Consider the following 576,716-nt stretch of genomic DNA (forward strand, 5'->3'; position numbering starts at 1 on the left):
TGATCACGGGCAAGCGGCACTGAAAGAAATACAATCGTGACTTAGGGGCTATCCATAAATACCCACAAAATAATTCATTAAGCTCAGGTGAGTGCAAGCTTATCCATAGTGCATGTTGGGATATATAGTACAATACTGCTTTCATCACATTTACTTGTGTCGCTCAATTCAAAGTTCATATTAGCGTTACCATGATAAGTTCCATAGTCTCCACGCTGTACTGATAAGCCAAATACCGCATCCCAATGTTCTGCCAGGCTTCCCCAGTGAGAAGCCTCAGACCCGCCATTCCAGCAAGGCGGTGGTGTGCTTTCACGGCTGGACATGCCGTGCATATATGAAGTTTCACATTTGCCCAAAGCATAAAGCGCACTCCCATCAGGAAAATAACTTGCAGCAAACCAGATTCAGCGTGTTCCATGCTTTAATAAGTAGCCCAACGCGTTTCAGATATTGTGTATCCTTGATCACGGGCAAGCGGCACTGAAAGAAATACAAGCGTGACTTAGGGGCTATCCATAAATACCCACAAAATAATTCATTAAGCTCAGGTGAGTGCATGCTTATCCATAGTGCATGTTGGGATATATAGTACAATACTGCTCTCATCACATTTACTTGCGTCGCTCAATTCAAAGTTCATATTAGCGTTACCATGATAAGTTCCATAGTCTCCACGCTGTACTGATAAGCCAAATACCGCATCCCAATGTTCTGCCAGGCTTCCCCAGTGAGAAGCCTCAGACCCGCCATTCCAGCAAGGCGGTGGTGCGCTTTCACGGCTTTACACGCCGTGCATATATCAAGTTTCACATTTGCCCAAAGCATAAAGCGCACTCCCATCAGGAAGATAACTTGCAGCAAACCAGATTCAGCGTGTTCCATGCTTTAATAAGTAGCCAAACGCGTTTCAGATATTGTGTATCCTTGATCACGGGCAAGCTGCACTGAAAAAAATACAAGCGTGACTTAGGGGCTATCCATAAATACCCACAAAATAATTTATTAAGCTCAGGTGAGTGCATGCTTCTCCATAGTGCATGTTGGGATATATAGTACAATACTGCTTTCATCACATTTACTTGTGTCGCTCAATTCAAAGTTCATATTAGCGTTACCATGATAAGTTCCATAGTCTCCTCGCTGAACTGATAAGCCAAATACCGCATCCCAATGTTCTGCCAGGCTTCCCCAGTGAGAAGCCTCAGACCCGCGATTCCAGCAAGGCGGTGGTGCGCTTTCAAGACTGGACACGCCGTGCATATATCAAGTTTCACATTTGCCCAAAGCATAAAGCGCACTCCCATCACGAATATAACTTGCAGCAAACCAGATTCAGCGTGTTCCATGTTTTAATAAGTAGCCCAACGCGTTTCAGATATTGTGTATCCTTGATCACGGGCAAGCGGCACTGAAAGAAATACAAGCGTGACTTAGGGGCTATCCATAAATACCCACAAAATAATTCATTAAGCTCAGGTGAGTGCAAGCTTATCCATAGTGCATGTTGGGATATATAGTACAATACTGCTTTCATCACATTTACTTGTGTCACTCAATTCAAAGTTCATATTAGCGTTACCATGATAAGTTCCATAGTCTCCACGCTGTACTGATAAGCCAAATACCGCATCCCAATGTTCTGCCAGGCTTCCCCAGTGAGAAGCCTCAGACCCGCCATTCCAGCAAGGCGGTGGTGTGCTTTCATGGCTGGACATGCCGTGCATATATCAAGTTTCACATTTGCCCAAAGCATAAAGCGCACTTCCATCAGGAAAATAACTTGCAGCAAACCAGATTCAGTGTGTTCCATGCTTTAATAAGTAGCCCAACGCGTTTCAGATATTGTGTATCCTTGATCATGGGCAAGCGGCACTGAAAGAAATACAAGCGTGACTTAGGGGCTATCCATAAATACCCACAAAATAATTCATTAAGCTCATGTGAGTGCATGCTTATCCATAGTGCATGTTGGGATATATAGTACAATACTGCTCTAATCACATTTACTTGTGTCGCTCAATTCAAAGTTCATATTAGCGTTACCATGAAAAGTTCCATAGTCTCCACGCTGTACTGATAAGCCAAATACCGCATCCCAATGTTCTGCCAGGCTTCCCCAGTGAGAAGCCTCAGACCCGCCATTCCAGCAAGGCGGTGGTGCGCTTTCACGGCTGGACACGTGGTGCATATATCAAGTTTCACATTTGCCCAAAGCATAAAGCGCACTTCCATCAGGAAAATAACTTGCAGCAAACCAGATTCAGCGTGTTCCATGCTTTAATAAGTAGCCCAACGCGTTTCAGATATTGTGTATCCTTGATCACGGGCAAGCGGCACTGAAAGAAATACAAGCGTGACTTAGGGGCTATCCATAAATACCCACAAAATAATTCATTAAGCTCAGGTGAGTGCAAGCTTATCCATACTGCATGTTGGGATATATAGTACAATACTGCTTAAATCACATTTAGTTGTGTCGCTCAATTCAAAGTTCATATTAGCGTTACCATGATAAGTTCCATAGTCTCCACGCTGTACTGATAAGCCAAATACCGCATCCCAATGTTCTGCCAGGCTTCCCCAGTGAGAAGCCTCAGACCCGCCATTCCAGCAAGGCGGTGGTGCGCTTTCACGGCTGGACACGCCGTGCATATATCAAGTTTCACATTTGCCCAAAGCATAAAGCGCACTCCCATCAGGAAAATAACTTGCAGCAAACCAGATTCAGCGTGTTCCATGCTTTAATAAGTAGCCAAACGCGTTTCAGATATTGTGTATCCTTGATCACGGGCAAGCGGCACTGAAAGAAATACAAGCGTGACTTAGGGGCTATCCATAAATACCCACAAAATAATTCATTAAGCTCAGGTGAGTGCATGCTTATCCATAGTGCATGTTGGGATATATAGTACAATACTGCTTTCATCAAATTTACTTGTGTCCCTCAATTCAAAGTTCATATTAGCGTTACCATGATAAGTTCCATAGTCTCCACGCTGTACTGATAAGCCAAATACCGCATCCCAATGTTCTGCCAGGCTTCCCCAGTGAGAAGCCTCAGACCTGCCATTCCAGCAAGGCGGTGGTGCGCTTTCACGGCTGGACACGCCGTGCATATATCAAGTTTCACATTTGCCCAAAGCATAAAGCGCACTCCCATCAGGAAAATAACTTGCAGCAAACCAGATTCAGCGTGTTCCATGCTTTAATAAGTAGCCCAACGCGTTTCAGATATTGTGTATCCTTGATCACGGGCAAGCGGCACTGAAAGAAATAGAAGCGTGACTTAGAAGTTCTCCATAAATACCCACAAAATAATTCATTAAGCTCAGTTGAGTGCATGCTTATCCATAGTGCATGTTGGGATATATAGTACAATACTGCTTTCATCACATTTACTTGTGTCGCTCAATTCAAAGTTCATATTAGCTTTACCATGATAAGTTCCATAGTCTCCACGCTGTACTGATAAGCCAAATACCGAATCCCAATGTTCTGCCAGGCTTCCCCAGTGAGAAGCCTCAGACCCGCCATTCCAGCAAGGCGGTGGTGCGCTTTCACGGCTGGACACGCCGTGCATATATCAAGTTTCACATTTGCCCAAAGCATAAAGCGCACTCCCATCAGGAAAATAACTTGCAGCAAACCAGATTCAGCGTGTTCCATGCTTTAATAAGAAGCCCAACGCGTTTCAGATATTGTGTATCCTTGATCACGGGCAAGCGGCACTGAAAGAAATACAAGCGTGACTTAGGGGCTATCCATTAATACCCACAAAATAATTCATTAAGCTCAGGTGAGTGCAAGCTTATCCATAGTGCATGTTGGGATATATAGTACAATACTGCTTTCATCACATTTACTTGTGTCGCTCAATTCAAAGTTCATATTAGCGTTACCATGATAAGTTCCATAGTCTCCACGCTGTACTGATAAGCCAAATACCGCATCCCAATGTTCTGCCAGGCTTCCCCAGTGAGAAGCCTCAGACCCGCCATTCCAGCAAGGCGGTGGTGTGCTTTCACGGCTGGACATGCCGTGCATATATGAAGTTTCACATTTGCCCAAAGCATAAAGCGCACTCCCATCAGGAAAATAACTTGCAGCAAACCAGATTCAGCGTGTTCCATGCTTTAATAAGTAGCCCAACGCGTTTCAGATATTGTGTATCCTTGATCACGGGCAAGCGGCACTGAAAGAAATACAAGCGTGACTTAGGGGCTATCCATAAATACCCACAAAATAATTCATTAAGCTCAGGTGAGTGCATGCTTATCCATAGTGCATGTTGGGATATATAGTACAATACTGCTCTCATCACATTTACTTGCGTCGCTCAATTCAAAGTTCATATTAGCGTTACCATGATAAGTTCCATAGTCTCCACGCTGTACTGATAAGCCAAATACCGCATCCCAATGTTCTGCCAGGCTTCCCCAGTGAGAAGCCTCAGACCCGCCATTCCAGCAAGGCGGTGGTGCGCTTTCACGGCTGGACACGCCGTGCATATATCAAGTTTCACATTTGCCCAAAGCATAAAGCGCACTCCCATCAGGAAAATAACTTGCAGCAAACCAGATTCAGCGTGTTCCATGCTTTAATAAGTAGCCAAACGCGTTTCAGATATTGTGTATCCTTGATCACGGGCAAGCGGCACTGAAAGAAATACAAGCGTGACTTAGGGGCTATCCATAAATACCCACAAAATAATTCATTAAGCTCAGGTGAGTGTATGCTTATCCATAGTGCATGTTGGGATATATAGTACAATACTGCTTTCATCACATTTACTTGTGTCGCTCAATTCAAAGTTCATATTAGCGTTACCATGATAAGTTCCATAGTCTCCACGCTGTACTGATAAGCCAAATACCGCATCCCAATGTTCTGCCAGGCTTCCCCAGTGAGAAGCCTCAGACCCGCCATTCCAGCAAGGCGGTGGTGCGCTTTCACGGCTGGACACGCCGTGCATATATCAAGTTTCACATTTGCCCAAAGCATAAAGCGCACTCCCATCAGGAAAATAACTTGCAGCAAACCAGATTCAGCGTGTTCCATGCTTTAATAAGTAGCCCAACGCGTTTCAGATATTGTGTATCCTTGATCACGGGCAAGCGGCACTGAAAGAAATACAAGCGTGACTTAGGGGCTATCCATAAATACCCACAAAATAATTCATTAAGCTCAGTTGAGTGCATGCTTATCCATAGTGCATGTTGGGATATATAGTACAATACTGCTTTCATCACATTTACTTGTGTCGCTCAATTCAAAGTTCATATTAGCTTTACCATGATAAGTTCCATAGTCTCCACGCTGTACTTATAAGCCAAATACCGCATCCCAATGTTCTGCCAGGCTTCCCCAGTGAGAAGCCTCAGACCCGCCATTCCAGCAAGGCGGTGGTGCGCTTTCACGGCTGGACACGCCGTGCATATATCAAGTTTCACATTTGCCCAAAGCATAAAGCGCACTCCCATCAGGAAAATAACTTGCAGCAAACCAGATTCAGCGTGTTCCATGCTTTAATAAGTAGCCCAACGCGTTTCAGATATTGTGTATCCTTGATCACGGGCAAGCGGCACTGAAAGAAATACAAGTGTGACTTAGGGGCTATCCATAAATACCCACAAAATAATTCATTAAGCTGAGGTGAGTGCAAGCTTATCCATAGTGCATGTTGGGATATATAGTACAATACTGCTTTCATCACATTTACTTGTGTCGCTCAATTCAAAGTTCATATTAGCGTTACCATGATAAGTTCCATAGTCTCCACGCTGTACTGATAAGCCAAATACCGCATCCCAATGTTCTGCCAGGCTTCCCCAGTGAGAAGCCTCAGACCCGCCATTCCAGCAAGGCGGTGGTGTGCTTTCACGGCTGGACATGCCGTGCATATATGAAGTTTCACATTTGCCCAAAGCATAAAGCGCACTCCCATCAGGAAAATAACTTGCAGCAAACCAGATTCAGCGTGTTCCATGCTTTAATAAGTAGCCCAACGCGTTTCAGATATTGTGTATCCTTGATCACGGGCAAGCGGCACTGAAAGAAATACAAGCGTGACTTAGGGGTTATCCATAAATACCCACAAAATAATTCATTAAGCTCAGGTGAGTGCATGCTTATCCATAGTGCATGTTGGGATATATAGTACAATATGGCTCTCATCACATTTACTTGCGTCGCTCAATTCAAAGTTCATATTAGCGTTACCATGATAAGTTCCATAGTCTCCACGCTGTACTGATAAGCCAAATACCGCATCCCAATGTTCTGCCAGGCTTCCCCAGTGAGAAGCCTCAGACCCGCCATTCCAGCAAGGCGGTGGTGCGCTTTCACAGCTGGACACGCCGTGCATATATCAAGTTTCACATTTGCCCAAAGCATAAAGCGCACTCCCATCAGGAAAATAACTTGCAGCAAACCAGATTCAGCGTGTTCCATGCTTTAATAAGTAGCCCAACGCGTTTCAGATATTGTGTATCCTTGATCACGGGCAAGCGGCACTGAAAGAAATACAAGCGTGACTTAGGGGCTATCCATAAATACCCACAAAATAATTCATTAAGCTCAGTTGAGTGCATGCTTATCCATAGTGCATGTTGGGATATATAGTACAATACTGCTTTCATCACATTTACTTGTGTCGCTCAATTCAAAGTTCATATTAGCTTTACCATGATAAGTTCCATAGTCTCCACGCTGTACTGATAAGCCAAATACCGCATCCCAATGTTCTGCCAGGCTTCCCCAGTGAGAAGCCTCAGACCCGCCATTCCAGCAAGGCGGTGGTGCGCTTTCACGGCTGGACACGCCGTGCATATATCAAGTTTCACATTTGCCCAAAGCATAAAGCGCACTCCCATCAGGAAAATAACTTGCAGCAAACCAGATTCAGCGTGTTCCATGCTTTAATAAGTAGCCCAACGCGTTTCAGATATTGTGTATCCTTGATCACGGGCAAGCGGCACTGAAAGAAATACAAGCGTGACTTAGGGGCTATCCATAAATACCCACAAAATAATTCATTAAGCTCAGGTGAGTGCAAGCTTACCCATAGTGCATGTTGGGATATATAGTACAATACTGCTTTCATCACATTTACTTGTGTCGCTCAATTCAAAGTTCATATTAGTGTTACCATGATAAGTTCCATAGTCTCCACGCTGTACTGATAAGCCAAATACCGCATCCAAATGTTCTGCCAGGCTTCCCCAGTGAGAAGCCTCAGACCCGCCATTCCAGCAAGGCGGTGGTGTGCTTTCACGGCTGGACATGCCGTGCATATATCAAGTTTCACATTTGCCCAAAGCATAAAGCGCACTCCCATCAGGAATATAACTTGCAGCAAACCAGATTCAGCGTGTTCCATGCTTTAATAAGTAGCCCAACGCGTTTCAGATATTGTGTATCCTTGATCACGGGCAAGCGGCACTGAAAGAAATACAAGCGTGACTTAGGGGCTATCCATAAATACCCACAAAATAATTCATTAAGCTCAGGTGAGTGCATGCTTATCCATAGTGCATGTTGGGATATATAGTACAATACTACTCTCATCACATTTACTTGTGTCGCTCAATTCAAAGTGTTGTAGGGATTCTGCGTATGCACAGAACTATGCGCAGGAAACCAGAACCTTAGAGAATTGTGGTGTACCAGAAACTCCCCTCAGAACTAAGAACCCCTTATCCGACTAGCTTAGTGTCACATTCGTTATCCGAGATTTAGCTCCGCGGTCCCAATGTATAGACAACCCAGAACATGCGACTTAGTTATTCTCAGGAATGGTGGGAACCCGAAATACCCGTTTGCACATATATATTAGTCCATAACAGAATAACTAAGACACAGTAAAGTTTAAAGAATTTATTCATAAACCTCGAGTCCTGTTATACAGTACTTTGGCTAACATAAGCAGACAAATGGGTAAGATCATTACCATTAGCATTGTTACAATACCATAGAAAATGAAAGGAGCGATCATAGTATAATGACAGTGGAAAACAACCACCCTCCTTTCTCTAGCAACTAATAATATATTATTAGACTATTAGAAGGTCTCATAGGCTTGCATAGGGGACCCCATACCGTATAGATCAGCTCGGGTGTATCACATCACAGGATCAGCTCAGTGTTCTCTGCAACAGCTCTTCTATCGAATGCCTTAACAATATGCTGCGCTGTGATATTAAAGCCCATGACATTCTGGTATTTGCGGCTGCGTGTATGTTGTGACTAAACAGTGGTACGATCACCCTGAACATAATCAGCCGGCACCGTCTAGTGTCCTAGAACAGTTCTTTACTCGATGTACAGACCAAGGGCACTAGCAACTGTTAAGGATGTATAAATAACATTCACTTGAGACGAGTCTGCATTTCTCAAATGAATAACATGTAACAACAGTGTCGGGTGCAAAGGCAGCAAAAGCAACAAGATGTTTTTCCAACAGCTAACGTGATTGAGCTAACTTAGCACTGTAAATAGGGAGTGGCCTAAAACCACGTGACATCCCCCTTTGATCGAACCACTGTACAACCAGGGGCGAATAATTTTAGCAGAACGCAGAGTTCAAGATCAACGATGCAGACCAAAGAACTTGAAATGTGAGTTCAGAAAGTCAGAGGAAGAAAAAATCTCGAAGAAATAGAGAGAGACAGAAAAAAATGTAAAAACACAATCCATCGTCCATAGAGGCCAACGATCGTTTGTGAGAAGATAGAAAGGAAAAAAAAATCACTCCATTGAACTCGCCATCCGGCAGTCAATTTAAGAAAGTATAAGCAGCATATGTAGCTGCAGCTTCCAGTAGAAAATCATTGGAGTCATCCGCAAAATTGGCTGTCATCCAATTCAGCAACGAAAATGAACACACGTGTTCCACCGGGAAATGAGCATCAAGCACTCCACGTGGACAAGAAGCAGGCATCTCGATATAACTTCGTGCCAGGAAGTCAACTGCTGCTTTCTCGATATCCCATAATCCAAGGACTCCATGCGCCGCACCCAAGGCCATAAACCCGACTCCAGAACAGTCAAACTCATGAACCACTAAGGGATACATCAGTCGATCAAAATCCAGGTCAGGTGACACCAAGTTTGACAAACACACATCCAGAGCCCATTGGAACGGACACTCGAGGCAGTGAAAAACCGGCTGTACACAAGTGAAATACGGGAACCGGAAGGATAATCCATAAGCGATACTCAAGGTAGCCAGTGGTAAAGTCCCATAAGTTTCCCACATCTGGCTACGCAGATGGAACAGGCTGAATCTGTGGTCGAGAAGCGCAAGTTGTGCAGCCATAGCGTAGTGCGCAGACCAACAGTAGTATTCCAGCAATTAATGCGAGTATCAGAGGAAACCCTCCGAAAACACCAGAAAAAATAGAATGAAAAATAGCTGGTATTATACCAAAAATAGACTGGAAAGACGTCACAAGGCCAGAGCCTATAATTTTAAAAAAATGGACCAGACCAGTCGTAGAAGAAGCATTGAAGATAGTGTGTATTAGTGTGCCAAAATGGAGGGGGAGGTCAGTATTCAAAAGTGCTTGAACTTCCGTGCGAGCGTTCGCCACCTGAAGGAGAAATGTTTCACGTGACGAAGTCAACGCAACCTCCTTTTGAGACAAAAGAGCCCTTATTCTGCTCATCCTATTGAACTCTGCTTTCAAGGTCGGAATCGTCGGCCAGATGGATATATCCAGTCGGCCTTGCGGGGGTGGGAAAAGCACGTTATTACAGCAAATTACTCTCCGTGAAACTGAAACAATATAGGGAATTCCAGCTAACATCCCACAGCAAGCCTCACTATTTAAAAGCAAATAACTACCATTAGCAAGCAGCGTAAATGACGGTGTTATAACTGGCACAGGAATGCCCTTCAATACGCAAGCTAAATTAGGGGCATTCATATTACACGATCCATGCAATTGGATATGTCTACATACTACCGAATGATCAGGAGCAGACGTACACTCTTCACCTTTCAAATAAACTTCTTTGCCGTCTCTCTCACATCTATATGTAAATGGGAGAGACCATACCTCATGCAAGAATGCAGAACCAAGTTTTTCGTATCTGCCTAAGGCATAATGTTTCATGCATGAACTAAACCTATACATAGAAATTGGCAGAGTGACCATCCCATGTACAAGCCACACAGCATAATCCGACTCAGCAACAGAAAAAGGCAAAGGTTCTAACTTTTCTATATGCAGTAGTGAATATGTAGCATCTTTCATAGACATGAATTGCTGCTTTGATGTCAGATTAAATGGGCGGAATAAAGAAGAAATATTCATGTAATCCCACGGCACTTTCCCCGCCTTTAACGTCTGTAAAGTCCAAGCAAATTGCATTATTGAACGCAATTGATTTTGACCATGATACAATACAGACACATCGTCCTGGACAATATCTACAACAGATGAAACAATGTTATCCAATGTATATATTCTTGAAGATAAGGTATTAATACTATTATCTATTACTGCCAATACTTTTTCCATATTGGCTTGGTCAATAGCACGGAGTCTGGATGCAGCCTCAATCTGCGACAACTTCCAGACCTCGTTGTAAACAGCATACACCCATCTTTTGGATCTACCCAATGCGGGACCCTTAACAAAATCATTTAAATCAATTTTGTCATGCAAACGGGACAAGTGAATCTTAACCGAATCTAATGTGGAATGTTGCAACCATGTCTGGCACAATTTACCTACCGAGTAGGTAGTGACAGTGTGTGAGGACAGAAAACGTGGGTCTACTCTATCCTGTACATACCCGGGAATTAACCCCAAAAATCTACGTTGACAGGTATCTGAACTTTTCTGCCAAACCAACCAACCTTTAGGGTCTAATGCACTAATATTGAAGGTTGAATTGGAAATAAAAGACTGCAACATAGTAAGGGACAGATCTGTGTGATTCTCCCAGCCAGGGTAAGCTCTCAGATCCGGGATCGAGGGGGAATTTAATTTTTTAGAAATAGCCAATCCTAAACAGGTTGTCTGCAAAATTGTAGAATTTAAAAATAACATTTGGTTTGGGATGAGGCAGGCACGATGTAAAGCTTCTGTACCTTGTACTTGCCAAGATTTAGTTCCCCAAACCGATTTGAGATCAATAGCATGTTTCCAAACGTCATACCCACCAACTGCCAAATCGTCCATGAAGGACTTAGAAAACAACAATTTAGTGTGGGTCAAACGCACCTTTGAAATAGGTTCGTCTCTAAGTTTAAAATAAAAAGATGCATTATTGGATACACTGAAATCTGACAAATACGAACATTTTTCGATCAATGTTTTTGAACTACCAATCTTCGGGGCTGGGCAATGTTCCCACTGTGTAAAGTTGACTAAACTACGAAATGTGTTTGCCCTATGAAGAAAATGTGTGCCATAATGTTGATAACAAAACTGTTCTGCATAGTTTTCATTATTCAAATACAAATCCTCAGCATCAAATGCGGCATAGTATTTCAAATCAGAAAACAGCGTCTCTATAGTTTTAACATCCCAATCATCAGACCGAATGTCTTGTTTCACCACATCTCCCATAGAAACACGATATACAGATGGCACAATAATCACTTCCGTCGGCCCATGAATTTGAAATTTAACTGCATCCCATGCTATTCCATCACGGACAGGCCAGGCGGTGATATTTACAAAAGTCAGGTCCCTCTTCATGATGTGCGACGATGAATGTGGTGCCAAAGTTCCATTAATTAAACTAATTGTAGAACGTTCATCCAGGTAGTGTCCATTTATCAGCCTAAAAAACACCACCACAAAACCAATGGACATGAACAAAAAAATGCAAATGAGCACCAGCCAAATGTAAATCCAGGGGGGAACCAAAAATTGTCTCTTGAACCAGGCAAAAAATTTTGAAAATTTGGAAGGGGCAGTGGAAGTCAATGATTCAGTTCCAAAGGAAGAATTAGACTGGACAATGTCAGTTGATTGCAAAAGGGACAAAGGGACATCAGAAGGATAAGAATACTCAGCATCATCAGGCAAAACACCATCCGCAGGTGAAACAGCAGAATCAGAAAGTACTTGCATTTCAATGGCAACCGCAGGCACGATGTCAGATGGTAGAACCACTACAGAACTGCGCATCATTGAAGGGCAAGAAACTGAAGGTGTCAGACTATGGAGTATCGGCCACCCTGTGTAGCTTGACATTGTCAACTGAAATGTACCTGTTGTCTCTGTGACCAGGAAGTGGTGGCAAAACAATTGTGCGGGTACCCTCAACTCCAAGCACCGGCACTGGTGCACGATAAGAGGGGCCAAACTCCTTCTTCTTCTCCACCTTCTCACGGACCAGATCACCAACTCTGGGTAGCCAGCCGACTACCGGAATCTGAAGTCCAGCTTCGGTCGCAGAGGATACGTGTTCTTTTGCTAGAGTGTCTCTTGTTTCTTGAAGATTCTGTAAGACAGTACAGTGGTCATCTAAGTCAAAAGGCGCGGCTGCCGCCGACATGTCGAGACCCTCAAGGTCAGGAACAAACATTCGAACTCCGAAGAGCATCATGTACGGGGTCCTCCCACCCAGAGACCTTCTAGGGAGATTATTAAGTGCACGTTGGACGTCATACAAATGGGCTAGCCAGTTTTTGCCAGTACCTAACACCCTGGCTGTCAATGATTGCTTTAGGTCACGGTTCATTCGTTCCACAACACTATTGCCCTCAGGCCGGTATGGAGACGAAAATTTGACTTGGACCCCCAAACTTCTCATAGCTTCTTTGTAAGCCTTAGAGGCGAACGCAGGGCCCTGATCAGAGTGAAGGGTGCCACACGCAAAACTCCCTATAAAGACACGCAATGCTTTGATGACAGTCCTGGCATCAGCACTCCTGTGTGGCCATACCCAAAGAAAACGTGTGCACGAATCTACTGCAACCAAGATATACTTGTACGCAGTGTCCGAGGAAAAAGGACCGCAGTGATCTAAATAAACACACGCTAGTGGTTGATTAGATATATGCAGCTGCGTTTGTGGTGGACGCGCCACCGTAGATGGCTTTATCTGTTGGCAAATCCCACAATTGAGGACATAAGTCCGTGTATGTTTGTACAAACCGTACCACCAATAACGCTTTTGCAACAAAGACACAGTTGCGGACACTCCGGCGTGCGCTGACGCAACACCCTCGTGCGCAGCTTGTACCAATGCGGGCCAGCAGTCCGAATTGGGAATAACGCTATCCCCAACATCATTAATCCTCACTAACGGGACGTTATCAGGACTTAAGTGATAATGGTATCGAGAAGGGAAACCTCTAGGGAAGACCGTCCCAGTCTCTGATGCAGCAATAGCTGCCAAGATGTCATCATCGATCTTACTTTTGGATCTTGTAACTGCTGCTACTAAGTATGTTGCCACTGCTGTTTTAGCTGCCTCGTCAGCCAAACTGTTACCGACAGCATGGACGCCAACTCGTTGGTGACCAAGAGTGTGAATAACATTCACAAGGGGTCGACTGCATTTTAGTTCAGCCACCCTAGCCCAAAGCGTTTTATGCTTCACTGTGCTACCTTTTGAATCACGAAATCCATTCGCAATCCAAAACATCAGATTGTCGTTGTAAGATTGAACACAATAGTAAGAATCACTCACTATAAGAGTTGTGACTCTGTAATCAGCAAACTCCAGTGCAAGCACCAGAGCTCTAAGCTCCGCCAATTGTGCGGTACAATCACCCAAAGTCTGCGTATGCACCGCATCCTGTATGAATTCACCATTCACGAAAGTACCAACAACAATTGCGCAAGCCGCTGAATAAGCGTGCCTTGATCCAGTTGCGGGCTGCGCGGACCCATCAGTGTATATGACACAATTGAACTCCTCCAACGGGCGCAATGTAAGTGGAGCCGGATGAACTAATTCATACTCCAAACTCTCCTGAGTCTGAAGTCCTGCGTCAAATATGTATTCGACATCAGGCGAGGCTAAGGAGGTCGCCCATTGTATCCACCTTGGATGCAAAGCTTTAGAATTCGGCACACTTGCTTTAGTGTCTGCCTCTAGGGCAGGAAATGGTGTTACCACCATCATGCGCTTCCCCTGTGATAGCGCTCGTTCTTTCAGGATTGCCATCTGAACTGCTGTCAAAACTTTTTCGACAGTGGAGAAACGCATTTCAGCCGAAGTATATAAATGAGATTTGTAAGCAATGGGGACAGTGTCGCCTTCATTGTATGTTAAGTACGTGAACCCCTCCACACCCGGTACAATTCTTATGACCAGGTTTGTGTGGTTATCACGAGTTTGCAAATATTTCGCAGTAAGAAGGTCAGACTGCAAAGAGTGTAATGCAGCCGAATGTTCTGGCAGCCAGCAGGATTTGGTAAAAGTTGGTTGCACCAAGGCATATAATGTCTTGATACGCTGGGCATATTCAGGAATGTAGGTACGACCGAAATTCAGAAAGCCCAGCAATGATTGTAGTTGTTTCAGTGTCGTAGGGATACGAAGGCGTGCGAATTTCTCAAGGAACTGCGGAGCCAAGCCTCGGCCCTCATTGTTGAGTTCGTACCCCAAGAATAAAACTGTGTATTCGGCAATGTGGGACTTCTTAAAGTTAAACTTGTAACCAAAGTCCGCAAACATACAAATTATGTTGTCCACGCGAGCAAGGTGTGGAAGCAACTCGTCGTCTGTTAAGTAGATGTCATCAACGTACGAGTATGCCTCCGGGTCTACCATCTCTAAGAGAGAGACCACACGGGTAGCAAATACCCCAGGACTATTTTTATAGCCCATTGGGAGCCTTTTGAACACTTTTTGTTTACCACCCGAAGTAAAAGCGGTCCACTCATAACTATGAGGAGATATGTTATGGCAATAAAAACCATTGGACAAGTCGAGTGTGGTTTTGAACCTCTTTCTCACAAGACTATCTACGAGGGCTGAACTATGGGTATTTTGCACCGCACAATTCCGGCAGTGCGAGTTTAAGTGCCGTAATCCAAAACTAGGCGGTACGATCCGTCAGGCTTCGTTACAGTGAATAAAGGATTATTCATGGATGACACACACGTTTCAATTACTCCCTGATATTCCAATTGTTCAAGGATAGCCGCGACGTGAGACCTAGCCTCACGACGCATAGGGTACTGGGGCTGAGGCTGGGGGTCGGACCGCAATGGAAATTCGTGGAGGGTAGAACTTTTATCCCACCCTACCTGGTTACGATACAACGCAGGTGCAAGCACCCGCGCCCACTCCTCGGCCAACTTCTTAGACTCCTCCTTGGGCACTACGTGTCCAAAAGAAGGAAGAATAACTTCTTCCCCCCTTGGAGCGTTTAGAACGAAAGCCGGGGGCCAATCTTTCTCCGCCAATAGTATATCATAGGTGGTCGTTAGATTATCCCAAAATACCGCGTTAATTTTTCGTTGTATGTCACCCTCAATATTGAGGACTATGTCAAATAATCTCTCAGGGGGGGCTACGCGAGTATCAGCAGTTTCTACTGTTACATAGATTTTAAGTGCTGTCGCCTCCAGAAATGGACGCAGTGCTCCCCGCACTACTGTAACTTCCGCCGCGCTGTCTAGCAGCGTCAGCGCCCATTTCATGTTCAGAAGCTGTGTCCGTACCATCTGAGGCATACTTCGCTGAGATTGCAGCAACCTTCTTTTTCTGAAACGGAGGACGTGGACGTGCAGAATCCTCCTGCTTGCCTTTTCTGTCCTCCTGTCGGGGCTGGTCTCGACCTTGAGCACCCCGGCCTCTCCCACGGTCTCCTCCACCAAAGTGTGAAGCCGCTGTTTCCTGTGAAGAACGAGGAGAGCGCTGGTCAGGAACCTGAAACCTATCAGGTGACTTAATACGAGAACGATCACGCAAATCATAAGTGCGTTCAACATAAGCCTGAACTGGGGACGCAGGACGAGTCTCCTGTTTCTGTTGCTGTTTATCTTGTTTTTTAGCTCGCCAATTTTGTTTTGGAAAGTTGGGTTTATCGTCTTTTGTAGACGAACTCACTTTAGTGTGCTGTACTACATCAGGAATTTTGATGACGGGTTTCACGCCTAGGGCACTACGTCCAACCATCCTATAGGCTTTCGCAATAACTTTTGCAAACTCCCTCGGCTTATCGTCATCCGCAATAAGTGCCATCATGTTTCCCACTTGAAACTGCATGGCATCTCCTTTGAGATTTCCCATTATCATGGAACATACTATATCGAAGCTGTCGATAAGCCGCATTCCCAATTCAATAGCTGCTTCCGCCCCATGGTCCTCCTGGACTTTCTTGATAACGGAAGGTAGTACCGACATAGACGTAGTGCCGAAGCACTTCGAATAGGTCGCGGCAAAGACCTTGCCCCAATTGTCACAATCGACAATGTCTGGGACCAGTTCTTTCGGCAAAGTAATAGTGAGTATCCTGTGTTTATCCACAGGACTAGTGTTAGGAAACACGGCTTCAAGTTGATCGAATTTTTCTGCAAGCCAATAAGGATACTCATCCTTACTCTGGGGGCGCTTGCCAACAACCGCGTTTACCATTACAGGACTAATCACAACCGCATGATGGTGATCATCCCCGTGTCCCGCAACTGCAGGTGCCCCCACCTGTACAGTGCGCGACACATACTGCACTAACGCCCTATGGACCGTAATCAGGGTCGTGTGTAGTATACGTAAGCTATCCACCCCCACCGTCAGGTAGCGTGGATGAGGTGTATGTCCGGCCAGCACCGGCCAAGTAGCTCCTTCAATAGACAAAGGACCCAGTCTCGCCGGGGTGACCGTGTGGGGGAGGGCGCCATTAAACCAAATAGTGTGCTGCCAGGTTGAAATAGGAATTTCTAAAGCCATATATGGGGTATAATGTAGAGGCACCGGCGTGGCAGTGTATTTGTGGAACGTTTTATCGACATCTTCCACAGCCTCAAAGGTAACCCAAGAGTAAAACAACTCATAAGGGTAAGTGGCACTTGCACTTACGACAAACACCACTGCCATCCCGTCATCAGGCACCCCGTACGTCCTCAAATGAGCACGTAGAGACAGCCTACTATGAGCGGGAATTTCTACCGCCATTAGGACGAAAAAGAAGATACAACGAGGATCTTTAGTAGCACTTGGGCTTAGATTAGTGTAACCTTTTTTATTATCAAGCTTGAAAGAACCTATAGCCTAAAACCTAGGTAGGTTAAACCGTCACTCCCGTTATCCGGAAACCAGAGTGAGGGCGTTATGGACCAATAAAAAGCACTACTAAGGCATCTCAGATATTAAGACCAAACGTTAGGTGCGCCATGTTGTAGGGATTCTGCGTATGCACAGAACTATGCGCAGGAAACCAGAACCTTAGAGAATTGTGGTGTACCAGAAACTCCCCTCAGAACTAAGAACCCCTTATCCGACTAGCTTAGTGTCACATTCGTTATCCGAGATTTAGCTCGGCGGTCCCAATGTACAGACAACCCAGAACATGCGACTTAGTTATTCTCAGGAATGGTGGGAACCCGAAATACCCGTTTGCACATATATATTAGTCCATAACAGAATAACTAAGACACAGTAAAGTTTAAAGAATTTATTCATAAACCTCGAGTCCTGTTATACAGTACTTTGGCTAACATAAGCAGACAAATGGTTAAGATCATTACCATTAGCATTGTTACAATACCATAGAAAATGAAAGGAGCGATCATATTATAATGACAGTGGAAAACAACCACCCTCCTTTCTCTAGCAACTAATAATATATTATTAGACTATTAGAAGGTCTCATAGGCTTGCATAGGGGACCCCATACCGTATAGATCAGCTCGGGTGTATCACATCACAGGATCAGCTCAGTGTTCTCTGCAACAGCTCTTCTATCGAATGCCTTAACAATATGCTGCGCTGTGATATTAAAGCCCACGACATTCTGGTATTTGCGGCTGCGTGTATGTTGTGACTAAACAGTGGTACGATCACCCTGAACATAATCAGCCGGCACCGTCTAGTGTCCTAGAACAGTTCTTTACTCGATGTACAGACCAAGGGCACTAGCAACTGTTAAGGATGTATAAATAACATTCACTTGAGACGAGTCTGCATTTCTCAAATGAATAACATGTAACAACAGTGTCGGGTGCAAAGGCAGCAAAAGCAACAAGATGTTTTTCCAACAGCTAACGTGATTGAGCTAACTTAGCACTGTAAATAGGGAGTGGCCTAAAACCACGTGACAAAAGTTCATATTAGCGTTACCATGATAAGTTCCATAGTCTCCACGCTGTACTGATAAGCCAAATACTGCATCCCAATGTTCTGCCAGGCTTCCCCAGTGAGAAGCATCAGACCCGCCATTCCAGCAAGGCGGTGGTGCGCTTTCACGGCTGGACACGCCGTGCATATATGAAGTTTCACATTTGCCCAAAGCATAAAGCGCACTCCCATCAGGAAAATAACTTGCAGCAAACCAGATTCAGCGTGTTCCATGCTTTAATAAGTAGCCAAACGCGTTTCAGATATTGTGTATCCTTGATCACGGGCAAGCGGCACTGAAAGAAATACAAGCGTGACTTAGGGGCTATCCATAAATACCCACAAAATAATTCATTAAGCTCAGGTGAGTGCATGCTTATCCATAGTGCATGTTGGGATATATAGTACAATACTGCTTTCATCACATTTACTTGTGTCTCTCAATTCAAAGTTCATATTAGCGTTACCATGATAAGTTCCATAGTCTCCACGCTGTACTGATAAGCCAAATACCGCATCCCAATGTTCTGCCAGGAATCCCCAGTGAGAAGCCTCAGACCCGCCATTCCAGCAAGGCGGTGGTGCGCTTTCACGGCTGGACACGCCGTGCATATATCAAGTTTCACATTTGCCCAAAGCATAAAGCGCACTCCCATCAGGAAAATAACTTGCAGCAAACCAGATTCAGCGTGTTCCATGCTTTAATAAGTAGCCCAACGCGTTTCAGATATTGTGTATCCTTGATCACGGGCAAGCGGCACTGAAAGAAATACAAGCGTGACTTAGGGGCTATCCATAAATACCCACAAAATAATTCATTAAGCTCAGTTGAGTGCATGCTTATCCATAGTGCATGTTGGGATATATAGTACAATACTGCTTTCATCACATTTACTTGTGTCGCTCAATTCAAAGTTCATATTAGCTTTACCATGATAAGTTCCATAGTCTCCACGCTGTACTGATAAGCCAAATACCGCATCCCAATGTTCTGCCAGGCTTCCCCAGTGAGAAGCCTCAGACCCGCCATTCCAGCAAGGCGGTGGTGCGCTTTCACGGCTGGACACGCCGTGCATATATCAAGTTTCACATTTGCCCAAAGCATAAAGCGCACTCCCATCAGGAAAATAACTTGCAGCAAACCAGATTCAGCGTGTTCCATGCTTTAATAAGTAGCCCAACGCGTTTCAGATATTGTGTATCCTTGATCACGGGCAAGCGGCACTGAAAGAAATACAAGCGTGACTTAGGGGCTATCCATAAATACCCACAAAATAATTCATTAAGCTCAGGTGAGTGCAAGCTTATCCATAGTGCATGTTGGGATATATAGTACAATACTGCTTTCATCACATTTACTTGTGTCGCTCAATTCAAAGTTCATATTAGCGTTACCATGATAAGTTCCATAGTCTCCACGCTGTACTGATAAGCCAAATACCGCATCCCAATGTTCTGCCAGGCTTCCCCAGTGAGAAGCCTCAGACCCACCATTCCAGCAAGGCGGTGGTGCGCTTTCACGGCTGGACATGCCGTGCATATATCAAGTTTCACATTTGCCCAAAGCATAAAGCGCACTCCCATCAGGAAAATAACTTGCAGCAAACCAGATTCAGCGTGTTCCATGCTTTAATAAGTAGCCCAACGCGTTTCAGATATTGTGTATCCTTGATCACGGGCAAGCGGCACTCAAAGAAATACAAGCGTGACTTAGGGGCTATCCATAAATACCCAGAAAATAATTCATTAAGCTCAGGTGAGTGCAAGCTTATCCATAGTGCATGTTGGGATATATAGTACAATACTGCTTTCATCACATTTACTTGTGTCGCTCAATTCAAAGTTCTTATTAGCGTTACCATGATAAGTTCCATAGTCTCCACGCTGTACTGATAAGCCAAATACCGCATCCCAATGTTGTGCCAGGCTTCCCCAGTGAGAAGTCTCAGACCCGCCATTCCAGCAAGGCGGTGGTGTGCTTTCACTGCTGGACATGCCGTGCATATATCAAGTTTCACATTTGCCCAAAGCATAAAGCGCACTCCCATCAGGAAAAAACCTTGCAGCAAACCAGATTCAGCGTGTTCCATGCTTTAATAAGTAGCCCAACGCGTTTCAGATATTGTGTATCCTTGATCACGGGCAAGCGGCACTGAAAGAAATACAAGCGTGACTTAGGGGCTATCCATAAATACCCACAAAATAATTCATTAAGCTCAGGTGAGTGCATGCTTATCCATAGTGCATGTTGGAATATATAGTACAATACTGCTCTCATCACATTTACTTGTGTCGCTCAATTCAAAGTTCATATTAGCGTTACCATGATAATTTCCATAGTCTCCACGCTGTACTGATAAGCCAAATACCGCATCCCAATGTTCTGCCAGGCTTCCCCAGTGAGAAGCCTCAGACCCGCCATTCCAGCAATGCGGTGGTGCGCTTTCACGGCTGGACACGCCGTGCATATATCAAGTTTCACATTTGCCCAAAGCATAAAGCGCACTCCCATCAGGAAAATAACTTGCAGCAAACCAGATTCAGCGTGTTCCATGCTTTAATAAGTAGCCCAACGCGTTTCAGATATTGTGTATCCTTGATCACGGGCAAGCAGCACTGAAAGAAATACAAGCGTGACTTAGGGGCTATCCATAAATACCCACAAAATAATTCATTAAGCTCAGGTGAGTGCATGCTTATCCATAGTGCATGTTGGGATATATAGTACAATACTGCTTTCATCACATTAACTTGTGTCGCTCAATTCAAAGTTCATATTAGCGTTACCATGATAAGTTCCATAGTCTCCACGCTGTACTGATAAGCCAAAATACCATTTGGGTGCGGTATTTGGCTTATCACAACAAACAAACAAGCAATATATGTTGATGTCTTTTACTTGCTTTTAAATGTTGTTATTAACAACTTTAAGATATAAGCACAATCACAATACATAAAGTTAATGTATTAGAAGGAAAAAAAAACAAATAGAAAAAAACAAGCTTGGGAAAAAAAAGTGTGTATCCTATAAAAAGCATTCCTATTGGCAAATGCGCGTCATGTGATCAAGTCCCCAGGGAGGGACGAAACGCGTAATGGTTGCCGTTCCTGTTGTGTAACTACGAAAATAAACTGAGCGGTATTACGAAAGGATTTTGTGGTCCGTGCTCTTTGTATCCAGTATCCAGTATCCAGATGGAAGGAAATGTGGTGAAAGAGTATTAAAGCGATTTAATACGAGGCAGTTTGTGACTCCTCCTGCCTCTTACACGGACCCCTCTGCAATAACGGGCTCACCTGTCTCAAAAGGAGTCACCGCTCGGGCTCAAGCGTTCTACATTGAATCCGGGAGGAATCTGGACAAAAAAGCCCCCCAACGAAGCAGGGAAAACAGGCGCGGACAGCTGACATCTCGTGCAATATACAGGTAAGCGGGAGACGTGCTGGAAGGCGCGACTAACGCGTTACCAGTTTTGTGCGAGTGTCAAGTTAGCCCTAATTCTTGTAACTTCATGTTGGGTGCAGAGTAATCCAAGCTGACACCGCCATAATTCAAAGTTATTCTTACACACAGTGATAATGGCAACCGACGCGCTAAAAGAAAGGGAGGAGGCAGCAGCAGCAATGTTCAATGATGAAATGGCCCCACCAGGAAACTCAATTAACCAGAATGCACCAGCATTGACTAAGAATGCTAACCTAAGGGACAAATGCAAATCACTAGAAAAAATGATGAGAAATGAACAAAAACGCTGGTGGGAAGCTAAATCATTGCAACGGTATATTGATGTGGGGCGGGTCCCCAGAGGTCTAAGAATACTTATTGCCTCCAGCTATGAAACACCGGATCGTGAAATGATGCGGGAGTGGGCAGGAACGAACTTAGATTCTTCGCGCAAATTATTATTTATTTTGGTTAAATATGCTGAACGAGACTGTATCAAACTGGCGGAGGACATTGCCATCCTCAACAAAGAATTGGAATCAATGGAAGGGCAAGATGAAATTGAAAAACTCAAAACTGATATGAAAAAAAGACTCAAAAAGGAGGAAGACATAATTAGAGAGAGAAAAGCGTTCAAATTCCACCGGGACCGGTGTGACTATGAACAAGGCAAAATCTTTACATTCGCAAGAAAGTTTGAGGCATTGAAGGCCGATAAAACAGGTACCACAGCAAGCCAACGACAAGGGACTGAAGCAAACAAGGCGCAACCTGATTTAACTTCTGCATCAGAGTTGAGTTCAGCCGTAGAAAGTGGGTCTGAATCTGAATTGAATATGAAAGCCAAACAAGCAGCAACACGCAGACACTCACTAATGGAGGAGGTGGATTTTTTATGTCGAGAGAGCCTCCAATCGCTCAGACCAAGACAGCAACAAGCGAATCTAAAGCGAGGCGAAACAGCAAACGAAGAGAGAGAAGGAAAGCCAACCGACGAAAATACAAACAAAAGACCACCAAGACGTCAGCAGAAGAAATTCTGGAAAAAATAGGTGCTATAGACCCTTTAACAACCAACGACAAAACCGTGATTAATTTAACTGATGTAGTCCTCAATACAGCAGAGAAACAATTGCTTACCTTAGGTCTGTCTTTCTGTCCCGAAAGTTCATTCAACTACGCCAAATCACGTGTGGATATTTACAAAAGTGTCAGAAAACTCAAGCTTTTAAAATACCATGCACAATTTAAAAAGAAAGAGAAAATTGCTGGAACAGAGACCAAGAATGATAACCAGCTTACAGAAACTGTTCCTTTAGAACTCACCCAAAATGAATCCGGTAATTTGGTGGACACTCTTTATGACTTGATTCACGAAGGTGACAAATTGGATACTAATACCAGTGGTGAAATAATGAGAACCAACACCAAACTATGTCAGACCCCCTTCAAGCCACCATCGAAATTCTACCCGCTTATGATAAAGGACACAATAGACAGTTTTCAGGAACAGGTCATTAAAGACTTAAAACAACTGAATAAAGTTACACTCAGAGAAAGAAATAAAAATGTGAAAAATAAAAAAGAGCTCCAATATCATCAACTAATGACGAAGATAAAAAACAACAAGGAAGTAGTCATAAGGAACGCTGATAAAGGCGGCAACATCGTACTGTGGAAAAGAGAAGATTATTTGGCAGAAGCAATGCGCCAACTCAATGATAAAACATGCTATGGGAATAGCAACAAAATGATTTTTAATTCAATACAGACGGCGTTCAAAACGAAACTGATGGGATGGCGCGACACTGGTCAGTTAACCACAGATGAATATAAGTACTTATGGAATGCGAATCCCACTATCCCCATTTTGTACTTCATCCCTAAAGTGCACAAGAATGATAAAAAAAAAACAGGAAGACCAATAATATCGGCGAGGAATAGCATTTTTGAAAACACTTCAATTTATATTGACTTCTTCCTACAGGAACATGTCCAGAAACTAGCGTCCTACATCAAAGACACAGGAGATTTTTTGGCTAAAATTGTAAACTTTCCATGGCACAATGACTATTTACTGATCACCCTTGATTTGACCTCGCTGTACACCTCAATCAAGCACAAGGATGGGTTACGAGCACTACAATATTTTTTGTGTAAAAGAGGAACTCAATACTCTGACCATACTAAAATGCTACTGAATATGGTAGAAATGTGTTTGTTTAACAACATATTCATGTTCCAAAACACTATGTTCCAACAGTTACAGGGAGTAGCCATGGGAGCCAGCTTCTCCCCCAGCTATGCCTGCCTACACATGGGCTGGTGGGATGAGCTGGTTCTCAGGATCAAATATATGGAAACTCTGGAAACTCACGTAAAATGTTGGTGGAGATTCATAGACGACCTTTTTTTGGTATGGCAGGGCACTGAAGAGTCAGCACTAAAATTCATTAAATCTATCAATATTAATGATTTAAATCTCAGCTTTACCGCCAACATTAGTAGAACAAATGTGGTGTTTTTGGATGTTGAGCTTGTTGTCAATCTAGACAAATTAGACACTAGACTCCATAGAAAACCTACGGCAGGGAATGCCATCCTTCATGCCAAAAGTGCACACCCAAAACACTTAGTGCAAAGCATTCCATATGGGGAGTTACTGCGCATTAAACGCATCTGCAGTAACTATAAAGATTTGGAAACAGCACAATTGGAATGCTTAACCAGATTCAGAGAACGAGGCTACAGTAAAACATGTTTGACAAAAGCAATTTGAAAACAAGGGATAATCTGCTAAAGCAAAAAATAAAAGCGAGCAAATTAGATACATCAGACAGTAAATTTAGATTTATCCTGGAATACAATCAACATGAGTCATCAATACGCAAAATTATCAACAAGAACTGGTATCTGATGAAACAGGATCCAATCATAGGTGAAATAATTTCTAAAAACCCATCTATAACATATAGAAGAAACACCTCTATGAAAGATACTTTGGTGGACAATGATCCCTGTGGCGTTATATCCAAGGGGTCATGGCTAGCTCAAAGGACCGGATTTTACAAATGCAAAACATGCAAGGCTTGTCAGTTTGGAGTAACTACCACCGAATATTCAACCCCCTTCGGTGGACCAATCAGACAGATTACAAAGGCATTAAATTGTAAAACCGAATTTGTGATTTATGTGTTGGAATGTCCTTGTAGACTGAGATATATCGGCAGTACCATCTTGCAAGGACATAAGCGTATACTCCAACACATACGGGCCATTAAAAATCATGACCAGGCCTATCCTGTGGCTCGCCATTTTCATGAGAAACATGATGGAGATCCAAAGGATCTCAAGTATTTCCTATTGGACTCAGTCCCCAAAAACAAGCAAGGGGGCAATAGGGAAAGAGCCCTCCGTATCTTGGAAATGAACTACATCCTCAATCTAGATACCAAACAGCCAAACGGACTCAATAGCTCTGATGAATTACATGCCAGCCTGTAGTAACATCTATAGTCCACCAGCATTAATACCAAATGAGTCATAAAAAATGCTCTTCAGAAGTACATCTTGGAACAATCTAAGTGAAATGATAAACTAAAATGATAAAATGAGAAATTGCCACAGCCGCAAAAAACGGCCTCAGTAACAAATTCATTGGCAAATTAAACCATTATAAAGTTACCGTCAATATTATAATCAATCGACCTACTGAATTTTCCCTTCCTAAGTGTATTGTTTTTAACCACGTTTTTTAGATTAATTTTAGGCACACAGCACTTTTTTTACCAGCACTAAATTTTTACACATTCATGGGTGATATTTATTTAATAAACACAACCAATAATCTCTAAATGAAATTAACTAGTAAGCAAAGATATTAGACATCACGTTGAATCCAGTTTCAGACTAAGGTGGATAAATTGCCAATGTATTGGCTTAACAATATCCTATTAAAATACCAGCATTGGAAAACTAATATATGAAAATGATTAAAGCCAAACCATCTATCTAGATCAGCCTACACTCAGTATAAACACTAATATAGTGAATGAAAAGAGCATTTTAGGCAGATCGAATGATTAGGGATTTATCCTTCATATATAATTTTTGTGCATGCATTTATTTATTTATAATAAAAACATTTTTTATCATATAATGCAATGTATTTAAACATCATATAATATTGCTTTTAGTGATTTTATGGATGTATTTTAAGCAAAAAAATTGTGTTTCATTTGTATATTATTAAGTATTTACCTATTTATTTATTTATCTATTTATTCAATTGCAAATTTGCACACAATGACTTGCACTTTTTTGTTATCCACAAAACAAAGTCTGAATCGTAGATTTAAATGATTCAAATATTGATGACAACAAACAAGCAATATATGTTGATGTCTTTTACTTGCTTTTAAATGTTGTTATTAACAACTTTAAGATATAAGCACAATCACAATACATAAAGTTAATGTATTAGAAGGAAAAAAAACGAAATAGAAAAACACAAGCTTGGGAAAAAAAAGTGTGTATCCTATAAAAAGCATTCCTATTGGCAAATGCGCGTCATGTGATCAAGTCCCCAGGGAGGGACCTAACGCGTAATGGCTGCCGTTCCTGTTGTGTAACTACGAAAATAAACTGAGCGGTATTACGAAAGGATTTTGTGGTCCGTGCTCATTGTATCCAGTATCCAGTATCCAGATGGAAGGAAATGTGGTGAAAGAGTATTAAAGCGATATATATATATATATATATATATATATATATATATATATATATATATATATATATATATATATATATATATATATATATATATATATATTCACTGAAAAAACCATAGGTTTCACACACGTTATAGTTAGGAATTAGCATTAAAAAAACCTTGCAAATTCACTGAAAAAACCATAGGTTTCACACATGTTATAGTTAGCTGTACATTTCACTCATAAAAAACCAATGAAATTCCCGCGTTATAGTTAGTGCAGGCAACTATAACTCACGCGACCGCAATCCTCTGCTGATGCTAATACTGTATTTCGACACTTATTTGCCCATGTCTTCTTCCATTAAATTTTAGCTATACATATATTACAAATATATTTTTTTCATAAAGACACATATGTCATCAGCAGAAGATTGCGGTCGCGTGAGTTATAGTTGCCTGCACTAACTATAACGCGGGAATTTCATTGGTTTTTTACGAGTGAAATGTACAGCTAACTATAACATGTGTGAAACCTATGGTTTTTTCAGTGAATTTGCAAGGTTTTTTTAATGCTAATTCCTAACTATAACGTGTGTGAAACCTATGTTTTTTTCAGTGAATTTGTACGGTTTTTTAAATGCTAAGTTCATTTACGCCATTCGTGGCGTGCGCGCCCAGTTAACGCAGTTCAAAATAGAATGTTGCGGATTTCCTATGGAAACGTGGTCCTAACTATAACTACCTACTGGCGACCGCCAGTAGGTAATATATATATATATATCTATATTATCTACTGGCGGTCGCCCGTAGATAGTTATAGTTAGGACCGAGTTCCCATATGAAATCTGAAAATTCTATTTTGAATAACTTTGGCGCCGGTTGACTTATCTTCGTGAAATTCTCAAAACTAATGGGGCGCTCTGCTCAGCTCCTACCCTGAAAGTCTCGGGGTGATTCGTCAAGCGGGGGCTGAGAAAAAAGGGAGGTCCTAAAACGCGTTTTCCCCATGCATTTTCCCATAGGACCTTTAGTCGAAGGTACAGCCCGAACGGCTGAACAGAATTACTTGAAATTTGGCAAAGAGGTAGTCCCCAGGTCAGGCATGTGCCTTTTTCTTAAATGGTGTCAATCCGTTCAGTAGTTCCTGAGAAAATCAAAAGTAAAATCACATATATATCTGGGCGGAGCCTAACCACACATCTCATCGTGAGATCTGATTGGCTGTCAGCACTTCATCCAAGAAGTGTTGGCAGCCATATTGGGACCAATATACATGTATCACCTCATTAAAAAGCATTGCAGTTAATAGAAGGTTTTAAGACTTTAAATCATTTGTTGATGGTACCATACTCATTTTAGGAATTGTGGTGTGTTCTAAGGTGATTTTACCATGTGAAAAAGCCTTCTGCTGTGATATCATGAATCATGTTTGAGAGAAAACTATTTTCTCATGCTTTTCCCACAGAGGTTTGGAAGGTGATCTATAAGCTAACTGAGAGCATATTTTCTGTAAATTCACATTATCTTTCTCAGCCATGTGAGAATGAAGTCTGACATTCTCAGTAAAACATGTACATCCAACAAGGGCAGAGACTGTCAGTTGATTCCTTTGTGTTCTACTGCAGCTTCCCAGAGTGTTCTAAAGAACAACTAGAGCTCTAACAGTCTTACTTATGACAAACGTATGGCACACCTGAAGCCATCTTTGTTGGAATAAAGTGGTAATTCTTAAAACATTTAATTTAAAAAGGAACAAAATGAGAGGGTTAATTTTGCCATAGAAAGTATGATTAGTGCTGCAGAAAGAAAAATTAGGGCACATTTTGAGTGACTTCTCAAATCCTCTTCTATTTCATTAAAAAATTCTGACATGCAGACTGAAACATGCACTTTCAATACCAGCAGCAGACTTCCCTGGTGAGCAGTAGCTTTACTACAGTGATCTAATAAGCAACTAGAGTGCTAACATTCTGAATTTATGGCAACTTTGGGTCACATCTGAATGCCTTCTTGATGGAATCAAAGTAAAAAACTGAAAGTATTTCCTACTGAGGAGACTGTAGTACATGAGGAAATTAGGAAACATCAAAACAAATAAGTCTCCCAAAATGGCCACCAGAGACAAAAGAGCCCAAATGTAGCCCAAATATCACCCAGATGTAGCCCAAGTATAGCCCAATGACAGAATGTCCCAGAGTGTTCTAACGAACAACTAGAGCGCTAACAGTCTTACTTATGACAAAAGTATGGCACACCTGAAGCCATCTTGAATGGAATAAAGTGGTAACACTTAAAACATTTAATTTACAAAGGAACACAATGAGGGGATTCATTTTGCCATAGAAATTATGATTAGTGCTGCAGAAAGAAAAATTAGGGCACATTTTGACTTCTCAAATCCTCTTCTATGTCATAAAAAAATTCTGACATGCAGACTGAAACATGCACTTTCAATACCAGCAGCAGACTTCCCTGGTGAGCAGTAGCTTTACTACAGTGATCTAATGAGCAACTAGAGTGCTAACATTCAGAATTTATGGCAAATGTGTGACACATCTGAATGCCTTCTTGATGGAACCAAAATAAAAAACTGAAAGTATTCCCACTGAGGAGACTGCAGTAAATGAGGAAATTCGGAAACTTCATAACAAATAAATCTCCCAAGATGGCCACCAGAGACAAAAGAGCCCAAATGTAGCCCAAATATCACCCAGATGTAGCCCAAATATAGCCTAATGACAGAATATCCCAGAGTGTTCTTAAGAAAAACTAGAGCGCTTACTGTCCTACTTATGACAAAAGTATGGCACACCTGAAGCCATCTTGATTGGAATAAACTGGTAACACTTAAAACATTTAATTTAAAAAGGAACACAATGAGGGGGTTCATTTTGCCATAGAAATTATGATTAGTGCTGAAGAAAGAAAAATTAGGGCACATTTTGAGTGACTTCTCAAATCCTCGTCTATTTCATTAAAAAATTCTGATATGCAGACTGAAACATGCACTTTTAATACCAGCAGCAGACTTCCGTGGTGAGCAGTAGCTTTACTACAGTGATCTAATGAGCAACTAGAGTGCTAACATTCAGAATTTATGGCAAATGTGTGACATATCTGAATACCTTCTTGATGGAATCAAAGTAAAACACTGAAAGCATTTCCTACTGAGGAAGACTGCAGTAAATGAGGAAATTAGGAAACTTCACAACAAATAAATCTCCCAAGATGGCCACCAGACACAAAAGAGCCTAAATGCAGCACAAATATCACCCAGATGTAGCCCACATGTAGCCCAATGACAGAAGTGTGCAAAACACTTATTTTTTGTGTATTTGCAGTTTTATATAGTGCAGACTTGTCAGGTATTGGAATGCTTTACATGAGCATTGGTTACATCACACAAGATCAAATTCATTTTGGTTGTAGACATGGGGAGATTAAGTGATTTGACCACAATCACAGAATGTTGAGCTGAAGCAGAAACTCCAACCTGGTTCCCCAGTTGCAAAGTCTGCAGCTCTGGAAGTAACACCACAACCTCTCGCCAAGGTGCCACATTCAATAAAGTGGTCAACTGGATAAAAAAACATAAAGATTACAAATAATTTAAAAGTTCTTTGTCGCTATTTGAAAACTCAGAAAATATGTCCTCATTTTAGTTTTTTAGAGCACTAACCATAATTTTGATGCAAATAAGACCCTCTCATATATGTAATTTCTAAAGGAAATACTCTAGGTATTACAGTTTTGATTACATCAAGATGACGTCAGGCGTTCCACACTTTTGTAATAAATATAGAATGTTAGCAATCTAGTTGTTCATTGGGATACTGTTGAGAGGCAGAGGCCAGGGGCACGGACTCTGAAAATTGAAGGCAGGTAGGAGAGTGCAGAGGCAACAATTTGACCACACAGGGCAGGCAGGAAGGGCAGTGGCAGCACAACAGACTATGGAGGGCAGTGAAAAGGGGGGCTGGGGCAACAAACCAACAATACAGGACTGGCAAGAGAGGCTGTGGCAATATAATAGACCATTGTGGGCAGAAGGAAGAGGCAGTGGTAGTACAACCATACATGCCAACAGACCCGTTTCAGCCAGGAAACGTCCAATGTTTTTAAGCTCAAATGGGCTTTATTTGATCTGTCTCCTGTCTACAATCTCCTCTTTTTCAATGTAACTCAAAGGGGAAAATCAATACCCCAGTTTTTTTTCAAAATCTCCCTCTTACCAAGTTCAAAATGTTCGCAAGTATGGTACATTGAATCATGGTAGGCAGGAGGAATTGGGGTAGGGACATGGACTCGGATAACACAGGACAGGAGAGACATGGAGAGGTGCACCAAACTGGCCCTACAGGGCAGGCATCAGGGTTTTCAGCAGCACAATACACCACACAGCGCATGCGGGACAGGAGTGCAGCACAACAATCCATAGAAAGCAATAGGGAGGGGACAGGACCATGCACATGGACAACAGAGAACAGATGGGAAAGAGGCAATGGTAGCTAGCTGACCATAATGGACAGACAGGAGAGAAAGCTGCAGCATAACAGACCATAAAGGGCAGGAGGGACGATCAGGGGCATTACAATGGAACAGACAAGCCAGGAGGGAGGGAATAGGGGGTCTGCACATGGAAACAGAGGGCTGCGAGAAAGCAGATGTGCCTGGTTGGGGGCTGCCTGAGACACTCTTTATGAAAGAATCCTGTCTTGACCCAAGTGGTGTGGAGAAAAACAAGCCATTTGCAAAGATAGATAACTCTCTTTTTATACTTTCCACACACTCACCAAGCCTCCAAACAAATATTAAGACACAAAAGTAACTATGTGCCCTTGTGTACTCCACTCAGCCCCCTTTTTATACAGCTGATTAAAACATTGCAGAGTCATCTATCAACCAAGTAAAGATTGCAGGTTGATGCCCATTATGCTTGTCAAACCCTTCAATCTGGGGCATCACATCACCTCAAGTATTGTATAGAAACAACAAGGGCTAGCTGACTTAATCCCAAAACTATAAACAAAGAGGGTCTATCCGAGATATGACATATAGTTTTTGTTTTTCTGTCTCACGTTTAGGGTCCGCTAGGAAACCATGAAATCCCTGATGAAGACCTTCACAAGCAATTGTTGGACCCACAGAAGGTTCACACGCATCGACGTAACAAAGTGTGTTTGAGGACACAAACCCACAAAGGCTAATAGAAGCCAGAGGACTGTACTCGTGACAACTGAAGCCTCCTAAGCACCCAATCACATAGGGTCCTTTTTGTATTAATGACAACCCACAAGGCGAACATTTATGCATTCCATTTCTTTATGAAATTTGTGATGGACAATTGTCTTTGTTATAGTAATATATATATAGACAATTTAAATGTCATTTTTGTGTTAGATCCTTAGTCGTTCTCCTAAACATATTAATGTTGATGCACCATAAATATTTTAAAAAGAAGTCATCTATTATATATTATATGTCCACTAAAAGTAATGTTTTTTGTTTGTTCATAATGTTGATGTGTTTATTACGTCCAATTTGCAGAATAGTTGTTTTCAGTATATGTTTAATTGTATGTACAGGTTCGTGTTGATCTTGAAATAACTTTTTAAGTAATATGAAAAACGCAGGCTCAGACTTTTTCCGCATATCTTAGAAATCTTTGAACAACTAATGGTGTAGGGGGTTCTCTCTTCGTGTATAGATAATTTATGGATCCTGCCCCCTTCTTCCTTAACAGGATCACTCCCCAGTGTGTAAAATACTTTTAGAAAGTTGCATTTTCCTGCCCTAACCAGTTGGTGCCTGCAGTCTTTTCCTGGGCCACATGACTGGCTGTATTTGACAGATGGACTTTGTTTATTCCTCAAAGACAGCCACACAACAGAAGGATTAGGAGTGCATGGATGGTTCATTAACTGGCAGGATGTGGGGGGGGAGTAGAGCTGGGCACAGCCCCAATTGCAACTGAATTGGCTGTGTTATGCCTTCATTCAAAGGACTTCCCATCTCTGCATTGTTGATGCAGCCAGGTTGGAACCAGGAATGGGGAGGCAAGAATTTTAGGGATATCAAAGGGAAACTGTTAGATCTTTATTGTATTTCAAAATGGGCACCAGATATAAATATTGGATTCGTAAACACAACTCTTCAGTACGCTCCTGGACCTGTGGAATACACATAAGGACTGCTTTGATGCTTTGCTGCTGGAAGGACGGTCACTCTGCTGCCATGCTAGTCTGTTGCTCTGTTGACACTGCTCTTCTTGAAGAGAAGGAATGCTGTATCTGAACCATGACGAAATTCAATTAAATAACCTGGAACTGTATGAGCTACATAAACAAAGTCACAGAGAAACCGCCCTACTCAGTGCTTACTATAGTGACAGGAGAACTGTCTGCAATAGCTTCTTAACTAATCAACCAAACCCAGCGCCTGATAAGTGTGATTTGGTAGCAGCACCTGCCTAGCAGAAACTAGAAACTGGGTCACACAATAATATACTAGCGTGAACTAATTATAACTTACCTCTGAGTGTGAGGTGGTGCTGCACAAAGAAACTAGTGCTGCCACCTCTTCCTCTCCAAAGATTGCCCGGGGCTGCACACCTGGCCAGCAGCACCGCCCGCAGGTTAGTCGCCCCCCCCAGGGCAGTCGCCCCTCAGCCATGGCACTGGGTGGGGAAATAATAAGAAGTAAAAGGTAGGGAAAATAAAGAAGAAAGAAATAAGGAAAGAAGGGAAAATAAAGTAAAAAGACGCAAAAGCATGAAAATCTTTACCAAAAAACGTAAAAGACATAAAGACACACACTATTATAAAAATTTAAATTAGGAGTAGAAAAGTAATAAAGGAGGAGGATTACAAAGATTGAGGGCAGATAAAAATTAGACTCAGCAACATAACAGAGAACAGAAAAACAAGATGGCAGCACCCTTGCGGACCACGTGGTCCTGTTTGCGCGTTATGTAGAACGCAGTAACACAATTGAGAACTGTGTAGTACTGTTCACGGGCAATTTTGGGGTGCATGGAAGCACTTCATGTTCCCAACGCAATGTGAACGGGTGCACCGGCAGAGTCCGCGTGCAAGCAGAACTCCGAGTCACATGGCAGAATTATTTCCCACTTATTAGGACTCTGCGAACTCCGCCCACCCTAATGATTTGCTGTTGTATTTAACATGGATATATGTAAAGGGGTAATTATGAGAGAAACATATGCTCATACACTGGTGAAGGTTAGTCATTTTTAGGTTGCACCTGCACACTACTTGCACTGTGCTTGAGAAATCTATTGCTTTTAATATAAGCTTTAGAGGGACTTACATCCTGCACCCTCTCTTTCCTGGCTTCTCATTGGTTCCAGTGCATGTCACTTACCTTTCCTCCGTTTCTTTTGGCTTTAGCATATTTTCCTGCTTATTCCTTGTCTGCTTCTCTTATCAGTTTTCTGCTGCTGAAATACTGGTAATATCCACTTTGGTGGAACTATATTTTCATAAAGTTTTGCCTTGTCCTATTGCAGCATATTTATATAACAAATTTATCACCTGAAGAGATTAAGTGATTTGCTCAGAATCAAAGGATGTTGCGGTGCACCGCCGGGACTCAAACCGGGATCCCCAGCGCTCGAGTCAGCAGCTCTGGCCACTGTGCCACACCCTCTCCACTCCTGTGTCATCTGTCAGGGAGCTCTTTCCTTCTTGCGGATGATGATTGATGAAAACAGTTCTTTATTCATTCTTTGGCGAAACTAATGCATTACCAATGCTTGTTTTCCACTTTGTCAACTCTTGTGAAACCAAGCATTGACTTTAACTACGCATATGTTAGCAATTTTCTCACATTTGTTAAAATGAAGTAACTTTTCAAAACTGTTTAGCTCCCAAGGAATTTCTCACTGAACCTCTTATCTAACCTAATTTTTTGCCAGTTACGAACAAAAACATGTTCTGCAACGTAGTTCACATTCTTGATAACTGCAGGTATTCTCAGTGTCAGAGACAAATAGAGAGGCAAAAGACAAATGTGATACAAAAAAACCAGAATGTGTGATTAACCCTTTTCCCCCCAAGAGGCCTTTTGCATTTCAAACTGCAAAGGTCTGACCAGCTGGCTGCTTGGATTGGATACTTTCTTTAAGATAATGCAATTGCAATACTCACTGGGTAGAATGGGCTTTAAACAAAAAAAAGGTTGCTTTTTTACCATTGTGGTTATTAAGTCAGTTAGGACATCTCCAAATTGTTTGATCATTGTTAGACCTGACAGCCCTAGGGTGGTCTTGGCCCCAACATTTTGGCTGCCTCCTCCACTTTTCTGACCTCGTTTTTGCTGGCTTTAGGACGCTATGCACTCATGTGCTAACGTGCTCTCTCTCCTAAAACATGGTAACATTTGTTCATCAACAATTGGCATTTTTAATTTACTGGTAAGTCCCTAGTAAAGTGCTAACCCCAGTACCCAGGGCCTGTAATTTAAATGCTACTAGTGGGCCTGCAACACTGATTGTGCCACCCACTGAAGTAGCCCTTCAACCACATCTCAGGCCTGCCATTGCAGAGCCTGCATGGGCAGCTTTACACTGCCATGTCGACCTGGCAAAATAAAACTTTTGAAAGTATGACATAATGCACACCTAAATTTAATCTTGATCAAAGATAATGAATAATGCTCAAGCGGGATTTTGGCATGCAAACTCAGTTGACGCTCTGTCCCAGTAGATAAACAATTCACAAATTAATTGGTGCGCCATCGCAAACCAGATCCAAGACGCACAGCCGTGTGGACATAAATTGAAATGATCAAAAGAGCAAAATCACATATAATACAGGTGATCCATGATAATCCGTTTTATTCCATTCTTCAAACAATTCAAACTCTGAACAGAGGGAAAGTGATTCCCATTTTTTCAAAACCACAGAAGGGCCCATCCATGCTTATTTCAGTAGAAAGTCGGAATACACTTTTCATCTTAGTTAACCACTCAGATATTCGCCCATTGCATTTCAGGCCAAAGGCCCTTTGTCAAGGGTAATTGTAATATAAAAAAGACCCATCAGCAGCTATATATGATTACATAACCAGACACATAAATATACCGTTAGCAAAATATATAACATGCGATACATGGAGTTAATACTTGGAAACTATTCTTTACACATGCTGCAAATGATTTCACCCTTGAAGATGTGCTCAGTGAAAACGATTAATATTATGCAACAGAGAAGCAGAACAATATTAAAAATGTGTTTGCTGTTATTCCATGGGTAGAAAACACCAGATGTGACAAAGGACTCCAAATGTGATAACCCTCAACATGAAAATATATACGAGCAAACTACACGTGAAACTTACGATGTAACCAGATGCATAATCGGATTCTACTGAATATAAAACCTATATCATAACACCGTGATCGACAGCATGAACACCAGCAACAACATCTAAAAGACAACACAATTGTGCACAAAATAAGCTGATCTTTCAACACTTGTATAGTGAACACCACGAGTGAAAACAATCCTATTAACCCTCACCTGCAGTTTAAACAATTGATTTGGATGTCTTTCAGGCATCCCAACCCCTTAAAAAGTTCAGGAAACTCATGAAGAATGTTCTCCGCATGGAATTGATGGACCTGTTTGGCAAACACCATTAACCCTAAGTTTTCGGGTTTTTGACAGCCCAACAGCATTTTGGTAGTGTCCTTGTTCACATGAAACTTGGCCCTGACTTGGTTGCCTTCACTGACCACATCCTCCTCTATGACTCCTAGAAGAGAAATAGGGGCCATGCTCCTGCAGGTGTAGATCAAGACCTTTGTTGTCATCATCTTGGGCCTGGATCTCAGTTTCTGGAACTGCTCAGAGTCGATGACATTCACTGATGCTCCTTTGTCAATGAGAACTGAGATCTTCATGGCTTCTACTTCAATCTGGCACATCGGTGGCGGTCTCTATTTTTGGTTGGTCCGCCCCATAAAGGATATGGTGAAAATGTCATTGTCCTCAACATCTTCCAGTTGGTATGCACAGGTCACAGCAATCAGTTTGCCATCTTCCTCACCATAATGGATGGAGAACACTTGGGGCCATATTATCAAGAATGGTGATAACATTATCGCCGCTTTAGCAGCAGGAAACTACCGCTAAAGCGGCAATAAGGGGTTTGATAATAGGCCCTTGTGAATTCCAATAGAAGCCCAGTTTTGATGTCCTTCACACCAGAACCTGGGCTTCTATTGGAATTCACAAGGGCATATTATCAAGCCCCTTATCGCCACTTTAGCGGCAGTTTCCTGCCGCTAAAGCGGCGATAATGTTATCGCCATTCTTGATTATATGGCCCTTGGATGTTCAAGGGGTTTTTCGGCTGTGCCCCAGGTCCTTTCACAGAGGATACATTGCAACACATTTTCATGAAGTGATAGGGTCAACCAGACTTCAGGCAATGTTTCCCTTAAGTGAGGCACAATCTGGATGGTGAAGGAAGTGACCCGCTTGGGGTCAGCTGGGTCACTAGTAAACCACCTTTCAGCCTTCCATACCAAATGAAGATTCGGAGGAGCAGTGGAGAATATTCACCAATAACTGTATATTTGTATACACTCAGTGGAGAGCCCCATTTGCACAGTCTCTAGGAGTGGTACAAAGGGAGCTGAAGATCAGCAAGCATAGAGATACATTATGTACATTTCATGATTAATTGAGAACACACCCATAGTGAAATTTTCCAGGCAGATGCAGCTGGACAGTAGAATACAAAAAAAAATGTTTTTGCTCTCGAACCTCAGCACAGTCCAAGGCTGTTGCACCCAGTACTGCGATAAGGCTACCAGACAAGTGGGAAAGGGCCTCTATTTAGTGTAAAAGCTATGCTCTGGCATTAACAATTCTTCATTGCAGAAACGAAACTCAGCAGAGGGCATTTCTCAGAAATAGCAAAGGTTGGTTTCAATTGTCTTTCTAAATGGCATTTAAACATAAAATGGTGCAGCGAATGCTAAATTATACAGGGCACTGCGTAAGCATTAACGGGCCTAGTCTAACAATGGGTGTCGAGCCATGCCGCAGGTCCTGCCCACCTTATCAGTGGTCTGGAAGATGCCACTTGCAGTGGATCTTAATGAGCATCACTGTATTGCCTATATTGGCTCCTCCTTGAAGCTCAACCCATTCGTAGCCAGAGCAGCTGTTAAATTGCGAGCAAGGATGGACTCCATGGTGCCTGCCCTGCTGTCTGCAAGGTTGTGGGACCTAGCAAGGATCAGGATTTTGTCCAACAAGATGCCCGGTTGGCACAGAATCAACTTGCGGAGATTGAACAAATGGCAGCCCTGATTGAATTTTGCTTGGATTTTGCCCTGCATGTCAATCCCAGTGTATGCGATCACAATAGAAAGTATTCACAGACTTCCCTTCTACCCGATAAGCTTGTTGAAATTTAAGGGGCATATGTACAATAAACTGGTGGAGCGCAGTGTTATGCCAAAATTGGTAACCACACGGTCTGTCAGTGTCTAAACGCAGGGATGCGCCGTATTTACAAAAATTAGACACACCCCTGCATTTCTCCCAGCACTGGCACTAAAGACACTTACTAGCACCAGCACAGGCACCCTAGCGTCATTTTGCTAGGGTTCCTACACTGCAGGGGAGATGTTTATGTGCAGGAATATTAGAATAGATCCATGAATGCTTATGCAGTGCCCTATATAAGATAGCATTCTCTGCACCATTTTCTGTTCAGAGGCCATTTTGAATGGCGATTGAAACTAATTCTTTGCTGTTTCCGGGAAAAAGCCTCTGTTAAGTTTTGTTTCTGAAATGTTGAAGTTCTGCCTCAGTAATGAATAGACTGTTCATATTAGTGTATACCGTTCTTACTAGATAGAGGCCCTCTCCCACTTGTCTGGTGGCGGGCGCAGGGTGAAACAACCTTGGATTGTGTTAGGTTGTGTGAGATACGAGAACCAAAATCTTTTTTTGTATTTCACTGTCCAGCTGCATCTGCCTGGAAAATGCCACTGTGGGCATGTCTTTGCCCGGCTTTGAAATGTACATAATATATCTCTATGCTTGTTGATTTCAGTTCCTTCTGTACCACTCTTTGAGACTGCAGACGGGGCTCCACTCTGAGTATATATGAATAAAGTAATTATTGGTATATTCTCCACTGTTCTTCCGACTCTTCCTTTGGTATGGAAGCCTGAGAGGTGGTCCCAGGTGACCCAGGTGACCCCACTTCCCTCAGTTGGTGCCCGAACAGAGACTCCTTCAGGTGATTGATCCATCCCCTTGCCGCAGATGGGGGAGGACGAGGGCATTGTTGGGTAGGACTGATGGCTCAGAGGTCCCTGAACGCAGAGTTTCTGTTACTCGCAGCTGCTCCTTCTGTCCCGCCGGACGGTGCCTCACCCAGTGGTCATCCAGACTGGAGTCCTAAATGGCAAAACCCTTGATCTGACCGTTTGGTCTGAGGAGTCAGCAGTGGAGAACAGGTTAGTTTGTATTACTGATATCAGGTGAGTTTGTTTTGGTTCTATGTGGATATGGCACCATTGTGGTATGAGTTTGTTACGGTCTAAGGACTGTCTTGATAAAAGGTGTTTGCAAATACTTTGCCAGGTACAAATAACGATTTTGTTTTTTCCTTTGCAATCCTGGCCTAAGTAAATTTAGGAGATTGTGTTGTCGTAGTTGTTCTGCAGATGCTCAGTTGGAAGAAGCTCAGCCTGCACCTCCTGAAGGCAGCATTAATTTTGACATGTATGTGAAACATGGTCTTGGCCCTATTATGTTTAGTACATTATGGCACAAATATACAAGGTACAATGCCGATTTGCAGTGGCCTTTGATAGGCTCTTTTAATGAATAGAATATTGGCTTTTTACAGGAACTGTTGTTTAAGAGACGAAGTAGACAGCCGATGTTTGACTCTCTTCGAACTTGGCAGAAGGAGGCTAAGCAAAAGCGGTTGAAAATAGAGAAAGATGCATGGAAAGGGAGGATACAGACTCTTACCCAGGAAGCAGTGGCTTATGACAGAGAAAAACAGGAGACAGGAATAGAATGTGAGGATAGGAGATTTCGGTTGCATATCGACAAGTCCTCTGTGGCCCAAGGGGAAGATTATATTTTCATAGAGGAGTTGTTAGATACCTGACCCCCGCCTCCTTATGCCCCACAGAGGATATATCCTGTTGTTCCTTTGCAGCCACAGCAGTCTGTCTCGTCTGCTCCAGTTGCCCCTGTATCTATGGCTTCTATACCCACTGCTCCGGTTACTGTGCCCCCTGTTCTTTCTCTCCCCTCGCCATCCTTGACGACTGTGACCTCTATTACATACACTGCTCCTACTCTTGTGACCTCTGTTCTTTCTCCCCTGGTACACCCATGACTACAGTTTTACCTACTACTCCTATTACCCCTGCTCCTGCCGTTATTTATCCTCTGACGTTTTTGGATGCCGATACCCTTGTATGTGGTTTTGAAGACAGGGATTTGGCGAGATTTGGGGAACAAACAGGTCCGTTGATGCGATCTGGAGTAGGGGAGAAAGAGAAGAGGTCAATAGAGAGTCAGGCAATGCGGTGGGCTTGTAATGCAGTTTATAGTGTGAAAGATATTTGGCAAGTTATACGTGATTTTGAACCTTTTTTACAACAGCATGCTCTTCAACATATGTCTGCTACATTGATTGATCTTTGGCATACACACATTGGGTTGGAGGCTCCCCAAATATTATTTGATATTAGGGACCGTGTTTATGTTACTGATTTAGAGACGGGACGGGTGTTTGGTAATGTTTCTATGCTAGTTTCTTATAGAGTTCGGTTGTATGATAAGAGCCCTACTCACATAACCCAGTTTCCTATGCGTGAAGTCCACCCAATTTATCATCCAGAAATACCTGCATCGACAGATCAGCACGGTGTGACTACCAGACCGGCCGTGGCTGCCCGTTTCCAGGAGCAATGGGTTTATACTCCATGGAAACAAAGTGGATTTAGCCCTTGAGGCTACTCTGCCCGATCCTAGAAAAAAAACCTACAGTCTATTATAAGGAATTGACAGAAGTTACCTCTTCTACTGTGATGACTCTTGCTGATATTGAAATATTTTTCAATCTTCATGTTCTGGTTGATATTTGGTGGCAGGTGCCTACTCAAGACCACGTTGCTGAGTTGGGGGTACATGGGATGTTGTTAAGGGATGGGATCAAGAACGGAAGCCAGGAGATAAGCCACGTGCAGAGATACTCACTTTACCTAGACGCATTATTACATATATGTATAAACTTATTCCACTTAAGAATGTCAGTTGGGGCAGACTGATGGCTTGTCGACAAAAGAAGGATGAAAGTGTATCTGATTTCTTTACTAGGTTTATGGATACGTTTTTGGATTATAGTGGGCAGCAAATGTCCACGGAGGGAGGAGTTCGTTTTTTTGTTGATAGGTTTGTCACTAATCTTCTTCCTGAAATAATGACTCATTTGCAGGCGTCTGAAAGTACTTGGTCTAGGTCTTCTCCCTCTGTTATTTTGAATATGGCTCAATATTATGAGCATCGAGAGCAGGAGGAAAGGCATAAAACTGATAAAAAACAAAAGTGTTGTTGCAGCAGGCATTTTGGGGAAATAACAGGGGAGGTCCTTCTCGACAACTCCCACTTACTAGGCAGCCTACTATGACACCTTTGTGGCAGAATCAGTGTGCGCATTGTAAGGAGGAAGGACCTACGGGGCTGGGGGTACGGTGCGTACTACTGCGGGGGGGCTGGGGGTTCGGCGCGTACATCCACGGGGCTGGGGGGGGGACGGCGCGTACATACGGGGGCTGGGGGGGACGGAGCGTACATACGGGGGGCTGGGGGGGATGGCGCGTACATACGGGGGGCTGGGGGGGTTGTTCGGCACGTACTGGGCACCTGTTTGGACGTGGCCATGGTTGCTATAGGAGTTCACTCTGGACGGTCTTTTTACCATACGGTTGTACAATCGGACAGACGGTCGGAATCGTACTTGCGAACTCGGACTTCAGTTTTCAGATTCGGAAGTTAAAATGTCCGGGGACGTGTCGGACACCTTTTCCAACCCGAGGACGTGTCGGGGAATATACCCAATGCGATTCGTATGTACTTTTTCACATGCGAATCGTATTTGCCAGTTTGTACGGGACTTGTACGATTCGTACGGTAAAAAATCCAGATACGATTCGTACGGGGAATATTTTTCCAGGATCGGAATCGGCCCCCTAATTGTGGTGAAAATTTGAGGGGTTTGGACTTGTTGAAGAAGTTGCATGCTACTATTAATTATTCTCCTGATGGTGTCAATATTACTATGGGTCTGGATGTGAGTACTCAACAGTGTTTGTCTCAGAATACACCCCTTCCAGATGAGTTTGCTCAGGTACCACCTACACTATGGGCCACAGGTGATACAGACGTGGGTCTCTTGCATATACCACCAGTTTCTATATAAGTTAAAGATAATGCTATTCTACCCCGTATTCCTCAATATAAAATACCTCAGGCTGGGGAACGGGCCCTTGTTCAGATTATTCAGGATTTGATACGAAAGGGAGTAACTGAAGAAACATGGTGCGCGCGTATAGATATTTATATGCTTTTAAATGCTATTTTCTCAGGAAATACTGAACAGATTGACACCAGACCTGCAAAAGGCACTTCCCTGACCTGAGGACTACCTCTCTGCCAAAATTCAAGTAATTCTGTTCAGCCGTTCGGGCTGTACCTTCGACTAAAGGTCCTATGGAAAAATGCATGGGGAAAACGTGTTTTGGGACCCCCCTTTTTTCTCAACCCCCGCTTGACGAATCACCGCGAGACTTTCAGGGTAGGAGCTGAGCGGAGCGCCCCATTAGTTTTGAAAATTTCGTGAAGATTCGTCAACCGGCGCTAAAGTTATTCAAAATAGAATTTTGAGATTTCCTATGGAAACACGGTCCTAACTATGACTATCTACTGGCGACTGCCAGTGGATTATATATATATATATATATATATATATATATACAGCTATATATATATGTATATATATATATATTCACTGAAAAAACCATAGGTTTCACACATGTTATAGTTAGCGGAAATTTTACTGATAAAAAACCAATGAAATTCCCCCATTATAGTTAGTGCAGGCAACTATAACTCACGCGACCGCAATCCTCTGCTGATGCTAATACTGTATTTAGACACTTATTTGCCCATGTCTTCTTCCATACATTTTTAGCTATACATATATTACAAATATTTTTTTTTCATAAAGACACATATGTCATCAGCAGAAGATTGCGGTCGCGTGAGTTATAGTTGCCTGCACTAACTATAACGGGGGAATTTCATTGGTTTTTTATCAGTAAAATTTCGGCTAACTATAACATGTGTGAAACCTATGGTTTTTTCAGTGAATTTGCAAGGTTTTTTAAATGCTAATTCCTAACTATAACGTGTGTGAAACCTATGGTTTTTTCAGTGAATTTGTACGGTTTTTTAAATGCTAAGTTACTTTACGCCATTCGTGGCGTGCGCGCCCACTTAACGCAGTTCGTTCCGTGCGCGCACGGTGCGCTTCGCGCACCGTGCGCGCACAGTGAGCACGCGGTGCGCTTCGCGCACCGCGCGCCCACTTTACGCAGTTAGTGGCGTGCACGCACGGTGGCCACGCGGAGCGCTACGCGCACCGCGTGCCCACGTTACGCTAGATGGGCCATGTACTTACTTGTAGGTACCAAAAAACAAACAATAAACACAAGGGCTCTTTTTAGAGCCACCTTATATCTAAACACTTAAATGCATTTTTTTTAAAATTTGTTTTATTAAGTTTTTTTCCGGGTGCGCGCTGGGTGCGCGCACTCGGCGATATTTTTTAACAAAATATTAATCTTTTTTTTTGCCCTACAAGGTCCTACTTTGACCCCCTTACAATGCCTACTGGGTCTATTTCTACCCACTCTGCCCCCTTTTCAAGTTTTCCCCCTTTGTTTATCACCCCCTCTTTATGCGATAGACAAAATGGCGGCCGCCGCTTCCTGATTTCCACCGATTCGAATGTTTACTAAGATCTAACAACCAATCAGAATTGCGCTCGCGCACGGCAAGGTGCGCGCACCCAGCGCGCACGGAGCGCGCTTAGATATATATATATTGATTTAAAGGCTATTTTCTCATAATCTACTGAACAGATTTACACCAAACCTACAAAAGGCACTTCCTTGACCTGGGGACTACCTCTCTGCCAAATTTCAAGTAACTCTGTTCAGCCGTTCGGGCTGTAGCCCTGTCTAAAGGTCCTATGGAAAAATGCATGGGGAAAACGCATTTTGGGACCCCCCTTTTTTCTCAGCCCCCGCTTGACGAATCCCCCCGAGACTTTCAGGGTAGGAGCGGAGCGTAGCGCCCCACCTATTTTGAAAAATTCGCGAGGATTCGTCGACCGGCGCCAAAGTTATTCAAAATAGAATGTTGAGGTTTTCCTATGGAAAAGGGGTCCTAACTATAACTACCTACTGGCGACCGCCAGTATATATATATATATATATATATATATATATATATAAATATATATACATAGTACATAAATATACATCTAGGTTCAATTACCTTAAGAATAAACTCTAAGCCTCAAAGAAAAGAAGAGAGAAAAAATATTCTAGGCAGCTTAAAGCCATCACATAGTTTCCAGATTAGATAAAGAAAACTATACTTTTAACATTTCTTCCCTTGTCTTCTTTCTTTTACGAGAGTAGATAGCCCTTTCCACATGCTAGGTTGACAATAAACGGGCATACCATTGCTGGAACACTAGAGGAAAGGGATCCAACCAGACTGTAGTCAGACAAATCCGGTAGACAGCCATAGCAACAAACATAAAAGGCTGAACATTAACTCTTGGAATTTCATCATCCACCCCCAGTAAAATCCACTGAGGGTTTAGAACAATTTCAATCCCCAATTTTTCTACCAAATATGTATTAATTATGGCTTTCAGGATTCCTAGCATAGGGCTGTTGGCCAACATATGGACTAGATCCACTGCAAAAATGTACACCTAGGACATCTTGTCCCATTGATGCCCCCACTTGACAATCTTTCCCGGAGTTATATAGAGATTAAATTACGTTTTATAATGTTGGGCCTGTAAATTAGTTGAGATTAAAAAGCTATGGGCATCTTCCAAGGAATTTAATAGATCATCGGGTTGGGCATTAATCTTATCCTCCCAGCTCTTTGAATGTTTTAGCAGATCATCCTGCTTTGTATTATTTAGGGATTTGAAGAAAGCCCCTATCCTAGTATCGTAATAATATAAAATTGGGCACAGCCATTCCTCCCCGTTCCCTTCGGAGAGTCAAGAATCTTAACGCTTTCCTGGGGCTAGCATACGCCCATAGAAACTGATTAATTATCCGGTCAATTAACTTGAACCAATTATTACCTATTTCGAGCAGGCTAGCTCAAAAAGAGATATAGAACCTTAGGTAAAAAAATTATTTTAATCAGATTGGTTCGCCCAATAAGTGAAGTTATTCCATCTCAAGAAGGCAATTAGAGGTGTCAAGTTAGCTTCAACAATTTCTTCCCACCTCCGCTTTAATAACCACCCCTAGATATGTGGCTTTCTCAGTAAACTGCCCATCAATCAATAGCTCATCTATGTTAATGATTACCTGGGTTTTTTTCCTATTTAAAAGGTAGCCTGACAGCTGACCAAATCTCTTGGCTTCCTTTTCAATCTCCGCTATAGCACCACTAGGATCTGGGGTAACAATGGCAAGGTCATCAGCATACGCCAATATCTTCGTATCCCTCCTCCCCCGTGACTTGATCGGCTGAATTGCCTGGTTACATTGAATTTGTCTGATCAAGGGATCAATATAAATAACAAATAGGAGTGGGGACCAGGGGCATCCTTACCTAGTGCCTCACTCTATAGTTATTTCATCAGAAAGACCTCCCATTATAAAAATCCTAGCCCTTGGATTATAATAAAGAGCCTTTACTGATTTAATAAAGCCCTGTCCAATCCCCTTCCGAGCCATCACCTCCCAAAGATACGGCCAGGAGACCCGGTCAAACGCTTTATCAGCGTCTAACAAGATTAGACCCATAGGATCTTTAGTAACTCCAGCCACATCAAAGAGATTGATGACTCGTCAAATATGATCGGTCGTCCCCTTGCCAGGGATAAAACCATGTTGGACAGAAGCTGTAATATGGCTTATAACCGTGGCAAGAGGCAAAGCTATGATTTTTGCATAAATCTTAGAGTCACTGTTGATAAGCATAATTGGGTGATATGAGCCAATCTCTTTAGCTGGTTTATTCTTTTTTAGGAAGACTGTGATCCTCACTGTTGCCCAACTATCCGGGAGGTATTCCCTTTCTACACTTCCCTCATCAGTTCGGCTAAATGGCCTTCAAGTATCCCGGCAAATATTTTATAAAATTCTAAGGGAATAGAATCCATACCGGTCTCTTGCCCGGATTTTAAACTCTTGATAGCTACTTCTATCTCTTCTACTAAGATAGACTGATCCATTTGGCGCCTGTCAGATTCTTTGAGGATCGCCTCGCAAGAAGCCAAGAGATATTCCCCCAAGTTATTAGGTGCTTCACTGGCCTTAGAATATAATTGCTGGTAAAACTGCTGGAATGCCGCCCTAATCTCAGCCAGTTCAGATTTCTCTCCAAGTATCGGATTTCTTAATTTCCCTTATTTGTTCACCCACAGTGGTTACCCTTGCCCTAACAGCAAGATTTTGGCCAACTTTTTCATTGTATTCATTTGCTTTCTCATGCCAAACCAGAAACCTATCTGCAGCCTTTTTAGCCGAAATATATAAAATCCTAGCTCTAGCATTTGCCAGCTCAATAAGGGCCAGTCTCACCCCCAGAGAAGATTTTATTAATCAATTTTAGTTCAGCCTTAGTCAAATCGGAATACAATCCCTCCAGTAGCGTTTTTTTCCTGCTTTTGCCGCTCAACACTAAGGGGTAGGTAGCAAGCGTTTTACTATTCGCAAATGGGTCAATTTGCAGAATTGGCCCGTTTAGGAACGGTAAAATGCCTTTTGAGATGTATCATCTCAAAAGGCATTCGCAAAATAGGGCAATGCAGGAAGCAAAAAAAAATTGCGACCTAACTTTAGGGAAACGCTAATTACCACCAACTTCAAGTTGGTGGTAATTTGCAAATTCCTAGAAAAATGCATTTTTAAGGCATGTATGTGCGCCACATGTGTACACTTGCATATTTCAGGGGTGCAACAAGGTGTCCTTTTGGCACCCTTGCACCTTTGAAATTGCATGCGCAATTTGCAAGTACCTATTGGGTACTCACAAATTGCGCATTCAATTCCCATTCATTCCTATGGGCCTCTAGGATCATAGGAATGAATGGGAAGCCATTGCTTATTTGCGAGACGCAATTAAGGAATGCATAGGAATCACAATTTTATTTGTGAAGGCTACATACATTGCATTTTGCGAGTCCATAATAGCGAATTGGTAAAATTTGCGATTAAGGATTTGCAAAATACAATCAAGTTACATCATGCCCATAATTTCAACGTTTCTCCCCTAAAACAAGCTTTAAACGTGTCCCACACAACACTAATGTGAGCACTACCCTGATTGTTTAGAAAAAACTGGGGGATCCAGGTCTGGATATAACTCACATATTGTGGATCTAGCAAGAGTGCCCTTTCAAAAGTCCACGATCGTTTGGCTTTCGGGAGCTGGGTCATTTGGAGCTCCAGGACAAGAGGATCGTGGTCTGACATGACTCTAGGAAATTAAGATATATGAGTGTGTTTATTCAGGCATTTAGAAATAAAAAAGTGATCAAGTCTGGCATGTACCTTATGTGGCACCGAGAAATATGTATAACAAGGATCGGCCTTCATTATCTCCTTCCATACAGCTGCCAAGCCATGGCTGTTTTGTAAATCTGCAAGTGCACGGAATACTTTAGGTTTCCTTCCAGCATAATTCCCAGACCCATATCCGGTACGTAAATATTAAAGTCCCCACAGCATATATGAGGTAAAGGCCAAGCGGCCACCTCGCAATTCAGCCATCTTAATAATGCTGGATCAGATGGAACACAGTGTAAATGAGTCTGAGCCAAAGCCAGACTCTGTAATAGCCCAGCGACCAAAAGCGTCAGCTTGGGTTCTATCAGAATTGCAAATGCCCTTTTTAGAGAGAATTGCAACCCCCTTAGTGTGGGTTCCCTGCATAGTACTACATACCAGCTGGAGACCAAAGCCATTAAGTAAATTTCTGCACGATTTCTCAATATGGGTTTCTTGAAGACATACTATATCTGATTTTAGCATCTTTAAATCAAAAGCAATCTTTTGTATCTTCCGGCTATCATTAAGACCATATTTATTAACATAGGCAATGTGAAGTTTAGTTATTTAAGTTGAAGAGGAGAAAAAAAGCCAGCAATGGACTTGGGCCGAGATTTATCACTAGGCTAATGCAACAAATAAAGCATGGAAGAAAAAAAAGAAAAAAAATCTCTTGGTTTTCAACCAAACCTACCCTTGAGTTTAGCCTGCTTGTTGCCCTCCTCCCTCCCTCTGAACCCCCCACCCCTTCACCCTCTAAGCTCCCAGAACCCCAACCCTCCTCCCTCAACCCCTACAAGGAGCGACAGGTCAAACAAGACCCTAATGATGTCTCCTACTAAGGTACCCACCACCGTCCCACCTCAGCTCTGGCGCAAAAAGAAAAAAGACCAAAAAGAGAGTGCAAGAAGAAGGACCCCAAAAGTAGCGCAAAAAAGGCCCCCAGAAAAAGAAGGAGAATATTTATTTTCTATTTCTTTAAACAACACATTTTTATGACGGATTCAAGTCCGAACACGCAGTCCGGCGTAGTCTGACTCTAGCGTGACCAGCAAGAGATCACATTAAATGCATGTTTTGAGCCATATCTTTTTAGCCATTGTTTCCTTCTTTGGGGCCCTTTGGGCCATGACAGATCTCATCCAGAAATTCTTGGGCCTTTATTTCCGATGTGAAAAATCGGATTCTGCCATTAAAGATTACTTTTAATCTTGCTGGATTTACCAAAAAGACCTGACAACCTGCTTCTTGCAACAGAGAGAACATCTGGCGTAGACTCTACCTTCTCTCACCCGTAGCATGACAGAAGTCAGGTCTTACAATAATGAATGGCCATCAAAAGAGCGCCTGGCATCAGGTCTCGCTTTTTCAAAAATGGCCTGCCGCTGCAAGAAATTCCCAAGGAAAACTAAAATCACTCTAGGTTTCTCATTATGCCCACCCTGTCCAACTTTCCACAGAACCAGGGGAAATTTGTGTGCCTGCTGTACTTACACATCCAGATTCCAGTTGGAAAGCTCTGGGCAGGCACCTCTAAGCAGACTAATGATAAAGGCTCTAACTTATGTGCCTTCGGCGTTCTCTGGTATCCCCAAAAAGCGCAGTTTGTTCCGCCATTGGCGGATTTCTAAAACCTCCAGCTTCCACTAGACATCCTTAAGCTGTCCACTCTCGTTTGCAAAGCGCAGGCAGACTCCTCAATAATGACAGTCCGGGCTTCAATTGTCGATATCTTTTCAGCCATATCTGAGAAGCATTTATTAACTTTACAAATTGCTCCCTGGATTTCTTGGCAGCTTGATGAGCTTTACGAGTTTCTGCCCTAGCCTCTCCTTGCACTTATTTCAGAGTATTATAAACTAAGTTCATTGTGGGGATCTCCGGAGCCAGAATAGATTGTTCCACACTTTGCCTCCTCTTGTTGTAGACTTGTTGAGTTGCTGAATAGTCCCATGCAAGCTGGGATGTTGGTGCCAGAACTATGGGTCTATTACTGGTGGCAGGACTATTTTTAATTGTCCTCCTTTTAATAAGGCGTTTTTGTGTGCTAGCGGGTTTATCTCTATCAGAGGTAGTACTATCAGAACCATCGGAGTCCCGGTCTACTTCCTCAGAGAGATTATCCATTAAATTAGAGCCATCAGAGTTATCCTGTCCGGGTACGAGTGTCCCTAGGGCAGCTCCCTTCTTGACCCCCACCTTGGCTGCATTGTGCGTACTTATTTCACGATCTGCGGCATGTTGCCAGGACCCATCTTATTCCCCTTTGTCCATTTCAGGCAGGCCAGCACGTCAAGTATGCCTGCTGAAGATTGTGGGGATCACAGGCCGTTTAACATCTGCCTGCAAATGTGCGCCACTTGAAGCCCGTAAGTCTTTTGGCGACCTTGAATTTCCTGGAGCATTGCTCCGACTTTCATTTCGATTTGGTGTCAGCATCTCCTCTATCCTCCCCTTTCTCAAATCCAAGGTCTTGCAAGCCAGGGCAACTACAGGCTCTCTCCGCTCCTTCTCTTTCTCTTTTTCCTTGACAACTTGTTGGTTATTAACCTGTGGCAGCATCACAAGGCTTGAATCTCCACTCTGCGGCATGTGCTCGTCTCCACCTCCACCTCAGATCAGTCCTGCCAGAATTTGTAGCGCCGCTCGTTGTGCAACCCTGGAGCGAGCGAGGACCTCCAGCAATGCACAAAAACCACAAAAGGGGAGATGTCACATAACAAGCAATTCCCCTAGACGAGGTCCTTCTTAGTGGCCATCCAGAAACTCATTTCACAGGAGCTGAGCGAGACAGCTAGTGCGGCGTTCTAGGCAGCCACCTTCTTGCTCCCCCACATTCTTTAGTATTCCTATACACCCGGACAGTAGGTACTTGTTTGGATTTACACTGGCCGGCAGAAGCTTTAGTTTCTGTTGTCTTCCTCAAGGCTATATGGAGAGTCCTACTATTTATAGTCAAGCATTGAAGAGTCAGTTGGATTAACTATCGCTTTCCCCAGGTAATGTATTGGTGCAGTATGTTGATGACCTGTTAATTGCCTCTGATACGGGACAAGGTTGCAGGGAGAGTACAGTGAAATTGTTGTTGCATTTGGCAGATCATGGACATAAGGTTTCTATTTTAAAATGTCAGTATTGTCGACAGGAAGGTTACCTATTTTGGTCACCTACAGTCGAAAGAGGGTAATAGGTTGACTCCTGAGTGTATCAGTACCATTATTAAAATGCCCATTCCGTAAACTCAAAAAGATGTACGCGCTTTCATAGGTATTACTTCCTACTGTCCCAAGTGGATCCCAAATTATTCTTTACTAATCAAACCCTTGCTTGCATTAACAACGAATGCAGTGCATGAAACTTTGCCTTGGATGCTAGAATGTCAGCAGTCTTTTGAGCAAAACTGGGCTTTGTTTGGTTCTGGTGTTTGGCACACCTAGTTATAGGAAACAGTTTGTGCTTTACGTTTTTGAGATGGCTGGTTGCGCACCTTCTGTCTTAACACAGAAGTTTGGGGATAAATAGAGGCCTTGTGCTTATTTTTCTGCTGTGCTTGATCCTGTTACAGAACCCTCATGAGCTGTCTACGTGCGGTCGCGGCTGTGGCCACTTCGATCAGACAATCGACTGGACTCGTACTCGATACTGACCTCACAGTTACGTTACCCCATGCTGTAGATTCACTTTTGAATAAGACAAAGACAGAGCATTGTTTGATAAACATATTACTATCAAAAGATGTGCCACTCTAAACACAGCCACGTTACTACCCCTCCCTTCTGAGAATGATGCAGTTGACAAACATGACTGCATTTTCCAAATGGAAGAAGAGACGAAAGGACGGGTAGACCTGACTGATGTTCCCCCATCTGAACCCCAAAGAGAACTATATGTCAATGGCTCCTGTTTTAAATTACCAGATGGCACTACCACAACAGCCTATGCTACTACTACGTTGCGGACGGTGGTAAAGACATCACGAGTCTTCTATCAGTTGGCTCAAGCCGCTGAGCTAGCTGCCCTTATTGTGAATTGAGTGAAGGGCTGGTTTCAATATTTATACAGACAGCCAGTAAGCAATTCGGGGTCACGCATAACTTTTGGTGACTGTGGGCAAAGAGAGGATTCCTTACCTCCCATGGTACTAAAAACCAACAAGGACACCTTTTATTGCGGTGTTTGTCTGCTTTAACACTCCCTAAGAAGCTGGCGATTGTCAAGTGTAGCGCCCACAAAAAGGTAACAGATGATGTAGGTAGAGGAAATGCATTTGCAGATCAGACAGCCAAAGAGACTGCTTGAAGGAAGATGAAGAGAATGGTTGTTGCAGGTCCAGCTAGATGGGCTCCTGAGAACACTATGTTTGAAAATACGGTTGAGGGTGTGAAAGAGATACAGAGTGAGGCAACGGTGGAAGAATTAGCGATATGGCAGGAATGTACAGCGCAGTTAAATGATGAAGGATGTTGGATTGATAAGTCTGGAGAACAGAAATGTGTGTTACCCAATGCTTACGTGCTCCCTGTGGTCACTATGGCACATGGTCCAGCCCACATTAGTGCAAAAGGCATTTGTGAATTATTGGCTCCTGTTTGGTGCAACAGTAACATTTCTAAACCGGCTATGCAATTAGTAAAAAGCTGCATGATGCACATTCCAGGGGAGGGTACCTCCACACCATCTGGTAATTTTGCACCACCTACATTCCCCTTTGAAATCTTCCAGATGGACTTCATCGAATTAGAACGTTGCAACAATCGCAAGTATGTCTTAGTGGTCATATGTGTGTTCAGTAAATGGGTTTAGGCGTACCATACTAAAGACATAACAGCCATCACAACAGCGAATGTACTCTTTAAAGAATACTTTCCAAGTTTTGGTATGCCCCGAATTATCTGGAGTGACAACGAAAGTCATTTTAATGGGAAAGTGATTAAATTAGTATGTGAAGGCTTGCATATCAAGCAGAAATGTCATGCTGCCAATCACCCTCAGTCAGCGGAACTTGTTTAGAAGTACAATGGTACTTTCAAATTGAAACTGGCAAAAATTCAAGAGACAACAGGGTTGAAATGGCCAGATGCTTTACCATTAGCTCTTTTGTCAATTAGAACTACAGCACATTCTAGAAAAGGCTGGTCACCTTACGAGGTCTTGTTTGGACACATGCAAATGTCTGGGGAGTCCCACGTCCCCATAAATATTCTGATATTGAATATCCTCTGTTGCTTGATTATCTTGGACAATTGACCGAAAGTTTCCATTCTATTCACCAGCAGGTAGGTGACTCCCTACCTCCTATACCAGAGGGACCCGGCCACAACGTCCAGCCTGGGGAGTTTGTCCTAATGACATATTTTCAGAGGAAGAAAAGTTTGGAGCCCTGCTGTAAAGGTCCTGAGCAAGTTCTGTTGGTGACATGGGCGGCTGTACAGGTTGCTGGTCAGAGGATTTTGTTATAATTGCCATACGACCAATGAGGGTATAGGCTACACTGAATGTGATCATGTACCCAGGTTTGTCCCCTTCAGCGATGCTAAACCGTCCTGGACACACACAGATAAAGAGAATGTTTTGAACGAGACTGTTCCACAAGAAATACGAGCTATCCAGGAGCCTTTGTTCATTGATCATACAGTGCCTGGGGCTGCCAGGTACAATTTGTGCCCTCGGCTGAGGGCTACTGAGTCTAAGGAGAAAAAAGATTAGGGATGGAATGTACAAGATAGGTTGTACTGAGTAACAATACCAACGAATAATTGAAATGAGTGAAAAATATGTGTTTGCCTTGCCTTTGTTGTTTGAACGTTAGTCAGGAAAAGACAAAGTATACTTTGAAGGTATACCACCTTTGTCGACATTGCATAGATTAGGAGAAGAGCTTAGCTCCACCGCCGGTGCTCCAGAGTGCCAACTTATTGATGTAAAATAGGAGCCTGTGCCAGTGAGGCTCTAACGGACACTGGGACCTTTTATATTTTCTTGCATTTTCCTTCTTTTGAATTCACTATGCATCCTTTTGGCAGAAAGGTTGCTGAGGAGGAGCAGTCAATGGTTGCTACACAACGTAATATGAAGTGGTTGAGTAAAAGTAAAATAATATGCGTTATTCTTTTGATTCTGATGATAATAATACTGTGTGGGGTGTCATAGGTTTTGGAAGATGTTCAAAGAGTGCATTTACGCAGTAAGGCTAAGGTCATTTCCCCAAGATGAAATAAAAGAACTGCTCTGAGTAATGCATTATTTGAAACACATATGAGGTTTTTTGGCAAATGGACCGCTTGTTACCCCACCCAATCTGTCACCAGCCTGTGGACTGCATATCCATTGTCACTCGTTAATTATACATACACTCGGCCACCTCCGTTTACAGAAGTGAAAAGAGTATTTGGTTTTGGTTATCTGGGGCCATGTCTATACCAAAGAAAACCGCTGGGAGTGGGTTATCCGGGTTGTGATAACAATACAACCTGTGATAATTTTTACATGGAAAAACAGAACTGAACACTAGTAGGTTGGCACTACAAGGAGTTGACAGTCCCTCGAGAGGCCGGTTATTACCCTGCTTGTTGCCCCATTGTGAATAGTACAGATACTTCATTGTATATGAATTGTTCGGGGATAGTATTGTACAAATATAAGGTCCCCTTAGTGAATAAAGAGGATCCAAATACCTTCAGAATGAACTCTAGGTACGCTGCAGTGGATTACGAGGGGCCGATATATGCACATCCAGGGTTTTTCTTTTTGTCTAAAGGGACCTATTCCAATGTCTATAATGGCACGCATGATGTAGCTCTCGGAATGGTATTCGCCTTTGGGTATGCCCTGTAAACATGCCAAGCCTAACATAAGATGGGTTAAAAGGACACTAACAAAAGAATTCTGTGAGGGAGTGACCGAGATAGAGGTCAATAATTACAGTTACGGTATCACCTTTGGGTACATCCTTTCTTCTATTTTCACATTGGGTAGCACTTCCAAGGCCAGGGGTGAGAAGGCTAGATAATACTATGGATGCACTCTCCAAATTCTATCTAATACTACAGTGGCAGCTTTGCGCGACGTCGCCATTCAGTTGGAAAGTATGTGGATATATTCGGAACAGACTAAATATGCAGTGGATTTTATTTTAGCCAAGAGTGGTGGTTTATGCACGGTAGTTGGCGATCAGTGTGTGGTCAGGATCAAGAATATGGGAAAGAATATTACCAAACACATTTGAGATATTCTTGAAAATGTCAAAGGACTGGAGAGTGGGAATTGGAGTTGGTCTCTTTTCGGCAGCTGGGGCTGGATACTTGAAAAAGGGATTTATCTTATTGTGGTATTGATGCTCTGCTATGTCCTCGTTTAGTATCTCCCTTTTTATTGTTCCTATTGCACCACTGTTTTCGCACCCAAAAAGAAAATGTCAATTCATGACACAAATACCTCCATAATGCTTCAGAAAGATGTTGATGATTTGATGAATATTGATGAAGGAATATTTGAGAATTCATCCCTCCTTGCTGTTTCGCTTTCTGATGTTGATGGTATAGAGTGTTTATAACTGTCTCCCAATTTGATACTCTGTCATTGATTGTGATTCTGTTCTTTTTTGCTATAGTTGAAAAATGTTTTAGCTCATGCTAAAAGGAGGGTCTGTTAGAATAGACTTGTGAATGCTTATGCAGTGCCCTATATAAGTTAGCATTTGCGGCACCATTTTATGTTCAGACGCAATTTTGAATGACAATTGAAACTAATTCTTTGCCGTTTCCGAGAAAAAGCCTCTGTTAAGTTTTGTTTCTGAAATGTTGACGTTTTGCCTCAGTAATGAATAGTGCATACCTTTCTCACTTGATAGAGGCCCTCTCCCACTTGTCTGGTGGTGGGCGCAGGGTGAAACAACCTTGGATTGTTTTAGGTTGTTTGAGATACGAGAAACGAAACCTATTTTTTGTATTTCACTGTCCAGCTGCATCTACCTGGAAAATTCCACTGTGGGCATGTCTTTGCCCAGCTATGAAATGTACATAATATCTGTATGCTTGTTGATTTCAGTTCTCTCTGTACCAATCTTCGAGACTGTACAGATAGAGCTCCACTCTGAGTGTATCTGGATAAAGCAATTATTGGTATATACCCCACTGTTCTTCCAACTCTTCCTTTGCTATGGAAGGCTGAGAGGTGGTCCCAGGTGACCCGGGTGACGCCAAGCGGGTTACTTCCTTCAGGAAGGGACACCTTCCAGCACATAAACAATCTTAACAGGCAATTTGCTCTATTATTTATTATTTATTTATTTATTATTATTATTATTATTTATTATTATTATTTATTTTTTTATAAAGCGCATAGTCACCCGGAGGTATCCCAGCGCTAAAAACCCTAATTCAACAAATCTGAGGCCCGGGAGCTAAGAGCAAAAGAGAGGAAGGGTGGGAAATCAAAACAGGGGGGGGGCATGGAAGCTAGGGAAAGAGATGTGTTTTTAGCAGCTTCCTGAAGCGCAGATATTGTGGTTCAAGACGTAAGTCATGGGGGAGTGAATTCCAAAGACGGGCAGCTTGTACCGAGAAGCGTCTTCCTCCTGATCGGACTTTCCTGAATCTCGGGGTATTGATGAGGTTTTCTGCGTTAGAGCGGAGGGATCTAGTGGTAATGTAAGGGGTGACAAAATTGCTGAGGATAGGGGGGCCTTGGTTATGTAACGTTTTGTGGACCAGGCACAGGGCCTTAAATTTGACTCTCTCCCTTATGGGGAGCCAATGGAGGAGTTTGAGAGCGGGTTTAGCAGATGATCTGGCCGGGGTGTTTGTGATGATCCGGGCAGCAGTGTTCTGAATTCTCTGCAATTTATTAAGGGTCGCTTCGGGAGCGCCCAGATAAATCATGTTATTGTAGTCTAGTCTCGATATTATGAGACCTTGGATTAGCAGTTTTTGGGATTTAGGGGGAAGAAGGGGCAGGACTTTCCTCAAAGATTTTAGAAGACCGAAGCAGGTCCCTGCTACCTTCTTTGCTTGCGGAATAAATGAGAGATCGGAGTCGATCCATACTCCCAAGCTTTTCACCTCTGTTTTTGGGTCAGGGAGAGGACCTAGACAGGCTGGCCAACTATCCAGGGGGAGTGAGGTTCCTTTCGGGCCAAGTATAAGGACCTCCGTTTTTGTCCCGTTTAGTTTTAAGGCTGATCTATTCATCCAACGATGAACCTGCGTAAGGCAGTTGAAGAGATCAGCTTTCTGTTGTTTGGGATGGGACAAAGACACCACTAATTGTGTGTCGTCAGCATAGCTGACGACGCTCACTCCGAATGGGGTGATAACCTCCTCCAATGTGGACATATAGATATTAAATAATGTGGGGCTCAGGGAAGAGCACTGAGGCACACCACATTGGAGGGGCATTTCGGAGGAGCGGGCGTTCTTCTCCCAAATCTGATAGGACCGTTGGGCCAGGAAAGATGACAGCCAGGATAGGGCTGTACCTTCCACTCCAACTCTTGCCAATCTTTCGATAAGGAGTTGATGGTCGACGGTATCGAACGCCGCGCTAAGGTCGAGGAGGATCACTGCCACTGATCCTCCCCCATCCAATAGCGCTCTGGCCTCCTCTACCGCTGCCAGGAGGGCGATGTCCGTGCCCTGCCCTGGTCGGAAGCCCGTCTGGGAACTTTTTAGTTTGTTATTGGCCTCTAGAAACTGCGAGAGTTTCCTGTTGACTAATTTTTCCGCGATCTTGCTGACTCCTGGGAGTAGGGAAATGGGCCTGTAGTTCGCCAGGTTCTCAGGATCGAGAGAAGGTTTCTTCAGTAGGGCTTTTACCACAGCTTTCTTCCAGCTCGAGGGTACGACTCCTTGTTGGAGTGAGGTATTAATCAAATGAGTAAGGGAGGGGATGATAGTGGGGGCTACCTCCTTAAGGATCCGAAGAGGAGCAGGGTCCCTAGGGGAGCCGCTCTTCATGGAGTTGAACGTATTTCTCACTTCGTCTATTGTGACCTGGCCCCATGTGGACAGACAAGTGGACGATGTCGTGTATTGGGAAACAATTTCTTCCCCTGGGCTCGAGGGAGGAATTGAGTCCAGAATAAGTCGGATTTTGTCATGGAAGAAATTAGCCAATTTTTGGCATTTCTCCTGGTCTGCTTTAGGGTCAGAAGGAGGTCCCAGTCCTTGTTCTGGGGGTTTTGAGAGCTCTTTAGGGATGGCGTATGCTTCCTTACTGGAGCATCCCGCTTTTTCTATTCTCTCCTGATAAAACGCGCTTTTGGTTTTGCGAATAGCGATTTTGTAGCTTAGAAGAGAGGTAGAGTAGGTGTTTTTATTGGTTCCTGATTTTTCACGTCTCCAAGCGCGTTCGGTTTTTTTGCACTCTTGGCGCAGAGCTTTAAGCTCTGGAGTATACCATAGAGCGGGGGAAATTCTCTTGGGCTGTTTAAGGGTGGTGGTTTTCGGAAGCATCGTATCAAGGGACGAAGTGATCCAATCACAAAATTGTTTGTCAGCCGTGTTGGGGTCAAAGGAGAGCTCGGGAATGGAGTCTGCAAGAGAAGCAGCCCATTTCTCCGGTGACAATTTGCGCCATTGTCGGTCGGTAACCTGGGTTTTAGGGGTTAGGAGAGTAGGTTTGGGGATTTCCCAGGAAAAAGGGACCAGAAAATGGTCCGTCCATGGTAGGGTCACAGGTAGGTTGGTGGTCACCGCTGCTATATTGGTGAGGATAGGGTCCAATAGATGGCCCTTCTCATGGGTAGGCTCGTTATTCACTAGATGTATCTTTAAAGATGTTAAGTCGTGTCTAATATCCGAGGCTACTCGATCCATGGGGTCTAGGAAGTGGAAATTCAGGTCACCTAGTATAAGGAAGTTGGAGGTGGAGGAAGCTAATTGTGATACAGATTCGAATATGGAATTGATAAAATTGCCTGGGCTCCTGGGGGGCGATAGATCAATAGCCCTGCCAGGGAAAGGGATGAGGAGATTTGGATGGAGAATTGGCCGCTCTCGCAGTCCTCGATACCAGCGTTAGCCATCCTACAGGTGAATTGTTCCCTGTGAATTATAGCTACCCCGCCTCCTCTCCCTTTAGGTCTATTTAAAGCTTGGCAGAAGTATCCAGTGGGTAGGGCCGCGACGACGTCAGGGTCGGTGTTATCTGATAGCCATGTTTCCGTTAAGAACAGTAGGTCAAGATCCTGATTCTGAATCAAAAGGTTTACTTCGGTAGCATGTTTGGGGAGGGAACGGCAGTTAAGAAGTCCCAACTTCAAAGGGAGTGTGGTAGATATCAGGGGGGGAGTCGGATTGCATCGAGGACAGAACGAGAAAGCATTACCTGCGGTGAGCGTGTGGTGGCAGGTAAGGATGTTCTTAGGTCGAAGGGAGCGCAATGTATCTGCTGTATACGTCACTCGGTCCTGAGGGCCACCCGGCAGGGTAACGGGGCCTAGGGCCGGCCGGGGCCGGACGGGCCCAGACGGGCTTGCCTTTGGCGCGCCTTCGGCGCGCTGACGGCGCGCCCGCTGCGCCCGTCCGCTGCGCGTCCGGTGATTGCACATCCTTATAGGTAAAAAAAGGGCCGGGTGTGTGTGGCCTCAGGTGGGCGTGGCCTCGCTTCCTCGCCGTGAATGGCGGCGAAGAGTGGTTTCCTGGCTATCTTCGTTGCAGCGAAGGGGTCGCTGTTTGTGCGTGACTCTAGCCCGCTGCTGGGATGCTTGCCGGGTGAGTGCGCTTTAAAAATGCAGTTTTACGTGGTGACACAGAGTAAACAAAGTGACAATTTTTAAAATAATCGGCGGTCTCCCGGCTTCCGCCTCAGGAGATTGAAAGGGTTCTGGTAGCTTAGCGCTGACAGCAGCGTATTTATGCTGTGGGAGTGGGCGTGGCCTCAGGTGGGCGTGGCCTCGCTTCCTCGCCGTGAATGGCGGCGAAGAGTGGTTTCCTGGCTATCTTCGTTGCAGCGAAGGGGTCGCTGTTTGTGCGTGACTCTAGCCCGCTGCTGGGATGCTTGCCGGGTGAGTGCGCTTTAAAAATGCAGTTTTACATGGTGACACAGAGTAAACAAAGTGACAATTTTTAAAATAATCGGCGGTCTCCCGGCTTCCGCCTCAGGAGATTGAAAGGGTTCTGGTAGCTTAGCGCTGACAGCAGCGTATTTATGCTGTGAGAGTGGGCGTGGCCTCAGGTGGGCGTGGCCTCGCTTCCTCGCCGTGAATGGCGGCGAAGAGTGGTTTCCTGGCTATCTTCGTTGCAGCGAAGGGGTCGCTGTTTGTGCGTGACTCTAGCCCGCTGCTGGGATGCTTGCCGGGTGAGTGCGCTTTAAAAATGCAGTTTTACGTGGTGACACAGAGTAAACAAAGTGACAATTTTTAAAATAATCGGCGGTCTCCCGGCTTCCGCCTCAGGAGATTGAAAGGGTTCTGGTAGCTTAGCGCTGACAGCAGCGTATTTATGCTGTGGGAGTGGGCGTGGCCTCAGGTGGGTGTGGCCTCTCTTTCTCGCCGTGAATGGCGGCGAAGAGTGGTTTCCTGGCTATCTTCGTTGCAGCGAAGGGGTCGCTGTTTGTGCGTGACTCTAGCCCGCTGCTGGGATGCTTGCCGGGTGAGTGCGCTTTAAAAATGCAGTTTTACATGGTGACACAGAGTAAACAAAGTGACAATTTTTAAAATAATCGGCGGTCTCCCGGCTTCCGCCTCAGGAGATTGAAAGGGTTCTGGTAGCTTAGCGCTGACAGCAGCGTATTTATGCTGTGGGAGTGGGCGTGGCCTCAGGTGGGCGTGGCCTCGCTTCCTCGCCGTGAATGGCGGCGAAGAGTGGTTTCCTGGCTATCTTCGTTGCAGCGAAGGGGTCGCTGTTTGTGCGTGACTCTAGCCCGCTGCTGGGATGCTTGCCGGGTGAGTGCGCTTTAAAAATGCAGTTTTACATGGTGACACAGAGTAAACAAAGTGACAATTTTTAAAATAATCGGCGGTCTCCCGGCTTCCGCCTCAGGAGATTGAAAGGGTTCTGGTGCATGTGTACAATGCAGCACACGTGGAAAGAGCAATATGAGAAGAGAATGTAAACATTTCTACTCGTATCAGCTGTTTTAGATCAGAAATGTTATGGTCTTATTTTTGGCACTGCCCCATACCTTGTAAAAAAAATGGGGCAGCATCAAAAAGCACTGCAACACCCATTGCCCGCCCCTTTCGCGCTAAGTGTTGAGTGAATAGGGGCATTATTTACAAGGCGGCGTTAAACCTCTTTAACTGGCTTGATGCTGCCTTGTTAATAAGGCGATGGACTTAGCACCACCAGAACATCACAAAAAGTGACGTTCTGGTGACATTAACTGCTTGTAAATATGCCCCTAAATCTTTCATAGTCTGGGTTCATTTGCAGATTGAAGTATCTGTTCAATGCTGTCACCACTGCATCAAAGTCATACGGTTCTCCTGTGTTTGGAAGGTTCTTGAAGAGATCATACAGTTCATCCCCATGCATATGTAGCATCAGGGACCACTTTACGGCTCCATCCATTTTGCCCACCCAGCAGAGGAAATGTTGTAGTCTTCCTACCCACTGTCACCATCTCAGCGTGACGGTCTCAGGATTGTCCAACTGGCTGAAGGGTGGCAATGCAGCCACTGGGCCATGAACACTTTGGCACTATGAAGGTGGCACAGGTGCAGGTGGTGCAGCAGCTTGTGCTGGGTCAGACATCGCTTCCTGGTACCTTGTATGTCATGAAGCAGCTATGGTGTGTTACCAGGTGTGTCTCACACCTCTGCACAAGTGTCAACTTCCCACGCCCATGAATGCAGGTGTGCCACCTCCTTCCGAGGGTCTTGAGCCTCCCTAAGCTGGTAAACTTGATATTGATGACTCCTCCAGTGAGCCGAGGTCAGCTGTGGGGGGTGGGCATCCTCAAGCCAAGGGAGCAAGAGCAAGCTCTTCTCCGACACACTAGGTCGCTTGGCAGGCCCACGTTGCAGGCTTTTCCAGCATGTGCACACTAAGCGTGGTGCCTCGCAGGGCTGACTACACCACACTGACACACATAGCGCTTTGCCGGTGTGCAGGCCCACACCACCTGTTGCACCCATTCACGGCCCGTCAGGAACTTGGCTGGAATGCCCTTCTCTGGCGCCAAAACGGATGCCTCTGTCATGGCCGGCAGCTCGTCACTGCTGTCGCTCTCAGCACATGGTGAGTAGCGTTCCCCTCTCGTCCCCAATGCAAAGGTCCTAAAGTGATGACCTTTCAGGCCACAACCCACAAGCACTTATGATAAATTACCTCTCACTATTGGGTTATAGCGTTCTCTGCCCTGAGCGGGCCGGGTACCTTTATGTATGGTTAGAGTAGGCAGACCTGGAAGCAGGGTTCAATTCCCGGCTCGGCTGGGTCTTGAGTCCATAAATTGTCCATGGACTCGATAATTCTCGCTCCAGTGCATACTCGATTTATGGGTTCACACTCTGCGACTCTGGGCAATAGCTTGCTTAATCTCCACAATGGCCCCTCGCGGCGGGATGCCTGGCTTTCACCTTGTGGATGCCCTGCTGGGTTATCTCACAGGGGAATACCAGGACGGGTTCCCTAAGCAAGCGCTTAGAGACCGGTTGGTGATTTGCGCTATATAAATATCTGTACATTTACATTTACATTTTACATTTACATATGTATCTCATCTTCTGTGCCCGGCCGTCCGAGTTCGTGCATAGCCCAAATGCACGCACTGGCCGGGTGGCTCACTACAATACCAAGTGCACCATGTTGTCACCCCTTTAAAAAGCGAGCTAATAATTACTATCATTGGAAAGTGTAATGAAAACGTATGAAAGTGAGAGTTCAAATAAAAACCCCAAAATGGAAATGCTATAAAATTGTAAACTAAACAGGAACATAATAAACATGAATACAAAACTGTACCACTCTTATACTTAAGTGTTAACATTCACATAATCATTTACGTGAAAAAAACAAAAAACATAAGAAACAATAATTATATTTTTAAATGGCATTAAGATGGCTCCCGCTGGTGGGCTTTCGGCAGTTTGGTATTCCCAGATCGTATTTTAATGTTCCTGACTCTTGATTCGTGCAGACTAATGAAGGGACAGTCATAGAACATATTTGAAAGTATGACATAATGCACACCTAAAGTTGATCCTGCTAAACGATAATGAACAATGCTCAAGGCAGGATTTTAGCGTGCAAACTCAGCCTACCCTCTGTCCCAGTATATAAACAATTCACAAATGAATTGGTGCGCTGCGGCAAACCAGATCCAAAACGCAGAGCAATGTGGACATACATTGAAAGAATCAAAAGACCAAAATCCAATTTAATCCAGGTGATGCATGATAGTCCATTTCTTCAAACATTTCAAACTCTGAACAGAGTCAAAGTGATTCCCAATGTTTCAAAACCACAGAAGTGCCCAACTGGGGCACTTTTCAGTAGTAAGTTGGAATACACTTTTCATCTTAGTTAACGATGCATATATTCGCCCAATGCGTTTCCGACCAAAGGCCCTTTGTTAGGGGTAATTGTAGTATAAACAAAATATCAGCAGCCATACAAAATTACATAACCAAAGACATAAATATACCTATAGCAAAATATATATGTTAAACATCAAATGAATACTCAGAAACCATCCCCAACATATGCTGCAAAAGATTTCACCCTTGAATTTGTGCTCAGTTAAACCGATAAATAATATGCAACAGAGAAGGAGAACAATATTGAAACTGGGTTTGCTGTATTCCATGGTTAGAAACCACCAGAAGAGATAAAGGCCTCCATATGTGATAACCCTCAACATGAAAATATATACGAGCAAACTGCACATGAAACTTACTATGTAACCAGATGCATAATCTGATTCTACTGAATATGAAACCAATATCACAAAGCAGTGACCGACAGTGTGAACACCAGCAACAACATCCAAAAGACAATAAAATTGTGCACCAAATAGGCCGATCTTTTAATGCTTGCGCAGTGATCACCACAGGTGAAACCATAACCCATACGTGCAGTTTATACGCAAACAGGTGAGCACACCTTATAATTTGAAAAAAAAAATTGCCTGGCCTAAACCCTCCCTTTCTATACATACAGGTCACCCTTAAGGTAGGCCCTAAACACCCCAGAATACAGGGTGCAATATATTTAAAAAGCAGGACATGTACTTTTAAGTTTTACATGTCCTGGTAGCTAAAAACTCCAAAAGATGTTTTTCACTAGGCGTAACTTTCCCATTGGATAACATCGGGATTATCCTAATATATTTTTAAGTGTAATTTCCAATTGGGAAGAGATAAGACCCCCAAGTCTGGTGTCTGTGGAATCCTAATTTTAAAATCCTAATTTATAATGAGGTCAGATTTTAAATTATAGTTCAGTAAATGCCACTTAAGAAAGTTTGCATTTTCTTACTATAGCCATTTGGTGCTTGCTGCCTTTTTCTGACTAGTCTGGGGTGGGTGACAACTGGACTTTGTGCATTCCCCCTAGACAGCCACACACAATGGGAGCTTAGGTGTTACATGGTGGGTCATTCTAGGAGGACGGGAGGGAAGAGCTGGACCCAGCCTCACCTATACCTCAGTAGGTTGTGTCCCGTCCCCAAAGGGCTGCATACCCGGCTGTAGTGAGTCTGGAGCCAGAGCAGGAAGGGATGACCTCTGTGCTTTTTAAAGACCTGTCTTTGAAGTCTCCCCCACTTCAAAGGCCCAATTGGGCATAAGTACTGGATCTCTGTCACATCACATCAGTACATTTCTTGACCTGTGAAGACTCTGCCAGGAAGAAGAACTGTTGTGCTGTGAAGCACTGCCACTCAGCTGGACTGCTGCTTTGCTGGACTACTGCCATGCTGTGCTGACTTATTTTCCCCTGGCTGGTTGAGAAGGACTGGACCTGCATCTTTTGAACCCAGAGTGACTCCAAAGGCTAGTTGGCTGGCTTACTGATCTGAAATCTCAAGGACATAAGTTTGAAGCTGCCAGAAACGCTGTGTGCTGTGCTCCGCGAAGTCAGCGTGAACGTGAGCTGAGCTACAGCTGAGATCCAGGGGCTCCAGAGGCACTGAAGGATCTGGGGAGTCTGACAGAAAACAGGCCTTACCAGTAATCTACTGCTTTCCTGCTTTCTGGGTTCCAGTGGTTCGGAGCGGGATTGTGTTGAACGCATTGCAGCGACGGTAACAGCCTACGCAGCGGTGGAGGCAGAGGTGTCAGCTCCAAGGAACCTCCCGGGTTCAAGACACTGAATCACCTGGAGGTAGGAGCAGAGAACAGAGAGGAGCAGAGAAGGGTGGGCAAGCGAGAGCGCGGCCTTCATTAGTGGCAGTTGCAGAGTGTGGAGCCCACGGAGTCCGCTGAGACGGCCCAACTAGGTTGGGTGCGGCTTGCGGTGCTCATAGTATACCCTGTTCTCCGGCTGCCCCCCGCACCAGCCTCTGCTCTTTTTGTTAAACTGCTCCCTCTGTACGCAGCTCCTGGCTGCTCTCTGTTATCTCCCCCTGCCCTGCTCTCCCTGGGAGGTGCAAAAACAACAGTTGATGGACAGAATGCAGAACAATGTCATACATTCACCCCAGTACAGAGATCTGGGCCTAAATCCATCGTTTTTGTGCTCACCATGCCATTCCAGTTTGAACCCAGCCATATGCAAATCAGTCTTGACCTTGTGCCTCATGGGAACAGTCCAGCCCGAACTGCCAAGCCAGGTCCTCCCTGGACTGGAAACAAGCATCCTAGGACTGGTTTGGGGGTTTCACCCCTCTTCAACCAGGATAGCTTGATTCCAGTGGCACGGAGAGCACGGGACTCATGTCTGAGCATACCCGTCCCACTTGGGGTGACAAATGCAAAAACAGCAGTTGATGGACAGAATGCAGAACAATGTCATACATTCACCCCGGTACAGAGATCTGGGCCTAAATCCATCGTTTTTTTGCTCACCATGCCATTCTGATGGATTTAGGCCCAGATCTTTGAATGTATAACATTGTTCTGCATTCTCTCCATCAACTGTTGTTTTTAGGTCTCGCCTGACCCAGCGCATGAGCTGATCTGGCGAGACATTTAGTAGGTGGGTTTTGAAAGTTCTACCCACATTTTTGTGCTGGCTACAAGCTTGAGTGCATGATGGCGTGCACGCGCCCAATTGCTCCCCGCATTCCCCCTCCCTTCTCGCCCAGCCATCTGCCTTTCCTGCGCCAGCCTTCAGCACCATCTCCGCCCCTCCCCCCGCTGCTGCGTGTGCATCCCTAGCGTGCTTTAGCGCGTCATCGCAATCGCAATCACTTTCACTTTCAGAGTGATCGCAATGACTTTCGCTTTTACGGCCGATGCTTGTTAATGCTTGTATCTTCTGCTGAATGTCTCCTGCTTTCTTTCTTTGACTGCTTGTCTTTCTTTCTCTTCCATTGACTTTCTGTCTTTTTTACTTGGCCTCGCTCCTCTCTCTTTCTCTCTTTATGCTTCTATCTCACTCCACTGCCTGGCTTGCCTCTCTCTGTGACTGCCTCTCTCCCTCTCTTTGACTACCTGTCTCAGCTTCTCTCTCTCTTTGACAGTTTCTCTCTCGCTCCTCTACCCCTCCCGTGCGCCCTCTCTCCTCCGAGTCTGCTGCCGGTCTCTCTCTCTCTCTCTCTTTGACTGTCTGCCCCCCCGCGCGCTCTCTCCCCTCTACAAGCCCGCCTCTGCCTCGCGCTCTATGCCGCAGTCTCTCCCTTTATCTTTCATTTATGGCCGAGGCGCCGCTAGCCAGAACCAAATTGTATTCCTTTAGGTGCCTCTCATATCATGTTATGTATAAATTACCCGACTGCTCCGTGTCTGTCTTATTCTGGTTGACTTTTCCTCCCTTTGTGCATTCCAGCATGGATGAATAACACGCAAATGACTACACCTGCCATATTTCACCCTGACATTACAACTATTAGCGTCCTGCCATAAGTTTGTAATTCTGTTACAATGGCATAGGCGGTTGGATGTTTGTTAAAACACTCAACAAGACTGCCCATGATATCCGTATTTATTTTATTGGGCAATACCATTGCCTTATAATTACTAACCCTGGGCGAGACACTACGCTTCGCCCACGTAGTGTATGTAGCGCTGCCTGCTTCGCAGTTTTCGGAGTAGGCGAAGCAGGCTAGCACTACGCACACCCAGGGCGAAGCGTAGCTGCCTGCTGCCGCTACCCGCCTCCCGCCCACCCTCCTTTTAAATCAAACCCCCGCATTTACAATAAATACATAAGTAAAGAAACTTACCTGAAGCGCGGCGTCTCCGGGGCTCCCTCTTCCATTTTCAACTTCTTCTGACAAATGCGCATGCGCGGAAGCCCGCGCATGCGCATTTCTTGCGAGAAATGCGCATGCGCGGGTGTCCGCGCATGCGCATTTGGTAGAAGAAGTTGGAAATGGAAGAGGGAGCCCCGGAGACGCCGCGCTTCAGGTAAGTTTCTTTACTTTTGTATTTATTGTAAATGCGGGGGTTTGATTTAAAAGGAGGGCGGGCGGGAGGCGGGTGGCGCGTAGTGGGGCTACACGAAGCACGTAGTGTGCGTAGATTTGGGCACACTACGTGCTGCTTCACGTAGCCCCACTACGCCCACTACGCCCACCCTTAATAATTACTACTAAGCCTTCTGGGTCCTTTTGGGTTATGTTTCAACATATGAACACTGATGTGTACAGTTAAATATATTTTCAGCATTGGTTCCCTCTCCTCTAACGCGAGTGGAGGCAGTGCTATAACTTATGTTTCAGAGTTATTACCATCTAGGTACTTTAAGTATTTCTATTTTTCAGTGGGCTATCTTTTGCATTTTGCATGCTTGGGGAAACACTATGCGCAAGTGCAGTGGCATTTATTTGAAGCTGTCTCAAATAATAATGAACATTGTCTATTTTACTGTCGCTAAACCCAATGTACATTGTCTTCAAAAGGTCCATGCAAGATGGAAAACAATGTTCCACTGATGAATATTTACACTTTGTTTCGGCGCCTTTTTTAATTAACTATTTATTCCTCTAAATTGAGTGGTGTATTCAGAGATGATCGATCTTGAAGGAACCGCGGGCACCTATTTAGAGCATTTGAATGAGCAGAAATATGATAATCTCACCATGAGGGTAGAATAATTCCCATTCGTTTTAACTCTACCTACTGAAGACCCCAATAAAATGTTAGTCTACCAGTAGGTAGTTTTAACAGTTTTCCCCTCTGCATCTCACATTAGATTTATTCCCACACCAGAAGATTCAGGCCCCACAGTTACAGTTACATGGTGGCTGATATTTCCACCTCAGAAGCCCCCCTGTCTCTACGGGTTATAGCCCACATTAACAGAGCATTTCTACCAATGTGGGTAATGGCCCATGATGAAGCATACCACCCCTAGGTGGTTGGGAGCATTAGTTCATAAAAACCAAGATTTCTTTTCCCCTACATACCATCTCCTGAGACTATTATCACTGTTCCTTGAGCACCTAGCATTTACTTTGGGCCCCGCCAAAGCATAGCCGATAGGTCTCGCCTTTAGGACATCTTAAGTGTTTAGTTATCCAGCACAATATCCTTGATTAAACAACATCAAGTATTGCATGGCTAAACACTTATAAGGTCCCAAAAGCGAGACCTTCAACACATGACCATGTCCTTGTGTAATGTTACTGGTGCTCATGTCTGCCATATAAAAAACTGACAAACGAGTCACTGCAAAGTTGCATCAAAAGCAGCGCTGGGTGCTATATTGACAAGTTAAGTTTCTTCCCCCCTACCCCTAGGGTAACAAGCATTGGCATAGCCAAATGTCTCGCTTTGGGACCTTAAGTGTTTAGTCATGCAACAGTTGATGTTGTAGCACCAAGGATATTGTGCTGCATAACTAAATACTTATAAGGTCCCAAAAGCGAGACCTATTGGCTATGCCAATGCTTGTTTCATTTGTCACCCCGAGTGGGAAGGGAATGCCCAGATGTGGGTCCCGTGCTCTCCATGCCACTGGAATCAAGCTATCCTGGCTGAAGAGGGGTGAAACCCCGAAACCGGTCCTAGGATGCTTGTTTGCAGTCCAGGGAGGACCTGGCTTGGCAGGTCGGGCTGGACTGTTCCCATGAGGCACAGGGTCAAGACTGATTTGCATATGGCTGGGTTCAAACTGGAACGGCATGGTGAGCAAAAAAACTATGGATTTAGGACCAGATCTTTGAACTGGGGTGAATGTATGACATTGTTCTGCATTCTGTCCATCAACTGTTGTTTTTGCATTTGTCATCCCGAATGGGAAGGGTATGCCCAGACGTGGGTCCCGTGCTCTCCATGCCACTGGAATCAAGCTATCCTGGCTAAAGAGGGGTGAAACCCCGAAACCGGTCCTAGGATGCTTGTTTCCAGTCCAGGGAGGGCCTGGCTTGGCAGTTCGGGCTGGACTGTTCCCATGAGGCACAGGGTCAAGACTGATTTGCATATGGCTGGGTTCAAACTGGAACGGCATGGTGAGCAAAAAAACGATGGATTTAGGCCCAGATCTTTGGACTGGGGTGAATGTATGACATTGTTCTGCATTCTGTCCATCAACAGTTGTTTTTGCTTTTATCTCCCTGGGAGATGGCACCAGGTTTAGGCACCAGGGCAAAAAAGGCAAAAAATGGCCAAAAGATCTAAAAAGGGTTTAAAGGGATTAAAGGGTTTACTCTGGATGCTTATGGCACTGCATCTACCGAGCAACCAGTCTGCTTAGGCTCGGTGTTTACGGTCAACCTAAGAAGAATTAAATTCAAAATTCCTAACTTGGAGAACTTCCGGATCGAGGAAAAAATCATGTGGGAGGGAAATAAGATGGAGAACAAGGGTGTGCTTGTAAGCTGGGCTAAATTCACCGAACACCTTAGCACACTCCACTCAAAAGAAGAAGGGAGAGACGTAACCAGAGCGGTTATGGCCCAACAAAGGCCTTATTCCAGACCACTGAGCATGTAAGTCGACCATCTAAGAGGAGCGCAACTAACACAATTAAAGCACATAAAGCAAGGAATAAATAGAGCAATACGAAATCTCCACCAGGTAGGGCCAGACGTCAATCTTCAAGACGAGCTAAGATCCTAAAAACAAGTGAGAAAAACATATCTGGGCAGCACGCCGGGAAGCCACAGACACAGCATGGGCCAAAATTCTACACGACGCGAAAGCCAAAAAACAGCGCCAGGTTCTGGCATACAGTGAAGAGACTACAGAATCCAAGGACTCTTGGGATAAATTCTCATATCACTGAATAGGAATGGTTTAAGTATCTATGGGATCACTTTAAAAGTGGGCAAACAAACAATACACAGGAAGCTCTGGAGCACTGCAGAGCCAGCTTAGGTCAATTAAAGCAAAACAATGATGCTAGCCATTTATTCACGATAAAACAGATTATAAGAAGAATTTCCAAGCTCAGAGCCGAGGGCGCACCAGGCCCCAATGGTATACCACTGATTCTATATAAGAGAGACCCGGATTATTGGGCAGTTGAACTCCTGCCACTCTTTTCGCACATTATGGAGACAGAAAAAATACCAGACTCTTGGAAGAGGTCTATTATCTCTCCGATATACAAGAAAGGCAGCAAAAACAACCCAGAACACTATAGACTGGTTGCATTAATAGATAATGACGCCAAATATTATTCAGGATTGCTGTTGGAAGAACTTACAGAATGGGCATCCGAAACGGCATCAATTCCAATCAACCAATCAGGCTTCCAGAAAAGTATGGGCACATCAACAAACATACTGGCCCTATCACTTTTAATAGATGCTACTAAACATATAAAAAAAAATGCTATATGTCTGTTTCATAGATTATTCGGGTGCATTCAACAGCATCGATAAGAATAAACTCTGGTTAAAACTCTCCAAAATGAAAATGAATTCCATACTTTTGAATCAGCTGATCTTGCTTCATAGTGACACTTGAATACAAATTTAGCTAGGCACCGGAGAAAGCATATCACGGAGAATCCCGACAACCAAGGGGCTAAAGCAGGGGTGTGTGCTGGCACCAATTTTGTTCAACCTTTTTATGGCAGACCTCTCGCCAGAATTGGACAAATGCAATCATCACACCCCAAACTTCGGAGGTTTCCCTCTCTCGAACTTACTATATGCAGATGATTTGGTTCTGATTAGCCGAACCCCAATTGGTTTAAAACACCTGATAAACACCACGAGTAATTTTTCCAGCAAGAATGGACTAAGCATAAACTTGGGAAAAACTAAAGTGATGGTTATCAAGCAAAAAAATAAATCACACTACTTTCAATGGGAGTTGGAAGGAATGATATCGTGGGAGAATTTAAATACTTGGGTGTAATTTTAGACAATAAAGGCACATTTCTTCCGCAAAAAGCAACTATAAAAGGCAAAGGAACTCTGATAGCAGTCGCATTGAAAATTATTAAACAAAAAATAAGCGGTCCGAGCTTCACCCCCTTACTACATGTAATTCGAGCAAAACTCCTCCCAACAGTCACTTATGGAAGTGAGTGCCTTAGAGGGAGAGATGCCGACATCCTGGACAGGACGGTAACAAAGGCAATGAGAATAATTTTTAATCTCCCACGGTAGACATCACCAGCCCAAATCAGACTAGCGTTTGGACTACTGAAACAACAAATAGCACGTAAAAGGGCATATTTCAAATGCTGGCACAAAATAAAGAGAGCAGAGCCAAAGTTTTTATGGAATGAACTTAATCTGAAAAAAGAAAGTGCAGCTAAGTCTTATCTAAAAGACTCCATTGACAGCTTGGCCTTAAAAGCACACTGGGGCACGATTGGGGCCCATAAAACCTTCAAGGAGCTTGTTAACAAAACAGTAAAAATCATGTCCAATCTTGAGGATAAAGCTTCCCTCTCAGAAAGGGCACATGGATGGTTTGTCATCCAGAGCTATAACAGCTGCTCCCCACAACCCTATCTGGGCACCGGGATTACTAGGGCCAAAAAGGAAAAAAATCTGTACCTGAGGATGTGCATTCTACCAACACTGTCGCATTTACCCCCATGGAAACGGCCACAATCAATAACATCGTGCAGATTGTGTGCCGAGGTAAAGGAAGACATCCTACACCTTCTGTGTACATGTAAGGTTTAGACAGGGAAAGAAGATCCATGCTAAAGCCTGCCCTGAAAAGATTACAGATAAGATCGTGTAGACAGGCAGTGAAGGCCTGTTTTGAGGGAGAGGACATCCGGCTGGCCTGCTGTCTGGTTTGTTTCTTGGACATGGCCAGAATAAAACTAAGGACGACGGAGAAGGAACAAAAGCTAATGAACACCCTCTAGCTGCTTTTTCCCTGACAAGCAACACCCTATTTTCCCGGCTTTATAACATCACTTTAAAGGACAGCAATCTGCAACCTTTTGAGCATCTCTAAAGACCACAGACATCTCATTAATAATGTTTTGTTAAGGCATGGCTTCTCTTTCCTTTTTTTTTTTTTTAATTCAAATCAAGGATATTAAGATTTTGAGAGCGTCCAAATTGGAGAAAGTGTTTTCTGGTTTTAAATATTTTAAGCCAGTGGTCACAAGTGCTTAATCTACTTATCTATAATAACTTGATTTAAAAGAAATTATGTTCATGGGAAGAATAATGCTAACTGAGACTGTGCTCACAGGTATATAGAAGTGCTAATTGTGACTTCCCTTGAAAGGACTTGACAGACGATTATGTAAAGACGGCCTCAGCATCTTATGTGAATGAGATAATAATGAGATAATAATGCGTGTTTTAATCAGTTGCCAAGTGGTGCTACTCCAGTCCTGGACCCTTGAAAGTGACCCCTAAGGTGCTTACTTCAGCAAAAGCCACCTATCCTCTGTTGAACCCGCCCATTGCTCCTGTTGTGGGTAATGAAACATGCACAACGCTCCGGTTGCGTGACCAGAACTGCCACATTGTCTCTGCTGCGTGGATCAGCCCTGGCGCAACGCCTTTGGAACCACCACTGCACAAGGTCTCCCATCTCATTCGATAGCATCCTCGTCAATGACGATAAATCTCTGCATCACAGTTCTTCACTCATCCAAGCCAACACATCGACGTTGCTGTGCAGATTAGGACCGAAGCATCACCCCCAATACATGGATTGACACCAATGCATCACTTCGGCTGCACCCGGCATCATCAATGTCGACACAGCCAGGATGAAGGTATTTTTGTTCAGCAGGCCTCACTGGGTCCTTCTATCTGTCTTGCTCTTCATCTCGGTTGGCTTGAACGTTTGAGTTTGTCGCGGTCCGGAGTGACCAGATATTACAATTGATTTAAAAAAAAATAATTTCTCAGCTTTTCATTATAGGAGTTTTGCTGTTTTGGTCTTGTTTTATTTGTTAAATTAAGTTATATCTTTCTAACCTATTGTGGAATCATTTTGTGTGGTGTTATCACCGTTTTACTGTTTGAAGTGTTGCACAAATACTTTGCACATTGCCTCTAAGTTAGGCCTGACTGCTCTGTGCCATGCTACCAGAGGGTGAGCACAGGTTAATTGAGGGTTTGCCTGCTGCTAACCCTGACTAGGATTGTGGTTGCTGCATGATTAGGGCTCCTACTGCAGTCAAAATACAACCCAATTTCTAACACTCAGGAACACCCAGAAATAGCTTATGTTACTTCAATCTTCGTCATCTCACTCTGAAGATGTCTTGTAGCAGTCTGCGGTACTGGCGTCTATTACTACCCATTTTCAGGATATCCATTATGCGTCTGTGTTACTATACTACAATAGACGTCTACTCCTCCCTCTCACAACACTTAGTAACTCACTGTGGGTCCGGACTCTTGCATTACTTTACCTTGGGACTACAGGCTTGGGAGGCTCACTCTTTTTGAACACTCAGGGGTCTATTATGATGGGGGTCGGAAAAACCACCCTGACCGCCATGGTAGCGGAAATCAACTGTCCGCCGGTACCGTGGTAAAAACGGCAGTCCAATTAGGATCAACCTCCCAAAAATTCCGACTGTGGCGGAATGAGGCCTTTAAAGACCGCCAGTAGCGGGCAGAGCTGGTGAAAATCTGTCCGCGGCAGTCGGATTCGTGGCAGAAACACACTTAATCTCCGCCAGGCCAGCGGAGTGACCGCACGTGAAAATAGGATTCCTCCGATGTGAACACGGGACGTTCTGCTGTTTCCGACCACCATGGTCGCAAACAGTGATGAACACCGCTCCGTGACAAATATGGTGGGCGACAAAAAAAACACACAAGTGCACACAGCAAACTAGCTCTGCCCCCAAAAACTCCTAACACACCCCAATGACACACCCCCATGGCAACTTCAAAAATACAAATCCCAGGACAACCCACACAACACACCTGACAGCAATACCCCATTTTGACACACCCACATAGCTGAGTATAAAACCAGCCCCTTCCCTGACCAGAATCCTTTGCACTACACCACTGAAGGAACCAAACCCTGCAGGACATTGCATAGGCAAAACACCACACATTTCACCAGAACAACAACACACATACACATACCCACATCACCCCACCACCCTCACAACTGCACCTCAAAACGTTAGCACATCACACACCATGGCACCACAGAAAATGCCAAATTTCACAGAGAGTGAGTTGTCAGTCATGGTAGATGAGATAATCAGAGTAGAACCACAATTGTTTGGTACCCTGGTCCAACAGACACCATCAGCCACAAGAGCACAAATGTGGGAAAGGACTAGGGTCCACCCCGCGCACCAAGCAGGAAATCATGAAGCGGTGGCATTACCTGAAGAGGGTGTGAAACAGAAGAAGAACAAGAACCGTGAGCTGGCTCAGAGGACTGGCGGTGGCCCTCCCTTTCCACCAAGAACATTCAGGGCATGAGAGGAGAAGGTGCTTGCCATACTGCATCCAGAGAGTCCCACAAGAATAGCCAGGGGATTACAGGCTTGTAAGGACAAACAAATGTAAACCATTACACTGCTATGTTCTGTCTTGCACAACCACAAAGCTACACCTCCTAGGCCCAAGTCCATTCATATGCACCAAAATACCCAACACAGGTCTCACATATGTAACATCCACTCCATCTAAATCATCCCAAAGGTAGCCTGCAGCATTCCCAGGGTTCTATGTATACAGGCAGCCAGCACTACAACTCCCACCAGGCCCCCTTGTCACACAGCTCAGCAAGATGGAGCACTCCCCCCACCCAGAACCATGTGACAGCCACTGTATTACAACAACCAAACTTACAGGTAGGTAGCCATCATCACAGGGAGGGATGTATAGGGGGTGGGAGGCCTGCACTACAACTCCCACCAGAGCCCCCTGTCCCACCCATGAGCAGGATGTAGCACTCAAACAGACCCCCAGAAGCATGTGTCAGCCATTGTATCATTCACCCTCATCTAACAGGTAGGTAGCCATCTTCACAGGGAGGGGTGTTTGTGGGTGGGAGGCCTGCAATACAACTCCCAACAGGCAGCCCTGCCCCACCCCTGAGCAGGATGGAGCACTCCCCCAGCCAGAAGCATGTTTCAGCCATTGTATTACAACAACCAAACATACAGGTAGGTAGCCATCTTCCCAGGGAAGGGTGTCTGTGAGTGGGAGGCCTGCACTACAACTCACAACAGGCCCCCGGTCCCACCCCAGAGCAGGCTGGAGCACTCCCCCCACCCAGAAGCATGTGTCAGCCATTGCATCGTTCACCTTCATATAACAGGTAGGTAGCCATCTTAACAGGGAGGGCAGTTTAGGTTTAGCAAGGCAGCACTACAACTCTCACCAGGCCCCCTTGTGCCACCCCTGAGCAGGATGGAGCACTCAAACACACACACAGAAAAATGTCCCAGAAAGTCCACCACAATGTGACCACAGAACAGGTAAGTAGACAGTGCATGCACCCACCATTCCTCTCAAAAAGCATGGAGCCATATGACAACACAAGCCCTCACATCCCACCTAAATTGACACAGATACAATATCAATTGACAGTGTACAGACAGCTAAGCATATGTAACTGTCACAGAAACAGAAGTGTGGCTCACCAAATCCCATGTTGAAGCAAATCAGGGCACAAACATGTACAGCACTGAATGCTATATGTAACTTCCATGGGGGCTGAGCTTGAAGGAACATATGAAAACTAAACAAGCATGGTATGTCGAACAAATAAATCAAAGCACAGGCCATGACAAAGGTATGCATGAGATAACAATGGCTAGTTCATGCGCAGATGTAACGCCTGCCAGGCAGAGTATTCAGCAAAGGTGCTTCACATCAAGATGTATTGCCGCCAGTTGTCAGATGACAACTTTTCATCGTAATCACAAAATCTTCACGTGGGGCATGGTACATCATAGAAAAATAATGTATGTACCTCTACATCATTTCATGATGTACATTACTGTGCAGACAGACAATGTGCAAAATAGTTGACTGTTGCATAACCTGTAAATAAGATATATCAAACACCAAGCTTGAGGGGTGCATGTCAATGACCATTTCCCCTCTGTCCCACAGGTGACCAACAACTGACTGCAGAGGATGACAACATCAACCTGCGGAGCCAGTCTCCACCCCTGGAACATGGACTCTCTGATGAGGACTCCCTGGATTTCGAGAATGTGGAGCTTGAAGCCAGCCCATCTGGTATGCCAGGACGCAACAGGTCCCAGGACCCCACTGTCCCCCCACCACATCAGCAACAACAACAACAACTGCGCTGACCCCTGCTGGAATGACCTGTGCGACCTCCACCACCACCATCACCAGTGCTGCCTGCAACACTCTCCCTACCCCAGAGGATGGCCACCCCATCAACTGAGGAGGGCAGAGAGAGTAGGCGGGTGCTTACAGTGGTGAGGCAACAGGTCCATGACAGCAGGGCAGGTGGGAGGGCAAGGGGGTGTTGAAGCCAAAAGGACACTGGGACCAAAGCCCTGGACAACATCAGCAGAGTCCTTGGAGCCTATGAACAGGTCCAGGGACAAACGGGCCAGGCTCAGGAAGATGCCCATGAGCTCCGCCTGCTGCTAAGGTCCATAGACACCCGCATGGACCAAATTGTGGACCTCTTGGGCCAGCTAGCGGTGGTTCTGAGGGATAGGCCTGTGGCACAACCAACACCTCCACCGCCCACCGGTGGCCCGCAGGATGACAGTTCCACATCCTCCCCTGCAGCCACGGACAGGGGGGACTACTCAGACCCCACAGGCCCTGCAGCAGAGGGCCCCCCTGCCAAACGACCAAGGGGCCATCCGAAGAAATGCAAGGGAGGAACTCGTGGCAAAGCACCTGCCAAACGCCAGTCTAGGAGCCACCCTCTTCACCTTGCCATTGACTTTGTTGCCTGTCCTTCACCACACTTACTTGCTGATGGCATCCGTCTGTTGGGCTGGGTCACCACATCAATGTGGCAACTACTCGATTGTCTCATCTACCATCACTGACAACTCATTGCTTCACAATTCACCTTATTGCAAATATTCACTCCCCTGTCACATGTACCCATTGTAAATAAACACACCTTACACACCTATGTTGTTGTGTCTGCTCCGTGTTTATCACAGGATGTGCAATGTTCACAATGTACACGGCATGGTGAGCAAAAAAACTATGGATTTAGGACCAGATCTTTGAACTGGGGTGAATGTATGACATTGTTCTGCATTCTGTCCATCAACTGTTGTTTTTGCATTTGTCATCCCGAATGGGAAGGGTATGCCCAGACGTGGGTCCCGTGCTCTCCATGCCACTGGAATCAAGCTATCCTGGCTAAAGAGGGGTGAAACCCCGAAACCGGTCCTAGGATGCTTGTTTCCAGTCCAGGGAGGGCCTGGCTTGGCAGTTCGGGCTGGACTGTTCCCATGAGGCACAGGCTCAAGACTGATTTGCATATGGCTGGGTTCAAACTGGAACGGCATGGTGAGCAAAAAAACGATGGATTTAGGCCCAGATCTTTGGACTGGGGTGAATGTATGACATTGTTCTGCATTCTGTCCATCAACAGTTGTTTTTGCTTTTATCTCCCTGGGAGATGGCACCAGGTTTAGGCACCAGGGCAAAAAAGGCAAAAAATGGCCAAAAGATCTAAAAAGGGTTTAAAGGGATTAAAGGGTTTACTCTGGATGCTTATGGCACTGCATCTACCGAGCAACCAGTCTGCTTAGGCTCGGTGTTTACGGTCAACCTAAGAAGAATTAAATTCAAAATTCCTAACTTGGAGAACTTCCGGATCGAGGAAAAAATCATGTGGGAGGGAAATAAGATGGAGAACAAGGGTGTGCTTGTAAGCTGGGCTAAATTCACCGAACACCTTAGCACACTCCACTCAAAAGAAGAAGGGAGAGACGTAACCAGAGCGGTTATGGCCCAACAAAGGCCTTATTCCAGACCACTGAGCATGTAAGTCGACCATCTAAGAGGAGCGCAACTAACACAATTAAAGCACATAAAGCAAGGAATAAATAGAGCAATACGAAATCTCCACCAGGTAGGGCCAGACGTCAATCTTCAAGACGAGCTAAGATCCTAAAAACAAGTGAGAAAAACATATCTGGGCAGCACGCCGGGAAGCCACAGACACAGCATGGGCCAAAATTCTACACGACGCGAAAGCCAAAAAACAGCGCCAGGTTCTGGCATACAGTGAAGAGACTACAGAATCCAAGGACTCTTGGGATAAATTCTCATATCACTGAATAGGAATGGTTTAAGTATCTATGGGATCACTTTAAAAGTGGGCAAACAAACAATACACAGGAAGCTCTGGAGCACTGCAGAGCCAGCTTAGGTCAATTAAAGCAAAACAATGATGCTAGCCATTTATTCACGATAAAACAGATTATAAGAAGAATTTCCAAGCTCAGAGCCGAGGGCGCACCAGGCCCCAATGGTATACCACTGATTCTATATAAGAGAGACCCGGATTATTGGGCAGTTGAACTCCTGCCACTCTTTTCGCACATTATGGAGACAGAAAAAATACCAGACTCTTGGAAGAGGTCTATTATCTCTCCGATATACAAGAAAGGCAGCAAAAACAACCCAGAACACTATAGACTGGTTGCATTAATAGATAATGACGCCAAATATTATTCAGGATTGCTGTTGGAAGAACTTACAGAATGGGCATCCGAAACGGCATCAATTCCAATCAACCAATCAGGCTTCCAGAAAAGTATGGGCACATCAACAAACATACTGGCCCTATCACTTTTAATAGATGCTACTAAACATATAAAAAAAAATGCTATATGTCTGTTTCATAGATTATTCGGGTGCATTCAACAGCATCGATAAGAATAAACTCTGGTTAAAACTCTCCAAAATGAAAATGAATTCCATACTTTTGAATCAGCTGATCTTGCTTCATAGTGACACTTGAATACAAATTTAGCTAGGCACCGGAGAAAGCATATCACGGAGAATCCCGACAACCAAGGGGCTAAAGCAGGGGTGTGTGCTGGCACCAATTTTGTTCAACCTTTTTATGGCAGACCTCTCGCCAGAATTGGACAAATGCAATCATCACACCCCAAACTTCGGAGGTTTCCCTCTCTCGAACTTACTATATGCAGATGATTTGGTTCTGATTAGCCGAACCCCAATTGGTTTAAAACACCTGATAAACACCACGAGTAATTTTTCCAGCAAGAATGGACTAAGCATAAACTTGGGAAAAACTAAAGTGATGGTTATCAAGCAAAAAAATAAATCACACTACTTTCAATGGGAGTTGGAAGGAATGATATCGTGGGAGAATTTAAATACTTGGGTGTAATTTTAGACAATAAAGGCACATTTCTTCCGCAAAAAGCAACTATAAAAGGCAAAGGAACTCTGATAGCAGTCGCATTGAAAATTATTAAACAAAAAATAAGCGGTCCGAGCTTCACCCCCTTACTACATGTAATTCGAGCAAAACTCCTCCCAACAGTCACTTATGGAAGTGAGTGCCTTAGAGGGAGAGATGCCGACATCCTGGACAGGACGGTAACAAAGGCAATGAGAATAATTTTTAATCTCCCACGGTAGACATCACCAGCCCAAATCAGACTAGCGTTTGGACTACTGAAACAACAAATAGCACGTAAAAGGGCATATTTCAAATGCTGGCACAAAATAAAGAGAGCAGAGCCAAAGTTTTTATGGAATGAACTTAATCTGAAAAAAGAAAGTGCAGCTAAGTCTTATCTAAAAGACTCCATTGACAGCTTGGCCTTAAAAGCACACTGGGGCACGATTGGGGCCCATAAAACCTTCAAGGAGCTTGTTAACAAAACAGTAAAAATCATGTCCAATCTTGAGGATAAAGCTTCCCTCTCAGAAAGGGCACATGGATGGTTTGTCATCCAGAGCTATAACAGCTGCTCCCCACAACCCTATCTGGGCACCGGGATTACTAGGGCCAAAAAGGAAAAAAATCTGTACCTGAGGATGTGCATTCTACCAACACTGTCGCATTTACCCCCATGGAAACGGCCACAATCAATAACATCGTGCAGATTGTGTGCCGAGGTAAAGGAAGACATCCTACACCTTCTGTGTACATGTAAGGTTTAGACAGGGAAAGAAGATCCATGCTAAAGCCTGCCCTGAAAAGATTACAGATAAGATCGTGTAGACAGGCAGTGAAGGCCTGTTTTGAGGGAGAGGACATCCGGCTGGCCTGCTGTCTGGTTTGTTTCTTGGACATGGCCAGAATAAAACTAAGGACGACGGAGAAGGAACAAAAGCTAATGAACACCCTCTAGCTGCTTTTTCCCTGACAAGCAACACCCTATTTTCCCGGCTTTATAACATCACTTTAAAGGACAGCAATCTGCAACCTTTTGAGCATCTCTAAAGACCACAGACATCTCATTAATAATGTTTTATTAAGGCATGGCTTCTCTTTCCTTTTTTTTTTTTTTAATTCAAATCAAGGATATTAAGATTTTGAGAGCGTCCAAATTGGAGAAAGTGTTTTCTGGTTTTAAATATTTTAAGCCAGTGGTCACAAGTGCTTAATCTACTTATCTATAATAACTTGATTTAAAAGAAATTATGTTCATGGGAAGAATAATGCTAACTGAGACTGTGCTCACAGGTATATAGAAGTGCTAATTGTGACTTCCCTTGAAAGGACTTGACAGACGATTATGTAAAGACGGCCTCAGCATCTTATGTGAATGAGATAATAATGAGATAATAATGCGTGTTTTAATCAGTTGCCAAGTGGTGCTACTCCAGTCCTGGACCCTTGAAAGTGACCCCTAAGGTGCTTACTTCAGCAAAAGCCACCTATCCTCTGTTGAACCCGCCCATTGCTCCTGTTGTGGGTAATGAAACATGCACAACGCTCCGGTTGCGTGACCAGAACTGCCACATTGTCTCTGCTGCGTGGATCAGCCCTGGCGCAACGCCTTTGGAACCACCACTGCACAAGGTCTCCCATCTCATTCGATAGCATCCTCGTCAATGACGATAAATCTCTGCATCACAGTTCTTCACTCATCCAAGCCAACACATCGACGTTGCTGTGCAGATTAGGACCGAAGCATCACCCCCAATACATGGATTGACACCAATGCATCACTTCGGCTGCACCCGGCATCATCAATGTCGACACAGCCAGGATGAAGGTATTTTTGTTCAGCAGGCCTCACTGGGTCCTTCTATCTGTCTTGCTCTTCATCTCGGTTGGCTTGAACGTTTGAGTTTGTCGCGGTCCGGAGTGACCAGATATTACAATTGATTTAAAAAAAAATAATTTCTCAGCTTTTCATTATAGGAGTTTTGCTGTTTTGGTCTTGTTTTATTTGTTAAATTAAGTTATATCTTTCTAACCTATTGTGGAATCATTTTGTGTGGTGTTATCACCGTTTTACTGTTTGAAGTGTTGCACAAATACTTTGCACATTGCCTCTAAGTTAGGCCTGACTGCTCTGTGCCATGCTACCAGAGGGTGAGCACAGGTTAATTGAGGGTTTGCCTGCTGCTAACCCTGACTAGGATTGTGGTTGCTGCATGATTAGGGCTCCTACTGCAGTCAAAATACAACCCAATTTCTAACACTCAGGAACACCCAGAAATAGCTTATGTTACTTCAATCTTCGTCATCTCACTCTGAAGATGTCTTGTAGCAGTCTGCGGTACTGGCGTCTATTACTACCCATTTTCAGGATATCCATTATGCGTCTGTGTTACTATACTACAATAGACGTCTACTCCTCCCTCTCACAACACTTAGTAACTCACTGTGGGTCCGGACTCTTGCATTACTTTACCTTGGGACTACAGGCTTGGGAGGCTCACTCTTTTTGAACACTCAGGGGTCTATTATGATGGGGGTCGGAAAAACCACCCTGACCGCCATGGTAGCGGAAATCAACTGTCCGCCGGTACCGTGGTAAAAACGGCAGTCCAATTAGGATCAACCTCCCAAAAATTCCGACTGTGGCGGAATGAGGCCTTTAAAGACCGCCAGTAGCGGGCAGAGCTGGTGAAAATCTGTCCGCGGCAGTCGGATTCGTGGCAGAAACACACTTAATCTCCGCCAGGCCAGCGGAGTTACCGCACGTGAAAATAGGATTCCTCCGATGTGAACACGGGACGTTCTGCTGTTTCCGACCACCATGGTTGCAAACAGTGATGAACACCGCTCCGTGACAAATATGGTGGGCGACAAAAAAAACACACAAGTGCACACAGCAAACTAGCTCTGCCCCCAAAAACTCCTAACACACCCCAATGACACACCCCCATGGCAACTTCAAAAATACAAATCCCAGGACAACCCACACAACACACCTGACAGCAATACCCCATTTTGACACACCCACATAGCTGAGTATAAAACCAGCCCCTTCCCTGACCAGAATCCTTTGCACTACACCACTGAAGGAACCAAACCCTGCAGGACATTGCATAGGCAAAACACCACACATTTCACCAGAACAACAACACACATACACATACCCACATCACCCCACCACCCTCACAACTGCACCTCAAAACGTTAGCACATCACACACCATGGCACCACAGAAAATGCCAAATTTCACAGAGAGTGAGTTGTCAGTCATGGTAGATGAGATAATCAGAGTAGAACCACAATTGTTTGGTACCCTGGTCCAACAGACACCATCAGCCACAAGAGCACAAATGTGGGAAAGGACTAGGGTCCACCCCGCGCACCAAGCAGGAAATCATGAAGCGGTGGCATTACCTGAAGAGGGTTGTGAAACAGAAGAAGAACAAGAACCGTGAGCTGGCTCAGAGGACTGGCGGTGGCCCTCCCTTTCCACCAAGAACATTCAGGGCATGAGAGGAGAAGGTGCTTGCCATACTGCATCCAGAGAGTCCCACAAGAATAGCCAGGGGATTACAGGCTTGTAAGGACAAACAAATGTAAACCATTACACTGCTATGTTCTGTCTTGCACAACCACAAAGCTACACCTCCTAGGCCCAAGTCCATTCATATGCACCAAAATACCCAACACAGGTCTCACATATGTAACATCCACTCCATCTAAATCATCCCAAAGGTAGCCTGCAGCATTCCCAGGGTTCTATGTATACAGGCAGCCAGCACTACAACTCCCACCAGGCCCCCTTGTCACACAGCTCAGCAAGATGGAGCACTCCCCCCACCCAGAACCATGTGACAGCCACTGTATTACAACAACCAAACTTACAGGTAGGTAGCCATCATCACAGGGAGGGATGTATAGGGGGTGGGAGGCCTGCACTACAACTCCCACCAGAGCCCCCTGTCCCACCCATGAGCAGGATGTAGCACTCAAACAGACCCCCAGAAGCATGTGTCAGCCATTGTATCATTCACCCTCATCTAACAGGTAGGTAGCCATCTTCACAGGGAGGGGTGTTTGTGGGTGGGAGGCCTGCAATACAACTCCCAACAGGCAGCCCTGCCCCACCCCTGAGCAGGATGGAGCACTCCCCCAGCCAGAAGCATGTTTCAGCCATTGTATTACAACAACCAAACATACAGGTAGGTAGCCATCTTCCCAGGGAAGGGTGTCTGTGAGTGGGAGGCCTGCACTACAACTCACAACAGGCCCCCGGTCCCACCCCAGAGCAGGCTGGAGCACTCCCCCCACCCAGAAGCATGTGTCAGCCATTGCATCGTTCACCTTCATATAACAGGTAGGTAGCCATCTTAACAGGGAGGGCAGTTTAGGTTTAGCAAGGCAGCACTACAACTCTCACCAGGCCCCCTTGTGCCACCCCTGAGCAGGATGGAGCACTCAAACACACACACAGAAAAATGTCCCAGAAAGTCCACCACAATGTGACCACAGAACAGGTAAGTAGACAGTGCATGCACCCACCATTCCTCTCAAAAAGCATGGAGCCATATGACAACACAAGCCCTCACATCCCACCTAAATTGACACAGATACAATATCAATTGACAGTGTACAGACAGCTAAGCATATGTAACTGTCACAGAAACAGAAGTGTGGCTCACCAAATCCCATGTTGAAGCAAATCAGGGCACAAACATGTACAGCACTGAATGCTATATGTAACTTCCATGGGGGCTGAGCTTGAAGGAACATATGAAAACTAAACAAGCATGGTATGTCGAACAAATAAATCAAAGCACAGGCCATGACAAAGGTATGCATGAGATAACAATGGCTAGTTCATGCGCAGATGTAACGCCTGCCAGGCAGAGTATTCAGCAAAGGTGCTTCACATCAAGATGTATTGCCGCCAGTTGTCAGATGACAACTTTTCATCGTAATCACAAAATCTTCACGTGGGGCATGGTACATCATAGAAAAATAATGTATGTACCTCTACATCATTTCATGATGTACATTACTGTGCAGACAGACAATGTGCAAAATAGTTGACTGTTGCATAACCTGTAAATAAGATATATCAAACACCAAGCTTGAGGGGTGCATGTCAATGACCATTTCCCCTCTGTCCCACAGGTGACCAACAACTGACTGCAGAGGATGACAACATCAACCTGCGGAGCCAGTCTCCACCCCTGGAACATGGACTCTCTGATGAGGACTCCCTGGATTTCGAGAATGTGGAGCTTGAAGCCAGCCCATCTGGTATGCCAGGACGCAACAGGTCCCAGGACCCCACTGTCCCCCCACCACATCAGCAACAACAACAACAACTGCGCTGACCCCTGCTGGAATGACCTGTGCGACCTCCACCACCACCATCACCAGTGCTGCCTGCAACACTCTCCCTACCCCAGAGGATGGCCACCCCATCAACTGAGGAGGGCAGAGAGAGTAGGCGGGTGCTTACAGTGGTGAGGCAACAGGTCCATGACAGCAGGGCAGGTGGGAGGGCAAGGGGGTGTTGAAGCCAAAAGGACACTGGGACCGAAGCCCTGGACAACATCAGCAGAGTCCTTGGAGCCTATGAACAGGTCCAGGGACAAACGGGCCAGGCTCAGGAAGATGCCCATGAGCTCCGCCTGCTGCTAAGGTCCATAGACACCCGCATGGACCAAATTGTGGACCTCTTGGGCCAGCTAGCGGTGGTTCTGAGGGATAGGCCTGTGGCACAACCAACACCTCCACCGCCCACCGGTGGCCCGCAGGATGACAGTTCCACATCCTCCCCTGCAGCCACGGACAGGGGGGACTACTCAGACCCCACAGGCCCTGCAGCAGAGGGCCCCCCTGCCAAACGACCAAGGGGCCATCCGAAGAAATGCAAGGGAGGAACTCGTGGCAAAGCACCTGCCAAACGCCAGTCTAGGAGCCACCCTCTTCACCTTGCCATTGACTTTGTTGCCTGTCCTTCACCACACTTACTTGCTGATGGCATCCGTCTGTTGGGCTGGGTCACCACATCAATGTGGCAACTACTCGATTGTCTCATCTACCATCACTGACAACTCATTGCTTCACAATTCACCTTATTGCAAATATTCACTCCCCTGTCACATGTACCCATTGTAAATAAACACACCTTACACACCTATGTTGTTGTGTCTGCTCCGTGTTTATCACAGGATGTGCAATGTTCACAATGTACCAGGAGCACAGATAGTTTGTAGTCAAGGAGAGGCTGAAGGGACCTAGGAAAACACAACAGAACAATATTCACTAGTCAGACGGTGGCATCACAGCCATCACACAACACTTGTCATCAAGGTACTCCAATCTGCACACATTAGAATGAGCAACAGTACCGACATAGACATCCTGTATCTGTGCCAAACTACCCTGTACCAGAAACATTTGCAGCCAGCACTGAGTCAACAACAGGCTGCAGCCACAAAGCTCACATAGACCTTTTCACCAACAACGACATCAGCAGAGAATGTCCCCGTTGTATATTGTCATTCACCTTCAAGTGAAGTAGCGGTTGATGAGCTGTTGACGCAGGTCGACACCTTCCTCCTCTCCACTATCCTTGTAACTGGACATGGGTTGGTTTGCAGGCAGGGCCCTCGGCTGCTCATCAGCATCTAGGAGCAGGGGGATCTCCTTGTACAAGGCCAGGTTGTGGATCATGCAGCATGCAAATACAATCTGACACACCTTTTTGGACGAGTACATCAGTGCACCTCCGGTCTTGTCCAAGCAGTGGAAACGTGACTTCAGGAGACCGAAAGTACGCTCCACCACACGACGTGTCCTCACATGGGCATCATTGTAGCGGACTTCACTTGGGGTCCTGGGATTCCGCAGTGGGCTCAGCAACCAAGGACGGTTGGGATATGCAGAGTCACCTAGGTGTGAGATACACAGACCAACTTAGTAATATAACTGTGGCAGAGGACAGCATGTTACACACACAGCACGCTACTTGACTCTGCATACTCACCCACAATCCATGCACGCTCCGAAAGCAGATTAGCCATCAGCTGTGGCACAATGCTGTTACGCATGATGTACGAGTCATGGGCCGAGCCAGAGAACTTGGCACAGATGTGTGAGATGATCATATCGCCTGCCACACCACTTGCACATTGATAGAATGGAAATGTTTCCTGTTCCTGTATATGTACTCACGTGCCTGTGGTGGAACAAGTCCAATATGTGAGCAGTCAATGGCACCAACAACATTGGGGATGTGCCCAAGGGTATAAGAATCTCCCTTCACACTCGTCAATTCATGCCTCCTGGAGAAATTGATATATCTTTCCTTCTAGATCATCATAGTGGACAAGACATCACATAGCACCATGCTGAACATAGGTTGCGACATCCCACCTGCGCTGGACACCATGTAATGGAAAGATACAGTAGCAAAAAAATGCACGCCCGCCATTACCTTAGACGTTGGTGTGAAAGCCGTCAGATATGTTATGCGAGGCCGCAGGTAGGGCTCCAACTTAGCACATAGGTATTGTAGGGTAGGTCAATCCAGACGGAATTTCTGTATGACCTCCTCATCCTCCATGTCTGCCAGCACTGTGAAGGAATGATGCACATTTGGTCTCCTCATAGGTGAGATGAAAGGGGACACATGTCAATGCAATCCACCATGAGATGTGTTCGACATCTTACGTTTTGACTGACACAACACCAACAATGACTGTCATCACAATTAAGCTCACAGCCCAACTTATATGTAGGGACACCTTCAGCTACACCAGTCATACACATGTCCACTTTTCAAACAGCTAGCATCTCCAAAACAATATCAGACCATGTGAATGCCCATAGAGATTTTGCCACAAATTGCATGAGCAGCCCTGAGAGTAGTTCATACAGCATATGTGTGAAACTGCAACACTACTGCCTCCTACATAGCTGCTATACCTGCAACACCTTCTCGCGTAAATCGAACAGGGCACACATCAACAACACAATGAGCACAGTCTGTGCGTAAACAATAAGTATGTGTATGAGCATAGAAAAGTAGACATGGAAATATGCACAATGTGTAGTCATACATTCATCACTGTGAGTTGCTCAGCCCTATCACACATTGGCATGTGTACCCATTGGAGAGTCCATCATAACACTGTTCTGTGTACATGCCCAGCAATATCACAAGTGACATGTGAGGGAGTAAATGCCAATGTTTTCAATTATATACACCAACATGGCATGTGTAGTCAGCAGTGGGGTAAATGTTACATTGGCCTTGTGTGCACAATCTTCTGCCATGAATCATGTGTCTACTGTGCACTGTTGAGAACTGGCCATTGGAATTCACACAGTATGATGTGTCCATAGGTGCTGTCAAAGTGCTCCGCCACCCAAATCACGGTCACTAGCTCCAATGTATGGCAGCCATATCGCGGTAGCGACCGCCTGGCCCCTGCAGTGTGTCACTGCCAATTGCAAAGCCACACTTGCTGTAGTGATACATATGGTGCAATGGCGGTTGGCATGCTCCACCACCCAAATCACAGTCACTAGCTCCAATGTATGGCAGCCATATCGCGGGAGCGACCACCTGGCCCCTGCGGTGTGTCACTGCCAATGGCAAAGCCACACTCACGGTAGTGATACATATGGTGCAATGGTGGTTGGTATGCTCTGCCACCCAAATCACGGTCACTGGCTTCAATTTATGGCAGCCATATTGCAGTAGCGACCGCTTGGCCTCTGCGGTGTGTCACTGTCAATGGCAAAGCCAGACTCGCGGCAGTGATACATATGGTGCAATGGCGGTTGGCATGCTCCGCCACCCAAATCACGGTCGCTGGCTCCAATGTATGGCAGCCATAACGTGGTAGCGACCACCTGCCCCAGCGGTGTGCCACTGTCAATGGCAAAGCCACACCAGCGGTAGTGATACATATGGTGCAATGGCTGTTGGCATGCTCCGCCACCCAAATCACAGTCACTGGCTCCAATGTATGGCAGCCATATCGCGGTAGCAACTACCTGGCCCCTGCGGTGTGTCACTGCCAATCCCCAAGCCCTTACAGCCAATGGGAACTGCTATCGCGGTAGCCTAATGCAATTTGGAAAATTGCGGTAGGCGTGCTCCACCACCGCGGGCCGGTAATTGGATGCAACTGAAAGATGCATGACCGCGGTAGCGACCGCCTGGCCCCTGCGGTTTGTCACTGCCAATGCCCAAGCACTTACAGCCAAAGAGAACCGCTATTGCGGTAGCCTAATGCAATTTTGAAAATTGTGGCAGATGTGCTCCGCCACCATGGGACCAGGCATTGAATGCAATTGAAAGATGCACCACCGCGGTAGCAACCGCCTGGCCCCTGGCACTTACAGCCAATGGGAACTGCTATTGCGGTAGCCTAAGGCAATTTTGAAAATCACGGTAAGCGTGCTCCGCCACTGCGGAGTCGGTCATTGGATGCATTTGATAAAAGCAGACCTGGAACAGACCTGCAGCAGCTTAGAACCACTGAAACTACCCCAGGGGGCTATATATGTGTGGGAGAGAGCCCCACATTTCCACTGTTTCCAGACACTGCTGCCTGACAACACTCACCACCAACTGCTGCTGCTCCTGTCTCCAGACACTGCTGCCTGACACCCCTCACCACCAACTGCTGCTGCTCCTGTCTCCAGACACTGCTGCCTGACACCTCTCACCACCAACTGCTGCTGCTCCTGTCTCCAGACACTGCTGCCTGACACCCCTCACCACCAACTCCTGCTGCTCCTGTCTCCTGGACCCAGTGATGTCAAGGACTGGGAAGATCAGGACCCGTCCCTTCACCAACAAGGAGCTGGAGGTCCTGGTGGATGAGGTGCTCACACAGTATGGGAGGCTTTATGGTGTTTCAGATGTCATGGTAAGTGTTTCAGAGTGGAAGTGAGAATGCAGGGAGTGCACACATGAAGTTGATCTACTGCAGTATGTGCCTGAGAGTATGGGGTTGGGTCATGCACTGCCTACCATGCTGACTCCAGGGGGAAGGGGTGTGTAGCCTATTTCACATGTTTCCCTGGCTGCACATCAGAATGGGAGGGACATGTATTGTTTTGTCAGCCGTACGGTGACACAGCAAGTAGGTTAAGCAGGAGTCAGGACAGAAATTGACTGTGTGAATGGATGTGTGGGTCCATGATTTTCTTCACAGGCTCATCTGTGACATTACCAAGGGTTAATGTCCAGAGTGTACTGATGGAAGTGTGTCTGACTTAAAATTGCCATCATGTATAGGTCAGCACTATGCTCAGGACTGAAATGCCAGAATGTGTCACTCTTGGTGGTAATTCACCTATGACACAGCAGATTGCTGTACTCTTGTACAGAGGCCCTTCCATTTTCACCAACATGTGTACTGACTCACATGTGTAGGTACTGTTTATGCTCTCATATTGTCCCTTCATGTGACATTTATGATGCCCCACGTTGGACCTCAGTGTGAGCCCACCTGGCCTGCACAGTCACTGCCCAATCCGACAAGGACACATCACTGAATGTACAGAGTGAAACATATGGGTTCTCTGATAGACTATCCATCAAAGAGCTATCTCAGCCCTGTAGATTGCACACGACAGCCTTGTGAGAAGGGTGTGAGATTGTAAGATCATGTCCCTGAATGTGACCTCCATGACACAATGAGCTATTCACAGGGCAAGGACATTGAGGGCTGCACAGTGTTTGACACAGTCAATCTGCCCCAAAACATAATTTCCAATGTAATGTATATCTTCCTCACCCACAAACTGGATAGCAGATGTGGGCCCCCTACACATAGTTTTCTGTGCTGCCATCCTCCATTTGTATGACATGGGCAGGTACTGTGTCCACCCTCATACCTGCATGAATTTTTGTAGGATTCTCCCATGCTAATGTACTATGTGAGATGCTGTTTTGTCTCTGCTAGACATATCTGTGAAGTAGTGCTATGTTGGTATCATGCTCCTGTACTGAGAAATAGTGGGACATAACCTTGCGTCACTGATTTTACCCCCTCTTGTCTCCCATGCCTGCAGCTCAAAGTCAACCAGCGTAAGGCCATGTAGAGGGCCATTGCACGCAAGGTGAGGGCTCTGGGTGTCTCCAACCGACGGCGCACACACTGTCACAAGAGGTGGGATGACATCTGCCGGGTGAGCAAAAACATGGCAGAGATGACGCTGGGGCTGCTCCCTCGGACTGGAAGGTTGGCACGCAGGAGCATGACACCAATAAAGGCCCACATCTTAGCTGTGACACAGCCTGAGCTGGATGTACGTTTGAAGGGCCATCAGCACCAAGCTGGGGGTGAGTATTCTGGAAAGGGTGACTTTGGATGTGAGTGGCTGCATGTGTTACAAGTCTGGGCTATTGCTGAGCTCTGTGATGTTGCTAGTGTGCTGCAATGGCTTGTACGTGGCCTCTGTGTTGGGTGCAGCTGTCCCTACCCGTACTTTCTCATGTCATTGAAGTAATGGCCCTTGACATTGCATTCTGGGTTGTGGCCTTCTGGCATCATCTGGATTGGGGAAGTCAGGGACATCTCATGGAAAGAACGGCAGTGTGACTCATCTGAGTGTGCTTCCATCAATGTGTGGATTGCCTGACGTCAGAATTGGGAGGACTACACATCTGACACCAATGTGCAACTGTAGTTGTGCCCCAAAGTATGACATGGTGGATGGCATGAGCTCATGGCCATTGGGGACTGATATGTTGGAGTCTGTATCTATGTTGTCCCGTTCTGCTGCCTCAAGATGTGAATTGAGGTTGCACAATGTTACTGCACAGGGTGGTGTGCAAAATGGGAATATAATCATCATCTTGTTTAGTGCTTTGCTTGCATGTGATGTTTGTGTTAATGTCACTGAAATGACCCAACGTCTCTGTCTCTTGCAGCATCTACTGAGGGCACAGAAGGACAGGGGATGGACACCAGTGGTGAGGTATCAAGCACGACTGCTACACACGAACACACTGACACTGATGTGACGAGCTCCTCGGAGGGGGACAGGTGTCTGCTTGAGGATTCACAGCCAGAGACACCAACCTCAACGTCATCTGACGCAGTGGTGACACATCTATGTTGGCGGGCACAGGAAGCTGGAACTCTGCCTCCTCTTCCAACACACAGCGTCCACTGCCCACCCTCCCAGCTACTTCCACTAGTGCTGCATGTGCTCACATCAGTAAGAAGGGAAGAGTGTACTTCACCCCAGGCACTGCTGCCCCTGCCCCTGTCCCCCTGCTGCCCTCAGTGTTGAGGCTGTGGACCTTTAGTGGCAGCTGTGTGTGGGTCAGACAACTCTCCTCAATGCCTTCCTAGCTCACGACAAAAAGTTGGCATAGGAAGTTGCCTTCATGGAGGGCATTCATTCAGACACAGGTGGGCTACACCGGACTGTCCAGTCTTTGTCCTCCACTGTGACGGAAGCCATTCACCTGTCACAGTCTCAGAGTCCAGCTCCAGTCCCTTTGCCCACCCCCTGCCACTGGCTCCATCTGACAACAGTGACCACACACCACAGACCTCAGCCTCAAGATGCAGCACACGCAGCACACAACAGCAGCAGCCCAAGTGGACCAGAGCGCAGACACCATCCCCACAAAAAACCAAAGCCACCCCAGAGCACAAAGGCAAGAGCCCTTCAGGCGACACTCAGGGGTATGAAGCCAAGAAGCAGGCCTCAGGCTCACATGCCTCAGAGGCACCCCAGCCAAGGACTCTCCAGTCCCAAAAGCGTCTCACAAAGAAAATCCGTCAGTCTCCGTCCCTGCTGTGAAGCTGGTGCCTTCTAAGGGTCCACAGAAAAAGCACGCTAAGGCAGATTCACCCACAACCTCAACTCCCATCCAGACACCTGTGAAGCAGGGGAAAGAGGTCAGTGTACGGGGTTCACCTAGTCAACAGGTGATGGAGGAGAAAAGACAAGGTCAAGCCAAGTGTACCTCGGGATCCAGTAGGTCCCCGGAGGAAGGGCCACCGGCTGCACCTGGTGCAGCTTTGGTGGAGAGTGTGCCTGTTGTGGCTGCCCCACCTACCACTCCTCCCAAGACCAAACTACCATTTCGACTCCCCAAGAAGTGGAAAGGCACCCCTCCACATTCTCCCTCACACACTGTTACACAGCAGCATGACTCCACCTCCACATGCCACTACACCACCCGGTCCAAACAGCCCTCCAGCTGCCAAAGCCACTGATGCCTCTACCTCAGCTGGTCCTCTCTCTCCCAGGTCCAGTACTCCAACTGGCCCCGACACTCAGCCACCTCCCAGTCTGACTGACAGCCAAGTCTGAGGCAAAGTCCCCCTCTCACACCTGTCTCTCCCACAGCGGTGCCTGGACTGCCCATTGTTACTACCCCTGACTGTGTTGCTGACCATGGCAATGCTGTTCATTGCTGTGTTTGCCCCTTCCCTCTGCATCCTTTCATGTACCTACTCTGCACTTTGGACTGGCCACTGGCCTTGCTGTTCTTTGCTGTGTTTGCCCCTTCTCTGTGCAGGATCTCTTGTACCTACTCTGCACTTTGGACTGGCCACTGGCCTTGCTGTTCTTTGCTGTGTTTGCTCTTCCCTGAGCAGGATCTTGTGTACATACTCTGCACTTTGGTCTAGACACTGGTCCGGAGCTTGTCAACTTTGATGCCTATCTGTGTGATATGTAATAAACACAGTTACTCCTGTTGTCTGCTTTGTCTATGTACTTGTTAAATAAAGGGTTTTCTGTGTGGGTATGGTTTAATGTGACACATGCTCTGTATGCCACTTTTACATTGGCATTCTCTTTTTTCTCATTTACAAGGTTTAGCAGAGGTGACAGACACTTCAGTTTTTCTTGACTCTGAGGCTTGGGGGTGCTATGATGGTAGTTTGTATGACCTATTGTCATCCTAATCATTCTATGGTCATGTTAGCTACATTGTACACATGTCATGTTTGGATGCACTGCCAACAGAGTGGGATTCTATCCACAGGATTGCAGGCAGGCTGACCATGGACCATCATGTCTGTGTGATCTTTCTTGATGTGTGCACAACAGTGTTGGTGTATGGTCATCTTGTGATGGCCAGTCATCCTAGTCACATGGTTAAATTTAAATGTGTGCATTTGGGTGGTCATGAAGTGTGCAGTGTGGAGGGAGTGACTTTGTCAGTAGTGTCGATGTGTGTGTGCCCCTGCAATGGCAACTGCACACATGTGTCAACCAGGAGTTGTGTGCCTGTTAATTTGATTAGTCATCCCTGTGCTTGTGATTGTGTGCACATGTGGGAGTTGCAGGTTGTGCACTGTGCAGTGTGTGGCTGTGTCCTTGCACTTCTGGGGGACACCTACTTGTTGTTGCCAATTATGAGTTTGCAGAGTGTGTGACTGGTAAATCAGTGTTGTGTTTTGTTGATCAGCCATGTGTCTTGATGCTGTTTGTGCTCACTGTGCAGACCTGCTCATCCACACTGACATTGTGGGTGTGTTTTCTCATGCATTGCTGTCACTTGGATATTTTTGTATCCAGTATGGCGTGTGTGATGTGGAGTCATACCATCACCTATCTGTGTTTCTGATGCCTACTCATTGTGAGTGATCACTCCATCTATTTGTATATGGTGCAACCCTGCCATGTCCACTAACACATACACACCACTTCACTCTCATGTCAGCTGTCCCCTTGGGTGGCCAGTGTGTGTGCCTCCCCACCACTTTATTTGTTACACTATGCTTTGTGGTGCTGATCTGTGCACAGGACCAATGTGCCACTCATGACAGTTTCCCAATTGGTTATATATGATTTTCTTGTACTGTTTTGCAGTCATGGTTGCTCATATGCAGTTCAACTGTTTGTGCTGCACAGTCCTCTGGTCATGTTGTTTTCACCTGGGTGTCCCAGACTTGTGCATCTGTGGGTTTTTGTTGAGCTGTATGTGTGTTTGCTGAGCTACTTATTCCCTTCCTGAGTGTGATGTTGTCTGTGTGCTATAGTGATTTGTGTTTTAGGTGTTCATGGTGTGGCACTCAGATCTGTGTGGAACTGGTATGTTTGGTGTGCACACAATGCTTGTTGTGCATCCAGTGCTGTGAGTGTATGTTGCCGTGTAATTGACTGGTGTGCATCCCCTGATGCACAGCTGTGTTTGTAATGTGATGGATTGGCATATGCATCTGTTGTGTGTTTGATGTGGATGTGTGCAGTGTTTGGCCTGTTTTGTCTCTTACAGCTGACAGATGCTCCGTGTGTGATGTTTCATTTGCATGTCATTGTGTGTGATTTGTTTGTGGATTGTGATACATTCAGATGTGTGTTGCAAGTGTAGTGTGCATTACTTGTGTGTCTTGTGTGTCTGTCACATGCTCTTAGGGCTATTCTTGTTCCTCGGCTTGTTTGGAGTGCACCTTGGTGTTTTCTGCTCTTATATTTGACCGGTCACTTGTCAGGATTGTGCACGTGCAAGCATGTGGTACACTATTACACCATGTTGACTTGTGGGGTGGTGTGGTATGTCTGTCTGTGTTTTCTTATTGGCCCATTGCTCCCAGTTTGTATCCATGATTGTTTTGAGATGATGCACTTCTTGTCTGTGTTGGGGTATGGTGTCTGTACATTGTTCCTGTGTGATGATGTTGTGTACTGTTCTGTCCGGGGTTCCATTGCCTTTCTACTGTTTTACTGCACAGGTCTGGGCTTGTTGCACTTCTTTGTATGTTGTTAGTGAGTTTTGTGTTTGGCTGTTGTTTTTGTGCCAGCATTGGTTGAGGCATCCCTGAGTGTGTGTGCATAATGTTTGTGGATGCCCCCCAGGGAGTGTAATTGTTTGTCAGTGTATTCACATGACATTATTGGCACCATTCTGTGTGTTTGACACTGGTGTTGAGTGTTGCAGGTGTGAGGTGGATGAGGGAGGGGTATGTGTGGAGGATCCAACTTGTGTTTGACAGTCATGGAGTGTGACAATGGGCCCTGTGTGTTGTGCTGATGACATACACATGTCAAGTTGTTGGATACAGATGTGTGACTGATCACTGTTTGACTTCAGAGACTTCCTATCATCCCTGTGCCTATGCATGGGTTGCCTTGCTGTCTTCCTGAGTTGTTGCACAGAGGTGACTGTGGTTTAATTTCACTCACTGTGCCAGCCATGTGTGATTTGATAGGCTAAGGGAGTTGTTATATGTTCCTTCACTTGCATGTGATGTGCATGTGATGTACACATGCTTTGTGGCTAGCTCCTTGGCATTCCATTTGTGTCCACCTCAATTTAGCTTTGCCCATTTCTTGTCCTCCATTGCTGCTGAAATCGGGTCTGTGTATGTGGCTGTATGTCTGTGTGGGGTGTGTCTAGTGAGTGATTGTTCATATTCATTGTGAGTGTTCATTTGTGATTGGACTCACTTTTCTTGACATGAGTGTGGTGTGGGAGTGGTGTGAGGGTTGCCCCGGCCGTGAGCTTATGTGCTGTGTGCTCCTCTGCAGCCCCACCTGCTGTGATGGTCTCCCTGGTTGTTTGGTGTGTAGTGCAGGGTGTGGGTTCACCTGGCTGGTTATTGTGCATGAGAGAGCACAGGAGGAGTACGTAGCATGTCCCTTAATGGGTGTGGGGGCCTAGTGTGTGAAGGTGTGGCCCTATGATCTTTGTGGCCAGCCCATGCCTGGCGCTGGCCCTGCCTTCTACATTGTGCGCAGGTTTTCCCGCGTCATCATCGCTGCAGTGACATGACCGGGACATTGTATTATTGATGGGTGACCTAGATGCGGAGAGGTGATTTACTGACCGGTAGGACATGTGTGGGTACAATTTTGGATGTGATCCTGTCCCCACCAGGGTGTCTGGTGTGGACAGGAACCGTATATCAGCCCTGGAGTTGTGTGTTGTGGTTGTGTGCGAAGTTGTGTAATTGCGTACCTTCAGCGGCATCTGTGACTGTTCATAACTTGCTGATAATGTAGAGCACCGGGAAGACGTGTAGAGCTGGATCCATTGCGGTTGGACCGGGAATCTGGTTTCACTCTGCCGTCGTGCTTCCGCCATCTCTGGCTGACCGGTTTCTCCGCTGCGGTGTGACTGGCTGTTTGCGGCATCCTGATTTGTACGGTGTTCGGGACATCATTCCCCACGGCGGTGGGTCTCTATTGGCTCCCACCGCCACGGTGGCGGGCTCATTTTTATGGCAGCTCACGTCACACCACAGCGGGCGGGAAATAGGCTGTTGGCCCATACTAATGTGACGGGCATGAGGACCGCTGCTGGTGTGCGGAAAATTGCATTTTCCACCACCACCAGTATTGCGGTGGTGCCTCCGTCTGCCATCCTAATGTCATCATTACTGCACACTTGCGCTCCTGACTTCCGGGCCTCCTAGTAGCACATTGTTATGTTAACACCCAAACACATCTAATTTTAATGGGTCAAGTTGTGAGAAAGAGAGAAATCTTGGTATCATATAGACAGCCAATATCATTAAAAAAAGGTTTGATTCTCTTTTCTCAGTTATTATCATTTATTCAATATACAAAATAGGCATTAGAGAGGCAACCAGGTTAATCAATCAATAAGATCAGCATATATCTGGAATCATAATAAATACAAAGTTCCATGCGTCTTTAAGAAATTAGACAAATACAGACAAGTATGTGATGTGGCCATCAATCATAGTCATATTAAATTGTAAATATCTCTAAATATAGAAAGAACCACAAGCATCTAACCATTCTAAGCAGCAAGCTGAATGTCTCTAAAATTTCCTAAAATGCAAGTCTTTTTCAATGATTTGACCAAAGAAATCACATAATTTTCTCAGCATTACATTATGTAAATGTGCATCACTTAAATGTTACTTGCATACCACTAATCACATAATTATTTCAAAAAACACATCCTTGTATTGGTTAGCAATGCACATAATTTGGTTTAGAAGAAATATTCGAATAAAACATGAGAGAAGAACTTTGAACAGCATTTGCACATAAATATCTTTGACATGTTAATGGAGGCTCACCTGAGTGGCATGCAATATGGCAATATCAGAACATCCCTTCCAGTGAAAGCTAGTGAAACATTATTTTATTACATGTAAGTAGAAACCATGGTTAGTAGCTGAATTAAAATGATTTGAAACAGAATGAAAACATGCAGGGCTCATGCAAACGAATAATTAAGCACTCTTAAATGCTGCAGTTTAATGCGGCGTAGTCATGCTTATTGAAGCAAACCTTAATGAAGCACAATATTTTAATATGAAAATATACTCCCAATATCCCCTATAATAATTAGAATTATCTCTCTATTAAGCATTTACAACTTAGCTATCATCAGTGATTTCAAAACATCTTATTTCTTCTGCCATGCTTTCAAACTCACATGCATCTTCTTCTCCTGGTTCCTGCAATTAGAACACCTAACTCAAATTGATTCACGAAACCGAAATGCTAGAAGAACTTTATTTCCTGCTATTATTATTATTAGTATTAGTGAAACAACAACTTTGACTATCCCATTTATCCATGAATCAATCTTTCACCAAACTCCAGACCCTCCTAATGGTTGAACCTGACTCACAAAGTTAGTCTTATTGCCAAATGCTATACTAAAGTTGATAATTCAGTAATCTTTGCATCATTTAAAGCAGTGCCATTGGAAAGAATTAAATTACGAAGCACATCTACCAGTTGTTGACCTAACGTTTCTCTCTTCATTCTTCAATGATGCACATTAGTCAAACTATTAGCATGCTAGATCTTAATATAATTAGAACCACACAAACTATTTCCAAATATTGCTGGTCTGCCATACCCACAGTACTTTATTCCTATCATACACACACTTTCTCTCTTTTAATCCCTTCCTGTTATATTCTCCAATGAGGCTCTGCTCAACTTCAGTCTATCTGCACAGTTTCTTTATGCTAATACTTCCAGTGTCAATACTTGGTGTTGGATCTGACCCTTTTTGCTGGGTCTCCCCCAGATTCGTGCCTTCTGTTTGTTTGGGAGGATTAGTACTTTGTGCACCTTACCACTGTGAATCAGTGCTAAAGTGCTTCTGCTCTCTCCTTTAAACATGGTAAAACTGGACCACATCTAATTTATACATTTAATTTACTTATAAGTCCCTAGAAAATGGAACAACTTGTACCCAGGACTCCTAGTTCCTAGTTGGCATGCAGCAGTGATTGTGCCACCCACTAAAGCAGCCTTTTAAAACATGTCTCGGTCCTGTCACCGTAGAGCAGTTTTAAGCTGCCATTTTGACCTTGCAAAATAAACCTTTTGCCAAATGTAAACCTTCCTTTTTGATACTGATAAGTCACTCCTAATGTAGGCCCTAAACGCTCCTAAGGCAGTGAGCCTTGTACTTAAAAAGTTGGATATGTAGGTTTAAGTTTTACATGTCCTGGTAGTGAAAAGCTCCTAAAGTCATTTTTCAACACTGTATGTGCTATCTCTCCCATTGACTTACATGGGATTATCTTTTTACATTTAATAAGTGATACCGTTTGATTGGGAGCAGATAGAGATATGGTGTTTAGACTCATATACATTGTAATTTAAAATCCTCTTTAATGTTAAAATCGAATTTTAAGTCACAACTTTACAAATACCACTTTTAGAAAGTTCCCAAACATTAAAGGGGCAACCCTATAAGCCCAGGAACCTAGGTTCATATGTATACAACAAAACAATGGTTCCCTGCCAGGGAAACACGAAGCACTGATTGGCTGATGGTGATTCCTCCAGAGGAAATCTATTTTCCTGGCGTAATATTAAGGTCATAAGCGCTGTTCCATTTATCGTTGTCTCCTTCCTGAGGGCATCTTTCCCAGGCAACTTGGAATCTCTGTTCATATGACTTATATCTATTGAATGCATGACACACTATTCATTTTCTTATTTCATACACCTTATCTTGGGTTCATTCCCATCGTTATGGTTGCTACCATTGTCTTGTTTGTCCTGATGATGACCCTGACAAATTGATGATAACACTGTCGAAACATTGACAATTTTACTAGTGGACTATATTCATTGACTGTATTAATCACTCTGTACTCTCAGTAGGAGTCTTACCAAGATTAATTGCTTTAGTTCCTAGCTTCTAATGTAGATATCAAATGTATTAAATATTTATTATGTACAGTTCTCATGCACATTTATCTCACTGATGTCACTTCACACTTTTACTGTGTTGGTTCTGGAGCACCTGCATTACTATTGTTATCGTTGCTGCATTTAATTAAATGATTTGTCAACATTCATATGATTTGATTGTGACTTTTCCAGCCTAGGGAGTCTAGGCTTGTGACTCACCCCCATGCAGGAAACCATTGCATTGTTGTACTTTTAAAAAGCTGACATTTTCTTATCCTAACCATTTGTGCCTTCTGCCAGTTTTTTGGGTCACATGAAAGCTATGCTGTTGGAGTTTATATATTCCTTCCAGATAGTGCCGCAATAGGGGTTAGGTGTGGACATGATGTGACATCCTACCAGGATGGCTGACAGCAGAGCTCTGCCCTGCTCCCCTTGCTCTTCAAAGAGCTTGCCTCCAGCACACACAAAATGATCTGATACAAGAGCTGCCCTGTCTTTTGTCACCCCCCAACTTCTTGGAGACTGTACAGGAAGACCTTTCAAGAACTAGAGGTGGGGGTGTTATAAGGAAACCTCTCACATCAAAGGCAGGCAAAAGGTATCAGTATAGGAAACTCAAACTGTTATGTGATTCCTACAAAATTAGTGGGACTGTGTATTGGGTCAACAAAACCTCACAATATAGAGACTGAGTCTATTAATGTCATCAGTAAATGTTGTTTTTTGACTCGCTCACAGTACTACATGTACATTCCTAATCATCCAGCGTAATAGATGTTGTCAGTAACCTCAAATATGACCACTCTGATGGCCTGAACTGCCTATATGCCTACACTTTACAGGTTTGTCTATTTGTGCTGCTTACTGTGGGAAACTCAGAATTTCTCAAAAATCACGCTCTCGTAGACTTTGTTTGCAAAGAGACTCCAATTTATTTATGTTTACTGTTATTTTAGGACATTACATACTGGGAAGTCGTCCGGTTGTTTCTCTCAGTTGCTAAACGTCCCGAGCATGGGAAAAAGGAAATCAATGGAGGGGAGTAAAGGAGGGGGGGCAGGGGTAGTGTCTGCAGGGACAACAGGAGAAAAAAGGCTAGAAAGATTCAAAAACAAACACAGAAACAGATACATCCAGGAAGTAACTGCGTCCTGGATAGAATAGATTCACCCATTAGTGAGTGCAAGGGCATTTTAGAGGGTGATACATCTGTACAGGCCCTAACTACTGAACCATCTCAAGGCCCCGCACGCACAACAAACCACAGCCCAGGTCGACAGCTAACCATTCCTGCAATGTTCCATAAGCCGGCTGGAGGAGGAAGCCCAGCAACAAAAATGAGTGAGATTATTGATACGGGAGAGGGAAGACTGGCTCCCAATAACAAAGTAAGTGATAAGTTCCAGCTATTGGGAGTTGCAGTCGCTTGCACCAACAGGTTCTCCCCCCTGGCAGATCCTCTGGTTGGAGACGGGCCAGACACCTTGTTGTGTACTCCCCCTCCTCCACCCAGTAGTCCCTCTTCCGAGCCTGACTTACGGTTAAGTACCAGCATATCCATAGATTCCCAGGGAGCGCATTATCTTATTAACAAATTAAGATCGGAAATACCATCTATGCGAGCAATGATTGTGGAATTAACATCGATGGTTAAATTACTAGTACAAAAGGCACCTACCAACACAGAATCCATAAAGACCAATTTAGGTCAGCATGACCAGCCCAAGAAGGTGAATCATTATAAACATAAGTCTGGCTCTGAAACCAAGGGCTTAGCTAGTATGGTTTCCACCCAGTCTCGCTGCTATTCTATGCCAGGAACGGAAACGACCCCTATAGTAAGGCCAGGATGCCCAAACGTGACTAGTTCAAACTTAGATTTGGTACAAACAATCATTAGAAGTCCTTCTCTATTAGGAACAGGGTATTCCACACACAATTTTTAAGAGCGTAGATACACCGTGCCCAGCATCAATACGTCACAGGCCTCTACAATCTATATGGTAAATGTACCTCGGTATGTCAATAGCAATGGCATAGAAAGTGCAGATTCCCTTACTAATAAAGCAATACATTGGATCCGTCATGTGAAGGGGTGTCGCTTGGTTATTCACGAAGATATCATCTGTGCAAGAAGACTCACCTCACAAACTGATCCATTCGATAGTATTAAGCTAAAGCTCAAGGGACAAGATCTTGAAGAAAATATGCTAGCACTGGAATTTCGTACATCATCTTCCGATTACTCTCCCATCCAATTTAGACGTTTCCCACCCACACCCACTGACAGCTATGGATGCTCTTCCAGGCAACAATGCCCCCTTCAAGTAGGGTCCGCCACCTTGGAGGTTAACGATTGACTCCCGAACATGTCCTATAAAGAACTGGAAATCCAGGAGGTTCATTCAGTAAGTAAAGAACCCCTGCTCTGTATTCCTTCTAATCATATGACATCATGTATCACTAGCGATTTACCTTTATATAACACACTGGTAACATTAAATCCGTTGATTGAGCAGGGCATTCTTCGTGAAAGTCCACGGATTAGCTCTAGTGATAACAGCCCAAGCTATAACCTTTCTGCTGGACTTTCCGTGCTATCCTGGAATATAGCCGGGTTAAGTTCTAAGATTACTTCTCCCGTTGGCATATTTTCATGGATCAATATGATATTTGCCTCCTACAGGAAACCTGGATGGTGGATTCCTGCTTCCAAGTAGGCTACTTAAATTATAATACACCAGCCATTTGGGGGGGGGGGGGGGAGGACGAGCCTCGGGTGGTTTAATAATCTGGGTTCATCAAGAAATTGGTTTTGTTGTTCAGATACTTGAGTCCAATAGCAAGGACATCCTATCAATTAGGGTCAAGTGGGGTCAACGAGAGACCATTGACATTATTAACGTCTGCAAGAGGGACAAATGGTAAAATATCGGAAGTTATAGCGGCGCTGGATGTTTTGCTAGACCAGATGTAATAATTGTGGGTGATTTTTTTTTTTTTTTTTTTTTTTTTTATAAAAACCTTTATTTCGTCAAAAGTCTGGACACAGCTATTCAGCCGACAACCCGGAGGTTCGGCAGCTTCGGTAGAGAAGGACAGAGAAGCGTCCACATTGCATTAAAGGAGCAGTGAAAAGATTCCATTTTTAAATAAACGCAAACACACAACAAACCCCAGCAAGGCAAGAACACTGAATGCCCATGGTGATAGCCCCCCAGGGGAGGCCGGACCCCAATCATCTAACAGTCACAGTACTGTGATAAGAGGAAGAAGGGGGACAGCAGAGGCCCAAGAAGTCAATTAACCATCACATCTTATATACTGAGCTGGAAAGAATGTCAAGAAGAAAGCTGTTCCTCGGGGGGATCCAAATCAGGGGCAAGACATATTCCCCCCCTGTATTGATTCCACCGCCCCCAGATGGCGTGCCACTTCCGAGGGCGGCCTCTAGCGCAATATACTGTCTTTTCCCTGAGCATACTCCAGTCCATATTTTCTTTCCACGCGGTCAATGTGGGGGGCCCCGCGGAGCCCCACAATCGCGCGATATCTCTCTTAGCGACCATGTTACCCAGAGTTACCCATTGGGTCTGTGCCTCATCGTGATCAGTGGGCCCCCAGACATTCAGAAGACAACACCGCGTTTCCGGCTGCATAGCAATGCCCGTCACCTCCCCCATCACTGCATGGACTCTCCTCCAAAATTCCGTGATGACACCACATTCCCAAATGATATGCAGGAAAGTACCCACCATACCACATCCCCTCCTACATAGGCCTTCCTCAGAGAATCCCATATGAACCAGCCTTGGCCCCGTCACATACACTCGATGCAGTATTTTGAGCTGCACCAGCCTCAAACGCGACGGGATCGCAACCTCCTTGGGAGAGGAAACAGCAGACTGCCAATCCTCGTCATCCAACTCGAGTCCATCCCTAGTCCACTGGTCACGCAGCCCCAGAAGCATATCCGCCCGGACATTTATCAATTTCTTGTAGATGAGCGAGATCGTGCTCTCAGGCATTTGGCCATCAAGGATCCGGTCCTCCAAAGGAGAGGACTCAGGCACCTTCTCACCCTCCACGAGCAGTGACCGGAGGGCATGACGCACCTGAACATAGCGGAAAAACTCGGATGTCCCCAGCTCATACTCCTTCTGCAACTCTTCAAAGGACTTCACCCTCCCCTTAATCAGCACATCTCCGACCCTGGAGATGCCGATCAAGTCCCATTTATCAAAACCTTTTGTATGCCAAAGCCTACCCAATCTTTCAGATTCAAACAGCGGGGTAGCAAGGGTGAGCCCATCCTTCCAGCCCAGCGAGTCAGTTGCCATCTTCCACACACGCACCGCCACCCCAGTGGGCCCCGTGAGGGACGAGTCCAGGGACCGCGAGTACAACGCCCTGTGATAGTTACCACCACGCAGCAACCACCTGTCCATGGCATAACCAGGGCTGAGGACAGGGCCATAGAGACCATGATTAATCGCGCTCAGCTGGGTGGCCCAATAGTAGCGTCGGATGTCTGGAAGCGCAATACCCCCATCATACCATGGAAGCGTCAACTTAGCAATTGCTATTCGCGGCCGCCCATCCCACAACAACGTTCGTTGGAGGCTTTCGACCTCCCGAAAGTAGTTGGCCGGTACCCAATCTAGAGTATTCTGCAATGCGTAGAGGAACCGGGGGAGAGACATCATTTTGAACAAGGCAGCGCGCCCAACGAGGGAGAGCGGCAGCCTCCGCCAGCCCTCTACATCCCGCCGCAGGCGCGCTAGGGGGGGAGCAGGTTCCTCTCATACCGCAAAGCAGGGTCCGTGGAGATAAAGATCCCCAGATACACGAAGCCCTGCTGAGCGATCTGGATCGAACAAGTTCGCGGGATCGGTGGAGCCTCGCCACTCAGAACATATAAATACGATTTACTCCAGTTGATGACGAGACCCGAATTCCTACCGAAAGATGTAAGAACGTCACAGACCACTATAAGTGATTTCTTGGGCGAGGCAAGATACAACAGGATGTCATCAGCATATAGTGAAATGCGGTCCTCGTGGTCGGGCGACCATCTAAGTCCCCGTATATCCGGGTGCCAGCGTATCCACGCTGCCAGAGGCTCAAGGGCGAGGGCGAACAACAATGGCGACAGGGGGCAACCTTGCCGAGTACCCCTCCCAAGCTGAAACGAAGTCGATGCCCGGCCATTTACCACCACACTCGCAAGGGGTCCCTCATACAGCAACCTCACCCAGCTCACAAAACCATGGCCAAAGCCGAACTTGGCCAGCACAGCCCACAAATATGCCCATTCCACCGTATCAAAGGCCATCGTGGCATCGAGAGACGCCACAATAGCTGGTTCACGCAGCGTGCCCGCCCTGGCGATTACACCATGAAGGCGCCGAAGGTTTAACGCAGTGTTACGATGCGGAATAAAACCGGATTGATCTGGGTGGATCAAGTCTCCAAGTACCCTGATCAATCGGGCCGCCAGGATTTTAGCCAGGATCTTCGGTTCAGCGTTAAGGAGTGAGATAGGCCTATATGAGGCACACTTATCTCGGGGTTTACCATCTTTGTGTATAACAACTATTGTCGCCAGTCGCTGATCCAACGGGAGGGTCCCACTCCCCCGCGCCTCCACGAACATGGCGCGCAGGTGAGGGGCGACCCTATCCGGAAACAGCTTATACAGGTCAACCGGCAAGCCATTCGGGCCCGAGGCCTTACCCGAGTTCAGCGCGCGGATAGCTCCCGCCACCTCATCGACCGTTATGTCTCCATCAAGATCATCCCTATCTACGTCAGAGAGACAGGGCAAAGCGATATCACACAATAGGTCACGAGAGTCCTCGGGCGGCCTATCCGACACTGAGGCATAAACCATACGGAAATAGTCCGAGAAACACTGTACAATCCTCTCAGGTTCCACAATCACCTCTCCCCCCTCTCCCGTCAACTCCGGCACTACTCTATTAACCCGTTCTTTTTTGTCCAGCCAAGCTAGCAGTTTCCCGGCCTTGTCACCAACATCATACAGGCGGCCCTGCTGTTCCCTACTGAGGGTCTTAGCGGCATTCGTCACCAGGTCCTTATACTCGGCTTGCTTCAAGCTCAGCTCATGCAGTGAGGCCTCTGCAACCTCCTCCTCTAGCGCTCCCTCCAAAGCCATGATCTCCTCCTCAACCTGCATAACCTCGCCATCTCTCCGCCGCTTGGCCGCCACTACAAGGGAGAGGGCCTCCCCTCGCAGCACGGTCTTAAATGCTTCCCACAGCGACACAGCCGAGTCCACGGATCCCTGATTGTCCTTGAAAAAATTATCAACTGTCTTCACCAGTGCGCTGCGCATCTTGGGTTCTCGAAAGTGTAGGAGAGTAGGGTCTGCAATCCTATGATCACCCAGATTTTTTGCTTTTGCTTCATTGGTTTACGACTTTCTCCGGCTGTGGGCCTGCCAATCAGACCCACAGCCTAGCTGTTCTCTCTCGAAATTAACACACATGTACATTAGGTGCATCCACTAATTGGAACTGGGCCGCCTTGTCAGTCCCTGTCTCAGCATACCACAGGTATCCAGGGCATCGGTGTACCCAGGGCCTACCAGGGGCTGAAGCATGTATTATGCCACCCCTGGAATGGCCGCCCAAATCTGACACAACTGGCTGCACGACAGCTGGGGCCACGTGGTGTAATCACCCGTTGCTGTAGGTGTAGTATTCCTACACCTAAACCCTAAAATGGACACATGGATTCCTATCAGTCACTCCTATAGCAGGCCTTATCAATCCTGAAGGCAGAGTGCAGGGAATCATGTGGGACGGTGCTCTGGCGCGAGCTGAGCCCGTCGACGGCTTGCGGAACCAAGTCCTAATAGCCGTTCCATGGTGACGCGGGCCAACTACTTTTAATGCATTATAATCCTTGCGGTTATTTGCTAACTTTGGCATCACATCACCTACACATGTCGAGTAAGGTGTCATACGAATGGGAATACGAACCCCTCGCCAGTCCTGGCGACGGGGTTAGCATTCCCCCCTTTTAGAGGGACACGACATGGAAGTAACCTTGAACCCCGGTTAAAGTTGACTCAAGCCTCAGCATCACAAAATGGATGCTGCCACCAGACACAAGTCTGACCTCCTGCTGCTGGGGGACCTTCCAGCAAGGGGAGCTTGGACAAAGGGTTTCCTGTCGAGGGCGGTGTTAGCACCATCCCAGACAGGGTTTGTGTATCCCAGGTAGGCAGGGCTGAAAGGAAGGTGATTGCAAGTGGCACCCCGGTGCTCACTGTGCATAGCCCGGCTCAAACCAGTTTCGGGGGCACACCAGCCCCTGAGCTGGCGCGAAGCCGGACAAAGGATAGGGGTGTAACCACCCCCCTCCTGGCTCCACCCATAGGTAGAACGTAGTCACGGGCCAGCCCCTTTTCTTAGAATAAAGGTAGGAGCGAGTCCCCTTCCCAAATTGGATAATCAGATAATCGGATAACTCTGAATCACGAACCACTTTCCACGAAAGGAACTCTTGACTATTTCTGAAGACTCTCCCTTGTGGCTAAGGAGTAGCCACCCTGCACCAGCAGGTCCCACCTAAGCGCTTGCGGTTTGCTGTACGTCTCCTACGGATCAAGACTGCCCAGCTCGACGAGACCCGAGTTCCCTGCCATCTCTGACCTTTTACCTACCTCATCAGCCCAGCTGAGAGTCGTAGGTGTGACGAGACCTGCGGGACCGGCTATCTTCAGAACCTGCACGACGCTTATCTAGCACGCCCACCGAGGGACCCTCGAGTGAGTGCACCTAGGGTTTGAGAAGCCCTAAACCCTGAGCAGCTCCAGCATCGAAGTCTGTCTCCCCAGCATCCACGAGATCTGCGTGGGGGCCCTTCCGCTTCTTGCTGTTCCCAGCGTTGTCCGACCACTTGCCGACCGGCTTGTGGCCCTCTTCACGACGCTCCAAGATTATTTGCATCACCGGTCTGGTTGCTCCAGACTGGCTCTTGCTCCCCTTCAACAGAGGAGTACCACGGACCCTCCTGGTCCACTCCCGACGCCATCTTGACTAGGGGTGGGCGGAATTTGCGGAATTAACCTTCGCAAATTATCGCGAGAATGTTTAAAATTATCGCAAACAAGCAGAAATATCGCGAAGATGCGGAAGTTTTTTTCCGGCATGTTCGCGAGATTTTCTGCATGGTTGCGGGTCGCCAACTTACCCATGTGGTTGCTTGCGGGCGCGGCCATCTTGTTTTGAGTTGTTCTCGCGGTGCATGATCGCGAGAAGAAAGACGTGATCGCGCGACGCATGACGTCACTGCGGGCGCGAACTGTCGCGAGACAGCGCAAATGGCTAAAAACAATACAACATCTCATGGAGAACGCGACCGGATCAAGAAAACTTGTCGGCGAACGCAGGGATTCAGGTAAGGCGATCGCGCGCGCGCGAGAATGTATCATTTTACAGCGCGAGCAAGAAACAAATTATCGCCAAGCTGCGGAAACCGGAATTTTTGACATTTTCGCGCTCTCCGCGGAACGCAAAAATGTCAAATTATCGCAATTTCCGCGAACGGAACGAAATTTTTGCCCAGGCCTAATCTTGACTCCCCCGCTTGGGTTGCCACTGCCAAGATCCGCTGCCCCTTCCTGGGCCCAGCATCATCGACAGCAGACACCTTCGTGGGACAGCTCGCCCTCCATCCTGGTCGCCGCCGCGCCTCCTGGTCCGAGGAACAGCCGAGTCCGACGTCACCCACTCACCTGGTCGAGGTGACTTCAGCCGGTACCCCCCCTGGTACCCACACGATCGCTGGCTAGCGGTTGAGAACTGAGTCCCCTCTGCTTTCAGGTTTCCTTCATCACCGATCCAGGCTTGGATCGCTCTGAACATCGTCACTGGTCGCCTGCCAGCAACTTCTTCTTTCAGGCTCCTGAGACTACACGAGGACTCCCGACATCTTGCCGAACTTCACGCAGCCGCAGCCTCCGGGCTAGGTAACTCGAGCATCTCGGTGCTCCATCGCAGGTTCGCTCTACAAGTGTCCAGTTCCTTTTTCGTTTAGTCCCACTGATCGGAACACTCCGGAATCAGTACCTCCAGACTCTAACCATTCGCATTTCACTGTTAGTGTAGATGGTTTCTCGTGCCCCTCGGGCATTTGTGTAAATTGTGCAACTGAAGTATTTTCCTAAGAGTTTTGTAGTGTGCTTAGCTCCCTGACTCATAAAGAGCCAGGGTAGTCTTGTTATAAATAAATATCCTTTTATTTTCATAACAACTTGTGTGGTGTCCTTTCACTTGGTGTTCAAGGGGTATATGTGATGGTAAACAGCTGGCTTAACACGCCCTCTAGAGTTTAGCCTAAGACTGCTCGTATCCACGCTACTAGGATAGCTGGTCTATAAGGTTGACTTACAACCAATCATCAATAAGGGTCGTTTGGAATGATACACAGTGATCACTAGAATAGTGAGCACTACATATCAGGCCAACTTCTCACATTGGTGAGCAGCGGTTGGGATTTGAGCTTGCTGTTGTTTTACCACACACGTATCCTAAGAATATCGCAGTGAAAGATCACATAAGTACCCAGGTACATATAACTTAACTTACAATACTCCGAGTTCTACTGAACCGGCTGTTGTAGTGTAACAGGGCTTAGCACACCCTGACTACAACTCTTAGCAAGGGATCAGTAGGTAAACCCATAGTGTAGGTAGGTGCAACACTTACACCTCACTAGAAAAGCATGTCGGTCCACGGAGAGTCTGCAGGGACTCCCTTAGTGGTCAGTGACCCTCCACAGGTCGTGTCACGATATGCAACTCTTAGCTTCAAGGAGATGAGACAACTGTGTGCCTCCAGGAAGCTAAACCAGGGTTCTAACCCTACCATCGCAATACTGATAGGTCTCTTAGAGGCGTACGATGCTATGAGGTCCTCTAACCCAGGTCCCCCCAGTGCAGATGGGAACATGCCTCCCTTAGAGGGAACCCTCGGTGACCCAGACCTCGACCTTCACACAGAGGAGGAGGACGAGGACGAGTTATCGGGAGACGAGGCAGACAAAGGTCCAGTGGTAGTCGGCAGGCTTACAAGGACCAACTTAAGCAGGCATGAGAATGGAACTGGGGGAGCCCCGGGCCCACGCTCAAGCAGGCTTAACCTTGGGAACGGACGAGCTAGGTCTCTCTCCAGAGGCTCTGGCAGATCGGTTCATACACATGTCTCTCAGGCATCTTCTCAGAGAGGAATGACTTCCCCTCAGAGGAGGGAGCATGAAGCGAAGATGCGGGAGGTCAATCTGAGGATCGAGCGGGAAGAACTTGCCCTCGCCAAAGAAAGACTTGCCTTGGCCCGAGAGCAGAAATTAAGTGGGTTAGATCCCACTGGTGGCAGCATTCTCAATAGAGAGAAAGACAGGGGTATAGACACTAGACACCTGAGTAAAATAGTGCCCCCCTTTAAACAAGGGGACGACATCCACAAGTGGATAACTGCCTTGGAGAGGGCCTGCACTGTCCAGTGCGTCCCCCCAAGTCAGTGGGCAGCTATACTGTGGCTTTCCTTTGAAGGTAAAGGAAGGGACAAGCTCCTCACTACAAGAGCTGAGGATGCTAACAACTACCAAGTCCTGAAGAACACACTGATTGAAGGGTTCGGCTTAACCACGGAACAGTACCGGGTGCTGTTCCGGGACACCCAGAAAATTCAGTCTCAGGATTGGGCTGACTTTGTCGATTGTGCCACTAAGGCTTTGGAAGGCTGGTTGCTGGGTAGCAAGGTTACTGATTACACAGGATTGTACAATCTTATCATGCGAGAACAGATTTTAAACAACTGTCAGAACCAATTGTTGCATCAGCACCTTGTCGACTCGGATCTGACCTCTCCCCAAGAATTGGGAAAGAAGGCAGACAGATGGGTCAGAACAAGGGTCAAGCAGAACCAGAATCAGAACCAGGGTGGTCAGAAGAAAGCAGACCAAAAGGGTAACAAGAACGAACAAAATGACCAGAAGTCTTCGACAGGTCCCCAACAAACCAAAGAGGGTGGGGGTCAGGCTTCACAGAAGAAGAAGACTCAAGAAGGCCAGTCAAAAAGGTGGTGCCAATACTGTAAAAGTAAGACTCACTGGTTTAGTGAGTGCACCAAGAAAGGAGGGCAAACTCCTGCCACTGCAGCCCCTAAGGCACCTGCGCCCCCTAGTACAGTCAGCAGTGGTAGTGCGCCTCCCAAGGCATTAGTTGGGTTAACCTTGGGAACCGAGGGGAGTGACGACTTAGTCGGCACGCTCACTCAGGCCGTCCTTGTCTGTACAGGGGATATGGATATGTCCCCTGATGCCAGTCCCAATACTTTGGGCAAATACAGACAGACACCTTTGATAAATGGAAAAGTGGCTCAGGCCTACAGGGACACGTGTGCCAGTGTCACCATGGTGACGCCTAACTTCGTGGACCCTGGACAGATCATGCTAGGTACCAGTTACCTAGTGACCAATGCCAGCAACGTCACTACCAATCACAGTATGGCAGTTGTTGATTTCTCCCGGGGAGGGGTAAGTGGCCCGAAAAAGGTTGTGGTTAGTTCAGACCTCCCCGTAGAATGTCTGTTGGGCAATGATTTGGAAACGTCACAATGGTCAGAAGTGGAGCAGAGGACTCACATGGAGATGTTAGGCTTGCCAGCACATGTCCTTGCTGTGACCAGGTCACAGGCCAAAAGATGCCCCACTGAACAGGTGCTGGATCCTGGAAGAACGGACCAGACACCTTCCAAGAAAAGGAGCAGTAAGGGTAAGGCTTCGCCTTCCCCCTTGCCCCAGGTCGTGGATCAAGTCTCCGAGGAGGCTGACCTTAAAGAACTGAGGGAAACTGAGCCGCAAGAGCTTGAACCTGGTCAGGTTGAGTTTCTGGGCTCAGGGGGACCCTCCAGGGAAGACCTGGGGAAGGCACAGTTAGACTGCCCCTCACTTGAACCCCTCAGACAGCAGGCCGCTGCTGAGGCTGCAGGGAACGCCACAGGTACCCACAAAGTGTACTGGGACGATGGACTCCTGTACTCCGAGGCAAGAGACCCCAAACCTGGTGCGACCAGGAGGCTGGTCATCCCCTTGTCTCTGAGAGGTTTCCTTCTCACCTTGGCCCACGAGATTCCCCTTGCAGGTCACTTAGGCCAGAATAAGACTTGGGACAGAATTGTTCCACACTTTCACTGGCCCCACATGTCCGAAGATACGAAGGAGTTTTGCCGCTCCTGTGTCACTTGCCAAGCCAGTGGTAAGTCAGGTGGCACGACAAAGGCCCCCCTCATACCACTACCAGTGGTGGGGGTACCCTTTGAACGAGTGGGGATCGACATTGTCGGACCAATGGAACCCCAGACAGCATCAGGGCACAAGTTTATACTGGTGGTGGTGGACCACGCCACCAGGTATCCTGAAGCTATTCCCCTTAGGACCACTACAGCACCTGTGGTGGCACGGGCCCTACTTGGAGTGTTCTCCAGAGTGGGCTTCCCTAAGGAGGTCGTCTCAGACAGAGGTGCAAACTTCATGTCGGGATATCTGACTGCTATGTGGAAGGAATGTGGTGTCAACTACAAGTTCACCACACCCTATCACCCACAATGCAATGGGCTTGTTGAGAGATTCAACAGGACCCTAAAAGGGATGATTCACGGACTACCTGAAAAGCTTCGGCGGAGATGGGATGTCCTGATACCCTGCCTCTTGTTCGCCTACAGAGAGGTCCCGCAGAAGGGGGTTGGCTACAGCCCTTTTGAGCTTCTGTTCGGACATCCTGTAAGGGGACCCCTTTGTTTGGTAAAGGAAGGATGGGAGAGACCTCTCAGAAAGCCGGCATCAAACATTGTGGACTATGTGCTCGGTCTCCGCTCGCGGATGGCGGAGTACATGGAAAAGGCGTCTAAAAACCTGGAGGCGAGCCAAGAATTACAGAAAGCTTGGCACGACCAAAAGGCTGTCCTGACTGTGTACCAGCCTGGACAGAAGGTGTGGGTGCTGGAGCCAGTGGCCCCAGCAGCACTCAAAGACAAAGGGTCTGGGCCCCACACGATCATTGAGCAAAAGGGAGAGGTCACCTACTTGGTAGACCTGGGAACTCCCCGGAGCCCCCACAGGGTGCTCCATGTAAACAGGCTCAAGGCATATGTCGACAGGGAGGGCATGGGCTTGCTCATGGCCACAGATGAGGGACAGGAGGAGGAGAGTGACCCTCTCCCAGACCTGCTCTCTCAGAACCCTGACGATGGATCAGTAGATGGTGTTGTCTTTTGTGGCAGCCTCTCTGGACATCAACAAGAGGATTGTAAACAGGTTCTTCAATCCTTTTGACATATGTTCTCTCTGACACCCAGTCAGACCAAGTGGTGTACCCATGAGGTCGACACTGGGGACAGTCTGCCCGTAAAGAGTAAAATCTATCGGCAACCTGATCATGTCAGAGACTGCATCAAGACAGAGGTGCAGAAAATGTTGGAGCTGGGAGTCATTGATCCCTCGGACAGCCCCTGGGCTAGTCCCGTAGTGCTCGTGCCGAAACCTCACACCCAGGGCGGTAAGAAAAAGATGAGGTTTTGCGTGGACTACAGAGGTCTCAATGCGGTCACTAAGACTGACGCCCACCCGATACCAAGAGCAGACAAACTTATCGACCGGTTGGCCTCGGCCAACTACTTAAGTACGTTTGACCTGACAGCTGGGTATTGGCAAATCAGGTTAGCTGAGGAGGCCAAGCTCAAAACAGCATTTTCTACCCCGGGTGGGCATTATCAGTTCGTGGTAATGCCCTTTGGTTTGAAAAATGCACCTGCCACCTTCCAAAGGCTGGTGAATCGAGTTCTCACTGGGTTGGACGACTTCTGTGCGGCGTATCTGGACGATATCGCTGTCTTTAGCTCCACCTGGGAGGATCACCTGGTCCACCTGAGGAAAGTGTTAGAGGCCCTGCAGAAGGCAGGCCTCACTATCAAGGCCACCAAGTGCCAGATAGGGCAGACACAGGTTGTATACCTGGGCCACCTTGTAGGTGGAGGCCAGGTTCAACCATTGGAGAGCAAAATACAGGCCATCCAGGACTGGGCTCCTCCAACCACCCAGACTCAGGTTCGAGCTTTCTTGGGCCTGACTGGTTATTACCGGAAATTTGTCAGAAATTATGGATCCATTGTGACCCCGCTAAACGACCTGACAAGTAAAAAGATGCCAAAAAAAGTTCAGTGGACAGCAAGCTGTCAGAAGGCATTCGATGACCTAAAGCAGGCCATGTGCACAGCACCTATCCTAAAGAGTCCAGACTACTCCAAACCATTCATTGTCCAAACAGACGCTTCGGAGCTGGGTGTGGGAGCTGTTCTATCGCAACTGAATTTTGATGGTCATGACCAGCCCATAGCTTTTATTAGCAAGAGGCTGACCCCCAGAGAGAAGAATTGGTCAGCTATTGAGAGGGAGGCCTTTGCTGTGGTTTGGGCCCTGAAGAAGTTGAGGCCATACTTGTTTGGCACTCACTTCAAGATTCAGACCGACCATAAGCCCCTCTTGTGGCTAAATCAAATGAAGGGTGAAAACCCCAAACTACTTAGGTGGTCCATTTCCCTACAGGGGATGGACTTCACAGTGGAGCATAGACCTGGCACTGATCATGGCAATGCAGATGGGCTCTCCAGGTATTTCCACTTAGAGCAAGAAGACTCACCTGGTCAAGGTTAGCTTATTGTCCCAAAGTTTGGGGGGGGTCATGTAGGAGAGTAGGGTCTGCAATCCTATGATCACCCAGATTTTTTGCTTTTGCTTCATTGGTTTACGACTTTCTCCGGCTGTGGGCCTGCCAATCAGACCCACAGCCTAGCTGTTCTCTCTCGAAATTAACACACATGTACATTAGGTGCATCCACTAATTGGAACTGGGCCGCCTTGTCAGTCCCTGTCTCAGCATACCACAGGTATCCAGGGCATCGGTGTACCCAGGGCCTACCAGGGGCTGAAGCATGTATTATGCCACCCCTGGAATGGCCGCCCAAATCTGACACAACTGGCTGCACGACAGCTGGGGCCACGTGGTGTAATCACCCGTTGCTGTAGGTGTAGTATTCCTACACCTAAACCCTAAAATGGACACATGGATTCCTATCAGTCACTCCTATAGCAGGCCTTATCAATCCTGAAGGCAGAGTGCAGGGAATCATGTGGGACGGTGCTCTGGCGCGAGCTGAGCCCGTCGACGGCTTGCGGAACCAAGTCCTAATAGCCGTTCCATGGTGACGCGGGCCAACTACTTTTAATGCATTATAATCCTTGCGGTTATTTGCTAACTTTGGCATCACATCACCTACACATGTCGAGTAAGGTGTCATACGAATGGGAATACGAACCCCTCGCCAGTCCTGGCGACGGGGTTAGCATTCCCCCCTTTTAGAGGGACACGACATGGAAGTAACCTTGAACCCCGGTTAAAGTTGACTCAAGCCTCAGCATCACAAAATGGATGCTGCCACCAGACACAAGTCTGACCTCCTGCTGCTGGGGGACCTTCCAGCAAGGGGAGCTTGGACAAAGGGTTTCCTGTCGAGGGCGGTGTTAGCACCATCCCAGACAGGGTTTGTGTATCCCAGGTAGGCAGGGCTGAAAGGAAGGTGATTGCAAGTGGCACCCCGGTGCTCACTGTGCATAGCCCGGCTCAAACCAGTTTCGGGGGCACACCAGCCCCTGAGCTGGCGCGAAGCCGGACAAAGGATAGGGGTGTAACCACCCCCCTCCTGGCTCCACCCATAGGTAGAACCTAGTCACGGGCCAGCCCCTTTTCTTAGAATAAAGGTAGGAGCGAGTCCCCTTCCCAAATTGGATAATCAGATAATCGGATAACTCCGAATCACGAACCACTTTCCACGAAAGGAACTCTTGACTATTTCTGAAGACTCTCCCTTGTGGCTAAGGAGTAGCCACCCTGCACCAGCAGGCACCACCTAAGCGCTTGCGGTTTGCTGTACGTCTCCTACGGATCAAGACTGCCCAGCTCGACGAGACCCGAGTTCCCTGCCATCTCTGACCTTTTACCTACCTCATCAGCCCAGCTGAGAGTCGTAGGTGTGACGAGACCTGCGGGACCGGCTATCTTCAGAACCTGCACGACGCTTATCTAGCACGCCCACCGAGGGACCCTCGAGTGAGTGCACCTAGGGTTTGAGAAGCCCTAAACCCTGAGCAGCTCCAGCATCGAAGTCTGTCTCCCCAGCATCCACGAGATCTGCGTGGGGGCCCTTCCGCTTCTTGCTGTTCCCAGCGTTGTCCGACCACTTGCCGACCGGCTTGTGGCCCTCTTCACGACGCTCCAAGATTATTTGCATCACCGGTCTGGTTGCTCCAGACTGGCTCTTGCTCCCCTTCAACAGAGGAGTACCACGGACCCTCCTGGTCCACTCCCGACGCCATCTTGACTCCCCCGCTTGGGTTGCCACTGCCAAGATCCGCTGCCCCTTCCTGGGCCCAGCATCATCGACAGCAGACACCTTCGTGGGACAGCTCGCCCTCCATCCTGGTCGCCGCCGCGCCTCCTGGTCCGAGGAACAGCCGAGTCCGACGTCACCCACTCACCTGGTCGAGGTGACTTCAGCCGGTACCCCCCCTGGTACCCACACGATCGCTGGCTAGCGGTTGAGAACTGAGTCCCCTCTGCTTTCAGGTTTCCTTCATCACCGATCCAGGCTTGGATCGCTCTGAACATCGTCACTGGTCGCCTGCCAGCAACTTCTTCTTTCAGGCTCCTGAGACTACACGAGGACTCCCGACATCTTGCCGAACTTCACGCAGCCGCAGCCTCCGGGCTAGGTAACTCGAGCATCTCGGTGCTCCATCGCAGGTTCGCTCTACAAGTGTCCAGTTCCTTTTTCGTTTAGTCCCACTGATCGGAACACTCCGGAATCAGTACCTCCAGACTCTAACCATTCGCATTTCACTGTTAGTGTAGATGGTTTCTCGTGCCCCTCGGGCATTTGTGTAAATTGTGCAACTGAAGTATTTTCCTAAGAGTTTTGTAGTGTGCTTAGCTCCCTGACTCATAAAGAGCCAGGGTAGTCTTGTTATAAATAAATATCCTTTTATTTTCATAACAACTTGTGTGGTGTCCTTTCACTTGGTGTTCAAGGGGTATATGTGATGGTAAACAGCTGGCTTAACACGCCCTCTAGAGTTTAGCCTAAGACTGCTCGTATCCACGCTACTAGGATAGCTGGTCTATAAGGTTGACTTACAACCAATCATCAATAAGGGTCGTTTGGAATGATACACAGTGATCACTAGAATAGTGAGCACTACATATCAGGCCAACTTCTCACAGAAAGTACCAAGGTTTAATAGGAGCCACCCTTCCCCCTCCCTCACGGCCGACATCCAGCCTGACCCACACTGGCGAATGGTCCGATATACCACGCGCCATGTGCCTGGCCTCGGACACCAATGAGGCGTGCGCGGCCAGAGTGAGCAGGTAATCAATCCTAGAGAGGCTACCATGCGCCCCGGAGTGGAAGGTGTACTGGCTCTGTGTGGGGTGCCGGAGCCTCCAGCAGTCTATCAGGCCGAGTGTGTCTAGAAAGTCTGGAAGCCATTTCTGAGCTCCCCCTGTGTCTCTGGGCGGGTATCTATCCAGCAGCCCAGAGCCGACAGCATTGAAATCACCCCCCACCACAAGCATACCCCCGGGAGATCCAGCAGGGCCCTACTCAGATCTGTGAACGTGGAGGCCTGCAGGGCCGGCGGGACATAAACCGAAACTAAAACCAAAGTTCTTCCCTCCCACCGCCCCGCCACCGCCACAAACCTCCCCCTATCGTCAACAATGGTGGAGTCCACCTCAAATGGTAACGAGGCTCTGACTAGGATGCCCACACCCCTGGACCCAGAGGAGAATCCCGAATGAGCTATGAATTTATAACCCTTCCTATTAAGAGCATAGCACGTGTTACCTATAAGGTGCGTCTCCTGCAGTAGGGCGACATCCGGCAATGACCGTTTCAAGAATTGCAAAACAATCCCGCGCTTAATGCGATCCCCCAAACCATTAACATTCCAGCTAATAACACTTAAACCCCTACCCCCCATCCCCACACGTAAAGAGGCCCACCCCACCCCCGAAGAGCCACCATGGAACAGTCCTGAAAATAATCACTACGCCTTGCAGAAACGAACCCCCCAACAAGAAACCCAAAATCCCAACTATCCACCCCACCCTGCACCCCTGCTGCAGCTTACAAAGCCCCCCCAACTTGCAGTGTGCCTGTCGCCCTACCAAACCCAAAATCTACAAAAAGTACCCTAAGGAAGGAAAGAGCTCCCCTCGTCCTCCCACAACCCTCCGTATTTACTGCATTCTGTTCAAGTCATTAGCTAAAGTCAAATCGAGTCAGTCCGGTTCCGAAGACATCAACCTTGTTCATCCCGGCCACTGTCCCCGTCTGCGGCAGTGACCTCTCCCGTCCGTCGTTGGGGCAGAGCGTCCAGCCATTCATCGGCCATGACAGGCGACTCAAAAAAGAATGTTCGATCTTCGTACACCACACGTAGTCTGGCAGGGAAGAGCATGGCATATTTCAGTTCCCTCTCCCGAAGCCGCCTCTTCACCCCCAGGAAGCCCTGCCTCTGCCTCTGCACCTGCTGGGTGAAGTCAGGATAGAAATTCACCGACGCGTTCTGGAAGGGGACCGGGCCCGTAACCCTCGATGCTTGCAGGATAGCGTCCCGATCTCGAAAATGAAAGAGCCGGGCGACAATCGGCCTCGGTGGGGCTCCCACCTTGGGCCTCCCACCCGGCACTCTATTGGCCCTCTCAACTGCAAAAAACTTCCCAAGACCCTTAGGCTGCAGATGGTTAAGCACCAAGTCCTCCACGAGCAGGTCTACAGAAGTCTCGTCCGAGGACTCCGGGACCCCGATAACGCGCACGTTGTTGCGCCTGGCCCGGCTCTCAAATTCCTCCAGCCAACGGGCGGCGAGATCACTCTCGGTCCGCAACTTACGGACCTCGGTCTGTAGTTCCAAGACATCATCAGCGAGGCCCGTGGGCTTGAGGTCCAGGGTTTTAACTCGTTCATTTGTTTTGCCCAGATCCGCGCGGATCAGATTAACGTCCACCAAGATGGTATCCACTTTGTGCGCCAGGGCATCAAACTGTCTCCCAATCGAAGTCTGCAGCCCTTCGAGCGCGCCCATGACATCCTGCAGCGATAGCTCCGGGGCCAAGGGTGAAGCAGTCTTCTGTGTATCCGGCGACTGGCTCGGTCCACCCGGTGACCCCTTCTGCTGGTCATAGCGGTCCATATTATTGGCTTGAGTATAGGCTCCCCGCCTGGTGGCCTTAGGCTTCAGCCGATCCACCTCTGCTTTGCCCGACATGGTTGGTTCAAGCAGGTCGGTTCAAACAGGACGGCCCTCTCTCAGCGAAAGGAATCAGGAGTGCTCAGTCCTGCGATGGGCCGCCAGAGTAGCGTGCAGAGCGTCCAAATGATAATAAAGCAGCCGAGAGCACTCCCTGGGCAGGGCAAACAAAGGGCGAGAAAGTGAAAGTAAAAGGATGGGGACCTCCGTCCGGTAGTTCACACCTCGCCCGGCCGCTGTTGTTCAATTAGAGGTCGGGCATCCTGCCAACTCTAGCCCCTGGCATCCCTCGGAGATAGGCCTCAATCCTCCGCCATGCGTAACTCCGGTTCCCGGTGGGCGATCCGACCTCGGGTAGCATCAATCGCCTCCCTGACGAGTCATCTGCACGATGCCATGCATAAAGACAGGATTAGAGACAGGATAGTCGACGGAGGGCACGAGGGTCTCGGGAGCTCAAAGCTCACGCGGCCATCTTGGTCAAGCGCTAGGCTCCTCCCCAATTGCGGGTGATTTTAATGTTACCTTTGAGCCCCTTAAAAATGAGAAATATATTTTCACCGATGAGGAAGATGAGCAGTGGGGAATCCCTAAATTAAACCTACCTCCCATAAAAAAAATGGACGGATGTGGCGATCCAATTAAACTCTATCTGCTTGGAGAAAGGCCTAAGGGCGACAAATGGTAGATCCCCATCTGATAGACATGAGGCTTGTACATTTAATATTGGTCTAAGTACTAGCTGCATTGATTACCTATTGATTCATTTCCAGTTATGGAATGTGCTATGGGACATGGTGGAAAAGAGAGGCTGTAGAGCGACCACAACCCCCTGTGTTCAGTTTTTAATTTACTAACGAAGGAAGTAATTAATCCCTCATACAGAGAAATTGTTACCCAGGATGTAGCCCCTACAAATGATATGAGGCGATTAAAACGGGCAAACTTACTTGAGAACTCTGATGCCCTCGAAAAAAAATCTCTGTAGATACTAGTAGTGCTATATCCACATTAGAAGCTCTCTTGGCCAATTTCGCAACTCCTGAGTCTATAATAGAATTCCATGAAGACTTTTTTATCCAACTACGCATCTATTTTTATAAGTATTAAAAGACCAGGAGTAATCACCCTAGAAATATTTCTAAATGGTTTAATGCTGAATGCAAGGAGGGACATAGATCCCTGGGGAGTGCAACCAGAGAAGGGGATCCTGTCAAAGTGCGTGCTGCAAGGCAAACCTACAAGAAAGTACAGCAGAAGGCCAAAAAAACTTGGGATGAGAATAGATGGTTGGACCTTAAACGAGCCTGTGAAAGTAAAAATTCTAAAGAATTCTGGGACGTTGTAAAGTGGGGTAGAGGTGTTCGCCCGTCAGAACTAGTAAATCATGTAAGCCAGGATTAATGGGTTAGTTACTTCAAACCCCAATCTGCTCGTAGTCTAGAGGACAGCGAAACGGCCGAGCTTTCATACTCTTATTTTTGTGGCCCGGCTTTTAACGAGGCCAATGTTAGCCTTGCTTTGGGAGCTGTAATGTGAGGTAAAGCACAGGGTCCCGATGGAATCCGAGCTGACATATATCTTTTTGATCAAGCTAAGTGGAGCCAGTATAATATGATTTAAGCAAATGAAATTGCAAAGGGTGCACCGGTCCCGGCCTCACGGAAAGGGGCTGAGGTAATCTCTGTTTTCAAAAAAGGGGATAAATGTCAGCCTGGAAACTATAGACCAATTAGTTTAATAGATTCCTTCCAAAAGATCATGGGACGACTTGTACGAAATAAGGTGCAAGATTGGGTGGATGAGCAGGGTATACTATCACCACTCCAGGTGGGGTTTCGGGCACGTACAAGTACCATTGATCAGATATTTTGCTTTACAATGTTGCACTGGAAGACGGTGGTCATAGGCAAGGGCAGCTTATACGCTGCCTTTGTGAACCTTAAGTCAGTCTTTGACCTCATCTCCCGTAGCAAACTGTCTAGTATTGCAAGACCTGGGTATGCTTCACAAACTATTATCACTCATAGCTAGACTTCATGTGGGAAATTACGCAAAAATCAGGTGGGGCACACAAGGACAGACCACTAACCCTTTCCCTGTACAAAGAGGTGTGAGACAAGGTTGCGTAATGGCACTTATTCTCCCTGTCCATTAATGGGATCGCAAAATTTATGGAAGCTACCCTCACTGATGCTCCTGCTCTAGCAGGTGTGAGAATACCCATTTTAATGTTCACGGATGACACGTTGATAATCACTAAAACACAGAGCGGTCTGCAGTGAGCCCTGTTGCTCTTTGAAGAGTTTTGCCATCTGTGGGGCTTGGAAATCAACGTGTCAAAAACGAAGTTCATGACCTTTAACCCTCATAGATCATTCAGAGGAGAAATGGTATTGAATAACCGACCTCTAGAACAGGTAAAAGATTTCATATATCTAGGGGTCACAATGCAAGGAGACATGAAGTGGAATAAGCAATTGGAAATGGTCACATTGAAGCATCGCCAATTGGCCGGAACCTTGCAAACTGAGTTTAACACTTCTCTAACTAAACCAGTTAGCCCAGTTTTGCAAATATACAATACTAAAGTCGTTAATTCCATGTTATATGGGGCAGAGCTTAGGGGGTTTAAGAATCCCTCCAAATTACCAATAGCGGAAAATAGGCTCCTACGGAATATCACTAACCTCCCACAAAGTACACCAGTACGTCCGCTGCTCCATGATCTAGGCAGGAAGCCACTGGCTGGTATAGCCAGATTGTGACCCCTGCTATACTGGCAGAGAATTCGGTTCACATCGGAACTAAGAGCTTATGCTGTGGGCCTTAAGGATCTTATTAAAGTAGATCATCACAAAAAAATCACATGGTTGCAGGAAATTAGACTTATTCTATCCAATATTGGCATGTTTACTTTGTGGTAGAATCCAGAAAGTACCCGGTTTCCAGCTAAAGCTTTGCTAAAGGAAAGATACTGGAGTTGGGTGGCTGAAAACATTGTCAGAAATATTGATTCTTTATCACTAACAGGGTACTTTCTGAATGTGAAGCCACTACAAAAGCAGGAACCATACTGGTGTGGGAATTTAGCAGAGATCGCTGTTAGCATGAGTTGAATCAATCTTGTTTGTGGCAGCCATTTTAGATGACCATGTGCCTTGCCATGTACTTTCTCCCTCTTCACTGTTGACTGCTCTTGTATTTCACTTGAGTCAGGAACTATAATTAACTCCTTCAGTATTGAGCCAGAGCACTGCACATGCTCAGAAAGGCGCAGCTTCTAGAATGCACCTGTCTTAGTTTGTAAATGTCAGGCTATTTCAACTGATGTCAGCAACTCATTTCTCCTCCTACTTTGTTGACTGAGCATTTTCTGTATGGCCATGTAAGTGAACAGCTATTCTTATATGTACTTGTACCGCCTCCTTTTGAGCTCCTGTGTGGGTCTAAAAGTACTCCTTGTACTTACTACCTCATACACTGCCTGAGGGTTTTGTATGGATGTAGTTTGACCTCATGAGGTTTAATAAACTGTTTTCTTGATATTCCAGCTTCTGTGCCAATCTCTACTTATTGGTCTGAGGACTAGTGCACAAAGAAGGGCGAACCCCTAACACCGGTAGGCCTCGCTGAGGTCTACTTCTACACTGGGATATAATAACTAAGCCACATGACAGGAAGCTATATTTCCAATTCAGAGTTGGCACCTTGCCAGTAAGGTCATTTTCGGGTAAATGGGAAACGCAAGCTAATGCTTCCTGTCCAGTTTGCCATGCACATCTAGAGTCACTGGCCCATCTATTATTTGCTTGCCCAGCTTATACGGCCCCATGTCGCATGTGGCTGACTCCAATCTGTAGAACATTGGGAACTAGAAGCAATGATATGGTGCTCAGACTACTGCGCTCAGAAACAATGACATCTATTGTCATTGCCCTGGCAAAAGTTCTAGGCTGGGCATGGTCTATTAGATCTCAAGTAATTTCTGTTGGGTAGAGGGCAGATTATGTGTTCACCATATGTCTCTAGATCCCTGGTTGTCATTTCGACTTTCTTAGACCATTTTTGCTTATATTGTTCTGAAGAAATAATGTGGTAGGGTAAAGGCTTACCAATGAATTTCTCTGTATATTAGTACAATAAGTGGTTTAAGACAGCCTATATTTAACTAGTACCCTAAAGTTTTTAAATGTCTATTGTTTTCTTTTAATTGTTTTTATAGGATTATAAATCTTTTACTGGAAAATCATATTTTAATGTTCTATTAATTAACGGTCATGTGTCTTTTTAAGCTTTTGTACATATGCTTTCATGACTAATATTGTTGAATAAAGCTAATATGACTGACCACTCTGATTCCCAACGAATTCTTGGAACCAGACCTAATCCTTTTATTTGTCAGTTTTGCATGCCCAAGGTGTCACAAAGAAAAGATAAGAGAATGCATTTTCAAATATTTATTGAAAAGATCTAATCCTTGTAGATAAAATATAAGCTATGATTATCAAGAAGATGAAACCCATCATTGTTATAAGCACTATATATAGAATGGTGAAAAACAATATCTACCAGGACTGAATGTGTGCATGGCACTTCCATGCATTAGGGGAAACATGTCCAAACCACGATTAGATTAGAAAAAGATAAAAGTTAAAACGGAAAGGTAAATTGGAGGATAAATGTAAGCTCAGCAACAAGACAAACTCTTCAGTACCCTTCTGGACTTGCAGACATTACAAGGGGAAGGACTGCCTTGCACCCCAAAGAACTGCCCTGCTGCTTGAAGCCTGCCTTGTTCACCAGAGGACTGGCCTGCTGCTTGATTCCTGCCTAGTTTCCAGAGGACTTCCCTGCTACCAGAGGACTGGTCTGCTGTGTGAAGGATCTCTGAGATGGAAGATGACTGGACCTGCTCCTTTCATCCCAGCCTATCTGAGTTACTCCAAAGGTCAGTTGGCTGACCTCCTATTAGAGCTACAGGGGCACAACAAGCTCCAGAGGCCTCCCTGCAGCTGTCCAGCTGGAAAGCTACATTTGAACCTGCTTGGACCTACAACTGTACCTGACTGAGCTCTACTGTACTCTGATGGAGTGTGTCCCTGATCCCCAAGAGGTCCCGTACCCTTGACTGCCAACAGGGAGAACACCTTCTTGCCTAACTGAAGGTTACAACATATCTAGCAAAAAGCAACACAAAGCACTCCAAAAGAGTTGAAGCCAAGTGACGCAAGGACAACAAAGCCTCGCCACACAGCTGAAAGCTTTATCGGAACCAAACCCAAGTGACGGGAAGCCTCATAAAGTAATACCGTACATTTCTCACACCAAGGACATATGGTGCAACTCCAAATTTTGTCCTATACCTAGCCTGCAGTCCTTCACAGTCGGCCTGAACTTTGCTTTGGTCCCATGCAATAAATACCCACAATTGGCGCTTTGTGCCCTTTGGTGCTATTTTTATCGTAAACTTTAAAATCAAATAGCTCCAGTTCTACTGAATGGAATTTTGTCATTCCGGTATCATTTTATTTATTAGAATTTACTTAATTATTCTTAAATTGTTTGGAATGTTTATTATGTTTTGTTTTTACTGTATTAGTCTTTGTGTGCTGCATAAATACTTTATGCTTCTAAAGAAGCCTAACTTTTTTGAGCCAAGCTAGCAGAGGGTTAAGCAAAGATTAATTTAGTGACTTTCGTGGTTTAACCTAACAAGGATTGTGACTGTTGCCTGAGTGGGACTTCCACACTGCTAAACCAATAACCCAATTTCTTACACTGCGCAAGTGACGTATTGACAAATTAAAAAATCCATTGCCTTGGGACGTGGCTTTACTGCATATGTTGTGGCTTAGAGGAAATCCAGCATCCCTCATTCTCTGTCCATGGATGGAGGTGCTTTGTTTTAGTGTTTGCCCAACTAGTTGTTGCAAACGGGGTGGCATAATTAGATCTGCAATTGCCCTGTGTGGATCACTTTTGGGGAATTGACACTAGGCCTGGTTCTGTCCTTTTCCTTGCAGTTTTGTGGGAGTGGATTGCTCCATACTTCCCTGCCTCACTGGGGAGGGGTACTGGAGGCCCTCTTAGATGAAGCAGCCAAACCCCCTTACTGTATCTAACATCTGGGCCAAAGGGAATGGCCCTTGCGTCTACTTTTGAGACCCCTGAACCTTGAGCCTCCCACCATTTCACAACCTTGGGGCCTGGAACCTGACTTCTTGGTGGCTCCTCTGGATGAGCTTTCTGCTACACCTCACTTGCTTTCTTCTGACTCGAATGCTTCTAGCGAGGAAATGTTTTCTGAATATCCAGGTTCTGATATGATAACACCACCAATGTTTACAGGACAATCTGTTGATGATATGCTCCAACTTTATATATTCTTTATCATGTAGCTTGCCTCAAAGCCAGGGCCACTGGAATTATGCAGCAAATAAAGCCAAATCATGCGGCGTAATTTGTGGTGGTATTACTTCATTAACTTGTCACTATTAAACTTGTTAATACTATCTGGACGTTAGTTGTACCTCTTTAATACAAGTTTAACACCCAAATATAGCAATAAGCTACAGAAAGGTGACCAGTCAATGTGCTACTGCATGGCAACATGTGTTGTGGCCTTTTTAGTAACTTTTAAACTGTTTCAGCTAGAAATAAAAAAAAAATGTTTTGGGTAAAATCTCCTGATTCGGCAGAAGTTGATGGATTATGTGGCAAATGTGGCAAATCTATATTTATGAGAAAATCACCGCACAATCACATAGTTCCAGAGGGTGCAACATGTATCGTTTGGTGGTGTAGTTTGAGTTGCTAAGGGGCTGGGTCATGAGTCACAGTCAAAACCTGTGATTTCTTGACCATTACAACTGTACGGGGTTTGCAATATTTGGGAATGTTGTGTTTGATGCTAATATGACAGCGGAAAAGTGGAATACCTCTGAACAGCCTGCATTTATGTTTTCTATTGATGTTGGAGTGATTGCTAGGATCGTGAATACTTTGAAGAAAGACGCACATGGGTTTATGCCGCTTATGAGGTTGTGGGGATAATGGGGCATGTTAACTCCTATGATTGGTACATATATATTCATGCCATTAAGCTACTAATGGGAAAGTTCAACAATTGCATATAACTGTAAAGCATATATCCAATGTGTATGTCATTTTGATTTCAATGTGTGTGTGACACAAAGACCAGTGTTTAATACATACAGTGTGGAGTTTTTTTGTAGTATACTTATTGTGTTGCAAAAATGGTGCTGTGCCAATACTTTACTTTCCACTTTGACCCTGACGAAAAGCCTGAGTGCCCTGTGCCTAGCTACCAGAGTGTGAGCACAGGTTATCTGACAAGTGCATCATACTCATCCTATCTAGGATGGGGGAATCTGCCGGGCTTCGGTGCATCCCATCTAGCTAGAAAACTCTTGGTCTAACACACAGTTGCTACTGCTGCAGAAGTGGAGGTCTATGGTTGTGCCCTGCTTTCTTTATTGGTTTATTAAAATGCAAATGGCTAGGAAAAGAAAAAGCGTGTATTCAATTTAAGGAGAATCTCTAAAGTCTGGGTCTCATTTTGGCTAATTAAGGTGGAGGTAAGAGCCATAACAGTCTTTTGGCACTTTCTTTTATTTTGGCAGCAGTGGGGTGCAGATTTTATTCATTAAACAAGATTAAATATGAGCATATGTATAATGAATTTTGGAATGTTGACTAGCCATGTTGGTTTGTACACTGGACTTTTTCTTTAACTACTATGTTTGTACTCTTGTGTTATTAATTGAGTGTTCGAAGGAGATGATCTCTGTATTGCACTGCACTTACTCTTCCCTATTGTATCCTAGTCAATCATATCCAGGTTTTTCTATAGGCACCCATTCATATATGTAGTTTATTATACAGTTTGCTGCCATATATGAACTCACCAAAAAACACAATGCAAAATAAATTCATCTTTGACCCACTGGAGGGTGCCGATTGCCTTACTGCAGGAGGCACACCTAATAGCTACAGAGGACTCTTAGGGCACATTATAGTATTGGTGGGCGGACCGCCATCTGCTGTTGCAGCATTCAGGAGACCGCTTGAAAAGCAGTTGGCAGTCTGACCCCCAATTAGGATATGACCGTCCTGGTGGTGCAGTACAAGCCGTCATGTTAAGGAGCACTTAGTGCACATCCATGCTCTGTGTGATATGCACCATGTGGTGCATGGCACATAGTGGATGGATGTGAGTGGGGGCATCACATGTGCCCCCATGGCCACTTCGCAGTGGCCCACAAAGGACAGTCCCTTTCCTTCAGCCTTTTCATGGCGGTCAGACCGCCTTAAAAAGGCTGTCAGAAAGTCACATTGTAATCCCTACAGCAGTGCCAGCCTTGGCACCACAGCCATTCAAGGGATACGATTCTGACCTCTGCCCCAACTAAATCATAGATCCTGTAAGAGGCGGTGGTCTTCCCCAGATGATTTCAGGCCAGCTGCCTCTATCATAATGCAGCGGTCGGTTCGAAGGGCTGTCTGTGGGTGGGACCACCACCAACGGCCTGACGGAGGCAGGCCCACTGACATCGTCGTAATGAGCCTCTGAGTTACAGACATTTAGGGGCCACAGTTTCAGCACTGTATTCTTAACATATGCTGGAGGTTGTGCCGTCGATCAGAGCTGGTATTACTTTTCAGATAGAGCTGATGCAGGGTTGTGCCGATGGTCGCTTCACACTAGCGAAGGACCAGCTAGATGTGAAACCTGTCAATCCGAGTGTTCTTAATGCCACAACTGCCAACCAATTGGCTTTCTGGACTCATTTCAATTTATCATGCAGATTGGCCCAGTGACAATTGGATTATGGCAGGCAATTTTAATTGTGTCTTTGACACTTGTCTTGATAGGTCTACCCTTCCACTCCCACAATCTTAAATCCTGCTTAACCCCGGTCATCTCTGACAGTGACTGGATTGCTGGAACCTGGATGACACAAGGTGCCTCTGTCACCTGTACCATTGTGACCACTCTTTCTATTCTCCTTGCTTAAAATGCATTCTTGTTTTGATAGAATTATGTGCTCTCAGGATCTTCATACTTGCAATACTTCGCTTTTTTACTGCACCAGAACTTTGTGCCTTATATATGGTTTTAAATTGGGTGGATGCTTTCCACGATTCTCACCTGCAGATTACAGGTTTCTATATTGGAGGAAGCAGCGTTTCATCAAACATTCCACAACCACATAGACAGTCTCTTCCAGCAGAATGGTGGACTTCCTCCTCCCTTTGGAGGAGTGGGAAACATTTGATGTGGGTACAAGGGTCTTTGTAATAAGATAACAGTGGGAGTTAGGCAGACCGTCACCAGAGATATTTTGAGACTTGAATCTTCTATTCTTAAGTTAGAACATCTTCTCCTGACCGATCCTTTAAAATAGATGACTTTCACTATGCTCATTCTGCTTACTTGGATAGATTGGAAACTCTTCACTGTCACGATTACTACGCAAATTGAGCTAGGATTCACAGTGAAGGGGATAAATCTAGCCCACTGCTGGCCCAAATGGTTATATCAATGTATTACAGGTAGCACCCCCTTCAAAACTATTACAGGCTTCTGGTATTGTTGCTCTCACCCAATCTGACATTAAAAATACCTTCTACACTTTATAGTGCGCCATATTGTTCTCCACTGCCTGTTCTGGACTCCACTATAGATAATTGTATTGCCCCTGTCCGTCTACATTGTTTTCCAATGGAGGCTTGACAAATCTTTTTTTTTATATAATTCTTTTTATTAAACAGTCATCGACATGTATTATACAATACAGAGGAATTGAGTACATTTCAATCAGCAAATGCAATAATAGACAGGTTCTGCGTTAGAGTACTGTATGAACAGGTTATGGGGTGGAGGGGATCATCCGAATCAATGCTGTATGGCGGGTTACAAATATTTCCTCGGTGTGAGTTCCCGGGATCCCATATTTTGGACCACTTTTTAGGGCAGACCGGGCTGTATAAACAGTCTTTTCTCTATACATACACCAGCCTAGGTCTTCTTTCCAGGCCTCTACTGTAGGTGGGTGTGACGCTCCCCACAATCGTGCAATGTTCTTTTTTGCCAGCATGTATCCCAATGTGACCCACTGCGTTTGGTGATTATTTAGGTCAGTAGGTTCCCATATGTTCAAGAGGCATCTACGTGTTTCCGGGCGGAGGACGAGTGTGAGCACTTCGCTTAGAATGTCATTGATTTTGCGCCAATATGTCTGTATACATTCACATTCCCATATTATGAGTAGAAATGTGCCTTCTTGACCGCATTGTCGCCTACAATCCCCCCTTTCAGCCCTACCCATGCGCACCAGACAGGGCCCTGTAATATATACTCTGTGGAGAAATTTGAGTTGTGCTAGTATGAGCCTAGCCGAGATTACTACTACTCTCGGGGAGGACACTGCTTCCTGCCAATCTTCATCATCTAACTCAGCCCCATACCTCACCCATTTCTCGCGTAATTGGCCGAGGGGGTCTGCCCTTTTTTTGATCAATTTCTTATAGGTTATTGATATGGCTTTCTTGGCTAGGTGACCATCTAACAGTCGATCCTCCAGTGGGGAGGGTGCTGGGGGGAGGAGCCTTTCGGAAAGTGGGACTGTAGTGCTTGGCGGATCTTGGTGTATCTAAAGTGCTCTGAGTCAGCTAACTCGTATTGTTGTTGCAGAGAGTCAAATGTTTTCACTTTGCTCTTCTCCCACATATCCTTGATATTTGAGATCCCGATGAGGTCCCAGCTATCAAATCCCTTCGATCTCCACAAGCTACCTAGTTTTTCGGAGTTCCATAGGCGGGTTGCCAATGTGAGTGTTTGCTCCCATCCCATAGTTTTGTTAACGGTGTGCCATATTCGGACTGAGTGGTCAGTTGGTCCAGTTAAAGGGTAGCGTTTGAGTTTAGAATAGAGTGCCCTACTGTAATTCCCTCCCGGCAGTAGCCATCTGCCCATGGCACAGCCCGGATCATTAGGTCGACCATAGGTGCCATGGTTGATGGCAGCAAGGTGTGCTGCCCAGTAGTATTTTTTGATGTCTGGGAGGCTAATCTCCCCGTCGTACCAATTCAGAGTGACCTTGGTCAGTGCTATGCGAGGTTTACCGTCCCATAACAAGTCTCTCTGTAGGCTTTCAATCTCTTTAAAGTATGTCACTGGAACAGGATCCAGTGAGTTCTGTAATGCATACAGAAAGCGGGGCTGCAACATCATTTTGAAGAGGGCTGCTTTGCCCAACAGCGAGAGCGGAAGAGTTTTCCAATTTGCTATATCGCGTTTAAGCCTCTGCAGCAGTGGGAGAAGATTGTAATTAAAACGGAGTGCTGGATCTAAGGAGATAAAAATACCTAGGTATTTGAAGCCCACTGTGGTCATTTGAATTGGGCAGCCCTGTGGTGGAATGAGTGGGTCATACAGGAGGAATTAACTCCAGTTGATGGAGACTCCAGAGTACTTTCCAAAGATTGCTAAGATGTCCAAGACACAGGCATATGATTTTCTCTGGGAGGCCAGGAATAAAAGAATGTAATCGGCATAGAGAGAGATACGGTCCTCCCAATCAGGGGACCAGCGCAGACCTCGTATTGCTGGGTCCTGACGAATCCATGCCGCCAGTGGTTCCAGGGCAAGGGCGAATAGGAGAGGCGAGAGAGGGCATCCCTGACGGGTCCCCCGACTCAATGTGAATTTATCCGACTCTTTGTTATTGACCACGATCTGTTCAAGGGGCTCTGAATACAAGATTCAGACCCACTAAATGAATTCTGGACCAAACCCCATTTTTGCAAGTACTGCCAATAAATAGGGCCATTCAATGGTGTCAAACGCCATGGACGCGTCTAATGTTATGATTATGGCTTCTTCTCGGATCGTAACTGCTCACCCAAGAACCCCATGTACTCTACGTAGGTTCAGTGCCGTGTTGCGGTACAGCATGGAGCCCAACTGATCAGGGTGGACTAGATCGCCACTTACTTTGACTAGACGGTTTGCGAGAAGCTTGGCCAGAATGTTGGGCTCTGCATTTAGAAGGTAAAATTGGCCTATTCGAGGCGCAGTTGGTTTTGGGTTTACCCTCCTTATGTATAGTGACCAGCATGGCCACCCTCTGATCTATTGGCAGTGTCCCTAGCTCCTTGCTCTCTTAAAACATGGCTTTTGGGTACGGGGCTAATTTGTCCAGCTTAAGTTTGTACAGTTCAATGCGTATGCCATTGGGACCATGGCCCTTCCCAGAGCGCAGTGTTATAATGGCCTGTGCTATTTCGTCATTTGTCAATGCGCTGTCTAAAAAGCGACTGTCTTCCTCTGATACGGTGGGGAGTGCTATATCACGTGGTAGACCGTGTGAGTCATCTTCCGTGTATGGTATACTGGCTGTCTATATCATCTTGAAGTGGGTCGAAAATTGATTTGCAGTGTCCTGTGGGTTGGTTATAAGTTTGTTATCTGTATTTATTAGCTCTGGTACCAGTCGACTCGCCATTTCCTTTTTATCAAGCCAGGCGATAGTTTACCCGCTTTGTCTTCCAGGTCGTATATTCTGCCCAACTTTTCCCTCCCAAGACTTTTGGCCCTGTCAGTTGCTAGAGCTTTGTATTCGTCTTGTATAAGGTGCAGTGAGTGGAGTTTTTCGTGTGTAACCTCTGTTTCTAATTCTTCTTCTAGTCTGCTGATTTCTGCCTCGGCCATCTCTTTCTGCCTGTCCTTCTTCATCCCAGCAATCAGTGACAGTGCCTGCCCTCATATTACTGATTTAAATGCCTCCCTCAGGGTCTGGGAGGAGTCTACCGACACTTTGTTTTCTTGGAAGTAATTGTCACTAGCTGAGTGTAGTGCTTTACGGACTCCAGGATCTCGGAGATACCATGTATTGATGGGGGCAATCTTCCCCACCTTTGCCCGGCTGAGGATTATTTGCACCCATATCGTGGAGTGGTCGGAGATCCCTCTAGCTAAATGTCTGATGTCGTGAATGTGAGCAGCTTGTGAAGCGTGAACTAGGATATAGTCAATGCGGGAAAGGCTATGGTGGGCCCCGGAGTGGAAAGTGTGTTGGAATCTTTCTGGGTTGTATGTCCTCCACCCATCCACCAGCCCTAGCACCTCAAAGAAGGCAGGTAGCCATCTATTAGATGATCCAAGCTCAAGTGGTGGGTGTCGGTCTAATGTGCCAGAGGCAACTGAGTTGAAGTCCCCCCAATCACCAGGAGACCTTCTGGTAATGAAAGTAAGAGAGTACCCAGGTCTCTAAATGTGGTGCTCTGGAGGCCAGGTGGCACGTAGACCGACATAAGTGTTAGCGTGTGTCCTTCACATAAACCCATGACTCCTATGTATCTACCCCGTCATCTGCCCAGATGGAGCTCACAGCAAGGGGAAAGGAGTTTCTTACCATAATTCCTACTCCTCGTGAGCTGGTTGTGAATCCCACATGTGCCACCAATTTGTAACCCCACCTGTCTAACGCCTTACAGGAGTTTCCCACCAAGTGTGTTTCTTGTAGCATAATAATGTCAGGGGCCTGCCGTATGATATATTGCAGGATGACACTACGTTTGACTTTATCTCTAAGCCCGTTAACATTCCAGCTTAATATTTTAGCACTTTTGTTTCATTGTGTACTCATTAAGTCCAAAATAAGTCTTAGGTCCCTCTGTATAGATGTCAGCATAGTTTGTCGATGTAACATTCATAACGTTCAAAAATTGTGGACCACCAACCCCACACCCCCCCTCTGTCCCCCTCCCCGTGACTCCCTGCCCTCCTACGTCCCTCCCAAACTCCCCCCTCCCGGCCCCCCTGCCAGTGGATTTCAAACTACCCACTCCCCAATAAGGCAGAGTGCCTGTCGCCCTCCCGATTGTGTAAGAGGAACTTGGTTCGCAGCTGTGTCCCCCCCACCATTGTGTGAGGATGTATCCATGATATACTGGGTATCTGGGAGATATCCCCCCTGTCCCTCGATCCAGCCATACAGTGCCATAGAGGCAGTCCTTCCCCTTGTTAAAGCCTATTTCCCAGTTCTCCACTCTTAAGCAGCGGCAAACAACCCTATATGCATCTCTTATGTCACTGTACGTTCTCAAGATCCCCAAAGGGGGTCACATGCAGCTAATGTTGTGTTTCCATTCTTGTCTTCTCAGCTTCGTGAAGTGGATTCTGTCTCTCTACAGTTGGCTTTGTTCCCCTGTCGAGCATTGTTGTCAGATCTCCCTGATCTGGGTCCTCTATTGCGATCTTTATTCGGTTTCTCCACTCGGAGGCCTGACAATTCTTGGATAATCCAATATCTCAAAATGAGATTAAGTCTATCCTTGTGCTAAAGCTGTGGGATCTGACACCATGCCGACTGAAATGTACTTTTTATTTGTTCAACAAATGGTCCCCAGCTGCTCTCTATGTAGCCTCTTTTCAATCGGGCTTGTTCCTCCTATATTAAATTAAGCTATTATTTCTATGTTGCTAAAATCTCATAAAGATCCATCTGACATGGCTTCTTATTGCCTGCTGTTTATTCAAAATACTGATTATAGAATTTTAGCTAAGATTCTGGCCTGCTCTCTACTACCAGAGCTTCCTAATTTGATACAGAATGATCAATCAGGTTCGATTTTCAATTGCAATATTTCCCTTACTCTTCACTGATTATGGTATATCAACGAAAAATCATCGCTGTTATATCCGCCGGCTGCATGTATTTAGCTTGACCTGGAGAAAGCTTTTTAGTCTCTCCAGTGGGGGTATGTGCACAAGATTTTGAAATTGTTTAAGGTGGGCCCATATTGGAGGAAATTTTGTCCAAGTATTGTATAAAAACCTGTTGGCTTGTGTGAAAACCAGGAAGCGTATTTCAGGTTCTTAGGCTTTTGGTAGGAGTACCCAACAGGGCTGCCCCCTGTTCCCTTTGTTCTTTGTCATAGCCATACAACCTCTGGTGGCTCGCTGGCGTCTCCTTGGAGCACAATGGGGCATACTACTTCTCGGTTCGCAAGCATGCTGTTTCTCTCTGTGCTGATGATTTACTGGTAAGTAGAAGGTACCCAAGCTTTGAACCGATCCTTCATTTGAATTTTAAAGAAAATAATAATTCACAGCTATTCACTCAAAATACAAACAAGCAACTACCACAGTTAGTGGTATTTTGAAACCTTTTGAAAAGTGTTTATAAAGGTGTCTTTGGGTACTCTGGCCCGCTTTGGGGATCAACACCAGCAAGGAGCAAGTCAGTTAGTCAGTGGGCTTAGAAGGACAGTAACCTTGAAATCAAAACAGTTTCCAGTCATGTTCCAGGCTGTAGAGGCCAACTCCCATAGACTGCAATTGAGTGGTCCTGATGTAAGGGATACAGGTTGCTGAAGTTGCTGAGGATGGCAATCCGGTCAACAGGGGTCTTCCTGGAGCCACTATCTCAGTCCATGACATGGTGTGGCAACATTGGCCACAGAGGTAAATGTCCCTCGAAAGTCCAGGTGAAGTCCTGCCAAAAACAGTTGCCACTGGTATTTCTGTCCCCGGCCACAGTGAAACCAATGGTTCCCTTTAACTGTGGCTAGTGACCATCTTGGGTGACCAACTCTCAGAGGTAATGCAGATTCAGGTGCGACTTTTGAGTGGGAGTGTTTGCCTACCGGGCACTTCAGTGGTTAGCAGCGAACAAGCGGTTGCAGCTACCAACTCTGCCAAGGTGGCTTCTTCAGCTTTTGTGCGCCTGGTGTTGGAAAAGGAAGCCAGCCAACTGACTTAGAGTTCACGTCTTCTGTCTGCAGCCTGGAGATGACTTTTCTTCAGACAGGGCACTACAGGCACAGTCCTCTCTTTGCTAGCCCAGGAGCAGCAGGTTCCATTGATTCTTTGGTGCAGCCTCTCTTTGCCAGGTGCAGTAAATATCAGGGCAGTCCTTCTTCCATCCACTCTCCAGTACAGACATGAATTGATGTCTGGGCTCCAAGGGTTCTATTATTATGCCCACAATTTGCCCTCAGGGATGCAGTGACTACTATCCAATAGGTTACCAGGTCACATCCTGCTAGATGAATATGCTGACTTTCAAGATGGAAGAACCCCTCTCTCATTGTGTGGAGCTTGGTAGCCCTCCTTATAGGTGTGGCTACCTGAGAGCTACACACCCATGGGATAACTAGTTTGGCAATGGTTTACCTCTCTCTGTCTCCATCGTCAACCTGTCTAACAGAAATAAAGAGTAGCCCCTCTTGTGCATATCTATCATTTGCCATTCAAAGGCAGCTTCATCTTTGAATCTTGCCTTTTGGGCTCACACCTTTTGTGGCTTCCTATGAGGGAGAGGTAACATAGCTTCCTGTGGAAGGCCTCGATTTTCTTCCTTTCCTTTCCTCTGAGTCATACACACTTCTCCCAAGGAAGCAGAATTTCTGTCTTGTGGCCAGCAGCTGTGAATGGTCACATGAAAATTTGGGCAACAAAGTGGCCACTTCCTAAAGTTGACTTTTACTCAAAAGTTGAATTAAATTTGACTTGGGCATCAACTCAGGTTTAATGTAATGAGTTATTTGATACCTTGATGTACCAACTTTAGTAGTCCCATTCAGGAGCTAGCAAGGCTGAGTTTTCAGTGTGTAACCCTGTATTTGCCAATGGGATTTTACTAGCCTTTGCACAGTAACAATGACAATTTTGGGTTTTTACTGTCAGGACATATGAAAATCTATGTCCTACTTTTTGAAATACAGCACTTTGCCTTAGAACTCAATAGGGCTACCTTTAGGGTGACTGTTCTATATTAAAATGGGAGGTCCGGCAGGCTGGGAGACATGTTTTACTGTGTCAAACTCATGGTGGAACAATAAGTGCTGCTGCCCATGAGGGATACTTTAACTTACAGGGTGTGGGTACCAGACGTATAGGTAAGTTAACTTATGCCAATTGGGTATGTATCAATTAAACATACACTGCAGGCTTCAGTGAACTCTCAGAGCCAACAAAACAGCAGCATTAGTTAAAATCTTTGGAGATGATCATGCTTAAAGAGGCATTTCCTCACACTAATTTATTATATTATTTTGCAAATTTTTCTTTACTTATCTGTCACTCCTTCTTTGGAGATGTTGAGAAATCCCTTTCTGCAATGAACGGAGAGGCATCGGGTAACTTTGCCTACTCTGAAATTACCTGTTGCCACAGCTGGTCTTGCTCTCCCAGACTTTGATCCATAATATGTGGCTTCTTAGCTTAAATAGGTAGCTTGCTGGCAGGAGGGGCGTTCCCTGCCTGAAACGGGGATTAATTTTACTAATTTTAAAAAGGGTTTATTATGTTATCCTTTATTCCCTTCCAAGCTTCTCTGGTTGAATGGCTCTGTCATGTCTTAATAGAATCTGGGTGCGCAGCAGGGAGGCAACAGCTTATGCATCTGCTACCCCCTTGCTTGTTCTTCCCACTCGATCAGGGTGGATATACTCTGGACATCTCAGCTTGTGGACTGATTTTGGTTTGCAAGCTCTAGGTGATCTGTTGGTCAATGTTGAGTTACTGGATTTTCCTGTGTTTATGATGGATTATGGCCTTCCCACGGAATGGTTTCTCACTTATGAATGTATTTAGAAGGCGCTAAGCAATTTTTTCCCATCTTAACACATTCTACCAATCAACACGAGGCATACCGATTCTTTTAACCATGGGGCTGGTGGTAAATGAATTAAATAGTTCTATAGAGCTTTCTGCTGCGTTGGTACCATGCAATGGCATCTCTTTGAGCCTCTTGGGAATCAGACCTGGCTAGTCAATGCATTACACTGAATGGAGTATATTATTGGAATACCCCCACAAGATGTTTCAAGTTGTCAGATTTGAGTACATTTATTTTAGTATTTTGAATTAGGCCTACTTCACACCTGCTCATATTATTAAAATACACCTGGGGCAAATTCCAAATGTCCTCGCTGTCAGCTTTCAAATGCTGACTTGCTACATGTGCTTTGGTCCTGTCATTCTCTCCTCCCATATTGGGTTGGTGTTCTTGAGTTGCTGGCACCCACGACTGGCTGATTGCTGAGAAATTCTCCCAAAGTGTTTTTGCTGAGTTTGTTTCCTCATGCTAAGCTGGAGAAGGCTTCTACTAAGTTTATTGATCTGGCTCTACTTCAGCAAATCGCAATGATACGATTCACTGTAAGAGCTCAGGTCCATGAACTACTGAAACATGGAGCAAATTCTTCTCACTTGGTTTCATTTTGCATAGAGTGGAGCAATCCAGTCTGCAGAAAAAAATGTATAGCACAGGCGTGGGATGCTTTGGGGGAGGAATTTTAAACTTGTACCAATTATGATACTCACCCACCATGATGCCTTCCCTGACGTATTGTATATCTAAGTTATAGTAATTGACTAGTTATTACTTGTGTTTCACTGTACTATCATTATTAGGTGCTCCTAATTGGCACAAGGGAACAGCTACTTAACCCTTGCTTTTTTATCTACATGAGATGCTTTAGGTTGGTTTGATGGATCATTAGTGAAGATTATCAGCTGCTTCAAGGGCGGATGGTTAGGCTATGTTGTTTAGAGCTTGTTTCATTGTCTTTAGATTTGAACTCATAATGAAAAATTATACAGTTGGTGTTCCGTGATTATTTATCTGCTGATTACAAAATTATTTTGCTCATATGAGACATATACTGCCATATGACTTAATCTCGGCACTTTGTATAAAGCCTGCATCAGTGCTTAGTTTGTAAAACAGTAAGTGCCAGGGCCCTCATAAGGAGGGTGCACAGACATAATATCGAGTTTTTTATTTCGACATACAGAAATATCGAGTTTTAAATATCGAAGGGACAGAATATCGACATCAAGAATATCTGTGACTAGAATATCGACCTTGTTTTTGTTAATATCAAAGTCAGTAATATCGTTTGCAAAAATATAGTTGTTAATAATGTCAATGTTTATATTAGTGTTATGTATTTCAGTATGTATTTTATATGTATGTGTTCTATTTTTTTTGCTAAGTATTGTATTTTTTTTAAATATATGTATTACATTTTTAGAAGTTATTAATTATTTTTAAAGTAAGTTTTCATTTTAGTACCGTAGCGGGCTGTGGGTTTATAGGGGAATAGGGTGGGAAGTAATTTAATTATAGCAAATTTAATAATAATTTCTAGGAATTATTAATTACACTTACCCTACTGTTGCTCTCTCTGGTGTGGGAATAGTAATTTTTACCCCTACGCTATCCAGCACTTTCCCTACTGTTGCACTCAGTGGAGTGGGAATAGCAATTTTTACCCCTACTCAATCCAACACTTTCCCTACTGTTGCAATCTCTGGATTTGGAATAGTAATTTTATCCTTTCCGCTATACAATATTTTCTCTACTGTTTTAGTTAATGTAGTGTATAATTTATTTGAAAAAGATTAAAAATATTGTAATTTTTTTATTTGTTATATATATTTTTATTTATATTATTGGTGTATGTGTATATATATATATATGTATGTACTTATAATTTTTAGAATGTTTTTTAATCATTTTTAAGTTATTAAAATAATTATTTATAAATATAAGTAAGTATATTAATTATATTTTATACATATATATGTTTAATTTATTCTTACATTACATTTATTATTCATAATTTATAATTGTTAAAAAAATTAACAATTATAAATACTTTTTTTTAAGTTCTATGTATTATTTAATTTATTTTATATTATTTTTTATATATTAATAAAACAATATTTTGTACTTCGATATTTTTAACAACCATATTTTTTTAATCAATATTTTCGTACTTACCATGTTGTAGATAGGATGTCGATATTCTTGACATCGATATTTATGTCCCGATATTTTTGTACCTCGATATTGTGCTCGTCGATATTTTGAAAGTGATTCCATAAGGAGATCACTGCAGCTTGCACCACACACTGCTCCTGCAGTGTTGCCAACGATTGTACCAAGACAACTATCAACCATCACAGTCCTATATGTGTGACCATTCAGACTATTCCAGACCCCCAAAGATATAAGAATGGCTTAGGCATCAGGTAATAGTCATTGTCAATCTATATTGAATTAATAAGCAACTTTTTTGTTCATCTCTAAATTAGACAGACAACACCACCATGTGTCAGACTGTCACAAGTACTGGTGTTGACAATTAAATGGGAAATGGCCACAAGGAGGATATATATGCATAAACACCACAACAAGGGCAACCAAAAAGGAACTATAAGATTTATTTGGAAAGCCATGCAAACAAGTCATGTTCTCCTGCTCTCTAAATGTGTCTTTTCAAAAATGAATTTGATCTTAAAAAGCAAAACTAACACTGTACAAAGAGTAGTCCTAAAGTAATCCAAGAAATTAAAAGTAGTTTCAAGCTAATTCAGAAGTAATCAAAGCAGGTTTAAATGTTCAGAGTCATAAAAAATAAGAATCCTAAATTAAAAATTCAGTCTTTGAAAAATTCATGACACCAGTCACTTCTTCATCCGGAAACCTATTCAGCATGGTATTATTTCTCTGTCTTTTTCAATCCTTCTTTGTGGCTCTTGGGAACCTTGAAAACAAAAGTTCAAGATCTTACAAACCAATGTCTTTTTCATCCCCTTTAATCTTCGTCAGATACACCCACACAGGAGTTAGTGCACCCTTGCTCTTTAATCTCTATACTGCAGAGATGGGTGCAGTTTGGTAACAAGCAAGCCTAATCTCACCCTATATTGGAAGTACTAAGGGGGTGATTAGGCCTTCCCGGCGGTGTTGGGACCGGCCGCCAGACATGCGGCAGTCATGCATCACAAATTAGGATAAAACCGCCACCTTGGCGGTCGCCTTCCGCAGTTTACAGCAGCACCCGCCGCAATGTCAAATTGCCATGTTGTGCATTTCCATTCACAATGTGGCAGGCACCGTGCGGTGCCTGCCACCTTGTGCATTGATATGGAGGGGGGTACCATGGGTACTCCCTACCCCTCCGCACCCCTGGGGGCTCGCAACAGGCCCGCATAGCAAATCTCAGCAAGCCTGTCCATGGCGGCGATGCCGCCATGGAAAGGCCTTTACTTCCCAGCATCCTAATATGGCTGGCGGTGCCTGCTAGGCCCCGCCACCATGATAGTGGCCCAAGCCTGCCTGGCCAGCAATCGGAACGATTGCCGACTGGCGGAAAAGCGGCAAACGGGCTTTCTATCCGTCGCGTTACCCACCGCCATTGTAATCTGGCGGTGGGTAAATCTGTTTACAATGGCGATCCACCCGCCATCATAATCAGCCCCTAAGGTCTCACTACTTCAATTTGTTGACAATATCATCCTTCTTGACCACTCCAGAGTTGGCCTACAGAGGAACCTAAATGTCCTACATAAGTAGAATCAGGAAAACAAAATGGTGGCCAATAGTTCCATGACCAAAATATTAGATTTTGGTAATTCAATGAAAAGTTAAAATCTCACCTGGAGCCTGGACTCATTAAAAATCGAAACAGCTGCCAGCTACAACTACCTAGGTGTTTGGGTATCAACTAAAAGAGGAGTCAAAAGGCACTTTACAGACACTGAAACAAAGGCAAAAACAATTTGATTCCAAATGTGCAAATTTCACAATACCCTGGAAAGCCTTTCCACCATCCCAATAAGACAAGTAATGGTAGCAACCCTCCTATCAATGATCAGAAATGGCCATGAAGCCTGTCCAGGCCAACAAGTCAACATCATAGATGAGTATCAGCTCAAACCATATAAAATGCTATTTAGACTTCCTACATATTTCGGGTATCACTTAATAAGGCTGGAATTCAGCTTGGAGGGCCAAACATGGTAAAGTATGCTGCCAACAAAGCAACATTGCAAAAATCAAACAAAAATTTGTATCCAAGTTGAACGACAGGATCACCTCAGTAAATCCAAACTATTGTTAGCAGTGGGGCAATGAAACGCCAATGCTCAATCAGACTGCCTCTGACCTCAACCCTACTTCAGTTGCGCCATTCAGAAAGCATAAAAAGAATGGAAAAAGAACAGATGATGGACGGAATGCTGAATCAATCGAACATTCACCCTCATTCACATATCTGAATTAAATCCATCAATTTTTGCACGCCACACCTTTCCAGTTTAGACCCAGCCATATGCAGATCAGTCTTGACCCTGTTCCCCAAGGGGAACAGGCCAGCCCAAACTGCCAGGCGTGCCTGAAATAAATAATTTTTGCAAGACTAACAGGTTTAAAATCTAGAGAATGGAACCACAGGTGGTAGTCCCTCACTAAAGTGTCTATCTGCAGACTTTGTGCCTACAAGAATGAATCATTAAACCACTTATTCTCATGCTATCTTGCACTCTAGAATCCACAACGCACACTACTAAAACCACTTTCCTTTTCGTATGGAATAAGAACATGCAATGAAGCCACAAGCCTGGTGTTCACCTAAACAGAGCCAATGGAACTGGTGACGTTTGGCAAATGTATCAGCCTCACACAATGAGACATAAAAGAGATGCTTAGGGGGTTACACTGCCCGGGAACTGGTTGACCATAGAGGTGCCTTTGTTCAAGCATGAGCACCTCAAGCTCTGTTCAGCCAGTCTGTAGAATAACTCGTGGAGTCTGGCAGTAGAACTCACCTCGCCTGCGGCCTCTTCATCTACTTGGGAGCAAACCACACAGTGCCAGCTCAAATGAACTCTCTATAATAATTGCACAGTCCTGCGAGTGCTGGACCCCTTTAGTCTAATGCACTTTCATTTCTCGTTTGCTCCCATTCTTCTTTCTTTTTTCCTATGTAAAGCTGTTTCAAATGTCTCACTTCTCCAGGTCTTCTATCTTAATACTCCTCTAAAGAGCTTTGGCAATGTAAATTTAGTCTCAAACAAATTGTGTTATTATGGGTTTTATGTATAATGTGTATTATCAGTCTGATGCTCACCAAGTTACTAAATGACACCTACAGGAGCTATGTGCTTCTTGTTTAAAACTCTCTCTGTTGTTGATCTGCTTGTTGAAGCACCTAATACTCTCTTTTCTTCTGATGCTTCTCCACTGTTTACATCCCATTACTTAACAGCTCTATCTTTTGTTCCTTTGACTGATTTCTCAATACGTTTTTCTGAATCTTCTTGTACTGCTCAGCTCTTTTTCTCTCACAATTTTAGACAAAAAAGTTCGAATTAACCTTTTATTGTATCCTCAAATGTGTTTTACTTCATTTGTTGGATTTTATTTTTCATCTTGGGTTCATCTTTGTTGTTTTTACCCATACTTGCCCCTTGCCCTTGTTTGCTTTGCCCCTTATGAGCCACATATCTAACTTGACTTTGGCTTTGTGTTTCAACGGCTTGTGCTCCTGTCTCTTCATCAGCAGTGAACAATTGTTTCATTTGAGATGCATGGATCTAATATTGCAAAACCTCCCCACTTCACAGCCATATTTGTCACTAAAATCACCTGGAGGGGTTCAGGCCAATGAGACTCAAGGCAAATTTGTTGCATGCGCATCCTCACAACCACTAACTCTTCTTGTTGTAGATTGTGACACTGTTCTGTACCTGCCGGAGGTGTAGTAAGTTATATCAGGATAGAGCATACTGTATCAGCTAGGCATTTGCAATAATCCAAGTTCACTTTATCCGTAAAGTTGATAAAAACAGCTTATGGCATTCTTGGAAGTCTTACAGCTCTTCCCATGAAGACTTCATGAGGACTCAACCCAGTAGACGTTTGAGGGGTACATCTCATGCTTAGCAATACCAAGGGTAGTGCATTTAGATGTTTCAAAGAAGATGAGGCCCAAACATTTGATAATCTACTAAGCAAGACTACCTGAAGTAGTCGCAAATTAATCCTTCCCTCTGGGGTAAGGTCCAGGCATTAAGATGGTCGTGGCCAAATGGATCAATTATCTCTTTAGTATTTTCCCCTTGTAGATCCCTCAGCTCAACTTGTCCAGCATCTATGCAGACATGAAATCCCATAGCCGGAGTGTGCGCAAACCAGAATGCGAACACCCCAACTGTGGGTGGATACCACCATAGGAGGTCTACAGCTACCCCACATGTGTCTATATAACATATAGCCTTGAACTTATTTTAACTGACCTTCCATCTAGGCTGGCCTCAGCAATGTCTTGGTGGGTGACATTGGAACAACGCTGTATGGGACACATGAATACACCGCTTAGGGCCATATTCTCAAGGAGCTATTGCCGAGTTATCGGCACCTAAACGCAGCCAAATTTGCGATAAACTTACCACCCCATTCACAAGCTGGTGCTAACAGCCGATAACACCAGTTTCCCTGCGATACAGATGACCCCGGCAACTATCGCTAATGAGATGCAGAGTAGGCGTTCTTGATCAAAAACCCGCGACAACAACACTCCAGAACATTCACAACGACCAGCTACATCAGCAATAAGAACACAAAACATGCGATAAGGCATGTTATGTTAGCACCAGGAAACAAACACCTGCTCAGACCTGGTGCAAACTTGGACCACAGTCTGCACCACAAAAACGAGTCCAGCCCAGAGCCACACCTGAAGAACAACAGATGCCATGGATTCACTGAACATGCATGCCGGACACCCAAGAGGGCCACAACACCCACCGCCACCACCCACAGGAGCCCAACTCCCAAAAGGCCCCCTCACCGGACCACCACAGAGGCAGCGCAGACAAAGACAGTGGACCCCCAGAAAACGCACCAGCCTCACAGACCCAACACCTGACAATGTCATTGCCCACTACAGTCCCAAAAGGACTACTATCCTACGCATCCTTACCATCATTGCCCAAGAGGCTGACGGCACCAACACAGTGGACAACCAACATCCCACCCCACTCAAAGCTGCTGGCTCTGCTGCACCTGTTGGCCTCTGGCACCCCCCAACCAACACCCTCCAGAGTCGCAGGCGTCTTACAGCCAGCCACATCTAAGTCCCTGACGCCTGTCCTGGACAGCACCATCAGCCTGGTACCCAAGTCCCTATATGTCCAACACAATGCGCAGGATCCTCTGGAAACCAAGCATGGACCATATGCCATAGCTGGATGCACACACGTGTTGGGGGCAATCCACAGCACACATGTCATACCTGTGACCCCTGGTGACACAGCACACATTCACCGCAACTGAAAGCACACTTCTCACATCAATGTGCAGACAACATACGAACACCGTGGAATCTCCACCAATGTCGTCGCCAAATACCTAGCCAGTGTGCATGATTCCATCATTCACTGACAGTTCAACTTCAACCCGCGCTCCCAGGATGGCACAAAGGGAAATGCACAGCCCCTTGGCAAGGCCCAAATGAACACCCCACACACCTCAACTCCACAACCATGCAACTCACAACTCTCGCAATGCACACGTCACAAAATCACAGACAACATGCAAAACAACATGCCCACCCACCAGATATGACAGAACAACTTACTATGGTAACCTGGGCAAGCCATGAACATGAGCCGTCAACGGCATGGAACCTCAGGCCACACAATAGCAGAATGAGGGGAGAGGTGGGAACTAGGCATATGTGAAGGAGGCAGGAGAACCATGATTGGGAAAGAACACAATGCCAAGAGTGGCAGAGATGTGCTGGACAGACCCCAGTATGCAGAACACACTCAAATCCATGGCGACATACACTACTGGTGTATGGAGTGTAGTGGACAGTGGACGCAACCATGTCACCGCAGCCATTGGGGGAGTTCGCAGAAATGTTGCCTGTTACATCCCCCCGTAAGCGTGAACGGTGTGGGATGGCCCGGCGTAAGCCAGGCCAATGTAGGGGTGTGAATAACAAGCACTTAGCCCTGGGCGTGGTCCTCTTCCGGAATGGCCAACGTCTCTGCCAGGGCAGCGCATCTCACCCTGCCATGAGGCCGCGCCGTCCTCATGAGCGGATTTGCCTGTGCGCCTGCCGTACCCAGGCCCGCTGGACCCCGAACCCTGTCAGGCCTGCCCCTGCGCAGCCAGGCCACACTGATCACCTGCTGAAACTGGCGTGTGTCAAGGAGGGCCCACCACGTGCCGGCGCAAGCTCCAAGGCCAAGGCCTGCGACCTTTGCTGCCTCCTCAGACCATCACAGCCTCCACGACACAGGCCCGCTTTAGCCCTTTCTCGTTGACATACTCTACTGCTGCCTGCGGCCTACACTACAGTTAAGCAGGTCACACATTTGGAACTGAGTCTTGATTACACGATGGCATATTGCATATGTTCATTGCAGATTTTACATCAGTGTACTCCCTTCGACGTGGTGCCACCAACTCAGTGCATGGTATGCTCATGACATCTGTTGTCCCCTGCTGACTACTGCTTCCGGCCTACACTACGGACAAGTAGGTCACACATTTGGAACTGAGTCTTTATCATACATTGTCCGTGTGCGCACAACAACGAAGATTCTACTTCACTGTACTCCCTACGATCAGGTGGCAGCAACCATGTGCATAGCATCCCAACAACACGTGGCTGTGGGCCCTTGCTGACAGCTGCCTCCAGGCCATGCTGCGGGCGAGTAGGTCACACATTTGGGACTGAGTCTTGAACATACATTATCCGAGTACGCACATTAACGAAGAGTTTATTTCACTGTACTCCCTTTGATGTAGTGACACCAAGTATGTGCCTGGCCTCCCAACCACACGTGTCTGTGGGCCCAAGATGATTCACCATCGGCCTACACTGTGATCCAGCAGGCCTCACGCCAATCCACTCCAGTACGTACCAGGCAGGACACGTCATCGTCGCTGACTGAACACCAACTCTGCTCTGGTACTTTTGCCTCCGTCAACCACAAGTCACCCCCACATGTCATCACAACGTTGTGTGTTCCAGTTCCAGGAGGGGCTTGCTGAAACCCGTCTGGCCCTTGCTGACCGCTGCCTCCGACACTGCGGTCGAGTAGGTCACACACAATTTTGAATTCAGCCTTGATTTATTCATGGCTGACTTGATGTCATTGTACAGGCCTCATCGCAGACTGCATCCCCTTTCAGCCCCAGTGCCACTGAGTCTGTTCCCCGGGACCCATGGACACTTTCTGGTTGGACTTTGGTGGCGACTGAGTCCATGGACTTGGGGTTGTCGTTGCCATCATGTTGGTGATACTGACTTTGTGGCAAAAACAATGCCGTGGCATTCCACTCCTCAATTTGCTGCTTTCGGACAGCTTCCACCCTCTGCATAATGCCCTGGAGGACACCTTCCACTGTCCCCCGCAACCCTCCGCAATATACACCTCGGACATTGATGAGGACCCGCTCAGGTCGCATGGCCCATCTGACTGCACCGCAAGTCACCATCCCGTGGCTGGGTGCCTGTGCCGCCCGCAGTGCATCCGGGGCCACTAACTCTGTGCTGGTTAGGTCTGGGACACATTCTTCTGAGATATTGGATGGCCTCTGAGGCAATGGCTTTGGGGTCATCAACGCCATGTGTCTGTGGCCCTGCGCTGTCCGCAGCCTCTGGCCTCAACTATGGCCCACTGGGGCCCAAACATCAAGTCAAATCCTGACCGGCCCAGATGTCGCATCACCGCAGGAGGCACACGCCACCACCGCAAGGACCACCTCCAACTGCCATCTGCCAGAGTTGAAACGGTGGTCCTGATAGACATACGGAGTTCCTCACACCTGTCGTGGATGCCATCATCGGCCTGATACCCTGCTCAGCACTCCAGGTGCCACTGACGGAGTGCACCGCAAGCCATCGTCCGTTACTGATTGAGTTTTGTGCTGTGGAGAGGTTGCGCAGCAATGTCATCTCAAGCAGTGTGGGAGACCTGGGATGTTGATAAGGAAGATGATGCAGGTCTAACACACCCCACTACATCTGCATCAGGAATATCTCGAAGGGACACAATCAGAGACTTTTTCTTCACATGAGCGCGCTTATCTCTAGTGTCCCAACCGCAGTGCACGGACACTTCTGTTTGTATGTTGGGTGTCCTCTGGACTTTCTCCGGCTCCCTCCATGTTGCTCAGCAGTTGACTCTGTTATGCAGGTGTTTTCAGTTTCCGTTGCACTGATGTCCACTGTTCAATTGGTTGCCAGCAACAAGCATTCCGTGCGTGGTGGCTTACACTCATCCCACACACATCCAGCATAGATGTCACTGTACATGTGGCCCTGCCAATAAAGGGGCTGGGTGCACGTAGCCAGTTCAACATGATATATGTGTGTGTCTCTGTGGTCTTGTGGTATGCATGAGGGCCCTTGGCCCTACGACATTGCATTGTGCTGTGTACAGCGGACGCAGACATGTCACCGCAGGCAGAGGGTTAGAGCTTGGACAAGTAGCTTTGTCATCACCCACTCAATTCATAAGGGGAGTGGTCTGGGCCGTCATACGCAGAGCCAACGTGGGTGTGTGACTGCTATTTGCGTGACCCTTGGCGTGGTTCTGTACTGTGAATGTGCATCTGCATGTGTCCATGGTAGTGCGGGTCTCCTTTGTGGGGTGTAGGTGGTCCCTGAAGGGTAATAGACACCAACGTATGTGATCTAGTTTGACTTCCATGGGTTCGGACCCCACCCACACCTGTTGGGTCACCTCCTTTTGGCGTGCTAACATATGGCATTGGGGGGCCATGGGTGGGTGGGTGAAGTGTCGCGAGCCAGCTGTGCTTGCGGTTGCTTCCTGCTGTGTGGTCTGTTGCAGGCTCTGTGTTCTCCTCTGAGTAGCTTGACTGCCCGGGTCCTGGTGGTGGGTTGCGTAGGATGTCCATGGGCTGTTGTAGGCCGTCGGTGTCGAAGATGTGGTGGTCCTCTCCAGCATCACAGATGTGTTGTCTTCTGTGCTCTGCTGGAGATATTGTGTGCCCCTCTGCAATGTGAAGGGGAGATGCATGTTGACATTGTGTTGACATGTATGTTGGCGCATTGTTCTGGTTTACATGCAGACTGTTTGACAATGTACATTGTGACTGTTTGGGAGGTGCTGAGTACTGCTGTGGAACAGTGTACATTTAGACTACATGACGGATGTGAGGTCCTAAGTGTACTTTTCCATTGCACAGTTTCCTGCTCTGTCAGATGTAGTAGGCATGTTTCTGTACTTGTGCGGAGCCAGTTGTGTCCTCTGTTCTGCAGTGTTGGCTTTGTGCATTGTACCACGTTGCCGTCAATGTGGGTGTGCTGTTCTTGCTATGTGTGTGTGCTGCCGAGTGCCAAGGGGATCAGGGGCATAATCCCAGGTAATTGTGGGTGTGCAGTGTGCTACTCCTCCTTGGGCATGTGTGCTGTTGTGCCCTTCTCTCCCCGTCCCCCCAGTTCCGGGTTGTTACTCACCCTGTTGATGTTGTGTCCCGTCCTCTCGGGATGTGTCCGTACTCCCTACTCCTTGCACCATCTCCACACTGATGACTGTGGCCTAGCTTTCCTCCAGCTCCTCCTGTGGCGCAGGACTGCCACCTCCTGTCGCCATTGCAGCCTTCCTGTTTGCGGTGGGTTTGTGCCTGATTTAGGTTGTCACATCATGCCAGCGCCTCTTGGCCTTCTCGGCACTCCGACTGCATTCCAGGTGGTCTACTTGTGGGTCAGTTGATGGTAGTGTTCGGTCACCTCCATGACGCTGATCTGTTTTTGCTGCGGACTGCACCCCGTCTGCCTCTCCCTCTTCTCCCTGGCCTCCCCCGACCCCATTGTACCTTGCTGGTGGTCTGTGGGGCCTGTGGGGTTCGCATTGGCCTCTGCACTGGGTCAGGGTGCATCCGTGGTGCTGCACACTTTGGATTGTTTCTGGTTTGTTTTTCATGTTCTGTTTTTATAGTGCATTTTACTGCCAGGTGCGTGGGATTTGCAGGCCTGTGGCTTGTTTTCGCAGCTTTTTGTATCGCGCTTGGCCTCGTCGCATCTTTTTAGGTGTTTATGTTTCACATTTTTGTGGTGTGCCGTTGATTTTAACGTGGCCATTTGGTGCGTTATCTGGTGACTGTCGCCGTGTTGTGAATACTTGGTTAACACAGCGTAAATTTCCCGCAATAGATTGCGATGTTGTAGGTTGCGTTAAGTAACTTTTGTGATGGTTATCACACGTTCTTGAGAATATGCCCCATAGAGTTTCTGCCATCCACAGATCACAGAGTGACTGCAAACCCTATTCTCCAGTCCACATTCAGTGCCTGAAAAGAGGCTCATAAACGTTTGGGCATTTCACCACCCTTACATCACAAAGCCTCACTTTGACATAACACAGGCACAAAGTTTGACGAGAAGACATGCAACTGGGTATGCTGGGTGGACAGGAGGCATAATAAGACTGGAACATATGTAGAGGGGAAACAGTCGGAACACTGCGGCCTCAGCCAAATGTGTTCTGTCTACGCAAGGGCTACTATGATTGAATTAACCACGCATATGCCTAAACCACTCATATGCGCAATTAAGGCATATGCGGGTGAGGTAAGTGGAGCTGGGGTCGGATTTGTATGGGTTGAGGGTAGTTTTCAGGGTTGGGGTAGTTTTTTTTAGGGTTGGGGTCAGGTAGTTTTCAGGGCATGGGGAGTAGGGGTAGTTTACAGGGCTGGGGGTCTGGGTAGATTTCAGGTCTGGTTGGGGGGATTGGAGTAGTTTTCAGGGCTGGTGGGGGTGTCAGGATAGTATGAGGGCTGGTGGGGGCTTGGGTACTTTTTTTAATTAGGGGTTAGGAAATTAGTCCAAAGGGCAGTGGAAGAGGTTGGGGTAGTTTTAGGGACAGTGCAGTGGTGGAGGGGGTCGAGTTAGTTTATGTAAAGGGGCAGGGCTTTAGGCCTGAGGGCAAGGTAATGGGTAGTTGGGGTAGTTTTTAGGGCTCTGGCTGATCGGGGTATTTTTTTAAATTATGGGTTAGGGTTTTTGGCCAAAGGGCAGTGGAAGGGGTTGGTGTAGTTCTAGGGAATGTGCTGATGTGGGAAGGGGTCTGGTGGAAAGTTTTAGGCCTCGGGGTAGGGGGCAGGTAAGGGGTTTGTAGCTTAAGGCTGGGAGAGGGAGGGTCAGACTAGTGGGGACCTTACCCATGCATACCCCTTTACCATTCATGCCTTTACCATGAAATTGCATGGTAAAAGCATGAGTGGTAAAGGAATGTGTGGTTGTGCTGAATTCGTGGTTCGGTCTGCATGGTAGAGGCACATGTGGTTTAGCCATATTTCAATGGCCTGGGCCCATTCTGAGGTGTAGTCTCTGGCCTCTATTGGGTAATTCTTGGAGTCCTCCATTCTGGCCCCTCATTTAATGCTGCTAATCTGATGTGACAGATGCACCTAAACAAGATACATACCCTAGAGGATCTCCGCCCAGAGTGCAAACATAAAGATAGTACTCCTAAATGCCCTTTGTTAATTCCCAAAGTCGTAAACTTAGACCAAATGTCTAAGGTTACTTTTGTGAATCAGGCCCATCATGTAGATCAATGCTGCATGTAAACACAGCATTCCTAGTAAGAACTAGAGGAGGAAGATGTCCATTGTATAGTGGTGGGCATGGGTGCCGCTCGTAGGCGAGGACTCTGCACAATATTAATCTTCAATCTCTGCCATCTGCCCGGAGGTGACGCTGCGACATACCTGCAAGTGGGGGCCTCTGTGACGGGGTGCCATTGACGACGGGACTGCGAGGACCAGGGGGCTTAGCAGCTCTGCCGATTCCTGGCCGCCGCACCTGGGTCTTCTTCCCGCCATGCCTACCAGTCTACTTAACGCCTCGCGGCCCCCGCTTCGCGGGGGCCGCTCGTAGGCGAGGACTCTGCACAATATTAATCTTCAATCTCTGCCATCTGCCCGGAGGTGACGCTGTGACATACCTGCAAGTGGGGGCCTCTGTGACGGGGGGCCATTGACAACGGGACTGCGAGGACCAGGGGGCTTAGCAGCTCTGCCGATTCCTGGCCGCCACACCTGGGTCTTCTTCCCACCACGCCTACCAGTCTACTTAACGCCTCGCGGCCCCCGCTTCGCGGGAGCCGCTCGTAGGCGAGGACTCTGCACAATATTAATCTTCAATCTCTGCCATCTGCCCGGAGGTGACGCTGTGACATACCTGCAAGTGGGGGCCTCTGTGACGGGGTGCCATTGACGACGGGATTGCGAGGACCAGGGGGCTTAGCAGCTCTGCCGATTCCTGGCCGCCGCACCTGGGTCTTCTTCCCGCCACGCCTACCAGTCTACTTAACGCCTCGCGGCCCCCGCTTCGCGGGAGCCGCTTGTAGGCGAGGACTCTGCACAATATTAATCTTCAATCTCCGCCATCTGCCCGGAGGTGACGCTGTGACATACCTGCAAGTGGGGGCCTCTGTGACGGGGTGCCATTGACGACGGGACTGCGAGGACCAGGGGGCTTAGCAGCTCTGCCGATTCCTGGCCGCCGCACCTGGGTCTTCTTCCCGGCCACACCTCCACTATACGCCCATTTAAGGCACGCCTAGGCACGCGTAGCGGGACGCGTGCGGGACGTAGTCCGGGGCGAAGCCCGGGCAAAGGGCGGGCCCGTTTAAGCCCGTTCAAGCACGGACAAGACCGGACCGGGCAACCCCCCTGTCAACTGTTATTTGCCACATTTTCACCATTGTACTTGTGGAGGACTGTAAGTATTCCCCCTAATTCAGACTGTGCATCATATCATGGCTGTTTCTCAAACCAGAAGTAGGGCTGCAACCAAAAGTGCAAGCCTAACAGGAACTCTTGATAATTTCATCACTAGAGCAAATTCTGTAATTGACCAGGATAACATTAATGGAGCGAAGAGTTTCACAAGACTTAGCCTTTGGGTCATATTGCCAGCGCGCGCACACCGGATGCTACCAGGAGGGAAACTTTAGTTAATGTCCTCCCAACCGACGAAAATGTATATACCAGACAAGATCTGCCCCAGTCTCCCCCATCCGAACAAGTCCTAGATTCCACCATAGCGTCAACCATGCCAAGTTCCCCTGAGAGACTAAACCTCCCCCAGTTGCGAGGCAAACGTGAGGGGGCAATGCCAAAAAGGAAGAGGAATGTGGCTTCTGGGGCAGGGGGTAGAAAAGCTAAACTCGCTAAAGGTCATAATGGTAGTGAGACAATAACTAAACCAACAGCAACAGTACCATCTAAGGTGCCTCTAGTCCACGCCCCACCCACACAAATTGAAACCCCGATAGGAACATCTAGTAGTAGTGATACTGTATTGGAGACACATGCTACTGTGTGTGCCCTACTAAGTGCTATTATTAAGCCCCTGGAAATGAGACTGACCCGCATCGAGCAGCAGCTTCTGCGGATTGAACATGTGACACTGGATTTACAGAGCAATTTAAAGCCAGATATGCCAAATCCAGGTCTTCCTGTTTCTGACACTAGACAGGGGCAGTCTGATATAGCTACAGCTAATAATTCCTTGCCTGTCCCACTCACAGTACCAATTGCAAGGCAGCCTTTAACCGGAGCGCCATGCCCCATACCTCCGAGGGAGGATACTCCCCCAGATATTAGGTCGGGGGGTCAGATCAAGACCAAGGGGGACTCTTCAAAGGAACGTACTATTGACTTGCCACCTGAATGCAGCCCTTACTTGGTAATTTTGGCTGGAGTCCCTGAGCTACCAAGCTCAACTATAGAATCATTTTCGTCTCTCAAAAACAAAGTTACAGATTGGATCAATAAAAACCGACCACTTCCCCCCCATATCACTAGCAAAATATTAATGGTACGCAGAGTACCGTGGGTGGGTCATAGCCTTAAAACTATTAGGGGTGATTGCATACTAGTTAACTTTAACGATCCGCGAACTGTCGAACATATTTGCAACTGGAGACACTACAAACAGGGAGCGATGATACAACCACACTCATTGTCCTATTTTTACCCCCCAACCTGTTGGAATAATCTGGAGAGTGGTTGGACCCTGGTACAACACAGAGGAGGAGAAAGGCCTCCCAGGGTTCCCTATGATCAATTGATAACAACTGGCAAAATACCAACCCAAAACAGATTTAGCTGTTTGGATCTGGTCGACTGACTCGACCAGACAATGGGAGAAACTCAAACGCTTAACAACAGTAGGGGCAAGGCTATTTGTGAGGATGAGTGCTTGTTAAGCAAGGATAGCACCACAAGCATTATTTTAGAGTGCTGTACCCCCACTGTAGAAATTCCCCCTGAAATTGATGAGGTTTTATTTGATGGCAGTCGCCCAGAAGTCCTACCGGTCATAGAGCAGCAACTGTGTGAAGACAGCACCACAAGAAGGAGTGACTGCAGCCCCAGGGCAATTATGACTACCAAACCTTTGGTAATTGCGTCCTGGAACGTGGCGGGGCTACATAGTAAATTATCTTGTGATGACTGGGGTACTTTTATAGATGGGATGGATATATGTCTATTTCAAGAGACGTGGGCTAGGGAAGAGGAAAGGAGAGTTGGATTTGCGGGCTTCCATATACCAGCACGATGGGGGGGGAAGGGTCGACCGTCTGGAGGTCTTACTATATGGGTGGGAACCCACCTGGGCTGTATAGCTGAGTCTGTCTCCACCCATTCAGATGATATACAGTGTGTGATTTTGAAATGGCCTAACTGCTTTAAGCTCGCTATCGTGAATGTTTACTCGAGACCTGTTAGTATAGCCAGTGAGTCTACTGCAGTGGATGAGCTGACAAATTTTTTGTATTCTATCCCAACGGATACTCTTTTACTACTAGCGGGAGATTTTAATTGCCATTATGAACCCCTCCAGGGGATGGACTATGGTGCCCTTGCGACTGAGGATGACTATTGGTCTATTCCTCCAACCCAATCTCCATACTCCAGGTCATGGTCTCCTCTAGCGATCCAGATAACGGCCCTCACATTAAGTCATTCCATCAGGGCCTGTAATGGACGCACTTGCTCTTATGTACCCTCGAGGTGCACATATAACAAAAAGGGCCATGAATCACGTATAGATTATATTATGGTTCGGACAAAGTTGTGGTCGAAGGTTATCGACTTTGAGGTCATTGCAAGGGATGACAGCGATCATAAAGTACTGAGGCTGGAGTTGGTTTTTCCCGCCCCACGAGCGAAGGAACAAGGACTCCGGGATGATCTTGGAGATAGGGCAGTTTTAACTAATGATCGGCGTAGGGTCAAGTGGGATAAGGTTGTGGCATCTTGCGAGGATCTCGCAAACTTATATAATTCAATTCTTCCTTGTTTTATTGAAATAGATGCCTTAAATTCCCAACAACCTTCTCCTGATTTTAATACCAAATTGCAGGCTCTGCATATGAATATAGTTAGCACCCTACTTGCTGTTTTTAATCCACGGGTGACTAAGAGGAAGAAAAGGATCCCTCTCTCCTCTTGGTTTAATGATGCATGTCGTCTGGCAAAAAAAGAGTTGATCCGGGCACTAAAACTTTGCAGTGATAAGACCCTCATCTCTCTCAAGAGAACACATTATAAAGCAATGTTGAAGCAGGCTAAACAAGACTGGGACTATGCTAAATGGACCGATTTATCCTGTGCTCTAGAACAGAATGATGCTCGTAAATTCTGGGCTATAATCAATACAGGAAGCGGTGATCCAAAACCCGCAACCGAACCAAATATAGAGGAAAATGTTTGGGAAGATCATTTTAAGGCCCTGTACGCTGTTGAACCTAATACGGACATGAACCCGGTTCCTGTAGCACCGAATGATTCTTATGACACCATAGAATTCACGGTGGAGGAAGTTGTCAACGCCATCTCCAAAATTGCAACGGGAAAGGCACCGGGATTAGATAAATTGCCGGGAGATCTTTTTAAACATCAACCGGGGATTTGGGGACCATATTTGTGCATTATATTTAATGCAGTTTTAAGAGGAATGAAGGTTCCCTGTACCTGGTTGGGTGCAGAAATTGTTCCCATTTTTAAGAAGGGTTCCCCTCTGCTACCGGCTAATTATAGGCCCATCAGCCTCATAGATGCCCCGCAAAAAATCTTTGCGCGGCTCATCCTTGACCGACTGCAGGACTGGATGGAGGAGCATGCCGTACTGAGTCAATATAAAGCGGGGTTTAGGAGGAACACCTCTACCATGGACCAAATCTTTCGCCTGCTACTACTATTCTGGAAAACGGCAAAGATTGATGGTGGCAGCCTCTACATGGTATTCGTGGACCTCCGCTCCGCCTTTGACTTGGTGCCCCGGGGGAAACTTTGGACTGTGTTCCTCAGTTTGGGTGTCCCACTACCAATCCTGGAAATACTGATGGAGCTGCACGAGGGGAATTTCGCTCGGGTTAGATGTGGGAAGAACGGGGCACTGTCATCAAAGTTCCCCATTGACAGAGGGGTTAGGCAGGGGTGCATACTGGCACCTACCCTGTTCTGCCTCTATGTCAATGGTGTGATTTCCCATCTTGACAGTGCCCTTAACAATGATGCACCAATTCTGGCAGGTAGCAGGGTGCCGGCGATTATGTTCGCGGATGACACCCTGCTACTTTCTAAGTCACCAATGGGAATCCAGCGTGTGCTGGATAGTTTCGAGGATTTCTGTAGAAGTCGTGGCCTGGAAATTAATGTCAACAAAACAAAGTACATGGTCTTTAATCCCTCGCCCTCTACTCGGCCGAATCCCAAACTAGACTCAATGAGACTGGAAAGGGTAAAAACCTTTGAGTATTTGGGGGTAACCCTAAGTGAAAGTCTCTCATGGGCCCCACAACAGGCAAAAGCACAAATGAAATTAACCCAGTATGCAGGGGGTATTCTTAGGCTCTCTAATGTGTCTACATACAAACCTATAAAACCACCGTTAGAGATCTACAAGAGCCAGGCGAGGGCCGCAATTTTGTATGGTGGGGAGTTATGGGGGCATTTAACTGGGATTGAATTTCTTAAAATAGAAAACAAGTTTATTAGGCAGCTACTGACACTCCCGCAAAGCACCCCGCTGCATCCTCTAAGGATGGACCTGGGCCTGAGGTCTATTGAAGATGAATTAGCTCTGAAACCCCTCAGGTATTGGCACAGGTTGTGGACCACGCCTGAACTATCGCACTATAGGGCAGAGCTGAAGGAAATATTGACCAGCAGTGGTGTACTAAAAATCCCTTGGCTCAGGTTTTTAAAATCCCAGTTTACTAGACTTGGGTTGCTTGATATGTGGTATGACCCTGAAAGGAGCTGCCAGGCGATCCCGCGGAAGCTGCTTACCAAGATCTATGCGGCTGAGCAACTTATTAGTGTACAGTCTGCTCCCAATATTGGAGTTTTAACTAAATCATTTTTAAGTTTTAAGGATTTTTATCAATTTGAGAACTTTATGGATATTATTTATCCTATTGCATCAAGAAAATTATATCTCCAATCGAGATATGGTACTTTACCATTGAGAGTTTTTACTAGCAATTGGTCACACACTTCTACAAGGGCTTGTCCTGGATGTAGCTGTGATAAAGAGGATGAGCTCCATGTATTGTTTTTTTGTCCTGCATACACCAAAGCAAGGAAATACTGGCTAGTACCTATCTGTAAAAATATGGGTTTTCGACAGTGTAGCTGTGCTTTTAGAATTTTAAAGACAGATACTTCAAAAAACATAGTTTTTGCAGTTTCCCAATTTTTTATTAGCAATGTGGAATAAGAGAAGGGGTCTGATCATCATTTAATGAAATGCTATGACATGTTATTATACAATGTATGGTGGTGTTTTTGTATATGTTTATGTTTGTATTCTTTTTAAGGCAAATTGCCGAAATAAAGATGATCATGATGATTTAAACGTTGTATTTTAGCAATTCTTGACAGTACAGTAAACAAAGAACATGCTTTGAAACAAGGTTGTAGGCATAAGTACTGGGAGAACCGTTTTTTCAGTCAATCTGAAGTTTCAAGGCATGGCGAACACAGGATCGTTCCCAAACTCACGGCTATAAACGCAAAATAAACAAGTCAATAGCAAAATAATGTGACAGTCGATAATCTGGGTCCTCAAGAACTGCTGTGCACTTCAAGGGTGAGGTCATCTTTCTCAATTTAGATTTGAAAATAAATGTCATATCCAAAGCATAAAATAATACACTGAACTTCATTTAATTACCCTAATTAGTGTGCAAGTTTCTGTTCAGAAAGATATCAGCCATGGTGCAAACAGGTTTTGTCCTATTTTTACATAGGCATGATGTCTGATAGCCCGCATATGTCAGTAAATGTTAATTAAAATGCGTTATGAATTATAATCATACAGTTAATACTCATATTTATACTTGTTTGGATCCATCTATTGGTTCGAGATGACAATGCTTTTCAAAAAGATACACATTGTATTCACCCTTTTGGAGGAGTAAATAGTAACATGGCAGGAGCGAAAAGTTTATCATTAATAAGCTGCCTTAGTGCATTTCTTCCAAATTTGCAACGAGGACAACAAACTCGAAACTCTAAAATGTGCAATACTATTGGCATTAGCATTAGCCTGCATTCATAGTCATGGTACACTCTCTTTTTTATGGCTTCCTTTATAATGCGTTACAACAAACAAATGATGGACGGAATGCTGACAATGCAGACATTCTCCCCCAGTCAAGAGATCTGGGTTAAATCCATCGTTCTTTTGCCCACTACGCCACCCCAGTTCAGACATGGCCATATGCAAATCAGTCTTGACCCTGTGCCTCATGGGAACAGTCCAGCCCGAACTGCCAAGCCATGTCTTCCCTGGACCGAAATCAAGCATCCTAGGACCGGTTTCTGGCTATCAGCCGTCATCAGCCAGGATAGCTTGACTCCAGTGGCGTAGTGAGCACGGGTCCCACGTCTGGGACCCGTGCTCACTACGCCACTGGAGTCAAGCTATCCTGGCTGATGACGGTTGATAGCCAGAAACCGGTCCTAGGATGCTTGATTGCTGATGGCTGATGACGGCTGATAGCCAGAAACCGGTCCTAGGATGCTTGAATCCGGTCCAGGAAAGACATGGCTTGGCAGTTCGGGCTGGACTGTTCCCATGAGGCACAGGGTCAAGACTGATTTGCATATGGCCATGTTTAAACTGGGGTGGTGTAGTGGGCAAAAGAACGATGGATTTAACCCAGATCTCTTGACTGGGGGAGAATGTCTGCATTGTCAGCATTCCGTCCATCATTTGTTTGTTGTAACGCTTTTCGCCCTAAGTGGGATGGGTATTCCCAGACGTGGGACCCGTGCTCACTACGCCACTGGAGTCAAGCTATCCTGGCTGATGACGGCTGATAGCCAGAAACCGGTCCTAGGATGCTTGAATCCGGTCCAGGAAAGACATGGCTTGGCAGTTCGGGCTGGACTGTTCCCATGAGGCACAGGGTCAAGACTGATTTGCATATGGCCATGTTTAAACTGGGGTGGTGTAGTGGGCAAAAGAACGATGGATTTAACCCAGATCTCTTGACTGGGGGAGAATGTCTGCATTGTCAGCATTCCGTCCATCATTTGTTTGTTGTAACGCTTTTCGCCCTAAGTGGGATGGGTATTCCCAGACGTGGGACCCGTGCTCACTACGCCACTGGAGTCAAGCTATCCTGGCTGATGACGGCTGATAGCCAGAAACCGGTCCTAGGATGCTTGAATCCGGTCCAGGAAAGACATGGCTTGGCAGTTCGGGCTGGACTGTTCCCATGAGGCACAGGGTCAAGACTGATTTGCATATGGCCATGTTTAAACTGGGGTGGTGTAGTGGGCAAAAGAACGATGGATTTAACCCAGATCTCTTGACTGGGGGAGAATGTCTGCATTGTCAGCATTCCGTCCATCATTTGTTTGTTGTAATTCCTTTATAATGCAGCTGTACCGAAATGATTTACCAATTGAAACGTGTCTTATAACTATGGAAATCTGTTTACTGTGTGGAAAGGGAGCCAGACGGGCCATTTAATGCATCGAGCATTTTCCCGAGCGAGTGGAGCGATTTAAACAAGTATCGTGAAGGGCTGTGGCGCCATTGGCATCACTCTCTCCTGTTACCGGGGTCTATTGCAGCAACTTCAGTCCGGGAAACAGCATAGAAAAGAGATTGATAGAGTGGAAAGAGAGAGTAAAAGAGAGTCCTTCTCAAGCAGGAACTACAAGCTCTCACAGGTTGAACCACAAGCAAACAGCAAATTAACCTGTGCTTAACCCTTTGGTAGCTTGGCACAAAGCAGTCCAGCTTACCTTCAAAGCAACGTATGACGTATTTATGCAGCGCTTTAAACTGTGATTATTTGAAAACACAACACTAGAGAAATCCCACAATAAATTAGAAAACTAGATTAAAATGTAATAAACTATGTGAGACCAAATAGACGAAAATCCAATTGGTAACAATAGTGGCTAGGCTCACAAAGCACCAACAGTGGTTATCTCTTACGCCATTGTAGGACCAAGTCACAGGTTCAGGCTGACTGCGATGGAGCACAGCTGGACACAGGAACATGTTAGGCCCACTGATCAATGTTCCTTAAATACTGGTAGCGGAGCTTTGCGAGAACCCGCATCGAAGATGCATTATGTAATGGCGGTTCCGAGGGGCTGCGATGCAAATTCCTACCTCAAGATGCTTCGTGCACCAATAGTTCTGAAGAAGCTGCGGGGCTACGATGCTGAGTCCTGCTTCATTGCAGAGGATGCCGTTGGTGAGGGGCTTGCGATGAAAAGGACTTTGCTGAGGATGCATTGGGCAGAGATGTACTGAAGAGTTGGGTTTGAGAGTCCAATATGTGTGTCTATTGCCCACTTTGAAGTAGGAGAGGGTTCTAGAAGTTTCCACACCCAGAGGTGTTTGGAATTTCCTGCCTCTTTACCCTGGCCCCAGCTTGTCTGGGAGTAATATACAAAGACCACCTGCCTATTACACCTGGTCATGTGTCCCAGGAAACAGGCTGGATGCACCTAATGACTGGTGCAAGAAAATGCCAACTTTCTAAAGGTAACATTTTCAAAATTGTAACTTAAAATACAACATTACCATCAAAGAGGGTTTAAAATTCCATTTATATAGCACCAAACTCAACATTCCTACCTGCTCTCAATTGAAAGTTATCCCTCATTAAATGAAATACGTTAATTGGGTAACCCAATGATTTCCTACAGGAGAGGAAGGCCTTGTAGTAGTGATAAACAAATGAAAGAGATTTTCACTACCAGGGCATATAAAACTTAAAAGTTCATGTCCAACTTTTTAAATACACTGCGCCCTGACGTCTGGGCAGTATAGAGCCTAACATATGGTTGACCTATCTGTAATTGTAAAAAAGGTTTAGGCTTGGCAAAAGGTTTATTTTGTCAGGTCGACATGGTAGTTTAAAACTGCACCCACAGACTGCAATGGCAGGTCTGAGACATATTTACAGGGCTACTTAAGTGGGTGGCACAATCAGTGCTGCTGGCCCACTAGTTGCATGTAATTTACAGGCCCTGGCTATATGTAATACCACTTTACTAGGGACATACAAGTAAATTAAATGTGCCAATTGGATGTAAAACAATGTTTCCATGTTTAAAGAGCACACATACTTCAGCATTAGTTAGTAGTGGTAAGGTGCAGAGAGTCCTAAGGCCAACAAAAATTAGATCAGCAAAAATATAGGAGTAAGGCAAAAGTGTTTAAGTGAAGATCACCCCAAGGCTGACAGGTCTAACAGAGTGAGAGAGGGGTTGGAAGGAGCGATATGATGGAAAGATAATTGGTAAATATAGGAGAGAGAAAGAAAGAGGATTTGCAAGATACTTTATTGTTAGTGCTCTTGTCAAATACTGAAAATTCACATTCTCTATTAAACAACTGTGACAGTAAACCACTAGAATGACACTATGCATGCCACTGCACATGATAATTCTGTGGATCGCTCTAGTTGCCACCGCTCAGTGAAGCTGGAGCTGCTGACTGCCCACAGCACCACTGTAAACAATGCCTTCAACTGTTGTTTAGAGTCAAACTTTGAATCATAATGCATACAGTGAGCTTTAGTTTTGGCACATGACTGAAGCAGGAGGACAATCAGGACATTTGTATTTACATTTCAGGTAGAAAGAGACTTATGTTATGAATCATTAGCTTATATTGAAAACTCACTTTGATATGTTCTCATACCTCTCTGAGGTCTATGCACAAAAGCCATTTTCAAGTACCTAAAGTAGTACAACATTAGGACTTCTCAAATCTCCATCCACAGATATCCATCAAATGATTTATCACTAAGTATGAAAGGATATGGAGGAGTAGTTGAAAAATGGGAAGGACAGCGGGCAGGAAAGCTGATGAAAAGGCTACTCACAGCTGCCAGGAGCCGTTTTCCAGCCCCGGTCTTCGCACATCCAATCTGTCTAACTCGTAATACGGCGGACAGCTAACCACCGTTTGACCATCAACGCCGGGACAGCGGTCCATGGACCACCAAACTCGTAATAAGGCCCTAACTCTAGAATTACCCTTTACGTTTATGATAAAAAAAGGTGTGGAAGTATGTTGAAGTCCAGAAGTCAATGCATTTCACGGTGCCACTCAAGTAACACTCGATAACAAGTTCATGCACTTCCATCAAAATGGCATTATTCTAGGTTCAGAAGTTGAGCATGGAACCTGAGGAGGCTTTATAAACAGAAAAAAATCTGTGAGGTATTTGGGACCATGCTGTCACACTGATTACCAAATAATAAACAGAATTGTATTAATTATCTCTCCGACTGGCAAGAGATTTTATTTGCCCAGATAAATAGTCAGATTTTCTAAGGATGGCACTGTATTGTGATTGCATGATTTTGCATAGCATGAAGCATATTCTTATTGCATATGGTGGAATTTTAGTACATTTTCAATCAATATATTAATCTTGAACAAAATATTGATTTAAAAATATCGAGGGACAGAAATAGTGAAAATTAAATATTGTGACATCCAAATATTGTGCAGTTAAAATATCGGTGACAAGAGCATCATGTTTTGAGGTAATTAATATTGTTTTAAATAATATCAATGTTTTTAATATAGTTTTTACTAATATAGTTGTTAAAAGTATTAATTGTATTTATTAATAACGTTTATATAAATGTTATTACATTTTTTAAATATATCCTGGAATTTTAAGAGATTTAGAGATTTTTATTTCAATGTTCATAGTAATTTATAGTGTTGTAGCAGGTTGTTGTTTTTATAGGGGGATACGTTGGGAAGTTAATTAGGTAATAATATATAAGGAACTATTTTATAAAATGTAATTATATGACTGATATTTATTATGCAATAAGTGTAATACTGGTTAATTTATATTATATGGTACTTGTGGGCTGATAGGTTTGTAGGGGTATAAGGTAGGAAGTTAATTAGTATATAATGAACAATTAATTATAAATTGCTAATAATTATTTAATTGATTTCCAATTATATAATTAATGAAGTACTTATTTATTTGTCCTATACTTTAGTTGTGGGTTGCTAGGTTTGTTGGGATGTAAGGTGGAAAGTCAATTATGTAATAATTCATTAACAATTTATTATTAATTGGTAATAAAATAATGTATTGTTTTTTAATTATCCAAAATATGGAATGCTAATTTATTTTACCTATATTGTAGTTGTGGGATGTTAGGTTTGTAGGGGTATTGGGGAGGAAGTTAATTAAGAGGTAATTATTATACTATTAATTATTATTTGTAAATAAATATTTTATTTTATTTCAATTATGCAAATTATGGAATACTCATTTATGTTAATTTTATTTTAGTTGCGGAATGCTGTTTGTAGGTTTCTAAAGTGGAAATTAATTGAGTAATAATTAATTACAAATAATTATTAATTGTTCATTATTTAATTTCTTTTAAATATGTAAGGTACAGAATAGTTATATTTTAGGTGTGGGTCACTAGGTTGTATGGGAACAGGGTGGGAAGTTAATTAATTAAAATTTGAATAACAATTATTTATTAATTGATAATTCATATTTTTGTGAACAGTAATTATGTAAATTGAAGTGGAAATGGTAAATTTCACCCCTCCAAAATCCAGCACTTTTCCTAGTGTTGCACAGACTGGAGTGGGAATAGTAAGTTTTACCCCTCCCAAAGTCCTACACTGTTCCTAGTGCTGTGTCGTTTGAAGTGAAAATAGTACTTTTCACCCTTCCAAAACACACATTTTCCATAATTTTGCACTGTTTGGAGTTAGAATAGTGGATTTCACTCATCTGAAATCAAAGTCTTTCCTTCCTATTCAATAGACTGGAGTGAAAAGAGTAAATTCTATCCCTCCATAGTCCAACACTTTTCTTTACTGTTGCGCTCACTGGAGTTGGAATACTGAATTTTACCCTTCTGAAATCCAATGCTTTCCCTACAATTGCCCGTTTGGAGTGAGAATAGTAAATGTAACTAACTCCTCTGAAGTTCAACATTTTTCCTACTTTTGTGTTGTGGGAATAGTACATTTTTGCCCTCCGAAGCCCAACGCTTTCCCTACTGTTGCACTACTTGGAGTAGGAATAGTAAATGTTATCCCTCAAAAATCCATCACTTTCCCTACTGTTGCACTGTTTGGAAAGGGAATAGTAACTGTAACCCCTCCAAAGTTCAACACTTTCCCTGCTGCTGTTTAGAATGTGCCACTGGATTCAAGCTATCCAGGCTGATGAGGGGTGAAACCCAAAAACCGGTTCTAAGATGCTTTCTTCCGGTCCAGGAGGACCTGGCTAGGCAGTCGGGCTGGACTGTTCCCATGAGGCACAGGGTCAAGACTGATTTGTATATGGCCAGGTCTAAACTGGGGTAGCATAGTGAGCAAAAGAATGATGGATTTAACCCAGATCTCTTGACTTAGGGTGAATGTTTTGATTTGTTCTGCATTCCGTCCATCAATTGTGTGTCTTTTGCTTTCTCGCCCTAAGTGTGCCCGGTATGCCCTGACATGGGTCCCGGGCTCACTGTGCCACTGGATTCAAGCTATCCCGGCTGATGAGGGTCAAAACCCCGAAACCGGTCCCAGGTTGCTTGTTTCTGGTCTAGAAAGGACCTGGCTTGGCAGTTTGGGCTGGACTGTTGCCATGAGGCACAGGGTCAAGACTGATTTGCATATGGCCAGGTCTAAACTGGGGTGGCATGGTGAGCAGAAGAATGATCGATTTAACCAAGTTCTCTTGGCTGGGGGTGAAAGTTTTGATTTGTTCTGCATTCTGTCCATCAATTGAGTGTCTTTAGAATGGAGCAGAAACAGTGAGTTTCACCCACTCGGAAGTTCAATGCTTTCCCTATTGTTGCTTTTACTGGAGTGGGACTAGTGAATCTAAGTCCTCTGAAGTCCAACACTTTCAACACTATTAAGACAACTGGGGTAAGAATAGTAAATGTAACCGCTTCGAAGTCCAACACTTTCCTTAATGTTGCATAATCTCGAGTGGGAATAGTATATTTAATATTCTTAGACCATATTCTTAGTATTGGTTAAATAGATGTTTAGACTTAATAGTTTTATTTTTTAAATCTTTTATCTACTTTGGTTTAATTTCTAAATGTATTTTAATTTTATAGTACTTTTCGCAACGGCGTTTTTTGAATATTTTAATTATCAATATTTTGCTTCTGGTCTACATTAATTAAGATATCTTTTCCTATTCAATTGTTTATATGTTTAAAGTTGTCTTCATTTATACACTTATACAGTGCTAAATTTGAGCCAGTTATTCCTGGTGCTCGGCATCATCACTTAATTGTCAGCACTGGCTCTAGTGATAGTCCACTACATGGTGGCAATATCTGACCAGTTTTGAGTTGAGCATAACTGCAGTTTTTAATAAGTCAATCTCCATTAGAAAGAATAATTCCTGCCGCTCATGCAATTAGTAGAGCTTCAGTAGCCTGGAATAGTCTGAATTGTCACACTTGTAGGAGTGTGATGATTGGTAGTTGTGTTTGTACTGCTATTGGCAGGGGCGATAGGTGTTGCGGGCTGCTGTGGCCTCCCGAGAAGGAACCTGGCACTTACTTTTTACAAATTAAGCACTGCACATATATCTATTTTTGTACCATATTAGTACCAATGATATTGTTTTCTAAGATTTTTGTATTTACCATTATAATTGTAGGAGCACAATGTTGTAAATTATATTTTTAACAGAATATTTCTGTCAACAATAGATTTTTATCACAATATTGTGCCAGCGAACTGTCCTCATCACCACCACGATTGACTTCCAGATGATCATGGACAGAGGTGACACAGCTGCCCTATTCCTATTGGAACTTTCCTCAGCCTTCAACACCGTCTCCCACCCCATTCTTATCCAATGACTGCATGAAGCCAGCATCTAAGTCCATCACTTTGCTGGTTTTGCTCCTTCCTGAGAGACTGCACCGACCCATTCAACTCAGACACATCAGCCCTCACCTATGGAGTTCCCAAAATATCCTCAATCAGCCCCACTCTGTTCCATGTCTACATGTCCCTATGCTCTCTCATCATCTGCTCTCATTGAATCAGTATCACATTCAATGCTGATGATACGCAGCTCACGCCTGACTGCAGTCACCAGATGGATGAAAACCAACTGCCTCAAGCTCAACAAGCTCAAATCAGATAAGACAGAAGTAGTAATCTTCAGCAAAGACACCTTGCTCTAGAACTCCACTGGGTTGCCTGCTAACTTTGGACTCACTTCCCTCCCAGCAGTGCAAAGCACCTTTGAATAGTAATTAATAATCTACTGACCATGGCTGGCCAAGCCACACTCCTACTCCGCATATGCAGAACCATATTTAATTATTTATTTTACTTTTTTTTAGAGTTTTATATAGTGTGTACGTGACCCAAGGGTATCAGAGAGCTTAACGTTAAACAACAGTATTTCACCTGTATTAGTGGTTACTTAGATTCTAAAGTTGCATATGATGGTATGTGCATGTTCCATCATCCAAAAAACATGTTCCATCATCCAAAAAACAACTGGTACATGTGTGTATAAGTAAAACAGTTTTATATGTACCCAAAAAGCCCTGTGGAAAGTTTTTGTAGTTACAGGTTGGCAGCTTAGTTTTGAGGTAGGATAATTATTTCTTTGGTGTGTACACGGATGGGTCAGGTAAAGTACAAATAATATTGTGAACACAAGTTGGTCGCACACTGCTCGTCACACCAGCAAGTTGCCCCAAAGGGCTAAATGCAACACATACTTTTTTCTTTTTACACATCGTGGCATAGGCGTACCCGCCGTCGCCACTACATTCCCCACAGTCCTTTGGGGCAACTTGCTGGTGTGACGAGCAGTGTGCGACCAACTTGTGTTCAAATTACAAATAATATTGGATTCAGGGTAAGAGTCTATGTTTGATTTTTCATGGATTGTAGTGTGGCAGTGCTGGAGTCTGCATTGCGGGAGAAGGACCCAATTTCGATTTGTTCCTAGGTGTCTTTCAAGCAGTAATGCTTTCACATTCTTCTTGAAGTTGGTTATTGACTGGTTAGTGGAAAAATCTGATGGCATGGAGTTCCACATTCTGGGTGTATTATGGAGAACGGGCATGCATGGCACCTTTGCTTCTTGAATCGAAGAGGAGCTCGTAGTAGTGAGTCTGCGCTACATTGAGCGCACATGGAGAGCTTCATGTATGATACATGTTGTTTGAAAATGCATCTTGCTTCTATCAGGAGCCATCCAAGTTTCTTTAGTGTGGGTTTAGTGTTTTTTTTGCATCCTCTTTCAGGATGAGAGACTGGTCTTTTTTATTTCCTGTAGTTTGCACCTGGCATTTCTTGCAGTGGAGTTTGTGTGAGTGATCACGTTCAAGTTTTTGTTTAGTGTGATTCCCAGCTGGCATTTGTGCCTTCTCCTACCTTGCTGGAGCGGGGAATGATCTGTTCCTCCTCATCAGAGCCTTCTCATAACACAACATACCAAACCATAGCATATCATACCATTGCATATCATAACATAACATAGCATAGCATAAGATAACATAGCATACTATACGATAACATAGCATAGCATAGCATAACATAACATAACTTAATAATATAATATAGCATAATATAATATAGCATAATATAACGTAACATACCATAACATAACATTAGCAAAGTTAAATGGAGGGCAGTAGCAAATAAATGATAGTAACAGCCATACTCAGCGTTGATTGTTTATTAAAAGAATCAAATAACACTCTTAACCTCTTAGCTGTTTGAGATGGTGATGTAGTATCAACTAATTCTTCAGGTCAAAATGTAAAATTATTCTGCCCAAATCTAACCAAAAAGATTTCTGTCTCGATGGCATTTAGTTAGCTATTGCCTCATCTCCGCCAAGCAGGAATTGCAGCTGATGTAGAGAGATTTAGCAGTCATACATACTAAGAACTGTGTGTCAACAGTGAACATTTGATACCGGATACCTTTGGCTCAGATCAGGTATGTTAGGGGAGTCATAGAAATATGAAATGATTTCGGGAGGGGAGAATGGAACCCTGAAATACACCATGTAATAACATGCAATGTCGTTCTAAAATACCCCATCTGAACACTCTGGGAACGGTAAGATTGGAAAGATCTCAACTAATGGAGGGCACTATCTCTAACCCCAACCACTGACCTATCTCATCTGTACCTATTCAATGCCTGGTTATTTGAACATACAAAGTAGAGGTTGCTGTACATGCACTGATCTCTTGCATCAACTTATGTCAAAAGAATAGAAGCTTTTTGTAGGACTTTTAAAGACTTGTAATCAACTTAATAGAGATCCTGAAAATGATTAAAGCCTGCATCAAATCTGAAGCAAGATGGCCCCGCATACTGAACATGCACTTGAAGATTGGAGCTGATGTGAAGCATTTTTAAGGAGATTGGCAGGCTTTGATGGGTACCATAACGTGTCGCCTTAGAATGCGAGGTACAGCACATATATGTAGGAGATCAATCATAACACTTATTTTAAAAGGACTCTTTCTACAAAGAGATGTTCAAGTGCATTGGGTTAAAGCAGTCGATTTGAATACGTGTTAAAGCCATTTTATTTCTGCCCCGCTTTTGTTCTAGCAGCGAGCTTTAGTTGCAGTGTGAATAATGCTACATGATTGCTGCCGTGCTTCACCTTGAGTGCAAAATGAAACACGGAAATATTTCAAGTATATCTTGGGAATGCTGAGTCTTGCTCACCTGCTGTTTATTTTAGGGCAGACGTTATGTTTGAATGCAGTTCAGCAAGATCCTATACGCCCACCTCCAACGGACCTTATTTTGATTTAATTGGTCATTCTAGCGCACAAAATGTATAAAGGATAGTCGGATGAGCCAGTCACCCACGGTCACTGCCGGAATCAGGATAACGATAAACATTGAGATAGAAGCACTCTGTTATTGTTGTTCAAGGCTCTTCCGGATACAGTTCCGAAAGCCCAGCAGGTCCAAACACTCGTGTGGCTAACATGGGGCTGCTGTGTGTCTCTGAGGCATGGGGTCTCATCAGCACAGCACATGCCAAGAGATGTATGTGTGTGAAGAACTCTCACAAGCAACCCACACGCGTCGAGCTCATGCACTACCCGATTTAACTTTCATTCACTATTGTTTATAAGACTTAAATGCGCATCTGAGAATAGAATAACTTGCAATGCTTATCACAACTCGAAGTTTCTCACGGCATATTTTTTTTTGCTACTAGGTTACAACCTGTATTGAAATACTCCCTTGTTTAGGCCTCGCCCAATTGGTACAAGAACCTACGCACATCGCCGGCCACACCCTTGACCTTCTTTTTACCAACAGGTCTGAAATTACTGTAACATCTCCAGTTCCATTACTATGAACTGATCACTATCTTTTAAAATTCTCGATTCCAATCACTTTGATAAAAAAAAAACCTGCATTCAGTAGGCCCTGGCGCAAAGTCACACTGCACCTTTTTTTAGAGCATTTCTGCCTTGACCAAATTAGCCCTGATACGGGTGTAAATCAAACACTACATATCTTAGATGAGGCAATCTTAACCACACTGGATAGAATTACTCCTTCTACACAGGTGAAGACCAAGATTGGACTCGCCCCGTGTTTCACGGACCAATTAAGAACCACAAAGTCCACATGCCGCACAGCGGAGCGTAAATGGCGCAAGAGTAGAAACTCGGTCGACCGCGCAAATTACAAAAATATACACCATAGCAATATGACTAGGCCTGGGCGAAGCACTACGCTACGCTCGCGTAGTTTGCGAAGTTCGCGCTACTTCGCGCTACGCGAACTGCACGTAGCACAGTGCGAACACGCGTAGCGTAGTGTTGCGTAGTGCTGCGGTCATTTTTTGCTTGCTCGCGGTCCTCAACGTCAAGTTGGCGACCGCGAGCAAGCAAAATGACATCCTGGCGAGACTTTTTCCTTGTTCGCGATCGCGAGCATGGAAAATAAACCTCCCGGCGAGATTCCCAACGCGAGAAGGTCAGGTTTCTCATTGCGAGGGGTCGCGTATGCTCACGACCGCTCGCGATGAGAAACTACCAGTTCGCGTTGAGAAAGCTGCAGCTCGAGTAAAAATCTACTCGAGCAGCAGAAAACTACAGCTCGCACTGTGCAAGATGCCATTTTCAATGATTGCACAGTGCCGGTTGCTTGTCCGCACTGTGCAATCTTTGAAAACAACATCTTGCACAGTGCGAACATGTTACTTCGCAGTTCGCGAAGTGCTACGCGTAGCTCGCGTAGTGCGAACTTCACTTTGCGTAGCTTCGCGAAGTGCTACTTCGCGAACTACGCCCACCCTTAAATATGACTGAAATTAAAGCGGCAAAGAAATTGTTTCTAACTGATAGGATAAATAAGGCTGCAAATTCCACTAAGGAACTCTACCAAATCTGAAGGAATTTACAACCCCTAGAAACCAGCCGTCAATACCTGAGTCTCAATTCTGGGATGACTCCCTTTCTAACTTTTTTGAAGAAAAGATTTTAGCTATTCATTAATCTCGGTCATCACAAAGCAATAGTTTTCATCTAGTCGACGAGCCGAGTACCTTCTCTGCCCCTCCTTATTTTTTGGATGAATTTGCCAAATGCGACAATAAACAAGTTTCTAGTGCCATACAAAAGATAAAATCTGGCACTCCCATTAACCCTGTTTCTCCCAAAAAATTTCCAATTATTGCTCCTGCTCTCGTGAATAATATCACAGACCTATTCAGTAAATCACTTTCGGAGGCAGTTTTCCTTCGAGTTGGAAGGTTGCCGTGTGAAACCAATCTTGAAGAAACCTATGGCCGACCCTAAACTCTTCTCCAATTACCGTCCAATTTTTCTACTTCCCTATTTAGGGAAAATACTGGAATCCCTTATCAATCAACAGCTTGTTGCCCATCTGGAGAGCCACAATCTGCTGAACCCCTCACAGTCTGGTATCAGGGCAGCGCATAGTACAGAGACAGCACTGGTCGAGGTCACAGATAACATCAGACGGGCCCTGGATAAACATCAGTCAGTCATTCTCGTCCTCCTCGACCTGTCGGCTGCATTTGACACCATCTCCCACAGTATTTTAGAACAACAGCTCTGGGAGATTGGTGTCAGAGGCAATGCCCTGAAATGGTTCAAAAGCTATCTATCGGACCGTAAAATTATTGTTCAGATGGGAGACAACATTTCCTCCGCAAGATCTGTCATGATAGGAGTGCCACAAGGTTCCATTCTGAGTCCTACACTTTTTAATCTGTACATGACTCCACTGGCCCCAGTGATCAGAAATAACGGTTTTGATGTCATATCGTATGCTGATGACACTCAAATCCTGATTATACTGGGTCCTGATCCTATCGAAACTAAGGCACGCTTTAAAAACTGTATGTCCCACATTGATAGGTGGATGAAAAGTAACCATCTCCAATTGAATGGTACTAAATCAGAAATTATGCTCTTTGGGAAAGCGCCTGAACATTGGTCATCCGACTGGTGGCCATATGATCTTGGTACCTGCCCTACTCCCAAAGAGGTGGTCCGCAATCTTGGTTTTTACATGGACAATCAATTGTCTATGAAAACCCAAATAAACCATGTTATTAGCACATGCTTTGGAATAATGCGTACCATACGGAAAGTTTTCAAATGAATTCCCATCGACGCAAGAAAACCATTGATTCAGGGACTAATTATAAATCGAATGGATTACGGCAACGCGCTTTTGTTGTCCATAAACGAGAGCTTACTAAATGTGCTGCAGATCTTACAGAATACTGCAGCCAGAATGATCCTGATTCTTCCGTATAGAACACCTTCCGCTCCATGTCTGAAAGCCCTACACTGGTTGCCGGTGAGAAAGCAAATTCTCTTTAAAGTCCTCTGCCTTACGCATAAATATTTGTATGGGAAAGGCCCACAATACTGGTCTAAAAAGCTTCACTGGTATAAGCCTCAGAGGACGCTTAGGTTCAGCACTGTGTCACTGCTCACTCCTTTCAGAATATATACAGCGAGACACGGGGGCAGATCCTTCTCGTATCTTGCACCATCCTCCTGGAACAAAATGCCTATATACCTACGCTCCATCCCTGTCCACAGTTGTTTCCGGAAGAATTTGAAGTCATGGTTGTTTGACCAGTAATATCTTTTCCGTTCTGTTCAGAGCCGTCTGCAAGTGCCATGAGACTCTTCTGAGTGATATGTCTGCGCTATACAAATGCCTTTGACTTGACTTGACTTGACTTTAAAACCATGGCAACATATCCATAGGTAATGATAAAACAATCCACCCAAGAATCCAAGCATAATTTCTTGCTTTTCTGTGTGTCTGTCATGCAAACCTTATCTTTCTGCCTTTCTCTAATAATAATATTGACAGCGAAATAATTTGTGAGTTCTGGGGGGCATATTAACAAGGGCTTTATCTCCGCTTTTTCGGCTTCAAAAGCCAAAGAAGCGGAGGATAAAATATGGCCCTATCAACAACAAGGTGCAAACATGCAAAATCGCATGTTAGCACCTTTTTTTACTACGTTTCCCTTTGCATCTCTAATGAGATGCAAAGTGGGCGTTCCAGAGCAAAATAATAGGAGAAATGTAGTTAAGCAACATTTCTCCTATTATCAAGCTTCACGCTAACCCTGACAAAAAAAGCAGCGCAAACCACTGTTAACGCTGCTTTTTTACGTCTGCTAATTTTCAGACATAGCCATGTAGTCCAATGGAAGGTGGATTACATGGCTAAGTCCACCATGGGCTATCAACAAGGATATCCCTATCCTTGTAGTTTTATCGCTACATTACCAGCGATAACCTCCCAAAATGCCGCTATCGCTGGATTTTTTATCGCCTAGGCGGCTAGTGTTGTTAATAACGCGAAAACCAGGCGATATTATCCAGAGATAGCGGGCGTTAAAATACATAACGCTAAGCGCCCTTAGCGTTAATTTTCACTGTTCCTTGTTAATATGCCCCTAAATTCTTGAGATTCCCTGTAGGTAATATCCTAGTAGCAGATTAATTGTGGAGACCCAACATTTTGCAGAGGTTAAATAACTTAATTAATCGACTAAAAGTTCAATTCAAAGGCGAGACGACCTGATTCTGGATCATCTGCTTTTTATTGCACCTTCCTGTTGGTGCAATGTATGTTAGGTCAGCATTTTGGGGAAGTCAGCAGGTCCAATCGGTGCCCAGATGATGTGTGGCATGTGCACCCTGAAAGAGAGAGCTGAGCTTCAGGCAAATTCAGCTGTTTGTAGAAATAGGTGAAAAACAGGATAGATCTAGAAAATAGGATGGTGAGTTTGAATAAATCTAGACACAACTGAGCACAGAGAAAAACATCCATGTCTCAAGATATAATGAAATGGTGTTTACATATGGAAAAGTGCAGCTGATGAATAGGTATTGCCTCAAGGATGATGCAAGCACCAGTAGGATCTCAGTCTATAGATTTCTTCAGGTGTTCACTGGTACTGTTAATGTACCAACACAATTGCGTTTATAAACATTTCTACTTGCAGTGGGCACAGTGATCAGGTGGAAGAAGTATCATTGGACACCTAGCTGCAAGCAACTATGTGAAGTTTATTCCACAGTTCAAATAAGACCATAAAGGTCTTATTTCGGTTCAAGTGGTCGAACTGTTATCTAACCAGTGTGGGAGAGAAAGCAGCTCTGCACAATGTCAGGAAAGGGCAGCTACAGTTGATTTTTACACTGTATTAGCAGGACATTTATCACCGTGGCAGTGCCCTCCATGCCGGTAGGAGCTGTCTTAGTGGTGATTATCACTCTCTCTGCCACTCCTGACGTGTCCTCCATGACTTCCATGTCACTTCCTCTATGTCTCCAACTCCTCTTTACAGTCTCTCGGACATGACTTCTTGTTGCTGTTGCCATCACCCTTATGAAACCACCTCCTTTCTGCCATCCTACATGAGTCCAAACACTTACTGCCACTCGACCATATGGTATTCTACTTTAATATACTCTCCAGAATATCATGCCAACAAAATATTATAAAGAAAATATATTGAGAAACAAAATATCAACAAGGTAAGTAAATATAGATACATATTTACTTTACTTACCTACACCCACACACCCCCCCACACCCCCCCCCCCCCCACACACACACACACATATGTATATAGTGAAAGTACATTTCCACAAAGTACATTCAGTCGGGGTTGTGTGTGTGTGTGGGGGGGGGGGGGTTATGTTGAAATATTGACTACAGAAACATCATATATACACCTTGATGATATTTATAACTTTAATGTATGTAGATGTGGAGTTAAGAATAGCAGATATATACTTACCTTAAAGAGCTTACAGTCTTGATATTCTGGTCCTCAATATTTTGGCCATACTGTTTCTTTAGTCATTATTTCAACATACCACCACCCCCAACCCAGACTGAATGAACATTGTGGAAATGTACATCCACTTTAGGTGTACATTTGCAAGAGCTGCTCTAGAACTGTCCTTGAATACTGGGAACATATCATATGCTTGCGATTTAATTTATGGCTTAAAGCAAGCCTCTTCACCCATAATGTATCTAAAATAAATTGCACCTGCTTTGCTGAGTGAGAAAATATTGGTATCAGTCCTCCAACTTAATGAAAGCAAGTCTTGCATTTACTATAAAAAAAAAACTATGTTTGGCATATCTATGCCTAACATGTGCCCATATAGTTATTAATATTAACTTTATAGTGGTATTTAGAGTTGTACATTTCACCACCCTCTCAGCTCTAAGGCATTCGTGGATATGTACACCTACTACCAGGCGTAAAACTCCACCCACAGTTTATGAATTTGCATGTGAACATAGAGCTAGCTACACACACTAATGCTTGGATATTTAAATTTGTGAACTGTGACCATAATCATTGCATTGCATGAACGTGGCTTTTCCGATGGAATCATGATGGCAAAATACCTAATGTTATCACTATGATTTCATATCTAATTTGTAAATTTTGAGCACATTTTAATTGATACACTGCAACAGAATGAACAGCTGGCAATAATGTACACTAAAGGATGACTGCATTTGCATGCTTTATTCTCCCATGTAAGACATGTTATGTTATGTTATGTTACGCATTTTTATAAAGCGCGCAGCTGCCCCGGCAAAGGGGTGTCCCGGCTCTAACCACAAAAGTCCAGAGGGAAGGGAGGAGGGGCTCAAGCCACAGGAAAGAGGTAGGTCTTAATAGCTTTACGGAATGTGGTCAAACAGTCCATAGTACGGATTGACAAAGGCAGGGAGTTCCAGAGCTTAGGTACCAAGAGACGAAAAGATTTGCCTCCAGCTCTGGATCTCTTGACTCTGGGGACAGCAGCCAGCATCAAATCGAATGAGCGCAAGGTGCGCCTAGGGGTATAGGGATTGATAAGATCAGATAAGATCTTGAGACCAGAGAGTTTGAGGATTTTAAAAGCAAGGCAGAGGGATTTATATTCAATTCTTTTTGAAATAGGGAGCCAGTGGAGGCGACGAATGGCTCCTCTTCCGGAGCATGATCTAGACAGACCTAGAATAGCGCGAGCTGCAGAATGCGCTGGAGCCGATTCAGCTCAGCTTTATTGACCCCCAATAGCAGAGAGTTTGCATAGTCCAGTCTTGAAAGAATGGTTGCTTGGACAATGAGCTGGCGAGTTGTTGAATCAAAAAACCGGAGAGCAGGCCGTGAAGTACGCAGCAACCCAAAGCAGGTGCCAGCTATCTTTTTGGTGTGATCCTGAAAATTTAGGGTCGAATCAAACAGCACGCCAAGGTTCTTCACCACCGATTTAGGGGGGGGGGGAGGACCCAGAGATGGAGGCCACCAATGGGAGTTCCAGAGCTCCTTGTGTTTGCCTACTAAAAGGACCTCTGATTTACCAGCATTAAGCTGGAGACAATTCTCCGTCAACCAGCCCGCGATAGCTTCAAGGCCCCGTTGGAATTGGGCGGCGTCTTGAGCAAGGCCGTCAGAGAGAGCTACCGTGAGCTGGGTGTCATCGGCATATGAAACCATTGAGAGTCCATGGTGGCGAGCAACAGCGGCCAGGGGCTGAGCATAAAGATTGAACAGAGCTGGGCTGAGGGCCGAACCCTGAGGAACCCCCTGCGTGATGGATTTTGTGGCGGAAAAAAAAGGAGGGGCCGAGACTTGAAAGGATCGATCGGTCAAAAAGGAACGAAACCATTCCAGAGCAGCGTCTTTAATCCCAGCTTCTTCCAACCGGCGTAGGAGAATCTGATGCGACACCGTATCAAATGCGGCGCTCAAATCCAATAATATGAGCGCTGCTGTTTGGCCATTGTCAAGGAGAAAACGTAAATTTTCGCTGACAGCTAGAAGAGCGGTTTCGGTGCTATAGCCCGAGCGAAAACCGTTTTGAGATTCATCTAAGATCTTATTGTTGGTTATGTGCTCGGCAAGAACTTTATTGACATGTGCCTCCGTAACTTTAGCTGCCCATGGTAAAAGAGAGATTGGCTGAAAATTCTCTGGTTTGGAAGAGTCAAGGTGCGTTTTTTTTTTAACAGGGGGAGTACCTTGGCTTGTTTCCAGGCCACAGGGACCGAAGCCCTGCTGAAGGAGGAGTTGATAGTGGAAAGAAGGGGTTGAAGGAGGACCGGGAGACAGTCTCGGTATTGCGAGGGTCTCAAGGGGTCCAGAGGGGACCCTGATTTAACTTTAGAACTGAGGGTCAGGAACTCCTCTTGCGAGATGGGAGGAATACATTCCAGGGGAGGATAATGAGTAGAGATCGGGGGGTGTACTTGCTTAGTGGAATGATTAGGGAAGGACTTGTAGATGTTTTCAACCTTTTGAACAAAGTAGGAGGCCAATTCTTCACATTGTTTGTCAGAAGCAATATGAGGCGTGAGAGGCTCCTTCCTTTTCTTCAAGTCATCTAGGATTTTGAAAATACATTTAATAGGGTTGTTACTGGAGGCAATTTGATTCGTAAGGAAGGCCGTTCGGGCGTGATGTATGGCTTTGTGATAGCTTTTTAAAGTGGCCTGATATTGCTTCTTCCTTAATGGGCAATAGTCCTTGCGCCAGACTCGCTCACTATGTTTGCAAGTGCTGCGCATTGTGGCAAGGGAATCTGTGTACCAAGGACTAGGGCAGGCGCCGCGTCCCTTCGACCACTTTAATGGGATAAGGGAGTCAAGTGCAGCGTTAATCCAGTCACAAATTTCCTTGTAAGCTTGTTCCGGATCGAGATTGTCAATGTTAGGAAGGCTGGAGGACAGGCAGGCCAACAGGTCCTCCCGTTTAAGTTTATGCCAATAACGTTTAAACATAGCTTTAGGCGAGGTTCTGGTGGTGGTCTCTGCTATGGGAAGAAGAATAGTGATCAGGTAGTGGTCAGACCAGCAGACCGGGCTAGGGGGGATGACCTGAAGAGAGGGGATGTTGGAAAAGACCGGATCTAAAAGGTGACCAGCCAGATGCGTAGGTTCCAACACCAGCTGTTTAAGTTGGCAGGCTTCCAAATCAGCGAGCAAGGAGCTGACACATGAATCGAGGTGCTGGTCAAAATGGATGTTCAAGTCGCCTATAAGAGTAAAGTTAGCTGTTCTGGACGCAAGAGCATGAATAGCTTCCATCAAGGCTGACTTAAACTCAGAAGAAGGGCCGGGAGGGCGATATATCAAGAGGCCAGAGAAGGTATAATTGGCGTTGGGGGAGATAGAGAAGCGAGCACATTCGGAGCCAGCAATGACCTCACGAACGAAGGTGCAAAGAAGGGATGACTTATAGATGACCGCCAGACCGCCGCCTCTGGTATCTCTGCTGACGGTAAGGATGTTAAAACCTGGGGGAAGAGCAAGCCCCTGTTCGATCACCGTATCAGTCGTCAGCCATGTCTCTGTGATGAAAAAGACATCTGGGGATTCAGTTTCAACAAGATCGTAGATTTCGTTGTGGTGTTTCACTAATGAGCGCGTGTTGAGGTGGAGGATTTTGAAGGGGTATTTGGTAGGGGTAGGGAGGACGGGTGAGGGAGGGGGGTAGGAACTAAACCTGCAACTATTACAGCAAAAAGGTCCCTCGGCATTAATACATTGAACCATGCTGCACTGGGGAAGATTAGATCTGACAGCCAGCAGGAAGTCCCTGGTGTACCCCCGCGTACCTGACACTAAACCAGCAGCGAGGCTGACCGCTGGCGGCGTACTGGCGCGGACGGGCGCAGACGGGCGCAGACGGGCTTGCCTTAGGCGCGCCTTCGGTGCGCCATCGGCGCGCCCGCTGTGCTCGCCCGCTGCGCGCCCGAGTCAGCGTCTGCTTAAGTGCAGACATGTGGTGAAAAGACTAGAGCGGTCCGTGAATACCTCCAAGATGGCGTCCCCCCAGCCACCACACGTGAGGCCGGAGTGCCGAACTGGAGGCGCTCCAGGAGCTGAAGACCCCCTAAAGTGACAGGTAAGCACAGCAAGCGTAGCGCTACCAGCCTGTTATTACGCTGACAATTACAGTAGGTAAAAAAGCCCCCAACCATAAAATACGTAAAACAGTTCACAAAAGGGTAAAATGTGCAGTAGGAGTAAAAACGATTTAAAAAGCAGAATTCAATAAAAGTAACAGAAAATAGCGTGAGCTGTAGCTCCCGGCTCAAGCCTCAGGAGATTGTGGTTGCGCGCCCGAGTCAGCGTCTGCTTAAGTGCAGACATGTGGTGAAAAGACTAGAGCGGTCCGTGAATACCTCCAAGATGGCGTCCCCCCAGCCACCACACGTGAGGCCGGAGTGCCGAACTGGAGGCGCTCCAGGAGCTGAAGACCCCCTAAAGTGACAGGTAAGCACAGCAAGCGTAGCGCTACCAGCCTGTTATTACGCTGACAATTACAGTAGGTAAAAAAGCCCCCAACCATAAAATACGTAAAACAGTTCACAAAAGGGTAAAATGTGCAGTAGGAGTAAAAACGATTTAAAAAGCAGAATTCAATAAAAGTAACAGAAAATAGCGTGAGCTGTAGCTCCCGGCTCAAGCCTCAGGAGATTGTGGCTCAGGAGCCAGCATTAGGTTGGTTTTCCCCCAAACGTTTGGTCTACCTACCTCCATTTTTCAGCTAAAAGTCATTTTTGTTGGTCTTAGCAGTTTACTACTGCTGACCAGTGTCACATTGCTGTCCCCATTCTCCTAAACATGGTTACATTAATTTACACCTGATTAACATATTTAATTTACGTATAAGTCCCTTGTAGATTGGTATACCATACACTCAGGGCCTGTAGCACATATTGTGCCACCATTTTAAGTAGCCCCTTAAAACATGTCCCTAGCCTGCCATTGCAGCCTGAATTCAGTTTTAAACTGCCAATTCAACTTGCCAATATAACCCCCTTGCCAAGACTTAAATTCCCCTTTTATTGCATAAACATTACCCCTAAAGTAAACCCTAGGTAGCCCATAGGGTAGAATGCAAATTGTAATTAAAAGGTTGGACATGTACTATTAAGTTTTACATGACTTGGTAGTGAAAAACTCTTATTTATTTTTTACTACTGTGAGGCCTACCAGTCTATAGGATAACATTGGGTTGCTTTATTACATTTAATAAGATCTCATTTTGATTGATTGGGACTAGTTACATTTTTCATGTTTGGTATCTATGAAACCCCCTTTATTACTAAAGTTGGATTTTGAAAATGCCACTTTTAGAAAGTTTGCAGTATCCTGCCCTTAGCCTTTTGGTGTTTTCAGTAATAGACATTTAGACTTTGTGAATTCCTCCCTGGCAGTCACATAAAAGAGGGATTAGATGTGCCTGAATGGGCAATCTGCTGGCAGGAAGGGGTGGAGCTGGACACAGCCCCACTTGCAACTGAATAGACTGTGCTCTGCCTTCACAAAAAGTGCTTGTCACCTCCACATATTCTCTGCAGCCAGCTTGGAGCCAGCGCTAGGTAGTCAGAAAATTCCAAAAACTTCAAAGGGAAAACTCTAGAAACTTCTCCCAACTTCAAAGGGGGCACCAGGTATAAAATGGTCCCTCAGGTCCACTCTTCAGTTCACATCTGGACCTGCAGAAGTACTCTCAAAGGACTGCCTGTTGCTGTGACCTGCTGTGCAATCTTCAAGACTGCATTGCTGTACCTGGAATTACAGTTTTGCTGCCTGGAGCCTACCTTGAACCCCCAGAGGCCAGCCTTGCGGTTTGAGCCCTGCTTCTTCAACTGAACCCAGGACTACCAGGGTTACTCCAAGGGCTAGTCTGCTGTACTCCTGTTCAGATCCACTGGGACATAGCAGACTCCAACTATACTGATCCAGCACCTGGACTACGCTGGAGTGAGAGCCTGACCCCCAAGTAGTGCCCCTCAGGTCCTGGACCCTTGACGTGGCCTCAATTGAGCTCTCCTAAAGTTTTTGGGTTCTTCATAAATGGGAGCAGGCCCATTGGTGTCAAAACCGTGCTGCCTGTTCCAACCTCCAGCGCAAAGTTCAAGCAAACCAACTCTTCATGCTAAACCATCCACTGCTGGAGATGAGCTCCAACTTGAAGCTCCAGCCATGACCATCCACGACACCAACAGGATCTTCATGGTACAGCGTTGAAGGTGTGTGACCCCCGGCCTGCTCTTCGCCCTACTTCGATGGCCATCCGTGACACTCTGCTTGCACCTTATGGCCCCTTCCACTACAAACGGAACTCGCTGCATTGGTCTGTGAAGATGAGTCTTACAGCAGGACTAACCTGGTCCCTGATCAAGCCCATGCTCCATCGTGGGTGGCCTTTGTACTACGGGTTCCACTTTTCTCAGTAGGAACTGTTTGTTTGTTGTACAACATAAACATTGGAATGCTGCTTGACTGATTTCATTCACCACCTCATCAGATGTTGGCCTATAGACATGCTAGCTCACAGTGCCATCAGAACCTGGCAAGGTAACAAATGGTTTGGGCAATCTCAGAACCTGACTCCTCAAGGAATCGTGGTAACATATCTAGAACATTTTTGCTCAGTCACTAGTGCTCGCTGAGAGAGATACAAAAATATTACACAAAGGGCGCGTTTTCAATATTTATTGAACCATTGTGATTCTTGTATAAAATATATGCACTGAATAATCAGTAGACAGAAGCAGATAAAAGTGATTGGCAATGTAAGGATAGTGAAAAGAATGAACAATTCCACTATTGTTCTAAAACAGTGAATATATTCTGGCATATAAGTACTGCATATAGTGCATTCCTATAATGCTTCCCTACCATAGTTGCCTAGGGCGGGTGTTCTGCCAAGAATCCCCTACTGAATGATCTAAGTCCACATTACCTGAAGGCAAGGTATGTAGGTCCCTGTCTTGGTCACATGTTGGACATTCCTCCTCGCGGAGGGTAAACAGGAATCAGCCGAGCTGAGACTCTGACACAGTGATGACCTAACAATGACAGCAGAGTGCTCCTCTAATTTGAGCATGGAAATGCATGTGCATCTATAATAACATCATCCATGCTTCCATGTTGAGGCTTCAGCCAGGCTGATATTGTTTATTATCTTTGTGATAGCCACGTCACCTCATAGACGAATAACAAACAACAATATTTGCACAATGTGTGTGTAGGCCTTGTACTAAATGTTCAAAGTGTTGTGATAATGTACTTAAGAAGTGGAATTGAAAGCAATGTTGTTTCAGAGAAACAAATCCTGCACTGTCACACAAACAAATTTGTGTCAAAAGTCATTGTGTGTGTCGAAAAGAAGGCAATTTAAGAAACTTGTGCATGTAAAATGGCAGTGTTTCTTGCAGGGCCTAACTGAGCCACTTGACATCTGAACTAGTGACTTTTTCCTGGTTTCACGCCACAAGTGCGCCTTTGTGTTTCTGTGCACTGTTTTCCCTTAAATCTTTAAAGATTCATAACTCTTGGATATGATTGGATTTTTGTCATTTTGGTGTTAAGTTATAAAAATGTACTCTATTTTTGTAAATTGATGTGGGATTTTTCTTGTGTTGTGCTTTCACTTTATTACTGCTTGTATGCTGCATAAATACTTTACACATCGCCTCTAACTTAAGCCAGACTGTTTTTCGTAGCAAGCTACTCTAGGTTACGCAAAAGATAATTTAGTTACTTTTGTGGTTCATCCTGCCAGGGATTATGGCTGTTGCTTGAACAGGGGACACCCCCATTTAACCAACCACCTGATTTCTCACATCTTCCTTTTAATGTTTTGGAAAGCCACATATTTAAGAAATAAGCTGCCCTGTTATTCAGATCTTGTTTGATATTGTTTGAGCTTAACTTAATAACACAGTAAATAACATGCACGTCTTAATAATTTGTAGGAGAGATAGACTCATAGAGCAAAAGAAAGGGAGAGAAACCGATAGAAAGACAACAAGGCAGACATTCAAAGGACAAAGAATACCAACAAACACAAACACGATCTATAGTTGCAAGAATAAAAATACGTTTTTATCAGTCATTCCACCCAGGCAGAAGCTCGACTTGGAGTGTCTAGTAAACATGATGAATGTTTTGTTTTATGACCAACTGGATAGGTTTATCTTTTCACTGCGGTAACGGCTCCTGTTTTTGAAACTGTTTCAAAATTCGTTTTTCTTAGTGGACTCGCAGTATTTTACAATAATGAAGAAAGGTGTTTTAGGGGATCTCCACCGAGGTAGAACTAAATTCCGGAAGTAATCAGCCTTCCTTGACATCACAAAGTCTTCAGAAAGCATTTAAACACAGCTGGAGTCTGCAAGCATTTGGGATAGCATTCAAGTACTTAATTTATTGAGGTTATCTTCAATTCCCAATTCTTTTTGTTTCATATTCGCATCCAAAAAAAGAAAGGTGTTGATGGTTGCAAAGAAACTGTTGCTTTTGACACCTGCTGAGAGAAATGTATAAAGAACCCCTGCTACCTTTGTTAGTGTGTTCCTGATTTCTGTGCTGATGCGTCAGGTGGGTTTGATTTCTTTCTTCGGTAATGGATTTGAGAACAATATAATTGGCAGCTGTTTGATCACACACACACACAAACTCACGCACATTTAATAGAATCAAACCATAAAAATGAACTCTTCTCAGGCATGTTTTACACTGTTGTCTGGCTTATGCTATTGTGAAAACATCGGCTTTGCAATTTAAGAATATTGCAAAGTAGCTCTCATTTCAATGGATTAATGACATTTCAAATAAATAACAGTACATACTTGCAGTGAGTGCCATTTTAAGGACACATAATATATTCTGCTTAAGAACTTGTTAGAAAATTGTACATTAGTTGTGGTTTGGATGTTTATTTGGTTGAAATGTCATGCACTATGTATAATCAAACTAATTAAAATGTATGAGGTTTGTTAGTGCTCTCCATTTATATGAAATAAAAGACAGTATATCAGGAGGTCCATTCGGAAAGACACACCAGGGAAGAAGGACAGCGTTAAACAGTTTTCTACTTTTTTAATTTTATGAGAAATGTCGCATGAACGGGAAATGTCTCATATCAATGGGTGCTCTATGCACATTTACATTTAGGTAATTTATTTAATGGAAAACAAACTGACTTAATAAATGATTGAATATAGTTCTAAAATGCTAAATTACCTCCTACACTGGAGTGTAACACTGTCAAATTTGGAAAGGGACAAGAATATTGCTGATTTGATTATACTTACATTGCTACCAATTCATAAAACGGCCTGGGCTAGTGGGGTTTAGATCACACATCCCTTGTCCCCCTGATCACATTATAGGGTTGGCCCTTAGAGAGCCTTTAGCACCTCAGTGTCCTCAAATTTCTGCTGAGGGATAGGACAAAGAGTAAAAGCTACAGAAACCAAATAGGGTTCTTTATGCCCTATTTTCTTTCTCTTCTTGTTACAGTCTTCATTATCCCTGAGACTAGGGTTAGCAAGGACTATGCAGGTGAAGTTCATCAAAATATCGAGGAACAATTATAGTGTTACATAAATATGATGTGAAAAATATCATCCACTCAAAAATATAGTGGAACAGAATATTGAAGGGAAAAATATCATATCGTTTTAGGTATTAATATCCTTGTACATAATGTTGTTGTTTTTTTAAATATAGCTGCATGCATTTTTTTGTATTAATTCATCATATATTTGTTATTATATTAATAGTCTGTATTCATGGTATAATATTTATTTTTAGTGTATTTGCAGTTTTGAATATACAATGTACATTTTTTAATTTAATTAACAATTTGTAATTTAGTAGCGGACTGTTGGAATTAGGGTAGTAATTTGTTAAAAATATAAGTTATTGGGGCGTAGCTTGGACGTCGAGACAGGATGGCGGACATCCAGTGAGCTCCGTCCGGATGCAGAGCTTTTCTTCGATTAAAGCGCCTCTGGACAAAGGATTTCGGGGCTCCAGATGCAGATTTGAGCGCATGAAGTGGTGGTGAGTGTTTGTGCCGCTTCGTTTTACACTCACCATTGTTTGGAGCCCTGGAAATGCGCAGTGTTTTTCTCCCTTCATATTTACTCGCGAGCGGCCGCCATTTTGAATCGCAGCACTCGCACTCTGGTTTTTTTTTCCAGTCAACTGAATCCTTATAAAAAAAGGTCTATACGGAAAACAGAGCGACGCCTGAGGTTACAACCAGGAAAGCCTAGTAAATCTGACCAATTTGAAGAAAAAATATAAAACTCTAGTGAGGAAGCAGAAAAGGATCTTTAAAGAAAAATGTTGGGAAAGCCTGCTAGAGACAATAGAAACTAAAAATGTGAAAGGGTTTTGGAGGTTGATACAGGATGCCTCAGGTAGGACCCCAGGAAACATGTGCTGTGTTGTGGAGGAGGCTGCATGTGTAAATTATTTAGGCAAATTATATGAGGCGAGTAGAGCATCGGAAATAATTAAGGAAAAAACAAATTTGACAGGGTCCATAGAAGTTTTAAAAACAGCATTTACTGTAGAAAAAGTAAAAGAAACAATCAAGAAGTTAAACCTATCTCGTGCAGCAGGCCCGATAATCTTCTGGGCATTATAATCAAAACACAAATAGATTGGTGGGCAAGATTCCTATCCCATATGTTTAGTGCTATTTTAGATTCAGGTTATATCCCAAAATCTTGGAGAGGGGCAATTATTAGACCACTACACAAAAAGGGTGATAGGAAGGACCCAAGGAACTACAGATTAATCAACTAGTTGGATATTGCAGAGAAGGTATTCTCCAAAATAATCCTGGGAAGATTAAAGGAGTGGGTGGAGCGGCAGTCGATAGCGCCAGTGGAACAGGGAGGCTTCAAGGAAGGACATTCTACTATTGATCACTGCTTTGCCCTTTGGGCAGTGGTGCGAAAGTCCTTGGAGCAGCAAGGTAAGCTGTATTGCTGCTTCGTGGACTTTCGTGGACTTTCGCGCAGCTTTCGATTTGGTGGATAGGGAGTGCTTGTGGGAGACCCTGAGAAGCTATGAGGCGCCTGAGAATCTCCTATTGGTAATACAGGAGTTGAATCGGCAAAATTGGGCACAGGTTATTAAAGATGCATCAGGGGGCCTAACACATGAAATAGCGATAAACAATGGCCTCAGACAAGGCTGTGTTTTGGCCTCGCTTCTCTTTGCCATATTTTTGGCAGATCTACCTTCTATCCTGGGGTCTATCAGAGATGCTAGCCCAAAAGTGAATGGGAAGCATTTGTCCTGTTTGCTGTATGCCGATGACCTAGTAATCCTGGATCAAACTGAGATGGGTCTACAAAGGAAGCTAAACATCTTCAGTTCATATTGTACAGCAAAATGTCTTACAGTAAACATGGACAAAATGAAAATCCTGTGCTTTGGGAAGAGGAATATGAAGTTCAGTTTGTATGTGGGTCAAACCAAATTAGATATTGTAAATGAATATAAATACCTTGGAATTCAGTTTGTAAATTCCTTAAAGTGGGGCATGCATTTGGAGGCACAGAAAATAAAAGCACAATTAGCGGTATGTGGGCTGAAAAGATTCAATCGCAGCTATGGTGATATGTCCCATAGACCATTGCTAACGGCCTATAATGGAATGATCCCCCCGCAACTAAAATAGGGTGCAGAAATTCTTTACATAGATGGCAAAAGCTCCTGGGATCAGGATGAAGGGAAATGTTTAAAATCATTACCTTCCCTCCCCAGTTCTTCAATGATCCAGGCAATTAGATTGGAGCTAGGATTGACCGCTTAGAATGTCCAGGTGCAATTAAGCTTACTTAGATTCTGGAAACGCTTGGGATCAGGGGAGGTTACATAAGTGTCCCAATGGTGTATGAAGGACATCCAGAACAGTGAATTAAAATGGGCCAAAGCTACAAGAAAGAAACTCCAGACCCTTTGTGAACACTTGAATGTGAAAATAGATCCGCTGACCTTGCAAATTGATGTAATAGTGTACTTAAATTGCAGGGTAATGAATTGTCTAGAACAGTAGATAGGGAGTACCTGAGTAAGAAAGACTCTGTAAAGTTTATGAGAAATAGCTGGGAGAAAGAAATCAGTTACCCCTATCTAGACATATTACCGAACCAATGGCTGAGAATTTAAGTTTTAAGGATAAAAATTGGTATTAACCCAGCCTTGTCAAACAGTATAATAAAATCAGGCTTGATGCAACCTGATGGAAAATGCACATGTAAGATAGGTATGAAATGTAATAGTTTGCACATTTTATTGGATTGCCAAAAATGTTTAAACCACCCTAAACTGTTTTTACGTCCGATCTTTTTTAGAATATGATGTAAGGTTGCGTACTCAAGCATGGGAGCTTTTCACTGATATGGAAAATTTAGATACTGCAATTGCTATTGGAAAGTATATGCAGGTTGTAATTAGGTCCCCAGCTTGACTATAAGTTTAAGTGAAGTTATGAGTATTGTGATTTAATATGAAATGTTATTGTTTTAAAAATGTGCTTGTAAAAACTGTTAGGAATGAAGTTTTAAGATAAATAGATGTTTAGTCCATGGATGGGAATTTTGATTTTAAAAATGTTATAAGAAGATGAATTTTCTATTGTTTTAGAATTTTTTTTTAATATATGGGCCTCTGTGGTTTAAAGCCCTAAGGTCTAAATAAACTTTACTTTTGAACTGAATCCTTATCTGGAATGCTTTTCACTGCTGCCTAAAAACAATTACTATTTTTTATATTATCTCCTCATGTGAACATGTAATTATGGTGGTGCCTCCTCTTCACTACCTCAACCTTATTTATTACTTGATTCAATGAGGATTCTTCATATTGCAAAGTGCTTCAACCTCACTACTATGCGCTGACTGCGCATTCTTCTTCTCTTTAACCAGGTTGGTGAATTTCTATACACTTTTTGCCAGCATTTTTTCACTTTCTGTGGGGTCTCCACACTGAGGTCACTGTTATTACCCTCTTCTCCTTTGATGTATGGGCCGGATTCGCCCTTATCTCTCTACTACACATCGCTCACTTCAACAATTCAAAATGGCAAGTGATCTTCACACCACTTCTAAACCATCGTCTTCGGGGGCAAAGCCAAAAGACACAAGAATGACCCACCTTCTCCCATTCTCTCCTCACAAAATCCTGTTTTTGACTCTATTCTTATAAAGTATGCGGTCTTCAACCTTTTATGTCCGCTGCCAATGAAAAGCTACAACAAATTGAAGACCGCTGGATTGCAATGGAGGGAAAGGTGCTGGAGCTCAAGCAATGTGTTGGAGACCTTCATGATACCTCTACAAAAATTCCTTTGCTAGAACAAGAGATCCACAAACTTAAAATCCACACCAAAGACCTTGAAAATCGAAATCATAGTAACAACCTTCGCCTTAATGGTCTTCCGGAAAATATTGTGGGACCTGATATGTTATCCTTCCAGAAGAAGTTCCTCCCAGATCTCTTAGACCTTCAATCCTCATCACCTCTAAATATACAGCGTGCGCATCGTTTGAGTCATCTTCAACCTAACTCAAATAAGCCATGTGGTATCATAATGCTTTTCCTGGAATTTACTGAACTTATGCATGTTCTGAAGGATATTAAACTTAAAAGACAGCTCATTTGGTCAGGTCATAATTTCTTCATTTTGCAAGATGTCTCTAATGCAACGAATGCCCATCGTAAAGAATTTCTGGCTCTTTGCCCGCAGATGAGACATTTGAACATTCAATATGGCATTTGCAAAGTCACTCATGGAGGAAGATCACGTTCTTTTAACGACCCTGACAAACTGAAACTCTTCTTAAACAGTATTTCTTCTTGTACTATGGAAACTAATGCTTAACTTTGTCTCAGTTTCATTGGTTTATTGGTTGATGTTACTCTTATAATTATGAAGAAAAGGGGTAGTACGCGCACTTCCTAAAATTTCATAGAGTTTTCAAAGTTGTGCCGTGCTCACGGGGTATCACTCTCCGAGATGGAGTGAAAATAAGAACATTGAAAAGCACCCCCAATAATGTGGGGTGTGTCCCCCAGTCACTGGCTGATTGCCGCAGGTGCGGTTCTTAATTTGTTAGGCGAAGATAGTTCATCACGAGTTGAAATATTTTCAAGGTAAAGTTTTTATTGTTTTCTATTCATTCATAGAAAAACGGACAGCATGTTTACTCCTTGACTGACGAAAGTTCCGTTGTAAATCACAATGAACATGATCATTCCCATAATTGTTCCCAATGCATTTCGGCAGAGTTTGCCTTCATCAGGGGAGATCTACAAGCAATTATATACATAGTGAATATACAATATACGGCATTCATACAAAACGAGGATGTAATGCAATGTATATGACTGGAAGAATAAACAGAGAAAGGTAAAGCGTGGGCTGTTAGAAAAGCGTCGAGTGACGATAGAAATATGACATAAAGAGATGGTGACGGTGAAGCTGAGTGATTTATGTAATGGTTGTGAAAAAATATAAACGAGTGCCCGTGAGTAAACGGTAAAAGGTAACGAAAATGGGGTGTAACTAGCGCGTTTGTGGTGTTAACAAATAACAAAGAGAGTAAAGTGCCTTAGGTTGTGAATTCAAAATTGTCGCGTCGTTGTAGGTTGTGCCGGTACTGATAATGAGGTGTCGTGCGTTTAATGCGAAGCTGTTAGAGTTAACGTGTGGAAACGATATTGCTAAACGTGCGAGAAATTAGATTACGTTATCCGCCAGTGGTTAAATGCGTATTCTCCTGCCTAGTGTGCCGGTAGAGTAACCGTGTATAACAATGTTGCTAAACATGCAAGGAAGTTACATTGTGCGCCGATGTTTAAATGCGTATTCTCTTACCGCGTATACGGGATTCAAAAGCGTGGATTCAATGGTGAAGTGGTGATCTGGATTGGTGCGTAAGTTTTTAAAAAACGAAGACGTGATCACGTGATACAGGTTAATGGGTCAAAGAGTGAAAACAGACTATAAGTTGGTGATAAATGGTGATGTGATCTAGAAGAAGGACTAAGAACGTAATGTGTAGATTGAATGTGTGTACAAATTAATGTGGTCCTTAAAATTGAAAAGTGGTAATTAGAACGAGGTAACATGCAAATAGAAAAGGATTAAAGTGAGTTTGTATCATGAATAGGTTTTGGAAAGATGTAAGGGGGTTGAGAGTGAAAAGGTGAAAACAAAGAAGGAGATTGAATGAAGAAAAAACGTAACGTGTTTGAGGGCAGTGACAACATTTTAGAACAGAGCACGGTTTGGGTAAAACAATGTTACTCTGGATGCTGACATGTTAAAGGTAACAAGAAAATTCTGTGCGATCATTCATTCCTTTAGGCTTCATAGAGTTCAATAGGTAAATCCAATGGTTTTCTCGTTGTAGAAGGAAGTTATGGTTATCTCTCCCTTCTTTTTTCTCAATAGTTTCCAAAATGCAAAATTTTAATTGGCTTATTGAGTGTTTGGCTTCGGTGAAATGTTGGGCAACTGTAGACTTCATTTGTTTGTTTCTTATGTTGGACTTGTGTTCGTTTAGTCTGACTTTGATTTTTCGTTCGGTTTGACCAACATAAACCATGCCGCATGGGCATTTAAGCATGTATATGACGTTGTTGGTGTCACAAGTGGCTGTTGTTCTGATTTTGATTTTGTGTCCTTTCAGGGGATGTGTTATATAGGTGCCTTTGATGATATTATGACAGTTGTTGCAGTTTAGGCAGGGAATTGTGCCTTTTGCTGTTTGTTGGAACGAAAAATCAAAGTCAGACTAAACGAACACAAGTCCAACATAAGAAACAAACAAATGAAGTCTACAGTTGCCCAACATTTCACCGAAGCCAAACACTCAATAAGCCAATTAAAATTTTGCATTTTGGAAACTATTGAGAAAAAAGAAGGGAGAGATAACCATAACTTCCTTCTACAACGAGAAAACCATTGGATTTACCTATTGAACTCTATGAAGCCTAAAGGAATGAATGATCGCACAGAATTTTCTTGTTACCTTTAACATGTCAGCATCCAGAGTAACATTGTTTTACCCAAACCATGCTCTGTTCTAAAATGTTGTCACTGCCCTCAAACACGTTACGTTTTTTCTTCATTCAATCTCCTTCTTTGTTTTCACCTTTTCACTCTCAACCCCCTTACATCTTTCCAAAACCTATTCATGATACAAACTCACTTTAATCCTTTTCTATTTGCATGTTACCTCGTTCTAATTACCACTTTTCAATTTTAAGGACCACATTAATTTGTACACACATTCAATCTTCACATTACGTTCTTAGTCCTTCTTCTAGATCACATCACCATTTATCACCAACTTATAGTCTGTTTTCACTCTTTGACCCATTAACCTGTATCACGTGATCACGTCTTCGTTTTTTAAAAACTTACGCACCAATCCAGAACACCACTTCACCATTGAATCCACGCTTTTGAATCCCGTATACGCGGTAAGAGAATACGCATTTAAACAGCGACGCACAATGTAACTTCCTTGCATGTTTAGCAACATTGTTATACACGGTTACTCTACCGGCACACTAGGCAGGAGAATATGCATTTAACCATTGGCGGATAACGTAATCTAATTTCTCGCACGTTTAGCAATATCGTTTCCACACGTTAACTCTAACAGCTTCGCATTAAACGCACGACACCTCATTATCAGTACCGGCACAACCTGCAACGACGCGACAATTTTGAATTCACAACCTAAGGCACTTTACTCTCTTTGTTATTTGTTAACACCACAAACGCGCTAGTTACACCCCATTTTCGTTACCTTTCACGGGCACTCGTTTATATTTTTTCACAACCATTACATAAATCACTCAGCTTCACCGTCACCATCTCTTTATGTCATATTTCTATCGTCACTCGACGCTTTTCTAACAGCCCACGCTTTACCTTTCTCTGTTTATTCTTCCAGTCATATACATTGCATTACATCCTCGTTTTGTATGAATGCCGTATATTGTATATTCACTATGTATATAATTGCTTGTAGATCTCCCCTGATGAAGGCAAACTCTGCCGAAATGCATTGGGAACAATTATGGGAATGATCATGTTCATTGTGATTTACAACGGAACTTTCGTCAGTCAAGGAGTAAACATGCTGTCCGTTTTTCTATGAATGAATAGAAAACAATAAAAACTTTACCTTGAAAATATTTCAACTCGTGATGAACTATCTTCGCCTAACAAATTAAGAACCGCACCTGCGGCAATCAGCCAGTGCCTGGGGGACACACCCCACATTATTGGGGGTGCTTTTCAGTACTCTTATAATTATACCTCTACCTTCTTTGCTACTACTCGTTATTCTTTCCTATTTTTCTGGAGCTTTTTTACCTTTTATTCTGCTATGTTCTATACTACTTAAACTATTCTTATTTCTTCATTTCTATCCTTCATTACTCATTTACTACTATTGTAATTTCTTTACTTTTTTAAGAGGCCTTTCATTGCCTATTCACTCTTATCGCTGTCCTTGCTGTCGATGTTGCCTTGCCCCTCTCATATTTGTTCCTTATTTCTTTTCAGGTCTGGATTCTTTTCCTTGACCTTTTTACTTTCTCTATTTTCCTTTATCTTTCTCCGTATCCTCTTTCTTTCTTCCCCTTTCTTCCTGTTTCTTCAGTTACTTTTCCTAAATGTGTTTTTAATTATTATTTTTCTGTTTATATGAGTGTTTGTCTCTACTTTAATTTTTTCTCCAATTTTATCATCCTCCGTTTTCTAAAAATTTATAAATGTGATTTCTCCTTTTACTTTGATTTGGCAGCTCGTTGTTCCTGTCTCCATATGTTATCCCTCACCCTTCAACATGTTTAACGTTGTCTCGTGGAATGTCCGTGGTCTAGGTCATCCTGTCAAACGTCAAAAGGTATTGTCTCACTTATCTAAACTTAATGCTCATGGTGCCTTTTTACAGGAGACTCATTGTAACAATGTAGAATCTCTTAAGCTCAAACGTCAATGGGTTAATCAAATTGTTTTTTCTCCCTCTGTGGATCACCATGGTGGTGTTGCTATTTTATTTCATAAATCAAATACTGCACAAATATTATCATCTGAATGTGACGCCAATGGGTGATGGGCTTTGGTTGATGCTATTATACATTAAAAAACAAGTTACTTTCTTCAACATTTATGGACCTGACAAACCTGACCCACAATTTTGGCATAGCTTTAAATTTAAATTAATCTCCATTTCTAACCCCACTATAATCGTTGGTGGTGATTTTAATAATTGGTTAGACCCTTTTTCTGATAGAAAATCTAAATGCAAATTTAAACCTGATAAGACCCACAATTTATTTCAATCAGCCAATGCCTCTCGCACTGTGTATGATGTGTGGAAAACATGTAATCCAGATATTAACGAATTTACTTTATTTTTTCATCTGTCCAACACACTATGTCCCGTATTGATTATATTCTCGCCTCTAAATCATTACTCCCTTGTATTAATTCATCTGAAATTGGTTCTATTTTTATTTCTGACCATGCCCCTATGTCTGCCTCTTTTGCTTTATCCCTTAACATTTGAAAACAAGGCCGTTGGCGCTTTAACAATTTCCTCCTCACAGACCAAACCTTCATTTCAGAAGCAACCTCCTTCCTTAATTAATTTTTTCAAATTAACCAATCTTCGGATACCTCAGTTAATAATAATTGGGATGCTTTTAAAGCCTCATTTAGAGCCTTTACAATTGCCTACTCTGCAAGGAAAAAGAAGCTACACAATTCTGAGTATCGTGAGACTCTCCAAAAGATTAAGATTCTGGAACATAATTACTTTTCCTCTAAATCCTCTTCTACTTTACAAGAATTGATTAAGGCCAAATCTACTTTAAATAAAATTGTCACTGTTGATGCTTGCAACATTCTCCTTAAGATTAAATCTAAATATCATGGAGACCAAAATAAGGCGGGGAAAATCCTTGCCAATTATTTAAAAATCAAATCAGAACGTAAACATATTGGGCCTATCCATTCAGAAACAACTAACAAACTTTTTTCCTCCAATTCAGATATTTTGGATATATTTCAATCCTATTATGAACTCTTATATACGGATGACACACCTCCTTCTGAAGCAGGTTTTGAAACTTTTTCCCAAGGTATTCCTAAACCCTCCTCTCCCCTGATACTTTTTTACCTCTTGAAGATAATATCTCTCTTCAAGAAATCACTGATGCTCTTAAATCTTTAAAAAAGACCAAAGCTCCGGGACCGAATGGTTTCTCAGTTGAACTAATCTCAGCCTTCTCCACAATCTTTGACCCAAAATTATTGGACCTTTTTAACTCATTCCTTTCCAATTATAAAGCATGTGATTATTTTTTAGAAGCCCTTATTGTGGTCATTCCCAAACCGGACAAAGATTCTTCCTTTTGTAAAAACGTTTGTCCTATTTCACTGATTAATTACGATTGTAAAGTTTTAGCTTCTTGATGATTAGAAAAGATTATGCCATGCCTAATTAAACCAGATCAAGCTGGTTTTATTAAAGGCGGACTTGCCTCTGATAATGCTAGAATGTTCTCAAACATTCTTGCCCTTGGAAAAAAGTATTCTTCCCCTTTAGCTGCCCTCTCACCTGATGCTGAAAAAGCTTTTGACTGCATAAATTGGCAATACATGTTTTATACTCTTAAATAGTTTGGTTTTGGTCAAATATGTATTTCTTATATCAAATTACTATATACTGCCCCATGTGCATGGTCTTTTTTCCTCATATTTCCACTTACAAAGTGGTACTTGTCAGGGCTGCCCCCTCTACCCATTACTTTTTCTCCTTTGCTTAGAACCCTTTCTTGAACGTATTAGACATAACCCGGATATTACTGGTTTCAAACTTAACTCCCATGAAATTAAACTTTCTGCATATGCAGATGACATCCTTATTTATATGTCTAATCCCTGTAATTCCTTCCCTCACTTTATTCAAGAGATTGCTTTATTTTCAACTGTCTCTGGTTACAAACTTAATTTTGCCAAAACTGGGATTTTACCTTTAAATTCAACATGTTATCGTTACATGTTTGATACTACTAATTTTACTTGGTGTCCCCAAAAGATTAAATACTTAGGAACATGGTTCTCCTCAAATATTCCTGATACTTTATACCATAATTTATCTGCTTTAAAACTTAAGCTCACTAACTTATTGTCTTCCTGGTCTCTATTATTTTTATCCTGGTGGGGCAGGCTTGACACAATTAAAATGATCATTGTGCCACAGATCCTTTTCATGCTCTCAATGTTACCTTTTAAAATTCCTAATTACTATTTTTCTCAGATTATTTCTATTTGTACTACATTTTTGTGAAATAACAAACGTACTCGTTTTGCTTTATCTAAACTAATTCGTCCAAAATCAGAGGGTGGTGCCCGATTTCCTGATTTTAAACTATATCACACTGCATTTTTGATTCGTCAATTTTATGCCATGTCTAAAGATTATCAAGATTCTTCTATGCCAACATGAGTTGCTGTTGAACGCTCATTGTTAAATGACTTTTCTTTTCAGGATACTGTGTTTATGAACAATTGTACTTTTATTTCTAAACACCCTATCATAATATACTCTCACCATCTACTGCACACCCTTTATTTCCAAGGATTTAATCCCTATCAATCTTTTCTGACCTCTTCTTTATGGTTCAATAAATATCTCGAATTTCACCACAAGACTTTCTCCTACAAACATTGGAAGGAGAAGGGCATTTTTTTATGTACACCAGTTGATTGCTAACAACTTGATTCTACCCTTTACCCAATTACAAGAGACATTTAACCTTCCTAATTCTTGAATTCATCAATATAATATAGTATCCCCTACTCTCCAAACTTTTTTTACAAAACTATAACTCCAACCCTGCTCCTACTTAATTTACTCCTGTTACACCCTTATTTCAAGTCCCTTTTGACCCCACTCCCAGTGCCTCTTTTATTTATAAAACTCTATCCTCACCTACCACCACTCAAAGTAAATCTCCTATCGAACTACTTTGGCGACAAGATTTATCTCTATAAGTCTCTGTTCATCAATGGGTCTGATTGTGGCAAAAGATTTTCAAAACATCTAAAGCTGCTAATATTACACAATCCCTCTATTTCGTCTATAACAGAGTTGTTATTACTCCCCTCTTTTTACACAAAATTGACCACTCTGTTTCTCCCTTTTGTTGGTCATGTCTCTCCACTGAAGGTTCGCTGATACACTTACTTAATGATTGTCCCAAGGTACATGACGTTTGGAAAGCTATATGGTCGAAATGTCTATTGATTTTTCTTGTGATGTTTCATTTGCTATTCACAATATCTTTTTAGGGACCATATCTGCTGACTTCGACCATCTCCCATCCAAAACTATTTTACTTGAAATTTTTATTGTTATCGCCTTTAAAGTCATATCAACCTGTTGGAAAGATAACTCTAAAGTATCCTTTTTGCTTTGGTGGAATTTAATATGTGATGAACGCAGAATTGCCTCTGTTTCCCACTCTTTTATTTCTCTAAAGATTAAATCTGATTTATTATGGTTGCCTTTTACTGCATTTCTATCTTCACACTCATCCCTCTTACAACACCCATTTTTTTTTCTTATCAATTTCTCTGTCCTTTCTCTCTTCTCCCTTTCTTTCCCCCTCCTCTTTCTTTTCTTCTGTTCTTTCCTTTCCTTCTTTCCATTTTTTACAAAAAAACACACAAACAAAACATCTTTTTTTATAGAACACACTCTTTTATTATGTTGATGTAACTCTCTACTTTCATCACACATCTCTTCTTACAGTATTGCTTTTTATTATCATATTTGCCAATATTACTAAGTATTATTCTTGTTCAAACAGATTTTACCATTCTTTGGTGCCTTTATTACTGCTTACATCTCCTCCTAGTTATGTAATTTTTTAATTCTGTGTTTTCTTCTCTCACTAAAAATCAATTTACAAAAAAATATAAGTTACTGTTTTTAATTAATTTTTTATGTTAGATAATTGATTGTAATCAATTATGTAAATGATTTACTTGATTGTTTTTTGTTTTGAATATTATAGTGATTTGAAACTTTTAATGTGTAATTTAATTTAATTTAATTTAATTTTAATTTTAATGAGTATGTTTTAATTTAGTACCAAGTTGTTGGGGTTGTAGGGGATTTTGGCAGTAAATTATTTAAAACAAAAAGTGTTATTTTCTATATTTATTGATGTTCATATTATTTTCGTATTAATTGGTAATTAATTATGTAAATTATCTCACTAATTAATTGTTATTTTATTTATTTACTGTTTTAAATTAGTTGTTATTTCATTGATCAGTTAATTCAATTATAAACATTAGAAAAAAATATTTGTATTTGTTTTTTTGGACATAGTGGGGGTTCCAATTTTTTTTACATTGCAGTGGAAATTGTAAATCTAACCCCTCCAAAGTCCATCCAATGCTGTTCAGATTTGAGTGGGACAACTTTGTGGCCACCCCTGGAAGGGTTTGCCCTCCACTACCTTTGAGCATCCCCTTGGACTTAAGGGCCCAACATGCAAGGTGCCAGGAGGTGTGCTTGCCAACACGGACTCCACAGGGGTGTGGCCTCATGAAGATGAAGATGCGCTGAGCATCCTGCTGCATGGGACAAGCCTGTACAAAGCCAGGACCACTGGCGGGCCCATCCTGTGCCCATCAGTGCCAGGAAGAGTGGGTGCGGGGCCACCCCTCTTTCATTTTGTTGGGATAGTAAGAACTGTGGCTGTTACTTCTGCAGAGCTTTTTTAAACTAGACACTTGAGTTTGGCTTTGCTGGACTTTTGACGTTACAATCTCTACATGCTACGAGGAGTCTCTGCTTTTAGTTGTGTTGCAAGCATCTCTTTTTTATAAAGATGCTTTGCAGTGCCTTTAACTAGGATATGTGGAAATGGAAAGCAATGGATACCGCTTAGGGAAAGAGGGTGAAAGATTGTAAATCAGCCCCTCCTCCAGTTAAGAGTGACTTAACAAATGATGCAAAAAGAACAATTGATGGACAGAATGCAGGACAATGTCATACATTTACCCCAGTGCAGAGATCTGGGCCTAAATCCATCCTTTTTTTGCTCACTATGCCATTCCAGTTTGGACCCAGACATCTGCAAATCAGTCTTGATCCTGCGCCCAATGGGAACAGTCCAGCCCAAACTGTCAGGCCAGGTCCTCCCTGGACTGGAAACAAGCATCCTAGGACCGGTTTCAGGCTTTCAACCCTCATCAGCCAGGATAGTTTGACTCCAGTGGCATGGAGAGCACTGGACCCAAATCTGAGCATACCCATCCCACTCAGGGTGACAAATGCAAAAAGAACAATTGGGTGTTGGGAAGGGAACTGCTTGGAAGGAGACCTGTAAAAACAACAGGAAATACCTTTAAACCTTGTTTTAGTTAAATCTATTACTTTTCTCTTGACTATGAATTGTATCGTTATAATCACCTGTTCCTTCCCAATTGTTCTGCCAGGAACAAGTTTTAGTTTAGCTATAACTAGAATATAAAGAATATAAAGAATCTTTTAGTATATGCTACACTTGTAAAACAATAGTTCTATCAATAGTCTTTAATAACAGAACTATAAATAATACCACCCAAGTTCCTTCTTTTATGACTTCTTTATAACCTGTCTCCTTGGACTCCTTTTTAGGATACTGGAATTAACATGCGGGACCTGCCACGCAACTTTGTGCAAGAGTTTCTTTGTAAGGCATAAGAAAGTGTCTCATGTCTCTAGTTCAAACAACTGAAATGTGCAAACAAACTCCTCGAAGGTTTTAATATCAAATCAGGCTGATAGCAGAGTCACAAAGTCATTCAGGAAGTGACACTGTCAAATTATAACAAGGCTTTCATACGAAGATTCCTGCTCGGGTAAAGGGATGTCCTTACCCTGATTCAAATGACTCCGCTCCTTCTGCTACTCTGTTGTGACCGCGCTGCTCTGGATCAGCTGTCCCTGGAGTCTCCGTCTCCGAAACCGGAAGAAAAGTTCTTGCGGTGAGAGATACCCTGCTCCGGTATGGTTGAGGAATAACGAGCGTGTGTTTTCGGGCGTGGTCCTCTTTTATAGGAGAGACCCGCCCAGATGGATGGCACGCTGTTTGGAATATTCTCATGATGTAACGCGGGAGGCGTGGCCATAAGGGGATCGATAAAGTTGGGAACCAGCCCTTTATAGAAAACAAAGAAAAATCAACAACACTTGCACCAAAACATAGCAAGCAACCATGGGGCATATAGGATGTACCAACGTTTAGTTCCCAGATAAATCGAATATCGCAGTCAGCCATAAACACAATAGCGACTCCAGTCTATACTTTAATTACTGCAGTCTTGTAGCGGTAAGGTGTACAGAACGTGCAAAGTATCTGAGGAGCCAACTCGCATTAGAAGTCAATGATACTTATTGAAGAGGGCAGAGCAACAATGTAACCACCAACAACGATCCAATGGATAATGAACCCTGCCACAGAGTCTACGTGAACACCCATGCGGAAAGTGGCCAGTGTCGGTGGTGTTAAAGTGGCGAATGCTGGTGGTGCCCCTAGAGCCGCAGCCCGTGACCATGACAATACCCGTCCCACTCGGGGTGACAAATGCAAAAAGAGCAATTGATGGACAGAATGCAGGACAATGTCATACATTCACCCCAGTACAGAGATCCGGACCTAAATCCATAATTATTTTGCTCACCATGCCACTGCAGTTTGGACCCAGACATTTGCAAATCATTCTTGACCCTGTGCCCAATGGAAACAGTCCAGCCCTAACTGCCAGGCCAGGTCCTACCTGAATTGAAAACAAGCATCCTAGGACTGGTTTCGGCCTTTCAGCCCTCTTTAGCCAGGATATCTTGACTCCAGTGGCATGGAGAGCACGGGACCCTCATCTGGGCATACCCGTCCCACTCGGGGTGACAAATGCAAAAAGAACAATTGATGGATAGAATGCAAGCCAATGTCATACATTCACCCCAGTACAGAGATATGGACCTAAATCCACCAGTTTTTTGCTCACCAAGCCATTCCAGTTTGGGCCCAGCCATATGCAAATCAGCCCTGACCCTGCGCCCAATGGGAACAGTCCAGCCCAAACTGCCAGGCCAGGTCCTCCCTAGGCTGGAAACAAGCATCCTAGGACCGGTTTCGGGCTTTCAGCCCTCATCAGCCTGGATAGCTTGACTCCAGTGGCATGGAGAGCACGGGACCCATGTCTGGGCATACCCGTCCCACTCGGGGTGACAAATGTAAAAAGAACAATTGATAGACAGAATGCAGGACAATATCATACATTCACCCCAGAACAGAGATCTGGGCCTAAATCCATAGTTTTTCTACTCACCATGACATTCCAGTTTGGACCGAGCCATATGCAAATCAGTCTTGATGCTGCGCCCATTGGGAACAGTCCAGCCATAGCATTAACAAATAATGCAACATTACAGAATATTGATAACCTTGTTTAAGAAGCTGAAACTCTTTTGGGGAAGGGTAAAAGACCAGGTATGCATTCATCTATAGAGGGATAAAAGCAAAACTAAAGAAACTGTAACATCACAGGTTAACCCAATTTCTGCCTAAACCTCACTTATCCCTTGCCTAGGCGATCAAAACGTTGTTGATGACCTCTCCACCCTTTTGCCCATACTTCCAAATTTTATGACAATCCCAATCCCATTGTCCCCATGAATAATATGTACTGATAGATTTACACCATTGGCTTCCCCTGCTCCTGAATTGGAACTACCTGTTAGTCACAGACACCTTGGACAGAGCAGCCACTAATATAAGCATGCATACTAGGTGTGATCACAGTCAATTGCTGTATTTGGCGCGCAGTTTGCAGACTGTGGTTTGTGATTTGAAGACCAAAGTAGTTTTATTAACTGCCCAAATAAAGAGTAAAGGCTTTTGATGGGGTCATTGAGCCCAAAAGCTTCCCAAATAGCTCCATGCTCTGCATATTTATCAGAACTTTGCAAGAAACCAGATAACTTCAAATCACTCGCTACTGCCTGTTGATTTCGCCTACCAATGTTCCATTTTCGACCCCTAAATCTATACCTGGCCCAGCTCATGTGGCCCAAGGTTTGTTGCCAAGGAATACCCCAAAAACTAAACTTGGAAGGCACGAGGGGTGGACCCAGACCTATGCCCCTGCCTCTTTGGAAGGAACCCACAAGGGTCCCCCTAAAGATGTCAGGGTAGTTTGGATAGAGAATATTCCAACTTCCTTGATTTATATGACTGAGGTAACCTCATTGCCAGAGTCTATCCAGAGAGGATACTGAGTCACTTATAAATAAGTCCATCTTTCAGATATGATGCATACATCAATGTTACTCAATTGTCTGTTTGGATATCTGAGATGCTAAGTGATTCCATGATCTTTCCGATCCCTTGGGCTCTTTCAACTGTATTAAGCTTGAGCTGAAGTCGAAGTTTACTGCTGAGGGCTTGGTGAACATGGAATTGTGTAATTGCTTAGCTATAGAACCAAGGACTTGATTTTAATTTAACCCTTCAACCTTTTGTTGTTCATTGTCTCAATTGAAGAGTAATATCCTGAACATTTGGAGCACTAGAATACAGAAATGGTAGACTCACAGAGCAAAGCACCTAAAACTGCCACTAGTTGTAATAAGGAGCCTTGCCCTATTGCAAACCCATTACACACATCTTCCAGGGAACTATCCGGGGATGTCTTCCCCTTTGAACTCTATCCATTGTACATCTACTTTTTTTAATATCCTCTCATGGAATGTTGCAGGAATTAAGGGCAATTTGAATGATCCATCCTGCAGGAATTTTATTGATAAATATGAACTGTATCTATTTCAAGAAAGTTGGGTGATTGATCTCCCTGTAGATCAGTGTATGCAATTTGTCACACACCTGCTACGTCCATCAGGTGGCTTTTTTATTTGGGCCAAAATAGATATTTATGCTAGGATTCGTGCTGTCGCCCACATTTCGCATGATATTATGGCTATTTCCCTTATCAGTAATGTTAGCCATACCTACCTGTGTATCATAGGCTGCCTAAAGGCGAGAGGGGAGACTGAGGTGATTCAAGACCTTGCCCAACATAGGGCTTCCTTTGACTCCCATAATACCACTATTTTTGCGGATGACTTCAACACCTCATATGAACCCCATGATATGGGCAACTTTTCCCCAACCAGCAAAGAGGATGAAGAGTGGGAGATACCTACTTTAAATGCTGCTCCTATAAAGTGTTGCACTGGAGCTGCATATCAGCTCCTTTCTTTTAACTTAACATTTGGTCTGAGAGCATGTAACAGTCGCTCGCCTTGGGGCCTTAATGCTGCACATACTTTTAATTGTCCAGGACATACAAGTAGAATTGATTATATTCTAATTCCTGGTCATCTCTCGAAGAACCTGGTCGATATTAAGGTAATTACTAGGGATAACAGTGACCATAATGACCTTTCATGCACATTGAAACCGATGACACCCTCACCACTGCCGAGCACATGCACTTCCAGATCCACACCGACCCCAACTCCACCCTCAGAGGACCTCTCATCTACAGACCTCCCGGACCCCGCCCACAGTTCAGTGACACCATCGCCGACCTCATCAGCACCCACGCCCTCGCTTCCATGGACTACATCCTCCTCGGACACCTGAACTTCCACCTCGAGAACAACAACAACGCCAACTCCACCGCCCTGATTAACAACCTCACCAACCTCGGACTCAAACAGCTCGAGTTGTAACAACACCTACTCACACCGCTGGACACACGCACGACCCCATCTTCTCCCCAAACCCCCACGTCTCCTTCAACCACACCACCGAACCACACTGGACCGACCACAGATACGTCCACTTCACCTTCAGAAAACCCACCACACACCACCGCACCCAACAGCTACCACGCCGCTGCTGGGGCAAGGTCACCGAGGACCAACTAACTACCGCCCTCACCCTGAGACCACCCACTGACCCCACCAACCCAGACACCGCCATGACCAACCTCACACAGTGGATCAAAGACTGCGCCAACACCCTCACCCCTCTCAAGACCTCTACAACCAACCACACCAACAAGAAAGCTGCCTGGTTCACCGAGGACCTCCGGATCTCCAAGCACACCTGTCGGAAGCTGGAGAAGAAATGGCTCCACGACCAAACACCAGACAACCACACAGCCCTCAAGAGCGCCACCCGCAAACACCACCAACTCATCAGGACCGCCAAGAAGACCGCCTTCAAGGACCGCCTAGACAACAACGCACACAACACCAAAGAGCTCTTCAGCATCGTGAAAGAACTCTCCAACCCCAGCTCCAACACCAACGACATCTCGCCATCTCAAGACCTGTGCGTCTCCTTGGCCACATTCTTCCACCGCAAGATCACCGATATCCACGACAGCTTCAACTCCGACCCCCCCGCACCCACCACCGAATCCACCACCCCTGTGAGTACCACTCGCACCAGTCGCCTGACTGTCTGGTCCAGCGTCAGGGACGAAGACACCATCAAAACCATGAACTCCATCCACTCCGGATCCCCATCGGACCCCTGCCCTCACCACGTCTTCAACAAAGCCAGCGCAACCATCGCGCCCCACCTCCGGAAAACAATCAACTGTTCCTTCGAGACAGCAACCTTCCCAGAAAGCTGGAAGCACGCCGAGATCAACGCCCTTTTGAAGAAGCCCAAGGCGGACCCCAAGGACCTCAAGAACTTCCGGCCCATCTCCCTGCTTCCTTTCCCGGCAAAAGCTGACCTGTTACCTCGAAGTTAACACCATCCTGGACCCTTCCCAATCCGGTTTTCGCAGCAACCACAGCACCGAGACTGCCCTCATCGCCGCCACTGACGACATCCGGACCCTGATGGACAAAGGAGAAACAGCCACCCTCATCCTCCTGGACCTATCAGCAGCCTTTGACACGGTCTGCCACCGCACCCTATCAGCACGCCTCCATGACGCCGGTATCCAAGAGAAGGCCCTGGCCTGGACCACATCCTTCCTCTCCGGCAGAACCCAGAGCGTCTGCCTCCCACCCTTCTGCTCCAAAAGCACCGAGATCATCTGAAGCGTCCCACAGGGATCCTCCCTCAGCCCGACGCTGTTCAATATCTACATGGCCCCCCTTGCCCACGTCGCACGACAACACAACAGCAACATCATCTCCTATGCCGACGACACCCAGCTGATCATATCCCTCACCGAAGATCCCCACACCGCCAAAGCTAACCTCCACACAGGAATGAAGGCTGTAGCCGTCTCCGCGTCCTGCTTCAACACCCTCCGTATGCTCCGCAGGATCTTCAAATGGATCCCCCTCGACACGAGAAAAAACGTTACCCAGGCCCTCATCACCAACAGACTCGACTACAGGAACGCCCTGTACTCAGGAACTACAAACAAGCTCCTGAGACGACTCCAACGCATCCAGAACGCCTCAGCCCGACTTATCCGCGACGTCCCCCAGCGCAGCCACATCACACTCCACCTGAGAGGCCTGCACTGGCTCCCCGTCAACAAAAGGATCACCTTCAAGCTCCTGAGCCATGCACACAAAGCACTGCACAATACCGGACCCACCTACCTCAACAACCAACTCAGCTTCCACACCCCCACCCGAAACCTCCGCTCAGCCAACCTCGCCCTCGCCACACAGTCCCTCGCATCCGAAAAACCACCGCCGGCGGCAGATCCTTCTCCTAGCTCGCCGCCAAGACCTGGAACACTCTCCCCACCATCTTAAGACAGACCCAGGACCTGCTGGCCTTCAGAAGACTCCTCAAGACCTGGCTCTTCGACCAGTAGCAACCCCCCCCCCCCCTCCCCAGTGCCTTGAGACCCTCTCGGGTATGTAGCGCGCTTTACAAATGCAGTGATTGATTGATTGATTGATTGAATGGCTTGTTTTATCATTTGACAGATGTCACTATATCACTCATTTCAAATCTCATGCATTCTAATGATAGGCGCAGGATTAAATGGGACAATGTAGTTAATGATTAGTTTGTAAGGAATTCTATGGACAGGGCACGTAAGGAAGCACTCCTGGAGTTAGGTAAATTGAGCTCTTGTCACAACAGGGACCATTTTGGGTCTAATAACATTACCATGATCAATGATGTCTTGTTTCAAGTTTAAGGTAAGTGCTTTATGCATACATTTAAGCTTACAATGGATCGTCCTAAATCCAAATGTCCTTGGTACAACAAGATGTGCAATAATAAAATAAATGAACTATGACAGACTCTTACCCAGGATGATGCATCACCAATCAGAAATAAAGAGAGTACAAGTTGGTCCTAGCTAAAGCACTTAAGGAATGATAATCAAAGTAATGGGAAGAGATCTATGAGAAAGCTGTTTCAAAAGATGCTAAAACATTTTGGAAGCTGGTAGCAAATGGCAACGAAGGTCCATCTAAGTTCTAGCAAGACACAATACCACCAGGGGTTTGGCATGTTCATTTCTCTGACTTGTATAGGACCCAGGAAATTTCTTTGGCCATTGATGTTAGGAAACAATATGATGTTACTCATTTCTCTGCAGATCCTCTGGTGTTGGAGTTGAGGGACGCATTAGAAGCACTTAAAGCCATTGCCCCAGGCAAAGCAGCCAAACCCGCCGAGGTTCCAAGTGACCCTGATGTTCATTCATGGGCCTTTTATTTCAATAGATTGTCAAATTACATTTCAGAAGAGGGGAACATTCCCGCCAGTTGGAAGACAGCTCAAATCGTACCTATTTATGAAAAGGGTCTGAGGGACTCTCCACTAAACTATAGGCCTAAGAGATGCAGCCCAAAAAGTTTTTGCCAGACAAATCTTAGAGAAGCTAGACTCTTGGTCAGTCCCTCTCCCCATTGCAGGCTGGTTTTAGAAGATGGGTTAGTACCATTGACCAGATTTGTAGATTTCTATTAATATACTGGAAACTTGTTGTTATACGAAATGAACATTTTTTTTGCTTGCCCCACTTACAGCTCTTGAGGCACAGCCGGGAGCAGGGCACTGACAGCCCATTTTAAAACTATTGGGACTAATATTGTCTTGGTTTCTTTTACTTTGCGCCGCATTTCGAACCTTATCCTACTCAGCAGAGTGCTTGCTGACGTAGGCTCAATTTTCCCTGCTGAAACGACGGGATTGGCCGGTCGCTAGGCCACGCCCACCTCCGTAGCCACGCCCCCTCTGACATAAACGCACGCTGATCTCGAGCGCCGCGTTTGCTTGCACCACTTACAGCTCTTGAGGCACAGCCGGGAGCAGGGCACTGACAGCCCATTTTAAAACTATTGGGACTAATATTGTCTTGGTTTCTTTTACTTTGCGCCGCATTTCGAACCTTATCCTACTCAGCAGAGTGCTTGCTGACGTAGGCTCAATTTTCCCTGCTGAAACGACGGGATTGGCCGGTCGCTAGGCCACGCCCACCTCCGTAGCCACGCCCCCTCTGACATAAACGCACGCTGATCTCGAGCGCCGCGTTTGCTTGCACCACTTACAGCTCTTGAGGCACAGCCGGGAGCAGGGCACTGACAGCCCATTTTAAAACTATTGGGACTAATATTGTCTTGGTTTCTTTTACTTTGCGCCGCATTTTGAACCTTATCCTACTCAGCAGAGTGCTTGCTGACGTAGGCTCAATTTTCCCTGCTGAAACGACGGGATTGGCCGGTCGCTAGGCCACGCCCACCTCCGTAGCCACGCCCCCTCTGACATAAACGCACGCTGATCTCGAGCGCCGCGTTTGCTTGCACCACTTACAGCTCTTGAGGCACAGCCGGGAGCAGGGCACTGACAGCCCATTTTAAAACTATTGGGACTAATATTGTCTTGGTTTCTTTTACTTTGCGCCGCATTTCGAACCTTATCCTACTCAGCAGAGTGCTTGCTGACGTAGGCTCAATTTTCCCTGCTGAAACGACGGGATTGGCCGGTCGCTAGGCCACGCCCACCTCCGTAGCCACGCCCCCTCTGGACCCCTCTGCTATAAAGCATGTGTCCCCACCGGAAGCGCAGCGGACGAGCGCAGCGGGCGCGACGATTGCGCGCCGAAGGCGCGCCTAAGGCAAGCCCGTCTGCGCCCGTCCGCGAACGACCGGGGCGCGGGGCAGGACACTCTGGCTCCTCTACCATCGATATAAGCTCTGCTAAGAGAGTGGACCAGCTGAGACTCTGCTACTCTAGCGCGACTCTACACAACTTGGGTAAGACCGCCAACAAACTTTGTTTACATGCCATTGACCCCAACTGTATCCCGCAACACTGTCACATATGTAACTACTCCTTCAGCAAGGCTCCTCTATATAAGGCCCCTACACCCAAACTCAAAATGTTGCTGCTAAATTGTAGATCGATGGTAAAACACAAGACGGAATTGCGAGAGATACTAGAGTCACAAGATTATGATGTGCTGTTTCTCACAGAAACATGGTTAGACGATTCTTCAGCCCCTGACATCGTAGAGGCGATACCTTTGAGTTATAGCCTTTTAAGAATCGACAGACCTAAACTACGTGGAGGTGGAATTGCATTAATTTGCAAAAAGGAATTACAATGCACACTCACTGACACTGCTAATACTCATAGCGAATGTGGGACCTTCTCAATAAAAATGACCCCATTGATGACCATTACCGGCCTTCTTATATATCGTCCCCCTGGAAACGCAACTTCTTTCTGTAACCAGCTTATAGAATCAGCTACTCAATTAGCGATAAAACATCATAACTTCATGATTTTAGGTGATCTGAATCTTCATCTGGAAGATAACAATGCTAAAGAAGCCCAAATACTTAGAACTGCTTTACAGGTGATAGGAGTAACACTGCTATCAAATTCCCCCACGCATCACCAGGGACATCTTCTTGATCCAGTCTTTTCTACCTGGGAGGACATTGAAATGCTCCCCCCTACACCTATCATATGGTCTGACCACCACCTGATCACTTTTTATATTCCCATTAACAAGAGTAAGCTAGCCCCCAACAAATCCCTGTTCACTAAACGACGAAACTGGAAAAACTACACCCCGGAACGCATGGTCAGTGAATTACAGAAACACACCCCGCCAATAGGACTCTCCTTACAAGATACCTGGAAGAATTATGAAACATGGCTGAGCAAGGCACTCGATACTATTGCACCGTGGACGTCCAAACCCCCCGTTAGAAGAACCAAATCTGAACCCTGGTATACGGAAAAATTAAAACTTGCGAAATCACACTGTAAAGTGACAGAACGCAAGTGGAGGAAAAATTACTCCCCTGAGCTTAAGGAACTATATAAACTAGAGCTAAAATCATACCAGAAAATGGTTAGAGAGGAGAAAAGTTCCTTTTACCAGACAAGAATTGAAGAGGCAACTAACCCCATGAAAGAACTTTTTAGCATTTATAAGGAACTTACAAACACCACTACCCTAGATATGCAGGACACATATTCTGATGACATATGCGATCAGATAGCTGACTTCTTTGTCAATAAAGTCGAGAAAATACATGCCACTTTTTCAAATCATGTTATAGAAGGGAAAGAACCACTCCTTACCCAAAAAACCACGCTCACACGCTTTATCACTCCTGACAAAGAAAAGTTGATCAGCATTATCACTAGTATCCATTCAGGATCCCCTAATGATGTGTGCCCTTTAGGTAAAATTAAAGACATCATGAACAACGGTCTCATTGATCAAATCAGACACTTGATCACTTTGTCCTTTCAAGAATGCTACGTCCCAGAAGCATGGAAGACAGCACAAGTCATCCCTCTCAAAAAAAACCCAAACATTCCGGTTACTCAATATCAAAATCTTAGACCCATCTCCCTCTTGCCACAATGCGCTAAGATTATAGAAAAAATAGTCAATAAACAACTGATGACTTTTCTAGAAGAAGGAAACATACTTCATCCAACACAATCTGGCTTTAGACCTGGATACTCCACGGAGTCGGCGGTTCTTTACTCCACGGAGTGCATTCGCAAGATGGTAGATGAGGGGGAGACAGCTGCACTTGTCATGCTTGACTTAAGTGCAGCTTTCGACACTGTGCTTCATGACACCCTGTTGTCCCGACTATCAGACATTGGAGTAAGAGATCATGCCCTTGCCTGGTTTAAATCTTTTCTCTCCAAAAGATCATTCCATATACATTGCCCACCCTTCAAATCATCTTCTCGCGACATCAGCTATGGGGTCCCTCAGGGCTCTAGTTTGAGCCCTACCCTGTTCAACATCTATATGGAACCCCTAGCTCGAGTCGTAGAGAATTTTGGGGTGGGCATTGTCAGTTATGCTGACGACACCCAGCTCATGTTCAAACTCACCCCAGACAGCGAAAAATTTGCCACCAATTTTTCTAGCTGCATGGCAGCGGTCGCCACCTGGATGGATAATAACTGCCTCCGTTTGAATGGCGACAAAACGGAGGTGCTAGTGGTAGGGAATAAAACCTCCATATGGTCCCAGGCTTGGTGGCCTACTACTTTGGGCGATTGCCCCCACCCAGTCGAAAGGGTCAAAAACCTAGGAATAATGATTGACTCGGATTTGTCGGGAAGAACACAAGTCAATAAAACAATTGGCAAATGTATGGGCACGTTAAAAATCTTACGTAAGACTATTGATCTTGTTCCCATTGAAGCAAGGAAAACGTTAGTGCATGCACTGATAACGCCCCACCTGGATTATGGAAACGTTCTCCTTTTAGGTGCGAACCAAAAACAACTACATCAGCTTCAATGCATTCAAAATGCGGCCGCCCGCATGGTACTAGGTTTACCAAAAAGAACATCCGCTACAGCAACCTTGTCCAAGCTTCACTGGCTTCCAGTTAGAGAAAGAATCAGATTTAAGGCTCTCTGCTATGCCCACAGAATTGCACACAACAAAGGACCCACTTATTTGAGAAATCTTCTAACTATCCACCGCCCTACCAGAAACCTCAGATCCTCGGGCATGTCACAATTCAAACTTCCCCGGATCAATAGAGCAAGACTGGGCGGTCGCTCCTTTAGTTTCCTTGGAGCAAAGCATTGGAATGCCCTGCCAGCTCATCTGAGAATGGAACCATCAGAAATTCTCTTTAGAGCTAAATTAAAAACTCATCTCTTCCCTTATTAACATTTCCTTGTCTCTCTGTCTCGGTGAGCTGTAAGGAGTTTTTGTCAGCAATTAGCGCGGGGATACACAGTTGTGCAGCCATGCGCTTTATAAAACGCTTTATTATTATTATTATTATTATTATTATTACATCTTTATTTGCTCTTTGTTGACTTAAAGTTGGCATTTGACCTAGCTCCCAGGGCACATTTATGGGCTACCTTGAGGAATAATGGGATCCCAACTAACATTTTGGATACACTGGTTCGCTAGCACCAGGACTCCTGTGCTCCAGTGAAATGAGGTCAGGGTGGGGAGTTGGCTGAATGGATTGACATCAAGTATGGTGTCTAAAATAAAGATTTTTTTTTTAAAAAGTATGGTGTTCGACAAGGCTGTGTCTTTCCCCCACCCTTTTTTCCCTATATCCTAATGATATGGTGTCTTATGCAGAGGATGGCTTAAATGATGCCCCTCATCTGGGTGGCAGTACAATGTCCCTCCTATGTTGTAGGTGGCATGCTATAAATCATTCTTAGACCCAATGCATGACTTTAAGCCTCCACAAAATATTTAGGGGCTCAATAATGTTGTGGGGTGGTCCCTTGGAGACGGTAAGTGAGTTTGATTATTTGGGGGTAAGGTTGACCAAATCTATGTCATGGGTCCCCCAAGTTAAAAAGAGCAGCTTAAATTTAATCCACTATTCTGCGACTATAACAAGACAATATAGAGCATCTTAAACTAGTACTATCTTCCACATACTTAAGGTATACAGAGAGAAAGCTGAGGGCAGTGCGCTTTATGGAGCTGAACTATTGGGCCATCGAACCTTGCTAGACTGGTCTTAGCAGAGAACAAATATCTGAGAGCAATAACCAATCTCCCTATCAATAAACCTTTAACCCACTAAGACAAGACATGGGCCTTAATTCAATTATATATAAAGCCCAACTAAGACCACTACTTTATTAGAGAAGGTTGAAGTACTCCAAAGAGTTAGAGGATTATTGTTGAGCTTTGGAGGAGGTGGTTTCATTGGATAGTTGCTCTAAAATAAAGTGGTTGTTTTATGTTAAAAAAATGTTAATGCTAATTTGCTTAGGTGACTATTGGTCCTTTTCATCCTCTGTGCTCCATTTAGATAAGTCCACACTCAAAGACGCATACTGAGCTTACATATGATAGTGAGTTCCAGAAGGTTACAGAGGTGTCACTTACCTCTTGTTTTTTAGAAACGAAACCTTTTAGCCAGTTCAAACCTTTTTTGGATTTTATTAGCCCATCAACTGCAAGGGTGCTTTTCCTTAAATTTCATTATGGTACTTTATCAATCAAGGGTCTCATTACGATGTCGGTCAGAAAGCAATCCGACCGACTCCTTATCGGAATTGTTTCCAAACGACTTGGGTTCGACAAGCCTGACCGACCGATTACGATGTTTCCGAACACTGTTCGGTCGGACTCCCATTGACTTCAATGGGAGCCTGTGTTCCATCCAACAACACAAGCTCCCATTGAAAAAAGGAGTGGTTGCGGATAACCTTGCACCCTGTGGCAGGCACTCATGGTGCCTGCGACACTGTGTATGGTTGTAAAGAGGGGCCCAATGGGTACCTCCACATGCCCCAACTGGAAGGGTTGAAGGGGGGCCTGCTACAGGCCCCCAAAGTCAGTTTCGGACAGATGTTCTATGTCGGACAGACGGATTCGGAAAGGCTGTCAGAATCCAACATCGTAATGCATCAGTCGGAAATGCAGTCCGTAGAGCTGTATAATTTGGCTCCAACCGAGTCTCTGAATGCTGGTTGGAACCAAGTCGGAGAGACCGAACGGTTAACTTCTATCATAAGCGGTCAGTCAGAAATGTTTCCAAACTCGTTGGAAACATGGGTTCCGATGCGGGTTAGGAAAATCCAAATGCCGTTGGGAGCCTTTCCGACCAACATCGCAATGAAGTGTTTATTAGTAAAGTGGAATCCATCAAAGATAGCAAGCACCATTTGCCCAGTTTGCCAGTAGGCAGAGGAAACTTAAGCGCATCTTTTTGTTTTGTTCAGGCTGTTTTTGTCCTAGGAAAACATGGATTATTCCCCTGTGTAAACAACTAGGCTGCCGCCAGCTAGAGGATGCTGCACTTCTTTAACGCACAGATTGATCTCTGATAGTTGTCTGTGCAGTATCTAAGTACCACTACTGGAGATGGCTTTTCATAGGTAAGGCACTAGAATGATTAGCAGGGATCGTTTTTCTATTATGATTACTTTTTATACCAGTCCCCTTGATTTTACATATATGTCAGAAATATCCTGTTTTCTATCTGTAGTTGTGCTAATGACATACATACATATATATATATATATATATATTCAGTGAAAAAAACCATAGGTTTCACACACGTTATAGTTAGGAATTAGCATATAAAAAACCTTAGAAATTCAGTGAAAAAACCATAGGTTTCACACATGTTATAGTTAGCTGGACATTTTACTCGTAAAAAACCAATGAAATTGCCCCGTTATAGTTAGTTCAGCTAACTATAACTCGCGCGCCCGCAATGAACTGCTGATGACGTCACATATTACATCACTCATGACATGGTCAGTGACATCACTCATGACATCACTGATGACATCTCAAATGAAATCACTGATGACCTCACTGATGACATCATCCTTGTGATAGAGTGGCAGACCTCCTCTTCCCCTAATAAAACCTTTGATACACACATTCAAAAATAGAGACTAAAATTTACAAAACAATGGACATACCAATAACAGTTACAACAACCTCTTCAGTAATTCTAAGATCCACATACACATCCACTCATTCACCAACAGTCCAATACAGTCACTCATACATGTACTCACTTTTCATATGTACTCATACACCTATACATCCTGTAACACAATGCCACTCATCCATAGAGCTACTCACACACATAGTCACTCATGCTAATAAAGAATCAAACATACATTTACTTGCATATACAGTTATACACACACCACCACACTTACTTCTACGGAAACTTACACATACTTAGTCTTTTAAACAATCACTTATGGAAATACATACTTATTCATACAGGAACTCTTTCAATCTCTCACTCTCACATATACTCACATATATAAACCAATAGTCACATATACTAGTTTTAAACATATGTAGTTACTCATAAAGACACTATTGAGACAGTCATTCTCTCACTAACACACCCATACATACACTCATCCACCCATGCAGTCCTGCACACATGCTCTGTTCAACACATACAAACAGTGAGTCACTCATTCATGCACCTATGCACTACGTCATACCCCCCACCGAACCATGCAGACACTCAGACTGATACTCAAAAAACCAACTAATAACCTATATAGACACCCATGTAGCTACTCACCAACCCATGCAGCCACTTATACACAAAGTGAAAAAATGATACAGATATTTACATATTTAAACATTACTCACTAAGCCATGTATTCACTATGATACACTTAATCAGTCAGTTACATAATCAATTTTTCAAAAAGAAATCATCCATTTAGACAGTAATATACCCATTTATTCTTCCATCAACCTTGAGATATACATATATAAAACATATTTAATTTTCAGAAAAACACACATTCACTGGATGATGTCATCAGTGAGGTCATCAGTGATTTCATTTGAGATGTCATCAGTGATGTCATGAGTGATGTCACTGACCATGTCATGAGTGATGTAATATGTGACGTCATCAGCAGTTCATTGCGGGCGCGCGAGTTATAGTTAGCTGAACTAACTATAACGGGGCAATTTCATTGGTTTTTTACGAGTAAAATGTCCAGCTAACTATAACATGTGTGAAACCTATGGTTTTTTCACTGAATTTCTAAGGTTTTTTATATGCTAATTCCTAACTATAACGTGTGTGAAACCTATGGTTTTTTTCCCTGAATTTCTAAGGTTTTTTAAATGCTAATTCCTAACTATAACGTGTGTGAAACCCATGGTTTTTTCAGTGAATTTGCAAGGTTTTTTAAATGCTAATTCCTAACTATAACGTGTGTGAAACCCATGGTTTTTTCAGTGAATTTGCAAGGTTTTTTAAATGCTAATTTTTTTTTTCTTCTATTTTTTCTAACATATTTTTATTTTAATTTTCTTACCTTTTATAAAGGCTATGATTAAATTTTTAAAATTCTTTAATATGTTTTTTTTAATATATTTTTTTAAATAAACATGTAAAATTTATTTGCAGTACTTTTTTTCTAATTTTTTTTTAATTTTTTTAGTACGCGTACCGTAAGCTCACGGTAAGCGTACGGTTTACGCAACGTCCGTAATTTTCCTACGCTGCTTGCGTATAGTTACGCAATTTGCGTAGCCGCGCGTACTCCGCGTGGGACGCGTACGCGTGTACGCTACACGCGCACGTTACGCGGAAGTCCCGGGAGTCACTGTTATGCGCATGCGCGCAAGCGCGTGTCTTTTTTACGCGCATGCGCACTTTTGCCGTAAGCGTACCGTAAGCATACCGTAAGCGTACGGTAGGTCATGTGATCATGAAACACAACTTTTGATTGGTTGAAACTACTTTCAGTTCTAGAACTCTCCTACACCACACCCATTCCCCTCATTTCTGCTTGTGATCCCTTGGGAGAAGGAGCTGGTTTGTCTTTGGGATACGATGGCAGAACAGCAGAGCTCTTCTGAGAGTGAGGCTAGCACTAGCAGCACTGTCTTGAGGCAGAGATCGAGGAAACAAAAGCCCTCTTATGTATGGGATTATTTTACTTTTCCTGAAGGCCAGCAAAAGGTAAATGCACCCTTAGTGACTTGTAAGCTGTGTAAGCGTGTACTTTCTAGAGGTAATCCTAACAGGAAGTATTCCTTTGGGAATCACACCATGAAGAGACACCTCCAGGATGTACACAGAAGGACACATGGTCATCTTTTTGGAGGTAACTCTTCAGAAAGACAAGCCAGTACATCCACAGCAGCTCAGCCTGAACCATCATCTGCAGGGCTGACTCCTTCTTCTGCAGGTCAGGTGAGCCCTTCATCTGTGGGGGGAGAATCTCCTTTTGCTGGCCCTCTGGAAATCAACCCTCGATTTCGGAAGGTTGATATTCGATGCACATTTTGTCAAGATCTAATTTGCTATAGGGAGACCAGTGTTTCCCTAGTGAACAACAAAATAGATCAACACATTTGTCGCTTTGAATAATTTTCCCATGCTTCCTTTCCTCTGTCCCTGCATGAACACAACGGTTCTTTTAAGAGCCAACCTTATCTTTCATCTTTTTTTTACATATGTTTTTAAAAACTTTTTTTTATTTTTTTTTTACCGTACGCGTACGGTGCGCGTACTTTTTTTTTTTTTTTTTAAAAAAAACACTAAAAATCAATAAACACATTACAAGGTCCTTGAGAGACTACAATTATTATTATTGACTTACCATACTCACTGAAAAAATATTTATTCATTTGTTTTTTTTAAAAATAGTTTTAAAAATGTTTGTAGTTTTCGAAAATTTTCTATATCTATCTGGAAAAAAAGAAAAAAGTATTAATATTTTTAAAACATTTTATAATACAGTACACATATTTACATTTTTTTCCATAAAATATTTTTGCCTTATTTTTGCTGTTTTCAAAATATATTGCATTTCACTATAAATTGTGAAAGCAATTGCATTCATCATTTTACAGCGGGCAAAAAAAAATAACAATCACAAAGATTGTATTAAAAAAGCCCTGATTCTTTTTTTACTTATACTTAACATTATAGAAATGCATAATATTCTAAAAAAATATCATCTAATACCAATACTTATTTCTTTAAAATACCGTCTGATATGTTTGTTTCAGAAGTATAATCACAATAATATATCTCAAATAACTCCAAAATACATCTGATTTCATTTCCTTTAGACCAAATAGTAATTTTAAAATTCTTTTTTGATTAAATTTCCAATGGTAATCCAATAAAATTCTAAAGTTTTATTTGTACAGATCTCACCGATTCTCTGTAACAATTCCTTTATTGTATTTAAATATATTACTACATTTCTTTTCACAATAGTCACAAAACGAAATTTCTATGCCAATTTGAATGCACACTAACTGCTCTTTTTTTTGGGCAAGTGAAAATCACTTTTACAAACTGTCACATTATGAAACCACTTTTCAGATTTTTTAAAAAGCCCATGTCCAGACTGCTACACTACAGCAAGGGCAACCAGCCTTAGTGATGCTGAATGTATTTGCATTACAGACTGAAACCTGAAAACCCCACTCGCTTGTAAATACTGTGCATGACTATACATGGCAAGCACATGGGTGTGTGCTAAGACTCTGCTTCTTCCCCCAAAAATTCGCTCCCCCTTTCCATCTAATGCAACTGTGAAATCACCAGAGCAAGACGCAATAAATCTCTGCCTATAATTCCTCTCTGCACACAGAGTCATGTTTTCACATTAGTCCCAAAACGAAATTTCTTTGCCAATTTGAAAGCACACTTACTGCTCTTTTTTTTTTCGGGGCAAGTGAAAATCACTTTTACAGACTGACACATTATGAAACCACTTTTTTTGATTTATTTAAATGCACATGTCCAAACTGTTTTTTCAGACCACCACCATGTGTATTCTCGGTGACTGCCTACACTCCAGCAAGGGCAACCAGCCTTAGTGATGCTGAATGTATTTGCATTACAGACTGAAACCTGAAAACCCCACTCGCTTGTAAATACTGTGCATGACTATACATGGCAAGCACATGGGTGTGTGCTAAGACTCTGCTTCTTCCCCCAAAAATTCGCTCCCCCTTTCCATCTAATGCAACTGTGAAATCACCAGAGCAAGACGCAATAAATCTCTGCCTATAATTCCTCTCTGCACACAGAGTCATGTTTTCACATTAGTCCCAAAACGAAATTTCTTTGCCAATTTGAAAGCACACTTACTGCTCTTTTTTTTTTCGGGGCAAGTGAAAATCACTTTTACAGACTGACACATTATGAAACCACTTTTTTTGATTTATTTAAATGCACATGTCCAAACTGTTTTTTCAGACCACCACCATGTGTATTCTCGGTGACTGCCTACACTCCAGCAAGGGCAACCAGCCTTAGTGATGCTGAATGTATTTGCATTACAGACTGAAACCTGAAAACCCCACTCGCTTGTAAATACTGTGCATGACTATATATGGCAAGCACATGGGTGTGTGCTAAGACTCTGCTTCTTCCCCCAAAAATTCGCTCCCCCTTTCCATCTAATGCAACTGTGAAATCACCAGAGCAAGACGCAATAAATCTCTGCCTATAATTCCTCTCTGCACACAGAGTCATGTTTTCACATTAGTCCCAAAACGAAATTTCTTTGCCAATTTGAAAGCACACTTACTGCTCTTTTTTTTTTCGGGGCAAGTGAAAATCACTTTTACAGACTGACACATTATGAAACCACCATGTGTAACTACAACAAAAACAATTTCCATTTCTATTATTCATTTCTTAAGTTACCACATACATCCCCTCTCAAACTGTAAACTCACCTTTAAAATTAGTTAGTTGTGAAAGAAATGTGACACTCAAACAGCAGATTATCAGAGCCAGGATCTCTGTTGTGTTCACCTCTCTCCTCTCAGCAGAACCAGATAATGGCAAACTTTCCCTCTATTTTTCCACACATATACATGTAAGTTTCAAATCTCAGTGCTTCCCCCTTTTTTTCAAATGTAATCACACATTTCTATTGGTTGAAAACCAACCCTTTTCCAAAAGTACCCTTCCCCCAACTTGACTTCTGCCTAGTACCCTTCCCCCAACTTGACTTCTGCCTGCTACCATAGCAACAGCTCATGGAACACTGCTGTGTAGAGTTAGGTCAGAAGTTCGCCAAACAATGTTTCAATTCCACAGAGCAAGAGTGCTTGACTTTTCAAACCTTACAGCAAATCCATAGTACTGTTCTTTGGTTACACATTTTTTTGTACCAATACAAAACATGCTTCTATTAATTTACACATACAGCCTAGTTTTTATTCTAGAATGGTATGAAACAGCCAATCAGTTCTTTTTGTTTTGTAAAAAATATGTATGCCTCCATTTCCAAACTGTCTTTCTTTTCATATTGCCATTCTACTGAAAGACACCTCCTGAGTGCATCCAGTTCTCCTTTGAAGATGTTCACAGTGTGGATTGTAGGGCACAGCTATGTCTTCTGGAGTGAAAAGTTTGCAGAGAAAACAGGTATGGTGAGAGACCTTGCTTTGCCAAATGTAGACATTAAATGGATTGGTCAGAGAGGGTTAAAGTGGCACCAATTGATGCCATTGGTGAAATCCTTCATTCAAATCCAACACCCTGACCTCATAATAGTGCACTGTGGTGGCAATGACCTAGGCACTTTGACTGGGGTAGGTCTGGAAATGCTTATGAAGGACACCTTTGCACAACTGTTTACACTTTTCCCTAAAACTGCCTTTGTGTTTTCCAACATATGCCAAAGGCAAAAATGGAACTGGTCCAATCATTTCTGTCCAAAGATTGACAAAGCAAGAAAGCACGTCAACAAATCTGTTTCTGCTTTCCTCCGTGACTATGGTATGGGTGCCATTTACCACAACAACTTGCGTTATGACATGCAAGACATTTATAGAGGAGATGGTGTGCACTTCAATGATGAAGGGAACAGAGTCTTCCTCTTGAACCTTAGACTCTGCATCGGTACTTACTTGTAGGTACCACTAAAAAAATGACTTCATAAACACAACAGCTCTTTTTAGAGCTCCCTAATTTCTAAACTCTTAAATCTGCTTTTCATTTATTTTATTTTATTTTTTTTACCGTACGCTTACCGTAAGCTTACCGTACGCGTACCCCGTGATTTTTTTTAAAATCAATAAATGTTTTTTTTGTACTTTTCTGTCCTTCTTTGACCCCCTTACAAATGTTAGGGGGTCTGTAACTCTCCTCATTGCCCCCTTTCCTTGTTTTCACTCTTTTTTTTCAGAGTGAAACACACAAAATGGCGGCCGCCGCTTCCTGGTTTCGGCCGATTCGAATGTTTACTAAGATCTATGGGCCAATCAGAATCTCCTTCGCGCACGCCATGTTTCTTCCGTACGCTTACCGTAAGCTTACCGTACGCGTACCCCGTGATTTTTTAAAAAAATCAATAAATGTTTGTTTTGTACTTTACAGTCCTTCTTTGACCCCCTCACAAATGTAAGGGGGTCTGTAACTCTCCTCATTGCCCCCTTTTCTTGTTTTCACTCTTTTTTTTTCAGAGTGAAACACAGAAAATGGCTGCCGCCGCTTCCTGGTTTCGGCCGATTCGAATGTTTACTAAGATCTAAGAGCCAATCAGAATCGCGCTCGCGCACGCCACCGTACGCTTACCGTAAGCGTACGGTAAGCGTACCGTAAGCGGGCTCAGATATATATATTGATTTAAAGGCTATTTTCTCAGAATCTACTGAACAGATTTACACCAAACCTACAAAAGGCACTTCCTTGACCTAGGGACTACCTCTCTGCCAAATTTTGAGTAATTCTGTTCAGCCGTTCGGGCTGTAGCTCGTTCTAAAGGTCCTATGGAAAAATGCATGGGAAAAACGCGTTTTGGGACCCCCCTTTTATCTCAGCCCCCGCTTGACGGATCCCCCCGAGACTTTCAGGGTAGGAGCGGAGCGTAGCGCCCCACCTATTTTGAGAAATTCGCGAGGATTCGTCGACCGGCGCCAAAGTTATTCAAAATAGAATGTTGAGGTTTTCCTATGGAAACGTGGTCCTAACTATAACTACCTACTGGCGACCGCCAGTAGGTAATATATATATATATATATATATATATATATATATATTCACTGAAAAAACCATAGGTTTCAAGTCTGATATAGTTAGGAGTTGGCATTGTAAAAACCTTTGAAATTCATGGAAAAAAACATAGGTTTCAGGCCTGATATAGTTAGGAATTAGCATTTTAAAAACCTTAGAAATTCACTGAAAAAACAATAGGTTTTAGGGGTGTTATAGCTAGCTGGACATTTCACTCGAACAAAACCATTGAAATTCCTCCGATATAGTTAGTTTTACTAACTACATCTTGCGCGCCCGCAATCCACTGCTGATGATGTCACATATTACATCATTCAAGACATGGTCAGTGACAACACTGATGACATCTCCCACATTGACAAGTTGCCCCGGGGGTGGCGGTCCCGGGGGCTGGGGGGGCCTGAGAGCCCCCATCCCAAATTACTTAAAGCTGTGGGGGGTGGCGGTCCCCGGGGCTAGGGGGGCCGTGAGCCCCCGCATATACTATCTTTGAGCCCCAGGGGGTGGCAGTCCCCGGGGCAGAGTGGGGGGGGATTGGGACGCCCCACACTTTTTTTAATTCTGCCGCCAGGATTTGGCCCCCCCGGGGGCCATTTACCAAGGAGCCCCCCGCTTCTTTTTTTTTATTTTCGGCTGAAATTCGCGCTGGGTGCGCAAATCTCGCCGATTTTTTTTTTAATGCTTTTTTTGGCCCTGAGGGTCCTTGTGGGACCCCCTGAGCAGGCCTAGGGGGTCAGGGTGTTTCTACCCTTCCCCCTTTTTGCGTTTTTTGCTTTTGTTTTATAGGTTTCTTGTGCCTCGGTTCTACCGAGGCACAAGATGGCTGCCATGACTTCCTCATCTGGAGTGTTGACAGCCAATTAGAATACAGCTCATGCACGGCAGGGTGCGCGCTGGGTGCAGGGAGGGTGCGCGGATCCTCCGAGGCCATAGATATATCTCTGATTTTACTTTTGATTTTCTCAGGAACTACTGAACGGATTTACACCATTTAAGCAAAAGGTATATATGTATATTACCTACTGGCGGTCGCCAGTAGGTAGTTATAGTTAGGACCAACTGTCCATAGGAAGAGCATTTTCTGTTTTGCTTATAACTTTGGCATCGTTTGATGAATCTTCATGAAATTTTCCAAACTAATTCTTTGTACATATCAGCTCCTATGCTGAAAGTTTGGGGGTGATTCATCAGGGGGGGTTGAGAAAAAAGGGGGGGTCTCAAACCATCTTTACTCCGTGTTAATTTCCATCGGAAACTTTAGACAAGGCTACAGGTCGAACGGGTGAATGGAATTACCCCAAATTTGGCAGGGAGAAGGGTCTTGGTCTAGAAAGCACGCTTTTGTTTATTTGGTGTAAATCTGTTCAGTAGTTTTTGATAAATATTGAAATTTACAGATATCGATATTTGGGAATTCTGCCATCTGATTGGCTGAGGCGTTACGAGCATGAGCTTGCTGCTTATTGGTTGGGAGCGCTGCGAGCGGTTGCAACTAAGAAGTATTGGCTGCCATTTTGTGATTCTGTTGAAGTGAGTAAGGGGAAAAAGGGCAAAAAAAGTAGGAAAGAGGAGGGTAGGAGCACTGTAACCTCTGTGGGGTGTTTAGGGTGTGCTATAGAGGGGGTGCAAAGCGAACTACTCATACCTACTGGTCTGAAAGTGCTGGGTACGGAAATTAAGTGAGGTATTGTGTAGAGTCTGATGCTGTTAAGGTGAGCTGCTGAGGGACTCTGGGATTAAAGCATGAGACCAAACTGTCTGTCTTATGTTGTGAAGTCAGGTGCCCTCTCCATTGCACCACACCTGTGGAAGTAGTGTCAGCATGTGTTTATACCTGCTAGGACGAACTACTGACCCCTACTGGTCTGAAAGTGCGGGGGTACGGAAAATATGTGAGCTATTGTCTAGAGTCTCATACTGCTAAGCTGAGCTGCTGCCGGACTCTGGGATGAAAGCGTGAATCCAAACTGTGAGTCCTATGCTGTGAAGTCATGTGCTCTGGCTGCTGTGCCACATCTGTGCAAGTAGTGTCAGCATGTACTTATACCTACTCGGAGGAACTTTTGTTTCGAATATTGTAAGTTGTGTATGGTGTTTAGGGGGTTTGAGTGCGAACTCAAATTTGCGCGTATCAAATCAATTTGGTATTTGGAAAGTGCAAACTACTCACTAGTATGGGTCTGATGGTGCTGGGGGCATAAGCTGAGCTGCTGCCCGATTCGGGGATAAAGGCGCTGAACTACTGGCCCCTACCGGTCTGAAAGTTTGGGGTATGGAAATTAAGTGAGGTATTGCCTAGAGTGTTATGCTGCTAAATTGAGCTGCTGCTGGACTCGGGGATGAAACCGTGAGCCCAAACTGTGTGTCCTATGCTGTGAAGTCATGTGCTCTGGGCGCTGTGCCACACCTGTCCAAGTAGTGTCAGTAATATTTTATACATAGTAGGAGGAAGTTTTGTTTGGAACACGGTAACTTGTATATGGTGCTTAGGTGGTGTTATAGAGGGAGTGCGAATGTAAATCAATATGGTATTTGTAAACCTCAAACTACTCACTCCTATGGGTCTGAAGGCCCTGGAGGCCGGCGTGGAAATTATGTAAGCTATTAAGTGAGCTATTGCTCAGAGTCACATGGTGCTGAGCTGCTGCCGGAGCAGGGGATTAAACTATGAGCCCTGTGCTCTGAACTCATGTTTTCTGGCTGCTGCGGCACACCTGTCCAAGAAGTGTCAGAATGTGTGCATACGTACTAGGAGGAACTTTTGTTTTTAAACAGTGTTACATCTGTAGGGTGATTGGGGGTGCTACAGAATGAGTGTGAAGTTCAATTCTGCCATTTCCAATCAATGCGGTATTTGTAAATTGCAAACTACTCACTCGTTTGGGTCAGCAGGCGCTGGGGGCCGGCGTGGAAATTAAGAGAGCTATTGCTCTGCGTCACATGGTGCTATTCTGATCTGTCGCTAGAGTCGGTGATCAAAGCAAGAGCTTGGTGCTCCAAAGTCAGATGGTGTGGCCACTGCACCACAGCTGTGTGGAGAAAACATTTTGGCGAGGGTGCGGGAGATGCCGTTACCTGGCCCTAAAGTAGCGGGCCTAAGTTGTCAGTTATAGGCGGCTCCACAAAGAGCCCTTGTATTTATTAGTTGGAGCTACATATAAATGCGGATGCACAGCTTCAGGTTATTCAGAAAAACTCGATTTCCCTGATTTGTGAAGTGTACTCCATCACTTCTGTAGATATCAGCCATATCAAAACGTATGTTGTTGTTGTAGAGCGACCCCATTCTATGGTCTCTGAGGTATACAAACACAGCTTTGTTGACATTCTTCCGAGATTTTTCAATCTGAGGACAAAATTGGTTTGACCATCTCCACTTCTGTCTTTGGCATATATTGGAATATACAAAGACAGTTTGAGGCAAAATCAACATCAATTGTCGAAAGGTGTCCTTCATTAGCATTTCCAAACCTACCCCAGTCAATGTGCCTAGGTCATTTCCACCAAAATGCACAATCACGAGGTCAGGGTGTTGGAGATGCAAACAGGATTTAACCAAAGGCAACAATTGGTGCCACTTCAATCCTCTCTGTGCAAACCATTTAATGTCCACATTTTGTAAACCTATGTCTAAGTCAATACGTCTCTGTTCTGCATACCTCTTGCACCAGAAAACATAGCTATGTCTTACGATCCACGCTAGCATTTTGAAGGTATGGCTGGAAGGTATGGAAAGATGTCTGTAGCTCATGCAGTTCCTTTGTAGAGTAAGAGATATGTTTAAAGTTTAAATTGACTGGAAGATAAGAAGCATTGGTTAATAAAGAGCAGTCTAAACGTGGAGTCCATACGATAGGATGAAATGTGCTCAGCTCAACCAGACGTGCTACTTGCATTTGGAAGGTACATTTGCAACTTAAAACAATGGTGAACTTTTACCCACAGGTGCTGTTAAATGTTCGAGAATATGCTGAAAAAAAAACGTTATGTTTAAAAAATCATGATGTTTTAACCTGCAGGTGTCGTAGAATGTTCCAGAAAGTGTGGTGATAAAATAGGTTGAACTTCTGACCTGTATGTGGTGTGGAATATTAAGTAGCTTTTCAGATGGAAAATTAAAAAATAACCAATGGAGATAAGTTTTGGAATGTCGATGAAGGAATTAAGTATTCTGATTTGTTCTTTACATGTATTTATATGTGGAGCGACAGAGAAATTGTGCCATTACTGGTTCCATTCTTGATGTAAGCGGTGCATTACATGTACTGTGTGACAAAGAAAGAATTTCATGCATGTGTGACATTTGAAATCTGCATACCAACTACAAAGGTGAGGTAGAAATGAACAAGGTGTGTTATTTGTTCTGTAGTAGTGATTAAGTATTTGAGGAGATATTTTTAAGTTTGAAAGTATTTTTTATTTCAAAATAATATACTGTTAGTAAAGTGTGGTGTTTCATATTGCGTATAAAATATGCATAACATTTGAAATGTTGTTAAATAAGTACTTTATATATGTTTAGGAATTTTTCGCAAAGAAAAAATGTAGTTTGTCATCTTTAAAGGACTGTATGGTTTTGAAAATGAGGTATAGCGTTAATTTGGGTTTGCCAATGTATTCAGGCGAGATAAACAAAATGTCCCATGTTTGCAAATTATACTTTTTGTGGAAGTAGTGGGGAAGGGGGTGTAGGAGATGTATGTGTTATTAAGTTAAAAGCGATAAAACCAAACCCAGAAATGTTATGTGGACAGGATGTGGTCTCATTTTTGACAGTGAGAGGTAGATTTGAATATAAGTCTAGGTAGGTTGTTGTACTGTGAGGCCGTCTACACTGTTTGGAGATTACATGGAGAAGAGATGAAGATAGTAAAATTGACACATTCCTTTTATATGTACGCATAGTTTGAATCTTTGATCATAGGTTGAGATATAATATGAACACGGTTTCTGGTTTGCATTTGGGCATAGGTAATAGTTTTAGTAGTTTGTGACTAGTGAATAATAAAAAGGTAGATATACTAAAATATATGGTAGTAAACGTATTAATGACTGTCTGTTCTTATGACATGGAAGTGGTCGGGGAGTGTTTCTTTAGAAGACATGTTTTATAAATATATGAGAGATAAAAAAGAAATGAAAATGTTCGGTATCATTTCTGTATGACTTTCTTGACATTAGTAAACTACATGTGATTATAAGTGATACTAATTGTCAGGCACACTGTGTCCCTGTGCTGAATATACGTAGGTGTTTAAGTGGTCCGGGTTTTACCGGTGCTCAGCTTCACTATGCCTTTTGAGACACTCGTCATTTTTTTCATTCCATTTAATGGCCTTAATATACATACAGAAAAGGCACGGTATATCACAAGTTTAAGAATTAGAACTTTGTTTACTCTCCCCATCCTCTGCTATACACTCTACAGAGTGTTTAAACAACTTTATTAACATAGAGATGTCTATCTAGTAAAGGTGGTGTAGTGCCACTGGGCCCATGTAAGAACCGTGCTATGGGATGGTTTATGTTTTACCCGCCAATTTGCATGTTTGAATACTTTTTGCTGATAAGCGTTACCGGAAGATACGTGTTACAATTAAGCCCGTGTATGGGTATAGTGGCGCTTCTAGGAATTGTGGGGGTTTCTGTTTGATTTCGTAAGGTTAAGCAAGGGCGGGGGTGGGGGAGGTGGATATGTTGGTGATTAAAACACAGACTTTAGTAACATGCAGATGTCTAGCTACTAAAGGTGATGTAGTACCACTGGGACCATTTATAAAGCGCCCTATGGCATGGTATATGCTTTACCCACAAACTTGCATGTTTTAATACGTTTTGCTGATAAGTGTTTCGGGAGACATCTGTTGAAATTAAGCCACTGTATGGCCATAGTGGCGCTTCCAGGTTTGCTGGGGCTCTTTGTTTTATTGCGTAAAGTTAAGCAAGGGCAGGTGTGGAAGTGGTTTAGTGGTACTGGGACTATTTATAAACTGCCTTATGGTATGGTGTATGTTTTACTTGCAAAATTGCAGGTTTCAATACCTTTTGCTGATGAGCGTTCTGGCAGACACCTGTTGAAATTAAGTCTATGTATGGCTATAGTGGCGCTAACAGGAGTGCTGGGGCTCATTGTTTGATTTCGTAAGGTTAAGCAAGGGCAGGGGTGGGGGTGGGAGAGGTGGGTATGTTGCTGATTATAACACGGACATTTGTAACGTGAACATGTGCAGCTAATAAAGGTGATGTAGTGCCACTGGGTCCATTTATAAAGTGCTCTATGGAATGGTATATGTTTTTCCGGAAATTTGCATGTTTTAATACCTTTTGTTGCTGAGCGTTCCGGAAGACCCTTGTTGAAATTAAGTCCCTGTATTGGTATAGTGGCTCTACTAGGTTTGCTGGGGCTTTTTCTTAAGGTTAAGCAAGAATGGGGATGAGGGTGGTGTAATGGCACTGGGCACATTTATGAACCGCTTTATGGTATGGTATATGTTTTACTCGCAAATTTGCATGTTTTAATACCTTTTGTTGATGAGTGTTCCAGTAGACAGCTACGCAAATCACACAACATTTCTGTGGATAACAAATCTTCGTGCTGATAGACACTCTTGCACTGTGGTAGAAGGCTGTCAGCGTTGATGGCAAATTATGAAAGTTGGTGGCATTGTACATTTAAATGGAAGCTTGGACCATTTCTTTGTTACTATGGTGCAGTCAGGGCTTTAAGTGGGAAAAAAAACTGGGGGTGCTCTAAAAGGGGCACGGCAAACCTGTTAAAGGGGTGTGGGTTATCCAAGTATGGGCGTGGTCTACATCAAGATAACTAGCATTGTGTGCTTAAGAAGATCCCCTCCAATTATCCTACGTTCGGAAAACATGCTCTTTAAAGGATTTCCCTTCCTCCTACAACGTGTCTCAGCTAGCATGATGTCTCCACTTCTCAGTAGTGAGCAAAATTAGCATGCGCACATCGATGTGCATGCTCTCACTGCAGTCCAATAAACAAAAAAGAAAACTAACTACCTTTGCGAGGGCCGAAAATAGAGCCCGATAGAGACCCGTTTCGAGGTCTCCTGAAAATAACTGCCGGTGCTCAGACCCGGCCCACTTAAAGCCCTGAATACATCCATCCTAAGCACTGCGCCATCCAACCATCTTTCAATTCATCCATACATTTCTACCTACATACATAGATACATCTGTCCCTGCACTTATCCTAAGCATCTATCAGCCCACTCGCCTATGGTAAGCACTGTGCCATCCATCCAGTCACATACCCATATATCCATACATACATCTGTCCCAGAACCAATCCTATGCATCTATCAGCCCTATCCTAAGTACTGGTCCATGCATCCATTCATCCTTCCATCCATTCATACATCCATACATCCATCCATCTAGCTATCCATTCATCCATCTGGCCATCCATCCAATCGCCCTTTATTCAACTATCCGTCCTTATTTCCGTGCACCCTCCTCCCCGATCCTAAATACCGCGTATTATACTCATCCACCCAGCCTCTTAAGGGGCCGAAAAGGCTGACGATAATCATTGACAGGCAGATGTTTCTGATAAAGAACAAGAAAGCTTTGAGTTGCTCTTTGTGGACCATAGTTCACCCCCCTTCTCTGGTGGTGTTATAAACAAAGGTTGATCCAGCGAAAGAAATGTAAAGCAGCTTTTTAGTGTAAGACTTTAATTTAGAAACATAACGGGGCATATTATCAAGAATGGCGTCAACATTATTACCGCTTTAGTGGCAGGAAACTGCCGCTAAAGCGGTGATAATGGATTTGATAATATGCCCTTGTTAATTCCCATAGCAGCCCAGGTTCTGGTGTGAAGCTGGGCTTCTATGGGAATTGACAAGGGCATATTATCAAGCTCATTATTGCCGCTTTAGCGCCGTTCTTGATAATATGCCCCTAAGTGAGCCAGGCAATGTTTTCGTAGTACTACAAAAAGACACTGTGAAAGGTGAGAGCAGGGTTGTGCTGGAGTTGGCTGCATGTGGTTGTCTCTAAAGGCGCAACCAGAGTGAAATTTCAGGAGAGGCTAATTCTTTCAGCAATAGGCAGGATGGGGATGTAGGGGCTCTAAAAAGGGGTGAAAAAGAACAGAGCATCATTTACAAGCAAATGGTCTTTTGAAGACCTGTGAAGTACTCGGGTGTGGCTCTGTGTGTGCGATCGGGAAGCTGTCTCAGGGAGTCCGGGGCAATGGGCGTTGTGCGCCTGGTGGTCTCTCTGCTAATTACGCCACGATTATGTTGCTCCTGTGCTGCAAAAAGAGAAGGGAAATCGTGAGAGAAAATGGCTCTCTTTAAAGGATTTCTTTTCTCCTACAACGCGGCTCACCTGGCATGATGTCTCCACTTCTCAGTAGTGAGCAATGTGCATGCTCTCACTGTCTCACTACAGTCCAATAAAAATAAAAAAACAACGGACTACCTTTGCGAGGCCCGAAAATAGAGCCCCATAGAGATCCATTTGGAGGCCCCCAAAAATGAACTGCCGGTTCTTAGACCCCCACAGACCCCCCACTTAAAGATTTGGGGGCAGTGTTATGTTTGCGAAGTTGTAGATAAAATTGTTAGGCTAATAATTGGTACTTGTTCAGTGTGCCGTTTGGTTGATAATATCATCCTAAGTACATAGATAACAATTTTTAAAAATACTATCTATAAAGTTGTCTACGGTGGGTTGCAGAGGGAGTGCTGTGGGGTGGTGGGGTGCGGTGGAGAGGTGAAAAGTACGAGGTAGTGCAGTTCCATGTAAATTGGAAAGGTGTATGTAAATAATTAAATAAATACTTGCTGTATGTTCTATGGCACTACCAGTCATCCTACTGCTCCCCTGCCCTGCTCCATCACGTTGCAGCACTGCCTCTGGAAGCCGTCAGTAGAACTTATGTAATTGTATGTTATTAGTTTAATATATTGAATTGATGTAAAAAATTATTTAATCTATTTTTTTTTCAGAAAATTATTTTGTTTGGATTAAAATTTGAAAATGCCTTGAGGAACTAAAAAAAAGACAAGAGAAAAAAATATATATTTGAAGAAAAGGAAACATTTTCAATTAGAAAAAAATGAGAGTACTACACAAACAGTTTCTTCTGGTAAAAACACTAGACAATTTCTGAAAAATACTACGAACATTTAATGAAAATAACATCATACAAAGGAAAAAGAAGAATTTTTCAAGTAAGGAGAAGGAGACTTCAATGTCAAATACCAGGAAAAGAAAACATGATCAAGAAACAGTATCTGTTACCCGGAGACAAAAACAATTTCAAAAAATTCGTCAGAGACTTTTTCGAACTAGAGTGATTCAGAATTTAATGAAAACATGCTGCAAATATAAAAAGAAAGTGCTGCAATTCAAACAGGAGCAGTGTATTGAAAGTATAGTGGATACTGCTTTCACTTTAAAACAGAAGTTATTCATTGTGATTTTGAAGAGGATTAAAGTGTTGGATAAAGTAATCAAAGTGTTGAAAGAGAAAAGTAGAAGAAAAAGACTTGTGAACAGAACCAACTTTAGCAAAATATTTAGTGCACATTGGAAACATACTTCTACTAGTGAGCCTTTTTTTAATGTGGAAAGTTACTTCCAGGAAAATAGTTTACCATTTGTAGCTGATGCTGGAGGGCATTGCTACTAAGTTCCGCATGGTTGGCCCCTTGCAAAAGAGGAATCGGTTGGTAAAAGTGCAGAAGAGTTAATAGCTGAAGAAGTACAAGGGAAACGTATACAAGCTCCTGTGTATAAGTGGGGTTGTAGCAGTGTGTGTAGTATTCGACAGGAATCTATTGATATAACGCGAAATTTGCTACGATAATATACACAGAAAAGTATTAAACAGAAGATTAAGTTGTTGCAAGGACTAGATCCATATAATGTAAGAAAATATACTGAGAAGCATGGTCATTCTCTGGCTTGTCGTTCAGGAAAAGTGTGTAAAATTGTTTTTCATCACTTGAGGATGTTAGCAGTACACTATTCAGAGATGCGTAAGTTTGTAAGGAAAATTTACTATGTAAAAAGTCCTGCATTATGTTTAAGTAAACTGAATACAGGACTTTTAAATGGTTCTTTATCAGATGTTCAAAAAAAGTGTGATGATATTGAAATGCGATATTTTGGTTCAGAAGAGCAGTCCATAGAAAGTGAAAGTTTGACAATTACAGATGTTGAAGGAGATGGGAAAGTGATTAGCACTGATCAGTTTGAAGAAGAAATTGGAAATTTTTATGTAGTGTTCTCTGAAATACCAAACTATGTTTATGTTTGTTGTCGACATACTCATTATAAAAGTCAAACTAGGAATATTGATTTGTATTTGAAAAGTGAAAAGGAGAACAATAGTAAGTGGGAAGAATTTGCAACTTACCTGTTGGTGGAAGGTCGATTTGAGTTAGGTAGTGATCAACGTATATGTAAATATTGTTATAACAAATTAGAAGAGAAGAAAATGCCTGCTAGAGCAGTACATAGTAACTTAGAATTAGTAGATATTCCGGAGGAACTGGCAGAATTGAATACATATGAGTCGGTTCTAATTCAATTTGTTCATCCTTTTCAAACTATAATTCGGATGGAGCCTAAAACAGGTAAATTGCCACCAACAGACTTGCAAAGAGGGCTGAAAGGAAGAGTGGTGTACTTACCTTTGGATTTTAAGAAAAATATTGAAACTATTGCTGGAGAGAAAGAGGAAAATGAGGCAGTAGTCATTCTAGTAAATGGTGTACCAACAAAGAGTCGGAAAATATGGCAAGAATTTGTGGATGTTACGAAAGCTGAAAAGGCCACCTTATATCTTATAGAGAACAATTTTTATTACAAAACTGTAAATGTGGATGAACAGGTGATACGTTTAGAAGATGAATGTGAAATTTCAAGTGGTAAAATAGAGGAAGTGGACAAGTCAAGGACTGAATAGATTTATGAACATTACACAATATGTCCTTTGCATTCAAAAGAAGTAATAGGAAGCAGCATTGAGTTATTTCAAATGAAAAACGCACAGGGATCTTCAATGAGTGTATGGGAGAAGAGCTTGGAAACTCGTTGTTTCCCACAGCTGTTTCCTACTGGAGAAGGTGGACGATATGATGACCGATCTGTATGGATTCCAGCTTCAGAATATTGGTCAACAAGATTATATTCTGAAGATCCTAGATTTTGACAGTGCATTCCATACATATTTCACCTTTTGTTTGAAAGTGATCTATCTTCTCTGTCGTATGCAGTGAACCACATACTTAAAACTGGAGTTCATCAATCACTTCTTTATGCGAAAGAATTTGTGGAGAAAGTTCAAGAAAGAGATGAAAATTTAGAATCACAGTTAATCAATTTGATGGCATTCCAACGTGGAACAAATGAGTATTGGTATCGTCGTCATGGAGAACTCAAGTGTATGTTACGGAACTTAGGTACACCAACATGGTTTGTCTCACTTAGCTGTGCAGAGTATGCATGGGAAGATTTGCTTGACTTTCTAAGAGAAGTGAATTCCAATATAAAAAATGCTGAACTAAAGACTCCTGGTGAACTGTGTTTATTGGATCCTGTAAAGGTTGGCAGATATTTTAAACATAGGTTTCAAGCTATGATGTCTTTTATTTGCAATAAAAAGAATCCACCTCTTGTGGAAGTTACTGATTTCTTTTGGAGAAAGGAGTACCACGCAAGAGGTCCACCTCATATACATATGCTACTGTGGGTCAAGGATGCACCTAATTTTGGAACTGATTCTGATGAAACAGTATTGTCTTTCATCGAACAGTATGTGACATGTGAGATTCCGAGAGAAGAAGGAGATAGAAGCTTGAGACAGCAAGTTTACATTTCCAAAGTCACCGTTATGGAAAGTACTGCAGAAGAAAATACAAGTCTAAAGGAAAATTTTACACCAAATGTCGGTTTGGTTTTCCATGTCCAGTCATTTGTAAAGGAAGAGTACATTCTTTTTTTTCTTCTGTAAGGAACACAATAACTCGGAATGTTATAGAATACCTACAACTTAAAAAGAACAGAAGTGTCAAAGTATATCAATGACTACAATGCAGTCATTTTAAAAATGTGGAATGCGAACATGGACATCCAGTATGTTGCAGATAACTCAATTGCTGTTGCACGTTATGTTACATCGCATGTACCAAAATCAGAAAAAACAGAAATGAAACAAATGTGGGAAGAAATTGCACAAGAGAAAAGCCTTAGCAAAAAATTGTACAGCTTTACTTTGAAAATGCTTTCCCACCGTGAAATTGGATCCTATGAATGTTCAGACCGCTTGTGCTCTTCAAGTTTATATTCAAAGTGACAAGGAATCATTTGGGTAAGTTTAGGTTTTGCCTGCTCACGGAACAGAGTGTTGAAATCATTAGAAGAAATTGAATACTTATCAGTAAATGAACCAGACAGTACAGACATTCTTAAAACTAATATGTTGGACACATACTATCTGAAAAGGAGTCAGCATCTGGAACAGCTATGTCTGTATGAAGTACTTCAACATTACAGCTTCAAAAGAAATGTTAAACAGAATTTAAAAGAAGGAAAATATGCAGTAGTTAGATGTCATGGTTGTTTAGTAAATCATGCAAAGGGTAATCTTATAAACCACAAGAAACTCAGTTGTGAAACTCCAGATAAGCGAGAAGTTTACTATTTAGCACTTCTCCAACTCTTTAAACCATGGCGTAGCGAAAGTGAATTACTTGGAGACTTTGACTGCTACGAAGATTCTTTTAATGCATGTAAAGATAGCATTGCATGTACAATTTTCCCTACATATTTAAAAATGTTGAATGATGAAGTTGAACAGGAAGAGACTATTACACCTGAAATAGCTAATGAAAGTTCTCAAGATAGTCAAAGTAGTGGTCAATGTAGTCAAGATCCTCTTGGACAACCAACACTTGAAAATGAAGCACTGATTGCTATACATGAAGTCGAAATTGCAATACAGCAAGCACACGAGGAGAATATTACATTGGAAAAATAGAGAAGAACAACTAAATGTTGAACAGAAAGAAATATATCTACAAGCGAGAGAACAGATAGAACATGGTTTGTTGCATGAAAAAAAGAATGTGTGTGTTCATCTTTTAAACCTCTTCTGATGTACATCAGTGGTAAAGCTGGGACAGGTAAAAGTTTTTTTAATTAAAGTTTTGACCAGTTATCTTAAAAAAACTACTGGTTCACATTTATGTTCTGTGGTAACAGCTCCAACTGGATTAGCAGCACACAATGTTGAAGGAGTTACTTTGCATAGATTACTGATGTTACCAGTAGAGCATGATAATAAATTACAATATCAGAAGTTGTCTGGAGAAGCTTCTCATGAAGTGTCAAGAGTGCTGAAGAAAATGAAACTATTAATTATTGATGAGGTGAGCATAGTCTCAAACTTAATACTTGCTTGTGTACACTTAAGATTGCAACAGGTATTAAAAACAGATTACGACGTTCTCTTTGGAGGAAAACATTTAAAGGTATTTGGAGATCTGCTACTACTAACCCAGTGTTTAAAACTCTTCTACATGAAGACACAAAGAAATCTCTGGGAAGTATTGCAAATGAGAATCTGTGGTTACATTTTGAATATAAAGAACTCACTCAGAATATGCGACAAGCAAGAGATGAAGATTATGCAAATATTCTAAAAGATGTAAGAATTGGTGTTCTAAGCAAATATGGTAAAGAAGCTTTTCAAAGTCGTCTACTAGAAAACTTGTTTACAAATGAAAACACACCAGCAGAAGTAATGTACAAGAAAATTAAAGAAAAAAAGTCTGTAGTTTGCTTAATGCCTACAGTGGAAGAGTGTTAAACATTTATGAAATTAGAAAATCAAGAAATAGTTCACATTGAAGCTATTGATAAAATTGAGCATCAAGGAATGACAATTCTTCTTTCAGAAAAACTACAGACTAAATTGGATTCTCTGGAAAAGTCTGTATCAAAAACTGCTGGCTTAGAAAAAAATTAGATGTATGTTTAAACTGTTGTGTAATTTTGAGGCATAATCTGAATGTAGAAGAAGGTTTAGTGAATGGAGCAATGGGGAAAGTTGTTGATTTTGTGAAATATCAAAATAGAAATGGAATTGAATTCTTGAAAGTTAAATTTGATCAGATTACAGAGGTAAAACAGATTGCGCGTTATGCTGTACGTGTTTTGCTTGTAAAAGACTTGTATGTTCGTAGAAAACAGTTTCCCTTCTGTTTAGCATATGCAATAACTATTCATAAATCTCAAGGTTTAAGTGTAGATAATGCTTTGGTAAATGTAGGAAGAACGATGTTTAAAGAGGGAATGGTATATGTTGCATTATCTCGAGTAATAACGTTGTCTGGTTTATATTTAATTGATTTTTATGAGAATAAGGTTAGTGCTGATGTTAATTGTGTAAGATAATATAATCGTTTGAGAAGGCTTTATGCTCCAAGTTTAGGTGAATATCCTATTTATGAGAAATGTGTTTTGTGTACATGTTGAAGAATCAACTATGGTTGGAAAGCAGAAACAAAATCAAGAGAAAAGAAAAGATGTAAAGAAACAGAAAATAAACAAGCGATGATGGATACCAATTAGAAAATGTTTCTGGTGTCAACTGCTATGGTAATGCTATTCTAAACGTTATATTTTATCTTGAAGATATTTATGGTGAAATTATGGAAAGTCAGGAAAAAAGATTATGTTCGGCACTTTATACTTTATTTCAAGAATTGAGAACTGATAGAAGTAAGATCCATTCTGTTTCTGGTATTCGCCAACTGTTGGATACATGTACTGGATCTTTAACGTTCAGTGCTAATATACAACAAGATGCACAAGAATTTCTGATGGTTATGCTTGGAGTACTAGAAGATGAAGGAATTCAGATTGAGAGTTTATTTGGACTCAGATACAAATGGGAATATAAATGTGAACAGTGTACATTAACTTCAAGCACTATAGTTGACAGAGAACGATTTCTATATTTGACAATACCTGAATGCAAATCTGTACCATTTTCCAAATTAGTGAAAGAAGCTGATCACGAAATGATCTGTTCTCGTTGTAAATCAACAATGCTATCTACATTATGCCTACATAGATATGGAAAATATTTGATTATAATGCTGCAAAGCTGTAGACCAAATGGAAGAAAAGTGGAAACCAAAAGTAACATTTTTGTTGCTAGTCAAGTATCTATTTCTGAAAGAACTTTTGCAATAGTTGCTATTGTTTTCCATGCTGGAAGTACTATCACAAGTGGACATTATACAGTTTATTTAAAGTGTAATAATGGTTAGAGTCACTGCAACGATAGACACTTGGAAATGAAACCGAGATTGCCTTATGAATTACCCAACTCATACTTGATATTTCTGAAACAAAGATTTTAGATACATCATTCGACCTAGTGGGAAGCTGTAAAGATACTTTAAGGAATTCATACTGGATGATTTCAAAGCAAAATTGTTGATACATTATTTGGTGTATTGCAAAATGTGAACAGAAACTACAAAGTAAAGGTAAGATTTGAAGATTGGAAATAGTACTGGATGTGTTATTTGTGCGGATTTTGTATTCTATTTGCGAGAATTATGGATTTGTTTTTTTTTAACAGTCTAGTTGATTGTTTTTTTCCCCTGCTGTTTATGATGAATCTACACTGACATCACTGTGAATAGTGAAGTTAAGTAGAAGCTGATGACAGCAAAAAAAGGGAGAAAAATTGTTTTCTGAATGTTAAATTATTTTGTGTTATTTAAAAAAAACTCACTGTAATTTGTGAAATATATCACATTACATAGCAGTTTTGCAGTTTATTTTATGTAGTTGAAAAGTTAGAAAAAGCAGCACTAATGACAAATAGTCCAACAGTAGTTTGAGAAAAAACCACAGGTTTTACAGACGTTATAGTTAGGAATTAGCATTTAAAAAACCTTAGAAATTCACTGAAAAAAACCCATAGGTTTAAGGGACGTTATAGTTAGGAATTAGCATTTAAAAAGCCTTAGAAATTAACTCAAAAAACCATAGGTTTCAGAGACGTTATAGTTAGTTGGACAATTGACTCATAGAAAACTAGAGAAATTCGCCTGTTATAGTTAGTTGAGCAAACTATAACTCGCACGCCCGCAATGTAGTGGTGATGACGTCACATATTACATCACTCATGACATGGTCAGTGACATCACTCATGACATCACTGATGACATCTCAAATGACATCACTGATGACATCACTGACGACATCATCCACGTAATAGTGTGACACCTCTTCACACTCTAATATAACTCTTGATACACGTACTCTGAAATACAGACTACCATTTTCGAAACCATAGACACACCAATACCAGATACTAGATACCCATCCACTGATTCCTATTAATATATTGTAAGATAGACATACACTCATAGAGTCACTCATACATGCTGTCACTCATCATTATATCAGTATAATCTCCACTCATATACCTATACATACATTCACACAGTGGTACTGATCCATACGGTTACTCACACATCTACTCAGTCATGCCAAAAATCAATCACACCCATGTACTCACCTATGTAGATATATACACACCACCTGCCTTATTTATACACACACCATCTTCCTTATTTATTTATATACCAACACATACTTACTCTCTTATACAATCACTAATAACAAGAACACATTCATGTATGTAGACACTCTTGCAATCACTCTCTCTCACGTATAATCAATTATACACCCCAACACTCACATCTACTGTCTAAAAACATATATAATTAGTCACATATATACAACTGAGGCATCAATTCACTAATCAACACACCTGTACACACAGTCAGTTACCCATATAGCCCTTCCAAGATGCACTTTTGCATGCATACAACCAGTGAATCAGCTATTCAGACACCCCCACCCACCCACATAGACACTCAGACACCCATACAGATACTCATACAATCAATCAAAATCCCTTTATAGACACTGATATAGCTACTCACCAACCCATGCACCTGCTTACACACCAACTGAGAGACTAATATAGACATTCACACAGTTTAGTCACTAACCAATGCATTCAGTAACATGCGTTCAATCAGTGACTTATACAGTCAGTCATGCATCTATTAAATAATCCATTCAGGCACTTCTACATCCACTCATTCTTCAATAGACCTTGGCATAGATATATATGACAAATATTTCAACTTTACAGAAACACACATTCACTGGATGATGTCATCAGTGATGTCATTGGAGATGTCATTAATGTTGTCATCAGTGATGCCACTGACCATGTCATGAGTGATGTAATATGTGACGTCATCACCAGTACATTGCGGGCGTGCGAGTTATAGTTAGCTCAACTAACTATAATGGGCGAACTTGTCTGGTTTTATATGAGTCAATTGTCCAACTAACTATAATGTTTCTGAGACCTATGGTTTTTTCAGTAAATTTATAAGGTTTTTTAAATGCTACTTCCTCACTATAACGTCCCTGAAACCTATCTTTTTTCAGTGAATATATATATATATATATATATATATATATATATATATATATATATATATATATTTATCAAAACGGAATCCCACTCGCGCTCTCGGATGGCAATTGGCAATTAGACAACGAACTTCAATCCAAACAAAAGGGAGTTTATTCACTTCATAAACTCGCCGTGACGCGTTTCGCCACTGTCGTGGCTTGTTCACACAGCGATACCCCATGAAAAGCACCATTACATACTTTCGCCTTTCATAAACAAAGAAAGAGGACTGTAACCTCGCAACATCGCTGGGAAACTCATGAGCAAAACGGTCGCCATTTTAGCAAGTGCAAAATACAATGTTACAAACAAAATATAAATGTTGAATGGCACCATTTTTTACATAGCAGGGGGCAATTTGACATAGAAACATTTGTCAGAAATTCTATAGTCATTTCGATATGGTACATAAATAGTCAGTACATAGGAAATTTGTCACAAAGTTGGTAGTAGTTCGTTCGTATGTACGAACGAACTTCACTTAATTAAGATTACCAGTATTTTAGTCGACATTGGAACGTTCCTGTCTCGTTTATATATATATATACCTTTTGACCTTGATGACAGAGAGCCCCTTGTTCTACATGATATTGCAAAGTTCCTGCTCACACAGTTACTCAGTCAAATTGTAATTCAACCCTTGTTAGTGGGTGTTTTAATGTATGTAAGGCTATCTAAGCATGGTGTCTTCATCCCTTATATCACCCGTATATTAAAATCAAGAACCATATGGTCTTATCTCACACAGAGGGAACCGTCGGATGATCTGAGAAGAATGGGCAGAGATCTCAATCTGGGTCAGCCATACCACCCTTTCTTCCTTCCTGTTAAGAAGATAATACATGCAAATGTGAATAGGTCATAGGGAAAATTATGACATCAAATTAAAACAATATACACACTTATTCATTTTGAAGATGTATTGCCATTTCTTCATCAAGATTATGGCCATTCGGAAACAGGGTACACATGCCTATTATGTGTTTCGACTCCCGTTGCCTAAGTCTTAGAACCCTGTTACCCCCTCTGACTTTGGGTGTGATCTGTTCAATAGCATAGTATGTAAGTTTTGTGGGATCTGAAAAATGATGGCTTGCAAAATGACGGGCAATGGGATATTGTCTATCCTGGTTGGTAATCGCACGCATATGTTCAAGCACTCGTTTTTTTGCCATATGCGTGGTGCTGCCCACATATCGAAGCTTACAGGGGCACTCCAACACATAGATGACAAAAGTGCTGGTGCATGTCAAGAATTGTGAGATGTTCATCATTGTTCCCGTGCTGGTGTAAAAATATGTTTTAACCATTTTGCTATTGCCACAGGCCTTGCAATGGCCACACGGGTAAAAACCTGGTAAATCAATGCCTCTATTCTCAAGATTAGATTTGAGATCGCTGTGAACTAGAGCGTCCCTGAAGCTGCGTCCTCTCCTGTACGTGATCATGGGATGTGTTGGTAAAGTTTTACCTATGACGGAATCACTTTTTAAGATTTCCCAATGTCGTTGTACAATCTTGCGGACTTGGGTAGAGTGTCCATTGTATGTCATGATCAGCCTAGCTGTTCCCTCCTCTCCCTTATGTGTTGTGATCATTTCTGGAGGTGCTAAAGTACTGGATCTTTCAACTGATTTGACTCTTTCTGTTGCTTTTTTGAGAACCCATGATGGATACCCTCTTGCTTTGAATCTTTCAATCATTATTTTTTCTTCCTTTTGGTAGTCTGATGTTAGGCTGCAGTTCCTTTTGGCTCTGAGTAATTCCCCGTAAGGGATGCTCCACTTTAAACTGTCAGGATGACTACTCAAAGCATGGAGCAGGGTATTTCCAGCTGTACATTTACGATATAAAACCGTATGTACAATGTTATTCTTCACTTGGACACATGTATCAAGATATTCCACTTTTTCTCTGCTAATCGTGCTGGTAAGGATGATGTTCTTGTTATTGTGGTTTAGTTTATCGACGAAAAGTACAGCTTCTTTCTCCTCTCCTTGCCATACACAAAATATATCGACGATATATCTAAGCCACAATATGACCCTGGTAAACTCATGTTGTAGATCTGCCCTGGCCTTGGTCTCTTTCTCCCATGCCCCCATGAATAGATTCGCGTAACTAGGCGCGAAACACGTACCCATCGCGGTCCCGTGTTCTTGTTTATAGATCCTGCCATTGAACATAAAAAAAATTGTTCATAAGACAGAATCTAATCATGTCTAAGATCATGCCTGTGTGTTCCAATAAGTCCAGACTCCTACGTTTCAGAAATTCAGCACATGATTGAATCCCTTGTTCGTGGTCAATGATCGTGTATAGTGAGTTTACATCCAAAGTTATAAGGATGTAATCTTCCTGCCATACAAGATCTGAGATTCTATTAAGAAAATCTTTTGTATCTTTTACGTAGGAGGGGAGGGTGAAGACAAATTCTCGTAAAAAATGGTCTACATATCGTGAGATATTTTCAAGGGCACTCCCTCTTGATGAGATGATCGACCTACCTGGGGGATTGTTCCTATTCTTGTGAACCTTCGGGAGTAGGTACATAACCGGTAAAATCGGACAATCTTTTTTCAAGAAACAAAATTCCTCCCACTCCACCAGGCCTTTGTCTTTCCAATCATTAAGCAGTTCCCACCCTTTGTTAACACTCTCATTATATTCAGCCCGTGTTACATTAGTATATGTTTTACCATCATTCAATTGTCTTAAGGCCTCATTGATATACTTGTCTTTAGGCAAAATCACGATGTTCCCGCCTTTATCGGCAGGTCTGATTATGATGCTATCATCCGAGGCTAGATCTTCAATTGCTTTCTTCTGAGTGGCCGTGAGGTTGTATTTAAATTTTTTCATTTTTTTCGTCCAATTATTCATTCTGAATTTCAGCATGTCTGCACTAACTAGCTCCTGAAATGTGTCGATGTTATCATGGCCCATTCTGGGGACAAAAGTGGATTGGGGTTTGAAGTTACTACATGCTACTTTATCATGTTGTACTTCTAATTCATTTAGGATAGTTAGAGAGTCTGAGCTCATACCAGTCCCATCTGGATTGTTTTGGAGCTCATGTAAAATTATCATGGTATCTATGTCACCAATGGTTAATACCTCTTCCTGTGTATTACATGATGTTTGTACTGTCTCTTTACTTTTGGGGGGTTTCAGTTTGTGCCACTTTTTTAATTTCATTTTTCTACAGAATTTGAACACATCAATTTTACTTTCAGTGTAATTCATAGGAACTGAAGGACAGAAGGATAGTCCTAAACAAAGAGTTCGTTTAACTTTGTCACTGATGGTTCTAGCACTAAGGTTAACTATAGTCTGATTTACCATTAGATCATCCATCATTAGTTCTTCTTGGAGCGAGTTTGTCTTTTTCCCATGTACTCCGTAGTTCTCTCCTCTCTTCCTTCTTTGCCTTGTCCTCTTCCTCCTCTTCCTCTGGTACCCCTTCCTCTTCCTCTGCCCCTTCCTCTCGGTTTCGGTGAGTTCTCCATTTGATTCGTTGCTGATCTTGTTGTATGCCGGTTCTCCTTCATCAACCGGTACTCGTCTAAAAAAGTGGGTTTTGGGTAGGTTGTTCTTTCTGTGTCCGAGGTCGAGCTTTCTGATGTTCTTACAAGCGATTCTTCTGTATTGGTATCGCTGGCTTCAGCGATGTCTTCTACTTGTAAGCTCTGTTGTTGATTAATGTTGACGTTGGTTTCAACTGTATTCCTCTTCTCATACAAATAGTCATACTTTCTACTGTATGTAAGAAGTCTGCCAGACTCATAGTCCCCACAGTCTCTGTGCAATTTCCGTTGTTTCCTCATCTTGATATCTTCCTCCATTATTTTTAGGCGTTTTTTCATTTCTTCCAGGAATTTGCCAATTGTATCTTGGTCATCATGGCTGTCTAACTTTTTCTTGATTTCTTCCATTTCTTGTTTGATCTTATCCCTGTCTGACCAGGCATATTTGACCAATATTATTAGCATATTCCTCGAGCTGCAGGCTGAGTTCGCTGACCACTCTTCCAGCATTTTAGAGTCAGGAGAATCATACGAGGGGGTTATATATATTCTTAATCCTCTGGGTATCATGGATTGCACAACACATAAGGGAGAGGAGGGAACAGCTAGGCTGATCATGACATACAATGGACACTCTACCCAAGTCCGCAAGATTGTACAACGACATTGGGAAATCTTAAAAAGTGATTCCGTCATAGGTAAAACTTTACCAACACATCCCATGATCACGTACAGGAGAGGACGCAGCTTCAGGGACGCTCTAGTTCACAGCGATCTCAAATCTAATCTTGAGAATAGAGGCATTGATTTACCAGGTTTTTACCCGTGTGGCCATTGCAAGGCCTGTGGCAATAGCAAAATGGTTAAAACATATTTTTACACCAGCACGGGAACAATGATGAACATCTCACAATTCTTGACATGCACCAGCACTTTTGTCATCTATGTGTTGGAGTGCCCCTGTAAGCTTCGATATGTGGGCAGCACCACGCATATGGCAAAAAAACGAGTGCTTGAACATATGCGTGCGATTACCAACCAGGATAGACAATATCCCATTGCCCGTCATTTTGCAAGCCATCATTTTTCAGATCCCACAAAACTTACATACTATGCTATTGAACAGATCACACCCAAAGTCAGAGGGGGTAACAGGGTTCTAAGACTTAGGCAACGGGAGTCGAAACACATAATAGGCATGTGTACCCTGTTTCCGAATTGCCATAATCTTGATGAAGAAATGGCAATACATCTTCAAAATGAATAAGTGTGTATATTGTTTTAATTTGATGTCATAATTTTCCCTATGACCTATTCACATTTGCATGTATTATCTTCTTAACAGGAAGGAAGAAAGGGTGGTATGGCTGACCCAGATTGAGATCTCTGCCCATTCTTCTCAGATCATCCGACGGTTCCCTCTGTGTGAGATAAGACCATATGGTTCTTGATTTTAATATACGGGTGATATAAGGGATGAAGACACCATGCTTAGATAGCCTTACATACATTAAAACACCCACTAACAAGGGTTGAATTACAATTTGACTGAGTAACTGTGTGAGCAGGAACTTTGCAATATCATGTAGAACAAGGGGCTCGCTGTCATCAAGGTCAAAAGGTATATATATATATAAACGAGACAGGAACGTTCCAATGTCGACTAAAATACTGGTAATCTTAATTAAGTGAAGTTCGTTCGTACATACGAACGAACTACTACCAACTTTGTGACAAATTTCCTATGTACTGACTATTTATGTACCATATCGAAATGACTATAGAATTTCTGACAAATGTTTCTATGTCAAATTGCCCCCTGCTATGTAAAAAATGGTGCCATTCAACATTTATATTTTGTTTGTAACATTGTATTTTGCACTTGCTAAAATGGCGACCGTTTTGCTCATGAGTTTCCCAGCGATGTTGCGAGGTTACAGTCCTCTTTCTTTGTTTATGAAAGGCGAAAGTATGTAATGGTGCTTTTCATAGGGTATCGCTGTGTGAACAAGCCACGACAGTGGCGAAACGCGTCACGGCGAGTTTATGAAGTGAATAAACTCCCTTTTGTTTGGATTGAAGTTCGTTGTCTAATTGCCAATTGCCATCCGAGAGCGCGAGTGGGATTCCGTTTTGATAAATATTGAAGTGCCGGTTTTGCTCCGCCGGTCTCGCGCCACCCTGCAATTGATTGAGGATACAAAAGGAGGATCTTGGTTTACATATATATATATATATATATATCTCGTAGACACTATGCTTTAGTTCTAGGGGTAGGAAATAAGACATTATTATTTTATATGTTAAAACACCATACCCCAATTCTAATGTCTGAGGCTGGAGTTATGATATTATTTATTTTTATCATTGCATACTAAATTTAGATATTAGTATTTTTACTGTCTTGAATGAATTTAGTGATGTAATTTATATTTGAAATCAAATGTATGCAATTTTTATGCCATTTTATGGGCGAATAGCCCAAATAAAGTATTATGATGATGATGATGATTTGAGTGAGAATAGTAAATCTAGCCACTCCAATGTGAGCAGCAATAGGGAAAGTGTTGGATTTTGGAATAGTATATCTACCCCTCCAAAGTTCAACACATTTCCTGCTTTTCCTTGCATCAGTGAGGGAGTAGCTAATGTAAATTCTCCAAAGTCCAACAGTTTCCCTATTGTTGCTTAGATTGGAGTGCGAATAGTAAATCTGACCCATCCAAAGTCCGACACTTTTCCTGCTTTTGCATGAATTGGACTTATAATAGTAAATCTGACTTCTTCAAATTTCAACCATTTGTCTACTGTAGTTTATTTAAGATTGTTTTATATATTTTTAATATGTTTGTTGATATTTTGAATTTTTCCATTTTATATAAAAATATATAATAGTACATTCTTACTTACTTTTTGTTGATTGTGTATTGATTTTATTTTTTATTAAATATCATTTATGTTACTCATATATATGTGTTAATTTTCATATTTAAAGAATTGTGAATAATTTTATGTAATTTTTAAATTGTTCATATATTTCTTAAATTGTGCCCACATATACACACAAACACACACACATACATATATACACACGTATATATATATATATATATATATATATATATATATATATATATATATATATGATCCATTCCAAACTTCTGACACAAGGAGAGCCTCATCCTCTCGGGTCGGGGCCTGTTAAAGGTGTGTCAGACACCTCTAGTATTCCGCAGGACACACGAATCACTCCGCAACGTGAGACAGGCCACACCAACTGTGCTTGTTTCATTCATTTATTCGAGGCAAGGTAGGCATGACGCGTTTCAACTCCAACGAGTTTTAATCATATGCAGGCATTGATACGTGTGTCCTGCGGAATATATATATATATATATATATATATATATATATAAAAACGCAAGGATTGCCCCAATGTAGATGTCTCACCAAAAGGAGTTAGCGCACACCACCGCCGGCAGGTACTGTGTCAGCACATCACAGCGCCTCCATGTGCAGCCAAACGCGTTTCAAGCCTGTTAGCTCTTCGTCAGTGACAAGTAAATGAATGCGGAAGCAGCGGTAAAGGTCACCAATTTATTTAAACCATATGAGTCCCGCCCCAGTGGGCGCAAGGCATCCTGGTCAAGGTAGTCCCAAAATGGTTGCCCAGTACTCGGTTGGCGTACTAACCCCAGTGGGTACCGCAAGCTTCCATGTCTCCAAGTGGATGGGGGTGAGGTGTGAGTGCTAGCCAGTTCCTTATTTTTACCCCGGCAGTGAGGCCTCCTGTGGTCCCAACAGTGCATGCGGTTGCATACACCCGGGATCTGCCTTTCCAGCAGCGGGACATCTACGCGGCCGGACCAGCCGCTCTACACAAAAACGCAAGGATTGCCCCAATGTAGATGTCGCACCAAAAGGAGTTAGCGCACACCACCGCCGGCAGGTACTGTGTCAGCACATCACAGCGCCTCCATGTGCAGCCAAACGCGTTTCAAGCCTGTTAGCTCTTCGTCAGTGGCAAGTAAATGAATGCGGAAGCAGCGGTAAAGGTCACCAATTTATTTAAACCATATGAGTCCCGCCCCAGTGGGCGCAAGGCATCCTGGTCAAGGTAGTCCCAAAATGGTTGCCCAGTACTCGGTTGGCGTACTAACCCCAGTGGGTACCGCAAGCTTCCATGTCTCCAAGTGGATGGGGGTGAGGTGAGAGTGCTAGCCAGTTCCTTATTTTTACCCCGGCAGTGAGGCCTCCTGTATATATATACACATTAAATTCAAAATGTGCATTAATAACACAAACTGTTCATGTTAAATTATATTATTATATTGTAGGTTAGTATTTTAAATAAAGTCCATAGAAATCTATATTTATGTATATCTCAATATAATTGCCTTTCGATATCTGATCCCAAATATTTCAATATGTTGGTCGTTTGCAAGGAAAGGGCCTAATTAATGATGTTTTGGCATATGGCAGTGCAGCAAGCCACCTTGCTGCACTGCCCTACACCAAACTGAAAGGGCAGGAATGCACCGTATTTAAGCAATACGGTGCATTCCTGTCCTTTCTGCCTGCGCTGGTGCCATTTTGGCAGCCTAGCGCCAACTTAGGCACCCTTACACCATGCTGCAAGGGTGCCTCTGTTGCAGGCAGAATTGTTTTTACACAGAAAGGAACAACTTCCTGCCAAAATTTATCCTATGAAGTGTCTGTCTCTTTCTATGTGTGCTGCAGAATGCAGCACAAATGGAAAGAGTAAAAAAACAAGGAGAAATAAACATATTTCTCCTCATTAAGCCTCACCTTGGGAAGTATACGGATTTGTTGCTTCTCCAGATTTACAACCCTTTGTAAATCTGTGGAAATGTCAGATTCCATGGGTGTTGCGTGGGAAATCCCACTGCAATGCCCACGGAATGCCTCATGGGTGCATAGTAAGGCAAGGCAGCTCATTATTTATGTTGCCGCTCAAAGCTATGCAAGAGGGCTTTGCATGGCTTCATACATCATCATGAGAACCCTGCATCACGCATGTACCACTTTAAGTGGCACAGGGATCTAAAATATAACCCCCAAAGTTTGTAATCTTGAGATTTTGTTTACATTGTTTCTGTTTCTGTACTGGTATTTACATTTTGTTGTGTGTTTGATAAGCTCTGACATCTTACACTCTTTTCTTTCAAACTCCCTTGTACCACAGCAGGATTGTCAGATTACAAAATAGGATATTATTGCAGACAAAGAAAGAAAAGTAAATACCAATCTCCATTTTAAAAGTTTACCCAGCAATGTTTTGGAAGACAGCCTGACTTTTGACCTTTGTCTTTGAAAGCACAATGAATGTGACTAGATATAAGCAAAATGTAAAGGCATCTTTATTGCTCATTTACCGCCTGCACTCCAACATGGTTATTTTGTGGGTGCTACAGCATCCCCGGCACCTGTAACTCTGGTGCCTATGAATAGAGGAAGAAGCGGAAAACATCAAGAACTTGCAAGGCTGAATCACCTCCTGCTTCAACTCTTTGGTCCACCTCATGCACAGCAAAAAAGCAAAGAGAAGAACACATGGTATACAAAGGGACCCAGGATGGCGAAAAAACACTGCAAATAACTAGAGCACAAGTGGAGATTGAGCCAAGACAGAACAGGCTTGTACATCTCCAAATCCACTCTGAGAGGCTATCACCAACAAATCTGAAAAACCAAGAGCACATCACTCACAGACTGTATTGACGCTGCCAGCAACAAATACCACGGACAAGACCACAATCCCCATTAGGTCTATCCACTCAGAGCCCTGACAGACCTTCTGCCCTATCCATGACCTCATAAAGGAATTCACCCACATCAGCTCTCACTCCCATACTCAACACCTCCATCAACTCAGCCACCTTCCGTGACAACTGGAAACACACCACTGGAACTGTCCTTCTCAAAAATCAACCAAGGACCCAGCTAAGCTCAGCAACAACATACTGATATCCCTCCTACCATACTCAGTCAAGCTCTTAGAGAAGCTCATCAACAGATTCCTCATCAACCTCCAACTCTTCAGAAGGAGACACACTGCAGATTCAGGCCTAACCACAGCACAGAAACAGCACTCATCAACCAAACACACAACATTCGCATGATACTGGACAGAGGAGAGATGGTAGTCCTCATCCTACTAGAACTCTTGTTGGCTTTTGACACTGTCTTTCTCTCCATCCTCATTGGACAGCATCAGGAGATTGGCATTCAAGGACCTACCCTCTACTAGATTTGTCCCTTCTTTATGGGAAGAATACAGATAGTCTGCCAAGCACCATGCAACTCGGAGGGTCTTTTCATTCTTTCCTTTTTTCTTTTTGTTTAGTTTTGGGTATAATCTGAGCTTTCTCAAACTCAGTGATAGAGGCTGTTGATAATTTTTCTATGCACTGTAATTTTTCTATGTAACGTAATGTCTTATTTATATGTGAAAATATTGTAATTTTATGTACTGTTTTCTGTGGTTCGTAAAATGTGTAACGTTCATGTGAATAATATGAATTAGTTCATTGAAAACATATATTGAACTCTACAAAGAAAAATAAAACATTCTAAAATTACGTTTTTCAATCACTATGAGTGTCACGTGTGATATTTGGGAATAACACTTTGGATTGTTATCAGTATTGGCAACTGTTGTGATATATTGATTAAAGATTGGTCCAGCCTTACTGATTAAGGGCTAGAACCCTTTATTGATTAGACATTAATTGTTGTGACAGTTCAGGCTTTTTATTTTAGTCTGCTTTGACTAAGATCCTTTTAGGGGTGTAGAATAAGCCTTAAATTATTGAAAGTGAGCAAGGGTGCTGCTAAGTAGTACATTCATGAGAATGTAGTGCATTCCATATTAGGCAAGTTGCCATGTAGAAGAAAACAACTCATGTCAAAAGTAGGGGTTGATGAAGAATTCTGCTTTGCCGGCAGAGTTTGCGGAGTTTTGCCCACTAGCGGCTCCCCATCGGTAGACCTCCTCCTGGTAAGATTGCTCATCGTGGGTGGTTGCGGCAGGTCTTGACCGCTCGTGTTGAGAAATCTGCCATTCATGTTGAGGAAGCTGCAGCTCGAGTAGAATGTCTGCTCGAGCGGCAGAAAGCAGCAGCGTCCTCTGGCACGACGTGTAGTGCCGATTGCGCTGATTTTATAGCACGGAACAAACTCCTGGTGCTAAAAATCTATGCAAGCAGCTCCACTTAACAGGCTCACCCGCTAGCAGGACTCCGTGGAGCGCGATGGAGTTTTTCTGGCACTTTGCGGAGTTCCGTAGAGTACATCTCCATGAACTCCACCCAGGCCTAGTCTAATGAGGTGTCGTTTGTCAGACGTTTTGCCCAAATACTAGGGGTGGGCGGAATTTGCGAAATTAACTTTCGCAAATTATCGCGAAAATGTTTAAAATTATCGCAAACAAGCGGAAATATCGCGAAGATGCGAAAGTTTTTTTCCGGCATGTTCGCAAGATTTTCTGCATGGTTGCGGGTCGTCAACTTACCCATGTGGTTGCTTGCGGGCGCGGCCATCTTGTTTTGAGTTGTCTCGCGGTGCATGATCGCGAGAAGAAAGACGTGATCGCGCAACGCATGACGTCACTGCGGGCGCGAACTGTCGCGAGACAGCGCAAATGGCTAAAAACAATACAACATCTCATGGAGAACACGACCGGATCAAGAAAACTTGTCGGCGAACGCAGGGATTCAGGTAAGGCGATCGCGCGCACGCGAGAATGTATTATTTTACAGCGCGAGCAGAAACAAATTATCGCCAAGCTGCAGAAACCGGAAATTTTGACATTTTCGCGCTCTCCGCGGAACGCGAAAATGTCAAATTATCGCAATTTCCGCGAACGGAACAAAATTTTCGCCCAGGCCTACCAAATACATGAAATGCCTAATTTTTATATTGTTAAATATTTGAAAAAATTCAAGAAAATATATTTACACAGAGGTATATCATAAGCTTAAATTTAAGATTAAGAATATGATTGCACCTTGATATCCATAGTATGAAAAAGGAAAAAAATCTTTAAAGAAATCTTCTCTGATGGAACATAAATTACTTGAAAGCATTCACATACACTTCTAGCTTGCCAAATGAAATATTTTTCATCATCTTAAACTACAAAAGGCATTTAAAAGAAGCATTCTTTCTCAATAATTACAAGCTGAGATATCAGGAAGTTTGACTCGTAGTACAATGAGGAACAGCATTCTGTCATAAATCTACAAGCAAAAGAATGAGGGCCACTGTACAGATAGTAGTACAATCAGATTATGAAAAACTGTGAAAAACGTGGAGGCAGACATGTTTAAAGAAATTTGTGCCACACTATCAGAGGTAACTGCCTGGTAGCTGCAAACATCCTTTGCTAACAAATATTGTTATCAATGTCAAAAATACTTCACCAAGTAAAGTTGATGCCCCTCCCCTATGATGGCACCATGTTTCTCTGATCAATATATTAACATTTAAGGGTAAGAAGGTTAGACAGTTTTGGATTAAGGTCTTGAATACTTTGTGTAACATGCTGCCTATGCACGAAAATATTCTGTATACTAAAATAATTTTTTGGGTTTGCAGTTTAAAATCTCACTTTCCATAGCCCCATGGTATGCTGGCACACCTAATGCTTGGGAAGTCCATAATGTAAGTCATAGGATAACTTGAAGTAACCATGCTGTCAGTTTATGTTAGTGGGGTATGTCTTTCTCAGGGGTACATAAGATTAGACCCAAGCAAAATTATTGCTGTGCTGAAATAATCTGGTGTCAAATCTGACATTACATTTATTATGCGAAATGCCCGATGTTGTGCAATTACGCCATGCAGCATAGTTTTCTCTCTGTTTGAGAAAAAATCCTTTTGCACAGGGTCAACATGAATGAACAGAAAGTAGGCAGCGTGTGAGATTTAGATCTATTTGTAGTGCAAAATAAAGTTTAAAAAAAATCTTTAAACTTTTAAAAAATATATAAAGAGAGTTTAAAATAAATATACAGTTTAAGAAAATGAACTGAATGGTAAATTATTAAATAAAAAACACATTGTTATGGCGGTGAGTCATTTTGTGGATTATATTTATAAAAGGTTTAGGTATCAATAAAAGTTTAATTTTTTTAATTATGTAATTGACATTTTGTGCTCAAAATTGCATTTTATTACTTCCAGGTTAATGATGAATATTTTTAATGAATTTAAATTTATATCACACATAGGGAGATATCCACTTCTGTGGCAGAGATCTCCAGCAAAAAATGACAAATTACTAGTACTAACTTTAAACTCATTAAATCTCCTGTAGGAGGGTCCACCACCTAATTTAAGGTGGTGGAGAAATGTAAGTCTACACTAAGGGTCCTATTATGATGTTGGTCAGATGACAGCCCGACTGACATCGTAACAGAATGGAACCCGCCCGACTAGCAGTTCCACCTGCCAAATTGGGATGTGACAACCCTATAGTAATTTTTCCATTGCAGGGCTGTAGGGCAGCCAGGAAAGGGCAGCAGCACAAGCTACAATAGAAAAATTGATGTTTTCAAACATTGATTCACCTTACGGCAGGCACCATGCGGTGCTTGCCACAGAGTGCATGGATGTTTAGAGGGGCACCATATGTGCCCCCCAGGCCTCATAGCATAGACCGCAAGGGAGTAGGGTCTTGCTAGGGGACCTCACAGTCTTTTTTCAACAGCCTTTCTATGGAGGTCGGATCACCATAGAAAGGCTGTTGGAAATGTGCATCGGAATCCCCACGGCAATGCTTGAGCAGGCATCTCCTCCATTTTGGGGATTATGATCTGCCCTCCGCCCCAATGGGCTTCTGGAGCCCATTGGAAGCAGAGCTGAATTTGCCCACGGATTTCCCTCTGACCACCAGTATCGTAATACAGTGGTCAGACGGAAACCTTTGATGTCAGACGGAAAGCCTCCGATGAGCTGTCAGATGGCTTTCTGCCCGACATCATAATGAGGCCCTTAGATGTAAATCTCCACTTGCAAATCGTGAATAGCAAAAAAATGGAGAGCTGCATTAAGCTATAGGAGTAAATATACATGTGAGTAAATATGCACATGCATATTTACCTTTGTGAATCAGGCTATATGTACTTTTGCACATACAAAAAGCTTTTGTTCAATCGTAAGTGGAAATCACGAAAGAAAATTCCAGGAATACCCGTGGGAACCTGTTACTATTGCAGCTCCCATGGTTCTTGAAACTGCAAAAATGTCAGAAAAGTGCCCAAATGCATTTTATCTGAATGCTTAAAGACTATGGTGGTCATATTTAGTTTGGCATTCAGGCCACCAATCATCTAAGGCAGCTGAAGTGCCGCAGACATGAGGTCTATCACCCATCAAATTGAAGGTTTCTTGCCGTGTCCGCAGAAAAAAGAGCTACTGTTGAAAAGAGTGCACCACTTTCACTCCCACTGCAATGCAGGGTGAGCTGCAGTGTCTTTGCAGTTGTTTGGCATTTTTACTGTTTTTCAGAAAGAAACCCGAAATAGAGGTCTTGTTCCTGAAAAACAAACAAATATTCCTGACACGCAAGGAATTTGTTTTTTTGGGGCATTTCAGCATTTTTCGTGTATGCAGTTGCCATGGTTTACAAAGCAATAGAGAATATGAGAACAAATTGCACCATAATGAAAACCCTAAATAGGGCTGTTGACAGCTCTTTATTAGATTGTCCACTGCCCAAAGGTATACAAGGGTGGAGTAAACTGGGGCTCTGCTGTAGGAAATCAATCAGATCCCCCATGCGCTAATGAGGTTTGGGAACCAAATATTTGACGGAGCAGGACTTCACTGGTTTATGGTGCATGCCCAGCATCTGCCAACCCCTAAATTGCCCCTTTATCTTTATTACATTACTGAACATTTGTTCCAGTGCCTTTGAGGGGGCAATTCTTAAATGAGTGCTATCAATTGCTCGAAGAATCTATGCTAGAACTATTAAGGCTTTTACACATGAAGGGGATGGGCCTGTAACACCACCCAAACTAGGCCACAACAATAGATTTAAACAAAAAAATGTTTGGGTGTGCAAGTTAGAAAATAGCATTTGGGTAAAAACCACTTTGACAACTAGAGTGGTTTTGGTGTCTTTATTATCCCATCATTGTTCAATTAATTTTGAAAATACAGGGTCAACATTTAAATCATGTCAAAGAAAGAAGAACAATCAATTTGGTAATTTGTCAGAACATCAATAACAAAAAACATTTAACAATTGACAGTTACAAAACCAATAAAATCACAACAAATCACAATACAAAAATGACCAGTCCTTAAGTTGTGAAAGAAACAATGGCTGCACAGATTATTTACAGTGTTCACAGCTGCAGCCTGCCACAACAAGCTAGTCAAAACAATATAATCACAACAGGCTAATTGCCCTGTCTGCGCACTGAGTTACTCTGTGGTTCAATGTGAGCTGCGACTAGCTGGATCAGGTCGACGCGTTTCGAAACTCTTATTTTGTTTGGCGTTCTCCTCAGGACCAGGACTTGGTCAGGCACTATAACATATATTAAAAAACAGAAATTTGGATCAGATTTGTGTCACAAAAATGAAACACCCCTACCAACCTTATTTTACGAGTGGGTATGTCCTTACCATTCATGAATGTAGAAAGAACAGGTGGCGGTTACAAATTGATGGAACTTAAGAACATGTGAGTAATTAAGTTTTCTACAGAGGATAGAAAAAAATTAAGAGCATTGATAAGCCGTGAGTCATTCAGCTTATTTAGTGGTGCACTCTATTAAACAGCAACAAGTGACTTCAAAGGAACTGTACACACGGCGCAATAGCAAGCGCTCGTGATTCAAATACCTTAAAGGGTAACTTTGCATAAATTGACTTGCGTCATGTGTAGTGGAGTGAAACTCCGATGAGCGTTTGTTGTTTCAGGGACCATGGTGACCTGCGTGACCAAAGTTAATGTCAGTGTCTAGCAATGTGCATAATATAGAAACCGCACTTGTGACAAAGATGAATAATTAGTGTAAATGACCTTTGTTGTTTTCAATAATGGGAGCCTCAAGCGACGGAGAGCTGATCGGTTCCTGTTCTGTTTAGAAAAATCCTGCTCGAAGCAGTGAGAGAAGTTGTGTCAGCGCTTACGGTTCCGGATTTATTTTGAAACAGTAATTGTAACATAGCGTGACTCACTTGTGTTCGTGTCAATCATCGGCTCCTCAAGCGATGGTTCCCGTGCTGCTTTAGGAAATACTGCTAAAAACAATGTGAAAGGTTGTGTCAGCGCTTACGAGTCCAGCTTTGTTCCTGTCGGTATGCAGTTCTAATGCGAGTACGCTCTCGGAACTTGCCTGTGTTTGGCAGCTTCTGAAGTTACGGCGTCCTTCGCAGTCTTTGCATCCACTGCATTTGAAAATTGCGGAAGTGCCTGCCGGTGCAAATTAGACCTAACTTGTAGATTTTGTCAGTTTCAGGACGCAATGCATGATGGAATTTAGAGTTTCGAGTCGGGACGAAGAACCGCAGTAGATGCGTTGTCAGAAAAGGCTTAGTGGCACATGGGACTTAGAGTCTATTTATCTAAGACATTTCATTAAGGCCCAGCGAGGCAGTGTTAAATCTCATAATCAAGTTTGCTTCTCTTTGAAGCAGTGTTCTTTCCAAATCACCCCCTCTGGGGTTGGGTTTAATCACGCTGAGTATGGTCCAACAGAAGTCTTTCTCAGTATGTTGGAATTCTTGAATGTGTGTGACAAGAGGGGCATTGGGAACTTTGTTTTTGATCCTGGAGAGATGTTGGGATATTCGCTGCCTGATTTCTTGCGATGTTTTGCCAATGTAAATCAGCGGAAAGTGGCAAGTGATGGCGTAAACCACATTTTTGGTTTTGCACGTAGAGATTTCATTGTGTTGAGGCACCCATTATTGAAACGAACAAAAGTGAGTTACGCCTACTATTCATCTCTGTCTCAAGTGCGGGTTCTATACTATGCACATTGCTAGACATTGACAATAACTTTGGTCACGCAGGTCACCACGGTTCCAGAAACAACACACGCTCTTCGGAGTTTCACTCCGCCACACATGAGGCAAGTCATTTTATGCAACTTTACCTGCTAAGGTATTTGAATCACAAGCGCTTGCTATTGGGCCGTGTGTACAGTTCCTTTGAAGTCACTTGTTGCTGTTTAATAGAATGCAGCACTAAATAAGCTGAATGACTCATGGCTTATCAGTGCTCTTAATTTTTCTCTACCCTCTGTAAAAAACTTCATTACTCAGTTCCATTAATTGGTAACCGCCACTGTGTTCTTTCTACATTCATGAATGGTAAGGAAAAACCCACTTGCAAAAATAAGGGTGGTAGGGGTTTACATTTTTGGGACATAAATCTGATCCAAATTTCCGTATTTTAATATATGTTATAGTGCCTGACCAAGTCCTGGTCCTGAGGAGAACCCCAAAGAAAATAAGGGTACCGAAACACGTCGACCTGATCCAGCTAGTTGCAACTCATATTGAACCACATAGAAACTCAGTGGGCATATAGGGCAATTAGCCTGTTGTGATCTTATTGTTTTGACTAGCTTGTTGTGGCAGGCTGCAACTTTCAACACTGTAAATAATCTGTGCCGCCATTGTTTTTTTCACAACTTAAGGACTGGTCATTTTTGTACTGTCATGTGTTGTCATTTTATTGGTTTTGTAACTGTCAATTGTTAAATGTTTTTTTTGTTATTGGTGTTCTGACAAATTACCAAATTGATTGTTCTTCTTTGAGTGACATGGTTTAAGTGTTGACCGTGTATTTTCAAAATTAATTGAACAATGATGGTATAATAAAGACACCAAAACCACTCTAGTTATCAAAGTGGTTTTTAGCCAAATGCTATTCATCTAACTTGCATACCCAAACATTTTTTCCTTTAAAAACTATGAAGGCAGCCGTTACTTCTTTTATCTTAAGTTCGGGTACTATTGTAGGGAATAATATGTAAAAAGCCATGTAAAAAGTGCTCGTTTCATATTGTATGTGATATTCACAGAAACTTTTAACTGGCAAATACAAGCTGTTACACAAGAGGCTAATTGCTCTTTTTATGTTGTTGCGGAGCTCAAGCTTGGGTAGACATAAAGAAAATTCAGAATGGTTTGCTGAGCAAGACGATTTATTATCCTTTATCTGAAGGAATACTATTACCAGTATTTTAAAAGATGCTTAGTTTTCCCTCCCCTCATTGTTAAAATATGCCCATGTACTTTTATGCCCATGCCCATGTGCCTGGATGAGTTCTGGGCCAGTCTGATCCACCTGGCCAAAGATGATTTCTTTATCACAAGAGTACTTTTAGCTGCATGCACATCTTTAAAGCAGTAGGAAGTAGAAAGCCAGATTACGATAAAAGCCCAAGCGAGGTGATACCGAATATAAGAATTATAAAGAACCTTGTTAAATTAACACCTCAAATGAATACACGCAACCTGAGCATGCACTAACTCTATTCAGAAAACTGTATATAATCATGCTAATGGGACTAGTAGGAAAACAATAATAATAATAATAAAATTCACCTTAAGCACAATGCAAGACTGACATGTTATACCAGACACACCAGTCACACAATACTAATATGCAAAAACACAGCCACCAAATGAATACAAGGACAACTGGACAACCAAACAAAATATCATACTCATGCATGATATGAAAATGTTTCAGTGCACACATCTATAATCACCTCGGCCAAAATCTACCAAATCAGTGTCCTTAAGGTAATGCATATTTATAATAAAATTTTACAACATAAATATATTGAACATAAAATTGCACTACAGCTTAATAAAGCACTTAATTTGCTGACACTTTAAAGTAGTTTGCCAGGTACTTTGTATTCATAAACATTGTTGCAAATACATAAAAAAATGTATACCGAGTGATAATATCACTGTGCACATAACACAATAAGGCAGACATATGTTGTAAACCTCAAACCACCAGAAATTTCATAAGCAACCTTGAGGTGAATATTTCAAGCTGCTACTTACTAATATGAACCCATAGATGGCTCCTCACTGGACATATATTGTCTGCAACTTCTGCTCTTTTCACAAAGAGCCCCATTGCCTTTTACTAGCTTTGATACTGAATCAAACGTTGATTGCTAGCAGGCTTATCTCTCCATATCTAGAAGGGGTCTCCATTATGGTTCATCCATTCCTAGTAGTAAGGTGCATAGCTGAAAGGTCTATTTCAGTTCCCAGTATTGTCTCAAATTCATGAGCGGGATCTGCTCTCTTCATCAACTGTAAGGTGTTTCATTTCTTGATCTGTAAGGTCACCTAGCAGAAGGATTTCCACTCACTTACCACTTACTAAGATTTTCTGGCATGCATTGTGGTTTGTCTGGTGGGACCACCTTGTCCTAGGTCTGATGGACTTTTCACTCTTGAAATATTTCATTGAAGATTAATTTTACAAAATCCTTTCAAAATATAGCGGACAGCTGATAGCTTTCAGCCTGTCATAATTGTTCACAGACTTATTTTGCATTGCAGAATGAATTACTCTAAAATATCACTGTTTCTCTATAACAGTATTGCCTCAAGAAGAAAATCTTAGACATTAACCTTGCATGTTAAGGCAAGTCAGTTGCAGAATGAAAGCAATTCCTTAACCTAATGTGTTAGCTGATCACAAATACATTCCGTCAAATATTCTAATATCGGAATTTAATGTTGAATGTTCCTTGAAGTTAGAAGAGTTACAACATCCACCAAGGAGGTACTTGAAAATGTTCCATATTACAGGGTGATTGGCAGGATGTCAGAGGTTTATCCACCAACATGGCTGTATTTATCCTCTACTGGAGGAAGAAGTTGTGGTGGGGAAACACTTGAGTGGACAATCCAGAATGATTGTGAAAACTGGTGCAGTGTCTGCCAATAAATATCGACAATGTTCTCTAAGTGGGAGTACTCTGTCACATATCTTGTCCCCCATGCTGCAAGTGTTTTTACAGAATATGAGGGATATTTTGTCTACCTTTTATTTTAAACCCATTTCCCTATATTTGGTGGTCTTTTATGGATTTAAATCCACCACTATCATGCACAGTGACAGCACAAACATGATTTATTAATTGTGCTGGGTGGTAGTCCACAACAAGTTATAAACTCACTTACCTGTTAGGTACAGGCAAACGTTTCAGTGATTTAAACCTGAGCTCAGCCTGTGGTAGCGTATAGCACAGAGCAGACAGCTCAACTGAGAGGCAGTGTGGAATGCACTTAGAAGTACCAAAACAGGTAAAAAGTCAAATTCACAACACAATAAAACTCCCCATTAAGTTTATAAAAGCTGAGAAAATGTAATAAATAACATTTCACCAAAACAACAGAAATCAAAAAGGGGACCTGGAGAAACAAGATTTTCAAGATTTTATAGCAAAAAAAAATGAAAAAGAAAAGCTCCTGCGAAAAGTTTTGTTCACGTGTGACCAGGACCTAGACACTATTCCAGGTTGACTGCGATGGAGCAAGGGTTAGATACAACATGCAGGTTTGTCCCAGTCAGAGATATTTTCTTCTGACTTAGGTTCTGATTTAGAGATTAGTGGTTGGGTTAGCCTGTCACAAGCATGACAGATATTTTGTCCACTATATTACAAATGCATAAAATCCACTGGCACTTATAATTTGGCAGAGAGGAGATCCATCACCTTTGTAACTGAGTAACCCATCTGCCAAACTCTAAATCAAACCCTTAGTCTCTGAAATGGAAGTCAAAATCCTCCAGTGGGGCAAGATAGCAGGTTGAATCTGGTAAAGTCCCTTCAAAGTCAATAAACGTTGATCAAGGTCGAGCGGAAGCCATTGGTTTTGATGGTAAAATCTGTGAGAAGTAGAAGTCAGATTTTATGCCCTGGGAAGTCCTATAATGGACCTTATGCTTTCGCCTTCACAAGGTCAAGATTTCTACCTTCACACTTAGGGGCAGATTTCCAAGCCCCTTGCGACACATTTACGCCGTCATTGCGTCACTTCTGTGATGCAGCGGCGGCGTAAACCATGTGCCATGTTGCGCCTTATTTAGAACGTGACGCATCTAGGGAGATGCGTCACGTTGTAAAGCCCTGCGCCACATTAAACCTGCGTCAGGTTTAATGTATGCAGGGTGAGCGTTCCGTCGGATAAAGCCTCGGAAAAGTGACACAGTGAAATCTACAAGATTTCACGGAGTCACTTTTCCGACGCCACTGCGTCAAAACCCTGCACCTGCATGAAGCAGGCGTAAGGCGTGACGCAGCATGTTAGATATGGGCAGCCCCTGAGCATTGCTGGAGTTGCGTCGCTCTTGCGACACGACTCCAGCAATGCGCCGCCCTTACGCCATCAGATGCGTCACGCATCTGTTTATCCTTGCGCCATGATGCGCTGCATTGTAAATGCGGCGCATCTGTGGTGACGCAAGTGTAAACTTGCGTGACGCATCTCACCTGGCGCATCCCTGCTGATATGCAGGGATGCGCCAGTCCTTGTAAATCTGCCCCTTAGTATCCTTTTTTTGGAGCTCAGATTCATCCAGTGCGGACAAGGCAGCAGGTAGTATCCAGGAAGGTTGCACCGAAGTTGGATATCCTTGCCATGAGGATCTGCTGAACTGGATTTTCAGGTGGCAAAAAGCTTTCAGTTGGACCAACCTGATTTTCTCATCCAGCTTGGTCACACAATGATGGAATTGACATGGTTGGTTAGTCTTGATCCTCTAGAGGTTTAGGACTACAAAATATTTCTAAGTCCAAACTTTACAGTGAGTGGTGGCCAGGTCCAGATGGACACCGCAACGGTCCTAGGAGCAAAGAAACAACACTTAGAGATCAGAACCTTCTCCAGCAGAGCCCATCAGCTGGTCATCTGGGCTCTTCAAGAAAAAGGCTTTTGCATCTTGTTTTGGCCCTATGGCCAAACAAGAGGTCAGCCAATTGACCATTGGAATCAACTTCTTTGTCCTGGGTGCTAGTGGGAGCAGGTCAAGCCCTTCAGATGTCCTCACAGGTCTCAAGCAGCAGGTGCAGTCCTCCCTCAGTTTTTCCACCAGTTCATAAAGGTTACTGAGGAGCTGGTGGTAAGGTCCATTTTGTACAGTTCAGTAAGCAATGGGGGGAATCCTTCCTGGAATCTCCCTAACCAATGGGAACAAGGTTTCTAGTGGCACCACTACCCACATTTACAGAACATCATGTTTGCCTTGCTGCAAACTAGCCCAGAGTGCACTAATCTAAGGGAATTTCTAGATAGTGCATTCCTTTTCCCATGCAGGGAAAGGAACAGTGCCCTCCTCTAAGCAACACCAAACTGGATCTGGGACCTGCTCCACCTCCCACTGGGATAGAGTCATACTGACTACCATTTGTGCTGGGGTCAAAGAGTTTCCCCTCACAGGTCTGTTTACAGTAAACTATGAATGGGCAGGTCTTGCTGTTGCCCTTTTAAAAGTATTGACGTTTTTGGAACCTCCCAGCTACCCTTCCTGAGCTGATCGGGATGACCTGTTCCACATTTAGTCATCCTGTCAGCAGGTCTAAGTCACTGTCCTGCTCTGGGAGCAGTTTTCACCCTCCTCCCATAAGGTCAAGCACTGACAGTACAGCTGCTGGCAGGCTAATTTAAATTATTCTCCAGAAGATTTAGGCTGGGACAAGGTAACTTTCTGTAAATCTAACTTTACCATTGGGGTTTTAAGAAATATTGGAGTCTCCCAGGCCAGAATGTCTTCTATTTTGCCCTGGAGGGGCTGCACCTTACCCCTGCCCGAGATGTCCCAAATACATCACAGACCCTTGCCCTATCAGGAAATTACTGGCCTTGATAGTCAGGCCTGCCTGTTATAGAGCATGGAACACTTTCTGCAGGTGCAAGAGGTCATTCTGCCAGCTGCTGTTGAATACATCTATGCAATCCAAGTAAACAGCACTGAATGTCTCTATACCAGCCAAGAATGGGTTCAGCAGCATCTGGATGATGGCAGGTGCATTTTACGCCCCCAAATCGCATCACTTTAAATTGAAAGTGGCTCACTGGGTTGGAAAAGGCCAGTGTCTCTTTAGCCCCCTCGGGTAGGGCAATTTGTTAGTATCCTGCAGTCAAATCACAAGGGCTCATGAAATTGGCAGCCCCAAATCTGTCAATTACCTCATCAGCTCGGGGGATGAGGTGAGCAGTCTTAGTCTTAGTGATTGAGTTGAACCCCCACTAGTCTATGTAGAACCCAGCCGCGGTCCGTGCATGTAACAGCAGTGAGGCGGTGGGGCCAGATAAGAGGGTATTTTGAGGGAAGATTCAGAGGGAAAATTAATTATTTATTTAATTTGTCCTTGGTATCGTCCCTCAAAATCCCCCCTTATGCGGCCCCACCACCCCACCGCTGTTACCTGCATGGACCGTGGCTGGTAGAACCAGAGTTTTGGGGTGGGGCCTAGGGGGCAGCTTTTGGTATCAGCACCACTGGGCTGAACCAGGGGCTACTGCAGTGCCCAATCACCCCAAGTTCCAACATCTTAAAACCTCCTCTTTGATGCTGGCCCTCAGTCAGCCTGTCTTTTTCATTTTTGACAGGGGAAATGTCTCCCGTATCAATATCATGGGTACACACATGTGTAATCCCCAGAGTGATTGAAAACAAAGAGGCAAATTGTCCCAACAAGTAGCAACAGTTCCTCTGCTGTTCTTGGCCCAGGGTAGGGGAGAGGTTGACACTCTCCACTGACACATCTTTCTCTTTAGATGACAGGAGGTCAGGGAGAGCTTCACTCTCCTCCTCCTCTCCATCATCTGTCACCAGCAGCATTGTGACCTCAGATGTCCCATAGTGGGGGTTGAGGTGGTAGATATGGAGGACACTTAAGGGGTTTCAAGGGGTCTTGGGACCCCTCAAGTAGGTGATTGACCTTGTCATCTCAACTACCACATAGGGCCAAGTTCGATGATCTCAGAGGGCTCTGAGCTCCCTTGGGTGCATCCTCCACATTTTCTGACCAGGTTGAAATTCCACCAATGTAGCCGTCTGGTCATACCAATGCTTCATAACATGCTGGATGGCCTCTGAGGTCTTGGAAGCTCTCTTCCAGAAATTGTCCATCTGGTTCTTGAGGGCTCGCCTGTATCTAACAACATCCTGGAGGGGTTGCATGAGAGCCTTCTCCCACCCCTCTTTGACTAGACCTAGAGGTCCGCTTATAGGGTGACTATACACAAGCTCACATGGCTACATCCAACTTCCTTCTGTAGTACCTTCCAGTAGGCAAAAGGCAGGCATGGTAAAATGACCTCTCACTTCCACCTCCTGGACCCAGGCAAGCCCATTATCACTCCTTTCTGGGTCTTTTGAAATCTTTCAACAAGCCCATTTTTTTGTGGATGGTAGGGTGTGGAGAACATGTAGTTTACTCCACACTATATCCTGATTGACTTCATGTATGCAGACATGAAGTTGGTGCCCCTGTCAGACAATACGTCTTTGGAACCCCCCATTGAATCCCTCCACAGCAGGTGCAATCACAGTCCTTAGATGTATGGTCAGTGGCATGGTCCACTAACACCAGAATATACATGTTGCCTGATCAGTCGTAGGGCCCAAGGGTCCTACAATGTTGATGCCCACCTTTTCAGAGGGGGTGCCAATGATGGGTTAGGTATTCAGGGTAGATTTCAGCTTTTTCCCTGTCTACCCACTGGCCTGGCAGATTAAACAAGTCCTGAAGAATGCATCAGAGGCTATCCTCATCTGCAGCCAAAATAAATGCAACTCAAGCCTGACAAAGATTTTTGTCCTGGCCCAGATCTCCTGCCAGGAGAATTTCATGTACCACTCCCAGTAGGATGACCCTGTAGCACTGGGAGACTACCAATACAATATACAGGAGGCCATGCTACCCAATATATGAGGTGATCTCCAGAGGTGTCACCAGCTGCTAGGGCTGCAGCTTGTCACCTCATGCCTATCAGAGATGGGACCTACTTCTGTGCCTTATAGAAGTATCTGGCCTGGTGGGTTCCCCTTATGCTTGCCATCCAGAAAGCTAAGGCATGTCTCCAAGGTAGGTAACGTCCTCCCCCATAGGCTCTGGGGTGACTTTCTATGATGTTCCATCCACCTGTACCATGGGACATTCAGGGGCTAGTTTCACATGCTGTTTGCCCTTCCCTCTCTAGGTAGATGTCTGGGCCAATTTGCCAGGCTCTAGAGGTTCTTGACTCCCCGCCTGGGCAGTCAGGGACATGATGGTCACAGGGACCCAAACAGGCAACCCCAACATTTCCAGGTGTGACCTGAGCTTCACTTCCTTACAGGTAGTGTTCTCCAGATCAATGCCTAAAATTTAGTCTGCAGACATGGCAGGACTCACAGATACTTTCAGAAGACCTGAGACCCCACCACTTGGAAGAGAATCAGAGCCACGGGGTAGTGGCTCTCCAGGTTGTCTGCTAATATAACCTGGTTGAATATATTGGGTATCAGCTGCTTTGAGACACCAGATGACACCTGACAGTACTTATACTGGCTTATGTGTCCTTAATAGCCACCACCCTCTGCCCATTAATGATGACCTACTGCCTATACTTGGAAATATTTGAAGGCATGTGAGCTTTGGGCACCATTTGCTTGTCAACCAGAGATAGTAGGATACATTAAGTTCACCCCCCACTAACTGGGCCCATCTTCTCTCCAAGGCCCATGCTAGCCAACCCTGGGCTCTGCCCACCACGGGGGGCTGTGCTCTCTTGGGACACTATGGATCACCTTTGTTATGTTCATGCTGATAACACTCATAGCACTTGGGGACACATTTACCCGTGTTTGAATCTACAAAGCCTTTCTTCTTGTGACCAGATTGGGATTGGGACGCTTTCCTCTGATAACAATTTTGGAGACCCTTGAGAGAATATCTTTCATGTTTTTATCACCCCCTCTTTCTTCTGGTGGGAGCCCTGACCACTCTATTAGGAACCCCCCCAGGGGCCTTCTTCGACACTGTGGTCCCGACCGAGTGGTCTGCCTCCTCAGGAAGCATCCTGGGGTCCGTCAGCCTGCTACCTACCAGGTGTTGGTACAGCTCTGTAAAACAGTTATTGAGCATGTGCTCCCTCTGAATCGGGTTCTAAAGGCCAACAAAATCATTCACTTTGCTTCCCCTCACCCAGCCCTTCAGTGCCTTGCTGGAGTAGTCTAAGAAGTCCAGTGCTAACATCATTGTGCTCACTCCCCTAAACATGGTTGGATTGACTTTGGCATACATTGGCATACTTGATTTACTTATAAGTCCCCAGTAAAGTGTACGTCCTGTGCCAGGCCTTGTCAATTAAATGCTACTAGTGGTCCTTCAGCACTGATTGTGCCACCCACTCAAGGAAACCTTTAAGCATGTCTCTGGCCTGCCACTGCCAAGCCTGTGTGTGCAGTGTACACTGCTATGTCAACCTGTCATTTAAAATGCCTTGCCAAACCTTTAACTCCCCTTTATTACATATGTCACCAGCTGGAGCCAAGGCAGGGGAGTTAAGAACATACAGGCACTTCAAAGTAGAAAGTAGAAAGGGGAGGTAGGCCTCACGGTAGTAAAAATAAAATTTAAGAGTTTGTCACTACAAAGACATGTAAAACGCAAATGTATATGCCCAACCTATCAATTATAATGCACCCTGCCCTATGGGCTACTTAAGGCCTACCTTAGAGGGAAGTTTAAAGCTTGGCAAGGGGGTTATATTGCCAAGTCAAATTAGCAGTTTAAAGCTGATTCAGGATGCAACAAGATGCCTGGGATATGTTTTAAGGTGCTACATAAGTGGGTGGCACAATATGTTCTGCAGGCCCACTAATAGCATTTAATTTACAGGCCCTGGATACATAGTAAACCACATTACCAAGGACGTGTAAGTAAATTAAGTATGCCGATCAGGTGTACGTCAATTAAACCATGTTTAGAGGAGTGAGCACAAGCACTTTAACACCAGTCAGCAGTGGTCAAGTGAACAGTCTTTAGGACAGCATAAACAAATTTCAGCAACAAAGAATGGAGGTAAGTAGGCAAAAATGTTTGGGGGAATACCACCCTAAGGTTCACAGGTCTAACAGTCCTTGTTTGTTTCATGCCTTGCTGCCCGCTTGGGTCACGTGGCATTCTTCAGCACCTAAAGGTATGTAACCCTATTATCTTTATAGGTAGGCCAGTCTATGGCATTTATTAATTTGTTTAGAATATGTGGGTGCAAAAACCCAAATGAGCATTCCAAAACCTGGGAACTCAAATGCTCGAGAATTGGTGAATCACTATCCCAGTTTCTCAGGGCCCACAAGAGATGCAGAAACTTGGTATCCTCTCATTTTATTAGTTGATTCTTCTCTGTGTGTCTGCAGTTCAGCCAGACCCCATCCACCAGAAACAAGTGGGGGTGAGGGCAGGTTAGGCAGGTTAGTTGCAGGATTCCAAGTATTATGTTTTACATTTGAGACAGGGAGGAAAGGTAATGCTATGTGTTGCTCTTCAATTGCTCCTCAGCCCCACAAAGAGGCAAGAGGGGGCATTATTTTGGTGGTCACACAGAGCATGAAATTAGAGATGGGTAAAAAGTGAATAATGGGTGTTCTAGTACACCCAGGTAACTAAATACCTTTGAGAAAAATATCAAGCATAATTTCCAACATGCAACCCAAGATCTGTGACCCAAAATCTATTAGAAATAAAATTATTCAGGAATGAAAACAACCGCTCATATATCTTTACATTTATTATCCCATACCTCCAAAAATAAATATAGAATAATTCTACACAAGGACTCAATGAGGTATGCAGCTAGTCCATCATGGGCAATGACCTTCTGAGCTTGACTGATTTGACTAGATTCATTGAAGCAGTAAAACGTTGCTCCCAAGGTGTTTAAGGGCTATTTGAACAGCACATACACATACAATATCTGTAGATGGTTTAGTTGTCAGCTGATTATACATGGTCTAAAAAAAAGTGTCAGTGCATTTTGTTAAAGGCAGATATGTTTCCTTTTTTCCCTCAGCAGAGGTATTGTGTAGGAAAATGCCTCTTTTTGTTTGGTCGCCCCTCCTGACTTTTTGCTCCAAGTGCTGATGGTTGTGTCTCTGATGCTGCCCAGACCCCAGTGCCTGTGCTCACTCTTAAAACTGTTAAGTTCAACTTGGTAATCGCAAATTACCCCCTTATAAATCCCTAGTATATGGTACCAGAGGTACCCAGGTCATTGGTAGTAAAGTGGTCCCCAGGGCTGCAGCACCATTTTGTGCCACCCCGGAGGACCCATGCAACCTACCGAGAGCAGGCCTTCCATTGCAGACTGCAGGAGCAGTGCAAACTGCTTGAACTCACCTTTGCCCTCACCATGTGCGGCACAGTACTGCCTTTAGTGTATGTAAGGCACCCCTAAGAAAGAGCTCCTCAGCACAAGAGGCAGGTGCAGGATATGAAAGGTGTGGACATAAAAGCGCAAGCATTTATGCCCATATAGTGGCATTGCCCATTGAAAACCACTATATGTGTTAGCGGTCAATAACTGGGCACTCACTTGATTGGCAGCTCCATTATGGCACCCCTAAAATAAATCATGTTTGGTATCAAACAGCGTGGCTTCTCACCTCTGACATGATTCTCGTGCCCTGGTTGACGTGCAATTCACCCAGAGGGCACCTTAGTGGTTACCCCATGGTTGTCCCCAGGTTTACAATGCTCTGGCTGACCTTCCCACATTTTACTGCTCTTGCTGCCACCAAGACAGGATTCTGACCTCCTGCCAAGCAGTGTGATCACTCCCAGGAATCAGAGACAAAGGCTGGGCAGGAATGGGTTCACACACCTCTTCTCCCCAGATGACTAGTGAATTGTAGCAGTGAGTTTCAAAGTCTACACTGCTTCTGATATGCATCCAGGGTGTCCCCCTGATAGGGAAGCAGCCCTTCCCTTTCCCCAGGCATGCTTGCACTCAGGCAAGGCAGGATATTAGCTATGCAGGAGGTGTACACCCCCAGGAAGGCTGGACAAGCCCCTAGGGTGGGCAGCCTGGTCTGCACACCTAAAATTGAATTATGCCATTTTTAGGAGGCCAGACATAGTGTGTTCTGGGTAGAAAAGTGACTTACACCACCGGATGTGGTCATCTCAGGGTTGGACTAGCTGTAGGGACCAGCTGCCAATTGGCTACTGGCTCCCAGACCCTTAGCTCCTCTGAATCTAGGATTTAAGCAGCCCTTGACACCAGAACCACATATCTGAATGGCTTACTTCAAAGAAGGACCAAGAGGATATCCATGTTGCCAACTACAGGTCTTTGCCCACCAGCACAACGCAAAAGAGGGATACATTGTCCCTGAGTCAACAGACTTGGAACTGATTTAACAACCCTCACTCTTGGTCAAAACTCAACACTCCCGAAAAGTGGGACCCTTTTGGAAGCCAGAAGGATCCTCATTCTCCCCTGGACTAATGAAACTAGTCCCCTGAAAACTGCAAGTAAAATCACTCACTGGATCCAAAAAATTGCTGGCCATTGGGCCAAATCCAGGTGGTCCACTGCATTGTGAGAGTTGTAGTCCTGCCTGCTCTGAAGTCTCAGGGCACTACGTTACTCCCCTGGAACCAGTGAAATTCCCAACGTTTTTCGTTGTGCTTACCATTGCCAACATTTGTTGTTCACCAGTCCATTCACCAACCCCCACACCTAATGCTGCAGCTACAGAGAACACTGTGCAACCATCATCTGACATCATCTAACTTGTTGTGTTTTTGCATTTTGTTTCTTGCAGCACCATGTAAGTGGTAAAAACAACACCACCAGTGGTTCCCATTGGGCACCAAGGACAGCCAGACCAACTCAGCACATGGACTTCTGGGGTTAGGTAAAATGGATCTGACTGATGTGGCCTGGTCCTGGGACCTGTATGACCTTACCCCTATAAGGGTTCCAAGTAACTCAACCTGCAAGTGACCGATTGTCAGTAGTAGATTTTGTCTTTCACCGCAATGTTATTTTGTATGTGTTTTACTTCACCGATTTAATATTGCTTCAAAAATCTATAACTCCCATTAAATATATGCTATTCTGTTCATTTTGGTGCCTAAATTAAGATAAAAATACACTCTACGTTTAGTATTTGGTGTTGAATTTCTCTTTAGTTGTGTCAATTACTTATTATACATGTTGGTACTTTGAAATGCTTAATACATGTTCCTCTAGTAAAGCCTGATTGCTCTTTGCCACTCTACCAGGACTGAGATAAGGATTTATTAGGGTAAATTCAAGGACCATCTGTGGGGTATTGTGATAATACTACATGGTAAGGCCACCAAGCCATGCCACATAATATTCCACTTTCCCACATATTGCTAATCTTTTATCAATATAAATGCTAATAAGGAAAATTAAAAGCCATTAAAGTATAAAAATGCCCTATATGTGTTTTTGGTGCTTTTCTACGTTGTCTTAGGTATGTCGCAAGATAATTTACGTTTGAAATGACTACTAGGAATAATTTAACATAAACATATCGTAATGAGGTCTTACATTTCTGTTACTTTTAGGATGAATACTCGCTATATAATGTTTTACCCAAAGTTCACATTATTTATCTTAAATAAACCCACTCTCATATGAATTCACACATTGTTTTTAATTTCCTTGCTTGTGGAAATTTAAACGTGAACTAACGTTACTTCAGTATTGCTGTTGTTTTCCGGATAAAATTGCAATCACTAACCATACTTTAAAAAAAAAAAAACACGCGCACATGCACACACAATCTCTGAAACGGTAAAGTATTGCAACGAATAAAAAATAGCCCACATTTATTTTTAGACACTTGTTATAATGTTTGTGCAGTATGAGCAATGAAAAACAATTTACATTATGAAAACCTCCACAGTAAATCCTCTAAATAATATATGCTGAAAAGCACTGTGTAGCTCCAAAAATATATTGCTTAGACAGATTCTGTTCAAAACACTTATTGGAGCCATATTTTATATCATTACTGGCTGGAAGCCATGCAATATGTGTCCTTAAAACGGCTGGTAATATGAGACCCTCCAATGCATAATTATATAATAAAGTTCTTATTGGAAAATGTGGACACAGGCCAATCTGGGCCTAAATATAGTGAATGTCAGCTAAATTTATTATCCTCGGCTATTAACAAGAGAAGGCAGGTTTTGTTTACTAAGCCTAATTCTCTCCTAATTACAGCCACTATAAAATAATTACTATCCATGGGATAACAACACAAGACAGAGTGAGTAACAGAAAAAAACTGCAGGGGTTAGGAAACAGAGTGCATTTCTGTGCCATTGTGAACAGCTTGTGTATTGCCAGGAACAAATTAAGGGACTTCACTAAGGAATTACATTTCAAAAGTGGCTTTGTGGTGGAGGACTCTGGCAATTAATGCAACTAATTTGCCTTGGTAATGATATAGTTTCATGCAGAAAATATGCTTTGTGTGGATAAGGTTTGGAAAGATGATATTGGACCACGGGTTAAGAGGGCTGCTCCTTGGACAGTTGCTAGTCATTTTCAGATGACTTATAATTAAAAAATAATTCAAGTTTTGGGGTGTATTTAAAAAAATATCCTGATATTTTAATTGACATACTGCTACATCATGACTGTGTTGACTAAAGAAAAAGCACACCTCATAGACCGTGGTTTCCTATGCTCGGTTTTAGTGACAGAACAAATTATTACATTCCCACATTTGCTCACTAATTTGACCTAAACATTAATTGATGTGGTTCCAAACGTATTAACTTTAGCTATTTCATGTGTTAAAACTGCTGCTCATACTTGTGTCGTGCCACTGTTGTGCACCATAATAAAAATTAAGATGAGTGTGCTAGGAGCAAAATGTAATGCTATTCATTAACAAAATAATCAAGATTTATGGTAAGATTAAAGAAATTAGTGCCAGAAAACAATTAATTTAAACCAATAGTCAATTCATTGAAATCGGTTTTGTTTGCCTATTTAAATAGTACTAATTTGTAATGTATTTTAAAATTAAAACTTTCACATGTTAAATAAATCGCCTTTTTCATAGAATTTAAGAGTGTGTTACAGACAATTCAGCAAGATTTATTAACTTCCTTTACATATGTCACGTTTCTGTTTCTAAGTGCGGTAAATAACAGCTGGTACTAAATCAACATTTATTATCCTCAGTTTTATGACATGTTAAAGGCCTTGCTAGATTCAAACTCATAACATCTAGAAAGCCGAATTTGTCTACAGTGAGACGACTCAGACAGCTTCATGATGCGATTGTGCATTCACAGCAACAGAGGTTTGATCAAACCTTTTTTTTTTATCTCAGAAATGTATTATTTAAGCTTTGTACAAATAAAGTAAGCACATAAACATAACAAAGAGAAGCACAGTGTTCGTTTCATAGGTAATTAAAGAAGCATACTCTGTAAATTAAAAACAAATTGTAATGACATCACCATGGTGTATCATGCTTCCCAGCGGAAAACGAAAACAAAAAACAAGACAATAGAAAAAGAAGAGTTATGAAAAGGTAACACATTCCAGTCAATGCAAGAAGATTGCGGTTACGATGTAAAAGCATCCATCTAGTGTATATATAAGCAACAATATTGTTAAGAAAGGAGGCCTGATAATCAAAGTCAAGCCCTATAAAGGTATATTGTAAATTCATAGCGGTTTAATACTCTCGGGATATTCATCAGGTTTACTCCATAAAGGACAGCTCGCCGAGATCTAGGGATTTTGTTGCCCGAACATAAGTTCTGCGCCTTTAACATAGCGGAACCATTCCCACTGTAGAGAGCCACCCGGCCTCTCCCTTCAAATGTGTCTTTGCGTACCCCTAGGGTGAACAGGTGTCCCGGATTTGCCCGGACGGTCCCAGTTTTTCATCTGCTGTCCTAGCAGATTTCAGGAAATTTAGCTCCTGTCCCGGTTTTTAGAGAGGCTTGACTGAAAACGACGGTAGGTGTTTTTTTATGTTTTGCAAAGCAGGGATAGTTAGCTTTTGTTCCCAGAAAGCAATTTAATTAACAGGCAAGTATCTGGGTTTAAAAATTGCATTTTATTTATGTTCTAACTGCCTACTCTGTTAATTTCTGCTGAGGAGTGCTGTCATGCTGTGTGCTCTCTTGAAGTAAAACGGCAGTCCTTCTTCTATTTTCGTGAAATGTCCCGGTTTTTGGCTTTAAAATTCTGGTCACCCTACATACCCCTCATGACCGGGCTCGGTCCGAGGGGATTAATAAACGGGCAGTGATTTCACGTGATCACTTGCAGAGCAGAATACCAGGTGTGTTTGGTATCCCTGCTGCGCTGGTTTGGGCCTACCGTGCCTCCAGGGCTGCCCGCTACACTGGTGACGAGGGAGTGTTGACTCCTCGCTGCCATCCGGTTGAGGCCTCGTTCTTATTCCGCAGTGCCGGTCACTACTTGTGCCATCAGTTGACTCCATCCAGTGGCTCCACCCGCTGCTGGCACCCGTCACGCAGCGATGCCCTCAGTTCCAAAGGACTTCATGGGACAGACACCGCCTGCCTGTTCCTGCATGGGCCCGCAGTGCTTGCCGGCTGCCAGCGGCCCATGGAGGCGCCGCGTCACAGGGGGCGTGGTTTACCACCCTCAATACAGCCGCATTGTCAGCACTGCCTAGAATGGGCGTGTGCGTGCTGCCCACCTGAAGAGAGTGAAGGTGAGGAGTGAACACTTGGAGCTGCCCTGCACTGAGTCACTGCATATGTCCACACAAGTGAAAAGGAAGGAAGCACAGTAATCCCTGAAATAAACAAAAATAATAACTGGAAAAAAGACAGAGAGACAATTTTAGGTGTGACTGCCTGGTAAAGGAAGCCTCCTTCCTCTGTCGGTGGCACCTCAAATTCGGGACTTTGCCCTGGGGGGAAAAGGACAGTAGAAGAAAGAAGAGACACAGGGAAAAGACACCTCTCTTCCACACGCGCAGTAAAGCTCCACTCTCGGCAAAAGGGTGCACCCCACTGCACATCACCTGAAGTGCACCCGCTGCCAGAACTACAGCACCTACGGGGGACCCACCACCTCTTCAACCACCAGCAATGGCCCAGGTACCGCTCGTGCCATACTCAAACGCCTCTGTAACCAGGCTGCCATCTTTCAGCCAGGTAGCTGATCCAGCTACAGCTGCTCCTCGATGGAAACTATGGCTAGGCCGACTCAATCACTATTTTTGATGCACTTTGGGGGCAATGAGCTGTACGAACTTTTCGACACATTACCCAACAACGACGAACATAATTTATTTATTTTAGGAAATTTGTTGAGCGCACAAATACCCGAGGGTGTCTCGGCGCTGAGTGTCCACTATGCTAATCCATGAGTAGTTATTGTTTAAACAGCCAGGTCTTTATCTGTTTACGGAAAGAAAAAGGGAGGTACAGGTTTTGACGTGGCTTGGAAGACTGTTCCATAGTTTGATAGTGGTCACTATAAAGGACCTGTCTCCCCAGGAGACCTTCTTAGTCCTGGGAACCTGCATAAGACCGGCAGTAGAAGATCGGAGGGATCTGACAGGATTATAGGGGCAGAGTGCGTCCTTTAAAAAGGCAGGGCCTTGAGAGTGAATTGCCTTATACGCAATGCAAAGTGCTTTAAATTTGGTTCTTTTCTTCACTGGCAACCAATGAAGCTGTTCAATAGTGCCAGAGATGGAAATATACTTGGGGGTAGCCGTGATCAATCTGGCCGCAGCATTCTGCACCAACTGTAGCTTTTTTTAAACTCCTTCCTGAGCATTGACCAGAAGCGCATTACAATAGTCTATGCGAGATATAACTAATGCACTGACCAAGGTTCTGGCCATGCTCATTGGAAGATAGGGTAGGAGTTTTTTGATCACTCTCAAGGTGTAAAATGAGGATGATACTACCGCATTAACATGGTGCATAAGAGTGAGTTTAGTATCCAGTAAAACTCCCAAATTTCTTGCCTTAGTCATTGGGGAAGGGGGTGGTCCCAGAGCGGCCGGCCACCAAGTAGGTGACCAAGCTGGGGAGAGATTGCCAAACACCATCACCTCCGTTTTGTCGGAGTTAAGCTTCAAGCAATTTGTGGACATCCAATCACTTATTGCTAACATTCCCTGATTAAAATTGGACGCCACTTCATCTCCATTTTTATTAATGGCTAAGACAATCTGGGTGTCATCAGCGTAGGATGTCACCGCCAGGTGATGGATTTTTATGATCCTCGCCAAGTCCGACACATAGATGTTAAATAGTGTCGGACTTAGCGAGGATCCCTGGGGGACACCACAGGGGAGAGTAAAAGGAGGTGACTTGAAATTGCCGAAGGCGACTGATTGTACTCGATCAGTGAGAAAAGAGGAAATAAGATCTTTAGCACCACTTGTAATCCCTGCCGCTGTGACACGGTCGATCAAGATAGAGTGATCGACCGTGTCAAAAGCTGCCGACAGGTCCAACAGAATGAGCACTGCAGATCCTCCACCATCAAGTGTCATCCTGATTTCATCAGTAGCCTTAATAAGCGCGGTTTCAGTTCCGTGTCCCTTTCGGAAACCAAATTGTGAATTATCTAGACAGTTGTTCTGGTCTATGAAATCTGAGATTTGGATGTTCGTAATCTTTTCCACAATTTTGGCGGGAAGAGGAAGGCAGGCTATAGGGCGATAATTAGCGACTATAGAAGGGTCTAAGGAACTCTTCTTGATAAGAGGTTTGATAGTCGCTTTCTTCCAGATGGAAGGAAAGATGTTGGACGAAAACATGGCATTAAAAATTTCTGTGAGTTTTGGGCCTATGATATCTGAAAAAATGTTGACAATGGAAGGGGGACATGGATCTTCCGGTGAGCCAGAGTTCGTGGTAGAAATAAGATGAGATACCAGTTCCAACGGAACCTGGGTAAATTCCTGAAAGGAACGAAGGGGGGCTGGGTGAGGCGGGTTGGAACGTGCCCGGGAAAGGGGCTTATGATCATTAGGAGTGGAAGACGGGTGTCCAGTATTGGTTGTGTGAGCCTTGAATTGGGTAAAGATATCAGTCACTTTCATTTGGAAGTGATTCGCCAAGGAGTCACAGAGTTCCTGCGTAGCTATGATGGGAGTGGTTACTGCTTGCCCAGAGAGACGTGTTACTACCTGAAACAGTTGTTTAGTAGAGTCATGTGCAAGATTGATTTGGGTGCTATAGAATTTACTTTTTTCCGAGATGATAAGTTGCTTGTAGTTAAACAGCATGGCTTTGTAACAGGATTTTTGATCTGGGTCGTAATCTCGTCTCCATCTACGTTCCTGACGTCTACATTTTTGCTTTTCCTGTCTAAGAGCGTCACTGTACCATGGTGAAGATTTAGAAGCCCTGTTGACTATGATTCAGCAGTAGAAGCCCTAAATAGACTTTTCGACCTGCAGATGAATCCCGACTATGAGCGGTTCAAGCTATGCCAAGTAAAACAGACAGACGCAGAGTCAGTAAACATGTTCTATGCCACACTGCAGAAGCTCGCGTGCATCTGCGTGACCATCAACAGACACGAGGATATCCGAGCACAGATAATTCAGGGATGTAAGTCCCTCAAGCTCAAATGCCAAACACTCCGCCAACCAGGGATGTCGTTAGATGAAATTTTGGTCCTTGCACGTTCACATGAACACTCCAACAGCCAGGCAGATGAAATGGAAGCAGGCAGGATCAGAAACACCAATACATCACTGACCACAACAACAACTTCCATTAAAGAGGAAATGGTAGACGCCAAATAACGGCCCCCATGCCCAGCTCAACCACGGAGCTCTCTGGGAAAATGCCCCGAAAAGTGCGGATACTGTGGGTTCAGCCACAAGCCAGCAGACCACTGCCTGGCGAAAGGGCAAACATTCTCTAGGTGTGTCAAGATCAACCACTACACCAGCGTTTGCCACAGTGGAAGAGGGCAGCCGAGAGGAGGAAGCTCGAAAGTAAGTGCCACGACACTTCACTATTTGACGCTCAAAGACCCTGTCAACCTAGGGAAACCCCCCACCCATGGGGCCTCAGCACACTTCAAAGATGACGAGGATGACATCTTCCTGCTTTCTTTTGCCGGATGCTCTGGTCGCAAGAGGTGGCCCCCACCTATGTGCACAGTGCGTGTCAACAATGTCCTGAGATAAGCCCTGATCAACACTGGGGCATCGGTGAGCGTAATGGACTTGAGTCACTAAAAAACCTTGGATCCCCGTCCTCCTCTCACCCCGAGCTCAGCCAGAATCTTTACCTATGGGGGTACGGAGCTCCTAGCGCTGTTGGGCACGATTGAAGTTGATTTCGCCACTGTGACCACGATGTCAGGGCCAAGTCTCATATAACAGAATGCCACAAGGGCATGCTGCTTAGTTGCCACACCGCTGAAGACTTGAGGCTCGTATTCTTCACAAAGCAAATACACAACCCGCATGCAGAAGACCTGCTCCACGAGTTCCCTCAACTATTCCAAGGGCTTGGGAAACTGAAAGACCACAAGGTAACTTTGCACATCGACCAAACCATAAAGCCCATAGCAGTCAGGTATAGGCACGTCCCATTCCACCTCCACCCCGCAGTTGAGATCTAGAATGCCAAGGGGTAATCGAAAAGGTGTCAGGTCCTACCCCATTGGTCTCGCCCATGGTCATTGCGCTAAAACCCAATCAACCTGGGCCCATCCGGTTCTTTGTAGACATGAAGCTTCCAAACCAAGGTATCCGGAGGGAAAGACATGTGACATGCACCATGGACGACATTGTGGCAGATTTAAACGGGGTACAGTGGTTCTCCAAGCTGGATCTGAACTTTGCATACCATCAGCTGAAGCTGGCACCCGAAAGTCGATGCATCATGAGTTTTTCGACACATCTGGGTCTCCGGCGACACACCTGACTCAGTTTCAGTGTCTCCTCAGCAGCGGAGGTGTTTCAGAATGCCATCAGAGAAACCCTCTCAGGGCTGGTGGGCATCATAAACCTGAGTGATGACATTCTTATATATTCCCAGAGCCTGGAGGAACACCATGAGCGATTGCACGCCACGCTACAGAACCTGACAGATTGTGGCCTCACCCTACACTGGAAAAAGTGTTCATTCTATTAGAACTCTATTGATTTCTTCAGATACGTGTTCTCCCATGAAGGTCTCCAAGTCGATCCCAGGAAACGGAAGACATCCATAGTGCCCTTGCGCTGTAAAACCCAATGCAGTTTCCTCGGCAGGGTAACATACTGCAGAAGATTCATACCTAGCCTGGCCACATTGTCAGATCCACTGCGCCAACTCACAAAGATGAGCATGCCTTGGTCGTGGGTCCCAGGGAAGAGGTCGTGTTGCAAGACATCAAGGAAGCACTGCTGGATCAGACCATGATGGCCTACTTCCACCCACAAAAGAAAACCGAGTTGGTTGCAGTCGCCAGCTCTGTGGGTACACACAAAGAGAACTTGAGGCGCTAGCGATCCAATGGGCCTGCCAGCACTTCCATCTCTACTTACGCTGTCACCAGTTCAGGGTAGTGATGGATCTTAAGCTACTCCTGCCACTGTTCAGTCGATCATCCCACTTGTCCTCCCCAAAAATAGAACGATGGGCAATACAACTCCAAGCGTACTCGATCCAGCTGGTCTCCAGGCCTGGTGTCAACAACCCAGCTGATTTTCTATCACATCATCCCATACCAAACACACCGAGAGAACAGACCCTAGACGAATAATGGACAGAATGCTTTGTGAACATGGTGGAGGATCATGCCTGTCCAGTGGCCGTCATCCGAGAATACATAAAGAAAGCCACGGACGCTGACATTACGCAGCGAAAGGTGAAAGAAACCTTGGAAAAAAAGACAATGGCACAAATTCCTGAAAGGTTCCAAGCAGATATTGGCGGAGGAGCAGAACTCGCTCTACCAGCTCTGGAGGGCACAACACAAACTGAGCACGAGTGGGTCTTGTTTGGTTCTGCGCAGGCAAAGGATTGTCATCCCCAAGAGCCTCCAGAGTCGGATGGTCACGCTCACCCATCAAGCCCACCAAGGGGCCACCAAGACAAAAACGAGTCTCTGAGTGAAAGTGTGGTTCCCAGGCATGGATGAGCTTGTGGACGAGGAGCTCAGGCACTGCCACCCGTGTACCATCACTGAAATGGACCCTGCTCCAGTGCCTGTACTGACGGAAGCGCCGTGCCTCACTCTGTAGGAAAAGGTTAGCGTCGACTTCGGGAGTTTTCCCGATGGGCGGAACTCCCTGGTGATCATAGACTTCAAGTTTCCAGTGGTTGAACTCATACCCTCCACTGAATTTGTCCATGTACGACCCGTGCTGGAGAAGACCTTCACGATGTTTGGCTTGCTGGGACAAGTGAAGTCCGACAATGGACCCCCTTCCAAGGGCAGAAGTTTCAGGATTTTCTTCCACAAAAGGCCAGTCATCACCGGAGAATACCACGACAATGGCCGCAGGCGAACAGGGAGGTGGAAAGAATCATGAGGACACTGAATCGAGCCCTCTGAATCGGAGTAGACCAGAACCAAGATGCTGGTGTATGTCATTGGCAGCTCCTCCTGGCCTACTGGCAGACCCTGCACTCCACCACGGGGTGTGCCCCTCAACCCCCTATTCCTACAGCTGCCCAGGGACGTCATTCTGGAGGACTCTGAGTGGGTTTTATCAAGTTTGGATGTGGAAAAAGTACAGCAGAAGCGGCAAACAACCAAAGAGAATGTCTGCCAAGATCGTCATGCGAAAGCTCTATGCTTGCAAGTCGGATCGCAAGTAGTAATCAAAGACCGCCACCCAGGGTAGAAATTCCATACACCCTAAGAACCAGAAGTATGGACAGTAGTGCAGGTCGATGGGACCATGATAACCGACAGGAGAGGATGACATACGGTCATGAGGAATGTGGCCTGGGTCACCCAGACACCACACCAGCAAGCGTCCAGAGATGGGCTGAAAGAACGTGGAAGACAAGGAATATCCACCTAATGTGGCTGACGGAGACGGCACGCCACCCACACCCAAACCGACAAAGGGAGAGCCATCTGGAGGTATTGGACCTGGCAGTCAAGCGTGGGAGAGTCAGATGGCATGGTCCAGAAGTATGTCAGATGAAGATTGTGCTGGCAGACAAGAGCAGAGTGTGGCGCCGAGATGTCAGCGGTATCAGCTGCGCCCAGCCAGAAGCTAATTGACTTTGTCTGTAAATGTATGTAAAGATTTTGGTTCTGTATATATGCTTTGATTAAAAGATGGGAGGGATGTAGAGAGTAACCTGGCCTCTCCCTTAAAATGTATCTTTGCACACACCTTCTGACTGGGCTCGTCCGAGGGGATAAATAAACGGGCAGTAATCACACATGATCACTCGCTGAGCAGCATACCAGTTGTGTGTGGTATCCCAGCTGTGCTGCGCTTCTTTGGGACTACCGTGCCTCCAGGCCACCCGCTGCACCCACCATGATCAAATATTTTTGAGGGATGCTAATAGAGTCATATAGTATATGCCCACCATATTGATGAGGCTATGAAGTTATGAAGGTAGTGGCTGTGGCAGTAAGTCAAATATTTATTTACTCTTAAACTTGAGACCTGGAAGTTTCCATAGAAGTGAAAAAAGATCAATGAAGGCTTACTCCAGGAGTTGAGAGTGGGACTGAAGGAGCCAAATGGATATCAGCCTGCCTGTCAGGATTAGTGAACAAGAAAGTCGACTCAAATCTTATAGAGGAGGATTGTGACTCAAAAGGAGTGTGATTCAAGACTTCTGAAAATATGGATAACTTCTACTTCAGTCTTCTTCCTCATGACTTGAGCATTAAAGTCCTGCTCACCAGACGTTCAATATACAAAGACAAAAATACTTCACGCCTCCAAACATGGCCGACACTAATACTTCCTGTATCATGCTACTTAGTGGGGTGAAGTAGAAACACTGTTTTTTAATACAACTTGATGGCCACCCGCTATGCAAGGTAACTCTTCGTATCCCTTTACTTAATGCTGTTTAGCATTTCTGTTGTTCTTTTTGCAGGTTGATCTTATAGATAGGCCTTCTCTATCAGCACTGTGCAATCACTCATGGGTGGTTTGACTCACAATCACAATGTTGTACAACCTCAGCAATTGGACTACTGCAGCATATGATTAATAACGCTGTGGAGAAAGCATCCAAGGCCAGGGACTCCCCTTTAGCACCAATGAAGAAGCCCTCACTTTCTCCTCCTTATGTGTACATAGATGTTTCTGATGAAGAGGTGGAGCTGAGAGACTCTTATGTCCAAGGGTCAGGCCTATCAGAAGTCATTAGGCATATAAGCTCTAATTTATCTCTGCCAAAGACACCATCTGTTGTGGATGAAGACAATTTCTTTGCGCAACACAAACACAGAAACTCAAATTCTGTGCCCACTCACAAGGCAATTAGGAATTTGCTATCCAGAGAATGGGAGAATGTAGAAAAGTTCACATTGTCAAGCTCCCTGGTGAAAAGGTACACCCAGATGGCTTTCAAGAACATTTTTGGCTCAAGTGGTGGGAGATTCGTTGATGGCCAATTTGCCTTTGGATGCGATAGACAAAAAGGTAGATGGTAGTGTCCGATGATTCTACGCAGTCTCAAACATTGCCATAAGAACTGGAGCATGCACCATATGTGCAGTCCAAGCCATGCTTCATGACTTCCTGTGTTGGGGTGAGGGAACTGGTACTGCAAAGCTGTCAAAGATGGAACAAGCAGTGAAATTCTTATAGTACACCAACCTACAATGGCTTGTGTGGGCCAGCATCTGACTTTGTGTGAGCCTTTTCACAAGAAGGCATCTCTGGTTTCGGAATTGGAAGGTTGACAACTTTCAGAAATCACTGGCCCCCTACTTACCTTCTTCTGGTGGCAAGCTCTTTGATCCACAATTTGAAGATTTAGTTAAGAAATTGACCAATTAAATTGATGGCTCCATTGTGTTCTCCCTACAGAGGTGGAGGATTTGGTTTCTGGTGTGCATTCTTTTCCTCCAATGGTGGTAACCAGCCCTTTCAAAGCAGAGGTCATGGCTAAAGTGGCTCCTTATCTGACAAGCCCTGGATACAGCGTTCAGTTACCCCTTTCACCCCTTCCAATGAGAAGTCATGAGCATTCCAGGAGAAAGGCTTCCTCTTTTCTTTTCTCCCATGCATTCAGAACAGCTATAAATGTGTCAGATGGGTACAGGATAGAGTTTTCATCCAGTCTAGAAGATTTGTCGGTCCAACTCTGATCCTGAGCTGTCCTCCTCGCAAGCAGGCTCTATTTCAAGGAGTTTTGGACCTTCTGGAGAAAGGGGTGATTATCATTACAGAGGAAGAGAGAGGATGGAATTTGTATTCTCTAATGTTCTTGGTCCAGAAATCATTGAGAGACTTTCATCCGGTAATGGATCTAAAGAGGTTGAATATATATATATATCCCCTAACGGAAGTTCAGAATGGTATTTGTAAGAAATTGAAATGTTGGTTGAGTGGGGTGTTAACCTTGGTCAAGCAACAGCAACAATCCCTGTCAGGGAGAAACACAAAAGTGAAAAATTAACCTTTGCGTAACCCTCAGGTAGTTTGTCACAAAAGCAGTCAGGCTTAACTTAGAGGCAATGTGTGAAGTATTTATGCAGCACACAAACAATAATAAAGTGAAAAAACACAAGAAAAAAAGAGCATTTTCAATAAATTATTTGCTGTCAAAACAACAAAAAACAATCAGTCGAAACCGAAGGTATGAATTTTTTAAAGTTTTTACTAAAAACTTGTACCGAAAAGATCAAACTGGCAATCGTGTACTTCAAGTCACTCGAGAACAGGTCAAAGTAAAAAAATATAGCTGACTGCGATGGAACACGGGTCACATATGAGAAATGGCATGAGCTCAGTCTGAGTTTACCTTTGGACCTGAAAAAAATTCTGGAGAAAAAATTCTGAAAATGTAATGTTCAGCTGGGAAAGCCGGAAAGCGTTGTCCTTTGAGGGTGCGTCATTGGTGGGGAGCCACAGGACGAAGTCGTGGGCAAGATTTCTATATTTGAATTTAGTCACTTTTTTGGAAGTTGAAAATCTTCATTGGGACAAGGCAGGAGGCTGTTGCCGAACAAGTGTTCCTGGAGGCCTGATACCCCTTGGGTGAAGGACAGCTGAACAGGATCTGCTGCTGTAAAAAGAATGTAGGGGGAGCTGTTCTGAAGTCAGGCTGACTGGCAATGCACCTTGGGTAGATAGACAAGACGTTTGTTCCCAGTCTTCCCTCGGTTCGCAACCACCAACAAGGGTTCAGGACTGGAGGGGCACCACTTGATAGATTTGGACTCACTCAGGTTGGGTCCATGTGTGGGTTCAGGATGGTGGCAGCCTATGTCCTTGTGGCTCCGAACAGGAGGCCAGTAAAGTAGCCCTTGAAGGCCCTGTGTTACTTCTGTTTTCAAGTGAAGAAGCAGGGCTCAAGCAGAAGAGCAGGTCTCTGAGGGTCCAAGGCAGGCCCCAAGCAGCAAATCAGTCTTGCAAAGTTCATTGCAGGCCACAGCAGCAGGCCGACCTCTGAGAGTCATTTTGCAGGTCCAGAAAGGGAACTGAACAGTAGACCTGAGGATCCTATTTTTATACCTGGTGTCTTCTTTGAAGTTAGAGAAGTTTCTAGACGTTTCTCTTTGAAGTCCTTGGAATTTCCTGACTCCCCTTCCCTGGCTCAAATCTGGCTGCAAGGACAATGCAGGGGTGACACGTCCTTTGTGCGATGGCTGGGAATAGCCTATTTGTTGCAAGTGGGGCTCTGGCCTGGTCCGCCCCCCATCATTGCAGCAAATGGCCCAATCAGGCGCACCTAATCCCTCTATTGTGTGACTATCTGGAAGGAATTCACAAAGGCTAACTACCAACAACACCCAGTCATACGACCTAGGACAGGCAGCAGGCACAAAATGGCAAAGGGTAAGAAAACGGCCCCTGAGCAGTGAGCCACTCATGAAGTGCTACATGGGAAGACTGTGATGAACAATGCAAAAATGAATTCTACTTTCCTAAATGTGGAGCCCGAATACAATTGAGAACTCTGATATGAAGCAGGGGTGTCAGTCCCTTTATAATCAAATAATTTGGTCATCCTATTGATGCCAATGCTTCGAGCTACATGAGAGTGGATAGCAGTTCTGTGTCCTGAGGAGAACCCCAAATAAGATTTTTTTGTGGGTTCAAAAGGCATTGACAAGCATCTGTGTGCCCAACGAGCAAAAAAAGGTGACACTTAAAACCAGGGAATTAACAATTGTAAAGTGATGACAAAAAACTTCACCTGGCTACAGTAGTCTTGTTTTAATCCTGGGCGTAGTTTGCGTAGTAGCGCTACACATAGCTACGCGAAGTGCACTTCGCACTACGCGAGCTACGCATAGCTACGCGAGCTGCATAGGGAAAATGCTGTTCGCACTGATTGCACAGTGCCGGATGCTTGTCCGCACTGTGCAATCATTGCAAACGGCATCTTGCACAGTGCAAGCGGTCGTTTTCTGCCGCTCAAGTAGACAGTTTTCTCAACGCGGACTGGTAGATTCTCATCGCGAGCATACGCAACCACTCCCAATGAGAAACCTGACCTCCCCGTGTTGAGAATCTCGCAGGGAGGTTTATTTTCCACGCTTGCAATCCGCAACTTGATGTTGCTGATCACGAACGAGGAAAAAGTGTCGCCGGGATGTCATTTTGCTCGCTCGCGGTCGCCAACTTGACTTTGAGGACCGCGAGCAAGCAAAAAATGCCCGCTACGTGTTTTTGCACTGTGCTACGTGCAATTCGCGTAGAGCATAGTTGCGCAAACTACTTGAGCATAGCGTTGTCCTTCGCCCAGGGTTAGTTTTGTCAGGGGTGAATTGTTCATGGAAAAAGAGCTTATGAATTCATTGTAGTGTCATGTATATCATACTTATTTTTAGCTCTTGTTCTGGACATTGAAAGATCAGAACTGATTTATTCATGATTTATTACTGTATATTATTATTTTCTTTTGTGTATTGTAAATATTTTTTTGTTTGTATCTACTGTTGTGTATTAATTTATGTAAGTGGGAGGAATGAAATGTATGATTAGTTTTGCATTGGTCTTCTGTGTGTGACAAAAAACTAAAGTATTTGTATGAGGTTAAAAAATAAATTGTGATCTCTTTTATTGAGTATAGTGGTAATGAATGAACTGCACATTCGTATGAATACAGTTTTTCAAAGATTCCTGTGGTGTATAGTTGCACCATTTTCAGTTCTGTTCCCTGCCTTTCGGGCTCACTTCATCCCCAAGAATCTTCACAAAGATCTTAGCTCCTCTCGTGGGTAATCATGTTTTCGGCCTTTTCGTTTTTTCCTGCTTGGATGATTGGCTAATTTGTGTTTCTTCTTTCTCCAAGCCATCAGAGGCAGTATACCAAGTGTGCAAGTTGTTGTCAGAACATGGGTTCATATTGAAATCGGAGAAATGCCAACTTCATCCACAGTACATCAGTGCCCTATTTTTCAGGGATCTTGGGATAGTATTTCTCCCTCACCTGAAGCAACAAAACTGATCTCAATTACTCAATCCTTGCTACAAATATGTTCGACAACAGCACAAGCCTAGTTGACTGCTCACGGATCTATGGCAACAGCTCCTTGCCGGGTTCCTTGGCCTCGTCCTCATCTATATCCACTAGTCAACAATCTTCTTGCCTATTGGAACCCAGCCTCAAACAACTCTGAGGCACATATTCCAGTGACTCAGGGCATTTTTTCAAAATTACAGGGGTACTTGTTGCCCGATAATTTGCGCAAGGAAATTCATCTCCTCCTTCTCTAAGGGTTTTGACCTCAGATGCCAGCAGTTGGGGTTGGGGAGCTATTCTGGTGAAACTCTCTGTTCAGGGGGGGGTGGGGCCGGACCAGAACTGCTGAGGTCTTTGAACTGAAAAGAGCTGGTAGCAGTCTTCATAGCTCTTCTTCCCCTCACCCCTCATTTCCAACATTAGCCAATCCAGATTCTAACAGACAATCTGGCGACCACAGCCTATATCAACCACTTGGCAAGTTTCAGGTTTTGCTCTTTGATTCTGCTGGTGGAGAAGTTGGGGATTGAAGCAGCGCTCAATCTCTGGTCTCTCTCTGCAGTCTACATTCCTTAGATGGAGAATATGCATGCCACCAGCTTGAGTCCAGTCTTTCCGATAACAATGGAAATATCAGTCTCTCCCAAGCCTTTTCAATATCTTCAGACAGTTTTGGGGGTTCCGAGGCTAGATCTTTTTGCTTCCTGATAGAATGTTCTTCGTCACAACTTCTGCTTGCTCTTTCTTTCCCCAGGGGTGTTGGTGGTAGATGGAATGAGTTTCACTTGGCCAAAGGGGTAATTATAGAATTTCACTCTTTCATCATGCTGAGCAGGATTCTAAGAACGATCATTTCAAATCAGGCAGAAGTAATTCTGGGTGCTCTGAACTAGTATCGACAATCATGGTACCTTCTTTTTTTCCAGCTGTCGGTTCTCCCGTCTCTGATGTTTCAAACCTCGCCATCATTTCTGATTTTTCCACCTCCATCAGTATAGGGCAGAAGCTACTTGGGCTTAGCATATTGGAGATTGGAAGGGAAAGGCTGATATCCCTGGAATGTTCCCACAATAGTGTTCTTGCTATCCAGAATATAAGGAAACTGGGAGCCCTCAGAGTCTATGAAAGGCATTGGAAGTATTTTAATTCTTGGTGTCCTACAACAAATTTGGTCATCTCTTCTTGTTAGGAGAATATGGTACTGGAGTTTATGAGGAATAAGTTTATGTTGGGTTTGGAAATCATTGTTCTCTGAAGACAGTGGGCAGCTATGAGGGCCATCAGGGTCCTAACCTGATTTCTTTTTACATCGTGGCAATACATTCATTAATAAGTTTTATCTTAAGGAGACTAATTTGTCGCACCCCAATACCAGCTTTGGATCCTCCTTTAGCGCTCAATGCCTTGATAGAGAGTCCCTTTGAGGCTTTGACATCTCTCTCTCAGTTTCCTCACATACAACATGTTATTTCTTGGTTGCATCACGTCTGGGACAAGATTGTTGATATCTTGGTTCTGCTTTTGCATGACCCTTTCATAGGATACTTTGAGGATAAGGTTTTTATTAGGACAGACCCCATCTTTTTATCTGGGGAACCTTCGTCACTTCGCTGCTCTCAGGACTTAGTTCTCCTTTTTTTGCCAAGTCCTTCTTAAGACCAGAAGACATTGTGGCACACCCTGGTTTTTCATAGGGCATTGGCCATTTATTTAGACAAAACAGCTTCTTTCAGACAGACAGGTGCTCTTTTTGTAACCTTTGGGCTTGCTTGATGAGGTAATAAACCAAACACCTCTTATTTTAGTAGATGGACTAAGTCAACTATTTCTCTTTGCTATTCTAGTAAGGGAATTTTTCACCATGAACTCCCTTTAATGGGGCATCTTTAAAGGGTGTTAGCAAAGCAGGCATACGGACTTCCTGCAATACTTTAATTTCCTATTACATGCTTCGGATAGGGCAATTTCTTTCTTCTGCTTTTGGTAATGCTGTTTCCTACTGTTACTTCATTGCCTTGATCATAAGTAAAGACACTGGGTTTGCAGTCGTTTAAGGGGTCCAAACTCTTATTTCTATATAATGGAATTTTACGTAGCCTTTGAATATGCTCATATTGTTAGGGAGAAGACTGATGAGGAGGTAATGCTCGGATTAATTAATGGTAAGCTTCATTATTCCAAGTCACTGTGTTTCTGCTAACAGTTTTCATGGGCCAGCCTTCTCAAGGTTGGGAGGAGAGATCAAATTGTCAATTTGTAGCTGTTTATCTTGCTTTGTTATTACAGGAAGTGCTTCTACTTGACTGCTCCTAAGTAGCATGACACATGAAGCATTTGTGTTGCCCGTATTAGGATGCATGAAGTATTTTTTATTTGTCTAGGTGATGTTTGATGAGAGGTATCTCACCCTCAGGTCATGAGGAGAAAGCCAATGACATAGTAATGAAGCTCGCTGTAAATAATCAGAGCATTTACAAGTTAAGGGAATTCTAGCGAAGCACAATATACAGATTACGCAAGTAAATGGTGCTACAGACGTGAACTTCTTGCAATTCAATAAAGCTGTCAATGCATTCCCATTTTTGCACTGTGAGAAAGTAGGACAATTAGTAAATTGATGCAAGATGTGGAATATGGACCATCTCTTTGATTGGTAGAAGTGAATTATTTTATAATGAATTGATTCATAGGAAAAGAAGGTTACAAGCAGGCAGGACACGTATGTTGCAAAGCATTAATTGAATTAGGGGGCATATCAACAAGGCCAACAACGCCGCTTTAACTGCGGTTTTCGACCGAAAAGCGGCAATTGAATTACCTCACTATTAGCAAGGGCACGCTAATAGGCATCAGCGCGTGTTTCCTGGTGTCAGCCGCAGTTTCACTAACGCCTCGCATCGCATCTCTAATGAGATGCAAAGAAGGCGTTCCCTCTGAAACCACCAGAGAAAAAATCGCTAACCGCACATCGCGGTATCAACAAGCCGGACCCTGACACCTATAGCAACATAAGAATCAGCAAATCCGCGGTTAACGCCGTCAGATAACGTCTGCTAAATTTCAGACTTAGCTATGTGTATAAAGTGAGGTGGATTGTCTGCCTACGACCACCATGGCGTATCAACAATGGATTCCCTATCACAGTAGTGTTATCGTTGGATTTCCAGCGATAAGCCCGCATTTCGCCGCTATCGCTGCATTATTTATCGCCTTGGAGATAAGCGTTGATAATAACGCGATATCTCCGCGATGAAATGCAGCGATAGCCGGCGATATTCAAAACAGCAATAATCGCGCTTTGCGATGATTATCGCAGATCCTTGTTGATATGCCTCTAAGTTATCTTGTTGAAGAGGAGCAGATCAGTAAAATAGCAGGATTTCAAATGATACAAAAATCAGCCAATGAGTTAAAATTACTGATGGTGCACAGCACCAAGTAGAGGCTACAATAAAGGTTTAATAGTGTGCACAAATCCGAAGTTGCATTACATATTTCAATAGAAAGTTTTGAGAAATAGCTAGTGATAGGTTTAATTTGGCTAAAAGCCTACTCTTTGGACCCTTACACCAAATTCACTTACATGTGGATTGGGACTCAATACCATTCTTATCCCAAAACATTGCCCCAAGACAAATGGAAAAATGAGGAGATGAATAGAAAGTGTAGGCTGAGCAGTTAGGTGAGATTTGACTAAATGATGAGATACACTCTGTGCTCTGTAAGGACACCCAAAAAAGAAAGGCCATCACTACACATGTGCAGGTTATATGTTCTCTGCATCTCGTGGCCATAGGTAGTTTTCAGGGCATGATAGCTGCAGCTGGATGGGAGTCAAGAGATCTCTCTATAAATGTTTCTCCCAATTCCTGGATGCCAAGTTGGCAAGGATAAACACCCATACTCTCATCAAAATACACCTGCCATCTCACAGTTCACTTCATTGACAATTGATTCAGAACTATTTTAGATGAAAGTTTATATGCCATTCCTCCCTGACTGCCCAGACAGTACCCCACTGCAGTAACCCCAGTGAAAGAGGGTACGAGCTAGCACACAGACATACAGGGTCCGTTGTGGAGTGCACATGTATGCCACTGAAAAGCAGATTTGGGTGCTTACACAAAAGCGGGGGTGCCCTGCCGTATTTTCCCAAGACAGTATTCACCATGTTGCAGTGGTCCACAACATTTGCAGCTGAAAGGTCTTCGCATCATAACACATGATGACAATTTGGACTATGAGGAGGCTCCCCAAGCACCAGTGCAGGCAGTGTGATGCAAGCGGTGTTGAAGGAAGGGCACACACAACTGTTAGAAATGGAATTTCTGGTTGGCTAATGCTTGCGCCGAAGCCAGGCAGAAACCACCACTCTAGTCAGGGCAGGGGAGTTACACACTGAAGATAACCCTTGCTCACCCCCTTTGTACCTTGGCACGACCAGTCAGGCTTATCCCGGAGGCAATGTGTAAAGCGTTTGCGTGCGCACACAGCAACAACATACCAGGCACACCACAAAAGGAACTCCACACAAGGTTATATCAAAAATAGCCTTTGTATTCTCATAACACATTAGAATAGTAAACACATAATATACATAATATACATTGTGCCCTCTGGCACTAGGTAATATCTACAAGGGATTATATACACCTGACAGGGCCAACTGGACCACTGTCAGAACCATCACAAAGTGAACTTAGTAAATGTAGAACATATCATAAGCGTAGAACACAACCAGTAACTACTGGCAAACACTGTACTCAGCATTATCCTGCAACATAAACCATATTATGCACAGTATCACATTTAAGTGTGAAATACATTCTGCGCCAACCTCACCAGCATAAACACATTATGCAATCATCTCATAAGTGTAAATGCATTTAGACAATACCCTCACCAGCATAAATACATTATGCAGTAGCACCTAAACAGAACTCTTAGATTAGGGCATAACTCACGGTAGAGAATAATCTCACTAGCATAAACCACAGTATGCAAATAACCTCATACATAAACCACAGTTAGAGGCATAAAACAGGGTGCGTAAATCATAGTACCTGAATCACATTTCCTAGCACCACATAACTCACATTAGGGCCTGGCACCCTACAAACCCAAAAGTCCCCCTGGCCAACTGGCCTTCTCAAATGTCCTCTGTCCCAAATGTCAGGGCGGCTGCCAATGCAGCGGAATCCAAAGTGCGCCATTGCACTGGGGCAGAGGAGTGCATTTCACTCCTATCTCTCTCAAAGATGCCCCCAAAGAAATGTGGCCTATACATAGCAGCTGACGCTACTTGCCGTGCAGCTGTGATCCAACTAAAGGCACTGGCACTCACTGTACCTCCTGAGCAAATGGGCGAAAATACTGGTGCGGCGCAGCTGGGGACAAGACAAATGGCCCCTGGCACGACTGTACCCTCGGGGCCTCACTGGGCTCTCTAAATACCTCTGCCCTCATTGTGGCAGCTGCCTGCACTCTCACAGGACAGCTGGGATCATCCCTTGGTGGAGCGGCCCGCTCTCTTGCAGGACCGCCCAGGCCAAACAGAAAGGGGCAAGGGCCCCTATTTGCCCTCTTCAAACAAACATGCCAACCATGGTGGTTGGCATCGGTCTTGCTGCACTCGAGACCGATGTGGGGATCCTCCTCACTTCACCGGTCGTGGTCGCAGTGACCTGCCTCCACTTCTGCCAGGCGGCGGATGGTGGGTCTTACTGCAAGAGGAGCCCGCGAGGCTCCGACTTCTCTGGTCTTCTCCCGGTCCCTCATGGGGACATGGGACTTTAGAGTGATACCCGCGAGGCTCCAGATGGCTTTCCCCGGCGGCAGGGCAGGACTTCCTCTCCCCGCTCGGCCCCACGCCAGGGAGCCTTACCTGCCTTCTGGTTCGAAGGACCGGGACACATCAGTGATTCTCCAAAATGCGGGGTGGGCACCCGCAATTGAAATAAAGCACAAGCGGGGTCGGCACCCGCCATTAAATCCAAATTCGGCATCCAAGCAGGGTGGGCACCCACAAAAGTAAGGAAAAACGTGGGGTGGGCACCCTGTGCTTTAGGCATCACGGGGGTATCCCTATGTCGAGATTCCCTCTGAAAGGGGCTGCAGATCAGCACTGCGCAGCCCCCACGCTCTTCTCCTCTTCTAGGAAAATAAAAAGAAAACAAGCACAGCGCTTAAAGGACACAAAATGCAGCAAAGGTCCTGGGCCCTGGAATATCCAAAAGAAAAGTAAAAGGGGTCCAAGCAGGAACTTCTCCAAGGTTCAAGGGGCATAGCTGGGCCCAGGGAGGTAGCCCCCATGGTGGATCCTCCTGGGCCCCAGCAGCAGCATGCCCCCAAGTCAGGTACATAACAGAGAGAGAATCAATTTCATGGGGTCACAGCCCCTCTACTTATACCAACATTTCCCTTGTCTATTAGTGCAGGACATGGGGGAACCAGGTGCAACTGGCTCAGGGGAGATTTGGAGCACTTTGTGTTGCAAGCGCCTCTTCCCCTTTGTTAGGTGGGGCTAGGTGATCGGACACACCACAGGGGGCGGAGCCAGCATTGTAAATGGCAGGCACACTCCTATTCAGAGTCAGGGAAATACTCCTCCCACTACTCCCAACCCACTACTCTTTCTGTTGTAGACTCTGCTTCCCGATGCTCTTCACAGTGATCCCTGTTGTGGCATTCTGTTTGAATGTTAGCCAATTCTCAAGCTACATGATTTCTATCTATCATGTATAGGCCTTTGATGTGTTTGCACAAGGGAGTACTGAGTTTGCAGTGCTTCCATGTGGTGAAGAGACATGAGCCAGGCCCTAAGACAAATCTTGGCTCAATGTGTAATTTACCCCTTCGTGTTTACTGTTCTCCATGGCCATTTCTTGGCTTTCCACAGACCTGCCAATGCATAAAGCCTTGGTGAAAACTTTGAAATGAACTGTACCACCACAATGAAAACCAAAGAAGATGTCTCTTAGTGCTGCAATGACTGCAGTAATGGCCATGAGTGAGAACAAATGAAATTGTCCCAGCAAACAGAATCTTCCCAGGAAACTCAACTGAAAAAAGAGTTTGCTACAGTTGATCTTCCTGAGGTAAGAGCAGAGGAGGAAGTTGAGCTGATGCACAGCAAAATGTTATACCTGCTCTTCCATCAGACGCATGAAGTTCACAATCTCCCCTCAAAAAAAGAAAAATCATTCCCTCATTATCTCCACGGCCCTCCCCCTTTTTTTTCCACTTTTATATAACTCAAACTGGGCCCAAAGCCATTAAAGCGCTTACATGAGCATCAATTATATTTTATTTAGAATGACTCATAATCACAAGATGTTAAGCTGAGGCTGGAACTCGAACCTTGGTCCCCAGATCCAAATTTGGCAGCTCTGGCCATAGGACCCAAGGTAAAAGCAAGATTCCCGAAAGTCTAGTAGACAGCGAGGAAGATAAATTCATTGTTCATTTAAAGAGTGGTCCTAAGTTCATATTCTATTCAACCTGCCTATATACTGCTATCACCTGCTTTCATTGCCTCAAAGATCCAACCACTCACACCAACTAGCCATACTACAGTCAGAGGCAACTCTAAGGAAAGGTAAACAGAGAATAGCTTTCTACAACTTCTGACTTTGGCTCTAAAAGGAAGCTCTTCTCCCTGGTGTTGAATTTCTTACACTTAGAACAAATGAGGACCACCTTTTAGACTGCACAATTTGCGATAGACCTGTGTGTCATGGTAAAACCAGGCAGACATTATTGCACTGGTGAATAAATGGTTCATCTGAAAACCCAACATCCAAACCTGTGAAAAAAGTCCATAAAAAAATTAATGTTCATGAAAAAGAAGAACAGGTAGATGGAGGCAGCCCTGACTCTTTTTAGTGGGTACTTATAACCAGAAGCAACCTCAGTGTATCACAAGGTAAAGAGTCAATGCAGTTAACCTCCACAGAGGTCATTTGAGGTGGCATCATCACATAAAAAAGAAACACAACTAAACTCTATAAAGGATATGCTCAGAAAGGATGCACCATGTCACCAACCCATATCCCGGTCCATATATACAATGGGAAACTGGCAAAACATTTAGCATTTATCCTCTTCCCCTTATCTTTGATGGAAAGATAAGTGTTTCTGGAGGCCCTTTGTCCAAAATGGAAGGTTCCAAGGCAGATCTATTTTTGAACTGTTACTGTGCACAGCAGCTCTATCTAGTGTTAGAATCGATTGCTAGTGAATGAAGTGCAGTCTATCCATCTCACTATGACAACGTAGACCCCTTGTCAAGTTTTATATTACACTTACATCACTGTATTCTCGGTCTCCTTCAATAGGGTTGAGCAAAGCTAGCTGCTAGCACCACTATTGTTGATGCTTTGCAAGGCATTATTGGCATGCAATACTTACAATGTTCTCCATGTGTAGAAAGCACTAACAGCTGTCAACATGCTGGAAGAATGTTTTACCCAAGCCTATATATGGCTTCAATACGGGTCTCAGCATTGAATTCATTGTCACTGGCAAAGGTGTGGCCGATAGAGTATACTTAAGGGGGCTATGTTTAGCTCTTTGCATCAACCTAATTGTGCAGGATGCCCTCGAAAATATGTAGTAGAAAATAGTATTACTTGTCATGGGAGATCAACACATTTCAGCCATCTCTTCAATATCCAGAAGCAGTTAAAAGTCATTCAGCATGCTAATACAGTTCATGTAAAAAAAAAACACATACAAGAGGTGCAAACTCATCGGAACATCAAATTCTACATACTGCAACAAGTGTTTGACTAATACAGGTATATAAATTATTTGTGCTTCAAAATAGAAAGAAGTGCAACTGTCAAAGCCATGACAGTCAAGTTGACGAATTGGGGCAAATTGATCCAATGTTTTGTGGTGTTTAATATGTTGATATGGGAAGTCAGCAAAGAGTATTGTACCATGGGCCAGCCCATCCCATTTTTGCACTTCCTGCAGGATCATTTATAATGTTATTGAAGAAGCAGCTGAGTTGGCCAACAGCTGAATCGTTTATCAAGATACAGTGCTATCTACTTTTATTCCCTTTTAGCACTGTAAGTCTCCATTTATAATAACAAGATTGTCAAGAATGTGATTGAAATAGAACAGCAGTTCTTAACGTTTTGCCTTCTGTGGAACTCTATGAATCAGCACCCTTCTTCATCAGCACTGGAAGGTGTGTACCTGGGCCTAAGCAATTTCTTTGATTTAAACCTAAAAAAAAATACTCAAAATACAGAATTAAGTACACATGAAACAAGTATACAAATTCTAAAATATTTTATTTAAGTCTCAAAGATATGGAAAAATCTAAATTGTAATGGCAAGTTTGGAGCTTTTCAAAATCTAATTGAATTTCTAAAAGATGAAGCAATAGGCTACACTCTAGCATGTTACTGTATCCTTTCTCCCCTAATGCATGCTCTTGTTTTGTTAACACTTATCAGTGCTTCAATTGAAGACACCAAGCATCCATACTACGTTCTGTTTGCTGTACTTGCAATGCTGCCACAAATGAAGCTAAGGATACCGACTTCATTTTTAGCCTCCAATTTTTAATTCCTTCAAATTTATTTTCAATTTTCAATATTGCTTTTTATGTTTAACTAATTTATTAATCTGCTACTATTGAGTTTGTAATCAGTCTTGAACACCTTCAGAAGGCATTGCGGACAGTGCCGGATTGGCTACCAGGCGTTTTGGTGGGCTGGAAGGGTAGGGCCCTGTTTCACTGCCAGTGGTGGCTAGTTTTGTTGCTGGGGACCTGCTGGCTACATGCCTACTTACCACACTTCTAAATAAAGATTGCAAAAACAATGGCTTTAAGGCATACTTTAAAATCATTTGTTTTTGCAGAGTTTATTTAGAAGTGCTGAAAGTAGGAACATGACTGGCACCTCCACAGCAACAAAACTGGTCTCCACCAGCAGTGAAGCAGGCCCTACCCTGCCAGACCACAGAAACACCCACCGCCAGGTGGGCCAGTCCGGCCCTGGTTGCGGACCCTCATGAGTCCGCGGATGGCAGATAAGGAACCACTGAACTGGAAGGTGGAAATCTGCAAATTTGAGTGCAAAGAAGAACTGAAGTGTTGTCTTCACCAACCTCTAGATGGTGCCATAGTAGCTCTGAGTCCAGATGCAAGTTGTACTCGCAAGAGCAGCACTCATCAATATTAAAGAAAATTCACCATTCTAAGACACACCTGTTTGAAATCAATAACATCAAGAAGATCACTTCAACCAACCTCTGTGCTAGATTGTTTTTTTTATCATTCCAGGACTTAATTCAAGCACAGAGGTTCAGGAAACTCCCAAACCACAAACTCTATGACAGTAGAGAAGATGTTACAAAGCTTTTAGGATGGCCAAACTGAATAATATGCAAATCAAGAGCCATTCATCTATTGTAAAGGGACAGTGCAACATCATAAACTAAAATGATAGACAGGGTGTTGAAACTTTTCAAACAATCATGCCCAGTCACAGATCTAGGTTTAATCTATCGTTATTTTGCTCACCACATCACCCCACTTTGGACCCAGCCATATGCAAATCAGTCTTGACTTTGCTCCCTATGGGAACAGTCCTGCCAGAACTGCCAAGGCAAGTAATCCCTGGACTGGAAACAAGCATCCTGTGACCAGTTTTGGGGTATCACTCCTCATTAGCCAGGAGAGCTTGAATCCAGTGGCACAGCAAGAAATTCTGTCCACCATCTTTTTGTGTTGCTATTTAAAGGGCCAGTGTCCAGAGCTCAAGCAGGCTAGTAATAAAATATGTAACATGTATGTATGGCACTGCATCCTTAAACAGGTTTACAGTGCATCTGTTACTATAATCAATGTAAGATGACCCGGTCTCTCTCATGAGATGGAGAGACTGACGATGGTCAAAATAAATTAACCTTTCATCCCAACAAATTACCAAGCTTTTGAATGAGGGTAATTTCTCCTACATCATAAGTGTGGGATGTGATTGTCCTCCAGAAAAAGTCCCTGAATATGAAGAATAACTCTATATCGTGGACTAAATATGAAACTAATACACTAGTAAATCTGTAAATAAATCTGTAAATCCGGTATTTGTAAAGCGCAAACTACTCACCCCTACGTGTCTCAAGGCGCTATGGGCAGTTGTGGAGTTTTAGGGGCATATTATCAAGACAGGCGAAAAAATTATCGCTGCTTTATCGGCAGAAAACTGCTGCTAAAACGGCGATAATGGGCTTGATAATATGCTCTATGGAATTCCAATTGAAGCCCATGTTAGATGTGAAGGACATCTAACATGGGCTTCAATTGGAATTCCATAGAGCATATTATCAAGCCCATTATCGCCATTTTAGCGGCAATAATTTTATCACCTGTCTTAATAATATGCCCCTATGTGAGCTATTGCCCAGAGCCACATGGTGCTGAGCTGCCGCCTGAGACAGGGATCAAACTGTGAGCCCTGTGCTCCGGAGTCAGCTGCCCTGGCCGCTGCACCACACCTCTACCAGTAAGTCAAAATAAAAGTCTACCATAAAATATAAAAAAGTAAAGAAAAATACATTGGTTTTATTTTAATATTTTGTGTTCAAATAACTTCCAATGCAGTCATCCTCCTATGCAGAGACATGTCACATCAGGAAGTTATGCACTTTCTACACACCTACCCAGTTTCAATTACAGAAAAGCACTTGTTGACTGAGTTCTTCTTGATTCACTGTTATAATCAGATTCCTAATATAAAAGTATGAGTGTACACAGAACTTTAATAGAATTCTGCATATCAGGAACAGGATTCAGGTCCTTAACAACCAAAGTAAGTGTATGTGCAGCACAGTGAGCAAAAGCAACTTTAGGATATTTTCTCTTTATTATGGCTTGAACGCCACCTTCCTTTCCTGACATTGTAGAGCATCCATTATTTACTTAGGCATGGAGTTTTTCTAAATTTAATCCAAATTTAGAACAGATATCCATAATCATATTTGCAATTGAGATTGCATTAATTTTTTAAAGGTTGCAAATCCAAGGATTTCTTCTCTGATGACAGTTATGGTGCTACTTGTGTCTACAAAACGTACTCCAAGTGACATCTGTTCTGTTCCGGATATGTCAGCACTTTCATCAGCAATGATTGAAAATCCATTTGACATATTGACTAAGGATACTAGATCTTCTCTTAATGTTTCTTCATATAATCTAATCAATTATTTTCAACTCAAACTGATGTATAACATGCATTAACCCCTTCGATGCGCATTACGAAGCGGTTCGGTCATGCGCATTGGTTGCGCTGTGCATATGACGGAACCGCTCCGTCATGGCCCCGCCCGCGCAATAGAACCTTCAGCACATCGCGGTAATCCGCGCCATGCTGAAGGGGTTAAGTGGTGAATTTTCCAGATGGTTCTTTAGGACTACATCTCCTGCTTCAATGAGAAATTGGTACAGACTTTGCCCATTTCCAGTTGTTATTTTTGTCCCACATAAAACAATGTCATGTGTGCCACATAATAAGATAGTGGACAAAATTAGAAATAACTTTTTCTGATTTCCTTCAACTTGCCTTTTCACAGTGCTGTCTATTTGGCAAACAATACTTGTTTGCGGTTTCTTTCTGATCGCCAAAAAGTGAGTTGCATCCACTTATGTATTTTTCGGCCCCGACAAATAAACATGTTTGTGTGCACTTTCATGGAAGTCTTTATATTTAGTGAAAGAAGTAGTTATGAATACTCCTTTTATCCCACGATGAACTGGCTAGGGAAAAACTGTTTAATACTTGCAAATCACACCTTCAAGTTGTGGAGAGTAGCTAAGCCATTGTAAATATTGATTAATCCACACATGACAAAAACAGCATGGCCCACCTGAATCCTTCTTGAAGTCATACTTTTCTGGTGGGGTATATGTATTTATTAGTAGATTGTTTTTTAAATTGTCTGTTAGATTTTTGATGAATTAAAGTACAATCCAATATCATTTACAGGAGCATCAACATGGCTACATTCTGTTGGAGCTGAAACTGGACCTGCAGAACTGCTAGTACTTGGTTATGCCTCTTGTTCACCATGTCTAGATTCTTTTCTTGCTTCATTATCAGATTCAAAACCATCCAATTTACGTTTTATAAAATATTTGTGGATGTCCATTTCTAAAAAGAAATGGGGATCATGAAATACTCTGCTCATCACCGGGCCGTATTTAATAAACTGTGAGTTGTAGATGAGATGCAGGGAGTTGAAAAATCTGTTTAAATATCTCCTACATGGAGAACCAAGCTTTCCTTGCATAATGCATAATTATATTGATAAAATGAGAATTGTGAACTTCAAAAACCTCACCTTCCATGTAATATTTATTGAATACAGTCCTGTGTGTGTGCAGTAATAGAAACCTGAAAGAGGAAAAGTGTATGTGTGTGGGCATATATACACACACACACACACACACACACATATATATATATTCACTGAAAAACCAAAGGTTAAAGGAATGTTATAGTTAGGCTCAGATTTCCCTGTACAAAACCAGCGAAATTCACCAAGTATAATTAGCTGTGCCAACTATAACTTACGCCCCTGCCATCCACTGCTTACGACCTTACATATTACATCACTCATGACATAGTCAGCTACATCACTGATTATATCATCCAGTGACTGTGAGTGCTTTTAAAATGTTTATGAGTGTTAAATATATATACGAAGGTGTATTAGTGAATCAGTGGGTGTATGTGTGCCTGTATAGATAAATCAGTGGGTGCGTGACTGACTGTATAATTGAGTGAATAGGGGTCCCAGTGAATGTATGGGTAAGTAAATGGTTGTGTAAATGTCTGTATCAGTCTGTCAGTCAGTGTCTAAGTGGCCGTATGGGTGTGTGTGGGTTGCATGCACAGCAGTTGCCACAACACTAGATTGCACCCACAGCACAATATTGCACCCAACACACTTGCAGCATTACCAGCTATAAACCCACAGCACGTGCCTTGGTACTGGATGGCATCACCAGATATGATCCCACATCCCCAAGTATAACCCCACAACACCAGACATAACCCCATGGCAGAATATATCAATCCACTGCACCACATAAAGATCCACTGCACTTGATATAACCCCACAACACAAGAAATAGATCCACTGCACCAGATATAGATCCACTGCACCAGATATAAACCCAAGAACCCAGATATAAGCCAACGGCACCAGCTAAAACCCACAAACAAGACATAAACCCACAGTACTAGATAAAGATCCAGAGCACTAGAGACAACTCCATAGCTACAGATACAACAACATGGCACAAGATATGAACCCACAGCAACAAATTGCACCCACATGTTCTACATCCCGGCAATCTTTTTTCCCCATTATGTGTTTTCTTCCTCCACTGCTGCAAACTCATTCCCCCTTTTATGTGTTCCATTCCTCCACCCCTGTCATCTCTTTTCCATTGTATGTATGTTCTTCCCCATGTCAGCCTGTCATCTCTTTCCCCTTTATGTATTTTCCTCATCCGTTTATTTTTGTTACTTGATCCAGATCAACCATTTTCTGACCTTTTGGGTGGTAAGGAAGCGGAGTGGCTGTCATACACTCTGGAGCGTAGATGGGAGGCACGTGAAGCATGATGCTGCAGTGAAGCTGACCTGCCACTGCCCCTATGTGCCACTGATGTTGCGGCACTTGATGATTTCATCTTAATACCGACAGCGCGATCTTAAAATGTTCTCAAAGGGCAGGTGAATAATTCCTACAAAGTACATGGAAGGGATTCCCCCATGCTCTGGACCCAGTCAGGAAATCTCAGGCCATGATCTCGCTGCCTCTGCACAGTGCAAGAGGGGGCCTTCTAGAGCTTGGGGGCTCCAGCACCCTGTGAAGTACAGGGGCCAATTTTATGCCACTGTCAGTTACTGCTGGTGTGACGTTCTCACTTTTCGACTACATCTGAATTACAAATTGTGATTTGTATCATTAATACCATTTACACTTGCAAAATATATATTCAGTATTTTAAGACTGTGATCGTAATTGATGGAAATTGATTACAAATCGATGCATTGGAATATCAGGTCTAACAAAACAAAGGCATACAGAGAGTGACTGGATTTAATGATGAAAGAAAATAACAAAAATGCTCTTTACTTCATGACTGTACCTACAGCCAGTACACCATATTCGAAGCACTGTGTCAAGTTTAAGACTGACTGCAAACAGTTCCAAAATTGACAAACCAAGAATGTAGTATATGTCTCAGTTATTTCCTCAAGTATACATTGTATGAAACCAGCAATGCAGGGAAATGATAGAAAATGTTAATGGCCATATTGATGACCCAGTTTGCATCTCTCTTGCACCACGCAACGTGGTGCAAGAGCGGCGCAAACCTTAAGCCAGATTTGTAATGCCCTGCAAAGCCACTTTGCGTGGCTCTGAATGGCTCAAAAAATCTGGAGTGATGCGGCATAGTGCAAATCACTATATTGCGTTACTTTGCACTGTGTAGGGGTTCCATGGGCGTTGTGTGGGTAACTCCAATGGTTTTTGGCACATTCCCATATTTACAAGACCTTATGCACCTGGGAAAGTGCCAAAAGGATATGCCTCCCCATGAGAGGCATAAAGAGGAGAAATATATTCATTTCTCCTTGTAACTTCTTCTTTCTATGTGTGCTGCATTCTGCAGCACACATAGAAAGAGGAAAGAGCCTCTCAGGATTGCTTTTGTGCAGGAGGGTGTCAGTCATGGTGCAAGGGGGCCTTCATTGGCACTAGGCTGCCAAAACAGTGCCAGCCATATGCAAATCAGTCTTAACCCTGTGCCCCATGCGAAAAGTCCAGACCGAACTGCCAGCCAGGTCCTCTCTGGACCGGAAACAACCATCCTGGGGCCGGTTTCAGGGTATGTCACCCTTTTTCAGCCAGGCTAGCTTGAATACAGTGGCACAGTGAGCAAGGGACCCATGTCGGGGCATACCCATCCCACTTAGGGTGAAAAGGGTAACAGCAAACAAATGATGGACGGAATCCTGACAATGCAAACATTCTACCCCAGTCAAAAGATCTGGGTTAAATCCATTGTTCTTTTGCCCACTACGCCACCCCAGTTTGGACCCAGCCATATGCAAATCAATCTTAACCCTGTGCCCCTTGGGAACAGTCCAGACCGAACTGCCAGCCAGGTCCTCCCTGGACCGGAAACAAGCATCCTGGGACCGGTTTCAGGGTATGTCACCCTTCTTAAGCCAGGCTAGCTTGAATCCAGTGTTCACAGTGAGGAAGGGACCCACAATGCAAACATTCTCCCCAGTCAAAAGATCTGGTTTAAATCCATCGTTCTTTTGCTCACTATGTCCCCCCAGTTTGGACCCAGCCATATGCAAATCAGTCTTAACCCTGTGCCCCATGGGAACAGTCCAGATCGAACTGGCAGGCTGGGTCCTCCCTTGACCGGAAACAAGCATCCTGGGACCGGTTTCAGGGTATGTCACCCTTCTTCAGCCTGGCTAGCTTGAATCCAGTGGCACAGTGATCATGGTACCCACATCTGGGCATACCCATCCCACTTAGGGCAAAAAGTGTTACAGCAAACAAATGATGGACGGAATGCTGACAATGCAAACATTCTCCCCCAGTCAAAAGATCTGGGTTAACTCCATCATTCTTTTGCCCACTACTCCACCCTAGTTTGGACCCAGCCATATGCAAATCAGTCTTAGCCCTGTCCCCCATGGGAACAGTCCAGAACAAACTGCCAGGCCAGGTCCTTCTTGGACCGGAAACAAGCATCCCGGGACCGGTTTCAGGGTATGTCACCCTTCTTCAGCCAGGCGAGCTTGAATCCAATGGCACAGTGAGCAAGGGAACCACGTCTGGGCATTCCCATCCCACTTAGGTCGAAAAGTGTTACAGCAAACAAATGATGTGTGCTTTTTCCCAAGCACACATAGAAAGAGAAAAAAGCCTCTCAGGATTGTTTTTTGGACAGTAAGGTGCCCCTTTCCCCACAAAAACAATCCTGCCTACAACATAAGCCCCCTTGCACCATGGTGCAAAGGTGCCTGTGTTTGTGCTAAGCCGTCAAAACGGTACCAGTGCAAGGGAAAAGGACAGGAATGTGCCATATTGGAAAAATACAGCACATTCCTGCCCTTTCCCAGTGACACAGGGCAGCACAGCAAAGTGACTTGCCGTGCTGCCTGCTGCGCTGCCTACTGCACTGCCCGGTATCACAAAAGTCATAAATATGCGCCTTAATGAGAGCAAAAATGCTTCAATAAAAAAGGATTTTGCACTGAAGGTGTTCTTCATCCTGAAAGTAAGGGCCTCATTTATTGAGATTTTGCATAGGGCAGCACTGCATGTCACCTTGCTGCATTGCCCTACATCAAAGTAAAGGGGCAGGAATGGTCTGTATTTATCTAATATGGTGCATTCCTGTTCTTTCCCCCTGTGCTGTCCCCATTTCGGCAGCCTAGTGCCAAAGCAGGCACCCTTGTGCCATTGTGTAAGGGTGCCTGTGCTGTTGATAGTATTGTTTTTGTGCAGGACGGGGCACCTAACTGCACAAAACAATCCAGTTAGTCATTTTCCTCTTTCTATATGTGCTGCAGAATGCAGCACACATAGAAAGAGGAGAAATAAAGTTATTTCACCTTGTTGTGCCCCTCCTGGAGAGGTATACGTTGTACCCAATGCAACGCCCATGTAACTCCTCCCTAACACAGAGTAAGGCTTTGCAGCGATTTGTGCTTCCTTGCCTTACTCATTATCTATGAGGCTATTCAAAGCCTCAAAAGGTGGCTTTACGTGGCCTCGAATATATGATTTCCTGATTGGTGCCGCTGGAGCATCTCAAAAGTGTAGCTATGGCAGCACAAGGGTCTCATAAATAAGCCCTAAATATCATATTAAGAAACTGGTTGAGGGCAAACTAAAAACATCAAAATCATTTTTCTGGAAAGGCGTGTGGATTTTTTACTTCTTTCTTTAGATTTCACAATGACAGCTGTCGCAACCACTGTTTTTTGCAAATTAATACGTGTGGTGCTCGATGCTACAAATGCTGTGTTTTTCTGCTTTCTGAAAGACTATGTGGAGAGAGGGAGAATTTAATGAGAGAACTTCACTGTATTGAAGAAGCCTACTCCAAGACAACATGCTGACACTAAACCAGTGACTGAAATGAGGTCTAATATGTTATTTGATTTTCATTACATTGTAAAATCTTTAAGAAATATTCATTCACATAAGAGGGAATGATTAACAATTTGGCATCTGTTCACCAATGTTGAAGATCATTAGATGGCAGTGAACAAACTGAGGTTGTGAATGGCTTGACATCAGAGAGCTGCATGCTGACAACATTAGATTTGAGAAAGGGCAGCTTGGATCGTTCCCTAAAGAGGTGTCATTATTTTAAGATCCTGATTACTCAAACCAAAGCACATTTAGCACCATGGGTCATAATTATGAGCCCCTTTGCATTGCTCCTGCACCACGTGTAACATGTTGCAACAGCGACACAAATGTAAAATGAGATTTATGAAGCCATGCAAGGCCATCTTGCATTGGTCCTGCATGGCTTCATAAATCATGAGTAATGTAACGCAGTGCAAAGTGCTGCATTGCATTACTATGCGCCAGGGAAGTGTTTCCATGGATGTTGCTTGGGTATTCCAATGCAACATCTATGGATGTTTACACTTTCCCAGATTTACAAGAACAGGTAAACCTGGGAATGTGCACAAAACAATATGCTTCACTCTGCAACACACAAACTCAGGATTGCTTTTGTGCAGGAAGGCGCCCCATCCTGCACAAAAACAATCGTACCTACAACACAGGTACCCCTGCACCATGGTGCAAGTGTGCCTGCATTGGCACTAGGCTGCCAAAACGGCACCAGCGCAAGGCAAAAGGATAGGAATGAGCTGTATTGGATCAATAAGGCAGATTCCTGCCCTTTCCCTGTGATGCAGGGCAGTGCAGCAAGGTGACTTGTCATAAATATGCCCCTTAGTTTGAAAAATGCCAGTTCGGTTGAAACCTGTTTTTTCTGATTTATAAAGAACGCCTTCACTTTCATATTTTGCAATGAAAATCCAAGTTATATTGCCAATCGTAACGTCACAGGTTGATTTGCAAAAAACATGTTATTTGGATTCCCTGAAGTATTAACCATTTTCCATGCGCACAAAATGCAGCTGCCAGAGGCTCTCAAACAACGTTCACTGAAGTTGCTAGAGATGCCCGTTCCCCCTTATTTGTATTGACTAAATGTCACCACTATATTCTAGGCAAGCCGTTGATTCAGCTGTTGCCTTTTTTCCTCTGCCAACCCAAAGTTATGAAACAAAGACATTAAGGCAGTCATTTTTGCCACAGGCTCAGGGGCGTAACACAGGCCCCCGCAGTCCCCGCGGTGCGGTGGGGCCCTGCGCTCCAGGGGCCCCCTAACTCAGCGGAGCACGGCTGCAAATAAGCCTCTTCATTCCCTGCCGGCCGATAACCTACACACATTAAACTGCTAAGCGATATCAGTACGGGCGAAACAGGAAGAGAAGGAAAAGGACTCTGGGGCAGATTTATGAGCCCCTTGCGCCACTTTTGCGCCGCCGTTGCGTCACTTTTGTGACGCAGGGGCGGTGCAAAGCCAGTACCATGCTGCGGGCTATTTACAACGTGACGCATCTAGGGAGATGCGTCACGTTGTAAAGCTTGTGCCACATGTGGGCGTACCTGTGCGGGGGCGGGGGGCGTTCCGGTGCAAGAACGCCTCCGAAAAATGGCTGAGTGAAATCTACAAGATTTCACTCAGTCACTTTTGAGCCCATGCTGCGTCAAAAACCTGCGCCTGCTTGAAGCAGGCGTAAGGATTGATGCAGCATTGTGACGATAGGGCACCCCCGAGCCTTGCTGGAGCTGCGTCGCAACTCCAGCAATGCACCGCCTTACGCCTTCAGATGCGTCACGCATCTGTTTATCCTTGCGCCACGATGCGCTGCATTGTAAATGCGGCGCATCTGTGGTGGCGCAAGGGTAAACTTGCGTGACGCATATTTCCTGGCGCATCCATGCTGATTTGCAGGGATGCACCAGGAAACATAGATCTGCCCCTCTGTCTTTTCCTTCGTGCCCAAAGAAGACAAATACATAGTCTAGTTCCCCTGCCGCTGGCAGCTGCACCCCACCCCCTTTTTGTTCCTCCTCTCTCTTCCCTCTCTTACTGTTGTGCTCATCCTCATTTAGTAAAACTGAGACTTCAAGAAACTGGTATTACTTTCTCTTTCCTCCTTTCCTTTATTTGCTCCTCTGTGAAATGGATCCAAAAAAGAAAGACACTTGCTGGATACGTCAGCTTTTTCCGACATTTTTCAATTTTTACGTGCAGCCTCGGGGTGAAGAGAAATAAAACATTCAAAATATGAAAACTAACTAACTAACTAAAGCAAGACAGAGTGGTTGCAAGGTGGCCAGATTGAGTTATTCACCCCTAAACACATTAGCGCCACTTTACAGTGTTTGCCAGTGAAGCGCTACTTTTGTTTTCTCCTCGCTCTTTGAACAACATTGTTTTTCCTAGGTGGGAAAGTGCACTATTCTTGGAGGTACTGAAATACCTGCTTGATGGGTGAATTGGAAAACAAAATGCATACTGCGGCTCTGTATTCACAAACGTAGTCTTTTTAAACCGCACTGCTTACGTTTTGTAAGGATATGCAATGGGCATTGAAACGGGCCCCTTCTGGACCCTGTAGTCATGGACTTAACTTTTCAGGCAAAAGCATTCACTAATTTCTGAATAATGAGTGTAAAAAGAAAAAGGTAACCATGTTGTTCCTGCTTACATTTCACATGCTTTTACTTAATATTGCATTCTCTATGAGTGTTTGCTTTTTCTAGGATGTTGTTAATTTTTTTTAGGCAGCATATTGCTCTTATTTAGTGTGTAATTTGAATTGAGTCGCATCCAGGAGTTTATAGCGGGTCAGTGCAGTGCAAGTTTGGTTTCTCTCAATGGGGCAGTATGGTGTTCAGTGGAGGAGAGGATGTGGCACTATGGTCAGAGCTGCTGAATTTGGAACTGGCAAACCAGGTTCAACCCTCATACCAGTCCACCAGACCGCTCCCCCTGAGGGAGCACATTCCCATGGTAAACCTTAGAAGCCCCCACAAGATCTTAAAAGCCCTGGTGTCTTAGCACCAGCAGGTGGACCCTAGCAGTGGTAAGTGTAGGTTAACCTTGAAGGCCTGTCCGCCACAATTCATTGTGAAGTTCACCTCCAGTCTTGCAGGCAGGCCTAAGAAGCAGCACACCATAGAGTGACTGAGGTCACAGGACCCTTGAGCAGGGTGGCTCTAGGACAGTGTGACTGCACCAGGCACTGACTAGCCACGGTCCGTGCAGGTAACAGCGGTGGGACAGAGGGGCCGGGAAAGGGGGGATTTCGAAGGATGATACAGAGGGAAAATTAAATAAATAATTAATTTTTCCCTCTGCATCGTCCCTCTAAATCCCCCCTTACCCGGGCCCACCGCTGTTACCTGCATGGACCGCGGCTGGCGCTCACTTTAGGTGGGGGCGTCGTGTTTGCAAGTATAAAATGGTCTTAAAAACACTTGCTGCCTCCTTCCTGGCTTCCAACAATTTTCGGTAACAATAAAAATGTCACGATAACTCTAGTGGTTAATGTTCTTATTAGAGAGATGGTGTTTTGTCTAGTGGATGTTTTGAGTGCAGAGGGTTAATGTGCCTACTGCTAAGAACATGTACCATGCAGATCACAAAGTGCACATAATGTTAATAGGTCAGTGGGTTACTGCTTTTGTCAGAGAGACCCTATTGTTACTTGCAGTTAATAAGTTAAAATCCTAACATAGAACAGTGAACTCTTAATTGTTGTGTAAGAGGTGCATGCAAACTGCAAGGTATAAATTAGAGCGTTATGGTTTTTTCCCGTCTTTGATTATCCTAATGTTGCAGAAAAAGGGTTGATTTGGGTAAAAATCTATTCTGATTTTTAAAGAGAACAACCAACCATGGCATTACGTTTTAAATTCTGAGTTTATGTTTCTCCAAACCAATCACGAATAAACCATGCTGCCTACTAGTATGGTTGTCATGTGACTCCTCCACCTTGTAGTCCTTTGTCTTATGTAATATTTCCTATACAGTGATTTACACACATAAGATTGATTGTCTCTGTGTAATATGTGTGATGTAAAATGCTCTGACACCCTACATTGGTATTAGTGGTGCTGTAAATTTTCTGATACTTTATTATTTTGTGATTTTTACACATGCTAATAGTCTCTGCAAAGATTTTTCCTTATTAGTACCAGTGGAACATACAACTGCAGCAGTGAGAAAAGTGACCGGTCAACCTTTGCAAAGGGCCCTTCACTTCACAGCAGCACAAGTCAAATTTGTTAGGAACTTTTGATCCGTGTGAGCTATAAACAATTTACTAGTTAAAAATCATCTCATTATGCAGATAATGTATTATGTGGCAAATATGGCAGGGCCATAATTATGTGGAAAACTATTGCAAACTAGGATATTTTGACATTCATGTTTTAACTGCTCTTGTGGAAAAAGGGAGGAGAAGTGCTGATGACAGAAACTCCATGGCTGGGAGACAAATGGCTTGCGATTCCACTTTTAAGGATATTTGGGACATTCTGTGTTTGGAAATGTATCCCACTTTGTGAATGCATTTTAATTTCAATAACTCATATTAAACCTTAAGAAAACATGTGTATCCATTGGTTAAAATAAATAACGTACTAAGCTGCAACTGGTCAGTGAAATGGGAAACAAATCCAAAAAAGTGGGATATTTTGCTCTTCCTGCCACACCTCTGACTTCGCCCACTGATCCAATCTACGGGTTATTCCTGCCCTCTGATTCTCCGCCCACAGTTCCCCTACCTTTTTTCCCCCACATCAACCACTGGATATCACATAGTGGTGTTGTGTGCCCTGAAATAAAATGCCGGCTTCACATGTTTACCTTGTGGGTTATATGAATAAATTCATGGGTAAATAAATGCATAAGAAAATCTGCCACTAAAGTTTCAGTATAATGGCTCTGAAGATGATATAATAAGCAGAAATCTGTTTCAGCCTTCTTACAAGTTTTTTGTTGTTAGAGAGCAAAACTGGCAGCATCTGCAAACGCCACTTCCATACTCTAAGTATGTACACCACACCCACGATTTTGCCTGGTAGTGGTACTTATATGTGCACTAATTCCATGCAGTGTTACTGAGTGCAGGAAAACTGTACAGAATTAGCACATATGCAAATACACCATATGTGTGTCCACCAGAAGTTAAGCTAGTGGGCATCTTGATCTGTACAACAACAGTTCAGTGACACAGGGGAGGGGGGCTCTGTCTACATTTAGTCCATGCCACCCCAATTAGTGTAATGGAGGCAGAAGACTTCTCAATCATGGAGCCATTTTGTGTGTTGTTTTTTTTTTACACTGAATGGCTTTCATTGAAGGAAAGGCTGGTGGTTATCATGGCATGCTGGTGCTGTCTGGATTCATGCTGTGCATGGAGGATGCTCTGTGCAGTAGTGTGCTGGCATGCATGGTGGACGCATTGTGCAGCAGTGTGCTGGCATGCATGGAGGACGCAATGTGCAGCAGTGGGCTGACGTGCATGGAGGATGCACTGTAGGCGCAACCTACATCAACGTGTGCCGGACAGAGTACTTTATTTCCAGGGAGGTGTAGAATTTGCAACTCTTCGTTGTGTGACCTGAAGTGTCAGTTTCATCTCATCATATCACACACCAGACCTTGTGCCTGGATTGCCTGGGCATGACCCTGATCAACGTGTACCAGAAGGGCTGCTCCTCAGACCCCGTGGTTTCCCTGTGTTATTTCCCATTCATCGCTTGTACCTTCCTGGCACAATCACAGGCCTCATCACAGTGGACCAATTTCCCTCTTCCCACCTGAGCCTCCCAGAGATGTCTTGGTGCCTGGTAGGTGGGAGAGTAAGTGACTAGGCTAAAGGAACACTTCTGAGAAGGTTCGGAAGCAGGTCAAGACACTGAGTGACCCCCTTGTGATTCCCAGAACTGGGCTGGTGTCAGAAGGCCCGGGCGGAGCCCTGTTTCTAACCAGTTATTGCCCCAAACCTGCTTCTGCTTTACAACCTATTGATGAACTTCCTGAGTGTCGCCAAGATCCCTTTGTTTGCGTCTATCTCTTGTTTATTTAGACCACTTATCCCCACCTGCTTTACAGGGACCCAGACTAAGTGTGACCTTGACCACGTGTGGCCTAGTATCTGGAGGGAGGGGCTGGTGATCTTCCATCCAGGGTGTCGGGGACAGTGAGACTTGGAGCCACCACATTAGGGTGTCGGTGTGTATGTGTACGAGAGTGTCCTGTACAGACTGCCCTGGTACCTGTTGCATAGTGTAAAGGTGCAGAGTGAGTGAGTGTGTGGGAGTGACAGTCTGTGGACCACCTGTGATTAACGATACTAAACGGCAGTGATGGTTTATATGTTAATTTCCTGCCAAAAGTACATACAGTTTACACTGGTTTTACCCGGGTGGCCCCGGCCTGCGGTGCTGCTAAAAAGTGTTATCATTCTTTGCATGTACATATAACTGATGCAGTTGTAGCCTAAGGTGCACCCTTAAACTGTGTGATATTGCAGTAATAGGATTGTGGGGGTGGGCTTGAGACTGACAATGTGTTGCACCAGATACGAGTGCTGTGTGGGGTTTACAATACAACTTTTTCTCATGTGTGCAAATATTGAAATCCTATCAACACGATGGGGCCTAGTACTGCTAATAATATTGGCAAGTGTGAATTATGCCCATAAATACATGATATTCATGTTGCATTGATTAATGTGTGTGCTGACTAAAAACAATATTTGGTGTGATGTCTCTCTTTTGTGACGTGTATTTACCGTGGTGGCGTGCTATGCCTTTGCTTTACACATTGCCTCTGTAATAATCCTGACTGCTCAGTGCCAAGCTACCCGAGGGTGAGCGTGGGTAGTACAGTTTGTGTAATAACCTGCCCTTGACAGGAGCGGTGGATTCTGCCTGGCTGGGGGTACCCCTTCAGCCAACCAGAAGGTGCTGGTTCCAGCAGTAGTACCATTCAGAAGTTAACCAGGCTGGGATGCCAGCCAGTAACCCTGTGTTAGCCAATGGGGCTATTAACTTTCCTCAGCAAAACGACAACTTTGAGAGGTTTTGCAGCTAAGCCATATATAAACCTATGTGTCTTACTTAACAATATAAAGCTCCCGGCCCTAGGGCTCTATAGGCCTTCCTTGGAGTAGACTTACACATACTGGTGGCTTTGCCATTAGTTGTACTGCTAAAGTTGAACTTGCAGTGAAACCACTGTCTTTCCAGTCTGCAGTGGCAGGTAGGGAGCAGGGGTGTAACACAGGCCCCCGCAGCCCCAACCTCCAGGGGGCCCCTCCACGCACCCTGCAGGGGGGCCCCCTCAAGTTTCGTTACACCACTGCACAGGCTGACACTCCTTGGAACATATGTGGCGCAGTATCCCATCTGTTAGTGACCACATACTACACAGCCATCTACTACAAACATATGTCCGTGCAGCAAACCCATCATTTTGCTGAGTTGTGTATGGTTGGTGGCATTGGTAATAGCACCAAGAACCCTTATTTTTATAGCAGGCTCTACAAATCCTCAGAGAGTATAATGTGTCATATCATGACATGATATAACATATTATAAAATAGCATAACAATATGCATAATATAATGTAACATTATATTAGGTAACATAACTTGGCGTAAAACAATGTAACAACACATAACTTAGCTATATTTATTTCTGAACAACCCCCCTGTTTTTTCCAATGCGGCAGGATCCACTCTAGAACAGCCCCTTATAAATATTTGTAGGCAGTGAAGAGAAATGAAAATCAAATATCAAAAAGTGCTAAGCCTCACTAAAACAAGCCAATAGGATAGCCGAACATGGTTACACCCTCAGCTCATCTTATGTCACTAAGACTCAGAATATGGGCGCCTGTTGTACGATTTTTAAAAGACATAATGACACAGTTAACCTCAAGATGTTTTTCTTCTGATCCAGGCAATCTGCATATCTCATTATAAGACTATGGAGGTATTTATTAAATAAAGGTTCCTAACGTTCTCTGCGAAAAGAGGTACAAGGTTACTAAACCTATAAGTGTCATCCTTAGTTCTAGGCGTAGAGATTCATCATTAGTCAAAAGCTTTGCTGAGAGGATAGCTTGGTTCCAGCGTTCTTCCAAGACAGTGGCTTTATGACGCAAAATTAATTTTGTTCATTTGCACTTAAATAAAATGTTAACATGATTCATTATGTACTCGAATTATGTCACTTAATAGGTTTTATTTTATTCACATTCAGATTTAGCAGAGGGAAGTGTATACATTTATTTGATTAACTTAAGTTAACCTACGTGCATTGAAAGTTAGCGTGAGTGGCCTAAGTGCTCCATGTCATTTTGAAATGAAAGTTGAATTTCAGCTTGTTGGGCATAATACTTTTCTGTTTCAGATACCAAAGCCATTGTGTGCTTATTAAAATATTATTCTTTGCTAGCTTACATTTTGAAGGTTGTAGTATAGTGATTAGTTGGTTTGGACGGAAACCTCAACACCTGCAGTGGATAAAGGTTTGGAGGTGATACTCCTGTGTATGATATTGTAAAGATTGTGGTGGAAGAAAGAGTTGACACTGTATTATTTCATGAGAAGGAATCCGATACCCAGCAGGGAGAGAACGCAAGGTTTTTATTGGTCATCACTTGGTGATAAACCAAAGATTGTAACTTTTCGATCAAATGTGTTTTAAATGTGCGAAACCTGTTAGTTAGATCACTTGCCACTGTCCACATTTGCAGGCAAACGTCTTCTCCTGAGACCAATGCTTTTTATTTTTGTGCTGAGAGAGATATTCTTGAGATCAAGAACTTTTCTTCTGATTCTAATTGGAACTTTTTTCTGGTTCCTCTTTCATTTCTAAATTTGCTGATATCAACTGTTTTTGAAATCCCCTGTTCTACCCACACCTTTAACTTAGCATTAGGGTGTTTCCTTCATGGAAATTAGTCTTTGCTTAGCCTTGTGCATGATGCTTTTGATGCAGTAAACCTCTGTATTATTAATTATACGACTTGCATTACATTCATACGTGTTGCATCCAAGATTGTATTGATTTTACTCAATTGAATTGATTTGAGATGTACTTTTATTAAGCTGAATAATAAACACATGGTTACAGTCTACTTCTCTATGTTTAAAAGGATTGCTTAGGTCATTTACCATCCTACCAGACAGCTACTTATATACTAAAATTGGTCATTGTGAGAAAGTGGATTATTGGTGGTAGTTGGTAGTACCTCACAAGTAATATCACTAGCCTTGTTAGGTCCAGTAAAGGTTTCAGTAATTTAAACCTGAACTCAACTTCTGGTAGCTATGGAACAGAGCAGACACGCTTAACTTAAGAAAATATGCTTTGCATTTAGAAGTGCTGAAACAGTTAAAAGGTCAAAAACACATCACACAATGAATTCCACTAAAAATTATAAAAATAAAGAGTATTTTAATAAACAAAATAACACCAAAATTACATAAATCCAATATAGGGAATTGTAGATATCAATTTTTTAAGTTTTAAATCAAAATATTACCAAAATGTTCAAAACGCCAACCCCTGGCAACTTTTCCCATTAGACTGGGAAAAGGGTAGGTTTTAAGGCCAGCACAATGGACTGCAGGTCTAATACAAGGACCAGATTAGTCCTGTAAGAAAGTTACATTCACACTGAGAAAAATTCAAGAAGGTAGTGTCCTCAGTGGTGCAAGGCAGGAGGCTGTGTCTGAATACAAGTTTGTGATGATGGGCTGATGAAGGACGAAGTCTCAGTGAAGCTGTCCACAAAGGTGGGAGAGGCTTAGAGTTGGAAAAGTTCAAATTGTGCGCCCAAGAAGCCATCAACTTCAGGCCCAGTGAAGATTGCCACCACTGGAATTAGATTATTTTCTAGAAGTCAGATTTCCTCAGTGAGACAAGGCTGTAAGCTGTAGTTGAGGAGGATTCAGGATTCAACATTATCGGATGCTGGTTGGAGCTGAGCCTGCTGAATCGGAAGAATTTAGCCAGAGCTACGGGGAAGTCCGGCTCACCAGCAGCGCACCCTCAGTAGATCAGCTTGCCAAGTTGGTTCCGGTCTTCTGTTGGTTCTCCAGGAAAAAGTCTTGAAAATGTTTCTACTCCCCAAGTTTAAAGGTTAGGAAGGAGGCGTATACTTCAACCAATAGTTCTAAAACCTCAGGAACAGCACTCGGGATTGGGAGTCACTCCAACAGAAGTCACCACCAGGGTCCAGGGCAGGTCCAGTGAGAATTGGTTAGTTGCACTCATTCAGAAAAGTGGGCTTCTTCCTGCTTTTGTGTCCCTGTAACTTCACAGGAGATAAGCCAATTGACCCATGGAGTCCACTTTTTGTCATGGGTACAAGTGAGAGCATGTCCATCTCTTAGAGATATCCTCACAGGACTCAACATCAGATGCAGTCCTTCTTAAGTCTTCCACAGGCCCAGTAGTGATCTGAAGCGAGTGCCCAGGGGTGCCTTATTTGTGCCTGGTACTAGCCTGTGATTGGGAGTATTTCATGGCCCCTCCATAACCCATCTGAATACAAAAGTCCCTAGGGTTTACACTACTCACTTTTGCAGCAGATCCTTTGTGCATTACTGCAAAAAAAAAATGCCACAGTTCCCTTCTCTACCTAACAACAAGTTGGGAGAAACGTTATTGTCCTGTGCAGAGCCTCCTGTGCAGTAGAGTTATGGCCATGGAAATGAGCCACCGCTCCTCAGTGTTAATTCAAACTGTCTCTGTGGGCTCTGGGCCTGGAGCCTTACTGACTAGGTGGACAAAGGGTGGGGCATGCCATGGTGTTAGCTACACATTTGCCAGGGATGGGGCAGACTTCTTTGAAGATAATTAGGTTCCTGGGCACTGCCCAGATGAAGAAATGAACACCTCCCCGCACCCAAGGTATTAGTCTCAGCTATGGGAGTTAATTCACACCTCATCCAGCTGCTATTCAGCACCTGGGTGACAGTTGGAAACTCATGCAAATGGCCTTCTATATGCTTTATCCAGGGTAAGGTGACTTCTTAAAGGAGTCTTCTGTAAAATATTAAGTACAAATCCGCATTAACTAATGGATTGACTTTGTAATAAACACTTTAAAAAGTCCAAAAAATTACTTTTTGATTGATCCCTATGCAGAGATATCATTATTTAATTTTACAATTAACTCCCAACGCTTGCCTATGGAATCACTAACCATACTACAGTGATATTAGCTTTTGTTGCCTTCTCACTGTAACGACATGTTTTACATTAAACATTTACATTTCCTATTTTTAAATACCATGCACCTGGCCTTATTGGGCATTAAGGCCTACTCAGATGTGACCTATTATGATTGAATCGTTGGTTTAGGCCTGTCCAAAGGAGTTATTTAGAGAGGTCGCATTGTCTGTTTTATAACTGCACAGGCAGTCCACAGTAGCAGGCCTGAAGTCATGTTTTGCACTTTCACTCTAGAGGTGGCTCTAGAAAGCTGTTTTTTTATGTTGTAGTGCCAATGTAAGGTCACACAATGCAAAAAGACCAGATGACCCCTATTTGGTTTACAGGACTTACTTTAATAATCCCAAATGCTCTATTTGTGCTACTGTGGTCGAGCAGATGATGGCTTTCTTAACTTGGTTGGACTACCTGTAGATTTTGTTTTTGACAGGGTGGCTGTCCCCAGTGCCTACATCATGTGTACACCAGGTGCCTGAGCAGGGGTTAAGAAAAAGTGCTCAGCATTTTTCCCCAGGACTTGCCTGCAGTCAGTTTGCTGTTGGGCAGTGAGGGTGTCTAAAAAGAAAACTCCTTCACCAGAGTCCAGACCCAGCTTTAGGATTGTTAGAGAGCAGGACAGGGAGACGTGCACTCCCTTCTTCCTGTCCCTCATTAGTGACCACAAACATAGTCACATGGCCCAGTCATAAAAGGGTTTGAGACGATTCACATGGATGACCCTGTGGGGGCTCCTGTAAGTGCCTAGGTTCACCAAGTGGGTGACCTCTACTTTTCTCTCAAGAATAGGGTATGATCCACTCCATTTGTTCTGGTGGGCCCTAGGTGCCACAGGCTCTAATACCCATAACCTTTGCCCTTGTTGAAATTCAACCAGTGCAGCCTTTTGATCAAACCCTTTATTCTTCTGTATCTCCTGGCTTGCTTCCAGTTTGTGGTGTGCTCTTTCCATGTACTCAGCCATCTTGGAACGAAGGCCAAGCACCTAGTCTGCTATGTCCAGTTTAGGCTCTTTGAGAGGCTTCTCCCAGCCTTCCCTCACCAGACCCTCAACAGGATGGCCAAACAGAAGCTTGAAGGGACTAAAACCCACTCCTTTCTGGGGAACCTCTCTGTTGGTGAAAAGCAGGCATGTTAACAGGACATCCCATCTCCTTCTGAGTTTGTCAGGGAGACCCTTTATCATACCTTTCATGGTCATGTTTTACCTTTCAATAAGCCCATTTGCGGGTGGTATGTGATGGTGAACTTATAAATCACCCAACAATCAGTCCACATTGCTTTCAAGTAAGCAGACATGAAGTTACTACATCTGTCTGAAACCACCTCCTTAGGAAAATCCACTCTAGCAAAAAACGTAACTGCCCTGGCAAGGGCAAGAGCAGTGGCAGCCCTAAGGGGAATAGCCTCAGAATAGCTGGTGGCAAGATCCACCACCACTAGAATAAGCCTATTGCCTGAATCCTTGTAAGGGTCAAGGGGGGCAACAATGCCAACCCCTAACCTTTCAAAGGGAACCCCAACCACTGGTAGTGGAATTAAGGGGTGCTTTGGTTTGCTACCTGTCTTTCCACTGAGCATTAACACAGGAGTTACAGACCTTCTTTACTTTCTGGGACATGTTTGGCCAGTAGAAGTGGGTAACCAACCTACTCCAAGCTTTGGTCTGGCCAGATGCCCAGCTAGGTGAATGTCATGCGCCAAAATGAGTAGGAACTCCCTGTACTTCTGAGGTACTACCACGCCCATCGTGGCACCAGGAGTGGGGTCTCAGGCCTCAGTGCATAGGATTCCTTCCTCCTGATAGGTCCTCTGAGATCAGATGACATCACCACCTTTCTGTGAGGCAGCTTGCTGTTTCACGCTTTCAATAGTAGGACAGGTTTTTGTCCCTGGCATAAATCCTCCATAGAGGATCCCCCTGGACTTAGGAGATTTGCAGTGTAAGGCCCAAGTTCCTGAGGTTCAGTTCCCTTAACAACTGGCAGGTCTTCTACCTGGAGAGGGGGGACCTGAGCTTGTGTCTGTTCAGAAGTTGTTTTCCCACCCCTCTTTCCTTTTTTTCTTGGAGGTTGCTTGGGCTATTATTCCAGACTCCAAGACTTCTTTTACACCCTGGACTTTGTTCTGTGCTCTTGTTTTTACACAGACCCATTCAGGTATTCTCAGCATGGCTGCATGGGTTCTCATCTCTGCCTCAGCCCATGCTGAGCTCTCCAGATCATTCCCTAGCAGACATTCAACTGGTATGGCAGAGGCCACTACTAACTTCTTTTGGACAGTAGCCCCTCCCCATTCGAAGGGCACCATAGCCATTGGATGAACCTTGGTAATGTTGTCAGTATTGATAACTGGATATGTCTATCCAGTTAAGTACTGTTCTGATGATATCAGTTTTTTAGTCACCATGGTGACACTTGAACCTGTATCTCTCAGTGATTCTACCTCAATCCCATTAATGAGTGGCTTCTGTCTGTATTTCTCAATGTTAGAGGGCCACATGGATATGGTAGCTGTTAGACTTGGGGGTCTCTAGTTGGCACAGGTATGCACTTGTGACAAATAGGGACCCTCTCCTCTAGTCACGATAAAGGGCTACACTCCTAAATAACCACTGCTCACCCCCTTGGTAGCTTGGCACAAGCAGACAGGCTTATCTCAGAGACAGTGTGTACAGCATTTGTGAACACATACAGTAATCAAGTGACAACACTACAGATGGACACCGCACAAGTTTTATATAAAAAATAAGTATTCTTTATATAGATTTACCACCAGACCATAAATGACAAAAATCCACAATACTGTTACTTAAAAATTGTAGTTTTAGCTTAGTTCTCTTTAGTTCTGGGACACTTTTAGTTCAATATACCTTTAGATGCCACACGCAGGGAAACAAAAGTGTTGCAACAATGGTGATGTGATGAAAGTTTGGTGCAAAGAAATAAAGACGTGAAGATCTTCCTGATGCAGCTTGCTTCTCCGATGTTGCGAGAGATGTCGGCTCGATGCGTCAGCTGCAGTAGCGACACCCTTGTCCAGTGATGCGACGACAGCGGCTTTGGCGGCGACACTCTTCTCCAGCGATGCGAGACGCTTCCGCTCAAAGCGACAATTACAGCGGCAACACTCTTGTTCAGTGATGCGACGGCAGCAGCTCCGATGGCGGCACGCTTCTCCGTGGTTGCGAGGCGCTTTTTTTGATGCAGTGCAATGCGACAGCTACAGCGGCTTCATCCAAGATGTGACGGCAGCGACTGCGACTGCGACGGCGACACACTTCTTCCTCGATGCGAGACTCTTCTCTTGATGTGGTGCAATGCGTCAGCTACGATGGCTGCGACGGCGACACGCTTCTTCGGTCTTGCGGGCGCTTCTCGTGATGTGGTGCAATGCAACAGCTACAGCGGCAACACCCTTGTTCAGTGATGCGACGGCAGCAGCTGCGACGGCAACACGCTTCTTCTCCGTGAGTCGCGCTTCCTGCTCCTTGCGACACGCAGTCCCTCAGAAGGCCCAAAACAGCAGCAGGCACTTCCAAAGAACTCTGGGGAGCTGTTGTCCCTGAGACTTCATCAGGAGGCAAGCTCTTTTCCAAGCCCTTGGAGATCCTTACAAGTTGAGCACAAATACACACAAAGTTCCTTTCTCCTCTCTTTGGCAGTTGGCAACCACTGCAGGCCAATCCCCCAGGTTCAGGGATAGTCTCTCCTCAGTTTCTTCTTGGCTCCTCTCCTCAGCAGAGGTTTCTTCTTGTTTCCCAAAGTGATCTACATTCTGGGGATCAGGTTCCCAATACTTATACCCCAAAATCCTTTGTCCTCTGAGGGCAGAGGGGCCTTTGCCTAGTCCAAACCTGGTCAGTCCTAGAGCACTTTGTTTACATGACTCCTTCTTTCCTTTCAGAGTGCACGGCAGAGACATCAGACGCACCACAGGAGGTGGAGCCAGCATTGTAGAGGGAAGGCACAGCCCTCTTCAGGTCCCAGGTGCAACTCCTCCCTCCCATCACTATTAGAACATACCACACACACCAGGGTATGTCCTACCTTATCCTTACAATGCCCCCACCCTTGGACCTACCATAGATGTGTCTGATATGAAGAAAAGGAAAGGTTTAGGGACTGGCAAGTGGGTGCCCTTGCCCAGTCAGCATGACAGTACCAGACTGCACGCAGGCTCTATAATGGCAGACCTTAGACACACGTTTACAGGCTGCTTCTGTGGGTGGCACAACCAGTGCTGCAAGCCCACCAGTAGCATTTGGATTTACAAGCCCTGGGCACTCCTGGTGCACTGTACTAGGGTCTGACAGGTAAACCAAACCAACCAATCATTGAATCACAAATTCATACATCAATTTACAATAGGGAGCACTTGCACTGTGGGACTGGACAGCAGTGGCACAGTACCCTGAGCATCGAACACCAGCAAAAACAAGAGGCAACAGCAAAAAATGGAAGGGAGACCCACGCCAAGGTGCCAGGTCTAACTGTAGCTATATCCAACCCACCCTCTGAGACTAGAATAACTTCAGTGTGCTCTCTGACTTGGCCAGGACACACAAGGGATCCCATCTGGAGACTAACAACCTCTGAAGGTGGTATACTCGAGAGACCCTTTTTGGGGAGGTAGAGTGCCCAGTTCGCTGTACATTCTGCTTACAGAGATGGCACAAAACCTTTTTGGGATCCCAGTTTTTACCCTGGTACCCACCGTTGGATAGGTAAGAGTTTCGGGTCCCACCCTCCAGTGCAGGTTTTTGTGGATCTTTAAAATACTATTTTGCTTTTTTTTTTTTTGGTGTCCAACACCTTTCCCCTGGGAGGGAGCAGTAGTCCCTTTTTTTTGGTCGAACCCTTTTTTTTGGTCAACCCCACCCTGGATCTTTCTGGACACCCTTATTTTGACCCACTGGTCAGCCTTCTTCCCGAACACTTAAAGGGAGTCTGACCTTAAGCCCATCAGGTACTGATGCAGTTTTCAACAGATGCTCCTTCATAATCAAATTATAGAGCTGATCATAATCTTGCACCTTACTGCCCTTCAACCAACTTCAACCAACACCCTAGTGTTTTGACTGAGAAGTCAACAAAGTCTACCCAGGAATGACTCAATGTTTTGTGAATCTGCCTGAACTTAACCCTGTACTCCTCAGTCATGAGACCAAAGCCCTCAATCAGGCTACCCTTCATGAAGTCATAGGACTCAGATTCTTCCTCGTTAAGTGTCAGGAGTCTAACCCCACACTTTCAAGAGAACAACTCCCACACTAGAGAGCCCCAGTGTCTCTGGTGTAACTTTCTCATTTTACAAGCCATCTCAAAGACTGTAAACCATTTGGTAATGAGATCACCCTCAACATATTTGGGAACAATACTTTCAGTGATTTTGGGATCAAAAGCTCCCTCCTTTCTATTTATTTAGTTGCTGCCACCACTCATGGGTTCTAGACCCATCTCAGTCCTCTCTGTTTCTATAGCTAGGATTTTGGATTCATGGACTGCTCTTTTGGCTAGTCTTACAAGATTTACATCTTGCTCGTCTTGATCGTCTAGATCCGTATGCCTGGTGCTTCTTAAAGATATAGTGATAGGGCACCGTTTGAACAAGAAAGCCTACCTTGTGGTCTGCGCCTAGGTTTTCTGTTCTGCTTCAAAGAGTAATTATGATCGTACATTTTACGACATTTAAAACATGATGCCATAATGACTTACGCTACACTTGTTCTAGTTTTCTAAGGCAATTTAAAATTGCTTAGAAGTTGACACGGTGGCATAGTTCTCCTCATTCTCTTTATTTGTCTTCGGCATTCCTTTGCACATATGCACACAGCTGTGTGATAGTAAATTCATGGCAGCCTGTTTTCTATATGGGCTACCCTAATATTTATATAAAGTTTTTTTTTTACAGATGTATTTCGTAATGACCAAATAATAACGGAAAATGCAGCCTGTTGTCTTACAGACACCAGTGCGAGAAAATGGTACTAGCTCTGACTACAGCAAATTCTCTAATTTGCATAAAGAATTGAGCTGAGGAGGTTACAGGCTCAGAAAAAAAACCCTGCATACATTATCTCTATTTTCTGACCCTATGCTTTCCTGACTCGAATAGAATGCTTAAAAATGCAGTAGCTAATGGCAACTATTCCAACAGCCTAATATGGTATGAATAAAAGTGCTTGTAGAGTTTAACGTGAACATATGCGCGAGCCTCAGTGTTTATTAAACAATATACAGCATCAAGTAGCAACAATTTGAATCAGTGGATGTGCCATTTAACCTCTAAATACAGATGCCTCTCTATAACATTATTCTGACGTAAACGGCACCTTTGGAAGGACAGCCACTTTCCGTTTACATTCGTTGGTGCCAGTGGTTTAATAAAATGCTAATAGATTCAGATTATGCATAATATTTAATGCATAATAAGGAGGAATCGTTTAATGTGAGGCCTTTGGCTGGCGACTAGTAACTGCACAATCTTATTTCTCTTCCGCATTGTAAACTGCAAGTTTCAGCACATTTTTTTCCGTGTTTGCATGCACACAATGATGTTACAAATATGTAGACAGAATGTAGATGCTTTTAATCAAAATAATTCTACAAGGACATATGGAGAAATCAAAATGCCGTTCCAGCAGGACAGCCACAGTGACTCTGGCAGTGCAAAATGTAAATTCAAAAAAATCAATAATGTAATAATTACATTGACGGCCTATAGCGCGGTGGTCAGAGCTCTTTGTGCATACGTTAACATCCAGGTTATCCAGCACTTAAAAGAAAGTAAAATAAATATGGCGCCTTGCCAGAGACATGCAAGGCGATAAAGGCTTTAAACCCCCAAAACCTGGAGAATGTATGTGATATTTATAGGAGGCCGAAGATACAAATTACAATCCAGTAGACAATGCATTCCTGATTACCCGGCGTCCTGAAATCAGGCGCCTCTTCAGCCTCACACCTGGGGCCTGCTCTGCAGCAGAGCTGTCATTTACGCTACCCAAGGCCCGGGATTGATGACAGTCATTCTCCGATGAAGCTGTGTACATCATTCCTGTCCAGGCTGTGCTGGCCAGATGGACCCTGACCATTTATTCTCTGTCAGGGACACATCTGTTCGCACTGCTGCTAGGGCTACTAACAAGTCGCCGGCTTTCCAAAAGGAACGTGTCAGCCGCATAGGGCACAATGTAAACACGCTGCTTTTAGGGGTTGTGTGTGAATGCGTGTGTATGTGTGCGTTGGGTTATATGCTCGGTGTGCACGTATGTGGTGTGTGTGTGAATGCAGGCCTCTCGAAGCTTAGAACTTTTTCAGCTTGTCTGTAATTGTATGTGTATCTGTGAGGGAACTGGGCTTCAGTCTGTGTTTCTATTTCTGTACCATTCAATGTGCATGTATTTTTTCCAATCGTTTGTGTTTGGACTGCAATTAATGTTTGTTTTTATGTCATCTATTTTTTTACTTTATTTAAAATAGCCGGTTTAGATCGGCTGTTTCCAAAGAACATGGAGAGTTTTATATATTGAACATGAAGTGTGTACACTGTAAGACTGCTGTGATATCTTACTGATACATGATTTTAGAAACCTTGATTTGACTGGGGAAGGGACCATATAAGTATTACTTTACTGAATGGCGCACTGAGCAAATTGGTTTTACACTACTACATTAAATTACATCACACAATCACTGTTCTATAACATTAGCCATATTTCAGTGGTGTACCGCGTGCCACAGGCCCTCATGTCCCGGAAGAGAAGAGCATGCCCACACCCTCTACTCTTGCTGACCGCTGGCTGTGCAGTAAAATGCACCAATAATCAGGCTGCCGCCGTTCCCCAGACCAACGTGCCCCAGCGCCAATGCCCCTGCTGTCTCATTGAAAGCTATGCCAATGCAGTATTTTTAGTTCTGGGACAGTGATTTGTCCGAATCGCGCATTTTTTATAACAAACTTCCAAAGCAGGAAATGGCGCGGAAGTGTCGCGGGTCAAATGGCCGGAATGTCACCAAGCAACCTTTCTACTCTATGGTACGCATGCATGCACGTATTTTGCAGCTGCACAATTCTCCAGTGACAAGAGCACAGGTGTGTTGGAAGTGTGTTGGAGTGTGTGTGCATGCACTAATGGTGTGTGTATGTGAAGTGGGCTGCTTATCTGTCATTAAAACAAGAAACTGCAGTTTGCCATAACCTTTAGCAGAATATTTCAAAGCCATTCACAAAATCACGCTTGAAGCTCAGCAGTCGAAACACAACGGGAAAGTACTTAACAGCCTTTCATTTTCTCATTTCGCTCGTTATGAAGAAAATAGCTGATCTATTGCAGCCAACAATTTTATGTAGATGACATACAGGTTTTTTTATACGAACTTCTAAAATATTTGCATTTTTTTTCTTTTGCTGGTTTTATTCATGAGCCTTTTTTCGATAAGGATTAACTTGCAAGTCTTTTCTTTTTAAATAAAGGATCAACCGATGAATATTTTACAGTTTAATCTACAGTTTACGGAGAACAATAAAAAAGAAAAAGATGAGGTTCTAAACTGATTAGGTTTTGAGCACCAAACCTCGTTCAGAAAGGAATTACTATAAATGGAGAATTCAGAGCTGAAGGCTTCGTTTGGTAATATGGGAGGCTATATTTACCCCCTATTCTTGGTTTAAAAAAATAAAATAAAAACGTATTTTCTAAACGGGATGCAAACTGGGCACAGTCACTATGTGGGAGAATTACACAATGGAAATGGACATATTCTAACTTAATAGGGCCCTGCCAGGAGTCCCCTGAAGGATCTATTCCGGCTGCATTTTAAAAGAGAGAAAAGTGTATCGATTCTTCAGTGTGGCATCCAAGAGCTCAAGACAGTCTAGACAACACAGTGACTCACTAAACACATGACAGATGTGGCGACATCTGCTGAGCCAACAGCACAACAGTGCATTTTGCGTGCTGAGCAGCCAGATGCCTCTGCAAAAAGACTGTGTTTCTGATATCCTGCCCGGGCCCGCGGAGACCACTGTGGCACGATAGACTATCTCAGTATAATCAATGTAACATTAGAAATATTTCTATTGCTACTATCTGAACATTTTGTAAAGTTATTGTTGAGTGGAAAGTTGTAAAATAAATACATTTATGGTTCACAATCAAAGTTTGGGAAAGTAAACTTTGGAAATCACAGATAAGAAGTTCAGAAGAAAAACAAAGAGGAAAGGCAAACATATAAAAGGGGTTCATGTTTTTTGAGAGGTTACATGAGAGTATGTTGTTTGGAATATCTTATTTGAAAGAATTACTGAGGGATCCTTTGTTACTTTCAGAGAAATGCACACCAGCTTGATTATGGGATGAAAATAAGGCTATTCGAGTCATTCAAGGATTTTCAATGTTGTGGTCTCTAAAACCTTCATACCCACCAGTAAGACCACCAGGGCAGGAAACCTTACATTTTCTGGCCCTGCTCCAATGCATATCTTGCTTGATCAATGAAGGGCCCAATAGGTGGCCGCAGATATTGACACATGAATATCGCCATTTTGTAGGATCATGTATTTACTGACAATATACTATTTGAGATGTCACATTTTATAAGTAAATGAACAGCAGGTTCTCATGTATGTGCTCCACGCTGACTCTCAAATGACTGCAGAACACTGAGACTACTGCTGCCTGCAGGTGAACCTATAGTCCTTACTTCCATGGTCCTGAAACATCAAGGCACTGCGCAGCCTCACTTGTAACTGCCGCGTGGATAGTGCTGCTATCTATGTGTGGTGGGTGATTCTTGTGAGTACCACAGGCTGCTACTGTGGATGGCTTTGTGAACGTATGGTGATTGCAGCAGTGGTTCAATAGCTCAAAGTTCTGTGAATGGCAGGTGTTTTGTGGGCGCTTTATCAAAATATCATAAAATATATTGTGTTGCCATAATATGATTGCATTTATATTGTAATAACTAAAATATTGTTATTTTAAATAGCACAGGTAAGAATATATATTTTTTGTTTAATTTAATATCATTGTCTAAAATATTTCTGTACATAATATCAACGTATACAATATTGTTTCTTTCCATATTATTGATATCGTTTTTATTTCGTTTTCATATATTTCATATATTTATTTTTTATTGAAAATTGTTACATATTTTAAGAGAAGAATGTAGATTTCATAGGAATATGGGGTGTAATTTTTAATAATTAGCATTTTTTTTACATTTTACATAGAAAATGCACTTGGCAATGTATTAAAAATGTTAATTTACATTACTTTGTTATATTTATTATCGTATTTGTAAATGTAACTTTTATGCAGTATTATTTTTTATGTTTTTAGGTATGTGGTGTATAGGGAAAACGTTGCAGAGCAATTTATGATATATTTTGTTAAATTGTTTCTAAAAGTTTTTGAACATTGTTTTTTAAGTAATATTAAAAACATATTGTTTAGTTGTATACTTTGGTATTTTTATTTTATGTTAGTAAATAAAAATTACTACAAGTAACTCATTTTGTATTTTTTTTAAATGATTTCTTTTAGATAAAATATGTTATGTAACTTATATGTAGTGTACATTGGAAACGTGTGAATCTATTTTATGTTTTTCATATTTTGGTTTACTTATTAATTCATTATTTTGTTCCTTTTTAATATTTTTAAATATTCAAGTATATGTATTGTTTGTTATTTTAATTAATAAATACATTTTAATGAAAATGTTAATTTTAGGGGCCAATACTACCTTAGGAGGGGGACTACAGATGTAACATTGATTATGTATTACTAGATGTCAGGGTATGGAATGTAATGACAGATATGGAGGTCAGCCTTCCCCATGAAAGTGATCATTTCCCTTTCTCCTCTCTCACTTACCTTGGTGGGGTCTCAGATAAATTATCTTTCCCAGCCTATGATGTCGACTGCTTTCATAACAGCCCAAGCTAACAACAAGCGTAATTTGAGATGGGTGGACATCTGTGTGGTACAAAACATTCAGGCGAGTTCTACTTAAGAATAAGTGAAGTCCTGGTAGCACTAATCAAGTCTCATCGGACACCTTCCCAGATTTTAGCAGCACATGATGACTTGTTTTGAAATTTGAAAACGTTGCATGAATAATAAATTAAACCCTAAAAAAAAAAATACAATTCCAATGATTGGTTTGACCACCACTGTAGAGTGGCGAAATCTAGCTTGATGAGAGCCCTAAAAAGTAGTATAAGGCAAGATATCGCCTCTGCGAGAAAGGCCTATGCTACGGTTGTTAAAGCCAGCAAGGCCAACTGGGAAGTTAGGATTTGGGAGGATATGTTGGAAGCAGGGAGGAGGAAGGACAGAAGGTTGTTATGGAACTTGGTAAAACACACGGGGATCTAGGGGTCATGCTCGCCTGAGTGCCATGTATCTGCGTTGGAGTGGGTTGATTTCTTTACTGACCTCTATGCTGGTCTCAAACTTCCAGAAAGTGTCTCTGAGTCTAAAGCACTGTTCTTGGGGAAGGATGAGGATCCTGTTTTCTTTACTCTTGAGGAAACCCTTGATGCACTATCAATTCAGAAGGTGGGAAAAGCCCCTGGGTTTGACAGAGTTCCTGCCAATTTGTTCCGGTCTGAACTTTTATTAAGGGCTCAATTCATTAACTCACTCTCTCATGCAGTTGCGGCAGGTGCCTCTATGTCAGGTTCCTGGAGAGGGGCTAAAATGTTACAACTTTTAAAGAAGTGTGCTAGGCAACATCCAAGGAACTATCATCGCATAAGCCTTATAGATAATGTACAAAAAATCTATAGCAAGCAAATTCTTACCAAGCTATTTATTTTTATTTATTTATTTATTTAACTTGTATGGCGCAACAGCTACCCAAAAAGGGTTTCCCGGCTATGGGACTAGAAACAGTCAAACAATGCTTTCAGGCCGGGTTGAAGTCCAACTTAAGCACAGTTGTCCAGGTTCACCGCTTTCTGACTATTAAGTTGAAGTCGGTCGTCTTTGAATGGGGGTCGCTCTCTGTAGCCTGTTTCGACCTGTGGGCAGCATTTGACCTTGTCCCTAGGAGTAAACTGTGGGAGGTTCTCAGTAAAATTGGGATCCCTCATGGCCTGCTATTCCTGATCCAACATCTCTATACAGTGGACCATGCCAGGGTCAGATAGGGCCTTGGCTCTCAGAATCTGCAAGTCGGAGACTAGGTCTAGTGCCATATATTCTGTTTCCAACTTCCTATGTGCAATGTGGTATATTAAAGTAAAGGCTGTTCGGCCAAGCACTATTTAGGATAGTGTTCAATTTGGTTTATTCTATCTTTCTTTTTTGTTATTTAAATTCCATGTGTATTGAAACAGTCCATTTAAAATATATATATATATATCAATACATTTTAAAGGTTATAATTTTAAAACAAATATATTTGAAACAGAAAACTGAAATATATTTTTTATTTTATTTTCCATATTGATAATTTTAGGATCATAGTTATAATTGTAATACGTTTTGGGAATTGGGAATACCTTCTGTTTATTTTTTCTAGAGTTTTTATCATTTAAAGTATTTTTATATTATACAACCTTTCTTCAAATTGGCTTCGATTGTTATGGGAATATTACTTCTACCTCCCTCAAAGTCCAACCAGTTGTCCAATATAGATTAGATTGGAGTGGAATAGTAAATCTTCAGCTCACAATGTTCAATGCTTTCCTCAAAAAGGCTTAGATAGGAGTGATAATAGTAAATCTTCATCCCTTAAAGTCGAACACTTTCTTCAATGTGGCTTAGAATTTAGAGAGAATAGTAACTCTACCCCACCAATTTCAACACGATCTCCAAAGTTGTTTGGATTGGAGTGAGGCTAGTAAATCGATCCCCTTCAAAGTTCAATACTTTCCCCAATGTGGCTTAGATTAGAGTGAGTGGTAATATTACATATAAACTCTCAAAGTCCAACAGGTGGCCCAACTCTGCTTAGATTTGAGTGGACAGTGTAAATTTACCCTTTCAAAGTCCATCAGATTTCCTAATGTTTCTTAGATTGGAGTGGGGAATAGAAAATGTACCTCCCTTCCCCTTAAAGTCCAACACATTTCCCAGTGTGGCTTAGATTTGAGTGGGAATAGTACATTTGCCACCCTCATAGTTCAAAAATTTCCCCATTGTGGTTTACTTTGGAGCAGGAATGGTAAATGAGTAATTGAATTCTATTTCGAATCATGAAAAATTGATTTGGTAACAAAAATTCGAAGCTTACAGTAGTTCCCTTATATTAAATACAGTATTACATTTTTATAAATTTTCTCTGTTTTATTTTGTGTGCGATGCTTTAAAAAAGAATGCATTTTTCAAAATCATTACATATTATTTGATATGGTTAAACATACTTTAAAAACATTTAACGTTTTTGTATAATATTTTTTTAAAACAGAAGACATTTTTTACAGTCAAATATTTTTGTTATGATTTTTTACAATTACATTTTTAATTGCATACATTCATAAGAATTATAAGCAAATATGTTTTATTTTGTAAGTACTTTTAAATATATTTTAAGGTTAATTGATACAATTTTAAATACAATAACTTTTTATTTTTGGTTGGTCTTCTATGGAGGGTTAGTCTTTTTTCTGTTTATTTATGTCAATTTGGGATACTGCATTCTTAATTTTGTATTCAACCTACCTCATTTTGGGTTGTTTGAGCTTCTATGTGGTCAGGGTTCCCTTTTCCTGCTCTCTTGGTCAAGTAAGCCTAATTTTAATGGGCTGAGTATGATGGCGATTGGACCACACACCAACAGGCTGTTATTAGCAGTCTGACCGTCGACAGCCCTTCGGCCCGACTGTTGCATTTTGATCCTGCTGGTCAAACCCACAATGGCCAGAGTCCAGACTGCCACCTCCGACAGGATCTCAGATCCCAATGGGGTGGCGATCAGAGTCGCGGCACAGAATGGTGGTGTGCTAAGCCAGGGACTGCCAATCAATCAATCAATCATTATACTTGTAGAGCGTGCTACTTACCCATGAGGGTCTCAAGGCGCTGGGGGGGGGTGCAGCTACTGGTCGAAGAGCCAGGTCTTGAGGAGCCTCCTGAAGGTGAGCAGGTCTTGGGTCCGCCATAGGTGGGTGGGGAGGGTGTTCCAGGTCTTGGCGGCGAGGTAGGAGAAGGATCTTCCACCGGTGGCCGTACATTGGATGCGGGGGACGGCAGCAAGGGCGAGGCCTGCAGAGCGTTGCTGGCGGGTGGGGGTGTAGAAGCTGAGTCAGCTGTTGAGGTAGGCTGGACCGGTGTTGTGGAGTGCTTTGTGTGCATGGGTGAGCAGCTTGAAGATGATCCTCTTGTCGATGGGGAGCCAGTGTAGGTCTCTCAGGTGGGGGGTGATGTGGCTGTGGCGAGGGACGTTGAGGATCAGTCAGGTGGAGGAGTTTTGGATGCGTTGCAGTCGTCGGAGATGTTTGGCCGGGATTCCTGCGTAGAGTGCTTTGCCATAGTCCAGTCTGCTGCTGACGAGGGCCTGTGTCACCGTTTGTCTTGTTTCTGTGGGGATCCACTTGTAGATCCAGCGAAGCATGCGAAGGGTGTTGTAGCAGGAGGAGGAGACGGCGTTGACCTGCTTCGACATGGAGAAGGAGGAGTCGAGGATGAATTCAAGGTCGCGTGCGTGGAAGGTTGGCGTCGGTGCTGTTCCTAGCGTGGTCGGCCACCAGGAGTCATCCCAGGCTGAGGGGGTGGACCCAAGGATGAGGATCTCTGTCTTGTCCGAGTTCAGCTTCAGTCGACTGTTCCTCAACCATTCGGCGACGGCCGTCATTCCCTCGTGGAGGTTGGTTTTGGCAGTGTGCGGGTCCTTGGTTAGGGAGAGGATGAGCTGGGTGTCATCGGCGTAGGAGATGATGTTGAGGTCGTGCTGGTGGGCGACTTGAGCGAGGGGGGAACTGTAGACGTTGAATAGCGTCGGGCTGAGGGAGGATCGCTGGGGTACGCCGCAGAGGATGTCGGTGGCTGAGGAGCGGAAGGGGGGAGGCGGACGCTCTGGGTTCTGCCGGAGAGGATGGACATGGTCCAGTCCAGGGCCTTCTCTGGATGCCGGCTTCTTGGAGTCGTGTCTTTAGTGTGCGGTGACAGACCGTGTCGAAGGCGGCTGACAGGTCCAGGAGGATGAGGGCCGATGTTTCGCCGCTGTCCAGTTGGGCCCTTATATCGTCTGCGGCGGCGATGAGGGCTGTCTCGGTGCTGTGGTTTCTTTGGAATCCGGACTTGTTGTCCTCGAGGTAGCGGGTCAGTTGCGTGTTGACGATTTTCTCGATGACCTTTGCCACTCTCAGCGCGAATCTTCACCTGAGCAGGACACGTTCCCTTTGACTCCCAGGCTTTCATTTATTGAAATGTGACTGGCAATAATAATTAATTCCCCGGCGCATGCACGTTACCAAGCTAATTCCTTCCCCCCGGGCAGCACTAACACGCATTAACACGCAAGCTATCCCGGCCCCGTTTGGCAGCAAAGCGCTCTGCAGACGCCTACGGATACGGACAATTATTACAGTTTCAACCTGCCTAATTCTAGTTGCTCACACTTTGTCCTGAAGATGAACTCGAATAATTGAGTTCGAAACGTCATCGATCCCTTACAACATGAACTCCTTAAACTGTGTAAAAAATCTTTAAAGGTGGTTCTACTACTGTTTCAATGCGATGTTTTTATTTTAAGTTCACCCTCACTTATCACGTCACTCTTATTGTCACTTACTGTATGAGCACCTGAATTCCATCAATGTGTAATAAATAATTTTCATACATTGACCCACATGTCCCTCCTTATATTAACTACTGCTCTCTAAGAATTAAGTTCCTATACCTCTACTGACCTCATTGCCCTTTACAGGGTCAATTCTCCGTGGACCTTTTTATGCCAACTAGAACCACTGTTCCTTTCTACAACGTATCACCCCAGGTTCTCATATTGGGGTACTCCTGTCCTCCTAAAACACTATCACAGGTGGAAGGCTGCTTTACAGAACATGAATATTGATGAAGATGATGGTTGCATGTTGTTTGTACTGTCAGATATGTGTACATAGCAAAAAGTTTTCAAAAAATCTCTGTAAGCAGAAGAGGAGTCTCTCATCAAATGCTGTAGAGAGAATGGCGAAAATGGGTGGGGTCCTCCAACTGTTACAATGGGAAATGTTATGAGCCAATCAAATGCTTTTCTTTAAGGTCACATGGGAATCGTGCAGTGAGCGCGCAAGGAGGCCGCACCCAACGCGATTTTGATTAAATATTACCATAATATAAGTTTATTACAGATAGAAATATACAAATGTTTAAAATATTTTAGATTATCGCTTGCTCTCATATAAACTTTAAAGTTATGTAGATATAGTTTTGAGACATACAAAAAAAATGAGGGAATGGCGTTCCCGGAGCGGCACCATACGTCTATGGCGTAACACCGGGCCTGGCAGTGTGCAGTCATCGCATACACAACGCGCAGCAGGCGCGACCCCATACGTACATGACCTGACGCGCGGATTGGTATTGCGTACCCGTCGCACACCAAAGTATCAGCTGGTGCAACCTCATACATATATGTTCTTACGCGGGACATGGTGCCACGAACTCGTCAGATACGAAATGCGCATCATTTCAATATGGCAGATAGGATTCGCGTGCTGATGGAGCTTGGCAGACTACCGGTACGAGACTCTAGTTTTCTCAGAAAAAAAATCAATTATATAGATTATTTTTTTGAAGATATAAAACATAATTTTTAAAGTTAAAAAAGGTTTATAGAGTTCCAAAATATTATTAAAAAAAATAGAAAAATACAGGTTTTATAAATATTAAAATATGAAATTAACATTTAAAAAACCTTCGAAATTCACTGAAAAAACCATAGGTTTTACAGACGTTATAGTTAGGAATTAGCATTTAAAAAACCTTCGAAATCCAATGAAAAAACCATAGGTTTCAGGGACGTTATAGTTAGTTGGACATTTCACTCATAGAAAACCATAGAAATTCCCCTGTTATAGTTAGTTGAGCTAACTATAACTCGCGCCCCCATAATGCACTGCTGATGACGTCACATATTACATCATTCACATTGGTCAGCGACATCACTGATGACATCTCAAATGACATCACTGATGACATCATCTACGTGAAAATCTGATGCACCTCATCAGACCCTAATATAATAGTTGATACACCCACTCTAAAATAGAGACTATAATTTTCAAAACCATGAACACACCAATACCAGTTAGTACATATCCACTCACTAATTCCTTGGTCTACACACACATCCATTAAGTCACCCATACAGTCACTCATACATACAGTCAGCCATCAATACAGCATTATCATATCCAGTCACATATCTATACAGACACTCACACACCACCTCTCAATGATAGAGTTATTCACACATGGAGTCAGTAATGGAAATAATCATTCACAGTTTTATTTACTCACCTGTACAGTTACGCATATGCCACCTCACTTATTTAAACATATACTAACACATACTTCCACTCTAATACAATAACTAATACAAGCCCACACTGATCCATACAGGCACTCTCACAATCACTCAGTCTCACATATCTGATTCCAAAAATTGGAGAGCCATAAAAGCAGGGCGACATTGGCGAAGGCCCATACTTTTTAAGATCGGGATGAGCCATCGCTTTCTGGGTTCAATATAAAATTTACAAAAAAGGATTACATGTAGGAGCGATTGTGGGGAAATTTCATCACATGGACAATGGGTTAGCTGCTTAGACCAGCCATTTGTCACTGGGAAAGTGACAAATCGATGAAAGATGTTTAATCTGAATCGAGTCAGTAGGAATCTATCAAAACTGGATAACTTCCAGGTTAAATAAGGCTGGATCATCGCAGTTGATTGGATAGACAATGAGTGCTGAACAGAGATTTTATTTACTTCAGTTGTCAAGCGGAGACCAGCTAAGTGCGTTAGACATTGATTTTTAAACAATTTCCTTGAAATCCGGGCCATTTCCTGGGGGTTATGATAGTAATTCTCCAAACCCAAGTCAGTGAGGAACTTCCTGACATATTGAAGCCACTGAATCTTCTGGACATGTTCTAGCTTGACACAATCTGTCACTACTGCTTGGGTAAACGTTAACTTGTTAGAGGTCCAAAGACGGTGCCATAATAGAACTGGTTGCATCCCTATGATGTCGGAAATGTAGGACACTCCCAGCTCTAAATGGCAACTGAATGTGGACCTACTTTGTGGTACTGCAAGTAAGAATCTTAAAAAGCTGTTTTCCACTTTTTGTATAGATTCAACGTGAACAAACCCCCAAACCCCCGCCCCATAGATGGCCGTGCTAATGCATTTCGCCTGGTAAATACATAGGATCTCTTCCGGGGGTCGTTTTCCAAGCCTCTGAGTAAAGGCTACTAAGGCCATTGTAGCTTTTAAAAACTGTAATTTTCTAACCTCGATTGCTCTTTTCCAGGTTCCCTTTTCATCTATTATCACTCCTAAATAAGGATAAGTGGGAGTATAATCTACCCTGGAATTATTTATATAAATGTCTTTTCCTTTTCTTAATTTTCGACCCAAGGTCATAATGAAAGTCTTTTTTATATTGATTTTTAAATCTAAATTCGACATTAAAAAATTGTATTGATTTAGAGAACGCTGCAGTTCGAGGAGAGTGCAGGCAATAATAACCGCATCATCCGCGTATAGGAAAGCGGGGATTGGACGATTCTGGACGAAGGGAAGGTCCTGACTCCCATCCAGCATGGCTAATTCCAGGCCGTTTGTGTAAAGAGTGAAAAGAAAGGGGGCCAGGACGCAGCCCTGTCTTACTTCCCGCTCCACCCTAAATGATGCAGATAACTGGCCTCCCAAACCATATCTCACTCTCGCGGTTGCATTTGAATAAATTTCTCGCAAGTAATTAACCAGCAGAGTATCAACCCCCATTACTGTCAGGATGTCCCAGAGTTTTGCATGAGGCCATATGCAGTCTACCACCCTTAACGTCTACATATTTACTCCTGAGTAGTGACAAATTGAGCACCTGCTCGATGGTACCGAGGCCTTTCCTAAATCCATACTGGAGGTCAGATATGATGTTGTTATCTTCCGTCTAGAGCTGTAGGCGTTCTAATAGGATACGGCCCACCACCTTACCCAATGAGTCTAATAAGGAGATAGGGCGATAGCACGTTGGACTGTTGCGATCGCCCTTTTTAAAAATCGGGACCAAGATGGACTCTGACCAAGAGGCCAAAAGACCCGTTTTTCCCGTAGCTTCTAGTACCCTGTGTAATAGTGGGGCATTCATTCACTCACCAATACACTCATGCACACACTCACAGCCATACAGCCGTTCACAGATATAGACTTGAACACATATACCCAGTGAATTATCCACTCACACATCTATGCACAGAGTCACACCCCCACCCATCCACACAGACAATCAGGCACCCATACAGATACTCAGACGACCAATCAATACCCATATAGATCCTTATTTAACTGCTAACCAATGCATGCAATCGCTTACACACCAACTGACAACCTAAACTGTGTGAATGTCTGTATCAGTCGCTAACACATGCATTAAGTAAGACACAATTAATCACTCACTTATACAGTCAGTTTCACACCTACTTAATCATACATCCTGACTCTTATACACCCATTCATTCTTCAATACACCTTGGTATATATATATATAAAACATATTTACATTTTATAGAAACACATGGTGCCGATTACGATCCGGTAAAAACCGGGTACGAACCGTCGGTCGGAGCGTATTCTCCGTCCGACTCGTACTCGGTTGTAAAACATTACAAACATGGAATTACGATTCGCACGGAAACACCATTTCCGTATGAATCGTAAAAAACACCGACCGACGAAAATATGCATACGAATGTGATCCGGGAATGCTGCGACGTGACGTCGGGACGCTTCCAGGCAGCGTTTCACGACCCAGGAAGTACGATTCGAACCGACAGCAGTCCGGACGGCAATATTTTTACGGCACCCAAAAAGTGCCGGAAATGCGAAGTACGGCGCGAAACGACCAGAGTAGGTGGCCCGGTAAGCGCCGTACCCTCCCCCAGCCCCCGCATGTACGCACTGTACCCCCCCCAGCCCCTGCATGTATGTGCCGTACCCCCCCAGCCCCCGCATGTACGCGTCGAACCCCCCCATGTATGTACACCCGAGTACGCGTCGAACCCCCCCGTGTATGTACACCCGAGTACGCGTCGAACCCCCCGTGTATGTACACCTGAGTACGTGTCGAACTGTACGTGTCGAACCCCCCGTGTATGTACACCCGAGTACGTGTCGAACCCCCCGTGTATGTACACCCGAGTACGTGTCGAACTGCACGTGTCGAACCCCCTGTGTATGTACATCCGAGTACGTGTCGAACCCCCCGTGTATGTACACCCGAGTAAGTGTCGAACCCCCCGTGTATGTACACCCGAGTACGTTCGAGTCGTACCCCCACCCGTGTATGTACAGTGCGTACCCCCAGCGCTGGGGGTACGCACCGTACATACACGGGTGGGGGTACGACTCGAACGTACTCGGGTGTACATACACGGGGGTTCGACACGTACAGTTTGACACGTACTCGGGTGTACATACACTGGGGGTTCGACGCGTACTCGGGTGTACATACACGGGGGGGTTCGACGCGTACTCGGGTGTACATACACGGGGGGGTTCGACGCGTACATGCGGGGGCTGGGGGGGTACAGCGCGTACATGCGGGGGCTGGGGGGGGGTACGGCGCGTACATGGGGGGGCTGGGGGGGTACGGCGCGTACATGCGGGGGCTGGGGGGGGTACGGCGCGTACATGCGGGGGCTGGGGGGGATACGGCGCGTACATGCGGGGGCTGGGGGGGTACGGCACGTACATGCGGGGGCTGGGGGGGGTACAGCGCGTACATGCGGGGGCTGGGGGGGGTACGGCGTGTACATGCGGGGGCTGGGGGGGGTACGGCACGTACATGCGGGGGCTGGGGTGGGTACGGCGCGTACATGCGGGGGCTGGGGGGGGTACGGCACGTACCGGGCACCTGTTTGGACGTCTCCATGGTTGTTATAGGAGTTCGGTGCGGACGGTCTTTTAACCATACGGTTGTACATTCGGACGCCCGGGACGGATCGTGATTCCCCGGTCGGACTTCGCTTTTCACGTTTGTACGGTAAATCGTCCGAGGACGTGTCGGACACTTTTTCCGACCCGAGGACGTGTGGGGAATTATTCCCAATGCGACTCGTATGGGCTTTTTACCATGCGAATCGTGATTGCCAGTTTTTACGGCACTTGTACGATTCGTACGGTAAAAAGACCGGATACGAGTCGTACGGGAATTTTTTTTACCGGATCGTAATTGGCACCATAGTCACTGGATGATGTCATCAGTGATGTCATCAGTGATGTAATTTGAGATGTCATCAGTGATGTCATCAGTGATGTCACTGACCATGTCATGAATGATGTAATATGTGACATCATCAGCAGTGCACTGGGAGGGCGCGAGTTATAGTTAGCTCAACTAACTATCACAGGGGAATTTCTATGGTTTTCTATGAGTGAAATGTCCAACTAACTATAACGTGCCTGAAACCTATGGTTTTTTTCAGTGAAAAAAATAAATAAATAAATATATATATATATAAATATATATATATATATATATATATATATATATATTTATATATATTTATATATATTTATATATATATACATTTGTAAATACGTGGTTGTTCAGAGTTAAGTTTTATATTTAGTTTCCTAAATTGTTTTTTTTTAGAGTAATGTTCTTGCTTTGGAGTCTTGGTATGATGGGCTTGATCGTTAGTAAATAATTGGATTTTGCATTATAATATTAGAATCTTTCTTTGTTTTTTTCATAATTTGTATCTTAGTTGGGCTATAGATTTTTTGGGTAAGTTGTCAGCAACTTTGTTCCGTTTTTAATACTTGTAGGAGTTGGTAATGTGCAGAGTGTCTTTGTCCTACTGTGCATTGGAATGAATTGTGCCACCCTTCCACTGCATTGTTTGTTTTTGCTTGCTGTGCCATGGTGCTGTTATAGATTTTGCAAAATGGTATATAAAACTTGGGTTGATGTCTGTGTCCAGAATGGTGCAGTCTGCCAAATCAATTATCTTTCAAATAGTCCATTAGTGGACTTATTTTTCCTTCATGTCTTTGGCAGTAAAGTTATTTTTCTCAGTATGTAGTACTGCTTTCCTACTTCATTTACTGGGACATATTCTATGGCAATTATGTTTTTCAACTTCATTGGCAATTCATAGTTTTTTCTTAAATTCCTCAAATCACTTCTGATAAGATAAATTCTGACACCCACCGTGCTCAATGTCAGTCTCAAATTCAAACAAGTCTGCTGGGCTACATCAACTGGTGTCAGGCCCCCAGCCATTTCTGATTTGAGAGGGTGAATCATTGGACATGATAGTTCATCATATCTTCAACAGGTCTCAGATTCCTTCTCACTAAATCCAACTTTTACTCTTCCTATTCATCTCCTTAAAAACACTACCAATCTCTTTCAAGCTTGCAAAGTAGGGGCAAGTGGTTGAATCCAAAGCATACAGATTTCCCTTTTTGCAAGTAAATCAAATAAAAGATCACATGTGGGTGCTTTACTTGGCAGAGGGTGCCTTCCACCTCCTGCTGCACTACACCAAATATAATTAAAGCAGAGCTTTTCTCCATGATGGATCCTAAAGTGTCAGAAAGGAGAATGGGGCTGAACGGGCTAGGGCTGTCGATCCAAATCTGGGGAACCGGGTTTCTTGTCCCGGAAATGACGCTCAACATCCTGTGATTCTGGGAAAATCATGCAATCTCCCTGTACCTAACAAAAATGAATGTTTCCTTGTGTAACATAACTGGTGCTCATGTAAAGCGCTCTGATACCTGATACCTTCGGGTCATGTTTGCGCTATATAAAACTCTAGGGGAAAAAAAAAAGAAATGGTCTTACCCATCTTTATCCAACATTCTTCCAGATTTGGGCAGATAGCAAACATGTGCACACCGTCAGCCTCACATCTGCTGCACAGTTTACAATTCAAATCTTCACCCCCCTCATTTTCACCAATTTCCTTGGGTTCCAGTAGGCTCTATGGAGGATAAAGAGGATGTGTTTTATTCCTTAGAGCAGCAGGTTTAATCACCAAGTAAAGTGTAGACAAAGACAATTGCCATATCTCTTCTAGCTTCACACATGGCAAATATCCATCCAATAGGAGGTATGGAGATTTCATATTGTCCTTGGCTACCTTTACAAGATGCTGGTACCAGCTTGCCGCTTCCTTCTTCACAACCCAATGACCTTGAAGGTCTTTTTTCATTTGACCAGGCTCAGAATCAGACCAACCCTGACTCTTAAGCCAAGTACATACTTGATAGATTTTAAACCTGGAGAGTACCCCATTTGTCTAACAATTCCAATTGTCCTAGAATAGCCTCTGTCCATCATCCACCAATTGACCCCATCTTTTTATGCCGCTTTGTTTTAAAGGTTATGCAAGGCTGTTGAACAAACACTCTGGAGTCCCCGGGGAATCCCAAATTGGGGACAACTTGCTGTGATAGGCGATACCCAGGAGTGACCTGACCTCCTACCATATTTTAGCTACTGCCTGCAGGCATTTTAATCTGACATTTAAAAAAAATGTTTTGGTGCCCCAAACTTGTAGGAAAAGCTTTGCACTGGTAGGCCACTGGGGGCCCTAAAGTACATTACTCCAGTGGTGTCTTATCTGGGAGAAGGAGGAGCATTCTGTTATTTTTCAGCTGAAATGATCAGCAATAAAGTTGTAGATCTGGGAGTCCTAAACCTCCTACCCATAATATGCTTCCAAATTTCTTCTAGGAGAGTCATATTCCCCTGCTAGCCCAAATAAAAGATGTAATTTTCCCTTGTATTTTCAGGAGGGCCTTTTTGTCAAAATGTAGTGGAATATTATCAAACAGAAACGTAAATTTGGGTAAAATAGACATTTTCACTAAATTAATCCACCCATATATAGAAAGGGAGAGGTTCTGCCATCTTTTTAACAGCCAGTCTCTCTCGCGACTTATCCTTTCAAGATTCACAGATGATATATTCACTAAATCCGGAGTAATCCGTACCCCTAAGTATCTAATTTCTCCAACACCTGCTAGCCCCCTACAGCTCTGATGCAAAGACATTATCTCCTTTTTTTCTTTATTAACCTCATACCCAGAAAACCTGCCTTACCTCTGTCATAAGATGTGGTAAAGTAGATGCTACTTCTGAGGTATAAACCTTTAAATCATCAGCATATAGAGAAATTTTCCTGGAGTATGCGCCTGCAACAAAAGGTTTTAGCTTCCCATTTAACCTTAAACTTCGAGAAAAAATTTTTATATAAAGGTTGAAAAGGATAGACGAGAGAAGAAAACCTTGCCTGGTCCTCCTTTCTATTTTCACTGGTATCAACAGATTGTCATTTACCAAAACCCGGGTGGTTGGAGAACTATAAATCCATTGAATTCCATCTAATTAGGGCAATTTGCTGTTTGTTGTGTATTCAACAGTTAGAGCAAATGTTTGCAGGTGTCTCCATATACTGATTTTTTCAGGTGCCTCCATACAATTTGGTTAAAATAATGGTGACATCTTTGGATGCGGGTATATTTTTAAAATGGTAGAAGTCATTGTTTGCTCAAAGTCAATGAAAATTATATGGGGTTCCAAGTTATGTATTTAGATTGTATTTTCAGTTAGTACTTTGTTTAATAAAAGTTCACAGACTAACAATGTTTGTGTTGTGGTATTCGCCATATATTGCAGACTTTATGTAAATGGTTGCAACAACAATTTAAAAGTGCTGCCCATCATCCATGTGTTGCTCTGATTTAATCTTAGTAGGTTTTTATCATTTGCATATATAAATATATAATTATTCTCCTTTCGATATAGGTGTTGTCATATAAAAGGTAAAGTTCATTGTTGTCTGTTAAATGTACACTTTATATCTTGGAATGTTTTTGGAGCATCAGAGGTCTTTGTGGTTGCTGTTCTGGCTCTTAGTGTTTTTCTGTTTGGGATATCAATGAGTTGCCTTGTAGTATAGTCAGGAACATTTAGTATTATATTTATTGATATTGTTCCTGTAGGCTCCTATGAGCTCCTGCTAACTTCCCTGAGGACATTTCTGATTTTGATTTCCTTAATGATTGAGGGATGGTTGTGCTCTCTAATGTTTTCAACAATTTCATTTTTTGTTGTGGCCCATCCATAGCATGTGTTAGAATAATACTATATACATTTTTATTGTGTTTTCTCACTGCTTGTGATTTCTTGGCTATAAGTATATACCATTTGAGTCAATAATAAGTTACCTTCCTGAGATTTGACATATGTGGCTCTTTCTGACATAGTATCTGTGGGTTTTAGAATAACACAATAAATCTTTAATCTAAATAATATTTATGAGTAGCATTATTATTTAAGCATGCAATACGTTATTTGCATATTTATACTTTTGGATTTGATGTAGACGAGATGTTTGTTGAGGGTTTCCTTTTTGTTTTGAAATTATGGGCCAGGTGCTTGAGATTTTCTGTTGAAAAATATATATCTGTGAGTGTTAATTGTCTAAATATTTTTTTAGAGTTTATTTTATTTTATTTCAATTTATAACTATAGCGTGGTTTATTTTTTTTCAGAGTAATATTTACTTTCTCTTTCAGTAATGTTAGTTTAGTGTGGGATTTCGCAATGATGCTATGTTTTTATTATCATGCACAGCCCCTTGGACTGGAGCTGCTTGCAGGGAGCTGGCAGGGCTGCGAGGACTCTGGGGCTCCACCAGTGGCCCCCAACGAAAATAAATCTGTAGGTGTCCCACAAAAAAAATAAAAAAAGTGAATAATAAATTAGTGGCCAGCGATGCTCATTTGTTATTCACTTCTCCTAGCAAGGAGTGTCCCATGATGCCCTTCCTGGGATAATATACATATGTTTCGGAACAAGCGGTGCCCCATATCTGGTAAAGGGCACCACCAACATGTTTTTAAGTGTTGTGAATGGCTGCAGGGAGTGCAGCAGCCCCCCAAAATGCTTACCCCCAAATGAACCCTATGGGGCATATTCACAAGGCGCTATCGCCAAATTAATGGCACATTATCATAGCCAAAGTCGTGATAAATTTACCTCCCCATTCACAAGCTGGTGCTAACAGCCCACAGCACCAGTTTACCCTCGATAGCAGCCAAAAAAAAATCGCCACAGAGGCCCCCCGCAACTATCGCTAATAAGATGCAGAGTGGGCGTTTCCCAAAAGCTGTGAGAACATCACAGCTCAACATTCTCAACGACCAGACAGAACTGCGATAAAAACACAAAACAGGCGATAAGGTGCGTCAGCACCAGGAAATCTACACCTGCTCTGACCTGCTGTAACATTGGACGGCAGCCTGCACAACAAAAGGGAGCACAGCCCAGGGACACATCAGAAGGGCAACAGATGCCATGGAGCCACCCACTATGCGGCCCGGACACCTACGAGGGCCACAACACCCCCCGCCACCACCCCCAGGACCACCCCTCCCTGGCACCCCCGACCAAGGACATGCCACATCAGCTACACCTAAACATGTACAAAATAATCCGCCTGATGTCGCACAATCACAACTGGTGACATGCATGTGTCGAGACAGAAATGAGCAGCACACATTCACTTTCTAAGCAACAAATGAAACTTTATTAAAATTAACACTAAAATGAAATGAAGACACATGGGAACTCCCCTCGGGACAATTCGTAGTTCTCAGCCTAGAAAGACAAAAAACATGATGAGAAATGTGCGTCCTGCGCACATCAAAGGACAGAGAGAGCGAAGGAGAGAGAGAAGAAGAGAGGAAGAGAGAGAGAGAGAGAGAGAGAGAAGAAAAGAGGAAGAGAGAGAGAGAAGAAGAGAGGGAGGGAGAGACAGAGAGAAGAAGAGAGGGAGAGAGAGAGAGAGAGTGCCGCCCCGGTGCACCCAGGCCACTCTGCTTACCTGCTGCCACCGGTGTGTCACCAAACGGGTGCCGGTATGTATCGCAGTTCACCAGGTCACACATCTGAGTCAGAGCCGTCAGCTGAAACAGAGTCCAGATACATGACTTGCACAGTACACACACCTGCATAAGACAACATTGCCTGCCCGCCCACGCACACCCAGGCAGAGGCACCCCAACCCCTCCTGCCGCCCATCAGAGCATGGCCGCCCATGCACACCCAGGCCTCACTGCTCACCTTCCACCACCGGCGCATAGACAGGAGGTCCCACTACGTGCCGCTGCAAGCCACAAGCTTGGGCCTACGGACATGGCACCCTCCACACCATGCAGCCACGCTCCGCAGGCCAACAGGTCTCACGTTTGATGCTGGGTCTTGATTACTCCATGGCAGAGGACATACCAGTGCACCCGGCACCATCGCAGGCTGCACACCCGCTCAGCGCAATGGGTGCCACTAACTCTGGGATCCCGGAAGCAACACCAAGTGGCGGTAGGCCCGCGCTGCCTGCTGGCTCTAGCCTACACTGTGGTCCAGCAGGGCACACTCAACCTGAGCTGTCCGGACTGCCGGACAGGGCATCATCGCAGGCTGCACACCCGCTGAGCAGCTTAAGGTGCCAATGACTCAGTGCACCCAAAGTCACCGTCCCGTGGTGGGGTGCCTGTGCCGGTTGCCAGGCCTTGGATGCCACGAACCCTGTGCAACCCCAGTCTGCATCACGTGGTGGTAGGCCCATGCCGTCTGCCAGGCCTCGAATGCCACCAACCCTGTGCACAACAACTCATGGGCCCTTTATGAATGAGAAGTGTGGAGCGGCCATCATCCAGCCACCACCGGAAGAGGGGACTGTGACGTCATCGGCCCCTTATGTTGGTGGAATCACATGGCCAGTAACGCCTGTGCCGGATGGGTGTGGTGTGTGTGCAAACCTGCCCTCAGGGTGTGGCTGTGAGATGCTGTTGACTACACCAGTGACCTGCACACCACCAGCGCGTATGCCTGCGACAGGTAGCAATAATGGCCCCCCTCGGTGCATCTTCGGAGTGGTCTGGCCTGCCGCACACCGGACCAGCGCAGGGCTTGCAACAATGACTTGTGGGCTCGGTGCATGGTCCAGTCCATGTCCAGACAAGGAAGTGACTGATGCGTGTGTCCCTATTGTAGTGTTCACGGGACCAGGTACACAAAATGCAATGTCGCACCCTCTGAGTCGCATCCCACAGGATCAACATCATTGACGCAAGGGAAGGCACTGTCCCCACATTCATCCACACATCCATACCTGAATGATGTAAGACATGACACAGCAGTGCGTCACTGGATGTTTATTTCCACATCCAGTGCAGTAATGCAGCTGGAGCGGTACAGGGCAATGCCGACCACACTACAAAATATGGGGCCGTGGAGGGCCAGTCAGAGTCGATTCGGGGATGACATGTACTGCGGAGGAGGAAGGTTACAGTCCGCAGTCTGTCTGCCGTGTCATTGGTAGTCGAACAGGATGTGGCAGTCCATGTCGCTTTCCAAGGTGAGGGCATCAGAGTGTATCGGGGGTCAGTGGAAGGTCATGAAGCCATGTGCGGCACCAAGCAGAAACAAGCCAGGTGGCGGAAATGAATGCTAGTGCCTCCTAGTTTTGGCTTTGGGGGCCTGTTGTGGGCCCCCAGGGTGTTCGGGGGTTAGGGGATGCACAGGGGGGGTACCTAGGGTACCCCCTGCATTGTCATGGACACGGTGGCAAAGCACCTCGCGGTGCCTGTCACCTTGTGCATGACAATGCACAACGTGCATTCCCAGCATTGTGGAGGGCGGTGCTGTGAGCACCGCCCGCCACAATGCTGGGAATGGAGGGTGCCATCGCCATGGTGGCGATAGCATCCTAATTGCAGGTGCGGGATCGCCGCACCACTGGCGGCTGGTCCCAGCACCGCTAGGGTGGCGGGCGGACTTAAGTCCGCCCGCCACGGGAAGGGGGTCCGTGAGTCGGAAGCAGCCAACTTCCGTAAATTAGATTCCACGATTAATCCCAACACGCATCCACTCGTCAAAGACAGATGGGCACGGACTCCGATAGTATTTGTGTAATTGCTTTATTAGTTGCAACAACTTGCCCTTACGCATTTCGGTCAACACACGTGATCACATGGTAAACGCTCTGCAAATCCGTGATTTTAACCCTTGGTGTCACATGGTGTATTGATTGATAGGCATAAAAGACAGACTTCACTTTTCAACAGAGTTTTGTGAACAAACTCAGCATTATCTAAACATCATTTTTAACATTGTATGCAATATAAGGTTTGAGGTCATTCGCTTAGTTTTTTCACTATTAAATACAATATATTCAACACCTTATAATTGTAGTATAACCATAATACTGATAGTGGCTAGATGCATATATAAATATACGACTACCAACAAAAAATTTAACTAAATGTAATAAAAAGATGCAAATTGAGGTAAATACAAAATTGTCTCTTTATGCGTGTTCACATTGACCATCTCATTGGGCCTCTGCTATATTTAATATTATTGCTTGAATGCATTTCGTTAAATAGCCATCGGCTCATAAATAGATGTCGATACACAGCAAAGAGACGACCACAGCAGCCCCCTGTTACGGCTACATACAATGAACCGAGTGAGCAGCAGTGAGATTGTAGTTGTAGGACTCGTTCAACAAGGCACAATTAGCGGTGAGTAATTTCAGCACTGTACAGGTGGGGAGGTGTGTAAATATAAGAGAACCAGCTCAGGGTCAAGATATAATTCCCCGGTGGGCCCACATAGAATCAACATGTCAGAAGACATGCTGGGGGAAAGGGAGGCAGCGGTGGAGGAACTATTTGGCAATCTGCCAGTAATTGTGGAAGATGGAAACCAAGTGGGGTTGGCAAGTACAAATAAAGACAATAACACCAAGACACTATTAAAGAACTTAGAAAAGAAGATGCACAGTGAGATGACTAAGTGTGGGAACACAAGTCACTCCAGAAATATGAGGATACTGCGGGGCGTAAGAATCATGCTGGCACCTAGTTTTGAGAATCCGAATCCCAGCATGCTTAATGAGTGGACCAAAAGCAACCTCAAAGCATCTATGAGGTTGGTTGAAATCGTAATTAAATATGCCCAAATTGATCGTGAGGAATTACTCAAAAAAATTGAAACAATCAATGAAGAATTGGAAAAATCTGACAATATGGAGTTCATATTGAAAAAAACAAGAAATGAAATTAAAATAAGACTCAAAAAGCAAGAGGATACTATAAAAACGAGAAAAGCATACAAATTTGCTAGAGATAGGATGGACTACCAAACAGGATAGATTTTCACATTCTCCAAGAAATTTCACAATGTCAAACAACAACGGTTACAAACAACAAAACCGACAGGGCAGACTGAAAAGAGCAATGACATCAGGGAGACAATTGAAAAAGCATCAACCTCAGACCTTAGCTCATTGACGAGTGAGATGAAATCAGAAGATGGAGGAAGAATGCCGAACAGTTTAACAATTAACAAAGGAAGATTAACTTTGGCGGAGAAACTAGATATTTTAAGCCTGGACCGAAGGCAAACCCTGAGGCAGTGGAACCCCCCAGGAGCACCAGAAAAAGGAGAAATCAAAGAAGGAGGGCCTGGAGGAAACTCTACAAAACCAAAAACCAGAGGCAACAATGGCAGAAGTAACAACGCAGACCAACAACACGGTCATTAACCTGACGAACTTGACACTGAGCAAACAGAGATCCAACTCCTATCTTTAGGATTATCATATCAATCAATCAATCAATCAATATACTTACAAAGCGCACTACTCACCCGTTAGGGTCTCAAGGCGCTGGGGAGAGGGGATGCTGCTGGTCGAAAAGCCATGTTTTGAGGCATTTCCTGAAAGTTAGGAGGTCCTGGGTCTGGCGTAGCTGGAGTGGTAGAGAGTTCCAGGTTTTGGTGGCGAGGTGTGAGAAGGATCTTCCTCTGGCAGTGGTGCGGCGGATGCGGGGGATGGTGGCGAGAGCATGGTTGGCAGAGCGGAGATGGCGTGTGGGAGCGTGGAAGGAAAGTCTGTCATTGAGGTAGGCTGGACCGGTGTTGTAGAGAGCCTTGTGTGCGTGGGTGAGGAGCTTGAAGGTGATCCTTTTCGGTACGGGTAGCCAGTGTAGGTCTCTGAGGTGGGGGGAGATGTGGTTGCGGCGTGGGACGTCAGGGATGAGGCGGGCGGATGCGTTCTGGATACGTTGTAGCTTGGTTTGTAGCTTGACCGTTGTTCCTGCATATAGGGCATTGTCGTATTCCAATCTGCTGCTGACCAGGGCGTGGGTGACGGTTTTCCTGGTCTCGACAGGGATCCACTTGAAGATCTTGCGGAGCATGCAGAGAATGTTGTAGCAGGAGGAGGAGATTGCGTTGACCTGCTGAGTCATGCTGAGAGTGGAGTCCAAGATGAAGCCCAGGTTGCAAGCGTGGGTGGTGGGTGAGGGTGCGGTGCCTAGGGAGTTGGGCCACCAGGAGTCGTTCCATGCTGAGGAGTTGGAGCAGAAGATGACGATCTCTGTTTTATCAGTGTTTAGCTTGAGGCGGCTTGATTCCATCCAGTTAGAGATGGCGTGTAGTCCGTTGTGTAGGTTGTTTTTGGCAGTAGTGGGGTCTTTCGTGAGGGAGAGGATTAGCTGGGTGTCATCTGCGTATGATACTATGTTGATGTGGTGTGTCCGAGCGATGTTGGTGAGATGAGCCATGTAGACATTGAAGAGCGTTGGGCTGAGGGAGGATCCTCGAGGGACGCCACAGATGATCTTGGAGGCCTCAGACAGGAATGGCGGAAGGCTGGGTTCTGCCGGTGAGAAATGATGAGATCCAGTTGAGAGCCTTGTTGAGGATTCTGGCGTTGTGGAGTTGTGTGCGGAGGGTGTGATGGAATACCGTGTCGAATGTGGCAGAGAGGTCCAGCAGGATAAGTGCTGCAGTTTCTCCTTTGTCGGGCATGATCCTTATGTCGTCTTTGGCAGCGATGAGTGCGGTCTCGATGCTGTAATTATTTCGGAATCCAGATTTGGAGGTGTCGAGCGCCTTGCTGTCTTCTAGGAAGCGGGAGAGCTGGGTGTTGACGACTTTTTCCATGACCTTGGCCAGGAAGGGGAGGAGGGAGATCGGCCGGTAGTTCTTCGGGTCGTCTGGGTCCGCCTTGGGCTTCTTCAGTAGTGCGTTGACTTCTGCGTGTTTCCAGATTTCCGGGAAGGTGGCTGACTCGAAGGAGCTGTTGATGGTGTTGCAGAGGTGGGGAGCGATGATGTTGCTAACTTTATTGAAAATGTGGTGAGGGCAGGGGTCCGATGGGGATCCGGAGTGGATGAAACCATGGTGTGAGTGACGTCTTCTTCGTTGACGAGGGTCCAGGTGTGGAGGAGGTTGGTGTTGCTCGGGGCGTCGGGTTCGTGGGTGTCTGTGGTCTGTTTGGGGCTGAAGCTGTTGTGAATTTCTTCTATTACGGCGGAAGTGGGTGGCGAGGGAGTTGCAGAGCTCTTGTGACGGAGGGGGTTAGTTGGAGCAGGTCCTGGGGTTTGAGAGTTCTTTGACGATGCCGAAGAGTTCTTTACTGTTGTGGGCGTTGTTGTCTAGGCGGTTTTTGAAGTGGGTTCTTTTGGTGGTGCGGATCAGTTGGTGATGCTTGCGGATGGACTCTTTGAGTGCGATGGGATTGGGTTTGGTGGGATCCATGCACCAGGTCTTCTCTATTTTGCGGTGTTCTCGTTTGGAGTTCTGTAGATCAGGGGTGAACCAGCTGACCTTGGCGCTCTGCAGGGTGTTTGAGGACTTTTTGAGCGGCGTGAGGGTGTTGGTGCAGTCTGCTAACCAGCGATGCAGGTCGGTGGCGGCTGTGTCGGGGTCCGAGGTTCCTGGCGGTGGGGTCTGGGTGAGGGTGGAGATCAGTTGTTCTGTTGAGACTTTGCTCCAGTTGCGTCGGGGGGGTTGTGTGCGGTGGTGGTGAGTAGGTGGTTTCTCGTAGGAGAAGTGGATGCAGTGATGGTCTGTCCAGTCGAGTTCGGTGGTGTGGCTGAAGGAGACGTGGCTGTTGGAGCGAAGATGGGGTCGAGTGTGTGGCCTGTGGTGTGAGTGGGCGAAGTGACGAGTTGTTTGAAGCCGAGGTTAGCGAGGTTGTCCAGCAGGTGGTTGGTGTTGACGTCGTTGTTGTTTTCTAGGTGGAAGTTTAGATCGCCGAGGAGGATGTAATCCGCTGAGGCGAGGGCCTGGGCGCTGACTATGTCGGCGATGGTGTCGCAGAATTGTGCTCGGGCCTGGGGGTCTGTAGATCAGTGTTCCTTTGAGGGTGGTGTTGGCGTTGATGTAGATGTTGAAGTGGAGGTGTTCGGAGGAGTTGAGGGTGTCGTGGGTGCTGGTCGAGATTTTGATGGTACTTTTGTGGACTATGGCGATTTCTCCTCCTAGTTTATTGATGCGGTCTCTCCTGGTGATCTTGTAGCCTTCAGGGATGGCAATGGCAATGTCGGGTTCAGAGGCCGAGCTTGTCCAGGTTTCGGTGAGGAAGACGATGTCCGGTGACGTGGAGGTCAGCAGGTCCCAAAGTTCGATAGCGTGTTTGTAAATGGAGCAGGTGTTGAGTAGAATGCAGCTCAGGTGGTTGTTGGCAGGTCTGTCGTGGTGCTTTAAGGTGCAGGTGAAGTGGCAGGCTTGGCAGGCGAAGGGTCCTTTGGTGGTCCTGGGGGAGGACTGGAAACAGGTGGAAGAGCGTCCTGGGTTGAGGGCGTGGAGGTTGCTGGTGGTGTAATGGCATCTGGGGGTGCCACGGGCCAGGGGGACTGGAGCTGGGCGCGGTCCAGGCGTGGACGGGTGCAGACGACCTTGCCTCTGGCGCGCCAGTGGCACGCCCGCTGCACGCGGGCGGGAGGAGGGAGGAGCAGCTGGGAGGCAGGAGGTGAAAGCGAATGGGGGCGCTAGGGGGGCGGGGCCGCAGGGATGCAGTGGCAGGAAGGCTGAGAGCGGCTCAGGGAGAGCCGGCAAGGGGTGCGCACAAGGGGCGAAAATGGCACAAAAGGCACAAAATGAAAAACGATCGCAATAGCAGCACAATAAAACAAGGCACAATCAAAACAAGGCACAAATACACAAGTCTAGGAACGCTTACCAGCAGCCCACTGTCCTGAAAGCAATTTTAATTATGGACAAACAAGAGTGGATATTTTTAAGTTCATTCAAAAATTAAAGCTTGCTAAATGTTTCACCATTAAGAAGAGATTAAACCAAAGGAGTACAGAATCACAGAGTGGAAATCTCAATCAACAATCCCTACAAGTTTCAGATGTCAATACTCTATTAACCATGCATGAGTTGGCCAATGATGGAACACAAAATGATGAGAATCTCAATTCCACTCAAGTAAGACTACAGGATTTATGCATACGTACTTCGACGACAGCCAGTAGTCCATTTAGACCCCAATCCACTTTTATGCCTATGATGCCCAAGGGTGCCATTAATATATTTCATGAGAGGGTGGTAGATGATTTGAAAAGAATGCATCATAAAAACAAACACAGCATAAAAAAGAAGATTTCAACAACAACAATATGACAAGTTTATGAAAAAATTGACTACAACGATATTGTCATCAACAATTCTGACAAAGGTGGAAATATAGTGCTATGGCCGAAGGAACAATACATAAAGGAGGCCTACAGACAGCTGGGCAATACAGTATGTTATGGATGCTCTAGTATAAAACAGTATAATACAACTAAGGAAAGATTTAAAAAAGATCTGTTTCAATGGAAAAGGGAAGGTCTAATCACCAATGATGAGTTTGCCTTTATGCACAATGAACATCTTCCAATCATATATTATATTCCAAAGATACATAAGGAAATTCTACTGACTCCTGGAAGACCAATTATCTCTTCCAAAAACAGTCTTTTTGAATGCATATCACAATATGTAGATTTCTTCCTTCAGGAACATGTACAATAATTGCCATCATATATAGCACCATTTCGGACTACCTCGAGGTAGTGATTATGCATATTATATGTAGTGTTTGTCCCTTCATTATGTGCTTTGTCTTTTCAGATATCATTTTTGATGGTGAAAACCGTAAGTACTGTAACATCACTGCACCACAGCACACCTTAGAGTGTGTGCTGCAATACACTCATTTATTCACCTTCTTTGGTCCTGAAGAAAGAATCAGCACCTCGTGACGAGGCTGAAACATGTCGACCAGGTAAGGTGGATAAAGAAGATCAAACATATTTTCACAATTATCCCTTCTCTGTTTATAATCCTGCCCTAGAACTGAAGAATAAAGGTATTAATTTAGTATCTCAGGAGTACACACCCTGAGCACTCCCTCCTGACTCAAGTAAAACCCCAAAAAGACGCTCCGCTGTAATTCAGGCGTCATAGCACAGCTGGGTTGCACTCTGCGGCCCGGCTGGGAACCCGATGATGAAGCATGCCACCAACTAGGTTGGTGGGTGAGGGTTCTTCATAAAAACCCAAAGGTTTTTCCTATTCCGGTGTCTGACATTGTGTCATCCTAACATTTGGGATCCCCTACAGGGTCCGTCCACTTTGTTGTTTACTAATTAAATCCAAGGAGAAGGACGTTCCTCTTGTTTTCCTTGCTCTCCCTTTGTTGTTATTATTATCATATATTAAAGACACTGGTGACTTTTTAATGAAACTCCAGTAAATACAACGGACAAATGAATTTATCCTCATTATGCTTGATATAACATCCCTTTATACACGCATAGACCACCAAATAGGGTTGAATGCAGTACAACATTTTTTAAACAAAAGATCTATTGATATCATTAATCATAACAAAATACTATTGGAATTAAGCAGCTTGTGCCTTTACAATAACTTCTTTTTGTTTGGGAAGGAGGTATTTAGACAAGTCAGAGGGATGGCGATGGGGCCCTGCTTCTCCCCAAGTTATGTATGTTTAGATTTATGCTGGTGGGAGGAGCAGGTCCTCAGAAAGGTACATGGCGAAATGTTCAACATGCATATTATTAATTGGATGAGGTTCATTGATGACATTTTTATAGTGTGGCATGGTACCAAAGAGAGTGCAGTTAACTTCTTTGAAGCTATCAATGAAAATCAATACAATTTATAATGTACTGCTCACACTGATGAATACGCTACCAATTTCCTTGATGTTAAACTATATATAACTGAAAACAAACTAGAAACAACATTACATCGAAAGGGGGCTGCAGGCAATTCAACATTACATGCCCAGAGCTTCCATCCTAGGCACCTCATCAATAACATTCCTTACGGTGAGTCTTTAAGAATCAGGAGAATATGTAGTTTGGAGAAAGATCTAGAGAAATGCCAACAGGAAACTAGGGCAAGATTTTTGAGAATAGGTTACAATGAAAAGACACTGGACAAGGCAATTGTGAAAGCCAACTCCAGCACAAGCATGCTGACCAAAAATAGCAACAATCTAACAACTCAGGAAAGGTGAACTGGAGGCCCTAACATCAGGCTTATAACAACATATAGCCGACAGGAAAAGAAACTTATGCAAATAATAACCCAAAATTGGCCTATAGTTTTAACAGACCCCATTATGGCACAAAAAAACCCTAATAAACCCACTCTAACATTTAGGAGAGCTTCCTCTATGAGAACTACACTAGCTAAGAACAGCCCAGAATTAAATTCTCTACTACCTGGCTAGTTCCTAGAAAAGTGCAGTTCTTGCAGGGCTTGCAAGTTCGAAGTGAATACCACTCATTACTCCGCACCCTTCAGTTCAGTACAGATACCTATGAAGGCAAATTACAACAACTGAACAGACCATGCAGTATACATACTTGAATTAAACTGCAAGTTACGATATGTAGGAAGCACTAACCATCAAGTGTATGTGAGAATACTCCAACACTTAAGGGCCATAGTTAATGCAGATACCACATATCCTGTAGCAAGGCATTTTAAGGTAGAACACAACAATGATCTCAAATGTCTAACCTATTTTGTCATCGAAGCCATACCACCGCTCCGACGAGGGTGGGTAACAGAGAAAAAATACATAGGAGACTGAGTCAAGAATGATTTTAGAACTGGATACCAAGTTCCCTTCTGGTTTAAACAATAGCGAAGAATTTCAAAAATGTTTATGAATTAATATGTATGACGGTATTTTTATATATATTTATGTAAATTTTTAATACATTTCAGGATATATATGGGTATATATATCTATATGGATGTATTTCTGATTACTAATGTGCAATGAGTATACCACTACAGGGTCAGTGGTGGTACATTACCGTGCAGGAATAGGTAACAATGTATGCGTGTTTACCATTAACAACTAGCAACATAGGGCTACAATCCGAGAACAGGGATGTAGCACATATTTAATATACACTATGGATAATACACAAGATGTACGATGGCCCTTTGATCCGCAATAGTGATACTGATCTCCATCTCAGAATGATGATTTATGGCACTATGTGCATTGAGAACAATTGACAAATGAAGAGGTTCCGTCTTTAGCTGATTAACTGCTGAAACATTTACCTTGGATAATTAAACACTTTAGTTTTTTACATTATTACATAGCACTTTAGGCACAAAGCCCTTTATGGTAGCACAAGCACTTTTATTGGTCCATATATATATTATCTACTGGCGGTCGCCAGTAGATAGTTATAGTTAGGACCTATTTTCCATAGGAAATCCGCAACATTCTATGGGGAATATCTTTGGCGCCGATTGACAAATCTTCGCGAAATTTTCCAAACTTTTGGCCAGCTCCGCTCCGCTCCTACCCTAAAAGTTTTGCGGTGATCAGTGAAGCGGGGGCTGAGAAAAAAGGGGGTCCCAAAACACGTTTTCCCCATGCAATTTCCCATAGGATCTGTTGTCGCAGCTACAGCCCGAACCGCTGAACGGAATGACACCAAATTTGGCAAAGAGGTAGTCCTCAGTTCGGACTCGTGCCTTTTGCATATTTGGTGTGAATCTGTTCAGTAGTTCCTGAGAACATGAGGGTAAAAAGTTAGTGATATCTATTGCCGCGGATGATCCGCGGACCGTACCCGCACCGTAAGCGCACCCTCCCCGAACGGAGCACGCACCCTCCCGATCGCGCGGGATTTTCACAATTATCCCTTCTCTGTTTATAATCCTGCCCTAGAACTGAAGAATAAAGGTATTAATTTAGTATCTCAGGAGTACACACCCTGAGCACTCCCTCCTGACTCAAGTAAAACCGCAAAAAGACGCTCCGCTGTAATTCAGGCGTCATAGCACAGCTGGGTTGCACTCTGCGGCCCGGCTGGGAACCCGATGATGAAGCATGCCACCAACTAGGTTGGTGGGTGAGGGTTCTTCATAAAAACCCAAAGGTTTTTCCTATTCCGGTGTCTGACATTGTGTCATCCTAACATTTGGGATCCCCTACAGGGTCCGTCCACTTTGTTGTTTACTAATTAAATCCAAGGAGAAGGACGTTCCTCTTGTTTTCCTTGCTCTCCCTTTGTTGTTATTATTATCATATATTAAAGACATTGGTGACTTTTTAATGAAACTCCAGTAAATACAACGGACAAATGAATTTATCCTCATTATGCTTGATATAACATCCCTTTATACATGCATAGACCACCAAATAGGGTTGAATGCAGTACAACATTTTTTAAACAAAAGATCTATTGATATGATTAATCATAACAAAATACTATTGGAATTAAGCAGCTTGTGCCTTTACAATAACTTCTTTTTGTTTGGGAAGGAGGTATTTAGACAAGTCAGAGGGATGGCGATGGGGCCCTGCTTCTCCCCTAGTTATGTATGTTTACATGTATGCTGGTGGGAGGAGCAGGTCCTCAGAAAGGTACATGGCGAAATGTTCAACATGCATATTATTAATTGGATGAGGTTCATTGATGACATTTTTATAGTGTGGCATGGTACCAAAGAGAGTGCAGTTAACTTCTTTGAAGCTATCGATGAAAATCAATACAATTTATAATGTACTGCTCACACTGATGAATACACTACCAATTTCCTTGATGTTAAACTATATATAACTGAAAACAAACTAGAAACAACATTACATCGAAAGGGGGCTGCAGGCAATTCAACAATACATGCCCAGAGCTTCCATCCTAGGCACCTCATCAATAACATTCCTTACGGTGAGTCTTTAAGAATCAGGAGAATATGTAGTTTGGAGAAAGATCTAGAGAAATGCCAACAGGAAACTAGGGCAAGATTTTTGAGAATAGGTTACAATGAAAAGACACTGGACAAGGCAATTGTGAAAGCCAACTCCAGCACAAGCATGCTGACCAAAAATAGCAACAATCTAACAACTCAGGAAAGGTGGACTGGAGGCCCTAACATCAGGCTTATAACAACATATAGCCGACAGGAAAAGAAACTTATGCAAATAATAACCCAAAATTGGCCTATAGTTTTAACAGACCCCATTATGGCACAAAAAAACCCTAATAAACCCACTCTAACATTTAGGAGAGCTTCCTCTATGAGAACTACACTAGCTAAGAACAGCCCAGAATTAAATTCTCTACTACCTGGCTAGTTCCTAGAAAAGTGCAGTTCTTGCAGGGCTTGCAAGTTCGAAGTGAATACCACTCATTACTCCGCACCCTTCAGTTCAGTACAGATACCTATGAAGGCAAATTACAACAACTGAACAGACCATGCAGTATACATACTTGAATTAAACTGCAAGTTACGATATGTAGGAAGCACTAACCATCAAGTGTATGTGAGAATACTCCAACACTTAAGGGCCATAGTTAATGCAGATACCACATATCCTGTAGCAAGGCATTTTAAGGTAGAACACAACAATGATCTCAAATGTCTAACCTATTTTGTCATCGAAGCCATACCACCGCTCCGACGAGGGTGGGTAACAGAGAAAAAATACATAGGAGACTGAGTCAAGAATGATTTTAGAACTGGATACCAAGTTCCCTTCTGGTTTAAACAATAGCGAAGAATTTCAAAAATGTTTATGAATTAATATGTATGACGGTATTTTTATATATATTTATGTAAATTTTTAATACATTTCAGGATATATATGGGTATATATATCTATATGGATGTATTTCTGATTACTAATGTGCAATGAGTATACCACTACAGGGTCAGTGGTGGTACATTACCGTGCAGGAATGGGTAACAATGTATGCGTGTTTACCATTAACAACTAGCAACATAGGGCTACAATCCGAGAACAGGGATGTAGCACATATTTAATATACACTATGGATAATACACAAGATGTACGATGGCCCTTTGATCCGCAATAGTGATACTGATCTCCATCTCAGAATGATGATTTATGGCACTATGTGCATTGAGAACAATTGACAAATGAAGAGGTTCCGTCTTTAGCTGATTAACTGCTGAAACATTTACCTTGGATAATTAAACACTTTAGTTTTTTACATTATTACATAGCACTTTAGGCACAAAGCCCTTTATGGTAGCACAAGCACTTTTATTGGTCCATATATATATTATCTACTGGCGGTCGCCAGTAGATAGTTATAGTTAGGACCTATTTTCCATAGGAAATCCGCAACATTCTATGGGGAATATCTTTGGCGCCGATTGACAAATCTTCGCGAAATTTTCCAAACTTTTGGCCAGCTCCGCTCCGCTCCTACCCTAAAAGTTTTGCGGTGATCAGTGAAGCGGGGGCTGAGAAAAAAGGGGGTCCCAAAACACGTTTTCCCCATGCAATTTCCCATAGGATCTGTTGTCGCAGCTACAGCCCGAACCGCTGAACGGAATGACACCAAATTTGGCAAAGAGGTAGTCCTCAGTTCGGACTCGTGCCTTTTGCATATTTGGTGTGAATCTGTTCAGTAGTTCCTGAGAACATGAGGGTAAAAAGTTAGTGATATCTATTGCCGCGGAGGATCCGCGGACCGTACCCGCACCGTAAGCGCACCCTCCCCGAACGGAGCGCGCACCCTCCCGATCGCGCGCTGAATACTAATTGGCTGTCGAGCGTCTCTCTACATTCGAAACCAGGAACTGTTGGTGGCCATTTTCTGCCTCGGTAGAAGCGATGCTGAAGATGGAAGGGGAATAAGTGTGTAAAAGATATAAAGGGGCAGAGTGGAAATACTATGACCCTCTAGATCTGCTTAGGGGGTCCCAGAAGGACCCCCTGTGGCCCCCCTTTTTAAAAAAAAAAAAAGCGGCGAAATGTGCGCACAGTGCGCGCATCCTATCGCGTTGGATGCACAGATTCTCTCGCGATGGGTGCGCAGATCCACAGCAACGTTTTTTGAAAAACGACAAGAAATCATTGGTTGTATGACAACTTTCTACACTGAAAGGTAGGGTGTATATTTTTGTTTTTTAAAGGTATGATTGTTATTGGGTAACAAAAACAGATTGTAAGAAACATTATATATGATAATCTGATATGTTGAAAAGTCAAGCACACTTCCTGTCTTGTGTAGGAAAATTGAGTGCTGAACTTGTGACCTGTGAGCTCAGTGCAGTGTTCCATGACCTGTTTCTATGGTAACAGGCAGAAGGCAGATTGGGGGAAGGGTTGAAATGTATTTCAGTTGGAAAGGGTTGAAATGTTTAACCAATAGAAATGTGTGTTTGCTTTTGAGTTTATGTGCGAAAGATTGTGATTTGATGTTTACATGTATATGTGTGGAAAATGAAAGGGAAACTTTTCCATTCTTTGCTTTTGCTGAGAGGTGCACAGTGCAGAGATTCTGTAAAAGAAAATATGGTGAGTGATTGATATACTCCTTGATCTACAAAAGAACTTGAAAGATGAGTTATTTAATTGTGAGGGGATGTATGTAGACTATTTTGATTTTAATCAGACTAATGTATTTTTCCGGCTAAAGTGTAGGGAGTACTTTTTTTCTCTAGAATGTGTGTGCATGTAGAAACCATTCTGTGAGAGGCATTTGTGTTTTTCATGTGTTTGTAGACAGATAACTGTACAGTTTTTATATTTTGGTAGACTTAGAAACCAGCCATTGTTTATGAATTTGTGAAATGAGTTATGTTATGTTTCTATACTAAAATGTAGTACTACTTCTATATGAAGAAATGTGTTTTGGTATAGTGCAAGGGATAGTGTTGTTTGTCTAGAATCACACAGTGAGTCTGTGTGCATTTGGGAACCACTGTGAGAGAAGCATTTGGTAATATTGTGTATTTGCTGACAGATAACTGTTTTAAAACCAGTCAGGTTGTCAAGTTTTAGTAGCATTAGAAGACAGTTATGGCTTATGCTTTCATTAAATGAGTGAGGCATTGACAGTAAATTGCAGTCGTGAAATATGTAGATTGTGTGCAGTTCCCTTACCACTTGCACTGTAGTGAATGAGTTTTGGTAAGCTCATAGGGATAGTGGTGCTTGTCTAGAATCACACTGTGAGTTAGTGTGTATTTGGGATCAGTGTGAGAGAATCATTTGGTAACATCATGTATTTGCTGACAGATAACTGTTTTAAAATCTGTCATGTTGTGAAGTTTTAGTAGCATTAGAATCCAGTCTTTGCTTATATGTTGATTAAATGAGTCATGCTTTGACAGTGATGTGCTGTACTTAAATATGTAGATTGTGTGCAGTACCATTAACTTTTCCAGACTATTGAATGAGTTTTGGTAAACTCCTAGGATGGTGTTGCTTGTCTAAAATCACACTGTGAGACTGTGTGCATTTGGGTAAGGATTGTGAGAGAAGCATTTGGTAACATTGTGTATTTGCTGACATATACCTGTTTTAAAACCGGTCATGTTGTGAAGTTTTAGTAGCATTAGAAGCCAGTCTTTGCTTATGCTTTGATTACATGAGTCAGGCTTTGACATAAAAGTGCAGTCCTGAAATATGAAGATTGTGTGCAGTTCGCATACCACTTCCACAGTAGTGAATGATTTTTGGTAAACTCCTAGGTATAGTGGTTGTTGTCTAGAATCACACTGTGAGTCTGTGTGCATTTGAGAACCACTGTGAGAGAAGCATTTGGTAACATTGTGTATTTGCTGACAGATAACTAATTTAAAACCTCTCATGTTGTCAAGTTTTAGTAGCATTAGAAGCTAGTCTTTGCTTATGCATTGATAAAATGAGTTAGGGTTTGACACTAAGGTGCAGTACCATGTACTATTCTGTTCACTGTGGCAGAACTGTAAATTTAAAAGTTTTACCTAAGCACTGTCCTAGCAGTAGTCTGATTATTTAGTCAGTTTCTAAGTACCAAATATATTGCCTCAATTAAAAGTGTTCTGACATATTATACACTTGTCTTTTACACCTTCAATTCCCTAGTCAGTATCCATACACTTCCAGGAAACATCCTGTCACTTCCTTTGCAGTCCTCTAGAGACCCATTCAACAGCATGTACTAATCCATTGACTGTGCCAAAACTCAAACACTTATAAATTCACATAGACACTCTCTTTCCAGTACTCTAATGATTCAGTCACTGCCTAAGTATTCATGCACTGAGCCAGGTCTTAGCACATGGACTACGTCAAACCCATATCCACTATGCATGCAGTCTTCTAACCACTTAGACACTTGTCTTTCACACTTTCAATTTCCTAGTCAGTATCCATACAATCCATTCCCTGTGCGAAAAGCCTAGCACTTATAAATTCACCTAGGCACTCTCCTTGCTGTACTCTAATCATTCAGTCAGTACCCAAGTAGTTATGCAGTGAGCCAGGCCTTAGCACATGGACTGATTTAAATGCCTATGCAGTATGGATGCAGTCCTCTAATCACCTACACAGTTGTGTTTCACACCTTCAATTCCCTAGTTAGTATTCATACTCTTCTAGCAAACACCCTGTCACTCACCCAGTGTGTCTCCTTATAGTACTGTAATCATTTAGTCAGTTAGCATGTAGTCTTTTAGTGAGGTAGGCTTTAGGGCATGAACTGCTTCAAAGTAGTATGCACTATGCATGTAGTGTTTTAACGATCGTCACACTTGTGGTTCAGGGCTATAGTTTCTTAGTCAGTTTTTATATAAAATGTGTTTGTACAGTAATGGAATAGTATAAATTTGAAAGTTATTAATATACATTTATTTGTGATTCTTTTATACAGACACAGAACAGGAGTGTTTCTCATCTGTTTGCACTCTTCTCGTGCAAGATTGTTTAGATGAAGGGTCCTTAGGTGTTTCATCATACTTGCTGTGCCGCACGAGTATTTTTTGTTAGGATCCCCTCGTAACAGAACTCTTTGGCAAATCTTGCGAGTGAAGAAGGTGGCATTGGTCTTTGTTTGCTCCTTGGAAAAAGTAAACAATTTCCTCACCACTGAAGAAAAACGTTGTTGGTGTGGTGCCTTCTGCAAAACATTTTCTTCAGATTCGGTAAATATTTTAAAACGGCAACATTTACAGTTTTTGTAAGTTAAACGTATACAATTTTGTTAGCTGTATGCATTTTATATTTCTGTGATTTGTTTCTTGTGGTATTTTGTTGAGAATATCATGTTGTTTTTTTTTTAACAATCTTTCCTATTTTCCAGGTCTGTCGTCGACATCCATTGTCCCCACAGTAGTGTTCCGCCTTGTTGTTTTTTGTTATTGTTGTTACATTTTGTTTATTAGTTTATTGTTCATATATATGTTAATAAAAAAAAAAAGTTTGAAAATAGTTTTTCGTTTATATATTTATTATTATAAAAAAAAAGTTTGAAAAAAAAATTAATAACGTTTTTGGTTGTTCTCTTAACTGCTGTGTGACTCTTTCTTGTTCTTATTACTGTTATTTGATGGAGTCCACCATGGTGTTAAATTTTGGGGCACTTATCGCTGGAATACTGGTGATATCTGCAGTTTGCACCAACTTCTGAATAGTGTGTTAGATTTATCTCAACTTTACTTCCGTTAAAGTGCTGATAATGAAATGGAGAGTAGCCGTTCCCGTGCAAAAAGACACAAGGTGCACCTTTGCGATTTATTCTAAATACTAAAATCCTGTATTGTATTGCACTGAGGTATTGGCTGCACTTACAGTGTACACACAAAATCTATTAAGAAATCTCATTGTATTTATATTGATTGGGAATAGTGCGTCAGGTGCTGGATCTTGACGAGATACACTGCTCAGTTCGTATATTGTTGTGCACACGAAAAAAATCACATCACAACTTTCACACCAATTGCAATGCGAAACAAATTCCGGCGATGAGACACGTTAGCACCAGGGATTTTACACCTGCTTTCTGCTGGTGTTAAGCAGGACAACTACCTGCACCATGAAAGGGAACCCAGCCAAGAGCCACACCAGAACACCTACAGGTGCCATAGAGTCAATGAGCATGATACAGGGATACCCATGAGGGCCAGAAGACTCATCTCAACAACTCCAGGAGCGCCAATGCCCCCCAAACCCACATCTTAGTAAGTGTGTCCCTGTGGTCACTGTCTTAGCATGATAGGCACGAGCCCTGCAACATCACAGTGTGCTGTCACCTCAGCGTTGGCAGTGAGCCTGGATGTGTAGCTACGTACGCATCCTCCTGCATGCACAACTGGCGTGTGCTGGTCTGTTGTTCACAGGTCAGTGCAGGGGTGTGCCTATCTGGCAAGGGGAACGGGGTGTCTCGGACATGTCCGTGTACAGGAAGTGCGGTAAGTGTGTCTCTGTGTTCTGGTGTAGCCTGTTACACGAGACCCGCAGCAGTCGATGTTGTAAAGTGGCATGCACCACCTCCAAACGGCACTGTAATGTTGTAGTTGGAATGTAGCAGGACATGCGCAAATAGGCATTACAATGGCGTGCCGTACGAGTGCACGAGATACAACAGCTCACCGTACAAAAGTGTGGGGGCTCGTGGGAGGGAGGAGCAGCCGTTTGGCAACATAACACACAGTGAACTCGACCATGTGCCACATGCTGGGCATCTCATCCATGATGACCACGGTCGCAGACATCCCACAACACCAACGACTGGCCTTTGTACACATCCTGTATGAATGCAGCGTGGTTTTCACTTCTATGCTCGTTCAGTGGTGTGATGTTGGCAGGTTGTGTGACTTGTGCTCCTTGTTGGTGTGTTTCATTTTGGCCATTGTTAGTCTATATGTGTGTTGTACTTAATTGTGCATGTGTGCCATTCTGCCCATCTCCCCCCTCCCCCCACTCCCTGCTTCTTCCTCTTCCTAGTGCTGTTGTGTCTATAATTTTGTTGCTGCACACATAAATACATGTAAAGAATAAATTAGAATAGTTCCTTGATTCTTTTAGGTTTCAAAACTTCTCTATTGGTTTCTTTTTAATTTTCCATATGAACCGTTTTTTTAATATTCAACAACACATAGAAGTCAGAAGTGCAACGTATTCTATCAACACACTTTCTAGAACATTCTACAATACGTGCAGGTTAAAAGTTCATCAATTTTTTAAAACTTTACGAGATTTTTTTGTAACATTTTCTTGAACATTTAACGACACGTGCAGGTTAAAAGTTGACGATTGTTTTAAGTTCGAACAGTGCCTTCCAAATGCAAGTAGCAGGTGTGGTTGAGCTGAGCAAATTTTATCCTATGATATATACTCCACGTTGAAACTGCTTTTTCTTAACCAATCACAAAGATGCTTTTCCACAAAACTAATGTGCACCCTACTTTTAAAAAAGAATGCTTTTCATGATATCTTCAGAGATAAGTTATAGATAGGAATTAGCATTTTAAAAGCCTTTGAAATTCACTGAAAAAACCATAGGCTTCATGCACGTTATAGTTAGGAATTGGCATTTAAAAAACCTTTGAAATTCACTGAAAAAACCAAAGGTTTCAGGGGCGTTATAGTTAGGAATTGGCATTTAAAAAACCTTAGAAATTCACTGAAAAAACCATAGGTTTCAGGGGCGTTATAGTTAGCTGGACATTTTCCCCGTACAAAACCCTAGAAATTCCCCTGTTATAGTTAGTTCAGCTAACTATAACTCGCGCCCCCGCAATGCACTGCTGATGATGTCACATATTACATCACTCATGACATGGTCAGTGAAATCACTGATGACATCACTGATGACATCTCAAATGACATCACTGATGACATCACTGATGACATCATCCATTGAGTATGTATTTCTGAACAGTTTTATTATGTTTAATATATATAGGGAAAGGCCTGTTAAAGAATAAGTGGGTGTACAAGTGTGTGAATGGATGATTTTCTAGGTGCGTAACTGACTCTATAAGTGAGTCGTTAAATGTATCTTACTGCAGACTAGTGACTGAACTGTGTGAATGTCTGTATGTGTCTGTGTGTTGGTGTATAAGTGGCTGCATGGTTTTGTAAATAGCTATATGAGTGTCTATATGGGTTATTGATTAGTTGTCTGAGTATCTGTATGGGTGCATGAGTGTTTGTGTGGGTAGGGTGTGTGTGACTCTGTGACTAGATGTGTGAGTGGGTAATTTACTGGGTACATGGTTTTAAGAGTGCATCTGTGATGGACTGTATGGTTGGGTGAGTGTATGTATGGGTGTGTTAGTGATTGAATGTATATCTCAGTTGTACATGTGTCAGTAACTACATATGTGAAACGCAGTGTATATGTGTGTAAGAGTATATAACTATCTATATCTGAGTGTGTGAGATTTTGGGAGTGGCTGTATACGCCATAGTGCAAGGATATCTGTGTCATGTGCTGTTTGTTTTTTCTGCAGGAAGACACAGAATTTGTTAGTATTTTTATGAGTAAGTGAACTTGAGTGTGTTTAACTGTATAGGTGAGTAAATTGGACTGTGATTAATTATTTGCATGACTTACTAGATGTGTCAGTACCTCAATGGATGATTGGCGGTGTTTGAGTGTCTATATAGGTGTATAAATGCACAGAGTGACTGTAAGTATGAGTGACTGTAGAGGTGAGTGAGTGGACATGTATGTAGACCTAAAAGTCAATGAGTGGGTGAGTAGTTATTGGTATTGGAGTATCTATGGTTGTCAAAATGGCCGTCTGAAATTTTGCGTCGGTGTATCAAAGGTTATATTAGGGTGTGAGAAGATGCACTAATTTATCACATGGATGACGTCATCAGTGATGTCATCAGTGATGTCATTTGAGATGTCATCAGTGATGTCATCAGTGATGTCACTGACCATGTCATGAGTGATGTAATATGTGACGTCATCAGCAGTGCATTGCGGGGGCGCGAGTTATAGTTAGCTGAACTAACTATAACAGGGGAATTTCTAGGGTTTTGTACGAGGGAAATGTCCAGCTAACTATAACGCCCCTGAAACCTATGGTTTTTTCAGTGAATATATATATATATATGCACAACACTTTACTATCTGTATATCAACATCTATTTATGAGGTGATGGCTATTTAACCAAATGCAGTCAAGCAGTAATATTAAATATAGCAGAAGCCCTATGAGATGATCAATGTGAACAAGCATAAAGAGACAATTTTGTATTTACCTCAATTTACATCTTTTTATAACATTTATTTACATTTTGTGTTGGTAGTGGTATATTTATATACACATCTAACAGCTGTAAGTATTATGGTTACACTACAATTATGAGGTGTTGAATATAATGTAATTTATAGTGAAAAAACAAGGCGAATTACCTCAAACCTTAGATTGCATAGAATGTTAAAAATTATGTTTCGATAATGCTGAGTTTGTTCATAAAACTGTTGAAAAGTGACGTCTGTCTTTTATGCCTATCAATCAATACATCATGTGACACCAAGGGTTAAAATCACGGATTTGCAGAGCGTTTACCATTTGATCAAGGTCACATGTTGTGACCGAAATGCGTAATGGCAAGTTGTTGCGAGGAATAAAGCAATTACACAAATACTATCGGAGTCCGTGCCCATCTGTCTTTGACGAGTGGATGCGTGTTGGGATTAATCGTGGAATATATATATATATATATACATGCTGATCCACACAAAATGAATTTGCACTAATTGAATTTGCAGCACGGTGTGGTCTGTCTGTACCTGTGTTTTCCGAAGATTTGGAGTAATGGGATGTTGATGGTTCATATATATATATACATATGTATAAATATGTATATTACTTACTGGCGGTCGCCAGTAGGTAGTTATAGTTGGGACCTATATCCATAGGAAAATTGAAACATTCTTTTCCCAATAATTTTGGCGCCAGTTGACAAATCTTCGTGAAATTTTCAAAACTCGTGGGGCACTCCGGTCAGCTCCTATCTTAAAAGTTTCGGGGTGATTCGGCATGCAGAGGCCGAGAAAAAATGGGTGTCCCAAAACGTGTTTTTTCCATGTTAATTCCCATAGGAAACATTAGACACGGCTACAGCCCGAACTGCTGAACGGAATTACACCAAATTTAGCAAAAAGTTACTCCTTGGTTCAGAAAGATCCCTTTTTCTTAAATGGTGTAAATCCGTTCAGTAGTTCATGAAAAATTAGAAAAAGAAAAAGTTTCAATATCTGGGCGGAGCCTAATGACACATCTCATTGTGAGATCTGATTGGCTGTCAGCACTTCATCCTGGAATTGCTGGCAGCCATCTTGGGACCAATATACATGATAGTACCCCATTGAAATGCGTTGTAGTGAATCAAAGATTTTGAGGGTTACCAAAAGGAGAAATATAAAGGGTGATAACGGACTTTAGTTACATTAGAATTCATTTGTTGATGGTACTATACTAGTTTCAGGAATTTTGGTGATTTTACCCTGTGAAAAACCTTCTGCTGGGATATCATGAATCATGTTTGAGAGAAAACTGAAGCTAAAATGAGAGCATATTTTCTGTAAATTCACATTATCTTTCTCAGTCATGTGAGAATGAAGTCTGTCATTCTCAGTAAATCATGTACATCCAACAAGGATAGAGACTGTCAGTTGATTCCTTTGTGTTCTACTGTAGCTTCCCAGAGTGTTCTAAAGAGCAACTAGAGCGCTAACAGCCTTACTTATGACAAAAGTATGGCACACCTGAAGCCATCTTGATTGGAATAAACTGGTAACTCTTAAAACATTTAATTTAAAAAGGAACACAATGAGGGGGTTCATTTTGTCATAGAAATTATGGTTACTGCTGTAGAAAGAAAAATTAGGACATGTTTCAAGTGTGAGCTCAAATATCGTCCTGTTATATTACAACAGGAGCAGCCTGTCAGTTGATGCCTTTGTGTTCTACTGCAGCTTCCCAGAGTGTTCTAAAGAACAACTAGAGAGCTAACAGTCTTACTTATGACAACATTATGGCACACCTGAAGCTATCTTGATTGGAATAAACTGGTAACTCTTAAAACATTTTATTTAAAAAGGAACAAAATGAGGGGGTTCATTTTTGTCATAGAAATTATGGTTAGTGCTGTAGAAAGAAAAATTAGGACATGTTTTAAGTGAGATCTCAAATATCTTCCTGTCACATTTCAACAGGAGCTGCCTGTCAGTTGATGCCTTTGTGTTCTACTGCAGCTTCCCAAAGTGTTCTAAAGAACAATTAGAGCGCTAATAGCCTTACATATGACAAAAGTATGGCACACCTGAAGCCATCTTGATTGGAATAAACTGGTAGCACTTAAAACATTTAATTTAAAAAGGAGCAAAATGATGGGGTTCATTTTGTCATAGAAATTATGGTTAGTGCTGTAGAAAGAAAAATTAGGACATGTTTCAAGTGTGATCTCAAATGTCTTCCTGTTATATTTCAACAGGAGCAGCCTGTCAGTTGATGCCTTTGTGTTCTACTGCAGCTTCCCAGAGTGTTCTAAAGAACAACTAGAGCGCTAACAGTCTTACTTATGACAAAATTATGGCACACCTGAAGCTATCTTGATTGGAATAAACTGGTAACTCTTAAAACATTTTATTTGAAAAGGAACACAATGAGGGGGTTCATTTTGTCATAGAAATTATGGTTAGTGCTGTAGAAAGACAAATTAGGACATGTTTCAAGTGCGATCTCAAATATCTTCCTGTTATATTTCAACAGGAGCAGCCTGTCAGTCGATGCCTTTGTGTTCTACTGCTGCTTCCCAGAGTGTTCTAAAGAACAACTAGAGCTCTAACAGTCTTTCTTATGACAAAATTATGGCACACCTGAAGCCATCTTCATTGGAATAAACTGGTAACACTTAAACATTTAATTTAAAATGGAACAAAATGAGGGGGTTCATTTTGCCATAGAAATTATGGTTAGTGCTGTAGAAGGAAAAATCAGGACATGTTTTAAGTGAGATCTCAAATCCTCTTCTATTTCATTAGAAAATTCTGAAATGCAGACTGAAACAATCACTTTCAATACCAGCAGTAGACTTCCAGTTAACTCCCTGGTGAGCAGCAGCTTTACTACAGTGATCTAATGAACAACTAGAGTGCTAATATTCTGAATTTATGGCAAATGTGTGACACATCTGAATGCCTTCTTGATGGAATCAAAGTAAAAAACTGAAAGCATTTCCTGCTGAGGAGACTACAGTAAATGAAGAAATCACCTAGATGTAGCCCACATATAGCCCAATGACAGAAGTGTGCAAAACACTTTTTAGTGTTTCTGCAGTTTTATATAGTGCAGACTGGTCAGGTATTGGAGCATTACAGCTTACTTGGACCCCTTATTGCGTATTTTGCACGAAGTACATGAGATTGATCTTGCGAAACATTGAACTTTTCGATTCTGTTAACCTGAAGTTGCTCTGAACCGTGCTTTGTAACACCCGTTTTTACGTACTGGTTTTAATTAATTCTCACTGTATTGTATTAGGAAAGAGCATTTACTGTTTTTATGTACACTTTTATGATCTATGCATACATTTCCTCACTTTATTTGCATAGCAGTACAAAGAAAACGTAATGCAACAATCATTAAACAAAAGACTACACAACCCATTAACCATTAGGGGGGTAGTCTCCAAGCCAACTATAGTCCAATCATATCACAGTCCATCATATATAATATGGTGATGTCCCTTCCGCTTCCTCTTTCTTCACTGCTTGTCAGTTAAGTGCATTCCTTGCATTCTTGGCTTAATCTGACGTTATTACTGTTTGTATAGTGGTTTCTTGTGCACGTTATTCGCATTATTGCCTTGGTATTATTTCATATTCCATGCGCAGCAGGCTCTTGCCCGAGAGCGTTCTCCCCCTCGCAGTTTCTCCCGCTGTGCACTCTGCACGCGGCGAGATCCTGTCAGTCACGTCTGGTCCGAGCGAGGCAGCTCCATCAAGCGCTCCTGCTGGTCTTTACGCGCGTTTGGGAATCCGTTCACTCCCTTAGTGTCCGCTTGATTCCTAAACAACGCTCGCCTAATTTTGACACCGCTACGCGGTGATTTCCCCACAGGGCCATGTTAGTGACTTGCGCCACCTGGTGGTGGTAATTGGTATTGTGCCTCAGTCTATTCTTATAACAGCTTTGGGGAAAGCCCAGCTGTTGAAGCACCGGCGAGGGGGCAGCCTTAAGGATTTTAAGGGCATTTGTTCTGTGCTCACATCCTCTGCTATCATGTCTTCTCCAGAAGACCATTTTTACTCCTTCTACAAGGAAGTGGAGGAGGAATGGCCCCCCAACTTCTCCCTCCAGCAGTGGAACTAGCCCTCTCTCTGGCTATTTCTAGGGCGCTGGCTTATCTTAGGGATCAGGTTGATAAGCTGGCGAAAAGCATCCCTGGGGTGTTCAGTGACCCAGATTTGGTGGTGGCGGGTCCCAGTAGCTCCCAGATGGGGAATAAAAGGGCCGTTAAGCATAACGCGGGGCACTAGGAAAGATTTGATAAACTTACGGAGACCTTCCTCAAGAGTGCGCGAATGCTAAAACATGCACCCTGCCGGGAGGAGGAGTCCGGAGAAATTTGCGATGCTGTCACCACTATTGTAGACCCCGACGGCGGGTTTCCCTTAGAGGGAGAGGGTGTATTGGAGGACAATTTCTCCTCCAATGAGGATAAGGACTCGGGGCATCCCTGGCATCCAGAGTCCCAATCCTCTCAGTCCCGGGTTGGGGACGGGGTCCACTCGGACATGTTCGAGCCTACCCAAATTTACCATCCTAGGTCGGCGGAGTGGAGCCCTGACACCAAAGTGGAAGAGTATGTGGTGGGGAAAATCCATCAACCCCTTGAAAGGGAGGTCAGGAATAGGATAAGGGGAGAATGCCCCATGCCCTCACTGTAGGGGAAGGTGGCACACACGCCTGAAACTGATGAGAAACTATGTACCTTATTCTCCAAGTATATGAGGGATCCCAAGAAAGGAATTGATAGGTCTTGGACGTGGTAGGACCCTTGACCCAAATTATTCAATTGGCAGAGCGTTTAAAAGAGTCAGGATCCCCTTTGTCCACGGATATTGTGGCTGGTTGGGCGCACTACCCTAAACCCTAAAACACTACCCCCTCCACTACCCAAACACCACTGCACTACCCTAAACCCTAAAACACTACCACCAGCACGACTCCCTACACTACCCAAACACCACTGCACTACCCTAAACACTAAATCTACCCCCAACATGACCCCCTACACAACACAAACACCACTGCACTACCCTAAACCCTAAAACACTACCACCAGCATGACCCCCTACACTACTCAAACACCACTGCACTACCCTAAACCCTAAAACACTACCCCCTCCACTACCCAAACACCACTGCACTACCCTAAACCCTAAAACACTACCACCAGCATGACTCCCTACACTACCCAAACACCACTGCACTACCCTAAACACTAAATCTACCCCCAGCATGACCCCCTACACTACCCATACTCCACTGCACTATCCTAAACCTTAAAAGACTACCCCCAGCACGACCCCCTACACTACTGCACTACCCTACACCCTAAAACACTACCCCGGCATGACCCCCTACACTACCCAAACACCACTGCACTACCCTAAACCCTAAAACACTACCCCAGCATGACCCCTACACTACCCAAACACCACTGCATTACCCTAAACCCTAGCAACAAAAAAAACACCCCATGCCCATTCCCCCTTACCTCTCACTCCTCATGGTTCCTCTCTCCTCGTGGTTCCTGCTTCATGTCGTCTCTGAGGGGCGGTGCACGTCGTTGTGAGGAAACGTAACAGCCTCTGTTTCCTTACAACAACGTGGATTGTCTACATGTTTTTTAGAATGCATGGTCATTTACCATACATACCTTTACAACAACATTTCTTGTAAAGGCATGCGTGGTAAATGACCATGAAAAAAATGTGTAGTAATGACTTCGCAATGTACAGCGCATGCGTGGTAATGCATGCGTTATAATGGTATTGCGAAGTAAAAAAAAATCATTGTAACGGCTGTTTACCAATCGAAGCTGGCCACTTTTCTTCAGTGAGACGTTTATTTGATTAATAAGGAGGAAGGAATGTGTTTTTTTACCGAAAAGTGCATTCCCAGCTGTTGTATTGTGAAAGTGTCCGCGTGGCCTGGTCTCACTTCTGGTGAGAAAGTGGAAGAGTCTCTTTGGATCTAAAGAAGTTCTGTTGTTGGACGGGGCTGGCGCGACATGTCATCAGAAAACATAGCTAATGGAAAGCGTCCTCCCTGAAGTGTGGAGCAGTGCCATGAGAGGTCAACGAGTGTGCGTCCCACTGCAGTATGACCGTACCGCATGACCCATGTGCCGCCTCCAGGGTACGGGAGGCAGAAGCGGCATCGCAGGTCTTTTTGAAGACCATTGTAGCACTGATTCTACAATTTGGTACTAGGGCATTTTAAGTTTGTTGTTCCTACCAGATACAAAGAGAAGATCCTGTGTTATTCAGGGCCCTCGTTACCTTTTTTGTGGGTTGTGGTGCTTGTCACTTTGCTGCCCCGCTGGTGCACACGACTGGGCACCCCACCTCGTGTGCCATCTGCAGGGCCTCTGCCCTCGGATCACTAGTTTCGGTTTCTTGAGTGGCAACATAAACAGTTGCTCTCAAAGGACTAGCCTGAACACTGAATATCCCGTGCACCAGCATTCCACGTAAATTCTTTCCTAGCTCTCCCTCGTCGACGAGGACGTCATAATAGCATGGCTCCGCTCGCGACACCCTATGATGTCATCGGAGCCATAAGAGGACCTCGTTGGCATGCTGACGTCAGTTCCACCCATTTTTTCTGTGCCACCGAGGCAAACAGGCGGACCGAAACATTTTTACATGTATACAGAGTATAATAAATATATATATCTTCACTGAAAAAACCATAGGTTTCAGGCACGTTATAGTTAGAAATTAGCAGTTAAAAAACCTTAGAACTTCACTGAAAAAACCATAGGTTTCAGGGACGTTAAAGTTAGTTGGACATTTCACTTGTACAAAACCATAGAAATTCCCCCATTATAGTTAATCCAGCTAATTATAACTCACGCGCCCGCAATGCCCTGCTGATGACGTCACATATTACATCACTCATGACATGGTCAGTGACATCACTCATGACATCACTGATGACATCTCAAATGTCTTGAGTGATGTAATATGTGACGTCATCAGCAGTGCATTGCAGGCACACGAGTTATAGTTAGCTGAACTAACTATAACGGGGGAATTTCTATGGATTTGTAAGAGTGAAATGTCCAAATAACTATAACGCCCCTGAAACCTATGGTTTTTTCAGTGAATATATATATATATATATATATATATATATATAGTCTGTAACCCCTCCGAACTCTAACCCCTATATATATATATATATATTTATATATATATATATATATATATATATATATATATATATATATGAAAAACTAGACTTTGCTGATCACAAAGAAATGCACAAGCTCTCCAGTTGTAGGACTATCCGAATGCTTATTGCGTTCACCGAAAAGCACTCAACAGCGAAAGAATAGCCACTCAATTTAAAATAAAGTCACGCTTTAACCCATCAAAGCCACATGATAACTTAGACGTCTTTTGTGAGAGTGTAACTCAAGATCTCAAAAAACCTAAGGCATCAGAAAAGTTGAGGGGCTAGGTTGAATTCACAATGGAATTTGAAATTTAAAAAAGTCATAGATAAATTGTCTAATAGCGACAAATGTGTCATACGTGCCTCGGATAAGGGAGGCAACATAGTGATTTGGCCAAAGGAGATGTACTTTCATGAAGCATATAACCAATTGAATGACAAATAATGCTATTGTAAAATTACTAGAAGAGAGTACGAAGGTTTGAAGGAGAGGTTCTGCAAAGATTTGAAAGGGTGGAGGGAGATTGATCTCATAAGTAATAAAGAGTTTAACTTCCTACATATCAAACATCCCAGGTTGCCAATTTTGTATTTTTTACCTAAGTACATAAGAACAGTGTATACCCCCCCAGGGAGACCAAGTATATTAGCAATTGGTAGCTTTTTGGAGAATATATTGAAGTATTTAGACTACTTCTTACAACCTTATGTACAACATTTAACTTCATACATCCAAGAAAGTACAGACTTCCTAAAACATATCTTTGACATACATTGGGAACCAGATTTCTTGATGGTGTGTTTAGACGTGAATTCACTCTATACCACTATACAACATGTAGATGGGATAAATGCTATACAATACTTTTTGAAAACACGACCGAACCAGTATTTAAAACATAATGAGATGCTGATTGGTATGATAGAATGGTGTTTGAAAAGTAATGTGTTCCTCTTTAACAATGATATGTTTCAACCGCTATAAGGGACTGCGATGGGTGCCTTCTTCACCCCCAGCTATGCGAATCTACACATGAGCTGGTGGGAGGAGCAGGTGCTCCGCAGTACATGGTCACAAGACTGGTCATCTTATATTATCATCTGGCTCTGATATATAGAGGATTTGTTTATACTGTGGAAAGAAGATCAGAGATCAGTTTTTGAATTTGTCAAATAGATCGATGTCAATAATTTGAACCTTTCTTACACTAGCCGTGTGAGTGATAAGTGCATTGACTTTCTGGACATTAGGCTAGAAGTCAATGGAGATAGAATTACATCAAGGGTATATAGGAAAGGAACATCAGGTTACTCAAACCCTACACACCACTAGCTCATACTCAGGTGCTCTCAAAAGAAGTATACCATAATTATTGACAGTGAAAAGGTGAAAAGGTTTTGCAGTACCCAAGATTCATTTCTTCAAACAGAAAAAGAAATGCCTGAGAATTGAAAGGTGAGGGGGTACAATGAAACTATCCTTAAACAAGCCAAAGAGAAAGTCAGTACTAAAACATAAATTGATTTGCCTGTTTAATCAACAACCCAATGAAAGTGTCAATTTAAACAGAAGCAAAGAGAGGGTAGCAACAACTGAGGGAAGTGATACACTTGTAAATGAGGAGTGCAGGTTTAGAAACACTTCCAGTATGGCACATAATCGGATAAGAAAGATTCTGCATAAACACTGGCATCTAATTAAACAGGACCCAGCAATAGGTTTCGATGTGGGAGATAGACCTGCAATCATCTATAGGAGATTCAGGTCTGTGAAGGATGCCATAGTCAAGAATCAGATCACCGATCATGGAATGTGGTTAAAACCAGTAAAGGGATTCAGTAAGTGTAGTAAGTGCAAAGCCTGCATACATGGTGTGAATACTACGATATTTCACACTGATGTAGGAGAGAGAATAAAAATAAACAAATCTCTCAATTGTAACTTCAAATTTGAGGTTAATGTGTTAACTTGTCCTTGTGACAAAAAATAGGTAGGAAGCACTATTCTACAAGTACATAAAAGGATATTACAACACATATGGGCAATCAAGACCATAGATGATTCTTACCCAGTGGCACGTCATTTTAAGCAACATCATGAAAACAATCCAAATTCACTGAAATTCACAGTGATTTATCAGATAGTGTAATCATCCAGAGGTGGTGATAGAGAGAGAGAGCACGTAGGTAGTTAGAGTTCAGGTACATTCTATGATTGAATATGAGAGAACCCATGGGTCTGAAAGTTGATAAGGACCTATAGTAATACAAAAGTGATCAGCCTGCTTCCATATGATTTTAATTGTTTTTAATCTGCACAGTTATTACTTGATGGTGTTGTAATTATGGAGAGGGTATGTGCAAACTTTATATTTTTTTCTCATATACTTTTTATTTTTTATTTTTCAGAACCAATTTAGATGTAACTGTCTCATTGGAGTGTGTACTTCTGGTTCAATGAGAGTGACACAAAAGAGCTGAGATATCTTTCTTTTTTTTTGCTATACCTTTGGTGAAAACTTTTTTTTTTGTGCCTCACAAATGCTTAGAAACGCCTATGCAGTGTTGAGATTTTTTTTACTTTGGTTTGCCAAATAATGTTTCAGGAAGCACGATCATAGGGTTAATTGACAATATATCACTGGGATTTGTTATTACTCGGCCCAATTGTGCAAGAGTGTTTTTCCATATGATTAAGTAAGCTTCCTATTGCCAATTGTAAACAAGAGTTTATTGTGGCTGAAATATATGCTGAAGTTTGCTCAATGGGGTGATATCTAAATAGTTATATAGCAATTCGTGAAACACTGTCATGGCCGCAAGTTTGTGAGCAAAGGCGGTGAATGCAACAAGGAGAGATCTCCCTTGAAATTGTTGTTGTTTGGAAAAATTTATAATTTTTCTTTCATTTTTTATGCAAATGAAATGCTATGAGTTACGAGTAATTTGGGTGCAACAAGACGATATTGTACTTTAAATACTGCAATACCAGAAAATGTAATATCCACTCTGCATTTTTACTTTTATTTTGTTTTTGCAGTATAAACATGTTACAAGATGGCCGTTATAATCTGATGACATGTTGATGAAATATTTGCGCCCCTCTTCTGTGTTTAGTTCTGACCACCATGTTAAATTGTGTTAAGTAACTGTGTGCCAGCGTCATGAAAAAGGATTTGCGCTGAAACGCGTAGACGCTCTTTTACCGATTTCTTGTTTCATGTTGGAATAAACCTAAATTGATATTTAAGCTCCAAGGAGTACCGCTCCTTCCTTTTTGGATTTCGGGTGGGAAGTATTGTATGTGAGTGAATATATATATATATATATATATATATATATATATATATATATATATATATATATATATATATATATATATATATATATATATATATATACACACATATACAACCTACTGGCAGTCGCCAGTAGGTAGTTATAGATAGAACCTAGTTTCCATAGGAAATGCGTTTTTTGTTTTACCAATAACTTTGGCACAGTTTGACGAATCTTCGCAAAATCCTCCCCAAAAATGTTTCATCCAGGTCAGCGCCTATCCTAAAAGTTTGGGAGTGATTTGTCAAGTGGGGGCTGAGAAAAAAAGGAGTCCCAAAAAGTGTTTTCTCTATGTTAATTTCCATATGAAATTTTTGTCAAGGCTACAGCCCGAACTGCTGAACGGAATTACACCAAAGTTTGCAAAAAGGTAGCCCTTGGTTCAGAAAGCAACCTTTTTTTAAATGGTGTAAATCCGTTCAGTAGTAGCTGAGAAAGTCAAATAATAATAGTCAAAAAATCAATTTGCCATAGCAAACTTTAGCCAAGGCTACAGCCCGAACTGCTGAACGGAATGGAAGGCACTGCTTGGCTCAGAAAGCGACCTTTTTAAAAATGGTGTAAATCCGTTCAGTAGTTGCTGAGAAATGTAAAAAATAAAAATATCGATATCTAAAGGCACAGTGGATCCGCGGACACTCCCGACCATGAGCTTTATTCTAATTGGCTGTCAGCACTCCAAACCTGGAAGTGTTGGCAGCCATCTTGTGACTCGGTAGAACCAAGTCACAAGAAAACAGAAAAAAAAGGTAAAAAAAAAGAAAAGGATCCCTCGTGCCCAAAAAAGCATTTTAAAAAAAATAAATCGGCCAAATGTGCACTGAGTGCGTGAATCCAGCTGAGAAAAAAAAAAAACGAAGCAGAGAAAATTAAATAAAACAAAGCGCGGCCTCCCGCGCTTCGTTGGATTTAAGCCCCCGGGTGAGCCAGGTCCCGGGGGCACTGAATAAAATGTGTGGAGGGGGCCCCAATCTCCCCACATTGCCCTGGGGACTGCCACCTCCCCAGGGCAAGATTTATGAGTTGCGGGTGGGCAGCCCCGGGGACCGCCACCACTAGAGCTTCTTTTTTAATGTGTCCTCCTGGGGGGCCTCCAAGACCCCCCAAGCACACGGCCCCCCTGCTGTCCCGGGGACCGCCACCCCTGGGGCTTTTAAAAAAAAAACATACACCTGTGTGGGGGGGCTCAAGCCCTCCCATGCCCCAGGGACCGCCACCTCCCCGGAGCACTAATATTCAAATGCGGGGGTCAGTTACGGACCCCCGAGCCCTGGGGACCACCTCCTCCCCGGGGCTTCTATCACATTGAGAGGGGGGCCACACAGCCCCCCTCCTTCAGCCCTCCATGGCCCTGGAGACTGCCACCCCCCAGGGCTGGCTCCTGCAGTGTCCTGGGGTGCCCACCCCCGGGACACTGCTGTTTGCTGTGACAAGGCGGGAGCCGTGCGGCTCTCGCCCTGTCATAGCAAACTCTGGTTTGGATTTTGTAACCGAGAGCAGGTTTCCTGCTCTCGCTTACAAAATCCAAACCACATTGGTTTTCCACAAGTGGAGCTGCATGTCAGCAGCTCCCCATGTGGAAAAGCAATGCCGGTTCCCGCAGGAGGCGGGGAGCCGGCGGGACCGTGGGGGAATTGGGGTCCCCCCATGGTCCCCAACAAAAAGGCCAGGCCCTGGGGGATGGGGTCCCCGGGGCCATGAGTGGCCTAGGAGGGGGGCCACGCGGCCCCCCTCCCTCAATTTGAATAAAAAATTTAAAAAGAGGCACAGCCCCAGGGGATGGCGTCCCCGGGGCTAATAGAGGCCTCAGGAGGGGGGCCACGCAGCCCCCTCCTACATTTAAAAAAGGGGTCAGGCCGTGGGGGATGGGGTCCCCAGGGCTGAAAAAAAGGAAAGAGAAGGGGGGCCACACAGCCTCTCTTCTTAACATTTTTTGTTTAAAGAAGCCGGCTTTGTGACTAGGCCACACCCCCTCCCTGCAGCACTCAGAAAACGAACCCCCTGGCATGTTGTAAGTTGGGGAATTAATTCCCCCTGAATACTGAGGGTGCCTGGGGGCCAACTAGCCCACCAGGTACCTCTAGTATGCGCCAGGGAGCTGTGTTGTAGAGAGGTGTTCAGAGGCCATGCCCCTTTTTATACCTCTCTGCAACGCAGCTCTGTGGTGCTTACTGGAGGTATGTGGTAGGCTAGTTGGCCCTCAGGGACCCTCAGGACTCAAGGGGCATTAATCCCCCAATTTATAATGTGCCAGGGGGTGTGTTTTCACAGTGGTGCAGGGAGGGTATGGGCCTGACATAGCAAGTGTGCAAACGCACCCCCTGGCACATTGTAAATTGGGGACTTTAGTCCCCTTCAATCCTGAGGGTCCATGGGGGTGAACTAGCCCACTAGGTACCTCCAGTATGCACCAGGGAGCTGTGTTCGGAGACCACGCCCCTTTTTACACCTCTCTGCAACGCTGCTCTGTGGCGCTTACTGGAGGTAGCTGGTGGGCTATTTGGCCCCCAGGGACCCTCAGGACTCAAGGGGATGTAATCCCCCAATTTACAACACTCCAGGGGGTTCTGTTGCACAGTGGTGTAGGGCGGGGGCATGACCTGATGTGACAAGTGTGCAAACGTGCCCTGTGGCACATTTTATGTTGGGGGATTAAGTCCCCTTGAATCCTGAGGGTCCTTGGGGGCCAACTAGCCCACCTGGTACCTCCAGTAAGCGCCAGGGAGTTGCGTTGCAGAGAGATGGTCCATGGCCACACTCCCTTTTTACACCACTCTGCAATGCAGCTCTGTGGTGCTTACTGGAGGCAGCTGGGGGCTAGTTGGCCCCCAGGGACCCTCAGGACTCAAGGGGACTTAATCCCCCAATTTATAATGCACTAGGGGGTGTGTTTGCACAGTGGTGCAGGGAGGGGGTGTGACCTGATGTGACAAGTGTGCAAAAGTGCCCTGCGGCGCGTTTTTAGTTGGGGAATTAAGTCCCCTTGAATCCTGAGGGTCCCTGGGCACCAAACAGCCCACCCGGTACATTCAGTAAGCGCCACAGAGTTGCGTTGCAGAGAGGTGTAAAAAGGGGCATGGCCTCATACCACCTCTCTGCAACGCAGCTCTGTGGCGCTCACTGGAGGGACCTGGTAGTTGGCCCACAGGGGCCCTCAGGATTCAAGAGGAATTAATCCCCCAAAGTGCAGTGCATTGCGGGGGTGCGACTTATAGTTAGCTAAACTAACTATAACACGCAAATTTCTATGGTTTTGTATGAGTAAAATGTCTAACTAGAACGCCCCTGAAACCTATGGTTTTTTCAGTGAATTCCTAAGTTTTTTTAAATGCTAATTTCTAACTATAACATGCCTGAAACCTATGCTTTTTTCAGTGAATATATATACATATATATATTATCTACTGGCGGTCGCCAGTAGATAGTTATAGTTAGGACCTATTTTCCATAGGAAATCCACAAAATTCTATTCCCAATAAGTCTGGCGCAGATTGATGAATCTTCGCGAAATTTTTCAAACTTTTGGCCAGCTCCACTCCGCTCCTACCCTGAAAGTTTTGTGGTGATTCGTCAAGCGGGGGCCGAGAAAAAAGGGGGTCCCAAAACGCATTTTCCCCATGCAATTTCCCATAGGATCTGTTGTCGCAGCTACAGCCCGAACTGCTGAACGGAATTACAACATATTTGGCAAAGAGGTAGTCCTCAGTTCAGACTCGTGCCTTTTGCATAAATGGTGTGAATCTGTTCAGTAGTTCCTGAGAAAATTAGGGTAAAAAAGTTAGTGATATCTATGGCCGGGGAGGATCCGCGCACCCTACCCGCACCGTAAGCGCACCCTCCCCGAACCGAGCTCTCACACTGATGATCACGCGCTGAATGCTAATTGGCTGTCGAGTGTCTGTCTACATTCGAAACCAGGAACTGTTGGCGGGCATTTTCTGCCTCGGTAGAAGCGAGGCTGAAGAAGCAAGGGGAATAAGTGTGTAAAACATATAAAGGGGGCAGAGTGGAAATACTCTGACCCTCTAGATCTGCTTAGGGGGTCCCAGAAGGACCCCCTGGGCCCCTTTTTAAAAAAAAAAACTGAGAAATGAGCGCAGGGTGCGCGCATCCTATCGCATTGGGTGCACGGATTCTCTCGCGTTGGGTGAGCGGTTCCTAACGCGTTGGGTGCGCGGATCGAAGGGAAAAAAATTTGACATTTTTGGGAGATAAACATCAAGCTTAAGTGTTTTGATCTTGAGTGGCTCTAAAAATAGCCGTTGTGTTCATTGAGAGTTTTTGGTACTTATAAGTAAGTACCTATACAGAGTCTAAAGATGTTGAGGAAGACTCTGTTTCCTTCATCAGTAAAGTGTACTCCATCTCTCCTATACATGTCTTGCATATGAAAGCGCAGATTGTTATTGAAAATGGACACCATTCTATAGTCTCGGAGAAAAGCAGAAACAGATTTATTCACATGTTTCCTAGCTTTCTCAATTTGTGGACAAAAATGATCGGACCAGTTCCATTTCTGCCTTTGGCATATGTTAGAATACACAAAGGCAGTTTTGGGGAAAAGTGAAATCAGTTCTGCAAAAGTGTCCTTCATGCGCATTTCCAGACCTACCCCAGTCAAAGTGCCTAGGTCATTGCCACCACAGTGCACTATTATGAGGTCAGGGTGTTGAAAATGCATGAAGGATTTCACCAATGGCAACAATTGGTGCCACTTTAACCCTCTCTGTCCAATACATTTAATGTCTACATTTGGCAAACCTAGGTCTATGTGATTGCCTTTGTTTTCTGCATACCTTTGGCTCCAGAAAATATAGCTCTGTCCCACAATCCACACTCTAAGCATCTTGAAAGGAGGTCTGGATCCACTCAGATGGTCTCTGTAAATAAAATTGTAGTTTGGAAAGTAAGATTTTTCTAAAATGGTGGCTAAGATGCAGTTTTGAAAAAAGACAAGAAATCATTGGTTGTTTGACAACCTTCTACACTGAAAGGTAGGGTGTATATTTCTGTTTTTTAAACGCATGATTCTTATTGGTTAACAAAAACTGATTGTAAGGAACATTATATATGATAAGCTGATATGTTGAAAAGTCAAGCACACTTGTTGTCTTGATTAGCAACATTGTGTGCTGAACTTGTGACCTGTGTGCTCAGAACAGTGTTCCATGACCTGTTTCTATGGTAACAGGCAGAAGGCAGATTGGGGGAAGGGTTAAAATGTATGTCATTTGGAAAGGGTTGAAATGTTTAACCAATAGAAATGTGTGTTTGCTTTTGAAATTATGTGGGAAGGAATGTGATTTGATGTTTACATGTATATGTGTGGAAAATGAGAGGGAAACTGTGCCATTCTTTGGTTTTGCTCAGAGGTGCACAGTGCAGAGATTCTGTATAAGAAAACCTGGTGTGTGACTGATATCTGGTGTGTGACTGATATACTTCTTAATCTACAAAACAACTTGAAAGGTGAGTTATTTAATTGTGAGGGGATGTATGTAGACTATTTTGATTTTAATCGGACTAATGTATTTCTCCTGCTAAAATGTAGGGAGTACTTTTTTTGTCTACAATCTTATTGACAGTGTGTGTGCATGTAGAAACCATTCTGTGATAAGCATTTGTGTTTTTCATGTGTTTGCAGACAGATAACTGTGCTGGTTTTATATTTTGGTAGAATTAGAAACCAGTCATTGTTTATGAATTTGTGAAATTAGTTGTTTCTACACTAAAATGTAGTGCTCCTTCTAGATAAAGAAATGTGTTTTGGTTTAGTGCAAGGGATAGTGTTGTTTGTCTACAATCACACAGTGAGTCTGTGTGCATTTGGGAACCACTGTGAGAGAAGCATTTGGTAACATTGTGTATTTGCTGACAGATAACTGTTTTAAAACCTGTCTTGTTGTCAAGTTTTAGTAGCATTAGAAGCCAGTCTTTGCTTATGCATTGATAAAGTGAGTCATGCTTGGACACTAATGTGCTGTACTTTAATATGTTGATTGTGTGTAGCCCCCTTACCCCTTGCACAGTAGTGAATGAGTTTTGGTAAGCTGCTAGTGTTGCTTGTCTAGAATCACACTGTGAGTCTGTGTGAATTTGGGTAAGGATTGTGAGAGAACCATTTGGTAACATGGTGTATTTGCTGACAGATTACTGTTTTAAAATCTGTCTTGTTGTGAAGTTTTAGTAGCATTAGAAGGCAGTTTTTGCTTATGCTTTGATTAAATGAGTCAGGCTTTGATACTAAAGTGCAGTTCTGAAATATGTAGATTGTGTGCAGTTCCCTTACCACTTCCACAGTAGTGAATGAGTTTTGGTAAACTCCTAGGAATAGTGGTTGTTGTCTAGAATCACACTTTGAGTCTGTGTGCATTTGGGAATCACTGTGAGAGAAGCATTTGGTAACATTATGTATTTGCTGACAGATAACTGTTTTTAAACCTGTCTTGTTGTCAAGTTTCAGTAGCATTAGAAGGCAGTTTTTGCTTATGCTTTGATTAAATGAGTCAGGCTTTGACACTAAAGTGCAGTTCTGAAATATGTAGTTTGTGCGCAGTCCCCTTACCTCTTCCACTGTAGTGAATGAGTTTTGGTAAATTCCTTGGGATAGTGGTGCTTGTCTAGAATCACAATGTGAGTGTGTGTGGTTTTGGGAACCACTGTGAGAGAAGCATTTGGTAACATCATGTATTTTCTGATAGATAACTCTTTTAAAACCTGTCATGTTGTCAAGTTTTAGTAGCATTAGAAACCAGTCTTTGCTTATGCATTGATAAAATGAGTCATGTTTTGACACTAATGTGCTGTACTTTAATATGTAGATTGTGTGCAGTCCCCTTACGCCTTCCACAGTAGTGAATGAGTTTTGGTAAGCTGCTAGGGATAGTCTTGCTTGTTTAGAATCACACTGTGAGTCTGTGTGCATTTGGGAACCACTGAGAGAGAAGCATTTTGTAACATCGTGTACTTGCTGACAGATAACTGTTTTAAAACCTGTCTTGTTGTCAAGTTTTAGTAGCATTAGAAGGCAGTTTTTGCTTATGCATTGATAAATGAGTCCTGCTTTGACACTAATGTGCTGTACTTTAATATGTAGATTGTGTGCAGTCCCCTTACACCTTCCACAGTAGTGAATGAGTTTTGGTAAACTCCTAGGGATAGTGGTGTTTGTCTAGAATCAGACTGTGAGTGTGTGTGCTTTTGGGAAGCACTGTGAGAGAAGCATTTGGTAACATCATGTATTTTCTGACAAATAACTCTTTTAAAACCTGTCATGTTGTCAAGTTTTAGTAGCATTAGAAGCCAGTCTTTGCTTATGCATTGATTAAATGAGTCAGGCTTTGACACAAAAGTGCAGTCCTGAAATATGTAGATTGTGTGCAGTTCCCTTACCACTTCCACAGTAGTGAATGAGTTTTGGTAAACTCCTAGGGATAGTGGTTGTTGTCTAGAATCACACTGTGAGTCTGTGTGCATTTGGGAACCACTGTGAGAGAAGCATTTGGTAACATTGTGTATTTGCTGACAGATAACTGCTTTTAAAACCTGTCTTGTTGTCAAGTCTTAGTAGCATTAGAAGGTAGTTATTGCTTATGCTTTGATTAAATGAGTCAGGCTTTGACACAAAAGTGCAGTCCTGAAATGTAGATTGTGTGCAGTTCCCTTACCACTTCCACAGTAGTGAATGAGTTTTGGTAAACTCCTAGGGATAGTGGTTGTTGTCTAGAATCACACTGTGAGTCTGAGTGCATTTGTATAACCACTGTGAGAGAAGCATTTGAGTAGTTAATTTCTTTGAATATGCATAACTGCTTAAAAAATGTCCTGTTCTAAAGTTTAGGTAGAATTAAAAGGTAGTCATTCCTTATGTATTCACCGAGGAACTGTCCTTGCAATACTGTAAACATTCAGTTAATATTCAAGTAGTAATGGAGTGAGGCAGGCGTTTGCACATGCATTGATTCAAATGCTTATCTACTATGCATGCAGTTCTCTAACCATCTACATACTTCTCTTTCATACCTTTAATTCCACAGTCAGTATCCGTACACTTCAAGCAAACACCCTGTCACTCCCCATGTACTCCTCTAGTGACCCGTTCAGCAACATGTACTAATCCATTCACTGCGCAAAAACCCAAACACTTATAAATTCTACCAGCCACTCTCTTTGAAGTACTTTAATCATTCAGTCAGTGTCTAAGTATTCATGGTGTGAGCCAGGCCTTTCAACATGGACTGCTTTAAACCCTATACAGTATACATACAGGCTTCTAGTCACCTACACCCTTGTCTTTCACTTCTTTAATTAACTAGTCAGTATCTATATATTTCAATAAACATCTTGTCAGTCATCTTGCACTCATCCAGTGACTGATTCAGTACCATGTACTATTCCCTTCACTGCGCCAGAACTGAAAATTTAAAAGTATTACTCAGGCACTGTCCTAGCAGTAGTCTGATGATTTAGTTAGTTTCCAAGTACTCATGTTGTGAACCATGTATTGCCACATAGAATGCTTCAAATGTCTGTGCAGTATGCATGCAGTCTTCTAACATACTATACACTTGTCTTTAACAGCTTCAATTCCCCAGTCAGTATCCATGTACTTCCAGCAAACATTCTGTCACTCCCCTTGCACTGTTCCAGTGACCCATTCAGCACCATGTAGTAATGCATTCAGTGCGCCAAAACTGAAACACTTATAAATTCACCCAGGCACTCTTCTTGCAATAGTATAATCATTCAGTCAGTACCCAAGTACTAATGGAGTGAGACAGGCCTTTGCACATAGATTGATTCAAACATGTTTCCACTATGCGTGGAGGCCTCTAACTACCAACACAATTGTCTTTCACCCCTTCAATTCCCCAGTCAGTATATATACACTCCAGCAAACACCCTGTCACTTCACTTGCACTTCTCTAGTGACCCATTCAGTACCATGTACTAATCCATTCACTGGGCCAAAACCCAAACACTTATAAATTCACCCATGCACTCTCCTTGCAGTACTGTAATCATTCAGTCACTATCCAAGTACTCATTCAGCAACCCAGGCCTTAGCACATGGACTGCTTCAAACCCCTATCCACTATGCATGCAGTCCTCTAACCACTTACACACTTGTCTTTCACACCTTCAATTCCCTAGTTAGTATCCATACAGTCCAGCAAACATCCTGTCACTCCCTTTGCACTCCTCTAGTGACCCATTCAGTACCAAGTACTAATCCATTCACTGTGCCAAAAGCCAACCACTTATAAATTCACTCAGGCACTCTCCTTGCTGTACTCTAATCATTCAGTCAGTATCCAAGTAGTCATGCAGCGACACAGGCCTTAGCACATAGACTGCTTCAAACGCCTATTCACTATGCATGCAGTCCTCTAACCACCTACACAGTTGTTTTTCACACCTTCAATTCCCCAGTCAGTATTCATTCACTTCCAGAAAACACCCTGTCACTCCTTTTGTACTCCTCTAGTGACCCATTCAGCACCATGTACTAATCCATTCACTGTGCCAAAACCCAAACACTTATAAATTCACCAAGGCACTCGCCTTGCAGTACTCTAATCATTCAGTCAGTGCCCAAGTATTCATGCACTGAGCCAGGTCTTAGCACATGGACTGCTTCAAACGCCTATCCAGTATGCATGCAGTCTTCTAACCACCTACATACTTGTCTTTCACACCTTCAATTTCCCAGTCAGTATATATACACTCCAGCAAACACCCTGTCACTCCCCTTGCACTTCTCTAGTGACCCATTCAGTACCATGTAGTAATCTATTCACTGAGCCAAAACCCAAACACTTATAAATTCACCCATGCACTCTCCTTGCAGTACTGTAATCATTCAGTCAGTACCCAAGTACTCATTCAGCGACTCAGGCCTTAGCACATGGACTGCTTCAAACCCTTATCCACTATGCATGCATTCCTCTAACCACCTACACACTTGTCTTTCACACCTTCAATTCCCTAGTCAGTATCCTTACAGTCCAGCAAACATCCTGTCACTCCCTTTGCACTCCTCTAGTGACCCATTCAGTACCAAGTACTAATCCATTTACTGCGTCAAAAGCCAACCACTTATAAATTCACCCAGGCGCTCTCCTTACTGTACTCTAATCCTTCAGTCAGTACCCAAGTACTCATGCCGTGAGCCAGGCCTTAGCACATGGACTGGTTCAAACGCCTATCCACTATGCATGCAGTCCTCTAACCACCTACACACTTGTGTTTCACACCTTCAATTCCCCAGTCAGTATTCATACACTTCTAGCAAACACCCTGTCACTTAGCCAGTGTGTCTCCTTATAGTACTGTAATCATTCAGTCAGTTAGCATGTAGTCTTTTAGTGAGGTAGGCTTTAGGGCATGAACTGCTTCAAAGTAGTATGCACTATGCATGTAGAGTTTTAACCATTGTCACACTTGTGCTTCAGGGCTATAGTTTCTTAGTCAGTTTTTATATAAAATGTGTTTCTACAGTAATAGAATAGCATAAATTTGAAAGTTATTAATATACATTTATTTGTGATTCTTTTTTACAGATACTGTTTTTCAACGTTAAAATAGAGAAATCATGCCAGAAAAAGAAAAGAACAGAGACAGGAGCATTACTTGAAGAAACATCAACCACAATTATTGAATGTACAAGATAATGTGGCTAAAAGTAAAAAATCTTCTGGTAAGATTACAAAGCAATTTATTAAAAATGTTTGTAGGACCAAACAGAATGTACATAATGCTGGAACTACTGAGAATTTTTCAAGTAAGAAAAAAATTCCAAATAAGAGGAAAAACAAAAAAGCAAATGGTCAGTCAAAGGAGATAAAGTATGGTAAAAGAAGGCAAAATCAGTATAAGGAATTACGCAAAAAAATATTTTACAAGAGAGTAGTGCATAATTTGCTGAAAGATGTGAAGAAATATAAAAAGAGAGCTTTATTTTATAAAAAGAAGAAGCATATTGAAAACATTGTGGAAAAGGCTTTTGAAGTAAAAAGGAAACTATTCATTTTAGTATTAAACAGAATTCGATCACTAGATAAACCAATCCATGTAATGAAGGCCAAAAGTAGGAGGAAAAGAGTTATTAATAAAAAAAATGTTGTGATGTTTTTTTGGGAGAATGGAAACACAGTTCCAGTTCAGAGCCTTTTTTTAACGAAGAGAGTTATTCACTGAGCGAAAAATTATTGTATGCAGTTGACACCAGTGGTAGAGGTTATGAGGTTAGCGAAGGTTGTCCAATTGAGAAAGAGAAAATGGTTGAAAGAAATGCAGAAGAAGTGATAGCTGATGAAGTTTTAGGGAGACGTGCTAAAAACCCTGTGTACACTTGGGATTGCAGTAGTATTTGCAGTGTACGCCAGGAATCTATTGAAAAATTATGTCATTTTTTATGAGCCTATCCTACAAAAAGTGTAAAACAAAAGATTAAGCTGTTGCAAGGATTAGACCCTTGCAGAGTGAGAAAACATACTGGTTTGCAAGGTCATTCTCTGGCTTGTCTTTCTAGGAAAGTTTGTCAAAGTGTTTTTCACCATTTCAGAATGCTGGCAGTACATCATACTCAAATGCGGAAGTTAGTGAGAAGATTGTATTATGCAAAAAGTCCAGCACTAAAGTTAAGTGAGTTGAACAGTGCTCTTTTGCGTGGGTCAGTATCAGATGTGAAGCAGGTCTGTGATGATATTGAGTTTTTTTACTTTGGTCCTCAGCAAGAGAGTGAAGAAACTGACACATTAGTAGAACAAAATGTTGAAGACAATGTACAACCCGTAATTACAGAAAAATTTGAGGATGAAATCACAAAGTTTAAGGTAATTTCAGGTGAAACACCAAATGTTTCTTGTATTTGTTGTCGGCGAAGTCACTATAAAAATCAGACTAGGGGTGTCAATCTGTATTTAAAAAGTGAAATAGAAGATAATGATAAGTGGATGGAATTTGCAACTTATTTGTTGGCAGAGGATTGTTTTGATTTGGGATCTGAGCAGCGTATTTGCAAATATTGTTATAACAAATTAGATGAGAATAAAATGCCTGCTAGAGCTGTTCATAATAATCTAGAGTTGGTTGCTATTCCACCAGAGCTGATAGATTTCAATACGTATGAGTTTATTCTCATACAATGTGTTCACCAGTTTCAGGCTATTGTTCGTATGGAGCCCAAAACAGGTTAATTAATTACCTCCATCAGAGTTGCAAAGAGGATTGAAAGGAAGAGTTGTGTATTTACCGTTAGATTTAAGGAAAAATATTGAAACTATTGGTGTAGACCATGCAAAAAATGAGCCACTAGTCATTCTAGTTAATGGTGTTCCTACTAAGAATAAGACAATTTGGCAAGAGTTAGTGGGAGTTAGAAAAGTGCAAAAGGCATCATTGTATCTGTTAACAAATAATGAGTACTATAGAAATGTGTTTGTAGGAGAAGAAGAAAAAGATTTAGCAGAAGATACTGAAACATTAAGTGGACAAATAGAAAAAGTGGACATGTCCAGATGTGAAGAAATCTATGAACATTACAGTGTACATCCACTTCATTCCAAAGAGGTGATGGGGAATACAATTGAGTTGTTTCAAATGAAAAAGCAACAGGAAGTCCCATGAGTGTGTGGGAAGAGGGCTTGGAAGCTTGTTGTTTCCCGCAGTTGTTTCCAACAGGAAAAGGTGGACGATATGATGAACGTCCTATGCAGATTCCTGCATCTGAATATCGGACAACAAGATTATATGCAGAAGACCCAAGATTTCGACAATGTATCCCTTATATGTTTCATCTTCTGTTTGAAAGTGACTTGTCTAGACTTTCATATGCAGTAAATCACATTTTAAAAACTGGAATGCATCTTCAAAATGTAACTGCAAAGGATTTTATGGATAAAGTGCATCAGAGAATCAGAGAAATGATCATTTAGAATCTCAGTTGATTAATCTGATGGCATGTCAGTGTGGGACTAATGAATATTGGTACCGTCGACATGGAGAACTGAAATGTATGCTACGGAACTTGGGAACTCCTACATGGTTTGTTACACTAAGCTGTGCTGAGTATGCTTGGGATGATTTACTTGAATTTCTTCGAGAGGCAAATTCCAATATAAAAAATATTGAATACAAGACACCTGGAGAATTGTGCTCTTTGGATCCTGTCAATGTATGCAGATATTTCAATCATAGATTTGAAGCTATGATGTCTTTCATCTGCAATAAAAAGAATCCTCCTCTTGGAGAAGTTGTGGATTTCTTTTAGAGAAAGGAGTATCAAGCAAGAGGTGCTCCTCACATACATATGTTGTTATGGGTCAAGGACGCCCCCAAATTTGGAACAGATTCAGATGAAACTGTTTTGTCTTTCATTGAAGATTATGCTACATGTGCTCTTCCCAATAGCAGAGAAGATAAAAACTTAAAACAACAAGTCTTACGATTTCAAAGCCACAAGTGTGGAAAATATTGTCGATGAAAATACAAGTCAAAGGATAAGTTCTATACCAAATGTCGTTTTGGATTTCCACGTCCTGTATTAGCCAAAGGAAGAGTGAACAGTTTTATGTCAGCTATGCGACATACCATCACAAGAAAGTCTCCAAAAAACACCTACAACTTAAGAAGAAGCGAAGAATCGAAATACATAAATGACTACAATCCAGTTATTTTATCCATGTGGAACGCTAACATGGATATTCAGTATGTTGCGGACAATTCCATTGCTGTTGCTCGATATGTAACGTCTTACATTACTAAATCAGAAAAGACTGAATTGAAAGAAATGTGGGAAGAGATTTCTCACGAGAAGACTCTAAGTAAGAAATTGTACAGTTTCAGTTTGAAGATGTTATCGCATCGTGAAATTGGAGCATATGAATGTTCAGATCAGTTATCATCTGCAAGTCTATATTCCAAAAGTAGAAGAATCATTTGGGTGAGTCTAGGTCTTGCAGGAATGCGAAATCGGGTACTGAAATCTCTTCATGAAATTGAATATTTAGCAGAAAATGAACCAGAAAGTACAGATATTTTGAAAACGAATATGTTGGACACATACTACCCAAATAGAAGTCAAACTACACTTTTAAACGGAATACTACAGAGAACATCAACGATGGAAAATATGCAGTGATTGGTTCCGAAGGATGTCTGGTGAAACAAAGGAAAGGCAATTTAATTAATCACAGGAAACTGAGTTGCGACACTGCTGACAAAAGAGAATTTTACTATTTAGCCCTTTTGCAAATGTTCAAACCATGGCGTTCAGAACTGGAATTACTTGGAGATTTTCCCAGCTATGAAGATTCATTTAATGCTTCTAAAGATAGCATACAATGCAGTGCTTTCGCAAATTATGCCAAAATGTTGAATGATGAAATTGATCAAGAAGCTACAATTGCAGCTGAGATTGCGAGAGACAGTTCTCAAGACAGTCAAAGTTCTGCTGCACTGAGTCAAGATCCACTAGGGCAACCACTTGTTGAAAATGAAGCAGCGATTGCAATGAATGAGGTGGAAACAGCAATGTATCAAGCTCAAGAAGATGCAATACAGTTAGGAAACTTGGAAGAACAACTAAATGTTGAACAGAAACAAATATATCAGCAAGTGAAAGAGCAGATTGACCATGGATTACTTCATGAAAAGAGAGGGTGCTCATGTACATCATTTCAACCTATCCGAATGTATGTGAGTGGTCAAGCTGGAACAGGAAAAAGTTTCTTAATTAAAGTAATTACAAGCTATCTGCAGAAAACAACTGATTCGCATTTGTCTTGTGTTGTCACTGCTCCAACTGGGTTGGCAGCACATAACATTAAAGGAATTACTTTACATCGTTTACTAATGCTGCCAGTAGAGCATGAAAACAAATTGGAATACCACAAGCTATCTGGAGAAGTTTGTTGTGAAGTTTTAAGAGTCCTGAAGAAAATGAAACTTCTCATTATTGATGAGGTGAGCATGGTCTCAAACTTGATGCTTGCCTTTGTGCATATAAGAATGCAGCAAATTCTTAAAACAGAGTATGACGTGTTATTTGGAGGAAAACACGTCATAGTTTTTGGAGATCTACTGCAACTGACTCCGGTAAAAGGACAACCGGTATTTAAAACACTAGCCCATGAAGATACCAGAAAGTCTCTTGGCACTGTGGGTAATGTGAACATTTGGACTCATTTTGAATACAAAGAACTGACAACAAATATGCGACAGGCAAATGATGCTGAAAATTGAAGTATTCTACAAGATTTAAGAATTGGAATTCTTTCAAAACAAGGCAAACAAGCTTTGGAGAGTCGATTACTTTGCAATGTCTTTCCAAATGAAAATGCAGTTCCTGCAAAAGTGTATGTGGAAATTGCTAAAAATAAATCAGTGATTTGTTTAATGCCAACACTGCGCGAGTGTTCCATATTCAACGAAGAACTATTGAAACTGGAAAATTAAGAAATTGTAAAAATGGAAGCCATCGATAAAATACAGCATGAAGGAATCACTATTATTTTGACGGGAAAGTTGAGATCAAAACTGGATTATTTAGAAAAAAATATATCTAAAACTGCTGGTTTAGAAAAGACACTATATGCGTGGGTAAACTGTCGGGTAATTTTAAGGTGTAATTTGGATGTAGAGAAAGGTTTCGTTAATGGTGCAATGGGTAAAGTGGTGGATTTTGTGAATTATCAGAAAAAAGAAGGAATTGAATTTTTAAAAATTAAATTTGATCAGATTGATGAAGTTAAAGAAATTGGTCGTTGTTCAGTTCGTTTTTTGCTTGTTAAAGATTTATATGTCCGTAGGAAACAATTTCCATTTTCTCTGGCATACGCAGTGAGTATTCATAAATCTCAAGGATTAAGTGTAGACAGTGCATTGGTGAACACTTGGATCTACCGTATTCAAAGAGGGTATGGCATATGTTGCTTTGTCACGAGTCAGAACATTATCTGGTTTGTTTTTGATTGATTTTGATGAGACGAAGGTTACTGCAGATGCAAACTGTGTAAAAGAGTATAATAGGTTAAGAAGGTTGTATGCTCCCAATTTAGGTCAATATCCTGTATTTGAAAAGCGTGTAGTTGGTCGAAAAAGAAGGTTTGAGAATATCTGTACTGAAGATGTCAAGAAGGGAAAAGAACAAGATAATGTTGTGATTGCAGGTAAAAAGAAATTGGACACTGTTGAAGAGATTCTTGGTTATCAGTTTGAAAATAGTTCCTGTGTCAACTGCTATGCTAATGTAATGGTCAATGTTGTTTTTTATCTGGAAGGTTTGCGAGAACAAATTATGCAGAATCGGCAAAAAAGATTTTGTTCTCTGTTGCATTCTTTTTATGAAAAATTGACAACAGATACAAGTAAAATACAATCTGTTTCAGATGTTCGTAGTGTTTTGGATGTGTGTTCTGGTTCTACACAATTTTCACAAAATAACCAAAAAGATGTTCAGGAATTTTTTATGTATATGCTTACCATTTTTGAAAATGAAGGTGTAGAAATAGAACATATTTTGGGCCTTTCTTACAAATGGGAACATGTTTGTGAAAATTGCATGTATACATGTAGCACCAATGTAGACATTGAGAGATTTCTGTATTTAACATTACCAGACTGTAAATCAGTGTCTTTCAATAAATTAGTTAAAGGTGCAAATCAAAATATGGAGTGTAGCCAATGTAAATCAGAAATGTTATCCACATTATTCTTAACAAAATATGGAAAATACATCATTTTAATGATGCAAAGTTGTACAGCTGACGGAAGAAAATTGGATACTTTAATAAAGCAATGTGTAGCAGCACAACTATCAATATCAGGAAGGACTTTTGTAGCAATTGCTATAATTTTCCATGATGGTCCTTCCACCATATCTGGACATTACACTGCCTATCTAAAATGTGACAAAGGCTGGACACTTTGTAATGATTCTCAGTTGGTTTTTAAACAACGTTTGCCTAGGGAATTACAAAATTCCTACCTAACATTTTTAAAGTCAAAGTTTTAGGAAGATAATTCATTCTCTGAGAAATGTATTATTATAATTCAATAGGACTACCATTGGACAATTTACATAAAGAAGGAGTGAAAAAATACCATTTGGCCTCAAGGAAAGGTATATTTTTGAATTATGGACTTTTTGGTGGTCATTGATTCGGTGAATATTTTAAAGCGGCAATATTTACAGTTTTTATAAGTTAAAGTTATAACATTTTGTAAGCCGTAAGCATTTCATATATGTGTGATTTGTATTTTCTGGTATTTTACTGAGAATAGCATGATGTTTTTTTTTAACAATCTTTCTGATTGTTTTTTTTTTTTGCCCACTGTTAAGTAATGAGTTCGATTGAAATCACTATTTCTAGCGAAATTCAATATATTCTGAGAACAGCAAAAAAGCCAAACAAATTACTTTGTGGAAATTATGCTGCGTTGTAAAAAATGTATTATTACATGTTATAATTTTTTTTTCTTTTCTTTCACAGATCCAAATTTTAAAAAAAGCAATTTATATCAATTTAGATTGCAATGAAAATCTGAAAAAAATGTATACCATTTTTTATTCCTATTACTGTGAAGGTAAGTTTAACTAAGTCTCAATATGCAGACTGAGGAGGTCTGCAAGAAACTACAAGGTTGAAACACGTTTCAAAAAACACTCTGTTTATACCTATGTAGTTTTGAAATCTGACCATAGTCAGATATCATGTGACCTGCAAAAAAGAGATTTGAGGGGTTCATAATATTTCCCATTTTACCTATTGAAGGACCGCAATCATTTCAATCATTCTTCTTTGAACATCTTTGCAGACAAAACTCTGTGCTTACCTTCTATCATTCGCAAGGAATTTTGAAACCGGAAATATGTCACTTTTTGTAATATATTTATTGCGCAAGACATTCTTTCATATTTACAAAGAGAGGAAAAGTCACTCTGTGTACTTTTTCTACTACATGTAAATACAAGCTCATCATACACACCCCTTTGCGTTGAAAGGCTGTTCTATAAGTGTTGTTGTGCATGATTGCACTGAATACTCATAGAACAAGACACATCTCTAGATTTATCAGAAATCATAAATCTCGATATGTGTGTGAATGTTGCACCATTCTAAAATTGGTGTAGGAAAGCACAACAAGGAAAATTGTTTTCATTTCTCCACATTTTTATATCTTCAATGCATGGTAAATTGTTCAGCATACATTGAAGGAGAAAAATGCATTTTCTCATTGTTTTTGTGCAGGAAGGTGTGTCTTCCTGCAGAAAAACAAACAGAACATGACACAGATATCCTTGCACTATGGTGCAAGGGTACCTGTGTCACCACATGGCTGCAGTTTAAGCAGCCGTGCAGAGAGAAGCATAGATTTGCAACATATTTATGTACATATGTTGCATCCCTGTGCTTCGGAAGTACTACAGCACACTGCAGTTAAAGAGGTTACTGTGTGATGCTGCAGCACTTCCTCATAGTTCTGCACTTATACATTCACCATACGCTACTAATGCATTCATTCAGTCAATTACGTCCTACACGTACATTCATCTAAGCTTTCACACACTAACAAAGAAATTTAGCTCTTTTTTAAAACCAGGAAAGTTAGTTCTTAGAAAAACTTTTATTATTCTTCTTTCTTCTTTTATATTTTTTGGGGGGGTTTTCCGACAATTTTGTGATTTTTTTTGGATTTTCTGGAGAAAAAAAATAAAAAAACGAAACAGGAGGAACCAAACAATGAACTTCAGGGAACAAAAATAAAAAAATAAAAAACTAGCAATGGTGACTTTCTTGCCGGCGGCAGATCAGATCGATCGACTGCTCACCGTAACACAAAGTCGCATTGCACTTAGTGCAGAGCACTTTTAAAAATTGAAATTGAGTTTTGGGCTGACGGATGCACTCTTGAAGTGCTCGTCTGCGATGAGGTGGAAGGCACAGGAGCAGGAGTGTCTCTCATCCGTCGGCATTCTTCTCGTGCAAGATTGTTAGGTTGAAGGGTCCTTAGGTGCTTCATCATACTAGCCATCCCGCACGAGTATTTCTTGTTAGGATCCCCTCGAGACAGCACTCTTTTGCAAATATTGCACGTGACCAAGGTGGCATTGGTCTTCGTTTGCCCCTCGGGAAAAGTAAATAATTTCCACACCACTGAAGAAAAACGTGGTGTGCGTGGTGTCTCCTCCAAAACTTCATCCTCAGATGTATGAAGAGATGCAGGTGATGCCTGCTGCCCTGAAGCCATTTTTAGTAGAAAAAGTTAGAGCTAAGTGTAAACTAAGTCTTAAAAATCTTCTTCTCTGCAAAGAGATGCTCATCCAAAGAAGGTCAAAGAAGAATGATTTAATTGGGTGGGGTCTTTCAATAGTTAGAACAGGAAGTGTAATGAACCAATCAAATCTCTTTTTTTGCAGGTCACATGGGATCCGCGCACCCTGCCTGCGCATAGGCAGCACGCACCCAGCGCGCATCCGCGAAATTGAATTAAAAAGAAATATAGGATTATATGTAAAAATATATTACTTTTAAGACTAGTTTAGAGTTTGTCTTCAATTAATCTTCACATGAAATACATATATATGTTTTTTTAAATGTTAAATATTTCGCCGGATCCGCGCACCTATCGCGTCAGAGACGCACATGATGCATTGCGGAAGCGCTTAAACGTCGCATTACGTACATCGTACGTGTCGCGTATAGGCTTGGAGTCGCGTACCGGTCACATTGGAATCGCGCATCAAACACGTACCCAACGCATACCGTGTGCAGATGCTTTCACGTAGGGATCGAGAACGGTGCGCATAGGGTGCACGGATCCAAAAAACATGGAAAAAATATATAAAATAAAGTTTTGAACATATAGTTAAAAAAATATTTTTAAATATATATATAAATATGTTTGAAAAACCCAATAAAAACAAATAATATTTTTTAAATCGGAAAAGATTTAAATGAAAAAATAGATTAAAAAAATAGTGGTAAAAAAGAATTTCAAAAAAACATAATTAATGAAATTGACGCACTGAAATTGAAAAATATAGAAATCCAATGAAAATCATTAAACATGATATCTTTAGAGATAAGTTATAGATAGCAATTAGCATTTAAAAAACCTTTAAAATTCACTGAAAAAACCATAGGTTTCATGCACGTTATAGTTAGGAATTGGCATTTAAAAAAACTTTGAAATTCACTGAAAAAAACCAAAGGTTTCAGGGGCATTATTGTTAGGAATTGGCATTTAAAAAACCTTAGAAATTCACTGAAAAAACCATAGGTTTCAGGAGCGTTATAGCTAGGAATTGGCATTTAAAAAACATTTGAGATGTCATCAGTGATGTCATGAGTGATGTCACTGACCATGCCATGAGTGATGTAATATGTGACGTCATCAGCAGTGCATTGCGGGGGCGGGTGAGTTATAGTTAGCCTATCTAACTATAACGGGGGAATTTCTAGGGTTTTGAACGAGGGAAATGCCCAGCTAACTATAACACCCCTGAAACCTATATATATATATATGTATATGTATATATCTATTACCTACTGGCGGTCGCCAGTAGGTAGTTATAGTTAGGACCTATTATCCATAAGGAAATCGCAACATTCTATTTGGAATAACTTTGGCGCCGGTTGACGAATCGGGTATGCTCAGACGTGAGTCCCATGCTCTTCATGCCACTGGAATCAAGCTATCCTGGCTGAAGAGGGGTGAAACATCGAAACCGGTCCTAGGATGCTTGTTTCCAGTCCAGGGAGGACCTGGCTTGGCAGTTCGGGCTGGATTGTTCCCATGAGACACAGGGTCAAGACTGATTTGCATATAGCTGGGTTCAAACTGGAATGTCATGGTGAGCAAAAAAACGATGGATTTAGGCCCAGATCTCTGTACTGGGGTGAATGTATGACATTGTTCTGCATTCTGTCCATCAATTGTTGTTTTTGCATTTGTCACCCCGAGTGGGACGGGTATGCTCAGACGTGAGTCCCGTGCTCTCCATGCCACTGGAATCAAGCTATCCTGGCTGAAGAGGGGTGAAACCCCGAAACCGGTCCTAGGATGCTTGTTTCCAGTCCAGGGAGGACCTGGCTTGGCAGTTCGGGCTGGACTGTTCCCATGAGGCACAGGGTCAAGACTGATTTGCATATGGCTGGGTTCAAACTGGAATGGCATGGTGATCAAAAAAACTATGGATTTAGGCCCAGATCTCTGTACTGGGGTGAATGTATGACATTGTTCTGCCTTCTGTCCATCAATTGTTGTTTTTGTTTGTTGTTGTTGTTTTTGTGGTTGACGAATCGAGGCACAAGAAATTTAAGAAAAAAACGCGAAAAGGGGAAGGGTAGAAAGCACCCTGACCCCCTAGTCCTGCTCAGGGGGTCCCACATGGACCCCCGGGGCCCAAAAAAGCATTTTATTAAAAAAAAAATCGCCTAGATCTGCACTTCGTTGGTAATTAGCCCCCAAGGGGGCCAAGTCCCGGGGGCATGATCAAAAAAAGGGTGGGGGGCCAAATCCCCCCACACTGCCCCGAGGACCGCCACCCCCCTGGCAAAGCATTAATAGTTCCGGGAGGCACACGGCTCCCCCGCAGCCCTGGGGACCGCCACCCCCAGGGCTTGTAAATGTAGTGATGGGGGCTGCCCCGGGGACCGCCACCCCCGGGTTTCGATTACATTTTTGATTGCGGCAGGCACACTGCCGCCCCGCAGCCCCGGGGACCGCCACCCCCTGGGCTTTATTTTTTTTTAAAACAGACCCTGTGTGGGGGGGCTCAAGCCCCCCATATGCCCCGGGGACCGCCACCTCCCCAGGGCTCTAAAGATTTAAATTGGTGGGTCAGTGACAGACCCCCAGCCCCGGGGACCACCACCCCCCCGGGCTTTGTAGATGGTGGGAGGGGGGCTGCGCGGCCCCCCTCCTGGAGCCTTGTGATGGCCCTGGGGAACGCCATGCCCCAGGGCCAGCTCCTGCAGTGTCCCGGGGTGCCCACCCCTGGGACACTGTAGTTTGCTATGGCAGGGCGGGAGCTTCGCGGCTCCCACCCTGTCATAGCAAACTACTTTGCTAATTGGAAGAGAGAGCAGGAAACCTGCTCTCTCTTTCAAATACCAAAGCAAATTGCTTTTCCACAAGGGGAGCTGCATCTTAGCAGCTCCCCGTGTGGAAAAGCAATGCAGGAGGCGGGGAGCCGGAGAGACTGTGGGGGGATTGGGGACCCCCCACGGTCCGCAACGGAGAGGGCCAGCACTGGGGGAGGGGTCCCCAGGGCTACAAGTGGCCGAGGAGGGGGGCCATGCACCCCCCTCCCCAAAATGAAAAAGTACAAAAAATGTTAAAAGGCCGGCCCCGGGGGATGGCGTCCCTGGGGCCATAAATGGACTAAGTAGGGGGGCAAGGCAGCCCCCCTCCAATATGAAAAATATTTAAAAAAAATATTTTTAAAAAGGGCCATGCCCCGGAGGGATGGGGTCATAAAAAAATTAATTAGGGGGCAGGCCCAGGGACAAAACAATAAAAAAAGAAGGGGGGCTATACAGCCCCCCGTCTTAAAAAAAGAAAGAAAAGAAAAGACCCAACTGCAAACACGCCCCCTGGCATGTTTGCAGTTGGGGCACGAATTCCCCTTGAATACTGGGGGTCCCTGGGGGCAAACTAGCCCACCTGGAACCTCCAGTATGTGCCAGGGGGCTGAGTTGCAGAGAGGTGTCCTGAGGCTACGCCCCTTTTTACACCTCTCTGCAACGTAGCTCTGTGGCGCTTAATGGAGATAGCTGGTGGGCTAGTTGCACCCCAGGGACCCTCAGGATTCAAGGGGTGTTAATCCCCCAACTTAAAACACGCCACGGGGCACGTTTGCACAGTGGTGAAGGGAGGGGGGGGGCCTGAGGTGATATGTGTGCAAACACGCCCTGTGGCACATTTTAAAATCAGGAATTAATTCCTCTTCAATCCTGAGGGTCCCTGGGGGCCAAGTAGCCCACCAGGTACCTCCAGTAAGCACCACGGAGCTGCGTTGCAGAGTGTTGTTAAAAGGGGCGTGGCCTCTGAACACCTCTCTGCAACGCAGCTCTCTGGCGCATACTGGAGGGACCTGGTGGGCTAGTTGGCCCCCAGGGACCCTCAGGATTGAGGAGAAATCAATTCCCCAACTTAAACCGCACCACAGGGTGTGTTTCAGACATGTCACCTCAAGCCATGCCCCCTTCCTTCACCACTGTGCAAAAGTGCCACGTTGCGTGTTTTAAGTTGGGGGATTAACTCTCTTTCAGTACTGAGAGTTCCTGAGGGCCAACTAGCCCAAAAGGTATCTCCAATATGTGCCAGGGAGCTGCGTTGCAGACAGGTGTTCAGAAGCCATGCCCCTTTTTAAACCTCTCTGGAACGCAGCTCTATGGTACTTACTGGAGGTACCTAGTGGGCTAGTATGACCATAGGGACCCTTAGGATTCAAAGGGACTTAATCTCTCAACTTAGAATGGCCACAGGGCGTGTTTACACAGTGGTGAAGGGTGGGGACGGGGCCTGAGGTGACGTGTGCAAACACGCCCTGTGGCGCGTTTTAAGTTGGGGAAATAATTCCCATTCAATCCTGAGTGACCCTGCGGGCCAACTAGCCCCCCAGGTGCTTCCAATAAGCGCCACTGTGCTGCATGCAGAGAGGTGGTCCAGGCCGTACCCCTTTTTCCACCTCTCTGCAACGGCGCTTACTGGAGGTACCGAGTGGGCTACTTTGACCCTAGGGACCTTCTGGATTCAAGGGGACTTAATCTCCCAACTTAAAACCGACAAAGGGCGTGCGTTACACAGTGGGGAAGGGAGGGGACGGGGCCTGAGGTGACATGTGCAAACACGCCCTGTGGCGTGTTGTAAGTTGGGGAAATAATTCCCCTTCAATCCTAAGAGCCCCAGGGGGCCAACTAGCCCACCAGTTGCTTCCAGTAAGCGCCACTGTGCTGTATTTCAGAGAGGTGACCCAGGCCGTGCCCCTTTTTACACCCCTCTGCAACGCAGCTCTGTGGCGCTTTCTGGAGGTACCTAGTGAGCTAGTTTGCTAGTTGGACCCAAGGGACACTCAGGATTGAAGGGGACTTAATCTCCCAAATTAAAATGGCCACAGGGAGCGTTTACACAGTGGTGAAGGGAGGGGACGAGGCCCGAGGTGACGTGTGAAAACACGCCCTGTGGCGTGTTTTAAGTTGGGGAAATAATTCCCCTTCAATCCTGATGGCCCCTGGGGGCTAACTAGCCCACCAGGTGCTTCCAGTAAGCGCCATTGCGCTGTGTTTCAGAGAGGTGGCCCAGCCCGCTCCCTTTTTTACACCTCTCTACAACACAGCTCTGTGGCACTTATTGGAGGTACTTAGTGGGCTACTTGGACCCTAGGGACACTCAGGATTCAAGGGGACTTAATCTCCCAAATTAAAAAAGACACAAGGCGCGTTTACACAGTGGTGACGGGAGGGGATGGTGTAGGAAAGTGGCTCTATATATACTGGACCAAATTAAAATCAGCCGAACTACGAATTCCGATTTACTCACCTGTTATCAGGAGAGACCTCAGTGCTGCATCTTTGAGCCCAGTACTGATCCTGAAAAGTAATTCTAACCGTACTTACTAGTAACTTGAATTTCCTTCCATAGGATATCATTGCCTGCTTTTTGCTGAAAAAGTGTTGAATTTTGAAACTTACAAATATTCCTCTAAAATCAGCCGAACTACGAATTCCGATTTACTCACCTGTTATCAGGAGAGACCTCGGTGCTGCATCTTTGAGCCCAGTACTGATCCTGAAAAGTAATTCTAACCGTACTTACCAGTAACTTGAATTTCCTTCCATAGGATATCATTGCCTGCTTTTTGCTGAAAAAGTTTCTACGTGTCGATTTTTGGAACTTACAAATATTCCTCTAAAATCAGCCGAACTACGAATTCCGATTTACTCACCTGTTATCAGGAGAGACCTCAGTGTTGCATCTTTGAGCCCAGTGCTGATCCTGAAAAGTAATTCTAACCGTGCGCCTTCCGGCCTGGTCACCCCCACACTCCTGTGCCTGTGCCTGCTCCCGTAGCCCCAGCCACCCGAGGGCCGCCGAGCCCACACCAGCCTCCCGCAGCCCCAGCCACCCGAGGGCCGCCAAGCCCGCTCCAGCTTTCCCGCCGCCCCAGCCCGTGGCCCCGCTCCCCCGCCAGCCGATTGGCTCGCGCTCCCGCCTCCCCGCAGACCCTCCCGACCGGCTCCCTTCTTAAGGGGAGCCTGACCAGAACCAGGGAGTGACCACTGTGCCTTCCGGCCTGGTCACCCCCACGCTCCTGTGCCTGTGCCTGCTCCCGCAGCCCCAGCCACCCGAGGGCCGCCGAGCCCACACCAGCCTCCCGCAGCCCCAGCCACCCGAGGGCCGCCAAGCCCGCTCCAGCTTTCCCGCCGCCCCAGCCCGTGGCCCCGCCCCCCCGCCAGCCGATTGGCTCGCGCTCCCGCCTCCCCGCAGACCCTCCCGACCGGCTCCCTTCTTAAAGGGAGCCTGACCAGAACCAGGGAGTGACCACTGCGCCTTCCCGCCTGGTCACCCCCACGCTCCTGTGCCTGTGCCTGCTCCCGCAGCCCCAGCCACCCGAGGGCCGCCGAGCCCACACCAGCCTCCCGCAGCCCCAGCCACCAGAGGGCCGCCAAGCCCGCTCCAGCTTTCCCGCCGCCCCAGCCCGTGGCCCCGCCCCCCCGCCAGCCAATTGGCTCGCGCTCCCGCCTCCCCGCAGACCCTCCCGACCGGCTCCCTTCTTATGACGTCCCCAGAGCGACCGCGCAGCGGACGCGCGCAGCGGGAGCACCGATTGAGCGCCGAAGGTGCGCCAAAGGTAAGCCCGTCTACGCCCGTCCGCGCCTGGACCGCGCCCAGCACCAGGACCCCTGGCCCCTGCAGACCCCAGCCCACCCGCCGGAACGTACGACGCCGCCACCCTCAACGCACTCAACGCCGGCTGAAGCCCAGGATGCTACCGAGCCACCCCGGACTCAAGCAGCTGGTCACCACCCCCACCCACTACGCCGGACACACACTCGACCCCATCTTCTCATCCAGCAAGGACATCGCCTTCAGCCACGCCACCGGACTCCACTGGATGGACCACAGCTGCGTCCACTTCAGCTTCAGAAGGACCACGATCCACCACCACCAGCAACAGGTTGCACGCAGAAGCTGGAACAAGATCACAGCCGACCAGCTCGCGACCGCCCTGAGCAAGAACCCACCCACCAGCGCAACGAACCCCAGCCAAGCGGCCACCAACCTCACGAAGTGGATCGGCGACTGCGCAGACGACCTCGCCCCTCTGAAGACCCCGACTAGCAGACCCGGTAGCAAGAAAGCCCCATGGTTCACCGACGAACTCAAGAGCTCCAAGAAGAACTGCCGAGCCCTCGAGAGAACCTGGCACAGAGACCCAACACCGGACAACATGACTGCCCTCAAGCTCGCCACCCGAAAACACCACCAACTCATCCACGCCACCAAGAAAACCGCATTCAAGGAACGACTGGACAACAACGCACACAACAGCAAGGAACTCTTCAACATCGTCAAAGAGCTCTCCAACCCCAACGCCGGTAACAACGACATCACCCCTTCACAAGACCTCTGCAACTCCCTCGCCTCCTACTTCCACAACAAGATCGCGGACATACACAACAGCTTCAGCACTCAACCGACGCACGCCACGACCGAACCACCGCCCCCCACCACCACCCTCCGCGCCTGGACCCCGATCAGCACCAAAGACACCGTCCGCACGATGAACTCCATCCACTCCGGATCTCCTACCGACCCCTGCCCTCACCACGTCTTCAACAAGGCCAACGCTGTCATCGCACCCCACCTGTGGGACATCATCAACACCTCCTTCGACACCGCTACCTTCCCAGAGAGCTGATAGCACGCCGAACTCAGCGCTCTACTAAAGAAGCCATCAGCCGACCCCACCGACCTCAAGAACTACCGCCCCATCTCGCTGCTCCCGTTTCCTGCAAAAGTCATCGAGAAGACCGTCAACAAGCAGCTGGCCGCCTTCCTCGAGACGAACGGATCCCTCGACCTCTCGCAGTCTGGCTTCCGGGCCAACCACAGCACCGAGACCGCCCTGATCGCAGCCACCGATGACATCCGAGCTCTGCTTGACAACGGAGAAACAGCGGCCCTCATCCTCCTAGACCTCTCCGCGGCCTTCGACACTGTCTGCCACCGTACACTAGTGCAGCGTCTGAGCAAAGTCGGAATCCAGGAAAAGGCACTGGAGTGGATCATCTCCTTCCTCGCTGGAAGGACACAGAGAGTCCGCCTCCCCCCGTTCAGATCTGAAGCCACCGAAGTCATCTGCGGCATTCCTCAAGGCTCCTCGCTCAGTCCAACCCTCTTCAACGTGTACATGAGCCCCCTCACAGACATCGCACGCCAGCACAACCTCAACATCATCTCCTACGCCGACGACACCCAGCTGATTCTCTCCCTCACCAACGACCCCGCCACCGCCAGAGCCAACCTCCACGAAGGGATGAAAGAGGTAGCCGAATGGATGAAGACCAGCCGCGTGAAACTGAACTCGGACAAGACGGAAGTCCTCATCCTGGGATCCTCACCCTCCGCCTGGGACGACTCCTGGTGGCCCCCCACCCTAGGCAGCGCACCCAAACCAACACACCACGCACGCAACCTGGGCTTCATCCTGGACTCCACCCTCTCCATGACCAGACAAGTCAACGCCGTCTCCTCATCGTGCTTCAACATCCTGCGCATGCTACGAAAGATCTTCCGGTGGATCCCCACCGAGACCAGGAAGACGGTCACCCAGGCCCTCGTCACCAGCCGTCTGGACTACGGCAACTCCCTCTACGCCGGAACCACCGCCAAACTCCAGAAAAGACTTCAGCGGATCCAGAACACGTCAGCACGACTCATCCTGGACATCCCCCGTCGCAGCCACATCTCCGGACACCTGAGAGACCTGCACTGGCTCCCGGTCACCAAGAGAATCACCTTCCGTCTCCTCACCCACACACACAAAGCCCTACACAACCAAGGCCCAGGATACCTCAACAGCCGCCTCAACTTCTACGCTCCCAAACGCCAGCTTTGATCGACCGGCCACGCCCTCGCCACCGTCCCCCGCATCCGAAGAGCCACCACAGGGGGACGGTCCTTCTCCTTCCTCGCCGCCAGGACGTGGAACTCCCTCCCGACCCACCTCCGCCTGACCCAGGACCACCTCGCCTTCAGGAAGCAACTCAAGACATGGCTGTTCGAGCAGTAGCGGACCCCCCTCCCCTAGCGCCTTGAGACCCTCTGGGTGAGTAGTGCGCTATATAAATGCTTTGATTGATTGATTGATTGACCGTTCTTACCAGTCACTTGAATTTCCTTCCTTAGGCTAACATTGACTGGGTTCACTTGAAAATTCTTGTAAGTGTGGAGTTTTGGAACTTTAAAATATTCCTCTAAAATCAGCCAACTACGAATTCTGATTTACTCTCCTGTTATCAGGAGAGACCTCAGTGCTGCATCTTTGAGCCCAGTACTGATCCTGAAAAGTATTTCTAACCGTACTTACCAGTAAATTGAATTTCCTTCCATAGGATATCATTGTCTGCTTTTTGCTGAAAAAGTTTCTAAGTGTCGATTTTTGGAACTTACAAATATTCCTCTAAAATCAGCCAAACTACGAATTCTGATTTACTCACCTGTTATCAGGAGAGACCTCAGTTGCTGTATCTTTGAGCCCAGTACTGATCCTGAAAAGTAATTCTAACCGTACTTACCAGTAACTTGAATTTCCTTCCATAGGCTAACATTGACTGGTTTCACTTGGAAATTCTTCTAAGTGTGGAGTTTTGGAACTTTAAAATATTCCTCTAAAATCAGCCGTACTACGAATTCCGATTTACTCACCTGTTATCTGGAGAGACCTCAGTGCTGCATCTTTGAGCCCAGTACTGATCCTGAAAAGTAATTCTAACCGTACTTACCAGTAACTTGAATTTCCTTCCATAGGATATCATAGCCTGCTTTTTGCGGAAAAAGTTTCTAAGTGTCGATTTTTGGAACTTACAAATATTCCTCTAAAATCAGCCAAAATACCAATTCCGATTTACTCACCTGTTATCATGAGAGACCTCCGTGCTGCATCTTTGAGCCCAGTAGTGATCCTGAAAAGTAATGCAGATTGCTATATATATAATACATATTTAAATAACGAACCAAACCACATTCACTGGATGATGTCATCAGTGATGTCATTTGAGATGTCGTCAGTGATGTCATCAGTGATGTCACTGACCATGTCATGAATGATGTAATATGTGACATCATCAGCAGAGGATTGCGGGCGCGTGAGTTATAATTAGCAGAACTAGCTATAACGGAGGAATTTCAATGGTTTTGTACGAGTGAAATGTCCAGCTAACTATAACAGCCCTGAAGCCTATAGGCTAAATATATTGGATAGTGACTAAACTGTGTTAATATCTGTATCACTTTGTCAGTTGTTTTTTTTTTTTTTAATTTATTTTTTTATTGAGAGTTCAAATATGGCAATACAATATTAATAAACACAAATAGAATTTAATTAATACAGTATGAGAATGAATATATTAAGAACCGTGTAAATTGTCATTGTAATAATAAAATTATAATTATAAAGTGCAAGGTCATATAAGAACTAAGAGACAGTTAAAAAATCATTAAAATGCAGCGAAATTGAATATTTGTCATTTAAATACAATAAGCGTCTTCACAATTTATGAAGTGCAACGTGCGAGATCCGGACAGTTATAGTGGACTAATAGACAACAGTATAAATCTGATTAAATTAAAAATCAAACACACTCCAATATTTATCATATTTTTTGAGAGCCCCTAATCTAAGAGCATACTTTCTTTCCCTACCCTGGATTAAAAGTAGCTTTGACTTCCATGCCTGAAAGGAAGGAGCAAGATCTGTTTTCCAGGACTGTAGAATGAGGGATTTAGCTATTAAAGAAGCTATAAAGAGGGACTCATCATGTGGAGTGTGGATAGAAGAACAACCTAGAAGGGGAATTAAATCCTCAAATACAATATTAGTTTTGAGAACAATTGAGAGATATTTTTCTATTTCCTTCCATAAAGCCTGGATTTTTGGACACTCCCAAACAATGTGTTTCCAAGAACCTTTTCCATCACAACGGAAGCATTTATCTGCTACTTGCGGGAAGATTTTGTGTAAAAAGGACGGAGTTCTATATAGTAACCATTTGTTGTAAAATTGCATTCGTTTAAAGTTCGCACCACGAAAGTATCTGAGAGGAGGATGAACGGCTGACGTGGTCCCACCCACGCTGCCGCTGTGCTTCCTGTTTCCGTAGTCTGTGAGCACGCCCCCATGGACACGGCGCTGCCGCTGCTGCTGCTTCGCTCGGATGTCGGATGACGGACGACGGATGCCGAGCTGAGTTAACCGGAGTTCAGGGGGTCTAAGCTGCGGTTCTGTGCTATCGACGGCAGAGATAGCAGTCTTTCCGCCACGCCAGTGACTGCCTCTCTGCTCGGATCCAAACGGAGCAAACGGAACAACTAAAGCTTGTGAGTGCCTTTCGTGGAGCGAAGCCGAGCTATCGGCTGGTTGCGAGGTAAGGCGCACTGGGCTTTTACCCAGTCCGCGCTCGCTGTGCTTGTACCCTTCTGAGACTTTACCCTGACGTGCTGTCAGTGAAGCTGGCCACAAGTAGTGATCACCAGCGGGTAACGGCGTTTTTGGCGAATAACCTGTGGCCAATAGAAGCTGTTGTTTTACCTGTGGGGAGAAGAGAGGAGCACCGGATTTCGGATTTCGCGCTCATTCTATCACATCATGCTTTTCTTCTACCTTTTCCTAGCTCTGTCCGGATAGGAGCTGGGAGCGCTGGGAGGTTTGCGCATTATCTTCCGCTGCTATTCCACCACCAGGAGCGTCTGCATACTCAATTACTGTTGACGCCTGTAAAGGGCGAACTACCGGGGGTCAAGGGACATTTTCTGCCAGCCCTTAGATCACCCCGCTGAGGCAAGGCATACTGGGCTTACTGGGCATACTGGGTGGTGCTGGTGCTGTAAAAACTGAGGGGGAAAATTTATTATTTTTTCTTCCGGAGTTCAGTTTAGCTACAGTTCAGCTATAGCCCGCGCTCAGCATTTTAATCGATCTGCTCATGAGGCAAGGTGCCGGGCCCTACTTTGCTGAATTTTGTCAAATGTATTCCTGAGGGCGACTGATAAGAGGTGATAGAACTTAATCTCCCACGAATTCTAGCAGCAGACCGATTCATATCACAAGTCTCAAAAAAAAAAAAAAAAAAAAGGTTTCAGATGGCGGCAAGAGTGAGGGGCAAACAGACCAAGCCAGAGTTGGGAAAGGACATTAAGTCGATTGGTTCTCCATCAACTATAAAAGGAGGGAGAAAAAGTAAAAGGTGCTGGATTCTACCGATTCTACCGATTTATACAAGAAAAATAAGTATAATGCGTTAAGGAATCAGACCGAGGATGATGACAATGAGGAAAATGATCAAGAGGAGGGTGAAGAAGAAGTAGAAGCAGAGAGCCTAACCTTGTCTGAGCTATCTGCAGAACTGAGCTTGCTTGTTGTCGATGACACTTTGTCAGTTGTTGTGTAAACTGCTGCACCAGTTGGTTGCTAGCTATGTGAAAGTCTATATTAGTTATTGATTAGTTAACTGAGTATTTGTATGGGAGAGTGAATGTGTGTGTGGTTCGGTGGGGGGGTGTGACTGCCCAAAGATGTGTGAATAGTTGATATATATATATATATATATATATATATATATATTCACTGAAAAAACCATAGGTTTCAGACATGTTATAGTTAGGAATTAGCATTTAAAAAACCTTAGAAATTCACTGAAAAAACTATAGGTTTCAGGGGTGTTATAGTTAGCTGGACATTTTACTCATACAAAACCATTGAAATTCCTTCTTTATAGTTAATTCTACTAACTATACCTCATGCACCCGCAATCCACTGCTGATGATGTCACATATTTCATCATTCATGACATGTTCAGTGACATCACTGTTTCTACCCTGCTCCCTTTTTGCATTTTGCACACTTTTCAAGGATTTCTTGTGCCTCGGTTCTACCAAGGCACAAAATGGCTGCCAACACTTCCTGGTTTGGAGTGCTGACAGCAAGTTGACAGCCAATTAACATGCAGCTCGTGATCGGGAGGGTGCGCACAGGGTGCGCTCAGGGTGCACGGATCCACCGTGCCCATAGATATATATCTTATTTTACTTTTGGTTTTCTCAGGAACTACTGAACGGATTTACACCATTTACCAAAAGGCACGACTCTGAACCAAGGGATACCCTTTTGCCAGATTTGGTGTAATTCCGTTCAGCAGTTCGGGCTGTAGTTGTGACTAAAGGTTCCTATGGAAAATTGCATGGAGAAAACACGTTTTGGGACCCCCTTTTTTTCTCAGCCCCCGCTTGACGAATCACCCTGAGACTTTCAGGATAGGAACGGACCAGAGCTGGCCAAAAGTTTTAAAAATTTCACGAAGATTCGTCAAACGGGGCCAAACTTATTGGGAATAGAATGTTGCAGATTTCCTATGGAAAAAAGGTCCTAACTATAACTACCTACTGGGGACCACCAGTAGGTAATATATATATATATATATATTCACAGAAAATACCATAGGTTTCAGGGGTGTTATAGTTAGCTGCCCATTTCACTCATACAAAACCATAGAAATTCCTCCGTTATAGTTAGTTCTGCTAACTATAACTCACGCGCCCGCAATGCACTGCTGATGATGTCACATATTGCATCATTCATGACATGGTCAGTGATATCACTGATGACATCACTGATGACATCTCAAATGACATCACTGATGACATCACTGATGACATCATCCACTGAATGTGGTTTAGTTTGAAATTTAAATATGTATTATATATATACCAATCTGTATTGAAGATTGAGTGGATATATAACTGTCTGGATGGAGGATTTAGTAGCTGTCTGACTGTCTTTTTAAGTGAGTAATTAAAAGTGTCTCACTTAATACATGGATTAGTAACTAAACTATGTGAATGTGTGCAGCACTGTCTTTGTTGTTGTATAACATGCTGCATCAGTTGGTCACTAACTACATGAGTGTGTATATTTGTTATTGATTAGTTGGGTGAGTATTTGTATGGGACACTGAGTTTGTGTGTGGTTGGATGGGGTGTGTGTAACTCTATGTATAGATGTGTGAATGGCTGATTGACTAGGTGTATAGGTTTAAGAGTGCGTGTGGAAACAGTTGTTTGGGTGACTGAGTGTATTTATTTGTGTGTTGGTGAGCGAATATATGTTTTAGTTGTACATCTTCCACAAAGTAAAAAAATAAAAGGCATTGTATGTGAGAGTTGGTGTATATAAATACGTATGTGTAAGAGTCAGTGATTGTGAGAGTAACTATATGAATGAGTGTATAATTGTAATGGTGCTTTTTTAACATATTAACGATGAGTTACTTTGTGTTTGAATAAATGAGGGGTTGTTGGATAATTGTGTAAGTGAGTAAATTTAAGAGCGATACATTTTTTTCATGAGTGAGTAGGATGACTGCATAACCGACTAAGATGACTGCTGATGTGTCAATGTCTATATATGTGTATAAGTGCATTTGATAGTGTTCTAATAATTATTGACTGCATGTATAGATGATTCTGTTGTTGAATGGGTAGTTGTGTGTGTAGACTTAGGAATCAGTGAGTGGGTATGTAGTAACTGGTATTGGTGTGTCAATGGTTTCAAATATGGTACTCTGTATTTTACAGTGAGTGATGAACGGTTATAGTAGTGTATGATGAGGTGTATCAGATTGTCAAGTGGATGATGTCATCAGTGATGTCATTTGAGATGTCATCAGTGATGTCATCAGTGATGTCACTGACCATGTCATGAATGATGCAATATGTGACATCATCAGCAGTGCATTGCGGGCGCGTGAGTTATAGTTAGCAGAACTAACTATAAAGGAGGAATTTCTATGGTTTTGTATGAGTGAAATGGGCAGCTAACTATAACACCCCTGAAACCTATGTTTTTTTCTGTGAATTTCTAAGGTTTTTTAAATGCTAATTTCTAACTATAACGTCTCTGAAACCTATGTTTTTTTTCAGTGAATTTCAAAGGTTTTTTAAATGCTAACTTTTAAGTGTGATAGTAGTTATATCTATTTTTTTGTACTGATTTTCTACAGTTTTTTAACTGTTTATTTATAAATATTTTATTCATTAAATAACATTATATATTTTTCTGAAAATTGCAAAAAAAAATGTTTTAATTAAAACTGAAATATTGATTAATTTTCTTGTTTTCATTTTTTATTTTAATATATTTATATTATTTTATTAAAAAAAAATCCAATTATTTTTCGGAGTCGCTCTCTCAAAGTGTACACATCACGGTGGGTGCACGCATTCTAGCCGCCATTTTAGAAAAGTCATGAAGGATCCATGTATGGTGTGCGATGGCTGCGTGTTTTTCAGTTACATCATATACATTTAATATCACGTGATATGCGCGATTGGTATGCGACCAGTCTGCGACTCCTGCTCCCGCGCATTCCCGACACATGCGCATTACAGTACGAGATGTTTGCGCGGTTGCGGGTCCCGCGTGACATCATAAACGTGCTGGGGCGTGCTGGGTGCGCGACTCCCGCAAAAAAAATGTATGTTCCAAAATGATATGTATGTGTTTTTAATATACATATTAAGGCAAGAGATTACGTAAGATATTCATCAAAATAATATATTTGTACTTATAATACATTTTTAAATATATTTTCGCGAAGTCGGGTGCGTGCATCGTGATTGCAGAAAACCAGGTCAGAAGAGCTGCTTTAGAGCCAGAGAACCAGGTCAGCAGAGCTGCTCTAGAGCATAAGAACTAGGTCAGCAGAGCTGCTCTAGAGCCAGAGAACCAGGTCAGCAGAGCTGCTGTAGAGCCAGAGAAACCAGGTCAGCAGAGCTGCTTTGGAGGGAGAAAACCAGGTCAGCAGAGCTGATTTAGAGCCAGAGAACCAGGCCAGCAGAGCTGCTTTAGAGCTAGAGAACCAGGTTAGCAGAGCTGCTTTAGAGCCAGAGAACCAGGTCAGCAGAGCTACTCTAGAGCCAGAGAACCAAATCAGCAGACCTGCTTTAGAGCCATAGAACCAGGTCAGCAGAGCTGCTTTAGAGCCAGAGAACCAGGTCAGTAGAGCTGCTCTAGAGCCTAAGAACCAGGTCAACAGAGCTGCTCTAGAGCCATGGAACCAGGTCTGCAGAGCTGCTTCAGAGCCAGAAAAACCAGGTCAGTAGAGCTGCTTTAGAGGGAGAGAACCAGGTCAGCAGAGCTGCTCTAGAGCCAGAGAAGCATGTCAACAGAACTGCTTCAGAGCCATAGAACTGGGTCAGCGGAGCTGCTTTAGAGCCAGAGAACCAGGTCAGCATAGCTGTTGTAGAGCCGGAGAACTAGATCAGCAGAGCTGCTCTGTAGCATAAGAACTAGGTCAGCAGAGCTGCTCTAGAGCCAGAGAACCAGGTCAGCAGACCAGCTGTAGAGCCAGAGAAACCAGGTCAGCAGAGCTGCTTTAGAGAGAGAGAACCAGGTCAGCAGAGCTGCTTTAGAGCCAGAGAACCAGGTCAGCAGAGCTGCTCTAGCTGACACTGACTGACTGACACTGACTGACTGACACTGACTGATTGACACTGACTGACACAGATTGACTGACACTGACACTGACTGACACTGATTGACTGACACTGACTGACTGACTGACACTGACTGACACTGATTGACACTGACTGACACTGATTGACTGACACTGACTGACTGACACTGATTGACTAACAGTAACTGACACTGATTGACTGACACTGACTGACTGACACTGACTGACACTGACTGACACTGACTGACTACTCTCGACTACTCTACTACTGACTCTCTACTACTCTCTACTACTCACTCTCTACTACTCACTCTCTACTACTCTCTACTACTCACTCTCTACTACTCTACTACTCTCTACTACTCACTCTCTACTACTCACTCTCAACTACTCACTCTCTACTACTCCACTGCTCACTCTCTACTACTCACTCGCTACTACTCTCTACTACTCACTCTCTACTACTCACTCTCTACTACTCATGCTCTACTACTCTCTACTACTCACTGTCTACTACTACTCTCTCTACTACTCACTCTCTACTACTCTCTACTATTCACTCTATACTACTCACTCACTACTACTCCCTCTACTACTTTCTACTACTCTCTACCACTCACTCTCTACAACTCTATTACTCACTCTCTACTACTATCTACTACTCACTCGCTACTACTCTCTACTACTCACTCTCTACTACACTCTCTTCTACTCTCTCTCTACTACTCTCTACTACTACTCTCTACTATTCACTCTCTACTACTCACTCTCTACTACTCTCTACTGCTCACTCTACTACTCTCTGCTGCTCTCTACCACTCACTCTCTACTACTCTACTACTCTCTCTCTACTACTCACTCTCTACTACTCTCTCTCTACTACTCTCTACTACTCACTCTCTACTACTCTCTCTCTACAACTCACTCTCTACTATTCACTCTCTGCTACTCACTCTCTACTACTCGCTCTCTACTATTCACTCTCCACTACTCACTCTCTACTACTCGCTCTCTACTACTCTCTACTACTCACTCTCTACTACTCACGCTCAACTACTCTACTACTCTCTACTACTTGCTCTACTACTCACTCTCTACTATTCTCTACTACTCACTCTACTACTCTCTCCTACTCTCTACCACTCACTCTCTACTACTCTACTACTCACTCTCTACTACTCTCTCTCTACTACTCACTCTCTACTACTCACTCTCCTACTCTATACTACTCACTCTCTACTACTCACTCTCTACTACTCTCTACTACTCACTCTGTACTACTCACTCTGTACTACTCACTCTCTACTACTCTCTACTGCTCACTCTCCACTATTCATTCTCTACTACTCGCTCTCAACTACTCTCTACTACTCACTCTACTACTCACTCTCTACTACTCTACTACTCTCTCTACTTCTCACTCTCTACTACTCTCTCTCTACTACTCACTCTCTACTACTCACTCTCTACTACACACTCTCTACTACTTGCTCTCTGCTACTCGCACTCTACTACCCTCTAGTACTCACTCTACTATTCACTATCTACTACTCTCTACTACTCACTCTCTACTATTCCACTACTCTCTACTACTACTCTCTACTACTCACTCTCTACTACTCTCCTACTCTCTCTTTTCTACTCACTGTCTACTACTCACTCTCTACTACTCTCTACTACTCACTCTCTACTACTCTCTACTACTCACTCTCTACTACTCTATCTCTACTACTCTCTACTACTCACTCTGCTACTCACTCTCTACTACTCTCTAATACTCTCTCTCTGCTACTCACTCTCTACTACTCTCTACTACTCACTCTCTACTACTCACTCTCTACTACTCTCTACTACTCACTCTCTACTACTCTCTACTACTCACTCTCTAATACTCACTCTCTACTACTCACTCTCTACTACTCACTCTAGTACTCTCTACTACTCACTCTCTGATACTTTCTCTACTACTCTCTACTACTCACTCTCTACTCTCAATTACTTACTCTCTACCTCTCTCTCTACTACTCTCTACCTCTCTACCTCTCTACCTCTCTACCTCTACCTATACACCTCTACCTCTCTGTACATGCACACATATGCACATATATATATGCATATATATGCATCTGCATTTACATATATATGTATGTGTATATATATATATATATATATATATATATATATATACATATATAAACATATAAATATAATCTGCATATCTATATAAATATAAATGCATGCAAACATATACATATACATATATGCATACATATGCATGGTATGTACATGAAAGTTTGAAAAACTCTAATACAAGCAAAGCTAAAGAGCCACCTAATTACAAAGAGAATTGCTTTAACTGAAACAAGGGCGAGACCTATTGCATTTTCAATGCTTGTTTACTTTGATTCCATCAAGAAGGCATTCAGATGTGTCACACATTTTCCATAAATTCTGAATGGTAGCACTCTAGTTGCTCATTAGATCACTGTAGTAAAGCTACTGCTCACCAGGGAAGTCTGCTGCTGGTATTCAAAGTGCATGTTTCAGTCTGCATATCAGAATTTTTTAATGAATGTAAAGAGGATTTGAGAAGTCAAAATGTGCCCTAATCTTTCTTTCTGCAGCACTAATCATAATTTCTATGGCAAAATGAACCCCCTCATTTTGTTCCTTTGCAAATTAAATGTTTTAAGTGTTACCACTTTATTCCAATCAAGATGGCATCAGGTGTGCCATACTTTTGTCATAAGTAAGACTGTTAGCGCTCTAGTTGTTCTTTAAAACACTCTGGGACATTCTGTCATTGGGCTATACTTGGGCTACATCTCGGTGATATTTGTGCTACATTTGGGCTCTTTTGTCTCTGGTGGCCATCTTGGGAGACTTATTTGTTTTGAAGTTTCCTAATTTCCTCATTTACAACAGTCTCCTCAGTAGGAAATACTTTCAGTTTTTTTACTTTCCTTCTATCAAGAAGGCATTCAGATGTGTCACACATTTGCCATAAATTCGAAATGTTAGCACTCTAGTTGCTTCTTAGATCACTGTAGTAAAGCTACTGCTCACCAGGGAAGTCTGCTGCTGGTATTGAAAGTGCATGTTTCAGTCTGCATGTCAGAATCTTTTAATGAAATAGAAGAAGATTTGAGAAGTCACTCAAAATGTGCCCTAATTCTCTTTTTTCCACACTAATCAGAATTTCTATGGCAAAATGAACCTCCTCATTGTGTTCCTTTTAAATTAAACTACTCACTCGCGACTACTCACTCGCTACTACTTTCTACTACTCACTCTCTACTGCTCTCTCTCTACTACTCTCTACTACTCTCTACTACTACTCTCTACTACTCACTCTCTACTACTCACTCTACTGCTCTCTACTACTCTCTACCACGCACTCTCTACTACTCTACCACTCACTCTCTACTACTCTACTACTCACTCTCTACTATTCTCTCTCTACTACTCCCTCTGTACTGCTCTCTACTACTCACTCTCTACTACTCTCTACTACTCACGCTCTACCACTCTCTCTCTACTACTCACTCTCTACTACTCACTCTCTACTACTCTCTACTACTCACTCTCTACTACTCTCTCTCTACTACTCTCTACTACTCTCTACTACTCACTCTCTACTACTCTCTCTCTACTACTCTCTACTACTCACTCTACTACTCATTCTCTACTACTCATTCTCTACTACTCTCTCTCTGCTACTCAGTCTCCACTACTCACTCTCTACTGCTCTCTACTACTCACTCTCTAATACTCACTCTCTACTACTCTCTACTACTCACTCTCTACCACTCTCTACTACTCACTCTACCACTCACTCTTTACTACTCTCTACTACTCTCTACGTCTCACTCTCTACTACTCTCTACTACTCACTCTCTACTACTCACTCTACTACTCTCTCCTACTCACTCTTTGCTGCTCTCTCTACTACTCTCTACTACTCTCTCTCTACTCTCTACTCTCTATTACTCATCCTCTACTCTCTACCTCTCTACCTCTCTCTACCTCTCTCTCTACTACTCTCTACCTCTCTACCTCTACCTCTCTACCTCTACGTCTCTACCTCTACACCTCTACCTCTCTACCTCTCTCTACACGCACACATATGCACATATATGCATGTGCATTTATATATATGTATGTGTATATATATATACATACATATATAAACATATATATAACTGCATATCTATATAAATACAAATATAAATGCATGCATACATATACATATATGCATGTTATGTACATGAAATTTTGAAAAACACTAATAAAAGCAAAGCTAAAAAGCCACCTAATTACAAACAGAATTGCTTTAACTGAAACAAGGGCGAGACCTATTGCATTTTCAATGCTTGTTTACTTTGGTTCCATCAAGAAGGCATTCAGATGTGACACTGTAGTAAAGCTACTGCTCACCAGGGAAGTCTGCTGCTGGTATTCAAAGTGCATGTTTCAGTCTGCATGTCAGAACTTTTTAATGAAATAGAAGAGGATTTGAGAAGTCAAAATGTGCCCTAATTTTTCTTTCTGCAGCACTAATCATAATTTCTATGGCAAAATGAACCCCCTCATTTTGTTCCTTTGCAAATTAAATGTTTTAAGTGTTACCACTTTATTCCAATCAAGATGGATTCAGGTGTGCCATACTTTTGTCACAAGTAAGACTGTTAGCGCTCTAGTTGTTCTTTAAAACACTCTGGGATTTCTGTCATTGGGTTATACTTGGGCTACATCGCGGTGATATTTGTGCTACTTTTGGGCTCTTTTGTCTCTGGTGGCCATCTTGGGAGACTTGGTATGAAGTTTCCTAATTTCCTCATTTACTACAGTCTCCTCAGTAGGCATACTGTCAGTTTTTTACTTTGATTCAATGAAAAAGGCATTCAGATGTGTCACACATTTGCCATAAATTCAGAATGTTAGCACTCTAGTTGCTCATTAGATCACTGTAGTAAAGCTACTGCTCACCAGGGAAGTCTGCTGCTGGTATTGAAAGTGCATGTTTCAGTCTGCATGTCAGAATTCTTTAATGAAATAGAAGAGGATTTGAGAAGTCACTCAAAATGTGCCCTAATTTTTCTTTCTGCAGCATTAATCATACATTCTATGGCAAAATGAACCCCCTCATTTTGTTCCTTTTTAAATTAAATGTTTAAGGAGTTACCACTTTATTCCAATCAAGATTGCTTCAGGTGTGCCATACGTTTATCATAAGTAGGAGTGTTAGCGCTCTAGTTGTTCTTTGGAACACTCTGGGAAGCTGCAGTAGAACACAAAGGAATCAACTGACAGTCTCTGCCCTTGTTGGATGTACATGTTTTACTGAGAATGTCAGACTTCATTCTCACATGACTAAGAAAGATAATGTGAATTTACAGAAAATATGCTCTCAGTTTAGCTTATAGATCACCTTCCAAACCTCTGTGGGAAAAGCATGTGAAAATAGTTTTCTCTCAAACATGATTCATGATATCCCAGCAGAAGGATTTTTCACATGGTAAAATCACCTTAGAACATAGCACAATTCCTAAAATGAGTATGGTACCATCAACAAATGATTTATAATGTAACTAAAGTCTTAAAACCTTCTATTAACTGCAATGCTTTTTAATGAGGTGCTATCATGTATATTGGTCCCAAGATGGCTGCCAACCCTTCTTGGTTGAAGTGCTGACAGCCAATCAGATCTCACGATGAGATGTGTGGTCAGGCTCCTCCCAGATATATATGTGATTTTACTTTTGATTTTCTCAGGAACTACTGAACGGATTTACACCATTTAAGCAAAAGGCACGACTCTGAACCAAGGTCTACCTTTCTGCCAAATTTGGTGTAATTCCGTTCAGCAGTTCGGGCTGTAGCTGCGTCAACAGGTCCTATGGGAAATTGCATGGGGAAAACGCGTTTTGGGAACCCCCTTTTTTCTCAGCCCTCGCTTGACGAATCACCACGAACCTTTCAGGATATGAGCGGACCAGAGCTGGCCAAAAGTTTGGAAAATTTCGCGAAGATTAGTCAACCGGCGCCAGACTTATTGGGAATAGAATGTTGCGGATTTCCTATGGAAAATAGGTCCTAACTATAACTACCTACTGGCGAACGCCAGTAGGTAACATATATATACATATATATATATATATATTCAGCTCAAGAAACTTCCCTCGTGGAATGAAGGGACCGCACTCAATCAGGGTTCTCGGTTATCCATTTATTGTACCGAGAATAGACGCCAGGACGGGTTTCGGCATTCGCGCCTTCATCGACTATAGATATATATATATATATGGAGTCTGTAACCACCGTAACTCTAAGCCACATACATATATATATATATATATATATATATATACATGAAAACCCTAGACTTTGCTGATCACAAAGAAATGCACACACTCTCCAGTTGTAGTACTATCCAAATGCTTATTGCGTTGGCCGAAAAGCACTCAACATGTTTTGAGAACAGAATTCTCTTGATCATGAGTGATCCTCATTAATAAAAATGACATACATATACTTTCAACAATGATATGAAAACAAAAGAAGGACCATACGAAATGCAATGGGTCAGTTAGTGTTGGCTCCATCTTGAAAGGGATTTTTAACACAAGAAGATCTTATAAAACCAAAAGAGGTTACATTTGGAACAAGTGCAACTTGGAGAAGTAATCTCCATTTTGATAACAATTATTTTCTTTGTTCTTGAAACTGACAAATAATAAAATACAGGGGAACAAAAACTTGCAGGGAAATATGGCATGCATACATCGAAACACAAGTGTTGAGTTCAACAATAATAATTAAATAGAACACCCTGCCATCTAGTGTTCTTTTGTTTGCGTTCCCAATACACTATTGCGTATGCATTATCCATCATGCCCAAGTGGGCTAGCGATCGCTGCTACCAGGTTGCAGAACATAATATTTCTGAATAAGTGCCTAATAAAAGAGCCTATGACATTCCTGGAGACAAAATATAATTCATACTGTGGTGTGATGTGTTCAAATGTTACATCCACGAGAGAGGGAACACAATGATGCCTGTGCAAAAAAGCAGACAAAGTATATATTCAAAAACATACAGAGACCAGGTTCAGCCTCACACAGTAATTTACTGGTTCCCGAGTATATCATAACGGTCATGCCCTTGTGGGCAAGTGCATATTATTCCTGCAAACATGAGGTGAACAAATATATACTGCAAATATCATAACATTTGGAAAATATAAGAAGCAAGGGAGTAAAGCAGAACACTACACATCAAAACATCCTAACAAATTTAGTATCAAAATTAACAAGGTTAGGCTCCAGTTGCCCAACCTGGCGGTCTATAATAAAATGGCCAAATGACAACAAGGTCAGGTTAGATATGGCATATTTCATTAGAATCAATAATGCGAAAACGTGATGCAATCACTATGTATCCATTCACACATATTGACAAAAATGACCTTGGCCAAGAAAATAATAATAAACCACTTGTGGAGGCAACAAAAAAATAGTAATGATATGGTCCCAGTTTATCTTAACTGGGCTTCAAAACATCCTGTATCCCCTAAGCAATTTAACCAAAAGGAGTTCCAAACAAAAATAGGTGAATATAAACTAAATAGTTCTTGCTTAGCTTAGTCAAAAGCCTCTTTGACTCTGTGGTCTCCCCAACAAAACAGTGTACCTGTGAATAAACATAACAGAAAACAAAGGTGAAAACCATATTTTGAGAGGATAAATATACAGAATATATAGTATTTAGAGAGAGGAGGAATATCAGAAAGTTAAACATAGGTTAAAAACATGAACAGATTATCCAATAAAGACATACTCAAGAAAACATCATCATCCCAAGTGTAGAGTTTACTCTTCATCAATATTCAATCCCTGGGGATGTTGTGAATTACACCGAATGATGGAGCGGGATTCTAACCTTCTGAGTGCTTGAACCCTATTGCCCCCACAGGATATTCATGGTGACCTGATTGAATGCAAAGAATTGTAATAAATCTGCCCTGTCCAAATGGGATTTGTTGAAATGCTACGCTACAGGGTATTGTTTGTCATTGTGCACAATTGCTCTCATATGCTCCAAAATATGTTTTCTGACTGTTTTCATCATACTCTCGATGTACAGCAAGTCACACAGGCACCTCAGGCCACGGACAAAAATTCAGAATTGCATGACAGGCCTTTGGAGATTGCAAACTTCTGAGAGGAGCTGGGTATCACAAATGAGCATATATTGGTGCTTCATTTACAGTTCCTGCACCTCATGAACCCTGAACTACAAATAAAATCCCTGACTTTACTTTTTTGGGAAATCGTACTGTTGCATCCTACATCTTTCAGGGATTTACTGCACTGGTAAGTGATCTGAGGAGTAGTCACATATTTAGAGATACTATCATCTGTATTTAACACATGGCAATGTTTATTTAGTACTTTTTTAAGTCATTTGCTTGTTTGCTTGTTTACTGAATGTGGTGATGAACCTAATGTGTTCAGTCTCTCCCACAATTTTTGCTTTTGAGACAAGGAGGGCTTCCCTCGTGAATTTGCTAACCTTGATCTCACCAGCTTATAGTATGTCATTCCTATAGCCTCTAGCACGAAACCTGTCCAGCATGGTATTTTTTCGCAGTCAAAATCAGCATTGTTGCTGTAATTGCTTTTATATGATCTTCTTGTCTGTAAACATCAGTTAAATCCAACAATTTTACCTTCACTATTAAACACTATCTGCAGATACAACGGACTTTCCTCGCCACTCAGATGACTCCATCCTATGCAAATATCTTCAGGGGCAAGCTAGAGTACTATATAATTGCTATTTCTAGCATCAAACCACTGGTATGGCTACGATACATTGATGACTTATTTATAATATGGAATGCAGGAAGTAGGACATTGTAACCATTTACAGCTTACAGTAAAAGCAATATGTATAAGATCAACACAAAAGGAAGTAGCAGCATGGTACTGGCAAATGATCGACACCGGAGACAAAAAATCGAATCTATTTACAGAGAGCTGGAAGAAGGACATGCCGGGAGTTGGCCTCGAAACCCTCGGGCAAGTATCTATGTCTATCCTTTGGTCCTATGTGAAAGCTGCTCCCTTAAAAAGAAACCATCTTTTTACTGTCCATAAGGCATAGTGGACACCATTGAAACTTTCCAAACTGGGGAATGGAGCGACAAAGAAATGCCCGAAATGTGATGACATCAACGTAAACGAGGTACACATGTTCTGGCAATGTCCTTTGATCGAGCTCTTCTGGGATCACGTGAGTAATATTGTTTCTGAAATTTTAGGCAGTAGTGTTGGGCTAACAGCATCTACAGTTATCTATGGGATTATTGCAAGCAAGACAGTAAATTTAGCTCTCACAAGAAACCAAAAGGTACTCCTTTTTGTTCTGATTCTTCTGGCACGAAGGGAGATCTGTATTAAATGGATCATACCCATCCCACCCACTAAATCAGAATGGATAAACTCAGTCCAACGTATTTCAACTCTTGATCGAGCAAGCAAAAGGGTTTAAAAAACAAAATTCTGGGACTTATGGGATAGCTGGTTTACAGTTTTTGCCTTAAACTCCGCTGTGTCTACCTAGTCTGGATTAATACCTTTTTTCTCACTCAGGAATTTACACAGTTACATTTATTTTTTCATGGTTAGAAACATATTTATTTACTCAGTGGTCCAATGATTATAATTATGCTCGTCCGGTCGAAACAATGGGAAACCAGTTAAGGCTAGTTGTGAATGGCCTACAGAAGAGGATGAGCTTTGGTTAATTCCGATAAGCCCTATTGAAAATAGTGCTCGGGGGTCTGATCCTCCCACCCTTCAATGAAAAGAGACCGGGTTTCTCCTCCTTTCATACTGGGCTAAAGTTTGCGGCTTGACCAGCTTTACATTCTTGAATTAAGAGCATATTTTGTAGAATGAGGACTTAAAAAAACAATATCCATCCTACCATCAAATTCACCAGCAGCAATACTAAACCGAAGTATCATCTCCCTTTTCTGGATGTGCTACTCAACATTCATGAACAAAAAATGATAACTGATCTGTACCACAAGTCTGCAGATGCTCATTTGTATCTAAACTGGACTTCGTGTCACCCACTCCACACTAAACTCAGCATCATCTACAGTCAAGCACTCAGAATAAGACACATCTGCAGCAATGGGGAGACCTGTAAAGGCCATCCACAGAAGCTTGCTACATTATTTAAAAGGCGAGGCTATTCTCTGCATATCATAAAGCAAAAAATTGACAAGTCTTTGCAGTTACCCAGGTTAGCACTTATTTGGAATAACAGCAGCAGAAACAAAAGTGACAGAACACCATGTGTGGTTGACTATCATCCTTCGGCTCCCAACTACAGATATAAAATGCAAAAACATTTCCCTTACTATTCACTTGTGAAAAACTGCAAAAGGTTTTCCAAAACCACCAGTCATTGCTTAGCACTTGGCTCCCAATTTATGATTTCTTATTGTGAGAGCTTTACTTGTGCAAGCTTTAAGAAATGCAAGGGTTCATTGCTGTTACTCTTAAAGGTGTGAGTACCTTTTACAAATATCATCAGTAACTGGTACAAGAAGGACCTATGGAATAAGACAGCATCTTACATGTCACTCAACACGCTTTATTTAGGTGATTCAGTGGTAACGCCAAAGCTGTAAAAAACAATATGTAGCCAAACAGTGAATGTGAATGACCTCTGTACATGATTCAGGAACCACAAATTGGCAATCATTAATAAGAAAATTGACCAGCCTGTAGCCAATCATTTTAACCTTGCTGGGATTGCTGAGAGGTCTTAGGAGGCCATGCTCCCTTTCTCCACCACTCTGGAAATACACCTCCTGGTATAATACTGGCTGTGGGAGGTAGTACATTTGTATGCTGTGGGTCCTTGAGGGCCAAAAGCCCCCCTTGTTACTTCCAGTATGTTCCACACTGCGGGGTTGCTGTGAGCTGGTTGGAGGGTCTGCCCCCTTTCTCCACCGCTCTGCAAACGTGCCTCCTGGTGCCCTATTGGCTGGGGGATGACGTCCTCTTGGATGCTGAGGGTCTTTGGTGGCCAATTACCCCTCCTGTTACTTCTAGTAAGTCCCACACAGTGCAATTGCTGAGAGCTGGTCAGAGGTCCTCACCTTTTTCATTATTACTCTGCAAATGCACCTCCTGGTGCACTATGCTAGGGGAAAGAAGTCCTCTTGGATGCTAAGGCTCCTTGAGGGCCAATAAGCCCTCCTGTTACCTCCAGTAAGTCCGACACAGAGGGATTCCTGAGAGCTGGTAAAAGGCCCCGCCCCCTTTCTCCACCACTCGGCAAACGTGACTACTATTTAAAATACCATAAAATTCATTAAAAAAACAAAAGGTTACAGGGATGTTATAGTTAGGAAATAGAATTTAAAACACCTTAGAAATTCTCTGAAAAAAAGGAAGGTTACAGGGATGTTATAGTTATGAAATAGAATTAAAAAACCTTAGAAATTCACTGAAAAAGCCAAAGGTTACAGGGACGTTGTACTTAGACTGACAATTCACTCATAGGAAACCAGTGAAATTCAGCAGTTATAGTTAGCTGAGCTAACTATAACTCTCGCCACCGCAATGCACTGTTTATGACCTCACATATTACATTACTCATGACATGGTCAATGACATCACTCATGACATCATTGATGACATCTCAAATGACATCACTGTTGCACTGGGGAGGTCCTGAACAAAAGTAAAAGGCACTTTTTTAGTAATATCACTACCGGCCACAGTATTTATGCAAGAGAAAAAACATCAAACAAATTCAAAATTATTGCTACACAAAGTATAACTTTGCAAGTTTTACTACTACATTTTAAAAATCAAAAGATAAAAAATTCAACGTTATAAAACACAGTGGGAGAATAATGGGGAAATGGCTAGGAAAGGATCAGGAAAAACATTATTCATCGATGTGAAAGGGAATAAGGAAGAGAATTGTAAAAGAAGAATAAGGGAGAGGTTTATGTCACAGTAAGTAAAAAAGTGAAAGAAGGGAGAAACAAAGGAGACGGGATATGCACACCAGGAGAAACAGAAAGGAATATCGAAGGAAACACAAGGTGATATGAAGGTACAAAGGAGACTATAGTACAGAAGACAAAGTTAGGAAAAATAAGAAAAAAGGAAATTACAGAAGACCATGCTGTATGTTAGCCTAGGTGACATTAATTGTTAAATCCAAAAGGATGATGTAGATATAAACATGACTTACCGGGACTAGGCCTTGGCAAAATGTAAATTACGCTGGGCTAATTCTTGTTATGTGAAATTCCTGAAATTATGCCATGATGCCACTTCATGTAATTACTAGGGGTGGGCGGAATTTGCGGAATTAACCTTCGCAAATTATCGCGAGAATGTTTAAAATTATCGCAAACAAGCAGAAATATCGCGAAGATGCGGAAGTTTTTTTCCGGCATGTTCGCGAGATTTTCTGCATGGTTGCGGGTCGCCAACTTACCCATGTGGTTGCTTGCGGGCGCGGCCATCTTGTTTTGAGTTGTTCTCGCGGTGCATGATCGCGAGAAGAAAGACGTGATCGCGCGACGCATGACGTCACTGCGGGCGCGAACTGTCGCGAGACAGCGCAAATGGCTAAAAACAATACAACATCTCATGGAGAACGCGACCGGATCAAGAAAACTTGTCGGCGAACGCAGGGATTCAGGTAAGGCGATCGCGCGCGCGCGAGAATGTATCATTTTACAGCGCGAGCAAGAAACAAATTATCGCCAAGCTGCGGAAACCGGAATTTTTGACATTTTCGCGCTCTCCGCGGAACGCAAAAATGTCAAATTATCGCAATTTCCGCGAACGGAACGAAATTTTTGCCCAGGCCTAGTAATTACTAGGCCTGGGAGTAATTTTGATTATGCTCTCATAATCAAGAGTAATTTGGTGACAAATTTAGCAAAGAAATAATTATTTTAGCAAGCGTAAGCGACTGCTGAATTATGTTCATGTTGTTATACATTTAGCACTTTTTTCTTAGCATAAAATGCATCCTCACGTACATTTTGGACACAAGGGGGCATTTTGCTCTACGAAACTAGTTCCAAATGCTGGTACCAAGTTGGGGAAAGTCCTACCCCAAGAGCATATCTAGCAAATGCAACCCCTAATATTAACAAGCAATAACAGCAAATGCAACATTCATGATAAAAACTTACAGTGAGCGCACAGGAACAGAAAGTGAGAGGCTGGTATTTGCAGCACTTTTGTTTTTTGCACTTTTGCAGCATGAAATACATACTTGTGTCAAAAATTGACAGGGAGGACACACTTTATGATAAAATGTAGCGCTGAATGATAGATTCCTACTTCATGTCATTATCCCAAAAAATTCAAAACTGCATGTAATTATGTAAATTGGAAACACCCAAACTAGCACCAAAGAGAACACCTTCCAAAGTGCTAGGAGATGCTGCACTGGAACCCTTGGGCCTATACTCCATAGCCCACTTTTTTGGTGGTGCTGAATAGCGGAAACTAAATCACCACACTGATTAGTAATAACATCTACAATATTATTAAAGCAATTTTAATATTTAGCGTGCAAAATAATGCACGGCTTAGGAAAGCAACCCATTTTCCGATTTTAAGCTCTGTCTTAGAAATAGATTCCAAATTAAAAATGTTTTATTTATAAAATTGCTACTCCCCTATTTATACACATGTTTGCTATTGGCACAAGAAAGCTATAGGCAATTCATCAGTTTTTGCACTGTACCTTGAGATGGAGACTGTACCGCAGCAGAAGTGAGCCAAACGGAACACTACCTTCATGGTGATCTGACTATCCCCCGGTAATGTACTAGTATACATACATCAGATGCAATTGCCCAGGCATAATTTAATTAGGCTGGCATTATTTATAAAATGTAGCACTTTAAAAAAGTAAATTTGTATTGACTATAGTGCTCAACTTGTTTTAATGTCTAACCATATTTTGCAGATATGCAAACTTCTGTTTGCTTGTATTATGTATATCACATATAATTAAGTATATGCATATGTATGAGTATATATTACACAGTGGTCACCACTACATATAGTTAGGTTCAAAGTTTCCAAAGGAAAGGACCTTTTATTTTTCTAATAACTTTGGTGTTGTTTGCCGAATCTGAAGAAAACTTTCCGAAAACATGTCCAACCACTTTGGCTTCTACAGGGATATTTTTGTGCCAATCCGCCAAGAAAAAGTAGGATCCAAAAGTGCAAGTTCAATGTTAATTCCCATAGGAAAATCTGGTCTCCAATACAGAAAAAAATGGCTGAACAGAATTAAGCCAAATTTGATCAGGATGTTCATTCTACAGGAATCCGGTGGGACTGCTGCGGTCTACAAAAATGAAAATAAATAGCCTATTTCTATTAGCCCATTCATCATTTCAGTATTGCCATACTGGTGCTAATACATTGGTAACAAATTATCTGGCTGGAAATATTTGCAGCCACCATTACAGGTGTCTGAGTTCTGGAAATGTTTCAGAGGACCACATACGGGGGCAATTTTGGCAAACCCTGACCACGCAGGCCATGTGGAGGGACTCCCAAAGGTTCCCTTCCTTAAGTTATCAATACCTATTTCTGGTTACTGGTTCCACGGTACCAGCACCCAGAACCGTGATCACCAGTGAGGCCACCACTGTGGTAGTGTGATATTAGGGCTGCGGTGCCAAAAAATAAAAATAAAAGACGTAGGTCTGGCCCTGCAGCCAAACACCATTGTGTAAGCCATACGCCATGTGTATTTGAGATTGGCCGTCTGCATTGGGTTGATGCAGGGCCAACCCACCACCTGCTGCACACAACTGACGGCAGTGGGAGTTGTAGTCCTGCTTGTAAGTTGGGGCAACTGGAGTGTTGGGCTAAGTGAGGCCAAGCCCTGGGGTCAACACTCTGCTGCAAACTGCTGAAGGCTGTTCATGGCAGGCGATTGGGCAGCTGTAGGGTGGTTGAGTGGCAAAAGTGAAGTTGGGTGCAGGCCCGGCTAGAAGCTGTACACAGTGGTTAAGCTGGCCACTCATTGCCTGAGGAGACTGGGCTTATGCTCAAATTTGAATATGATCAAAAACCTCAGAAACTCACAGAGAAAAAGAAAGTAGTATTCTAACTATTTATGGTAATAAGACCTTTGGTTCGTATGTTACAAAACAAAACATAAATTCACTAAAACAATAAAGGTTAAAGGGAAGTCAACGTTAGGTGTTGAAATGAGTTAAGAACTAATGTTCAAAAACTGAAAAAACACTGAAATTCCTCAGTTATACTTTAGAGAACTAGCCATAAAGTGCACCCATCATGCACTTCATTTAACCATACATTTACATCTCTCATGACATTTTAAATGAAATTATGGATGATATTCTCGATGACATTTCAAAGGATATCATTGAAGGTATTACTGATGACACCACTTATAATATCATGCATGATACTGCTACTCAGATTAATTCATAAACCTTTATATCATTATTTTTTAAATTCCCATCTTTAATGTGGTATACCCATAGATTTTTGCCTTTACTGTTTTGTTGGCTTTAGATCTTTGCACTGTGCCTATGCTATCCAGCAGTAAAGTACCTGTGCTTCCCCCTTTTTAACCTGATGAAATTGGAATACCCCTGACTGGCATATTTAACTTGCCTATACGTTTTTTTATATATTGTGAGATTAATGTTGATTGGTAAGGATACAAAGATAATGCACTTGATTTTGAATAGGTCACTGCATATGAAATATTATGAATGTAGAAGCAGTTTATTGATGTTTGCAGTTTATGGCGCATAGAATGGTCAATTGTACACTATGAAGTGTTCACTTATAATTTTGTTATTTTTTAGCTGTTCCTAAATTTTCCTTGACATATTGTTATGGTTTTAAATAACTGGAAACAATAAAAAAGTTTACTTATTTACTTATGTCACAAGTGGGCTTTAATAGGACTGCAGGCCTACCATGTATAGGTTGGCTGTGAAGTTTTAAACTGCAAATTTGACAAGCAAAAATAACCCCTTTTGACAGTCCTGAACTTTCCTTTATAATAACAATCGTCATCCAAAGTTAGGCCTTACTGCCCATAAGGCAAGGTACATGTTATTTAAAAGTAGGACGTGTAAAAACATAGGGCTTAATTTAGATCTTGGCAGATGTGCTGCTCCGTCACAAAGGTGACAGATATCCCGTCTGATAAAATGTAAATCCCATAATATATAATGAGATTAATATTGTGGCAGATGGGATATCCATCACCGTTGTGATGAGGTAACCCGTCCGCCAAAATCTAAATCAGGCCCTTAATGACAAACAGGTCCATACTATGAAAAGTCCCCAAAATCTATTTTCTTTGTAGCCGGATGAGCTGTTCCATAGAAAAGCCTAATACCCACAGAAAGCCTCTGGAGAAACCCCAAGGGCTGGACCTGTTTTCACTTGACCCCAGGACAGAAGAGTGGACTCCAAGGGCTAGTTGGCTAGCCTCCTGTTAAGCTACATGGAAACAAAAACTGCAAGAAGTACACCTTTCTGAAGGTCTAAGTCGACCAGTTCCAATTACAGCTGCCTAGGACCCTGCTAGTAGCTTCCCCTGGAGTGAGTCCTGACCCCCAGTTGGTGTCCCAAATGTCCTGGGCCCTCCACTTATCCGTGACAGCAACAATTCTCCTGCATAAAGCTTAAAGCTAAGACCAACGGCAAGCAGCACCCCGTCACCACCAAATCCTTCTTAGGCCTGATCTTTGGACTTTGCCTGCTTGGAGTTTTCTTGCCTTCGACGTTAAAAGCCTCAAACTTTCCATCGAGGTTCTGCACTTCACCTGAAGTAGACAAGCTTTGTCTATGAAGATTTCCTTCAGAAAAACAACTAAGTCAGAACGCAAATCTTTCACCAGTATTTAGCTGAACTCTGTATTCGACCAGCACTCCACTGCAGTCAGCCTTCAGTTTTGCCTCTGACCCAGTCTAGAGTGATGAGATACCCACAGCTGGTGCTTTTTGCTTTTTGGCACTATAAATGTCTACAATTTTGAAAAATACATCTCTGGTTACCTACATCTGATTTTTGCTGTTTTGGTGTCTATTTGTTCATTAAAATTTTGTCTATTTCTATAAATGGAATTGGGATTTTTTGTTTATTGTGCTTTCTACTTTTAAACTATTTTTGGTCCTGGTACAATGCTTTACACATTTCTCTTAATGTAAGCCTGAACTATCTGTGCTACAGCTACGAAGGGTCGAGCCCAAGTTTGAATTATTGAGACCTAACTAGATCTAGTACTTAATAGTGCCATTACCACGTGAAAAGGACTACCATTCACTTCAACTAATAATCTGTTTTGGCACACAGGACATCTGAGACGGGCCATAAACTGGACTTCCTGGTCACCAGTTTTATTGACTGCAGATGAACATTAAATCAGATGAATTCTGTAGGTCCTGTGTTATCTGCCTGGACAGTGGTATATCAGGGGTAAAATGTAAGGCCCTCCTGCAGCCTTTCCCCATGGTGAGAACATCCTTTGAGAGGGTTTGAGTTGATATTGTTCGGCCTCTGGATCTGAAGACAGCATTAGTGATTAGGTTTATCCTGGTCTTGGTGGCTCATGCCACAAGGTACCTTGAGGACATAACCCGGTGATCAGTGACTATGTCCATGTTAGTCAACCAAGGAGGTTGTGTCTGACAGGGGCATCAAGTTCATATTTGCCTTCATGAAGGCAGTGTGAAATTAGCGTGGGGTACTATACCAGTTTTCCACTGCTTACCATACCCAAACATATGGCTTGTTGAAAGGTTCTACAAGACTCCGAGGAAGATGTTGTTTTCCAGGCATATTCTTATCAGTTGTGGAACCATTTCATTGTGATTGTGAAACTAAATGTTCCTTTTCATCAAGGCATATTCACATGACCCAGTTCTGTCTGATGTTTAATATTGGTATACAGTGATATTACATCCATGGTAATGAGTTCATAATTATTATGCAATGGTATGTGTTGTAATTGAGTGAATTGATCTTTTGTGTACCATAGGAATTATGGGAAATCCTTAACAATTCATGCTAAGAAGTGGCCAATGTACAATGATGTATTATCAAGGAGCGATCCGTTTGAGGAGATTGTGGGTCTTCTCAGAGTTAGTTTGGCTTTTGTGAATTTTGGGGACAAATTATACAGTCATTATTAATGAATCTTTCACATTCAAGCATGCTCTCTTATCATTGTCAATGTAACCCTTTTTGCTCATCATTATAATGATTCCTCTTTTATCCACAGGTTGTATTTCTATTAGTGATAATTTTTCAGATTCATAGGGTTTTCCTTTCCATTTTTGCCAGGTTGTCTTTAGCATATGTTTTCCATCTTATTGAGGTCTGTCACTAGCAGATCATGAAATATATCAGTTGTATACCCAGGTGTCAGTATGGACAGGATCGCGACCTTGCACTGAGGTTGCTGCAGCCGGCTCCCTCCTGAGTGATGTTCAGCATATGTAAGATTTCTTCCCCAGTTGTTTACACTGTGCCTTGTAGTTCATACAGAGTTTGCAGTGTTTCTATGTCTATTTGACAGTTTTGGCTCACCCCAATGCCACAGGGGGCACTACTGAATGTTTTACTATATCTCAATTCATTTTTCTCTTTGAGTTTCCTGATATATTTGTATGAGTGGATTCTAGATTGTACATGGCCATGATATCATTTAGGGCAGAAATTCCCTTTCTCAAAAATTGCTGTTTTGCTTTGTCTAATTATCTATCCAAAATATTGACAGCACACATAGTTTAGATGGTGGTAGTTAGGTGTTCTCTTGACATGTCCATCTGGTGTCTCTGTGATGGCCCTTTTCCTTATTGTACCCTTTATAGTCTTGTTGTTCTTTCTCCCCTGCCTCTTCCTCTTCCTCTGGTTGTTTCTTTTCTTTGTCTTTGTTGTTGTTAGTGCATGAGGCTTATTTCATTTTCGGTCTCTTTTCTTCTGAAGTTACCAAATATGCCTCATAGGTCACTGTGGAAGGTTATACTGGTTATTAAAATCCCATTCCCATGTTATAGTACTTCACATTCAGCTTGGACCTATACCACTGACCGGAGACCAGGCCATGCAGCCAAAACCCACCATACCGCTGCGCACAACGAAAGTGGAGATGGCTGAATATGATTTTTTTTAAAAGAAATCGAACAAAAAAAACAAAGGTTTAAGTGATTGTATAGTTGCATATGGAAATTAATCTTACCTTAAATTTAATTGAAATCCTAGAAATGCACTGAAGAAAGTAATCATTGAAGTGACGTTATAGTTATGCATTGAAATATGGCAAAATCTAACATTTACAAACAAAAAAACACTGGAATTCACCAGTTAAGATTGACTAACCTAACTATGACTTGCACCCCTGCAATTGAACACTGATACATTTCGCCCAAATTGAAACATTGATCCAGGAGAGATATGCGGAAAAGCTCTGGTGCACGTGGAATTTTGTGTGTATACACAAATTTCACTGGTAATTCCATAATCTGTGAGTGAAAACTTAAAAAGGCGATATTTACAGCACCCTCCAAATGCCAGTCTTTATCCCTTAGTATTGTTATTGATATTTTTGGGATTGCATATATAACTCACACTTTAATTTTATAATCAAAATCAGGGCCACAGAAAGAGAGGGAAAGGGAACAAGCAGATAGAGAATGAGTGCAAGCAAAGGAGAGTCAAAAATAGTGAGTGGAAGAAAAACAGAATGGGCAATTGACGGTGAGAAAAATAGGGTGGCAGAAAGGTACAGAAGGAAAAAGGCAGAGTGCAAAGAGAGGCAGTGAAAGAGAGACACCTAGAGCTCATTAAAATTAAATGCAGACGCCAGGAACGTATTTGGAGATCCGATTACAGTCCTGAGCATAGGAAGGAATATACTAGATTATTGGAGGTGTATTAATCTGTAATAAAACAGGCCAAGACGGCTTATTTTACTAAGAAAATTCAAGAGGCGCAGAATTCCTCCAAGGAACTATTTAAAATAGTTTCCTCTCTAACAAAGAGTCCTTATGATACAATCTTTCGCCCGGATCAAAACTTTATTGACAAATTGGCCCATTTTTTCCAACAAAAAGTTCAAGTAGTTTATACTGAACTACAAAATCTACAGGCAAATCTGGGAAAAGACGTAGGAGGACCAACTGAGATCTCTGCTATCTCGGAACCTCTGTCCCAATTTTCTCCCTTAAATGAAACACAGGTTAGTGACCTACTAACTCAAATAAATCAGGATCACCTCTGGACCCTTGCCCCCCCTATATTTTCCAGCTGGCCCCCAAAAAAATAACTACCTCTTTGGTTCCTCTTATAAATGAAGTAATAAGATCGGGAGTCTTCCCTGCTAGATGGAAAAAGGCCTGTATAAGACCTATTCTCAAGAAAACATCATTAGACCCCCTGGATATCAAACACTACCGCCCTATATCCTGCCTCCCTCTGCCTTCAAAAATACTAGAAAAAGCCATTAACCATGAATTAATGGAATTCATAGATCGAAACAGCTCCCTAGACTCTACACAGCATGGTTTCAGGTCACGTCATTCAACCGAATCAGCGTTGATAATAGTGACGGAGGAAATTCGTAGGGCAATGGATGACGGTGGCAGAGCTATCCTAATCCTACTCGATTTAACAGCAGCATTCGATACCGTAAACCATACGATATTACTGGATAGACTTGTATCAGTGGGAATTAATGACTCCGCACTAGAATTACTCCGGTCCTTCTTGGACTCAAGAGTACAGCAAATCCACTGGGAAGGACTCCGCTCTGAAGAGTTCTGTCTCCCTTGTGGAGTGCCCCAGGGATCTGCGTTATCTCCGACTCTATTTAACCTGTATATGACACCACTGGCCAAATTAATAAAGGATCAAGGTTTAAAACTGGTATCTTATGCTGATGATACCCAGCTGGTGGTGTCTCTTACACAGAGTGTGGATCTCACAGCGGACAGATTCAGAACTTGTCTTTCTAGTGTCATGAGCTGGATGAATGCCAACTTCCTAAAGCTTAATACTGAAAAAACGGAGGTGATTGAATTTGGCCAAAAACCATCTATTTGGAATGATACATGCTGGCCTCCGGAGGCTGGCGTTTGTCCTGTTCCAGCACTGAAAGTGAAAAACTTAGGTTTTTTAGTTGATAAAGAATTAACATTCACTTCCCAAGTCAATCAGGTGACCTCGGGGTGTTTCTTCACGATTAAAATGCTTCGGAAGATTCTGCCTTTTATCCCATTTTCTTTAAGGAAAACAGTAGTAGGAGCCCTAGTCCTGTCACGTATCGACTACTGTAACGCATTATATGCCGGAATTGGAGAAAGACAGCTTTCAAAACTCCAGTCATTACAAAATGCAGCGGTAAGAGTACTGCTTCATCTCCCAAAACACCATCCGACATCGTCGGGCATGAAGTTTCTACACTGGCTCCCTATCCGTCGGAGAGTACAGTTTAAGGCCCTCTGCCTAGCACACAAAGCTATCTTTGGCGGAGGTGCAGATGATATGAAAGCTCTATTTCCCCGCTACGTCCCGACACGGATGTTGAGATCCAGCAGTCAAGGTTTGATCTACCTCCATAAGATCAAGAGGGCCCGTTGGGGCGGTAAAGCGTTTTCATATCAAGCGATAAAATTATGGAAATCCCTGCCCATAGAGCTTTGATTAGGAACAAATAAGATTAAGTTCAGGAAGGCGCTAAAAACCTGGCTTTATATTGAATCTTAAATAGCAGTGCTGCCCTCCTTCTTCATACAGCGCCAAGACGCCTCGGCATAAGTGCGCTTAATAAATAATTCAATCAGTCAGTCAGTCAGAGAGATAAAGAATGGAAGAAAGAAAGAAAGAAAGAAAGAAAGAAAGAAAGAAAGAAAGAAAGAAAGAAAGAAAGAAAGAAAAGAGAGAGAAAAGAGGCAGAGTGTGTGTTTTTAAATGTTGATTTTTCAACAGTATCACAGTCTGTGCTCCCGTTTATCTTAAGAGATGCTAATGTACTCACATGCTGTAGAACTGCTCTTTCAGCCAGTTAGTTCCGAGAGTTCATTAGACTTCTCATGAGGTGTGAAAGAGGGACAGGAAGCCGGCGTGGAGTTATTCATTGTCTTATGACTCAATTCTAATCACTTCAGCCAGTGTGACTGACAGAGAAATGCTTTCCACTGTGATTGAGAGTATTGATTTCTCATTCCCTTTTGGGGCATATTGAAGATACACAATCAGAGTCTTACACTTTCAAAGAACCTCTTTATCTGCCTTAATCATCTGATCGATAGCCGGCTCCAGGACCGTGGATCTTCAGCAAAGCTTAACCAATGTCTTTATTTTCTGTTATCCTTTGGAATGAAAATCTGCTGATTCAAGGTGATTCCAGCAGATCGGAAAGGTAAACAGTAGCCAGCAAGATACTGGCGTTTAGATCTCATTTTCAAATGATTATTTACATACTCTTGCCGCACCTTCTCCTCCCACGCGCCTGATACAAATTCTACAAGTACAGTTTGTCAGCGAACTATTCTATGAGAGAACACACAGAACAGGGCAGGAAAGAGAAAATATCTATTTATTTCACCCAGCTTGAACAGGAAAGGCCCCGCAGCCTCGTGCACTAAAATTTGTATTCGGTACCAATCAGCATAAAAAAATGAAGTGTTTACAGCACCTAATAATATTAGGTTAAGATGCTTCATTGTTTATGTCTATTTGCAGATCTCATGTGATGTTAGTTTACAGCTGATGAAGATAGCAAATTCATCAGCTGCATGCACCAGGCTGCACCATCCCTTAGCATCACAGAGCAACGACAAGAAGAGAAAGGACCTTAAGATGTGATTTCAACTGGCTTTTTGCCTGAACAATAAATGGTAGATGCTTATCATTGATACTCAAATAGGTAGCCAATTCGGCCTATGCTCAGATGCTCATGTCTGTATGAGTGTGAAATTCTATGCCATTGATACTCAAAGTACGGCCCGGGGGACACCTGCGGCCCTCCTGACCTTCACACATGGTCCTCCGGTGAACAGCACCACGGAGCTGCTGTTTATGTCAGAGGGCACCAACATTCAAAAAGATGTCAAACCAAAGGCAGCCTGAAGTAAAAGAATAGAAGCAAATAAGATTACCTGCACAAATTAACCTTAGGAGCACATTAATTTCCAAAGTGTAAAAATATGCTAAAGTCTCTTCAAAATTCAAAAAACATAATTTCATAAACGTGCAGAAGCGTTTCACCTTAGTACATCAGATTAGATCCTTGAATTGAGAAGTATTTTTAAAAAGTGATAGTTTTTAAAAATGAATTTTGAAACGCTCATCCCTCCTCCCACCCTGACAATAATGTCATTAGTGAAATAAGGGGCAAGTACAATGTACATGCTTCGCTCCAACTGGGCCTACCCTACACCCCTCCAAAGCTCCACTCCCGCCCTGCTGGCATCAATGTGGCACTTGGGTCACCACAGACCATAGTTTTGGCCCTGGGAATACATCTGCGAGTACCCATGTTCTAGGCTCAGGAATCAGGCAGGATAGTAAAACTATAGGGTTCGCTGTCAGATATTTAATGAATTATGAACCATCTTGCTTAGGCACTTTAATGCCATTTGCTGCCTTTTCTAGCCTTGTCTGTTGGTCTGCTCCACACATCATCCTTACAGTCAACCATTGCTTTAAACCGTGATTTTCAAGAATTTAGAGCATTTTAAGTACAATAGGGCCAATAATGTATCCTGAAAGGTTATAAGTCTGTCAGGATCTTCTATTAGTTAACACTTTCCACGTATGCCCGTTGATGCAAAAGCCTCCTGCTCGCTAAGGACACTCCCACCCCTTGCTTTTGTGCAGGATTTAGAACCTCTAGTTTTAAAACATTACTTACCCAAATGCGATTTTTCACAAGACCCACCACCACTTCTTGGAACTTACGAGCTCTTAATATCAGAACTCAACCACCCTTACTTCCTCCAGAAAGCAATTATAGACTCATATTTCCTGTTGCTTCCTGAACTAACTACTTCTGATACCTATTGTAGTATAAATCAGATGTCGTCCTGTGCTAACATTCCATCCCTTCTTTGTGATAGTTCTTAGTTTAATTTGTTTTCCCAATTTTATGTATCAACACGAAATGTTCGAGTTATTTTGAAATCACCCAATTACCAATTCCCATGGCTGGTGAATAAGATTGTTAATCAAATGTACAATGTTTTGGAGGAAGTTCTCTTTAGAGATTGAGTCATATGGTTGAATTGTTGAGAACAAGAAGTGACGTAACTCAAGGTTTTCTCTGTGTCAGATGATACACTTGGAGTAGAGAAGAGTCACAAAGGATAATATTTCACCACGGCTATATCACATTCTAATCTCTCAAGGTTAATGAAGTTAGTCTCAGGAAAACTTGCTTTTATCTCGATCCTGATCTAAACTACTTCTACAACTGATAAAGCATGTTAATCTCTTTTGATGTTTAATAACTGGTGAAACAAATACAGGTGAAACAAATACAGGTTCGTCCGACACGCGTTAAAAAGATTGGACCAGTGACAGAAAATATGTAAATAAATATATAAATAATAAAAATACTCATCTGTCTCCCTGGTCGGAGTACATCTGAAGTATACATCCATTTCGATCCTTTCAAGCATAATAAAGTCACACTACCTAATAAACATTGATCGAATGTTTGTTCGAAGTTAACATGTTTTGGGGATTTTTACTAAAGTAACTTTTCACCTGTTGATGAAGATCTCAGCCAATGCACTACAGATCTCCATTTGTGGAAGAGTAGGCAAACCTAACCTATTTTAAACAATATTTCAATATATTTTAATTTAAACTATACATGTAAAATATTAAGATATTTATTATTAACCTGGAACTAATAAAACAGTTACAGCATATTAACTTCTCAAATTATTTTTGTAGTAAACTATAAAGCAATTTAAATATATTGGGGCCTAGTCATGAACCTAAATATACACAGGTATATTTACTTACATACATATTTAATATTCCACCTAGGTGTAAGTATGCACATTTTTCTGTTCACCATTTCTGGGGGCAGATTTACAATTGAGTGTAGAATGATATGTCTCTGTCTCTAAAATGAGGGGATGGAGACTCCTACAACAGCATTTATGATTGTAATAGTAATAGTAGTAACTTCATGACCATGTTTTATGTTCCACTTACTTGGTGGACTGTCCACAACCAGATTGTAGACCTCTGCTTACAGGGCGAAAACTCTGCCATGCAGGCAGGGACATCCAATAGGAAAGAAATATGGAAATGATAGACACGTCCAAAATCACACACACCTGGCCCGCATTTACACCAAAGTACATAAATACATACCACAGCCGAGGCTCTGTCTTTTACCTCCTGGTCTAAATGATCCTCTATCCAACAAGCACCACATTGAGCCTCCATGATGCAGACCATTCTGAAAAAGAAGAGCAATGGTACTGAGGAGGAGACAGTCCATGTAGTCAAATATTTGGAGAAACACTGAACACAACTGCATAGTTTACCTCTATTCAGACTTGTGGAGCACTAAAGGCAACATAATTGCAGGAGGTAACTGACTTTGTTAATGCTATGCGGGAGAAGGCCCACATCATAAGGGACATCATGATGGAAGGGCAGGATAAGAGGAGGTGGGTGAAGGGGACACCCTGCAGGATTCAGCTGGCACCTACTGTTTGTGGAGTTGCACCTGGATCCCGTCTCTGTCCCACACCCCTCAGGAAGCTGTCCTCTCCATAATGCACCCTCATTCTCTATATGGGCAGACTGTGGCAACCTCTCTAGCCTTAAAATGTATCATAAAAACACTCACCCAACTCTGTCTTTCCTTCAAAACTAAACTGTTTTATAGACATCACAAACTCCTGCTAACCTGTACCCTTTAAACAAGTTGATGTTTATATTCACTTCTTTTTATTCTTTCTCCCATATAGTCATTATTCTACGTAAATCGGTTGCTACGATTGAGGCAGAAAAACGTTCCGAGTTGGCAGGGCAACACACAGGGCCTTTCTATAAATGCAGCCCTACTACACATAAAGGTATGTTCTTATGCTAGGTCTGTTACTAACACATTCTGGTAGATTTCTATACTTTTGTGGTAGCAGTTTAATAATTGGTGTACTATTTTGAGTAATATTTTAATCAATTATAAATTGCATCTTCATGTTCTTAACAATATTATGCTCATACACTTTTTTATCCACTCTTAGAGACATGTGGTGTTGGCTCATTTTTCACTTGCTACCACCTGTAGGCCTGCTCCTGGTGCTGCAACAAAACCCAGCCTGACTACACAGAGCAGACGGATGGTAGAAACTGGTATAACTTCTTTTATTTTGGGTTTGTGTCTAAACTATCTGCCCATTTGAAGGTGACAGTGAAGTTGTATTTGTTATTTCCACAACCCCTTAGCCACACATGTCAATATTCCTGTTAAATGTTAATTGTTATATACTTTGCCAATTATATGTATCCTTCGAATTAGTATTGTAATGGAGCACACAAACATTCCATTAGGACTTGTGTTAATCTCCCGGAGAGGAATCTGTGTGTGTGTGTCAGAATTTTTTTAGCAAACACTTTTCACAGGTCATGTGATGGGGAACATGGCGGCTGGCTGACGTGGGTCATGGGAGCTCCTGAGCGAAAGATGAGGGAATCTGATATCAGAGGCTTGAACTGAAAAGCAGTCTCTGTAGCGCATATTTAAAGTTTACCTGATTGAGCCCGCTTCAGGTTTTTGAATGGGTGCAGTTACAGAGCCCACTGTCATCGGTGCTTCGAAAGGGAATTGGTGTTGGGCAGCGGCTTCGCTGAGGAAGTCTCGAGCTGCGACGGCTTTGGTTGGTTTCCGGTTCCGGAGTGAGAACTTCGTCTCCTGAAGGCAAACGGTACGTTCTGCAGCAGTCCAGAAGTACGCTGTGTGGGCCCAAGTTTTATCGTGGCTAGCAAGAAGATAATACAGCAGCAGAAGAGTGTGAGGGAGATTGAGGTAAACCGGGGTGGAAGGAAAATGACCTCCCCTCTCAGGTACCTTTTCTCCCTATGAGTGAGGTGGATGAGGAGGCGGGGGCTGACTGTTTGAAAGGAGTGTTGGTGCAGTCGTCCAGCATAAAAAAAGTTGGTAATTCTCTCCCTTGTAAAGAATTAAAAACCCCTTGTGCTAAGAACAGATACCATTTGCGTACGGTGTCTGGGAGGAAAAGCGTATCTGGAAGGGTAAAGGACGCTTTAACTAGAGAACCACAGGTAGTAACCCCTGTAAAAAAAAGCATCTAGAGGGGCAGCGAAAATTAAGAGGTGCGGGCCAAAGGAAGGGCGGTTACCCCCTAAGCCTCCTCCTTCTCTTAGGCCCTATTTTAAAATAATAGAGCAGGTTGCCGCCTCTTTGCAGAGAGTAGGGAGTAAAGAGATTGAGACCTTTTCCCAGGCGGAACCGATGCTATTGGAAAATCGTTTCTCCCTGTTGGTGGAAAATGTTGGAGATAGTCAAGGAATGGAGGGTCGTATAACAGGGGAGAGGGCTATGGACAAGAATCCTAGCCCAGCGCTAGATGAGGGAGGGGCGGTGGATTGCCCTCTAGCGTAGTCTCTCCTAGGAATCCATCTAGAAAATCTATTTTCTACCTTGCGACAGGATATCTTGGGAAAGTTTGAGATCTCCGAAGGCAATCAAAAGGGCATCTAGGAAAAATGTGAGATTCTTGAGGGAAAATTAGATGGTATAGCTCAACGCACCTCAGTTCTGGAAGATGAGGTAAAGACCCTGTCTACCGCCATGGCTGAGAATACCAGTGATATCGCAAGCCTTAAAACTCAAAATAAGGTATTGCAGGAAGACGCATTGAGCAGAACTTGCGCACAACTGCTATATAATTTTGTAGTTTCTTAGTCATGCCTCACTAATTTTTCTTTTTCATTAACCAATCTGTAAGGAGTCCCTCTCTAAGCTTAGGAGGTCACGAAAGGTGATCACTTCGCCTAGGATAGGGAAGGGGGGTCCCCGAGGAGGGTGGGGGGTTGCACTGGGTGGTGGGAGCATAGGGAAAAGAATAAAAAATATGTCCGATTCTGTCATATGTCTATAGGGTTTTAGGCTTGGTCGGTTTCTTAATCTCCCTTGGGGTATCAGTTGACTATGACGGGGCTGTATGGAGACTGGGGGTTGAAGAAGGAAGATGAGTAGATTAAATCTGTTTCATTTTATGTCATGGAATGTTAATGCTCTGAGGTCTAGGTGGAAGTTGGCCCAGGTCTCAGAATTCCTTAAGAATTGTGTAGCGAACATATTTCTACTTCAGGAGACACATTTGGAACAAGAGGAGTGTGGGTCTTTCTTTAATAAACTGGGCTAGGTTCAGGAAATAGTGTGTTCTGGCCAGATTCTTCTACAGCAAAAAATATGGCCACCACTCTTGTATCGACTATTTCCTGATAGACCAAGATCTATTAGGAGAGGTACAGGATGTTAAACATCTGCCTGCTATTCTTTCAGACCATTCAGCAGTTTTACTTTCCCTCAGGCATCACTCTAAAGCAGGTCTGAAAAGATGGACCTTAGATAGGACCATTCTGTTGGATGAGGGGGTAGTATTAAGTATAAGTGATCAGGCTACAGTATTTTTTCAGGCTAACATGGGCACAGCTAAAATTCAAGTAATCTGGGATGCGTTTAAAGCCTTCTTAAAGGCAATAGGCAGTTCAGTATTTATGGGGGTGAGGTGGGCATTGCAGAGGAAGGAGGATGAACAAATTAAATTGATCAGGTGTAAGGAACAGGACCTCCAAAAGGCATCTTTGGAGGGATCTAGTAGAGTTGCTTGTCTTAGCAAAGAATTAGAACAACTCCAGGAGGAATATCCGGGGCAACTCGACAAAAGATTGCTTGATAGGTGGAGAATAAGTACGCTGCGCCATTTTTCATATGGAGAAAGGTGCGGTTCACTTCTGGCCTGGAAAGCAAAAATGGACAAGTTGAGAAACATAATTCCAAACCTGAGAGATGGTGAAACTGGAGCTCTATTAGATACAAATTCTGAATTGTGTGCAGAAGACCGTAGGCATATGTGTGGATTATATAGTGATGATATTTCACCTGGGAAGGAGACTATAGAGGCCAAGTTGGAGAAGACTGAGCTCCCGAGTCTAAATAATGACCAAAAGAAGCTTTTAGAGGCAGAGATAACGGAGGACGAAGTCAAGGCGCAGATTAGGAAGATGGAAGGGGGGAAGGCTGCTGGCCCTGATGGCCTCCCAGTTGAGATCTATTCTAAACTAGACATCATTGTCCCAGTGCTCAAAAATCTATTTAATGCCATATTTCTTGATGGGGAAAAAGTCCCGCAGTCATGGGCCGAGGCCACTGTCACTTTAATCCTGAAACCAAATAAAGATCCCCTGGTAGCGGACTCAGATAGGCCAATATCTTTATTGAATTCGGACTACAAGTTGTTTTCGGGGATATTGGCCTGTAGGTTCTCCCAGGTCATTAAGGGGGTTATACATCAGGACCAAAGAGGTTTTATCCCTGGGAGGAGACCTCAAAGTCCGACTTCAAGTACACTAGTCAGCAGCTTATGTCAAGTGCCTATTCCGAAAAAAATAATTTATGGATGGAGCCTGTGGGTTGACTTTGCATATATATGTTTAGCAATTCCCTTCAAGTGTCAACCACTACTTTCATATATATGATCTCATGTTACTAACTTAAATTAGAACGTATTTCACAAATGTTTTGTTAAAGCAGTCTGCAGAAGTATTGAGACAACATTTTATGTATTTTAACTTTTCTTTATATTTCTCTGGCAGGTATTGGGGACACTGAGCATGACAATGATGCTATATCATCAACAAACGGAGGATGGCAGCCAATTTAAGGAGAAAATCCAATCCTCATTCAAGCACGGATCTCAGTGGCCAACACAGATCAAGAAGAAAAGGAAGAGAAGGAGCAGGATATGGTTGAGATGGAGGAGTTGGAGGGGGAAAGGGATGGGAAGAAGGACATTGTTCCTTCAACAAAAAAACTCAAGGCAAGACCTCTCTAAGGACACCCAGATGTCTTCCTCCAAGGTCTCTTCTGAGGATTGATAGTCCACAGCCCAAACTAAGAAGCTCTAAAGTTGCTTGTCCTTTCACACAGCCCCCTCCCACAATCTATGTAAGGTCCCCTACAGACTACCCCATGCAGGTGCATCTTTGGTCTTATCTCAGTCATCTTAGGTAGATGACATCACTCATAAAGAACTGCTCCTCCCTACATTAATCTCCGCTCACAACAGGGCAATCTCTTCCATGAAGGACAACCTGCTGGCCTTATGAGATGGCAAAGTATGTAGGTATGTGGGGGGTTGGCATGGCCAAACTGTGTCTGCTGGGAAGCTCAGCTTTTCCAATAGCAGTCCCCTGTGCAGAGAATATTCTTGCAATGGGGACCACTCTCCATGAGCTTGCTGGCCTCCTTACAGGATAGATAGCTGACAATTAGACCTGTGCCTTGGATAGCGTTGTGAAATATTACCAAGACATGGCCATGATGCACCATGAACCTCTTCGTAGTTTGAGCAAAGAGAGTCAGCGATATGGTGAGCACAAGGTAATTGGTTTTATTTATTTTGAATTTTACTTACCTATCCTGTCATCTGTCCACTCCCATCACCCACCCCACTGTCCCACCTCTCCAACCCTGTCCCGCTCCACCGCCCCACCTCTGTTACCTGTGTCGGTCACACCAGGTTAAAGTAATATTTGTATACACTATTCACAAAGCTACCTGTGTTATAAGTAATCTTTGACAATCTTTGAAAACAAAGGGTAATAAAAATGTATAAATTAAAACACAATTTCTGTTTTTATTTATTCCTTTATGTTAGAAGTGATGGTGCTGTAAATCTGTGTGATAAAATGTGAAACACCACTTAGAGAACTATTAATTTCATATTCATGCCAGTAATTGAAATATTAGGTCATCAACAAATTAATCTGAAAAATATTAAGAAAAATATTGTTCTTTATACTGATAAATCAAATTATATAATTTAAGCATGTATAGCATAATACATAGTGTTCTTGGGGTTGGGCAAAAGGAGGATGAATTGTATCTTAGCCAAGAAGGAGAAATGTAGATTAGGAGGGGGTAGGTAAATCATAAAAACACTCTAGTGAATATCAGGGATTAAATCTATGTACAAAGGGAAATTTACAAAGGGAAAAAGATGAACACACACACAGATATAGTGTCCAACATGAGCAGTCCATAGAAATATAGCGAAAATTCCTAAATGAAAGTCAAATGTTAAAAAAGTGAAATATCAAAAATTAAAATAAAGTAATTCTTCCAAGTCAGAGGTGGTGTGAGATTGGCTTGGAGGCATCCTCAGGATCGGTCTTAACTGCCACAACTTTGATCTCTTTCTCTGAGGAGGTCATACGAGGGCTGGCCATGACAGAACTGGACACCCCTTAGAAATGCGATAGGCAAGGCTGGCAGAGTAAACAAGTAAAAAGGGTAAAACGGTAAACAGCAATACAGAAGGTGGGGTAGGTTGTGGGGGCAGATGAGATGTATTGGCTTCTACTAAGGATGTTATAAGGCTACATATAGTGTGATGCTGTTCATTTAAAGTCTCTCAGAGTGTGTAACTTCCAAATGTCTATACAACTCATCAACTGAACATACCCTATGGGCTTCAGGACCTCCTTGAGAGCAGTCACAGTGACATTAACAGGGTTGGCAGCCCACGCGGGCTTATAGTAGTCCTGGCCCCACTGATATACCTCTGTAAAAAAACAGCTGTCCAGAGATTTTAATTTTTGATTTGTGTTTTTGTATCATTAGATGAGTAATTTAGTTTAGATAGACACTGCTAATTGGGGGGAATTTTTCTGGATTACATTTTTAAAGATGGCGGATGTGTTGCAGTGATGATGTAATATTTCAGGAATCATGAGATATTTATACCTCATTTTGGTGTCAAAACAAAGGTTTTGTGAGTCAAGTAGTCTTTTAGAGACAGAAATGACTTCTCCGAGCAACCCTTCTGCCATTTTTCAAAATGGTGGCTCTTTAATGATATGTTTTAGCCATCATATTGGTAATGTATTTTAATATTACTTTTGTTTCGGGTTTTCCATTGATTCAAATTCGTAAGCAGGTGGTAGCAGAGGATATTTACCTTCTGACAGAGTGTTGCAAACTACAAAATCTTAGGACTCCTTCAACAAAGAAAAATGTGACATATGCTAAATTAATCAGAAAGAAAAGCTAACATCAACTGCGGCTAGACAGAAGAGAGTTTGAGACGCTGCAGAAATACCACAAGATGAAGTTTACAAAAGGCTGAAAATAATGGGTAAAGAGGAGCAAATATGTTATCATTGTAACAACAAGTGCTACACGTCGTATACAATGGAAAAATGCCTGGAATTTTCTTTAAAAAAAATTGCTGAAACCAGTGGATCACACCACAAATCTGAGACTATTGAGAAAAGGACAACAACCAAACCCAATGCCCATCTATGTAGAAGATCGATGGCTACCCCTCGTCCACCTCCAACAACTGATCAGAAAGCAGAGGATCTTCAATGTGTTATCTGTGGTTTAGCCAGAAAAAGGGTCAAAGGGATTGATGAAAGAACATAGAATAGTGTAAGAGAGTCTCAAAGGGCTAACATCTTTTTTCTGCAGCTTGTGTCTTCTGAGATGAAGTTTTCAGCCGTGTAGCTGATCTAAACTGTGAGGTGAACTACATCCCCCAGCAGCCCCGTGGCGCGTGGCATTGATGACAGCAGGCAGCGCCGGGGTTGCTTAAAGTCGCTCCCTGTGCCCCGCAGCGTGGGACGCGCGCGGGCGGCGCCCGAGCGAAGCCCGGGCCAAGGGCGGGCCCGTCCTTGCCCGTCAGTGACCGTGTGAGGCCGGGCTGGGCCCTCTCCTTGTGCTCCTGGTTCCGGTATTCAGTGTGGTCGTTGTTGGGTTGTATGTAGCTATTCAGTATTAATCGTGGGGTATCTTTTATATTATTTTTTCATTCTGTTCTTTGCTTGCCTCCATTATAAGCGCAACAGGTGTTAAGCTACTTATTAACATGAGTAAGAGGAAGGCCGAGGGTAGGTTGGTGGGGACTCTTGATGATTACCTAACAAGGGCAGAGTCAGTAATTAACCACAAGATATTAGCCGTGGAGCGAAGACTATCTTTAGAACCAGCCTCAATGTTACCTCCTGCACAGCCTCTTGATGTGCAGGTTAACACTAAGAATATTGGGTCTGGTAATTGCTCCATGGTGGATCCAGTATGTTTAACATCTAGGTCCGGGTTTACAGATCCTTCGTTAATTGTAAGTAGCCCTTCTAGCCCAGTTATGGTAACAACTCGGGCGAAACATAAAGTCACTGGTCCTAAAGCCAGAGAACCGCCCTGTAAGAAAAGGAAAGGACGGGGCCGTAGTAAGTTAAGTGCTCCTAAGGCTGTTCCCGGTAACACAGGGGCTCAACCCGGTGGGAAATCTACTGCCTCTGTAAGCACCTCACCATCGCAACCTATGGCCCAGCAGAATTTTGAGCTACTATGTTCTCTCCTTAGGGAACAGTTAGCATCTCTTATTCAACCTGTCCTGGAAAAGTTAGAATCAATAGTGGTAAGGCTTAATTGCATCGAAGCTAATCTGATAAGCAAACATCAATTAGCCGTATCACTACTCGAACAGAATCCTATGGAAGTGGCTAGCCACGTAGGTGAAGGGGCTCTTGATGGCCATTATGACCTAAGTTCCCAAGTAGTTAATACCCACAACCCCACAGTATCCAGGGATCACCATAATCGGTCTATGGCCCCTCCCAATACTGTCAGTAGGCCTTCGACCAAACAGCAGTCAAGGGGGAATACGCTAAGGCCTGTTGCCCAAGAAACAGAGGATCCTGATGCGTTAATAAGTTTACATCTTCCTCCGGAAGCTACACCGTACACAGTTATCCTAGCTAATGTTCCAACACTTCCAGAAAGGTCTAGGGAGCATTGGTCTAATCTCAAAAATAAAGCTCTGTACGGTCTTGGGAACAAATTCGGGGCTAGTAAAAGTCTGTTTGAGGAATTTAAAATGGTTAGGCGGGTAAAATGGGTTGGCCACTCCCAAAAGTCTATGGCAGGGGATTGTGTGGTATTGAGTTTTAGGTCCCCGCTATTGGTTGAACATATTCTAGAGATGGCCTCCCATTATGTTCCTACCCCCAATGAGATGATAATTTTACCCCTAGGTTACTTTTACAGACCAGCAAGGGCCATGCTTAACAGACAGTACCGTGCCCCGCATAATGCTCCCCAGCAGGGCTTGCAGCCTAGTGAGTCTATTATGTTACACAATCGTTTCACCGCCCTATCTACCCTGGAGGATATTGACTGACTGAGGGATAGTAATGCTCTCCCCTGGTCTGGGGTAACAGGAGGTTTAGTACCAACATGTCGGGAGTCATTAGTCCAAATAAACCCATTGGCTCAAGGAGAAGAATCTGTCTTAATTTTAAGCCCCACACATGAAGGTTTACCCAGTGCCTGTCCTGTTTCCCATTCTTTTTTGGCGAACCAGGCGGTGAACAAAAAAATTGGCTCCCATAATGTTATCATTTCCTCTTGGAATATAGCCGGATTACATTCTAGATTGGCTGTACCCGATTGGGTGGTTTTTGCCGACCAGTCAGACATGTGGTGTTTCCAGGAGACCTGGTCGGTAGATCCCATATTCCGTGTAGGGTTTGTGAACTTCTTCAAACCAGCCGTTAAGGGCCCTAGAGGTAGACCGGTGGGAGGCCTGGCTATATCGGTAAGTCAATGCGAGGGCATTTCAGTCGTGGAAGTTCCGATTGAAAACCCTGACATTCTGGCCATCAGGGTTACCTCCACAAAGGGCCTTAATATCCTCATTATAAACATCTATGTGAGGGGTCTTCCAGGTGGTAAATGTTCCCCGACAGTTCTTCTTTTGGAGCAATTACTTTGTACAGTGCCCATAGATGGTCATAGGGTGGTGGCAGGTGATTTTAATACATGTTTTGAGCCCCTGGGTGATGATGACGGGAAAGTGTCTGAGGTTGAGGACTCCGTGTGGGGAATCCCCCAGCTGGAATTAAATCCCATAAGGAAATGGACACAAGCAGCCTTATATGTGAAGGGTTTATGCCTTGAAAAGGGTTTGAGGGCTGCCAATGGCAGAACCAAATCGGACAGGTCTGGGAAGATGACTTTTAATAATGGTAGAAGTGGGAGCAGAATAGATTATATCTTGGTTAATTGTGAGTTGTGGCCGGTTGTTACCGATATGGTGGTGACTGACAGGTTAGAAAGTGATCACAACCCTTTGTCGTTGTTACTATCAGATAGTAGCTTTACTGGCTCCCCTATCGAGGTTGGTAGTATCGTGCAAGCGCATGCTATGCTGACTAATGACCAGAGAAGGGTTCGCTGGCCAAAGATTGCTTCTAACGCTAATGCACGAGCTGCTATTAGGAATTTGGTTAGTATAGCTATGAACAAACTGACTAGATGTGAGTCGGAGGAAGGGATTAAGTGTAGCATCCCGGATGTTCATAGAGAACTATTTGTGGGGCTCAAATCCATTTTTATTAAAAGTATCCCTGCCAATGGTAAAACCAAACCTCTGAGGGAAAATTCCTGATATGATGTAAGTTGTAGAGAGTCTCATAAAGCTTTATTAATAGCTATCAAATTTAGGCTACCAGAAAACATTAGGAGTTGTAGAGTTGCATATAAATCTGCCCAAACAAAAGCCAAGAAAAAATGGGATGAAACTCGTTGGAGCGAGTTATACGAGGCATGTGAGGGTAGAAACATGTGCCAATTTTGGCACCTCCTTAAATGGGGCAGGAACCCGCAGGACATGATCCCGGTAACTCATGTTGAACCCGAACAGTGGGTTAGCTTTTTCGAAAATCAGTTTAAGTCCAGGGATAGGCTAGAAAGTGTTACTTGGTCATGTAGCGGTGAAGAAGTTTTACAGTTTGCTCCCAGTGAGATAAAGGCTATCTTGAAATCTCTCCCGAGTGGTAAAGCCCCGGGACTTGACTGTATTCCCGCAGATATATTTAAGCAGGAGCAGGACCTATGGGTCCCTTATCTGACCATTCTAGCTAATGCCCTGGCTGGTGGAGCAACGGTTCCGGATTCTTGGTTCGGGGCAGAGATATTGCCGATCTATAAGAAAGGTGATCGCTCTGCCCTGGCCAACAATCGCCCGATCAGCCTTATAGACGCCGCTCAAAAAATTATAGCTCGTCTGTTACTGGGTCGTATCCAGAGTTGCATTTCTGAAAGTGATATTTTAACACGTTTACAGGCGGGCTTTCGGACGCATGTCGGAACCATTGACCAAGCTTTCAGGTTTACCCTTTTATATTGGAAGGAAGTACATCTTGGGGGGGCATGCTTTTTGCAGCCTTTGTGGACCTAAGGTCTGCATTCGATTCTGTCCCAAGGCTCAAACTGTGGGAAGTCCTCCGGGCGATGGCTATGCCACCAGAACTATTGAGGCTGTTGATTAATTTACATGATCACACATATGCCCAGGTTCGTTGGGGAAAACCAGGGGAGGTGACTGCAAGATTTGAGGTGTCGAAGGGGGTAAGACAAGGATGCGTACTGGCCCCCATCCTGTTTTCCTTGTTTATTAATGGGGTTATTAACTATTTTTCAAACTTCCCGACAGACGCACCCTCTTTAGCTGGTATGAAGGTCCCCCTGCTCATGTTCGCGGATGACACTCTTTTAATCTCTAAGACGCGACAGGGGCTACATTTAGCTCTGTCCCGTTTTGAGTTGTTTTGCCGCGAACATGAGCTTGAGGTAAATGTGGGGAATACCAAGTTTATGGTCCTACGTGGTGCTAGACCAGTAAAGGCTAGGGTCGAAATGGGAGGAGCCACTTTGGAACAGACATCTACCTTTACCTACTTGGGGGTCACTTTTTGTGACAACCTAAGTTGGAAGCCCCAGATTGATCTCTATACCCTTAAACACACTCAATTAGGTGGAGCCCTACTTAAAGAACATAGGCATTCCATAACTAAACCTATGGCTCCACTGATCAAAATATATGGGTCTAAAACTCTTCCAGTGGTAATGTATGGTGCTGAATTATGGGGGTTTAGCAATTTGGATTCCCTGAGGGTGGCACAAAATAAAATTCTTAGGTCTCCAGTAGGGTTACCACAATCTTCCCCACGCATACCCCTCCTATATGACCTAGGCTGTCAACTTGTTGAGGATATGGTGCGGTATAGGCTGCTGGCGCTATGGCGACGCCTGTGGACTACCCCAGAATTGTCCCAATATTCCAAGGCACTGTTAGAAGTCAAAGCCCTAAGGGGTTCTCATAGAATCAGTTGGCTGTCTGAAATCAAAATTATTCTGACTGACATGGGAATGGGTGAGTTGTGGACCAACCCTGAGACGGCTGTTTTCCCCCCGAAAAAGATCTTCAGGGATACTTATTGGTAATGGGTTAAAGTTAAGCGCCTTGCTTCCTTAACTGGTAGTTCTTTGACCATAACCTATTTAGCTATCAAGGATGATTCCTTTTTTGAAGTATATTGGGACATTATAACAAAGCTGCAGGATCGAAAACTCTATCATCAGTACAGACTTGGCACCCTTCCGTTACGTTGTTTTACAAAAAGTTGGAATACATCTGGTAATGATAAATGTCCCCGATGTGAGGATATGATATAAACAGTCGATCACTTTCTCTTTGTTTGCCCAGAGTATATCCAACCAAGACGGCTGCGGTTGCGCCCTATATGCCGCGAACTGGGAGTTAGATCAGTGCAGGCTGCCAGCAGAATATTGAAGTCTGACACATCAAATCTTGTGGTTACTGGTGTGGCTAAATTTATTAGTTGGGCATGGCTCTTACGGAACCGGAGGATTAGTCCTTAATTATCTGGCCTCAAATAATGTTTAGACTATCATGGTACAGGTTTTAATAGATTCAAGTCGTTGTAAAAATGCACATTTAATATCTTTTTATTATTGCTGTTTTTAATTGTGATATTTATTTAACTGGTTTTTATGCCTATTGTGTCAATTTATATCTGTATTATTTTTTACATTGTATATGATGAAATGTTAGTACGTCTTTTATGATGAAATATTCGCAATAAAGACTTTTTGACTTGACTTGACTTGTATTTTCAGCAGATCTCTATGCCCACCCAAACTGCATTCTTGCATGCATTCGAAAATATGAATGTACAATGGGCTACCAGCAGCAATGTAACTGCCAGCCTTCAGTTAAGTTTGAACTCTTTGGAAAAGTAAATGAAGTTTTAAAGACAGTCTTGAGTGCTGGCTATGGGTTCCCACTCAGTGAGATCAGATAAATAATGGTCAAAATTGATAAAAGTCTATTGATCCATATTAAGGAAATTAAGATTTTTCTGGTGAGAATATACAGTGATAGAGTTCGTTTTTGTCAGTCTAACAAACAGAATGAGCTACTTATTGTATTCTCAGCTGATTTGACTCCTGAAGTTCTTGCTGCCAAAATAAGATCAAAGGATGGAGTAAATTCAACAGGAACCATTTTAAGAAACATCCCGAAAGATGTAGATTTTGGACTTAATGATAACTTTTGTGATGCCCAAGAGCTCTACAAATCATGGGATTCAACAAGAATGCCTAATGTTATTTTAACATTTTTTACATCCTTTAACCCCTTCAGCGCGGCGCGGATTTCCGCGCCGCGCTGAAGATTCCGTGCGCGGGCGGGGCCATGACGGAACCGTTCCGTCATGCGCACAGCGCAACCGACGTGCATGACGGAATGGTTCCGTCATGCGCGTCGAAGAGGTTAATATCAGCAAAGCAAAACGGGTACAAACTAAAGTTCTTGAGTTCAGGACAGAGACCAACACCATTGATGATGGTTTTGAAGATATAAGCGAAGAAGTGGAAGACAATCCCATTAACTGACAGGCTTATGCTTTATAAATGTACTGTTTTTCCGAATCATGTTTTATTAATTACATCACGGCAAAAAGAAAAATCAGCTTGACATGATGACTGCCAACGCATACTATGACAAGTGCAAAAGTAGAGAGCTAACTACTTCAATTAATAGGATTGGTGAATCAACAAGTTATAACGACATAGTACGGAGGAGGAACTTGTTAGCAGCTCATGCCTGGATAATCTTGTGAATCCAACAGCACACCACTTCCAAGTCCCATTACCAGGAAAGGATTTACAATTGCTGCTCTTGATAGTTTTGATTTTGATAACACCTCTATTTTGTCTGGAACATCCAGCACACATGATACTGCCATGGTGCTTTTTCAAGACTATACCTGTGAATTATCTGCTGGAAAATAAACTGTGTCAGCTGTAGGCATAAACAAATTCAGCTGCAAACTTATAACCCAGCTGTCTTGCCAATGTGTGCAAAATCACAACAAGCCATCAACATGTCCCAATCTACAATAAAGTTTAAAAGTGGCTGTGAACATTGATCTTCTACCTCATGCTGCAGTCTGCAAAGCTGATTTAACTAAATGTATCATATTGGTTAGTACATGCAGACTGAAAGATGAAGAAAAGTCAGCTCCTCAATGGGCTGGAATTCATGCTCTGATCTCCCAGAATACCGTCCAACTGAAGAAGGTTGGGATTTTACCAGTAATACCATCTCTAATCACAAACTATGCAACAGTATACACAGCTCAAAAAAACTTTCAAAATGTGCATGCTCAAATTAACGACCAGCCTATCCTACCATTTTCTGTGATTAAGGTGTTTTACATATTGTAACTGACATTTTGTTATGAGCAATCTAGTAGAATTTGATGATATTTATTAAATTATGGGCATTTTCCACATGACAAAAGTTGTGTTGCAGTGTGCAGGAAGGTATCTCAGTGGATGTGGAATAGACGATGCACTGATTGAGGCTGATATCTTTGGAAGCAAAATTGTCCAGTTAGTATAGAGCAGAACTCATTATGTTTGTTCATTACAAGGTATGCTCATCATATCAGATGCTATAGAAACATTGCGTTGGAATATTTTCTGGAACAATAATGACAAATTAGGTTCTGAATATCTTTTCTCAGAAGTGAACAAGGCACAGGGTGCACTTCATTCAAAAGACCTATTGCAAAGCCAGGCAATGTTCAATACACTCAGTACAAAATCAGAAAACCTGAAAACCAAGTTCGTAGAGTTTGGTAAATGCTGATCAGAAAGGTGTTTGGGAGCTGCATATGAAGCCTTTGTTGTTACTGATTACTGTGTTTCATGAATTTGATTGTATACACTCCCTGAGATATGGGCCCTGGTATTTGAAAAGAGTGAAGAAGATAGAGGTGGAAAAAACATACTTTTCAGAAAATTCATTAAAAAACATTTTCTGGTGAAAGACAGAGAGGAAAGATTCAATGCTGTGGCTTCCAGAAGAAACTGGAACAAACGACCCAGCGATCACAGAAAAGCTTCAAAGGAAGGTCATACAACTGAAAGTGAATATGTTGCTCAATGGCAGCTATTTTACCATGAAGTTCTTTCTAATTGCAATGTTTTCATAGCTTTGACAAATTCTAAATGAATGGACCATCATGAGACTGTTCCTCACCATGAACTTATGTAAAAGAGATGGGAAAGTTTTAATAAACATGTTCACAGCCTTTTTCATTTCATATAGCAGCAAGGAAACCCCTTTGAAATGACTGAGCCTGTGTGATTACACAATTTTGTGACTGAACAATATGTGGATAATGATAGAAAGACATGTCTACTAGATTTCCTATAACATGGATCGAAACTGTATGCAGAATTGAAGCAGGAGAGGTTTGTATTGAAAGAGAAAAGCTGGTTGACATAACCGCTATAGCTAAACTTCCATGCTTTAATTGCCAATGGAAGAATTTCATCCAAACAGTCACTACAAATCAGGTTACAAAAAAAACAACTTCCGCAGGTGCATAGAGAGATGGATGTAGCAAAAGAAAGGAGTGAATTTATCAAGGACATTCTGTCACATGATCTTCTTCCAACAAACGCATTATTTGATGGAGATGCTGCAACCAAACCATTGAAGCACAAACTTGTACAAGAGTTCGAAAAAAAACTTTCAGCTGAAGAATTTAAATTTGAAAATATGTCCTTCTTGAAAACTGCTGGTGTTGTGGACTACATGTCACAATTGTGAATGGTCAAGATTTCATCCACTTTGGAGAGGTTGTTCAGACTGTTGTACAGATATCAAAGTCAGTGTGTACCTCGCAAGAACTGCACATTGTCTTTGACCATTATCTTGAACTATCTGTTAAAGAATGTGAGAGACTCAGATGAACGTCTACAAGTGGAACAATGGACCTTGCCTGCATAGAAAATTCGACATTATACCAGTTCAGCTTGATAAATTCTGGTCATCAACTTTGAACAAGATAAACTTGGAGATGTTAACTCACAAAAACATTGCTGATGCTTCAGTGAAAAAAGAATTTTCAATTATTGCAAGTGGAATGATTGTCAATGAGAAGTAGGTGCCTGCAGAGATATATTCAAAAGATATCGGTCATATTGTTCAAGAATTTAACAACGACTTAGAGGAAGCTGACCTTTGTGTTGTGCCACATGTTGAGTAGGGTGTTCAAAATGACACAGTTGTTATTATTGTGCTACTTAGATTTGTTGCAATGTTCATAAGGCAAGAATTGTCAGAGTTATAAATATGTTATGGAACAGGCACGAAAAGACACTTAATCCAGCTTCATATTTCGTACAGGAAACTTGGTCTAGAGATGCCAAGTGTTCTGACACATATTCTTAGGGGTGCTGACACTATGAGAAATTGGAACAAAGCTTGGAGCTTTGACTGCTGAGCCTATGAAGTTTCTAGAAGGATTTGCCGAGACAGCAGAAGAATCTGACTTTAAAGACGTAGAAAAATACTTCTTGCATGTGTGGAAAATGAGTTCTGACTGTCACACATTTGCTGATCTTCGGTACAGTGAGCTCAAGAGATCAGTCTTGCTAAGTTACCTTCCACCAACGTCATATTCTGAGTATGGACACATTAAAAGAGCATTCTACTTGATCAGAAGACGTGTAAATGTTTTGGATCATGCATATGTAGAGAAAGATCCATGTGAATTTGGTTGGGAAGATATTGCTCGAGTGCTAAAACCTACAAAACTTCTTAAGCCTCTACTCACAGAACTTACATGTAGATGTACTTGCAAAATCTGTTTACAAAAAAATGTCCCTGTCGATATGCTCTTCTCAAATGTACAACATTCTTTAAATGTACCACAAACTGTCACGAAACTCAGTGTCGAGTGAAGCACAAGGGTTCCACCTCCAGATGTCCCCGACTCTGGATTACATAAACACAGAGTGCAAGGGCAATCAGGCGAGGGAAAGGAATTAAAGTTGGGAACAGCGGGGTTGGGAATCCTGAAATAGAAAGAAAAAAGAACATATAGAAAAGACAACAAACCAACCTACACACGTTTAGGTCTCACTAATCATGCCTAATGAACGTGTCTCTTCATTCACGCCGCTACACATGCAGCAAGGCCTCAAAAGATAGCGTTACCCTAAAAAGGGGACACACCCCATCCAACACAAACAGGACGGTTTAGTCCTTTCGCACTCACACCTCCCCCTTCTCTTCCTCAGGGCTCACTGGCACCTATGTGCGAATTTTCGTGATCAATCAAGGGAGTCAAGACGGGCGTTGCTTAGGATCCCACTGTTCCTACCCTAACATTGTCAACAAGTTGGGTTTTATCGTTTCCAATCTTTCGATATAGATAGAGTGTTTTTTGTAATCAAAAGTCAAGCAAGCTCCGAACCACTCGACGCTTTAGAAACGTCTTGCAAAGTGAAATAGTCCCGCACAGGGCAGCCCCTCCCCTGTTCCTGCGATACCTGAATGTTGCGAGGGCTGCTGATCTTTTCAGGGAGTCCCAACTACACGGCCTCGTAGTCCTTAAGGCAAAGGGTGAACGACACGGCCTCGTAGTCCGTTCGGCGAAGGGTGCTTCTCTGCTCCCGAAAGTTTTAGGCACATAGTACGCGGCGACGCTTACGTCAGCGTCCCACGGTGGAGTTCCATAGACACAGAACCGAAGTATTCCAACAGCCGTGAGCTTCACGGCGGGCTTTCTGCGAAGACGGGATAATTGTTCACAGCAGTCTCCTTGACGCTAACACCAGCGGCTTGTCGTTCCACAGTTCAAATCCATTAGCCAGTATTACGCGCACCGATTGGTGCTTGTCCCGTGTATTTACCAGCCTTGGCCATGCCTTCTGGCAGCCGGGAGTTCTGGGTGATGTAGTCCGTGTCCGGCTGCAACCTCGGTAGGCGCTTCCGATCAGCGCCTGACAGTATGCCCCCCTCCCGTGCGCCTCCTAGAACCAGGCTTGTCCGGGAAACGGCTGTGAAACAAGCGCACCACAGCAGGGGCGTGCACATCCGACGACGGGACCCAGGAATCTTCCTCCGCTGAGTACCCCATATGGCCAGTAGATACCACAGACGGCCCCTCCGAAACTGCAAATCCAACACCTTCCGCACTTCGTACTCCAACTGGCCGTCTCGGTAGACCGGCGGGACTGCCACCCTCCTAGCTGTCAGCAAACTGCAGTGGAACACCGGATGGATGCGCAAAGATGCGGGCAAGGCCAACTTATACGCCACCGCTCCCACGCAGCGCAACACGGTATATGGACCGATGAATCGAGGGTGAAAAACGCTGCGTAACTTGAAGCGAATGTATTTCGTGGACAACCACACTCGGTTGCCCGGGTGATACGAGGGTCCGTCCTGACGGTGACGATCTGCCCCCGCCTTGTATATGGCCTTGGCCAGCACTAGGTTCTTCTTTATGCGCTCATGCATAGTCCCCAAGACCTACAACTGGGCTGCAAGAGCGGGCTGGTCCTGTACCTCAGCGGGGAACGATAACGGAAGCACCTTGGCATGAAATCCGTAGTTAGCCCTAAAGGGTGAGTCCTTGATGGAGCTGTGCCATGCGTTATTGCAGGAGAGTTCGGCCAACCAGAGAAGCGACACCCACGAAACGCTCGCTTCTTTCAAGTAGCATCGAAGGTATGTCTTGAGCATTTGATTAAGACGTTCGGTCTGGCCGTCCGTCTGCGGGTGGAAGCTGGTGGACGTGGCCACCTCCACTTGTAAGGCTGTACACCAGGATTTCCAGAACCGTGCAATAAACTGCGGGCCTCTGTCAGATACGATCACTCCTGGAAATCCATACAGTCGCACCACGTGAGACAACAACAGCAGGGCGGTCTGACTGGCCGAGGGTAGGTTTTTGCACTGGACAAAATGACCCATTTTGGTGAGGCTGTCCACTACCACCATGATCGCATTGTATCCCTGATCCAGCGGTAGACCCACCACGAAGTCGATGCTTATGTTTTGCCAGGGCCCTGTGGGAGTCGGCATCGCGACCAACTTGCCTTTCGCCTTCGAGCGGTCTCCTTTGGCTCGGGCGCATACGTCACACGTTTGTATCCATCGACGGACGTCTTTGTTCATGTGTTCCCACCAAAAATGACGTTGTAGGAGTTGAAGGTTTTTTTTGCAACCGGGGTGTCCCGCAATCAATGAATCATGGCACCACACGAAGGCCTCGCGCTGGAGAGCCAATGAGGGCACAAACAAACGGTCTCGGAAAAAAGGCAATCCCCCTTTAACATGCCTATCCGCCTCCTGTTCCGCCCATTGAAGCCATTGTACCATGGTGCGGTGTGTTCTTACAGAGTTCAAAAACGTGTCTGCCAAGACCACACATATCACTTTCTCTGGGGGGATGATGGCCTCTGTGACTTCTCGGCGAGAATCCTGCTCTCCGTCTTGTCGGGATAGCGAATCCGCTTTCTTGTTATCCGAACCCGGTCGGAAAGCGATGACAAAATCAAAGCCAGCAAAAAACAGCATCCATCGCATCTGCCGTTGCGTGAGATGCCGGGCTGTTTTTAGGTACTGCAAATTCTTGTGATCGGTGTGTACTGTAACCGGATGTTTAGCCCCCCACAGATAGTGCCTCCATTCCTGAAACGCCTTTCTGACGGCCAGCAACTTCTTCTCCGCGATTGTGTAGTTTGCCTCCGCCGGTGTCAACTTCCTGGACAGAAAGGCTTTGGGATGCAATTGTCCCGACAGTGCCTCACGTTGTGACAGTACGGCCCCCACTGCTATGTCTGAAGCGTCTGCCTCGACTATAAATGGCGCTTCTGATTGGGGATGTTGTAGGATTGGAGCGGTAGTGAACGCCTTTTTCAATTCACAGAATGCCTGCATGGCCTCCAGAGTCCAAGAAAACGGATGTCCTTTGTGTAGCAAACGAGTAAGAGGGGAGACGAGCTGCAAAAAGTGAGAGATAAATCTTCTATAGTAATTGGAAAATCCCAGAAAACACTGTACGTCTCTCACTGTCTTTGGGATAGGCCATTCCTGAACTGCAGCCACTTTTCTCTCTGCCATACTCAAACCTGAAGGACTTAGGACCACTCCCAGGAATTCCACCCTCTCTACGTGAAATTTGCATTTGCTCAACTTGCAAAACAAATTGTTCTCTCTCAGTGTGTGTAATATTTGTGATACGTGCGTGATGTGTGCTCCAGGATCCGTGGAATAAATCAGTATGTCATCTATGTACACTACTGCTGTTTTATCTATATATTCCTTTAGGACATCATCAAGGAAGTATTGGAAAGCCGCCGGGGCAATACACAGCCCAAACGGCATCACCATATACTCAAAAAGACCATAGCGTGTCTTGAACGCCGTCTTCCACTCATCGCCCTCCCTTATCCGGACCAGGTGGTAGGCCCCTCTCAAGTCCAATCTAGTGTAAATGGTTGCCTCCTTCACCTGATCAAGCAAGACAGGGATGAGTGGAAGAGGGTATCGGTTGCGAACCGTATTTTCATTCAAGACGCGATAATCGATGCATATCCTTAAATCGCCATTAGCTTTCTTGATAAAGAAAAGGGGCGAAGCAGCAGGAGAACGGGAAGGCCTGATAAACCCTATGTCTACGTAATGCTCTAAGTAGTATCACAGATATTCCGTCTCCGGTTCTGATAAGGCATATACTCTACAAGAAGGCATGATCGCCCCAGGGATTAAGTCTATCTGGCAGTCATAGACACGGTGCGGTGGCAGATCTTCCGCCTTAACCTCGCTAAACACTTCCCTATAACTGTTGTACGCTACAGGGAGGACCGTCTCTTTCTCTGCTGTGGTAAGGAGGTGATACCCCTGAGTGAGGGCCAGAAGATGTGGTCGGTGAGCGCTAGCGCACTCCTCTCTACAATACTCGCTTTCAAATTCCACCGTCTTCCGTTTCCAATCTATCGTGGGATTATGGTTTTTCAACCACGGCATACCTAGTATTAATTCGTACTGTGGAGCCTCAATGATGTTTAGGGCTAACTCTTCTACATGATCGCATATGGGTCCTTGTTTGGTCAGGGTCAAGTTTTCAGTGACTTCCGTGATGGGCCCTGAGTTAAAAGGCTTCCCATCTACTGCCAATACGGTTTCTGGACTTGTTCTTTGGATGCGTCTTAACCCTAGTCGCTGTACCAACCTGCTATCAACAAAATTCCCTGTGGCACCGGAGTCAACCATCACTCCTACCTCATGGTCTTGACCTCCCACCGTCAGTAGCATGGTTAACATAACGTGAGGTTCGGATGCGACTGACTCAATTACCGCCAAAGAAGGCAGCTGTAAGGCTCGAGGTTCGGGTATTTTGGCCCCTTCTTCTGGGGTCGGAGGGTCAGGGAGGGATGCCCGTAACATGGCTACCGCCACTTTCTTCATACCGGCATACCCACTTTTTTTAGGTTTTACGGGACAATCGAGCACGTAATGGCCTTTCTTGCCGCAATACATAAATAAACCTGCTATCCTGCGGTTTTCCCTTTCGGCCCTAGACAATGGGGCCCGGATCGCACCCACCTCCATGGGTTCTACCTGGGTCTCAGGGGAGGTCCCGGTGAGTCTGGTTCCCCTCTCTGTTTTATCGACATGCGCATAAACCCTCTCTCCCTTTCGCTCAGCCAATCTATGATCTAGCCGTAACATGAGGTTCATCAAGTCTGTGTATGTGGTGGGCTGGGGATCAATTTGGGTCAGAACGTCCTTCATGTCGTCTCGTAAGCCCTGGTAATAGAGGGACATTCTTTTTTCCTCTGGCCACGCGATCTCAGCTATGAGACGGTTGAACTGGGTTAGATACGTCACTAAGTCTTGTGTACCCTGTCTGAGTTCCAATAATACTCGGTCTGCCGAGAAGGTGGTGGCTCTTCGATCAAACACTCGCTCACACTCGCTTCTAAAAGCGTGCCAATCTGACAGTAGGGGATTGTCGTATTTGACTAAGGGTACTGCCCAATTGGCAGCGTCCCCCATCATATACGAAATCGCAAAAGCCACCCGCGAATGATTAGAGGGAAAGGATGCGGGTTTGCATGAAAAGTGAAAGGCGATTTGTGTTAAAAAGGTTTGAATCTTATGGGGGTCTCCCGAATATCTCTCCGGGCTAGCCAGGGGTATGGGCGGAGATACGTTCACCTGTATAGGTGAAGATGACTGCGTGGCGTCAAACGGATTCCGAGTCTGTCGATCCACCCTCTCTTTCAGGGTGGCCGTCTCTACCTTTGAGGCTGCCAATTCCTGTTGCACCAACAGGAGGGCCTGTAACACGTCATCTAATGACGCCATGGTTGTGCTTTACTCGAACCCCAAGGAGTAATTTCGTGGGCGTGTAATTCTGTCACGACCCTCAGCGTCTTCTGTAGACTCGAGTGAAGCACAAGGGTTCCACCTCCAGATGTCCCCGACTCTGGATTACATAAACACAGAGTGCAAGGGCAATCAGGCGAGGGAAAGAAATTAAAGTTGGGAACAGCGGGGGTTGGGAATCCTGAAATAGAAAGAAAAAAGAACATATAGAAAAGACCAACCTACACTCGTTTAGGTCTCACTAATCATGCATAACGAATGTGTCTCTTCATTCACGCCACTACACATGCAGCAAGGCCTCAAAAGATAGCGTTACCCTAAAAAGGGGACACACCCCATCCAACACAAACAGGACGGTTTAGTCCTTTCGCACTCACACCTCCCCCTTCTCTTCCTCAGGGCTCACTGGCACCTATGTGCGATTTTCCGTGATCAATCAAGGGAGTCAAGACGGGCGTTGCTTAGGACCCCACTGTTCCTACCCTAACATTGTCAACAAGTTTTTTATCGTTTCCAATCTTTCAATATAGATAGAGTGTTTTTTGTAATCAAAAGTCAAGCAAGCTCCGAACCACTTGACGCTTTAGAAACGTCTTGCAAAGTGAAATAGTCCCGCACAGGGCAGCCCCTCCCCTGTTCCTGCGATACCTGAATGTTGCGAGGGCTGCTGATCTTTTCAGGGAGTCCCAACTACACGGCCTTGTAGTCCTTTAAGCAAAGGGTGAACGACACGGCCTCGTAGTCCGTTAGGCGAAGGGTGCTTCTCTGCTCCCAAAAGGCTTAGGCACGTAGTACGCGGCGACGCTTACGTCAGCGTCCCACGGTGGAGTTCCATAGACACGGAACAGAAGTATTCCAACAGCCGTGAGCTTCACGGCGGGCTTTCTGCGGCGACGGGGTAAGTGCTCACAGCAGTCTCCTTGACGCTAGCACCAGCGGCTTGTCGTTCCACAGTTCAAATCCATTAGCCAGTATTACGCGCACCGATTGGTACTTGTCCCGCAAATTTACCAGCCTTGTCCACGCCTTCTGGCAGCCGGGAGTTCTGGGTGATGTAGTCCGTGTCCGGCTGCAACCTCGGTAAGCGCTTCTGATCAGCGCCTGACACAAACGATTACCAAAACAAATCAATTATGTTAACTATGAAAATGTGATAAAGTGATCAACCTTTTTTTCACATTTAGATCATTAACATTGTTTGGTGTATACATAAAAGGCTTAAAAATCATTATTATTCATATTATTCCTATATAGGTCACTTCTTCCTCTATTATAGCCACCATTTTTTTAAATGGCAGAAGGGTTACTCTGATATTTTTTTTTCTGTGTCTATAAGACTACTTCACCCCCAAAACCTATGCTTTGACCCCAAAATGAAGTATATAGGTCTTAGTTCCTGAAATATTACATCATCACTACAATACATCTGTTGTTTGAAAAAATTCCAGCCAGAAAAAATGTGGCCCGGATCAGCAATGTCTACCCAAGCTTAATTACTTCTCTAATGATCCCAAAATTTAAATCAGGAATGAAAATCTCTGGCCAACAATTTTTTTACGGATATATATCGGGGGCCAGGATTATAGGTAGTTAGAAAAAAGTGCCTCTCAACAGCTCATGTGGTCCTGGTGAGATAGTGGTAGATCCACCCTCTCCACTGAAAATGAATGAGGACAAAAAAGAGAAAGGGTACGTGTATATGTCCACTGCTTAATAAATATGCATTCATATAATTTAGGGATATTATATACAAATACTTCACATTTACATTGATACTGTGTTGACGTTCGCTAACTTTTGCCACAGTAATGTTCAATGCAAAGGTAAAGATTTAAAAATGTTGAGACTACTTTGTAAAAATAATAAACAATGATATATTTTTTCACATCAAGCCTTCAATGCAGGACACTTTTTATGATTTGAGACGCAACATGGGATATAGTTACAAAAACCTCTATTCTTGGAACAATTTAAACAAAAAATAAACTTATTTAAGAAAAGAGTTACTTCAGCTACTAAAATTTTTGCAAATTTTTTGTGAATATACCATAGCACAATGTATAGTGAGTAGGCCTGGGCGGTGAACTGTGCTCCGTTCGCGGAGTTTGTGGAGTTTTCTGCACTCCGCACTCCACGGAGCTCATGGAGTGCAGAAAACTCTGCTTTGCAATGTGCAGCAGAGTTTTTTCCCCGCTCGAGATCGCGAAGAGTAAGTTTGTGATCGCGAACGGTAAATTCGCGAGCGTGAGCTGCCGCTCGGGTGAATTTCTACCCGAGCTGCAGGAACACCAGGACAAACTGCATCACTCCACCACTCGCGGAACTTTGTGGAGTTTTTGTAACTTCACGAAGTACCGCGTAGCAAAACTGTGCAAACTACGCCCTGGCCTGATAGTGAGTTAAATTTACATAGAGTCAAACTTAAATACACATATGCTGGCAAACTGGAAAAGTTACACAAGTCAAGTGGTTACATCAATAAGTTAAGGTGATTAATTTTGCATACATGCATTAAATGCATATCGTTCAATCAATTCTAAAAAATAATAAAGATAATAGTTGTTGCCTACAACATGGCAATTTAAACCAAATATTAGACTGAAGATATGAGTGGATCATACTTTCAAAATACATTCACATTTAGGTCAAGAAATATGTTACTCTTACTGCTACTATGCTACAGGAAAGCTTCCAGCTGAACATGGAGTGCCAACAGGTTCTTTTCAGGACCCACCTGTACTGTGTTGCCATCCTACGATGCCAGGAATGTGGCTGGGAGGATGCGCCATGAAAGGCCTGGGCCTTTCTCCTGACTCAGCACTGAAGGTCTTCCCAGGACGTACAGCACCCCTTCCCCTTCTGGGTGCGGACACCCACTGCACTGCAGAGTGTTAATGTTTCTCCACATTGTGAACCATGCTGCAGTGCTCACCTAGGACTCATAAAGCTGATAGTAACTATAGAAGACACCATCACAATCAATAATTTATTCTTCATCAGTGAATCTGGAGGCCCTCACTTCTTGGCCCTCAGCCATTTTGGTGGTATGGATTTTCAAAAGATGAGCAGGATGGAGAATGGAGCTGTGGTGAGAGGATCACTCAGAATGACCAGGACATTGCTAAATTATTGCTCCTGTATTTAATTTCTTGGTCATAGCAGTAGGCAGAGATGTCTGCACTGAGATCAAAGGTCTTGCCTAACATGCTGAGTTCTTCACCCCACATGCAGAGTATACAGACACCTGTTGAGTCCACCACTGATGCAGAAAAATAGAAAATATTGGGAGATGACAGCAAATCATACAGGGAGTGGATTTTGACATAAAGTACTAACAATTTAAGATGTTAAAGTGTTGTTGACAAACGTGTGCATATTATGTGATTGAATAATGTTAGTGTTCAAATGTTAAAGTGTTAGAATGATTATGAAAGTGAAGTGTAATTGTAATAAGAAATAAAGCTTAGCATGCAGTGTTGTGTCAGGATGGAATAGGTGAATGGTTCACTAGTTCATCATTCATTGTTGACATTCACTTTCTATGTTTATATCTAAGCCCTGTCTCAGGGCAACAGGGTAATGCCATCTAACACACACAAATTCTGGGGCATACACCAGCACAAACTTGTATCGTCAAGATATCTGAATTGTGACTTAAAGATACTAAAATTGCATTCCTGGATGGCTTGTGAAAATCCAATAGTCTTTCATAATCATGACCAGGTTTAGGTGTGCGTGTGCCCAATTGTACCTCTATTGAAGCAGTTTCATTAAACATTGTAAGCTTGTTAGTAGAAGGACAGTGGGGATCAAACGCAGCATCACCTGCAACAATGACATGTCTTTGTTAAATGTGCATCTATTTTAAATGTAATGCATCGGGTATAGATATATAAAATGGCTGTGAACATGATGGGTATCTCTTGTGTTGTAGTGAGTAGTGAGTGAGAATGTTTGAAATTACATCAACCTGATGCACCGGGAGCTTAAGGATGAGATGTTATAACTTACCTACGAACCACATGTCACTGAAATGCACACCAAATAACCAATAATCAAGCGATGACTGACAAATGAAATAACTGTTGTGTGTGCTTCTGGGAAAGGCAGTGACCCCATCAGTGAAGAAGCCTTTGGCATTGCACATTGATTGAGTCTCTGCTTATCTTTGGACTTAAGAAAAATGTCTACAAAGGTAAAGCTTAGTGGGGCAAGGCAGCTAGCAATATCCAAGGAGGAGGCGTTATCATCAGGGAGCTGCTGTGCTAGCTTCTGGTGTAGATTTCAATGTTCAGACTAAGGAACTTCTTATGAGTAAAGCAGTCCTAGGACCGCCATACTCATGGTGGAGGTTCGACCACCATGCTCCACCTGCCGCATTAGAAGTGCTGTGGTCAGACTGCCAGCAGCTAAACTGCAACACTGCCAGCACAACCAGGATCCTTTTTCTGCTGTGCCAGTGGTGTTGAAAGTGGGGAGGAATGGAGGCGGTGCTGATCCCGGCACTGCTGTCCATATTACGACTTGCAACTTCCGCAAGCCTTCTCATGGTGGTGATCCTGCCATGAAAAAGCTGGCAGAAAGGCAAGGAGGGGGCCCCAACAGGGTCCCCGGACAAATTTGCCTATGGGGTTGGGTGCGGGGTGGCACATTCTGTTCCGCCCTACAATTGCACTTTTTGTGTGTGCAGCAGGCTATCTCACGGCAGGGGTGTGTGGTGTAGGCTCTCTTATGCGCCAAACATACCACTGCCTTGAGACCACTGCAGCACCGTCCACCCACCCTAGATCACAGTCGCAATCACACAGGCATGTGCACAACTGGCTTGGTGTTTCTCCTGTGAGGGCAGCATTTGCAAACTCGTAATAAGGCCCTAAGTCTCTTTTATGGAAGTTGAAAATCTCCAGCAGGACAAAGCTGCATGCTGCAACCAATGAGGGCTCCATGAGGCCAGATACCCCTTCTGCGAGGAGTTGCTGAACAGGATTTATGGCTGCTGAGAAGAGCGTAGTGGAGCTGACATGAAGTCAGTCCAACCAGCGATGCACCTTGGGTGGATCCGCAAGCAGGTAGGTTCCATTCTACTCTTGCTTCTCAGAGCACTTTTTGGCTGAAGTTACAAGTTTTATTTTTGGGCTATCTGGACACATTTAGCACCTGTTCCAATGGTCCAGGACTGGAGGGGCACCACTTCGAGGTTCAGGTGCGGCCTGAAGATGGTTGGTGCCTTTTCTGTCTCAGAGACTCTGATCAGAAGACCAGCCAACTAGCCCTTGGAATTACTCTGGAAGTCATGGGTTCATGAAGGAAATTAGGTCTAAAGTAGCAGGGTGGTCCTCTGGGGGCACAGACCAGGCTTCAGACAGCAGGGCAGTCCTCTTGGTGCAGCAGGACAGTCCTCTGAAGTATAAGAGATGCCACAGGCAGCAGGGCATTACTCTGAGAGTCCTTCCACATTTGCAGAAGTGAACTGAACAGTGCGTCTGGAGGTCATTTTTTTATACCTGATGCCAGCTTTGAAGTGGAATAAACTTCAAAGGTTTCCCCTATAGATGTGTTTGCAATGTATTGCCTTCCTGCCCTGACAATTTAAAACGCCAGACAGGCTGCAATGGCAGGCCTGATTCATGTTTTAAGGGGCTACTTAGGTGAGTGACACAATAAATGCTATAGGCACACTAGCAGCATTTAATTTACTGGCCCTGGATACATGTAGTGCCTTTTTGCTAGGGACATATTAGTAACATAATTGTGCCAATTGGGGGTAAGTCAATTTTACCATATTTAAAGGAGAGAGCACATCACAATATCACTGGTCAGCAGTGGTAAAGTGCACAGTGTCCTAAGTCCAAGAAAAATAAATTCAGCAAAACAGGAGGGGTGAAGGCAAAATGTTTGTGGGTGACCCTGTAGGGATGGCCAAGTCCAACAGCGATAGACTTAGGGCCTTATTAAAAGTCTGGCGGTCCAGGGACCACCGGAATTGTGGGGTCACGGCAGTGGAGGTCTTATTACTGCCCTATTGAGATCAGGGTGGTCGGTTCACCCTTGGACCACTGAAACTACCAGGGATCAGAGAAACTCATGATCAGGCCCTTACTCTTTAGTGGGAGTGTGTGTTTATTTTCATGCTTTCTCTAAACCCCCTTTATATTTCCCTAAACACCTGCTAAGTAGTAATTACTCCTCATTTTCTAGCTCCTTGCGATTGTCCCATTTACAACAATAATATATGTCAATGTGTGTGGTTATCTCCCCACATATGCGGAGAGCTCTATTCAGAAATGATGGACGAGATGGAGGTACCAGCCCATTGGTTTGTGATTAGCACTCTGTAGTTTATGCTGAGTACTACTGTACAAAGTGCAGTTTGTAAATAGGTCATATTACTTTAATTTATAAATAATAATTTTGAAACAATAAATAAAATTAATTTTCCGACCCTCGCTAACATTTTCATTTTTATTTAATTTGTAGTACATATCATTAAAAGTTATGTCCCTAAATATTTCAAATATTTTTTATGTTTTTTTAAATTGATCACTTAATTTATGTATGTATTTTAAAATTTCTAATTATAATTTATTATATTAAAAAATAACAATTTTTTTCATTTTAATGCTGAAATTATTTAATTAATTTCACACTCATTCCTGTAGGGTATTTGTGCAAAAGTGGATTAATAGTGGGGGTGGATGGTATTCCACTGCAAGCAAGTAAGTCACTATTCTTCATACGTCCAGTACAGATTTCAGTAATTGAAACCTGAGCTCGACACTTGGTAGCTATGTCACAGAAGAGCAGACAGTCTTAACTTAACCCCTTCAGTGCCACGCCCTTTCCCCCTCCTGTGCCGGGCGTTGCACTAGTGGGTGGGGTTCATGACGAGATAGTCTCGTCATGGGCACAGCGCAACCGTGCTCCATGACGAGACTATCTCGTCATGGGCACTGAAGAGGCTAAGAAAATATGCAAAGCATTTAAAAGTATCAAAACAGTAAGAAGGTAAACAACTCAACGCAATTAAGTGCAATCCAATTTGTTACAGTAGAGAATATTTTAAATAACAAAATGACACCAAAACAACAAAAATCCATTGAGGAGAACCTCATTTGTGAAGTTTAGATAAAAATAGACATTAAAATTGCTTCAAAAAATCATTAAGTACCAACCTCAGGAAATTGGCTCTGCTAGACCAGGGCAAAGTTAAAAGTTAAGGCTGACCATGGTCGATATCCAGTTGGATACAGGGACCGGGTTTGTCCTGGTCAAACACAAATATCTCAAACCCATTTTTGTCCTTCATTGCAGAGTCTCACCCTCTATAAGCTCTCTTTTTCTTTACACATATGAACTTATCCCACGTGACAGAGGCAGTTAGCATGATCAATGTCCTTGTTTGCCTGCAACAGTTCAAGTGGCAATACAATGATATACCATGGCAGACATAAACAGGAATGTACTCCTTTAAAAGCCCCCATTTTCCTCCTAATTTTAAATATAAATACACTTTTCCATTCTAAATAATTCAGTTGTTTCTATTGGCATGGCGTCAAATGAATTGCAGCTCCAAAACCCTTATATTGATAGGAATGTACAGTTGTAACCCTAAAGTTGTGGTGCATTACTAACCAATATAAAAGTCTGTAGGTGTAGAACAAATTAATTGGGACTATGTGAGCACCCTCACAACCCTTATTAAGTGACACCCCTTATAAAAAAAGAGGATGCTAGGATCATGAAAGTACTTGTTATGGTAACCATTCAATCATACGTCCCGCTCTGAATCATCCAAGGCATGAGGCCATACTTAACATGGATAAAGGCATCAGAGCTCAGATTTTATCCCACACATTTAAGAGTGAACTTAATTCATTACTTAATGGCCTTGCCTATTTCTGGAACCTGGTTTACGTCATTACCATGTTGCCCATTTGATGGGAGGTCACTTCATGCTATTTTGCCCATTGTTTTCCTCTTTTGGAAAATGGTTCTTTCGCCCCATACCCTAGATCACAGTCGCAATCACACAGGCATGTGCACAACTGGCTTGGTGTTTCTCCTGTGAGGGCAGCATTTGCAAACTCGTAATAAGGCCCTAAGTCTCTTTTATGGAAGTTGAAAATCTCCAGCAGGACAAAGCTGCATGCTGCAACCAATGAGGGCTCCATGAGGCCAGATACCCCTTCTGCGAGGAGTTGCTGAACAGGATTTATGGCTGCTGAGAAGAGTGTAGTGGAGCTGACATGAAGTCAGTCCAACCAGCGATGCACCTTGGGTGGATCCGCAAGCAGGTAGGTTCCATTCTACTCTTGCTTCTCAGAGCACTTTTTGGCTGAAGTTACAAGTTTTATTTTTGGGCTATCTGGACACATTTAGCACCTGTTCCAATGGTCCAGGACTGGAGGGGCACCACTTCGAGGTCCAGGTGCGGCCTGAAGATGGTTGGTGCCTTTTCTGTCTCAGAGACTCTGATCAGAAGACCAGCCAACTAGCCCTTGGAATTACTCTGGAAGTCATGGGTTCAAGAAGGAAATTAGGTCTAAAGTAGCAGGGTGGTCCTCTGGGGGCACAGACCAGGCTTCAGACAGCAGGGCAGTCCTCTTGGTGCAGCAGGACAGTCCTCTGAAGTATAAGAGATGCCACAGGCAGCAGGGCATTACTCTGAGAGTCCTTCCACATTTGCAGAAGTGAACTGAACAGTGCGTCTGGAGGTCATTTTTTTATACCTGATGCCAGCTTTGAAGTGGAATAAACTTCAAAGGTTTCCCCTATAGATGTGTTTGCAATGTATTGCCTTCCTGCCCTGACAATTTAAAACGCCAGACAGGCTGCAATGGCAGGCCTGATTCATGTTTTAAGGGGCTACTTAGGTGAGTGACACAATAAATGCTATAGGCACACTAGCAGCATTTAATTTACTGGCCCTGGATACATGTAGTGCCTTTTTGCTAGGGACATATTAGTAACATAATTGTGCCAATTGGGGGTAAGTCAATTTTACCATATTTAAAGGAGAGAGCACATCACAATATCACTGGTCAGCAGTGGTAAAGTGCACAGTGTCCTAAGTCCAAGAAAAATAAATTCAGCAAAACAGGAGGGGTGAAGGCAAAATGTTTGTGGGTGACCCTGTAGGGATGGCCAAGTCCAACAGCGATAGACTTAGGGCCTTATTAAAAGTCTGGCGGTCCAGGGACCACCGGAATTGTGGGGTCACGGCAGTGGAGGTCTTATTACTGCCCTATTGAGATCAGGGTGGTCGGTTCACCCTTGGACCACTGAAACTACCAGGGATCAGAGAAACTCATGATCAGGCCCTTACTCTTTAGTGGGAGTGTGTGTTTATTTTCATGCTTTCTCTAAACCCCCTTTATATTTCCCTAAACACCTGCTAAGTAGTAATTACTCCTCATTTTCTAGCTCCTTGCGATTGTCCCATTTACAACAATAATATATGTCAATGTGTGTGGTTATCTCCCCACATATGCGGAGAGCTCTATTCAGAAATGATGGACGAGATGGAGGTACCAGCCCATTGGTTTGTGATTAGCACTCTGTAGTTTATGCTGAGTACTACTGTACAAAGTGCAGTTTGTAAATAGGTCATATTACTTTAATTTATAAATAATAATTTTGAAACAATAAATAAAATTAATTTTCCGACCCTCGCTAACATTTTCATTTTTATTTAATTTGTAGTACATATCATTAAAAGTTATGTCCCTAAATACTTCAAATATTTTTTATGTTTTTTTAAATTGATCACTTAATTTATGTATGTATTTTAAAATTTCTAATTATAATTTATTATATTAAAAAATAACAATTTTTTTCATTTTAATGCTGAAATTATTTAATTAATTTCACACTAATTCCTGTAGGGTATTTGTGCAAAAGTGGATTAATAGTGGGGGTGGATGGTATTCCACTGCAAGCAAGTAAGTCACTATTCTTCATACGTCCAGTACAGATTTCAGTAATTGAAACCTGAGCTCGACACTTGGTAGCTATGTCACAGAAGAGCAGACAGTCTTAACTTAACCCCTTCAGTGCCACGCCCTTTCCCCCTCCTGTGCCGGGCGTTGCACTAGTGGGTGGGGTTCATGACGAGATAGTCTCGTCATGGGCACAGCGCAACCGTGCTCCATGACGAGACTATCTCGTCATGGGCACTGAAGAGGCTAAGAAAATATGCAAAGCATTTAAAAGTATCAAAACAGTAAGAAGGTAAACAACTCAACGCAATTAAGTGCAATCCAATTTGTTACAGTAGAGAATATTTTAAATAACAAAATGACACCAAAACAACAAAAATCCATTGAGGAGAACCTCATTTGTGAAGTTTAGATAAAAATAGACATTAAAATTGCTTCAAAAAATCATTAAGTACCAACCTCAGGAAATTGGCTCTGCTAGACCAGGGCAAAGTTAAAAGTTAAGGCTGACCATGGTCGATATCCAGTTGGATACAGGGACCGGGTTTGTCCTGGTCAAACACAAATATCTCAAACCCATTTTTGTCCTTCATTGCAGAGTCTCACCCTCTATAAGCTCTCTTTTTCTTTACACATATGAACTTATCCCACGTGACAGAGGCAGTTAGCATGATCAATGTCCTTGTTTGCCTGCAACAGTTCAAGTGGCAATAAAATGATATACCATGGCAGACATAAACAGGAATGTACTCCTTTAAAAGCCCCCATTTTCCTCCTAATTTTAAATATAAATACACTTTTCCATTCTAAATAATTCAGTTGTTTCTATTGGCATGGCGTCAAATGAATTGCAGCTCCAAAACCCTTATATTGATAGGAATGTACAGTTGTAACCCTAAAGTTGTGGTGCATTACTAACCAATATAAAAGTCTGTAGGTGTAGAACAAATTAATTGGGACTATGTGAGCACCCTCACAACCCTTATTAAGTGACACCCCTTATAAAAAAAGAGGATGCTAGGATCATGAAAGTACTTGTTATGGTAACCATTCAATCATACGTCCCGCTCTGAATCATCCAAGGCATGAGGCCATACTTAACATGGATAAAGGCATCAGAGCTCAGATTTTATCCCACACATTTAAGAGTGAACTTAATTCATTACTTAATGGCCTTGCCTATTTCTGGAACCTGGTTTACGTCATTACCATGTTGCCCATTTGATGGGAGGTCACTTCATGCTATTTTGCCCATTGTTTTCCTCTTTTGGAAAATGGTTCTTTCGCCCCATACCCTAGATCACAGTCGCAATCACACAGGCATGTGCACAACTGGCTTGGTGTTTCTCCTGTGAGGGCAGCATTTGCAAACTCGTAATAAGGCCCTAAGTCTCTTTTATGGAAGTTGAAAATCTCCAGCAGGACAAAGCTGCATGCTGCAACCAATGAGGGCTCCATGAGGCCAGATACCCCTTCTGCGAGGAGTTGCTGAACAGGATTTATGGCTGCTGAGAAGAGTGTAGTGGAGCTGACATGAAGTCAGTCCAACCAGCGATGCACCTTGGGTGGATCCGCAAGCAGGTAGGTTCCATTCTACTCTTGCTTCTCAGAGCACTTTTTGGCTGAAGTTACAAGTTTTATTTTTGGGCTATCTGGAAACATTTAGCACCTGTTCCAATGGTCCAGGACTGGAGGGGCACCACTTCGAGGTCCAGGTGCGGCCTGAAGATGGTTGGTGCCTTTTCTGTCTCAGAGACTCTGATCAGAAGACCAGCCAACTAGCCCTTGGAATTACTCTGGAAGTCATGGGTTCAAGAAGGAAATTAGGTCTAAAGTAGCAGGGTGGTCCTCTGGGGGCACAGACCAGGCTTCAGACAGCAGGGCAGTCCTCTTGGTGCAGCAGGACAGTCCTCTGAAGTATAAGAGATGCCACAGGCAGCAGGGCATTACTCTGAGAGTCCTTCCACATTTGCAGAAGTGAACTGAACAGTGCGTCTGGAGGTCATTTTTTTATACCTGATGCCAGCTTTGAAGTGGAATAAACTTCAAAGGTTTCCCCTATAGATGTGTTTGCAATGTATTGCCTTCCTGCCCTGACAATTTAAAACGCCAGACAGGCTGCAATGGCAGGCCTGATTCATGTTTTAAGGGGCTACTTAGGTGAGTGACACAATAAATGCTATAGGCACACTAGCAGCATTTAATTTACTGGCCCTGGATACATGTAGTGCCTTTTTGCTAGGGACATATTAGTAACATAATTGTGCCAATTGGGGGTAAGTCAATTTTACCATATTTAAAGGAGAGAGCACATCACAATATCACTGGTCAGCAGTGGTAAAGTGCACAGTGTCCTAAGTCCAAGAAAAATAAATTCAGCAAAACAGGAGGGGTGAAGGCAAAATGTTTGTGGGTGACCCTGTAGGGATGGCCAAGTCCAACAGCGATAGACTTAGGGCCTTATTAAAAGTCTGGCGGTCCAGGGACCACCGGAATTGTGGGGTCACGGCAGTGGAGGTCTTATTACTGCCCTATTGAGATCAGGGTGGTCGGTTCACCCTTGGACCACTGAAACTACCAGGGATCAGAGAAACTCATGATCAGGCCCTTACTCTTTAGTGGGAGTGTGTGTTTATTTTCATGCTTTCTCTAAACCCCCTTTATATTTCCCTAAACACCTGCTAAGTAGTAATTACTCCTCATTTTCTAGCTCCTTGCGATTGTCCCATTTACAACAATAATATATGTCAATGTGTGTGGTTATCTCCCCACATATGCGGAGAGCTCTATTCAGAAATGATGGACGAGATGGAGGTACCAGCCCATTGGTTTGTGATTAGCACTCTGTAGTTTATGCTGAGTACTACTGTACAAAGTGCAGTTTGTAAATAGGTCATATTACTTTAATTTATAAATAATAATTTTGAAACAATAAATAAAATTAATTTTCCGACCCTCGCTAACATTTTCATTTTTATTTAATTTGTAGTACATATCATTAAAAGTTATGTCCCTAAATACTTCAAATATTTTTTATGTTTTTTTAAATTGATCACTTAATTTATGTATGTATTTTAAAATTTCTAATTATAATTTATTATATTAAAAAATAACAATTTTTTTCATTTTAATGCTGAAATTATTTAATTAATTTCACACTAATTCCTGTAGGGTATTTGTGCAAAAGTGGATTAATAGTGGGGGTGGATGGTATTCCACTGCAAGCAAGTAAGTCACTATTCTTCATACGTCCAGTACAGATTTCAGTAATTGAAACCTGAGCTCGACACTTGGTAGCTATGTCACAGAAGAGCAGACAGTCTTAACTTAACCCCTTCAGTGCCACGCCCTTTCCCCCTCCTGTGCCGGGCGTTGCACTAGTGGGTGGGGTTCATGACGAGATAGTCTCGTCATGGGCACAGCGCAACCGTGCTCCATGACGAGACTATCTCGTCATGGGCACTGAAGAGGCTAAGAAAATATGCAAAGCATTTAAAAGTATCAAAACAGTAAGAAGGTAAACAACTCAACGCAATTAAGTGCAATCCAATTTGTTACAGTAGAGAATATTTTAAATAACAAAATGACACCAAAACAACAAAAATCCATTGAGGAGAACCTCATTTGTGAAGTTTAGATAAAAATAGACATTAAAATTGCTTCAAAAAATCATTAAGTACCAACCTCAGGAAATTGGCTCTGCTAGACCAGGGCAAAGTTAAAAGTTAAGGCTGACCATGGTCGATATCCAGTTGGATACAGGGACCGGGTTTGTCCTGGTCAAACACAAATATCTCAAACCCATTTTTGTCCTTCATTGCAGAGTCTCACCCTCTATAAGCTCTCTTTTTCTTTACACATATGAACTTATCCCACGTGACAGAGGCAGTTAGCATGATCAATGTCCTTGTTTGCCTGCAACAGTTCAAGTGGCAATAAAATGATATACCATGGCAGACATAAACAGGAATGTACTCCTTTAAAAGCCCCCATTTTCCTCCTAATTTTAAATATAAATACACTTTTCCATTCTAAATAATTCAGTTGTTTCTATTGGCATGGCGTCAAATGAATTGCAGCTCCAAAACCCTTATATTGATAGGAATGTACAGTTGTAACCCTAAAGTTGTGGTGCATTACTAACCAATATAAAAGTCTGTAGGTGTAGAACAAATTAATTGGGACTATGTGAGCACCCTCACAACCCTTATTAAGTGACACCCCTTATAAAAAAAGAGGATGCTAGGATCATGAAAGTACTTGTTATGGTAACCATTCAATCATACGTCCCGCTCTGAATCATCCAAGGCATGAGGCCATACTTAACATGGATAAAGGCATCAGAGCTCAGATTTTATCCCACACATTTAAGAGTGAACTTAATTCATTACTTAATGGCCTTGCCTATTTCTGGAACCTGGTTTACGTCATTACCATGTTGCCCATTTGATGGGAGGTCACTTCATGCTATTTTGCCCATTGTTTTCCTCTTTTGGAAAATGGTTCTTTCGCCCCATACTTGGCGGTGGATCTTTTAATACTCACTGTGAGGGTTTGCATTATTTCCAGCTTCTTGAATCTCCTTTGAAATGCTTTGCAGTTCTGAATTTTATCACTCAATCACTGAGATTATGCTAGAAATATGCATTGTTATCCATGCTTTTGACTTTGATGCAGGTTCCACTTGATTGCCCAGTTTAGATTTGGTTGGCATCAAGGGATTCCGATAGGCAATGTGAAATTTGGGTATGATCAATTCCAAAGGGCTATTTGTATTATTCAATTTACCATTTTAAGGAGGACAAATATTTTAGCGTAAATGTGATTTTTATTACTATTTTATTGAAGTGTGAAATCTCTTTATATGTTTTTATTGTGCTTTTAGGGTCAAGATTGAACGAATCAAGATCAATATGATGAAGAACCACCCATTTAAGTTAGGTGATCTGGTCTTAATAATGAGACTTTAATTTCCAATCCCTTGGATGCAGGACCAGTGCACAAATTGCTGCCATTCTAGACAACCCCTTATCACAAATTAAGGGTGTATTGCTATTTGTGGAGGCAATCAGATATTTCCTTGGTGGTGGTAGACAGGAAAGTTGCCAATCTTTGCTTTAAACCAGAACTAACTCTGCTTGAATATCATACTGAAATTGGTACCAGAAAACAGGAAGGTGCAAACTTAACAGTCCAGGGTAGACATTTAAATGAACAAGTTGATTTACAGCTGGATCCATAACAGGTGGCGAGGACCAATAATATCATACATTTTGTCATGAGGAAGGCATGGCTTACTCTCCTTTTCCAGGAGGGCTGGTAAGGTACAGCTTGAGTTACAGGCTGTAGTGAAAATGGGTGACCAGGAAGGGAAAGTATGATGGAACCATATAGGTGTATTCTACTAATCTATATACACAAACAATTTATCGTATTTAAAGCAATGTTTTCCTTCCTTACAGAGCAATAGTCATTATCTAAATAATGAAGAACAAGTTCGCAATCCCCAAATAATGCATGGGTTGTAGGTGACCATGCTTGATGTATGGAGTCCACTTCCCACGCATTCTATAAACAAAAGTAACTTTGTAATTTTCAATCATTATGTGTACAGAAAACACTCCTGGAAAAACGGTATTTGCCCTTATTTTATAAATGTGAATAATAAAATAGATTTCCTGGTAGAAGAAATAAATACTCAATCTTCTGTTTTAACAAAGCCCAACTTGAGAACAATAGCAGTCCTGAGGAAGAACCCCAAACATTGGTTGTCAACAGGACGTTGAAACATGTTGGCTTTAAAAAACAAAGAGCACTTTATATAATATTGCAAGAAGAGTACTAAGTCGACAATAAACAAAACAAAAAATTTGCTTGCTTTCCTACCCTCATTTGGGACATGTATGTGGATTTGTGAGTAATATACAGTAATATAACAAAACATTGAAGCTATATTTTGAACTAACACACGGTGTTGGTTGATAGGGCTGATGATTTCAGTAATGTTGTGTTAAATGTGATGCGAAGTCTTGAACAATGTGCTCTGTGTTTAATGGCATAATGTGCTGAGATTTACATTAAAAGAAACATTTACATTAAAAGACAAAGTATTAAATAAGGTTTTAGGGCACCAGAAATATGTATGGGTGCCCTGCATTAAGTGATACTTATCAATGGCTGATCAAATGGTCATTATGCTCAAGATTTTAAACCATTTTTTTACATTCAGTGAATTTATTAAATTTTTGGTGGGCAATTAAAACCAAATTAAATGTTTTAAAAATGAACCACTTTGTTAGGTTTTCAACTCCCCTAGCCCTAAAACAGACGCCAACATCATATTAATCACAATGATATCATGATAAGATATTTACAAAATTACAGACCCTAAACAAATGTTTTAAAATAGCTACTGCTTCAATAATCAAGTTAACAATTAAAATGCTTTACAAGACCAGCATGTTCTGTAAAATATATCTACCCATTTAAATTCACTACTACTGTAGTTTAGTTTTTTTTGCTTCCTACTTGAATGATTAAAACAAATCATACGTAGCAATGTTGCTTTGAATATTAGGTTAATTACTTGCCTGCAGTGGTAAAGTGAAGTAAAAGGAAAAGATGTCTGATTTATAGTTTTGAAAAGAAGCATCTACGAAGGTAGGAGTAAACTTCTTTTATTAGCGGGCAGGAGCTACACAGCCTCCGTCTCCTTCTTCCCTCTGCCAACCGTAATCTCCCCATTCCAGAACCCCTTGAACACTCCGTCTCGAGCAGATGCTCGAGATAGAGACTCAACACATCTTCCTTCCATACGATGACAAAAACATGAAATAACTATAAAAATTAACATATGCAAAAATACGCATGGTTGGCAATAATTAAAAATAGCTATAGAACAAAGAGCTAAAAGCACAAAATTAAAACAAGAAAGATACAATTATATATTGATAACATGTTCGTCAAAGCACATAGAATTATTGTAACATTGCAGTGTTTTACATAAGAAAACTTGAGCATGGCAAAATGCCGCATAAAACATAAACTTAGGGGCATAGAAATATAAAGTAAATTAGTGCATGACATATCCTTGGAATTTTGAAGGCAACTTAGGAATTCTAAAAGAAGATGCACGATGAACCTCATGAGCTGGAGAACTTTGGAACCTACCTCCTCCAGGCCCGATGATATGACGAGACTTAGGAATCGAGATCTTGCTCTTGTTACACCATCTGCCATCATCTAATTTTACAGCACCTTTATTGATTTTCACAACAGTCTTAAAATCTGAGAATTTGGACTCTCCCTTGGGATAAATCCTGGAATATTTTACCCTCACTCGGTCACCAATGCATATTCTCAACTCTTTGCTCGCAAGTTGGATATACTTGTTATGAGCCTCAACCCTTTTTCTGACTACCTCCTTTTTTTTTCCTCAGGAAGTTTAAACTCTCCCATCTACGTCCTCAACATTTTGGAAGAGGGAATGCGTCCTCTCAGCAAAACAAAAAGAGAAGCTGCAATGTCAGCATTGGCAGTGGTGCGTACTGCACACAGTAAATTCTTCAACGCTTTCTTGCAATTGAGACCGCTGGCCTTAGACAGTTGTACATTGTCTTTTATCACCCTATTAAACCTTTCAACAAGGCCATTACTCCTAGGTTGATAAAGAGATGTTCTAGAGTGTGTTATGCCCATAAATTCCATAAATTCTTTAAACTGTAAAGAGGTAAACTGACAACGGTTGTCAGAAAGTAACTCATCCGGAATTCCTTCCCTAGCGAACAATAATTCTAGAAATCAATGATACAATCAGTTGTGGGTGACGTCACAAATTTAAGTTCAGGCCAACGACTGTAAATGTCAACAAGGACAATGCCATACTCAGGAACACCATTGGAAGACAAGGACATGGACCTATGATGTCGATAGCAAGCTTGGACCAAGCTTTAACAGGCACCTTAAATGCCTCCACAGGACTAGGAACAGTTACCTGAGACTTGTCACTGATGGCCCACGGCACGCAATCCCTCACGAAATGTTACACATTCCTGTCTAAACCAGGCCAACTTTTCATGGCACGCATACCAATGTGACCCTTGTGAACTAATGCAAGAACTTTGTTACGCATGGCCTGGGAAACCACAAGCAAAGAAGTCCGATACAATAGTCCATTAACAATAGACAACTCATCAAAAACATGTTTATATTTCCGGGAGTCATCTCTTGAGTAACTTCCAGACCAACCTTCCTGCACCAAGTTCATCACTTCCTTGATTTCCTCATCCAAATCACAAGCGCTCTTCCATTCTTGTTCTGTTAAAGCACCATTAGAATTACACATAGTATAACATATAATTTCGGAATCAGTTTCCTTCTCATCCTCCTAACAACTGGTTACATCACAATTAGGTAACCTAGAAAGACAATCTGACAACAGATTTTTCTTGCCAGGGACATATTCAACAACAAAATTGTGTTCCAACAACCTGTATTGCCATTTTGCAATTCTTGGAGTTCCTTGCTTCCTCCCTTCCTCCCTTTGTGGTGAAAAGATGAACCAAAGGCTTGTGATCCACCCTCACAGTGAATTTAGAACCCCACAAATAATGCTTAAAATAGACAATACCCCACAAGCATGCCAAAGCTTCACATCCTATAACCGAGTATGTAGCTTCATCACCTCTCAATTCTCTGGACACAAAGGCTATGACTTTATCTTTTCCTTCTCTGTATTGCATAAGCACTGCACCTATATCTCTATGGCTGGCATCAGTCATGATAATGATATGATCTTTAGTATCAAAATGTTTTAGAGGAATGGCATGTGCAATCTCTCTTTTAATCAGATTGAATTCTTCTGTACATTTGTTGTCCCAAATGAACACAGAGTTTATCTTGAGGAGACCCCTCATCTGGTAAGTTTTAGCAGCTCAATCAGGCACAAACCTTGCATAAAACTCAATGAGTCCCATGAAGGATCTCAGTTGATCTTTATCCTCAGGAGTGCTGATATTTTGTATGACATGAGCTAAACTAGACTTGGGCTCCACACCCTCGGCAGACAACTTATAGCCTAAATATTCTATGGTGGGCTTAATCAATTTGCATTTGTCGATGCTTAGAGTGACACCCTTGGTATTTAAGATTGACAAAACAGAATGCAATCTTTCATTGTGCTGTAGTTGACTAGTGCCAAAAACTAAAACGTCATCCTGAAAGGACATACCCTTGAACATGCTTTCCACAATTCTTTGAAATACAGCAGACGCGGAAGCAAGTCCAAAGGGCATGCATTTGAACTGAAACAACCCTTCGGGAGTGATAAACGCAATGTAATGTCTGGAATCAGGTGTAAATCAATTTGATGATAGGCAGAAGTCATGTCAAACAGAGTGAACCATTTTCCACCCTTAAGAGTGGATGTCATTTCAACAATATTAGGTAAAGGGTGTTGATCAACCCAAATATGTTGATTTAAATCACGTAAATCAACACACATGCGAAGGGTACCATTGGCTTTCTTAGCTAGTACAATGGGAGAAACCCAATCTGAGGTTTCGATGGGTTCAATTACATTGTTGGCACAAAGCTTATCCAATTCTTTCTTCAGTTCATCGCGTAAAGCCAAAGGTACCCTGCGAACTTTGTGTACAATGGGTTCTGCCCCATCAACTAATCTTATTTTGTGCCTAAACCCTTTGAAAAGGCCAAGTTTCCCATTGAAAACCTCAGGGTTTTTGGTGTCCCAAGACTCTTCTTTGATTGTTGGAATACATATAAGATAACTTTTCAAAATGACTTGATGGGGGTTGTTGGGATCAAGTATTATACCTAAACCTCCCTGATCTTGCCAACCCAACAAGGAAGAGTCTTCCTTAACAACATATATTATTCCTTTGCACTTACTGTCTTTGGAGCATAAATTGGCATCAAACTCTCCTAAAACATCAATGACTTTTCCCCCATAACCTATGGGTTTTATAGTGGTTAACCTTAAAGGAGACCCTTGATTTTTGAATGAATCTTCCCAAACCTTTACACTAATTAAGGTAAGAGGAGAAACAGAGTCCTCCAATACTTTAACATCCACAGCATTTATGTTCACAAAACATAAAGGAAGCTTGATTCCTTGCGGTGTGACACTGCATGTGCTCACAACGTGTGACTCTCCAATGATGCAGATTTGTTCTTCTTCCGTTGACGATGACTCTCCTTCTTTGAAAAATGTTCTTGAAGGTCCAGCATTGAATGATCTTCTCCCACTAGACCTGCAAACTCTGGCGAAATGAGCTTTTATGGAGCACTTTGTGCATGTGACCTCCATAGCAGGACATGACTTGGCATTGCCAAGATGAAATGAACTATCACAGCGGTAACACTTCCAACGTTTGAATGTAGGTTTTGAAAAGTACTTGTCACTTTTTTTATTCTTTTCTTGATGCGGTTTTTCTTTAGTTTTTTTGTACTTACTTTTGCCAGCCGAAATCGCATCGGAATGAACTTTGGAATCAGAAATTGTCATTTGTTCCAAATGTGCTGTAGTGTTTTCTATCCTTGTGGCTATCTCCAGGGCTTTTTCTAAAGTAAGATCTGGCTTGAATAATAAGGTTTCTTGAACCTTTTTACGGTTAGTTTTTTCCACCAATTGATCTCTAATAATTTCTTCTTCAAACGTGTTATAGTTGCACGAGACAGTCAAATTTCATAGTGCGCCAACATAAGTAGCTTCTGATTCACCAGGCAACTGTGCTCTTTTGTAAAATGCATGTCTCTCCAACGTAACATTTTTGCAAGATTTACATTTTGTGTCCAAGGACTTGATGGCTGTAGCTTATTCATCCTCAATGCCATCACCTTCACCTTCAACTAATAAAACAACCACTTTAGGAATGTGTTTGAGAATATTGCAACCTTCTGAGCCTAAACAGTGTCTTAAAATTGCACATTTCATTTTATGTGTAAAAGAATCACCGTAGATAGCATCAAGTTATACCTCAAAGCCTTCCTTCCATCTTTCCCAATCTGTTTCCGGAGATACTGGGTTGGGGATGAAAGGAACAGGTGGAATTATGGATTGCTGCATGTTGAAAGTGAAGTACAGAATTAAATGTGTGTAAAATAAATTTGACGCAGTGAAGAGCAACAGTTTTTTTTATATGAAATGCCCTGAAGTTTAATAAATTATTAAAATGATTTTTATAGTAGTAAGTTGTTACACACTGAAGTAGATAGGAATAGGTGTGTGTGTGTCACCGATTGCCACAGGAATGAGACACGAGTGATACACGTTTTTTTAAATTGAAGTGTGTGCATCACTGGTAGAGCGTGTATGAAATTGCCTGGATTTAAAATGGCCGCCACACGCAGTCGCGTAACGTGCGTGCGCGCCATTGGTCAGGCAAGTCAGGCAAATGGCCGTTGCAACAGGGCTTGTAGGAACTTGCCTGGAATTGAAATGGTCGCCACATGCAACTCGCGTAACGTGTGTGCGCACCATAGGTCAGGCAAGTCAGGCAAATGACTGTTGCAACAGGGAAAATCGCTGTAGGAGCGAGTGAACATAGATGCCGGTGCCAGGAAGTTCAAAGGGGTTGTCCGAAGCGGAATCAGGGGCAAAAGCAGTCGGTGAGACTTCACCTCACTTTGATAAAGCACTTTGTGAAAGCAGCTCGTCTTCGGTAAAGAAATACAAAGCAGGCTATGGCAGCATACGCGTGGGACTCCTGCCGGCACTCGTCGCCACGAACGTAGGAGTAGACTTCTTTTATTAGAGGGCAGGAGCACCACAGCCTCCATCTCCTTCTTCCCTCTGCCAACCGTAAGCTCTCCATTCTAGAACTCCTTGAACACTCTGTCTCAAGCAGATGCTCGAGACAGAGACTCAACAAGTTTGCTGGTGGTAATCCATCCCTTAGGGTGGTTGAGGACATTATATCCACCGCACTGATGGACTACCATCCATAAAATTTACAGATGACCAGGTAGTTATGTCCGTACATTAGAAGGAAACACTGTAGTTTCTTTCAATGTACGAAAAGTTTGGGGAACAACCACAGTTGATTTTGATGGACAGACACCAATCTTTATTAATGTGTATGTTTTCAGAAACAAACTCCCAAAATGGGAGTTTGTTTCTGAAAAACTAAAACAAATGACCTCCACACTCTTGAAGTTTTCTCTCAGCATGTGGGGGCTATTATTTTATTTTTCTGTCCTTTGCTGACACACGTTTCCTGGCGGTGACAGACGGGAACGTCTTTTTTTACGATGTCGACCCCAAATAGGGCCTGTGGTGTAATTTGCTTCTACTGGCTGTCCAAAGAAGTTTCCCATCTTCCAACCCTATGGAAGTGCCATCAATGGAAAACTCATAGTCTGCCCATCACTAAATGAGTCAAGATAGCTGAGGCTTTGGCAGGAAGGGTACTATGTCAAGTTGATAACAGATTGATCTGTCTCCTCTACTGTATATCAGGCACGCATTCTTCTAAAACAGAGTAATTGAGGGCATGCTCAGGCAATATGTTTCAATGACTAATTTGCGCATCTACAAAGCCTGCACGTTAACCTGCCTTCCACCTTCCATGTTCGTGTTAAGTTATACAAATGCATACATTTATGTTTTGCCCAGATAAATCCTATTTTGTAATGCAAAAAGAACATTTCTTTCAAGAAAGCAGTTTTTTGGCAATATATATGTGCAGAACATAATTAGAATGAAAATAGTTTCTTTTAAATCCAAGTTTGTCTTGGTTAAAGGCAACATTTTAGGTCATTTTTGTACAAGAAGAAGCAATGTAATATTTTGTCTCTTTTCTTGATAGCAAAAGATAATCTAAAGTCATTCACGTGACTGCATTCTAGTTCACATGCCATGCAAGTGAGTTATAGATGAAGGGCCTTAGGGCCTGATGTACTAAACTATTTTATGGTTGTAAACACTGTGAATCTTGTGGAAGGGACCTCAAAATAGGTTTTTACTGTGTACTATTCGAATTTTACAGACTCGAAACATGAGAGTGCAAATTGGTATGAGATGTATCAATGTTTCCCAAATCATAGTCCGATCATAAAGCATTGAAAAATGTCTCTCTTCTGTGTACGTATGGTAACCCATTCATAAACCATTCAGGGTCCCTTCCCCTATGTGAATGTAAAATAAAGGTTTGTTAGGAATTGGATGGACAATAATCCAACAGACCACTAGCAAATCCCAAAGAACAAGGTAACTTTTTGAAAACACATCTCCATTTCCTTTATAGGCAATGCACGGCTTTTAAAAAAAACGTTTATTTTATTTAAAGGCAATCCCAAACATGGAGGTCTACCGACTCGCAGACCACCATCTGTGAGATTGTGACCAATCGTAGTGAGTCGCAATTTGTGATCTGCATAATAAATCTTCATATGGCATGTAATAAATCTTCGTATGGCATGGTCTGTTGCGCACTATGGTTCCTTATTGACTATTATTGCCCTATTATTCAAACTATTGGTATGAAGGTGTGTTCAACAAGTCAGATCGCATTTGCAAAAAAGATGGTGCATAATCTGCAACAATATTTTAAGCAAAGAACCTTCATATTTCAGGCTGCTAGAGGGCAAGTTCCAGTAGAAACTAGCAATGTCCGATTGCACTTTTTTTCTCCCTCCCAAAGCTCATGATCAAACAGAGCTATTTCTTAGCGCAAAATGCATCCTCAAGTCCATTTTGGATGCAAGGGAGCATTTTTGTGCTATGGACTAGTGCTAAACGCAAAATTACTCTTCTTGCATAATTATGCGTAATCTTGCAAAACTTTTAGATTCCATCTGATAACGCAACACAGAATTAAGCAAGTTACTCCCCACTCCAAATTTTAATAAAAACGTTTGGGACTTTCCTTATGAAACACTATTTTTGCATATTGGATATTTAGCATTGAGGTAAAGTTAAACATCATGGCGATTAAGTCTTGCCTAGATAGGGATGGTTTAAACCATGGGTACTCACAAACTTTCTGTCGGGGGGGGAAAATTACTGTGTGGTTTGTGGCCGAGGGCTGCACTGGTAGGGGTGGGTCAGTGGGGGGCGGGTCTAGAGTACTGCTATCACACACTCTGGATCTACTATCCATAGGCAATATCGGTGTAGCTGACTGTTCTGATCATTTTTGTGGGCTTGCTATGGATGGCTTCAGATGTCTTACACAGCTTTGCAAACAATATTACGAAGAGAGGGCTTTGGTTCAGCCCCCTGCTCATGATTGCAAGGCTTTGTGGCTAATACATTCTGTTGATATACACAAATGGGGCCGCTCCTATCAGAATTACCTAAAAAACAACTGAGTAGTGTTATGTGACTGTGGACATCTCACTAAAAATTACGGACTGGCCTCACACACCACCTGGTGTCATGCTTCATCATCGGCCAGTGCTCGCCCTCTAAAAACTTGGTTTGATAGAGGGCGGGCATACACCTGACGACAGGGATGCACTTCTAACTAAGTGGGGCCCAAAGTGAATAAGTGAAAATAAAATCCATTATAGTAACCTCATTCTCTATTTAATGGTTAAGGAAACTATATGGTTTATAAAAACAAGTGTACGGCGCAATTGGGAAAAATTATTATCCCCTCGCCGTGTAGTCATTGGTCTGAAAGTGGGTCGACATGTTTCTGCCTAATGTCAACAGAGGTACTCGGCATTCATCAGGACCTTAGTTTAATACCAAGAAACGGGCTCCACTCTTACCAAAATAATGGTTAAATGGAATCAGCGGTGGAGAGATATTATTTTATGTGCGCATAGTGCAAGTGTAAAACACGTGACTGGCATACGTGAATACACAAGTGGGAAAAATTATTTCCCATTTCTTACCTACAGCCTAAGCTCCATATACTCCATGGGAGGGGGAGTAAAGGAGAACCCCTGTAGTCAAACTCTGAAAAGGCAAGCAGATAAAGAAGAACTTATTTAGGCAGTATATTATAACCAAGGCACGTACCTTGATGAAGTAAGACGCTTTAGTCTGGATGAATGACAGTGGGATGCGTGTTGAGCAGGGTATGGTTTATACTATCATGCCCTCCCTCCCCAGTTTTTCACGCTTTTTGGCTATAATATACTGCCTAAATAAGTTCTTCTTTATTTAGGCAAACCCTAAATATACGCTTACCACCCAAAAACACAAACACTTCGAACCCTAAAAGTCCTTTCCACGGCCAAAACACTAAACATGCCCTAAAACCTAAAGATTTCCCTACCACCCAAAAACCCAAACACACCCTAAACCCTAATAATTATCTTACCACCCAAAAATCCAAACCCACCTTAAACCATAAAAACTTCCGTATCACCCTAGAACCCAAACTCACCCTAAACCGTAAAAATCAATTTCCACCTACAACCCCTAACTCACCCTAAACCCTAAAAATTCCCTTGCTATTCAAAACCCTAAACCCTAAAAATCCCCTTACCACCCGAAAAACCAAACCCACCCTAAACCCTAAAGATTCCCTTGCCACCCAAAAACCCAAACCCCACCCTAAACCCTAAAAATACCCTTTACTATCCAAATACCCATACCAACTCTAACCCTGAAAATTCCCTTTCCACAAATAAATCACATACCCACACTAAACGCTAAAAATTCCCTTGCTATCCAAAATCCCTTTTTCACCATAAACCCTAAAAATCTCATTGTCACCCAAAAAACCCAATCTCACCCTAACTGTTAACAATTGCCTTGCCAACCTAAAACCCATACCCACCTAAAGCATAAAAATACCCTTGCCACCCACAAACGCACACCCAACGTAAACTCTATATATCAAACAGCTTTGTAATTATGTGCAAAATACTTACATTTTTTGTGTTAAAAGGCATGAGTGTTAAAGGCTTGCCTGAAGCATAGGTGTGGTAAAGGTATAAGCATGGTAAGGACGTGCATAATAATAGCTTTCGTTGCAATGGAATGCGTAGTTTATGCTGCTTTGTAAATGCAGTTTCCCCTTGATTCTCCCTCACAGCTTTACCACTTCACATTTATTCCATGTGAAGAAGTGAAGTTATCTATTACTTAGGCACCTGCATATGGTTTGGACTGACCAAGGAGGAAAGCAATATGGTTGTTTTGAAATAACTCCTACTAGTTAACAACTAGGGGCCAGATGTACAACCCTTTTTTGCTCTTGCAAACGGGAGATCAGCCCGCTTGTGCCCACAAAAAAGGGTCTTGATATGTACAAGCGACTCTCACTATTAGGAAGGGGCGTACCTTCCTAATAGCGAGACTCAATTTCATGCACTATAGTTTTGCAACCGCATTTGCGGCTGCAAAACACTCGCAGTTTAACACCTGCTTCAAGTAGGTGGTAAACCACTCTCAAACAAGAAGGCATCCCCAGGGGACCCCTTCTTCTTTGTGAGAGTGTGCGAAAATATTTTTTTTAAATTGAAAAGTTTCATTTTAAAAAAAAAATGCTTTTGGTTTTCCTTTAAGGAAAACCGCTTTATTAAAAAGCAGTCACAGACATGGTGGTCTGCTGAACCCAGCATGCCCCCATCCATGGGAAAGCTAGCCATTCCCAATGGGTTCTCAAATTGCGCTTGCTACATGAATATTGATGAGGCATGCAATTTGGGAATCGCAAATAGTGTCTGAGACACTGTTGTACATTCACTTTTGCGAGTCGCAAATTGCATGTCACAATTTGCGACTCGCAAAAGTGATTGGTCGTACATTTGGTCCTAGATGATGTCTGCTACTTCGGTGGAAAGCGTAGATGCGGACTCTAAATTAGATACATGCTTTTCTCTTTTTCCTTGGTAGCATCTTCGAAGTATGACTAAAAGAACCAAGGACAATCACTAACATGTAATACTTCCAAGAATAGTAGAATCAGCGCTACGTGTAATACTTCCAAGAGTAGTAGAATCAGCTCTACAGTAACAATTGTATGTAGAAAATAAATTCCTGACAAGCCTCCTGTTTTTGACATGGGAAACTAGACACTCCAGGAAATTCAACAAGAGGGGTAAATTGATCTTGCAAAACATTTCTTTACAGTAAGCAAAGAAGCTTGGTCAAAGCTATTAAAAATGGCTTTGGCAAGAGTGCAATAGATTTTTTTTTGCAAACACATGTAATATGCATAAAAATGGCAACAAAAAAACTAAATAAATGAAATAAAGGAGTCTCCCAGTGACCAAGGAACACTAGCCCTGGGACTTAGGTGTACTTCTTGTCAGGGGGAAATAGCCTTTACAATGTGGGCTGAGCCAATGCTTGCGGTTTCCCCGCAAGCAGAACCATGCTTGCATCAACCACGCCAATGCCCAGGCCTAATGTTCAACTTACAATTTTGCAAGTGTTGTTAATGTATAATTGAAATGACTACAACTACTATGATGGCTTGGATTTATTTTGTGGAAATAATATTGCAATATTATTATGGTCATTCTCTCTTATCCTACCTATTTTCACATATATAAAAGTGTTATGTAGTTACCAATCTCTATTTCATGCTAAGTTTTAAAACATCAGTTTCTGTTTAATATTGTATGTTGTCACTTATGTGTAATATTATTGAATTGATGTAATTTGTTTCACAAATTAAAGTAGGTTGTCTAAAAATGATGACTGTATGTTATACGGTATGCTGTTTATAAGTTGTATTGATGATAAATGTACTTTGAAATGTTCATATGCTGCCTAAAGCTATGTATCCTTCTAAGATGTTTAAAAATCAGATCTTTATTGTGCTAGGCCTTGTAATGGTTTAGTTTTCATTTCACCTCTCTTCTCTGTTGTGTTAAATGCTTGCAAAATGTAATGTACCCTTCCTAATTTTTTCTCCATTTCAGGTCATCATTTTACCTGTTTTTGAGAAGTAGTTCTTTGTTATTGTCATTTGTGATTGGTCCAGCACCCAGAGTACATGGACAACCATCTGCCACTGCTACTAAGGATACATTTCATTGCCACCGTTTGGTCTCTATTAGGGCTGTCTCATTGATTTTTTTCCTTTGTCACCTTATGTTGCTCCTTCTTTTGCTGCTGTATTTCTGTTACCGTTGAGTTTACTATTGAAAGCGCTTTCTGTAGTATCTTTTCCTCTGCAGTGCATATTTTAGAAAACTTTGGGTCCTCTTGGTTTCTCATCTCATTCAATATGTCCGATAGTATGACTGACAAGGTACTTAATTTATCTATTATTTGATCATATTTACAGTTGCCTTGTAGATCTGACTCCTTATCTCCTTGTACTATTGCAAGCTGTTAAGTTACCATTTCTATTTTGGTATTAATTCTGAAGATATGAGTTGCCATAATGTTCATCATGAGATCAATCTGAAGGTCAAGTTTGTCGGATTGCATGTTTAATACGGAGATAGACGATTGTAAAATACTTAGTAAGGAGATGTGTAAAGATGATATGTTCTCTGTATTTATTTGACTGTTATGCTGCTTTGGTTTGTAGATTTTGTATCCTACTACGTTATTGTTGCTCTGCTGTACTTGTAATCTGCCAGGATATTTCCCTGTTTGAATGCCAAATTGATCTTGGACTAAATGTTGTTTCAATGATTGAACTGTATTTTTAATCAATCTGAATTTGTGTGATAGAATGGCTTGGAATTTCTATGATCGAAGAAATATCCAGATTTTTTGATGCGTTGATCGAGTTTACTGTGAGAACTTGATTCAATTTAAATAATTGGTTTGTAGTATCTGCTTGCTGTGTAGCGGGAACTATTTCAAGATTTGTCTAACTGATTGTTTTGATCTCCAGAGCTTTTACAAGTTCCGCATTGTCCATTATTAATGTAGAGTGTAGCCAAGAAGCTGGTGAGTCATCTACTTCTTATCCCATTTTATTGTGAGGTGTTACGTCATGTTTAGGCTGTTGATTCGGATCGGGTGCTACTCTATTTGGAGTTGAGTGTTGGTGGTCCAATGTTTCAGTCTGTACCGATGATTTAATCTCGTATTGATGTGAATTTTTTTCAGCAGGTTCTGTGAATGTTTGATTGCTAAGTTCCAACTCTTTTTTGCAGTTGTTTCTCTTAACATGTGAGTTTTTGTTTGTTTTTCGTTGTCTGTTGATTCTCTTGTACAGGCTCTTGATTCCTGTTTCTCATGCACTTTTAATAAAGTTGCATTTTGCGGCGCAAAGGGGGTGTGCAAACCCTTTGTATTTTCCATTTGGGAAAAGATTGCTGCAGTTGGGTCCTTTAAAAAGAAAATGTATCTAAATTTTTGTATTTGGATGATTTTCCAAAATATGCTTCAAATAATTATTGGGGTAGACTGGCGTACTGCCCCTTGCGACCTATTTAGAGCTGCCATACCCATTGTAATCAATTTCTTTTGGAATATTTTATGTTGGTGTAGTTTTTGGGGGGATGTGCTTGCCTGGCCCGGACTGATCTCATCTTGCCTTTCTTTCCTCTTATTGGTTACTTAGGATACCACCACTCCATACCAGGAACAAGCTTTCAGCGAGAAACCAACTCCTGCATGTCTGGAGGATAAGGAGCAGACTAGACACTACTTGCACTACTTGCTTCATGCTGATATCTGTTAAGCTCTCTGATACCTCCGGGTCTAGCCAGCGCTATATGAAATTCATCAAATAAATGAATAAATAAATAATTAAATGGTGCAACTGGTCTGCCTGGGTAGACAGCTACAGGGAGTCTTACTCTGCCCACACCTACACCTCTGTGAAGGGAAATTTGTGTATGTATATATATAGATATATTTATATATAAAGATATATATATATATATATTCACTGAAAAAAAACATAGGTTTCAGGCACGTTATAGTTAGGAATTAGCATTTAAAAAACCTTAGAAATTCACTGAAAAAAACATAGGTTTCAGGGGCGTTATATTTAGCTGGACTTTTCACTCGTACAAAACCATTGAAATTCCCCCGTTATAGTTAGTTCAGCTAACTATAACTCGCGCACCCGCAATGCACTGCTGATGACGTCACATATTACATCACTCATGACATGGTCAGTGACATCACTCATGGCATCACTGATGACATCTCCAAAGACATCACTGATGGCATCACTGATGACATCATCCAGTGAATGTGTGTTTTTCTGAAAATTACATATGTTTTATATATGTATATCTCAAGGTCGATGGAAGAATAAATGGGTATATAAGTGTCCAAATGGATGATTTGTTTTTGAAAAATTGATTTTATAACTGACCGATTAAGTGTATCTTAGTGAATACATGGCTTAGCGAGTAATGTTTAAATATGTAAATATCTGTATCAGTCTCTCACTTTGTGTATAAGGGGCTGCATGGGTTGGTGAGTAGCTACATCAGTGTCTATATAGGTTATTAGTTGTTTTTTTGAGTATCAGTATGAGTGTCTGAGTATCTGTATGGTTCGGTGGGGGGTATTATGTAGTGCATAGGTGCATGAATGAGTGACTCACTGTTTGTATGTGTTGAAGACAGCATGTGTGCAGGACTGTATGGGTGGATGAGTGTGTGCATGGGTGTGTTAGTGAGTGAATGACTGTCTCAATAGTGTCTTTATGAGTAACTGCATATGTTTTAAACTAGTATATGTGACTATTGGTGTATATAAGTGAGTATATGTGAGAGTGAGTAATTGGAAGAGTTCCTGTATGAATAAGTGTGTGTTTCTATAAGTGATTGTTTAAAAGACTAAGTATGTGTAAGTTTCTGTAGAAGTAAGTGTGGTGTTGTGTGTATAACTGTATATGCAAGTAAATGGATGTTTGATTCTTTATTAGCATGAGTGACTATGTGTGTGAGTAACTCTATGGATGAGTGGCATTGTGTAACAGGATGTATAGGTGTATGAGTACATATGATGAGTGAGTACATGTATGAGTGACTGTATATGACTGTTGGTGAATGAGTGGATGTGTATGTGGATCTTAGAATTACTGAATAGGTTGTTGTAACTGGTATTGGTATGTCCATTGTTTTGAAAATGTTATTTTCTACTTTTGAATGTGTGTATCATAGGTTATATTTGGGGGAGAGGAGGTCTGCCACTCTATCACAAGGATGATATCATCAGTGATGTAATCAGTGATGTCATTAGAGATGTCATCAGTGATGTCATGAGTGATGTCACTGACCATGTCATGAGTGATGTAATATGTGACGTCATCAGCAGTGCATTGCGGGCGCGCGAGTTATAGTTAGCTGAACTAACTATAACGGGGGAATTTCAATGGTTTTGTACGAGTGAAAAGTCCAGCTAACTATAATGCCCCTGAAACCTATGGTTTTTTCAGTGAATTCCTAAGGTTTTTTAAATGCTAATTCCTAACTATAACGTGCCTGAAACCTATGGTGTTTTCAGTGAATTTCAAAGGTTTTTTAAATGCTAATTTCTAACTATGCCTACAGAGATAGGACATGTGAAGAAAGAAGAAAAAAAGCACAGAAAGAAAAAAAAGAAATGCAGAAAGAAGAAACAGAAGTCCTCAAAGACGAAGAAAAGTGCAGTAAGAAGGATAACGTGCAGTAAGAACAAACAGAAGAGCAGAAAGAAGCCTTGTTGCAAAATCATCCTAGAGCCAGTGCTATGTTAAAAGACACTCAGAATACAGTGAAAACACCTACATACACTAGGGAACACTATGCATTGGGGTCCCCCTGTGATTAGCATGACCTCCTCTGTAAGCCCCTAGTATATAATAGGGCAGGTGATTAAAGCTACCTCTTAAAACGTGCCACAGGGCGTGTTTGCACACATCACCTCAGGCCCCATCCCCTCCCTTCCCAACCGTGTAAACATGCCCTGTGGCCGTTTTAAGTTGGGAGATTAAGTCCCCTTGAATTCTGAGGGTCCCTGGGGTCCAACTAGACCACTAGGTACCTCCAGTAAGTGCCACAGAGCTGCATTGCAGAGAGATGTAAAAAGGGGCACGGCCTAAACCACCTCTCTGCAACGCAGCGCAGTGGCGCTTACTGGAAGCACCTGGTGGGCTAGTTGGCCCCCAGGGTCCCTCAGGATTGAAGGGGAATTATTTCCCCAACTTAAAACGTGCCATAGGGTGTGTTTGCACACGTCACCTCAGGCCCCGTCCCCTCCCTTCCCCACAGTGTAAACACGCCCTGTGGCCGTTTTAAGTTGGGAGATTAAGTCCCCTTGAATCCTGAGGGTCCCTCGGGGCAAAATAGCCCACTAGGTACGTCCAGTAAGCGCCATTGCAGAGAGGTGTAAAAAGGGGCACGGCCTGCACCACCTCTCTGCAACGCAGAGCAGTGGCTCTTACTGGAAGCACCTGGTGGGCTAGTTGGCCCCCAGGGTCCTTCAGGATTGAAGGGGAATTATTTCCCCAACTTAACACGGGTCCCTAGGGTCAAACTAGCCCACTAGGTACCTCCAGTAAGCGCCACAGAGCTGCTTTGCATAGAGGTGTAAAAAGGGGCTTGGCCTCAGAACACCTGTCTGCAACGCTGCTCCCTGGCGCATACTGGAGATACCTGTTAGGCTAGTTGGCCCTCAGGGACCTTCAGTATTGAAGGGGAATTAATTCCCCAACTTACAACTGGCCAGGGGGCGCGTTTGCAGAGTGCTGCAAGGAGGGGGCGTGGCCTCCGGCGCGATGCCGGTGTTTTATTTATTTTATTTTTTTAAGAAGGAGGGCTGTGTGGCCCCCCTTCTTTTTCTAATTTATTGGCCCTGGGGACCCCATCCCCCAGGACCTGCACCCTAATTTTTTTTTGTTGAAAAAAATAAATTTGGAGGGGGGCCGCGTGGCCCTCCTCCCAAGGCCTTAATCGGCCTTAACCCCCAGGTCATGGCCTTTTTTTCAAAAATTCTTTAGGAGGGGGGCTGCGTTGCCCCCCTCCTCAGGCCACTTACGGCCCCGGGAACCCCATCCCCTGGGGCCGGCCTTTGTTTTTTATTATTTAAAAAATATATATATTTATAGAAACACCTAGGACATGCTGGACAAACTGTATGTACCTATCACCATGACGATTTGCGTGATATTCATTAAAAGGCGACTATGCTTACAATGAATCCAGGTGCAATGTATTTACACTGCTAGTGAAGCTCTGACGTGTCTGACGCCCTACTGTGCCTAATCCCGGCGCCCCCATCGGTGGGTACTCTCCAAGTAGACACCCTTGTCGTTTATTTATGCAAACATGGGTAGCTATTGACGGGCACATTTAATACACACGCTCCCCAAGCCATTCAAAGGGGATTCGACAAAAATTCGACCAAACTATGCAAGAAACCCCCCTCACGGTTAATAAAACACACATCCACCGTCGGATGTGTAATACTTTTTATTTTACTCTCTGGAAAGGAGACAAACCTCACTTGAGAGTCACAGCGTGCTCCTTGCTGAGCCCAATGCTGTGTTACACCCACCAGTGCCCGCCGAGTGCCACACACCTCTGTGTTGTATTCCACCAGCTAGTGCGTATGCTATGACACTCTCTAGCCCATGTGCACTGTAACACCACCCCGTGAATATGTCATGCCACACTTGCCTTCGCACGGGTTATAATGACCCATCTAACGTGCCTTCCTCGATGCCTATTTTATAACGCACAGCGCTATGCCATACATATTACAATCTGGGATCCATATCTTTGTCACAGTGCATATGCAACGTTACACGCCCCAGCACATATTTTATATTACAACTTTAGAGACTAGTTAGGTTACACAACACTGCCCTGTGCATATTACAATCCAAGGCGCATATCGCATGGCATGCGCTAGTGCCTGTGCTATCTCGTGCTCTCCAATGAATCTGTCATTGCGGACAATGTATTGCATATTATATTTCACGCCCCGGTTCATCTTATATCACACTTTTTGGTGCATAGTTTATACCATATACTATATCTAGTTTTCATTTTCAATCGTGCTCTCAGGACTATGTTCTATATAACACTGCGTCGACCTACCCTTTTCACGGGCATTACATTTTGAGATGGGGGTGGAGGGTCAGGGGGTGTTTCTGCCAAGTGAGCCCGGAGTCACAGTCACAAACGTCCTCTTCTTCCTGAATAAAAGTGAGATTATGCTGTATACTTGTTCATATTTTAAGTAGTTCGCACAGACACACATTTTAAAAACAATAAAGTTCCTAATACCCACCTTCTCTGAACAGTCAGCTTGCTGCCCCATCCACCTCCTCCCTATCCTCTATTGTCAGAATCCATGGACTAGCCTCCTCCCTCCTGCCTTGCATGGTCTGATGTGCTGCCACTGCCCTCCATTTAGCATGATGTACCAGTCCACTTCTCCTGCCCTCCATTGCCCAATTCTATGGCCCATCATTGACCTCCTGCTTAGCCTCTGTGCTTAGCTTGCTGCCCCTATTCTCCTTCCCCCTGCCCTCTGATGTCTTTGTGCATGCCCCTGCTCCATCCTTTTTGCCCACCATGTTCCATGGACCTGCCACTCCTGTCTACTCTGAGTGTTCTGTTGAGATGCCACTCCCCTCCCACTTGCCTAGCATTGTCAGATGACTGTAACCTGTCCCTGCCACCTCCACCCTGCCTGTCCACATGCCATGCCCCTATCCCCTTCCTCCGGTCCTCCATGGTCCATTTTACTGCCACACCCTTCTGCCCTCCCTGGTCTGTTGTGCTGCAAATGCTCCTCCTGACTGCCCCACGTGGTCTGTTGTGAGGCTCCTTCCCCTGAACTCTCTTGTCTGTGCCCAGGTCCTGACCCTCCCTTCTATCCTCCATGGTCCTTTGTGCATGCCCCTGCACCCTCCTTCTTGCCCGTCATAGCCATTGTGCTGCCACTAACCCTCCCACTTGCCATGCATGGTCTTCTGTGCTGCCATGGCCCCTCCCACCTTCCCTGTGTGGTCAGCTAGCTGCCCTGACCCCCTCCCACCTTCCCTCCATGGTCTGTGTGTATGCCATCATAGTCTCACTGTTGCTCTCCATGGTGTGTCTTGTTTCTAGTGCCCATCCTGCCTGACCTCCATGGTCATCTTGCTGCTCCTGCCCTGCCCCCTTGCCCCCAGCCCTCTGTTTCCATGTGCAGACCCCTATTCCCTCCCTCCTGGCTTGTCTGTTCCATTGTAATTCCCCTGATCCGTCCCTCCTGCCCTTTATGGTCTGTTATGCTGCAGCTTTCTCTCCTGTTTGTCCATTATGGTCAGCTAGCTACCATTGCCTCTTTCCCCTCTGTTCTCTGTTGTCCATGTGCATGGTCCTGTCCCCTCCCGATTGCTTTCTATGGAGTGTTGTGCTGCACTCCCGTCCTGCATGCCCTGTGTGGTGTATTGTGCTGCTCCAAACCCTGATGCCTGCCCTGTAGGGTCAGTTTGGTGCACCTCTCCATGTCCCTCCTGTCCTTTGTTATCCGAGTCCATGTCCCTACCCCAATTCCTCCTGCCTACCATGATCCAATGTACCATACTTGCGAACATTTTGAACTTGGTAAGAGGGAGATTTTGAAAAAAAACTGGTGTATTGATTTACCCATTTGAGTTACATTGAAAAAGAGGAGATTGTACACAGGAGACAGATCAAATAAAGCCCATTTGAGCTTAAAAACATTGGACGTTTCCTGGCTGAAACGGGTCTGTTAGCACTCTAGTTGCTCATTTGATCAGTGTAGTAAAGCTACTGCTCACCGCGGAAGTCTGCTGCTGATATTAAAAGTGCATGTTTCAGTCTGCATATCAGAATTTTTTAATGAAATAGAAGAGGATTTGACAAGTCAAAATGTGCCCTAATTTTTCTTTCTGCAGCACTAATCATAATTTCTACGACAAAATGAACCCCCTCATTTTGTTCCTTTGTAAATTAAATGTTTTTAGTGTAACCACTTTATTTCAATCAAGATGGCTTCAGGTGTGCCATACTTTTGTCATAAGTAAGACTGTTAGCGCTCTAGTTGTTCGTTAGAACACTGTGGGACATTCTGTCATTGGGCTATACTTGGGCTACATCTGGGTGATATTTGGGCTACATTTGGGCTCTTTTGTCTCTGGTGGCCATCTTGGGAGATTTATTTGTTATGAAGTTTCCTAATTTCCTCATTTACTGCAGTCTCCTCAGTAGGAAATACTTTTAGTTTTTTACTTTGGTTCCATCAAGAAGGCATTCAGATGTGTCACACATTTGCCATAAATTCTGAATGTTAGCACTCTAGTTGCTCATTAGATCACTGTAGTAAAGCTACTGCTCACCAGGGAAGTGTGCTGCTGGTATTCAAAGTGCATGTTTCAGTCTGCATGTCAGAATTCTTTTAGGAAATAAAAGAGGATTTAAGAAGTCCAAATGTGCCCTAATTTTTCTTTCTGCAGCACTAATCATAATTTCTATGGCAAAATGAACCCCCTCATTTTGTTCCTTTGTAAATTAAATGTTTTAAGTGTTACCACTTTATTCCAATCAAGATGGCTTCAGGTGTGCCCTACTTTTGTCATAAGTAAGACTGTTAGCGCTCTAGTTGTTCGTTAGAACACTCTGGGACATTCTGTCATTGGGCTATACTTGGGCTACATCTGGGTGATATTTGGGCTACATTTGGGCTCTTTTGTCTCTGGTGGCCATTTTGGGAGACTTATTTGTTAGGAAGTTTCCTAATTTCCTCATTTACTACAGACTCCTCAGTAGGAAATACTTTCAGTTTTTTACTTTGATTCCATCAAGAAGGCATTCAGATGTGTCACACATTTGCCATAAATTCAGAATGTTAGCACTCTAGTTGCTTATTAGATCAGTGTAGTAAATCTATTGCTCACCAGGGAAGTCTGCTGCTGGTATTGAAAGAGCATGTTTCAGTCTGGGTGTCAGAATTTTTTAATGAAATAGAAGAGGATTTGAGAAGTCACTCAAAATGTGCCCACATTTTTCTTTCTGCAGCACTAATCATACTTTCTATGGCAAAATGAACCCCCTCATTTTGTTCCTTTTTAAATTAAATGTTTTAAGAGTTACCACTTTATTCCAATCAAGATGGCTTCACGTGTGCAATACGTTTGTCATAAGTAGGACTGTTAGCGCTCTAGTTGTTCTTTAGAACACTCTGGGAAGCTGCAGTAGAACACAAAGGAATCAACTGACAGTCGCTGCCCTTGGTGGATGTACAAGTTTTACTGAGAATGTCAAACTTCATTCTCACACGACTGAGAAAGATAATGTGAATTTACAGAAAATATGCTCTCAGTTTACCTTCCAAACCTCTGTGGGAAAAGCATGAGAAAATAGTTTTCTCTCAAACATGATTCATGATATCACAGCAGAAGGCTTCTTCACATGGTAAAATCACCTTAGAACACACCACAATTCCTAAACTGAGTATGGTACCATCAACAAATGATTTATAATGTAACTAAAGTCTTAAAACCTTCTATTAACTGCAATGCTTTTTAATGAGGTGCTATCATGTATATTGGTCCCAAGATGTCTGCCAACACTTCTTGGATGAAGTACTGACAGCCAATCAGATCTCACGATGAGATGTGTGTCCGCCCAGATATATCTATATTTTTAACTCTAATTTTCTCAGGAACTACTGAACGGATTTACACCATTTAAGCAAAAGGCACGAGTCTGAACTGAGGACTACCTCTTTGCCAAATTTGGTGTAATTCCGTTCAGCAGTTCGGGCTGTAGCTGCGTCAACAGTTCCTATGGGAAAATGCATATTGAAAACGTGTTTTGGGACCCCCCTTTTTTCTCAGCCCCGCTTGACGAATCTCCGTGAAATTTTTAGGATAGGAGAGGACCGGAGCTGGCCAAAAGTTTGGAAAATTTCGCGAAGATTCGGCAATCAGCACCAACGTTATTCCAAATAGAATGTTGCGGATTTCCTATGGAAAATACGTCCTAACTATAACTACCTACTGGCGACTGCCAGTAGGTAATATATTTATATAAATATATATATATATTTTTTCTATTCACTGAAAAACCAAAGGTTACAGGAAAGTTATGGTAAGGCTGACATTCCACTCATACGAAACCAGTGAAATTCAGCAGTTATAGTTAGCAAAGCTAACTATAACTCTCGCCCCGCAATGCACTGCTTATGACCCCACACATTACATCAGTTATGACATGTCAGTGACATCACTGATGACATCAGTGATGACATCTCAAATGACATCACTCATGACATCATCCACAATATTATTTAATTACCCTCTCACACACCCATACAACGTTTCATACTCCCACACAACCATTCACTGACCCATACAAATACTTACACACCCACTCACTGATTCATATATCTACACACACATCCACTCTCTCACCCGTACAGCCACTCATACACCCACTCACTCATGTTTGAAAAGAGGTATACTAAAACCTCCACCTACCAGATATGGTTTGGTGGGCAGAGTCACTGTCATCCCTACATAATTTCTTTCATTCGATCCTGAAGAAAGCCACGTCACCTCTGCGGAGGGCACTTAGACTGAAACATGTTGACCCTTTGACCACATTGAACCATGTGAGGTTAAATTTTCCTGTAATGGCTATCTCCATTGAAATTAACCTTTAAAATACCAGGGAGTTAGTTTTAACTTATCTTTCATTGCCCTCACACACTTCCTCCACGCCCTGCTCATCTGAATGTTTTAATATACCTCTTTTCAAACACAATTAAAACATCCCTGAGCTCCTCCCTCACAGGGAGGGGATTGTAGCCTGCACTGCGACCAGGTTCACAGTGCAAGGAGGTTTCTGATGATAAAGCATGCCACCCACGGGTGGATGAGGGAACTCGTCGTATAAAGGTTATCTCCCACACTCCACTGTTACTTGTTTTGACCCAGGGTGTCCTGTTGGAGCAGATAGATTTAATACGAGGGGAGTTGCCCCCTACTGGTTGTTAAATCTCCTCAGGCCTTTTTTCTGTATACATATAGGGCAGAGGGGATTTAAGCTTCGTGTTTAAGTGTTTTCACAAGATCTGTTTACAAAACAGATGTGTTCTTCTGTGACTGAAATGTGAAGTACCTCTCTCAATATGTTGTCAGGGGTATGATATACTTTTTAATTTTCAAGTTATGATTATCAGCTACACCACACATATAACACTACATGTAGACGTGCAGAGATGGCTGAGACACAGAAGACGGCAGACATTGAAACTTTACCGAATATGTTTTCAGTTTAAAGTGCACACATCAGTTTGTACAGTCGACTTACAGTGTACCTTTCTAGAGACTTATATGGACTAAGATAGTGGTTAATATTTTTGGGAAAATATTTTAAATGTCACATTTATCAACCAGTTTGTTTACTGAGACAGATTTCAGAGTGGCAGGCATAGCCCACAAAGAAAGGCTGACTCCTGTTATACCACTCTTTTTAGTATCAGCATCTCTCCACAGATCTCCATGAGTATGTCAGTGCCTTTTAAGGATGAGATGACATATTTAAAGTAGGCTGTAGGCACTTGACTATATCTATTTCAGATCTTATGCTCTGTAAATGTGTGTAGAAGAACCTGCATGAATAACTTTATCTTTAATGAACAGGTCAGCCAGGTATGAAGGTGTGTGTTTAAGGGATTCTAGGAGACCTGCCTAGCAAAGATATTTCTGCTTCTGGGACTGAAAGGTGAAGTAGCTCTAACATATTTTGGCAGGGGTATGATAGATGCTTTTTAAGTTAGGGACATCAGCTGCACTACATGTGTCAGACTACATGTAAAAGTACAAACATAATTCATATATGGTAGCAGTCAAACGTTCAGCTTTAACAGAATATGGTTTCAGTTTGAAGCATGGATATCAATATCTACGGTCTACTTGCAATATACCTTGGCAGAGAGTTTTATGGACCAGGATACTGGCTGATACACTTGGGAACACATTTTAAACCTGACATTTGTCAATCAGTTTCATGAGTGAGACAGAGCTGACAGTGCAAGAGTAACCCAAAATGAAAGGCTGAGTACTGTCATGCCACCCTTATTAGTGTCAGCATCTCTCTAGAGATATCAATGAGTGTGCCAGTCCCTTTTAGGGGTGAAATAACAGATGTAAAGTAGGTTATAAGCACTCGAAAAATATCTGTACTTTAGAGTGCATGCTCCATAAATGTGTGGAGCATAAGTAGCATGCATCAGTTTCCGGTTATCATAGAAGACAGTGGGATATGAATGTATATGTTAAACTGCTTCCATGTGACCTACTTAGAAAAGATTTGTGTGGTTCTGGGACTGAAAGGTGAAGTAGTTTTATCAATATTTAACAAAGGTTATGATAGATTGTATGGTTTTCTAATTAGGATATTCAGCCACATCATACCTATAAACTATATGTACAAGAAGAGACATGGCTAAACAGGAAACAGGTCAGAAACTGAAATTTGCCAGAATAGGCTTTCAGTTTGTAGCACAGACATCACTATCTGTGGCCTACTTGCAGTGTACGTTTGCACATACTAATATTGACTAGGATACAGGTAATACATGTGACACCATCTTTTAAACTTCTGTTTTCTCTAACAGTTTCATTGGAGAGTCAGAGCTTCCAATATTAGACATAAGTTCAAATGAAAGCCTGACTCTTCTCATGTTACGCTTGTGAGTTTCAGCATCTTTTTAAACACCTGTATGAGTGAGTAAGTACCTTATAAGGGAGAGATGACAAATATAAAGTAAGCTTAAAAGAACTTGATTATCTCAGTTCAGTTTCAGAGTGCATGCTCTCCAAATGTGTACAGTAGAAGCAGCAAAAATCACTTGCTGCTGATTTTACAAGGCACTTGGGTATGAAGCTGTGTGTTCAAGTGCTTCTGTGACACCTGTCTAGCGAAGGGTTGTGTGCTTCTGAGAGTGAGTGCTGAAGTAGCTCTGACAAAATGTGTGCAGGGCTATGATAAACTGATTAGTTTTTAAGTTAGGGTCATCAGCTGCAGCACACGTGTCAGCCTACACATACGTGTAGAGACATGCCAGGGACATGGTAGCAGTCAGACATTCAAACTTTACAGAGTACGCTTTCATTTTAAAGCACACACCTCACTGTCTACGACCCTCTTTCAGTGTACCTTTGCAGAGATGTATATGGACTCTGATAGAGGTTAATACATCTGGCAACATGTTTTAAACCTCAATTTTCTCTTCCAGTTTCATTAAGGAGGCAGAGCTCTCAATGCCAGGCCTAAGCCAAAATGAAAGGCTGACTCCTCTCATGCCACTCTTCTGAGCATCAGCATCTTTCCAGATACTTCAATGAATATATAATTGTCTTTTTAGGGACAAGATACCACATGTAAAGAAGTCTATAGGTACTAGATTACCTCTGTTTTAACACTGCATGCTCTCTAAATGTGTGTAGAAGAAGCTGCATAGGTCACTTACTGCTCATTATACAGGGCAGCTGGGTATAAAGCTGTGTTTTCAAGTGCTTCCATGAGGTCTACCTAATAAACAGATGTGTGCTTCTGGGACTTAAAGTTTTTAAAGTGGGGTCACCAGCTACACCACATGTGTGAGACTACATGTACAAGTGCACACATACCATAGACATGGTACCAATCATACATTCAAACCTGACAGAGTACTTTTTCAGTTTAAAACACACACCTTACTACCTTTAGCGTACTTGCAATGTATTGTTGTACTCACTTGTATGGACTAGGATACTGGTTAATACATGTGGCAACATCCAATAAATGTTAATTATGTTTACCAGTTACATTGGAAAGTCAGAGATTGTATGCCAGGCCTAAGCCAAAATATAAAAAAGGCCTACTCTGTGATGGCACTCTTGTGAGGGTCCCCATGTTTCTAGAGACCTCAGTGAGTGTGTCGGGTACTTCTTTAGGGGCAAGTCAACACATATAAAGAAGCCTATAAGTATAAGACAAACTCTGGGGCATATTATCAAGGTCCTATCACTGCCTTAACTGCACTTTTTGCCGCTGAAGCGGTGATAATTTTATCGCCCCATTAGCATTAGCAACCTGCAGCTAACGGGCCTTAGCGTGAGTTTTTGGACGATAGCGGCCTGTTTTTTATCTCAAAGCATGTTAGAGATATTTATCGCTAATGACATGCAAAGTAGGCATTCCCGTGCAAAAAGGCATGCAAACACCACTACTCCATATTATCAAGGTGCTCCTTGAAATTCTGAAGAGCCAAAAAACTGGCTCTAACTGCAGTTAGAGCCAGTTACTACAGACCAGAAAATAGCTGGTCTTAAAAATGTTGATAAAACTTGGGCCCATATGTCTGCAGGTTTTCGCGATGGCCAGCGCTGCAAGCACGTCAGGAATCCTGACGTATCTCCCTGCACTAAAGTCACGCACTGCTTCAGTCGTGTCACAACCAGCCTATCCCTGTGGCACTGCCTCACCCTCATGCCTGCTATTAAGCAGGCGAAAGGTACTGACGCAGTGCTGTTCATGAGGGGTGCCCGAATGTCGGCGCTGTTGGAGATCCATAGGTGGTGGTTGCGCGCTGCGGTGTCAGCTTTTGGAAGCATTGGTGGAGTGTTGGTGCGGAGGGAGTTGACGAGATGTTCTTCGCTGGCCTTGATCCAGCTGCGATGATGGCGGTGTCATCCGGTGGGCAAGGTGAAGACGTGATGTTACCAATGATGGTCGGTCCAGGAGAGTCTGTTGTTGTGGATGTAGTTGAAGTACCCACTGGCAGAGGTGATGTGCTCGACCGCATATCCTGGAATATGGCCTGTTGAGATGACTTGCTGCTTGCGTCTGATGTCAGTGACCCTCCCCAGGAAGGGGTGGTGCTCTGGTCAGTGGGATTGTCCAGGTGGAACCTGAGTTCACCGAGTTGGATGTCATCGGTGGATGGGAGAACCTGGGGTGCAATTAGGGCCAAAATGGTATTTGAGAATGGGGGGCCATGGCCCGGGGGGCCTCAACATGAGGGTGCCACAGAGGATCTTCTTGGGCAGGTCCGGATCTGGGAGTTGACGTGGTCCATGGTCACCCTTGGCACATTAGAGTGCGTTGTCAGTCGGAGTGTGCGTCTGTAGGTGACGGCAATGCCTCCACCTTGACAGTCGGGGTGCTCCTTGCAGGTGATACTGTAGCCGACAGTGATGGCAAAGGCGATGTCCGGCATGGGACAGAGATTGGTCCTGGCAGGCGAGGTGGCGTTAAGGGTTGATGGCGAGGAGGGAGCTGGCGTCGTGGCGGTGGAGTGTCCAAGAGGAATGCTCCTTGGTGCTGCGCGAGGTCCAGGGGCATACGGATGCAAACGGCGTGGCCTATGGGTTGCATTTGGCACGGGAGAAGACCATTACAATGCAGGCAGTACATCGTTAACAACGCAACTCTGACAACACGGGTGCCTTAACATCGCATTTGATCACAAAGCATTGTGAGGTCAGTAATGGGGTAATTTAAAGTTTCTCAGGTGTGTAAGGGTTTTGGGGTAAAATTTGAAAATGTACATTTTTCTTGGGGTAAAATATGAAAAATGGGGTCTCTGTTGGGGTAAAATATGAAAAATGGGGTGTTTGTTGGGATACAATATAAAAATCATGTATTTTCTGGGGTAAAATATGAAAAATCAGGTGTTTTTTGGGGTAAACTATGAAAAATGGGGTGTTTGTTGTGGTAAAATATAACAAAAACTGGGTATTTTGGGGTAAAATATGAATGAAAAATGGGGTGTTTGTTGGGGTAAAATATGAAAAATCATGTGTTTTCTGCGGTAAAATATGAAAAATTGGGGTGTTTGTTGGGGTAAAATATAAAAAATGGGGTATTTTGGGGGTTAAAATAGGAAAAATGGGGTGTTTGTTGAGGTAAAATATGAAAAATGGGGTGTGCATTTGTCTCAAATGTGATTTTTGTGTGTGTATTGGGCGCTCAAAAAAGGAATTCCAAGGTTCACGGTTGGGTTTGTGGTGCAAAGTTTAGTTTTGGGTTGCACTCACTGAAGTGGGAACAGTGATCTTTATGTCTCCGCTATGCAACACCCACTGTACTGTTGCAATGTGCCTAGTATTAGTATGCATTAGAATGGAATGAGAGATGATGGCATGGGTCGCAACTACGTATGTGTCTTTGGCACACAAGTGGTACGCCCGCTGTGCATGGGCACATAGCGGCCACCATTGAGAAGTGCGGGGTGTGCTGGACAGCTGTGAGGTGGTAAATGCCAGAAATAACGCTGGATGGTGTGTAGACTCGGGGATGTGTGTGTGAGAGTGTGTTGTTCAAATTTTATTGAAGGAAGTCTTACCTCAAAGCTGTGTCTCGTGTCTTTGTAGTTCCTGATCTCCTGCAACTGCTTCCAGGAAAAGGAAGTAGACAGCCAGGCTCCTTCCCCTGAGTCAATCACAATGCTGCGATGCAGCGGTGTGATTGGTAATCACTTATTGGCAACAGGACAAGTCATGCAGCCAGGGGCCGGAGGGGTGGCCATGTTCTCCATGCAGGCTGCAAACAGGGAAGTGCGCATGACTGCTTTGGACGGCCTGAGTGGGCCAACCAAACAGTCATTGCACTTGAGTAGGCATGCCAATCTGCCCATGCCCTGCTCTGTGTTTGGAGTTGTCTCTTGTTTTTAACTTGTGGCTGCTTTTTTTGGGTTCCCAGAGCCCGCACTTCCCCCTTCCTACTGCTGCTGACCCTGCGGCCCGCAGGCCTATCCTCGTCCATTGGCACCTGCCAGCTGATCGTTCCTCCCCCCTCTTAAATGGCAGCCATTGTGCGGTTGTGCAGTGGACGTGTGCCGCTGGCATGCAGAAGGCGCGCCTAAGCCTAGTCCGTCTGTGTCTGTCCGTGACCTGACTGCGACCTGCGGCAGGAACCCTGGATCTCGAGCCAGCCACTGCTATAGCTGAGCCACCCTCCACGCACTCAACCATGGAGACTGACAACAGGCCTCGCAAAACACGACCCATGGTCAGTTCTCCTGCCTACACTGCCGCCAGACCTTACCCACCACCCCGGTCTCCAACACATCCGACGCCAGCATCGCAGCCATAGAACTCCACACATGGATCTCCAACTGCGCATACAAGCTCGCCCGCTACGCAAATCTGACAAACTGTACCCCAGGAAAGCCGCCTGGTTCACCACCGATCTCCAAGAAGCAAGACACACCTGCAGATGCCTGGAGAAGAACTGGAGAAACGCCAAGACACCCAAAATCTACACCACCTCCAAGGACACCATGACGGACTACAACAGCCAAATCCTCAACAACTCCAACTACAAGCAACTCTTCAAGGTCATTCATGAATTCACCAACCCACGCAGCAAAGCCACAGACATCACCCCGTCCCAAGACCTCTGCGATAAGCGTGGAACCTACTTCCACCTCAAGATCAAAAAACTCTACAACAGCTTAGCCGACTATCCACCAGATGCCACAGCCGGGCCCCCCACCCCCGACACACTAGCCAGCCCATCATCTCCACCTGGACGCCGGTCACAACCGAATACACCGCTTTGACACCATCTCCCACCGCACACTAGTCGCCAGACTACACAACGCTGGCATCGAAGGAGCAGCCCTAGACTGGATCCGATCATTTCTCACCGGAAGAAGCCAAAGGATTAGACTGCCATCCTTCCTCTCCGATCCCACGTAAATCACCTGCGGAGTCCCACAGGGGTCATCTCTGAGCCCGACCCTCTTCAACATCTACATGGCCCTCCTCGTTGCCATCGTCCGACAACACGGCCTCAACATTGTATCCTACGCTGATGACACCCAGCTCATCCTCTCCCTCACCAAAGAACCCAGCACCGCCAGACTCAACTTCCAGAAAGGAATGCATGATGTCGAAGTCTGGATGACCAACAGCCTGTAGCTCAACGCCGAGAAGGCAGTTGTCCTCGTCCTTGGAACCACCCCTTCAGCATGGGACAACAACTGGTGTCCGCCGCCCTCGGAAGCCCACCTACCCCCTTAGACCATGCCAAAAACCTCAGCATCGTGCTTAACTCATTGCTCACCATGAACCAACAGGTTTACACAGTCACCTCCAGCTGCTTCAATACCCTCCGCATCCTCCGCAAGACCTTCAAATGGAGCCCCCGGAGTCAAGGAAGACAGTCACCCATGCACTCATCACCAGCAGACTGGACTAATGAAACACATACTACGCCGGCATTTACAAGTCCCTACTCCGCAAACTCCAGACATTACAGAACACCGCCGCCAGACTCATCCTCGGCATCCCCCGGCACAAACACATCAGCCAACACCTACGTAGACTCCACTGGCTCCCCGTAGAAAAAAGAGTCACCTCACTCATGCCGAAAAAGGCCTTCCACAAAAATGGACCCAAATACCTCAATAACAGAATCAACTTCCACGTACCCAAAAGAGACATCCGATCTTCCAACCTCGCACTGGCCAAAAACCCATGCATCCACAGAGCAGGTGGCAGATCCTTCTCCCACAGTGCATACAAGACCTGGAACGAGCTGCAGGCAGACATCAGATGTGCCCCCTCCCTGAACACCTTCGGGAAGACCCTCAAGACCTGGCTCTACGGCTAACAGTTCTGTGCTCCCCCTCAGCGCCTTGATACCCTCAGGGGTGAGTAGCGCACTTACAATTCCCCTGATTGATTCATTGATTGAGTTATCATCATGTGATGATTGTTCCTCTTCTGCACTGCTTGAGGCGGTGGGGCAACGCTCTTCTGCCATATCGGAAGAGCCTTCACTGTGGGTGTGTCATCTACGTGTGTTAGGCATGAGCGACTCACCCACCAACCTTCTTGCACTACGCATCCCACCTTCTCCTTACCTGGACATTGACACCATGGCACAGTCCACTGCACTCTCTCCAAATCTGTGACTCAGCCAGCAGGAGCCTTAGGCAGGTGTGATTTCACTCGGCTGGGTACAGCAGTCGCTGACTAGTACGCTGGTTGATGCAGTTGATGCAGCAGGGTCCTCCTAGCCGTGAAGGTGCAGCGCTCACGCCACACAAGTTCAATGTAGCACAGGGGCCTCAGCCTCCACAGCGTATGGCCAGCCCAACATCATCCGGCCTGTGATGCAGGGAGACGGCACACACCATAGGTAAACCCCTCCGTGCACCCTGGTGTACTGGTGGATTGTAGTATGCGATGCAGAACTCACTACACTGGTGCGCAGGATCGCCTCTACCATTAACTGCTCCAAGGGTCGCAAGGCGGTCTTCTCACACAGGTCAGCTACGTGGCTCCATGCGACCTGACAGACTTAACCACCAGGTACTGACGATCATCATGCATCAATAACTCCCACCACGGCTTATCGACTCCACAGCTCCTCCACATCCCACTCCAGGCTCCAGACGAAGGTCCAGCGAGTAATCCAGGCTCCAGACCCAGGTCCAGGGAGGCATCCAGGTTCCAGACACAGGTCCAGGGAGGCATACAGGCTCAAGACGCAGGTCCAGCGAGGCATCCAGGCTCCAGACGCAGGTCCAGCAGGGCATCCAGGTTCCAGATGCAAGTCCAGGGAGGCATCCAGGCACAAGACGCAGGTCCAGAGGGGCATCCAGGCTCATCCTGGTCATCCTGGATGTTGGGTGGCTTGAGGGGGTTCTTGATGTGTGCTGCACTTGGCTCTGGCTGCTGTTTTTTTGGTGCATCTTTTCTATGGGAGGTGGACTGTTAGGCTATTTTTCAAGTTAGAGGGAAAAATCACTCATGTTGGGCTGCCTAACATGCATTTTTTATCGCAAATGAGCTTATCACCACTTTTTTTACGTTAGCGCGAGGATTTTTATCGCCGTCCCGCTAATTTTGTCGCCAGACATTTCAGCCGGTAAGAGAAACTATCGCCTGTTAGCGGCGAGCTGTTAATACACCGCTAACATTGCGATAAATTCCTGCGGTAGACGGCGATAAAAAAAGTCACGCTAACAGCGGTTAGTGATAATATCCCCCTCTGATTTACAGCACATGGGGCACTTTCTGCTCATTATTCAGAACAGCTGGGTATGAAGCTATGTGTATAACTGCTTATGTGACACAAGTTAGGGTTATCAGCTGCACGACATTTATTAGATTATACATACAATTGTAGACATACCTGAGAAATGGTAGGAGTTACACACTGAATCTTGACAGAGTACGCTTTTAGTTTAAACTACACACCTCAATACCTTTAGTGTACTTGCAGTGCATGTTTGCAGAGACTTATGTGGTCTAGGATACAGGTTAATACATGTAGCAACATATTTTAAACCTCACTTTTCTCTACAATTTGTACTAGAGAGTCAGAGCTCACTATAGCATTAATTTGTTATTTTTCCACTTTCAGCAGTTGTTCATTAAAGGTAGAGCACTCTTGTAGTGTAGGCATAAAACAAACTATGGATTTGTTTTCAACAAGCATATTGTATATTAGTTCTGCTGGTGTTTTTTTCAGATGCATACAAATTCCTTATTAGCTGACTTTCTAAAGCTTGTTTAATATGTTTTGACAACATACCAATTCTTATGTATTTGAGAATATTTCCATAACTTCAACTGCTTGTCGCATATTTTTAACTTGTTCCTTATATTCAGAGTTTAACCAAATATTTACATTGCCAATACTTCTGAAAGATTTCCTTGTCTCATTATGGAGAAGTGTTTTAAAAACAGGTTGTCCCTTGACAGGAGTAAGCTGCAGTAGGTCTCCAAATACAATTAAATGCTTTCCTCCAACCAGCACATCATACTCTGTTTTTAAAATCTGTTGCTTTCTCAAGTGTACAAAGACAAGCATTAAGTGTAAGACCATGCTCACTTCAATTCAATTCAATAGTTCTTTATTCGGTTGTTAAAAACACTATAAAAGGACATATATACACAATACATAATTTTTTTTTTTTTTAAAAACAATTAAATCAACATCGTAAGAACTCTTGATAAGAAAAAGGAGTACGTATTCACATCGGAAGTACATAAACTCTTGGCAATCACAGTTTAAGCCTGTCCTCTAGTTGATCTTAGTCTCAGTGCGACTTTAATACAATTCAGTATACAACACAAAGTCAATGGGTCAGCTGCCCTTTGTAAAAAAAAGTAGCGCTGGTTTGACCTGAGTCAAATTGGCCCTTTTCATAATATCAATAAAAAATCTTCGCCTTGGAGTGGAATAAAAGGTGCAAAAAAATACAAAATGAAGGGTGTCCTGAGGAGACAAATTGTCGCAGCCGCAGGCCCCCTTCTGCTCAATCGAAACAGTATAGCCTAATGGATCAGCTAATAAATATGGTAAAAGATTGAGCCTAAAACGGGATATTAAAAATCTGTCCTGTGCGTTGTACATGAGGTAGAGATAAGGTTCCATTCCCTCAGTGGTCTTGATGAGGCTATGTGCATTCACTGTCCCCTTAGCCCCTTCTTCAATCATTCTGCTTGTATTTCTTTGGGCCAGGAACAGTCTTTTTAACTTGGGTTTATCCTCCTGAGCTCTAATTACTGACGGATTAATGAAGAATTCTATAAGGCCCAGGCTCTCCAGAATAGTCTTGACATACTTGAGGCAAGGTATATTCATACATCTTTCTCTCCCTAAGCAATCACTCAATATTTGCTTACTTATCTCGGCTTCCGGATTTGTCCAAATATTGAGCCACGCTAAAATGGGTCTATACTTGGCCAAGTCTTCAATATATGGCCTCCCTAGCTCTCTATGGGCAATAACAGCTGGGGTACTCTGGGGGATTTTTAGTACGGACCGAAAAATGTTGTTTTCCTCCCGCTGCAGTTGTTTTATGTCTACAAATCCCCAAACTTCCGCACCATACAGAGCTTTAGGACAACAAATGGAGCTGTACAAATTCATTACTTGTTCAGGAGACCATCGCCCTAACCTTCGCCCATAACTAGTTACTGCACCATTTGATGATATTAGTTTTCCGCATCTCTCTTCTACCAGGGAGGTGAATTTTAACCTCTCGTCAAACAGTATCCCTAGATAGGAGAAGGTCTGCACTTTTTCCAGCGTATGAGTCCCAATTCTGTGTATAAACTTAGACCGGGATTTATTACCTGCCATCATTACAAATGATTTGCCAAGATTTACAGAGAGGTCTAAAGTTCCCATAAACTTCACAAAACCGTTAATTAAGATCTGTAAACTTTTCGGGGTGCGGGCTAACAAAACTGCGTCATCTGCATAAAGCAGAACTGGAATATGACGCATACCGACTCTCGGGCAATCGGTATTTAAAGCAATCAGGGTCTTCTCTAAATTGTTGATGTAAAGAGAAAATAAAAAGGGCGCAAGAATGCACCCTTGTCTCACCCCACTAGAGCACACAAAGGCTTCAGTGAGGCCCCCCTCAGTGTTGTAACGTACCCTAGCTGTGGTGTCCCTGTATAAATCCCTAAGAATTGTGATCAGGCCCTGGTCGATACCAAGTTGACTCATTATTAGCCACAATTTGTCCGTATTTACGTGATCAAAGGCAGCCGCCAAGTCCATGAACCCTAAATATATGGATTCGTTACTTGTCTTGGTATACTTGGCGACTAACATGTATAAATTCAGACATTGGTCATTGGTTGACTTCCCTGATCTAAATCCATATTGAATGTCCGATATGATATTTTTTTCCTTGGTCCATTCAATTAATCTATTGAGAATTGCCCTTCCCAGAATCTTAACAGAAACATCAATCAGTGAGATGGGCCGATAACACTGGGGGTTATCCCTATTACCCTTCTTGAAAATAGTGACAATGATGGCAGTTGATCATGATCGTGGTAGGCCAAACCTAATTGCTGCATTTATCACCCTGGTCATTATTGGAGCCCATAGCTCCACATTACTGATGAACAAATCGGGTGGTGCCCCGTCAGGGCCTGGTGCTTTGTTTTTAGATAAACCCTCAATGCCCATAGATATTTCAGCTAGAGTGAACTCGGCCAACTGTTCCTGCAGGATAGCACCTTCCTCCGGGGCAACAATCGCCTTTCCATGATTGTACAAGCTCTTAAAGTGTGAAACCCACTGCTCCGGGAGGATATTTGCGCCAACCTCCGGGGTGCGGCTATCATGAAAACAGGGTTTATTAATTATACTCCAGAATTTTGAGAGATCCCTTCTTTCTGCTGCCTCCCTTAGATCTTCTTCTTTTAACCTCAGCCTTGTAATTTGCTCTGCACTGGGTTACCCTGTCAGTATTCCGGGGCTTCTGTTTTAGGCAATTTTTTAACTCTCTGAGGGCCCGTGAACAATCCCTATCAAACCATCTTGGTTGATTGAGGGTTCTTTTTGAGGTTCGTGTTGTTAAAAGCCCATCGACCAAACTGGTTATCCTCCCAAATGCATTTAATAGTTGTGGCCCATCGGTTACCGGGTCAAGACATTCTTCAATGGGCTGTTTCCCTTGCTCGATCAGGGCTCTATAAAATGCTGTACACTCAATCTTAGCCCACTTCCTTGGTCTGTCGCCCTCTCAATGATGCCCCCCACTGTACATATCCTGGGTGAGACCTGATACTGTAATTTCATTATTAGGGGATTGTGATCGCTAAATGGGCTCCACTCGATTCCAACTGCTATAATCCAGTGCTTGAGAGGCCTAGAGACTAAAAAATAATCAATAATTGACGAACACCCTCTCCCTTTAAAAGTCGAGGGGAGGGTGTCGTCACTTTCCATAGCCATCATGTCTATTGTATGTTCCATATTATGGCTAATCAAGAGCTTGCTCAGGTCTCTTCCTTCTGGTGTATGGGCAAAATGTGGGCCTTTTTTGGTGGGGCAGCGTGACCAGTCTGAGCTAATTGGAAGCAAGAATGGGCAGAGATGGATATTTAAATCACCCATAATTATATTAAATGGGTGCATTGCTCCATTTGTGTGTGAATGGTCCTTACTCAATCTGGAGTCTAATACTCCCAGGGTGTGGTTTTCCTCTCTACCATCTCCCAAATTGTAAATATTATATATTATCAATCCAAATCCCTTCCCCACAAACCTTACTACCTGTACATTGCGGGATGGGCTTAATATGCTTGACCATTTGCCTTGCACCCTTAAGTCCACATATAGGGACAAGCCCCCCATAGCTCTACCTGATCTGGATTTTAGGGCTGGAATAAAAAAACATTTATACCCCTGTATCTGAAAAGAGCTATTATCAGTCACCCAGGTTTCCTGGAGGCCTATTACCTCAAATTTTACAATCTTTTCCCTCCACTCCTGGTTATGGAACTTACTTGCCAAGCCAGTCGAATTCCAGGAGATAATATTTAAACCTCCCGCTAACTTCCTTGCCTGGCCCGAACTTTGGATAATGTCTTGTGCCCCGCCTGAGCCTCTTGGCGCCCTTGACTCCCCTCTCATTCCCTCGTAGCCCTGAGGTGTTTAACCTTTCTCTATCTCGCTTTCCACTCTATTGGGACATAGTATGTCTCTACTAGGTGCAATTAACTGATCAGCAGACTCTACCATTCCTACTGCCCTCGATAATACTAATAGGCCTATGTTATTCATCTGCCAATTAGCTAGGGGGGAGGCATCATGTGGCGTACTCAACTGTCCATCCGTCCCATCCACCACATTTTTAAATTTTCCTTCATTTCTTTGATGTGGCGATGTGGCAGGAGAATAAGTTAGTCAGTCATTATTTTAAAATCTGTTGCTTTCTCAAGTGTACAAAGAAGACAAGCATTAAGTGTAAGACCATGCTCACTTCATCAATGATTAAACTCTTCTGTTTCTTCAGTACTCTAGAGACTTCTTATAGTCCAGTTTATTATCATGTTCAACAGGTAGCATAAGTAATTGATGTAAAGAAATACCTTTAATGTTGGGTGCTACTAATCCAGTTGGTGATGTTACAGCACAAGTTAAATGTGATTGTGTACTCCTGTGTAGATAACTTGTCAGAACTTTAGTTAAGAAACATTGTCCTCCTGTCACAGCTTGACCACTAATGTATAATAAAATCAGTTGAAATAATGACCATTGTTGGACTTGGCCCTTTTTGCAGGGTCATCCCTGAACTTTTTGCCTTCTTCCTGTAATTTTTCTGACCTGTTGTTGGTGGTTTTATGACTCTGGGAGCTTTACTACTGCTGATCAGTGCTAAAGTGCATATGCTCTCTATTGTAAATTGTTGTAATGGATTAGTGACTCCATGACAGGCTTATTTGATTTACTTGTCAGACCCTAGAACAGTGCACCATTGTTCAACTTTCTCCATGAACATTTTTTTTGCAGAAACATTTTGAAGATGAACTCCTGTTTTTTAATATATGGTTCACTGCATATGAAAGTCCAGCCAAATCACTCTCAAACAGAAGATGAAATATATATTCAATGCAATGCCGAAATCTTGGATCTTCAGAGTACAATCTTGTTGATTGGTATTCAGATGCTGGAAACCGTAAAGCTCGGTCTTCAAATTGTTCACATTCTCCAGGGGAGAATAGCTGTGGAAACAGTGCACTTCTAATCTTTTTTCCCATATACTCATGGGAGCTCCTTTTGCTTCTTTCATTTGAAATAATTCAATAGTGTTACCAATGATTTCCTTCGAATGGAGAGGATGTATGGTATAATGTTAATAAACCTCTTCACTTCTGGATTTGTCTACTTTTTTAATTTGGCCGGTTGACATTACTGTTTCATCCTGAAGGCATCTTGTTTCAGCAGCATTTACATTTTTGCAATAAATATTATTCTGTACCAAGTATAATGTTGGGTTTTGGAGTTTAGTAATATCCACACACTCTTGCCATTATTTAACTCTTTGTTGGTGCACCATTTACTAGAATAAATACTGGCTCATTTTCCTCTCTGTCTACACCAACAGTTTTCAAATTTTTCTTAAAATCTAAAGATAAGTACACAACTCTTCCTTTGAGACCTTTTTGTAAATCTGTTGTTGGCAGCTTACCAGTCTTAGGCTCCATATGAATTGTGGCCTGGAATGGGTGTGCAGATTAGATAAGAATAGACTCATATACATTTAAATCTGCCAGTTTCTGAGGAATAGGTACCAACTCTAAGTTGCTATGTACTGCTGTAGCTGGTATTTCATTTTCTTCATATTTGTTGTAACAGTAAGTACATATTACTTGATGAGTGGACAAGTAAAATAGTTATTCTACAAATAAATAAACAGCAATTTGTTGCCACTTATCACTGTTTTCTGTTTCACTTTTAAAATATTAATCAACAATGCTAGTTTCACATTTGTAGTTAGTTTGTCGACAACATATACAAACATAGTTTGGTTTTTCAGAGGATACAGTGTTAAACTTTGCAATTTCTTCTGTAAAATAAATCATCAATACTAATCTCTCTGTCCTGTTCTACTGCACCTGCAGACATCAACTCTTCACTTTCCCTAAACTCCTCTTTAGAACCCAAAAAACTAAACAGCTTCACAAACTTTCTTTACATCTGCTACAGAACCATGCAAAAGAGCTGTATCCATTTCACTTGAACATGATGCAAGAGTTTTTACATAGTAAAGTCTCCTAACTAACCTCAGCATTTGAGAGTGTTGTACAGCTACCATTCTTAAATGATGAAAAGTGCTTTTGGCACTTTAACTTGGTATATTTAGTTACTTTACATGGATCAGTCTTTGCAACATGTTAATGTTCTGTTTAGCACTTTTTTAGCATATTCACATACAAACGTTCACAATATATCAATAGACTCCAGTCTAATACTGCAATTCCTGCTACAATTCAATTTAAATACAGGAGCTTGTGTACACCTTCATTGAACTTATGCAGCTATTACTTATTCTACATTCCTAGGGACCATTTTCTCCTTTGGAATGGGAGAACCATCTTTCACCTGATTACATTGACCATAAGTATCGACTGCATGTACTAATATGTTATTTTGAGAATAGCTTTCTTTGTTAAAGAAAGGCTCAGTGCTGGAAGTCTGCTTCCATTCACCAGTAGAAGTGTTACAAGCGTTAGTGCTATTAACCAGTCTTTTTCTCTTTGTTTTCTCCTTCGTAAACACCACTGTTTTATGCAGTGTTCTCAATCTGTTCAATATTAAGATAAATGGTTTTCGTTTCAACACATAAGCTTTATCTACTACTCTTTCCATCCATTGCTTTTGGTTATAAGCTGCTGATCTTTTATACTGTTTTGAATTCTTTAATAAATTTTGAATTACTCGACTTCTAAACATTCTTCTCTTTATACTTTATACTGTTTCTGCCTTCTTGTCAGATGTGTTGTTTTTGTACAATGTGTTCCTCTTTCAACATAAGTAATCCCCTTTCATTTGTGACTTGTTGTTAAAGTTTTGTTTGTCTTTTCAACACTCTCCACAGATTTCACATTTCTTAGTATTGTTTTAAGAAACTGCTTAGTTCTCCTACCAGTAGATTTCCTTTCCTCTACAACATAGTGTCCATCCTCCATCCTCCATTTTTCCTTTTCAGTCTTCTTTAAGTAGTACTGTTTTTTCTGCTGTTCTATTTTTTTATTTTTTGTCATCTTTACATCATTTGCTATCAAATAAAGTATGTATCTAAAAATAAAGAATAATTGTAATAGTGCATTATATAAATTAATCACCTTAAATTATGCATATAACATTACTCATAACAATCAATTAGTAGTTGATTAAATTAGATTGTCAATATTGCCTTAACCAATGGATATGTACGATTTCTAACTATATATGTCACAAAAGGAGTCCAAACTTGAAACTCTGACTGAGAGGATAAATAAGTAGCTATACTCTTTCAGTTTATTCATGGATCATTTTGTGCTTTTTATAAAAGTATGAAGTATGTTTAAGTGCTTCCATGAGGCATGCTTAGAATTCTGACATGTGGTACTGAGACTGAAAGATGAAGTAGCTATGTCAATGTTTGCCCAGGGCTATGATAAACTGTTTACTTTTCAAGTTAGGCTTATCATCTGCACCACACGTCTCAGAGTACATGTACAAGTACAGACATGAATGAGAAATAGAAAAAGTCAGACATTCAAACTTGATAGAATACTTTTCAGTTTTGAGCACACACATCACTATGTACATCCTATTTGCAGTGTACCTTTGCAGAGAGTTATATATACTAGGATACTGGTTAATATACTTGGGAACATGTTTTAAACCTCGCATTTCTCTGCGAGTTTCATTAGAGAGTCAGAGATCCCATCGTCAGGCCTAACCCAAAATAAAAGGGCAACTCCAGTCATGCCACTCTTGTTAGTGTCAGTATCTTTCCAGAGACCTCAATGAGTCTGTTAGTGCCTTCTTTAAGGGTGAGATAACACATGTAAAGTAGTGTATAGGCACTAGACTACCTCTGTTTCTGTCCGTATGCTATGTTAATGCATTTAGATGAACTTATGTGTGTCACTTTCTAATTATTATACAGGGCAGCCAGGAAGGAAGGTGTGTGCTCAAGTGATTCCATGAGGCCTGCCTATCTTACAGCTTGTGCTTCTGGGAGTGAGTGCTAAAGTAGCTCTGACAATTTTTGTCCACGGGTATAATAGACTGAATAGTTTTTAAATTACTCTCATCATCTGCAGCATGTGTCATGTATAGTGTGTGTCTGGGTGATTGGATGACTGTAGGGGTACTACCTGAGTGATTAGATGAATGTGTGCATACTAGCTGGGTGATTGTATGCGTGCTTGGGTAGTGTCTGGTTTTTTGGATTAGTGAATGTGTTGTACCATATTGATTGTCTAACTTCAATGGTCGTGTTTCCCTGATGGGATAAGTGAATGTGTAGCACATTTATGATTGAAGAACTGTAGGAGTAGTGTTTGGATGATTGCATGAGTGCGTAGTTACTGCCTGGGTGATTGTATGACTGTATAGATAGTGTTTGAGTGATTGTAAGAGAGTTTGAGTAGTGTATGTTGGCTTATAATGAGTGTATGAATAAAGTTTGGGTAATTGCATCAGTGGGCAGGTAGTATAAGAGTGTATTAGTACTACATTGGTGATTGGATGAGTGTGTGGGTTGTTGAAGGACTGCAGAAGTAGTGGCAGGGTGACTGCAAGAGTGTTTGAGTAGTGGTTACCTAATTGTATAACTGAATGACTGCTGAAGTAGCTCTAACAATATTTGTTCAGGGCATTAATAGACTGGATAGTTTTCAAGTTAGGCTCATCAGCTGCACTACATTACATGTGTCAGTCTATACATAGAATTACAAACATATGATAGACATCGTAGCAGTCAGATATCCAAACTTGACAGAATATGTTTTAGTTTCAAGAATACACGTCACGAACTAAAGGCCACTTGCAATGTTTCTTTCCAGAGAGTTATATGGACTAGGATAGAAGATAATACATTTGGCAACATGTTTAAATCTCACATTTCTCTTCCACTTTCATTACAGAGCCAGAGCTCAGCATAGTAGGCCCAAGCCAAAATAAAAGGCCCACTATTTTCATGGTATTCTTATTAGTATCAGCATCATTTTAGAGACATCAATGAGTGTGTCAGTGTCTTTTAGGGGCACAATAACACATGCAAAGAGCCTATTGGTACTAGAGTACCTCTGTTTTAGTTCGTATGGTGTATAAATGTGTTTAGAAGAAGCTGCATGGGTCACTTTCTCCTTATTATACAAGGCAGCAAGGTATGAAGCTGTGTGTTCTAGGGATTCCGTGAAGCCTGCCTAGCTAAGAAATTTGTACTTCTGAGACTGAATGCTGAATCAGCTCTAACAATGTTTCTCTGGGGAATAATAGACTGTATAGTCTTTAAGTTAGGCTCATCAGTTGCACCATACATATCAGTATATATGTAGAAATACAAATATACCTAAGACATGGTAGCACTCAGAGATGCAAACATGACAGTACACTTTCAGTTTAAAGCTCACTCCTCACTCTCTATGGCCTACTTGAAGTGTACCTTTGTAGAGACCTATATAGACTAGGTTAGAGGTTAACCTAACATGCCAACATGTTTTAAACCTCACTTTTCTCTACCAGTTTTACTAGAGAGTTGGAGCTCATAATGGCAGGCTTACATCATAATGAAAGACTGACTCTTGGCATGCCACTCTTGTGAGGCTCAGCATCTTTCTAAAGACCTCAATGAGTCTGTCTCTGCCTCTTATATGTGAGACACATGCGAAGAAGTGTATAGGTACTACAATACCTCTGTTTCACACCGCATGCTCTCTAATTGTGTGTAGAAGAAGCTCTATGGAACAGTTTCTGCTCATTATATAGGGCAGTCAGCTATTAAGCACTGCATTCAACTGCTTCCATGACGTCTACCTTGCTAAGGGATCTGTGCTTCTGGGACTGAATACTGAAGTAGCTCTAAAAAGATTTGTACAGGGGTATGATAAACTGCATAGGTGTTAAGTTAGGGTAATTAGTTGCAGCTGCACCATGTTTGTCAGACTACACGAAGAAGTACAGACACACCTGACACATGGCAGCAGGCAGACATTTAAACTTAAAAGAGTACACATTCAGTTTAAAGAACACACCTTACTCCCTAAGGCCTACTTGAACTGTACCTTTGCAGAAATGTATAGACACTACGATAGAGGTTAATACCTTTGCCAATATGTTTTAAACCTCACTTTTCTCTACCAGTTTCACTCGAGAGTCGGAGTTCACAATGCCTGGCCTGCGCCAAAATGAAAGGCCGACTCCTGTCATGCCACTCTTGTGAGTCTCAGCATCTTTCTAAGGACCTCAATGAGTGTGTCTCTGCTTTCTAGTGGTGAGATGACACATGTAAAGAATCCTATAGGTACTACACTACCTCTGTTTCACACCACAAACTCTCTAATTATTTGTAGAAGAAGCTGCATAGATCAGTTTCTGCTCATTAGAAAGAACTGTCATCTAGGAAGATATGTGTTTCACAGCTTCCGTGATGCCTGCCCAGCTAAAGGATCAAGGCTTCTGGGACTGAAAACTGAAGTAGCTCTAACAAGATTTCTGCCGGGGTTTGAGAGTGTTTAAGTTAGGGTCATCAGCTGCACCACATGTGTCAGACTACAAGAAGTACAGACATACCTGAGAAATGGCAGCAATCACACATTCAAACTCAACAGTGTGCGCTTTCAGATTCAAACACACCCATCACAATGTACGACCTACTTGCAATCTAACTTTGTGGAGAGTAGTTGCAGAGTACTTTTCAATCACGTTTTTTGGTCTATAATTGTGCTTAAAAGTTCTGAAAATAAATTTTAAAGAACACAACACTATTTACAAACTACTTGCAGTGCAACATTGCCAAGAGTTCATACAGAGTACTTTTTAGTCAAGTTTCACTGATTAGAATAGAGTTTAAAACTTGTAGAAGTACATTTTGAATGTTACATTCCCCTACCAGTCTCATTAGGACACAGAGCTTTCTAGTGCTTGTCCTACAGCAAAATAAAACAGACTCCTGTGTATGACTGTCTTCTTACTGTCAGCACCTTTACAGATACTTAGTATTTTCACTGCTTACTCATACTATTGCATTCTCTATTATTTCACACCTGAAACATGTTAACAATCTTTCTTATATATAGAAATTACTATTTATTAAATGCATTCTATTACATATTAAACTGTTCATCTCTCTATATATCACAATATGTTGCTCTGCACATGTCAAACCAAAAACATATACCAGTATTTACACCAATTTAAGACACAGTTAATAAAATATATATGTTTCTGATAAAATGATTCACAACTTCTATAAACAGTTCATCTCATACTTAAACAAATACATTACAATCACTTAGAGGGTCCTACGCCATCGATCACGCTCATTACACATTTGAAACTTACCTGTGAAATTCCACTGAAAAATCTGAATATAGCCAAAATTCTTAGATATTTTTTTCACACAAAAAACGTGATGTACCACTCTTAAGAAGGAAAAACCAGTAATGTCATATTTCCCCTCTCATTTTCTAAAGAAATTAATGTAAGTAACAAATCAAAATGTTCCCTTTATATTTTCGAAATCTAAAACCACTTTCTATTGGATAGTTATAATAACCCTTTATTAGCCTCTTCTATAGAAGCTCAATATGGTTGTGTAACTTACTGGAGTGGCAACTCTACCGGGGTGCCCAGCGCGAACCCCAGTGTAACGTGCAATGGAGTTGCAGATCCCTACAGGAGTTCAAAAAGCCATTTCAAATAATATTACTATAATTTTTTAACAACATATTACTCTCAAACATACTAATGAATTCACCTTTCAAGCATATAACATATATAAAATCCTACATTTGATACATTAAAAGCACACTTCACTTTAAACCCTTCCCCCACACTTAGCAACAGTTTATGAAACATTCAACTGTACCACTAAGTCAGAATTTCAACATGTTTTAACTACAGCACATCAGCTTTCAATTCAAAAGTGGCCATTATAGAAATGGGGTTACCCTAATACGGTACTGGACCTGGGTATAGTACAATACAAAAAACAGTGGTCCTAGACCTACTTTAAAAAAGGGGTTTAGTCAATACTTCTTGAGTTCCAAAGAATTAACAATTTTTATGAGCGTTGATCTCGTGCAGCCGCACCCGCTCAAAGTAATGGATACAATATTCAGTAACAGTAAAAATGCAATACCCAATGTTTTACTCAACCATGCATTTAATTCTTCATGCCAATGGTATACAGTACTAATGTAATCGTTTTCATGAAACAAAGCAGTTCAATCATTAATCAGTCATTGTAGAAGGTTGCTCCAGAAGGAACGTGCGGGGAGAAGGTGCTCAAGTGAAAGGGGATGTGAAAAGACTTCAAAGTAGTGGCATAGGAGATAGAGGTTGATATTTTTTAAGCAAAAAAGAGAAACGGTTGTAATTCACCGTTCCATCGGGACTGGCCACATGTATGGTAAATACACAATTTTACATTTCATTTCATACAGAGATAACTTCTTGTAGTGCACGTTTTTTCAAAGAAAACAGCGTGTGTGGTCCAGGCCAGGTACTAGGGGCGTCGACGTTTCGATCCGTCTTGTGGCCGCGAGGGTAATTTAAAACCTCGGCCGTGCGGATCTTCCTCAGGACGAAAATGGGGCAACCAACTCTTATAGTGATCTAAGTGGTGAATTAAGAGAGGGGGGTGAGTCAGGTATTGCATAAGGGAATAAAATTGATTAAAAAGAAGGAAACCGGGTTGAGGCTTACCCGTCAGGGTCAATGAGACCCGGGTCCTAGTGTGTCAGGGTCCGTCGGTTAATGGGCCCAGCAATCACTCAATGAGTGTGCGTCAATATAGTTGCCTAGGGTTAAAGGCGATAGATTAATTAGCCAACCCCTCAAAATTGCGGGATTGAAAAGACAATAATGCCCACTTACGTCAAAAGGAGTATATTTACCTAGTAGTAGTTTGGAGGGTAAACAATCTCTTGCTCTGTTCAGATCGTGTTCGGGGCATTCAAGGCCAAGTTCATATCTGAAAGGAGCCGAAGCGTGAGTTAAGTTAAGCCGAAGCGTGAGTTGATTAGATTAAAAAGGGAGGCGGTAGATGGGGTCGAGGGCTCCCAGTGGATGTCATTACCTTGTGTCCGGCCGCGAGCAATTCCCAAGTTAGTTGGCTCGAGGGGAGACAGCGGCCGCCACTCCAGAGTATAAACCGTACGCGACGTCATTCGCACCGGGATGACGCCGCCGGTACGGAACGGACAGGGATGAAAGACTATCCCAACCGGGATACGAGTCCTGATGTGTGAAGGTGATGAAAGGTTCAATTACTGTAAGGTGGATACATAATTGAATTGTGTGTAATGGATCCGGCGAGAAGTATAAAAAGGGGGGGAAGTCCCTGATTATAATTGCCCCTGACATTCTAAAGTGGTAAAGACAAAGTATTTCACATATGATCTCAGTAAATCAGAGAATATACAGTATATAGAGTTATACATATTGGTTTCAAGAGTATTTACACAGAGTATACATAATTCAAAAAACAATTAAATTAAGAGGATGATAATCACGTTGCGCATGGATAAAAACTCCAACATATATTGATAACCATGTTAACTTCAAGGATTCATTCATACAGGGATCCATTGAATCACGTTCTAGGTAGTTTGAGGAACAGTATGAACAATACACTATAAGGATGTAGTGTACAGTGTATCTACATGAGATGAAAGCTAAAATGAGCCCCTAGTGTTCAACAGATTGGGGGAGTGGTTTCACACAATACCCAGTATTGAGACCTGTCTCCCTATCTCCTCAAATTCATTCAGGCCATGTGTGATCGTATCAAGGGAATGTATCCATCTACATTCCCTTTTACTAAGAATGTTACCAAAATCACCTCCTCTTGGATTGGGTTTCACCTTCTCAACGACCCACCATTTCAGACTTTCTGGTGTGTGTTCGAACCTCCTGAAGTGTTCTACTAGTGGTGCGCCTTGTACCATGCAGCGTATGCGGCTACAATGCTGTAGGATTCGACATTTGACTTTCTGGGTGGTCTGTCCTATATACATAAAGCCACAAGGGCAAATGATTGCATAAATAACCCCACTGGTGTTACAGTTACTATGCTCCTGTAGTGTATAGTTTTGACCGTTGTGTGTAAAGTCAGTGATTTCCACAGTCATGGCACAGGCTTTACAGAGGCCACATTTGCGGTGCCCTTTGATTGGTGGAATACCCCATAGTGTGGTTTGACCCTGTGGACGTTGTATCGGAAGTAATGATTTGACCACATGGTCCCTTACGTTCTTGCCCTTTCTAAAAGCGTGTAGAGGCGGTGGGATATTGCCCAACTCATCCGACACTAAATGCCAGTGTTGGTTAATTGTTTTCTTTATGGCACTGCTTTTAGTATTAAAGGTGGTCACACAGACAATCCTGTCTTCACTTAAATTGGTTTTACGTTTTGGGACCAATAGAAACTCCCTGTGGTTGTGCCAAGCACGTTTACGCACTTTTTTGAGGAGTCTGATTGGGTAGCCACGTTCTAGTAGTGAGAAGGCCTGCTGACTCTGCAAAGAAATCCTCTTTCTTTGAGCAGTTCCTACGCAACCTCAGGAATTGGCCAAAGGGCAAATTGTCCCTGAGGTTGCGTGGGTGGTGGCTGGTGTATTTAAGGAGCGTGTTTCGCTCACTGCTCTTCCTATACATTCTTGTGTGTAATTCGCCGGATTCTGCTTTAATCAAAATGTCGAGAAAGTTGATTTGGTCTCTATTGGATTCAAGTGTAAATTGAATGTCCCTAGAGCATGTGTTCAGCCAGAGATGAAAGGATGTAAGTTGGTCTTCCTCACCCTCCCAGATCATTAGAACGTCGTCAATGTAACGACGCCACAGGGCTATGTGATTCCTGTAGATGTTGTGTTCATTCATGATGAATTGTTGTTCGTATTCACTCATGTAAATAATTGCTAAGTTTGGAGCAAAGCTAGCTCCCATCGCTACACCTTTGGTTTGCACATAGTATTGACCCTGGAAGTGGAAATAGTTCTTGGTCATTGCCACACCAAGAAGTTCAATAATGAATTCCGGGGGAACCTTAGATGGTGCAGGTCTTTTATTGAGTACTGACTCAATACAGGATAGGGCAGCCGCTTGGGGAATGTTGGTGTATAGAGAAGTAATGTCCATGGTGGCTAGTATATTACCACTCCGATCATAAGGACGTTCATCCACCAATTGGATGGTTTGCATCGTATCCCTAAGGTAAGTGGGGGTGTTCTCTGCAATAGGTCGAAGAAATACGTCGATATATTTGCAAAGCGGTTCCAAAATAGAGCCACATCCAGATATTATTGGTCTACCAGGGGGATCCTGCATACGCTTGTGTATTTTTGGCAACGTATATATAGTGGGCATTCTGGGGTATTTATTATTGAGATACTCGTGTTCTAATTTGCTCAAGTATCCAACTGTTAATGCCTTGTCAGTCATGCGTGTAATGATTCTACCAATCTCTTTTGTGGGATCCCGGTTCAATTTTTCATAATTTCCCTCAACCGACAACTGTGTCAGAATTTCCTTTATGTAGTCCTCCACGTTCTGTACAACAATGGCCCCGCCTTTATCGGCGGGTTTGATGACTATGTTGGTGTTTGTTTTTAAGGTTTCGAGAGCTAGCCGCTCCTGTTTGCTCACGTTGTACTTCACGTACTGCCGTTTGGCCAGAATCTTGTCAATGTCCCTCATCACTACCTGCTCATACGCCAGAAGTTTATGAGGCATAAGATGGGTAGGAGGATTAAATTTGGAGGGGGGTCTCAGTCCACTACCGGAGAAGGTAGGGTTCAAAGGGATTTTTTGGAAGTAGTGTTTCAACCTGATTTTGCGGAAGAATTGATGTAATTCTACTTTAAGGTGGAAGTTGTTGGGCATCGAGGTAGGGACAAAGGACAGACCTTTACTCAATATTGCTTGTTCATTAGGTTCCAGTATGTAGTCAGACAGATTGACTACAGGATTGACAGGTGTGTACGTTACCATCTGTAGTGTTGTCGGCGTGTTTGAATGTCCCCATGGGTTTCCTGCTGGAAATGTGTCTGTCTCCTCATTCTGCCTCTGCCCTGATTCCATGTTGGTGTTCTCGATCCCCTGGGTCTGCCCCAGGGACGGCCCCGCCCTCGTTGTGTCCACCATGGGTCCTCTGCTAAAAAAGACTGTTGATCTGTGTAGGTGTTATTAGAACCAGGAGTGGTGGTGCTTGGACCTGGGCGTTCAGTATCACTCTCTGTACTACTTCCTAATGAGGATCCAGAGAATGTAGTATATCTCCTAAAACCCCCCCTGCCTCTGCTGGAGTAGGTGCCTTGTTGCTCCCTCACGTAGTAACCCTCCTGTAGATATGGGTAAGTTGTTTTTTTATCGTAAAGTCTGATGTCTCTTGCTACCTTGTCTAGTTTATTAGCCTGGGTATAAAGGTCAAAGTCGCGGATCGTCCTTTCCAGTCTTTCTAAGGCCTCTTTCGCATTATTAAGGGCCCTGTCCTCAATAATCTCTTTTTTTAAATCAGAGATCTCTTTAGTCAGGCGTTGCACCTCCTCAACTGCAGTTTCAATCCCAAGCACCATCCAGTGCCTGGAACAATTGTTGGATACGAAACTGAAGTTTTCTTTAAACTTAGGATTGTCCAAGAAGATAGCTGGTTCGTTTCTAACCTGTAAACCTACCGGGATAACATTAGATGATAGATATTTAGCTAATGTATGCCCATGTAGACGTGTTCTAATCAATTTCTTTTCTAATCTTTCAAGCTTGGATATTTTCTCATTTAGTGTAAGGTCTATATTGGTGGTGGTTCCACCCAAGAAAGTCCCAGCTCCTTGTTCCAATAAGAGTTTTTCTATATAGTCTTCGCTATATGCAAATGTCTCTCTCTCGGACATAGTTTACGAAGATGTTATACGATTAACATAAATCACATATATTCATGAACAACAAACAAACATTAATTACTTAATACTAACAAACATTTAACATAGAAACCCTCGCAGGCATAACCTGCACAAAGGTGGCCATTATAGAAATGGGGTTACCCTAATACGGTACTGGACCTGGGTATAGTACAATACAAAAAACAGTGGTCCTAGACCTACTTTAAAAAAGGGGTTTAGTCAATACTTCTTGAGTTCCAAAGAATTAACAATTTTTATGAGCGTTGATCTCGTGCAGCCGCACCCGCTCAAAGTAATGGATACAATATTCAGTAACAGTAAAAATGCAATACCCAATGTTTTACTCAACCATGCATTTAATTCTTCATGCCAATGGTATACAGTACTAATGTAATCGTTTTCATGAAACAAAGCAGTTCAATCATTAATCAGTCATTGTAGAAGGTTGCTCCAGAAGGAACGTGCGGGGAGAAGGTGCTCAAGTGAAAGGGGATGTGAAAAGACTTCAAAGTAGTGGCATAGGAGATAGAGGTTGATATTTTTTAAGCAAAAAAGAGAAACGGTTGTAATTCACCGTTCCATCGGGACTGGCCACATGTATGGTAAATACACAATTTTACATTTCATTTCATACAGAGATAACTTCTTGTAGTGCACGTTTTTTCAAAGAAAACAGCGTGTGTGGTCCAGGCCAGGTACTAGGGGCGTCGACGTTTCGATCCGTCTTGTGGCCGCGAGGGTAATTTAAAACCTCGGCCGTGCGGATCTTCCTCAGGACGAAAATGGGGCAACCAACTCTTATAGTGATCTAAGTGGTGAATTAAGAGAGGGGGGTGAGTCAGGTATTGCATAAGGGAATAAAATTGATTAAAAAGAAGGAAACCGGGTTGAGGCTTACCCGTCAGGGTCAATGAGACCCGGGTCCTAGTGTGTCAGGGTCCGTCGGTTAATGGGCCCAGCAATCACTCAATGAGTGTGCGTCAATATAGTTGCCTAGGGTTAAAGGCGATAGATTAATTAGCCAACCCCTCAAAATTGCGGGATTGAAAAGACAATAATGCCCACTTACGTCAAAAGGAGTATATTTACCTAGTAGTAGTTTGGAGGGTAAACAATCTCTTGCTCTGTTCAGATCGTGTTCGGGGCATTCAAGGCCAAGTTCATATCTGAAAGGAGCCGAAGCGTGAGTTAAGTTAAGCCGAAGCGTGAGTTGATTAGATTACACTTGAATCCAATAGAGACCAAATCAACTTTCTCGACATTTTGATTAAAGCAGAATCCGGCGAATTACACACAAGCCTTTATAGGAAGAGCAGTGAGCGAAACACGCTCCTTAAATACACCAGCCACCACCCACGCAACCTCAGGGACAATTTGCCCTTTGGCCAATTCCTGAGGTTGCGTAGGAACTGCTCAAAGAAAGAGGATTTCTTTGCAGAGTCAGCAGGCCTTCTCACCAGACTACTAGAACGTGACTACCCAATCAGACTCCTCAAAAAAGCACGTAAACGTGCTTGGCACAACCACAGGGAGTTTCTATTGGTCCCAAAACGTAAAACCAATTTAAGTGAAGACAGGATTGTCTGTGTGACCACCTTTAATACTAAAAGCAGTGCCATAAAGAAAACAATTAACCAACACTGGCATTTAGTGTCGGATGAGTTGGGCAATATCCCACCGCCTCTACACGCTTTTAGAAAGGGCAAGAACATAAGGGACCATGTGGTCAAATCATTACTTCCGATACAACGTCCACAGGGTCAAACCACACTATGGGGTATTCCACCAATCAAAGGGCACCGCAAATGTGGCCTCTGTAAAGCCTGTGCCATGACTGTGGAAATCACTGACTTTACACACAACGGTCAAAACTATACACTACAAGAGCATAGTAACTGTAACACCAGTGGGGTTATTTATGCGATCATTTGCCCTTGTGGCTTTATGTATATAGGACAGACCACCCAGAAAGTCAAATGTCGAATCCTACAGCATTGTAGCCGCATGCGCTGCATGGTACAAGGCGCACCACTAGTAGAACACTTCAGGAGGTTCGAACACACACCAGAAAGTCTGAAATGGTGGGTCGTTGAGAAGGTGAAACCCAATCCAAGAGGAGGTGATTTTGGTAACATTCTTAGTAAAAGGGAATGTAGATGGATACATTCCCTTGATACGATCACACATGGCCTGATTGAATTTGAGGAGATAGGGAGACAGGTCTCAATACTGGGTATTGTGTGAAACCACTCCCCCACTCTGTTGAACACTAGGGGCTCATTTTAGCTTTCATCTCATGTAGATACACTGTACACTACATCCTTATAGTGTATTGTTCATACTGTTCCTCAAACTACCTAGAACGTGATTCAATGGATCCCTGTATGAATGAATCCTTGAAGTTAACATGGTTATCAATATATGTTGGAGTTTTTATCCATGCGCAACGTGATTATCATCCTCTTAATTTAATTGTTTTTTGAATTATGTATACTCTGTGTAAATACTCTTGAAACCAATATGTATAACTCTATATACTGTATATTCTCTGATTTACTGAGATCATATGTGAAATACTTTGTCTTTACCACTTTAGAATGTCAGGGGCAATTATAATCAGGGACTTCCCCCCCTTTTTATACTTCTCGCCGGATCCATTACACACAATTCAATTATGTATCCACCTTACAGTAATTGAACCTTTCATCACCTTCACACATCAGGACTCGTATCCCGGTTGGGATAGTCTTTCATCCCTGTCCGTTCCGTACCGGCGGCGTCATCCCGGTGCGAATGACGTCGCGTACGGTTTATACTCTGGAGTGGCGGCCGCTGTCTCCCCTCGAGCCAACTAACTTGGGAATTGCTCGCGGCCGGACACAAGGTAATGACATCCACTGGGAGCCCTCGACCCCATCTACCGCCTCCCTTTTTAATCTAATCAACTCACGCTTCAGCTTAACTTAACTCACGCTTCGGCTCCTTTCAGATATGAACTTGGCCTTGAATGCCCCGAACACGATCTGAACAGAGCAAGAGATTGTTTACCCTCCAAACTACTACTAGGTAAATATACTCCTTTTGACGTAAGTGGGCATTATTGTCTTTTCAATCCCGCAATTTTGAGGGGTTGGCTAATTAATCTATCGCCTTTAACCCTAGGCAACTATATTGACGCACACTCATTGAGTGATTGCTGGGCCCATTAACCGACGGACCCTGACACACTAGGACCCGGGTCTCATTGACCCTGACGGGTAAGCCTCAACCCGGTTTCCTTCTTTTTAATCAATTTTATTCCCTTATGCAATACCTGACTCACCCCCCTCTCTTAATTCACCACTTAGATCACTATAAGAGTTGGTTGCCCCATTTTCGTCCTGAGGAAGATCCGCACGGCCGAGGTTTTAAATTACCCTCGCGGCCACAAGACGGATCGAAACGTCGACGCCCCTAGTACCTGGCCTGGACCACACACGCTGTTTTCTTTGAAAAAACGTGCACTACAAGAAGTTATCTCTGTATGAAATGAAATGTAAAATTGTGTATTTACCATACATGTGGCCAGTCCCGATGGAACGGTGAATTACAACCGTTTCTCTTTTTTGCTTAAAAAATATCAACCTCTATCTCCTATGCCACTACTTTGAAGTCTTTTCACATCCCCTTTCACTTGAGCACCTTCTCCCCGCACGTTCCTTCTGGAGCAACCTTCTACAATGACTGATTAATGATTGAACTGCTTTGTTTCATGAAAACGATTACATTAGTACTGTATACCATTGGCATGAAGAATTAAATGCATGGTTGAGTAAAACATTGGGTATTGCATTTTTACTGTTACTGAATATTGTATCCATTACTTTGAGCGGGTGCGGCTGCACGAGATCAACGCTCATAAAAATTGTTAATTCTTTGGAACTCAAGAAGTATTGACTAAACCCCTTTTTTAAAGTAGGTCTAGGACCTTCAATTCAAAAGTAGCAGGTGTGGTTGAATACTTGAACATGTAAGCTTATCTAGTGTATTGAACCTTTTAATTGTTTATCCACAGCCAATCAGGAAAATACTTATTTTGCAAACTAGGATACAACCAATTTTTAAGTATATAAAAGTGTATGAACACCCAATCACTTATCTCATTTTTTTAAATCAGATTCTGTCCTCCATTTTAGATGCCTTTGATTATACCAACTGTCACATTTAGCTACAGACTTCTTCTGATTCCTACTGCTCCTTACTTCAAAATGCTTACAGTGTGGATTGTGGGTCACAGCTATGTTTTATGGGGTAACAAGTATGCTCGAGACAGAGGTATTAACGAAGACTTGTGTTTGCATGATGTGGATTTTAAATGGTTTGCACAGAGAGGATTAAAGTGATACTAATTCCCAACCCTCTGACCTCATGATTGTGTGCTGTGGTGGCAATAACCTAGGCACACTAATTGGAGAAGGATTGGAAATCCTAATGAAGGATACCTTTGCACAACTAATGTCACTTTCACTCACACTGTCTTTGTGTACTCTAATATATGCCAAAGACAGACATGGAAGCGGTCAAATCAGTTCTGTCCACAGATTGACAAAGCCAGGAAGCATGTTAATATAGCTCGTTCTGCATAGCTCCGAGACATGGGCTCTAGCTGCAACAACAACCTGTGTTTTGACATGGATAACATCTAGAGAACTGATGGAGTTCTCAGCAACCTCAAACTGTGCATCCACAGTTACATGTTGCTGCAACAAAGTCATAATGTAATGTAAATATGCATTTATAAAGCGCGAACTGTCACTCCGCGAGGAGCCTCCTGGCGCTACGGGAACGAGGTGAGGGAAGCTGGGAAGGAATTTCAAGATGGAAGAAAATTTAGATTAGCGCAAAACAGTGGTCATCTGGGATATTGTATATCCAAGATTTTAATGCCTTCCTAAAGAGGGATTCAGATTCCTGGAGTCGTAGGCTGATGGGGAGTGCGTTCCACGCTTTAGAACCAAGGTATGCAACCGTTTTTAGTAATGAGTTTAAAATGGGGTGGTTTTAGGAGATTAGCTGAGGAAGATCTAAGAGTCCTGATGGTGGTGTAAGGGGAGAAACGTGCTGAGAGGTACCTGGGCCCTGACCTGCAAGTGGCTTTATGGGTGATCAAGAGAATCTTAAAGAGGATTCTTTTATGGATGGGAAGCCAATACAGAGTTTTGAGCGCCGAGGTAGCCGAGGATCTGCGTGGGAGCCTTAAAACCAGACGGGCTGCAGCATTTTGAGCCACTTGCAATCTTTTTATTGTGGATTTATTAGTACCCGCTAGCAGGCTGTTGCAGTAGTCTAAGCGCGAGAGGATTAGGGCGACTGTCACTGATTTCTTGGCTGCCAGTGGAATGAGATCGAAGAATTTCTTCAGCGATCTCATTAAGCTAAAGCAGGTTCCTGCCATGGTTAGAGCATGAGGGAGAAAGGATAGGGCGGAGTCAAACACAAAGGCCCATTCGCAGAGCCACCCTATAACCCAACAGTGAAAACTATATTTAAAAAAATATATATTGCTCAAAAATATTTGAGCAACTCCTTTTACATTTTTAACTATAATGTTAACACTATGCATAATAAAATGTTTTCTAACTCCGTAAATTTGAATGTATGTGTGTACTTCACTCTGAGTAGCTCTATGATAAGCTTCACAAGTGTCTGAGTGGGTCTATTGCAGAATGCATCAGACTCTGAGTGGATCTGTGACTAGGTGTATCAGTGTCTAATTGAAATTGTAAATGAACAGCATCTAACTGAGTCAGTTACTGACTGTGTCAGTAACTAAATGGGCCTGTGAATGGGTGCATCAGTGTGTCAGTGGGAATATGTGTGGGTGCATCAGTGTCCAAGTAACTTTGTGAGTGGGTTAACCATTGTATAACATAACACTATGAGATACAAGTGACAATCAAAGAAAAGAAATCTGATTGGTCCGAATATTGTCGGACTGCATGGGAAACAGGTATTTGAACATGCAAATTGCCGGGCCAGAGATAAGAGACTTGTGATTGGTGCCCACGAATTGGAGTAACCGGATTGGTGTAAACACAGTTTAAAGGTAGTAGAGCGCATGAAGTTCAATGTCCATGTAATTTGTATGACCACTTTAGTCTTTCCTTGCTCTTTATTCTCCTCCCTTTGCCACTTTCTTGATGCTCACCTGCGCGCTCTAGTTACCAGGCCCTCCCCCACGTGACCTCGTCCTTACTTGAATCCGCCCCCCCACCTGGCGTCTTCAGTTCCCACCGGATTCACGCCGGCCTGGCACTACTCTCCCTCCTTTGCGTGATTCACTCTGTCTTCCACACTGTAAGTATCCCGCTCATTGCGCTCTTTTTCTTCTAGCCACTTTTTCAACTGCCTCATGTGGACCCCCGCCCTTACCTCTCCCCTCCATTTCTTTCCCTTTAGGCTACCCATACAGTGGGTTTTGGATCGCCGCCTTGAGTAAGTTTTTTCTGACCACATCGCTTCACCACGAACCAAACCACCCCCCTTCCCCTCTCACCTCCCTTCCTTTCCTTTCAGCATTCTAACTACCCGTCCCAGGGACCCGCAATTAGGTTACCGAGCGCCCTGGGCAGCCCACGGTTGCATTCTTTAATCACTTTCCACCGCAGTAAGTCTGCCGTTTCAATTTCCCCCTCCCTTCGTGCACTCGACACACCGCCTCACCTTTACTTCTTCTCCCCTTGTCATTAACTATCCATCTCCCACCCCCTGCTGTACCTCGCCGCCACAGCCTAACCGTTCGACCAGCCCTGTAATGCGTTGCTCTCTCTCGCTCACTTTTTCTCGCTTACTCGTTAACACTCATACTCCCTAACCGGACCTTTCTCTCCCTCCTCTCCGTTCACTCTCCTTTTCCTTTCCACCACCACCGCCCCTCCACTCTTCCCCCTGCTGTCCTTCACCCTTCCCCCCCTTTTTTTCCCCCCCGGTTCCACTTGCTACTCGTGGCACCTGACACACTTATCCTCACGTTGCCTATACTCGGACAGCCCAGCCTTCGTGCCTATCCTCTTGCCCTCCATTCAGGCTTCACTGTCTTCACCCTGACAACTACCTCACGTAACTACCTTGACCATTTAACCAGCCCCGTAGTACGCTGTTGGTTTCTCGCTCCCACGCTAACCTTTTCCAACAAACCTCTTCTCTGTTTTCACATCCTTTCCCCTCTGTCCACCTCTGCTCCTCACACTCTTCCTTTCCCCTTTCCCTCTTTCCCCTTTCTTCCCCCCTGATCAGCTCATAACCTGTTATTCTTGGCACACCTTACCTCACGGTGCCTTGACTCGGGCATCCCTGCCTTCTTCTCCATCAACCTGGCCCTCCCTTTAGGCCCCACTGATTCCACTGACCCCTTCCTTTCCCCTTTTTTTCCCCCTCCTTTTCTTTCCTCTCCCCTCCTTCCCCCCTCCACTCTCTGTGGCTAGCGCTTGCATACTTTTATGCCTCCACACTAATCGCTTCTTGAATCACCTCCACCCAGCCCCCACCCTTCCCACCCGCGTTCCTTTCACTACACCCTGCCCTTTACTTCTGACCTTCCCCCGCCTCGCCGTACAACACAGACCACCGTGGCAGCCACCCACGTCCTTCCTTCAATTCGTGTTTTCTCATCCAATTCACTCCATTGCACGCGCTCTGAACCTCAAGCATTTCCCCTTTACTTGACCTCTCCTCTGTCTTTCCGTGGTACACTCCTTTTTTGTGATTCGTTTCCCTTCCACCCTTAGCACTGCCCTAAATTGTATGTAACCAGTCCTGATGATGGCCTAGATTTCCACAGGCCGAAACGCCGTCGACTTCAACAGCGTAAATCCTGGCGCCCCCTCATTACGGACATCCTACTCATTGTTTATTATAATTTACCTACCATTGACTGTTGGTTGTCCTGATTCTGTAAAAATTATTGTGCTATTTCATTCTTTGTTGCGCCTTTCACTACCACTGTATATACCACTTCACATGTCACTTGCGCTGTCACAAACCTCACGAGCACTTGTGCACAGTATCCTGTCGGTTACATTTCCAGTAATGTAATGCAGTGCTTGTTATCTTTTCGATTGTACATATGATTTTGAATATGTGCAACATGTTTTAAAATACAAGAAATCCCACATATACTTGTCTCCCTGTGTTTTGCCCTACGCTGATTGATTCTTTAGCAACTCGATTTTGCCTTTCACATTTGTTCCTCAAATGAAATCCACTCTGAAACATTGTTGTTTGATATAATGTACTGCCCCAGTCTTGCTGTGGTTTATGGGCTACCTCCTGTGGTCTGATACAGTCCAACAAGACTACATCAGAAAAGTGGAGTATCCCTTCAGCTCAGATCAAATATGGAAGGCTGTCAAAAGTGTGCACAGAACAAAACAGAATAAACAAGAGCTTTGCTTTACGAAGGGTGCCTTTGAGCATGTGATTCGATACTGCAGTACTGACTATTCGAAAGGGCAGAATTTGCCACTGACAAATCAACAACGGCAACTGTACAATCAAGAGAAGATATACATGGGTTCTTCAGGACTCAGGGTGCTAGCTTTAGCTTCTGGACCTGAACTAGGGCAGCTGACCTTCCTTGGCCTTGTGGGAATGTTTGATCCTCCACGGATTGGTGTGAAAGAAGCCACCAACCTGCTCATTGGCTCTGGGGTTACTATCAAAATGATAACTTGAGATTCACAAGAGACAGCAGTAGCTATTGCAAGCCGCTCACAGTCCTTTTCCAGTGAAGAACTTGATGTCTTGGACATTCAGCAGCTGTCATTAATTGTACCAAAGCTCTCGGTGTTTTACAGAGCTAGTCCTAGACATACACTGAAAATTCTTAAGTCTCTGCAGAACAACGGTGCTGTGGTGGCCATGACTGGAGATGGGGTAAATGATGCTGTAGATATTGGAATTGCAATGGGAAGCACTAGAACAAACATCTGTAAAGTAGCCGCTGATATGATCCTAGTTGAGGATGATAACCAGTGTTAGCTAAGTTGGTACATTGGCCCCTGATGTTATTTAAACTCACTGCTCACTTTAAAGGCTGGGTAATTATTTTTATTCGTTGCCACAGTTACATGGGTGTAAAACACATGTTTTCTAGATTCAGCTAGGGTATAATTTGTCACAGCCACACGGCTGTGTAGTATACGGTAATTATATGTAGGACACCCCAATAGTGTGCATTTCATTTTTTCAATCAGTAATCATATGTAGCAGTTTATAAATCTGCAGCCATTATCTGAAATAGTCCTACTTCCATTTAGTGCACTCTGCACATTTCTTCCTGTGAAATTTCTTTAGCCATCTAGCATTTAATACAAGATTCTTTCTTCATGTATTACAAAAGGTATGACTGAGGGCTGCAATGATGCCAGCAGGTTGGGGGCAGGGAGGCAGGGGGTTGGAAGGTGATCATGGTGGAAATGGGGCACATGGTGGGCCCAGGGAGGCATTATTATATGCAGAATAGCAAAATAAAGTGCCTAAAAAATGCCCCAAAATGTCTAAATTTGTGCCGCTAAATTTCCATATTTGTACCGCACAATTTGCTAATCCATGTCGTAATATCCGTGGGGTCCGGTCAGTGGGTGCGTCATACTCGAAGTGGGTATGCAAGTGTATAAGCAAATGAGTAAGTGGGTGCATTAGTATTTGGGTGGGTCTCGGACTGGCTACATCAGTAACTCTGTGAAAGGATGCCTCAGTGTCTGTCTGGATCTGTGAGTAGGTGCATTAGTGTCTCAGTGGGTTTGTCAATAGGGGATTTAGTGTCTGAGTGGATTGGTGAATGGGTGTGTCAGTGTTTGTCTGGGTTAGTGAGTAAACATTTCACTGACTCACTAGGTCTCTAAGTGGGTGCATCAGTGCCTAGAAGTGGGTGTATCACTGTCTGATTAGATCTGTAACTGGGTGTATCTGTGTCTCATTATCTCTGTGAATAGGTACACAAATCCAGGAATTAGTCTGTGAATAGATGTGTAACTGTTTGTACAAGTCTATGACTCAATACATTATTGAATAGATTAATATTTGAATATTTTGTATTTATTTATTTTTGGTAGATCTGCAACTCCACCGTGACGTTATACAGTGGGCTGCCCTGAGGTCGGCAATGGAGTCGGGACTCAAATCATGTGGGAAAAAAAATGTCATTATTGAGGGTGACGGACTGCGTGGTCCCCCCTTCTCTGAGTCGATATTTGCCCCGAGGACCCCAACCCCTCAGGCTTGCCCTTTTCTATAATTAAAAAAAAATGGAAGGAGTGCCACATGGCCCCGCTCCCGAGCTGATGTTGTCCCTGGGGAACCCATTTACTGGCGCGGGCCTGTACTGTGGTTGCCTAGGACACCCACATTTTCCATCTTAGGTACCACTGGGAGCCTGAAGGCCCCCCGTGGTCCCATTCTGCTTCTGCCTCCTGTGGGAGCTGGCATTTCGTTTTACATCTGGGGAGCTGCTGACATACAGCTCCCTGTGTGTAAAAAGCAAAGTGCGCTCTGCTTTGAGCAAGTGAGAGCAAAATGTTCTAGTTTTACTTAGATAATCACACACCCACTCAGACACTTATGCACCTACTAATACACACCAATTTAGAGACTTGTACACCCACTCACAGTTGCACTCCGCCACTAACGCACCTTCTCACTCAAGCACCCACTCATAGACCCACTTAGAGACTCACACACCCACGTACAGACCTACTGAGAGATTGACACACCTATTCACAAACCCAGGGATCATAAAAATGATGCAATGATTAAAAAATATTTGCAAAAAAATCACAGTTATTAATCTTGTGAAACAAATAATAATTGCTACCTTACTAAAACACTCCTCCAGCACAGTTTCCCAAAAATTTAGGATATGGGTTCTTCATACCTGAAAATACTTTTACATTCACGCCACACAAACAAGCACTTACTTCTCCAAAGTAGAAACAACAAGTGTGTTTTCAATCCAGTTCGACTTTTTATAACTATCTGTTAAAGACGGTCGAGCAACAATCACAGTGGCAAACTTACAGACACACAAGGCCATTCAACACATTTTCTTAGTCTTGTTTACACTATTGTAGTGTAGGAGATACACAATACATTAAGCCAACTGGGTAAAACTTAGTAATTAGCATTACAAAGTGCTCCAGTTGGATAGAGGTGTTGTACAAAACAGTGAGGTGTTCTTCAATAAGTACACAGGCAGGACTTATTCAGATACAATATTCATTTCACAGAAATTAAATCTCAACAGATTACAATTAGAATATAAAAATGTTTTAAATTGTTGAAAATCACTCAAACAACTAAGATTTACAGAGATGTCATAGTACCGAGAAAGAATTTTAAAAACCTTAGAAATTCACTGAAAAATCAAAGGTTACAGGGACATTATAGTTAGGAAATAGAATTAAAAAAATCTTTGAAATTCACTGAAAAAAACAATGGTTACAGGGACATATTGAAAGGAAAGGAATTTTTTTAAAAAAACCTGAGAAATTCACTGATAAAACCAAACCTTACAGGAAGGTTATAGTTAGGAAATAGATTTTTTTTTTAAACGTAGAAATTCACTACAACAGCAAAGTTTACAGGGACCTTATAGTTTGGATGACATTTCACTCATAAAAAAACAGACAAATTCAGCAGCTATAGTTAACTGAGCTAACCGTAACTCATGCCCCCGCAATGCACTGCTTACGACCTCACATAATACACCACTCATGACATGGTCAGTGACATCACTGATAACATCACTGATGACATCTCAAATGACAGCACTAATGGCCTCACTGATTACATTCAAATGACATCACTGATGACATCATGAACAGAACCACTCCCACACCCACTTACATCACTATGCAACATCGTATACACCCAATTACATACAATTACTCATATATCCATTCACACACCCATACACACACACTTCATCACTGATCTATAGAGACAGTCATACATCAGCTCATCTATGCAGCCACTAATGCAACCACTAACTTTCATATACATGCCTGATGGGCCTACTCACTGACCAATACAGCCACTCAGACATCCAGTCATGCACACGTACAGACACCTCCACACTCATTCATATACCTATACATTCACTCACACACTGAATCAGTCACCTATACAGCTATTCACTTACCTACTCACTTACAATACAGTTAGTCACACACTCTCTCAATTCCTGATAGTTATCAAACACTTATACTCACATATATATACAGTCACTGACACAAGCATATACATAGACATACAATCTCTCTCTCACTCACTTACTCAACTATACAACCACTCACATAGCCATTCACTCAGCATACAGCCACTCATACACCCACTCAATCACCCATCTATCCACTTACACACCATTGATGTACCCATACAGACAATCATGTTCCCTCTCACTCACTCATGCAGACACTTATATACCTTTTCACTTGCCCATACACTCACTCAAGCACCTTCTCATTAACCATTTATAGCCACTGATACATCCGTTCAATAACACATACAGCCACTCAATCACTCACTCATTCACCATTGCAGCCACATACACACCCACTCACTGAGCCATACACATAATCACACAGCTACTAACTTACTCATACACCCACTGACACAACCAATCACTCACCCGTAGAAAAACGCACATACACAGTCACTCATGTATACAGTCTCTAACATACTCAGTCACTCTTCTACACACCATATACCTACCCACTGACTCACCTATACAGACATTCCTTCAGCCACTAACCTTACTGTATATTTAATAATCAATATGTTTTAGAAACCACTTACAATCACTGGATTATGTTATCAGTTATGTCATTTGAGATGTCAATAGTGATGTCATCAGTGATGTTATTTCAGATGTCATCAGTGATGTAATTTCAGATGTCATCAGTGATGACACTGACTATGCTATGAGTGATGTAATATTTGAGGTTATAAGTAGTGAAGCTTTGCTAACTATAATTTCCGCGGGAGTTACGCCTGAGTTACGCCTGAGTTCAGCCCGTCTGCGCCCATCCGCGCTGAGGACGGGCTGCGGAACGGGCCGGGAACAGAGGACTCCCACTCTGCGCCTCAGGTAACATGTTCGTACTCCTTCCAGGAGATGATTGCTTTAAAGCCTTCTCTACTAGCCTGTCATCATAGCTTTTCGCCTGAGGGCATCCTACGCTCTTCTATATGCCATACATGTAACGGGGTTCTATTGTCCTCTTGCTCTATTATCGGGTCAACACATACCTCTTTCGTTCCTCTGAACCATACCCAATTTAGTAAGGGTTTCCTAGTCAATGCTAGGTCACTTATTAAAAATAATATCGCCTTTCATGATTTTGTGACTGCCAGGAAACCCTCCTGGGTGTTCGTGACAGAAACTTGGGCCTCGTACTCGTCTGGTCATGATTTATTGATGGCAATGCATTACATAGACTTGATAGAACCAGATGTAGGGGGGGGGCGGGCTGGCAATTCTTTATAAAGCCTCCTTTGCCTGTAGTATTAGAGCCCTGTCCGAGTCCTCTGACTCCTTTGAGGCCATGTACTTTTCTATCTCCTGTTCCCCTTCGGTATCCTTTACAGGCATCCTTATTTATAGACCTCCTGGACCCAGATCCAACTATAGCTGTGAGCTCTTTAGAATTTTGGAACCCTATTTTGGTAAGTCCCATCTTACCATACTTGGGGACCTAAATTTTCACTTGGATGACCTGGGGTCTAAAGATACGCTTTCCTTGGTAGACTCGCTGGACGCGTGTGGCTTCACTCAACTGGTGAACAGCCCAACCCATCGAGCCGGTCATATACTAGACGGGGTGTTTACCAACGACCCGAGACTCTCGGTTGGTCCCCCCCTGCCTCTGGTTTGGTCTGACCACTTGGCAGTGCCTCTAGAACTAGCATCTTCCCCCGTAGGGGCGCCTAAGCTGAGTTCCACTAACAGAGAACCCAAAAGGAGCTATAGGAATATTACCAACGAAGCCCTTGCTCCATTTATAGGGGGTACCTTGTACTCTTCTACCAGGGAAGCTGGTGAGGCGGCACAAGAGCTCGCTGTTTCTATCACTATAGCTGTAGATGTGCTAGCCCCTGCATCCCTACGGTACTCAGCAAGGCGCAAACCCTCAGCTCCCTGGTTCACCGAGCCGTTAAGGCTCTTGAGGCAGAGCTGTAGGAGACAGGAGAGAAGATGGCGAAAATTCTGGGACCCCACTGAAGGAGAGGCACACAAACGCCTGTTGCGAGAATACAAGGTTAGGGTGATAAAGGAAAAGCAGGAGTTTTTCTCCAACCTTACCACATCCCTTACTTCATCTAAGGAACTTTTTAAGATTGTGGACTCCCTTTGTTCCCTACAAGTGCCTGATCCAGTTGTAGGTTCGCAGGAATTGTGTTTTTCCACCATAAAATCGAGGATATCTATCTTGCTCTGGAAACACAGAGGAGTACCCTGGGGATTCACTCCCCCTCGGGCCTTGTAAAATTTGAAGTCTTGGACCAGAGATCCCTCTAAGACCTTCACCCATTTCCCACCGCTTTCCCTTGCTGAGCTTGATCTTCTGCTGGATAGGACAAAGTCAGCCTCTCCCTTGGACCCCTGTCCCCTGAAAGTGCTGAAAGCATGTCGGGATGCACTACTACCGCCTCTGTTGGAGGTGATGAATGGTGCTATGGCACAGGGCACTTTCCCGGCAGCCTGGAAAAAGGCAATAGTGAAGCCCCTGCTTAAAAAGTCTACTCTGGACCCAGAAATGCTTAAAAACTTTCGACCTATATCTCTGCTGCCTGCACCAGCTAAAATGCTCGAATCCCACCTTAATTTTCATCTGTCTGTCTTCCTGGATTCCTCTGGGTATTTGGACAACTCCCAGCATGAATTGAGGAAATTCCATAGTACGGAATCTGCACTCACTATGGTGATGAAGAATATTCGAACGAAGGTGGATCAAGGTCAGACCACTCTTTTGGTCCTTCTCGATCTAACGGCAGCATTTGATACCCTGTCTCCCTCGACTTTAACATCACGTCTGAGGGAGGCAGGAGTGGCGGGCCCGGCCCTGAGCCTTTTGTCCTCTTTTTTAGATCTAAGAGAGCAAAGGGTCAAGCTTGGAGAGTTCCTCTCCCCTGCTAAATCCTTGCAATGTGGGGTTCCACAGGGGTCGGCCTTGAGTCCGACCCTGTTTAACATTTATGTGGCCCCACTTGCGAGGCTTGTGAAATCGCAGGGGGTGGAGGTTGAGTCATACACCGATGACACCCAAATCATGGTGTCCCTGGCTCACTCGGCTAGTACATCCGCGTTCAACTTTAGGAACTGCATGCAAGCAGTTTCCGAATGGATGATCCAAAACTCCCTAAAGTTGAACGGCGATAAAACCGAGGTCCTGATCTTTGGCAATAATCAGGATATTTGGTCCAGTGAGTGGTGGCCCCCATCTTTGGGAACCTGCCCTATTCCATCCCACTCTGCCAGGAACCTCGGCGTTATATTTGACACCTCATTGACCATGACTCTCCAGGTTAATAGAACGGTGGCCACTTGCTGGGGGGTTATCAAGATCCTTAGGAGAATTGTTCACTATCTCTCCCCTCAGGCCCGTAAGCAGACAGTGGTCGCGTTTGTGGGTTCAAGGTTGGACTATTGTAATGCACTATATGTAGATATTAACAAGGGTCTCATTCATCGCCTTCAGGTTGTGCAGAATGCTGCGGCAAGATTTGTCCTAGCTGCCACTAACGCTTCCTCGGCTACTTTAGCCAGGAAAAGTCTGCACTGGCTTCCAATCCAGCATAGGATTTCGTTCAAACTTCTGTGCCTGGTGTATGGAGCCCTATTGGCTGGATCCTCTGATGCCTTAGGTTCACTGCTAACCTGCTATACCCCTAGCAGGTGTCTCGGCTCCTCTGAGATGAATCTTCTTGTAGTTCCCCGTTTCAAGAAAGTCAGATGGGGCAGCAGGGCCTTTTCCAACGTGGCCCCTCGATTATGGAATGCCCTCCCCTCGGAGATTAAGGCATAACCGTCACTAGCCCTTTTTAAAAAAGCGCTCAAAACGTGGTGTTTTATTAAGGCCTACCAGTAAGCAAGTCAATCAGTTTCAACTAGCATTATTGGGTTAGGCGCCTTGACGCCCATTGGGCTTAGTAGCGCATTACAAATTGGATTTCATTCATTCATTCATTCATTCATTCATAACTGTTGAATTTCTTTGGTTTTATACAAGTGAAATGACAGCCTAACTATAATGTACCTGTAACTTTTGTTTTTTTCAGTGAAAATATATATATACACATATCGGTTACATACAAAATAAAATTAGTTTTTGCTATTTCTGGTTGAGAGGATGTGATCAGTGAGATTTATTACTAAGCTGGTCAGTGGCTCGGAGATGGCTGATTATTCACATTCATGGGTGTATCTTTGGGCACACTCCTGGTGGTCACCCTGGCCAGGTCCGAGCCACCGACCAGCCTAGTAACAAATCTCACTGATCACATCCTCTCAACCCCACAGATGCCGGTACTTGAGAAGGGATTGGCTTTTGTCCCCGCAGCCAATTTGGATTAATTCAAACTCAGCTGTGAGGTAAAAGAAAAATCAAACTAAAGGCATTTTTCAAGGGAAACCCCCAACAAAATGAGGCACAAGGGAACACAAGACTGAGAGAAAAATCTACTTTTACTCCACCTACCTCCACCATCCCAGTTGAGATGCTCACTTTTGAGAAGGCAGTTTTAGAAGAAATTGGAGATATGAACCCCAGGACTTTAGGAGTCTTTCACAATACCACTAAAGATAAAAAGGCAGCAATACAAGAACTGTCCAGTGACAAAAGCATAGTTATTAAGACAGCTGATAAAGGTGACGCCATAGTCATTCAGATCACTGAGGCCTATCAAAAGAAATGTCTCAGGCTTGTAAGACACAGTAGGAATCATAAACCTTTAACCACAGACCCCACAGACGTTCTCAGAGTACAGATTGTCAGTATGACTTAGCAGGCTCTGGGACATGATTGGTTTACACAAAAAGAGGGCAAGTTTCTGAATACCAATAACCCAACCACCCTCTACCTTTACACTATCCCCAAAATGTATAGAACTTTGAAAAAAAAACAGGGCTTCCAATAGTATCAGGAATAGGGTCAATCCTGAACCTTTATCCAGGTTTGCAGATGCTTTTATAAGGCAAAACATTCAGAAAACCAATATGTATCTAATAGATACAAAAGAGTATCCTGCCTCTTGAGTGACAGACAATACAACCCAGACATGCACATACTCATTGGGTTTGGACATTGAAAGTCTCTATACCAGTCTCCCCCCATTCAGAAATATTATTGATGAAGTGCTTTTTTGGATTTCCAGACACTAAGAAACATTATGTAAATGAGCTTTATCTTGCAACTTCTTCAGACTTGAAGAAACCCTCTAATTGCAAAAACATGGGACCAGCATGGGAAGCATCTTTGCACCAAGCATAGCTGGTCTCTAGGTCCACCACTTGGAGGTACACCAAGAGCTAGATATATAACCCTTTTTTGTGCTTGCAAACGGGAGATCGGCCCATTTGCCACCACAAAAAAAGGAACACAGCATGTACAAATGCTATTTTGCGAGTCACTGACTGGCAAAATAGCGTTTGCGACTTTCGCTATTAGGAAGGAGCGTTGATTCCTAATAGCGAGACTCACTGCCATGTACTATTGTTTTGCAACCACATTTGCGGCTGCAAAACACTTGCTAAGGGACCACTGCCGGCCCTTAAAAAATTAAACTGAAAAGTTTCATTTTCCTTCTTTAAATGCATCCTGTTTTCCTTTTAGGAAAACAGGCTGCATTTAAAAAACATAAACTGCTTTATTTGAAAATCAGTCCCAGACATGGTGGTCTGCTCACCCCAGCAGGCCACCATCCCTGGGAGTGCTAGCGATTCCCAATGGGGTTGAAAATTGCACTTGCATCATGAGTATTAATGAGGCATGCAATTTGCGACCCCATTGGGAATCGCAACTGAGATACTTTTGTACATACTTTTGAGAGTCGCAAATAGTGAGTCGCAATTCAATGCAATTTGCGACTCGCAAAAGTGAATGATTGTACATCTGGCCCCAATTCCTTTGCCCCTTGAATCCCTTCTTTAATGATATGAGACTATGGAAAAGGTACATCGATGATGCCCTCATCATCTGGGAGGGTAATGAAGCAAAGAACTTCCTAACTTGGCTCAATGTACAGAACACATTTCTGAAATTCACTCATACAATAAGTAGGAAGAAACTGGTATTTTTGCACCTCAATATGGAGGTAGACCAGGTGTCTCTGAAAACCATAACTCACAAAAAAATGACTATAAAGAACTGTCTTCTTCTATATGACTGTTAACATCCCCGACACCTGAGAGAGAACCACGATTTTCGGACAATTCCTAAAATTGAGGGTAAACTGTTCCGAGCTAAGGGATTACAAAATAAAAGCCAACCACCTCACAACCAAACTTGAGGCTAGAAAATACCCACAAATGATGGTGTCTTAGGAAAAGAAACAGGCACAAAACAACAATAGGGAGGCCCTGTTGGAGGTTCCCCTTCAGAGAATCTGGGAAGAAAGTTCGATATGTATCACCACTTTCAATATAACATCTAACCAAGTGACAACAATCATTAATAAACACTGGTGCATTTTGAATAGTGGATCTTTGTCAATACCACAGCCCAGGTTTTCACACAGGCGAGGACAAAGCCTTCGAGATATGCTGATACACACATGCCACCGAAAAACATCTAGTGCCAACACACAAGCACATGACACAATAGTACCGGTTATGGGTCACTCTAAAAAAAAAAAACAGTCCCCCTCCTAACCCTATTTTTCGACTTTGCCTCTTACAAATAACACATCCTGCAGTTCATTGAATACTTTAATGTAACGACCAGCCATTCCGTCTTTGTCTGCCATCTTTAGAATAACAGCAGTCTAGTTTATTTGGAGCTCGTAGACGCTATGCTCCAGCACACTCCAAACCTGTCTTAACCAGCCGGAGGCTGCCACATCAGTAATATGTGGGCCCTGGTTGTGAACTGAGTAGGTTGAAAGGCAGAGGCTGAGCCTTGGAGTGGTAAGCCCAGGACACGCCACACTTTTTCTGCAAGTTCTCAACATACTTTGGCAAATGCAAATTGAACCGTAACCAACCATTCTGACTGCATTTTAATTTAACATGCTTTACTTCTAGAGTGAGATTACAGGCTTCCCTCTCATCTGGAGGACCCATGATGCACATTTTTGGCATCATTTATGTATGTGGTGTATTTTTATACATTTTTATATTAATGTGTGTCCACAGTGCTCCTTACATTGTTGTGTGTTCATGATGTTTCAGATCACAAATGTTTGCTTGATTTTCAAGCTGCCTTTTATATTACTCTGGAAGTGTCCACTCATATGATGGCTATGTCTTATGTGTTTCTTCAACCGGGGTGTCCACTACAACAAAAGTAATATGCAGTGCACAGAGAAAAGCAGTAATATGTATACGGCTGCATGGCTGTCCAGACTAACTCTCTCCTTATATTTCCATAGAGATACAAACAATAATCATCAAGTACCAGTGAGTTAGTTTCCCTAGATCCTGATGAAAAGCCAAAAGGGGCATGGCTTGAAACATGTTGATCTTCTAGAACAGTAGGCACATTTTTTCCTTCTTTTCCATCTCCTCTCTGATTTTAACCCTACAGATTAGAGGCTAGAATAAATAGGTTGCACCCACTAGCCAGGTATTTTTATTCTTTACCTTCATATACAACCACCCACTCCTATCTGTCTCCACCATCTTCATCATTGTATACTTTTAAAAGTGCTACCATGTTATCTCTAACCCCGGGCGTAGCACTACGCTTCGCCCACGTAGTGTACGTAGCGCTGCCTGCTTCGCACTTTCCGAAGTAGGCGAAGCAGGGCAGCGCTACGCACACGCCGAGGGCGAAGAGTAGCTGCCTGCCACCCGCCACCCACCTCCCGCCTGCCCTCCTTTTAATAATATCGGGCGGGAGGTGGGTGGCACGTAGTGGGGCTACGCGAAGCGCGTAGTGTGCGTAGATTTGGGCACACTACGTGCTGCTTCACGTAGCCCCACTACGCCCACTACGCCCACCCTTAGTTATCTCACAGGTCACAGCATGCCCCATTTTGCAGGTGAATGGGATGGTCTCAATCATGAAGCATTCCACCAAGGGGTAACCCTGGTGGGTGTGGATTTTAAAAGAAAACTTGAGTTTTCTTCTGTGGAGGGTTAGTGTTCGCCTATCAGTTGGGTTCTTATTCTGCGTTTAACATTTGAGGTACAGACATTTTTTTTAAAAATCTGCAGATTCTGATGGGATGACAGATTATGTGGCATCTTTCTTTTGTTATAAACATCTGCTTTTCCCTGGGAGTACACTGCCCCCCCAGGGAAAAGCACACATTTATTTTAAAAAAAGTGCCACATAATCTGTAATTTCTTCATAATCTGAAGATTTAAATATATAAAAAATTATTGCAGAGCATATGGGCCCCCTGACTCTTTTTATTCTTTTTAGGAAAATTGTGTTTTCTCATGGTGGCAGCGATCGCAACACAACTCCCGTGGGAAAATACACACTTTCTAATAAAAATAGTTAGGGCCCACTGGGGCTGTTCCATATGGCAGTAGGCGAGACCCCCTGACAATTACATTTTTTTCATTTTTTTTGTTGCTTTTTCTTTCCCCCAGGGGTGCGATCACACCCCCAGGAAAAGAAACACATCTTTTTTTAAACAAATATGTGCCCTCAGGGTGGGGGCCGGCCCGTTAGCATGAAGACCGACCACTGGAATATGATCCCTGGTGGCCTAGTGGTATTCCTGGCTGTGGATCATGGTTAGGAAAACATGTCAGGACAGCATCTTTGGAAAGGGAAGACTCTCCCCTTCACGTCAATGCCTCCCTGCAACCTGAAGAGGCATCACAGCCCCCAAAAGCCACCTGCCGCCCTTCCCTCCAGAAGGTGTTCTCCCCTTTTGTTGCTGCCACTGCACCACGCTTGAGAGCACCTCAGACTCCCTCCCACCACTGGACTACATTTCCCAGCAGCCCACTTCCAGGGGAAGAATTGAAGGAGGACTGTTCATGCTGTTTGAGACTTGTGAGGATACATGAAGGGTTGTACCTGCTCCAGCTTGTACCCAGGACAAAGAAGTTGATGACAAAAGTCAATTGGCTGACCTATGTAGCTACAAGGACACAACTAGCTGCAAGAGGCCGATTCCTTGAAGTGTCCAGCTGAACTGTAGCAACTGGTTTTCGACTGGACCCTGCTTTTGGCCTCTGCTAGAGCACATCTTGACCCTGGGCTTTATTTACCTGAACTTCTCCTAACAACTGTGAAAATTTGAAATGTAGAACCTTTCTGGCCTTCCAAACCTCTGGAGGACTGGGACCAACCACTTAAGACAATCCACCCAAGGCACCGCTTCAGTGCCTTGGGTCGATTGTTGGGTTTCACCTGCTTGCATCTCTTTCTCCACAAATCCATTTCAGTGGGCCTTTGTTAAGATAATCTCCAGCCTTGCTGAACTCATCATCGAATATAGCCAACAACCATGTTGGAGTATTTTGAGCGTCAAAGAAGAGTCTAAGTTAGAAAGTAGAAATCTAGACCTTGCAAATGTTTAAACCGTATCCAGAAGAGGTGAGGACTTCCCTGGGTATGAAATTTGAATTTTCCATCTCAGAGCTTTTTCTGCCGAAGCTAACTGCTTCCGCAAGATCTCATCCAACACCTATCCAGCCTCTAGAGGACTTCTGGTACAGCCTACAATCATGCCCAGTTTGAGTATTTCGACTTCCATTTAAGAAATTATGTCCCAAGGTAAAATCTCTGACTGGGATTAACTTGGCTGTTGTATCCGACCATGCTCCGCTGAGGTCAGCTTGAAATTGTGCCTAGGTCCCAATTTACCACAATTATAGACTGTAAGAAATTGGGTTACTTGTTGACGGGGGAAGCCCTACTCAATCAGGAACCACAATTTTTGTTAGGGTGAAGTCACAGGCAAACCCTAAATTAACCTGTGCTCAACCCTCAGGTAGTTTAGCACAAAGCTGCAGGCTTATATCAGAGGCAATATGCATTTGTGCAACACTTCAAACAGTAACACAGTGAAAACTCACAGCAAAAGGAGCCCACACCAGTTTAGAAAAAAGAATGATTTCTAATAAATAAAACAAGACCAAAACAACAAAAATCCAATTAGTAAGACCAGAGATATTCAAGGTTAAAGATTTCAGTAAAAATAGCTCCAAAAAGCACCAAGTGTCATCTTTGGAGGCCTGGTCACACCAGACCGGTACTAAGTTGCAAGTTAAGGCCGACTGCAATAGAGCGAGGGCCGGCAAAAGAGACCTATTTAGGCCCACCGAACAAGTACCATAAATCCTGGTTGCGGGGAGTTACGAGGGTCCGTATTGAACAGTTTGCTTCATACCCGAAGCAATGCATCAGTTTCAAGATGCATCTGATGTTGAGGATGGGTCTTGCAGGTGGGTGGGCGATGCTTCAGTCCTGAGTTGCTGCCATCGACGAGGGATGTTGGGGCCTGCTCCAAGAGTGCATCATTCTGCTGTAGTTCTGATGAGGAGGTGGGCTGCGATGCGAAGCGGGTCTTTGACTCAGTAACTATCAATTCTGCTCGGAGTTGCGCCATGCAGCAGAGACGCATCCGTTCCACTGGATCCACAGAGAATGGCAGAGCACCTTGTGCCTACTTCCAAGGGTCCGGAACTAACAACTTTGCAGGGTAGACTAATAGATGACAGAGGCCAGGTGCTTGGGTCAAGGTTGTTGGAGCCTTCTGTCCCTGAGGCTCAGGTCAGGATGCCAGCCAACTCACCCTTGCAGTCACTCTGGTGGTCCTGAGTTGATCAGATGCAGGTCCAAGCCTTCTCAACCAGGAAGGACAGCAGCAAGCTGCAGGTCCGCACAGCAGGGCAGCAATCCTTTAGATCAGCAGTTCAGCAAAGTGGCTGTCCTTGCTGCAGCACAGTAGTCCTTCTTCCTGGCAGAGTATCCACAGGTCCAGAAGCATACTGAAGGGTTGATGTATGAGGTCCAGTACTTATACCCAGTTCTTCCTTGGGAGTAGGAGAAGCTTCTATAGGTTTCCTTTGAAATGCACAGGTGCCCTTCCTTCCTGGTACTGGCTCTAGACTAACTAGAAAGAGGTATGCAGCCCTTTTGTGTGGTGGCAAGACACAGCATATTCAAGTGTAAGTAGGGCTCTGCCCAACTCATCCCTCCCATCCTGCCAGTGATGGCCCATCCAGGCACACCTAAACATGCTATTGTATGCGGCTGTCTAGGAGGAATACACAAAGCCCAACTGTCAATTGCACCCAGTCATGTGACCCAGAGACATCCTGAAAGCAATGAATGGGTAAGGAGGGAAATGCCAACTTTCTAAAAGTGGTATTTTCAAAATTGTAATTGAAAATCCAACTTTACCATAAGAAAGGATTTTTCATTGCAACTCCAAAGACACCAAACATGAACTTTTTACCTGTTCCCATTTGGATGTTACAAATTTTAATATAATAAGGTAACTCCACTGTTATCCTATGAGAGAGGTAGACCTTGCAGTAGAAAAAAATACAAATTTGAGAGTTTTTCACTACCAGGACATGTGGAAATTAAAACTACGTGTACAACTTTTTAAATACAGTGCACCCTGCCCTCTGGGCTGTCCAGGACCTACCCTAGAGGGTGACGTATGTGTTTTGAAAAGGAAGAAATGTGCCTAACAAAAGGTTTATTTTGCCAGGTTGAAATGACAGTTTAAAGCTGCACCCACAGACTGCAATGCAGGCCTGAGACATATTTAAAGGGCTACTGAAGTGGGTGGCACATATAGTACCATTTGAATAGGGAATTATAAGTACATTAAATATGCCAATTTGAGATAAGCCAATGTTACCATATGTTGCGGTGTGAGCATATGCATTTTAGCACTGTTACCAGAGGTAACTCAAAGGCCAGCATTAAACGAGATCAGGAAAAAAATGGAGGTGGAAGGCAAAACGTTTCGGGAAGACCACCTTAAAGCTGAAAGGTCTAGCTAGCATAAATCATCATTGGTGCTCAGTGCTTTTTGATGCTGTTTTTCCACAAAATCTTCTATAAGTCGAATCTCTGGTTCCCTTTATTGGGTTACTGTAGTTTTGGTGTAATATTGGTGTCAATATGTTTATTAAATGTTACTCTATTTTTCTAAGTTGGAGCAGGAATTTTAATGTGTTGCATTTTTTATGTGTTAACTGTTTTTGTACTTTTGAATGCTTTGCACATTTTCACTAAGTTAAGCCTGTATGGACTGTGCCATAGCTACCATGGATTGACCTCACGTTTAAATGATAGAATCCTTTGTTTGGACCTAATATGCTAGAAACCCTATTTTGGGGCTAATTCTAATTAGGTGCTGCAGAGAGATGAAGGGGGTTTCTTGGGCCAACTGTAGGTGAGTATGGGAATAGATTCCTTGGGAATCTCTCCTCTCTCAGAGCATCATTGCCTGGATAAATATGAGTATCGAACCTGGCCTCTAAATGATCATTTTCTGCGTTTATTTGTAATTTAATCTTTAAATGAGGTCATGGGTGTTAGCTTCGAGTAGCTCCACTTTTAACTTGTGCTTTTGAATGAAAGGGGCCGTCGCATGATCATTTCTGGGTTGATGGTTTTCTTGATTCTTTGCCATCTATTCAATGTTTGCTGTGTGTATGCCTCTAAGCCGCTCAGCAGGGTCGTACTGGCCTATAAGGTGATAGGGCAGTGCCTTATGAGCTGATCTGAGAGATCAGTGTGTGGGCCATTTTTGGATGGTTGTGGGCCTGTTTTATGGTCTGGTTTACTGGTTTTCATCTTTGATTTACCTGATATAAAAACAAATATTGCCAGCAGCAATTTCAAATCCATTCAGTCTTCCATACCTTGAAAATACTTATCTAGTGTGTTTGGACAAGTTAAGAACTGACTCACTTTGTAAATATGGGCCAATTTTTAGGCAATCTAATTCACTAATAGGGGGTACTTTTATTTATTCATTTTCTGTCCCAGTCTGACCCTGCCAATCATTTTCCTTGTGTGGTGCTTCTAAATAACATGGTGCTGAGATGTTGCCTCTTTCAAGATCAGTTTTCCAGACACTGCATTCAATTCACATGGGAAAGCTTGAAGAATTGCTTTTTGAGGATGCTCATAGCTGGTTGTTGCAAACACGTTACCAGGGTTTCTGTGATCAACTTGGAAAATATAATAAGTGAAGTAAAAGAAAACTCCAGCCCAGCTGTGATTGAGTAATTTTATCAGCCGTTCCTTCTCCCAGCCATAATACTTTCCCTTCAAAGCAGGTTGCACAGTTATCACAGTAAAGGGATGAAGCAACAAATGTGTAAATTCATTGGGCATATTCTCAAGAACGTGTGATAATCATCGCAAAAATAACTTAACGCAACCTAAAACATCGCAGTCTATTGAGGGAAATTTACTCTGTGTTAACCAAGTATTCGCAACACGGCGGTACCATGCGATAGGCCCCAGATAACGCGTCAAATGACCACGTTAAAATCAACGCCATGCCGCAAAATGTGAAACACGAACATAAAAAAAGCTACGATGAGGCCAAGCGCAATACAAAAAGCTGCGAAAACCAGCCACAGGCCTGCAAATCCCACACATCTGACGGGAAAATGCACTATAAAAGCACAACAAAAAAAACACACCAGAAACAATCCAAAGTGCGCAGCACCATGGATGCACCCTGACCGAGCGCAGAGACCAACACGAACCCCACAAGCCCCACAGTACACCAGCAAGGTACAACGGGTCAGCAACACAAGACCAGTGTCACAGAGGTGACATAACACTACCAGCAACTGTCCCACAATCAGACTATCTGGAATGTAGCCAGAGTGTCGAGGAGGACAATGGATGAGGCCAAGAGGCGCTGGCATGACGTGAAAACCTAAACCATGCACAAACCCGCTGCCAACAGGAAGGCAGCAACGATGACAGGAGGTGGGAGTCCTGCGCCACAGGAGGAGCAGAAGGAAATGGAGGCCAGTCATCAGTGTGGAGACGGTGCAAGGAGGTGGGAGTACGGACACAGCTCGAGAGGACCTGACACAACAACAACAGAGTGAGTAACGACCATGGCACACATACACAATCAAGTATAGCACACTGCACACCCACAATGACCCAGGATCATATCCCTCATCCCCATGGCACACTGCAGTGCACACACATAGCAATCACAGCACATCCCATGAAAATGTGGCACAAACTGCAACACCAACACTGTTGAACAGGGGACACAATTGGGTCCGCTCATACGCAGAAACAGGCCAATCACATTGGACAGAGCAGGGAACTGTGAGATGCATAGACACGGGTACAACCTCACATCCGTCATGTAGTCCCAATGTCCACTCCCCCCCCAATTTGCCAGTACCGCCCAGTCAAAATGTACATTGTCACATAGTCTGCATGTAAACAAGAACAAGGCGCAAACATAAATGTCAACACAATGTCAACATTCATATCCCCTTCACATTGCAGAGGGACAAAAAACTCCTCCAGCAGGTCAGACCAGACAATCCATCAGTGATGCCGGAGATGACCACCACACCTCCGACACCGACGCCCTACAACAGCTCATGGACTTTTCAGGCAACCCACCCCCAGGAGCAGGTCGGCCAAGCTACATAGAGAAGACCACAGCCCCTGCATAGACCACACAGCAGGAAGCGCCCGCAACCACGGCTGGCTCCCAACACTTCACCGAGACACACGTCGCATTCCAATGCCAGGTGTCAGAATGCCAAAAGGAGGTGGCCGAACAGGTGTGGGTGGGCTCAGAGCTCATGTAAGCTGAAGTAGATCACATTCGTGGGTGGTCAAGTCCCATCAGGGACCACCTACACCCCACAAAGGAGACCCACACTGCGACAGATACACATGCATGTGCACATGTCCTGCAATGAACCACGTCCAGAGCCGCGGAATCATCATTCACACCTCGACGCTGGGCCTGCGTACGATGGCCCAGTTCACTACTCTTATATATTGAGTGGCTGACGACAAAGCTACATGTCCAAGGTCTAACCCGCTGCCTGTGGTGACATGTCTGCATCCGCTGTACACAGCACAATGTAATGTCGTAGGGCCTAGGGCCCTCATGCATACAACAAGACCTAAGGAACACACGCATATATCATGTTGAACTAGCTACGGGCACGTGCGCCAGGCCCCTTTCTTGGCAGAGCCACATGTACAGTAAGGCTTGTGCTGGATGTGTGTGGAGTGAGTATAAGCCAGCCCGCACGGAGTGCTTGGTGCTGGCAACAACTTGAACAGTGGACATCAGTGCAATGGAAACAGAAAACACCTGCATAACAGAGTCAACTGCTGAGCAACATGGAGGGAGCCGGAGCAAGGACAGCGGTCACCCAACGTTCAAACAGAAGTGTCCATGAGTTGCAGTGCACTGAGGTTGGGGCATTAGAGATGAGCGCGCTCATGCAAAGAAATTGCTAGGATTGTGTCCCTTCAGTTAGTCCTGATGCAGATGCAGTGGGGTGTGTTACACCTGCATCAACTTCCTCATCAACGTCCCAGGTCTCCCACTCTGCCTGAGGTGACATTGCTGCGCAACCTCTCCACAGCACAGAATTGAATCAGTAATAGTCCATGGGTTGTGGTGCACTGAGTCAATGGCACCTGGAGTGCTGAGCAGGGGATCAGGCCGATGATGGCATCCACAACAGGTCTGAGCAGCTCCGTTAGTCTGCCAGTACAACTGTTCTGGCAGATGGTGGATGGAGTTGGCCCATGCGATGGTGGCGTGTGCCTCCTGCAGTGATGTGACGTCAGGCCTGGTCAGGACTCGATTTTATGTGTGAGCCCTGGTGGTACGCAGTTGAGGCCGGAGTCAGCGGACAGCACAGGGCCATATGCACATGGCGTCGATGACCCCAAGACCACCGTCACAGAGGTCATCCAATATTCATTCAGACAGGGTCCCTGACGTGAGCTGCACAGAATTAGTGGTCCCGGATGCACAGCAGTTGGCACAGGCACACCGCCACGGGACGGTGACTTGTGGTGCACCGAGGTAGGGCCACGCAGACTGGGCGGGTCCTCATCGATGTCCGAGGTGAATGTGGTGGAGGGTTGCGTGGGACAGTGGAAGGTGTCCTCCAGGGCATGATGCAGAGGTCTGATGTTATCTGGAAGCACCAAATGGAGGAGTGGAAAGCGACAGCCTCGTTGCCACCACCAACTCGATGACAGCCACATGAGGATGAAAACTACCCCCTAGTCCATAGACTCAGACTGCACCAATGTACGGCCGGAGAGTGTCCATGAATGTCGGGGAACAGACTTAGTGGCACCGGGGCTGGGAGGGGGTGCAGTCTGCGATGATGCCGGTACACTGATATGAACTCCGCCATCGCTAAATCAAGACCTACTAGATCACAGTGTAGGCCGGATGTAGCGGTCAGCAGTGGCCCACAGGCATGTGTTGTTGGCTCACGATGCATAGAGGTAGTGACACCAGGGCAGTTGTCGGTAGTGTTCGATCTTCTCCGTAACGATGATGCTATTCCCTCCGGACTGCAACGCGTCATCCTCTTACTCCTCTCCTTGCATGCAATGATATGTATTCTACCTTTGAATCATCGATGTTCAGTTCCAATTCCGTGACCTACTCGTGCACAGTGTAGGCCGAGGGCAGTAGTCCGAGTAGGCCCACAGACACGTGTGGTTGTAATGCTATGCACAGACTTGGCGGCACCACATCGAAGAGAGTATAGTGACATAAACTCTGCCTTAGATAATGTTCACTGTCATGGTGTAATCAAGACTCAGTTCCAAATGTATGACCTACTTATCCTTAGTGTAGGCCGAAGGCAGTAGTCAGCAGGGGACAACAGACATGTGTTGTAAGAATGACATGCACAGAGTTGGTGGCACCACATCAAAGGGAGTACACTGATAACAAATTTACAATGAACATATGTGCTCTGCCATCATGTAATCAAGACTCAGTTCCAAATGTGTGACCTACTTGACTCTAGTGAAGGCCGGAGGCAGCAGTAGAATACATCAACTAGAAAGGAGGAAAGCTGGCCTGTGTCGTGGAGGCCGTGATGGTCTGAGGAGGCTGCCAAGGTCTCGTGCCTCGGGCTTTGAACTTGCGCCGGTATGTGGTGGGCCCTCCGTGACACACGCTGGTGTCGGCAGGTGATAAGTGTGGCCTGGCTGCACAGGGAATGGCCTGACGGGTTTGGGGTCCAGCAGGCTGGAGTACGGCAGGCAAATCCACTCACGTGGATGGCATCGGCCTCGTGGTGGGGGGAGAGTCGCCGCCCTGGCAGAAACGTTGGGCATTCCAGAAGAGGACCACGCCCAGGGCTATGTGCTTTTTATTCACACCCCTACGCTGGCCTGGCATAGGCCAGGCCATCCCACTCCGCTCACGCTTACGGGGGGACATAACAGACAACATTTCCATGAACTCCCCCACTGGCTGTGGTGACATGGTTGCATCCAGTGTCCACTACACTCCATACACCAGCGGTGTATGTCGCCATGGATATGGGTGTGTTATGCAAACTACGATCTGTCCAGCACATCACCGCCACTCTTGGCATTGTGTACTTTCCCAATCATGGTTCTCCTGCCTCCTTCACATATGCCTGGTTCTCACCTCTCCACACATTCCACTATTGTGTGGCTGAGGTACCATGCCGGTGATGGCTCATGTTCACGGCTTTCCCAGGTTACCATTGTAAGTTGTTCTGTCATGTCTGGTGGGTGGGCATGTTGTTTTGCATGTTGTATGTGATTTTGTGACTTGTGCATTGCCAGAGTTGTGAGTTGCATGGTTGTGGAGTTGAGGTGTGTGGGGTGTTCATTTGGTACTTGACAACGGTCAGTGCATTCCCATTGGTGCCATCCTGTAAGCGCTGGTTGATGATGGACTGTTGGAGGATGAAGGAATCATGCACACTGGCTGGGTATTTGGCGACGACGTTGGTGGAGATTCCACGGTGTTCGGATGTTGCCCACACATTGAAGTGAAACGTGTGCTTTCTGTTGCGGTGATTGTGTGCTGTGTCACCAGGGGGCACAAGTAGGACATTTGTGCTGTGGATTTCCCCCAACACGTGCGTGCATCCAGCTATGGCGTATGGTCCTTGCTTGGTCTCCAGCGGATCCTGCGCATTGTGGTGGACATATAGATACTGGGGTACCAGGCTGATGATGGCATCCAGGACAGGCGTGAGGGACTTGGATGCGGCTGGCTGTGAGACTCTTCTGACTCTGGCGGGTGTTGGTTGGGGGGTACCAGAGGCCAACAGGTGCAGCACAGCCAGCAGCTTTGTGTGGTGTGGGATATTGGTTGTCCGCTGTGTTGGTGCCGTCTGCCTGTTGGGCGATGATGGTCAGGATGCGTAGGATGGTTGTCCTTTTGAGCCTGTAGCGGGCAATGACATCCTCTGGTGTTGAGTCTGTGAGGCTGGTGCATTTCCTGGGGGTCCGCTGTCTTTGTCCGTGCTGCCTCTGTGGTGGTCCGGGGGAGGGGTTCCGTTTGGGTTGTGGTCCTGGGTGTGGTGGCAGTTGGTGTTGTTGCCCTATTGGGGCTCCGGGCTGCATGTTCAGTTGCTCGGGGGTATCTTTTGTTCTTCATGTTTGGCTTTGGGCTGTGCTCCCTTGGCTGCTGCCGGTTGTTGTCCAACTTTACACCAGGTCAGAACAGGTGTTAATTTCCTGCTGCTAATGCACATTATCGCATGTTTCGTGGTCTTTTCGCTGATGTGGCTTGTCATTGAGAATGTTGAGGAGTGGTGTTGCTGTGGCTTTTTGCACAGGTACGACTACTCTGCATATCATTAGCGATAGTTGCAGGGGCCATCTGTGGCGATGTTTTTTGCCCCTGATATCGCGGATAAACTGGTGTTATGGGCTGTTGACACCAGCTTGTGAATGGAGTGATAAATATATCGTTACTTTGGCTGCAATAAAGTGCCTTTAACTTGGCGATAGCTCCTTGAGAATATGGCCCATTGTTTCATACTATTTAGACATGGTGGACCTTGGGCTAGAGACCCTGACATCCTTATAATTTGTCTCTGCTGTCATAACTCGTTAACTGATTCCAGTCTCTGATAATAAAGAGACAGTTTCAAGTCTTCCTCCTCTATACTCCTATCCACTTACTTCATGGGTGGATTCCTATGGACTGTGCATCCACTGGTCTTGCTACATTACTTTAAGTGCCAGGAAGATGAACGTTCCTTTTGTTGTGCCCACAAAACTCCTGGGTGTATTGCGGCATCTATTGGTAAATCTGCGGTTTATCCAGGAAGTTTTGCCTACTTGTTGTTGCACCCATGACTCTCTTGAAACAATCTCGTAGTCTCTGAGTGATACTACTAGGCACTCTCTTTAGAAGTCCCATTTTCCACTCTGACCTCTACACATGCCTCCTTCTCTCACAAAGTCAATCATCAGTCAAAACTTCAAAGCATCCCTTTCACTTGCCCTTCCACTTGGCACTGCGCCCTGTAACTAAGGCATTTTCTTACTCCATACTCCATCCACAATCTCTATAAGACAACCTTCTCTTTCACACTGGCACCTGTTGTTCCTCTTTATTTTCACTCTATTGTACACCTTAAATTCTAACTGCATCTGGAGAGCCATGGTCCTGCACCCATGAACCCTCTCACTCTACCTTTAGAAAGCTGAAATCTTCAGACTCATGTATCCAGCCAAACTCACTTAAATTGCTCATGAGAATATTTGAGGCAGACCCATATGACCAGTCCAGCCTCTGACTTCCTTTTCTCTCCCCCCTGGACTCACCCCTCTTCACAGTCAAATCACTAAAACAACCCTGCATCATCCATGCCAGCATGGTAAGAAATGGAGCTGGTGTCATCATCTGTGAAACTTGTGTAACATTAGATGCCCACATAGGATTGCACATTCAATAGGGCTGTTAGAAAAGTAGCCACTGTCTTCGCGAACTGCATCAATACCACACACACTTCCCACAGGTATTGCCTGCACAATGCCTGAACTAATAGATCAACAGTATTGCTCACAGCTGTTGTCACATTGTTTTCAATGTACAGACCTTCACCACTCAATCCAGCCACAGTAGAAGTATTTCTACAATCAATATCAACACATCTTTTAAAAAACAGACATGTCTGCAGTCTTGGAGATTGTAGCACTATTTTAACCAGCCTGGATGTCTACTAGCAGGCAGACCTATACACTACACTGGCTAAATCTTGGATGACACCACCTTATACAACATAGCAATAAATGAAAGAATGGTAAAGTTTATGAGTATGACCACAATATTATTTTTTTCCTTTGGAACTTCCCACCCACATCTACCAAAACCTATTTCTTAATTAAATAGATCACCTCATCAATTTAATCACAACCACAGAACCTATCAATTCTGTGCAGCTATCTGACACATGGCTGAGGTCAACACTCAAAGATTTTGATATTTGCCAAATCAGTAAGATCCTTTAGAAGACAGTATTGCCTCTGTGGTAAAGTGAAGAATAGAGCATTGGAGAGACAATTGAATAAAGGGTATAAGGACAACAGGCTATGGATCCAAATTCAACTGGAAATGAAAAAGAAAGTATTGGACATGTGATAGTGAATCATTCTATTCCTCCATGAATCTCATCATAGTCCTTATGGAATTCTGGAACTCAGAAGCTACCACCACAAACAAAATCCAGTTGCTCATTCTCCCTTACACAATTATCATCATACTCCAAAAGCAATAACATTGTATTTGATGCCCAAACCAGGTTCCAATCCAGATGTGTCACTGAGTCATTGTTCATCTTCATTAGGAAGCCTCAAATTTGCCATACTTGAATAATGATGACACTGCTCTTGAGTGGCCTATGAGATACTACACTGTTATGCAGATAAATGAGGAATGCAGTTGATGGAACTGCATTGGAATGGACCACATCACACAATAGGTTCAGAGGTTCCCTGTGGTAAAATGCATCTAATTCACAGTCCTCTGCACGGAACATAGGGCAATTTTCCGTGTATGTCCAATTCAACCCTACCTGCGAAGATGGTACCTGATATTAAAGGCAGGACCTCTAATTGTTGTTCTCAAGGGCAGAAAGACTAGAAGATGTGACAAAAACTCTGGAACACCCTTCTTAACTGAATAATAACTGAATAATAAAGCTCTCACGTTACCACCCCTTCTGAAGATGAGCAAAGACATGGCTGCCCCCGATCCTTCTGGAAGAATTCTGACGAACTACCATTGACAACAGACCTGATAAAGCAGAAATATGACCCGAATGAAGGGCATACATGAGAAGCTTTATTCCCAAATACTAATCCAGATTTATCAATAAATTCCACTTCTCTCACCTTTGCAATATTCTGCACTAGAAACAGATATTTGTAAGGTGCATAAACTGCAGTCCTCAGATCTTAATGCACAACACCTAATGCTTCACACAATGATCTCAGATCAACAATAGCTTCTGTCCCCACATCAGCACCTCATGCAATCACCGTCTTGGTATCAATTCAGGATGGACCTCAAGACCTGGCTCTTTGACTGAACTGCAGAAACCCTTTAACCCCCCCCCCCCCGCCCCTCCCCAGCGCCTCGAGACTTTTTTGGGTGATTAGTAATGCTTTATAAGAACCCTGTTTGATTGATTGATTGATTGATTAAACCATGCCTGAAAGTGAGGACCTTTAACTGAATGGTCAAGGAATGAACAGCATTTAGGTTCACTCAATTGGCAGCAGAATGCTAGTCTAAAGAAACTATAATAAAATGTGAGAGGGGAGCAAATCTATGCTTCCTTCTAACACTTGGGTCCTTCTCATTTTGATGAGCTAGAAGGTGGAAAGGGCCTTGGTTTCTTAGTCCAGACTATCACTCCTGATACCTCCAAATGAAACTGTCTTCATGTATGCGCACCCATGTGAACTATAACATTATTTTAGCAGATGCTTGTTCTTTAGAAGCAGGTGCTACCTGTAAAAGAGTGCTGTTTTGAGCCATGAGATCAGTGGCCAGGTGCATGCATAGCAGGACAAAGTGGCTGTAATTGGCTCATACAGTGGTTCAAGGCTGGTTTATAGAATCAATGCCAGTCCTGAAGGCAGCCCCTAAACTGAACCATACTAATGAGATGTTAGGCATCTGGATGGCTTGTCTGGTCCTGGCTGAGGCAACAATGCCAGACCTGAACCAGAATGATATTTTGTGAAGGGGAGAATGGATGAAATCTACCCCATCTATCCCACTCCAAACTACCCTACTCCTATCTACCTTACTCAAATCTACCCCACTCCACTCCAATATACCCCACTTCACTCTAATGTATCCTACAGCATTCCACCCAACCAACCCCACTCTAATCTACCCCGCTCTACTCTACTCCACTCTAATCCACCCCACTCCACTCCAATCTATTCCAATCTACTGCACTCCACTCTTCCCCAATCTACTCACTCCATCCTACCCCACTTCTCTCTCTAATCTACCCCTCTCCGCCCCAATCTACTCAACTTCACCCCAATCCATCCCAATTTAATCTACCCTACTTCCCCACTCCAATCTACCCCACTTCACTCTATCCCAGTCAACTCACTCCAATCTACTCTATTACACTCCAATCTACCCCACTCTATTACAATCTACCCCACTCTACTCCTGTCTATCCCAGCGTACCCCACTCCACCATACTCCAGTCTACCCCACCCTATTCCAATCTACCCCACACAACTCCAATTTACTCCACTCCTCTACTCCTCCAATCTACCGCCACTCTAAACTACCCCAATCTACCCCCACTCAATTCCATTCTACCCTACTATATCCCAGCCAATCTCCCCTACTCCAATTTACCTCAATCCACTCCAATCCAATCTACCTGACTCCACTCCAGTCTACCCTACTCCACTACAATCTATGTCTATACACCCCACTCCACTCTTCCCCAATCTACCCCACTACAATCTACCCCAATATATTCCACTCCACTCTACTCCATTCTAACATGATCTACCTACTCATAAATACCCCACTTCAATCTACCCTACTCTAATCCACCCAAATCTACTCCACTGTAATCCACCCTACTCTACCACAATCTATGCCACTCCATCCCAATCTTCTCCCCAATTCAATCTACCCCACTCTACCCTGATCTACCTTACTCAAATCTGCCCACTCCAATCTACCAGTCTCTACAATCCACCCAAATCTACTACCACACTAATCTACTCAACTCCAAACTACCCCACTCCAATCTACCCCACTCCATTGTACCCAACTCCACTCCTGCTGCACTCTTCGCCAATCTTCCCCACTTCACTTTACCCCATTCTACCCCATTCCACTTTACCACAATCAACCCCACTCCAATCTACCCCACACCACTAACTTTTCGCTATTCTGAACAGCAACCACACTGGAAAACAAAACGGCTAAAGCACATTGCCAAAGCCAATAGCTATTGCATAGGCAATACCTATTGGCTTTGCTGCAGGGTCTGAGATTCGGCAAGACTCGCCCCATTTAAAGCCCTACTTCCAGTTATTAGACACACAAACCTGCCCGTTAATGATAAAGCAAAACAACCATACCCAAACAAACCGAAACAGCCACATCTAAATGTGAAGAAAACAACTATGTTCAGAGTGACTTCTCCAAACTACACACTCCCAAATTAGTCCAGAAACCAGCCCGAGAAGGTACCAAACCGCACGGGCGTTGGGAGGACATACCAGTGACAAAGATTCACCTTATGAAGGCGTAGGCAAAAAAGAGTTTTACCATAACACCTCCTGCGCGCTTTGATTTTTAAAAGAGCACTTTATTTAGAACTGCATATATTGACAGAGCAGCGCGTGGGTTAGAAGAGGTCTTTTTATTTTCTATTTATATGCTGAGGACCTTAAACATTCAATTAAAAAGCTCTAAAGATATATATATTTTTTTTAATCCTAAAGTCACAATTATTTCAATAAATAACGCTCTGCTTTTTTCTAAGTGATTATTTCACCATTAGCAGGATTTAAAAGAAGAGGAAAGCTGTTTTTAATTGGAACGAAGGGCTCTGCAGTACTTTCTGTCTTAAAAATACCCCATCATCCAACCAGATTAAAAAACATCTAAGATTTAAAATACTGATGCAGTATTGGACTTTTACCCCCCAAAAATGTATTTGGACTCTACAAAATACAGTGCACTGATCTGAAAGCTAAAATCCCTGATAGGGGCAACTCTGCCATGTATTTTTCACATGGCCTCTCCATTTAACCTGCACAGTGGAGTATAATGTTGCTCTTTTACCGCCTCTGTTGCCTGAAGGGCTATTTTGTGAGAACCGATTCACAACAAAGAATTTCGGCTTGTGGGAGCTGGGTTCCGAGTGCCTCCATGTGCCTTACACACCCCGAGAGCCTTTTGTTTTCTGCCAGAAGAATCGCTCCATTGATTTTCCCTGCAGATGCTTGGCCCGCAGGGAAAGAAAGTCGCTAAAAACAACACGGCTCCTAGTCCCCACTAGCCCGGCCTATCATTATCCACGCCAGAGATGATGAGTTTGTAATGAAGTTGACAAGACATATTCAGACGCACGCAGATTGGCAAGAGGATAAAAAGTGTCTTCAATTTTCGTGTTGTCTGATGTCGAGGGGAGCTGTCAGCCAGGCCTAGATTAGTCCCACTTAGAGGCAGAGCTTTGCGGAAGGGGTCAGAAGAAAGCTACTGTACTCTGGTATTTCACAGTCAGGAGAACAGAAGCATAATATATGTGCTCTGTAATTTGAATCAAGACGCTGCTGTGGGAAAGGGCTGACTTTCACTCCAGGAATTAGCGCCGCGCGCTGCGCAGCTTGACGTAAATACCGGAAGCCCACACAACTCTGGTCCTATAATGGCAGTGAATGCAGTGATTATATTGAAAGTCTCCCTTCTGAATCTAACAGAATAAAGGCCTCGCTCTGCACGCAGGGCGCTTTAAAGTATATGTTTTTGGCAGTTGTCCTTTGTGGACGGCCTTGCTAGAAAGGAGCGAAATTAAAATGGGAAACAATTCAAACCGAATTTATTTCATCCCTGGACTACCGCATAATAAACACAACCCATGCAATAGGGCGGCCACTGCGAACTGATAAAAGCGAAACCGTAATAAATGTCACGGTTTAAGCTTTCACTCAATAGATATGAACTATTTATTTTGATGTAGATGTCAACACGTGTCTTCGGGAGACAACGGCCATAATGGCAATGCAAAAACGAATAGAGAGATGGGCTTGCTCCTCAGGGTTCGGTGTTTTGGGGCATATCAGCAACAACCTGCGATAATTATCGCTAAGCGCACTTAGCGCTAGGATAATTATCGCCGGCTATCGCTGAATTTTATCGCTGAGATAGCATGCTATCAGCAACGCTTATCTCAAAAGCGATAAATTCCAGGAGCAAGCTGCCAAATGTGCGATTATTGCTGGAAATCTAGTGATAATCGCACAACGTTTGACGATAGCTTGCTGATAGGGCAGAGCATACTTAACCATGATATCCACCTTCCATTGGATATCATGGCTAAGTCAAACTAAAAGCAGGCGTAAGGAAAGTAGCGGTAACCAACGTTAGCGCTACTTTTCTTATCGCTATGCTTGTTAGCGTGCCCATTGATAATTGGAGAAATGTCGGTTAGCGACATTTCTCCAGTTATTTTGGGAAGGAACATCCACTTTGCATCTCATTAGAGATGCAAAGGTGGGCGTTACGGGAAAGGGCGCCAAGGCAAGGATTCACGCTATAGCGTGACCTTGCTGATAAAGCGCTAAAATTATTGGCGCTTTTTTTTCGAAAACGGACGCTAAAGCGGCGATAATTCTATCGCCTCGCCTTGATGCGGCGATAATTATCGCTAAGCGCACTTAGCGCTAGGATAATTATCGCCGGCTATCGCTGAACTTTATCGCTGCAATAACGTGCTATCAGCAACGCTTATCTCAAAAGCGATAAAATTCCGGATGCAAGCTTCCAAATGTGCGATTATCGCTGGAAATCCAGCGATAATCGCACAACGTTTGGCGATAGCTTGTTGATAGGGCAGGGCATACTTAACCATGATATCCACCTTCCATTGGATATCATGGCTAAGAGAAACTAAAAGCAGGCGTAAGGAAAGTAGCGATAACCAAGGTTAGCGCTACTTTTCTTATCGCTATGCATGTTAGCTTGTCCATTGATAATTGGAGAAATGTCGGTTAGCGACATTTCTCCAGTTATTTTGGGAAGGAACGCCCACTTAAAGGTGGGCGTTACGGGAAAGGACGCTAAGTCAAGGATTCACGCGATAGCGTGACTTTGCTGATAAAGCGATAAAATTATCGCTGCTTTCCGTCCGAAAACGGACGCTAAAGCGGCGATAATTCTATCGCCTCGCCTTGATGATATGCCCCTTTGTTCGGAATGGGAAATTGAGCTGACTCTAAAGAAGTGAAGGTGGTGCATATTTGGGCGGTAGTCAGGCAGAGCGTGGGAGAGGTCGTACCTCACGAGAGGTAAAGACTCCAAAAGGCCATGACGCCTCTCCCCTCCTTCAACGATAGTAATACAGATCGCATTACACTGCGCTTCCGCGCTTATTTATTCAATGGCTTGTGTGAAATGTATCTATTTATTCAAAAAAGGTGCTTCACCAAGCCCAGGAGGCAATGGGTTAAATGTCTGCAGTCATCACATTGAAAAGGACTTTCATCAGAGTTGTTTGCCTGTCGAAAGTCTCCATAACATGAAATCCGCCAGGCATTTCAAAGTGTCTTTCTCATGCCAGTTTTGAAACCCTGTGGTAATAATTTCAAATTTGACCTTTCCACCGTAGTAAAAACTGTGAGAATACGTGTTTATTAGCAAAGTTGTTCTACATAAAAGTGTTATTAGGCACCATTTAATTTCACTGCAATGGCATACATATGGGCTAGAAATGACAGCTTTAAATGCAAGACGGCGCTAACAATGGGAATTGATTACAATTAGAATGTTCAGCTTTTGTGAAGAGTGATTACAAATGAGACACAGGTCATGCTCAGAGAGTGTTGAAGCTCTGGCTAGCCTGGAAAGCAGCAACTTGTTAGCCCGACATAAAAAAACATGTTTCGCTTCCAAAAAGGACTGCTCATGACCTCGCACATGTTGTGGCTGGTACAACAAACAGTGGCACTGCGGACATCATTGGTGTAATTATATATCACCTTCAAACTGATATTATCGATGACATTTCTATCGGTAAAGTATATTTTGTTTGTTTATGTTTTGAAATATAAATATATTGGTTGCTATGTCCACTCGATTTTTGGTTCAACTAATGTAAGTTCACAAATAGCCCATTTGGGAGCGAGTTATAAATTAATAACAGTGGCAAGATATGATCCGTCAAGCAGACTATATTCAGACAATAGATTTCAGAGGGGGCTTAGGTTTGGATTCTGGACCATAACATCACTTTAGCTGTGTGTTTTTTCTGTGAATTGTCCTATGTGCATTATACAGAACTTACCGAAGCATAAAGTTATGTTAAGTTGGTTTTTCCCATGGGTTTCTTAATTTAAAAAAAAGTAACATTAGTAGTTGGACACAGGGCCACTGCCAATGCATCCAGTACCTGCCACAATGGTCATTTGTCCATGGAAGGTGAGGCTTGGATACAGAGCCCTGCACACCAACTACCTTGCATCCAACTGCAGTTGCCCTTGTCTTTTGGCCTTGGGAATTGGAGTTAGAAGGTCCGGCACCCATCTGCTTATACTTTCAACCACCACAGTCTTTGGCTGCAGACAGCAGAGGTTTGACAAAGTGCATGGTCTGCAGTCATGCAATGCAACCAGTGCACCCTAAAAGGCCTTAAAACACCGGCATGATGCCTTCATAATTTTGATTAAAGTATGCAGATTTCGTGAAACTCTCAATACCAATTTTAGGAAATTTTCATTTGTGTGCGGTCTTGTACTGTACGAAATATTTTCATTCTACACTAATGAATGACCAATTCTATTCTTTGCCCATCCTTTACATCTCTTTCCTTTGATGGTGCTTACAGTGCCTAATATATATTTTCCTTTTTTGTGGTTTGTGACATTTACAAATTCACTGAAACTTCAAACTTGAGAAAATGCTATTTCTCAATTTATATGGTGACTTTTCTGTTTCATTTTAAGCATTCTTTTCACACTTTTGGATACTTGTCTACTAAATTGTGGCTTAGAGTTGGTTTTGTGTCTACCTTTTCCCCTTTTCTTCATGAATTATTTTCTGCATCATGACACTATTTGAGTGGGTGGTTTCCCAAATTTTATGAGGGCTAATAAAATTAAAGTCATTCAGCATCTAATCATATTTAATTAAAACTTCAAATGTGATATAGAGAGCCTGTAAGTGACCAGCTTCTGTGCTTCTCGACCAGAATATCTCCAAATTCCCTCTTGACAGTTGATGCAAATTCTAATATCTAACAAACGACTGACTGTGGAACAATTTTACACCAAAACCTAAAAGAAATCACTTCTAATCAAAGTTCTATTTCGAAGCCTAATTTGGTGTAAATATATTCCACAGTCATTGCTTTAGTGAGAGCAACATTTCTATCAAGAGAGCTACAATGGGAAATGCACATTTATTATTCCCCACCAACAGTCATAAAGCTATAAGCAAACCAACAAATGCATTTCAATGGAAAGTGCAGCTGGACCATGCCTACAGAATAGATATCGCTGAACCTGCAAAATACATATGTATTTCCTTTGATGTGCCATTTATGGTTTTCAAAATTATTCTTTTCCTCCTCTATTTGCATGCTTTTTGGCTGTGAGAAGCAAGACAGCCTACCCACACTGCTAATGTCCAAAGACCATGCACAGCAGGAGTTGACCTAAAGCTTGTCTTGGGGCCTGGCTCACAGCCTGGTCTAGCAACCAAACAACCATGGGCAGCAAACACTGCAAGGGGGTCATCCTATGAGGCCTATTGCCAGAAGGCCTGCATTTAATTAGAAACAAGCTACTTTTTATGGTCTTCTGAACTTGTAAGTAATTTGTTTTTTGGGATGTTTTAGTTTTTTCAACAAACTGGACAGAAACACTTTGTTTTGCTGATGGATTTTCTTTGTTGGTCTTCAATCATCTCTTTCTCATTGGTGGGATTTTGTTTACCACGCAGTCATTAGTTTTGCATTCCATGCCGCTCAATACAATGTTAAGGTGGTTATTTTCCTCCTCAATCTTCTCCATCAGCTCTCAAGGAACCATCACTGGTGTTTCTGTATCTTGGCTTCCTCTGGTTTGCATCTTTGTTTGGCAGTTGTAATGCATGCGTTTTTCAAATAATTTTTCATGATTCACCTTAGTGTGCCTTCTCATAGAGGAAATTAATGCAGGCCTCTCTTTCCCAAGGCTCAACTTTGGTCACTCACAAAATGTGCATGTTACCCTTAGAATTGAATTTGTCTCTCCCGGGGAAATGAGAACACTACCAAAATATGGACCTTAACTCGTTTCCCCTATTCCACAGGATCCCTTGTACAAATTCTCTGAATCTGGGTCTGCAGTGGCTCAGGTATGAAATGCAGCAGCAACTCTCAGTAGCAAATATTAAGGCCTCCTACTCTTCTTAAAATGGTTAATGCAGTGCTTGTTCCTAAAAAATATGACTTTTTGAAGTGGTGTAAGAATATGTGATCTTTTAACCAATAGAGTTATATATCTTTCAAGAAATGAAAGCTTTTCAAGATGCCAGAAAGTTCACAGACTTTAGTACCAGTTTGAGAACTTTAGAGGCTGTCTGGCAATCTTCAAGAAGAGTCATCACAGAGCCAACATAATTAGCAAATGATAAATGTGTGCCCCCTTTTTCTTTGCCCCCTTCAAAATATGAGAAAAAAATGTAGCATACCAACAGAAAACTAAAACATTTGAATACAAATGATAGTATGCTACAGTTAAATTGTTTTCAAGTGGTTGTTTATTCCAAGATCAAAAAAGAATTCTTCAAAATCAATGTAATATGATCAAGGTTCTAGCTTTCATTCTTCTACCAATTCAAAATCTATTTTCAAATATTACCGGGGAAGTTCATAACCTTATCATTCCACAACAAACGTTTGTGCTGACTTGTGCTAGCACATTGCTTGTGACCTAAAAGTGGTGTTTCATCAATATAAATGTTAATTCATCAATTTTTGAGTGTTCAATAATAACAATTTCTGGTAAACAAAAAAAACAAGATTACAAAATATTATAAAGGATGGTGTAAAACTAATTTGTCAACACCATATATTGGAGTTCTATAACCTGAATACTTTCTTGAAATTGGCATGCTAACAACAGGCATTCTTTAAAATACAACAAAAGATCCTATTATGCCATATACCATAGTTATTACCACTGTAGATCCTAGTCAGTCTAAATCCCATTCTAATTGGTAAGATTACCGGAGTTATATTTGAAGAAGTATACATTATTGAATAGAAAATATATACCTTTATATGCGTGATTACTTAAAACCATTGCAATAAAAGAGTAACAATAGTGTCTTAACTTCTCCAAGATTAACACCAAAAGTTACAATTTGATTTTTGTGCTAAAGATTATACTGAAATTGCACTCTGTAAAAAATGTTGTCAAAAATGATTTTGTTATAAAAAAATGTTTAAAAAAGAAAAGGAGGTCAATAACGATCCCTAAAAGCGAAAATGTAGAAGTCAATGGTCAACAGTGCATTATATAGAGCCAGCAATGTGCAAAACAGTTTTCTAGACAGCCGAGGTGTCGTTTGCTGTTGACCACAGTTCAGGTGGTCTCTAGCTCCGGATCCTCTTGAATGTTTATGAGTCACATAGGTAGTTGGCAAGAGCATAAAGTGAAGCCAGTAGACTCATGGAGTCATGGGACCCATTTGCTGAGTAAGGGGTGTATATCAGCTGTGGGTTGGGGGAAATGAGCAGAAGGGTTATGCAGCTTGATAAGGAGACTGAACCATTCCGCTCAGTTGCTAGTCGTTGTCAAATCAGCATCTCAGCAGTGAGCCTTTAGTTGCATTACATAAAGATATTAGCCTATTAGTTTCTGGCTATTAAAGTTTTTTTCCCCACTATATCCATGAATCGTGCAAAACTGCAAATCAACAGAACTTCTCCACCTTCAAAGCATGCTTTCACTGCCTGCCTGCATATTCTCATCCCCTTCATCTTAAAAATGGGTTTTAGTAGCTGTCAGTGTTCATATTGTAACTTCCCACAGATGCACAATAGATGAAGCACATCCTCTTTTGTTTTCCCACATAGGCAGCAGCTAGAAGATGTATTTATTCGTTTCCAAGGTGGCAGGTGCAGCAGGGTCAGGAGAATACCCAGTTGATATTAAAGATATTTTTCATTTATTGTCTTTGTAAATCATGCACCTAAGTAAGGTCGGAAGGAGGGGTTAATGTAGCTCTGCAGAACTAACCATCCGTGGGTCCTTTGTTTTAGCACTACCTTGTCTTCAACTAAGGAGACGATTTCCACTGTCTTATTAACAAGATGTTTGAAGCTGTTATGCATTCCAGAGGGCTCCCAAAGTACCCATAAGCCCAGTCGATCTATCGAGGGTAGCAAGTAGGTCATGGCTGCACTTTCTTTTTTGACTGTAGTTCCTTCCATAAATGTGCATTCAGTGACCCAGACTCTTTTGATTTTATGCCATCATTTGACATAGGCACCTCTGTAGGGGATTTCTTGCATCTTCAGGCCAAATTCTAATCTTATTTGGGCTGGCGAAGTATATTAAGGTAGATTGAATATCATTCTTAATGCTCTTGAAATTATACCATCCAGCATTCCCGCATCCCTTCCCCTCAGACACTCGCTCCCATAAGTGATGGTTGGCTAGAGCTTTGCTTGGAATACCTGGAGCAGTGGCATAAGACTGGGGTCAGTAGTTTTGTGCTTGATGTTTTTTAATGTTACCACCATTGAGTCTCCTCTTCTCTTGATGGCCTCTTTTTGTGCCATAAATGTGCCTTTGTTGTCTATTATGACCCCCAGGTATTTGTATTCTTCAACTATTTCTAATGATTGACCTGCCAGATGCTAGCGGTAGCTAGATGTCTTCTTTTTCCGGTTCAATTGCATCACTTTAGACTTGTCTAAGATGATGCTTAGACCATTATTAGCAGAGAAGTTTTGGGTGGTGTCTAGTAGATGTTCGAGACCAATCAGAGTTCAGCTGATCTGTACAAGGTCATCAGCATAGAGTAGATTGGAAAGGGCAAGTCCACCAATCCTTGGAGCGTGTGAGTTACAATTGTGCAACTCTGTAGATAGGTCTGCCATGAAGAGGTTGAACAAAGTCGGGGCCAGCACACACCCTTGTTTCAGCTCCTTTGTTGTTGGTCTTTTTCTGGACAGACAGTCGCCAAATATGAGCTTCACTTGGACCCAGGTGTCGGTATGTAAAAGGATCAGCTTATTCAGAAGAGTAGATGGTATATTTCTTTTGGTGAGTTTAGCCCACAGCTTCTTTCTATCTATATTATCAAAGGCTGATAAGTAGTCGATGAAAGACACGTAGAGTGACAGGTTTGTGGCTTTTACAGCATCTATTATGAGGGAGAGGGCAAGTATGTTCATAGTAGTTCCCATGACATTGCAGAATCCCGTCTGGTTAAGGGAAATGACCGATTTTTCAGTTGCCCAATCTGTAAGTTCTTCCAAGAGAAGGCCGGCATAGTATTTAGCATCATTATCTGTTAATGCTACCAACCTGTAGCTTTTTGCTTCTGTTTTATATTGGGATATAATAGACCCCCTCCAAGAAGCCGATATTCTTACTGCTCCCAAGATCTGTTCAAAGAGTGGTATTAATACTGCCGCCCAGTAGCCCAGTATCGGAGGGATCCCTTTCTGGCCTGGTGCACCATCCAGTCTGCCTTTTGCTATCCTGTTTCTAATCTGGTTGGCCGTAAATAAGAAAGAAGCGATTGCCAATGGTTTATTTTGGTAAGGCGATTTATCCCCAGATGTGTAACTGGGTCAGGGCCTCCCAATCGTAAATTCTTTAGATTCTCTGTTTAAGTGATGCCATAGGTAGGATGACAAGGCTTCTTCCATTAAATGTGAATTGACACAGTGCGCACTTGGGTTCTGAAAGCTATTTATCATGCGCCAGAATCTTGTACTGTTCCTAGATTTTGAGTTGTGTAAGAGCTTGGCCCACAACTTCACTTCCGCTTTTTTTTTACTTGCCAGATTACTTTTTTCTAGTTTATTTTGGTTGCATTAGCTCCTTCTGGATTAAAGGGTCTAGGCCGATTCGCCAGAGCTTTCATAATGTTCTTTTTATTGTTTTCTTGCTTTTCCTTAAATGGGCATTTGCCAAGGTGGGGAGGTGGTTGATTGGCTTATTTGATGGGGAGTTTCTCTTGATGAAGAGTAAAGCCCTTCCCTTACTGAGTGAATTTTTCCTAACATTTTGATAAAAAAGTTCCCAGCATATTAGCACCTGTGTATCTTCACCCTTGTATTCATTCCAAAGTGTCTTTGCAGAGGCCAGCAATTTTTATGGTTGTCGAGTTTTACATTTTATCCTTCTGTAATTAACTGTATGAATATAAAGAGGGTCCTCCACCGGCTAAGTTAGTGTTGAGCCTTGTATGTTCATCGTGATTTCTTGTGGTAAGTGGTCACTTTGATCTGATGTACCTTTATGAAATTCTGCAATTTCACTTATCAGAGGTAAGGATACAAAGATGCAATATAGTAAAGTGCAGACTGATGCATTGTGAAATGTCACCGCCGGAGGTTGGTCTCCCGAGAAATGCCAGTTTAGTGCACAGAAGATCAAATGTTCCATATCCGTTATACATTTCTTAGCTAGCCTTGATTGCTTTCTCCAGTTACATTTTTCCTGTTGGGGGGTGTTCCATGTTGAAAATTGTTCTTCCAGTAATTCGTCCATTTCTCGGGGGCACCCATTACCATGAAATTATATGCTGATTCTTCTATTAGTAGTTTTGTTATTTCAGATTCCAAGGGCCCGATTCCCAAAACTAACTTAAGACAAAATCCTAAACTTACTACCATTTTCGTATTCACAGAAGGCACTTACTCATTTTGGTATTCACAGAAGACACTTACTCATTTCGGTATTCACAGAAGTTAGGAGTCCTAACTTTAGGACGCCTAAATGCCTTCTGTGAATACCGAAAGTCTTAAAATTAGGATTTTTCTCAGTTTAGGAGTCCTAAAGTTAGGACTCCTAACTTTACTACTACTAAACTGAGAAAAATCCTAATTTTAAGGCTTTCGGTATTCACAGAAGGCATTTAGGAGTCCTAAAGTTAGGAGTCCTAACTTTACTACTACTAAATTGAGAAAAATCCTAATTTTAAGGCTTTCGGTATTCACAGAAGGCATTTAGGAGTCCTAAAGTTAGGAGTCCTAACTATACTACTACTAAACTGAGAAAAATCCTAATTTTAAGGCTTTCGGTATTCACAGAAGGCATTTAGGAGTCCTAAAGTTAGGAGTCCTAACTTTACTACTACTAAATTGAGAAAAACCCTAATTTTAAGGCTTTCGGTATTCACAGAAGGCATTTAGGAGTCCTAAAGTTAGGAGTCCTAACTATACTACTACTAAACTGAGAAAAATCCTAATTTTAAGACTTTCGGTATTCACAGAAGGCATTTAGGAGTCTTAAAGTTAGGACTCCTAACTTCTGTGAATACCGAAATGAGTAAGTGCCTTCTGTGAATACCAAAATGGTAGTAAGTTTAGGATTTTGTCTTAAGTTAGTTCTGTGTTTATCGTGCCCCATGAGTTTATCTATATTGATTTTGTCGCATGGGTGGAGGTATATATTTAACAATATTAGTTGTTGCTTCTTGATGTCACCGTCTATGTCCACTCTGAGTGACTTTATTGCGTTTGTTGGAGTTGTCTTGACATTCAAATCCTTAAGCACATTTATGAGCTTGATTGAGGAGTAGATTGTAAATCCTCCTTTTAGATGCCCAAATTTGGTGCTTTTTACTGCTGGCAGATGGTGGGGTTTGAAACCATGTAAATGGAACGGTTGATCTAGCCAAGTTTCCTTTAAGAGCATAAGGTCAAATGTTTGTAAATATAGCAGCAGCTCTGTATCCACTATTTTGTTTCCCAGGCCATTTATATTCCAGGAGCAAAGTCGTAGCTGAAGATTATCTGCTAGGTGTTGTTTTGCTCCGTGTCAGATGTTCTTGCTCCGTGGGCTTATTGTCCTAGCTAGCCAAGTGCTGTCACTTGTTCTAGTGACTGGGTTCCAATCTTTTGAGTCTGTCTGCGCCCTTGCTGCACTCCCCTTGAAGCATAGATTGTGTCTTCCTCCTGGAATGCGAGGTGCGGGGTTTCCTGCTCATTCCTAGTTGGAAGCGGGGGATCCGGGTAGCCCATTTTTTGATGGAGCTTCATTTTAATTCCCCAAGCATTTAGTTGGTCTTCCTCTTCTAAAATCCTCTTTGCTATTTCGCATGAGACCAAGATTGCATTTGTTACATCATGGTCTGAGAGTTGTTCAAATCCTTGAACTCAATTGTTTCCAGGTCATGAGATCTTCTATCCGCCAGGCTGCTGATTGATGTAAGTAATTGTAAGATGTTCTCTCTAATGAGGATGTCCCTCAGTCCTCTGGACTTGTACTCAGGAATGAACAAGATAGTGCGAGTTTTAGGCTGTGAATGATAATGGGCTCATGGAAGATTTGCTTGAGGGGTCTGTTCCTCCTGAATGTGGGGTCATAGGAAGTTAACTTAAGCTTCTTGTCCCCCCGTAATGGGGGGTTGTTGTTATTGTTGCAAATACTGGCAGTACAGTCCTTGTATTAATTCAAGTATCAGAGGTGTTGCTGTTTACGGTTTTTTGAACCCCTTCTGTTGCTTTGGGGTAAGTTTGACAAACTCGTTTTCACCTTTTTTCCCTTTGGGTTCTGTGCCCATTGCAGTCATTATGTGTGGTTGGCTGAAGTTGTGTTCCGCTTTTGGGGCTTGTTGGTCCACAGATTTCCCTCTATATTGGGCTTTTTGTGATTGGGGTTGTGATGCCAGTTTGAAAATAAGCCATTATGTCCTTCTTCCTCTTTCTTGCCTTCCTCCTCTGTTACCGGCTATGTTTTATTTCCCCTTTTCCTACATCATCAGGCTGCTGTAGCATGCATGGACCTGTTCTGATTGATCGTTCGCCCACAAATTGCAGTAGATGAGCTGTGGACTCTAGATCTTTGGTATGTGCACTGGCCTTCTGATGGTCATTGTGTCCTAATCCCACTTCTATGCTTACCCTCTCCTCTTGATCCTTTTCACTGGTGTATTCTGCTGTCAAGTTGGTTGTATTTGTCATCCAAGAATTGGCATGGTCCAGTGCCCATTTAGTTTAGGAGGACTTTTTCGTGGGTCCCTTCCCTGGGCCTGAGTGAATCCTTGCCCCTGTGATGCTGAATGTTCCCTCTGTGGAGCACTTTTCCTTTGCTGTCTTGGTCTGCTAATCTTGCCATATTTAGACCTTCTTTATGGCCGATAAGAGATCCCCTATTGCGGTTGGAAGGGTTGAGAGTTTGTCAACTATAGCAACACAGGTGCAATGCGATTGTATTATTTGTGTTTCTGCCTGGGACCTTTTGATCAAGTTATTCATGTTCGATAGTTTGTTGTCAATGTTTGAGACATGAATAGCCATGGAGTTAAGGATAGATAATTGGTCATCCATTTTGTCAGAAGGGTACTGCATTGCTTTTATTGATAGTTGTATAGTGGGTAGAAGAGATGTCCATAGTTTTTCTGTGCCAATTGGCTTCTCTTCATTACTAGTGTTTTGGTATGTGTTGTTATCATCCTCCTTTGGGGGATCAGGGGTGTATGAGGCTACCAACCGTTCCCATTCTTGCATTGTAAGAAATGAGGTATTAATTGCTTCGCCGTTTGAACCTTCTATGTGTGTCTTTTCTCATTTGCTGTTGTTAATTACGGGGCATTTTGTAAGTTGTGCGTAGCTGTAACCAAGTTAATTGGACTGGGGAAGTTAACTGTGCCTGCCTTATCCTGCCGCAGATCCAACTTAATGTTGCTCTCTGATATCTTGAACAGACCAGAGCAGATTAGGATGTGCAGGTCTACCCAATCTGTCAACAGGCATCTCTGTAGTGATTCCTTTATTTCCTGTCATTGGGGAGCCTTGCCGGTGGTTCCTTTTTGCTCGCCTTTAACCCCTTCCCCGCTCATGACGGAACCACACCGTCATGAGCCACGGGTGGCGTGTGCTCATGACGGAGTGGTTCCGTCATGCTGCGGCCGCTGGCCGCCGCTCCGCCCACGCTGCGCTGATTCCCCGCCTGTGCGGGCGATTAGCGCAGTGGGCGGAGTCATGATGGAACCACTCCGTCATGAGCACAGCTCAACCGTGGCTCATGACGGAGTGGCTCCGTCATGAGCACAGCGCCACCGCGCTGCCCCCCAACCCCCCCCCCAGCGCTGCGGCGGAATTCCCGCCTTAGCGAAGGGGTTAAAAGTGGTACAGGTTGTGTGTTTGTACACAGCCATATATGAGTCTTTCTTGGTAAATTGGAGATGCAGTCCTGTACAACTTAATTGAAGAGTTTGTTTTGGGCGTTTTGTACTTGATATTGTAATTGTCGGTTTGAGCGGAACACCTGAAGCACCAATGACCCAGTGGCGTAGCTAGGAGGGGGCGGTCCGCCCCAGGCAGCACTATTTTAGGGGCGGACAAAGGCATTCAGATAAGGCTCGGCTTGCTTTCATGGACGTTCGGGGACGGGCAGAGAAGGAATAGGACTCGGGCAATGTCCTCTTCTTTTTTTGTGCTGGCAGCTGTCCCCCCCTCTCTTCCTATTATTCCCTCTCTTTCTGTCTTGCTCCTCACTTACTGAAAGCAGTAACTTAAAGAAACGGTTCACAACCTCTCTTTCCTTCTTTCATTTAGTTGCTTCCCTGTGAAATGGATCCAAAAAGAAAAACACTATTGCGGGAAATGCCCTTTTTCTGACATTTTTCTATTCCAAAGTGCAGCGGGGTGGACAGAAATAGAAGGTTTTAAATATGAAAAATAAATACATAACTAAATAAAGCAAGACAGAGTGGTTGCAAAGTGGCCAGATTGGTTTTATTCACATCCAAATACATCAACCTCACTTTACAGAGTTTGCCAGTGAAGCGCTACTTTTTTTTCTAGTCTTTCTTTGAACAGCATTGTTGTCCCCAGGTGGAAAAGTTTACCATTCCTGGAGGTACTGCAATACCTGGTTGATGGGTGGATCGGAAAACAAAATGGGTACCATGGCTCTGTGTTTATGGATGTGGTCTTTTTAAACCATACTGCTAACCTTTTGTAAGGATATAAGCAATGGACATTGAAACGGTTCCCTTCAGGGCCCTGTAGTTATGTTCTTAACTTTTCAGGTAAAACCACTCGCAGATTTCTGAACAGTGAGTGAGTGATCGTTAAGGTAACCATGTTGTTTCTGCTTACATTTCACATGCTTTACTTAATCTTGCATTCCCTATGAGTGTTTGCTTTTGCTTTTTTTTTAGGCAGCATATTACTCTTATCAAGTGCATAATTTGAATTGAGCCACATCCAAGTGTTTACAGCGGGCACAATTAGGTTGTAGCTGAAGGCAGTGCGAGTTTCTCTCAGTGGGGCAGTATGGTGTTCAGTAGGGGAGAGGATGTGGCACTATGGCCAGAGCTGTCAAATTTGGAACTGGGTTCAGCCTTCATGACCAGTCCACCAGACCACTCTACTGAGGGAGCATATTCCCATGCTAGACCTTAGAAGGCCCCACTAGACCTTAGAAGGCTTGATGTCTTAGCACAAGCAGGTGTACCCTAGTGGTGTCAATTGTGGGTTAACCTTGAAGGCCTGTCCACCACAATCCATACTAAAGTTCAGCTCCAGTCTTGCGGGCAGGCCTACGAAGCAGCACACCCTAGAGCAACAGTGGTCCAGTCACTGTGACTCTGTCACTGAGGTCACATGAACCTTGAGCAGGTTAGGGCGGTGCGAACGGTGCGACCGCACTGGGTACCTATTTCGGGTGGGTGCGCAGTGTTTGCAAATAAAAGTATATTATGGTTTAAAAAAAACTTGCTGCCTCCTTCCTGGCCTCCAGCAATTTTCAGAAACAATAAAAATGTCATGATAACTTCGATGATTAATGTTCTTCCTAGAGAGAGATCCGAGTTTTGTCTAGTGGAAGGGTTGACTCCTGGAAAGGTAGCACAGAGGGTTAATGTGCCTGCTGCAAAGAACATGTACCATGCAGATCACAAAGTGCACTGCTTTAATGGGGGGACCATGATGAATGGTCATTTAATGTCAGCTGTAGATGATGGATCCCTGAACAGTGTCATGTATGTGCATGTTTGCATTGTGCTGAGGGGATTACCAGGTAATTGTTCACGCAGCTCTCTGATGGATGTCACATGCGGTTTTTCTGAGTCCCCAGATAGATCATGCAGTCTGTGTGTTCTCTTTTTTACTGCCAGTCACTGGTGTATTCAACTGTGTAGCCTTGGACCGTGTCATGTATGTGCATGTAACTTGCATGATGGAGGTAACTATTAGCAGCGATACTACGTGTCTCTCGGTCCTCTTTCAAGTGCTTGCCGTCCTTTTTCCCCAGCAGCCCCCTCCCCCCAAAGGGGCGGCAATCTGATGGATAGCCCCGGGCGCCACAAGCTCTAGCTACGCCTCTGCAATGACCTCTGTCCAAAGAGGGTGTGTGTTCCATTTGCAATTATTGCTTGATATTATTAAGTTTGCCATAGAGGTTTCTGTTGTGCAGTGGGTGAAGCAGAATGTCTGTGTATTTTCTATTTCCAGATCACAACTTTCCTTTTTTGGGGCTGTTATTCCTTGATAGCTGCCTGTCCCTGGAGATTCTTTTGCCATGGATATGTTCTCTTTCGTTGCCAGCTCTAGCTTGTCAGCTGCGGGGATTGATTGATCTAAAAACCACAGGGTGCAGTGGGGACGGGAGGTCATTAAGGCTTTCATTGTTTAAGCATAGTACCGCCCCTTCGTCCTTCACAAATGAAAATTTTGTGTAGATCTTTGGCTGGTAGCTGGTTTGTGTTGCTCTGGTGAATGAGGTAGAGTCTACTTCTACCAGAGCCAAGCATAGGGATGAGTCATTTTCTTCCATCACTGTATTTTTCTTAGCGGTTTCATGAAGACCTTTGCTCTTCCTTTTGTCTGCCTTTCCCTCCCGTATTTCATATTGTTTCTCTCCTGCAGTTTGTACCTCCTTGTGCACATGTGCAATTTGTCGTTTGTTTGTTTGGACCTATACTGGTCCGGCCGGAGTGCACCTCTATCTGTGCGTTTAGTCAGGCTGATTGATCCGTTGTTCTTGGTTCCTTTTCTCACCTGGGTGGTACGCCTTAGGCCCTTGCTTTTAGCATGTTTAAGTGATAGGGATGAGGAGCTACTAATTGGATGATAATTCACAGGTGGAGTCCAGGCAGTGTCCAAGTGCTCTCACCCCTTCAACTCAGGATGTTTTTCAAGAATTTCCGAGAGCCGATCTCTGTACTATCTTGTACCCCCGCTTATTACCAGATGCCACAGCTCCTGCTAGACCAACAGGTGACTGACCCGCAGGGACTGGGACACCCTGTACGAAAGGGCTGCACTCCTTGCTTCCCTGAACCACTCCCTGGCTCCCTCTACTTGTTCTCCACTGTATTCGCTTTAAGGGAGCACTTAACTGGCGATAGGGAGATTCCGAGAGCGGGGTATGCTGCGTTACCCTGCCATGCTACCGTACTGGCCGTGATCTGGACTGGTCCGGTGTCGTAATGTCCTGGTAAGCAGAGTGGTGCCCTACCAAAGCCAAAATGCCCAAAGCCACAGCCACGAACAACCGGCTGCTGAATGTGCTGAAAGGGGAGGGGGGGCACTTCTACAGAAAGCACAAAACACATTATTCCAGCATTATATCCAGGTTGTTGAGCAGTCGTTGGGCAGCACACCTGGGGCGGATTGAGGAGCTGATAGGTGAGCCTCAGAGTGGGGGAGATAAAAGGAGGCAGTGACTAGCGGCGGCACACTCCTGGGGCTGAAGTCTGGACCCAGGAGTGGTAGGCAGTAAGAGGTGATAATAGGGTGGGCAGCAATTACCAGGTGAATGAAACGCGGGGAGCTTCAGGCTGTGTTGTGCCATGTGGGAGCTGCAGACCGAGCGGGAGCTCTCCAGGCTATCCTGCAAGCCGCACCAAGTCCTAGCTGGGCCGCCTCCGCAAGGGTCCTGGGCTCACTCTCGTCAGCAGGCTGCTACTGCTGCTGTGTTCAGGGATGTGCCTACACAGCACTTCGCCTCTCGCCTGCTGCTGTCCAGCCATATCCCATCTCACTCCCGGCTCTCTTGTTTCAGCTTCCCCCAGCCGCCTCCATGGACGGTAGTCTCCACGGCATCCTCAGAGCAGTTCCGCGGCTTCACTATTAGCCCTGCCCTCCAGTGTAGCTTAACATCTCCTCCATAGCGTAACGTCTGAAAGCGGACAGAGAACCAGCCGGAACGCAATGTATGCAACTCAAAACCCATTGCAGAAATCATTACATTTCCTGTGACCTAGTGAGAATGGTCTGAAGCACGTTCAAATTAAAGTACATGATTGCATAGTTTCAATTATAAATTACAATTATAGTGGAATTACATGAATTCTGAATTCGAATCTATTTGTAAAAGAAACATACAAAACAAATGAAAACCACTGCATTTAAGGTATGTGCGCAAATATATACAAGATGCAGTATGAAGGGACAAGAACCAAGTGTTTGTTCTGAATCTATTTTTAAATTACAGAAGGCATTACATACCATATTTTCACAATCAGCCTTATAATAAAAAGAGATTTTTAGGAATAATGCATTAAATTAGAAAGCTGGTAAGGAAAACTGTGTGAACTGCAACTGATAATAGGTCTCTAAATAGAGGTCCCAAATTTTGTGCGGTAGAATATCTGTTTCAGAAATGCAATGGGGAAATTTCTCCAAAAGAGTGAGGGTTGGCAATTGCATCAACCAAATTTAAGAAATAAAAGCTGGGGAAGACTTACAATTTTAAAAAGTAATGAGTTAGCTAATAGTAGAGCTTTATCCAGCTATTTCTTTTCGAATGATATTAAAAAAACCAATATGGAGGCAGCATTAAAAATAACTACTGAAGGCAATAGGTTAAGTTCACATTTTAAGACGAGGGGAACATTTTTGAGACACGTCCCAGAGAATTTCTGCTGTGAGTGGTTGCCAGTATATTAGAATGATCATCTTTTGAGCATCAGCATTTTGAGCACAATTGATTGTCAGTCAGATTCAGATTTCTTATTTTCATGGAATTCTACAAGCTGTGCTGAGTATTTATTGTTGATCTTTGAACTACGTTCATGTAAGAAGACCAGTATGAGAAGTTGGCCTGATATATGCTGTCCACTAGCTATAGTGGGCACCCTATATCAGTCCAAACAACCCCTAATGTGAATAGGTTAAAGACAACCTTTATTGAAAGCTATCCTAGTGATAGTTATGGAGAGCAGCCTTCAGGCTAACTCTTGAAGGAATGTCAAGCAGCTTGTTTTACCAGTCTATAATCTCTTGAATGACCAAATGAAAGGACTACCATACCAGGCATATATTTATAATATATGTCTTTAGGATAAAACACACCCCTCTAGTCTCTTTATGAGACTGGAGTTCGAAGTACTTAAGTTACAAGTTACCCATCAACAGTAATCGCACAAATACACGTTTGGGCCCTAGGGGCGTACAAAACCATATATACCAATAAAGTGGTATAAGAACCATGACTGAACTAGACACAAGGCCTGTAGAATCGCTGGGACCCCAAGGAACCACCCAAGGTAGTGACATAGGGGACCCACGGGGGCCGTGTGCAGTGTGTGAACACAGCCGCGGGTTCCCGTTAGCTTCTATGGGCAATGTCGTGGTTGGAAATTTAAAGATTAGGGAAATGAGTCAGGACCAAACCCTTTTGGACTTAGGAAGTTCTAGGGCTAGCACCCACGGGAGCACTGGAGTACTCGTGTTACCTCACCCAGGTAAGCCGGGTGCATAGGTGTCTTTTGGTGTCGTGTCGTGTCGTCGATTTCAATGGAAGCTGGCGAAGAAGTGCTGCTGCCGTGAAGAGGAGAAGTGTCCGAAGCGATCCAAGCCTGAATCTCGGATGGAAGGAACCTGAAAGCAGAGGGGACAGAGTCTGGGCCACTTACCAGTGACCAAGGACACGATTGACCAATGCCCACAGAAGTTGGGTGCTTCAGGTGAGTTGACGGGTGTCTTGACTCTTCAGCCATGAGGTCCAGGAGGCGCCAATGACAACCAGGAGCTGGATTCTAGCTGTCCCATAACGTCTGTCGAGTGCTGCGGTGTCGGCGACCAGATTAGACTCAACAAGCTTTGGCAACGGCAAGTCACTTGGAATCAGAGAAAGGACGGCGGTGCAGACAGCAAATTCTGGGGGACTCACCCAGCAAGGGTAAGTTGGGGCACATCTGGGGCAACCAGGAAAGTCCAATCAGAAGAGGAGATACCTTCATGGGGACCCACTAGCCAACAGGCTAGCGATCGCGAAGGAGCCTCAAACGGTCGCACTGGAAACTGGCCCACGGTTCACTCGTGGAGTGGAGGCCAGAAATCTTCGGTGCAGGAGATGCTCAAGGATGGGGCTACTCAGAGCCCAAAGCACAACTTCAAGGAAGACCAGAAAGATGATGGTGCTGCAAAAGTTCATGGTGTCCAGGGGTCATGGTTCTACGTCACCCACGATAGCCATGGGCCTTAGCTTTGCTGTGGACTCAGGGTAGCCTTGGAGAAGTCTGGAAATCCACCTCTGGTGATGCAAAGACTTTGGTGTCCGGCGGGAGTTCCAGCGATGCAGACCGGTCAGTTGCTTCTTTGGTGCCTGCCAATCAGGGGAGTCACTCCTTGACTCCAAGGGAGATTTCTTCAGTCTTCTAAGCAAAGTAGAACGTCGAAGGTCCAGGATATATATTGCAGAGTTTCGTCCAGGGTAATCTAAAGTCGCAAGGACTAGGTTCACATACTTATACTAAGTTTGGGGGTTGGACATACTCTAGGGACCCACTTACGGGAGGGTTTGGAAAGAGGGGTGGTTACACCCATTTCCTTTGTCCAGTTTCGTGCCAGAGCAGGGGCAGGTAGCCCCTGCAACTGGTTTGAACTGGACTATGCACAGGGACACCAAGTGTGCCCCCAGTGCAGAACTTCAAAGCACCAAAGAGTGCTCCCGCCCAGCCCCAATACACATCTGCCTGTCTGAGAAGGTGGTTACACCTCTCTGGGACAGGAAACCTATTGGCCAGGCCTCCCCTGCCAGAGTTTCGGTCAGCAACAGGAGGCCAGACCCGTGTCTGTGGCAGAGGCATCCATTTTGTGATGCCAGGGCTGTAGAAAGTACTACTGGGTTAGACCAGTGTGAACATGTCTCTCCCTCTAGAAGGGTGGAATGCTACCCCCGCCGCCAGAACTGGTGGGGGGGTAGTATTCCAAAGCGTTTCACACCAAACAAGACATTTTTCAGCGCAGCCATCCCCAAGTTAGCATTTACCGCGAGGTTATAATTTACTTAAGAGTAAATGGTCAGGCTGCACCACAAACAGCATCAGAGGAGGTACTCCGAATGCTGCAGAGGGGATCTGCTCATGCAGGGGCACCCTCTCACATAAAAACCAAGCACTCTGCCTTCAGGATTGTTAAGGCCTGCCATAGGAGGGACTTATAGGTTTTATATGTGTGTGCAATGATAGTGATATCGGTAGCCTATACCACTGTAAGGGGTGCAGTAGCAGACCTGTGGTGTAATTTTGGAGTGCTTTCCAGGGGTGGCAAAATACATGCTTCAGCCCCTGGTAGGCCTCTGAGGTACCTATGCCCTAGGTACATAGTATACCATATACTAGGGGCTTATGAGGCACTCCAGAATCCAATTAGAAATGTACCTAATGTACATGGAAACCATTTTAGAGAGGAAGCAGCTAGGCTTGGGTCCTGATTAACAGGGCCACAGCCAGACTAAGGTCGGAAAACAGTGAAACACCAGCAAAAAGTGGGGGTACCCATGTGAAGCAGATCCTACTCTTCTACAACCAGGGTGTATGTGGGCATGTCGTTTTTTAAACAGATTATCTTTTCTTCTGAGATAATCTTCCCTATTTTTTTATGGTGACATTTTCCAGCAGGTTGGATTTCTTAACAGTCTCATTATCTGGAGAGCTTTTTCTTTATTGCCTGAGTTTTCTGCAGTGGAATATTGTTCCATATGTTCCATATTTTACTTTTGGGAAGAGAGTTAGAGATTGCAAATCAATAAAATATAATAGAGATCCACATGTTTAATAATTGTGATTTTTTTCAGCAAAACAAATTTCTTAAGTTGTCCTAAATTAAAGATAAAATATTAACCAGGAGATCTCTTTTAAAGTTTGCATGCATTAAGAAATTGAAGAGCGGCCAGCAAGATGGCCGATCGGCAGTGTTGAGCGTGTGCTCCTGCCTGATTTCATAATCCTGCCTCATTCTGCTGCCTCACGGGCCCTGCTGAGCCCATAACCCCATGCACATTGCGGGCTGAACACGGGGGTGACCTTGATGGTCCCTGAAGCTGCTTGGACCTGAGACATTACCACCTGGAAGGGGACCCCTGTGTGCACCATTGAGGAGACGGAGGTCTGGGTGGAGTTGGCACCCTCAGGCTAGGGCAAGAGGAGAAGTCTGTTGATGGTGTGCACCCGGGCTCTGTGACTGGGCGGAGTGGCATGCCACTTACCACGGGCCCCCACTGACCATGAGGATTATACAGCGGCTGTGCTGTGGTCACCTAGCGAAGACAGGCAGGGATC

Source organism: Triturus cristatus, chromosome 3_1, assembly GCF_964204655.1.
Source record: "Triturus cristatus chromosome 3_1, aTriCri1.1, whole genome shotgun sequence".
Taxonomy (NCBI): Eukaryota; Metazoa; Chordata; class Amphibia; order Caudata; family Salamandridae; genus Triturus; species Triturus cristatus.